Below are 545,863 nucleotides of genomic sequence, written 5' to 3' on the forward strand. Positions count from 1 at the left end.
ATTAGGTCAGGGGCACTTTAAAGAGAACCCAAGATGAAAACAAAAATTCATACATACCCGGGGCTTCCTCCAGCCCCCTCCACCCTGATCGCTCCCTCGGCGCCAACCTCCGCCTTCTGGGTCTTCTGTAAGGGCTCCTGGTATCTTCGACCAGTTGGGGCTTACTGCGTATGTGCAGCCTGGCCGCCCTACTCCTGTCGCCGGAGCTACTATGCAGGCGCAGAACTCTCCTGGCCACGGCAGCGAGATGGGGGAGCAGACGTAGCCGCACTGATCATGCACCGACTGGTTGAAGATACCGGAAGCCCTAACGAAAGATCCAGGAGGTGGAGGACAGCGCTGAGGAAGCAATCAGGCTGGAGGAGGCTGCAGGAAGGCTCAGGTATTTTGTATGATTTTATTTTTCATCTCTGGTACAGTACTTGAAGGGAAGAAATAAACTGAAATACTTACCTCAGCATGGGAGGCCTCTGTATAATCCAGCATCTTCCCCCATCTTCTTTGACAGCCCAGATTCAGCCCCAGGGACCCTTTGAAAGTCTTCAACAAGGGCTTGTTGAATGTGTTCTTGCAACTGCGCTCCTGTCCATGTACGAGTGTGCTTGCGCCTGCTCAATACTGCAGCGCTTGTGCTTGGATGGGAGCTCGACCAATAAAGAGGAGATTCCCGGTGAGCAGCGGTGGGGTGAGGGATCAGAGAAGCCTCTGGATCGTCCTAAGGCTTCTCTCTACTGAGGAAAATATCTAACTTTTCTTTTTTTGTCATAGCTTCTTTTTAAGCTTTGCACACACACTAAAAGGATCTTGACCAGAGGTGCCCACACTTTTTCGGCTCGTGAGCTACTTTTAAAAATTAGCAAGTCAAAGTGATCTACCTATGTACAATTTTAGGAGCACACTTGTATATACAGAATGGAAAATGTAGTGGGGTCGGGATCTACCATGAAGGAATTCGCGATCTACCTAATGGGCACCCCTGATCTTGACCAATGCAACTGTTTGGAGAGTCTTGACTGAGAATATATCGTGTATACAGGTGTCCGCCAGGGCATGCCAGATCTGCAACACAGAAGTGCACCACGATGAGCCCCTCCTCCTGCAAGACAAACTCCACCAGAGGCTGCTCCACGACGAGTCCCTCCTCCCATATCAATGGCAACAGAACGTGTCGGTCGGCTGTAGCTAAGAGACATCTGTATGAGCTCCTTTCCCAGAGTGTTACCTGGGGGACCAAACTCAATCTTGACAGGTGACATATTTATTCTTTTATTTGTAGAACAGGTAAATTCTGTGTCTTTGCCAGATATATTTAGTATCTATGGTAATGGTGCATCGACAACTGTAGCTAAAACTATTATTTGAGATTATAGGTGGCCAACGAGATTCTTATAATTCACTCCATGCAAATTTAAAGCAGACCTGTAACTTTGGGAGAGGCAACAGTTAGATACTGTGCTTAAAATTATAAATGAAGGTATGGCGCTCAATCAACAGTCCCCAAATCCAGGAAACAACAGTCTCTGTAAATGATGGCAAAACAATTCCTCATGTACTTCTTGAAGATATTGTCCACATGCATACACAGCCAATAATAATACTAGATTACCCTCACCAGAAATCGTGGCCAATCATACAAGATCAGCAAGATACGTTTTTGGCCCAGCCAGCAATTTCCTTCCAATTCGATCAGGTTAAACTTCAATTCTCACAGAGAATTAGAGAAGGAAAAAAAAAAAAAAAAAGCACAGTAATAGTGTGATACTGTTTGGAATACTGCTAAATCCCCACAGCCTCAGTGCTCCTGGATCACACTTTGCACACCACGTGAAATAGCATGCATATATACAGTATATGTAGCCTCTCACCAGATATGGTGGCCGACCAATATGGACCAGCTATCCCACTTTTTTCATATCCTCATCTCGACAGGGCAGACATCAATATCGTTTCCAGTCAAGGTCCTTAGTCACTTGAATACATTTGTAACAGAAAAGCAATAGTGTAATACCGTTCACTTCTTATTGCTATAACCAACACATCCACAGTGCTCCCACTTCACACTATTCACCAGCGTGTGATTGCATGCCTCTCACCGGAAATCAAGGCTGACCAATGTAGACCAGCAATTGCGTTTTTTCAACTCCTCATGGCAGTCTGCGATTTTAACAATACAGATTCTCTTTAATAAAAGCTCCAGAAAAGGTCCAACATAGTGTAATACTGCTTTATTCTTAAAAAATCTATAACAGTAGTGTACTTACAATTTGTAAAAGATCATGCACATATCAGAAATAAGCTCCACGCGTTAGCTGATGTCTCCTCTGCTGTCAGGCTCCGCCCAACTAGTTTCGTCAGGATGACTCATCAGGGGCATGCCAAGTTGATTGAGCACCATACCTTCATTTATAATTTTAAGATTTAAAGGGATATACACACCCTGGTTGTTGGCGATCCAACTACACTGTTTGTCTCAAGTGAGAAAGTACTGAAAATTGTTGTTGTGGTTGAAGCGCACTACTTTAGGAGGATTGTTTTAGATACTATACTTACCTCAGTAGAAGGAAGCATCCTCCAGAGGCTTACCACGTGTCCTGCAGACCACCACTGGATCACAAGCACACTGCGCATGCACAGGACAGCTCGTGCCTGTGCCGTATCAAGAAGCTGCCACTAAGGCCCAGCGGAGAAAGTTAAGCCTATTTGACTCTGTGCTACTGCACTGGGCATCGACAAGCTTCAGAGGTCCCAGCACTGGAAGGGCGAGGTGGAAGGGGGACACCTCTAGATTATCTCATAATTACTGAGGCAAGTATCCCAAATGGGCACTTTTTTTCCCCTTCAGGTTCCCTTTAACCACTTCAGCCTTCAGTGTTGTTTCACCTTATGCATCCGAGCAACTTTCACCTCCCCATTCATTCGCCAATAACTTTATCACTACTTATCACAATGAATTGATCTAGATCTTGTTTTTTTCCACCACAAATTAGGCTCTCTTTGGGTGGTACATTTTGCTAAGAATTATTTTTTTCTAAATGCATTTTCACAGGAATATTAAGAAAAAAATTCATTATTTCTCAGTTTTCAGCCATTATAGCTTTAAAATAATACACACTACCATAAATAAAACCCACGTAGTTTATTTGCCCATTTGTCCCGGTAATTACACCATTTAAATTATGTCCCTGTAACAATGTATGAGGTCAATATTTTATTTGGAAATAAAAGGTGCATTTTTTCAATTTGCGTCCATCACTATTTACAAGCTTATAATTTAAAAAAAATTATAGTAATATGCTCTCTTGACATCCATATTAAAAAAGTTCAGACCCTCAGGTAACTATGGTTTTTTTTTTTAATTGTAATTTTTTTATTTTTAATTAAAAAATTTATTTGGGCTTTTTTTGGAGCGGGGAGGTAAACAGATCATTTTAAATGTAATTGATTGTGTATATTTAAAAAAAAAATATGTAGATGTATTTCACTATTTGGCCACAGTCATTTTTTTGTTTTTGATCCTGTAAGCGAGAGCGCGTGCCTGGCTCAGCTGCAGCAGGACAAGCTATCTGGACGGATATATCCATCCAAATAGACCTTTTCAGAGAAGCTGTTGGCCTTTCATAAGAGATCTTTACACAGTTCACATTCATTGATCTCCGGGGTACTGGAAGGCGGCGGAAACATGCAGGGACAGCGGTAGTTAGTGCAGCCTATCTGGACGAGTATATCCATCCAGATAGGCTGAAGTGGTTAAAGCAAATTATTTGCACCTTGGAACTAAGCCAATCAAAACATTGGAAATTGTCTGGCCCAATGCCAAGCTTCATGTAATTTCAATTTAATTTCCTTGCATGTCAGGATTATTAATATGCTATTTTTGTTGCATTTGCTTTGTCCATTTCAAACTCGCATAAATCTCCATACAGTTTGCATGAACTGGAAAGTATCACCCCATTAAACCATCTCTATGCGAGATTGTTCAGGTACCTTTTCAAGGTGTGCAGGCATTCCCCTATGTCCACTTCTGTACATTCAGCCTAGTCTCTTATCTTATAAGGAAAACTCCCCCCACATTAACCCATTACCAGCTTCAATACCGTTATCTTGTTTGAGATAAGTACACTGCTTTTGTCCTCAGTGGGCAGTCGGCTTTTGACCTCAGTCGGTAGAACTCGTTGGTCTGTAAATTCTTGGAATGCTTTGATGTCTCTCTGAGAGCAGAAAATATAGAAACTGAAAGCAGAAGTCCTCTGTCATTGTGTACACTTGGTTAGAGTTGGATTTGAACTCTAACCAAGTATGTCCTCTGTAATTGTGTCAGACTGCCCCCTAGTGACAAGTGGCCATAAAAACACATTAAAGATGTACTAATTAGAAACAAGGAAATGTATATACAAAAATATGCTCAAATAAAAAATTAGCCTGGAGCACTTGCAGGCCTCTAAATAAATTAGCTGCTAAAGGGTTAAAGGCAAGTTGTAATTTATTGTGCAACTTCTTTTGGTAGGTTTTTGACCACAGTATCGTAACCAAATTAGAAGATGGGTCTTCTACTAGCATGGTGATGTCACAAAAACAAGTTAGAGGGGGATACTGAAACTCTAAGTTCAGTATGTACTATTCTACCCTAGAATGCTCCATGAAATGATTACACCTTGCCCATTATACCACTGACAGACCTAAAATGTGTGGCATTGTAGGTACGTTTATGGCACACTTGGTGGGCTTCCCCCAAAGCCCAGCATTATTGGAGAGCTATTAGGAAAGTTATTAAAAACGTGTACGGACATCAACTTCTCTTCAACCCGAACATTTTCTTATTAGGAGACAAACCCCCCAAACTCAATTACCCACCCCACAGATTACTTCAGCACATAGCCTCCACAGCCAGAAGAGTCTTAGCTAGGAATTGGCTCGAGCCAACCCTTCCAGTTCATGAGGTTTTCATCCTGGTTTCTGAAAGCATGTCATCATAATGTTAACATTTCTGATATGTCAGGTTTCTACAACACATGGTCTGCATGGCTCTCATGGTTAAAAAACATCGGTTTGTCATGCCATCACCACACGTTCTAAGACCCTCTGATACGGTCATGCTTTCTATGTATAACTGAATAAGACTGATACCTGAGTGTACGATCTTGGTTTAGTAAATTACTGTTCTCTAACTTTTGTCTCATATACAAAGAGTTTCCTATACTTTCTGATGCAATGGTTATAACCCCTGCGTGGTTTTTTGAGTATTTTAGCATATTACTATTTGAAAACAGAATAAAGGTTTTTGAAACTAAAAACAAGTCAGAGGTAGTTTGGGGATTTAATGTTTTATTAAAACTCAGATGGTTCAGAAGTAACAATGACGGAAGACAAGTTGAAGGATAGTCTATATACGGAGACAGATTACATGATACCGAGGACGGGAAGGAAAACTAGTTGTTTACAGATCCAGGGGTAAAACTGAAATACTGCGTCAGAACGACGATCGAAGATGGACATGGAGGGAGGAACTGGGTGAGAAACAGAACTCAGCATCACATAGACATTAAAGATAAAAACCTTTTTTTCCCCCTAATTTTTTTTTTCTTCCTCATTTTTTACAGTTATCAAAATGATGGGCTTCCAGCAGGTTTTTCTTTTCCCCGATATTTACAGTGCGAGATGTATGCAACACACACAGTATATACATCCTGAAGACCACACCCCTGTACACATTATATACACAAAGTCTCATGCACTCAACATTGGATCTGCACGCACTCACACACACTAACCAATCAGGTTTTAAACATCAATTTAAAAAAAAAAAAAAAAGTCACGTTTCTGGGGTTGCGTGAACCTTCTTGCCCTTCTGCCCCCCAAAAAACCCTGGTGATTTACAGACCCGGGGAGGAGATGCAGAGCAACATGCATTGCAAAGCAGGGCCAGACTCAACTGACAACAAAGAGGTGAAATGACCATGGACAAGGACCTACATAAAATCTATGCACAACAGGCATTCTCCTGTGAATATTATACACACAAAACTAACTCATCAATGTGGTCTCCCCGAATCTAGAAGAACGTAAAAAAATAGACAGGTATGGAGGCCACCACTATATTACAACTGGCTATGAATTTACGAGATGAGTTGAAGGACCTTATTGTGAGAAGATGAATGGTAGAAGGAGTGAAACAAATAGCCAGTTTCTTGGAAAGAAAAATTGTATGAATTATTAAGACCTTGTCTAGAAAACCTTGACTCGAGGTATGAATATAACGGATCATTTCCAAAGACAGAACTCGACTAAACGATGACCTCAGTGCGGCAAACAACGGAAGAACGTGAGCCTTGAAGGAACAAACGAATACGGTCACCTTTGACAGACAATGATTAATGTGTTTGGATGAAAATCATTGGCTTGAACTCATGGACCCTGACTGAACCAACAAGATGAGCATCTCAAAGTTTATTGATGGGATAATGGGATCAAGGTGAGGACTACTTTATAGAGAAGAACGACCAGACTTTACAATGCCCCTGTGACTAGTTAATGTCACAATAGCAAGTCTCCATTAGGAATTCATCACTCAAAACAAGACTCCTTATTCTGAAATGGTGGTCAACTGAAAGCCATACTCTATGCCAGCTAAAAGTCGAAATCATAAATATGGTGCACAAATAAAAATATAAAAAATACTCTAAAAACTAGACTTCTGGAGAATATAAGACCTAAAAGATTCTAGCTACTTCATCTTCACCGGTATGTGAAATTTGTGACCAGGATATTTTATTATTTTTTTCTTAAAGGAATACTATCGATGTATGCATTTATTTTTAAATGCTGTATGTTGTAGCACACATTAGGGCAAGTACTAGGAGCAATTTGATTCCTCACACAGCTGTTCCTCTCAGCTGTAAAATCCTCCGTCAGTTTTGGCGTCAGTGTTGGATACAAAATGTATCTAATACTGACTGCTCCCAGAGGGCTAGACCATATATCTGCACAGGGGAGTTGCTATCAACTCCTCAGTTTCTAGTTTAATTATCACCTTGCTGAAAGAATCTTATTGATATGGTGGTAAGGGGTTAAATATTTCTAGCAATGTGTGTTTATTATCTTTGCTTCTCTTGACTGATAAAGATACTAATAATGCTAATTGTAGACAGTGGTCTGCCCCTCTCAGCAGCTTGTAAAGTGGATGCAGCCTGGAGTGAATCTCCTCAAGCAGACAGCGAGTCTGAGTGTAAACACAGACTATTTCTTTAGCTAGTTATATTCCAGCAATATTACAGCTTATTTAGTTACCTGTTACCACCTCAGATCAGCCTATTTCTCCTCATGTCTCCTGCATGCTGTGAGTGACACAGTGACATATATTTGTGAGCTGTGTGACAGAGTAACCAAGCAGCTCAGGGTGACCCAAACTACTATGAGCTGTGTGAGAAATGAATTTTTAAGCAGGGATAGCGAGAGAGAGACCTGGGTGAATAAATAAAGTGCCCCTAGCACTAGTGGTAATGTGTACACTAATATAGAGTATTAAAAAAAAAGTCGTTTCAATCGATAGTATTCCTTTAAGTTAGTCTCCTGAATCCCTGCCAGTTCTTTCAAGAACCCACATAGGTACAATTTCAATTTTGGAACATATAAATTAAATATAAAATATTTAATACACCTTCCTCAACTCCGTGAGACCTCCCTATGTATACTTTGTCTACCATCAATTTTGGAATCAAAAATAAAAAAACGTTTTGGACTTCAGCACCGGTGCTAATAGAAGGGATGTGCTGCCTAAGGCAAGAAAATCCTGAGGGAAATAATTCAGGAGAAGGAGGAAATAAAAAAAAAAAAAAAGTACAAATATTAATATCGACACGCCTACATTTGTGAGGTTCTTTCTGAAAAGAAGTCTGTATTTAGGCTGTAAACCTGGGAAAGCTTTCCACTAGGAAAAATCCATATTAAAGTCCAAAGCAGGAATGTAACAATTTTATTTAAGGATGTATCCAAAGAACAGTACAAACAAAATGCAAATATTTTTTTAAAAAATAAGACTTGCCTCCCAATCATGCTGCCGTTTCTGCCAGACTCTGCTTATACACTATTTCGGCAAGCACTCCAGCACTTCCTATGGACCACTCCACTTTCCTCCCACGTGGCGGTTTGCAAGATAGGGCACTTCTCACTGGTTGCATTCATAAGTCTTTGCCACTATATTACTTTTAACTCAGAATACAAATTGCTTTTAAGATATTAAATTACATGAATTGCTTTATGATATTGAATTACATGAATCTGTAGCAGGAACTAAATCCTTGTTAGTTCATCAGAATTGTGCACATTTGAACTCCTTTATACAACATTGCCATAACTTTTGCCAGATACACCTTGTGCAATATTTGTTGCAGTGTGTGTGTATATATTTTGTACTTCTACTGATTTTGGGGCAGTTTCCTTTGAATGCCTCCATTATTTGCATTTTGAACGATTGTTGAAATTATTAGTGCACTGTTTGCAGATTGCTGCCACGCGTTTTTCAATATTTTTTGTATTCTTTTTTGCACTGTCTTTTATTTGCATTTTTAAAGTACTTTTTTCGCAGATCTGTGCAATTTACTTCACTTTGCACAAACTGGTTATTTTTTTTTAACACCACTATTTCATTAATATTTTTTTTTTTACACATTTAGCAATTTTTGATGTATTTTTCTTAGTGCTGCGTTTGTGAAATCATCATCATGTTCATTAATGAATTATATATCAAGGCATCAGCATCTATTTTATATCATACATTGATTGACAACTTATCTGCGATTTTGCATTTTAATTTTTCTGTAGACACATCACTAAATAAAATTGTTACATTCTTATTTTGTGCTTCAATATGGAATTTTTTTCAAGCTTTCTCACATTTCTGTTCTAAATTTAAATTAGTCCCTTTTGTTATGTATGATAAACTCTTAAAGAGAACCAGAGATGAAGAATAAATAGATTTATACATACCTGGGACTTCCTTCAGCCCCATCAGCCTGGATCGCTCCCACCTCGCCGTCCTCCGCTGTCTCTGTCCGCCGGTACCGGGTCCCGTCATTTCGGCCAGTCGAAGCAAGCGCAGTGCACTCCCTCCACACTGCGCAGGCGCATGCGACAAAGCCGGAGGGAGCCCCTGTGCATGCGTACAACTGGTCACGTCCGGCGGAAGTGACGAGACCCGGTACCGGAGATAGAGGCAGCGGAGGATGGAGGCGTGGGAGCGATCCAGGCTTATGGGGCTGGAGGAAACCCCAGGTATGTATAAACTCTTTTTCAATTTTTAAGGATCCCCTGGTTCCCTTTAAGCTTTACTCTTTTTTGTATACTTGTATTTAGGTTGTGTCATTTGACAACCCAACTGAAATGAGTATTATTTCTAGTTGAGAAAATGCTCCCTCCTTTTTGTTATAAAGGGCAAAAAATGGATCCTTCACAGGGTAGTCCACGTAACCCCCATCAGACACTTGATAATGTAGTAAGGATTTTGTGTTGCTTTAAGATACTGCATCAAAAGTTTGCCGTTTGCAAGACAATTCTAAATTTTATATGCACAAAACACAAAAATATTTCTGATAGAAAACTGTCAAAAAGAATTCACTCATTCAATCTTCATGCTAAAGATGCAACAAAGGAACATCCTTCCTGAGATCGATATATCAAATTTTAGCTAGGAGTCATCAAAATGCCTAAAAAACTAATATTTTGATTACTCAGAGCCAAAATTTGATATATCGATCTCAGGAGGATGTAACTTTGTTGAATTTTTAAAATATTGAAGATTGAATGAGTGAACTGTTTTTGACCGTTTTGTATCAGGGAATATTTTTGTACTTTAGGCAAATACAATTTTGAATTGTCTTGGAAACTGCAATGTTGTGTGATGTGGTATCTTGAAGCAACACTCAACCAACTGACATAAAGGAGGATTTAGATTTCATCAGTCGAATGGCAATGTCCCCATGATTTATCATACTGTAGAACCATTACTTACGTATTCAGGAACTGAATTACAGATCTTTTCTGTTATCTTCACACCAGGCCTGAGTGGAAGAGACAGGAAGGTCATGGGTTACAGGGGAGTGGTCAGACCTGATGTGTAGATAACAATTCACAGATATACTACCGCAACCTGGTGTAAGTTTTGACTGTCTTTAAAGTCTACACATCTTTCCCTTTACAAGAGCCCAATGTTTGGTGCAAAGAATGCAGGATCCAATGGAGACATTATTTGGTAGCCAATTCCAAAATGATGCAAATTTTTATGCTACCTGAAAGACAGGCCTATCGAATGTAGCAGCTGCTGCATTGGATCAGTCCACTTTCACGCTGCATAAACTGAAATTAACAGCATCTCAGTGTCCATCCCTACTGCAATACTAGTGCACTAGAAGCTGCATTTGGTTTTTGCATTGGTATGTGATCCATTTAAAGGACCACTGTCGTGAAACATTTTAAAACACCTGTAAACACATAAAAAATAAGAAGTACATTTCTCCCAGAGTAAAATGAGCCATAAATTCATTTTCTCCTATGTTGCTGTCACTTACAGTAGGTAGTAGAAATCTGACAGGACTGACAGGTTTTTGACTAGTCCAACTCACAGGGGATTTTTAGTATTTTGTTTATTTTGTGCTAAAGCAATCTCTGGAAGAAATCTATACAAAGATGCCGGCTGCCCCCTCTACCTGTTTGCGCACTGTTTTGGCAGTTGGACTGAGCAACTGACATTCACTAAGTGCTTTTGAAAGAAAAGCAAAGCCTGAGAATCGCCCGTGAGGGGATGGGCTAGTCCAAAACCAGTCAGTTCTGTCAGATTTCTACTACTTACTGTAAGTGACAGCAACATAGGAGAAAGGCAATTCATACCACATTTTACCCTGGGAGAAATGGACTTAGTTGTGTGTGTTTACATGTATTTTATATTTTGCAATTTTCACAATAGTGGTCCTTTAAAGTATACCCAAGGCAAAGAAAAACAAAGAAACTTACCCAAGAAGAGGGAAGCCTCTGAATTCTGTACCCTCCTGGCACCCACCACACACAGACAACCTGAACATTTCAGCCAAGAGCTTGTTGGATGTGTTATGTGGCCACGCCCCTCTTCGGCCTGAGCGTGGCTGTACTGCGCCTGCACGAGTACACCCGAGCCTGCGCAGATAGCTGGAGCCGCTCGTGCATGAAGAGGAACATGGTTGCACTCTACATAAGGGTCCCGGGGCAGAGGTGGTAGTCTCCAGGACAACACCTGAAGCCTCTGGAGGAACTAGAGGCTTGCCTCTTCTTAGGCAAGTATTTTTTATTTTTTTTCCCCCTCGAGTCTACTTTTTACCTACTTCCGTACCGGCAGTCTCTGCCCCCTTAAGGACCAGAGACTGCTGGCACAGTAAAACAGCGCTTACCTGCGAATCGCTGCAATCATCCGCCACTCCAGCTGGTCATGTCACTCTGTCCCTATCTCTGCCGTCTCTATGACGGCAGAGCTGTGCGAGCAGGTCAGGAGTCGCTTTCATTGGCTCCCAACGCTGTCAATGTAAGGGCCGGTTTCCACTTCACGCAGATTGGATGCAGAAAAACTGACTCCAATGAATTCCTATGTTTCCACTAAATGCGTTTTTTCTGATGCAGATTTTCCCATAGGCATTCATTGGAGTCAGTTTTTCTGCATCCAATCTCCGTGTAGTGGAAACAGGCTCTAAGCCAATGGGATTGGCTTACAGTATGGACAGGGTCAGGATCCAATGAAAGCGGCTCCTGACCAGCTCACACAGCTCTGTCATCATATAGCTGGCAGGGCTAGTGATCTGCGGCGGGGAGATAGCGGCGCGATCGGCGATAATGCGCGGCCACCAATTGTTGAAATCTACGTCCTGTCAGATCCTCATAGCCACAAGCAGGACGTAGATTACAACTGCGTCGGTCCGGAACCAGTTAAGAGACTTATTAACTTTCCCCGCTTGTGATCGTGGTCACCAAAAACAAGAAGTGAGTGCCACTTACAATGGGAACCCTGGCAGCACTAAAAACCTAATCCTCTTCTCCCCTCTATCCAAAAAATATTTTTTTTGTTTAAATAAACGTTTTAAATTAAAAACTAGTTTCTAGTTTTCACCACAGCTGTGCCTTATATCTAGGTTTTATAATATTGTTCAGAGTTTTCCTAGACTCAGTCTGAAAACAATGGACTGTTTGTTTCTACTACACTATAAAAACAGTGCCCCCTGCAGGCTGGATCTGAGACTTCCGCTATGCCATTTGGGGTTACTGTAACGGATGAGATATTGAGACTGAGACCTGGGTATCCTACCATACAAGCCAAGGGGGACCTGCTTGCCTAAATAAATCACAGCTTATATGAGCACATGGGTCATACCACCACACTCTTCTGGGGGGGGGGGGGGGGGGGTTACTGAGGAGGTATGCAGTGTAGTGATGTGGAGCTCACTTTCAACATTCAATCCGAAACAGAAAAATACCTGGATATCCCCTGAAAGAGGAACGTTACCGAAAGACAGTAGGAGGGGAAAAATAAATAAATTCATATATTGCAAAGTTAAAAGTTAGAAGATAAATCAGGAAATTGAGAATTCATGTTTGATTCACCATTAGCCTGCAGGTCAGCACTTTTACTACTGGCAAACATGGAAAAAAAAGTCAGACAGCACCAACTGCCCTTTTCTATAAACACATCCACTTTTTCCGCTACAGAGAGATATACGGTTATCTCAACAGTTAGGAACAGTCGTCATCTCCCACAATGCAATGAGGTTTACAAACAGGAAATTGTCATCGCCATGGCCCTGACATCACACCGTGGGAGGGGTTTCACCACAGTATCAGCCACACAGATGTCCCTGATGATCTAGTCAAGAAAAGGTAAAGATTTCTGGTGGGAAAGGGTATCGGCTTCTGATTGGGGGGTTTGACGAGGAACTGTAACCAAGGTTTGAATTTCAACCCAATCTTTTCCTGAACACAGGGTCACTTCACTGGTCATCTCCATTATTAAATCTCCCCCTGTAAGAACTATATGCTAAGCAGCATTTTACAGTAAGAAAGTCCATGAAGAATACAGATATGTTCTGCACATCAGTGGTGGCTTCTACAAGGACAGAAGATCCTCAGACAAGATCTGAACCTATTGTGAGTGGGGAAGGGATACAAGAAACAGTCATGTGAGCCTTAACGTTTGAGGTCGAAGGGGAAGCCATAAACCCTGTATGCAAGGGATTCTGGGCATGAATCTTAACGGCTACGGAAGGTCCTGGAAAACTGCACACAAGTATGATGATGGTGGATTTGGTAATATAGATACCTTGCACATTCACAGCTGGGGCACGAATACCAACCATGCCAGAATCCTCCCACAATCACCCCACCCCAGTTTCAACGGAATTCGATTGACTAGGGATGATCAATAAGACCGTGTAAACTGTATACAACTTGAAATTGGGCCAAACGTCCTACTTATTTTGAATGTATGCTTCTCATTAACCATCTCTATATTCTTGGCCATTTCCTTTTTGCATTGTGAGACTCTAAAATATCCCTGTTCCTGTCAGGCAACCTCCCCATTCTCCAGATCCCTGCAGCAGAGTCCCTCCTCTCTCCTTACCCTATATTCAGAGCTTTCTAATTCTTCCCACGGCACCTGCCCTCCGCCTGCAGCAGTGCCTGCCTCCTCCTGCAGTGGAGCCTTCCCTCCTCCTGCAGCAGTACCTTTCCTCCTCCTGCGGCAGTGCCTTCCAGCCTCCAGCAGCAGAGCCTCGCCACCTGCCCTCCTCCTGCAGCAGTGTCTTCCCCCCTGCCCTCCTCCTGCAGCAGTGCCTTCCCGCCTCCTGCAGCAGTGCCTTCCCTCCTGCAGCAGTGCCTCGCCACCTGCAGCAGTGCCATCCCTCCTGCTGCAGAGCCTTACCACCTGCCCTCCTCCTGCAACAGTGCCTTCCCTCCTGCTGCAGAGCCTCACCACCTGCCCTCCTCCTGCAACAGTACCTTCCCTCCTTCACTCTCCAACCCTTCCTTTTCCATATAAAGAGAGGTCACTCTTTCTCCATATCAGCAGCCAAGTTTCTACATTAGGACTGCCTACTCCTACAGCAGGGCTACTCTACCAGCCTCTGTCTCCTTACACAAAAACTTTTGTCCCGCATATTCCCCAGTGGAGTGTCTTGCCCTATGACTACATCTGCCTTCCTTGTCCCTGTGGCATAGGCTTCCCACTCTCACTGTCCCTGAGGCATGATCAGCCCACCATCCTTGCTTCTGCAGCAGAACCCAACTGCTCCTCCAACAGTCTTTTACCCTCTGTACTCTTGCAGAGGAGAGTCCTGCCCTTCCTACATCTCTACTAATACCCCTCACCTTCTCTGCTTCAACAATACTGACTCAAGGACCATGTAACTTTTATATTTCTATCGATCCTCCGTCTAAAAACTAACTCCTCCCTCTCTGGGGATCTCCTGAATTTCTACAATACTGCCCAGAGACATCTGACAGTCAGTCATTGCACTGGAGACAATGAAAATACCAAAAATAAGAGTACTGTTTAGCTAGTGTCATTAAGTCCAAGCAGGCCACCATACTACATCACGCACGGGGGCGCCGCGTCTGTCCAACGGCCTTGCAAAGTGCCGATCGCTCCCTGGCACACAGTCTTATCTCTAAGCATGCCTGAGCTGCCGTTTTCCAAGCGCAGACCCGGGCGCCCCCCTTCCGGCGTCAGCGGCTCTGGAAGTGGCATCGCTGCGTCGGCCACCTCCATGCCAGCTGCTCCGCCCACAGTGGGATCAGAAAGTTGAATCAAAAGGGGCCATGTGCCCGTTGAACACTCCACTCCACACAAGGGGGGTGTAGTGTATAAAGTTCTTCCCAGTACGGATGCAGATCCTGTCTATTAGCGTTATACCAAGTTGCCGGTATGGATGGCGTTTGTGTCTTTTATTTCTTTCATGCCTGGTCACCTTCCTGAATTCCTCGCATGGGAGGTTAAAAGGCGACCGGAGGAGGTTACAAGCACACCCTCTTCATAATGCATGCGCGCGCGTCAGAGAGGTCACGCCTCCCCGAAACAGGCACCAGCACGTCAGAAGAGAGAGCTCGCAGCGTCTGTATCCTCCCCCAGGAGAGCCAGTCACCAGGGCTGCGTGGGTAGAATGCCAGGGACAGTAGTGTTGGGCAGGACAGAGGTCACGGCAGCTGTGGGGTCCGACAGAGGGCAGACTTGGCAGGTCCCTGTAAGAAAGAAAAGGCAAAGGTTGAATATTCATCTAAGTTGCTGCATTACAAAGTGGGGCGGGATTTAAAGGGGGACTCCGTGACAACCTATCATGCAGGGATTTGTGGTGCAGAACCTGAGGAGCGTGCTGTACATGTTCTTCTGCATTGAAAAGGAAACGATCCTCAACCAGTGGGAGAAATCTGAGATGGGGGCAGTCATTTGTACCGAAATTAAATTAAACAAGCTTATAAGACTAATACAAGGCTCATGCAAATAGTTGTGAGTTAATACAGGATTATGCTGATTTTGAATGCAAATTTATGTAGCTTGAAAATAGACCAATTGAACCCTGCTGTGGTGGAAATCGATTGGTCCATTTCCAAGCTGCATACATTTGCCTAATCCTGCATCAACTCACTGGCGCAATAACACAAATCTAATTCTGATTGGCCAATTTTACCCTTTCCATGTAGTATGAGGACCAACAAACTGACTACTATGATTGTGTAAGTAAACTCTCATACTACATGTAAGTGGTAAAATTGTCTAATTGTTAGCCAATCAAAATTGAATGTGTGTACCAGGCTTAAGCCTAGAATTCTAATGGGCAACATTTCTCACTCCCAGGATGAGGAAGAAATGGAGACAAACTGAGCTGCTGTTGACCAGTTAAATTCAGGGCTGCGGAGTCGGAGTTGAGGAGTCGGAGTCTGAGTAATTTTGGGTACCCGGAATCGGAGTCTGATTTCATAAACTGGAGGAGTCGGATGATTTTGTACAAAATCCACAGCCCTGGTAAGTATTAGACTAAGGAGTCGGAGTCTGAGCCATTTTGGTTACCCGGAGTCGGAGTCGGTGGTTTCATAAACTGAGGAGTCGGAGTTGGAAGATTTTTGTACCGACTCCACAGCCCTGGTTAGATGGCAGCCAATGAATCAGCGTCTAGAGCAGAGCTGGGAAAAGTAAGGTCTATGGGCTTTATAAGAAGGTGGCCCGCCACTAGAGGGAGGGATTCTTCTGCCTCCATTTTAAAGTTGGGTGCAGCACATGACAACGGAAAGAACTCACCCAATCACTAGTTCCATGAGCGATCTCCATGGCAACGGCATCACCATGGAGGCCGTCGCTGGAACGAGCGATTGGGCGAGTCAAAACCAATGGCCATCTGCCTAGAGGACAGAGCGAGCAAAAGAAAGTTGCAGTGGGCTGCTTTGTAGAGGCATGTGGCCTGATAATGCAAAAGCTTGCCCACCCCTGAGCTAGAAGCTTTGATTGTCTCACTCTAATTACACCCTCCCCCCTGCTAAGTTAGGATAATGGTTTGGCCCAGCACTGCATGGTAGCAGCTGCAGATCGTCTCTGCCTCTGTATCTTCTCCACAGATCCCTGCGTGATACATTGCACTGGAGTCATTCCATATGAACTAGTATAAGGGATATACAGTACATCATCAACACGCAAATAAATCAGGCAGAAGCATAGAACACAGAACAGGGGAATAATAAAATAAATAACATACAAATACAGCCAAAGCAGAAGGCATCAGCAGCACAAACAGCGGGGAAACAAAGCGTGCGCTAACGAGGGCATGTCATACTAGAGTCTTTGAAACACTCAATTATAATTGGCCTATGGCTGACCAATTTTACCACCTCCATGTAGCATGCGGGTTTACCTACATAATCTGCTTATAGTATTCACTATAAGTTGACCCACATACGACATAAAGGTGGTAGAATTGGTCAGCGATTGGCCAATCATAATTGAAAGTGTGTACCAGGCTTTATACTATGTACACACTATGCAATTTTCCAACCGATTGGCAGGATCGGATGATTTCCGACATGTCCGATCTGTTTTATGATCGATAATGGGAATAGATTTTGCAAAATCATCATTGGAAAATAGATCCAGTTATTTATAAGGAGCAGTTTGGACATGAAAACCCAATACAACTTTCCGTCAAATTACCCATCGATCAGACAGGAGATTGAATTGTGTGTACCCAGCATTATAGGCCTGCAAGCAATGTGTGTAGTGAGCTTATATGTAAGTGTGCTTAAAAAGCTCCAGAAAAGGGCCCTGGTCACTAATGCATTACGGTTGCATAATTTGGCCACCCTCTTAAATTCCGATTCCAGGATTTATTTATTTTTTATATTGGTTTTAATTAGCATGGAAATAAGTTTGAAACATTAATTTTATTGCTGTTTATTTTAATACTTCATGATGGGCAAAAACTGACTAAATAATACTGTAAATAATAAGCAATTTTATTCATCAATTTATATTACTTATATCCACTGTAAAAAGGAATACTACTTCTGCATTAAAGACACTCCGGAAAATAAGACGCATCTAGGTTTAGAAGGCAAAAACCAGGGGAAAAAACATAAAACAAAAACTGGTGCGTCTATGGTCCAGGAGCATCTTGTAGATGTTCTGCCCCAATTATTGTGTCCTCCTGTGTCCCCTTCCTTCTCCCTGTGTCCCGTTTCTTCTCCCTGTGTCCTTCTTTGCTCCCCTTCTATCCCCCTGTATCCTCCCTTGCTCCGCTTCTGTCCTCCTGTATCCTCCTTTGCTCCGCTTTTGTCCTCCCCCAGCCCCCCTCCCCCCATGTCCTCCTTTGCTCCCCTTCTTTGCTCCGCTCCTTTCTGTCCCCGTGTCCTCCTTTGCTCCGCTCCTTTCTGTCCCCGTGTCCTCCTTTGCTCCGCTCCTTTCTGTCCCCGTGTCCTCCTTTGCTCCAACTCCTTTCTGTCCCCGTGTCCTCCTTTGCTCCGCTCCTTTCTGTCCCCGTGTCCTCCTTTGCTCCGCTCCTTTCTGTCCCCGTGTCCTCCTTTGCTCCGCTCCTTTCTGTCCCCGTGTCCTCCTTTGCTCCGCTCCTTTCTGTCCCCGTGTCCTCCTTTGCTCCGCTCCTTTCTGTCCCCGTGTCCTCCTTTGCTCCGCTCCTTTCTGTCCCCGTGTCCTCCTTTGCTCTGCTCCTTTCTGTCCCCGTGTTCTCCTTTGCTCTGCTCCTTTCTGTCCCCTTGTCCTCCTTTGCTCTGCTCCTTTCTATCCCCCTGCATCCTCCTTTGCTCACCTTCGGTCCCCCTGTATCCTCTTTTGCTCACCTTCGGACCCCCTGTATCCTCTTTTGCTCACCTTCGGTCCCCCTGTATCCTCTTTTGCTCACCTTCGGTCCCCTTGTGTCCTTCTTTGCTCCACTCCTTTCTGTCCCCGTGTCCTCCTTTGCTCTGCTTCTGTCCCCCTTCATCCTCCTTTGCTCACCTTCTGTCACTGTGCCTTCCTTTGCTCCCCTTCTGTCCTCGTTTGCTCCCCTTCTGTCCCCCTGCATCCTCCTTTGCTCCCCTTCTGTCCCCCTGCATCCTCCTTTGCTCACCTGTCACCGTGCCTTCCTTTGCTCCCCTTCTGTCCTCCTTTGCTCCTCTTCTGTCCCCCTGTCCTCCTTTGCTCACCTTCTGTCCCCCTGCGTCCTCCTCCGATCCCCGTGCATAAATATAAGTAGCGGCAGCGTGGCTTACCTAATCCACGGCTCCAGCGGTGATCACAGACCTCTCCTCTCTCTCATGGCTCCCCTAGTGCCAGCTTCAGCAAATCACGTCATCAGCAGAAGCAGACACTAGGAGAACAGTGAAGGAGAGGAGAAGACACTATGACCACAAGGTAATTAAATCCATTACCCCTTAGAAGATTTACACAGTGATGTAAGCCTGTTGTCTAGGTGGTGATGTTTGCTATGGGAAGGACAGTAAACTGTGGCAGTAGAAAAACAACAACAACAAAAAGGCAGAAGTAATGTCACTATTGGCATCACAGAGAAACAGTAAAGATGGAAACCAGCAAAAAATATGATTTCCTTTTTTTCCATATCACATTTTACCTAAATCTGACAGTGAACACTAAAACCAAAATGATAGGTAAGCTAAATAAAGTAATTTCTTATTGGATTAAATTTTTTTAATATATATTTTTGCAGTTAATATGGAGTTTTATTCCACTTGAATGGGGATTTAAGGCGGAACTGAAAATAACAAAAAACACCAAAAAGTTTCACTTACCTGAGGCTTCCGCCAGCCCCTTGCAGCCGTCCTGTCCCGCGCCGGTCCACCAGGATCCTCCATTCCCCCGTTGCCAGCTAGTTTCCGTTTCACCGACGGGCCACTGTGCCTGCGCAGCTGTGGCCGCGCGTAGCTTTGCTTGCGTTCCCGTCCACAATAGCGCAGCCGCAGGATGGGAACCCGAACAAGGCTACGCAGGCACAGTGGCCCATCGCCTTACAAGTCGAATGAACAGAAACTAACTGGCAGTAGGAGAACGGAGGATCGTGGAGGACTGGCGCGGGACAGGACGGCTGTTGGGGGCTTGCGGAAGCCCCAGGTAAGTGAAACTCTGGGTTATTTTTTGTTATTTTCAGTTCCGCTTTAAGCCTGTACTCTGAGCACGACATGCCTGCAGCAGCAGAGGAGAAAGACACATGAAAAATGGCAGAAAACAGATGAGTTAATGAGGATGAGAACAGGAGAGGAACATGGGACATACCCCAAGACCCAGCAATGCTCAGGACAGCCTCCAGATACCCCAAATGCATACAGCCCCAAGGAGGAGGAAGGGGGGAGGGGTAAGGAATGGAAAGGTAACTACTCTTGCCTTAGCCGTGGTCACTGCAGTGTGGGCCCCTCAGTAAGCCCCGTGGCCCCCGACATCGCGTGTGTGTGCATGTGGCCGCTCAGCTGTGCCAGCGTTTTGCAGTGTACGCTGCAAATCTTGCAGAGGAAGCTGTCTGCCCGTGGGCACACCAGACCGTGGTGCTTCACCGAGTGGACCCGCAGGTAGGCGGCCGTGGCAAAACCTGCACGGGGGAGGGAGAAGGACACGCCGCTTTAAGGCCGGGCCACAGGCATTGCTCTATAGAACGTGTCCTACCTTATAAAAAAAACATTTCACCCATAAACCTCCCACGACAACCAGCAAACATTCATTCTGCAATGATGTTTTACACTTTTAAAAAGTAATCAACAAATGTGAATATTACTGTAATGGGCGTGCTGCCGCTGGCTAAGAACCCTGTTGGCTTCACTGATCTCATGGAGACTCCAATGGTGAGATCTCCCTGCAGGAGTTTGTGCTTCCTTCCCTCCCACAATGGTGAGATCTCCCCGCAGTAGTCTGTGCCTCCTCCCCTCCCACGATGATTAGCTCTCCCTGCAGTAGTTTGTGCCTCCTCCCCTCCCACAATGGTGAGATCTCCACGCAGTAGTCTGTGCCTCCTCCCCTCCCACGATGATTAGCTCTCCCTGCAGTAGTTTGTGTCTCCTCCCCTCCCACAATGGTGAGATCTCCCCGCAGTAGTCTGTGCCTCCTCCCCTCCCACGATGATTAGCTCTCCCTGCAGTAGTTTGTGCCTCCTCCCCTCCCACAATGGTGAGATCTCCACGCAGTAGTTTGTGTCTCCTCCCCTCCCACAATGGTGAGATCTCCCTGCAGTAGTTGTGTCTCCTCCCCTCCCACAATGCTGAGATTTCCCTGCAGTAGTTGTGTCTCCTCCCCTCCCACAATGGTGAGATCTCCCTGCAGTAGTTTGCTTCTCCACCCCTCCCACAATAGTGAAATCTCCCTGCAGTAGTCAGTGTCTCCTCCCCTCTCACAATGGTGAGATCTCCCTGCAATAGTTTTTGGCTCTGTCCCTCCCACAATGAAGAGATCTCCCTGCAGTAGTGTGTGTCTCCTATCCTCCCACAATCATGAGATCTCCCTGCCGTAGTTTGTCTCCTCCCCTCCCACAATGGTGAGATCTCCCTGCAGTAGTGTGCGTCTCATCCCCTCCCACAATGGTGAGATCTCCCTAGCGTAGATTGTCTCCTCCCCTCCCACAATGGTGAGATCTCCCTGCCGTAGTTTGTTTCTTCTCCACAATGGCGAGATTCACCCATAATACTTTTCCGCTCTTCCCTCAATGGCGGGATTTTCCTTCAGTGGTTTGTGTCCCCCCCCCCCCCCCCCCCTTCATACAACTTTGAAATATACCAACAGTAGTTTGTATCTGCTCCCTCCGACAATGGAGAGATCTCCCTCCCCCTTCAGCAGTCTCTGACCCTTTCACAGTGGAAATATCTCCCTGCAGGATTTTGCATCTCCTCCTATCCCACAATGGTGGGATTACCCTGCAGTAGTTGGTCTCCTCCCCACCCAGAATGGTGAGATATCCCTGCAGTAGTTTGTGCCTCCTACCCTCCTACAAAGGTGAGATTTACCAGTGGTAGTTTGTCTCTGCCCCTCCCACAATGCCAAGGTTTCCTTGCATAGGTGTCCCACCCATGTGGCGATAATGAAAGTGCCACGGTCTCTTTTAGGGCTCTCCGGTTATAGTAAACGGATTTGGTAAGACTAATCACTTTGAAATGCTAGTGTTCCTTCACTGACCCTCTGAATACTAGTGCGGATATCTGACCAGTGGAGTCCTCAAGAGATATGTACTGACCAACAGCCACTTATTTGGTAATTCTCTCTCACAGTCAAGCTGTGCCTAAGGACTTTATTATATTGTGGAGATAGGATGGGGATGAAATATAATCAAGGTCTCTTCTCCTCGACTTTGCCAAATGCTTTTGGAAGTGATTATCACTCCAACTAATGAGTCTTCCATGTATCGTACAAGAGAACCCAGCAGGTGGAGTGATATCCTAAGTGCTGAGGGAGCAAGAGAACGTCAGTGGCTAAAGGTTGACATACATCTCTCGAGTTGGCAGACGATCAACCATCTGATTCTATAATTATCGTCGACTCGGATGAAAATCTGTGCTGCCAAGAGCATGTCCGATCGACGATGCGTATCGATTGGACATGCCGCAAGATGTCAGGCCGTCGTGGTCAATCGGGTACATGGCATTAAGGGTGAGCGATATCAGGACAAGAAATTAACACGACAGAATCCCGGCACTGTCCCGAAATGTAATATGTCCACCCTGGTGCAGTATACTTTACTTGTCTGTGTCTGCCACTTGCTCCATCCGCAATCCACATGCTGAAATGATGTGGGCACCTGTGTGATGTCAAACAGGCACCCATGTATACCGATTGCAGATGGCGCCCGGAGCAAAGGGCAGACAAGGACAGGTAAAGTATACTGCACCAGACACTGGGGGTTACACATTTTACATTAGGGTGAATTGCGTCGGGCGGATTCGGCATCACAAGGCCAATTACCAAGAGATTTCATACTGAAATCAATCAGGAATCGGTCTGCGGTGTATGGGCAGGCAACAGATCCCTCTCCAATCAGATTTGATCAAAGAGATCTGTCTCTTGGTCATCTGCCCATACATTTCAGAGTATTATTATTGTGTATTTATATAGCACTGACATCTTCTGTAGCGATGAACATACATAGTCATGTCACTTTTTTTGTGGTGTGAAGATTGGAGAAGGTTTAAACCGGGGCTGGGCAAATTTCAGGAGCTAGGCAGCCAAAGCATGTTAAAAATTGACCAAATGCAAAATGATTTTTAGGGTTTTTTTTTTGTTTTTATCAATGGGGCTGGCTTCTAAAAGATTACTACAGGCTGGATTAGACAAACTGGTTCCAACATTCCATATTATTTGTGCCCAACCCCAATTTAAACCGAAATATTTAATGTTTGCTGGTTCTGCAATTTATAGTACACAAACCCCACCCCTGAGGAGCCTAAACATCAGAACATCCCATAAAAATAAACTTATTTTTAAAATTTAACATCTGTATTTAACTATAACAAACTTAACAATACAACATTTCTTAACCTTATATTGTAGATTTAGAACTTTTATTGAGACAACAGGTGGTCTGTGGGTAAGACTAGCCTAAACAAATTTCTAGACTAACAAACTTTACAGAAATTAAAACTGATAAGGCTTGTTATCTATGTACTAAACATAAGCTCCACCCATGAGGAGTATGACCATCAGTCGATCCAGTCGAAGGTTCTAACCTATCAATCCTGTAACAACTGAATTTAACAAAAAGTCAAGTGATCAGTTTGTATGAGCCTTCATTACATTTCTTATAAGTGTACCTGAGACAAACGTGTGTAAAAGTTATATACATACCTGGGGCTTCCTCCAGCCTCCTCCATGCAGATCACTCCCTCGCCTCCTGGATGCTCCGGTAGATGTCCTGTTATTTTTGGCCAGTCGGCGCAGGTGCAGTCTCGTCCTCGCCCTCCCTTGGCTGGGAGCGTTTTGCCCCGTAGCACTCTATAGGCGTAGAACGCTCCAGGCGACAAGGGTACGGTAGGCCACGCATGCACAGTACACCCGACTGGCGAAGCTGACGGGGCACCTACCGGAGCATCCAGGAGGCGGAGGACGGTGGCGGGGTATGCAATCGGCATGGAGGGGACTGGAGGAAGCCCTAGGTATGTAATACATTTTTACACCCTTTTGTCTCTGGTTTACTTTAAAGCCAATTTGTTGTTTTTTGATAACTATAATGATCTTATTTATATTATATACTCTGTAAATTAGAACAGAATTTGAGATACAATATAGCCTTCAAACCAGGGATGCAGACTTTAACATTTCTTGACCATAATTTGGACTCTGTTAAACAGAATCTCAATTATTTTAAGCCAATGCCGGATTTAAAAAAAAATTGGCCTTGAATATGCTAAACCCAACACTGGCAGCCAAAACTAAGGCTCAGAGTACGGACGTTACCTTTTCAAACCCACAGACCACACATCCAGTTGTAAATCTACACAGCCCCTGGGCTCTCAGACCACCACCCACCACGCCCAGTGAAGATGTGCAATTTTGGCTGAGAAGAGCATCGCTGGAGATTAGGATACCCCCCGATCAGAGTTACAGGGGGTGTGTTTTGGCAACATGCTGGGGAGGGAGGGGGTTTATACGGGACCACACACGCCCTCCCCCCATCCACCCTCTTACCTTTGCTGCAGAGCTCACACACATGGTTGGGGCCCTGGTTGTGGACCTTCATGTGGTCAGTGATGTAGGCGGCACTCAGCAGCTTCCCACACACATGGCAAGAGACCTTCTCCTCGTGCCGCACCATGTGCGCTCTGAGACGGTCCTTTGTTGCAAAGGCGGCTTCACAGGTCTGTAGAAAGCAACCATTTTGTTTCAGGGTTAGGCCATGGTTGGAAAGCTTAGGGTTGTACAAAGACGATCATCTTATACTTCTCTTATACAGGTCGACTAAGCAACCAATCAAGAACGACCTGACCAGAAAACAATTGGGAGTACTGATCGATGTTCTACGTTGCCCAATTGGATCTTGAATTTGTTTTTTTTTAACCAAAAATGCGATGAAGATTGAATGAACAGACATGCCCGCTTGTGTGGTACTAAGCAGTGCAGTAAAGTGCTATGTGGCTGTCAATACCCCTCTCCCTTCCCCGACCCAAAAAAACCTCTATAATGTATCCAATGGGTAAACTGATTAGAAGTCGGTGCTCAATCTATGCTAGCTTTGAAGAAAGTGATCAAATCTTTTGGAAATATCAAAGACATTCAGAGGTGGTCACGCTCAGGACTACTAGATGAACAGGTACAACTTTTTATTGACCTGGGGAAGCAGGAGAGCACCAGTGAAACGCATTGTCTTAATCTTGTGTTGAATGGATAAATATCTTTTTCGAGTCCTACTTGCATGGAATCATCTAGGGAGGTAAGCAATTGCCCCTCTTCCCTGTATATATGTTTAAAAGAAATCTAAAGCTTTAAAACATTTTTTTAATAATAATAATAAGTTAAAAAAATTGTTTAACTCACCTGGGGCTTCTTGCAGCCCCTTGGAGTGATCCTGTTGCCAAACCCTCTTTCTGAGCCCTTCCGGCCAACAGCGGGGACCCCCGCAAAGCTGGTCGGCCACAGGTCTCCTCAGCGCGCTACTGAAGCTGGGAGCGTACTGCACATGAGCAGCGTGCAAAAATTGCCACTGTGCATGTGCAGAACGCTCCTGGCAGCGGGAGCGTGATCAGGTTGCGCGTGGCTTGGGGCTGCACATGTGCAGTAGGTGGTCGCGACTGCTGGCCAGAGGGACTCAGATGGACAGCGTGGGAACAATATGACTCCGCGGGGCTGCAAGGTAAGTTAAACTTTTTTTTTTTTTTAACCACTTGCCGACCGCACACTCATAACGTGCGTCGGCAAAGTGGCAGCTGCAGGACCAGCGACGCAGTACTGCGTCGCCAGCTGCAGCCTAATTAATCAGGAAGCAGCCGCTCGTACGAGCGGCTGCTTCCTGTCAAATCACGGCGGGGGGCTCCGTGAATAGCCTGCGGGCCGCCGATGGCGGCTCGCAGGCTAGATGTAAACACAAGCGGAAATAATCCGCTTTGTTTACATTTGTACGGCGCTGCTGCGCAGCAGCGCCGTAAGGCAGATCGGCGATCCCCGGCCAATCAGCGGCCGGGGATCGCCGCCATGTGACAGGGGACGTCCTGTCACTGGCTGCACAGGACGGATAGCCGTCCTGTGCAGCCCTGATCACCGGGGGAGGCAGCAGGTAGGAGAGGGAGGGGGGAATTTCGCCGCGGAGGGGGGCTTTGAGGTGCCCCCCCCGCCACCCACAGCAGGCAGGAGAGATCAGACCCCCCCAGCACATCATCCCCATAGGGGGGAAAAAAGGGGGGCAATCTGATCTCCCTGCCTGCACCCTGATCTGTGCTGGGGGCTGCAGAGCCCACCCAGCACAGATCAATCAAACCAGCGCTGGTTCTTAAGGGGGGGTAAAGGGTGGGTCCTCAAGTGGTTAAATAACCCTTTAAAAAAAGCATCAGGGGGGAAAAAATGAGCTTTACTTACCCGGCTGCAGCTCCTGTGGCTCCCGGTCCCCTCCAATGCAGATGCCGACCTCACCAGGTCAGCATCTACTGCGCCTGTGCCGCTGTCAATCACGCTCACGTGGTCTGGAGCGCTCTGTGCAGGCGCAGTACAGTCCGGAGCTGTGGCAAGAGCACAGTATGGCTGCCAGGGGCTGGAGGAAGTAAAGCTCATTTTTTCCCCCCCTGATGCTTCCTTTAATTACAAGCTTATGGATAGCTAAATCATACATTTACAAGGTGCCTCCACCATAGCAATAAGTCTAGTCCTAGAGCTCTAGAGGTACAGTCGTCAAATGTATACCTTCATGGAGAGCGACCATCCAGCATCCAGTTGATCCTGGAGCACCGAGCTGGATGGTTAATTCCCCGCAGGACTATGCGGAGGTTCCAGGGACTGCATCCCACCTTTGTGAGTATAAATCACAATTTGCTTTATATTGCTCCTACACCTACGTATGGCACTATTGGGTTCTCGGTTTCTCCATTTTCCTTTAGGGGATTTTAGTACCCACCATAAAGATCATCGATACTTTGCCATACAAGATAAGGAAGTCATACCATTTTTCACGTACCTGGCATTTGAAGGGGCGCTCCGTGGAATGGACTTGCCTAACGTGACTGTTCAAATGGTCAGGACTGAAACACAGAGAAATGAAGAATATATTTATCAGTAGCGGCAAGCAGAACGATGGCCACAAAGCAGGACAGTAAAAAAAGTTAAATAAACACAGAGGCACAATTAAAACCAAAAATACAAATCAAAGCAAGAGGATACTAAAACATCAACAAACACCAACATGTCTACTTACGTTTCCTGTCCCAGGGGGGCATACAATCAGCATGGACACCCTCACAAATGAGGGAAATGCGTGTATCGAATCTGTTAAATAAGGTTTATGCAGCACATGATGCAGAAGCAGAGCACAGACTACAGGAAATCTGGACGCCCAAGTTTGGACGCCAACACAAATATCAGCAAAAATCGGAAATTTGGCTTGGAGCTGCCCAATATTTTATTGGGCCTGATATTTGTCTCTTTGTAGCGGGTTTGTGGTAGGGAAGGATGGGAGAGGTAAGGTTAGCTGTGCGAGGGGGTGGGGGTTAAGGTTAGGCATTGCAGGACAGGTGGTTAAGGTTAGGCTTTGGAGGTAAGCGGTTAAGGTTAGCTGTGCAGGGGGTGGTGGTTAAGATAAGGCATTGGAGGGGAAATAAATGTGGTGGGGAGGCATGGGGACGTAACCGGAAGATGTTGAGTTGAAGGAGTTAGCTGCAGATTCTGTGGTAGCGGATGCCGCTTGGTGCAACGTTACCACACTGCTCAGACTGCAAAGGGAGGGGCCACAGACTGAAATTACTGAGAGGAACGCCTGGAGCAGCAACATAGGTCTGTCAGGCAGGAAGTAGAATTCTAACAGAAGTAAGTAGGGACTAGACATCATTGGATCTCCTACAAGAATTATTCCTGTCAGGAGAATTCATGGAAGAGTGCATAATCAAATTATCAGGTGATCAATCTGCACTTCTTCTATTGGCCGGTTATTATCAGACTTTACAGGAAGCATAAGCGAGACATGATCAACATGGGCATCTGCACGTTTGGCAAAATGGGGCGGACACCCCCCCTGGCTGTCAGCTGACAACCCCCACCCAGCCATCACCGCTAAGTCCCAGCAGCCAGCCCAGCGTCAGACCTCTGATCATCCGGTGAATGCGGGTGCTAGGACCTCACAGACACTGCACTGATAAGTGGAAGTGAAATCACTTCCGCATATGCAGTGTGGTGTCCACGGGAGTACTCTGCGCCCGCTCTCACTGGTTACCGGCTGATTCTGAGGTCTGACGCTGGGCTGGCTGCTGGGACGATGGTCAGTGGGGGTTCCTGTCACTACCTAAACTAGGGGGCACCTGTCACTACTTAGACATGGGGGTACCTGTGTTGGAGGAGCTCACAATCTAATTCCTACTATAGTACCAGTCCCAACATTGCTAAGTTCATGTAAAAATTTGCCTCCACCCATGACCACACCCATTTTTTGGCTATTACCCCCATTTTTTGGCATGGCACCCTCCCCTTTTTTGCCCCTCTCCCCCGGAAAATTTTCTGCGGACGCCCATGGTGATCACATGATAGCGACCAGCCAGTCAGAAAGCCCACAAGATCTACTGTGATAGACACGCTTTTAAATAGACTACAAAGCTAAAAATATACATTACATGGATCCCCTTCTGGTAAAGAGTTATACTGACTTGCCGGGCATTTGGCTTTCAAATCTCCCCTCAAAACCCCGCCCCATGTAGCCGAGTGCTATGGCATGTATGTTTGGTGCCCGGCTTTAAGGGGGCGGGGCTACGCGCCGAAAGTGATAGCTTCCAGGGCTCGGTGAAAAAGGTTTGAAAGTTAGTTGGTATAACTTTTTACTAGAGCGGGATCACCGCAATGCATAATTTTAGCTTCATAGCCCCTTTAAGGAAATTTGATAATAAATTATTCAAACTACAGACTTATATAATAAGCTCTTCCCTATTATAAACATAACACATCCCAACAAAATTTGAATAGGGTGTTTACATGCAGCTGAGAGTTCTGTTTAGTTACAAAAATGTGTCACTTATTTAAACAGACATTTCTTCCGGTTTGACACACCAATGACAAGTACACGTTTCGCAGCCAGATGTGCCGCTTCTTCAGAGGCACATGATTATCACAGTCCAGAAGACACAAACGTCTCCCAATTCTGTCATGCTATAAACAAATATATGACAGAATAGTGTGTCCCTCCTCAGCCTCGAGGTGCGGTTGGGCTATCAGTGAACTCTGCACTTGTAGCTCTTTGTCATTGTATGAAACCGGTAGAAATTCTTGTATAAATAAAATTGATGCATTTTTGTAACTCTACGGGATTCTTTGCTCGAAAATTAATTAGCTTGGATGGGGTTGGCCATATTTGGGGTCTTGTATAACCTCTGTGTTGTCTAGAACCTCAGCATAGCTAAATACCCCTTTAATATAGCCAATATTGTAATGCAGGAAGTAGGTGGTGTGTGGGCTCCTCATCAAGGAGGTCCCACCCAAGCTCTGCCACTGAGTGCCCACTTGAGAGGAGGTTACCATTTGTACCTGGACTTTAAAGAACTTAACACTTTAACTTCTCGCACTGAATGTCCCAGCCCCCCTGGTGGTAATACTATGCTGGACTTTATGATCAAAATCTTAAGTCAACTGTATCTTAATCCTGGCTCTCACCAGCAGGTCTGACTTGCCCATAAGGCAACCAGGTGTGATGCTGAAGACTTACTGGTTGTCCAGGGGCCTGGCTGGCATCTACTCTGAGCCCCTACCACCACCTCTTTAAAAAGATCAGATGGCAGGCAGAAGAAGACGAAAACTGCTACCTGTCCTAGGGGCTCACTCTTTATACTAATCCATCTCACTTACCGGGAGAATCCTTTTCCACAGTGGCTACAGATGTAGGGTTTGTGCACCGTGCCATCATGGGAACGCACGTGATAGGTCATGCGGTCCTTACGTTTGAATCGCTGCTGACACACGTGGCAGGAGTAGGGCTTCTCATCAGAGTGCGACAACTTGTGGCGATTGAGGTGGTAGACATCTCTGAAGGCTTTGCCACACATCTCGCACGCGTGGTTTTTCCGCACCTTCTTAGCGGTGGGGGATGGGCCAGGTCCAGAGAGTGCAAGCGTGGCAGGGGAGGTGGGCACCTCCAGGGTCTCTGTTCCAGGTCCAAGTGCACTGGCAACATTGAGTAAACTCAGGGGTACCATGGTGGGCATCTTAACAACAGCAGGCTGTGCTCGGGCTGGCTTTGTGCCAGTGTGGATAGCTTCATGTCTCCTCAGGTTGTAGCCATTTTTGAACTCTTTGGAGCACAAAGAACAGATGTAAGGGCCTCGGCTCTTAGATTTCTTGGGGAGTTCCATAATGGGGTGCAGGGGGAGTGCGGTCGTAGTTGAGACAGGGGAAGGCTGCGACGTGGGCACCATTTGCTGGGTGATTGCCAGACCTGGCACAACCTGTTTGAGGGCTGCAGTGTCAACAGTGGAGGGGTGCTGAGGTGCCATAGTGTGTACCATGGTCTGTGAAGTGAGGGTTCCATCTGGTGGCGCTGAAACAGTAGTTAAAACAGGTAAAAGTTCAACTTGAAGAGAGTCCGAAGGTGGCGGCGGAGGGGTCTGCAAGAGAAAAGGAAAAAGGCACATCTAAAATGCAACGTCAACCAAAAAATAAATGCAAGTTTTTAGAGGACTTAGAACTTGCCATGGGTTCTTATTCCGCGTTCCAACCGGGGTAAAGTCCTCAAACAGGTGCAAAGGCAGCAATATGTATCACCTTTTTATATACCCTAGTTCATAATAAAAACAGCGGAATAACCCAAGTCTTGAAAATAAAACTGAAAAATCTTTGGCTGAAATATAACTGTAACAGAACTCATATGTTGTCAAGTGGCTGCGGCGGAGTCAATGCAACTTTGAAGCCTCATTGAGCTGACCCCCAAATCATGTACCAGATCAGAAACACACGTGGCCATCAGTAAGAACAGAATAGTTGAATTCTGATTACAACCAATACACAGTACTGGGGTGGTCAGACCAAGGCCTTCTCTGACTCCACTGGGCAAGGTACGCCTCAAGTAAACCCCTCTGCACGGTCAATAAACCTGTCACAATACAGGAAAGCAACTGACAACATTTAGAAGAGTCTATAAAAGTCCTGAGTTCTTCAAACAATATGACAATACAAAAATAAGAATGGTTACATTTCAAACTAAAGAGGCAGATTTCAGGAAGACTACAGGAAACCTGCTGTGCCAGGGAAAATATGTCCCACCTTCTCATGGTTTCACCTCAGATATGGTCAGTCAAGGCTAACTTCAGTTCATCTGTGATACATATTCACATTGATTTCAATATGAGGATTTCTAGTTTAATTTCAGTTCATACACCACCTAAACTTCTAAACTGAAGACACAAGTCAACCATAGTCAAAGTCACAACAACCTTAAGTCAAAGATCCCTGTACACCTGCCTTGAGTTTTCTGAAGGCACAATGAGATTTTGCAACAAACCAACCATAGTTACTATAGGGTTGAATCAAGTCCATAACGCAAGTTACGCTCTAGGTGCATACACACCCAATTTGGATGGCCAATTTTAACACTTCCATGTAGTATGAGAGTTGCGCAAAAGGTGGATCAGCGCATCACCAGGCCGCCTCCGAATGGCCTCCAATCAGAGGTGCGCTGAGCCCCCCCCTGAAACTGCAAACGCACCTTGAACCCAAACAGAAGCTCTGCATATACACCAAAAGCAAGGCTGTTAAGTGAGAGCAGCTGACCAGAAATGAATGAAATTAGTACATGGCAAGGAAATAAGCACCGCTACTTAAAAACAGATAAGTGCCTACCTGCAAGAGAGTGCAAGCCCCTTGTGGGGTAAAATACGCCAAAAAAGGGCGTCGGGAAAAAAGGGCGCGTGGTGTAAACGATAAGCAGTATTATCGTTTATAAAAATATTGTGTAGAATTTCGTTTACAAATAGTGTTTTAAGAATTTATAAATCATTAAATAATGTGTATGAGATCGGCAATTCTTAAACCGTTAATCTTCCGTTTCTAAACTGAAACTTATATTTACGTTTGTTAAAAACCCTCCCTGTACCTATCCCTAACCCCTAGACCCCCTGTTGGTGCCTAAACCTAAGACCCCCCCCCTGGTGGTGCCTAAACCTAAGACCCCCCTGGTGGTGCCTAACCCTAAGACCCCCTGGTGGTGCCTAAACCTAAGACCCCCCTGGTGGTGCCTAAACCTAAGACCCCCCTGGTGGTGCCTAAACCTAAGACCCCCCTGGTGGTGCCTAAACCTAAGACCCCCCTGGTGGTGCCTAAACCTAAGACCCCCCTGTTGGTGCCTAAACCTAAGACCCCCCTGGTGGTGCCTAAACCTAAGACCCCCCTGGTGGTGCCTAAACCTAAGACCCCCTATGGATAATAATGTTAAATCATCACAAGCACAGTTATAAAACCTTAAAAATCTCCGGGCGCCGTTTGTAAAACGTTAATAATCTCCGGCGCCTTTTTTTCCCTGTTCGGCGCCCATTAAACGATATTTATAATGGGAGTGAATGGGGCGCCCTTTTTGTCCACTTGTCTCATGCGCCCAAATCTCCTGCTTCCAAAATACACACCTACCAACCACATGACCTGTCTACCACTGGAGGATGTTGGTTTCCTGTAACAGCTTGCATGCAACTGGTGAGGCGCTGATCCACCTTTTGCGCAACTTTCAATTTTACTTGGTGGCGCACCCAGGCTATGCATAGGTTAGGATTTAGTTAGTGTTAGGTCCCCTCCCATCGAGGATGACTTCTTCGCAGTGGGAGGGACGAGTACTTAACAAGTTGATACTTGCCATGTAGTATGAGAGCCAACAGATTTTGAATACTATGACCAGACTGAGTACAGTAGGTAAGTTGTCATACTACACTTCAGTGGTAAAATTGGATGTATGCACTCTAAAAGCCTGATGCACACTCTCAATTATGATTGCTCATAGTATTCAATATCTGTTGAACCTCATAGTACATAGAGGTGATCAAATGAGTTAGGGATAAAGATGGCCCAAGCGGTTCGCCGGCGGACAGTTCCGGATATCAGCTGTTCGCATCCGCGGCGGGACGCGAACACATAGCGCGTTCGACCAGCCCCTATACCTCGTCATTGGGCTAAACGTTGATCCTTTACATCAGTCAGCAGACACATGGCAGCCAATGAGGCTGCACTCCCCCACGGACCCCCGCCCCCATGTGTCACTGCGTACAGCTCACAGTCGTAGCAGTCCTTTGTAGTCCGCCAGCACACGGTATTACCAAAGGTATGCCTTATGGTGCCCATGCATGTTACAATTTTTTCATCCAATCTTACAATCTCTATGTAATACAAGGGAACTGCCTAAATTATCCTTTCAGTATATTCATTTAATTTACCCTTATACTACATAGAAATGGTAAGATTGGATGAAATAAATGGTACCATGTATGGGCACCACAAGACTCTTGGAGGTTATTTATATCCACGAACAGTCGCCCCTTCACTAATTCTGATAGGCTGCCATATGTTCCTTCTGAAAACTGTTTTTAATTTTTCTAGGCTTCAAGATGTTATGTTTAATCAGCCCCATAATATGACCACTTCCCATGTTGTACAGTCAGTATTGATAATCTGAATTGAAAGACCACACAGCGGGCCTCATATGGCTATATGGCTCACTTTCACGCTGACACTTTCCCCAAACGGAAAAAAAATTACTGCACATCGCAATGCAATTTTATTGTAGTGGTGCGTTCGCATCGGCACATTAGCAGTGCAACGGAATCTGTTGGAACAATGCAAAGCTTGCTGTGCGGCACTGGATAACTGGCACATTTACAGTTGCAGCAAAGCAGAATTTTCATGCATGACATGTGGAAATGCATGTGACTATTGCCCTCTGTTGCAATCCTGTTTTTCAGGATGTCCAACCCAGTGTGAGACTAGCCTAAAGGCCAACATGCATTTTTAGATGTGGGCTTACATCAGGCAAACAACTGACATCAGTCATTTACCTGGATACCAATGTATGCACCACTCAATATTACACATCAGCAGGCGTTGCTGAAATACCAATCTGACCACTATACGGTCAGTGACATGACTATGTGCACTGTAAAGTGCTGCAGTGGATATCAGAGCTATTTAAATGCATAATAATAATAATAATAATAATAATATGGCAGGACATTAGACTATGACTATGGTAGGGATTAGACTGTGAGCTCCTCTGAGGACAGTCAGTGACATAATTATGTACTCTGTAAAGTGCCGCAGAAGATGCCAGTGGTATATAAATACATAATAATAATATGGTAGAACATTAGACTATGACTATGGTTGGATTAGACTGTGAGCTCCTCTGAGGACAGTCAGTGACATGACTTTGTATTCTGTACAGTGCTGCAGAAGATGCCAGTGGTATATAAATACATAATAATAATAATATGGTAGGACATTACACTGACTATGGTAGGATTAGATTGTGAGCTCCTCTGAGGACAGTCAGTGACATGACTTTGTATTCTGTACAGTGCTGCAGAAGATGCCAGTGGTATATAAATACATAATAATAATATGGTAGGACGTTAGACTATGACTATGGTAGGATTAGATTGTGAGCTCATCCATCTGAGGACAGTCAGTGACATGACTATGTACTGACTATGTACTCTGTAAAGTGCTGCAGAAGATGCCAGTGGTATATAAATACATAATAATAATAATAATAATAATAATAATATGGTAGAACATTAGACTATGACTATGGTAGGATTAGATTGTGAGCTCATCCATCTGAGGACAGTCAGTGACATGACTATGTACTGACTATGTACTCTGTAAAGTGCAGCAGAAGATGTCAGTGCTATATAAATACATAATAATAATAATAATAATAATAATAATATGGTAGGAGATTAGACTATGATAGGATTAGATTGTGAGCTCTGAGGACAGTCAGTGACGTGACTATGTACTCTGAAAAGCAATGCAGAAGATGTCAGTGCTATATAATTATATAATAATTCTACAATATCAATCTACATGAAGCAGAGACTTGATTGATCTGACTTTGGGTCGACATAGATTTGTCACGACTGGCTGGGAATGATCAATGTATTGTTGGATTTGAGTGCCAGCCATGGGTATGGATAGCTTTATGCCTTGTACACATCATGCAATGTTCCGAATTGTCAGATCGACAGGAAATTTCCCGTCCTCCGATAATTTACAGCATGTCCAATCTGCTTCATATCAAGAAAGAGATCGATATTAAAATCAAGTATTAGACTAAGGAGTCGGATCAATTTTGGGTACCTGGAGTCGGTGTTTTCATAAACTGCAGAGCTGGAGTTGGAGGATTTTTGTACTGACGCCACAGCTCTGCACAAAATCAATCCCTTTCTCGACCAGAAGCAAATCGGACATGCTGGAAATGATCCTACAAAGGGAAATTTCCTGTCGATCTGATGAGATTTCATGGTGTGTCTCCAGCCTTATAAAATGTCAAGTGTAAAGCAAAGCAGATTTCTTTAAGCGTAAAGTACAAATTTAACTCCCAATTATATCCAAAATGTTAGGAGTGTTTTACATGGAAAGAATAGGATCACTGTAAGTGTGTTATTGTCATTTCTGTCCCACGGTGTGACTTTTGGTGCTAGTCTACTTTAGGGGACCCAGTAGGTAGGAAATTCTGCTAACCGGATTGGGTGGGCGGCACCCTCTCAAACAGCTAGGTTTCCAATAGGCTGTAGTAAACTACGCCCATAGCATTTGGCCAATCACTGTGCTTTGTGCTGTAGAGGTACTGGGAACTGATCTCTATGAGGATCCATGCTGGGTCCCCTAAACTAGATTAGTGCCCGATGTTTTCCTTGTCATTTCCGGTCTGATACCCATAAGTGGAACATGAAATAAAGCCTGGTACACACATCCAATTTTGATTGGCCAATCAATTTTACCACTTCCATGTAGTATGAGAGCTTACCCATACAATCTGTAAATAGTTCACAATCTCTTCGCATACTACATGGAGGAGGTAAAATTGGCCAGCACTAGTCTACTTTATTGGAGCCAGCAGGAAACCTCATAGGCAACAGTTCTCCAGACACAGCACCCCCTACAGCACGAAGCGGTGCGATTGGCCAAATAGTGTAGGCGTAGCTTACTACAACCTATCTGAAACCTAACACTTTGAGAGGGTGCCGTCCACCCAATCACGTTAGCGGAATTGAATGCACCCTAAATTCTGGTACACTTTTTTGTTTAATTATGAGTGGCCATTGGCCAATCACTGACCAGTTATACCTCACCCTTTTGTTTCCTGTTTCTGTGCAATTTATCAAATTAACATCTAACCAGTATTGGAGATATTATTCAAACTACTGGGCAGCAAGGTGGTGTAGTGGTTAGCACTCTCGCCAGGCCAACATCTGCAAGGAGTTTGTATGTTCTCCCCGTGTCTACATGGGTTTCCTCCGAGCACTCCGGTTATCTCCCACATTTCAGAAAAACACACAGATAAGTTAATTGGGCCTAGACCAGGCATGGGCAAACTCGGCCCTCCAGCTGTTACGGAACTACAAGTCCCACAATGAATTTGCCTTTAGGAGTCATGACTGTGGCTGTCAGACTCCTGCAATGCATTGTGGGACTTGTAGTTCCAAGTTTGCCCATGCCTGGCCTAAACTATGATATATACTCTGTACAGCACTGCGGAAAATGACAGCACTATATAAATACTAAACAATAATCTAGACATCAGTTGTATGTATCTGTACTTGTGTCACTGGTTGTCCTGATTGTACAATATGATGAACTGCTCATATATTTATGCTCTCCATTGTTGTACAGCGCTACGGAATATGTTGGACCTCTGTTTATAAAAATATCATCACCTCCATGTAGTATGCGGGGTTACCTACACAATATGCTCATAGTATTCAATATCTGTTGGCCCTCCTACTACATGGAGGATGGTTAAATCGGTCAGTGATTGGCCAATCATAATTGAAAGTGTGTACACGGCTTTAGGCAAAATTTCCCACAACGGAATTCCTGTAAACTATAAAATCCTTGTAGGGGGTTCAAAGCAATAATCTCGAGAAAACAAGCATTTCCAGTTTGGTTAAGCCTTTTAAAATGAGAAAGCGTGTTTCACTTTACCGGAGAATCGTTAATAGCCACGATTAGTGGTGCTTTTTAGCAACACTGGTGACTTGTCACATAAGCTGCAGCACTTGATAGAAGCAATACCTACCTCCACAGCCCCCACCTGCCTGTATAAACAAACAGGCTCAGGTGACAAGACACTACCACTCTGCCTGCTGTTCACCTGTCGTCCTCCCGAGCTCAATGCCCACCGGTCTATGGTCTACAACTTTGCTTTCGGCAACTTTTTGCCCCCCCAATTTTAATAACCCCCCATGTGTTTGTGTAGTGCTTGGAAACATTGTATAGCTGCACGTTGCATAACAACAATATCCAACACAAAACAATCATGTAACCTCCAACCGAACACATCAACAAAAGGGCGCTCAACAGGCTTAGTTCCAAAAAAAGCACAGATTCAATAACGACCCCTCTTCCCGGCGGGGGTTAAAAAGCGCCTACTTAGCACATTGTGTATTACTTGCATTCCGCAGTCGCCGCGCTGAGAATACTTAAATCGTTTAACAGGCCGTGAGATCATCAGCCTCGCACGTCTGCAGAATTAGCTCTGTGCAGCCTGGCCTGATTTTAAGGAGATGGTGACCGTTGTGCGAGACAATGGACGGCATGCACCGTGACGCCGGCCGCTGTCGGTGGAACAGATCCCACCGCCGTATCGCGGCAAGCCCCAAGCACCGGTCTACGAAAACGATAAAAAAATTTCTTTCCCTCCGCTAACAGACGACGACAATCGCAGACCGCCTTTCTGGCGAGGAAGCGGCGAATATTATCCTAGCAGCGCCTTGCTATTTCTATGAAAGGAAAAAGAGGGAGAGGGAAAAGATGGGAGGGGTGGTGATTTAAACACCCAACACCAACTCTTCTGCGCTCTCCCTCCCTCCCTGCAAAAAAAAAAAAAAAAAAAAAAAAAATGCTTGGAGACAGAAGAAGATGCTAATTTTCAGGGCTCCGCTTTGTGCCCCGCTTTCGCCCCCTACGAACCCCTCTAAGGCTCTCCGGGCGAAGGAGGAAGCATGCAAGGGAGACACGACAAGGGAGACACAATCCCACCACAACACTGACAACCCCACCATGTCCAGCACAAAAGAAAAAAAAATGAGATTAAAAACAAAAAAATACAAAAAAAAAGGAAAGATTGCATTACCTGGAATATAAAGCTGGTCCAGTTTGCGTCCATAGTGGAGAAGGGGGGGAAATAAATCTCTATTTTGGTATTCTATAAATATATCTATATATTTTAGCCCTGGTGCTGCTCCCCCCCTCTCTGGAACAAGAGTACTCCCCCTCCCTCCCTCGCCTGCTCTGCTTTGGATAGCTCTCTCTCTCCCTCTCTTGCAGATCACTGCCCCCTAAAGGCTAGTTTTTTTTCTGTCTCTTGATTTAAAAAAAAAAAAAATTTGAGGAAAAAAAAGAAAGAAAAAAAATCCCATAAAATACACACAGCATTGAATAAAGAGAGATCAGAGCTGCAATGACATCACTCACCCCTCCCCTCCCCCTTGCCTATTGCTCCAGCCCCCTCCCTGCACAGATCTGACTGGGAAACCCTGCAAGGCTGCCTGGCCCCCCTCCTTCTCCCCCCTCCCCAGATTCTCCCCTCCTCCTCCTCCCTCTCCTGATTACTAGCGCTGCTTATTTACTGGCCAAAATATGGCAGCTGCTTCCTTTCACCTTTCCCCATCTGCTCATCCTCCCCATTGAAAAACATACAATAATAATAAAAAAAATGATGTAACCCCTCTGCAGACTAAACCAAGGGAAGGGGGGGGGGGATGCAGAGTGGTCGGTGATGCTAAACAAGAAAAAAAACTCAATGCTTTTGCAACATTGTTTCTTTCTTTTTTTTCTGCAGAGGAAGGACTGATCTAAAACAAAAACAAGGGAGGGGGGAGCTGCAGAGAGCAAGATGGAGCCCGGGCATTGTGCACAGAGCTGGATGCGTACGGAAACAAGGGGGGGGGGGGGAGAAGGGGAGAGGGGTCTTCAATCATCAGCACATCAGAGGAAGGGGGGGGGGTGATGGGAAGCAGTCGGCATAGACAGCTTCCCCCCTCCCGGTGCTTGCTGCAGAAGCGATCTACAGGCACAGGGATGAATTAACAGTCAGCGCACGAGACCGCGCCCCCCTCCCCGCCGCGGAGGCAATGGTATCGTCCGCCTGCATTGATATGTGCCTGGCTCTTAAAGGCAACGCCCGGCTCTTCCTCCTGGCAAGGCATTTATGTGTCGGCAGACAGGCGGCTAAGCTGTTAAAGGGGAAGCTCCTGCTGGTGCTGCTGTACAGCCAGATTATATAAACAGTATATGTATATGTACATTATTATATTATCTGTTTTATTTATTTATATATATCTATTGCGCTTATGATACACAATGGACGCTATGCAGGATAGCAATATGTACAGTAGTGATGCAGCAAATGGTTTGCCAAACTTTTCGCAGCGAACAGGCCACGGGGAATGACCTCGGGGTCATTTACGCATTTATCACACTACGCAAACGCTTTCCTGGCAGCCACACGTCCTTGATTGGACGGCTGCAGCCAGGAGCGCTCTGCGCATGCCCGCAACGTCACGCAGAGCACTTCCGGCTGCAGACGCACGATCAAGGACACGCGGCCACCGGGAAAGAATCTGCGCAGTAATGCATAGTATGATGAATGCGGATATGACCCCGAGCCCATTCCCCATGGCCTGTCCACTGCGAACAGTTTGGGCCATCTCTAATGTACAGTCTACAGCCCTCTGTGTCCGTCCACATACGTTATTCGTATCCGTTGCAGCGTGCGTCCTGACAGCGGACTGCGAGGGAGGCCTGATTTCTGTTCTAATCTTTTTATGTTAATTTTAAAAAAAAAATCACTCATTAAAGGGGCCCAAGCTTGTAAAACCGAAAACGTCATGTAAAGAAATCTAAACATCTGTTTTAGTGATGCAATAATTGGCGGGTGCCAGGGTTAGCAACTAACCCGCTAACCCTTGAATCATTATACCTCTGAAACTCCGCCCCTCAGCTGCCTGAAGTGTTTCTGAGGCTCTGTGGACGGAAACAGGAAAAAAGGGCACAGGCAGCTAGTGGACAAAATGGGCGCCGTCATTCACTCCCATAATAAATATCGTTTAATGGGCGCCGAACAGGAAAAAAGGGCGCTGGAGAATAATAACGTTTTACAAGCGGCGCCCGGAGATTTTTAATGTTTTATAACTGCTTGTGATGATTTACGTTTAGAAAATGCACCCGTGACGAATAACGTTTATAAAAATACTAAACATATTTATCCTATTTAACTAAAACATTATTAAAATTGTATCCCTTACAGTTTGTAAAACATTATTATTCACAAAATAAAGCGATCAGTACGTAACATAAATTGTAATATATTTTATCCTTTACTGTTTGTAAAACATTATTCTCCACACAATAAAGCGATCACTAAGGGGGATCTTAGGTTTAGGCACCACCAGGGGGGTCTTAGGTTTAGGTGCCACCAGGGGGGTCTTAGGTTTAGGCACCACCAGGGGGGTCTTAGGTTTAGGCACCACCAGGGGGGTCTAGGGGTTAGGGGTAGGTACAGGGAGGGTTCTGTGTGAGAGTAGAGTTAGGTATAGTTTTAGTAAAATTTTAGTAATACTAATGTTTTACAACACTTATTACAAACGTAGTTATATTTATATCATCGTTATAAATAATATTTTCAGATTTTATTATAAGAAGAAACCAAAATGAAGGTTATTCACAATAATATACAATTATAACGATTAAACATATATTATTGTTTTTTTAAGAAACGTAATTATAAGTTTCACTTTTGAAACAGGGAAGATTAACGTTTTCACAATTGCCGATTTCATACACATTATTTAATAATTTATAAATTTGTAAAACATTATTTGTAAACGAAATACAGCACAATATTTTTATAAACGTTATTAATGCTTATCGTTTACACCCGCGCCCTTTTTTCCCAACGCCCTTTTTTGACGTACGCCTGTGGACACCCTTACCTGCGTTGCCGCGGTCCCCCTCCAGCTCAGCAATCACCTATTAGACCACAGCTGCCGAGTTGGGGGCAGGGTGCGGCAATAAAGGTGGGAGTGGCCACAGAGCTTCGGCAACACTTCGAGCAAGAAGTGGGACAGTGGTTTTGCTGATGATGGATGGAGTTTCAGAGGTATAAGATTTTCTTACCGATTCTTGCATCACCGATTCTTGCATCACTACAACAGTACAATGTAACAGTACAGTACAATGTAAATACATTACTCTATATATTTTCTATTTTACAAGCTTGGTGCCCTTTAAAGCAGCAGGGACAGCCATACTATCCCAGGAAAAAGAACACATATATAAATAGATAAATACGTGTTATAATTACATGAGGAATGTGTTGTACTGTCCACTTTTTTATTTCGAAGAATAGTATATAGTAAATAAAGAGAAAACTGTATCAGGCATTTTCTATCTTTACTGCCTCTGACTGAAGCCAATCCTTGTGTCATTTCCTCCCTTACTTTTTTTTTTCTCCTGTCTGAAATGGTGTATGCATTGCCAGCCCTCCTCCACACTAAGTTCTGTACTAAAAACTGCACTGTCATGTAAAACTTGCTTTGTAAACATGAGGAAAGCATAGATCGTATTTCAGCAGCTTCTGCAGAGGAGTGAGATGTATATCCCTTATCAGCCTTGTGGTCACACTAAACTGCCCTCAGCCAATCAGTGAGGAGCAGGAATGTGGGAGGGAGGGGAGATAACAAGCTACCCTCTTCCCAGCAATGTACTAGAATGGAGCTAGGCTGACTGAGATAAGATTCATCACAGCCAAAACATTTATGATTATATTGGAATGCTTGCACGGCAAAGTCAGGCTGTAGCCTGCATAATAAACAGAGATCAGTGGGTAAATGGAATTTGATCTTGTGGCTGATAATCAGGCATTAAAGCATATGTGAGGCAAACTTCATACTTACCTAAGAAGATGGAGGCCTCTGGATCCTGTAGAGGCTTCCCACACTGTCCTCCGTTGCCACTTGCACAGAGGCGTAGCTAGGGTTTTCAGCACCCAGGACAAAGACAGTTTTTGCACCCCTCAACACCTGGACAAAATGTGCATGGCCACACATCAGAATGTGGACGTGGTCATCGGAGGAGTCAAATGTACAAATGCTGTTTAGATAGCCAGATGTACCACATTCCCCCTAAATATAATAATATGTGCCCCGCTTCCCCCCATTTAGATAGCCAAATGTGCCCCCTTCCCTTGTTCAGATAGCCAGATGTGCCCCACTTTAAATAGCCAAATGTGCCCCCCTTTAGATAGCCAGATGTCCCCCCTTTAGATAGCCAGATGTGCCCCCCTATAGATAGCTAGCTGTGCCCCTCCTATAGATAGCCAGATGTACCCCCTATAGATAGCCAGATGTGCCCCCCTATAGATAGCCAGCTGTGCCCCTCCTATAGATAGCCAGATGTGCCCCCTATAGATAGCCAGATGTGCCCCCTATAGATAGCCAGCTGTGCCCCTCCTATAGATAGCCAGATGTGCCCCCTATAGATAGCCAGATGTGCCCCCCTATAGATAGCTAGCTGTGCCCCCCTATAGATAGCCAGATGTGCCCCCCTATAGATAGCCAGATGTGCCCCCCCTATAGATAGCCAGATGTGCCCCCTATAGATAGCCTGGTGTGCCCCCCCTATAGATAGCCAGCTGTGCCCCCCTATAGATAGCTAGCTGTGCCCCCCTATAGATAGCCAGGTGTGCCCCCCTATAGATAGCCAGCTGTGCCCCCCTATAGATAGCTAGCTGTGCCCCCCTATAGATAGCCAGATGTGCCCCCTATAGATAGCCAGATGTGCCCCCCTACAGATAGCCAGATGTGCCCCCCTACAGATAGCCAGATGTGCCCCCCTATAGATAGCCAGATGTGCCCCCCTACAGATAGCCAGATGTGCCCCCCTATAGATAGCCAGATGTGCCCCCCTATAGATAGCCAGATGTGCCCCCCTATAGATAGCCAGATGTGCCCCCTATAGATAGAAAAGAAATGATGTGCAATCTTGCGCTAATCACACCAGGCTTGGCTGGGTATGTATTGCAGACACTAGCAGCTCCTTGATCCTGGCTGAAGGAATGGCAGAAAACTGAAAAACATACAAAAAAGGAGCGCTCCGTAGTGCATTAACGTTATTTATTCCTCAGATGCGCAAAAAATTAAAAACTTACAAGAAACAATAAGATATAGGCATATCATGGGCAACAGCCCAGTCAGACAATCATGGGTGGCAACCTGTTCCTCCTCTGTGGCCTGCAGTGGATGGATGTCCCAGCTGGTGACGGACACTGGTGCTTTCCACGCCTTTGTCAAGTGTGTCAACAAGTGGATGCCAATATAGCCACAATGCTATAGTACACAGCCCACGCAGCCGTAATTTGGGGTTCTAGTGACTGCCGGACCCCGGATTACTTCTCCATCCGACTTGCTACGACTTAGATGGGGAATATTAATTAAAGGGACTCTAAAGTGAAAATAAACTTATGATATGTATGTGTAGTACTGCTAGGAAAGAAAACATTGGCAGCACAGATATGAGTCTAATTTTGTTTCCAGTACAGGAAGAGTTAAGAAACCGCAGTTCTCTATGCAAAAGAGCTTCTCTGAGTTCTGCAACTTTATAAAGTAGTGGACAGCACTGTCTTTTGAAGCACTTATCGCAACTGTCTCTCATTGTTTCTTCTTTGTTTATGTTTTTTTCTGCAAAGAATTGTTCAAAGGGTCACTGGCCTGCTCTGTGAAATCATTTAAAATGCTGAGTGTATTGTGGAAACTGCAATTATTAGAGAATGATGCAATGTTATAAAAAAAAAGCTATCTACCTGAAAATAAAAATATGAGACTATTTTCTTTGCTGCTAATGTTCTATTTATTATCTGTATTACACACCCAAATCATTATATCATGAGGTTTTTTTTTTCGCTTCAGTGTCACTTTAACTCCGCCCAGAATTTCAGTGGCAGAAGGGAGAGCTGTCATTTGGCAAAGTGACCGGGCAGCGAATACAAATGTACGCCCTGTGGAATGGTCCTTGTGAGAATATCTGTTTGAGGTCGAAGGTTGTAGTCCTTTATATAGTCATGTAGTCCTGTCTATAGCATACATCTACAGAAATTGTTAGTTACACTGTATATCTCTGAAAAAGTGACCATGATGTATTGTGATATTTTACTTGCTTGTCCATTTGTGATTTTATACTTGATGTATTAAAGCATGGTGGCGTAGTGGTTAGCGCTCTTGCCTTGCAGCGCTGGGTCCCCGGTTTGAATGCCAGCTAGGTCAACATCAGTAAGGTGTTTGTATGTTCTCCCTGTGTCTGCGTTGGTTTCCTCTGTGCACTCCGGTTTCCTCCCACACCCCAAAAACATACAGATAAGTAAATTGGCTTCCCCCTAAATTGGCCCTAGACTATAATACATGCACTACACGATATATACATAGACATATGACTATAGTAGGGACTAGATTGTGAGCCCCTCTGAGGGACAGTTAGTGACAAGACAATTATTATTATTATTTAGTATTTATATAGCGCCGACATCTTATGCAGCGCTGTACAGTATATATATTGTCTTGTCACTAACTGTCCCTCAAAGGAGCTCACAATCTAATTCCTACCATTGTCATATGTCTATATTAAAGGGACACTGTAGGGGGGGTCGGGGGAAAATGAGTTGAACTTACCCGGGGCTTCTAATGGTCCCCCGCAGGCATCCTGTGCCCGAGCAGCCACTCACCGATGCTCCGGCCCCGCCTCCGGTTCACTTCTGGAATTTCAGACTTTAAAGTCTGAAAACCACTGCGCCTGCGTTGCCGTGTCCTCACTCCCGCTGATGTCACCAGGAATGTATAGCACAAGCCCAGTATGGTCTATGCATGCGCCGTGCACTCCTGGTGACATCGGGGAAGCGAGGACACGGCAGCGCAGACAGAGTGGTTTTCAGACTTTAAAGTCTGAAATTCCGGAAGTGAACCGGAGGCGGCGCCGGAGCATTGGTGAGTAGAGTTGGGCCGAACGGTTCGCCTGCGAACGGTTCCATGCGAACTTCAGTGGTTCGCGTTCGCGTCCCGCAGGCGAACTTTTGCAGAAGTTCGGTTCGCCCCATAATGCACCATGAGGGTCAACTTTGACCCTCTACATCACAGTCAGCAGGCCCAGTGTAGCCAATTAGGCTACACTAGCCCCTGGAGCCACTCCCCCCTTAATAAAAGGCAGGCAGCGGCGGCCATTACGCTCACTCGTGTGCCTGCGTTAGTGAGAGCAGGGCGAGCTGTTGCAGACTGTCTCTCATAGGGAAAGATTAGTTAGGCTTAGCTTGTTCCTGGCTGCATACCTGTTCTGTTCAGTGAGGCCACCATACCTGTTCTGTTCAGTGAGCCCACTGGATACCTGCATACCTGTTCAGTGAACCTGCCACTGCATACCTGTTCTGTGAACCCACCACTGCATACCTGTACTGTGAACCCACCACTGCATACCTGTTCAGTAACCCTGCCACTGCATACCGGTTCTGTGAACCCACCACTGCATACCTGCACTGTGAACCCACCACTGCATACCTGTTCAGGGAACCCACCACTGCATACCTGTTCAGTGAACCCACCACTGCATACCTGTTCAGTGAACCCACCACTGCATACCTGTTCAGTGAACCTGCCACTGCATACCTGTTCTGTGAACCCACCACTGCATACCTGTTCTGTGAACCCACCACTGCATACCTGTTCAGTGAACCTGCCACTGCATACCTGTTCTGTGAACCCACCACTGCATCCCTGTACTGTGAACCCACCACTGCATACCTGTTCAGTGAACCCACCACTGCATACCTGTTCAGTGAACCCACCACTGCATACCTGTTCAGTGAACCCACCACTGCATACCTGTTCAGTGAACCTGCCACTGCATACCTGTTCTGTGAACCCACCACTGCATACCTGTTCTGTGAACCCACCACTGCATACCTGTTCAGTGAACCTGCCACTGCATACCTGTTCTGTGAACCCACCACTGCATACCTGTACTGTGAACCCACCACTGCATACCTGTTCAGTGAACCCACCACTGCATACCTGTTCAGTGAACCCACCACTGCATACATGTTCAGTGAACCCGCCACTGCATACCTGTTCTGTGAACCCACCACTGCATACCTGTTCAGTGAACCCACCACTGCATACCTGTTCAGTGAACCCACCACTGCATACCTGTTCAGTGAACCCACCACTGCATACCTGTTCAGTGAACCCACCACTGCATACCTGTTCTGTGAACCCACCACTGCATACCTGTTCAGTGAACCCACCACTGCATACCTGTTCAGTGAACCCACCACTGCATACCTGTTCAGTGAACCCACCACTGCATACCTGTTCAGTGAACCCACCACTGCATACCTGTTCTGTTCATCAGCCAGGCGACCATATGGGCTGTAAAGCCACCAAAACCTGCACTCTCGCCATGGTGCGCACCAGTCCAGCACGGCCGTCACTACACAAACAGCTGTTTGCGGTGAGTTACACGGTGAGTTTGGTGTGTCAGTGTGAAGCAGTACCTTAATTACACTACCTGATTGATGTATACACATGCAAGATGTTTTAAAGCACTTTAGGCCTGTCATTTAGCATTCAATGTGATTTCTGCCCTTAAAACGCTGCTTTGCGTCAAATCTAGATTTTTCCTGGGGACTTTTGGCATGTATCCCACTCCTCCACCTGGGGGTCCAGGTGTTAGACCCCTTGAAACATCTTTTCCATCACTTTTGTGGCCAGCATAATTTTTTTTTTTCAAAGTTCGCATCCCCATTGAAGTCTATTGCGGTTCGCGAACTTTTACGTGAACCGAACCTTACGCGGAAGTTCGCGAACCCGGTTCGCGAACCTAAAATCGGAGGTTCGGCCCCACTCTACTGGTGAGTGGCTGTGTGGGCACAGGATGCCTGCGGGGGACCATTAGAAGCCCCGGGTAAGTTCAACTCATTTTCCCCCGATCCCCCCCTACAGTGTCCCTTTAAGTAGTGTAAGTACTGTAGTCTAGGGCCAATTTAGGGGGGAGCCAATTAACTTATCTGTATGTTTTTGGGATGTGGGAGGAAACCAGAGTGCCCAGAGGAAACCCACGCAGACACGGGGAGAACATACAACCTCCTTGCAGATAGTGCCCTGGCTGGGATTTAAACCGGGGACCAAGTGCTGCAAGGCGACAGCGCTAACCGCTACGCCACCGTGCTGCCCTAGACAATATACTCTATACAGCGCTGCGCCATATAAATACTTAAATAAATAAAAATGTGTTATTACTTTACACTGAACGCACTGTGGGCCAGATTTGTCAAGAGTGTCTGAGACAAAATGTTAGTAGGTTTTTAGAAATCCATGCAGAACTGTCTCAGACATCCTAAGAAATCATTAGATAGTGTAGATTCCTTCTAAAACTGTTGTAAAATAGGAGGAGCTAGGAAGGTCTCTCAGACACAGTGGCATACCAATAGTAGGTGCAGAGGTAGCGATCGCATCGGGGCCCTTGGGCTAGAGGGGCCTGTGGGGCCCACCCTCAACCACAGTTTTAGTTCTTTATTGGGCCTGTGCTGATAATATTCACCTCTATAGATGCTTTGAATAGTGGTAATCATTAACCAGCTTGGCGTTCTATTAAGATCGCCAGGCTGGCGACCGGACGTTTTTTTTTAATTAAAAAAAAAATATTGCATGCAGCCAACTGAAAGTTGGCTGCATGAAAGCCCACTAGAGGGCGCTCCTAATGCGTACTTCTGATCGCCTCCGGCGATCAGAAGTAACAAGAAGGGCCGCGATGAGCAGCCCTTCTTGTTTTGCTTTCCTCGCCGCCATGGCGACGAGCGGAGTGACGTCATGGACGTCAGCCGACGTCCTGACGTCAGCCACCTCCGATCCAGCCCTTAGCGCTGGCCGGAACTGTTTGGTCCTGCTGTGCTGGGCTCGGGCGGCTGGGGGGATCCTCTTTCACCGCTGCACGCTGCGCATCGCCGCGCTGCTGCGGCGATCAGGAAGTACAAGCGGCTGGCAAAGTGCCGGCTGCGTGTGCTCCTTTTTATTTGAAGAGAATCGGCCCAGCAGGGCCTGAGCGGCAGCCTCTGGCGGTAATGGACAAGCTGAGCTCGTCCATACCGCCCAGCCGGTTAACAAATTGTTCCCCATCCCCTTCTTGCACCTCTGACACTTTGGTTGTCCTCTATTGGTTTTGATGAATTGTATCAATTGTTATGTATAGCATGCTTGAGGGGCCCCAAAGCAAAACTTGCATAGCTCCTTAGCTACGCCACTGCTCAGACAGTGCAGTGTGTGAGGGGAATTGCTGTTGCTGAGGTAACCAACATACCTGCTGTATTGATAGCAGCAGGCTCTTAGCAGGAATTTAGCAGGGGGGAGGAGCACATCACAAATCATGTCTAGCCTGCAGTTCTACATCTGTAGAACTGCTATCAAGCACTTCTTAATCTGCAGCAGTTTAGGGATGGATTTGCACTTTTCTTAACTGTAGTGCAGCTCTAGAAATTCATGCTAAACTGCCACTATTACCTAGGATTTGAGAAGGTTCTTATTATTATGCAGAACTGTTCCCCCTGCTGGTTAGAACAGATTAAGAAGAAAAAACTGTCGGTAATGCGTTGATAAATCTATCTCCCCCTGTAAACCCTCATTTGTGGTGCTTCTGAAGATATCTGATCTGAGTATAGTATTCAAAATCTGTTGATCTTCATGCTACATTGAAGTGGTAAAATTGGCTAGTGGTTGGTCAATGAAAATCGGATGTGTGTGCTAGGCTTTAACCACTTCCCAACTGAGGGGTTTTACCCCCTGACCACCAGAGCAATTTTCACCTTTCAGCGCTCCTTCCATTCATTCGTCTATAATTTTATCATTACTTATCGCAATGAAATGAACTATATCTTGTTTTTTTCGCCACCAATTAGGCTTTCTTTAGGTGGGACATTATGCCAAGAATAATTTTATTCTAAATGTGTTTTAATGGGAAAATAGGAAAAAATGTGGGAAAAAAATTATTATTTTTCAGTTTTCGGCCTTTATAGTTTTTAAATAATGCATGCTACTGTAATTAAAACCCATTAAATGTATATGCCTATTTATCCCGGTTATAAAACCGTTTAAATTATGTCCCTATCACAATGTTTGCCGCCAATATTTTAGTTGGAAATAAAGGTGCATTTTTTTCAGTTTTGCGTCCATCCCTAATTACAAGCCCATAGTTTATAAAGTAACAGTGTTATACCCTCTTGACATAAATATTTAAAAAGTTCAGTCCCTAAGGTAACTATTTATGTATTTTTTTTTAAATTGTAAATTTTTTATTTTTTTTTAATTACAAAAAAAAAAAAATTGGGGAGTGTGGGAGGTAAGGAGTTAATTTTTTGTGTAAAACAAGTTTATTTGTGTGTAAAAAATGGTTAGGGTGTAGTTTTACTATTTGGCCACAAGATGGCAACATTACCAATTTGTTTCATGTGACCTGCAAGCGTCCTTCCGGACGCTTGCAGGAAGTAGAAAGAGGCTGGGACTTTGTTATTTTTTCACAATGATCGCGCTGCTCAGCCGAGCGGCAGCAGATCATTGCGGGGCTTAGATCAACGAACGGGAATGGATTTTCCCGTTCGTTGATCTCTGGGTGAGCGGGCGGCGGCGTGTTTACTAGCGGCGGGCGGCGTGTTTACGAGCGGGAGCGCGGACAGCGGCGGGAGTGCGCAGAGTACGGATTTCTCCGTCCCTGGGGGTGAAAGGATGGAAAAAGGGGTGGAGAAATCCGTACGCGCGGGGGTAAAGTGGTTAAAGCAGAATTGAGGATTTGGAGGACTTTGGCTGTCCAGTTGCATGTTGAGGTCAATAGTGATGGCCATGCCTAGTAGAAGTCATGGAGAAGCATGTGATTTTTTTGATCAGCTGATAAATTTGCAAAGCTCTGATTTGCTGTTATCACATCCTGCTTTAGCACATGATCATGACTAGCAAATTACTTACCTATCTATCACCTGACCAAACTGATCTCATGCTTCTCTGTGAGTTAAAGGGTATGGTAGCAAAGGAGTCCGAGGACTTTCCAAAAAAGACAAAAGAAAGAGACAAGGTGCCAGATTTATCAAAGCATTACTGACTGTTTTTTCTTCTTAAACTTCTAACCAGCTGGGGAACTGTTCTGCATGATAATAAGAAAATTCTTAAATCCTACGTAATAGCGGCAGTTTGGGGTGGATTTCTAGAGCTGCACTACAGTTAAGAAAAGTGCAAATCCATCCCTAAACTGTTACTGATTAAGAAGTGCTTAATAGCAGTTCTACAGCTTGTGCAGCAGTGCAGGCTAAACATGATTTGTGAAGGGCTCCTCCTCCCTGCTGAATTTCTCAGTCAGAGTCTGCCAGTATCAATACAGTTGATGTATTGGTTACCTCATCAACAGCTATTTCCCTCACACACTGCACTGTCTGAGAGACCTTCCTAACCCCTCCTATTTTAGGCAGTTTAAGAAGGAATCTGCACCGAATTTAGTGATTTCTTAAGATGTCTGAGACCGTTCTGCACGGATTTCTAAAAACCTACCAATATTTTGTCTCAGACACTCTTGATAAATGTCTCCCATGAACACCAGAAGCCCCTGATAGTGTAGCACATCGATGGTATCGGACACTCAACGACACTCAATATGCAGAATATTCACAATAATAGCTTGCAAGACCAGCAACCACAGTGTAACGACTGGTGAGGAAAGTCCGTCCTCACTCGGGTCCTTAAGTTTTCGACAATGTAGGTCTCTCTCCCGGAAAAGAAAAAGGGGTGTAGGGCTCCAAGGAACCAACATACAAGGCAACACCCCGAGCAGAGGGGGCTGGTGTGGGATATTACTGGGAGGGGGGAGGTGCCCCAAGATGTGATGTATAGAAGGGATAATGTCAGCTGTATAAAATATAAATAAATAGGCTTACCTCTAAAAGAAGGGGGTTAGCTCAAATAAATTGATAACAATTTTAATAGAAATCAGACACTTAACCAGTATATCTACGCTCCTTAAACTTCAGTTCCCCACCCGTAGCGTAGATATACGCACCCCCCGCCGCTGCCGCCGCTGTCCGCACTCCCACTCGCATGTACGCTCGCTGCCGCGATCGTGCATGCTGCCGTCCGCTCGCCCGGAGATCAATGAACAGGAAAAACCATTCCCGTTCGTTGATCTCTACCCCCCAGCAATGATCGGCTGCTTCTATAAGAAGCAGCGTGATCATTGTGAAAAAAAAGTTTCCCAGCCTCCCTGAACATCCTGTAAGCGTACTTCCGACGCTTACAGGACGCTTTCACAAAAAGTAAAACTGCACCCGAAAACATTTTTCATATACAAATACATTACTTTACATTATAAATTAACTCATTAACTCCCACACTACCCAATTGTTACCAAATTATTTTTTTTGTAATAAAAAAAAAAAATAAAAAAAAAAATAGTTACCTTAGGGACTGAACTCTTTAAATATTTATGTCAAGAGGGTATAACACTGTGACTTTATAAACTATGGGCTTGTAGTTAGGGATGGACGCAAAACTGAAAAAATGCACCTTTATTTCCAAATAAATTATTGGCGCCAAACATTATGATAGGGACATAATTTAAACGGTGTAATAACCGGGACAAATGGGCAAATAAGTTTAAATACAGTAGCATGCATTATTTAAAAACTATAATGGCCGAAAACTGAAAAATAATGATTTTTTCCCCCCATTTTTCCTATTTTCCCATAAAACACATTTAGAATAAAATAATTCTTGGCATAATGTCCCACCTAAAGAAAGCCTAATTGGTGGCGGAAAAAACAAGATATAGTTCATTTCATTGTGATAAGTAATGATATAGTTATAGGCGAATGCATGTAAGGAGCGCTGAAAGGAGAAAATTGCTCAGATGCTGAAGGGGTAAAACCCCTCAGTGGTGAAGTGGTTAAATGATAACGTGTTTCGTGGATCGCAGTCCACTTCCTCAGATCACATAACAAAAAGTGTCTTAATACTAGTGTTTTACAGGCAGGGAGCACCTCTATTCTCTGTGAGTTCTCCTAGACATGACCATTACTATGACTGGTCAAGTGACTGCTAAGCTTAGGAACCCTGTAAGTCAGACTGAGGCTAGGGGCCCACTTCAGTGATTTCATCTGACGACGATCCCAAAAAGGGCTACACTGATTAAAGTGATTGGGGTTGAACCCACGCCTATTCTACAGCATTTTTGAAACGCGACTGCACTCCAATGCTAAAGATAGGAGCGCTGCAAAATCACTTTTTAAAAGTTATTTTGCAGCAACTTTTGGGCGATCCTCCTGTTTAAAGAGAACCTGTACTAAAAAAAGCCCTTGGGGGATACTTACCTCGGGAGGGGGAAGCCGCAGGGTCCCAATGAGGCTTCCCCGTCTTCTGTAGCTTCAGGAAATCCAGCACTGGCTCCCCTGAACCCCCCCTCCCCAACAAGCTTGACAAGGGTGCGCAAGTGCGGGCTGTATTTACCTCTCCGCGATCCTGCACAGGGGCACTATCGGCTCTTCATTTGGTTAAGGCAGAAATAGCCGAACCCGATCGTATCCGCTCTACTGCGCAGGCGCAAAGGACTCGCCCCTGCGCAGTAGAGTGGATCAAATACGGCTATTTCCGCCTTAACCCGAATGGAGAACAGCTAGTGCGCCTGCGCAGGATCGTGGTAGGTAAATATTTACCTCGCTGCGGTTCGGGGGGCTGCCGGGACACCAGAGGACGGGGGAAGCCTCGTTAGGATCCTGAGGCTTCCCCCTTCCGAGGTAAGTATCCCCCACAGGGGTTTCTTTTCATTACAGATTTTCTTTAAAGTTGTAAGTACCTCCCGGGTCTCCTGAGGTCCAGAATCTGGCACCACGACCCGCCCCCTTCCACAAGACGTCTTCAGTGTTTCTCTATTGGAAGGTGCAGGGCTACGCACGAGGGGCCAGCAGAAATGACTATCGGGAGACCCGGAAAGTATTTCAAACTTTATTTAGGTTAGAAAAGGAAAAAAAGCAAATCAGAAGCTGTCACAGGAGCCCTAGTGGCTGACCGCACTTAGCCTTCTAAACGGTGCCAGCGCACAGATCGTGCGAACTCTGGTCGCAGTCAATGCGCAGGAACCGTTAAGAATTAGCCGCAGACAACTCAGAAGGGAGCCTGTGAGACACGGGTAATTACAACGTCACCTACTGGTTCAGAGTAAACTGCCACCACCGCGGTTACCATGGGACCGTGGAGCCCACTAACTGACTGACTAGTCCTGCGAATAAAACGGTTAAACACACGGTATTCTGTCTAGCCAACAACAAACAAACAGTAGCGTATCTTCAGAGACCCGGGAGCAGTTCTGTGTGTGTGCTGATAAGCAGGGTAGCGGACAGTGAATGACTTGGAGAAAGTCGTTTATTCACGCAATATAAATAATTAATATATACAGACAATTATTAAAATCACATTTATTAAGACAGTAATAGCCAGTATAAAAAATAAAAGAAGGGAGAAAAATACTTAGTTCCTGGAAAGATGTCCTTTTTGTGGGAAAACAGAGTTCTGGGTTTCAATTTGAGTTCAGAGTTCAGACCAGGTGGATGCCAGCATATCCTCAAGCTGGCATCTGATGAGTTCAAGATGTTTCAGTGTGGAGGACACTGAGTTTGGGTCCTCTGCCATTCTTATGCCCCTGCTTCAGTAGGAGGGAGTGAGGGCGGGGAGCCATACACCCCCTTAGAAGATGAGATGAGCCCTCCCCTTGTCCTGGGGGCTAGAAATCATATCTACCCATATATGGGCTCTATCTCACAGAACCGTACAGGTCAGGGCAGATTTATTAACATTTTCAGGTCTGTCTCGATTTACCCAGCGCCCTGATACCAGACATGAGGGGTGGGACCCCTGTGGTATCATCAGGGCATTTTCAAACTGCCTAACTGGCAGTCCTTACCTCAGAATGTTCTGAAACTTCCTCAGAACCAGCACCGGGGCTCATGCTACACTTCCCCCACGTTTGGCGAAGCTGCCATCTCAGGAACCCCAGAAATATGACAGATCTGGGAAGTTATGGATTATGCTATGAGACTCAGGTTTATTCAGGATGTGTTCTAGCTGCTAACAGCGGACTTCCCTTTGATCTTTACCAGTGAGCAAGGTGTCAAGACCTCCGGGAGATTTGTAGCCTGCCTGGCTGCACCTAGGCATCCTGATCACCCCTTGGTTAATTAACATCTACATGAGATCAGCTAGGTGTCACCTTATACCTGATGGATGGGCCATCCGCACAGCTTGAAGCCAGGGACTCTCTGGGCCCAGGCTCATTAGCATATCAAAAGAGCCATCCAGCCTTTAGGATGGTGCTCTCTCTGCTAAGAAAAGGACTTCAGCTCCCCCTACACACTCAACCCAGATTGTATCGATTTGAGGCGCAATCGATGCAGGGAATCGAGTGCGATCGCTTTTTTCTTCACGGGCGGTTACAGGACGCGCCTGCGGCCCCGCAACCGTCCGTGACAGCCCTCCCTGGGGAGAAGGCAGATAGACATTCATCAGCAAGATGTGTGTCGTTGCCGCTAACCTGCGAGATCTGATCTAGTTCCCCGTTGGCGTTCTGGGGTCGGCTGCCCGCTGCGTGTCGGCCAACCTGGCTGACGGGTCTCGGGTTGCCGGTGCGGCGGGAAAACCTATTGGAGCCTGTGGCTCGGTTCCCCTGGACCGGGCGCGCTCTGCTACCCTCAGGGTTGACCCGACATGGACCATTCTGGACAGGGCGTTTGCGCCACTGCAGTCGGACGTGGTGTCTGCCGGGACTGCCGACAACGGGCAGTGGGTTGGTTAGGTCAACAGCCAGCCCACGCAGGGTTCCCCTGCTAAGTGGCTGTGGACCTAAGGGAACCCCGCGGGGATCCCTGGACCTTCCCAGCTCCTGACAGACGGCACATGCTCTGCAGTAGTTTGCTACATCCCTGTTCATCCGGGGCCAATAAAACAGTTTCCGAATACCGGCAAGTGTCTTGCGGACCCCTGAGTGCCCTGTCAGAGGATTACCATGTGCGGATTTCAGCACATGTCCCCTGAACGCACTCGGGACCACAAGCCATTTGGTATTCGCGTGGGATCTACCTGTAGGGGGCTGTACAGACTCACTGTACAGTCTCTCACCTTCCCAGTACACCTTGAAAGCAGCCCCGTCTGCGAGGGGCTCAGCGGCTTGCTGCCTGAGCACCTCCAGGCTTGGGTCACTTTGTAGTGCGGCTGAGAATACGGCGCTGTCAGTTTCAGCCAACTGGCTCATGTCACACGAGGGCAGCGGCTGAAAGGTCTCATCCCTGCGGTCAGAGGAGGGGGAGGAGGCCGGAACCCCCTCCACCTGTTCTGAGCTCGGGTTCTGAGCAGTGCAGCTGCGCGGTACTGCTAGCACAGGTACACTGTCAGAATGGCACAGACGGACATTACTCAAATCATCATTGCATGCAGTAATGACATTGACAGGTATAGACATTTTTTCATTACAGACAGGTTGTACAGTAAACTCAGGTACAGTTACAGCATCATCACAACAGACAGTCTGTACATCAAACTCAGGTGCCTTTGAAGCAGGCACTATTGAACCTGGTACCCTTGAACTGGGCACATTCAACCCACCTCCCCCTGGTGCTCCCCCAAGTGTATAAAGTACCTGGTGGTGGGTGGAGAGTCTGTCTCCTTCCGTGAGCGACAAGGCGGTCGTGGCAGGTTCATAGTAGGACACAAGCTTGCCCAAATCAGTCCCCAGCAACACAGGGACTGGGAGATCCTTCATAACCCCAACAACCCTTTCTTGGATTCCTCCCACTCCCCAATCCAGCTTCACTGTCGCGTGGGCTATGTGAAAAAGGGTGCCCTCTACTCCAGTAAGGGCAAGGGATCGGCTGGAGCTGATGCTCTCCTTTGGCACAAGATGTGAGTGAACTAACGTGATGTCAGCACCGGTGTCTCGAAATCCGGTGACAACTTTGCCGTTCACTCTAACAAGTTGCTGCTGGTCGGTTCGGTCGCGGATTTCCTTTCCGCGGGCAAACAGGACAAAATCTGATGATCCAGGCTGTGGTTCGCTGGTGGGCTGCCTCTGCTGTGATGCAGATGATCCAGGTGCTGGTGGTGTCTGTCTCCGCTCCGGACAGTCGAATTTCATGTGTCCGGGCTGGCGGCAGTAGTGACAGGTGACCTCTCCAGGCGCTGCAGGCCTGGGTGCAGCAGCTGCGCTGGGTGGCCTCTGTGGCGGACGGCTCACAGGGGCAGGAGGGTCTGCCGAGGTATTGGGCTGACCTCCTCTCCAGCTGGATGGGACAGTTCTGCGGGTGTCAGCCACCCGGGTAGTTGCAAAAGTCTCAGCAAGGTCTGCAGCGACAGTTGCTGAAGCCGGCCTGCGTTCTAGCACAAACTGGCGTACATCAGCAGGGCAAATGTTCAGAAATTGTTCCAGGACTATCAAGTCCTCCAGGACATCATAAGACCCTTTGGTGAGGCCTAGTGTCCACTGGCGGAGTGTGGTGAGCAAGCTGCTGGCCACATCTCGGTACGAATCAGAAGGCTTTTTCTGCCAGGCCCTGAACTTTTTCCGATAGGCTTCTGGCGTCAGCTGGTACTTAGTAATGATAGCGTCTTTTATAGCAGCATAATCATTATCCTTCTCCGCAGGCAATTCTGCGAAGGCATCAAGAAGCTTTGTAGCGCAGCAAAGGTGTCAGATGTCTGGCCCACTGGTCTTGGGACAGACGATACTGACGGCATGCTTTTTCAAAAGACCGCAAAAACAAGTCAATGTCTGTGTCTTTCTCAATATTAGCAAATTTAAATTTTGCACTTACGGGTGGTGCAGCTCCTTCAGCAGGGAGGCTGGGCGGTGAACTCCGGCTGGCCTGTTGCACTTTTGCCATGTTTAGCTCATGCTGTCGTTGGCGTTCCCGCTCAGCGGCATCCCTCTCCGCGTGGCGTTCTGCAGCAGCAGCAGCAGCGGCTTGCCGCTCCCGTTCCTCTCGTTTTTGCTCCGCCATGTACTGCAGGTACTTGTCCAGGTCAGTCTCCATCAGCTTTTGTAATGCCTGCTGCATTACCGGGTCAGCACCCCTGGACAGTCCAGTACTGGCCAGTTCCGGGCGAGTATTTTCAGAAACTTTGGGGTTGGGGTCCACACTGACATTCTCCTGCGTAACTGTTGATGCAGGGCCCTCCGGATGCACAACCTCTGTACGGTCAGGAGTCTCAGTCTCTGGTTCCCCTCGATTGTCAGATGGGCTGGTATCCACTTCAGCGGACACTCCCGGCTCCCGCAGTTGCTGGGTATCCCATTGAAACAATTCCGTTACCAGGTCCCCTTGTTTCTTGCGGCCGACATCAATGCCTCTCTCTTGGCAAAGATTTTGCAGGTCCGCCAGGCACATTTTCTTGTAGTTCCCGGACATTTCCACGCCAAATAAAATAAAACTTTTGGGGAGGGGTACTGGCTACACAGTCTCTCTGTATATATAAAAAAATATATTGCCTTCCAGCTACACCAACGAATTAGTTCGTCTCTTGATAGCGCTAGCGCTATCTTAGATACTTTCAGCACAACACAGGTCCCAACCGCTGCCTAACACTGTCACAGGAGCCCTAGTGGCTGACCGCACTTAGCCTTCTAAACGGTGCCAGAGCACAGATCGTGCGAACTCTGGTCGCAGTCAATGCGCAGGAACCGTTAAGAATTAGCCGCAGACAACTCAGAAGGGAGCCTGTGAGACACGGGTAATTACAACGTCACCTACTGGTTCAGAGTAAACTGCCACCACCGCGGTTACCATGGGACCGTGGAGCCCACTAACTGACTGACTAGTCCTGCGAATAAAACGGTTAAACACACGGTATTCTGTCTAGCCAACAACAAACAAACAGTAGCGTATCTTCAGAGACCCGGGATCAGTGCTGTGTGTGTGCTGATAAGCAGGGTAGCGGACAGTGAATGACTTGGAGAAAGTCGTTTATTCACGCAATATAAATAATTAATATATACAGACAATTATTAAAATCACAATTATTAAGACAGTAATAGCCAGTATAAAAAATAAAAGAAGGGAGAAAAATACTTAGTTCCTGGAAAGATGTCCTTTTTGTGGGAAAACAGAGTTCTGGGTTTCAATTTGAGTTCAGAGTTCAGACCAGGTGGATGCCAGCATATCCTCAAGCTGGTATCTGATGAGTTCAAGATGTTTCAGTGTGGAGGACACTGAGTTTGGGTCCTCTGCCATTCTTATGCCCCTGCTTCAGTAGGAGGGAGTGAGGGCGGGGAGCCATACACCCCCTTAGAAGATGAGATGAGCCCTCCCCTTGTCCTGGGGGCTAGAAATCATATCTACCCATATATGGGCTCTATCTCACAGAACCGTACAGGTCAGGGCAGATTTATTAACATTTTCAGGTCTGTCTCGATTTACCCAGCGCCCTGATACCAGACATGAGGGGTGGGACCCCTGTGGTATCATCAGGGCATTTTCAAACTGCCTAACTGGCAGTCCTTACCTCAGAATGTTCTGAAACTTCCTCAGAACCAGCACCGGGGCTCATGCTACACTTCCCCCACGTTTGGCGAAGCTGCCATCTCAGGAACCCCAGAAATATGACAGATCTGGGAAGTTATGGATTATGCTATGAGACTCAGGTTTATTCAGGATGTGTTCTAGCTGCTAACAGCGGACTTCCCTTTGATCTTTACCAGTGAGCAAGGTGTCAAGACCTCCGGGAGATTTGTAGCCTGCCTGGCTGCACCTAGGCATCCTGATCACCCATTGGTTAATTAACATCTACATGAGATCAGCTAGGTGTCACCTTATACCTGATGGATGGGCCATCCGCACAGCTTGAAGCCAGGGACTCTCTGGGCCCAGGCTCATTAGCATATCAAAAGAGCCATCCAGCCTTTAGGATGGTGCTCTCTCTGCTAAGAAAAGGACTTCAGCTCCCCCTACACACTCAACCCAGATTGTATCGATTTGAAGCGCAATCGATGCAGGGAATCGAGTGCGATCGCTTTTTTCTTCACGGGCGGTTACAGGACGCGCCTGCGGCCCCGCAACCGTCCGTGACAGAAGCGCTTCCCATCGCTGCAGAAATCATGTCAGGAAATGCACCGGCGATCTATGCACAAAGCAACGCAAGTGCAGGACCGCTCTCCAGCAGGCCAAAATGCCTTAAGGTACCCAAACATCTACTGATTTTGTAGCCCGATTGTCCATCCGATTCGATAATTTAATAGAATCGGATGAAAATTAGTGCCGCAACAAGCATACCCAACTGATGATTTGGGCCAATATCGGTTGAATAAATCGATCGAGCATGTTGGCAAATCTCAGTCCGACGTGGTTGATCCGATACGTTGGTAACAGCGTGCGATATCGCAATGACCAATGTACATGATGGACCCCGGCCACTGTCCACCCAGGTATAAAATGTCCCCCCCAGGGCATGTGAACAGTGTAAACATTCACCTGTCCCACTGGTGAGACTCCCAGGCTCCTCCTCATCATGAGTGTGACGTCAAACACGGGTGAGGCCGGGGGTCGCACCAGTAGGACCGGTGAAGGCCAAAGGAGGGACATTTTACATCGGGGAGGGGGGGGGAGGAGCAGGCAGGTGGCATAACTAGGCTGATTCTGAATAGATTTTCATGATCGATCTATTGGGAATCGGTCTGCGTGTGTGGGCAGCTAACAGATCTCAAGCTCTGTCTCATGGTGGATCAGGGGTGTCAAACTCAAATATAAAGTGGAACGAGATTGTACATTGGGACCAAGTCGCGGGCCAACCTCAATGTCTACTGGCCACCTTCCTCTATTATAAAGTTCCCATGTGTCAAATGGCCCCCCTCCAACTCCTATACAGTCCCCTGGTGTTTAGTGTTTTTCCCCTACCTCCCAATATAGCTTCCCTGGTGGTCTTGTGCTTTACCTCCAATATAGTTTCCCTGGTGGTCTAGAGTGGGCCAAACATAATGCAAAGTGAGAAAACCACTTGAGGGCCAAATTTAATGGCTCCGAGGGCCAGATTTGGCCCGCGGGCCGGAGTTTGACATGTATGCTGTAGATGTAGGGACCCATTTAGTAAGGTTTGGAGAGTGGAATTGGAAGATTATACATTAGGGAGCAAAAGAGGTATTAGAAAAACATAACTTCAAAAAACGGGTCTGAGGGCTCAAACCCACTAGCAGCCCTTTCTAAGCACTAGTCATTTGAAAAGCACTTGCTAATGCAATGCTATGATGGATTGTTATAAATTTACATCGTTCTAGTGCATACACGCATACATGTCATACTCCGGCCCATAGGCCAAATCTGGCCCTCGGGGCCATCAGATATATCAGATTTGGCCTTCAGGTGGTTTCCCTACTTTGCATTATGTTTGGCCCACTCTAGACCATGAGAGAAGCTACATTGGAGGGTAAGCCCTAGATCACCAGTGATTATCGTAATCTGGTAATTACCATTACGCAAAATTACGATTACGCCACTGGCGTAACAATAGGGGAAGCAGTCCCTGCCCCCACGGGGGGGGGGGGGCTCGGGGGCAGTTTTAGGGGGGCAGGAGGGGTCGCAGCATGAGGAGTGAGCTTTGCACATCAGCGGGGAGGGGGGACAGTCCCCCCCCCCTCACCCCAGGCTCTCCCCTCTGCGCTCCCCTCCTGCATCTATCTAAGTGGAAGCAGCGGCGCGGCAGCTATAATTACCTCCATCACCATGGAGGTTGCCGATCTGCAAGGGCTTCTCATTACTTCCTGTTAAGACAGGAAGTAATGTGTAGCCCTTGCAGATCGGAGACCTCCGGTGGTGAATGTAGGTGATGATAGCTGCCGCTGCTTCCGCTTAGATAGATGCAGGAGGGGAGCGCAGAGGGGAGAGCCTGGGGTGAGGGGGGGGACTGTCCCCCCTCCCCGCTGATGTGCGAAGCTCACTCCTCATGCTGCGACCCCCCCTTCCCCCCCAAAACGGCCATGAGCGGGCCCCAGGGGGGAGGGGGGCCCGCTGAAATTCTTGCAAGGGAGCCCAGGGACTTCTAGTTACGCCCCTGGATTACGCAAAATTTCACGTACATTTTTGCGATTACGCCTATACATCATTACGATTTGTAAATTCAATTGATTTCGTATACACATTCGTAATTCTGCATTAGCGGAATTTCGTGCCATTTTTAGCAGTGAGTAGCAGAGCCCCCATAAATGGTGTTGCTACCAAAACGGCTACATGGGTTAAGGAGAATAGTGGGTACACGTCAAAGAAAAAAAAAAAAAACTCCAAAAAGACCTTGTAGTTTTTGAGAAAATCAATTTTAAAAATACAAAAAAAAATGTTTTAAACTTACTGTTTTAAAACTATTTTTCTTTGAATTTGTAAAATTGATTTTCTCAAAAACTGCATTTTTTGGAAATTTGGTATTTTTGGAAAATACTTTTATTTTTGACTTGTATCCACTATTCTCCTTAACATATGTAGCAATTTTGGTAGCAACAGCATGTATGGGGACTGCGCTATTAACCACTAAAGTCGCAAAATTAATTAATTACGATTTTCCCTGAAATTTCACATTACGATTACGATGCATAATTACGTACAGGCATAATTTCTGTTCATCACTAGACAGTACTAGATGCAAGGGAATTGTATAGGGGATGGAGAGGGGCCACTAGACACCAGGGAACTGTATAGGGGAAGGAGGGAGGACCACTAAACACCAGGGAACTAAATAGGGGAGGCAGGGGGGCTATTAGACAGCAGAGAACTGTATAGGGGAGGGAGGAGGGCCATTAGACACCTGGCCCGGATGGCATGCATCCTCGGGTCCTAAGGGAATTAAGTTCAGTTATAGATAAACCCCTTTATCTTATCTTTTGTGACTCTCTTTCAACTGGCAGAGTCCCAGTGGATTGGCGTACAGCCCACGTTTTCCCATTATTTAAGAAGGGCAAAAAATCAGATCCAGGAAATTATAGACCTGTAAGCTTAACATCAGTTGTATGCAAACTATTTGAGGGGTTACTAAGAGATACTATACAAGACTTCATAGTAGAAAATAATCTTATTTCTCAGCATCAACATGGGTTTACGAAAGACAGGTCCGGTTTGACTAGCATGCTCAGCTTTTATGAGGTAGTGAATGCTAATATGGATATTGGGAATGCTGTAGATGTGATATACTTGGACTTTGCAAAGGCCTTCGACACTGTTCCCCACAGGGAACTGGCTAATGGACAGAAAACAAAGAGTTGTGGTCAATAGGTCATACTCAAAATGGGAGACTGTTAGCAGTGGGGTCCCACAGGGGTCTGTACTGGGTCCAGTGCTCTTCAATTTATTTATTAACTAGCTGATTGCCCGGCGTTGCCCGGGTATGTATTTGGCTGGTGTTGGCTCCGCCTACTTTTTCTAACCCTAACACACAATTACTCACTGACCAAGTTTGTGAGCTTTGCGGTCTTTGGTATCAATAATCTGCATTGAAATGAAACAAATCTGATTGAGTGTGTGTGCCTCCAACCCCTTTTCTGAATTTGAACCCCAGTCACCCAATAACCAACTGTACCAGGTTTGAGGCCTGTGCCATTAACAGTGCAAGAATGGTAGCAATTAAATATTCCCCTTGAAAAGCAACAGGTGAAGTTTGATTCACTTTTGTAGGCTCCACCCACTTTTCTGAATATTAATCCCAGTCACCCAGTGACCAACTGTGCAAAGTTTAAAAACCCTGCCATTAACAGAATGGCTGCAGTGTACATTTTCCCAGTGAAATATATTTGTCTCCACCCACTGATGACCCGGCGTTGCCCGGGTATGTATTTGACTGGTGTTGGCTCCGCCCACTTTCTAACCCTAACACACAAACACTCAATGACCAAGTTTGTGAGCTTTGGAGTCCTTGGCATCAATAATTTGTATATTCCCATAGAAATTAAACAAATCAGATAGGCTGTTTGTGGCTCCACCCCTTTCCAGCATTTGAACCCCAGTCACCCAATGACCAACTGTAGCAGGTTTGAGGCATCTGCTATTAACAGTGTAAAAATGGCAGCAATTTAAATATTCCACTTGAAAATCAACAGGTGAATTTTGATTGGCTATTATAGGTTCCACCCACTTCCCTGAATATCTCAGTCACTCAGTGACCATCTGGGCAAAGATTGGGAACCCTGAAATAAACAGTGTAAGAAGGGCTGCAGTTTACACTTTCCCAGTGAAATTTGTTTTTGGCTCCGCCCACTTTTTGTAACCTGGACACACAGTCACTACTCAATGCCCAAGTTTGTGAGTTTTGGGGTCCTTGGCATCAATAATTTGTATTTTCCCATGAAATGAAACAAATCTGATTCACTGTTTGTGGCTCTGTCCCCTTTTCTGAATTTAAGGCTAGATTCACAGTGGGACGTTGCGTTTTGATGCCACGTTAAAGTCGCACCACAAGCTTACAACGCAACGCGCCCAAAGAGTGGCAACACAGCGTTACCGTTGCATACAGCAGATACAGTAAAAAATACAGGCAATGAAAAGTATGCTTTCAAGTCATTACTGAGCATGTGCAAACAGTCCAACGCAGCTAATAACATGTATAACGCACTGCATGCAGTACTTTTACTTAACGTGCAGCGTTGGACACCAACGCAACGTGTGCACTGTGAACAGGGCATTGATTTTTCATTGCAGTGAGTTATTCTGCGTTAAATGCTGTTTTAACGCGCGAATTTAACGTCCCACTGTGAACTTAGCCTGAACCTCAGTGACCCAATGACCAACGGTACCAGGTTTGAGGCTTGTGCCATTAACAGTGCAAGAATGGCAGCAATTTTAATATTCTCCTTGAAAAGCGACATGTGATTTTTGATTAGGCTCCACCCACTTTTCTGATTATTAATCCCAGTCACCCAGTAACCAGCTATGCTAAGTTTGAGAACCCTGCCATTAACAGTGAAGAAGGGCTGCAGTTTACAATTTCCCAGAAAAATCTGTTTTTAACTCCACCCACTTTTTGTAACCTTGACACATAGTCACTACTCAATGACCAAGTTTGTGAGCTTTTGGGTTCCTTTCATCAAAATTGTGCTAATGGAAGCAGTTTATACAGCAAAGAAATCTGGCTGTTTTTGGCTCCGCCCCTTTACTGAATTTGAACCCCAAACACTTAATGACTGACTGTAGCAGGTTTGAGGCCTCTGCTATTAACAGTGTGAGAATGGCTGCAGTTTCAATATTCCCCTTGAAAATCAATAGGTGAATTTTGATTGGCTCTTGTAGGCTCCACCTACTTTTCCGAATATTAATCCTAGTCACCCAGTGACCAACTGTGTGAAGTTTGAGAACCCTGCCATTAACAGTGTAAGAAAAGCTGTAGTTTACATTTCCCCATGTAAAATGTTAGTTATTTTTGGCTCTGCCCACTATTTGTAATTTTGACATACAGTCATTTAATGACCAAGTTTATGAGCTTTGGGGTCTTTGGCATCAATAAGTTGCATTTTACCATTGAAATTAAACAAATCTGATAGGCTGTTTTTGGCCCGCTCCCTTCAGAATTTAAATTTCAGTCTCCCAGTGACTGACTGTAGCAGATGTTAGGCCTCTGCCATTAAGAGTGCATGAATGGCAGCAAAGTAAATATTCCCCTTGAAAATCAAAAGGTGAATTTTGATTAGCTGCTGTAGGCTCCACCCACTTTTCTGAATATTAGTCACAGTCACCCAGTGGCCAACTGTGTCATGTTTGAGAACCCTGGCAATAACAGAATGGCTGAAATCAATCTAACAAATCTGATTGGCTGTTTGTGGCTCCACCCCTTTAGTGAATTTGGATCCCAGTCACCCAATGACTGACTGTATCAGGTTTGAGGCCTCTGCCACTAACAGTGTAAGAATGGTAGCAATGTGAATATTCCCCTTGAAAATTAATAGGTACATTTTGATTGGCTGTTGTAGGCTCCACCCACATTTCTGAATATTCATCCCAGTCACCCAGTGGCCAATTGTGTAAAGTTTGGGAACCCTGCAATGTAAAAAATGAAGTTGTTGGCACCGGCCACTTTTTCTAACCTTGACATACAGTCACTCAATTATCAAGTTTATCAGCTTTGGGGTCCTTGGTATCAATACTTTGTATATTCCCATTGAAAAATAAACAAATCTGGCTGTTTGTGGCTCCGCCCCCTTCCTGAATTTGGACCCTAGTCACCCAGTGACCAACTGTACCAGGTTTGAGGCATCTGCTTTTACCAGTATAAGAGAATGGTAGCAGATGAAATATTCCCTTTGAAAATCAAAAGGTGAATTTTTATTGGCTGTTGTAGGCTCCACCCACCTTCCAAAATCTTAATCTCATTCACCCAGTGACCAACTGTGCAAAGTTTGAGAACTCTTCCATTAACGGTGTAAGAATGGCTGCCGTTTATATTTTCCCAGTAAAAGTTGTTTTGGCTCCGCCCACTTTTTGTAACCTTGACACACAGCCACTCAATGACCAAGTTTGTGAGCTGTCAGGTTCTAGGCATCAAAAATGTGTGAATGGAAGCAGTTTATCCACCAAGGAAATCTGATTGGCTGTATGTGGCCCCGCCCCTTTAGTGAACTTTGACCCCAGTCACCCAATGACCGACTGTAGCAAGTTTGAAGCCTCTGCCATTAAAAGTTTAAGAATAGCAGCAGTGTGTCGTTTGTTTTGCTAGATGCTGTAACTCCTTTTTCTATTGCCTGAGGAAGCGGGCGCTGACCTGTGAAACGCGTTGCTTTGTTTTATCTGGAGTTCGTTAATAAATAGACTGAATGTACAGTCGTGTTGTGTCTGCTTGGAGGGGGTAAGTCCACCACTGCCTCCTCTAATTACCGAGTTTTGGCTTTTAAGCTCCTTTAAAACCCCTTTTATCCTTTTGGCGCCTCTGTTCTCTCTTATATAATATAGCAGCAGTGTAAATATTCCCCTTTGAAAATCAATAGGTGAATCTTGATTGGCGGTTGTAGGCTCCACCCACTTTCTTGAATCTTAATCTCATTCACCCAGTGACCAACTGTGGCAAGTTTGAGAATCCTGCGATTAACAGTCTAAGAATGGCTGCAGTTTACATTTTCCCATTTAAAATGAACGGCTGAAATTTGATTGGCTGTTTTATGTTCCGCCCACTTTTCCTGGATTTGTAACCTCGGTCACCAAGTTACCAACTGTGCAAAGTGTGGGGACTGTGGCTCGATTACTGTGAGAATGGCAGCCTTTTCCATTTTTTCCATTGACTTAAATGGGTGGAATCTGATTTGCTGTTTGTAGCTCCGCCCAGGTGGGCAGAGGGGCCGCGAGACCCCCAGAACATATCATCCCAGGTAGTAAGGGATCTGTGTACCAAGTTTCGTTCAAATCGGTCAAGCCGTTTTCGCGTGATCGCGGCACATACACACACACACACACACACACACACACACACACATACATACATCCGATTTTATATATATAGATGACCTAGTGGATGCAGTAGTGAGCAATGTTGCTATTTTTGCAGATGATACAAAATTGTGCAGAATCCTCAACTCTCAGGAAGATCGTGTCATATTGCAACAGGATCTGGATAGGATGGTGTCATGATCGCTGCTGCAGCAGGTGCTGCTGGCAGTAGTAGTGCTACAGCTCAGGCAGTTCTGATCTCTTTCCATGCAAGCTGCATAGCTTTGTCTGTCTTTCCCTGCTGTCAGCTTGTGACTGATTATCATTCACCTGTGTGGGAATCTGCATGTCTGCTCCCATTGGATGACCTCAGTATAAAGATCTGCTTCCTGCAGGACTCCTCGGGTTATCATAGCTTCAGTTTAAGCCAGTCTTGCTGTTGCTTCAGCCCCAGATTGTGTTTCTTGTTCTAAAGATACTTTGCTGGTCTTGCATCATATATTGGTTTATTGCCAATATATATGCATACCAGCACGTTTATTATTTTCCTTGTATTCGTGTTACGTTGATACATCAGTGTCGCTGATGTATACGTACACGAACTGTTTATATCCTGTGTTCAGTTAGTCAGCTTTCCAGCACGTTTTGGTAGTTTGCGCGTATCGTGATCACCCGTGCTGAGTTAGTTATCCTGCTCCTGGTTCTGTTTGTGAATTGCGTTCATCTCTGCGAAGAGATAACGAATCCTTCTGAATCCTGTTCTGTTACCGTTTGTGGATTGCGTTCATCTCTGCGAAGAGATAGCGAATCCTTCTGAGTCCTGTTCCCTGTATTGCTCCAGTCCTAGTCAGTGTTCCTGCTTATGTCATATATCGGTTCATTGCCGATATATACATATGTTAGTCAGACGTTACAAATCGTTTCATTGATAGCTGTAATTGTAATACGCTAGGAAAACATACTTATTGTATTTTTGTCTGTGTTACGTTCATCTATCTCGATCCTGCTATTTCCTGACTATCCTGTCCTGTCTTTGTGAGGCACGCCATCGCTGTAAACGCATTGGCTGCCTCATTCCAGTCTGTCTTGTTGTGGACACTTGCTGTCACTAAGTAGTGGCTAGCTAGCAAGCGTTCATTCTGTCTACCTGTCCTGATCTCCTCAGTTCTGGTTTATGCGCTCAGCGCTACTTTGCGCTGAGACGTTATAGCGAAAGTATTGTTTGTGGCTGTCGGATCTGCACCGGCTCTGTGCGCCACAATCTCGTATTGGAGTCAGTCCTCCCCTCCACTATACTAGGGATAGCCTGTTTCCTTGTGCTAGTGTGTGTACCTCCTTCACGTCAGCTCATGCGTTGCATGCTGACTGTGGAGAATACACCACCAAGCCTTACATTATGATAGCCCCATTACCAATCCCCATTGTGGGGGGGATTCCCAGAAAGTATGACACTGTTAATTATGGTTCCTGTTCCTTTAAGAAATTTGAAGAACTTAGCTCTGAAACAGAAAATGAGTTTTTCTCTGAATGTGCCAGGTTCCTGGCCAATCCCGATCTCCAAGCGACTCCTGTTTCAACCTGGGCACTCCAGCTAGTTTATATTTTGTTTAAAGGGGAATTGTTCCGGTGGGCTTACGATGTCCTCGATCATTCCGATTTGAAAGCGAGACCGCTGGAATTTCTAGCGTTTGTGATCCATAACTGGTTGCGCATAGATCCATTGCCTTTTCCTCTAAATGAACTCCTGGCAGCAGGCCAATCAGCTGCCCCTTCAATTGTTTGCAAAAATGATCAGCAAGCAGAGAGTGTTCCTGATAATTTTCCTGCAGCTTTGAATAAATCACCAAAGGCAGCAGGGGCTAAGGCCAAACGCAAACGTTCTAAGAAACGTGTCCAATCTGCAGAGTCGTTATCCTTAGCGACTGAGACCTGTAATGAGATTCTGCCATTAACGGATAATGAAATGCAATTGTCTTTCAGGGGAGTTAAATGGACTTATGAAACTACTAATGAACTTTCATCACTGGCTAGGGAAAATAAAGATTTTTGTCTAAAAGAATTATCTGAGTATGATTATGAGGAGATATTACAGAGTATTGAACAAATCAACTTATTTGTGAACCAAGGGAAGTTTGCATACACTACAGTTCAACACTTGCTACAGGTATTGGAGATTCTTAGGAATAGGGAATCTGCCAATCACCTGCTAATTAACCCAATGCATGTGCCTGCCACAATCATATCTGCAAACTGTGATCAGCCTGAATGTTTCGCTGTTAAGTATGCATGGGATCCTCCATTCGAGAAGGGAGAGATGGAAGCCCTGGTCTGTGAATGGAAGAATGATTCAAGTTCATTTTGTCAATTTTACAGTGCAAAAAGTGAATTAGTATTGAATGCATGTATTAAGTCGGCCTATAACCTAATAGAGATTGGTGTGTGTAGGTATGACTTTGTGGCTCCATTGATTGATGTGTGGGAACTGATTTTGGATGATTTTTATGTGACTCCGAATTCGCAAATTTGGCGTTCTGACCCGCCTGCTTCAGCACCTTTGGCTGATTCAGCAGGTGATTCGGAGCTCTTTTTGTGTGAAATTGAAGTTCCTGCAATTCCACCCTGTACCATGGATAACTCAGTGTTACTTCCCAGTAAAACAGAAGCCACTGATACTTTCTTAACCTTGCCCTGCGCAAATTTCTCAGCAGAGAATCCAGAGGTCCTGCTGACTTCCGAGTCCAGCCTAGCCAGTACTCATGACTCTTTGTTCAGTGAAACAGACATCAGAAAAATATTGCCTGCCTCTGCAAACACTTCTGCAGAAATTACCTGTGTTAATAAAGTTCAACTCCTGTCTGATCCAGCAGATGCCAATAGATGCATTACATTATCTTCTGAGTCCCAGCAATCCTGCCTAGAAGCCTCAGAACCCCAGCATCTGAATTTCCCAATTTTACAAATGAATGGTGATTCAGATGCGCAAACATTGTGTCTTGATCTTCCTGTTTCTACACCTCGCTCTAGTTTCGTGAATAGCTCAGAGCATCTGCTATGTGAACCTGAAATCGCAGAATTATTACCTTGTTCAGAAAATGTTCCAGTAAATTTGCCCTGTACCATGAATTGTGCAGTAGATCTCTCCAATGAAACTCAGGTCACAGAATCATTGTGCTGTCCAGCAGGTGCTTCCATGGTTTTGCCCTGCAATATGGACTGTTCAGTGATCCTGTCCAGTGAAGCTCTGGTCGCAGAGTCTTATGCTTCACCCAGTACTTTGGATACTTCAAACCAGTGGCGTAGCTAAGGAGCTGTGGGCCCCTATGCAAGTTTTACATTGGGGCCCCCCAAGCACTCTATACATAACAATTGATACGGCGCACCAAAACCTGCCAATGGCAATTACAGTGTCAGAGGTGCAAGAAGGGGATGGGGAACAGTTTGTTAATGATTAACACTATTTAAAGTATCTATAGAAATGATTATTATGAGCACAGGCCCAATAGAGAGCTAATACTGTAGTTGAGGAAGGGCCCTTCGGGGCCCCTCTGGCCCAAGGGCCCCGATGCGGTCGCTACCTCTGCACCCCCTATTGCTACGCCCCTGCTTCAAACCCTCTAGCAGAAAACTCTGAGGCACTGCTTACCTCAGTGGGTGTTGCAGCAATAGTCATTTGTTTAGCAGCTGTCTTAGAATTAAAGTCCACTCTAAATAAACTTGATGAATCTTTGTCTAAGGAAGCAGAAGTCATTGAAATATTGTCCTTGTCAGCAAGTGTCTTAGATACCTTGCCCTGTACACAGTCTGATTTAACCAATATTGTGGAGTCCCTCTCCAGTGTTGTAACAGCCGAGGAACTCCAGCCCTGTCCTCTGAATGTTTCAGAAGTCTTGCCCTGTAACATGGATAATTCTGATTCTCTGGTCAAAATAACAGAAGTCTCAGAATTTCAGTCTGATTTAGTAAGCGTTCCTGAAACCCTGCCTTGTATCTTGGAAAATTCTGATTCTCTGGCCGGTGTGGCAGAGATTCCGGAGTTCCCTTCCTGTCCAGTGAATTCCTCAGATTTGCTCAGTTCAGTGGGGAATGCTGTAATATTGACTTGTTTTGCAGCTACTTTGGAGCCCCAATCCCAGGTACTAGATGAGTCTCTGTCCAGTCCAGAGGAAGTTGTGGAATCCCTATCTAGCTCAGTTCATACATCAGAAGACTTGTCCTGTCTTGTTTAAGCCCCTGGCCTGAACCTGATTTGTTAATAACCTTGCTAGAATCAGCGACATCCAAGTCTGTTCCTGCATTCTTTAGTGAGAGTCCAGTGCAAGTCTAGTCATGATGAATTTTTGTCCAGTCCTGGTTTCGGTCCTATCTTGACTGACCCTGAGGTTCACAGTTCCTTGACATGCCCAGAGGTTTCTCTTGTGCCAGTGTGCCCAGATGTGCTTTGTGTGCCAGAATGCCCAAGTGTGTCTAAGGTGTTAGCGTACTCAGATGCTTCCTTAGGGGAGACATGTTCTGATGTTGCCAGTCTGCCTGCATGCCCAGAGATGGTTCTGGTCCCTGAAAGCCCTGATCTTGATGTTTGTCCTTGTAACCCTGACTCGGGAATTGCCATAGGTTCCATGGGGGTTCTTGATAGTTCTCCATGTGAGCCTAAAGGGCGTTCTGACCTTTTGGGATCTCTTTGGAGCTTCAAAGTGTTCTGGGAGATCTCTGAGGAAGCTTGTCCTGGTACCTTGGACTGGTTCAACAGTGGGTTTTGTGTTGGTAAAGACAGTTCCGGTGGGCATTGCAAAGGCTTTGGCATTTTTGGACGGTCCCTGGAAGGCAGTGGGTATCGCTCAGAGAGCTTCGGTAGGCTTTCTTCTGGAAATCATGGTTCTGATGGGTGTCACACTGAGACTTGTAGTACTGATGAGCATGGTTCTGTAGGTGCTGGTTCTGATGGGTCCAGTCTTGTGATGACTGATTCTGGAATTTGGTCTTGCCGGGCTGTCCCGGTCATCATGAATTATCAGTTAGGTTGTCTCCTTGGGAATGTCAGTTTTGAGAGGCGTCTGGTATCCGCCTTTAAGGGCGGGGGTACTGTCATGATCGCTGCTGCAGCAGGTGCTGCTGGCAGTAGTAGTGCTACAGCTCAGGCAGTTCTGATCTCTTTCCATGCAAGCTGCATAGCTTTGTCTGTCTTTCCCTGCTGTCAGCTTGTGACTGATTATCATTCACCTGTGTGGGAATCTGCATGTCTGCTCCCATTGGATGACCTCAGTATAAAGATCTGCTTCCTGCAGGACTCCTCGGGTTATCATAGCTTCAGTTTAAGCCAGTCTTGCTGTTGCTTCAGCCCCAGATTGTGTTTCTTGTTCTAAAGATACTTTGCTGGTCTTGCATCATATATTGGTTTATTGCCAATATATATGCATACCAGCACGTTTATTATTTTCCTTGTATTCGTGTTACGTTGATACATCAGTGTCGCTGATGTATACGTACACGAACTGTTTATATCCTGTGTTCAGTTAGTCAGCTTTCCAGCACGTTTTGGTAGTTTGCGCGTATCGTGATCACCCGTGCTGAGTTAGTTATCCTGCTCCTGGTTCTGTTTGTGGATTGCGTTCATCTCTGCGAAGAGATAACGAATCCTTCTGAATCCTGTTCTGTTACCGTTTGTGGATTGCGTTCATCTCTGCGAAGAGATAGCGAATCCTTCTGAGTCCTGTTCCCTGTATTGCTCCAGTCCTAGTCAGTGTTCCTGCTTATGTCATATATCGGTTCATTGCCGATATATACATATGTTAGTCAGACGTTACAAATAGTTTCATTGATAGCTGTAATTGTAATACGCTAGGAAAACATACTTATTGTATTTTTGTCTGTGTTACGTTCATCTATCTCGATCCTGCTATTTCCTGGCTATCCTGTCCTGTCTTTGTGAAGCACGCCATCGCTGCAAACGCATTGGCTGCCTCATTCCAGTCTGTCTTGTTGTGGACGCTTGCTGTCACTAAGTAGCGGCTAGCTAGCAAGCGTTCATTCTGTCTACCTGTCCTGATCTCCTCAGTTCTGGTTTATGCGCTCAGCGCTACTTTGCGCTGAGACGTTATAGCGAAAGTATTGTTTGTGGCTGTCAGATCTGCACCGGCTCTGTGTGCCACAATCTCGTATTGGAGTCAGTCCTCCCCTCCACTATACTAGGGATAGCCTGTTTCCTTGTGCTAGTGTGTGTACCTCCTTCACGTCAGCTCATGCGTTGCATGCTGACTGTGGAGAATACACCACCAAGCCTTACAGATGGCTATATGGGCACATAAATGGCAAATGAAATTCAATGTTGACAAATGTAAAGTCATGCATTTTGGTCGTACCAATGGTCTAGCACCATACAAAATAAATAGGATACAGTTGGGGACATCAAACTTGGAGAAGGACTTAGGAGTACTCATCGACAACAAGTTAAATAATCGTACTCAATGCCAAGCCGCTGCAGCTAAAGCTAACAAAATTTTGGGATGGATTAAAAGGGAAATAAAAACTCAAGATGCTAGCATAATATTGCCCCTGTTTAACTCTCTAGTAAGGCCACATCTGGAATATGGAATTCAGTTCTTGGCACCACATTACAAAAAATGATATTGCAGTTTTATAGCAGGTGCAGAGACGAGCAACAAAATTGATACGTGGGGTGGAAGGTCTCACTTATCAAGAAAGGTTAGATAAACTGGGTTTATTTAGTCTAGAGAAAAGACGCCTTAGAGGAGATCTAATTAACATGTATAAATACATCAGAGGGCAATATAATAGCTTGGCGGATGAGCTTTTTGTCCCTAGGCCTTCTCAAAGGACTAGAGGACATGATCTGTGCATGGAGGAAAAACGGTTTAGCCATTTATTTAGGAAAGGGTTCTTTACAGTAAGAGTGATTAAGATGTGGAATGCATTGCCACAGGAAGTCGTTATGGCAAACTCTATACCTTCATTTAAAGGGGTTTTAGATGCTTTCCTTGCGTTGAAAGACATCCATGGCTACAATTACTAGGCAATGCCTAATGATGTTGATCCAGGGATTTTTATCTGATTGCCATCTGGAGTCGGGAAGGAATTTTTCCCTTTTGGGGCTAATTGGACCATGCCTTGTAAGGGTTTTTTCGCCTTCCTCTGGATCAACAGGGATATGTAAGGGAGCAGGCTGGAGTTGTACTTTGTACTGGTTGAATTCGATGGACGTATGTCTTTTTTCAACCATAATAACTATGTAACTATGTAAATGGAGAGAGGTTGCCACTAGACATTGAGGTCGGCCCGTGACTTGGTCCCAGACAGGGATGCTCACTGGATGCTGTCATGAATAATCATGAGTGATTTCTCGTGATTCAAATGAGGTTTAATTGGCGCAGGTGTTCACTTGAAGGAGGAAGTGCGCCGGTGTGAGGCTTGTAACGCAACCAATAGGACGCGTGCAAGCTCTTTGGAACACAGGGTGGACGGCGGAATTATGGGTAAATAACCCCTTGTACCCCTGCCGCACACCTGCGCCAATTAACCATTTCTGCCGCCCGGAGGTGAAGCTCACATCCAGGTGGCTGCTCTGCTGCGGTGCCGCGCTCCCGCGCGCGATCATGGGCGCGTCCACGTGCTGTCCCCGGTAGCCCTTGGATCAGTGAACGGGAACATGGTTCCCGATCACCGATCCGTGTCCCCAGCAGAAAAACAGAAGCACTCTTAGTAGAGGCTTCAGTCTTTCTGCAAAAAAAAAAAACATTTCCCCGTCCCCCTTGTGCTTCCGGTTAGCGAGAAGCACAAGGAGAAAAAAAATAAACTCAAGGTGGCCATCTTGTGGGCAAATAGTAAAACTACATCTACATATTTTTAACATTACAATTGACACATATAATAACATTAAAAATTAACTGTTTATTTCCCACACCAAAATATTACCCAAATAAAATTTTTAATGGGAAAAAAATTACAATAAAAAAACAAAATAGCTATCTAAGGGTCTGAACTTTTTAAATATGCATTTGAAGGGGGTATACTACAAACATTTTTTAAATTATAAGCTTGTAAATAGTGATGGACGCAAAACGGAAAAAATGCACCTTTATTTCCAAATAAAATATTGGCGCCATACATTGTGATAGGGACAAAATTTAAATGTTGTCATAACCAAGACAAACGGGCAAATAAAATACATAGGTTTTAATTATGGTAGTGTGGATTATTTTAAAGCTATAATGGCAGAAAACTGAGAAATAATGCATTTTTTCAATTTTTTTCTTATTAATCCTGTTAAAATGCATTTATAAAAAAAAATTCTTAGCAAAATGTACCACCCAAAGAAAGCCTTATTAGTGGCGTAAAAAAACAAGATATAGATCAATAAATTGTGTTAAGTAGTGATAAAGTTATTAGTGAATGAATGGGAGGTGAAAATTGCTCTAATGCATAAGGTGAAAAATCCCCGTGGGCTGAAATGGTTACACTAGGTCCACACTAGGCACAGTTGCAGGACGGACACTGCAGTCCGGGATCAGGGGAAGTACCACCAGACTGCAAACTGATCCGTTTTCCTAAAAAGTGCACCAGTTTTGCATCAGTTTTCGTTCAGTTTTTCACCCCAAAACACGGACAGAAAACGTCTCTGTCATTAGGAAGGTAGTGGGAGGATTTTTTGGGCCAATAATAAAGTTCAGGCTATCCGTTTTTTCATCCGTTTTTGGTGCTATTTTGCCTGTGGAGATGGAGTTGAGTTTTCTCATTGCTTTTCACTACCCCTGCGTGTATCAGGGTCCTGATCCGTTGCGTGAAAATGCAGCAGATCCGGACCTTCCGTTCAGGTTTTGAAAACGGGTCCCCGCAAACGCAGACGGATCAGTTTTTTTCTTGGGTGAGACCGGCTGCTATTTTTAACATTAGTATCCGGGACTCCGTTTTTTCATCAAGGCTGAAAAACGCAGCCACGGATACGTTTCCGGACCTAGTGTGGACTAGCCCTTAAACCTTATTTGAATCACTAGTAATCACGGGCATCTGGTGAGCATCCCTGGTCCCAGAACTCAATTTCGGCCTACTTTGTTTTTGAGTTCGGCACCACTGCTCTAGTGGGATCACACCCATAGCATTACATTAGCAAGAGCTTTTCAAATCACAAGCGCTTATAAAATGGCTTAGTAACGTACTGCTAGTGGGTTCCAGGCCTTATACTCAGCCTGTGACACAAACTTTGCAGAGTACGTATTCCAAAACAAACTGCAATAATAACAGATCAAACCTGGGAGATACCAGTAGTTTTATCAAAGCCATAACTGGATTAAATCGTCTGCTTCACGTGTGCCTAATGAGTTCATAAACCCGACCGGTCCATTAATAAAGATGTACCGATACTCACAAATGAGTCGGAGTCTCCTTCACGTTCGAGAATATTTTCTCAGCCATAAAGTCATCGCAGTTAAGCTGGTATTCCGTCATCTCAGGAGGATGTAATTTTCTGAGCACTTTGGAGTTTGAGAAGTCTAGAGGAGAACACGGAATGTCATTACGATTGATCTACCGGAGACGATATCATTTCAGAATCTCAGCGTATTCTTTCTTCCCCGGAGGAGGAATGAAATCTCAGAACATCCCAGCAGAGAGCCAGACCAGGCACAGGCCACACCTTACCGATAAGATGAGAATCGTATCTCCGCTCACAGATGGATTGATATCCGTGTGGCCAGGATTCAATTCAGTTTACTCATTACCGATTGTGTACTAAAAAAAATATTAACTACTTCAGGACGAGAGCAATTGTCACATATCGGCACTGCTCCCATTCATTCATCAATAACTTTATTACTACTAATCACACCTAAATTATCTATAGATTTTTTTTTAGGACAAATTAAGCTTTTAGTGTGTGAAAATTTTATATGCATTTTAAAAGGAAATTAAGGTAAGAAATAACACACCTTTTCTCCATTTACATCCCATAAAACTTTACAATAAACAGTGCTAAATATAAGTTAAAACCACAAATTTTATTTCCTCATCCATCCTGGTTATTACAACATTTAGACTGTGTTCCTAGCACAATGTATGGTGACAATATTGTATTTGGAAATAAAGGTGTCTTTTTTCTGTTTTGTGTTTTTTGCTTTCTCATTGTACACTATCAATGATTATGAGACCTTATTTGCAAAAATAATCGTAAAATACCCTCATGGCATACATATTTAAAAAGCCAAGTTCCTAAGGTAACAATACATGTTTATTATTTTATACTGTCACTTTTTTATTTTACAAGTCTTTTATTTTGGTACAGAATATGCGAAAATGTTATTGCTTTTGATTCAGTTTGTGACTAAAAAGAATATACAAGACATGGGCCTCAACCCCAAAACTCTCTAAATTCTATTCTACAACTTATCAGAGTTAAAATGTTACCACATACTGTATGTCTCTAGTAGTTTTGCTAAGACTTTCCAAAGTTTGATCATAGTTTTGAAAATTAATTTTTTATGTTGGATTGAGTTTGTCCCTACCCATTTTTTATGTGACGTGCGCCCAAGCTTTAAGACACACCAAGATGTATTCTACAACTCGTCACGGTTAAAATTATACCACATATGCCTCATTTAGTAACAAACTGGTGGTGCAGTCTCAACAACTACACTGGACCAATATATTCATCCAATTGGGCTTAAGTGGTTAATGTACAAATGAAAGTATGAGTGCCCCCACAGAAAAATCAGCAGGACTGCACACTGTACACACATCCAATTTTGATTGGCCAATTTTACTACCTCCATGTAGTATTGGAGCTTGTCTACACAATCTGTTCATAGTATTGAAAATCTGTTGGCCCTCATACTAAATGGAGGTTGTAAAATATACATCATTGGCCAGTCAAAATTAGTTGTGTGTACGCACCCAAAGCCTTGTACACAAGCTGGAAAATCTTTAGCCGAGAACATAGTTGTGGACTGTCTCATACGAGAATCCAATGTGAGTACAGCTGTCTCTTAACAGCAAAGGAGTACGTTGTTATAGGATTTGGACAGGAGCGTAACTGTAACTTGCCAGCCCACCCCCATATATAGCAGCACAGCAGCAGTGGGGCATCATCCTATACCTGCTTCCGGTTGCAGGACAGGTCCTCCTCATCCCTCTCTTCAGTGCAGCTCCACACTGTGCACCCTGCACTCCTGTCCCTTGAGGTCATGTGATGGCATCGGGAGCTGCAAGGTGATAAGCTGCATGGCTAAAGAGAGCAGTGAAGAGGACCTGTCACCGTAAGCAGGTACAGAATGAGGCTCCACTGCTGTTGCTCTGCATGTAAGTACAAGAATGGCTACCTCTTAGCCCTCAGACCTTTACGAATTAGCAGTGGTCACACAGGCTATTGATACGCCCCTCAACTCCACTTCCTCAATCAGTGTTTATCGCCCCTCCATCCCCCTACATAGAACAGTCTGCACGGCCCATAATCACGACAATGTTATCCTGATCGTAACAATCGTAAGGCCTCTTGCACACAGGGCCGGCCCGCTCATGAGGCGGGGTGAAACTTTTGCCTCAGGCGGCAAATTTCTAGGGGCGGCATCCGCCCATCGGTGGGTGCGGGGAGCCGGCCACCCAGCTGGAGGGGTAGCGGGCAGGACGGGGTATTGGGCCTCGCCTTGGTCCCCCGTCCTCCGCTCCCCTTCACCTTAAATAGATAAGAAGCGCAACTCGTAAGAGGCAGTGGGCGGGGAGGACTCACCTCTTCCTCGATCCAGCGTGCGCTCCACTGACGTCACTTCCTGCAATGCCGCCCACTGTATTGTAAGTACCCCCGCCCTGCCCGCTACCCCTCCAGCTCGGGGGGGGGGGGGGGCAGCGGCAGCAATCATTTTTTCCTCAGGCGGCAAAAAGTCTAGGGCCGGCCCTGCTTGCACACTGCAAGTGATTCCTATTCAGATTCCGCTTTTTAATCAGTTTTTACATCCGATTCAGATTCTGATTTGCAGTTTGCTCCCTGCACACTGCAAATCTGAATCGGACGTAAAAACTGATTAAAAAGCGGAATCTGAATCGGAATCACTTACAGTGTGCAAGAGGCTTAAAGGGGCAAAAGAAATCGGGAGTGTTTATGGAGCATTAATACCGGTACACACACCAGAGTGTGGGGGCATCTGTGTCGAGAATTTAGCATGTGCACAGCCACCTTGATGTGCCGACTTAAGATCCAGATCGCCTCAGCTGAGCACCTTGTTCCCTTCCCTACACCTACTGTGGAAAGTCTTAAAGTTATGGGCTGCGCCATCAACCCTTTCCCCCCACACACCCCCCGCTCATATAGTAACAGAACCCATAATGTTTCTGTGCAGCACTTTGCCCTGATTTGTCTCTTGAGGGATCGAGTCCTGAACAGGGCCAGATTTGTAATCGTTTCGATTAAAGAGTGAAGTAGCAGAGCAGTGTTCATCTCCCTCTCTGCTCTGCTGCAATCAGGGACCTGTTGCTCAGCTAGCAAAAGGCAACAATTATCTAACAAGAAAAGTGGAGCTGAAATAATGTATAGGTTATTTTCAGCAAGCAGCTTCTTTTCTGTTTTCTAAATAAATAAACAGTTAAAGTGAACCAGAGATTAAGCACCCTCATGTATTTTGCCATATATATCAATGGGAACATGACAGTAAACACCTACCCTGCTCTCTGTTTCATTCTCTGCTTAATCTGCCTGTTATCAGCTCTGATAAGAATCCCCGACTGAGCATTCAGTCTAGCTTTCACCTGAATGATTATAGCTGAGTCAGTCTTCTGTGATGTCTTTTCAAGCCCAAGTCTGCCCCCTTGTGGCTCTGCTTTGCTGATAACAGGCAGATTTAACAGAAAAGAATGAAACAGAGAGCAGGGTAGGTGTTTACTGTCATGTTCCCAATAATATATATACACTGTATAGTAAAATACATGAGGGTGCTTCGTCTCTGGTTCTCTTTAACCATTTCAGCGCTGCGTAATATGTTGGCGCTTTATAAATACAATAAATAATAATAATAATAGGAAAAAATTCAGCCCGCAGGGATTTTTCACCTTATGCACCAGAGCAATTTTTACCTCCCATTCATTCACTAATAACTTTATCATTACTTATCACAATTTATTGATCTATATCTTGTTTTTTCTGCCACTAATTAGGCTTTCTTTGGGTGGTACATTTTGCTAAGAATTATTTTTTTATAAATGCATTTTAACAGGATTAATAAGAAAAAAATGGAAAAATGCATTATTTCTCAGTTTTCGGCCATTATAGCTTTAAAATAATCCACGCTATCATAATTAAAACCTATGTATTTTATTTGCCCATTTGTCTCAGCTATGACACCATTTAAATTTTGTCCCTATCACAATGTATGGCGCCAATATTTTATTTGGAAATAAAGGTACATTTTTTCCATTTTGCGTCCATCACTATTTACAAGCTTAAAATTTAAAAAATGTTCGTACTATACCCCCTTCAAATGCATATTTACAAAGTTCAGACCCTTAGGTAACTATTTGTCTTTCTTTTTTTTTATTGTAATTTTTTTTTCCATTAAAAGTTTTATTTGGGTAATATTTTGGTGTGGGAAATAAACAGTTAATTTTTAATGTTATTATATGTGTAAATTGTAATGTAAAAAAATATGTAGATGTAGTTTTAACTTTAACCTTGAGTTGCAAAGTGGAGCTGATATTCCCATGAATATAAACTTTACCAGATCAGAAATTCTTCTTTCCAAACTCTAGAGCACTGTCTCATCGCACACCAGGAAGTAAGTGAGATGCACGGAGCTCTGGACTTCAGGCTGTGTGGGCAGCACAGGAGATAGCACTGTCTCATCGCACACCAGGAAGTAAGGGAGATGCACAGAGCTCTGGGATTCAGGCTGTGTGCGCAGCACAGGAGATAGCACTGTCTCATCACACACCTGGAAGTAAGGAAGATGCACGGAGCTCAGGGATTCAGGCTGTGTGGGCAGCACAGGAGATAGCACTGTCTCATCATACACCTGGAAGTAAGGAAGATGCACGGAGCTCTGGGATTCAGGCTGTGTGGGCAGCACAGGAGATAGCACTGTCTAATCACACACCAGGAAGTAAGGTAGATGCACGGAGCTCTGGAATTCAGGCTGTGTGCGCAGCACAGGAGATAGCACTGTCTCATCACACACCTGGAAGTAAGGAAGATGCACGGAGCTCTGGGATTCAGGCTGTGTGGGCAGCACAGGAGATAGCACTGTCTCATCACACACCTGGAAGTAAGGAAGATGCACGGAGCTCTGGGATTCAGGCTGTGTGGGCAGCACAGGAGATAGCACTGTCTAATCACACACCAGGAAGTAAGGTAGATGCACGGAGCTCTGGGATTCAGGCTGTGTGGGCAGCACAGGAGATAGCACTGTCTCATCACACACCTGGAAGTAAGGAAGATGCACGGAGCTCTGGGATTCAGGCTGTGTGGGCAGCACTGGAGATAGCACTGTCTCATCACACACCTGGAAGTAAGGAAGATGCACGGAGCTCTGGGATTCAGGCTGTGTGGGCAGCACAGGAGATAGCACTGTCTCATCATACACCTGGAAGTAAGGAAGATGCACGGAGCTCTGGGATTCAGGCTGTGTGGGCAGCACAGGAGATAGCACTGTCTCATCATACACCTGGAAGTAAGGAAGATGCACGGAGCTCTGGGATTCAGGCTGTGTGGGCAGCACAGGAGATAGCACTGTCTAATCACACACCAGGAAGTAAGGTAGATGCACGGAGCTCTGGGATTCAGGCTGTGTGGGCAGCACAGGAGATAGCACTGTCTCATCACACACCTGGAAGTAAGGAAGATGCACGGAGCTCTGGGATTCAGGCTGTGTGGGCAGCACTGGAGATAGCACTGTCTCATCACACACCTGGAAGTAAGGAAGATGCACGGAGCTCTGGGATTCAGGCTGTGTGGGCAGCACAGGAGATAGCACTGTCTAATCACACACCAGGAAGTAAGGTAGATGCACGGAGCTCTGGAATTCAGGCTGTGTGGGCAGCACAGGAGATAGCACTGTCTCATCACACACCAGGAAGTAAGGAAGATGCACGGAGCTCTGGAATTCAGGCTGTGTGGGCAGCACAGGAGATAGCACTGTCTCATCACACACCTGGAAGTAAGGAACCTTTCCCGCACTGCCTAGCGTCCCCTCCTCCCTCTGCACCCTCCTCCCTCGTGCTCCACAACCATACTGAGGGATGCTGCTTGTTACTTATAGTTGGGGGCTAACTCGCAATCTATACTGGGGAGCTACTTATAAGGGGGGTGGGGCTCATCTAAATACCTATGCTGGGAGGGGGCACCTCTGGCTACCTATACTCGGGTGGACACAACTCTGGATATCAATACTGGAGTGAAACCTCCAGTATGGATATGGGGCACAATTTCAGTGTTTGCCATAGGCGTCATATTATCCAGATACGTCCCTGACTATGCGGCCACACTGAAGAAAGTGAGGTGTTTAAGCCTGGAAGAAAGATGACCAACCATCCAAATATTCATGAATGAAACTGGCCTCAGTTATGGTAGTATGTGGAAAATGATTCAGGATGAACTGCTGCACATCTGAGGTGTCTGCACACTGGGGTCCACGTTTGCTAACCCCTTTCCAGAAACAAACAGTGTGATCTTTCATGACAGACGTTGACACAGTTGGAACAGGATGAAGAATTTTTTGGTTTAGCACTATTACCCTTTATCTTTTAAATGTCACACTTTAGTCACTTCTGGAACAATCTGTAAAATAAGTAAAGAATACAATGGGACGATTTTCTCAACATCATACACCAAGGAATTGTGATGCCAACCCCGTCTTACTATGCCACAATTGCCATTCAGGTCCCACAATGTTATCAGCAGTGGCGTAGCTAAGGAGCTGTGGGCCCCGATGCAAGTTTTACAATGAGGCCCCCCAAGCACTCTATACATAGCAATTGATACGGCGCACCAAACCCTGCCAATGGTAACTACAGTCTCAGAGGTGCAAGAAGGGGATGGGGAACAGCTTGTTAATGATTACTACTATTCAAAGTATCTATAGAAGTGATTATTATGAGCACAGGACCAATAGAGAGCTAATACTGTAGTTGAGGGAGGGCCCTTTGGGGCCCCGATGCTGTGGCTACCTCTGCAACCCCTATTGCTACGCCCCTGGATATCAGTAGCTGAAATACTATTCAAAGCAATTTTCCAACGAAAATTTTAAGCAAGGTGAAAATTGGTATTGAAAGATCTCTCAATATAACTCGGAGCACATGCTTCATACACCACGGAGTGTCTGTTAATCTGCAGACATCAAAAAATAAAAAAATATATACTCAGTGGTTCTGCACTGCGGTGACATCAGGACAATCGCAACCCTGGCATGGGGGAATACTTTAGGAGCGGAGCCTCTTAGACCTGGTGGGCGCTCAGATCCCCAGTGGGTTCCATAATCAGAGTGGCAGTAGGCAAAATCGTGTTGATAAAAGATGCCAAAAAACAAATCGAATAATTAAAAGTCGAATTAAGCTGTAGTTTCAAGTAAACCTGCCATTTTCCGGTGATTTTCTGTGCGTTCGCTTGTTTTTGTGAGTATTTTTGTGAACGCTTTTGCAGAGCGCTTCCATCTGGAAATCTGGAATCAATAAATACAATGTTTTGTTTTGTTTTTTAAATTCTCACGCAATCGCTTGCCAAAGTGATTTTGTAAGCGTTTTGCGTTTTTCCTATACCTTCCATTGAGGCAAATTGCCTCACAAATGTCAAGCACCGCTTTTCTACGCAGATCACAAACGAACCGCTCAGATGTGAACTCTCTCATAGAGATTCATTGCACAAGCGCTTTCAGGGCGATTTTGAAAAATCATCCCACGCTCAAATTTTCACAAAAATGCAGATAATGTGAACAAGGCCTTACTGAAAGCGGCTCAGGGATGTAGGGATCACCATAACAACCATAGAGACTATGTGGCCATAGCCAAGGGAATTCCAGTGTTATGGCTGGTGGCGATAAGGTCTGCAGCTGACCTCATGGAGATTAGTGGTGGGCCCCAGAGGTGCATGGTAGGCCCCTCCAGTGTTCTACCTTCTCCATGCATCAAGTGATCCGCCAGCAGGTTGCATAAATAAACAATGCTGGATTCATAAAGACAATGGGCTCTATTCATAAACCGTTACCGCAAGTTTTCCGCTCAAAACAGCGGATTTTCCCGACCATTTAGCAAAGTGGGCATTCATAAAAGCTGTTCCCGCATGAAAATCTACAATCCCCCAGCAGAGTGAGAAATTTCCACCTTCTCCAGTGTTTTTCTAGATTTATCTAGAAAAAAGTAACAAAATGGCCATTCACAAAGATTAGAGGAAGCGGTATGTGGACGGGAAATACCGCTTCCTCGAAGCCTGCGGATTACATACAAGTGAATGGGACAGACCTCCCAGAGAGAGCAGCGCACGGAGGGACTCTGCTGGCTGAAGTGTTTCCGCATGCCTTCCGTCAGCTTACCGCCAGCCTTCAGCGGGAGATCTCCGCACTTGCATCGCAGCTGGCAAGATTTTTATGAATGACCACCCAGAAGTGTAAAATACCGCTGCGGTATTTTCCCTCCAGGAGTTTTTTCGCCACAAATTTTTTATGAATAGAGCCCATAGACTGTGTAGGAAGTAAGATCGTCTGTGGAGCCTGGAGAGGTGAGTTACTTCACTTCTCCACTAAGACTACTCTGCACGGGAGAGGGGTCATATCAAGCCAACTATAGAAGGGGAGCTACATACGGAGGGCTAGGTCTGGCCACTTATACTGGGGAGTGTTATCTAGTACTGGGGGTCCTACTTCTGGCAGAATAGTGTTAGTGGCGAAGAGAAGTAACCCACCTCTCCAGCTCCACCAACATCGTCTCTTTAAATCCATAGTTATTTCTTTACACAACCTGCTGGAGGGTCATGTGACACATGGAAAAGGTAGAACGCCAGCAGAGCCTACTCTGCACCTCAGGGACCCACTACTAATCTCCATGAAGCCCACTGCAGACCCCCTTATCGCCACCAGCCATGACACAAATTCCCGCGGCTATGGTGATCCCAGGAGCACCCCTGGTTACTTATACTGGGGGGCACCTCTGACTACCTAAAAGTGGTGTGTGTGGGGACAAAGGTGCTTTAGATATTTATATTTGGGGGGGGGGGGGGAACCAAAAATTTCACAAAGGGCCACATAATTTAAGACCGTTTCACACAGCCGCTTGGCAGGCGTTTACCGCAGGCGTCCTGGACAACGCTCCCATTCAAGTGAATGGGAGCATTTATATCATACATTTATCATTGTTTACGTGGACACAGCGTTCCAGTTTTCTGCCATTGCAGGCGACCGTGGGCGCCTCATGCAGCTTGCAGGGTCAAACACCAAGCGCGACAGGACGTTGGTGATCACCGCTGAAAGCCCGCAGCCTAACGAGACGCCGCAGGAAGCAGTCAGAATCCAGTGTGAAAAAGCCCTTATAGCTACATCCCTGGAGCTGCTACAAATATTTAGCAGGGCTGTGCAAGACTCTCTTGCCTGCAGTTCTCAGGTTATCGGTTGATTTAGAGTAGTTTTGGCACAGTTCACACTTGTCAAATTCACACATTTTTCATATGCAAATGCACATTAAAAGCTAACCAATGTAAGTCAATGGGCTGGTTGACATCTAAATACCCTGCAGCATAATTTCACACACGGTGCTGGTGGAATGCTGTTGCTATAAGACTGTCCAGAACTCCCACCATGCTGTCGGCATCATTAGCTGAACAGAGCATGAGCCAGTGTGACTTTTCTGCACTACCGGTTAGGCCTCTTGCCTGGCAGCACTAATAAACCTCTGGAATCTCAAGGGGCCAACATGCCCTTTCTAATCATGCTGAGCTTTGCATTTTCACAAAGAAAACTCAGTTCATAACTGTGTGCGAGTTAGCAGCTTCTGTCGAATCTGATCTGTAGGACATGCTGAGCCTTGTAGTTCCACAACAAAAAGCACTATTCACGTTTCACCCTGTTGAACACAGGACTCAACTTACAAATTAGACATACAATCTCCCATAACACAAACTGTACGTAGGGAACCCCGTTATCTGGCCTGTATCATGCCTTGTCAGTGGACTGATTATTATTTCAGAAAACAGATGGAAAGTGCCGTGCTCCTCTGTTTTTAGATCCAACTCCTTACCCCTCGTGAGACACAGAAACTTAGTATATGCAGCAAATAATCCTGAAAAGGACTTTTAAAATATGCACTTGTACAGAGATAACAGTAGGTGGAGAGATTTCACTCCACGTTGTGAGCTGTGCATGTGCAGTGCCAACGCATACACAAAATGTAACTAATAGGTTCGGCGGTAAGGGTGGGCACTGCATAAACATTTTCAAACTGGTGATTTTGAATACCATTGATAATTAAGCCATGCACCTCAATTTTTGAACAGTCCTATTGCTAGAGCTTCGAGCATTTTGTTGTTCAGAAGATTGAAACATCGGCTTATTTCCTCCTCCTCCCTACTATGCTGTAAGCAGAGCTTACCCAGTTGCGCCCCACCCGGCTACTTTTTTATGCCACCCGGCTGGAAAAGTTTTCTGGGAAGAACACTGCAACAGAATATTCAAACTAAACCTACTCCTCCTATCGCTTAGCCAAACTCTTGACCTGAAGATGCATGATAAAAAACAAAGCTCAGAGCCATGGCAAGGGACTGGAGCTCTTTGAGTACCGGCATGGAACAGGACGGCTGCAGGGGGCTGGCAGGTGATTCCCCCCCCCCCCCCCCAAACATATTTTCAGGTCTGTTTAAATGTAAACATTGAGTGCTGCTATAGCCTCCAATTGCATAGCAGCCTACAGTGGCACCCAAGTTACCCTGTGCCAACCCTACAGGCATCTGTATGCATGAAGCAGGAGGTCCTGGCTGGCAGGGGGCTTCCCTCTACAGTGGTATCTAATTATTTTTTTAGGCTTCAAGTTTTCTTTAAAGAAAACTGAAGTAAGAGGGCTATGGAGGCTGCCATATTTATATCCTTTTAAAGTGAATGTAAACCGCATTTAAAAAAAAAAAAAAATGACAGATACTTGCCCAAGGAGAGGGAAGGCTCTGGGTCCTATTGAGCCTTCCAGCTACTCTCCTGGTCCCCTCGTTGCAGTGCTGGCTCGCCCGGTAGCAGTATTTGACTGAATTAGTCAAATACTGCTTTACCCGGCCGAAGGAGGCTTCAGAAGTCTTCAGGGAGCCCGAGTGCTCCTGAAGAAGGGCGGCCCTGTACTGCGCCTGCGCAAGCACGCTCTCTTGCATGGTCACGTGTGTGCAGTACGGAGCCGCACGTCTTTGGGGAGGACACGGCTCCCGAAGACTTCCAAATACCCTTTCTGTGGGGGATTGAAAGCCAGCACAGGATAGAGAGCCCTGAGAGGTCTATATGACCCAGAGCCTTCCCTCAAGTATTTGCTTCATTTTTTTTAAATGCAGTTCCCATTCACTTTAAGCAAAACCAGTTGCCCGACTCTCCTGCTGATCCTCTGCCTCTAATACTTTTAGCCATAGATCCTGAACAAGCATGCAGATCAGGTGCGTCTAACATTATTGTCAGATCTGACCAGATTGGCTGCATGCTTGTTTCAGGTGTGTGATTCAGAGACTACTGCAACCAAATAGACCAGCAGGGCTGCAACTGGTATTGTTCAACAGGAAATACTGTAAATAGGACATATCCCTCTCACTTCAGTTGTCCTTTACAGCAACTGCCAAGTATATGGCTTTCCTCCTTACTATGGATGTTCAAGATGTTAATCGCTCTGATTTGATGCACAATTATGCAAATTCTCAATTCGAATTTATGCAGCTTAAAAAGCGACCAATCACCTTCCAACTCTGCAGGATTTCATTGGTGCACTTTCAAGATGCATAGATCTGCAGAGCCCTGCATTAAAGGGAACCTTAACAGAGAGATATGGATGTTTCCTTTTAAACAATACCAGTTGCCTGGACGTCCAGCTGATCTCTGTGACTGCAGTAGTGGCTGAATCACACACCTGAAACAAGCATGCAGCTAATCCAGTCTGACTTCAGTCAGAGCACCTGATCTGCATGCTTGTTCAGGGGCTGTGGCTGATAGTATTATAGACACAGGATCAGCAGGAGAGTCGGGCAACTGGTATTTTAAAAAGGAAAAATCCATATCCTTCTCAGTTTAGGTTCCCTTTAAGTTATAGCTATGTGACATTCTTTCAATCTAAAACAATTTAACTTTAGTCAGAATCTGCCCGTTGTAATTTTTTTTTTACTTTAAACATATTACAGGTGGGGACAGAACTGGCAGCTGGATCACTACGGAATGTTTACTGTATTCTATAGCCAGTAAAAACACCTGGGCTACCACAATGCTCTGAGGAGAACTCATGGCTAAACAGCCTAGGCCAGTGATGGCTAACCTTGGCACTCCAGCTGTGGTGGATCTACAAGTCCCACGAGGCATTGCAATAATCTGACAGCTCTAAGCATAACTCGGAGAGGCAGAGGCATGATGGGATTTGTAGTTTTGTCACAGCTGGAGTGCCAAGGTTAGCCATCACTGGCGTAGGCTAATCCTCGGTGGGAAGGCGGGGCTACAGAGGCAGTAAACAACTCGTTGGCACTGTATGCTTCAGTGTATTGTCACACTGTACTTCTAGCCACAGTTGCAATCGTATAGAGTGAAAGGAGCTAAACAGCCTGAAAGATTAAATTCATATCGCACAATAAAAAAACCAAGGAAAAATAAAAAACAAAAAGACAGACTTTTATTAACAGGCTATTAATAACACATCACAAGTCTGGAGGAACATGGATATCACAAAATAATACACGGGTCAGCAAGTCTGACCTCATCGCGTTCTGCAGACTTACAAGAGCGGCGGGAGAGTAAACCAGCCATACAGGATCAGAGATTCAGCTACGCTCCTGTTCCAGTCGCTGCAGGGCATCAGCGTTACAGGGCTCGTCCCAGGAGCTCACAATCACTGAAGTATTAGGAACGCGGGGGGGGGGGGGGGGGGGGAATAAGCATTCCGTCCCTACAGTATGCAGTTATTAGCAATGCTCTGATAAATAAAATCAACAGTGGTAAAGCTCTAGCCTGCCTTAAAGGGACACTAGGGGAGGGGGGGGGGGGGGGGGGGGTCGGGGGAAGATGAGTTGAACTTACCCGGGCCTTTTAATGGACCCCCACAGACATCCTGTGCCCACGCAGCCACTCCCTGATGCTCCAGCCCCGCCTCCGGTTCACTTCTGGGATTTCAGACTTTAAAGTCTGAAAACCACTGCGCTTGCGTTGCCGTGTCCTCGCTCCCGCTGATGTCACCAGGAGCGCACGGCGCAGGCACAGACCATACTGGGTCTCCGTACTACACTCCTGGTGACATCAGCGGGAGGGAGGACACGGGCGTGCAGGCGCAGTGGTTTTCTGACTTTAAAGTCTGAAATTCCAGAAGTGAACTGGAGGCGGGGCCAGAGCATCGGTGAGTGGCTGCGCGGGCACAGGATGTCTGTGGGGGTCCATTAGAAGCCCTGTGTAAGTTCAACTCAATTTCCCCCCCAACCCCCCTACAGTGTCCCTTTAAAGAGTGCCATTCAAAATACTTTTTCCTGGCTAATTATGTTAAGGAATAGGAGCAGTGCTGAAATGCTGCATGCCTCCAGCAGAACAAGGACTTTATACCCCCAAATCCTGGGGCAAAATTCCACGACTTTCCAGGTTGTGGATTTTGCTGCACAGGGAGGCGGAGCTTTGCGCTGTAGCTCTCCCTCTACTGGAGCCAATCTCTGTGGATCTCCCCACCCCTCAGTGAAAGACAGAAGGGCAGGGGGAGGCGCCAGTTGACTCCAGTAGAAGCACAGCTACAGCACAAAGCTCTGGCTCTACCAGGAAACTCACCCCGTTTTTTGCCCCGGGGATTTAGGGGGGTATTAAGACCTCGTTCTGCCGCGGGAATGCGGCGTTTCAGCACTGCTGATATTGCTTCAAATAAATAGCCTGTAAAAAAGTTTTTATTTTGGCTTCAGAAAAGAAATCTGAGGGGAGAGACATGGAGACTGACATTTCCTTTTAAACAATGCATATTACCTGGCTGTCCTGCGTCTAATACTTTTAGCCATAGACCCTGAACAAGCATGCAGATCAGATTTGACAAAAATTGGATTAGCTGCATGCTTGTTTCAGGCACTACTGATGCATTAATGATCAGCAAGACTGCCAAGCAACTGGCATGGTTTAGAAGGAAATAAATATGGCAGCCTCTACAAGGCTTATATGTCAGGGACAGAGACAGGAGAATGTCGGTAAAAGCACAGAGCAGTTCGCTTCAGATAAAAAAAAAAAAAACAAGTCCACTTAAAATACAATAGATACATTTTATATACAAAAGTGGTTTGGGTGAACTACAAAACTGACACGACAGGAAACCTGCTCAATGTATTTCCGGTAATGCCACTGTAGGTATTTTAATTCACTTGAAAATGTCCAAACTCGATTAAAAAAAAAGCATAATCCGATAAAAAGGCTCCAGGCCGACCTCCCAGCTGAGGGGCAGTGGGGAGGGTGAAGGAGTAGGGGGGGGGGGGGGGGGCAAGTGTTTGACTGTTTGCAACCAGGACCCAAATCCTTACATATGCAGACTGGTGGTGGTGGGAGGGGTTGGATGAGGGCTTTTAACTCCTCCCCCCCAAAGCATCATCCCCGCTCTGCTACTTCCTCCCTACTGTAAAGGAGGAGCCAGAGATGGAATGCAACGTAGAGCGCAGCAGCCAGAGGCAGAGACAAGGGTGAGGCCTCTTGCACACTGCAAGCGATTCCGATTCCGATTTTTAATCTGTTTTTACTTCCGATTCCGATTTGCAGTTTGCTCCTTGCACACTGCAAATCAGAATCTGAATCGGAGGTAAAAACTGATTAAAAAGCGGAATCTGAATCGGAATCGCTTGCAGTGTGCAAGAAGCCTAAGTTAACCCAACCTACCACAGATGTGAGGATTTATGTTCTGATCCAAACGACGTTTAAAGGGAACCTTAACCGGCGGGGAAAAATAAATTCACTTACCTGGGGGCTTTCCCAAGCCTCCTGCAGCCGTCCTGTGCCCGCGCCGGTCCTTCGGTGCCCTCCGGCTTTGCCGGAGGACGACTGGCGGTCGGCCGAAAACGAAACTTAGCGGCGGAGGGAGACCGGAGGGCACCGAAGGACCGGCACGGGCACAGGACGGCTGCAGGAGGCTTGGGAAAGCCCCCAGGTAAGTGAATTTATTTTTCCCCGCCGGTTAAGGTTCCCTTTTAGGGGAACCTAAACTGAGAAGGATGTGGATTTTTCCTTTTAAAATACTACAAGTTTCCAAACTCTCCTGATGATCCTGTGTGTAATACTTTTAGAGCCAATTCACACATGAAAGTGCAAAACGCCGGCATTTTGCTTGATTTTTCAGCGGAAAAAAATAATCACAGAACACTGCGGCGATTTTTGAAAATGGTGCAGGCGACGCGTTTCACGATTTTGGCCGATAAGCACAAATCGCCCAAGTAAGAACTGGCTCATAGGGTTTTATTACACTAGTGCTTTTTAAAAGCGCTAGTTTTGCCTAAATCGCGGCAAAACGCTCTAGTGTGAATGGGGCCTTAGCCACAGCCCCTGAACAAGCATGCAGATCCGGTGCTCTGACTGAAGTTGACTGGATTAGCTGCATGCTTGTTTCAGGTGTTTGATTCAGCCACTACAGCAGCCAAATAGATCAGCAGGACTTCCAGGCAACTGGTATTGTTTAAAAGGAAACATCCATATCCCTCAGTTTAGGTTCCCTTTAAAATGTGAATGCCGAGCCCTGGTGACGCGTCATGATGGGGCTGTGTGTTGGGGGGGGGGGGGGGGGTAGAGGCAGGGAATGGTCCTTGATGCAGAGTTGGGGGTAGAAGCAGGGTATGGTCCTTCATGCTGAGTTGGGGCTGGAATGATGCAGGAGGAAGGTTTCACAGAATCCATCACAAGTTTTTCAGAGTCTTATAGAGGTTCTCTGAGTGTCGGGAGGACGGGTGTCTTCAGCTGGCCACTATGCTCAGGATGTTGGCCTGCAGAACAGAAACAAAGAGGTGTTACCCAAAGAATCAGTGACAAACGGCATTCAGTAAAAGCATCTCCCAGTTATAACATTTACACCACATCAGGGCTCTTTTCCACTATGAAACGCAATCGCGCTGCAATGCGACCATGTTTGAAACTAATTTCCACTAATGCGATTGAGCTAATAAACTCAGTATAGGAGCTCAATTGCATCCAAAATGCCGCAGGTCAATTATTGCACTCAGGACAAAATCGCAACACAATCGGATCGAACTAATGGAAACGGCCCCCACAGTTTTACTGTAGCCTGCATTTATGATCAGTTATCCTTAATCATATCGTGTACCGCAAGGTAGTGAAAAAGGGCCCCAAGTCATGCAGTCAATTACACTAGTGTGTTTGGAAAATATTAAGGGCCCTCTTCCACTGGCTGCGATCTGCTTCAAAAATCTGATTGCAGCAGTTTTTCCGATTGCTAGAGAAAAGCAATTTACAAGTAAATCGTGGTGCTCGTTTTCCCCACTTCTGCGCATCACTTTTTACCTGCACGCAAACAGGCTGCGCGACTATCAACACTGTTCCCAACAGGTAAACCGCGCAATTGCGGCTAGTGGAAAGTGCTGCTCGCGGGTATGCGCTGCAGCGCCATTGCGGGTGTACACGCAGGCAGCAGTGGAAAAGGGCACTAAAAACGTTACAGTTTATAGAGACCGAGTGAAATGCAAACGAATGCAAAATGTATGACTCTTGGAAACAGACCAATCAGGTGCAGCAGCTAATACAGGGTTGGGTGATGAACACCTTAGGAAAAAAAAAAAAAAAAAAAAAAAAAGCAGACAACGGGAGCCCAGATTAAGGACAGCAAAAAATGTACTCACAAAGGTGGGTTGTGTGAGCAACCACATGGAGCAGGCGGAGAGCACAAGCCTGTCACCACTCGGGTGCCTCCAGGGATAGCTGGATGCAGGGTGGTCGCACTCTTGGAAAAAATGAGGAAATGGTACTACCATTGGCCTAGACAAAGTAAATTTACTTCCTCATTTATCTGGAGAAGGGGGGGGGGGGGGGGGGGAGGTTAAGCTTGCACAGCACTCCGAGCTGAGGCTTAATTAACTGCGATACTGTTATTGGCCAGATGAAGTGGAAGAGTACTCATGAAACGAGATAGCAATGTCTCGTAATAGTAACACCACACACTTTTTCATAACTAGTATAAAAAATAAAAAAATCTGGTGGACCAATTTAACATTATTGTACCCCAAAATAGATGCTTTTCTTTAGTATTGGGAGTTTCGTACCGCTTTAAAGCCACTGGGCCAGATTTATCAACGCCTTACTGACAGGTTTTTCTTAAACAGTTCTAACCAGCAGAGGTACTGTTCTGCATAATAAGAACATTTCTAAATTCTACTTAGACACTGAAGCAAAAAAAAAAAAAAAAAAAAAAAAAAATTATGGATATAATGAATTGGTTGTCTAGTACAGCTAAGAAAAAGCATTAGCAGCAAAGACCTAAGTAATATTTGTTTCCAGTACAGGAAGAGTTAAACTCCAGTTATCTATGCAAATGGCCATTGAGCTCTGCAACTTTGAAAGTCCTGGAGAGCTCTGACTTCTAATTAGGTTATCTCAGATATATTGTTTTTTTCTTTTGCAGAGAACAGTTCAGGATAGGTCAAGAGTTCACTGCCTACTCTGCAAAAAACTTTTAGAATGCTGAATAATGTGTAAACTGCAAATATTAGAGAATGATGCAATGTTATAAAAAAAAAAAAAAAAAAAAAAAAAAAGCTGTATAACTGAAAATAAAAACCATGAGAATATTTTTTTGCTACCAATGTTCTAGTAATTACCCATACTACACAACCAATTCACGACAGAATTTTTTGCTTCAGTGTCTCTTTAATAGCAGCAGTTTAGTTTGAATTTCTTTAACTGCACTACAGTTAATCTGCGACAGTTTAGGAATGGATTTCAACCTGGAGTAAAATTATTTAAAACAAACATGACGTAGCTGCAAAGGATTACATACTAACCTCACCGTCCGTTTCTCTCAGAAGCTCACCATTTTCTTCTTACAGTGATCCCTTCCAGTTGACAAGATTTTGTCAGAACTGAAATATACCAGTTGCTGTCAGTTATATATCAGCAGCTGTCAGTTACAACTGAACGTGCAAAGTAATGTCTATGTTTCCCTATGGCTCAAGTGGGTGATATTACAGTTTAACAGTGTGCTGACCAGGAAGCGGTTATGGAGTAATGGTCATTTTTTAAATGGAGAACAGAGAATTCCCTTGATCACAGTGGGCAAACAGGACACAGGAGAGGAGAAAGATTGATGAGTAGACTACACAAGAAGTCAGTATGACCCGTGTATGGTTATTTTGACTTTTTATTTTCAGTTCAGGTTCTCTTAAGAAGCACTTAATAGCAGTTCTACAGATGGCACAGCAGTGCAGGCTAGACATGATTTGTGAAGTGCTCCTCCCCCTGCTGCCAGGTGTACTGTGAAGCGGTTCTGTACTTAACCCTTCCAGTGCTGGGCATTGATGCAATACAGCAGATGTATTGGTTACCTCAGCAACAGCAATTCCCCTCACACACTACACTGTCTGAGAGACCTTCCTAACTCCTATACCCAACAGTTCCAGAAAGAAACTGCACTATTTAGTGATTTCTTAGGATGTCTGAGACAGTTCTGCACAGATTTCTAAAATAAACTACCAATATTTTGTCTCAGACACTTGATAAAATGTACCCTACAGACCCTGACCAAATGCACAAATCAGGCGCTCTGACCAAACCCTGACCATGTTTACACGTGTTTGAGGGAAGCTCATTTTAATTCTGCGGAATTTAAATATTTCCAATTGGAAATCCGAATTCCGTAGAAATCCTATTTATCACAACTAATTTTAGCCCAGTTACAGAACTAGTTATTACGCAGTTACTTGACAAATCCATCAGGGAGCCATTACCCATTTGGGACAGTTATCTAATTTACTGGAGCTACTTTAAATGTTTCAGCTCCAATAAGTTCTGCCTTCTATTCCTACCCAGTTATACATTGTCCACAAGTACATAAAGCCTACTGCTGTAGACAGGCAGTGGGATGCTAAGTGCACTGGCTCCCATGCAAATTGTATGTAGCTTGGAATTAAAGGGGTTCTGTGGCCTTTCCCAAAATGCAATTTAAATGAATAGATATGTTCCTTTCATAAGTACTAATCTTTTTTTACTTGTCTCATGTAGAAACAGCTATGCCGTCTCACCTGCTCCTTTCTAATTATTCGTCTAGTTAGAGGAATGTTGTGTTGCAGGAAGAGGCAGACTAGCAGCTGTTCCTCCCTGCTATTGGCCTCCCCCTCCCCCACGTCATCTGATGAGTCATCCCTGACCTTTCTGCAAGCTCCAGACAGCAGGGGGAGGGTGATCTGCCTCCTGTGGCTTCAGCTCATCTCTTGTGCACAGCAGTACAGGGAGACTAGTGACCTGGAAGCACTTTACATTGCAGCCATCTTGCCCAAAGGTTTAAAAAATATATTTTATTAATGAAGTTATTTATTGGCAGCGGGGAGCGGTGAATATAGGCGAAATGAAGAGGGAGAATAATGGGGGAAACAGTAATACGTTTATTTTAATGTGCTGTAAATTCACCACAGATCTTCAAAGGAGTCAGCCTTTTATTAGTAAAATAAGGGCTACTTACCCGATGCTTCGTCCAGCGCCAAGCTCCCAGCAGGTCCCTTGCCGCAGCTCTGCACGCAGCCGTTCGCGGCCTCTGCCTACCAGTCCGCGGTGATGACGTCAGGCCGACCTGGATCACCGCCACGTGGACCGGAGCGTAATGCGCAGGCGCAGAACTACAGCGCCTTCGCAGTACGCTCCGGTCCACGTGGCTATGATTGACAGCACCGCTCGAGCAGGCGCAGTACAGCCCGATCTCCAGGTCGGCCTGACGTCATCACCGTGGACCGGTAGGCAGAGGTGGCGAACTGCTGCGTGCAGAGCTGCGGCGAGGGACATGTTGGAAGCTTGGGGCTGGAAGAAGCCCCGGGTAAGTAGCCCTTATTTACTTATAAAAGGCTGATAACTCCTTTACTTAGGCCAATCCGAAATCCTTGAGATGCAAGTTTCTTCTTGTCTTTACATTTCATATAAAACATGCAGCTTAACCACTTAGAGACACTGAAGCGAAAAAAAAATGATGATATTATGATTTGTATGTGTAGTACAGCTAAGAAAAAAAACATTAAGATCAGATACATCAGTCTAATTGTTTCCAGTACAGGAAGAGTTGAGAAACTCCAGTTATCTCTATGCAAACAAGCCATTAAGCTCTCCAACTAACTTAGTCCTGGAGAGGGCTGTTATCTGACTTACTATCTCAACTGTTCCTGGACTATTTACTTTTTCTCTGCTAGAGGAGAGTTCATTAGTTCACAGACTGCTCTGAAAGAATCATTTTGAATGCTGAGTGTTGTGTAATCTGCACATATTATAGAATAATGCAATGTTAGAAAAAACACTATACACCTGAAAATAAAAGTATGAGAATATTTTCTTTGCTGCTAATCTTCTAGTAAATATTCATAGTACACAACCAATTCACTATATCATTTTTTTTCGCTTCAGTGTCTCTTTAACGACTGCCTAACACCGATAGGCGTCGGCGGGTCGTTAGTGGTATAGCATTTCCATGCCAGTTCACGGAGGGTGTCTCCGTGAACAGCCGGAGAGCCGCCGATCGCAGGGGAATAAATCCTCGCTGTTTACATCATACGGCGCTGACGTAGATCGGCGATCCCCAGCCTCTGATTGGCCGGGGATCCCCGACATCTGATAGGCAGAAGCCTATCCTATCAGGCGCAGAACGGATATCTGTCCTGCGCCGCTCAGAGGGTAAGGGAGAGAAAGCCGGGGAGGGTGGAAAGCGCTGCGGAGGGGGGCTTTGAAGAGCCCCCCGGAAAGTGCGGGTAGCCGGCGGCGATCAGACCCCCTAGCAGGATATCCCCCTAGTGGGGAAAAAAGGCGGGAAATCTGATCGCCCTGGCTATTTCCTGATCGGTGCTGCGGGCTGGAGAGAGTCCACGCAGCACCGATCAGAAGAAAATCCCTTGGTCCTTAAGTGGTTAAACCATGACTAGTAAAAAAATAAACAGAAAGTTATTTTTAATTGGTGAAATGTCAAGCTGTAATGTAAATGTGAGAAAGGATTTGCATCTCATGTATCATCCCCTAGACAGGAAGCACATCTGACTGGACGAATTCCAAGCTCCATGTGGTTGGCATGAAATGTGGATGCCAACTGGAATTATTAACTCTACCCTGACCATCCGTGTTGCTGCACAGTACAACTTCCTCCAGCTGGAAGGGGCAGATTGTAATTTCGGGGGAGTTACCTTTAAAAATGAAGTGACTTGTTTGGCTGACATCCCTCCGATGGCTGTAAGATCTTCCACCTGCGGAGAAGAGGCAGATTGCACTTTAATGAATGAAACAGGCTGTAGAAAAGCTTAAAGAGGATCTAAACTCTTGCACAGGAGAGGAAGAAAAACAGAGAAACCCTCCCCGTGTGTATTAAGAGGGAATTAGACAGGCTGTTATTTCTTATCTGCTAGCAACGAACCACTGTAATCTGAGCAGCCATCTCTGTCTGCCGTGGGAGTGCTGTTCAGACAGGCTATATGTAAACAGGTGAACCCTTTCTGTGCTCCCAGCAAACCAGGAAGTTATTACACTGCAGCATCTCTGAGGGGTAAGCCTCAGGGTCCCAATGAGGATTCCTACGCCGTCCTCTGTCCCATGGGGGTCGCGCTGCAGCCCCCCGAACAGCCGCCTGACAGCCTGTTCAATATTTACCTTTCCAGGCTCCAGCGGGGGCGCTGATGCGGCTTTCGGCTCCGAAGTAGGTGGAAATACCCGATCTCAGTTGGGTCCGCTCTACTGCGCAGGCGCCGGAGACTTGCGCCTGCGCAGTAGAGCAGACCCGACGGCGATCGGGTATTTCCACAGACTTCGGACCCGACAGCCGCCACAGCACCTGCGCAGGAGCCGGGAAGTTAAATATTTACATCCCCGCTGTTCGGAGGGCTGCAGCGAGATCCGAGGGACAGAGGACGGCGTGGGACCCTGAGGCTTCCCCCTCCCGAGGCGAGTACCCCCCAGGGGACTGACGTTACAGGTTTTCTTTAAAGTCACAGAGAAGGGGCAGGTCAGGGCATAAACACTTCTGTTAGTTGCGTCCCACCCCTCTGGCTCTTCAAGCTTCCCTATTGGTCCATCAATGTGATGGAGACTTTACATCCCTTTAACTGCTTCAGGACCGACTTGGTTGAAATGTACATCCTGCTGGTGGCTGTGTGGCTCTGACAGGACGTAGAGTGCAACTATTCACCGGAACGCACTCATGCCGTCCTCACCATTCCTGCACCTGCTTACTCTGCTGTCTCCGTGACATCACAGCTTTTGCATCTCGGTCAGGAGTCAAGGTCATTGACTCCTGCCCCTGTGCTTACTGTGAGCCAATCACAGGGCACAATAGGGAAAGAACTGTCCTGGTCCTTAAGGGGCCAGAACTGTCCAAAGTGTTAAAGGGAACCTAAACTGAGAGGGATATGGATATTTCCTTTTAAACAATACCAGTAGCCTGGCAGTCCTGCTGATCTTTGGCTGCAGTAGTGGCAAAAAAAACAAAAACAGACACTTACCTGGGGCTTCTATCAGCCCCCTGTAGTGGTTATGTCCTGCGCCGTCCTCCGATCACTCGTTTCCTGCAGCCGGTCCCAGTCTAATTACGCGTGTCACACGTCTGCGCTCCCGGCAGGCGCAGTACAAGAGAACCTCGTATTGCTGCTGCGCAGTAAGCTCCCGGAGATGCGAGCGGTAGCGCGCATTATTCGTCTTGTTAGACTACATGCCTGGTGCCGGCGGCGGGGAACGGACGGGAGAGGATGGCGCGAGACATTACAGCTACAGGGAACTGATAAAAGCCCCAGGTAAGTGTCTGTTTAATGGAGGACTCCACAGAACCCCTTTAAAAAAAAAGGAAAAATCCATATCCTTATCAGTTTAGTTTCCCTTTAAAGAAGTTCTGTGGGGGGTTGCGGAAGAGAACAACGGACACTTACCTTGGGCTTCTATCAGCCCCGTGCAGCGGTAATGTCCCACGCCGTCCTCCTCCCATCTGCCGTTCTCCGCCGCCGGCCCCGGTCTAAGCGGCATGGGATCCAACTGCGGCTGCGCTAGAGTGGCTGCGCACCTGCTCGCTTCCGCCTGCGTCATCAGAAGCTTACTGCGCAAGCTCAGTGCAAGAAAACGTTGTACTGCGCCTGCGCAGTAAGCCTCAGACGACGCGAGCGGCGGCGCGGCAGCGCGCATTATTCGTCTGTGTGTCAGACGAATAATAGCCCGGTGCCGGCTGCGGGGAACGGCGGATGGGAGCAGGACGGCGTGGGACATTACCGCTGCATGGGGCTCATAGAAGCCCAAGGTAAGTGGCTCTTCAGAAACCCCCACAGAACCCCTTTAAGGCTGTAAAAGTGCAGTTTGCATACTGGGCCTTCTCCACCTGATCACATGCGCAATCTCAGCAGCGGCACAGATGTCAGGAGAGGTCTGGGGATGGGCGTAATCCCATGAGGAAGAGTAATGCACGGCAACACTAGTGCAGCGTCACTGTGGGAAATCGTTTCTTTAGAGGATCGGCCCAATGTAATAAATCTCACAATTCATGCTTGAAGCCTTAGCTTGGCAGCACGTTACACATCACCTCCAATGGCACCTGAACAGGTGCTGGGGCATTTACATAAAGACATTGTTCCCTGGGAAACCTATCTGATAGAGAATAGTGTTCTGTACAGGCAGATAGGGACCCATGTTACAACTCTTTACTGAAGAAAAACATGCAGAGATAGACCATACACCACCATCAGGAAATGCAGATTACATAGAGGAACACAAAGTGAATAGAGGAAATTATAATACCTCACTTTAAAGTGTAACTGTTGGGCATAAAATCAATTATTTTTATCTGGTAAACAAGTAACAAGGATGCTAACCAGGCAATCCAAAAGTTAAAATCACTATTACTTTTCTCGTCGATAAATTGTCATTCCACAGTTTACCTGACTTATTTGTACACAAAAAAAGTTGCAGGGCATGCTGGGTTGTCCTTTTTTGCTTCTCTACTTTCCCCTCAGACCTAACAAATACAGCCTGATTGGCTGAAGCCTCTTTCCCTCCCATTTTCCCCTCCACACCTCTTTTTCTCTGATTGGCCAGGATGATGCTGAGACAATGTACTTTCTATAGTGGAGGGCAAGCAATGCATGCACAATCAGGCAGAGGGAGGAAAGGACATCAGGATTGGCTTCAAAATAGCCCCACTTAAAATGGGAAATGCTAAGAAGAATTCTATTTTACTGTAGAAAAACACTAAAATCAAAATGTGGACGGTGCAATACATATGTTAGTAGAGCAAGTATTTATCTACTTATATATGTGTTTTTTTCTGAGATCGTATTGCCGACAGCTACTCTTTAACCACCTGAGCGGTCTGGACGAGCTCAGCTCGTCCAACACCGCCGGAGGTCGCCGCTCAGGCCCTGCTGGGCCGATTTTTATCAAATAAAAAGCAGCACACGCAGCCGGCACTTTGCCAGCCGCGTGTGCTGCCTGATCGCCGCCGCTCTGCGGCGATTCGCCGCGAGCAGCGGCGAAAGAGGGCCCCCCTAGCCGCCTGAGCCCTGCGCAGCCGGAACAAAAAGTTCCGGCCAGCGCTAAGGGCTGGATCGGAGGCGGCTGACGTCAGGACGTCGGCTGACGTCGATGACGTCACTCCGCTCGTCGCTATGGCGACGATATAAGCAAAACAAGGAAGGCCGCTCATTGCGGCCTTCCTTGTTTATTATGGGCGCCGGAGGCGATCGGAAGATCGCCTCCGGAGCGCCCTCTAGTGGGCTTTCATGCAGCCAACTTTCAGTTGGCTGCATGAAATAGTTTTTTTAATTTAAAAAAAACCCTCCCGCAGCCACCCTGGCGATTTAATCAGAACGCCAGGGTGGTTAAGCGTCATCTTGACATCTTGTAGTTGCTTTACTATACTGCAGTTTAAGTAACAATGTTAAATCTCTAACTCTGGCACTGTGGTCCTCACTCACCTTCTGAAAGGGGCCGTTCAGCTCCCGCCAGCCCAGGATGAGCTTGGCCTTCTTGTCTCCTATCTTCTGCAGGGATTTCAGTTCCTTCAGCGAGCCGCTATTGAGGAACTGCAGGATCTTCTCCCGGCCGTTCTGTAGGACGTCTGTCCGCATGTTCACCTCCCAGCCCGGCTCGTTCTCCTGCCCGCCGCTGGTCTTCTGCTGATGAGGTCACAGGTTACAGGAGGAACCCAGGATGAGTACATGACAGTATCAGACTAGTTACACCATTTACCAAAGGAGGCTGCTTGTTATGCTGCTTAGCATGGGGCTTCCTCCACCTTTTCACCCAACATCAAATCAGCGAGCCTGCAGGGATATCACGTGGCTGCTGCAATGCATGCTGGGATAGTCCATTAATGTGATTACATCTCCCAGCATGCATTGAGGTGGCTGGGACCACACACTACCATTGTGGCACGTTCATCTCTGGGATCTGAAGCACGATGACTGTTTGTTTAAAATGTAGATACTTTGGGAGAAGGAAACCTCTGGATCCTACAGAGGCTTCTCCCATATCTCCCTATTCTGTTCCAGCAGTAGGACCGACCCCCCCCCCCCCCCCCCCAAGGATCCAGAGGCTTCACTCTCCCGAGGCAAGTACCCAAATGGGGCGGTTTTATCCATTCAGGACAACTTTAACCCATTGGCAGCTTCAAACTAAATGTTTAGTTTGCAAGCTGCTGTGCATTCTAAGCCTGTGTCAGAATATCTCGTTTGGCTGCCTAGTGCAGAGGGCGGCAGTTTATAGTTACCAGTGTGAGGCGGCTTCTTCACTCCTCCACCGGTGGCTCTGAACTTCCAACAAGTCTTCTGGGTCCCGATCACATGATATGACGTGATCAGGATCCAAATGACAGTGTCAGCTTTATAGCTCCACCCAGTGGTGGAAGACACTCCCATCACCGGGTGACGCTGTAACGCTGACTGGTCTCCTGGATCCTGCTCACAGATCATGTGATCGGAACTGAGAAGACATGTCGGGATTACATCACTGCAGCAGTGGAGGAAAGAGGTGGATCCGGACACCCGAACTGGTAAGTATATAAGCTCCCTGCTGCCCACTCTGCATACCCTGCCAGGCTAAGAGAGCCACACTTCCCCAGCGGCAGGAAAAGTTCTGCCCTGCAGCCAAATTTTACTTTATTTGGTTGCTAAAGGGTAAAAGCAGAACATTATATAATTATTATTCCACTAATCACTTGTAAATTATTAATGTGTGGATTGCAAAGTCATCTCGACCAGATTTACACTTTTATCAGAAATATTGCATCCTTATTGCTAGCTCAGTTTCTCATTGTGGAAGACCCCGCCTTCTGTGCAGTGAGCAGGAACATCACATGATCTCTCAGAATGCCCTGGTAGGAGGCGGCTTTGTACCAATACACAGCAATATCTATAGATATTCCAGGCAGATTCTTTGATTAGGTTCTGCTGTTTGTCCTTCTGGTTCCTCTTTACAAATGTGCAGGGCTGCATCATGTCGGCTTTTATGAATGGTGCAGCATGCGAGATTACTCAGGAGAATTTACCCATCCAGGCTTTGTGAACTGGAAATCCCGACTAGTCTATACAATTCCACCAGTCCCGTATCATAGCACTTACCCGCGATGTCTTCTTCACAACAGGGATCGTCTCCTCCTGAATGTTAACCTGGCAGTTTTGGCCTGGACAAGACAAGGAACACCATGTAAAGTACCATTCAGGCCCAAAAAACAAAAGCTATATCTACAATAAGAGAAGATTGCCCATCTAAGGGTCAATGTGAAGGGCTTGGCCCAATGACTTATCATAAAACAAACAACAACAAAAAAGGTTGTTCTTTAACCACCCTGGCGTTCTGATTAAATCGCCAGGGTGGCTGCGGGAGGGTTTTTTTTAAATAAAAAAAAAACTATTTCATGCAGCCAACTGAAAGTTGGCTGCATGAAAGCCCACTAGAGGGCGCTCCGGAGGCGATCTTCCGATCGCCTCCGGCGCCCAGAATAAACAAGGAAGGCCGCAATGAGCGGCCTTCCTTGTTTTGCTTATATCGTCGCCATAGCGACGAGCGGAGTGACGTCATCGACGTCAGCCGACGTCCTGACGTCAGCCGCCTCCGATCCAGCCCTTAGCGCTGGCCGGAACTTTTTTGTTCCGGCTACGCTGGGCTCAGGCGGCTGGGGGGACCCTCTTTCGCCGCTGCTCGCGGCGAATCGCCGCAGAGCGGCGGCGATCAGGCAGCACACGCGGCTGGCAAAGTGCCGGCTGCGTGTGCTGCTTTTTATTTCATTCAAATCGGCCCAGCAGGGCCTGAGCGGCAGCCGCTGGCGGTGTTGGACGAGCTGAGCTCGTCCAGACCGCTCAGCTGGTTTTAAAGAGTAACTGTCATAACATAACAAAAAAATCAATTTTTATCTGGTAAACAAGTTATAAGGATGCTAATCAGGCAATCCAAAAGTTAAAATCACTATTACTTTTCTTGTTGATAAATTATTCCCCAGTTTACAGGACTTATTTGGTACACAAAAGAGAGGTTGCAGGGCATGCTGGGTTGTCCTTTTTTGCTTCTCTACTTCCCCGCAGACTTAACTAATGCAGCCTGATTGGCTGAAGCCTCTTTCCCTCCCGTTTTCCCCTCCCACACCTCTGTTCCTCTCTGATTGGCCAAAATTTCTCATGCTGAAACAATGCACTTTCTATAGTGAAGGGCGGGCAAATCAAGCAGAGGAGACTAAGAGTGGATATTACATCACGACTGGCTTCAAAACAGCCACAGTAAATATGGAAATTGTCTAGAATAGGATTCTCTACTTTTCCTGAGATAGTATGGCTGACCGCTTCTCTTTAACCTCAGCGGTAGTCACGGGTCTAACTGGGTGGAAAAAAAAACAAGCTAGGGGTGGTTATCCCGAGCTGAACGTGTGGTAGCTGCCGGAGGTCTATGCAGAGCAATGCGCACAGCGGGCATTTTAACTCACCTCCCGACATTGGCCGCCATTCTCGCTCTCCTCCAAGGCTTTGCTTCCCCCTGGTCAGAACACAGTCTGTTGTCAAGAGAACAGCCAGCAATCTCACTACAGGGTTACAGCGCCACCCGGAGAACAGAGGGAGAACTGCAAGGCTGGAGCCCAGGGAGGTAAGCAAGTGCTAGGGCTGCGGAAAAGCTCTCTGCGGTGTGATTTTTTTCAGGTGTAGGGTCTAAAAACCATGCTAAAAAAATGCACCATTTTTAGACCCTAAACGTAAGTAACCCTGCAGCGCTCATCCCGTCCCCAGCATGTGCTGAAGAGCAGTTATCAGTCTGCACAGAGTGTGGGGTAACCTGGAGTCAGATCTTTACTCCAAACACCAGGCTTCAACATGATATACCAATGCAACAACAGCGGAACCTTGGTTTGTGAGCATAACTTGTTCCAGAAACATGCTTCTAATGCAAAGCACTCAAAGCAAATTTCTCCATAAGGCTTAATCGAAACTCATTCCCACCACAATACAAACATTTATAGAAAAATATTTTATACAAAGTACTGTACATGTAAGGGCTCATTCACACTGGGGAGCTTCCTGAGCTAGCGCTTTGGAAAACAATGTAATGTATAGTATATGGTGGGGGATTTCACTGCAGCAGTCGCCAGCGATTCACGATTTGCAAAAACAAGGTGGGGGGTTCAAGTGTAAAGGAAAAAAGATTACTCTGCACAATGCTAGCAATATTGCGACCCCCAGTGTGAATAGGCCCCTAAGACGCACCATTTGTCCCCTAGTGAAATACAGCTCAAGTTACAGCCCCACAAGCCTAGCAATAAGAGACACTATAGATCCGCAGAGACCCACCCCCGGGACAGTACCACACTGCTCCAGCAACTCCTGCACCCCAGCAGACATATCTCCAGGAATCCGCCCCCAAGACAGTACCACACTGCTCCAGCAACGCAGCAGTCACTACTCCAAGGACCTGCCCCCAGGACAGTACCACACTGCTCCTGCACCTCAGCAGTCACAACTCCAAGGACCTGCCCCCAGGACAGTACCACACTGCTCCTGCCACTCCTGCACCCCAGCAGTCATATCTCCAGGGATCCGCCCCCAGGACAGTACCACACTGCTCCTGCACCCCAGCAGTCATATCTCCAGGGACCCGCCCCCAGGACAGTATCATACTGCTCCTGCATCCCAGCAGTCGTATCTCCAGGGACCCACCCCCAAGACAGTACCACACTGCTCCTACAACTCCTGCATCCCATCAGTCGTATCTCCAGAGACCCGCCCCCAAGACAGTACCATACTGCTCCTGCGCCCCTGCAGTCATCTCTCCAGGGACCCGCCCCCAGGACAGTACCACACTGCTCCTGCGCTTCCTGCATCCCCGCAGTCATGTCTCCAGGATTTGCATGCTCACCCTGCATGGGCAGAACGCGGAGTACTTTCTTGGTCTTGGCGGTGGAGGTGGCACGACTGCGCAGAGGTTCCCGGAACATGCTCTCGCTTACGCTGGAGTCAGACATTTCTAGGTCGGAGCCGGTCGATCTTTCAAGACGAGCTTCAGCTGCTAAAGCCTTCTCCTCCAGCTCCTTCTGCTTCTCCTTCAGCCTCTGCAGGAGATAAGGCAATAAAGAGGAAGGCCAATGATGACCACCATTGTGATTTATACAACAAGCATCAGTTATTCATCTTGATATTTATTAGGATTATATATCATATACATGGTTATGGGGTCTGACCTATTTAATAAGCTGTATGTAACGCACTTCCATTTCCCTGTGTTTCTAAATAAGTTTTGTATTATCTACACGTGTAATTATTGTCCGACCAACAAACAAGTATTTGTTAGTAGAACAGGGGCTGAGAGCCAATCGCACTGACGCTTCATGGAGTTTTGCACAGTTGGTTTACCCATTTTATATAGGAACTGGCACCATCTGTGACCACGCCTGTCCTACTCCATGACTCACCTCAATCTCCACCTGGCTCTCCTCCCATTTCTTCAGCAGAGCCATGCGCTCCCTCTTCGGTGTACTCAGAAGTTGCGTCTCCATCCTTCCCTTCTCCGTGAGGATCTTGTCCAGTTTGAGGAGTCTCTCCACCACTGCCGGCTCCAGTGATGACAGCTGAAGCTTGTGCCTGGAGACAGAAGAGTGATTAGAGACAGGAGCAGAGCAGGCAAGCTTGCACAACATTGCGACATACAGGACAAGCCACTCACTTGCTGAGGCTCTCCGTAGAAGAGTTAGGAGACTCCTCAACAGTTTCCAGTTTAGTCTTCTTGAGTTGCGGTGGAGGTGCAGTCTCTGTATCTTCGCGAGGCCTCTTGAGAATGGATTGCACTGCAGACATTAACAAAAAGGAGGACAGCTCAATATTTCTCAATTGCAGGACCCATTTAATTTGAATTCTTTTCAAAGCCCAAATGCTGGTGGTGCAGTCCTCTAGTAAAGGGTAAAGATGGAATTCTGCAGCAGCTATGTGTCCATTGAACACAACTTTCCACACATACAGCATATAGTGAAAATGAAGCAAAGTGTGTGTGGTGTAGACTTGTTGGTTGCATTGCAATAAAAGAATTTTACCATAGTGCCACAGAACAATGATTTTTTTTGAGGCCTCGGTCATGGGCAAGAATACATCTTGGGATCCAGGGGATAGTGGGCACTCTAGCGGCCCAAGACAAGAGCAGCATTTATACTTACCTAGGGCTTCCTCCAGCCCCTTCCTCACTGGAGCCCCCCACTAAACAATGGTCCACCCTTTCCATTTACATAGTAAACCCCAAAACCCAGCATAGGCCAGCCAGGCAGTTCTAGTTGAATAAATGCTGTGTCTTACCTGGAGCCTGCACTGTCTCCTGGCTGAAAGGCTTGTTAATGATCTGTTTTGATTTTGCAGCGAAGTTTAGGGCTGTAAGCGTGTCAAAGTAGTACTTCTGTTCCGGGGCAATATTCGCAATCATAACACTGTGGGCGGAGCCGCCGAGGGAATCCTGGGAAAAAGGACAAAGTATTGGAACATTAAACACTCATTTCTCTCAAAGATTATATATTTTGTTATTTATAACACGGCTGTGGAGTCGGTACAAAAAAAAAAAAAAAAAAAAAAATTCATCTGACTCCAAATCCTCAGTTTATGAAACCGAGTCGGGTACCCAAAATTGCTCCAACTCCTTGACTCCGACAGTCTAATATTTAGAAAGGCTATGGATTTGGTTCAAAAATCACCTGACTTCAACAGACTCAGTTTATTGAAACCACCGACTGACTCCGGGTACCCAAAATTGCTCCAACTCCACAGCCCTGATTTATAAGTGTAGCTATGATTAATCATGCTAGGTTACAAGCTTATATTCTTAAAGGGAAGGTCCAAGCAAAAAAAAAAAAAAAAAAAAAAAAAAAAAAAAAAAAAAAAGTGTTTCACTTACCTGGGGCTTCTACCAGCCCCATGCAGCCATCCTGTGCCCTCGTAGTCACTCACTGCTGCTCCAGTCCCCCGCTGGCAGCTTTCTGACCTCGGAGGTCAGGGCCGAATTGCGTACATTTTTACACATTCCCGCTAGTGCAGGAACATTAACACATACATTTTTACGCTTTAGTGGTGCAACGCGTACATTTTTTGTTCCTGCACTAGCTAGAATGCGTAAAAATGTATGCAATGTGGCCCTGACCTCCGAGGTCAGAAAGCTGCCAGCGGGGGACTGGAGCAGCAGTGAGTGACTACAAGGGCACAGGATGGCTACATGGGGCTGGTAGAAGCCCCAAGTAAGTGAAACTCTTTTTTTGCTTGGACCTTCCCTTTAAGACATTTGTGTAGCTTAGTTATTCTTAGAATTATAGATACAAGAAAGGCCATGATGTAATCCCACCATTGCCACTCTGGGTCCCTCTGGATATATCTGACAAGAGCTCGTTGGATATGGCCTTTCATGTGTGAGCGCGGACATACTGTGCAAGTACTTGAGTTTTCAAAGTACGACCATATTCCTATACAAAGGGGAGAGCTGCCACAAAAAAAAAAAGTATCCTGGCCAGTGGTGTCAAGGAGGATATGGGTGGAGTTTCCCTCTACCTAGGCAAGTATCTATATTGTTGGGTTTCTTTTCATTACAACTAGAAAGGGTTACGATACATTGGAGTCCCATCAGTGTAAATCATAGTTTTATTTACTTGTCAGGACTCAAAAGGCAACCTGGAATGAGAGGAATACAGAGCCATTCTGTAATAAACAATGCCAGTCACCTGACTCCTGTACTGATGCTCTGCCTCCAATACTACAAATCACTGGCCCAGAATGAGCATGGGGATCAGATGCCGGGACTCTGGTGCTGAACACATCAATTACAGCGCAGGAGATTTGGCCAGATGGCACCTCCATAGACCATAATAGAAATCAGGGCTGTGGAGTCGGTACAAAAATCTTCCGACTCCTCAGTTTATGAAATAAACGACTCAGACTCCGGGTGCCCAAAATTGCCCCAGACTCCAACTCTACAGCCCTGATAGAAATTACGGCTATAGCAGAGTACGGAGTACAGTGAGTAACTTCGGTGCCGTCGGAAGACAAGCTGAAGTTACTTTTAAAACACTTATTCGGCTGCCAGCAATAGCTGGAAGCTTGATTACACCATTCCCCACTATCCACGCAGACCTAGAGGGGGGGGGGAGAATGAGAGAAAATAGTAATGAACGCCGCTGGGACTTGCGCAAGGAGCAGAGTAAGCCGTATACCATCTGTAACCTGCGCCCAAGTCTCCCGTACGTCTCTGGTGCGACTCCGCTGGCTGCATGCTTGTTGCAGGTGTGCAACTCAGACACCTAAAAGCTCAGTATGACAGGCAGGCCACTGGCATAGTTTAAAGGACTTGCGAGCCCAAAAAAAAAATAAAAATCACGTTTAAATGCACGGAGGACGCCATCCGCGCCCTCCGTGAAGTTCCGCCGGGTCCCCGCAGTGTAATAGCCCCCCGTGCCGCTCCCGACCCCACAGACTGAGTCGGGCTTTCCTTCTCCTAATATGGCCGCCGGAGCTGGCCGTGGCTGCGCAGTCCGCAGACACGTGAGTGCGGCTGCGCAGCTCTAGGGCCTCCCCCCACAGGGGGCCATTACACTGCAGGGACCAGGCGGAACTGCATGGAGGGCGCGGATGGAGGAGTCCGTGCATTTAAACGTGATTAAGGTACTTCACTAATGTTTTTGGGCTCATAAGTCCTTTAAGGGAATGAAGAGGCCAGCCTCCGTATTCCTCTCGCTTGAGGTTCTCTTTAAAGAGGAGCTGTTAGGTATAGGGTCTCAGAGAAAAAAAAAAAAAATACATCAGTAGCTAAAGATTGGCTGTACTTACATTACATATGCATTTTACTGTCCACGTTTGGATTTCACAGAATTTTTTATAGTATTTGCAGAGAATGATGCTCCTGACAGCTCATGGCAGGTTCCATGTTTGTCTGTCTCCTATGAAGCCAAATGTGTCCTCATGTCTTGCCTGCTTCCTGATGATTCCACTCAGAAAATACAACACTACTGTGCAGTGAATATTAATTAGCCATGTGGCTAGGAACAATAGCGGACTCATGCAGTATACTCTGCCCAGAGATTTTTTTTTAAGTGCTGGCTGTTGAAACATGAGACTAACTTCTCACTAGAAGCCGAGGGGAGGACCCAAGTAGCCCCAGAATGCTTTGCAGTATGTTATGCGGCCTGTCGTCCTACTTAAGAGCTTGGGAATAACAGCCTTGCTGTTCAGCACACATCAAAAGTAAGAGATTTTTAACTTCAGTATTGCCTTTTTGGCTTCCTTCTAAACTGTTTAACACAGGAGAATAGAGGTTTAAATTAGCTTTTGCAGCCTGACAGTTACTCTTTAAAGGGCAACTGTAGTGAGAAGGATATGGAGGCTGCAATAGTGGCTTCCTTTTAAACAACACCAGTTGCCTGGCTATTATGCTGACCCTCTGCCTCTAATACATTCAGCCATAGACCCTGAACAAGCATGCAGCAGATCAGGCGTTAGACATGATCAGATGTGACAAGATTAGCCGGCAGCCACCATATACCTCACACTTCAGTTGTCTTATAGGACTTCCAAGGTGAATAATGAAAATTTATTCACCTGGGGCTTCTTCCAGCCATCTCAGTCTCTCACCACAGCTCTGGTCCTCCTAGGTGTCCCCGCTGGCCGCCCGTAATCATTGTGATCTGCCAGCAGGGTTGGCTCTTCTGCACCTGTGCGTCCTCCAACATCTGACACGTAGTGCACCTGCACACAACTAGCATGCAGGCATCAGTATGCACCAGATGACTTGGACACAGGCACGAGTGGCAGAGGAGCCGACCCCGCCAGCGGGTCAGGATGATTACGGGCAACCAGCGGGGACACTGAGGAGGACCGGGGCTGCGGCGAGGGACTGAGACGGCTGCCAGAAACCTCAGGTGAGGGGGAGACATTAGGTTTGGCTGCATAACATACAACATAAGTCAGGTGCAATTTCTGGTCAACAGGCGAGTGTTGCAACAAATCCTTTGTTGTAAATCTCACCATGTTTGTAGGATAAGGCCCCATTCACACTTGCGTTCTGGGATGCAAACGGACCGGATCGGATCTGGACCGGAACCGTACGGATCCGGTCCGTTTGCATCAGGCATGAATCAGGCTGCCATCCGGATCCGTGTGGTAAAAATAGCGAAAAAAAAACTATTAAAATTGTTGGGGTGTGGGAGGTCAGCAGAAGGTGCACAATCAGGTTCCTCCGCTGTTTAGGGCCTCACCTCCACCTCCGACATACTGCCAAACAGCTCCAGCACATCTCTCACTGCTGCTCCACTCCAGGAATGCTGGGCCCATGTGTCCCCTTCCGAAATGGCTGCTAGAATACGAATAGGAAGTGGGGTAGAACGTCCGGTTTTGATAGCCAGTGCGTTCTGTGCTTTCTGTTCCCCATAGTTTTCTATTTCCGGATGGTGCAGTCAGGCTCCGGTCCGGGTGCGTCGGCCGGATGATCCAGACCCGAAAAATAGCGCATGTTGGAAAAGTGTCCGCATCCGATCCGGCTCCGTTCTGTACGGAACGTACACATGTGAATGTCCGACTAGACTTTGCATTGCTATGCGGAACGTACGTTCCGTTTGTCCAGTATACGGTCCGGATCCGATCAGGCGGATCCGGACAGCGAACGCCAATGTGAACCGGGCCTAATTTATAATCTCCACCCCCAGAAGAACCCATAACATGAAGGTAATTTGATGAAAGCATAAGGGTGTCACAAACCATAAGCTATGAATGGAGCGCTGCGTGTGTAGCTGGAGGTGTGTCAGGAAATAGAAATTCAAAGATCCAAGGCAACCACTGAATGTAAACAATAAAAACAGGGAACACCAAGAGCCCCAATAGTGTAATTCGTACTGGACAAGGTGGCAATAAGTTTGTATTGCTAAATACTCACAAGTCAGGGTCACCAGCAGGCAACCACTGTAAAGGCAGGTGGGGAGATTGTCCTGACCCCACTCAGGATTAAGAAGTCGCTCTCTGTAGACAGGAAGAAAGGGTAGCAACCCTCCACCAAGGGTGGACTCAAAATTGTATACAATGAACAGAGGCGCCAAAAGTATAAGATTAGATTAAATGAGCTTAAAAACCAACTTAAATGGCAAAATTGAAGGAGGAAGTGGTGGTCTTACCTCCCTCAAGCAGACACGACAACGACTGCGATTCAGACAGTCAAACACATTTATTAGGAACTCCAAAAAGAAATGCAACGCGTTTCGCAGGTTCAACCCCGCTTCATCAGGCAATATAGGGAGGAGTATCAAACTGAAAATGCCAGAGACCAAAGTATGAATACACTCGTACAATCACAAATGTGTTATTATATAATATTCAAAAATAGTGATTTCAATATAATAAGCTGAGTTCAAATGCAAAACTATGGATTAAATATATAAGGTAAGCCCATGATTTAATTAATTTCAGAATAAATGTATCTTGGAAAAACACATATACATAGCCCAACATGGTAATGCATATGGTTCCCTCAATTAACTCAATAAAATTGAGTTCAAATGCAAAACTATGGATTTTGTATATTCAGTATGTCACTAATAACACAATTCTCAGAATAAATGTATCTTGGAACAACCCATAGCCAAACATGGCAATGCAGAGAAATTGCAGCAAATGAGTGATTGCTTTAACTGACCTAATACAACATCCATGTGCTGCATATGGATTGAAGTAGTGGGTGTTTAATAGTAAATAATAGTGTATTCAGTATCAGGTATTTGTCCTGGATAAGGAGTGACTAAACTAAAGGTAATAGTTTAGTCACTCCTTATCCAGGACAAATACCTGATACTGAATACACTATTATTTACTATTAAACACCCACTACTTCAATCCATATGCAGCACATGGATGTTGTATTAGGTCAGTTAAAGCAATCACTCATTTGCTGCAATTTCTCTGCATTGCCATGTTTGGCTATGGGTTGTTCCGAGATACATTTATTCTGAGAATTGTGTTATTAGTGACATACTGAATATACAAAATCCATAGTTTTGCATTTGAACTCAATTTATTGAGTTAATTGAGGGAACCATATGCATTACCATGTTGGGCTATGTATATGTGTTTTTCCAAGATACATTTATTCTGAAATTAATTAAATCATGGGCTTACCTTATATATTTAATCCATAGTTTTGCATTTGAACTCAGCTTATTATATTGAAATCACTATTTTTGAATATTATATAATAACACATTTGTGATTGTACGAGTGTATTCATACTTTGGTCTCTGGCATTTTCAGTTTGATACTCCTCCCTATATTGCCTGATGAAGCGGGGTTGAACCTGCGAAACGCGTTGCATTTCTTTTTGGAGTTCCTAATAAATGTGTTTGACTGTCTGAATCGCAGTCGTTGTCGTGTCTGCTTGAGGGAGGTAAGACCACCACTTCCTCCTTCAATTTTGCCATTTAAGTTGGTTTTTAAGCTCATTTAATCTAATCTTATACTTTTGGCGCCTCTGTTCATTGTATACTGAATGTAAACAACCTTGCTGGTTACTCATTAGCTACAAGAAAGGGGAGTGTCTGACAGCTGCAACATCAGCAAATCAAATGCCATGTCTGCTTAATTCTGATTTTGACTGCCGATTCAACCTTAAAGGATAACCAAGGTGAAATAAAAAACAAACAAACAAACAAAAACGAATGAAACAAACATTTGTATCCATCTTCCTTCTCCTAAAAAGGACTTTAAGATATTCCAGTTTTATTTTATGTTTAAATCTACTTTAGGTTTTAACTGTTTTATTGTTTTTGCTCAATGACACATTCCTTGAAGTATGCCAGAGCTAAAATGTATGAACTATTGACCCTTTTTATCTCTTTCCTGCTCTCAGAAGCCATTTTCTGTTAGGAAAGTTTTATCAATGAGGGTCACACTGTAGTCACTTCCTGTCAGGACTGAGTCAGCCACTTACATACCTGATATTTAACTCTTTCAGGCAGAGAAAGAAAAAAGGAACACCATCGTTATTTGTGTGCTAGGCACTGTACATACCCATGTATCACCTTGGGTATCCTTAAGGATAACAGGCAGATTGACGGAGAGCTAGATCTCCATCTGATCAAATCCAATCCGAGAGTGATCTGTTGGCTGCCCATGCACCATAGGCCGATTCCCAATATAGTGAATGCTGAAATTGATTGGGAATCGGCCTTGTGACGCCGCCTCGCTGGCCTCCCGAAGTAAAATGTTCCCATCCGGTGCAGTATACCTTACCTGTCTATGTCCGCAATCCACATACACACTAGGGCTGAACGATTTTCAGTTTTAAACCAAAAATCGTGATCAGCAGTGTGACGATCTTGAGATCGTTAGAGCTGCGGTTTTTGCAGCTGCTGATTCCTGCTCTGCTTCCGGCTCCCTCCTCCTCAGTCGCGTATAGCAAAAGCAGAAATGTTCCCTGTAGGTGCTGGAGAGTAGGCCAGTGAGGGGGTTAATGAGTCGGATCATTCCCCCTCCCTCTCCGGGTGACAGCCAGGCTGGTGAATGGGGCAGACAGGCATACACAGGAAGGATGGCTTGTCCCGCCCCCCCCCCCCCCCCCTCCTCCTTCGCCCGGAAAATGAGAAGAGCCTGAGAGACGCGCTGCCCGGGGAGCCGAGCCGTTCACGCAGTAATTAACACTTCTGTCTGTTCTCTACCTGGCAGGTGACAGTCTGCAAACTACTATTACTGTGGTCCCCTCTCTGCATGCCCTGGGGTGTGTGCTGCTGCGTGCCTGGGTGACAGTGACTGACACTGAAAATGTCACCCTGATAGGCTACATGGGGAGTCACTGCTGTCATGTCACACAGTACTGAGAAATGTATAGTAATATATAATATCTCTCAGCGCTGTACAGAGTATATTGTCTTGTCACTTAAAGAGACACTGAAGCGGAAAAAAAAAATGATGATATTATGATTTGTATGTGTAGTACAGCTAAGAAATAAAACATTAAGATCAGATACATCAGTGTAATTGTTTCCAGTGCAGGAAGAGTTGAGAAACTCCAGTTGTTATCTCTATGCAAACAAGCCATTAAGCTCTCCGACTAATGCTGGATACACACTATGCGTTTCCGCGTGCGACGCGGCCGTCGATACGCGTCGATTCGATTATTTCCGAACATTTCCGAACGAATTTCGATGATTTTTAGGTCGAATGCCATGTAAAGTATGGCAAATCGACCTAATGATCCATCGAAGCTTGAATCGGACATGTCGGAAATAATCGAATCGACGCGTATCGACGGCCGCGACGCACGCGGAAACGCATAGTGTGTATCCAGCATAAGTTAGTCATGGAGAGGGCTGTTATCTGACTTATTATCTCAACAGTTCCTGGACTGTTTACTTTTACTCTGCCAGAGGAGAGGTCATTACTTCACAGACTGCTCTGAAAGACTCATTTTGAATGCTGAGTGGTGTGTAATCTGCACATATTATAGAATGATGCAATGTTAGAAAAAACACTATATACCTGAAAATAAAAGTATGAGAATATTTCCTTTGCTGCTAATCTTCTAGTAATTATTCATAGTACACAACCAATTCATTACATCATTTTTTTTTTTTTCGCTTCAGTGTCTCTTTAACTGTCCCTCAGAGGAGCTCACAATCTAATTCCTACCATAGTCCTATGTCTATATATGTACCGTAGTATAGGGCCAATTTTCAGTAGCCAAATCACTTACCTGTAGGTTTTTTTGGATGTGGGGGGAACAAAAAAAGTGTCTGGAGGAAACCCACACAGACATGGAGAGAACATACAAATTCCTCGCAGGGCTAGGACTAGGCTAGAATTTGAACCAGGGATCCAGCGCTGCAAGGCAAGAGCACTAACCACTACGCCACTGTGCTGCCTTATATAGATATTTTTTTTTCTTCCAGGAGTAATAAGCTGCATAAAAGGGGCACCTATTACTAAATTCTACACCTGGGTTACGCCTGGGTTCACACACGTTGAGGTTTTGTGTCATGGATGGTCAGAGCGATCTGATCCATCGTTAGTAGAAAATCGTGTATATCTGGCAGAAATCGTGCAATTCAATCTTTTCCTAAAATCGTTCAGGCCTAATACACACACCCCATGTGGTTGCCGACCTATAAGCAGGAGCATGTGTGACGTCACAGACACATGCCCACGTTACTCTACCAACGACGTGGGGCGCATGTATGTGGATTGCAGACGGAGGCCGAAGCCAGGAGCGGACACAGACAAGTATACTGCACCGGGCGGGAACATTTTATGTTGGGAGGCAGCGCCGGGGGTTTATCGCACGCAGCTAACACTGCACACTCAGCCTGACATCTTGCAGCATGTCCAATCGATACATGCGACCAATTTCGGCCTGAAATTGGTCACATCGATCAGGCATGCTCTTGCGGTACCGATTTTCAACAGATTCAATTATCCAATTGGGTGGATGATCAGTCTCCTAGTCGATAGCTGTATGGCCACCTTCACCAGCAGCCCAGTGAACAGTTCAGCGATTGGTTAACCCAGCATCTCCCGCATGTAAACCCATCTCACGTTTTCACTCAATTGCCAAGTATGTGTCATTTTCCTCTCAGGAATAGACAAGTAATCAAGTAATAGTCTCTGGATGAGTAGGATAATATCCTCGTACAGTCCAACCATAGCAGGGGGCCACTCACCTGGAGGAGACGTGTCAGCTTGCTGTCCCTGTAAGGGATTCTGGGTAATCCCTGGTTCAGCGCATCCACCACTTTGCTGAGTGTAAACAGGGAGGAGTTGATGGCGCCGCTCTCCTTTAGCCGGATGCCTTGATTTCCTGTCCGGCGGTTGTCCTCGGACCCCGCCAGGTCTATCAGGTATAACTTCCCAGTTAGCTGCCGGTATGGATGTATTTTTTGACTTTTCTGGACCTGAGTGGGTTAAAAGAAATAGGTTACTATAACAATCCAGCAGCTACAAGCTGGACATGAGTGGTACAACAGGTACTCTGCTGCCACCTCCTGGTAATTGCAGAAGACCGTATCAAACCATAAATCACACTTTATTACCAGGCATTTTGAGTGCACGTAAGTGCTTGTTCCAACAATCAAGAACCACGATCTAGGCAGGATAATGGAGGCTAGAATACACCAGAAAAAAAAAAAAAAAAAAAAAAAAAAAAAAAAAAATAAAGGTCCAGCCCTTCTCAGATTTTATCAGTTACACATCACATACAAAGGTCTTGATTCATTAAAGGCTGTGCGATAAAAAAGAAAAAAAAAAAAAAATCAGGACATTAAAATACAGCATTTGGCATTTAGCCAACTTTAAAGAGAATCTGTATTGTTAAAATCGCACAAAAGTAAACATACCAGTGCATTAGGGGACATCTATTACCCTCTGTCACAATTTCGCCGCTCCCCGCCGCATTAAAAGTAGTCAAAAACAGTTTTAATAAGTTTGTTTATAAACAAACAAAATGGCCACCAAAATAGGAAGTAGATTGATGTACAATATGTCCACACATAGAAAATACATCCATACACAAGCAGGCTGTATACAGCTTTCCTTTTGAATCTCAAAAGATCATTTGTGTGTTAACCTTCTGTCCCCTTCTTCTCTCATGCACTGAACATTACAGGCTTCCTGCACACAGCTCTGAATGTGCCTGTGTTTGTAATTCCTCAGTATGTGTCAGCCAGCTACTTTCACAGCCTAACAGAGGAGGATTTTTATCCAGCTCTCTTCTATCACTGATAAGATAGAGAAGCTGCTGGCTTATGTAAATAAAACACACACTGGAGTGTGCATAGAGGAACAGACCAGCACGGAAGAGTTGGCAGCCTTCCAGACACAGGCCGACAAGTCTGACAGGGGAAAGATACATTGATTTATTACAGAGACCGTGATAGTACAAAGTGCTGCAGTGAGCCAGAACAGATTAGAATAGGTTTAGGAACTTGTAGGATGGTAGAAAAAACGTTCTAATTTTTGTTACAGAGTCACTTTAAGAAGAAAAGTTTTGAATAGTTTAGAACCAAGCTGATGGGTAGAGGGGCCTACACCTCACGCTACACATTGTCAAGAGTGGCCTTGTAGAACATGCTCACCTTGATCAGCAGCACGGCGTGGCTTCGGCTGGAGCGGTCGTTGAGTTTGGTGCAGGCCACTGTGCGGTTCTGGCTGGCTGGGATAAAATATTCATCAAAGTCGGAAAAATTGTCGATGGTCTTCTGCGTCACACCCGGGATCAGGATGTTGTGGTCTTTGTCCTCACGGATGGGCAGGTCCTTATTCTTAGGCTCCAGAAGATCCATCACCTGGAGAATAAATGCCAAATTATTAGAAGGGACCTTGTCAGGCATTTTTTTCCCTAGAAATCTACCCCACAATCCATGAAGTCTGGCTGCTCTGAGCGTGCCACAGTAAGATGCCTTCTACTGAATGCCTTGGAATCTTACAGGTAGACTGGAAGGCCTCCAAAAGCTGCAATTCCTCCAATTCTGCTGAGGGCCCTTTCACACATTGACCACCGAGTCACATTTTTTTTTTTTTTTTTAACACCACAGACATGCTGTGGGCCCTTTCACAGGTCTGCTGTGGTTCTGCCTGCTGCACTCGCATGTACACACTCACTTTTTCTGACAGTGGAGGCGATGGCATTAGAAGAGTACTGTAGGGGGGTATGGTGGGGGTAGTTGAACTTACCTGGGGCTTCTAACTGTCCCCCACAGAAGTCTTGTGCCCACGCAGCCTCTCGCTGAGGCTCCCCATCCCCACCTCCAGTTTAAATCAGGAATTTGACTTTAAAGTCGGAAAACCACTGCATCTGTGCAAATACTTACCTAAGGAGAGAGAAGGCTCTGCGTCCTAATGTGCCTTCCCCCTCTGCTCTCCGCCAGGCTAAGGTGACTCTGGAAGACGGGCTGCTCCATACTGTGCCCCCCCCACCCCCCCCACCCCAAGAGTGCGACCATCTTGCATCCAGTCATCCCTGGAAATCACGAGTGGAGACGGGTTAGTGATCTCCACCTGCGTCATGTGTTTGGTTGCCCCTCATGCAACTTACCTTTGCGAGTATTATCTTACCACCTCCTTTCTTTACCTCCACAAAGTAATAATGCGCTCCCGTTGTCGGTGTTTCCTTTTAACCACTTGATGACCCACCCTTTACCCCCCCTTAAGGACCAGCGCTGGTTTGATTGATCTGTGCTGGGTGGGCTCTGCAGCCCCCAGCACAGATCAGGGTGCAGGCAGGGAGATCAGATTGCCCCCCTTTTTTCCCCCCTATGGGGATGATGTGCTGGGGGGGTCTGATCTCTCCTGCCTGCTGTGGGTGGCGGGGGGGGGCACCTCAAAGCCCCCCTCCGCGGCGAAATTCCCCCTCCCTCTCCTACCTGCTGCCTCCCCCTGGTGTTCCGGGCTGCACAGGACGCTATCCGTCCTGTGCAGCCAGTGACAGGATGTGGTCTGTCACATGGCGGCGATCCCCGGCCGCTGATTGGCCGGGGATCGCCGATCTGCCTTACGGCGCTGCGCCGTACATATGTAAACAAAGCGGATTATTTCCGCTTGTGTTTACATCTAGCCTGCGAGCCGCCATCGGCGGCCCGCAGGCTATTCACGGAGCCCCCCGCCGTGATTTGACAGGAAGCAGCCGCTCGTACGAGCGGCTGCTTCCTGATTAATTAGGCTGCAGCTGGCGACGCAGTACTGCGTCGCTGGTCCTGCAGCTGCCACTTTGCCGACGCACGTTATGAGTGTGCGGTCGGCAAGTGGGTAAGGTGTACATCACCCTAATCCTTTGTGGTTCTAAACGTAGAAATCAGCCGATGGATGGAGAGCAGGGAAACCGGCATTTGGGAAATAGTCATTCGGGCTTTTCTCCAATTTGAGGGTCTGCCATACTTCTCTCACTATATGCCCTTCTGTGTGGGTGTCTATAGAACTGCCTGTATTTCAGGCTGGTAACGTGCAGTGGCAAGTCGAGGACATACCTTTTCTTGATAGATCTCCACATAAGACATGGTGATCGAGTATGTCCAATCCTCCTCGGCTGACGCCCTCGTCATCTGCAGTAAGTCTCGTACAGCCCGAGGGATCACTCCTGGCTGATTGGGGTTCCCCAGCATAGTGTGTGTCTTTCCTGGAGGACGGGATATTGTTATTGTAGTCAAGGATGGAGATGGCAATGTAATATGGCTGCAACAATACCAACCCGCTCCTGTGGGCCCGTAGGCAAACACGCTGGCATTCTGGCCAATCAGCAAGTGTGAAAGGATGGGAAAGACAGATCCGGTGTAGATCTCACGCTGGGTAGACTTGTCTCCGTAAAATGCATCGAACCTACACAGCAAACAGGTCATGATTAGGGTGGGGCTAATGGCTTACAAATATCAATCAGGGGATTCTCGCAGTTTGTAAAAATGGCAAGCCAAATCAGAATACATTTTGTGAGTTTTATTAAAGAGAACCCGAGGTGGGTTTGAAGAATATTATCTGCATACAGAGGCTGGATCTGCCTATACAGCCCAGCCTCTGTTGCTATCCCCAACCCCCCCCCCCCCCCCCCCTAAGGTCCCCCTGCACTCTGCAATCCCTCATAAATCACAGCCACGCTGCTGACAAACAGCTTGTCAGAGCTGGCTGTGTTTATCTCTATAGTGTCAGTCTGCTGCTCTCCCCGCCTCCTGCAGAACTCCAGTCCCCGCCTGCATCCCTTCCCTCCCTGCTGATTGGAGGGAAGGGATGGGGGCAGGGACCGGAGCTATGCAGGAGGCGGGGGAGCAGCTAAGACTGACACTACAGATGTAAACACAGCCTCACAGCACGGCTGTTATTTATGAGGGATTGCAGAGTGCAGGGGGACCTTAGTGGGATTTGGGATAGCAACAGAGGCTGGGCTGTATAGGCAGATCCAGCCTCTGTATGCAGATAACATTCTTTAAACACACCTCGGGTTCTCTTTAAATATACTTAACCTTTCGCATGCATTCCTGTACATACCTTTGTACTGCATAATGTAAATACTCTATATCCATATACATGTATTAACCACTTTGAAACCCTTGCTACGCTTATCTACTCCCCACAGAACTTTACCTGGGGCTCAGGGGAGTAGATAGGCGTACTTGTGGTAAACAGTGTGCTGTATGCCCAATAAGCTATCTGATTATGTATATAGGGTATCATTTTAACCGTGACAAGTGAGAGAATAGATTTTGTGGTGTTTGACAACTGAGGGCTAAGTCATGTGATTTTTTTTTACCGGAAAACTGAATGAAAAGCAATAAAACTGTTATTTTCATGTACTCTATACCCCCAAATAAATACTTGTAAAAACAACAAAAGTGACAGCATTGAAAAGAGAATACATAGTTACCCTAGGGACTTAGCTTTTAAAATATGTATGCCATGAGAGTGTATTACTGTTAATCATGAAGATAAGGGCTTTTAATTACTGATAGAGTACAATGAGAAAACAAAAAAAACACAAACCAGAAACTAATATATTTTCGCCATACATTGTACTAGGAACATTATTTAAATGTTGAGATAACCAGGACAAATTAGCAAATACAATGTGTGGGTTTTACCTATGGTAACATTGTTTATTTGAAAACTATAGTGGATGGAAATGGAGAAATAGTGTATTTTTTCTTTTTTTTTTTCTCATTTTTCCCTTTAAAATGCACAGATAACATAATTACTAAAAGCAAATATCACCCTCACAAAGCATAATTTGTGGCAAAAAAAACAAGATATAGATCATTTACATCTGATGAGTAGCAATAAAGTTATTGGTGAATGAATGGGAGGAGCGCTGAAATGTGAAAATTGCTCTGGTTTTTAAGCAAAAAACCCTGTGGTGTTGAAGTGGTTAAAGGGGCACAATTGCGAAAAATTGTAAAATTTTAAATATGTGCAAACAGACAAATAAGTACATTTTTTTCCATTGTAAAATGATCCATTAATTACTTTTCTCCTATGTTGCTGTCACTTACTTACAGTAGGTAGTAGAAATCTGACAGAAGCGACAGGTTTTGGACTAGTCCATCTCTTCATATGGGATTTTCAGCAAGGCTTTTATTCTTTACAAAGATTCCCTAAAAAGGATTTTAAAAGATGATGCTAGCCAGCTTCCCTGCTCGATACACAGATTTTTGGTAGTTGGACAGAGCAACTGCCATTCACTAAGTGCTTTTGAAAATAAATCCCTGAGAATCCCCCATGAAGAGATGGACTAGTCCAAAACCTGACGCTTCTGTCAGATTTCTACTACCTACCTAAATGGCTCATTTTACTCTGGGGAAAAAAAAAAAAAACACTTGTATATGTTTGCACATATTTTAAATTTTGCAGTTTTTCGCCATAGTGCCCCTTTAAATCCGATCAAGCAGGAAGTATTGAATCTGATCATGCAGACCTGGAGGATGATTGCTTAGGAAGTCATATCCTCTCCCCTCAGCTGTTCACATCCTGTGGGAGTTTACCTCACTTTAGAACGCCCACCCTGTGGGAGTGCTCCCCAATCAATACACACCTCCACAACATCTTTACACCACACCAAAGTTCCCCTCCAATACACATTCAGCCACCCTCCCATTGTAAGTATATAATTAAAAAAAAAAAAAAAAAAAAAACACCCTTGTAATTATAAATCTAATAAAGTGCCCTCATTCTTAAGCCCCATCTACACGATACTTTATACGATTCGATTATGATTCTATTTACGATCCGATTAAATCCAACATGTCAGAACGGAATTCAATTCGATTTGACATTGTTTTGCAATAGCAAATCGAATTGAATCAAATCCTGATTGGACATGTTGGATTTAATCGGATCGTAAATAGAATCGTATTCGAATCGTATCGTGTAGATTGGGCTTAAGGGATACATTGGTCATAGCATCTTATGTGTGTAACTAATAATTTACATACATTCAGGGGGTTGCAACATTTTTTCTCTTTTATCTACAGTAACAAGCTTATCTCAAAAAGCAGATAAACCTCCCATTTCAGATAAGATGGACACTATCGCCAGAAGTTAATGGAATCCCGTCCTCCACTTGAGGGCGCATTTCAACTAGAGCGAATCTACATGCGTTTTCTGCAGGCAGATTCGCATAGCTAATAACAGTCAATGGGCCGGTTTCCACTAACCCAAAAATCTACATGCAAATTCGTTTGTGTTTTACGCAACAGAATCGCACCGCACTAGTGGAAACGTAGGATGAAGATTCTATATAGTGATGTAAGCCTGTTATGTAGGCAAGGTTTTCTATAGGTGGGGCAGTGATCTGCAAAATAAGTAGTAAATTAACACTAGCTGGGTATAAACACAAAAAAAAACCAAGTGATGTCAAAGGAAAAAGTAAGAATAGAAACCAACAGTTTTCATTTTTTTCATATATCACATTTCTGTTAAATGGGAGTATAAAGCAAATCTAAAAACAGAACAAACAACTTACCTTCCCGTTCCACCGCTGGCTCCCCCGTCAGTCTCCAACTGATGGGTCAGAGACTGCTCACTTCTGCAGCAGGTTTCTGAAGTCTTCGGGAACCCAAGTGCACATTCTTCCGCATGCGCAGTACGGGGCCGCCTGTCTTCATGCGCACTCGGACTCCAGAAGATTTCCGCAGCGTGAGATTTGAACGGAGGAGCCTGCGGGGGGAACGAGGGGGACCAGGAAGGCTCTATGGGACTCAGAGCCTTCCATTTCCTTTGGTGAGCATCTTTTTCCTTGATTCGCATCAGACTCGCTTTAAATCTGACAGTTAACAGGTACGCTAAATAATTTCTTACAGGATGATTTATTTTATGGTTTTCAGTTAATATGGAGTTCCATCCCACTTTTAAGGCATTGTTGTGGACACGTATGTGCCCAACAGGCACCAATATACTATATAGTACAAACATGGTATACAGCATAGTCAAAAATAAAAAACCCAAAGAATCCAAGTGCCAGTCTGGAACGTGCTGAACACATCTGACTTTTTATATTGACTTTTCTATTAACTCTTGGTTTATCAAACTTATTCACCGTGTAAACTCCATCTGACCCTACTATAAAATCAGAGCGTTAGTGCCGACTGGTTCAGCCCTGCTCTGTATTGCAGTCACGTTCTTCCCAAGTGTTGTGGGTGTGCAGACAACTCGCATCCCATGCTGGGGAGCACCTCCAAGCTAGAACTGTGTCATTGTACCCATTAATCGTGTTGTCTACAGCCTAGGTTCTCAACATGTGGTACGTGTACCCCAGGGGGTACTTCTGATGATTCCAGGGGGTACTCGGGCTTGAAAAACTTAACCAAGAACAACAAATTTAGAGTTTTAGAAAAGGATAAATCTTATTTAAACAACACCAAATTAGTGTTTTAGCTAATTAAAAGCAATTGTAAATGCTTAGAAATTGTTTAGAACCAATTATGTACTATGATTAAATATATATTTCTCAAGGGGTACTTGGAATAATGTTTACTATGCTAGGGGGTACTTTGCAAGTACAGGGTTTGAAAAGGGGTACATACCAATAAAATGTTGAGAAACACTGGTCTACAGCATTAAAAAGTATAGAATTCCTGGGGGGGGGGGGGCCTTTTCAGTCGCTTGTACGGGCCAATTTTGGAGCAATATCACCATTATTAAAAAAAAAAAAAAACATGCAGATCGCAATCGCTAGCATCAAGTTTAAAATCTAGAGTAACACTGGAAAAATGGATTTGAAATGGCCAGTGGGCTCCAGCACTTAGCTGAACTTGCCAGTTTTCTGTTCCAGTATGGAATCTGACGAACCCAAATTAGTAGCATCTGCACCAGATCAAATACAAAGCTGCATGCAAATGACAACAGAGTTTGCATCATTTTACGAAACTGGTATCTGTCATATACTGGCTAGGGATGGTCACATGACAAAACTGAAGAACCTTACAGAGTATGGGGGAGGGCGTACAAATTGCTGGGAATGGCAGCCAGGTTTACAGGGGGCAGAATAGGCTCATCTTTTAAATCATTTTAAGACACACCAGGGATGTGTATAATGGGTGTATTTATACTTACCTGGGGCTTCCTCCAGCCACACAGTCCACAAGGATAGAGCGGCCGGCAAGGGAGCCCCATGCACCTCATGGGGCTGGAGGAAGCACCAAGTATAAATACACAAGTTATGTACATTTCTGGTACACAGCTGTTCACATTTTTCCCATAACAGGCCAGACTATCGGGCAACAGCCCAGGCTCCATTCCTCTATCAGCGGCGCTGGACTTACTGGTACTGCATGGTCTCCATCTGGTTCCTCCAGTTAATGATCTCCAGTGACTGGGAGTCCAGGCCTCTGACGCAGACCTTGTCCTCGTTCTTCTCCATGTATGGCCTCAGACGCACCGCCACTCGCACGCGGGCCGTGGACGCCTTCTTGCCGTGACCATCCAGCATACTCACTCTCTTCGCCATGATTCTGATTGAACTATAAAAGAAATGCAGAGAGAGTGAGGAATGCACAACTTCCAGCACCCAGGAGGAGTCCCCCTTTACACCACAAACTGTGCAGCTGTTGTGAAATCATGCACATATTTAACGACTTCACAACTGAGGGGCTTTACCCCTTCAGCATCCGAGCAATTTTCCTTTCAGCGCTCCTTCCATTCGCCTATAACTTTATCATTACTTATCACAATGAAATGAACTACAGTAGATCTTGTTTTTTTCGCCACCAATTAGGTCTTTAGGTGGGACATTATGCCAAGAATTATTTTATTCTAAAGGTGTTTCAATGGGACAATAGAAAAAAAAAAATTGGGGAAAAATATCATTTTTCAATTTAAATAATGCATGCTAACGTTATTAAAATCCCATGTAAATTTGCCCATTTGTCCTGGTTAGTACACCGTTTAAAGAGACTCTGAAGCGAGAATAAATCTCGCTTCAGAGCTCATAGTTAGCTATCACGTGGCTAAACGGGGGTCCCTTCACCCCCAAGCCCACCCCCGCAAGACTTGGTCGCAAAGTTGGTTGTGAAATCTCTTCCTGGAGGCAGGGCTAACGGCTGCAGCCCTGCCTCTAGTCGCGTCTATCAGACGCGCATCGCCGCCTCTCCCCCGACCCTCTCAGTGAAGGAAGACAGGGGCGGGGGAGAGGCGGAGGTACGCGTCTGATAGAAGCGCATGAGGCAGGGCTGTGGCGGTTAGCCCTGCCTCAATGCGGAAGCGCTCCCCGGCTGCACGGAGGGGATTTGGGGGTGAAGGGACCCCCGTTAAGCCGCGGGATAGCGGCGTTTTAGCTATCTATGAGGTCTGAAGCGAGATTTATTCTCGCTTCAGACTCTCTTCAACTTATATCCCTATCACAATGTTTGGCGCCAATATTTTATTTGGAAATAAAGGTGTATTTGTATATAAAAAATGCTTTAGACTGTAGTTTTATTTGGCCACAGTAATTTTTTGTGATCGATCCTGTAAGCGTAGTAAAGGTAGCCATAAACTGGTCGATTTGCCATCAGATCCGACCAACAGATAGATCCCTCTCTGATCAGAGAGGGATCATATGGCTGCCTTTACTGCAAACAGATTGTGATCGGTTTCATGCTGATATTGATTCACAATCTGTGAAGCTGCCCCGCGCAAATGCCCCACCCCCCGCATACATTACCTGCTCCGTCCGGCGCGTGTCCCCCGGTCTCCGCTGTCTACTGCTCTGTGTTCGGCTCCTCCAGCTTCACTGGCCTTTCTGCCAGGGAAGTTTAAACAGTAGAGCGCGCTCTACTGTTTAAACTTCCTGCCGGGACAGGAAGTTCAGTGAAGCTGGAGGAGCCGAACACAGAGGTAGACAGCGGAGACCGGGGGACACGCGCCGGCCGGAGCAGGTAATGTATTGCCGCTAGCGTCGGTCATTCGAACGCCGCTATCGACACACTCCCGACCCGCCGGCGATCGAGCGAAATCTTCCTCACAGATCGACGGGAACGATTTTGGACGGAAATCGATAGTTCTGTCAGCGTTTGCCCAACGATTTCACAGCAGATTTGATCACAGTGATCGAATCTGCTGTATATCGGGGGGGGGGGGGGGAATCATTAAGTGTATGGGCCCCTTTAGTAGGTTTGTTTACAGGAAGTGCAGTGAGGATGGGATTTTTTTTTTTCTTAATACAATAATTGCGCAGCTTCTCATGGAAATAGCCGATCATTGCTGGGGGGCTTAGATCAACGAAACGAGAACTGTTATTCCCGTTCATGGATCTCTGGGCGAGGGGACAGCGGCATGCACGAGCGTATATCTACGCCCCGGGCAGGGAAATCAGTTAAAAGGGGCGTTGATATACTGTACCCCAGCAGCGAAGTGGTTAAAGTGCAGCTGAACTGAGAGGGATATGGATGCTTCCTGTTAAACAATACCAGTTGCCTGGCAGTCCTGCTGATCTTTTGCTGCAGTAGTGGCTGAATCTCACACCTGAAACAAGCATGCAGCTAATCCAGTCTGACTTCAGTCAGAGCACCTGATCTGCATGCTTGTTCAGGGGCTGTAGCTAAAAGTATTAGAGACATAGGATCAACAAGAGAGTCAGGCAACTGGGATTTTGAAAGGAAAAATCCATATCCTCAGTTAAGGTTCCTTTTAATAAGTGTGATAAAACTGACATAACATTCAATAAAGATGTTTTTTCCTGATTTATATTACCCATACAGTTACCATATTTGCTTTTGTGCACAAGTAATATTGACTTGCTACATATTCCCATAGCACAGTTTATCTGCTCTGAAAGCTGCCATTGCATGACTGTTGTATTTATATATGAAAATTATCTAGTGATCACTTCTCAGCTCTTTCTGCTTCTCAGCTCAGTTTCGGCAGCTTGCTTATGTTTACTAAATGTATCTTAATGGAATGTAAACAAAAGATAATATCACCTCTTCGGATGCGGTCAGAAGCTGCCCACTGAAGCAAGGAGCTTTCCACTGAAGAACAAAGTACTGTGTTCAACTCTTTGAATGCGGTTTTACTACATTTTAATTTGTGGTAGTAGATTTCATTCTGCACGTCTTTTAGAGCAAAGCAGAAAACTGTTTGCATGCAAACAAAAGACCTTACAGAGAACTCATACACGTTTATGTGGAAAAGAAAAATAAACTTCAAGATTTAAGTTGCCAAGTGTTACTACTTAGCATAGCGTCATTATGTTTTGCAGAGTGATGGCTTTGAATATTTTGCTCAGTAGCTTCTGCATATGGCGATACACAAGACAGGTATTTTCACAAGGCCTGGGTAAACCAAGATTACACCTACAAAGCATCAAAACGTTAGGCATATGGTAGAGAAGGGAGCACTCACCTGTGTAAGGACACAGCTCCAATTGGCGGCACCCTCCGCGATTTAATAGGACACCTGCAAAGCAAGCACAAGACAAGGGCTCAGACCTAACAATACACAAAACAAAAAGCTGATTCACACATCTGTCCGTACAAATTATAATGTGCCAAACCTACAGAACCTTAAAGAGAATCTGTACTCTAAAATTCTTACAATAGCATACCATTCTCTTCCTTATGTTGTTCTGTGCCCCTCTGTGCTGTTTCTGCCACTCCCTGCTGCAATCCTGGCTTGTAATGAATAGTTTTAGGCAGTGTTTACAAACAAAAGACTGGCTTCTAACCAGAGTATCATAGGCTGAGAACTAGCTTACTGTGTGACTCATGCAGAGCTTGGAGGGTGTGTGTAAAGCTTCTGCCAATGACAAGCAGTGCTGCACATTCCACACATTCCAGCCTCAGCCCGACAGACACGACAGAGGAAATGAGATAAGATTTATTACAGAGACAGTGCAAGTAGGAAAGGCTGCAGTAAGACAGACCACATTAGAACAGTAATAGGAACTTATAGGACAGAAAAAATAAGGCTCAAAATTTTGTTACAGAGTCTCTTTAAAGAGGAGCCGTCAGCCATAAGATCTGAGAAAAAAAAACATATAAAAGTGCATAAATATTTGCTCTACTTACACTTCTATGTATTGCACTGTTCACATTTTGTTTTTAGTGTTTTTTTCTACAGAAAAAAAAATCCTTAGCTTTTTCCATTCTCAGTGTTGCTATTTTGAAGCCAATCCTGATAGTCATTAGGCTGCATTAGTTAAGTCTGAGGGGAAGTAGAGATGCAAAGAAGGACAACCCAGCATGCCCTGCAACTTCCTTTTTGTGTACCAAATTGTGTGTACCAAGTAAGAGTCAGGTAAACTGGGGAATGATCATTTATCAACAAGAAGAGTAATAGCGATTTTAACTTTTGGATTGCCTGTTAGCATCCTTCTTACTTGTTTACTAGATAAAAATAAAGAATTGATTTTTTATTTTATGCCTGACAATTACACTTATCTCATTTCTCACTTATATGCATCAGAGGAACAAGGGAGCCGCTGTCCTGCGTTAGGCAAGCGGTTAAACACCACGTACCTGGCTATCCTGGTGATCCCCTGCCTCTGATAGTTTTAGCCACAGACCATGAACAACCATGCAGCAGATCAGGTGTTTAACATTGTCAGATCTGACAAGATTAGCTGCATGCTTGTTTCTGGTGTAATTCAGACACTACTGCAGCCAAATAGACCAGCAGGGCTGCCAGGCAAATGATATTGCTTAAAAAGTTAATGTGGCAGCCTCCATATTCTTCTCACTTTAGTTGTCCTTTAAGTTCAGGTTAAAAAAAAAAAAATTATATAGATTAGATCCACTTACCTGGGGCTTATCCAGCCCGTGGCAGCAGTCCTGTGCCCGACGTCAGCCGACTTCATCAGGACGGTACTGCGCAGGCACAGAACTACTGCGCAGTACAGACCTGATGACGTCAGCAGGACCATGTGACCTGCGCCGTGGAGCGCAGAAGAGGCCGACCCGGAACCAGACCTGGCAAGGTCGGGGTTCTGCAGCAGAGAAGACCGGGAGCCTCCGGAGCTGCGGTGAGGGCACAGGATGGCTGTCACGGGCTGGAGGAAGTCCCAGGTAATTGGATTTTTCCCCCCTCCTAGGAGGTTTCCTTTAAGTAAACACACTGGATTAAAGGACAACTGAAACGAGAGGAATATGGAGGCTGCCATATTAATTTTCTACTAAATAATACCAGTTGCCTGCAGGGCTGTGGAGTCGGTCCAAAAATCCACCGACTCAGACGTTTAGGATTCCACCGACTCCGCCTCCCCTAATTTGCATATTACAATTTTGTTGATTAAAAGTATGTAACATGAAATTCGTCTCATAACTGCCAACGCTTAGGAATTTTACAAGACAACTGAAGTGAGAAGGATATGTAGACTACTATATTTATTCCCTTTAGACTAAAACTAGTCCTTGGTAAGAGTACTTGTAAAAGGTACAAACCGGAACAAAGACCATCTATCAGGCCCTAGGCAATGTAAGTGTGGGTACATGTAAGAATGATGTGCAGGTACTCTGCAGGGGAATGAGGAGATTGTAAACAGACAACACCTCTGTGTTCAATGTGCACAGCATTCTCAGTGGATTCCCTGCAGCTCTGTGGGGAGTGCATATGTAGAGTATAGTACTACTGTGTAACAAAGTAAACCTGAGACAGATGAAATTAAAGTTTTATACATACCTGGGGTAACCTCCAGCCCCCTTCAGGCTAATCAGTCCCTCGTTGTCCTCCTCCACCACCTGGATCTTCTGCTATGAGTCCAGGTACTTGAGCCAGTCAGGCGTAGTGCGCATGCACACACTCCGCCGCCAGGAGCATACTACACCTGTGCAACACTATTGCGCAGGTGCAGAATGTTCCTGGCTGTGGGAGCGGCATGCGGCCGGATAGCGCTGACTGGCTGAATTACCGGGACTCATAGCAGAAGACCCGGGTGGTGGAGGACAGTGAGGGACTGATTAGCCTGAAGGGGGCTGGAGGAAGCCCCAGGTATGTATAAAAAAACTTTACTTTTCATCCGTCTCAGGTACCCTTTAATTTGTAGTCACCAAACCAAATTTTAATAACATATCAAATTATTTTATTTCATCAGCCAAGGGAGTGCATACATTTGCATAAATCAGCATCAATGCAGAATTATTTCCATCTTGTTGACCATCTCTATTAGTGACACAGCTACACATCAGGCTTTATTCTTACAGCATAGATGTTATTTAGTATATATGTTACGGCCAGAACCCGAAGTTTGGCCACTTCTAGTTCTGGCCGGCCACTTCGGGTTCTGGCCGGCCAATTTGCGAAGTGGCCGCTGCGCTGCGGCCAATGTTAGAAATGGATTGTTTACTCTGATATTAATGTATCTTCTGGCCGCAGCGCAGCGGCCAAACGTATAACCACTTAGTTAATTTGTTGCAATTAAGCCGGCGGCAATGTAACAATTCAAGCCGCCGGCTTTTTATCTGCCTCTCTCTCTCCTCTTATGGCCAGCCGGCGGGGGACATGCGAGTCCCCCAGAGTCGTTCGTCGCGGCAGCAGAGCGGGGAGGCTGCAGACATTGCTTCTGCCAGCACCCGCTCTGCAAGAACGGCAGGCTTCCCTGCCGCGACGAACGACTCCGGGGGGACACTCGTGTCCCCGCCGGCTGCCCATAGGAGAGCGAGAGAGGCAGGGGGGGGGGGCTGGAGAGAGAGGCAGAGAAAAAGCCGGCGGCTTGAATTGTTACATTGCCGCCGGCTTAATTGCAACAAATTAATACGTTTGGCCGCTGCGCTGTGGCCAGAAGATACATTAATATCAGAGTAAACAATCCATTTCTAACATTGGCCGCAGCGCCACAGCCACTTCGCAAATTGGCCGGCCAGAACCCGAAGTGGCCGGCCAGAACTAGAAGTGGCCAAACTTCGGGTTCTGGCCGTAACATATATAAGAGATTCCTGTGTACACATCATATATACAGTCACAATCAGATATGTATATCTGACCTTAAAAATACGTGGACTGCTTTATTGAAGCAGCACAAGTAACTAATTTTGATTGGTTTATTTCATTTTTGTATACTAAGCACAGCTATTACTGTATATATACACATTATTTTTAATGACTATTATCTGAGAAATAGAACATTTTATCATATTTTCTATTTTAATTACAGTTACAAATTCATTAGGAGTCGGTGCATTTTTTCCCGACTCCGACTCCAGGCACCCAAAATTGCCCGACTCCACAGCCCTGGTTGCCTGGCAGTCCTGCTTATCTGTTTGGCTGCAGCAGTGTCTAAATCACACACCTTAAACAAGCATGCAGCTAATCTCGTCAGCTCTGACCATAATGTCAGAAACGTCTGATCTGCTGCATGCTTGTTCAGGGGTTATGGCTAAACGTATTAGAGGCAGAGGATCAGCAGGATAGCCAGGCAACTGGTATTGCTTAAAAGGAAATAGGTCAGCCTCCATATACCTCTCACTTCAGTTGTCCTTTAAACTCTACAGAGGCAGCCACTGAAAAGCATGCTACATAGATTGTGAGCTTTGCTAGTTTCTGAGCCATCATGAAATCTGATTCTGTGGACCAGATTTATCATTTCTGCCTGTGTTTGTATGTAAACCAGCTATAGCGGTGTTCTGATGCTGGAATCAACTCAGAACTACAGAAAACCCCCCACCCCTAAAGATCCAACATGCAGGACTTTCAATGATGCCTTCAAAAAGAAGCAACAAAACACAAATATAGACAGGTAGGGGGAGAGAGAGAGAGGACACAGCTATCAGTACATTGAAATGGTACAATACCGTGAAAGTTTATAGACAGGTGGGCCATACCTAGGGATTTTTACTTATTTTTTTATGAAGTTTAGTGTGCCATAAATAGCAACAATCAGGGATCATCAATACGGTATAAAAGACATCACATCAGATGTACGTTTCATAGAATACATATGTGTGGATTCACAGAGCAGCGATAACGTGGAAATACAACAGCAGCATTCAGACAGGTAAGTCAATTGCAGACAGGGCTGTGGAGTCTGAGTAATTTTTGGGTACCTGGAGTCGGAAAAAAAAAAACAATGCACTGACTCCTAATGAATTTAAACGAATTAAAATAGAAAATATGATAAAATGTTCTATTTCTCAGATATTTAAGCAAAGAAAAAACAAGCACGTATATTTATGCAAAAAGGAAAAGAAAAAAAAAAAAAAAAAAAAGTGGCTATAAAAAAATCTGTATATATGGGGGGCAAGGTTATAGACCTGATACAATAGCTAAAGAACCAAAAAGAAAAAAAGGCAACCCCACTATCTAGAGTTTGTTAGAATGGAGCCATATCAATCCCTGCCATGTACTGATGAGGGCCAAAAGCCCGAAACAGGCCGTCTACGTGTGGGGTTGATGTGGCTGTGTAATATTTTTTTTTTGGTTTAACACAAAATTTTATTAAGTGAATTCACAAAGCATGAACAACTAAGTCAGAAGCAGTGAATAGTTATTATAAACATGTAGATATACAAATACCCGTATAGGATTCTATATGCAATGAACATCCTTAAAGAGTGTTATTAACATTGTAATATACAAGAGAGAGTGATATAAACTTGGAAGTAAGTAGAACTTAGAAGAGAGTCTAAGAAGAGAGATAATAAGAAAAATAAAAATAATAGAATTAGGAAGAGAAGGTCTATTTGTGTGGGTCTGTCTTTCCGTTTAGTAGTTGATGTCAAAGGTGTAACATCCTCAGGTCCCTGTTACCATTCCAATTTCCATTTCAATCATGGGGGCATATAATTCAAGAAGTATTTTTCCCATGGATCCCATATTTTATCATAGGTGGTTTCTGAGTCTCGTAATAGAGCTGTTAAGAACTCCATTAGCTTGGTCCATCTGATTTTAGCCATAATCTCAGGCATTGTAGGACAACAGGGACTGCGCCAATTGGAGGCTAGTGAGAGTCTGGTGGCCGTCAGGATGTGATTTATTAGTCTCACAGTATATTTTTTGATTTTAGGGATAGGTTTGCCTAATAACATGTATATAGGATCCATGGGGATGTGAATACCTGTTACTCTTAGGATCAGGACCTGAATATCTGTCCATAGAGATTGAATAGCTGGGCAAGACCAAAAGATATGTTCCAGGGAACCTATATGACCACACCCCCTCCAACAAGTGTTAGATACATCTTGATAAATCTTAGCTAATACTTCAGGGGTTCTATACCATCTGAATAGTATTTTATAGATATTTTCTTTCACTTGCGTGCACATAGAAGTGTGCTTAGCGTTTTCCCAGATAGAAGACCAGTCTTCCAAGCTTATGGTTTGGTTCAGAGTTTGTTCCCACTTTGTCATATATGGATGATTAGGTTTTGCGGTACCAGATTTATCAAGAAGCAAGGTATAAATTGCTGAAATAAGGCCTTTTTGATGTCCTTCATGCTCACACAAGCGTTCAAATGGGGTGTAAGTAGGTATGGGGTTAGTGTCCTTAGAGAGGGATTTCAGAAAATGATAAATTTGATTGTATTCCATAATAATCTTAGCTGTGAATCGTGTCTTCTCCTCTATTGTTTCTTTGGTTACAATTTTTCCTGTTCGTGTGTCAATCCAGCTGCTGAATGTAGTGTATTGAAGGGTGAACCATCTGCCCATAAAATCTTCTGTCATACCTGGAGTGAAGGCCGGGTTTCCTAGTATGGGGTATAGTGGGGATATGGGGGATCTGAGGTTGGCCGTTTTTGCGGTTGCCCGCCATATTTGTAGTGTGAATTTAATAGTAGGGAGTAAGTGAGTAGTAGGGATCTTAGGTGGGGTCTGGGGCCAGATTAGAGCAGGTAATGATATTGGGAAGATACTCATTGCTTCAATGAGGCCCCATTTAGTGAATGTTTTAAGAGTGGACCATTCGGAAAGTTGTCTTAGATGTGCCGCTTGATAGTATAATTTTAGGTTGGGTACTCCCAGACCTCCTTGTTCCCTGGATGCCATTAAAATCGTGGATTTGATTCTGGGTTTGGAGTTATTCCAAATAAATTTTAGGAAAGCACGCTGTAGTATTTTAAACTGTAAGGGTGGTACTTGTATGGGAAGGGTCTCAAACAGATATAATAATCGTGGCAATACATTCATTTTAAGGGAGTATATTCTGCCAATCCATGATATCTTATATGCCGTCCACTTATGTAGGTCTGAGAGTATAGATTGAATTAGAGACGGATAGTTTGCTTTATATAGTGTAGAGTAAGTTTGAGTCAGATGAATACCTAAGTATTTGATGGTGTGTGTCCTCCAATTGTAGTGAAAAGTGTTTTTTAAGGTTTCAAGTAGGTTTTGTGGAGTCTTAATAGGTAGTGCCTCCGTCTTTTCCTGATTAAGTTTAAAGCCTGAGATGGATTCAAAGTTCCGTAATATGGTGTGTAGGATAGGAAGTGTAGTGAGTGGTTGGGTCAAGGTTAACAGGATATCATCTGCGAAAAGCGAAATTTTATACTCTCGGGTTCCTTGCCTAATGCCCATAATATCTGGATTCTGTCGTATTGCACAAGCGAGTGGTTCTATACTAAGAGCGAATAATAGAGGGGAAAGGGGACATCCTTGGCGTGTACCATTGTGAATAGGGAAGGGTGTTGAGGACGCGAAGGGCAATTTTACTGAGGTGGATGGAGAAGAGTAGAGGAATCGTATTAGAGTTAGAAAAGGTCCGTTGAACCCCTGATGTTCCATAACTCTGAAGAGGAATGGCCATGATAATCTGTCAAAAGCCTTCTCTGCATCCAAACTTAGAAGCAGAGAAGGCTTCCCAGATCTATTCATTAGTTCTATCAAATTGACTACCTTCCTTGTATTGTCTCCTGCTTGGCGGCCTAATATGAAACCAACCTGGTCATTGTTAATTAGGAATGTGAGGATTGGGTTTAAGCGGTTAGCCAGGACTTTAGTGATTATCTTAAGATCCGCATTAAGAAGCGATATTGGTCGGTAGCTTTGTGGGAGTTGTGGGTCCTTCCCTTCTTTAGGGATCATGGTAATGAGGGAGCTTAGAAATGAGTTGGGAGCAATTTTCCCTTCCATAAGCGTATTGGCTAGGAGGGTCAAATAGGGGGCTAAAATGAATTTAAACTTTTTATAGTAAGAATATGGTAGACCGTCAGGGCCAGGGGCCTTAGAAGAAGGTAAGAATTTAATTACTTCTAGAATTTCTTCAGTAGTTATAGGGGAGTTTAGAAGTTGGACGTTTTCTTCCGTTAGTTTTGGTAGGGATAGTTGATTTAGAAACTCGTCTATTTTAAGCATATGTGTAGGATGGTGGGATGGTTGGGGGAGATTATAAAGTTGTTGATAGTAATCTGTGAAGATTTGGGCAACTTTTTGAGGGTGGAAGTGTGTGGTTCCTTGAGGATCTTTAATAGAGTAGATATGTTGTTGGGATGATTTCGGATTTAATTTTCTAGCAAGAATGGTATGGGGCTTATTACCCCTTTCGAAGAAGAGTTGTCTGGTCCATCTCAGGCTTTTTTCCAGTTGTGTGGTTTGGAGGGCTTGGATTTCTTGTTTTATATTGTGCAGAGCGGTGTAGTGTGTCTGGGAGGGTTCGTCTTTATAGAGGTTTTGTGCCTGTTTAAGTTTTGAATGAAGGGTTAGGAGTTTAGATGTCGCTGCTTTTTTACGTTTGGTAGCTTCCGAAATGAATACTACCCTAATAAAAGCTTTGTGAGCTTCCCAGAGTGTCCCTACTGATGAAACCGAGCCCTTATTTATGTCAAAGTAAGATTGCAACTCATTTGTCAGACTTGAAAAAAGTTCTTTATCTTGTAATAAAGTTTCATTTAACCGCCAAAAATTTGGCCTATGGCTATGAGATAATAGGTCAATCTCTGCGGTGACAGCTTGGTGGTCTGACCATGCAATTGGTTGTATGTCAGCTTCCTTCAGCAAGGGTAGTACAGAGGCTGTTGAAAACAGATAATCTAATCTAGAGTGGGATGCATGTGGTGGAGAGAAAAAAGTGTACTCTATAGAGGTGGGATTAGATATCCGCCATAGATCCAGCAATCTATATTGTCTCAGTAGTGTTCTAAATTTACGAGAATTACGACTGTGGGAGGATGTGGTGGTCTTATTAGGAGGAACATATCGGTCTTTTATATCAGAGAAAGCTAGGTTGAAATCTCCCCCTATTAGTAGGGTGCCCTTAGTGCTTTTAAATAGTTTCCTTAGGAAGGTTGTTAGGAACGATATTTGGTCCTGATTAGGGACATATACATTAGCTAGAGTGATAGGTTTTCCTACTAGAGAGCCAATTAGTATTAAGTAGCGCCCTTTGGGGTCTATGATAGTCGTAGAGATCTGTAGAGGGAATGTTTTTTTATAGATTATGGCCACCCCTGCTTTCTTTTTGGGACCTGAGGCTAAACACACCTCAGAGTATAGTTTATTGTATAAACGAGGTGGGTCTGTTTTGCATATATGAGTCTCTTGTATGAAGGCCAAATCGATATTTAGTCTTCGCAAGTCTTTGAACAGAGAGAACCTTTTCTGAGGTGTGTTTAGTCCCTTGGTGTTTAGAGTTAGGAAATTAACCATTGTCAAAGATGATGTGAGCGTTTGCATATAATCTGAAGACAGACCCAATAGACCTAGAAACAATACCTAATATAGATAGAAAAGTAACAATAATAAAAAAGGCAAAGCTATAAACATATATAATAATCTGAGCATTGATCTGGCAAAACATGCCACTGTTATTACAGTGGTCTGTTGTAAGGGCAACATAAAACTGCTGCCTGTATGGGGACCTCCCCAGGTTGGTCGCTCGTAGCGACGGGCGACCAAATTGGGAGAGAGTCCCCCGAAGGTACATGAGGAGTCTAAGGAGAAGACAAATAGCAATCAACATAGTAACTATGTGATATAGTGGTGAGAGAGATCGATTTCCACCGCCAGCTTTGAAAGTGTATTCAGTTCGCTTCTAGAGTTAAGGAGCAGCAAATCAGATAAAGTTTAACGGTTATAAAAAGGGGAAAGCAGAAAAGCTGGGTGTGTGGAATGGGTAGGTAGTGTGAAAGCAGTATCCTGTCTCTATAGGAGACGTAAAAAGATATGTTGAGGCCCACTTTCAGGTTCCAGACGGTTGATCTTCCATATTGTCAGCTCTGTCAGGAAAGGTAATACTGCGAATCGGACCTTGCGACCATTCTGAGACATGTCGCACCTTCCGTGGGGGTGATGACATAGGTGACGAGCGGAACGTAGATGATGGTGTGTTAGGAAGTTTAAGTCCCATTTGTTTAAGGAATAGGGGTGCATCATCAAAGTCAGATAAGGTGAAAGTCAGGCCCTGTCTGTTTACAATCAATCGAAAAGGGAAACCCCATTTATATGGGATATTAGCATCCCTGAGTAGCTGCGTAACCGGTCTGAGAGCTCTACGTTTAGCCAATGTTATTAATGATAGATCGTTGTAAATAGCAATATCGTCCCCTTTAAAGGAAATGGTGGTTGTGCTTCTTAAAGCTCTAAACAGGGCGTCTGTGGCCTCATAGTAGTGTAGTTTCGCGATAATATCTTTGGGTCTTGAAGTACCAGGGCGCCGTTCACCTAAAGATCTGTGGGCTCTGTCGATCCTCCACATTTCTTCTGGCATATCAGGCAGGATAGTATGGAACAGTTCTTTCAGATGAGCCCCAATATGTTCACTTTTTACAGACATGGATACCCCTTTAATGCGCACATTTTGTCTCCGCTCTCTGTTTTCCATATCTTCTTGTGCTGTACGCATTGATTTTATATCAGTCTGCATGAGTTGCTGCTCTTCAGCTAAGTCAGCTTGTTTAACAGTTAGAGCATCCATCTTGTCTTCTAGTGTCTGAGTGCGCTCCCCCAGCCCTGATATGTCTGCCCGGAGCTCTTGTACAGCAGTTAGTATAACCTTTTGCAAGGAGTCATGGAGGCTGTGATAGTGTTTGTTTAACGTTTGCTCCAGTAAGTCTGCTGTGAGAAGCTGCATATTCCCCCCTGCACTTGCCTGGTCGGAGAGCTGGGAGTCCTGATGAGCTGCGTGGCCAGCGCCATCTTGGCTGGGAGGGAGGCGCAGGAACTTGTCCATGATGCCCGCTGGAGGGGTGCTTTTCTGGGCCCCTTTGCCCGTCATAGGTTGCGGAGAAGGTTGCGGAGGTCGTCTCCCTCAATGCCGCCCGTTTTTGAGGCTGGATACGCGGAGGTAATTGCTGCTGGCGGCGGTGGAGTACGGAGCTCCTCTCTTATGCGGCCATCTCCCGCGGCTCGCGCATGCGCCCTCGTGGCTGTGTAATATTTAAAGCTATAGGCTTGCTATACACCAGCGGTTCTGGGTGCTTGCCTAGCTTACAGGGGCGAAAAGGGATAATTTGCATATTCAATAGTGGTGCATTGTGGGTAACCACAAATGTTCACTTATAGCTGAATTATTGCAGATTTCCTTCTGTTTTAAGAAGGAAAATTACACCAAGCTTTGATTTTTTTTAGTAGGAGGGCTTTTTGGTCTCTTATCCTCCTATTCATTCCTAGTGGTTTGGGTCACCCTGAGCTGCTTGGTTACTCTGTTAGAATGGTAGAGCAATCAATGGACCAAAAAGGCACAAATGAGGTAAGGAGAATGTATCTTTATTTAAGCCAACTCTAAAAAATATAAAAACAATTGAAAAAGCAAGCCGCAACCAAGCCTATAAAAGGCCCCCAGTATATAATAAATAATGTAGGAGCACCGCAATGTGTATAAAGAAATACAAATAAGTAAATATAGATCCATTATGCAGTCTTCCTCCTGATGTATAGCGGTTGAGATCGGCAGTGTTAGATTATAAGGATATACAAAAGATTCATAATAAAGGTTAACACTGCACCACTCATAAATCAGGAGTAACACTGCATACCTGCAAATGCAGGCCTTGCAGTTAACCGGTTCAGCACCGCAGTCTGAAAATCTCATGCATCCGAGCAACGTTCACCTCCCATTCATTCGTCTATAACTTTATTGCTACTTATCACAATGAATTGATCTATATCTTGTTTTTTCCGCCACTAATTAGGCTTTCTTTGGGTAGTACATTTTGCTAAGAATTATTTTTTTCTAAATCTATTTTAACAGGAAGATTAAGAAAGAAATGAAAAAAATTCATTATTTCTCAGTTTTTGGCCATTATAGTTTGAAATTAATTTACGCTACCGTAATTAAAACTCATTTTATTTGCCCATCTGTCCCGGTTATTACACCGTTTAAACGATGTCCCTATCACAATTTATGGTGCCGATATTTCATTTAGAAATAAAGGTGCATTTTTTCAATTTGCGGCCATCACTATTTATAAGCTTATAATTTTAAATATTATGATAACATTCTCTTGACATGCGTATTTAAAAAGTTCAGACCCTTGGGTAACTATGTTTTTTTTCAATTGTATTTTTTATTTTTATTTTAATAAAAAAAAAAAAAAAAGTGTATGTGGGTAATTTTTGGCGTGGGAGGGAAACTGCTAATTTTAAATTTAATATATTATATTTTTTTTTTAATTAAAAAAATGTTGGTGCAGTTTACCATTTGGCCACAAGATGGCCACAGTGAAAAAAGTCCTGGATGCGAACGATGTCGCATCCAGGAACTAAAATGCTGGGGAGATGTTTCCTGGGGGCAGAAATACCGCGCTCTGGAGAGAAAGCGTCGGTATTTCTGCAGGGAAGTTAGATCGGTGAATGGGAACTATATTCCCATTCACTGATCGGGGGGCTAGCGGCGGGCAGCGGGAGCGCGCGCCCAATCGAGCGCACCAGCCGGCGGCATCAGCAGTGCCTATCTGGACGAGTAAGCTCGTCCAGATAGGCCAAACTGGTTAAATCCTCACAAAAAGCCATTCAATATAAAGTGTAAGTACTGTGTACCTTCAATATGCAAAATAATAATGTGCATAACAAGCAATAAGGTGCATATATAGCAATAAATATAGAGAACAAGTATTGTGCTATAAAAAAAAAAAAAAAACTCAGCAAAAGTATTCAAAGTTTCAAAGTGTATAGAAGACCAAGAAAGTTCACAGATGGCAAGTCAGTATTGGGTAAATGTAAGTGAAAAAGTGGCAGAGTGGAGTAGAGAAGCGCTGGCGGGGCTCACCTAAATAAAGTGGTATGGAGGCTTGGGGGCAGCTGCATAGGCGCTATATTGCCTAGGGCCTAATCCATGTTTAGATTGTACATGAAGAATGTGTAAGAGGAAGATTAGGCTGTATTCACAGTGGGACATTGCAGTTTAATGCGACGTTAAAGTCGCAACATGTCTGCGTTAAGTAGTAACGCACGGCAAGCAGTGAGTTACCACAACGCAATTTTTTTAACGCGACTAACGGCGCAAAGTGAACGGCCCATAGGATTAGCATTGCATTGTTGTAAGCTGCATTATAAGCCTTTATAACGTGCGACCATAACGTCCCATTGTGAATGCCACCTAAGTCTGTGACAAAGTATTAGAGGCAGAAGATCAGCCGGCTAGCCAGGTAACTGGTATGGTTTAAAAGGGAATAAACATGGCAGCCTCCATATCCCTCTCACTTGAGTTGTATTTTAAAATTCCTAAGCGTTGGCAGTTAAAGGGGCACTAAAGCGAAAAACTAAAATTTAAAATGTGCAAACATACAAATAAGAAGTACATTTTTTCCAGAGTAGAATGAGCCATAAATTACTTTTCTCCTATAATGCTGTCACTTACTGTAGGCAGTAGAAATTTGACAGAAGTGACAGGTTTTGGACTAGTCCATTTCTTCATAGGGGATTCTCAGCAAGGCTTTTATTATTTATAAAGAAATTTCCTAAAAAGGATTTTAACAATGATGCTGGCCAGCTTCCCAGCTCGCTACACAGTGTTTTGGCAGTTGGACAGAGCAACTGCCATTCACTAAGTGCTTTTGAAAATAAATAGATCCCTGAGAATCCCCTATAAAGAGATGGACTAGTCCAAAACCTGTCGGTTCTGTCAGATTTCTACCATTACTGTAAGTGACAGCAACATAGGAGAAAAGTAATTTAGGACTCATTTTTACAGGTTTGCACATATTTTAAATTTTACAGTTTTTTGCTGTAGTGCCCCTTTAAGAGATGCATTTCATGTTACATACTTTCAACAAAATCGTAATATGCAAATTAGAGGAGTCTGAGTTGGTGGAATCCTAACCTGAGGAGTCTGAGCCAGTGTTGTACCGACTCCACAGCCCCGGTTGCAGAGAAGTTACCGTAATTGGTGATACTAGTTACAATGGGCAAAAGGGTAGACACCTTATAGACAGTGACCGGTGCAAATAAACCACCACCAATTCTTCCATCTGTACCATATCAAGTGGAATTGTTGAGGCCCGTTTCTGCGTATAAATATAAGCTCACAGAATGAAAGGGTAGAATCTAAAAGTTATGCAGTATAACAACAGAGGCGCCGAGTAGAGTAAAATTAGTTACAATTGTTAAAAAGGGGGAAGTGGGTGGACTCCCCTCCCTTCTGAAAAAATGGCCAGACAACGGGCTGTTACTTGAAGTTTAAAGTAACATTATGGAGCTCCAAAAGTGCAACGCGTTTCACGGGTAACAGTCACTTCTTCAGGCACACAGTGTCTGGAGGGAGCAAAGTCGGGTCAAGAGCCAGATCTAGTGCCTCTGTCTCACAGACCAACACCAGCAGCTGACATGGCACCCCAGACCTTCACTGACTGTGGGTACTTGACACTGGACTTCAGGCATTTTGGCATTTCCCTCTTGTCAATCTTCCTCCAGACTCTGGCACCTTGATTTCCGAATGACATGCAAAAGTTGCCTTCATCCGAAAAAAGTACTTTGGACAACTGAGCAACAACAGTTCAGTGCTGCTTCTCTGTAGCCCAGGTCAGGCGTTTCTGCCGCCGCTTCTGGTTCAAAAGTGGCTTAACCTGGGGAATGCGGCACCTGTAGCCCATTTCCTGCACACGCCTGTACACCGTGGCTCTGGATGTTTCTACTCCAGACTCAGTCCACTGCTTCCGCGGGTCCCCCAAGGTCTGGAATCGGTCCTTCTCCACAATCTTCCTCAGGGTCCGGTCACCTCTTCTCGTTGTGCAGCGTTCTCTGCCACACTTTTTCCTTCCCACAGACTTCCCACTGAGGTGTCTTGATACAGCACTCTGGGAACAGCCTATTCGTTCAGAAATGTCTGTGTCTTACCCTCTTGCTTGAGGGTGTTATTGATGGCCTTCTGGACAGCAGTCAGGTCGACAGTCTTACCCATGATTGCGGTTTTGAGTAATGAACCAGGCTGGGAGTTTTTAAAAGCCTCAGGAATCTTTTGCAGGTGTTGAGTTAATTAGTTGATTCAGATGATTAGGTCAATAGCTTGTTTAGAGAACCTTTTCAGGATATGCTAATTTTTTGAGATAGGAATTTTGGGTTTTTATGAGCTGTATGCCAAAATCATTAAAACAATAAAAGGCTTGAACTACTTCAGTTGTGTGTAATGAATCTAAAATTTATTAAAGTCTACAGGGAGTGCAGAATTATTAGGCAAGTTGTATTTTTGAGGAATAATTTTATTATTGAACAACCATGTTCTCAATGAACCCAAAAAACTCAATATCAAAGCTGAATATTTTTGAAAGTAGTTTTTAGTTTGTTTTTAATTTAAGCTATTTTAGGGGGATATCTGTGTGTGCAGGTAACTATTACTGTGCATAATTATTAGGAAACTTAACGAAAAACAAATATATACCCATTTCAATTATTTATTTTTTACCAGTGAAACCAATATAACATCTCAACATTCACAAATATACATTTGACATTCAAAAACAAAACAAAAACAAATCAGTGACCAATATAGCCACCTTTCTTTGCAAGGACACTCAAAAGCCTGCCATCCATGGATTCTGTCAGTGTTTTGATCTGTTCACCATCAACATTGCGTGCAGCAGCAACCACAGCCTCCCAGACACTGTTCAGAGAGGTGTACCGTTTTCCCTCCTTGTAAATCTCACATTTTATGATGGACCACAGGTTCTCAATGGGGTTCAGATCAGGTGAACAAGGAGGCCATGTCAGTTTTTCTTTTTATACCCTTTCTTGCCAGCCACGCTGTGGAGTACTTGGACATGTGTGATGGAGCAGTGTCCTGCATGAAAATCATGTTTTTCTTGAAGGATGCAGACTTCTTCCTGTACCACTGCTTGAAGAAGGCGTCTTCCAGAAACTGGCAGTAGGACTGGGAGTTGAGCTTGACTCCATCCTCAACCCGAAAAGGCCCCACAAGCTCATCTTTGATGATACCAGCCCAAACCAGTACTCCACCTCCACCTTGCTGGCGTCTGAGTCGGACTGGAGCTCTCTGCCCTTTACCAATCCAGCCACGGGCCCATCAAGACTCACTATCACTTCATCAGTCCATAAAACCTTAGAAAAATCAGTCTTGAGATATTTCTTGGTCCAGTCTTGACGTTTCAGCTTGTGTGTCTTGTTCAGTGGTGGTAGTCTTTCAGCCTTTCTTACCTTGGCCATGTCTGAGTATTGCACACCTAGTGCTTTTGGGCACTCCAGTGATGTTGCAGCTCTGAAATATGGCCAAACTGGTGGCAAGTGGCATCTTGGCAGCTGCACGCTTGACTTTTCTCAGTTCATGGGCAGTTATTTTGCGCCCTGGTTTTTCCACACGCTTCTTGCGACCCTGTTGTCTATTTTGAATGAAACGCTTGATTGTTCAATGATCACGCTTCAGAAGCTTTGCAATTTTAAGAGTGCTGCATCCCTCTGCAAGATATCTCACTATTTTTTACTTTTCTGAGCCTGTCAAGTCCTCCTTTTGACCCATTTTGCCAAAGGAAAGGAAGTTGCCTAATAATTATGCACACCTTATATAGGGTGTTGATGTCATTAGACCACACCCCTTCTCATTACAGAGATGCACATCACCTAATATGCTTAATTGGTAGTAGGCTTTCGAGCCTATACAGCTTGGAGTAAGACAACATGCATAAGGAGGATGATGTGGTCAAAATACTCATTTGCCTAATAATTCTGCACTCCCTGTAATATTTATCAGTACATTGCAGAAAATAATAAAACTATCACAATATGCTATTTTTTTTTTAGAAGGACCTGTATATATCAACAAAAATCTCCGGTACAACTTTCTGTTGTAGGCTCAGGTCATGCATCAAATGGTTAGAGTGGATCTGGTCCACTAGTCTGTTAGCGACCCTGCTTTACAATGCAAAGGCGCTAGCATGAACCAGGCCTAACCACACCTCCGCATCTCCATAAGAAGCATCAATTCACTACACTGTTGACCAATGCTCGCCACACACAGGAGACTGATATCTATCAAACATCTTACAACCAGGGCTGCGGAGAGTAACGTTCAGGTAGCTGGGGTTGAAGGTCCCATAAACTGGAAGAGGCACTGCGTCTTGCACACCTTTTATTCAATCCAAGCTGGCATCACATACAGCGGGTAACAGTATGGGTTAGGAGTGGCCTGACAGCTGTTGTGTCCTAATCAGTCAGAGACACTAATGCCAGTCCTGCTGATGACTCGTTACTACGCAAAACAGCTGTCAGGCCACTCTCCTAACCCATACTGTTACCCGCTGTATGTGATGCCAGCTTGGATCGAATAAAAGGTATGCAAGACGCAGTGCCTCTTCCTCTTCTCTACCTCTAATGATACAAGTCTTTGAGCAGCACATGTCTTTCTATCACCTGCGACCCTAAATCTCCCTGCCTGCATCTAGTGCCAGGTTTTTCTCTCCATACACATTTCATAAATGAAGAGTCGGAGTAAGAGCAATTTTAGGTACCTTGAGTCAGAGGTGACAAACTGAGGAGTCGGATGCTTTTTGTACTGACTCTACAGCCCTGCTTACAACCCGCTATTGTTAACTGGTAGACGTTACTCGCGAGATCAATGCAAACAGTGTGTATCCCACCTCGCAGGCAAACCTAGTGAGATGTGTATGCACATGCAGTAACCTCAAGAGAGCTGGGTGCGCAGTCTGACCATTGGGTTGGTTATCCTGCGCATGCGCTGGAGAACTACTGCCGGGTCAGAAGCCAACCTGGAGGAGACGCAGCAAGGAGCTTTCAGGAGACCTTTTGACAGAGCAGCCAGCCTTTACTACCTTGACAATACATGCACATAGGATCGTTTTAGCACTGTCCATTCATCCCAGTATTCCTTTAAAAGAGAAACTGTGACCAAGAATTGAACTTCATCCCAATCAGTAGCCGATACCCCTTTTTACATTATCTAGCTAGCGGATGCATGTGAAACGGCTGCGTGACATTTGCAAGAATGGATAACAACGTAATTTCATTTGAAGTGCTTTATAAAGCTTCCACCCTGATTAAAGTTGCTGTTAACTTGATATAGGATGTAACACGATACAATGAAAAATGAAATTGCCCCACGTGATAGCAGCTACTGAAATGACTTGGATCATGATGATCGTATAAACAACATATAGCTTTAAGACGGGGGGGGGGGGGGAAGGGAGTATGCATATGAGAAGGAATGCTGAGACTATTTTAAATGAAGGTTGGAACAGCCGCCCGCTATTTGACGAAGGCCGGTGGGCGGCCGATACTAGTGATGAGCAGAGCGGTGACGTCACTTCCAGTTCCCCGACGGTTGGGGTTGTTACGCGCTGGGAACGGATACATCGAGCGGCAGGTCTGTGAGACGCTGAGGCCGAGGTAGCGCGGAGTGGATGGAGCATGGGCGGCATGTACAAACAAAAGGACTGTGTCAGACCAGCTGAGGGAGCCTTGCGTATGAAGAGGCGGTGAGAGCCCTCGGTGGCAAATCTTGATAGATTGCTTTGCATGAACTAACGCTGATGACCATAATAACCACAAGCGCTTACTAACAAGCCCTAATACAGCCTGCCAGCGGGAGGAATATCGTTCCCATGTGTGACAATACAACATACTGCTGCCACAGAAGGGGTCCCTGCAACTCTGGAGCACTAATGTGAACTGCTTAATAAGCGGCTTATGTGTGCGATTCCCGGGAGTAATAGGACTTCCATTGTGTGTATGCGGTGGTGTAGTGGGTTCTGTATGAGTGACACAGCCGGCTGGTAGTCAGCTTAGGAGGAACACTGCAGATCTGCTTTTTAAAGAGAACCCGAGGTGTGTTTAAAGAATGTTATCTGCATGTAGAGGCTGGATCTGCCTATACAGCCCAGCCTCTGTTGCTATCCCAAACCCCACTAATGTCCCCCTGCACTCTGCAATCAGACACAGATCACAGCCGTGCTCTGAGGCTGTGTTTACATCTGTAGTGTCAGTCTCAGCTTCTCCCCCGCCTCCTGCATAGCTCCGGTCCCTGTCCCCATCCCTTCCCTCCAAACAGCAGGGAGGGAAGGGATGCAGGCGGGGACTGGAGTTCTGCAGGAGGCGGGGAGAGCAGCAGACTGACACTATAGAGATAAACACAGCCAGCTCTGACAAGCTGTTTGTCAGCAGCGTGGCTGTAATTTGTGAGGGATTGCAGAGTGCAGGGGGACCTTAGGGGGGTTTGGGATAGCAACAGAGGCTGGGTTCTATAGGCAGATCCAGCCTCTGTATGCAGATAATATTCTTCAAACCCACCTCGGGTTCTCTTTAATGGGTTGTGGGGGATTTTGTATTAGCAACATTAAATAAAGTGAATTTGTACAGTAGACAGTGGCGTATTGATACTTTGCCTTTTTACATGAGAAATCTATTCCTCTTAAACTGATCTTCAGGGGGCTCTGTATGGCTGATATTGTGGTGAAACCCCTCCAATAGTGTGATGTCAGGACCATGGTGCTGACAGTTTCCTGTCTGAACCTCATGGTATTGTGGGAAAATGGCTGTTTACAGCTGTTTCTTCTGTCAATGCCGCAGACCTGCAGGTTTGAAGTTTCCGCGGCCGCTAGCGCATGCTGGGAGTTGTAAGGGTGTGTAGGGTATTAAAACAAAACAAAAAAAACAAAAAAAAACAGACACTTACCTGGGGCTTCCATCAGCCTCCTGCAGCTGTAATGTCCCACGATGTCCTCCTACTATTCTCCGTTTTCCACTGCCGGCCTGGTCTATTTGTCTAAATAGACGAATAATGCTCGCTCATGCATGCGTCATTTGGAGCTTACTAAGCAGACAGTACGAAGTTTTCATGTGCTTCGTCTGCGCAGTAAGCTCCCGATGATGAACGCGGGAGCGAGCTCGCGCTCAGCCACGCAATTCTATTGCAGGAAGAATTAGAACGGGACCGGCGGCAGCTAGTGGAGAATAGGAGGACGGCGCGGGATAGTACAGCTGCAGGGGGCCAATAGAAGCCCCGGGTAAGTTTTTAATGCCATACACAGAACCCCTTTAAATACTACATCTCCGTTGTAATATTGATTTAATTACCCATTGGTAAGTAAATCAATACAACCCCCACAAAGCACAGGAGATGTGTTTTAAATATTTTGACCTAACAGGTGTTCAGTTCCCTTTAACGGCTGCAAAGCCAGAACACTTTAGGAATCGCATTTGAAACCTCACTTCCACGTTTTGAGAATTGAAGGCATTTTTGTACTTTCCTGCAAAGTGCCACCAGTGGATCTATAGCCTAAGAATTCAACGGGATCCGTCCGTCAAATGCTTTACCAGAAGTTACCCCTAGTGGCGCCATGCAATTAAGAATTGCTCAACACCAATACATGAACTTCCAAAAAAGCTTGGGAAGAATGGGGACAGGAGAAATCCCAAGAACAGGCAGCATGTGGACACACAGGAAGAGGTAATACCGCCCCCCATGGGCTTCATTCAGTATGTTTTCTCTAGTTCAGGGGGATTTTAATAGATCTCAGCCACTATCAAGCAGAGCAGGATCCTCTACAAAGCAACCTAGGCAGGTGACTGGAGCCTATTGGGTGTCAAGGTGACCAGATGCCACCTTCTCTTACAGTGTAACTGAGATGAAATTAACTAAAGCATTTATACTTACCTGGGAGTTTCCTTAACCACTTAAGCCCTCAATCGTTTTCACTTTATGCATCCGAGCAATGTTCACCTCCCATTCATTCGCCTATAACTGTATCACAATGAACTGATCTATATCTTGTTTTTTCCGCCACCAATTAGGCTTTCTTTGGGGGTACATTTTGCTAAGAGCTACCTTACTGTAAATGCATTTTAACAGTAAGAATAAAAAAACTGAAAAAATTCATTTCTCAGTTTTCGGCCATCATAGTTTTAAAATACATGCCTCCATAATTAAAACCCATGTAATGTAATTGCCCATTTGTCACGGTTATTTCACAGTTTAAATTATGTCCCTATCACAATGTATGGCGACAATATTTTATTTGTAAATAAAAGCATTTTTTCCATTTTGCATCCATCACTATTTACAAGCTTATAAAAAAAAATAAAAATGAAATATTTCATCTTTACATAGATATTTAAAAAGTTTAGACCCTTAGGTAAATATTTGTGTTTTTTATTGTAATGTTTTTGTTATTAAACATTTTATGAGGGTATTTTTTGAAGGGTGGGATGTAAATAGTGTTTTATTTGGGGAAATATTTGTGTATAGTAATTTTTTTTTTCACTTTTAGATGTAGTTTTACGCTTTGGCCACAAGATGGCAATCTTGAGTTTGTTTACATGACGTCACTAAGTGTACAATGTACGCTTAGAGGGACAGAGTCAGAAAAAGCGAAGCTTCCAGGGAAGCGGTCGCTTTTACTGCGGGGGAGAGGAATCAGTGATCAGGCACCATAGCCCGATTCATTGATTCCTGGGCTAACGAATCCGCGGTCGGGAGTGTGCGTGCGCGATCGGCCGCGGGAGTGCGCATGTCCTCGATGTTTTTATACGTCAAGGAGGACAAAGTGGTTAAAGGACTTACGAGGCCAGTTTTAGAAAAAAAAAAAAAGTTAGATACCTGCATCTGTTTGTAAGGCACGGAGGACACCCTCCGTGCTGTTTCGCCAGGTCCCCTCCGCTCGGTAGCCCCCCGAAAGCACGGCCCCAGCCTGCACAAAGATGGCCACCGGAGCTGACCGCGGCTGCGCAGTCCGCATAGCCGCGAGTGCGGCTGCGCAACTCAAAGGCCAACCCCCTGATCCATGCTACAGGAAAAACCCTGTTACATGGATCGGGGGGTGGGGATTGTACCTAGAGCTGCGCAGCCGCACTCGCAGCTATGCGGACTGCGCAGCCGCGGTAAGCTCTGGCGGCCATCTTTGTGCATGCTGGAGGACCCGGGCCGTGCGGTTGGGGGCCGTTCGTGGGGGGCCACTGAGCAGCGGGGACCCAGCGAAGCGGCACGGACGACGTCCTCCGTGCCTTACAAACGGATGCAGGTATCTAACTTTTTTTTTTTTTTCTAAAACTGGCCTCGTATGTCAGCCCCCTTTGGGCTGTTTGCTCTCTGGCCATTTTCCCAGGCCGCTCCAATCATCCACTGGCTGGTCTCTGTCCATCCAGTCGGCTCAGTTGCCCTGTACTGCGCATGCATTGCCTGGCTGCACCCATCACCTGGAGCGCAGAAATCTGCAGGCAATGGGAGCATGCATGCATGCTACTGCGGGACCAACTTGAGGAGGAGACAGGCCAGCCAGAGGACGATCAGAGCAGCCTGAACTCAGAACTTCCTCTCTGCGCTAAAAGATAAGCAACAGCATAATAACCTTTAAAGGGAACCCGAGATGGGGCCCCACCATAAAACATACATACCTGGGGCTTCCTCCAGCCTGATCACTCCCACAGCGTTCGCCTCTTGCTCTCCATTTCTCCAAAATTTGTCCCAGAAAGTCCCCCAGTTCGGGGCCAACTGCGCATGCACAGCCTAGCCGCACGCTCTCGCTGTGTTCACGTTGCCTTGAACGCAGTAATACTGCGCAGACACAGAATTCTCCCGGCGACCACGCCTGGCCGGACTGCGCCGATTAAGGTTTTTCTGGGCCAGTTGTGGAGAAACAGAGAACGAGAAGAGTATGCTGTGGGAGCGACCAGACTGGAAGAAGCCCCGGGTATATATTTTATGGCGGGGGCCCCATCGCTGGTACAATTTAAAGAAAAAAAAATACATTTCTTCATTATAGCGGATACAAAATCTACAATAAATCTGCAGTGTTTCTACTTCCTGCCTTCATGGAAGTAGACATTAACATCCTGTGCTTTCAAATGAGCTTATCTGCCAAAACAGCTAACAGGGGAGAGATCAAATTACACCTTGTGATCAGACAGATGAGGGGGAATTAGTCAGGCTAAACTCTCTAAATACATACAGGGGGCATTTCTCTAGGTTTCCCTTCTGTCCAAGATTTCAGGTCTACTATAACCACTTCCCACCTCAGAATACCAAATTGGTGAGGCCAAAGCTACTACCTTGTCTAGGACCCCATTTCATCTTAAAGTAACCAGGGCTTCCTCCGGCCCCCATAAGCACAAGGCCCTTGCCATCTTTCCACGGTCTGCCGTTCAGCCGCAATCAGCCCCAGTAATTGGCTCAGTCACATCAGCTGGGGTCTTCTGCGCATGCACAGAAGACGACCAATTGAGCCAGATACCAGGACTGATTGCAGCTGAATGGAGGACTGCAAAGGACTCAGCAGTGTTTCTGGGGCTGGAGAAAGCCCCAGGTAACTATCAAGTCTTTTAAATTATCCCATCGCTTATTTACTTTAAAGGGAAGGTCCAAGCAAAAAAAAAAAATGAGTTTAACTTACCTGGGGCTTCTACCAGCCCCATGTAGCCATCCTGTGCCCTCATAGTCACTCACTGCTGCTCCAGTCCCCCGCTGGCAGCTTTCTGACCTCGGAGGTCAGGGCCGCATTGCGTACATTTTTACGCATTCCCGCTAGTGCAGGAACATTAACATATACATTTTTACGCGTTAGTGGTGCAACGCATACATTTTTGTTACTGCACTAGCTGGAATGCGTAAAAATGTATGGAATGCGGCCCTGACCTCCGAGGTCAGAAAGCTGCCAGCGGGGGACTGGAGCAGCAGTGAGTGACTACGAGGGCACAGGATGGCTACATGGGGCTGGTAGAAGCCCCAGGTAAGTGAAACTCTTTTTTTTTGCTTGGACCTTCCCTTTAAAGTGGACCTGAACTCTTGCACTGGACAGAATGAAATCATACAGAAATGCACCCCTTTTGAACTTACAAAAATCAGCTTAATTGCCACTCATCTGTGTCTAATCACAAGCTGTAATTTGATCCCTTAGCTCTATCAGCTGACTGCCACAGCAGATAGCTCATTTGTAAATACAGGATGTTAACAATATGTCTGCTTCTATGATAGCAGGAAGTAGACTCTGCAGATTTAATGCAGGATGTGTATTCAGGGGTCCCCAACCACCGGGCCACGGTGGTTGGGGACCACTGCCGGTCCGTTGGCAGTTTCCAGCTGGGCCGCGGTGGGTCTGTCCTCTCACCAATCACTCCCCCCCCCCCCCCCCGTTACCTTATGAGCGAGTAGCCGCTTCCAGATTTCCCAAGGCGCCTCTCTCCTTCATGCAGCATCTCCGATAACAGCATTGCGTCTTGCGGCTGCTGTAGGAGGGAAGGAAGCGGGGCAGTGGTTGCCATGGTAGCGGCGTAGCATATCGCCGCTACAGGAAGCCGCTGCCCCGCCTCCTACCCTCCTCCGCAAGACGCGCTGCTGTTAGCGGAGAATATGCATGAAGGAGAGCGGCGCCTGGGGGAATCCGGAAGCGGCCGCCCGCTCATAAGGTAACAGGAGTGACGGCCACGTGGGCAGCACCTACCCATACTAGGGCACTATACTAGCTATACTGGGGCACTACCTACACATACTGGACACTATACTGGGGCACTACTAGGGCTGCACGATTTTAGGGAAAAATCGAAATTGCGATTTTTCTCAGAAATTGCAATTTCAATTTTTCCCCGAATTTTTTCAAATGCTGGAGGGGGGTCCGCACTGCCCGGTCCGCTGTCTGTAATACTTTGCTTCTGGCCCCGCTGTGCGCGGATTGGCCAGAAGCAGTGACTATGTATGAGTGTTAATGAGCGGGGGGGGGGGGGCGGATCCACTCCAGCGAGCAGCCGGGCACATACAGCATTACCAATCACTGGCTAGCGATGGAATGACGGCAGCAGTAGGCGGAGCTGTATGCTCTGTGCAGCTCCGCCTACCACTGCCATCATTCCATCGCGCTGCACCCCCAAACCCCCCCTCCCCCGTAACCCGCTGCGCACGACTGTCCACTAGGTCGCACAACCCCCACATCACAACCCCCAACCCACCCCGGAGAAAAATTTGGTCAGAAAGCGGTCCCCAGGCCAGAAAAGGTTGGGGACCCCTGATCTAACAAAGAAATGTTTTTCTTTAAAGGTTATGCTGTTGCTTATCTTTTAGAGCAGAGATGAAGTTCTGAATTCAGGTGCGCTTTAACAGGAAACCAGAGCTCCTATAATAAAACATTTTACACATACCTGGGGCTTCCTCCAGCCCCATAAGCTCAGATAGCTCCCACACCACCGACTTCTGCTGTCTGCAGCTCCAGTACCGGGTCCTGTCACTTTAGCCAGTCAGGGCTAGTCTCCGCATAAGTGCACCCTCTACGTATCTCTCCAGCAGCTGCTGGAGAGATACGCAAAGAGCGCACTACTCTTACGTCAGACTGACAGAAGTGACGGGACCCGGTACCAGAGCTTCAGACAGCAGAGGATGGCAGAATAAGAGCAATCCGAGCTTATGGGGTTGGAGGAAACAAGGACACCTGATGTGAAATGATGATATGGAGGCTGCCATTTTTATTTCCATCTATTTATTGTATTTATAAAGCACCAACATATTACGCAGCACTGTAAACAATACACATTGTCTGGCTGGCCTGCTAATCCTTTGCCTTTAATACTCATAGCCACAAACCCTGATCAAGCATGCAGATCTGATGCTCTGACTTTAGTCTGAATAGTTTAGCTGCATGCTTGTTTCAGATATGTTTCAGACACTACTGCAGCCAAATATGCTATTGCCATGCAACTTGTATTGCTGAATAGGAAATACATAGGAAAGCCCCCATACACCTCTCACTTCAAGTGTGTTGGTTAAAACAGAAGGAAACTGGCAATAATTCAGCCATAACATATATAAGCTATAAGTTATAACTCAGCAGTCGATAGTCACTAATAGCAGATATACATATGATAGCATACAGTCCATATGGGGTGACATTACAAAGGGGCAATCACAGGCAGCACATATCCATAGAGCACAGTGATAGGAGGGGGTGTACGGGAATAACATGGAACCCCATAACAATAATCACTAGCGCATGTACAGTGATAGGCTGGATAACATGGCGTCAATACAAGACTAATGGAAGAATACGCAGGCCAGTATAGCCAACCCTAGCAGGCATGCACGACCCCCGGAGGGCGGAGAGACATTACCGGCCCGGCGTCGGCTTTCTTCAATCACAGACTCCTCCACATCGGCCCCACCATCGGTTACTCACAGACAATTCGTATTTGGCGGCCGCCTTCCTCACCAGCCAATAAGCGTCCACGATTTTCTCACGTGACACGCTCTACAAAGCCCAAAACGAGGCTTGGCTCACACGCCGCACGCTATTGGCCAATTTAAAATTCCATCGCGTCACGACTGGGATCACGTGATTATGTATTCCACTTCCGCTACGTCTGCTGAGGGCAGCGCCGCTCGTAACACAGGGGAATTTTGAGATTCTTGGTATATTGCCCTCGCCTTTGTTAGAGATATTCGCTTTCCAGCCGCCGAGAACGCTGAAATAAATTCATGCAAGTGAGTTGCCTGGAACAAATATGGCCGCCGGGGCTTCCGTGTGCGGGGAGGTCTGTCGCTGTGTGTGTTGGGATGCTGTGACAGCTGGAGCGAGAAGGGCGGATGTGACGTCATACACGACCTGGCGGGTAGAGAACATGGTGGTCTCAAGTTTATCTGTTTTGTGAATTATTTGCAATGGAGTCATCCCAAGAGCTGAATAGCGAGGAGGGCGCAGTAAGTAACTCCATCCATGCTAGTATCTGAGGGCAACCTGTTTGTCCTTCTATTTGGCATCGCTGAAGAGACTATATGACTATGTACTCTGCACAGTGCTGCAGAAGATGTCAGTGTTATATAAATACATAATAATACCATGGGAGGACATTAGCCTATTACTATGATAGGATTAGATTGTGAGCTCCTCTGAGGACAGTCATTGACATGACTATGTATTCTGCAAAGTGCTGCAGAAGATGTCAGTGCTATATAAATACATAATAATAATGTTATAGGATTTTAGACTATGACTATGGTAGGATGATATTGTGAGCTCCTCTGAGGGCAGTCAGTGAGATGCCTATGTACTCTGTAAAGTGCTGCAGAAGATGTCAGTGCTATATAAATACACAATAATAATATGGTAGGACATTACACTATGACTATGGTAGGATTAGATTGTGAGCTCCTCTGAGGACAGTCAGTAACAAGACTATGTACTCTGCACAGTGCTGCAGAAGATATCAGTGCTATGTAAACACTTTATAATGATATTATAGGACATTAGACTATGACTATGGTAGTGATTACATTGTGAGCTCCTCTGAGGACAGTTGGTGGCATGACTGCACTCTGTAAAGTGATGTGGAGGATGTCAGTGCTATATAAATACATTATAATTATATGGTAGGACATTCGACTATGACTATGGTAGGATTAGATTGTAAGCTCCTCTGAGGGCAGTCAGTGACATCACTATGTACTCTGTAAAGTGCTGCAGAGGATGTCAGTGCTAAATAAATACATAATAGTCAGTGCTAAATAAATACATAATAATAATATCATAGGACATTAGACTGTGGCTGTGGAAGGATTGGATTGTGAGCTCCTCTGGGGACAGACAGTGATATGTAACTACCTCAACTCAGCTGTTCCTGTGATTACAATATAAAGATAGCAAATGACTCATGTGTACAAGGCATTACCTAATAACATGGCCATAATCTGTAAAGAGCTTTGATAGATGTCAGTGCAATAATAATAATAGTAATCATGGTAATGGTGCATGGAGCGTTGTAGAGTTCCCTGTGAGGTAAATTCTAGCATTATACTAAAAGTATCTGGCGAGTGTTGTTGCTTCGGTTGTCCTATCACTGGCACACTAACATGTCAATATATGTTGTTCATGTCCAGATGCAGGAGGCCTCCGAAGATGGGGAGGAGAAGGTGACCTCTGGGATGGAGTCACTGGCTGTAAAGGAAGGAGAGGAGGAAGAGGAAGCAGAGGCGGAGAAGAAGTCTCAGAAAGAGGAGGAGGAAGAGGAAGAAGATGGGGAGGAGAGGGAGAAGGGCGAGGATGAGGAGGAAAGGGATGATAAGGAGGAGGATGACGACAGGGAGGAAGACCTAAACCAGCTAGATGATGAAGACGAGGATGAGGAAGACTGGTGCATCCAGTGTAGTGACGATGATGTGGATGAAACTGAAGGCTGGATGCCTCCAACAGAGGAAATTAGGCGTTTGTACGAGTTGATAGCCAGCGAAAAAACACTCCCTCTCCAGGTGGACATACTCACCCGGAGGCCTCCAACCCCGGATCCCGACCCTGATGATGAAGAGTCTGACCAGGAGCAGGAGGAAGAAGAGGAGGAGGAAGAGAGGTGAGCTTCACAAATATGTCAAGTGTGTAACCAGGTCCTCGGCACTCAGCTAGCCTGCACTTGTGTCCTAATTAAGTCATAGGGAAACATGGACATTACCTTCTGGGCTGTGGAGTTGGAGTCGGTGGTTTCATAAACTGAGGAGTCGGGAGTCAGAGTGTGATGATTTTTGTAGCTAATCCACAGCCCTGGTAAGTTTTAGACTGAGGAGTCAGAGCTATTTTGGGTACCGGGAGTCTGAGTCGGTGGTTTCATAAACGAAGGAGTTGGAGTCGGATGATTTTTGTGCCTCCTCTACAGCCCTGATTACCTTGCACATCAGTTGTCCTTTCAGTTCTTACTGACAGAAACTGATATAGTGAAAAAAGGCCCTATGGTTTTCAGCCTATAGATCTGGTCATAATTGGAAGAAATCATTTAGAAGATAATGGTGAGCTTCTGAGAGAAACTGATGTGTGTATTTTAAATAATTTTACTCAGTTTAGGTTCACTTTAAAGTGAACCAGAGAAGAAGCACCCTCATGTATTTTACCATATATATCAGTGAGAACATTAGAGAAAACACCTACCCTGCTCTCTGTCTCATTCTTCACTGTTCAGCCTGCTTCTAATCAGCCCTGATAAAACCCCCCACTGAGCATTTAGTCTGGCTTTGCTCAGGAGTCATTATAGCAGAGCCAGAAGGGGGCAGGCTTGGGCTTGAAAATACATCAGAGAAGACAGACTCAGCTATAATGATTCCTGAGCAAAGCCAGACTGAGTGCTCAGTGGGGGGTTTTATCAGGACTGATAACAAGCAGGCTGAGCAGTGCAGAATGAAACAGAAAGCAGGGTAGGTGTTTTCTCTAATGTTCCCACTGATATATATGGTAAAATACATGAGGGTGCTTCGTCTCTGGTTCACTTTAAGTCGCTTATAAAGTACCTGACCAGAAGCACAAACGTCTTCTATGTCTTACATCACAGACTGTCGCTGCTGTAGGCTGCATCTTCTCAGAGTTTAGTCTGCTCCTATCCCCCCCCCCCCCCTTGCAGTCTCATTAGCAGACTGATACAATGGAAGCAGCAGCCGCATCCTTGGGTCCTACAACTACTGTAGGGCTGGTTCCACACTTTAAGCGCTTTTCTGAGCGCTTGTGATTGCTGAGCCCTTCTTAAAAATCACTCCCATTCACTTTTATTAAAGTCGTGGTAGAAATCACATAAAAATTGCAGCGATCGCGCAATTGCATATGCAGCGTTTTTTTTTTTTTTTATTTATTTTTTTATTTTTTATTTTTTTTTTACTGCGATTTTAATGAAGATGAATGGGAGTGTGTTTTTTTTTTTTTTTAAAGTGCTCAGCAATCACAAATGCTCAGAAAAAGGCTTATAGTGTGGATCCAGCCTAACTGCCTCAACTCAGCTGTTCCTGTGATTACATTATAAAGATAGGAACTTTTACGACACCTAAAGTGGGAGGCAAATGGAGGCTGCCATATTTATTTCCTTTTGTGGCTGTCCTGATCCTCTGCCTCTAATATATTCAGCCATAGACCCTGAACAAGCATGCAACAGATCAGTTGCGCTGACTGGATTAGCTGCATGCTTGTTTCAGGTGTGTGGTGCAGACACTACTGATGCATGAAAGATAAGGAGGATGCCAGGCAACTGGTATTGTTTTAAAGAAAATAAATATGGCAGCCTTCATATCCCTCTCACTTCAAACGTTTAAGGAAGGAGGCCTTACACGTCTAGATTGGCACCCTGAATCTGATTGGGAGGGGGGGGGGGAAGGGAGATCTAAAACGCCGTCCCCCCACTGCACACAGATTTTCAATAGATTTCTCCACCAAATCTATTGAAAATCTATCAAAATGCAGCATTGCACCTCCACATTTTATCAATTGAAATTTACCGTCCAATTGATTCCTTCTGCAAAATAAATGAAATTACAATTGAGGCGACATGTTGTGCTATAGATTTCCGTCAGATTTGATCGCTTTGTAAAAATCAATGCAAGTGTGGCCTGCTTTATGTGCAGAAACCTTATTTTATGCACAAACATAACATCTGAGCACTTTCAGGGCTAATCTGTTAGGTGGTGTTTTTGGATCTGTGCGTAGAGATGGGCGCAACTTCAATTCTTAGTCAGGCAGGGAGATATTTAGCCACATTGTACCATCAAGTGCTGTAGTGTTTGTGACTCTTAAAGTGGACCTGAACTCTTGCACAGGAGAGAAGGAAAACGCAGAGAAATGATCTACCCTGCATTTGTTTATAGAGAACAGCCTGTCTAATTCTCCCCTATCTGCAATGAATGAGCTAGTGTAATTTGAGCTGTCTGCTGGCTCTCCCAAATTCTGAGCTAATATGTAAACACAGGAGGTTAACCCTTTCTGTGCTCCCAGGATACCAGGAAGTAACTACTCTGCAGCATCTCTGTAGGATCTCTATAAGCTGTAACAAGGAAGTGGTTTTCCTTAAAGGTTATTATGCTGTTGTGTATCTTTTAGAGCAGAGAGGAAGTTCTGAGTTCAGGTCCGCTTTAAGGTGCTCATTAACAGTACAATATTTTCCGCAGATGTGATCGTTGAACCAAATTTGCAGGACTAGAAGTCCTCAGAAGGTATTTATTGAATTTCCCATAAACAATTAGGACACACTCTCTCTTCAGATATGATTGTAAAATCCAGCATTCCAATCGACAATATTCCAGTCTACTGTAGAATCATTTGACTTTGATTTCCTCCACATACTGATTGGTTTTCTGTACAATTCGATCATGAAAATCTGATTGAACGATAGTTGAAAATATTGTCCTGTTAGAGGAGTGATACTCTGAGGAGTGATTTATACTGACCGCCCTGCTGGAATAACTGGAGGAGGTACTGGCAGTGAATCTGTCGCACAGAATTTACGTCCTTTGTACTCTTTCTCCGCAGGCCGCAGATTCCAACAGCGTTTGACTTTGACGATGAGCCGGTGACTCCGAAAAATTCGCTGATTGACAGGAGGAGAACGCCAGGTAAATAGCGCAATCCTAGAGCAGATGAGAACTCCACGGCAAGGTGGACAGCGAGGGGGTTAATCATTTGGTTGATGCTAATTGCATGCAAAGGGAGCAACCAAATAAAGCAGCATACATAAAATTTGCAACCGGATACCCAACGTTAAACTGCGGGAGCGAGCGACTTATTAAAACGTCCTGTTGCCGTTAACAGGGTCAAACAGGAGGTTTTAATAAGTCAGGTGGCCGTTAATAGGTTAAAGGGAAACTTAAGTCTACTTAAAAAAGCTTACTTACTTGGGGCTTCTACCAGCCCCCTGCAGTCGACCTATGCCGACGCCGCCGGTACTCTGCGATCCTCCGGTCCCCCACAGCAGCTTAGTTTCAGCGACTAAGGCTGCCGCTGGCCACTGCACCTGCGCTTCCTCGCAGGTGCAGTACAAGAAAATCTCTCTCTACTGTGCCTGCGCAGGATGCTCGGCTATGGGATTCGCAGCCTCCAGCGCAAATTCTGCGGGGGGTTCCGGCCGAATCGCTCCCGCAAGCGATTCGGCCGTGGCGCCTTTATCCCCTATGGCAATGTTTCCCCGTGCGATTCATGTGCGGGGAAACTCTGCGGAATCGCGGCGGAAACCGTGATAGTGGAAACGGGCCCTCAGTAAAACTGAGAAACCGAGAGCCCAATATAGTGTAGTATGTATTGGATCAGGGAGAATTAGTGTAGAGTAAGTATTATACTTACAAACATGGGTTACCGTTTAGGCAACCACTATATAGGCAGGTGGGAAGATTAGACCTGTCCCCACTCAGGATTAAGATGTCGCTCTCTGAAGAAGGAAAGGAGGGTTTGTCACCCTTCCAACCACCAAGGGTGGATATCTTGACAAGTAGATGTACAGAGGCACCTAAAGGATAAAATATGCTAAAATGTTTAAAATATTCGGATGGCGGCGGTGGACCGGCCACTCAGAAATAGACTCGATGCTGTCGCTTAAGATAAAGACAATTTATTCACATACTCCATGAACAGAACCGCAACGCGTTTCACGGGTATATTCCCGCTTCCTCAGGCAATAAACAGACAGGACACAGTACAGTCTCAAGGTCACGAATAGCGCCTCTGTCTGTGACCTTGAGACTGTACTGTGTACATTTTAGCATATTTTATCCTTTTGGCGCCTCTGTACATCTACTCAGTAAAACTGTCTTTTCTAAGTTTCCCTTTAACTGTTTGAATGCTGTTCTGCTACAATTTTTTTGGGGGGGTAGTAGATTTTATGCTGTAAATAATCTTTTAGAACAAAGAGGAAATGCTGAGTTTCATACCACTTTTAACCCCCTTGGTGTTCTGATTCTTTCCGGATTTTAGAAGTGGTGCAATTTTTATGCTCCTTTTCAGACCCTAAAGCCTGGAAAAAATCATGCTGCCACGGAGATTTGCAGCAGTTTTTCAGTCACTCACCTCCCTGGCTTCAGCGCTGCAGTTATGCCTCCATCCTCTGGGTGGCGCTGCAACTCTAAAGCAGGGATCTCATCATGTCACGTCACCTTGGTTGTCCTTTGAAGCCTTTTTTTTTTTTATTATTATTATTTTTTCAGGTAAGTAGTTCCATTGCACTTTGTCCCTCCAGTGCTATTCTCTTTCAGCGCCCCCACCAGTCACCCATCCAAATGTCTGCCTACTGGAGTCATAACAGACCCAGGTTAGAAGGTCTAAAGGGGCCCATACACTGGTTGATTTTAGCCAATGATCGATCAATTCTATAGAATCGATCAGAAATCGATTCTTTCAAATCAGCAAATTGATCGATCAATTTTGATCGATTTGATCTATCGGACAGGATGGAAAATCTAGGTCGATTTGCTGCTGGCAGCAGATCGATGGCCCATAGAGTTGCATTGGATCTAATGGTGCAATAATGCATTTAGATCGATTTTCAATAGATGTAAGCTGACCATACACTAGGACGATTCCCCGCTGATCAAATCTGCTGTCAAATCGTTAACGCTAAATTTCGCTCTATTTCCTCCCGAAATAGATCGGTCCCGTCGATCGATCCATGCGGGAAATTACCGTCGATGGCCCGTGAGTAGGGAGCGCGTCGCTAGCGGCGTTCGAGTGCCCGGCGACCGGCGCAATACAGCTGCAATAAATTACCTGCTCCGCCGCGCGCGACTCCCCCGGTCTCTGCTGTCTTCTTCTCCGCTCCGCTCTGGTCTGGTCTCCGGGTCCGGCAGGCTTCACTTCTTCCTGTCCCGGCAGGAAGTTTAAACAGTAGAGGGCGCTCTACTGTTTAAACTTTCCCCAGACAGGAAGTGAAGCCTGCCGGAGATCAGACCAGAGCGGAGAAGAAGACAGCAGACACCGGGGGAGTCGCGCCGACGGAGCAGGTAATGTATGGGGGGGTGGGAGCGGCGGCAGCACCACCACCACAGATTGTGAACGGTTTCAGGCTGAAATCGATTCACAATCTGTTTGCAGTAAAGGCAGCCATACGATCCCTCTCTGATCAGATTCAATCAGAGAGGGATCTATCCGTTGGTCGAATCTGATGGCAAATCGACCAGTGTATGGCTACCTTTAATTCTGAAACCTATTGGAAATCTGTTCCTAGTGTGTGGCACACATCAGATAGATTCCTGTCAGATTGGACCTGACAGGCATCTGCCAGAAATCTATCTGATGGTCGAATCTGCTGCAAATCTATATGTGTATGGCCACCTTAAGAACATGAGTGTTGCCTGCAAGCCAACGGCAAATATCCACCTCTCTTCCAGCTCTTGTGACCTTCACATGTATCCAAAACAACTCACTGTTCAATCTTCTTGTACCACTTTCTTCCTTAGCTTTTAATCAGCTTTGAAAGATTGCTTAAAGCAGGATTGTCCGCAAAAAAATCAAATTCCATTTACCCATTGCTCTGTGTTCATTATGCAGCCTGGAACCTCACCCTGCATTGCAAGCATTCCAATCTAAAATGTTTCTGCTGTAATAAAGCTTATCTCAGTCAGCCTGGCTCTATTGGGTACACTGCTGACGAAAAGGAAGCTTGGCATCTCCCCTCCCACATTCCTGCTCCTCACTGAGTGGCTGAGGGCAGTTCAGTGTGAAGCAGCTGAAACCTGATCCATGCTGTGCTCACACGTTTGCAAAGCAAACTAGCTATGACAGTGCAGATTGAGGAGAAAAAAGTAAGGGAGGAAATAACATCAGGATTGGCTTCAGTCAGAGGGAATCAACATGGAAATGCCAGGTACAGAATTCTTTATTTACTGTATAAAATTGTTTTTCTAGCATAGTATGGCTTACCCTGCTGCTTTAAATACAGCTACTTTTAATGCCCCTCCACCTTAAATTCCAGCTGTTATGTTCACAAATCAATTTTTATTTTGAAAAACAAAAAGATAACATTACAGGGAATAGCACATCGCTCCCACAACAGGGACAGCTGTTATGTTCTGTTATGACTCCGGTAAGCTGACACTTGGGTGGGGGACTGGTGGAGGTTCTGACAGAGAGTAGCATTGAAGTTTTTGAGTGAATCGACAGGTCTTCTCTGAGGACTGATTACTTTGGCAGCTGATGGACTGGTCATTCTCAGATATTACTCATTATTCACTTTGTGCCTTACTGGCTGAGCAACCCCAGGCACCGCAGTCTTTCTATTACCCTCTATATTTCAGATAACATATCCGCACTCCAATATCTTGTAATTAGCGTTGTGCAATATCACAGAACCTACAATGTAAGAGAAAAAGAAAAGTTCTGACAAAATCGGTTGCTCTTTATTATGTACAGGTAGTCCCCGGTTTACGTACGCCCGACTTACGAACAACCCGCCGATACGAACGCCGCGACTATAGTTCCGCCCCGTCGCAATGATGTCGCGCCGCCGGGGACTACCTTTTCTGTGCAGTTTTTAAGGCAAAGCAAGCCGCAGTGGATGGTAGAGCACATCTCACCTGATCCTCGGCGGTAGAAGGTCCCATCGTGGTCCCCGGAAGCTGCGCTCTCGCTCCGTCCACTGTTCCCCCGGCGGCTTCTTATGCGTCGCATAATGACGCAATCAGGAAGAGCCCCCTAGTGGCAGCGCTTTCTATTTGCGCCATTATGCGACACATGGGAAGCTGCCGGGGGGACAGTGGACGGAGCGACAGGACGGGCTGCGCAGCTTCCGGGGACCACGATGGGACCTTCTACCGCCGAGGATCAGGTGAGATGTGCTCTACCATCCGCTGCGGCTTGCTCTGCATTAAAAACGGGGGTCCCGACTTAAGGACAGATTCAGGTTAAGAATGAAGCTACAGTCCCTAACTCGTTCGCTAACCGAGGACTACCTGTACTTCAAAACCATAATTTGGTGCAACTACTTATTGTTAACCTCCCTGGCGGTATGATTACTTCAGGATTTTAGGGTCTAATAGTGTTGCACTTTTTTCACAAGCTTTTAGGCACTAAAAGCACAAAAAAAAATCATACCGCAGAGGGATCTGTGGCAGCCCTGTAGATTACTCGCCTCCCCTGGATCCAGTGCAGCAATTCTCCCTCCGTCCACCGGGTGGCGCTCTACCTCTATAGTAAAATCGCTGTCTGACGTTATAACGGCAGACGGCAATCTCAACAGGGGCATTCAGAGCCTCCAAGGACTAGAAGAAAAATGGCTGCCAGCATCTGGATCTCGGGGGAGATGAGCTACCATGAGCCAGGCTCAGAGTTACTGCTCTGAGCTGCAGATTTCTAGCCTGACTTGGGGTTACCGTTAAGGAGGTTAAAAAACGCACACAAACTAAGATTACCCATAATGAAGTAAATCTACTTATGTGCATCCGTATCTTCTTCCTGTTTCTTAGGGGGTTCGGGCCGCAGCCAGAAGAGAGAGGCCAGGCTGGACAAAGTCCTGTCCGATATGAAGCGCCACAAGAAGATCGAGGAGCAGATCCTGAAAACCGGACGGGACCTCTTTGATATGGACCCAGATTCTGTGCCCACCCCGAAACGCTCCTCCGCCATCTTTCCCCGCCACCGGAAATACTGATTCATTAGCACAGCCGCCACGTGACAAGATGGCGGAACTAGCGTCAAGCAGTGCAGCACATGTGGACAGGGCTCTCACTCTTCATTGTAAATGCAAGGCTTTGAGAGCAATGAGGACTCTTATCCTCATACTAGAGGCGTGGCCTGCAGATGTGGTGGAATGATCCAAACTGAACGGAGGTGGGTGGAGAGGCGGTCCCTGAGCAGACCTCAACTTTGGACTAGGAACGGCGCCACCTTCTGGGATATAAAAGCCACAGCAGATCGGGGGCAAGGATGTATTGCTAATCATGGTTTATCACCCATCCAACCATTCTTTATCACCAGCAATTGATGTATTCAGATGTCTATTCTGGTCGATGTGAAGATCACAGCTTTTACTGCAGAGCTTTGTCTGTATTACTGAGGTCATGGCTGGCTGAGTAAAGTACTGCCTGCAGAAGGACATGTAGCAGTGGGTGGAGCCTGTGGAAGGACTTGTAGCAGTGGGTGGAGCCTGCAGAAGGACTTGTAGAAGTGGGAGGAACCTGAATACAGTATGGCCCATGTTGCCGTTGGTTGAAGCATGGTATCTTCCTTGTACCAATAGAATAACATCCCTATCCTGTGCACAGCTTGGCAGATGGGACTTTGCTTATCTCCTGCAAGCCTGTGTGGACTAGCCGTTAAAGAGACTCTGTCATGGATATTCATCAGAATCTTAATCCTCCCTTTTTTGAACACAGAGCCACATTTATAGAAAAACACCTGATCTCTTAATTTCTACTTTAGACATGACTAGGATTGATGGCAAACACTACTGTATCCTGCTTACATTCTTTCTGTGCCTATAAAGAACAGCTTCCAGTCACTCTAGTAGTGCAGGTGTGGAAAACAAGTAACAGTTGTTCTTGCTCTGTGGAGGAAATCACTCCATAACATGAGTACAGATTCCAGGCTTGAAAAGAAGATACTCACCGTTAACTCGGCTGAATGCTAAATGGAATATCAGTGGTAGCGTGTGTAAAGTCCGCCAGGAGAATAGCGCAATATAAATGTTCTGTGTCTGTGTTTGCAAGTTAAGCATATCTGTTGATGTAGGAAGAAAAGGAACGGTCTTATTACATGACTGGCAACAGACTGAATCTCCCAAGGACCTCAGGGAGATAGATGGGCAAAAACTGTAGCCTCCAAGTCTACTACTAAAGAGCAACTTTAACCCGCGACTGAACTTCATCCCAATCAGTAGCCGATGCCCCATTTCCCGCCAGAAATCTCTACCTTTTGTGTAATAGTTCACCAGGGATGTCTGTAATGCTGATGTTGAAGTAAAGCCCCTCCCACAGTGATGTTTTAGCCTAGGGGCTATGACTTTTTCCTGGTTTGGAACTTTAGTGCATTGTGGGAGATGACGTGCTGTTGGCAAGCAAGCAGTACCTCCTGCTGTTTATTAAAGGGGCACTATGGTGAAAAATTGTAAAATTTAAAATATGTGCAAACATATACAAATAAGTACATTTTTTTCCCAGAGTAAAATGAGCCATAAATTAATTTTCTCCTATGTTGCTGTCACTTACAGTAGGTAGTAGAAATCTGACAATCGACAGGTTTTGGACTAGTCCATCTCCTTATGGGGGGGGGGGGGGGGGGGGGTTCACAGAGATTTCTTTATTTTCAAAATGCACTGAGTGAATGGCAGTTGCTCCATCCAACTGCAAAAAAAAGTGTACGGTGAGCAGGGAGGCTGGCCAGCATCTTTGCATAAATCTTTTTCAGGAAGTGTCTTTATAAAGAATGAAGGCCATGCTGAGAATCCCCTATGGAGAGATGGACTACCCCAACACCGGTCGGTAATGTCAGATTTCTACTACCTACTGTAAGTGACAGCAACATGGGAGAAAAGTAATTTATGGCTCATTTTACTCAGGAAGAAACATACTTTTTATTTGTATGTGTTTTAAATTTTAAGATATTTGCGACAGTTCCTCTTTAAGAAAAATAATTAAAATAGCCTTCCACATTGTTAGTGGCTGTGTTTATTGATAAGGGTATTTTGCGGTGGGGGGGGTTTTTTCAGTGCCTTCCAGCACTAGAGATGCTGACCTGCAGGCTCACAGAGTCTCAAACAGAAGCAAATTACACTGCTTGTATCAATCATTTTTAGTCTATTTTCTATGTTTTAACTTTATACTGTATAACATACTGTATAATAACTGTATTTTATTTTATTTTTCTCTCCCTACTACTATCTTTCGGTAAAGTTGCCCTTTAAAGTGGAACTGTAGTGTAAATAATTTAATGAATAAAATTACTTGTTTTTTTTAATACAATATTTATTTAAAAACAATTTACTCAGTGTTTGCCCATTGTAATATTTTTACTTACCCCTGATTTATATTTTGAAATTTTATTACAGGTGGTGTCATCTGTAAGGCTCATACACACATCTTTGGAAAATGAAAGATCACAGACCAATCTTACCACCCTTCATGTAGTATGAGAGCCATACTCTACACAGTCTTTTCTATGGAGCTGAACTCCACATCAGGAAAAAATATTTGCAAGATGCTGCACACACAGATGCTGTACAGACACAAAAGATCAGTATCTGCAAAAGATCAGTTCCTGCAAAAGATCCGTTCCTGTAAAATGCATTCATAGTCTATGAGATCTGCAGATCATCATACACACATATCTCATACACACATTGTTTAACTGACATTCATCTGCAGATCTGAACATCCATCCTGGTAGATCTGATCTGCAGATGAATGTCAGTTAAACAAGGTGTGTATGATGATCTGCAGATCTCATAGACTATGAATGCTATTTGCAGGAACGGATCTGTGGCAGGAACAGATCTTTTGCAGATACTGATCTTTTGTGTCTGTACAGCATCTTTGTGTGCAGCATCTTGCAAAGATTTTATCTGATGGGGAGTTCAGCTCCATAGAATAGACTGTGTAGAGCAGGGGTCTCAAACTCAATTTACCTGGAGGGCCGCAGGAGGCAAAGTCAGGATGAGGCTGGGCCGCATAAGGAATTTCACAATCGCGGCACACTCTTCCTTCACAGAGAGGGGCGGGGAGAGGCGGCGATCCGTGCGGCGAGTGACATCAGGAGGGGCAGAGCTGAAGCTGAAAAGCTCTGCCCCTTCCAGGAAATGTCGGCGGATTGCCCCCCGGGCTATTTGGGGGCTCTGCAGCCCTCGTTTAGCGGCGGATTACTTGGGAGCACTGAAGCGAACTATAAGGAAGCTTTTGCCGGCGAGGGCCACAAAATATTGTATCGAGGGCCGCAAATGGCCCGCGGGCCGCGAGTTTGAGACCCCTGGTGTAGAGTATGGCTCTCATACTACATGGAAGGAGGTAAAATTGGTCTGTGATCTTTCATTTTCCAAAGACTATGGTCTGATGTGTGTATGCACCTTTAGTCCTGTCAGGTGCAACTCTATGGACTGCTTGTTTACTGAGCATTCTGAAGCCAGTCAAAATATTCCTGGTTTCCCAGAGTGCTCTGGGAGGAGCATTCTACATAGCTAAACAGCGCAGGCTAAGCACCGCTGGGAGGGCGGGACTGCATACCACTATAAAGCAATAATAGCTGTTAGGGCTGAACCCCCTAGAGCGATTTTGTGAGCGTTTAGGGAGCGATTCAAACCGCTTGCGATTTCCCTAAATGCTCCGCTAATGTTAATGGATGAGCCAAATTCCACTGGAGCGATTGCAATTACCAAAATCGCAAACGCAGGACATTCTGCATTTTAGCGTTAGCGTTTCTGCAATGTAAAGTATATAAACGCTGGCCTAATCCATCATCAAAACCTACACAGAGCAATTTTGCTAGCGATTTGAAATTACTGCACACTGTAAAAAAAAATGTAAATTAATTGAAAGGACCAATCAGAATTCAAACCGCTAATCGCTACACAATCGCTGGCAAAACGCTTAAACTTTTTAAAATCGCTACTAAAATTGTGAGAAAACGCTCATGAAATCGCTTACAAAACGCTAGCGATAGCGATTTGTAGTGGGTTCCAGGCAGTGTTTCTGTTGCTGAAACCAGGATAATTACCGTACAACTGAGTATCCTAATATACTGCATGCTACTATATGTCACTACAGTACCTCTTTAGGGCTTGTTTACACTATGAGCGTTTTTAACCCATTCAGGTTCTGTGGTTTTCACGTGAGAAATGTTCACTTCCCATTCGTTAGCCTATAACTTTATCACTACTTATCACAATGAACTGATCTATATCTTGTTTTTTTCCGCCACCAATTAGGCTTTCTTTGGGGGGTACATTTTGCTAAGAGCCACTTTACTGTAAACGCATTTTAACAGAAAGAATAAGAAAAAAATGGAAAAATTCATTATTTCTCAGTTTTCAGCCATTATAGTTTTAAAATAATACATGCCTCCATAATTAAAACTCACGTATTGTATTTGCCCATATGTCCCGGTTATTACACCGTTAAAATCATGTCCCTATCACAATGTATGGCGAAAATATTTTATTTGGAAATAAAGGTGCATTTTTTCCATTTTCCATCTATCACTATTAACAAGTTTAAAATAAAAAAAATATAGAAATTTCATCTTTACATTGATATTTAAAAAGTTTAGACCCTTAGGTAAATATTTAAATTTTATTTTTTTTTTTTTATTGTAATGGTTTTTTTTTGGGGGGGGGTTTTTTTTTATATAGTAAACATTTTATTTGGGTAGTTTTGGGAGGGTGGGGGGTAAACAATAGATTTATAATGTAAATGTGTTCATTTTAATTTATTTTTATTTTCAGTTGTAGTATTACTTTTTGGCCACAAGATGAGTTTGTTTACATGACGTCACTCTAAGCGTAACACGCGCTTAGAGTGGCGCATCGGGGAGGGAACGGCCAGAAAAGGCGCAGCTTCCGAGAGAAGCTGTCGCTTTTTCAGCGGGGGAGAGGAATCAGTGATCGGGCACCATAGCCCGATAAATTGATTCCTTGGCTACCGAATCCGCGGCCCGGGAGTGCGCGTCCACGCGCGCGATCGGCCGCGGGAGCACGCAGTAGCGCGCATGGTTCCTGGACGTAGTTTCTACGTCCAGGAACCAAAATAGGTTAACATTTTTTTTTTATTTTTTTTTTTAAAGTGCTGGGGATTTTAGAAATCGCCCTGAAAGCGCTTGTGCAATGTTTTCCTATGACAGTGTTGACATGTGAGCGTTTCTATTTGTTTCAAAATCACAAACGCGCCTTACGTACCTTTTTCTGAGCACTTTGGCTCAAGCGCTTTTATGAATAAATGCATTGTATTTATTCATTTCCGGGTCAGAGTTCACTTCCTGACTGATGTCCGGAAGTGAAAAGCTTAATTGCTCAGCAAAAGTGCTTACAGAAGCACTTTTCTAAGCGCAAAGCGCAGGGAAAAGCACTTTGAAAAGCGCTCGATAAATCGCTCAGCGTTTGCGATAGCGATTTATAATGTGAACAAGGCCTAAAACAACAGAGATCTATAGAAGTGGTGTAATATTAGTATCTGATTGCTTGTTTTGGTGGCCGCTTATGGGCCTGTCTCCTTTCGTGTCAGGATGTATGGTGGAGGTCTGTGAAGGTCACTCTACTAAAAACTTCTTTTGGTAGTGGCCACTGATCTGAAAAACTATCCTGTAATGCTAGAACACTTAAAAGGAACCTGAAGTGAGAGGGATATGGAGGCTGCCATATTTATTTCCTTTTAGGGCTCGTTTCCACTATAGCGAATCCGCATGCAGGCACCGCATGCGGATTCGCATAGGCAATACAAGTGGATGGGATTGTTTCCACTTGTGCGTTGTGCGGGTGCGTTTTGGTGTGCGGGGGAAATCTTCACGGCAGAGCCGTCAGATTTCGTGTGCAGCTGGAATGCTGGCGAATCGCCCGCAATGCTTTTAATAGGGAAATCGCATGCGGCTTTGTCATGCAGTTTTCCCCGCGATTTCGCATGTAATGTTATGGAAATTTGCACAGGCAGTGACATGGTTAAATTTGCCTGCTTCTTAGCCATGCGAAATCGCGGGAAAAACAGCATGTGGAAACGCATCCGCATGCGATTTCGTCCATTGTGGAATCCAGGCGATTCCGCACCGCAACAGTGGAAACGAGCCCTTAAAGAGTAACTGTCAGGCTGCAGAAGCTAATTTAAACCTCTATTCTCCTGTGTTAAACAGTTTAGAAGGAAGCCCAAAAGCTATTAGTGAAGATAAAAATCTCAGTTACCTTTGATGTGTGCTTATCTTAAAGGCTGTTATAGACCCATAAAGACGCAAGCCGCATACTAAACTGCAAAGCATTCTGGGGCCCTCCCCTCGGCTGCTAATGAGACGTTACAGCAGCTTCTAATCCTTCCAGCTTGTAGCACTGATAAATCTCGGGGCAGAGTACACTGCAGGAGTCAGCTATTGTTCCTAGCCACATGGCTCATTAATATTCACTGCACACTGTGTTGTTCAAGTAGGAGCTTATCTGTGATCAGGAAGCAGGGAGGACATGACGACACATTTGACAGAAAAACATGGAGCCTGCCATGAGCTGTCAGGAGCATCTATCTCTGCATATACTATATACAAATTCTGTGAAATCCAAACGTGGACAGTGAAATGCATATGTAATGTAAGTACAGCCAATCTTTAGCTACTGATATGTGTTTATTTTCTCTGAGACCTTATACCTAACAGCTCCTCTTTAAGCAATACCAGTTGCCTGGCTATCCTGCTGATCTCCTTGGATGCAGTAGTGTCTGCATCACACACCTGAAACAAGCATCCAGCTAATTCAGTCTGAAACATTTGATCTGCAGGGTCTGTGGTTAAAAGTATCAAAGTCAGAGGATCAGCAGGACAGCCAGGCAATCTGCATTGTTTTAAAGGAAATAAATGTCATCCTCCATGTCCCTTTCGCTTCAGGTGCCTTTTAATAAACCTGGATCGAAATACAATTGCGTTGCTCGGAAGCGCCATCACATGACTAGTGGTGTCCCAGCATAACTTTCACCTGAACAGCTCAGTTTCCTGTATAAGGAGGAAGCACACCTGTCTGTGCAGAAAGCCAGGAGTGTTTCTGTAATCTTTTTTTTCTGCATTTCCGTTTTTTTCCTTGCGTTTTGTGTGTTTTTTCATTTTGGGTTTTTAATAGATATTCATATTTAACTACATTATCAAATAATTTTTTTGTTACAAAATGCCCTCGCAAATCACAGGTGTTTTTGACTTTTCATAGAAAACCATCATGTGCGCACCGCATGCAGGAAAGGACTTGCTGATTGATTGTAAAATAAAATCGCACAGAAATGCTAATTGTTTATGCAGCTCGTATACTAACATTATACATTCATTTGCATATGAGTCTAATACGTGTGCTCTCCCTGCATTGCTGAATGTCCCCTTTGCACTTTTTTTTTTTTTTAAATGTAAAAAAAAAAAAAATCGCCAGAACCCAGGCGATACAGATATCATACAGGTGAAACTCGAAAATTAGAATATTGTGCAAAAGTCCATTTATGTCAGTAATTCAACTTAAAGTGGAACTGTAGATGGAAAATAAACACATTGTTTAACTTACCTGGGGCTTCCCCAAGCCCCCAGCAGCCATCCTGTCCCGTGCCGCTTCTCGACGAGCCTCCGTTCTCCTGCCGCCGGGAGGTGAAACTAATTTATGAAATAGACCCATTCCATGCATAGCGAGATATTTCAAGCCTGTATTTGTTATAATGTTGATGATTATGACTTACAGCTTATGGGAACTCCAAAATATAAATCTCAGACCATCAGAATATTGTGAAAATGTCAGACTCTAATCAGTTAATATATCCAAAACCCCTGCAAAGGGTTCTTATTTCATATATCTATTTCACCTTTTAAGTTGAATGACTGAAATAAGTGGACTTTTGGTGTAATTTTTTGAGTTTTACCTGTATTAAAAAGTCACAAAAACACAGGCTATACAGATACTGTAAACATGCTTCTTGACGGATTCGACGATTTTCTTAAATGGATACATAATCTTCTTAAAGTGTACCTGGAGAATGTAAAAAAAATTTTTCGCTTACCTGGGGCTTGTGCTACCAGCCCCCTGCAGCCTCCCAGTGCCCGCGCCGTTACTAAACGATCCTCTGGTCCCCCGCCAAGTCGATGTCCTGCGTGGTCCTGTCGGCGCGCCTCCTCGTAAGCCCTCTCATGACTGGGAGTGTCCTGCACAGGCGCAGTGCTCTCCTGACAATGGGAGCGCGAACGAGGACAGGTAGTGGACGGCGACACAACAAAGCAAAAGTGAGCCGCTGCGGGGGACCAGAGGATCGTATGATAACGTTGCGGGCACAGAGCAGCTGGCAGAAGCCCCAGGTAAGTGTAACTTTTTTTTTAAAGATTCTTCAGATTTTCACTAAAGATATTGGTCTCCTACTCGAGTATTGAATTAGTTCTTCTGTCCACAACACTAATTAAAATATATGCACAGCAATTGTGTGCACACTCAATATGCGCATATGAAGAGCGTGTGTCATTAGTCTACATATCCGTTCCTATGATTGGGTAGAAAGATGACATCAAGAAGAATGATGGAGGAGCGAGTACATTTATGCAGCAACGTTTGGGTATATGATAAAAACGTTATTGATAATAATCTGTGGGATCGTATCCCAGACGCATGGAAGCCATACTGTCACATTTGGATTAGAAGTGTCCTTATCCTGTCACTGAGCTGCCATCAGCAGCTTTGGTCATTTCCTGGCGCCAGTGTTATAATTATGTGTATTTTGCTGATGCTTTGCAAATACAGTACAGGTCCTTCTCAAAAAATTAGCATATTGTGATAAAGTTCATTATGTTCTGTAATGTTCTGATAAACATTAGACTTTCATATATTTTAGATTCATTACACTACAACTGAAGTAGTTCAAGCCTTTTATTGTTTTAATATTGATGATTTTGGCATACAGCTCATGAAAACCCAAATTTCCCATCTCAAAAAATTAGCATGGCTTTTTTCTCTGTGTGGTGTTATCAGTCTGCAGTACTTAGTGTTGGTCACAAGGTGGTGATATAACATTTGTATTCTGTCCCCCTATGCTATTCACAAGGGAGATGAAGCAGACCATAGATCTGTAGATGATGTAGGTCACATGGTACTGGTATTATTATTAATAATTCATATAGCAGGACTTTTACTGTCCTATTGTGAAAATTAAAGGGCAGCCAATTAAATCTGGGTTAAAACCAAACATGAAAAAAATCAATTACAAATCACTATCAGGATAATTGAATGTGAGATTCTGCAGGTGGGAGGCTTAATAAGGCATAATTATGTGACACCCAGAGCCTGAAGAATGAAATATGCCAGGCTACATTTCTCAGCATCCCCAGCAGTGCGTCCCTATAGAGAGGCAGTTTTCAGGAAGGTGGTGGACAGTGGTAAGACATTCTGCTAAAAGGAAGTTGGCTAGGTGTTACAGGTGTAGCTGCTGTATTTGATTAGTCTATTTATTTTCTGTTCCTGGGGTGTGTCCCATTTGCAGATGCCTCACTTCCTGTTCCTGGGGTGTGTCCCCTTTGCAGAAGCCTCACTTCCTGTTCCTGGGGTGTGTCCCCTTTGCAGAGGCCTCACTTCCTGTTCCTGGGGTGTGTCCCCTTTGCAGAGATCTCCCTTCCTGTTCCTGAGGCTGTCCCTTTTGTAGAGACCTCACTTCCTGTTCCTGAGGCTGTCCCTTTTGCAGAGACCTCACTTCCTGTTCCTGTGGGGAGGAAGTGAGAGAAAATCTCCCATTGCTGGAATCCAGGCAGCAGTTACAACCATGCGGTGCAATTACTAAGGCAAAAAAGTCTTGTCTGGCTTCCGTTTTAAGGATAGTACTGTGGTAATTTCCTGCAGGAAGTAACATCACTGATCATAAGAGCGTGTAGGACAGGCGCTGCTATTTCTATTGGCATATTGCAGGATGTGTGTCTGTGGAAGGGGCTGTATATCTGCTTCCATATACTGTATGCACTGTTATTTCTACTCCTATCCAGACTAGGAAGGGTGCTATTACTGAAGTGTGTGTGGGGGGGGAGTGGCGTAATCGCCGCAACCCCCGACATGAGCTCATACCTACGTTACCGTTGACTCGTGCTGAAGACCAGAAGTCAAGTAGGTCTATGGTGATGCGTGTATTTTTAAAAATTCCAGTGGTAGCATTGCGCAGCGCATGCACAGAAGCGTATTTTATCAATACACTTCCATGCAATTTATCTTTTTGGCCACAGGAAGTGAGTGCTAGAAAGCCTCACTTCCTGCTTGGCCTGTTGCCAGACCCTCGCACCACAGTGATAATGCTGGTTATCAGTGTGAAACCGACCTCAGGGATCCAGTGCTGGCAGCCCCCAAAATACAGCCGACAAGCATGTTTTAAAGATTTAAGTGTACCAAAGCTCGGGTACAAAATTACATTCCCAAGAAGAGGGATATCTCTGGATCCTATAGACTTCCTATGGCATCCTAATTACTTTTATTGTTCAGGTAGGCTGTTATGCTGCGTAGATGTATTGTAGTTTAACTGCAAGCAGATTCCCCCCCACTCCTTAAAGGGAAACCGTGACCAAGAATTGAACTTCATCCCAATCAGTAGCTGATACCGCCTTTTACATGAGAAATCTATTCCTTTCCACAAACTGATCATCAGGAGGCTCTGTATGGCTGATATTGGGCTCTATCCATAAAACATTTGCGGTAAAAAAAAATCTTGACGGGAAAACACTGCATCGTTATTTTAGACTTTTGTGTGCTAATTCATAAAAAAGTTTACACTTGCGATAATAGGTCGGGGAATTCCCGAACTAAACTAGCGGTGCTGCTGAGTTGATACATTTTCTCTGTGCAGAGACAGAGTTAGTATAAAGGAGGCAGCCCCAGCATCCCTTTACATGTGCATTTTTTTAAAAACTGCCTCTCCTTGCCCTGAATCTTCTCTGAATCTCTCTAATAGTCTTTCTAGATAGACAATCTATTTAATTGCCGCAGCTTAGAAGAACTTCAAGAAATGTTACACATGCAGGCTTTCTGGTGTGAAATTTATCTGAAAACAGGTACCCAAGGGGTTAAAAACGGGGACAGGCAAAAATGGCGCACAGCGCCAATAGTGTCAGAATGGAGCTGCACTTCAAACGATATTTATCGTTTTATATGTTTTTTTTTGCAGGGATCGGGCTGGAGGAGAGGCAGCGGCCGGGCAGTGGGCTGGCAGCGGGGGTCGGGCTGGAGGAGAGGTAGCGGGCTGGCAGCGGGGGTCGGGCTGGAGGAGAGGCAGCGGGCAGTGGGCTGGCAGCGGGGGTCGGGCTGGAGAGGCAGCGGGGTGGAGGGAGTAGGATTAGGTAGCATGTGTATACATTACATTGTCCCGGCCCGGCGTTCGCTCCTCACTTCACAGCTTGCACGAGTCCTGCATCCAGCCAATCACCATGCGGAAACTGAAGCCGCATGGTGATTGGCTGGATGCAGGACTCGTGCAAGCTGTGAAGTGAGGAGCGAACGCCGGGCCGGGACAATGTAATGTATACACATGCTACCTAACCCTACTCCCTCCACCCCGCTGCCTCTCCAGCCCGACCCCCGCTGCCAGCCCGCTGCCTCTCCTCCAGCCCGACCCCCGCTGCCAGCCCGCTACCTCTCCTCCAGCCCGACCCCCGCTGCCAGCCCACTGCCCGCTGCCTCTCCTCCAGCCCGACCCCCGCCTCTCCTCCTCCAATTTTTCAATGGCGCACTGTTCTGTTTTATAAAACGCTATTTACCGTTTTAATGTATTTACATTAAAACGGTAAATAGCGTTTTATGATCGGCAGAACGGTGCGCCATTTTTTACTCTGCGCCATTTTTGACTGGATGCTTAAAAACACATCCTTGGTATTCCGGTATGCCTTGTTTGCTCTGCTCTCACTGCTGCTTCCTGGCAGGTTTGTCCCCATTAGCTTGGCTGTTATCTGCATGCTTATATCCTTTTCTAAACAGCCGGTATTCTCCATTCCAATTCCGCCTGCTCTAATCTTTATGAATTGACATGTAGTGACATATGTTGAGATAATCACTGCACAAGGCGGCAATATCCCGCACTGCTCAGGAATTGTAGCTTTTCATGCGGAAACAGCTTTTATGAATGGACACTTTGCTAAATGGTCGGTAAAGTCAGCTGTTTTGAGCATTACCGGCATACAGGAATGCTTTATGAATAGAGGCCATTGTGGTGAAACCCCTCCCACAAGAAACTCTGAGGACCGTGGTACTCCTGGCAGTTCCCTGTCTGTGAACCTTGCTGCATTGTGGCAAATAGCTGTTTACAGCTGTTTCCAACTGCCAAAACAGCAAGCATCAGCTACTAGAGATGGGAAGTTCGGATCTTTTCAATGATTCGAATCGAATCATTGAAAAGATCTGGATCTTTGATCCGAATCTCGGATCATTTTACTAGGGAAGCATTCGGGGGTGAAATGACTAGCAGGACAGGACTTTCCCTGCAGTGGGCATAGAAGGGGAGGGGGGTGGACACATAGAAGGGGAGATGGTGGATAGAGACAGGCAGGAGGTGGACAGAGAAGAGAGGAGGAACGAGCAGAGAGCAGAAATGTTTGTTTGCACACAATACCCACATGCTGCAATCATATGCTTTACATATATTTCACTTATATGTTCATCTGTATACTTTGAATGCAAACGTTGCACAGTGAAAGAAAGCATTCCCCAAAGCATTCCCAGAAGTGAAGTGCAGCTGTTTAGAGCAGTGCAGGAGGGTCATATTGCACAGCAATCACAGTGCCTGCCCTGTCCTAGCCCAGCACGCTGCCTGTAACGTTACTGAGCTGTGCTTCTGAGCCAAAACTTTCCCATTTGCTCACTGAGCACAACTACGGAACACACAGCCTATAATGAGCAGCACGTTATAGCCAGTATGTGTGCTCTACACATATCTGGCAGTGGCACCGATGCCCTCTCTCTCTCATCTACCTGTCCCTGCAAGGCTGGCTCCCCTTCAACAGAGCGATCCATCTCTGCTCTGCTTCCTTCCAGGACCCCACTGCCCGCTGAGACGGGGGGGGGGGGGGGGGGGGCGTGTCGCTCCTGGCCCCACCCCCTTTGCGATCCGAATCACTCATTTGGATGATTCGACTCACAAAAGAGATTCGGATCAAAGATCTGAATCGTTCATAATCCGGACAACACTAGCAGCTACATCACCTGCCAGCAGTAAAAATGTCACCATGTGATACATTTCAGAATGTAAATCAGGGATTTAAAAGATTTTACAATGGGCAAACACTGACTAAACCATTTATACATAATTATTGTAAAAATGAAGCACTTTTTAGTACATTATTTTCACTGGAGTTCCTCGTTAAAGCAGGAGGATTAGCCATGCTATGCCAGGGGAAATAAAACACATATAAGTAGATAAATACTTGATCTACTTACATAACAACATGTATTGTACTGTCCCCTTTTTATTTCAGTAAATTTTATATAGTAAATGAAGATAATTCTGTTCCTGGTGGGAACCATGTCTTTTGCCCACAGTTTGAAGCTAAATCCTGATGTCATTTCTGCCCTTACATTTTTTTCTTTTCTCCTCCAATCGCTGAGTCACCTCAGCCTTGCTTGTAAACACAAGTGAGCAGAGGATCGTGTTTCAGATAGGCAGGTAGGCAGGGAAATAAATGGAAGAGGAGGAATATATTATAGATAAAAAGAACTCCCGGCTTGCAACTGTTTGGCACTGATTATTAACTACCTGTGGACCGCCGCAGTTTAAATCTACGGCGGGCGGGTGGCGCTGCGGTTCTGACCCGACGTAAACTCTACGTCCCATTGACCGTGCGCCCGTCGCTCTCGCCGCTCTGCCCCCGCTGCAATGTGCTGCCCTGCTGCCTCTATGACGGCAGAGCACTGTGAGCCAGGCAGGAGCCGTTTTCATTAGCTTACATTGAATGACAGGGTCAGGAGCCAATGAAAGCGGCTCCTGACCAGCGCACAGCGATCTGCCGTCATAGCGACGGCAGAGAGAGCAGCCTGCGGCAGGGACAGAGCGGCATGTCCGGCGGGAGCGGCGGATTTTAGCGGCGATTCGTCGGGAAGCGGCGGTTTACTGGACCAGCACCCTCTGGTCCTTAAGGGGGCAGAGACTGCTGGTACTAAAGTGGTTAAAGGGCCAGTGCTCCTAAAGTATGTGATAACTCTATACCCTAACAGCAGAAAAAGTTTTGAATGCAGGCTTAGCATCTTTATCACTTAATACACTCAGACCAGTTGCTGTTGAAATTTGATTTTTATGGTGACAATTCCGCTTTAAAGGACCAGTGAAGTAAAAATATGGACGCTGCCATATTTATTTACTTTTAAAGAGACACTGAAGCGAAAAAAAAATTATGATATAATGAATTGGTTGTGTAATACGGATAATTACTAGAATTTTAGTAGCAAAGAAAATATTCAAATATTTTTATTTTCAGTTATACAGTGTTTTTTATAACATTGCATCATTCTCTAATATTTTAAGTTTAGACACTACTCAGCAGTCTAAATGGGTTCAAAAGTTCATTAGCCTGCTCTGGAAAATCTTCCCTGCAGAGGGAAAAAAAGATACATTATCTTTTAAAGCTTATTATCTCAAGTGTCTTGCAGAGTTCTCTGCGACTTTGAAAGTCGTGGAGCTCAAGGGCTAATTTGCATAGATAACAACTGGAGTTTCTTAGCTCTTCCTTTACTGGAAACAATATTAGACTTGTGTCTCTGCTGCAAATGTTTTTTTTCTTAGCTGTACTACACATACAAATCATGATTGTAAGAAGATGATGATGCGCCACAGTAGATAGCGGCGCGAAACGGCTGTCGACCTCCCCACCAGCCAGTACCTCTCTCTGGTCTTTTGGAACTATGTAATGTATGCCTTTTAATTTTTTCAAATAAAGCCAAAGTTTTATATATAGGGATGTGCAAGGCCTCCTTTTTCTTGTTACAATCATTGCATTCATACAGTTGTCTGGCCGGTGCACTCCCTTAGTAATATACTCAGTATCCTGTGCATGGTTTTTTTTCTTTTTGCTAATTGACACATACAAATCATTATGTCACAATTTTTTTTTCGCTTCAGTGTCTCTTTAAACAATACCAGTTGCCTGGCAGCCCTGCTGGTCTATTTGTCTGCAGTTGTGTCTGAATAACACCAGAAACAAGCATGCAGCTAATCTTCTCAGATCTGACAATAATGACAGAAACATCTGATCTGCTGCATGCTTCTTCAGGGTCTATGGCTGGATCAGCAGGATAGCCAGGCAACTAGTATTGCTTAAAATGTAATGAATATGGCAGCCTCCATGTCCCTGTTTCACTTCAGTTGTCCTTTAAAGTGAACCTTAGAGAGAGTCGGTAGCCATTAAAAATACTTATTTTTACTTGCTATTTATCTTAAAGGACTTACGAGGCCAAATTAGTCCAAAAAAGTTAATTACCTGTATAATCTTATACTGCACGGAGGGCGCCATCCGCGCCCTCCGTGCCGATCCGCCGGGTCCCCCCGCTCATTAGCCCCCCAGGCCGGCTCCCGACCCCACGGCCCGGGTCGGGCTCCCCTGCCTCTCCCAAAATGGCCGCTTCCTCTGGCCGCGGCTGCCTCGTCCGCATAGCCGCGAGTGCGGCTGCGCAGCTCTAGGGCCAACCTCCCCAATCCACGCTACGTAGCGTGGATTGGGGAGGTTGGCCCTAGAGCTGCGCAGCCGCACTTGCGGCTATGCGGACTGCGCAGCCGTGGGCAGAGGAAGCGGCCATTTTGGGAGAGGCAGGGGAGCCCGACCCGGGCCGTGGGGTCGGGAGCCGGCCCGGGGGGCTAATGAGCGGGGGGACCCGGCGGATCGGCGCGGACGGCGTCCTCCGTGATGTAAAAGATTATACAGGTAAGTAACTTTTTTTGACTAATTTGGCCTCGTAAGTCCTTTAAGCAATATGAGCAGAGGTGAAACGCTGCATTCCCGTGGCAGAACGAGGTTTTTATACCCCCAAATCTCCGGGGCAAAATTCCACGACTTTCCAGGTCTTTGATTTTGCTGCCCGGGGGAGGCAGAGCTTATCGCTGTAGCTCTGCCTCCAGTCCAGTCAATCTCCGCCCCTCAGTGAAAGAAGACTGAGAGGGGCGGGGAGAGGTGGCGATCGGCGGAGATTGACTCCAGTAGAGGCAGAGCTACAGCACAAAGCTCTGCCTCTACCAGGAATCGCTCCCTGCATCTTGCCCCGGGGATTTGGGGGTATAAAGACCTCGTTCTGCTGCAGGAATGCAGCATTTCACCTCTGCTCATATTTCTTAAAGGGAACCTTAACTTTAGTAAAAAAAAAAAGGAGTTTCACTTACCTAGGGCATCTACCAGCCCCCTGCAGGTATCCTGTGCCCTCGCAGTCACTCATGGCTCCTCCAGTCCCCGCTGCCAGCTAGTTTCGTATTTGCCAACTCAGAGTCGGCGGGTCGCCATGCGTACCTTTGCATGCATTCCCGCTGGTGAAGGTAGCTGCCCGCATACGCATTGCACCGGCAAAGCGTAAAAATGTACTTGTTAATGTCCGCAATAGCTTCCTGTACCAGTCGGCAAAAACTAAACTAGCTGGTGGCGGGGCACTGGAGGAGCCGTGAGTGACTGCGAGGGCAAGGATGGCTGCAGGGGGCTGGTAGAAGCCCCAGGTAAGTGAAACTCATTTTTTTTTTAGAGTTAAAGAAAGTCTGAAGCGAAAATAAATACTTCTTTTTACCTGCTATTTATCTTAAAGGAGCGGTCCAAGCTAAAAAAAAATCGAATTCCTCTTACCTGGGGCTTTCTCCTGGCAGCTGTCCTGTGCCCTCGCCCGTGCCTGCGCAGTACATACCTGGTGACGTGACGTCGGCTAGACCACGTGACCCACGCCATGGAGCACACAAGAAGCCGACACTGAAGCCAACCTGGCAAGGTCGGCTTCTGCAGCGAAGGACACTGGGAGCCACTGGAGCTGTGGCGTGGGCACAGGACGGCTGCCCAGGGCTGCAGGAAGCCCCAGGTTAGTGGATTTTGATTTTTCTTTTAGCCTGGGATGTATCCTTTAAGTTTTCAGGAGTTTGTGCTACAGAACCATTCGTATTATTAGACCACATGAGATATATCCACCAACCCTCACACACATCAATAAAGCTTAGTATGCATTCACCTAAAGGATTATTAGGAACACTATACTTTTGACCCCCTTTCGCCTTTAGAGCTGCCTTAATTCTACATGGCATTGATTCAACAAGGTGCTGAAAGCATTCTTTAGAAATGTTGGCCCATATTGATAGGATAGCATCTTGCAGTTGATGGAAATTTGTGGGATGCACATCCAGGGCACGAAGCTCCCGTTCCATCACATCCCAAAGATGCTCTATTGGGTTGAGATCTGGTGACTGTGGGGGCCATTTTGGTACAGTAAATGCATTGTCATGTTCAAGAAACCAATTTGAAATGATTTGAGCTTTGTGACATGGTGCATTATCCTGCTGGAAATAGCCATCAGAGGATGGGGACATGGTGGCCATGAAGGGATGGACATGGTCATAAACAATGCTCAGGTAGCCCGTGGCATTTAAACAATGCCCAATTGGCACTAAGGGGCCTAAAGTGTGCCAAGAAAACATCCCCCACCCCATTACACCACCAGCCTGCACGGTGGTAACAAGGCATGATGGATGCATGTTCTCATTCTGTTTACGCCTGACTCTATCGACACTCATCAGACCAGGCAACATTTTTTTCAGTCTTCAACTGTCCAATTTTAGTTAGCTTGTGCAAATTGTAACCTCTTTTTCCTATTTGTAGTGGAGATGAGTGGTACCCGGTGGGGTCTTCTGCTGTTGTAGCCCATCTGCCTCAAGGTTGTGCGTGTTGTGGCTTCACAAATGCTTTGCTGCATACCTCGGTTGTAACGAGTGGTTATTTCAGTCAACATTGCTCTTCTATCAGCTTGAATCAGTTAGCCCATTCTCATCTGACCTCTAGCATCAACAAGGCATTTTCGCCCACAGGACTGCTGCATACTGGATGTTTTTCCCTTTTCACACGATTCTTTGTAAACCCTAGAAATGGTTGTGCGTAAAATTCCCAGTAAGTGAGCAGATTGTGAAATACTCAGACCGGCCCATCTGGCACCAACAACCATACCACGCTCAAAATTGCTTAAATCACCTTTTTTCCCCCATTCTGACATTGGAGTTCAGGAGATTGTCTTGACCAGGACCACACCCCTTAATGCACTGAAAGGGGAACTGAAGAGAGAGGTATATGGAGGCTGCCATGTATATTTTCTTTTAAGCAATACCAGTTGCCTGGCAACCCTGCTGATCCTCTGCCTCTAATACTATTAGCCATAGCCCCTGAACAAGCATGCAGCAGATCAGGTGTTTCAGACTTTAAAGTCAGATCAGACAAGACTAGCTGCATGCTTGTTTCTGGTGTTCTTCAGATACTACTGCAGAGAAATAGACCAGCAGGGCTGCCAGGCAACTGGTATTGATTAAAAGGAAATAAATATGGCAGCCTCCGCATACCTCTTTCTTCAGTTACCCTTGAAGCAACTGCCATGTGATTGGTTGATTAGATAACTGCATTAATGAGAAATTGAACAGGTGTTCCCAATAATCCTTTAGGTGAGTGTATATCTGAACACATGATAAAGAGTAGATCTCCCGCTTTAATAGGAGACAGATGGGCAATTATAACCACTCAGCCTGGCTTTGTTTGACTGGTATAATGGCCGTGCTATACACACAGCCCGGGGGTTTGCGTATCTGCGAGGGAACAACAACCACAAAGAAATCACTTGCAAATTACATCAACAAACAAATGGCTCCGGGTAATGCACACCCATAGCAACAGTTTCCGGGCGAGTCAGTGTGCTGAGGGATTACTGCTCCCGGCACACAGCTCCTGCTGTATGAACAGTCATGTAATACATGCATCAGAGGTCGCACATCATGGGAAATGCTAGAGAGGAATGGAGAGGGCAGCTGGACTCGTGGGCACCAGCAGGGCGGGACTTGTACTTTGTACCGCCCAAGGCCACTAGCACCAGCTGCCCCCTGACAAACAGCAAACCCCCTGCCACACACACACTTACTAATCCCAGTAATCAACATATTTAAAGATGCTTATTAACAGTGCAATTTTACTGAATGATCAACCTTCCCATTGATTAGATTACACAGTGGTAATAGTGCCAATCGATTACAAATGACCAATGTGTCAATCTATTTTATTAATCTGTTTTGAGGATCAATTACATCCGAAATGATCGGAATGCTTATAATGTTTATTCCATTTATGGCCAACTCGATGCTTTCTGATCTGATAGGTCCGAGCTGGGTGGAGGGCGGAGCTGGACTCGAAGAGTGGCTGCCGGTGATGATGAGTGACAGCTCAGGTCACAGGCAATAAGCTGCCCATGCTTGTTGCCCCTTCATCCCCAGACACTTGCTCGACTGCTGCAGTTCACCTGTTTGGCAGCTTGACTGCCTGAGCATGCCAGCCCTCGGCTCACCCCTCGGAGCAGTGCTGCTAGATTTGGGCGCAGCCGGCGCCGCCATAGACTATAATAGGTATCAGTCTATAGCGGCGCTCAGTGAGTAACGTCGGCGCCGTCAGAAGACGGAGCCGAGGTTGCTTAAAAATCATAGTAGCATAATAGCAATAGCTGGAAGCCGAATTATTTCATTCCCCTACTATCCATGGCGGCCTGGAGGGGGAATAGTAATTACATCGGCCCGGACTTGTGCAGAAGCAGGACCAGCCATATAACAGCTGGATCCTGCGCCCAAGTCGATTTCAAATGTACTCCTCGTCCTCGCCCCTTGCTTTCTGGTGCCCTAGGCCATGGCCTATGAGGCCTTGCCTGAAATCCGGCCATGGGCACCATACTGGACGTGGCAGCTGCAAGACATCCTGCAAGATGGAGTCACTGACGTCAAGGGATGAGGAGAACATTCTAACATGCAAATCTCCGCTGAGCTAAGCCTCTAGCACCTGCCTAATGAACCAGCTGCTGGCTGTGATTAGCTCGACTACTCTCTCTTTTTGTGTGGAAATTTGCATGCTGGGAATTTTTTTTTAATTCGTATCCCTGCACTGATGGAGACCTGGCTTCTATTGCAAACATCACGTTTCATGTTTGAGGCATACACAGGCCTGTTTCCTACTACAATACAGTCTTGGTTAACTGGCAACAATAGAGATTGGCTGATGCCAGATATGTGTGCATTCTGGTTGTTTGAGACTCAATGGTAAAAATAGGCCTATATAATACAGTGCTATACCCCACTCTATAGACATACCATAAACTCTGCATTAAATGTTAACCACTTCAGGACCATAGGCTTACACCCCCCTAGTGACCAGGCTATTTTTCACTAATTAGGCCACTGCAGGTTTAAAGGATACCCGAAGTGACATGTGACATGATGAGATAGACATGTGCATGTACAGTGCCAAACACACTGATAACTATGCTGTGTTCCTTTTTTTCTTTCTCTGCCTGAAAGAGTTAAATATCAGGTATGTAAGTGGCTGGCTCAGTCCTGACTCTGACAGGAAGTGACTACAGTGTGACCCTCACTGATAAGAAATTCCCCTTTATCTCTTTCTTGCTCTCAGAAGCCATTTTCTGCTAGGAAAGTGTTTTATAGTTAGAATTTCTTATCAGTGAGGGTCACACTGTAGTCACTTCCTGTCTGAGTCAGGACTGAGTCAGCCACTTACATGTCTGATATTTAACCCTTTCAGGCAGAGAAAGAAAAAAAAGGAAGACAGTCTAGTTATTTGTGTGTTAGGCACTGTACATACACATATCTATCTCATCATGTCACATGTAATTTCGGGTATCCTTTAAGAGCTTGCTGCAGGGCCGTAGGCAGTGATCCCTCCGGTTATGTTTATTTATTTTTCTACAAATATTTATTTGTTTACTTTTTACAAATATTTTTCTATTTTATTTATAATTTATTATTATGCCCGCCCTCCCTCCCCCTGCTACCCAATTACAGCGATCGGCTGCCATAGGCTTCAGTGTATGACAAGTACTCCCCATATCCAGTGCAGCTGTAATGTCCCTCATATTAAATTCCTCTTCAAGGCGATTTTATAGCAAAAGTGGATTTCCCCTTTATATTTAGTACAAAGCCCCTGTACAGCAAACACCTGGAAAATCCCGACGTTTACTATATAAAAGGGGTTCTGGGACTTCTGCGAGCCAAACAACACATGAAAGAAGCACATGACAGTGAATATTTAGGTCGGGGAACTGGTGAGACAGGAAGTGGCTGTTCTGTGTCCTGTAGGTATAGAAAGCATCTGATGCCTGCAGAAGCCATACATTGTGCAGACTGCACCCCGTCTCCACGTACATCACCTGAATAAGCGGTAACCATGACAGCGGCGTCCATCACTGTCCTTTTGTCTTTCTGCAGAATGCTGCTACCCCTACCTTTCCCCCCCACCACCACTCCCTAAAGCAAGCCGCTCCTCTCCTCTTTATATTTAACAACAGCTGAAATGTGGCTAAACCTGATCTGCTCCCAGAGGCAGGTAAATTCACCCTGCTGCTTTCATCAACATTGTGTGTGGAGGCTTTGTGAACGGACACAGCCGCTTGAAGAGGAACTCCAGTGAAAATAATGTAATAAAAAAGTGCTTCATTTCTACAATACTTATGTATAAATGATTTAGTCAGTGTTTGCCCATTGTAAAAGCTTTCCTCTCCCTGATTTACATTCTGACATTTTTACTGCTGGCAGGTGATGTCAGTGGAAGGAGATGCTGCTTGCTTTTTTTGGCAGTTGGACCCAGCTGTAAACAGCTGTTATTTCCCACAATGCAATAAGGTTCACAGACAGGAAACTGTCGGGACCATGGTCCTGACATCACACTGTGGGAGGGGTTTCACCTCAATATCAGCCATACAGAGCCCCCTGATGATCCGTTTGTGAAAAGGAATAGATTTCTCATGGGAAAGGGGGTATCAGCTACTGATTGGGATAAAGGTCAATTATGGTCATGGTTTCTCTTCAAAAGGGTAATTCTGCCTTCATAAATCTGACTGGCTAAACTGCTATAAAGCTAAGTACAGAGACTAGGTAGGCCCTTATTCAATTCACTTTTTCTCTTAGGGCCCATTCCCACTGGGGAGCTTTCCGAGCAATTTCCGCAGTGCTTTGAGAAGCGCTAGTGTAATGTACAGTGACAGTGATGGCAGTGATCTCATTGCAGCGATTTGCAGAAATGGTAATAGCGGTGCATGCAGCGCTTGCGCCTGCGCAGAACGCTCCCGACTACAAGAGTGTGAGCGGCTGTGCGCATGTGCAGAGGCTGCGGACCTAGCTGGGTCGGTGGCTGCTACGGAGGAAGCCCTGGGAGACTGCCTGAGAGCGGCAGCGAGGGACACATATGCTTCCTGGATCTGGAGGAAGCCCCAGGTAAGTAAATCTCATTTTTTTAAATTGCCAGGTTTATCCTTTAAAGGATACCCGAACTGAAATGTGACATAATGAGATAGACATGTGTATGTACAGTGCCTAGCACACAAATAACTATGCTGCGTTCCTTTTTTTCTTTCTCTGCCTGAAAGAGTTAAATATCAGGTATGCAAGTGGCTGACTCAGTCCTGACTCAGACAGGAAGTGACTACAGTGTGACCCTCACTGATAAGAAATTCCAACTATGAAACACTTTCCTAGCAGAAAATGGCTTCTGAGAGCAAGAAAGAGGTAAAAAAAGGGTAATTTCTTATCAGTGAGGGTCACACTGTAGTCACTTCCTGTCTGATTCAGGACTGAGTCAGCCACTTACATAACTGATATTTAACTCTTTCAGGCAGAGAAAGAAAAAAAGGAACACAGCATAGTTATTTGTGTGCTAGGCACTGTACACATGTCTATCTCATTATGCCACATTTCAGTTCGGGTATCCTTTAAGGCCTCTTTCACTGTGAGACGGTGCGTTTTATGCGACGTTAAGGTCGCATAACATGCCTCTAATGCAACGCATTTAAACACTATAACTTGGACGTTAAGTATATTCTTTAGCCTTGCGTTTAGTGCGCCGTTTTCGTCGCACAGTGATAGAACGAAAACGGCGCATCATGCGTTACATAACAAAAAAAAACATTACTGAGCATGTGCAACACACACAACGCAGCAGATTTATTGCTAAACGCACAGCATGCAGCACCTTCTAAATATTGCTACACGTTAGACACAACGCAACGTGTGCACTATGAATGTCGCACAGACTTACTATAGCTGTGCGTTAGTCCGCGTTAAAACATTTTCTAACGTGCGACTTTAACGTCACACTGTGAAAGAGGCCTAAAGTGAACCTGAAGTGAAAATAAATGTATGATATAAAGGTTTGTATGTGTAGTACAGCTAAGAAATAAAACATTAGTAACAAAGAAAAGAGTTTCATATTGTTTTCCAGTACAGGAAGAGTTGAGAAACTTCAGTTATCTATGCAAAAGAGAGCTCCTCTGAGCCAAGAATCAGTGGACAGTATGCAATTATATTTTTTCACCTGAGATCTCTTAGGAGATCATTTTCATATTCTGTTTAAAATAACTTTTAAGTATTTTACAATGAAATAAGTACCCAAAACTTTATGAAAAATGTATTTTGAGTGTTGTTTTTGCTTGCTGGTGGTTTATAAGGGCTCGTTTCCACTATTGCGGTGCGGAATCGCCTGGATTCCACCACTGATGAAATCGCATGCGGATGCGATTCCCCATGCATTTGTTGCCGTTAATTCGCATGCGAATTCGCATAGGTGAGGGTATATGCGATTTTAACCATGTCACTGCCTGTGTGAATTTACATTGGTACCTATGCGAATTCACGGCAAAAAATGCATGGGGAAATGGCATGCGATTTCCCTATTAAATACATTGCATGCGATTCGCATGCATTCCACTCGCAGGCGAATTCTGCGACTCTTTTGTGCGTTTTTTCACCGCTGAAAAAAACGCATCTCAACAACGCTACAGTGGAAACAGGCCCATCCACTTGCATTACATGTGCGAATCCGCATGCGTTGGACGATAGTGGAAACGAGCCCTAAGGCATTTTATGACACGGGCCCATACGCAATTCACTTTTTCACCTGAGTTTTCTCCCAGGTGATATTTTCACAACTTAAAATGAAATTCCTTTTAAACCACCAGCAAGTAAACAAATACTCAAAATAATTTTGGCAGTACTTTTTCACCAACTTTCTTCCATTGCAAAGTGCTAAAAAGTTCATTTAAATTGAAAATGAAAAATTATCTCCTAGGAGAAAACTCAAGAGAAATAGTTAATTGCATATGGGCCAGTGAGAGAGCTTAGATAAGGTTTTACTGCAGGAAAGTTCAAAGCGTCATTATTTCTTCTTTTGTTTTATACCCAGTGTGGTTTTTTAAAACTGACTGTGACAGTGTGATGCAATCTTATTAAAAAAAAAAAAAAAAAAAAAGCAAAAAAGCTATATTCTGTATTTTTGGGCTAGAAGGCTCTATTCACACCTGCGTTTTCAAAACGCCGGCAAAGTTTTGCAGGAGTGATTTCACGTGGAAAAAATCACTTAACACTGCAGCGATTTGGGCGCAATCGCGTTTTGCGCTTCTATAGCACTGAAACGCGATCGCCTGGAAATCGCCTGAAAATGGTGCAGGCTACGCGTTTGCGTTTGGCGGTTTTGCGCGTTTTTGGGCAATTTGTGTCGATTAGCGCAAATCGCCCAAGTAAGAACGGGCCCATAGGGTTTCATTATGCTAGCGCTTTTAAAAAGCACTAACGTTTGAGCGTTTTGCCGAAATCGCGGCAAAACGCTTTAGTGTGAATGGGGCGGCCCTCGGACTCACTTTTTCTCCCCCAAAATTGGAGGGGGAAAGTCACTGCGTCTTATAGTCCAGATGCAGGGAGTTCCTGACTTTTGAACGTCTGCCAATACCAACCTCCAACCCGCCGCAATGTCCAGGACTCCCTGTACTGTGCCCATGCAGAGGAGGACACAGGGGGACAAAGGGAGGACACAAGGGGGCATAGAGGAGGACACAGGGAGACACAAGAGGTACAAGAGGGCATGAAGTACAAAGGGGGCGTAATCCACAAGATGTCCCTTCACCATGGATGCACCAGGTTTAGTATATACCGTAAATACTCGCATATAAGCCGACCCGCATATAAGCCGACCCCCCAACTTTTCCCTAAAAAAAACAGGGAAAAATGATTGACCCCCATATAAGCCGGGGGTAGTAAATGCTGGCCGCCTTATTCCCCGAGTGTGTCCCAGTATAGCTAGTAAAGTGCCCAGTATGGGTAGGTAGTGCCCCAGTATAGCTAGTATAGTGCCCACTATAGCTAGTATAGTGCTCAGTATAGCTAGTATAGTGCTCAGTATAGCTAGTATAGTGCCCCAGTTTAGCTAGTATAGTGCTCAGTATAGCTAGTATAGTGCTCAGTATAGCTAGTATTGTGCCCAGTATAGCTAGTATAGTGCCCCAGTTTAGCTAGTAAAGTGCCCCAGTATAGCTAGTATAGTGCTCAGTATAGCTAGTATAGTGCCCCAGTTTAGCTAGTATAGTGCTCAGTATAGCTAGTATAGTGCCCCAGTATAGCTAGTATAGTGCTCAGTATAGCTAGTAAAGTGCCCCAGTATAGCTAGTATAGTGCTCAGTATAGCTAGTAAAGTGCCCCAGTATAGCTAGTATAGTGCCCCAGTTTAGCTAGTATAGTGCCCCAGTATAGCTAGTATAGTGCCCCAGTTTAGCTAGTATAGTGCTCAGTATAGCTAGTAAAGTGCCCCAGTTTAGCCAGTACAGTCCCCCGCTCCCCCCATGGCCGCCGCCGCCGCTGCTATTACCTGGCCGCATCTTCTATTCCCCTCTCCGTGCTTGTAAACATTCACAGCAGCGCGCCCGGCGCTGCTACTGTGACGAGCGGCGAGCCAGGAAAGAGCGGTTCCCATAGTAACAGGAAGCCGCGCTCTTTCCTGCCTCGTCACAGTAGCAGCGCCGGGCGCGCTGCTGTGAATGTTTACAAGCACGGAGAGGGAAATAGAAGATGCAGGCAGGTAATAGCAGCGGCGGCGGCCATGGGGGTAGCAGGGGACCCGCGGACCAGCGGAGGGGGGGGACCCGCGGACCAACATGACTCGCATACAAGCCGACCCCCCAACTTTTGGCCCCCTTTTTGGGGGTCAAAAATTCGGCTTGTATGCGAGTATATACGGTATATTTTTTCCTCCTGGCTTTTGTCCTCTAAATCTAGGTGCGTCTTATGGTCAGGAGCGGCTCGTTTCCACTATTGCGGTGCAGAATCGCCTGGATTCCACCGCTGTTGAAATTCCATGAATTAGCATGCGGATGCGAATTTTTGCGCGTTTTTTGCCGCGAATTCGCATGCGAATTCGCATAGGTGAGGGTATATGCGAAATTAACCATGTCACTGCCTGTTTGAATTACATTGGTACCTATGCGAATTCGCATGAAAATTCGCATACCATAGCCGCATGCGAATTTCCTATTAAATACATTAGCGGCGATTCGCATGCATTCCACTCGCAGGCGAATTCGTTGGCTCTTTTGTGCGTTTTTTTACCGCTGAAAAAAACGCACCTCAACAACGCTACAGTGGAAACAGGCCCATCCACTTGCATTACATGTGCGAATCTGCATGCGTTGGACGCATGCAGATTCGCGATAGTGGAAACGAGCCCTGAGTCCATAAAATACGGGTAATTGAAAATAAAAATATGAGATTCTTTTCATTGCTACTAATGTTCTATTCGTTATCCGTACTACACACATATAACTCATTATACCATACTTTGTTTTTTTCTTCATGTTTGCTTTAAAAAAAATAGGAAATCCCAGCGAGAGTGAAAGACTGAAGTGACACACCCACACATCACCGCTAGTCACATGTCCAGAAAATACACCCCAGCTGAACACAGACCTGCAGTGGAGAGTGCAGTATACTTGCAGAAGCAGGTGTCCATTCTCACGTTATTACACTTTAAGCCTCTTTTCCACGAACTGTTTGTAGGCAGTGAAATGCCTCTCAAACTCTCACAACTGCTCACTGCTGCCTGGTAACTGCTCACTGCTGCCTGGCAACTGCTTGCTGAGCACACAGCTCAACAGTTCGTGGAAAAGAGGCCTAATCACTGTGTAGAAGACTGAGGCCTTCTTTCCACGAACTGTGCTGTGTGCTCAGCAAGCAGTTACTAGGCAGCAGTAAGCAGTTATCATGCAGCAACAAGCAGTGTTGCCAACTCATCCCTTTAATTACTGACACATCTAACTTATACAGGTTCTGGGGCTACTTGCACATAATCAGTGCCTTAACTGCATCTACCTAGCCACAAAACCTGTATAATTCATATGTGTCAGTAATTAAAGGGGTGAGTTGGCAACACTGGCAACAAGCAGTTATCAGGCAGCAGTGAGCAGTTGAGAGAGTTTGAGAGGCATTTCACTGCCTATCAGCGGTCCGTGGAAAGGAGGCCAGACCGCGCAGTATAGAGTCCTCTGCAGTATTTTATTGACCAATAAAAGAGCGCAGATCAGTAATCATGAGAGTGCAGACACCTGTCACTACAAGTATAATGGGCACCTGCTTGTTCCAGTCCAGCAACCAGACAACCCTGAAGGGAATCAAGTGACATAGGCCGTGCTCCATAGAATCTCTGTAATGCATGGAATAACTCCATCCTGTATACCAATATAAACTTATGTGTAAAATGTTTAAAGACACCTAAAGTGAGAAGCAGGGGCGCCTCTAGGCATAGGCAGTACAGGCCATTGCCTGGAGTGCCATTGGTCCTGGGGGGCGCCATGTTGCTGGATTAAGCCCCTCCCCCAAATTAAGCCCCACCCAAAAATAAGCCACACCCCTCTGGGTGTTCTATTACTTGCTTCTGCTGCATCTACTTAGCGTAAGTTGCAGCTGACACCTCTGTGCCTTGTGCATCCTTCTTTCATCCTTTGTGCCATCTCTGCCTCCTTCTGTCCCCCTGTGCCTCCTTATGTCTCCTTTGCCTTTATTTGTCCCCTTGTGCTACCTCTGCCCCCTGTTCCTCCTTCAGTCCCACTCTGCCTCCTTCTGTCCTCCTGTGCCTCCTTCATTATCCCTTTGTGCCTCATTCTGTCTCCATGTGCCTCTTCAGTCCCCATGTGCCACCTCTGTCCCCTGCGCCTTCCTCTGTCCCCCTGTGACTCCTTCTGTCCCCTTTTGTGCCTCCTTCTGACCCATTTTAGAGGGTGCCAGGCCGACCAGTCGGTCATGAATGCTGTTCGTTAGTTCACTGGCCTGCAGTCCGTAAGCTCACCTCTGCATCCTTACATTACGTGTATTTTCTGGTGAAACACTGGCCACATTGCAAATTTTCTGATGAAACGCTGCCGCATTATGATTATTTCCTGGTGAAACGCTGCCGCATTACGATTATTTGCATGGAAGGGCACCATGGGGGAGGGGGGGAGGGGGGGTTAGGGGGGGGGGGCGCGCCGCAGAGTTTCTCGTCTGGAGTGACAAATTGGCTAGAGGCGCCCCTGGTGAGAAGAATATGGAGGCTGACATAGTTATTTTCTTTTAACCTCTTGAGGACTGCAGGGCTAAACCCCCCTAGTGACCAGGCCATTTTTTGTGAACTTGGCCACTGCAGCTTTAAGGCCAAGCTGCAGGGCCGCACAACACAGCACACAAGTGATCCCCCCCTCTCCCCACCAACATAGCTCTCTGTTGGTGGGGTCTGATGGCTGCCCCCATGTTTATTTTTTTTTAAATAAATATTGTTCTTTTTTTAAAAAAAAACAAAAAACACTTTTTCTTTAAATCCCTTCTCTCCCTCCCTACAGCCAGCCAATTACTGCGATCGGCTGTTATAGGCTTCTGCATATGAGAGCCAATCGCTCTCTTGTCCCCCAGGGGGACAGCCAGTGCAGTGCTGCTGCTGATCGCAGCGCTGCACAGAGTAAATAGACGGCGATCACGCCGTCTAACAGTCTCCCGAGCAGCAATAGCCGCTCGGAGACTGAAGGTGGGGCGGAGCTCCGCCCCCCAAGCAGGAGATGCGTGCGCACCCTGCGCGCAATCTCCTGCAAAACAGAGCCCCAGGACTTTACGCCAATCGGCGTTAGGTGGTCCTGGTGCTGCCGCCACCGCCACGCCCATCGGCGTGATGGGGGCGGCAACTGGTTAAACAATACCAGTTCCCTGGCTGCCCTGCTGATCTTTCATGTATCAGTAGTGCCTGAATCATACCTGAAACCCTCCTCCTTCTGCTAATACAGGGGTTCCCTGAGATCTAAAAATTATTTGAAGGGGTCCTACAGGGTGAAAAGGTTAAGAAAGACTACTTTAGGCCTTGTTCACACTAGGGTTGTTTCTGTGGGCTTTTCAGGGCGCATTGCGCTGTGCGTTAAGCAAGGTACATTGTATTCTCATCTCATTAACTTGAATGTACCTTGTGTTGCATGCATTTCTGTGCGTTAAGCTGTAAAGCACACATCAATGCAAGTGAATGTGTGCGCTTTTTTAGCACATAGAAGCGCATGCGTTTTTACTCCAATTGAAAAAAAAAACACATTTTCATTCTGAAAACAAATCTTTATTGACAACTGCTACTGCTGCAATAAGCAAAACTTGCTTTAAAAAAAAAGTGCATCGCACTGAAACGCGCACTAAAACGTGCACCAACGCATGCGGTTTTTTCATCATGCACTTTTACGCGTTTCTGAACGCACCGAATGTGCACAAGGGCTTAGACTATAGTTATTTGAAGCGGCAACAAAATGAGCGATTGTTAGTAAATCGTGTGCAAAAATGTCACAAACCATCATCTAGGTCTCATTCACAGTGGGACCGACGTTGCCTTTTAATGTGACGTTAAGGTCGCAACGCGTCTGAGTTAAGAGGTAACGCACTGCAAACAGTGAGCTACCACAACGCGACATTTTTCAGCGTGATGTTAATGTCGCACTGTAAACGTTCCTCTGTGGTTGTACTAGATGTGTAGAGCCTCAATACTTCACAAGAAATAACAACAATGCTTACGTGGTTCAATGGTGCCCGGTGCCCACTAACAGTAGAGTTTTCAGTGGAGAATGCAATATACAATGCAGAAATTAAGTGACGTAATACATTGATTATATCGTCATCAGTGAATCTATCTATACCTCCTCATAACTGATTATAAAAAAACTGTATGAGTCAGGACTGAGTCAGACACTTGCATACCTGATATTGAAAATGGTTTTCACAGTAAAAAATAAAAAAGGCTGCCTTTGCCAGTAACTGTCAGCCTGCTTCTGGTGCAAAGATGAAATATACTGTAAATTGCACTGATAATGTGAGGATTCCATTTCACAATCCCTCAGCCTTGAATTGCTCAGCATCTGAGTGTGACTCATGCTGGTGGGGGGGGGGGGCTGGGGGGTGAGAGAGAGACCCAGGAGAGTCTCCCCGCTTTACTGTGCTCTGTACGCCTCCAGGTACAATAGTAATCCAACAACCCATCGGGTGTGCCAGCCTATCTCAAATATGTTCTAAGGTGTGTTTATGTATTACATAAACCTTGCTGCCAGCTGCTGGCAACTTCCAGCCGCAGGCCAAAATCCTGCTCAGTCAGAGTAATCTGCTGCTATTCAGAATATGGATGAAACCACACTGCAGAATGACTCACACAGGAGGGACATCCCTCCCCTCTTCTCCCAGCAGAATAAGCCAGAATGGAAATGTCTCATATCCCTCATTATTAAAGGAAAATTGAAGTAAAAGAAAAAGGGATGCTTAATGGAGTTGGAAAGCACAGAATCCTATTGAGCCTTCCCTGGTCGATCTCGAGCCCCTCATTCTATTGCTGTCACCTCCTGACCAGCTGGTCGCATAAGCCTTCGGGGACCCTCAGACGGCTTCGGGAGCAGTCGTGTTTGCGCATGCGTAGTACGGAGCCACCCATCTTCGGGAGCAGAAACCAGAGCCGGGACTAGGTCCTCCAGCATCCAAGGCTAAGACACAGTGGCGTACCTAGGGCATTTGACACCCGGTGCTGGGTATTAAAAGACACCCCCCCCCAAAAAAAAAAAAATGGGTGTGGCTATAACCTACGGCGCGCGAAGCGCACTGCGGTGAAAATGGGCATGACCAGATGAGGGCGGAGCTAACTAATTTAAAGTGAACCCGGGATGAGAGTGATATGGAGGCTGCCATATTTATTTCCTTTTAAACAATAGGGAGCCCTGCTGATCTATTTGGCTGCAGTAGTGAACTGAATTACACCAGAAACAAGCATGCAACTAATCTCGTCAGTTCTGACAATATTGTCAGAAACCCCTGACCTGCTGCATGCTTGTTCAGGATCTATGGTTGAAAGAATTAGAGGCAGAGGACCAGCACGGCAGCCAGGCAACTGGCATTGCTTAAAAGGAGATAAATATGGCAGCCTCAATATTAATCTCACCTCGGGTTCCCTTTAAAAGTGCAACGCAAAGACAGTGGGCCCAAGTTTTGGTGAGCCTTTTCCCAGAAAATTCACATAATTCAGGTTTTCTCAAGAAAATACACGTAAAGTGAGTAGATTTGCCCAGAAAATACATGCAATCGTGGCAGACCTGGCCAGAAACCACTTCAATCATGTAGCAGACCTGACCAGAAAATGCATACAATCACGTAGCAAACCTGGCCAGAAAACACTTCAATCATGTAGCAGACCTGGCCAGAAAATACATGCAATCATGTGGAAGATTTTACTAGAAAATACATGCAATTATGTGGAAGATTTGACCAGAAAATAAATGCAAACATGTGGAAGATTTGACCAGAAAATACGTGCAATCATGTGGCAGACCTGACCAGAAAATACATGCAATCATGTGGAAGATTTGACCAGAAAATACATGCAATCATGTGGCCGACCTGGCCAGAAAACACTTCAATCATGTAGCAGACCTGGCCAGAACAGTCGATACACCTGCTAATATAAATTTAAAAAAAAACATTTACTCACCTGAAGCAGCAGCAGACCTCCTGTCTCGGCCTCCGTCCGGCGCAGCTCCCACAATCCTCTGCAGCCAGCCAGCAACTGAAACTCCCGCGCTTTGAGCAGGGCTATGGGAAAATGGCGCCCGAAGCCCTGCACTGCAGACTCAAAGTCTCCAGAGCAGGGCTTCAGACGCCATTTTACTGTAGCCCTGCTCTGCCGCAGCTGTGGGCTGCTGCTGTCAGTGAACTGACACAGCGTCTATTAGACGCCGAAAGTCAGTTCATGCTGGGGGGTGCTTTAGGGGTAATTGGAGAATGTCGCTGCCATTGCCCCAGTATAGCTAGTATAGTTGCCCCCAATATAGCTAGTATAGTTGCCCTTAGTGTAGGTAATATAGTTGCCCCAGTATAGCTAGTGTAGTTGCCCCCAGTATAGCTAGTACAGTTGCCCACAGTATAGCTAGTACAGTTGCCCACAGTATAGCTAGTACAGTTGCCCACAGTATAGCTAGTATAGTTGCCCCAGTATAGTTAGTATAGTTGCCCCAGTATAGTTAGTATAGTTGCCCCAGTATAGTTAGTATAGTTGCCCCAGTATAGCTAGTATGGTCGCCCCCAGCCAGTATAGCTAGTATAGTTGCCCCCAGACAGTATAGCTAGTATAGTTGCCCCCAGCCAGTACAGTTAGTATAGTTGCCCCAGCCAGTATAGCTAGTATAGTTGCCCCCAGCCAGGATAGCTGCCCCCAGTATAGCTAGTTTAGTTGCCCCAGCCAGTATAGTTGCCCCCAGTATAGCTAGTATAGTTTAGTTGTCCCCAGTATAGCTAGTATAGTTGCTCCCAGTAAGCTAGTATAGTTGCCCCCAGTATGGCTAGTATAGTTGCCCCCAGTATGGCTAGTATAGTTGCCCCCAGTAAGCTAGTATAGTTGCCCCCAGTAAGCTAGTATAGTTGCCCCCAGTAAGCTAGTATAGTTGCCCCCAGTAAGCTAGTATAGTTGCCCCCAGTAAGCTAGTATAGTTGCCCCCAGTATAGCTAGTATAGCTGCCCCCAGTATAGCTAGTATAGTTGCCCCCAGTAAGCTAGTATAGTTGCCCCCAGTATGGCTAGTATAGTTGCCCCCAGTAAGCTAGTATAGTTGCCCCCAGTATGGCTGGTATAGTTGCCCCCAGTAAGCTAGTATAGCTGCCCCCAGTATAGCTAGTATAGTTGCCCCCAGTATGGCTAGTATAGTTGCCCCCAGTATGGCTAGTATAGTTGCCCCCAGTATAGCTAGTATAGTTGCCCCGAGTATGGCTAGTATAGTTGCCCCCAGTATGGCTAGTATAGTTGCCCCCAGTAAGCTAGTATAGTTGCCCCCAGTATGGCTAGTATAGTTGCCCCCAGTATGGCTAGTATAGTTGCCCCCAGTAAGCTAGTATAGCTGCCCCCAGTATAGCTAGTATAGTTGCCCCCAGTATGGCTAGTATAGTTGCCCCCAGTATGGCTAGTATAGTTGTCCCCAGTATAGCTAGTATAGTTGCCCCGAGTATGGCTAGTATAGTTGCCCCCAGTATGGCTAGTATAGTTGCCCCCAGTAAGCTAGTATAGTTGCCCCCAGTATGGCTAGTATAGTTGCCCCCAGTATGGCTAGTATAGTTGCCCCCAGTAAGCTAGTATAGCTGCCCCCAGTATAGCTAGTATAGTTGCCCCCAGTATGGCTAGTATAGTTGCCCCCAGTATGGCTAGTATAGTTGCCCCCAGTATGGCTAGTATAGTTGCCCCCAGTATGGCTGGTATAGTTGCCCCCAGTAAGCTAGTATAGCTGCCCCCAGTATAGCTAGTATAGTTGCCCCCAGTATGGCTAGTATAGTTGCCCCCAGTATGGCTAGTATAGTTGCCCCCAGTATAGCTAGTATAGTTGCCCCGAGTATGGCTAGTATAGTTGCCCCCAGTATGGCTAGTATAGTTGCCCCCAGTAAGCTAGTATAGTTGCCCCCAGTATGGCTAGTATAGTTGCCCCCAGTATGGCTAGTATAGTTGCCCCCAGTAAGCTAGTATAGCTGCCCCCAGTATAGCTAGTATAGTTGCCCCCAGTATGGCTAGTATAGTTGCCCCCAGTATGGCTAGTATAGTTGTCCCCAGTATAGCTAGTATAGTTGCCCCGAGTATGGCTAGTATAGTTGCCCCCAGTATGGCTAGTATAGTTGCCCCCAGTAAGCTAGTATAGTTGCCCCCAGTATGGCTAGTATAGTTGCCCCCAGTATGGCTAGTATAGTTGCCCCCAGTAAGCTAGTATAGCTGCCCCCAGTATAGCTAGTATAGTTGCCCCCAGTATGGCTAGTATAGTTGCCCCCAGTATGGCTAGTATAGTTGTCCCCAGTATAGCTAGTATAGTTGCTCCCAGTAAGCTGGTATAGTTGCCCCCAGTATGGCTAGTATAGTTGCCCCCAGTATGGCTAGTATAGTTGCCCCCAGTAAGCTAGTATAGTTGCCCCCAGTATGGCTAGTATAGTTGCCCCCAGTATGGCTAGTATAGTTGCCCCCAGTAAGCTAGTATAGCTGCCCCCAGTATAGCTAGTATAGTTGCCCCCAGTATGGCTAGTATAGTTGTCCCCAGTATAGCTAGTATAGTTGCTCCCAGTAAGCTAGTACAGTTGCCCCCAGTAAGCTAGTATAGTTGCTCCCAGTAAGCTAGTATAGTTGTCCCCAGTATAGCTAGTATAGTTGCTCCCAGTAAGCTAGTATAGTTGCCCCCAGTATGGCTAGTATAGTTGCCCCCAGTATAGCTAGTATAGTTGCCCCCAGTATAGCTAGTATAGTTGCCCCCAGTAAGCTAGTATAGTTGTCCCCAGTAAGCTAGTATAGTTGCCCCCAGTAAGCTAGTATAGTTGCCCCCAGTAAGCTAGTATAGTTGCCCCCAGTAAGCTAGTATAGTTGCCCCCAGTATAGCTAGTATAGTTGCCCCCAGTATAGCTAGTATAGTTGCCCCCAGTAAGCTAGTATAGTTGTCCCCAGTAAGCTAGTATAGTTGCCCCCAGTAAGCTGGTATAGTTGACCCCAGTAAACTAGTATAGTTGCCCCCAGTAAGCTAGTATAGTTGCTCCCAATGTAGGTGCCCCAGGAGTGGGAAGCAGGGCTAGATGGAGGGGCTGTGGAGGGGTCCCTCACCTGGGACCCCTCCTTCTGCCTCTTTCTCCCCTCTCCAGCATAGCGGGGCAGCCGGAGGCGTACAGAGAATTACTCACCTGATTTCCGTGTTCCAAGCGCTGGCAGCGTCATGACGTTACAGGTCTCCGCCTCCAATGCCGCCCACTGTGCTTCCGCTAATCAGGAAGCACAGTGGGCGGCATTGAAGACGGAGACCTGTAACGTCATGACACTGCGCTCCACGCTTGGAACGCGGAAATCAGGTGAGTAATTGTCCATACGCCTCCGGCCGCCCCGCACTTGTCGCCGCTAATTTCTGGAGAGGGAGAGAGAGGCAGAAGGAGAGGTCCCAGGTGAGGGAGGGGGGGGGGGATATGTCCCCCCTCCCCACCGCTGCCTCCACAGCCTTTCCTTATAGCCCTGCTTCCCCCTCCTGCTGTGCTGCTGTACGGGGTCGTGGCGACACCCCCCTGGGTGTCTGTCACCCGGTGCGCCCCGCCCCCTGCGCTCTATGGTAGGGACGCCACTGCCCCTGCCTATGTACCGCGTTGCATTGTAGGAAATAACAGCTTTTCCCAATTGTCATGCAACCAGTCTCTCCCTGTAACGATCGGTGAAACACAGAGAGGATCTGATTATTGATGATCTGCAGTATCACCAAAAATGCAGATATATACCTGATTATTGATGATCTGCAGAAACACAGACAATCAGATATATCACTAACCTCTGGACACCTGAGTGATAAGAGTGTTTGGTGCAACAGTAATACTTTGAGGACCGCACCTGCCAAGCAGGTGATGAGGCAGTAGTGGATTGTGGATAAGAGGGAGGACTTCAAATCATCAACAACGGGAGAAACCTTCCAGATTAAGGAGTATATGACATGCGGCTCGAGTTTCATAATATACGTAATTACATGTACGTGTAACCTCCAATATGTGGGCAGAACCACACAAACATGCAGAGAGAGATGGGGCCAACATAGGCGTAATGTCCTGAAGGGGTATACGAAGCATGGTCTTTCCCGACATTGCAAAGAAATGCACGATCAGGATCCCACCACCCTAAACATCTGCCCCATAGAACTAATCCCTGAAGATGCCGTTGATAGACACAGCACTTTAAGAGCAAGGGAAATGTATTGGATATTTAAGCTGAGAACTCTACACCCAGAAGGACTCAATATTTGTTTGGAACATAATTTGTGATTGGGTCCTTCAACCATTAAGGCTCGACAATCAGGGATAGTGGATTCTCCAAAGGGGAAGGATCCCCGTATTATCACCCTTAGGGACGCCATTACATTAAGCCATGTACTGAATTTTATATCATAAGATATCTTGGTTCCTTTGTTTCCCCCGCCGCCTTCCACTACCCAAACCCCCCCCGACCCCACCACGGTTTTTTTCCCCCCCTCCCTTTCCCCCCCCCCCCCCCCCCCGTCCGTCCGTCCCCCTCCCATCTCCATACCCTTTACCCGTCTCCCTGTCCCCGACCCTTCCCACCCATGCGTGTATGTTCTGTATGGGTTTGCATATACATGTGTGTATGTACACACATGTGTGTGTGTATGTATATGTATGTGTATGTATATATATATACTATATATGTTTATAATATGTATGTTTATTTTCCCTCTATTTTTCCACACTACACATTATTGACCATTATACCCCATAGGGACAAATTAGGCTATATCCAAAGGCAGGCCTCAAGTGGGTCTTTAGACCTGAAACAACCTAGTACAGATGATTTCCCTTAAAATCGCCCTTCCCCCCCCCCCCCATCCCCATAGCCACTTAATTAACATTAGGTCTCTCCCTATTATAGTACAATTTATACCCTTTAAATTTCTACCTTTGTGTGTAGGTTTAGAAGACAGTTATATTTATGATGGAAGTACTTTACAGTATATTATTCTTCATTTAAATACCTGGGGCTGATTTGCATGAGGTCTTACTATCCGGGGCTGTATTGTTGTTTTTTTCCCTGTTGTTTGTTTCCCTGTTACCTAGCTATTCCTCTGGATTGGGTACATCTACTCCCTAATTCTGTCCTGCATGAGGACTACAGCCCCTCTCCTGGCCTCTCCAATATGGCCGTTTGTGGAGTCTTTTACTCCACTAAGATGGCCATCATGAAAGGATGGCCACAACCTAGATGGCCGCCGCCCATACCCTCTCCTTACTATCGAGACGAATGTACCACACACTAGATGGACGCCCTCGCATGCTCTTCTAGTCATTTAGGAGCAGCCGCCACACGCAAGATGGCGGCCGCTCGTGCACTCCCCTCTCGATGACACATACTCCTCTTGTTATTGGGAGCGGCCGCCACACGCAAGATGGCGGCCGCTCGTATACTCCCCCTATCCACAACACACTCTTGTCATCAGGAGCGGCCGCCACACGCAAGATGGCGGCCGCTCGTACACTCCCCCTGTCCATGACAAACTCCAAACGGAAGTGATGTCATGGGGATCTCGGACTTCCGCGCCCACAGGCGCTCTGGCTGCGGCCACTTGCCTCTTAAGGGGCTGCGTGGCGGAGCGCACATATGGCGCCCATGCTGCACATCTTCTGTCAAACAGGTAAGCTTTACCTAGCCCCTCACATCTGGTTACTCTCTGCCACCCTCTACTGCGAACAACTAGTGTTAGGTGCCGGGGACTGTATTATACGAATACTCCTGGTTACATACATTCTCCAGTTACACTTAAACATGGGACCTTCTGTACTTCCATCCTAGTCCCCCCTTTCTACCAGAAGTAACCCTATGATGGATCATGTATAATGCTATATGCTTGATTATGTACAACGTTGTATGTCCATCCTTTACCAGCCTCTGCTTTGAATTGGAGACCCTATAGTAAGGTTGAATCTGTAAATCCCCTGCACCCTGCTGCATTCATATAGATATACTTTATCCCAACTCTGGTACCGAGTTTTCACATCCCTTGGTGATTAATTACACAGGTATATGAATATGGATTACTGTTAGAAATAGGATTATTTTTATTGATGAAGTTTATGCGTAGAATTTTATTCTATTTTAATTTGCTAGTCACGTATACGTTTTTTATTTTTTATTGTTAGTAAGGATGAGTGTATATGTGTATATATGTGTATATACGTATGCGGATTTTTATGAATTTATACATGTATTGTTGGATTACTGTTTTAATTGTTTCTGATATGAAATGTTTTAGCCTGAGCGCCATTTTTTATCTTCTCTTTAAGCACTTTATTTGACCTGAAGAAGCGACTTGTGGTCGCGAAACGCGTTGTCTAGCTCTTAGTGCTATAAAATAAACCCAATTTATATGAATTACGTGTGTACGAGCCTTCATAACAGGTAAGACACACTACGCTTACCTATGATTTGGTTGTATATGTTATAACAAAATTGAGGGCGCCTCCTACAGTGTTTTGATATTTACTAAACACCCCACTAAGTGGGGGTATACTTACTGTAAGCCTATTTATAGTAGTACTTTTGTTGGGAGCAGCGACCGGACAAGGCCGAGTGGAGACGGTACTTCTCCACATGTTCTGATGGTGGTTGCTTGAACAGCAACCCAGAATTGTGAGTATATCTTGTCTCTAATAGACCATCTCACACAACGTTAATACACAATATTGGGCTCCCGGTGTCCCTGTGTTTTTTTATCTCTACTAGTCTGATGAGGCAGTAGGGCAGGGCCGGGCCGAGGCATAGGCTGGAGAGGCTCCAGCCTCAGGGCGCAGTGTAGGAGGGGGCGCAGAATTCATTCAGCTGTCATTCCTAATTGTGTATGAAGCAGAAAGAAATAAGAAAAGGGGATACATGGCAGTGACTGAAAGCCAGATAACTAGATATTAAGGTGTTGGGGAGGTTGTGGGCCCTGTGGCACCTCTTAGTCTAAGGGCGCACTTTGGTGTCTCAGCCTTGGGTGCTGGAGGACCTTGTCCCGGCTCTGCAGTAGGGGATACTGCACAAAGAACAAGTTCCTTCCTATGGTCAGAGAACTCCCAAGGGAGTGACCAGACTGGGAATAGGAAGGACCAGAGTGTGAGTGACACCAAGGGGGGGTGTCACTAACAGATATGTGAGCTATCTCTTAACTGGGGAGATAGCTCTCGAGGTCGGGCAAGCCAGGTCGTCAACACACAGACAGATAAGGTACACAGACAGGAGACTGATTCGGTAATCCTAAAACACGCAGGGTTTGGCAACAGAGTATCAGATATAGCGAGGTACCAAATCAGTGATCAGAAGAGTGGTCAGGAAAGCAGAAGGTCATAACAGATAATAAACAATGCCTAGTCTTGGGTGTGAATTCCGTGATCATCAACACCCTGGAACTAGTCTGAAGTATAACAGAATGATAATACAAGTCCTAGTCTTGGGTGTGAGCTCCTTGATCATCAACACCCTGGAACTAGTCTGAGATATAACAGAGATGATATACAGTATTCCTAGTCTGAGGTGTGAGGTTCGTGATCATCAACACCCTGGAAATGGTCTAGAGAATAACACAGATAATATACAGTATTCCTAGTCTGAGGTGTGAGGTTCGTGATCATCAACACCCTGGAAATGGTCTAGAGAATAACACAGATAATATACAGTATTCCTAGTCTGGGGTGTGAGGTCCGTGATCATCAACACCCTGGAACTGGTCTAGAGAATAACACAGATAATATACAGTATTCCTAGTCTGGGGTGTGAGGTCCGTGATCATCAACACCCTGGAACTGGTCTAGAGAATAACACAGATAATATACAGTATTCCTTGTCTGGGGTGTGAGGTCCGTGATCATCAACACCCTGGAACTGGTCTAGAGAATAACACAGATTCTGACAAAAAGGTCTGAGTGCTTCCACGTAGTGATCGCAACGGCAGACAACCAGAGAATGACCAGCACCCAGTATATATAGTACAGCGCTCTCCAGCGCCTCCCCTAAGTGCTGGACCAATGGGAACTGGTTGGATTGTCAGCTGACCAACTTGGTCAGCTGACTCTCTTCTGGCTGTCATAAAAGCTCTGCCTCTCAGTGCGTGCGCACGTCCTTCTGAACCTGTGTGGACTATCAGTCCCAGCCACACCAGTCATGTGTTGTGTACCACCCACCGTGCTGGACGCGGAACCAGCCGCACCGCTATCAGAGCATGCGGCGGTTTCTCCGCGTTCGGCCAAACTGATAGATGTAGGCCTATGCGTGCAAACCGCCGCTTTGCACGCGGAATCAGTAGTCTTGTTCTCAGGATATGCGGCGGTTTCTCCTCGTTTGGCCACACTAGCAGGTGTAGGCCTATGCGCGCAAACTGCCGCGTTAGACGCGGAATCAGCCGCCTTGCTCTGAGCACCTGCGGCGGCTTTTCCGCGTTTTCTCACACTCCCTCTGTGCATTTGTATATCTATTAAAAAAAACAACCTTTTAGCCTATCACATTGCTAGGGGGTGTGGTTATAGATAATGGTAGTTGGTGCTGTTTTTTTCATGTCTGCCAGTAGTAAAGATGATGTCCTGCAGGCTGATTGTGGATCAAACAATCTGAACAAATTACATGGCAAAAATCAATCATTTCTTGATCTCTCTTCTGTTTTCTAACGTCTCACTTTACAATGTATTGATTTATGTATTGATGTTTTTCCCCTTTTTGTTAAAGGTCCTCTTTAAGTACAAGGAGGGCAAAATAATGTAACTGCTGAGCTGGTGTAAGTTGTGGCTGGTAAGGTGATTAAAGGGACTCCGAGCACCTCTCATGGGCATGCCTTTAAGCCAGACGACTTCCAACAAAGTCGTGCTATGACCCCTCTGGAGGAGCCTCTTGCGATGGCCATGCGTGTCACTTCCTCTTCCTGTTTCATTCAGTGATGCACTTCTTTAACAGAGCAGACAGGGGTGACCTGAAAGTTATAACATAGCCAAGATGGCAGCCGCGATTTTTAAAGAGAACCAGAGATGAAGCAACCTCATGTATTTTACCTTATAAATCAGTGGGAACATGACAGTAAACACCTAATCTGCTCTTTGTTACATTGTTCTCTGTTTAATTTGCCTGTTATCACCTCTAAGATAAGAATCCCGACTAAGCAGTCGGTCTGGCTTTGCTACAGAATAATTATAGCTGAGACTGTGTTCTTTGCTGTCTTCAAGTCCAAGCCTGCCCCCTGCTGGCTTTGCTCAGGAATCATTATAGCTGAGTCATTATAGCAAAGCCAGACTCAATGCTCAGTCCGGGATTCTTATCTCAGCTAGATAACAGACACTTTTAGCAGTGAGGATGGAACAGAGAGCATGGTAAGTGTTTTCTCTAATGTTCCCACTGATTTCCATGGTAAAATACATGAGGGTGCTTCGTCTCTGGTTCACTTTAAATTGAAATCGAGCGAATACTATTTTGTGTACAACGGCGAATTTAGTGTAGAACATCTTTAAGTACTTTGCAGTACTGGTCGGAATCTTAAAGGCATACCCAAGTGAGGTGCTCAGAGTCCCTTCAACTACAGCTTTAAAAATTGGCAGTTCTTGTCAAAGACCTGTATGATGTCATTGTTGTTAACTGGCTTGTTTATTTCATGCTATAAAATTGTTTGCTTATGTTGTTGTAAAACATGTGTTATGTTAATAAAATCCATTAAACTCCAAGAGAGTATCACAGTCTTCTGTTGGGAAAAAGAGGTAGTTTATTGGGTCCTACCCAGGACAAGGTCCACACATACCCAGTAGAACAAGTCTTTTGATCTATTCTCTGTGCATGAGTGCTTTATTCATACCAGGCACGTGTGGACCTCACTGACGCATGCAATTGTCCACCGCCAAGTGCACTGCCAGGATATGAGAAGAGTCCCAGCACTGGAACGGTGGGCTGTCAGGAGGATCCGGGAAAGCCTCCGAACCAACCAGAGGCGTCCCACTGCTGAGGTAAGTATCTTACTTTTTATTGTATTTTTTTATTTTATTTTTTTATTTACTCTTTGGCCTGTTAACCACTCCAGGTTATTTGCTGGGTGCAAGGTGGGGGAGCCAAACTTTTGTTCAATTTGGCAAAATCGCCCTCCTGCCACCATCTACAGTATGGAGGGCCAACATATACAATTGTGCCCCAGATGTTGCAACGGACACTTGGGGAGGTGGGGGAAAAGTTATTTGTAATAAAAACTCTGTACCAGTATGTCCCCCAAGGAAGTGGTACCGAGGGCTACCTACCAGCGTTTCTTTTGCTATCGTGCAGAAAAGCGTTTGGCATCGGTTCCTGCCATACCATCGTCGTGTTTTGAGCATCTATGGGCATACAGAACTGTGAACGCAACCGGCACTAATAGCCAGAGTCGGGCCGAAGCAGAGACCGGGGAGGCAGCAACCACTGGGCACACAGCCATGAGGGGGTGTCCGTACCCTTGCTTGCCTGGCCATTGCAGAGTATGCTGTACAGAGCACTGTGTGCTACTTACATCACATCACATCTCAACGCCAGGATCCATGTTCACTCCACCATCTTGTAGCTTCTCCTCTATGCCGTTCTCTAGTGGTGTCTCATTGCATGGGCCACTAGAGGGAGCCATAGGGGAGATGCTGCAAGCTACCGAAGTGAGCAGGGATGCCAGTGCCAAGACTTGAGGTGAGTAGCACAGAACTCTCTGCCCCACATATCTCCCTTGCTTCAGATGTCCTCTAAGGTGCTCACTTACTTAAAGGATACCCGAAGTGACATGTGGCAAGATGAGATAAACATGTGTATGTACAGTGCCTAGCACACACATAACTATGCTGTGTTCCTCTTTTTCTTTCTCTGTCTGAAAGAGTTAAATAGCAGGTATGTAAGTGGCTGACTCAATCCTGACTCAGACAGGAAGTGACTACACTGTGACCCTTCACTGATAAGAAATTCCCCTTTTTATCTCTTTCTTTCTTGCTCTCAGAAGCCATTTTCTGCTAGCAAAGTGTTTTATAGTTGGAATTTCTTATCAGTGAGGGTTACAGTGTACTCACTTCCTGTCTGAGTCAGGACTGAGTCAGCCACTTAAATACCTGATATTTAACTCTTTCAGACAGAGAAAGAAAAAAAGAACACAGCCTAGTTATTTGTGTGCTAGGCACTGTACATACACATGTCTATCTCATCATGTCACATGTCACTTCGGGTATCCTTTAACAATTTTCAACGAAGAAGAATCACCCAGGCCAGTGTTTCTCAAACCTGTCCTCATGACTCTCCGACAGTGCATGTTTTGCAGGTAACCTCACCTACGCACAGGTGGGGTAATTAGTGTCTCGGCTATATGGAATCCACTTAGCTGAGACACTAATTAACCCACCAGTGCATAGGCGAGGCTGCCTGCAAAATATGCACCGTCGGGGGGTCACGAATACAGGTTTGAGAAACAAATCAGATAAATGCGATCGGATTGGCAGAAAATAAACCTTGTAGGTGTCCCAAATCGACTGTGAACGATTCTGAAAGCGATCGTTCGATGACGATTTGGTCAGTCTGAAAAACTTTTGAGATGGATAGGAAATGCAGATTGGTTTCTTGATGGTGAAATAATCGATGTATAATGACATTAGATTTCCAATCACATTGATCTGATCCCTTGGGCAATTCTTCGATGAAAATTGTACTGTTAGTGGCCACCTTTAGAAGTCCAAGTTGGATTCTTTGGACCCAATCCAATTCACTTTTTCTCCAAGTTTTTCTCCTGGGTGACATTTTTCACATCATATCAATAAAATGCTTTTTAAGTCACCAACAAACAAGAAAATATTCAGACTAATTTTTACAGTATGTCTTCACTTACTTGTTGCCAATTTCTCAGTTGCAGAGTGCTTAAAGAGAGTCTGAAGCGAGAATAAATCTCGCTTCAGACCTCATATATAGCAGGGGCACGTGTGCCCCTGCTAAACCGCCGCTATCCCGCGGCTAAACGAGGGTCCCTGTCCCCCCAAATCCCCTCCGTAATGCGGGGGAGCGCTTCCTGGTTGGGGCAGGGCTAACCGCCTCAGCCCTGCCCCACGCGCGTCTGTCAGCGCGTATCTCCGCCTCTCCCCCGCCCCTCTCAGTCTTCCTTCACTGAGAGGGGCGGGGGAGAGGCGGCGATGCGCCGCTGACAGACGCAAATGGAGACAGGGCTGCAGCCGTTAGCCCTGCCTCCAGGAGCGACCAAGCCTGCGACCAAGTGTCGCAGTGGGGGTTGGGGGTGAAGGGACCCCCGTTTAGCGGCGTGTATGCGGCGGTTTAGCAGGGGCACACGTGCCCCTGCTAACTATGAGCTCTGAAGTGAGATTTGTTCTCGCTTCAGAGTCTCTTTAAGGCTGCTTTCACATTAAGACGTTACAGGCGCACGTTATTGCAGCCTGTAACGCAGCCCCACCGCACAGTAATGAAAAATCAATGGGCTGTTCACAGTGCCCACGTTGCGTTACATTGTAACGCAGCACATCCGTTGAGAGTGCTGCATGCTGTGTGTTATGCGCGGCTAAGCCGCATTAGACTGTTTGCACATGCTCAGTAGTGTTGGGGAGGAGTGGAGAGCGGCCAGGCACATGGCTAATTAATATTCACTGCACTCAGTGACATGCAGTGTTTACTTCCTGGAGCGGCCGCTCTGTGCGGCGATTGGCCGGCGGGACCACGTGATGCCGCATGCGTCCAAGAGTACGCATCACGGCATCACGGACGCCAGAGTGAGCTGCACAACGGGGCTCACTCCGATGTCCACATCAGAGAGCACCAGGCGTTGCGTTAGGTGCACGTTATGCGACCTTAACGTGGCACCTAACGCAACGTCTTGGTGTGCAAGTAGCCTAAAAGTGTTTTAAACAAAAGATGAAAAATTATCTCCTAGGAAAAAAAACTGATTCCCCATCAATTTCAGCATGAACTCTCTTGGGAATCGTCCGCATCAGCCGCTGTTCCCTAATGTATAACTGTGCATGTAATGTGTGCATTTATACACTACCTGTCCTGTGTCGCGGGGGCCGTCCATCTTCTGAATCCGCCGCTTTTCCATTAGTCCTATACACGCCACTGGCGCATAGCACATGGTGCGTGCCTTCGTTGCTCGTCCTGATACCACTCGCTGTTGATCGACAATGACCTCAGACTGAAATTGGTTGCTTTGCCGATCGGACATGCACTTGGCAGCACCGAATTTCATTGGATTCGATTACAATAAATCGCATGGTCGATCAGCCGCTAAGTCTTCTGATGTATGGCCCTTGTGATGAAAGAGAAAATTGTGACCTGTAATATTTTGCAACTTGCTGTAACTCGGGGTGGGGGAAGGGGGGTTGCGTGAGTGCGAGGGTTTGTAGTGCAGTGTTTTTTCCAGAAAAAAATTCCAGCCGGGTGGCATGAAATAGTAGCCGAGTGGGGCGAAATGAGAGAATGCAGGGCTGGCGCTTCTGTGCGCAACACTGCTTACAGCATAGGAGAAGGTGAGCCTATGACAGCCGGGTGCTCACCAAAACTAGCCGGGTGGAGCACCCAGCTAAAAGAGCTTGGGGAGAACACTGGGAGTATTAGATGCCCACCAGGGGGGTTCTTCGCTCCTCCTGGGGGAGGGGGTTATTAGTTGCCCAGTAGAGGAGGGTTCTGTATGAGAATAGGGTTAGGTAGAGGAGGATTCTGTGTGAGAATAGGGTTAGGTAGAGGAGGATTCTGTATGAGAATAGGGTTAGGTAGAGGAGGGTTCTGTGTGAGAATAGGGTTAGGTAGAGGAGGATTCTGTATGAGAATATGGTTAGGTAGAGGAGGGTTCTGTGTGAGAATAGGTTAGGTAGAGGAGGGTTCTGTGTGAGAATAGGGTTAGGTAGAGGAGGATTCTGTATGAGAATATGGTTAGGTAGAGGAGGGTTCTGTGTGAGAATAGGTTAGGTAGAGGAGGGTTCTGTGTGAGAATAGGTTAGGTAGAGGAGGGTTCTGTGTGAGAATAGGGTTAGGTAGAGGAGGGTTCTGTATGAGAATAGGTTAGGTAGAGGAGGGTTCTGTGTGAGAATAGGGTTAGGTAGAGGAGGATTCTGTATGAGAATAGGGTTAGGTATTATTATTATTATTATTATTTATATAGCGCCGACATATTACGCAGCGCTGTACAATGTATATATCTTGTCACTAACTGTCCATCAAAGGAGCTCACAATCTAATCCCTACCATTGCCATATGTCTATATTATGTAGTGTAAGTAGTGTAGTCTAGGGCCAATTTTTTAGGGGGAGCCAATTAACTTATCCGTATGTTTTTGGAATGTGGGAGGAAACCGGAGTGCCCGGAGGAAACCGCAGACACGGAGAGAACATACAAACTCTTTGCAGATAGTGCCCCGGCTGGGATTCGAACCAGGGACCCAGCGCTGCAAGGAGAGAGAGCTAACCACTACGCCACCGTGCTGCCCGGTAGAGGAGGATTCTGTATGAGAATAGGGTATGGTAGAGGAGGATTCTGTATGAGAATAGGGTTAGGTAGAGGAGGGTTCTGTGTGAGAATAGGGTTAGGTTGGGTTGCATTTTCTGATAGAAATACATTGAAATCAATGGTTAGGTAGCACTTTCTGATAGCTATAACTATAAATTATTCCAACAGGTTGCAAAATATTATAAAGCTGCAATAATTTCATCACACCACCTTTGGGACAAAAAGTGTATTGGATCGTCCCTTTGTGTGATGGGCAGCCAGCTCTCTGAAATGAGAAACATCCAATAGAGAGTGTAATAAAGGGCTGAGACTGAGTGTAGTGACAGCCTTCTTAGCCCCTCCTCTCTCCACACCCCTCTCCTTGCTGAGATCCAGGACTGCACAGTAATACACACAGGTAACTGGGGCTCTGCTGGGGTCTATTGATCTGTCCCTATCTCTACCCCCTGCTGTCCCTCTATATCTGTAGCCCCCCCCCAGCTATGGGTCAGGGGAGGAGGGTGGGGGGCTTCCAGTAACAGAGGGGTGGGTGGGAGTCCTGTGTCATTACACTGCGTATTACATGCCTGCCACTGATCAGGAAGCAAGTTACTATCTGAGGCTAGTAAGACTTCTGCTGAATACAGCTTCCTATACTAACCCTACTGATCAGATCTGCTCAATATATCTTCCTATATTACCCTGCTGATCAGATCTGCTCAATATATCTGCCCATACTGATTAGATCTGTGTCACTTCTGTTTGTATAGATTGATTTGTTGTTAGTATTATTCAGCACTTTACAGAGAACATCAAACTATTCACATCACTTGAGATGAGGGGAGGGGGGGGGGGGGGGGGGGGGGTCAAAGTCTAATGTGGGGGAGCGATTCTGGGGAGGAAGCAAATAACTGATCTGAGTAACTTTTGATTTATGTATGTTTAGTATTCTTAGCTTTACTTGCATTGGAATTAGAAGCAGCTGAATTGGAAATCTTTGCACAGGACTAACTAATCAGATTGGGAAATCTGATGATCGATCCCCCTGCAGTCTGATGTTCAGGTTATCAGGAAGTGGCCTTTCAAATCTGATTTAATCCTGTGCAAAAAAATCCAGTTCTGCCGCCGCTAATTCTGGTTCACGTAGAGCAAAAGTACAAAATGTAAGGTATTGTTTTGTGTTGACTTTTACACTTATCGCGTCGCAGTACTCTCCCCTGCCACAACTCATCGCCGTGGCCATTAGAGTCAATGAGACAGAAAGCTTGGCGGATGAGCTTTTTGTCCCTAGGCCTTCTCAAAGGACTAGAGGACATGATCTGCGCATTTATTTAGGAAAGGGTTCTTTACAGTAAGAGTGATTAAGATGTGGAATGCATTGCCACAGGAAATAGTTATGGGAAATGCTATATCTGAATTTAAAGGGGGCTTAGATGCTTTCCTTGCGTTGAAAGACATCCATGGCTACAACTACTAGGTAATGCCCAGTGATGGTGATCCAGGGATTGTATCTGATTTCCATCTGGAGTCGGGAAGGAATTTTTTTTCCTTTTGGGGCTAATTGGACCATGCCTTGTAAGGGTTTTTCGCCTTCCTCTGGATCAACAGGGATATGGGAGGGAGCAGGCTGGTGTTGTACTTTGTTCTATGTTTAAACTCGATGGACGTATGTTTTTTTTCAACCCAAATAACTATGTAACACTGCCGACTGACAGCTAGCGAGCAGAAATACCAGGCAATGCTAAAAGTGGATCTAAGATGAACTTTTACTCATTGCATAATTATGTTCCTTTCCTATTGTTTATAGGGCATTCCTCAAACCAAATACTATCCCCCCAACGAGTCGTAGAAACTTGGCGGGAGAAGTAATTTGGGGTCCAGCGATCGCTGCGCCGTCAAAGACGTATTAACATTATGTCTATGGTGGCGCCCAGGTCAGGCACAGCGCGGAGAAGCGCTATATTTTCTGGTCGGCGCCCTTTGATGCAGACATGCTGCGCATGCGCAATAACCTATTTGGCTGCCTGTGCCTGCGCTCACCGGGGACCAATATACTGGACGTGCGCATGTCAGCACGAGGACGTACCCGTCGTGTTCGTGCTCCATTGGCGAGCACGGTCACAGGCAGCCCAATAAGACATACTGCGTGTGCGGAGTGCAGTATGTCCGGATCATAGGGTGTCGACCGATCTAACCAGGAAATAGAGTGCGGGAGGCATAGCGGGCAAACAGAATAAAACGTGGGGCCACACGCAGGGTGTCATTTTGGAATTTAAATCAAGGCCTAAGGTATCCTTTAAGAATGAGCTAGCAGCAATTCAGAAAAAGGGGGAACTATACCCGCTTGTGGCTGCAGCAGAGAGGGTTAATTTACCTGTATGATGTTCTCTTGTGGCAGTACTCCATCCCGACACTTCCTGTTTTCACAGTGGAAGTTCCAGCTGTGAAACAGGAAGTATTGTGAGGACAAAACAGAATAAACTGCAACAAGAACTTATCTAAAAGCTTTAGGATTGGATAAAGATTGTACAATCAGATTGTTGTGATTTTTTAACTCCTTAATATTGTTTTTTTTTTGGGGGGGGGGGTTCACCGTTCTAAAAGATAAGCAACAGCATAATAACAAGCAATTCTTTGTTACAGCTGATACAGATCCTGCAATAAATCTGCAGTGTGTCTACTTCCTGCTTTCATGGAAGCAGACAGAGTTAACTTCCTGTGTTTAGAGGATGTCCCTGCACTGACGCAGCTGAGAGATCAAATTATGGTGGTGATTAGTCACAGATGAGGGGAAATCAGACAGGCTAAACTCCAAATACATACAGGGTGCATTTCTATATGCATTCCTTGTGTGCTGTGAAAGAGTTCAGGTCAGCTTTAAACAGTTTGCTAATTTTGCTTACTTTTCTGCCCCTATTAGCTCTACATTCCTGTACTGCAGTGAGTTGTCAGTGTGAGTTGTCACATGATGCATGATTGCTGGTGAGGGTTATGAGTCATGGAATCAGTATGTGTTCCTGTGAATGCTGTAGGGGAATTCTGCTCACTGCTCTGATCAATACAGATACATTTTCTGTTCCTGCTGCAGACTGAGTGTTCTCAGCTCATATAACTCTGCATAATGTATGTACAGTATGTATGGTGTATAGGCTGGGCTAGGCAGTATCCTGGATACTTTGCATGCTGCTGTATTAGTGTCACATGATCTTCCAGGAAGTGATCCCAGCCTTTTCTCTGCCCCTCCTCCTGAGGGAATTCCCTGATTACCTCATCCATCCCTCTGATAGCAGCAGCTCTGCATAAGCAGTGATATCAATCTCTGAGATTGTTAGGCAAGACCTATTTATTTATAGTATTTATAAAGCGCCAACATATTAGGCAGCGCTGGACATTAGTTTAGGTGACAGACAATATTTAGGGGAGACATACAGCAATATGACAATACAGGAATACATGCAAACCAGATCACACAACACAGTAAGAGTACAAGGTAATGCTTAGTCACTGGATGGAGCCTGGAGATTAGGCGATTTGAGTTCACTAAAATGCATAGCATGGGTTCACAGTAATGGAGGTGCATGATCAGGTAGGACACAAGAGGAGGAGGACCCTGCCCAAAGGCTTACAATCTAGAGGGAGAGGTAGGGACACGAAAGGTAAGGGACCAGAGTTCAGCTGCGGGTTTAGAGCACTTGTGAGGGGTGGTAGGCCAGAATGAAAAGGTGAGTTTTGAGGGCCTTCTTGAAGATGTTGGAGGGGGCTGCCCTAATGGGTGGAGGTAGGGAGTTCCATAGTGTTGGAGCAGCTCTTGAGAAGTCCTGGAGGCGTGCATGGGACTGGTTGATGCGGGGGGTGGTTAGGCGAAGTTCATTGGAGGAGCAGAGTGAGCGGCTAGGTGTGTACCTCTGAGTAAGATCGGAAATGTAGGTTGGACAGGTTTTGTGGACAGATTTGTAGGTCAGACACAGTATCTTGAATCTGATTCTGGACTGGATAGGAAGCCAGTGGAGGGATTCAAGGAGGGTATCCGCCGTGGTGGGGCGATGGGAGTAGTGGATCATTGTGGCTGCCGCATTCATGATGGACTGCAGCGGGGCTATTCGGGTCATAGGGAGAACAGACAGAAGGGCATTGCAGTAGTCAAGGTTGCAAATTATGAGGGCATGGATGAGGAGTTTGGTGGTAACAGAGGTCAGGAAAGGGCGGATCTATTGCCACAGTATTGCCTGTGGACCTCTGAACTTATCATACATGTGTCAGTATTTCCAACACGTTTAACCCCCTTGCCGTTCCAATTCTGTCGGCAAGGGGGCGGCGCAGCACTTTATTTTTTTTTTTTATTCATGTAGCTAGCCTAGCGATAGCTACATGATAGCCGCTGACAAGCGGCATCCTCCTACCTACTTCAATGGCCGCCGGCAATCTTTGCAAGCAGGAAATCCCGTTCAGAACGGGATTTCCCGCTCGGCTTCCCCCGTCGTGGCGACGGGGCAGGATGATGTCCCCGACGTCATGGACGTCAGAGGGAGTCCCGATCCACCCCTCAGCGCTGCCTGCCACTGATTGGCCAGGCTGCGCAAGGGGTCTGGAGGGGGGGTCGGCGCGGCAGGTAGCGGCGAGCGGCGGCGATCGGGATATGCACGCAGCTAGTAAAGTGCTAGCTGCGTGCAATAAAAAAAATAGTGAAATCCTCCTGTGCAGGTTACCCCGAGCTGGGCTCGGGATAACCGGCAGGGAGGTTAATAACTTTGATCAAATACGGCTAAATATGCCACTAATGATACGTCTTGATTGTACAATCTTACCACTTTTACATAATGAGGGACTACCTAACGTATCTGTATATTCACTTATCACTGATGGGCACCTTAACATTTTTTGCCTTTAACCTCCTGAGCGGTATGGACGAGCTCAGCTCGTCCATCACCGCCGGAGGCTGCCGCTCAGGCCCTGCTGGGCCGATTTTCTTCAAATAAAAAGCAGCACACGCAGCCAGCACTTTGCCAGCCGCGTGTGCTGCCTGATCGCCACCGCTCTGCGGCGATCCGCCGCGAGCAGCGGCGAAATAGGGTCCCCCCAGCCGCCTGAGCCCAGCGTAGCCGGAACAAAAAGTTCCGGCCAGCGCTAAGGGCTGGATCGGAGGCGGCTGACGTCAGGACGTCCATGACGTCACTCCGCTCGTCGCTATGGCGACGATCTAAGCAAAACAAGGAGGGCCGCTCATTGCGGCCTTCCTTGTTTATTCTGGGCGCCGGAGGCGATCGCAAGAACGCCTCCGGAGCGCCCTCTAGTGGGCTTTCATGCAGCCAACTTTCAGTTGGCTGCATGAAATAGTTTTTTTTTAATTAAAAAAACCCCCTCCCGCAGCCTCCCTGGCGATCTCAGTAGAACGCCGGGGAGGTTAAAGGTAACCTCATGCGAGCGGGATATGGAAACTGACATATTTATTTCCTTTTAAATAATGCACATTGCCTGTCTGTCCTACTGACCCTCTGCCTCCAGTACTTTTAGCCATAGACCCTGAACAAGCATGCAGCAGATCAGGTGCTGTGACTGAAGTGTGACAAGATTAGCTGCATGCTTGTTTCAGGTGTGACCAGAAAGATCAACAGGACTGCCAGGCAACTGGTATTGTTTAACAGGAAATGCATATGGCAGCTTCCATAGGTCTCACACCTTGGGTTTCTTAAAGTGAACCCGAGGCATGAGATATATGGAGGCTGCCATATTTATTTTTCTTTTTAAAGGGAACCTGAGGTAACAGGGATACGGAGGCTGCCATAAGTAGTGGTTGAGTCAAAACCCTGGAACAAGCCTATGGCTAATCCAGTATAATAGAGCACCTGATCTGCTGCATGCTTGTTCAGGGTCTATGGCTTAAAGTATTAGCGATACAGGATCAGGAGGACTGCCAGGCAACTGGTATTGCTTAAAAGGAAGACAATGGCAGCCTCCATATACCTTTCACCTCGGGTTTCCTTCAGGCTTCTTTCCCACTAAGACGTTGCGTTAGATGCCACATTAAGGTCGCATAACGTGCCCCTAACGCAACGCATAGTGGGGTAGAAGCTGGACGTCAGAGCGAGCTGCGTTGTGCGACTCTTCATGCGTCCTGTGATGCGTACTCTTGGACGCATGCGGCATCACGTGGTCCCGCCCGGCCAATCGCCGCACAGAGCGGCCGCACCAGGAAGTAAACACTGCACGTCACTGTGCAGTGAATATTAATTAGCCATGTGGCTGGCCGCGGAGGAGGAGGGGAGACCTCCTCCTCCAACATTACTGAGAATGTGCAAACAGTCTAATGCTGCTTAGCCCAGTATAACGTACAGCACGCAGCACTTTGTTTTTACCTGCTGCGTTACTATGTAACACAACGTGGGCACTGTGAACAGCACATTCATTTTTCATTACTGTGCGGTAGGCTGCGTTACAGGCTGCTCTAATGTGCGCCTGTAACGTCCCACTGTGAAAGCAGCCTAAAAGGGAACCTAAACTGAGGATATGGATTTTTCCTTTTAAAATAATACCAGTTGCCTGACTCTCCTGCTGATCCTGTGTCTCTAATGCTTTTAGCCACAGCCCCTCAACAAGCATGCAGATCAGGTGCTCAGACTGGATTAGCTGCATGCTTGTTTCAGGTGTGTGAATCAGCCACTACTGCAGCCAGAGAGATCAGCAGGACTGCCAAGCAACTGGTATTGTTTAAAAGGAAACATCCACATTCCTCTCAGTTTAGATTCCCTTTAAGCAATACCAGTTGCCTGGCTGCCCTGTTGATCCTCTGCCTCTAATAATTTTAGCCATAGGCCCTGAACAGGCATGCATCAGATCAGGTGTTGACATTGTCAGATCTGACAAGATTAGCTGCATGTTTGTTTCTGGTGTGATTCAGACACTACTGCAGCCAAATAGATCATCAAGGCTGCCAGGCAACTGGTATTATTTCAAAGGAAATACAAATGGCAGCCTCCACATCCCTCTCGCCTCAGGTTCACTTTAATGTGTTCATTGTAATTGTCAATAAAGCCGTACATGTCTTTATAGCACAGGAGTCCTGCCACTGTGGTTTTACATAATGCTGATGAAATTGCTGAATGAATTGCCCTCATATGGCATAATGAGTGTGGAAATGTGGGCGTGGTCTATGCAGGTGTACTATTTATTTATATTCTTACATTTTTTCCCACCCACCTACAAGTGGGTATCCAGGGCCGGATTTACCATAAGGCACTGCAGGCTTGTGCCTACAGGCGTTTAATGATGGAAAGTTGGCTCACTCTCCTCCCCTAGTGCTTCCCTCCTTCCTTCCCTATGCAGTGTCCCGAGCGGAGTGTAAATGACAGGTTAGTCACCCAGCTCTCTGCGTTACAATGATGAGATCTCCCTTCAGTCTGGGGCACCTCTGGTTACTTATTACGGAGGATAGCTCTGGCTACATGATACGAAGGGGCGCCTGTAGCTACCTATGATGGGCTTGGGAAGTAAGGGAGAAGTGACCACTGGGCTAGTCACCACACTTGCGATACGGCTGGGCGGGGGTGTTTGTAGGTTAATGGAGGGTGAGGTGTAAGGTGCCAGGACATCTGTGCCTATAGGCTCCTGTGAGGTAAATCCGGGCCTGTGGTTACCTATAAAGTGAACTGACAATACAATATTCTCTGTGTTTTTTATCTCCATGTTTCTTTTTTCCTCTAAGGTCTCCCAAACCAAACACCACTCTGTTCACCGGTTTTTGAATCTTCCAGTTTTCATTTGGCAAAACCATGAATGTGGAATCCATCATCCGCATCCCACCCTACCACTACATCCATGTGCTGGACCAGAACACCAACATCTCCCGCGTGGAGACCGGACCCAAGACCTACATCCGCCAAGACAATGAGAGGTGAGCCAACCACATGGAGTTGTATGAGGGAGGGAGGCAAGGTGAGTCCAGCACTGCGATTCAAAGTATTTATTAGGATAATCAATGGTTGAAATCACTTACAGTCAGCATTTGGTCAGATGCAAAATGCTGACTGTAAGTGATTTCAACCATTGATTATCCTAATAAATACTTTGAATCGCAGTGCTGGACTCACCTTGCCTCCCTCCCTCATACAAGTTTGCTGTTTGCCATTCAGCCTATGCACGCCTTTCCATAGGATTAACACTTGCATCTACTACAGCGTATTTAGGTCCAGTCTACATCTCCTGCTGCTATCTTAAGAGTGCTGGAACTTTGCTTTCCTTGCTTTGAACCAACCACATGGAGTTCCCTGGCTCCAGTCCTCGTGTATACCGAGGAGTCATGTGACTGATCCGAGGTCGGGGCAATGAGAGGTGAGCCAACCACATGGAGCTCCCTGGCTCCAGGCCTCGGATACACTGAGGAGTCATGTGACTGATCCTAGGTCAGGGCAGTGAGAGGTGAGCCAACCACATGGAGCTCCCTGGCTCCAGGCCTCGGATACACTGAGGAGTCATGTGACTGATCCTAGGTCAGGGCAGTGAGAGGTGAGCCAACCACATGGAGCTCCCTGGCTCCAGGCCTCGGATACACTGAGGAGTCATGTGACTGATCGTAGGTCAGGGCAATGAGAGGTGAGCCAATCACACGGGGCTCCCTGGCTCCAGGCCTCTGTTACATCGGGGGGTCATGTGACTGATCCAAGGTCAGGGCAATGAGAGGTAAGCCAACCACATGGAGCTCCCTGGCTCCAGGCCTCTGTTACACCGGGGAGTTATGTGACTGATCCGAGGTCAGGGCAATGAGAGGTGAGCCAACCACATAGAGCTCCCCGGCTCCAGGCCTCGGGTACACCTAGGAATCATGTGACTGATCGTAGGTCAGGGCAATTAGAGGTGAGCCAGCCACATGGAGCTCCCTGGCTCCAGGCCTCTGTTACACCGGGGGGTCATGTGACTGATCCAAGGTCAGGGCAATGAGAGGTGAGCCAGCCACATGGAGCTCACGTAAGATTTTCACAACAGTGGTCCTTTAAGAGCTGGGTTCAAATAAAAAAAAAAATCATTTTTAATAAACTTAAGGTGGCCACTAACGGTCCAATTTCTGGCGAAAAATCGTTCGAGCGATCAGAAATTCTAATCGGATTGGTTGAAGATAATCTCAGTTGATGGGCATAATCGATTACAAATGATTGTATAAATAGTCGTCCGATTGGATTTATGTCATACCAAAATTTGGATTTTCTTGTTGGTTGTGATAGATAGGAAGCAAATATTGGTTCGTTGATGGTGTAGTGAACGATTTTTCATCTGATCAGAATTTCTGATCGATCAAATTATTTTTCACTAGAATTTGGACAGTTAGTGGCCACCTTTATATTCCAGAAGGGCTTGTGGATTTTAGTGTAAGCGGAGCAAAGGCTTATAGTATGTCATCGATGATCCCGTGTATAACACGTTGCCATGTCACGCAGGGTCCTGTTCCACCCGGTTGCCATGGTGATGGTGCCTCCCCGACACTACTGCATAATCCAGAACCCGATTCTCAGGGATGCCAACCGCCTTGTGCAGTTCGATGGCGTTGGACAAGCCAAACTGCGTCATGGAGACCAGGAGATCCGCCTGACCCGGGACCCCTTCCCTCTGTACCCGGGGGAGGAGCTACAACAGGTGGGTCAGCATGTCTCCTATAATAGGGTGTTTCTGTATGTCACGCTGGCAGGAGGGAAATCTGATGTACAGATCACAGATATGTGTGTACAAGTCTACAATCTGTGATCTGTTACCTGTCCTGTCTGGTCAGATCACTACTGTCTGTAATAATCCCTCCCCTTCATTTCCTGCATTTCCCCATTCAGACCTGATGTACAGATCACAGATGTGTGTACAGCTCTACAATATGTTACCTGTCCTGTCAGATCACCACTATCTGTAATAATCCCTCCCCCTCATTTCCTGCATTTCCCCATTCAGACCTGATGTACAGATCACAGATGTGTGTGCAGCTCTACAATCTGTTACCTGTCAGATCACCACTTTGTATAACCCCCCCCCCTTCCTCATTTCCTGCATTTCCCCATTCAGACCTGATGTACAGATCACAGATGTGTGTACAGCTCTACAATATGTTACCTGTCCTGTCAGATCACCACTTTCTGTAATAATCCCTCCCCCTCATTTGCTGCATTTCCCCATTCAGACCTGATGTACAGATTAGGGCTGCACGATTTTAAGAAACAATTGAAATTTCGATTTTCTCTCAAATTGCGATTTCAATTTTATTCAGGTTTTTCTTCAAAACAAGCTGTAGCACTAAATCTACAATGCCCCCAGCATAGTTTCCCCAGTATAGGATAGCAAGGTAGATGCATCCAGTATAGTTGCCCCCAGTATAGGTTAGCCAGGTAGGTGCCTTCAGTATAGGTAGCCAGTGTATTTGCCCCCAGTATAGGTTAGCTAGGTAGGTGCCTTCAGTATAGGTAGCCAGTGTATTTGCACCCAGTATAGATTAGCTAGGTAGGTGTCTCCAGTATAGGTAGCCAGTATAGTTGCCCCCAGTACAGGTTAGCTAGCTAGGTGCCTCCAGTGTAGCTAGCCAGTATAGTTACCCCCAGTATAGGTTAGCCAGGTATGTGCCTGTAGTATATGTAGCCAGTGTATTTACCCCCAGTATAGGTTAGCCAGGTAGGTGCCTTCAGTATAGGTAGCCAGTGTATTTGCCCCCAGTACCCCCAGTATAGGTTAGCTAGCTAGGTGCATCCAGTGTAGGTAGCCAATGTAGTTGCCCCCAGTATAGGTTAGCTAAGTATGTGCCTTCAGTATAGGTAGCCAGTGTAGTTGTCCCCAGTATAGGTTAGCTAGGTAGGTGCCTCCAGTATAGGTAGCCAGTATAGTTTCCCCCAGTATAGGTTAGCCAGGTAGGTGCCTTCAGTATAGGTAGCCAGTGTATTTGCCCCCAGTATAGATTAGCTAGCTAGGTCCCTCCAGTATAGGTAGCCAATGTAGTTGCCCCCAGTATTTGTGTGTGTGTGTGTGTGTGTACACAGTTCAGCTCTACAATCTGTGATCTGTTACCTTTCATGTCTGGTCAGATCACCACCTTCTGTAATAACTCCTCCCCCCTCATTTCCTGCATTTACACTTTCAGACCTGGGGCTTGATTCACAAAGCGGTGCTAACTGTTAGCACGCCTGTGAAAACCCCCTTAGCACGTCTAAACAAGCTTTTCGCGCATAAAACTTTACGTGCATACTGCACAGAGCACAGGGCGCTCCGCGCGAAGTGCCCATTAAAGCCTATGGGACTTAGCGCGCGTAAAACTTTGCGCACGCAAAGCTAGCGCGCGATCTGATTGAGAAATCCGGTGCTAACCTACTTAGCACCCTGGTTAGCGCGTCTAAAGACTTTAGATGTGCTAAGTAGGTTAGCACCGCTTTGTGAATCAAGCCCCTGGTGTACAGATCACGTGTGTGTGTGTGTGTGTGTGTGTGTGTGTGTGTGTGTGTGTGTGTGTGTGTGTGTGTACAGTTCTACAATCTGTGATCTGCTACCTGTCATGTCTGGTCAGATCACTGCTGTCTGTAATAATTTCTCCCCATCAATTCCTGCATTTACCCATTCAGACCTGATGTACAGATCAGATACGCGAGTGTCATATGTTTTATTAATTCACCCAGTGATAAGGGATTAATTCTCCTACAGTTCATATTTTTTAATGGATCCCACTATGCCTGGTGGATTCTTCCGTGCAAATGGGCATCTCTGGCAATGGCCTCAATTCACTAAGCAGTTCAGACTAGTCTACAGATGTTTTTTAGTCTACTGATGATTTGGTCTGTTGCATCAAAGGGGAATTCACTATTACCAAATGTATTAGATCTGTTTTTAGACGTGGTCTAAACCATTTGGTAATTAGGTCGGTAAAGCAGGGGAAATGATTAAAAGATGCAATTCACAAACAAGTATCTATGACATCCTTCTCCGATGAGCTCTCCCCTGGATACAATTAAACTCCTGAATAATTCATTCAAAAGGTTCCACCTTCACATCTAAAATACCTCACAGAAGTACTTTACCTACAGAAATCAGGTGGTCTAATCTCTGTCAGAATAAGTGGGCGTGGTTACTCCTCGTTTGCCTTTGTGAATTGTGTAATTACTGAATGTTAGAACAGGTCTCAAAACTCATCTGTAGACTAGTCTAAACTGCTTAGTGAATTGAGGCCAATGTCTCTAAAGCAAGATACACCTGCTCGATTACACTCGGTCGGGGCTGATTTCAGGTATATGTGGCTCATGTCAGTTGTTCCGTTCTTGCACAGGGGGTCCAGCCGTTGACCGTCGTCGTGGCCAACACCGCTCTCCACCTCAAGGCCCTGCTGGACTTTGAACACGACAGTGAGAAGTTTGTAGCCGGGGACGAGTGGCTCTTTGAAGGTCCAGGTAAGGAAAATGGGAATAACCAGGGTCTGAAAGGCCATTAAGGCTTGGGCCTTGGGTGGCTGCTGCCCTAGGGGGCGGCTAAACATGGAAGAGGGGTTGCATCCTATGGAGAAGGAGATGCCGAATGGTAAGGGGAGGCTTCAAACAGGGAGCAAGACATGGAAAAAGTGTTTCTGCCCAAGCATGAGGTAGAATGTCTGCTGTACAGAGATATTACTTGTGGAATAGGAAGCTGCACATGGAATAGGATAGCGATGATGCACAAGGAAGGGGAGCCAATTAAAACTTTTTCTGCTGTTGTGGTTTGGAGTTATCACATACTTTAGGAGCATTGGCCCTTTAATAGTCAGTGCCATTCAGTTGCATGCTGGGGGTTCTTTTTATCTATAATATATTCTTTCTCTTCCCTTTTAATTCCCTGCCTAGCTGATACCTGATCCTCTGCTCACTTGTATTTACAAGCAAGGCTGAGGTGACTCAGCGATTTGAAGGAGATGAAAAAAAAGTTAAGGGAAGAAATGACATCAGTATTTAGCCTCAAACTGTGTGCGAAATACATGGTTCCCACCAGGAACAGAATTCTCGTCATTTACTGTATAACATTTACTGAAATCAAAACGTGAACAGTACAATACATGCGTTATGTAAGTAGATCAAGTATTTACCTACTTATATATGTGCTTTTTTTCCCCCTGGCATAGTATGGCTAATCCTCCTGCTTTAAAGGAGGACACCGCGAGGAGTCAATGAACCAGGCATCAGGGCAGAGACTCAGGAGGCAGCAGTCTCTGTGTCCAGAGCCCTGGGGGCACACCGGGGCCACCTCCCTCCCAAGGCCAATACAAAATATTCACAAGTGGAGTGTGCTGACCTGGAACAGTTACTCACCCCTAGGGCCAGCCTGGGTCTCTCTTCAGCCCCATTGCACCATCTCATCTTATGGCTCCCTCTAGTGGTGTGTCTTATTACATGAGCAGAGTCATAGAGAGGGTTGGTGCGACAGGGCCACAGAGAGATCCCAGCGCAGCGAGGTGAGTAGCTTCTGCAGCACACTCTACATGAAGGGGGGGGGGGGAGGGGGGATTACCGAATACTGGGGCTACATTTAACCATCCACTGGGGAGGGGGGCTACTGTACCTATTACTGGGGGCACATCCTGCGATCTATACTGGGGAGGGGCTGCCTAATGCTGGTGGTACATATGGCTATACTGAGGAGGGGACTATCTAATACTAATGGTATATCTGGCTATCTATACTGAGGAGGTGGGTACTACCTAATACTGGGGGCACATCTGGATAACTATACTGGGGCTTGGGCTACCTAATACTGGGGGCACATTACTGTCTATACTGAGGAGGGGAGCTACTGTACCTAATACTGGGGGCACATCTGGCTACCTATACTAGGGAGGCCTGCTCCCTAATGGGGGCACATCTGGCTACCTATACTGGGGAGGCCTGCTCCCTAATACTGGGGGCACATCTGGCTACCTATACTGGGGAGGCCTGCTACCTAATACTGGGGGCACATCTGGCTACTTATACTGGGGAGGGGGGGCTACCTAATACTGGGGGCACATCTGGCTACCTATACTGGGGAGGCCTGCTCCCTAATACTGGGGGCACATCTGGCTACCTATACTGGGGAGGCCTGCTCCCTAATACTGGGGGCACATCTGGCTACCTATACTGGGGAGGCCTGCTCCCTAATACTGGGGGCACATCTGGCTACCTATACTGGGGAGGCCTGCTCCCTAATACTGGGGGCACATCTGGCTACCTATACTGGGGAGGCCTGCTACCTAATACTGGGGGCACATCTGGCTACCTATACTGTGGAGGCCTGCTCCCTAATGGGGGCACATCTGGCTACTTCTACTGGGGAGGCCTGCTCCCTAATACTGCAGGCACCTCTGGCTATCTGTACTGTGACGGGCACAATATGGGGGGGGGGAGGGGATGTACTTTGGAATTGCTGCCTCTGTTGCTGGAGTAACTTGTCCCGGCCCTGACAGCCATTAGATAGGAATAACTTAATTTTTATGTTGAAAGTGAAGTTAATTTTCGATTGCTGTCAGAGATCTCACTTCTGCCTTCTCCCCTGTCCAGGTACCTACATCCCCCGGAAGGAGGTTGAGGTGGTCCAAACCATTCAGGCCACAGTCATTCGCCACAACCAAGCCATCCGCCTCCGGGCCCGCAAGGAGTGCCAGGACAGGGAGGACCACGCCCGCGTAACCGGTCAGTATTCTGCCTCCAGTCTTCTTTTTTTGTATCTTTTTGTCTGTAACTTGACCTGTCAGCGACCTTGATGGCAGCAGGCATCCCCTGATTGGCTGGGTACAATTGTATTCAAAACGACCTCACTTTTTGGCACACACCATATGAGATTTTAGAAAAAGAATTGGTCGAAACACCGGGGCTTGTGGGGGCAGCACTTTGATCTATTTTATCTCTCTCTGCCGCAGGGGAGGAGTGGCTGGTGAAGAAGGTGGGCGCCTATCTCCCCGGCGTTTACGAAGAGGTGGTGGACATCGTGGACGCTTTTGTCTTAACCGACAAGGTAAGATATCCGCTGGAAATGATCTGAGATGCTGATGTTTTCTGGCCGATGAAATGCCGTCCCTACTGATTCTGACTGGCTTGTTTCTGCGCAGGTGCAGTAGCGGTTTTCCGATGGGTTTAGACAGCCTGATAGACGAGCCTGATTGTGTCCGCTCTACTGTGCAGGTGCAAGTTGCCCGCGTGGTACAGCGGTCCCAATGGGGCTCGGCTATTTCCGCCAGAGTCCAATCGGAAAGCTTCTACGGCACCTGCGATGGAGCCTAAAAGGTAAATCTTGTGACGTTCGGGGGCTGCCAGCGCTGGATCATCGGGACAGAGGAGGACGGGGGAAAGCCTTATTAGGAGCCAGAGGCTTCCCCCTCCCAAGGTATGTTTTTTTATATTTATTTTTATTTTTTGTCCCCCATTTCCTGTCTCCTTTAAAAAAAAAAAAAAAGTAGGCAGTGCTGAGCGGATCAGGTAGCCGCAAAAACCACTGCTCGGTGGACCGCAATGGCCCACTTTCACTCTCGTGACCTCTGGGTCACGACGCTGCACTGAGAGACTGTGTGTGTCTCTCATAGCGTGCGAGGGAGCGGCAGGGGGCGTGGTCAGGGAGAGAGAGCTGCCCAATGGTTTCCTGCAGGAACGCCCCTGGCGGGCGGTTTTTGAACAGGGAATCCCTCTCCCTGTGTTTACCTCTGAGATGGCGACACATCTTGTTGCTAAACCGGGATTAGAGCGGCGGTTGGGGGACACAGAGATAGAGAATATGCCTCAGCGTCCCATCTGCCCCCCGAGGATCCACTTCAGGTTCTCTTTAAGTTGAATTACTGAAATAAATGATATTTAAATGTATAGAGTATCGCCTGTGTAAGCCGTGTTGGGTGCAGCTGATCTCAGCAGAGCAGGAAGTATACTGGATAATGGGCTGGATGCCGCACCTGTCTCCAGGCAGAGAGCTGAGTGTCGGTGATCTTTGTCCCGGAGGAGCGCTTTATTGCCTCGTCTCTGCAGCATAAAATCTTATGAGGGCTGTAAAACGCCTGACTTCATTATTGCACCTGGTCAGTGACTTCATCTCTAGCGATAATTCTCTGCTCCGGAGTCTGCATCTGCCACTCACTTCTGCTTTTACTACACGGCCCAACCATATGTATAGCTGGGAGCCTTCGCTGGGCCGCCAAACCAAAGCTACTAAAAGGACCTGAACTCAGAACTTCCTCTCTGCTCTCAAAGATAAGCAACAGCATAATAAACTTTAAAGGGGAACGGAAAGGGGAACTTCAGCCTAAACAAACATACTGTCATCAAGTTACATTAGTCATGTTAATTAGAATAGATAGGTAATATAATCTCTTACCCACACTGTTTTAAAAGAACAGGCAAATGCTTGTGAATCATGGGGGCTGCCATCTTTGCCATGGGGGCAGCCATCTTTTTGGTTGAAAGGAGGTGACAAGGAGCAGGAGACACAGTTGCAACTATCCTGTGTCCTGATTACCCCTCCCAGCTGCACACGCTAGGCTTCAAATGTCAAATTCAAAATGTAAAAAAAAAAAAAAATTGCACCAAAACAGCAGAACGAGAACAACAAAATCAGAAATCCCATCATGCTTTGCACAGCATCATGGGAAAAAAGCCCGGGCAGTTTTCTTCTGTGCAGCTAAAAATGAGGCGTGTATAAGAGAAATAAAGTTCTGATGCTGTGAAACTGTTAAAGAAACACAAAGCCTTATCAGTGCTGCTGAGTCGATTTTTAGTCCGGAGGTTCACTTGAAGTAAGAGGTATACGGAGGCTGCCATATTTATTTCCTTTTAATCAATACCAGTTGCCTGGCAGCCCTGCTGGTCTATTTCTCTGCAGTAGTATCTGAATAACACCAGAAACAAGCATGCAGCTAGTCTTGTCAGATCTGACTTTAAAGTCTGAAACACCTGATCTGCTGCATGCTTGTTCAGGGTCTATGGCTAATAGTATTAGAGGCAGAGGATCAGCAGGGCTGCCAGGCAACTGGTATTGCTTAAAAGGAAATAAACATGGCAGCCTCCATATACCTCTCTCTTCAGTTCCCCTTTAAAGTAAAGCATTTCTTTGTTACAGATACAAATCCTGCAATAAATTTGCAGTGTGTCTACTTCCTGCTTTCATGGAAGGAGGCATAGAGCTAACATCCTGTGTTTACAAATTAGCTGCTCTGCTGAGGCAGCCAGCTGACACAGCTGAGCGATCAAATTACTGTGGTGGTTAGACACAAATGAGGGGGAATAAGACAGGCTGAACTCTCTCAATACACACAGGGTGCATTTTCTCTCGGTTTTCCTTTGGTCCTGTGCAAGAGTTCAGGTCCACTTTAACATGTAAAGTTGGCCTTATATTAGGCAATGTTTGGGCAAATCGATCATGAGATAGATCTCTCTCTGATAGAATCTGTTTAGAGAGGGAGCTGCCCATACACTGCAGACGGATTTCTGATAGATTTCAGCATGAAAGCACTGCTCGCAGTACAGACACACACCAGAGGAGGGCAGGGGTCACACTGACGCAGAGGTGAGACTCTTCCACTGCACAAGTGCACTGGGGGAGGGTCTGTTGGGTACATCAGTCTTTGCAATATTGAAGTCGTTGTTACAGCCACGCAATCAAGCGATTGTGACCTATATTTTCCAGTTTGTACAATTGATACACTCAACAAATTTTGGCCCAAAATGGATCACAACATTGGAAACTTGATCGGGCGGCCATGTTGTGGCACAGATTTTCCTCCGATCTGGTTGGTCAGGCGCAAAATGGGCTGATGTGCGGCCTCCTTCAGTCCAGCCACACAAAGGGTACCAGACAGTCTCTGGTGGGACAGAAACTAAACACTCCATTGTCAAACGTAAAGTTTTTATTTTATTTTCTGATAGCTGCTGTAAATGAGCTGTTTGTTATGGTCTGTGACCCTCATAATGCTAGCTGCCAGCAACACGGGTGGACTGACATGGCAACCGGGAGAGGGAGTTATACCACACCACAGAATTCTGAAGGGGCCACCATAAGAACGTCCGCACACCGTATGTAACTCCATGGGGGGCTGCCAGTCCACCACTGGTACTGAGCGCTAACAAGCACCCAGCTGGTGCAAGAGAGCAGGTCATAGGCAGTGAATTCCCCGCCTTCAGCTGCACGTATGAAAAAGCCCTTCGAGGCAAAGGACCAGCGCAACAAGGACCAGACAAGTCCACCATGATGACTTCTTCCAGATTCATCACGCTTTGAGTTGTCTTGTGTTTTGGTAATACGCTTTGACTCTCCAGAACTGTCTTAATCATAGCAGTGTCATCTTGTGTTTTTATGTTGTAGAGAGCCCTACACATCCGGGCCACCAAGACCTTCCGTGACGAGAAGGGGAACCTGCGGCGTACGGGAGAAGAATGGCTGGTCACTCTGGAGGACGCCGAGGCCTACATCCCCAACGTGTACGAGGAAGTGGTGGGCATTGTGGACATCACCACCCTGAACAGCCGTCAGTACTGTGTGGTCCTGGATCCGGTGGGAGCTGACGGCAAACCCCAGCTTGGACAGAAGAAAGTGGTCAAGGTGATGTTATGGCTTCCAGCCTACTGTGTAGCTACAGGGGGAGGGTGCCCAAAGCATTGGCCCCAACTACATTGTTACATTGACCCCTGCATTGGTGGCAATACAGGGGACCATCTCCCAAAGCATGTGGTGTTGTGGTTACACTTGTTTATGGGTGGAGATGATTGTCACTCACTCACTTTGTGCAGGTGTGGAAAATAAGCAACAATTGCTCCTGCTCTGGGAGCTCCTGCAGGAATGGTAATATGACTGGGCTGTCTATATGGAAAATGAGCGCAATGCAGGGTACAGAGTCCAAACTAGAAACGTTTGACAGAACTTTTAGATCTCTAGAAGAAATCAGTGAAGCACCTGAGCTGGGTGGCGTTATAGTGCGCACTACGCGCAAGGGTAATTCGTGGTTCCGGCGATCGCCAGACCCTGAATTAATTCCCCCTCCGTGTGGCTATGACTTAGAGGAGGAATAGTAATTAACGCCAGATGGAGAACCTTGTGCACAATCCCAAACACAATTTAAAATAACGCAGCATAGGATGGTAGTGAGCGGCACCGGATCACACCTCCCCTGCTGCGTTTCGCAAGATACTTTCAGGGTACTTCCCCCTATTAAAAAATTTAATAGAGGCAGAGGCCAGTAAATTGTGCTCAATGTAAAAAACTAATGGCACTATTTAACCACTTAAGGACCACGGGCTTAAACCCCCCTAGTGACCAGGCTATTTTTTAAAAATTAGGCCACTGCAGCTTTAAGGCCTCGCTGCAGGGCCGTACAACTCAGCAAACAAGTGACCCCCCCCCCTCCCCTCCCTCCCTCCCTTTTCTGCCCACCAACAGATCTATATGATGGTGGGCTGTGATTGCTCCCCCAATGTTTATTTATTTATTTTTTTTACAAATATTTATTTCCTTTATTTAAAAAATAAATTTCCCTAATTTTTTTATTCTTATTTGAACCCTCTCTCACTCTCCTCGCCAGCCAATCAGTGCGATCGGCCGTCATAGGCTTCAGCCTATGACGGCGCATTGCTTCTTTGCCGTCCAAGGCGACAGCCGTATCACACATGTACGATGTAAATAGACAGCGGTTTTGCCGTCTAACAGTCTCCTAGCAGCGATCGCCGCTGGGATACTGATGGCGGAGCTCCGTCATTCAAGCGGTGATGCGCACGATCTCCTGCAAAACCCCGCCCCAGAACTTGACGCCAAGTGGCGTGGAGCAGTTCTGGGGCTGCCACCGCGTTCACGCCAATCGGCATGGTGCAGTCGGCAAATGGTTAAATCACAGTTCTAGAGTCCATAGGATGAATGACAGAAGCCCTGCCTCCCTCCCCTCCCCCCCCCCCCCCTCTCTCCTCCCCGACACAGAATCGCTCACCCCTTAGATGGAGTCGGCGAATCAGACAGTGCTTATGGCGGCCCTATGCCGGTAGCAATCATGTGTCTTCTTTTGCCAGGAATGACACACGTCAAAAAGAATGGGCTATCCTAGCGTAATCCAATTTTTATTAAGAGTCTAACAAGATTTAAAAAACAGTTTAAAAAGTGTGGTGCAACATGGGGATCAATCAACACACATGACTTGCAAATAACTGCATTCTGGGTGCTGCAATATAATGCTATGACCATCAATTTGATCCACGTCAAGGCTGCACGCTATGATATCCACTTTCTTTTGGTGACATGTCTTGTAGCTCCGCCCTGTGTTCTTAGTTTCCTATAGAACCTTGATGAGTTTTCTTGGAAACGAAGCACATAGGGCGGAGCTACCTCTCTGCTCCATGGCAACAGAACGTAAGGCTGGGACATGTCTGTACAGCTCTTGGCCCTGAACTGCTGCTCGAGGGGTCGAGTCCCGGGGGTGTTAGTACTCGTGTGCGTGGTGTGCGTGTGCGCGCACTGCCTCTGTCACTTAGATTGTGGACTTTGTCCGTTTGGTTTCCAGCCTAATAAAGCTTTTGAATTTCAGGGCGAGAAGTCCTTCTTCCTGCTGCCAGGCGAGATTCTAGAGGCAGGAATCCAAGATGTCTACATCCTGTCAGAGGAGGAGGGGCTGGTGCTCCGATCCGTGCAATCCCTGGAAGAGAAAGATGAGGTAAGGCCAAGCGCAGCACAGATTCGGAACTCACATTTTGGATTCCTAGGGCTTAATTACTCATTTCTTTTCACTCGTGCCAGGATGGGAACGTCGTTGAACGCAAACCTGGAGACCGCTGGATGATCCGAGGCCCGCTGGATTATGTGCCCCCCGTAGAGGTGGAGGTGGTGGTCCGCAGAGAATCTATCCCCCTGGATGAAAATGAAGGCATTTATGTCCGAGACATCAAAACTGGAAAGGTGAGCCTGGTGGCCGCCATATTTGTGCACAACCTAGCCTTAGGCAGCCATATTCGTCAATCTACAACCTAACCTTATATTTGTTCATGTCCTTGTTCCATAAAGATCCTACACCTCATTTGAGAATTTTTGTTCCTAATTTCTTTTTGCTGGTTAATATTTCGACTTCCTTTAGAGACCAATCAACTGAACAGCAGTAGGAGAACGGAGGCACCAGCAGGATAAAGGCAGATAAAAACTTTAAAATTTGCTTGGAGGAAGTGGTGGACTTGCCTCCATAAAGCAGACACAAAAGACTGTCTGAATCGCAGCAATCACATTAATTAAATAGTACCCCAAAAAGTGCAACGCGTTTCGCAGGCCCAGCCCGCTTCATCAGGCAATAAACGTGGGGACAAAACAGAATTTCGGCAATAGCAGTTGTAGCGCCTCAGTGAAGTCAACTGAACGTTTCCCCCACATATAACACCAAGCACTAACACAGTATTCAGATAGCCAGTTATCCAGCATGCATTGCGGTCTCCTGATTATTGGAGTAGAGTTGCGCCGTTTCTATCCCTAGACTTCCCTTTATAAGCCAAAGAACAAAATGTTGACCAGGAAGTGAAAATCGGTCATGTGACCATGTGTCACTTTTCCTTTTTCTTAAGAAGGATTTTTGCCATCTCGTAACAAAAATTCACAATTATTTTTCCCATAAGGGAGAAAATATGACATCCACTAACATAGAAGCAGGGGTCACCGAGGTCGCATCCACGACAAATGGGCCACTTCTCCTGAGGGCGGCGCTCTCTCACCCGCCAATAATGCTTCCTTTCCTCCTTTTACCTTAATGCATTACTTTGCACAGGGAAATGAAGGGAATTAGAGCTACTTACTGGAACCATGCGCAGATCCATTCTAGGCCTCCTCCCTTATGCCTATTACACTCACTACATGTCATGTGATATTGCCTATGCCTATCTCACTACGTGCCATTTGACATTGCCTATGCCTATCTCACTACGTGTCATGTGACATTGCCTATGCCTATCTCACTACGTGTCATTTGACATTGCCTATGCCTATCTCACTACGTGTCATGTGACATTGCTTACGCCTATCTCGCTATGTGTCATGTGACATTGCTTACGCCTATCTCGCTATGTGTCATGTGACATTGCCTATGCCTATCTCGCTACGTGTCATGTGACATTGCTTACTCCTATCTCGCTATGTGTCATGTGACATTGCTTACGCCTATCTCGCTACGTGTCATGTGACATTGCTTATGCCTATCTCGCTATGTGTCGTGTGACATTGCTTACGCCTATCTCGCTATGTGTCGTGTGACATTGCTTACGCCTATCTCGCTACGTGTCATGTGACAATGCTTACGCCTATCTCGCTACGTGTCATGTGACATTGCTTACGCCTATCTCGCTACGTGTCATGTGACATTGCTTACGCCTATCTCGCTACGTGTCATGTGACAATGCTTACGCCTATCTCGCTCCGTGTCGTGACATACGCCTATCTCGCCTATCTCGCTGTGTGAAAGGAAACAGATTATCTGTATTTAGAAGTGTTTTGAATATTCCTGAAGAAGGAAACTGTAGTAGCCACGAAACGCCTTTTAGAGCATAAGAGAGTTCATTTAAAATGATTTTTCTTTGAATATTTCCTGACCTGGAAAACAAATAAACAAAAAAAAAACCAATGTACGGGGGTGCAAAGTAAGGCTTAGTTAAGAGTGTTATGTTCAAGTTCACTTTAAGTACCTAAAATCCAGATTTTGAAGCGTGATTAGCTACACACCTTTAAAGGTAGCCATACACTGGTTGATTTGCCATTAGATTCGACCAACAGATAGATCCCTCTTTGATCAAATCTGATCGGAGAGGGATCGTATGGCTGCCTTTACTGCAAACAGATTGTGAATAGACTTCAGCCTAAACCGATCACAATCTGCGGAGCTGCCGCCCCCCCCCCCCCGCATACATTACCTGAAGCCTGGTCCCGGGCATCTTCTCCGCATCACCACATCCGGCATCCGCGTATACCTTTCTGTCACTCCAGTGACAGCGGAAGTTCAAATAGATCGCCCTCGATTTGTACTTCCGCTGTCACTGCAGTGACACAGGAAGTTATACACGGATGCCAGATGCCGTGATGCAGAAGGTGATGCGGAGAAGATGCCGGGAGCCAACTTCAGGTGATGTATACCTGTGTCGATCGTACGCCGCTAGCGATGCGCTTCTTACCCGCAGCGATCTACGGTAATTTCCCGCACGGAGCGATCGACGGGATCGATCTATTTCAGGACAAAATAGATTGAAGTTTAGTGTGAACGATGTGACAGCAGATTCGATCCCAGTGATCGAATCTGCTGTCGATCGGCGGGTAATCGTCCTAGTGTATGGCCAGCTTTACTTTTGTCTCTGTGAGGTCCTGATCCTCAGATGTCTGCATTTCCTGTCTGCAGAGTTGCTGGCTTTCTGGGAATGAACATCACTGAGACAAAGTAGACACAGATAGCTAATCCCGCTTAATAAGAGATTACAGATATACAAATACCATTCAATAAAAAAAAATAAGACATTGAGTGTAGGTGCACTTTAAACCTAGAAATGTCAACAAGTAATTGGCTGCTGCATCACTGTTTATAAGGCGTGAGGGTGTGGCACGGGGGAGGGTGACCTTTCATCACTGTACAGGTGCTTTTTCCTCTGGAGCCAGCAAGGTCCATACCTCAGCACTGAATCACTTTCATGCCTCTTTACTGCAGCTGTCAGCACTCTACGCAGCAGACGGGAATAGCGCAGGAGACCTCGTGACTCCTCTATCATCAGCCGTCATGCTTCTACTCATTAGTCAAATCCATTATTTGTTCTGCCTCTGTGCAGATCCCCTCTGTGTGCTCAACTAGGAAGAAGCACAACCTGGCTGCCTGTATATCAAGCTGCTCTGTGACATGCTGAAGGGGGCATGTCACAGAGCAGCTTGCACACAATACAAATTAGCTGCTCTGCCTTGGCAGCAAGCAGACACAACTGACAGATCAAATTACAGTTGTGACTAATCACAGTTGAGGGGTAATTAGACAGGCTAAACTTTCTAAATACCTACAGGGTGCATTTCTCTCTGCATTTCCCTTCTGTCCTGTGTAATACTATCAAACTTCATCAATTTCTGGCAGTAGCATAAATCAAAATTCAATCAACAGTCTGATGGAACACAGCATATCTTTTTGCTGTGCAGTGTCTTATTTTATTTATTTTACCTTATAGATTGCTTCCCCTGAGAAACTGACGGCGACGGGGAATGGGGCAGCTCATTATATGAGAGGGGATTCCTATATGACAGTGTAGCAGTGCCTTTATTCAGCGCATGACCCGCCTAAGTAGCCTGCTATGAGGAGCGAGAGACAAGACAACCTCTCTCGCTCCTACTCTGCCCAGCCAATCTGCCCCAGGAGGCTTCTGTGTGTCGGGCTCGGGCTGTCGCCACCGCATCGTCATTGCTGTTTGCTACGGAACGGCAAACACACATTAGCTGGAGGAGGGGGCGTGTCATTGCTCCTGAAAGCATTGGAAGCAGGAGCGGAAGGGGAGGAAGGCTCATGACACACCCTCCTCCAGCTAATGTGTGTTTGCCGTTCCGTAGCAAACAGCAATGACGATGCGGTGGCGCTGAATAAAGCGCTATGATGTGGGGAAAGTAGGATAGGCACTGCTACACTCATAGAGGAATCCCCTCTCATATAATGAGCTGCCCCATTCCCCGTCGCCGTCAGTTTCTCAGGGGAAGCAATCTATAAGGTAAAATAAATGAAATAAGACACTGCACAGCAAAAATATATGCTGTGTTCCATCAGACTGTTGATTGAAATTTGATTTATGCTACTGCCAGAAATTGATGAAGTTTGATACTATTCCTTTAAGCTCAACTTTAATGAAGGTTATTGTATTCACCCCATAGCTTGCATAGCTTATGTGCAGTAGCTGGCTCAGCTTCTGTCTGCAGCAGAGGGAAGTTGCTGAGGTGTCAGTGCCGCCTGGGATGTTGTGAAGCTGAGGAAATCCACTTGTTGGCCAAGCAGCAGTAATCAGGTGTTGCTGCTCACAGTGAAGACTTGCTGCAGGTTTCTATTGGGAGTGATAACACAGGGTTACTGCTGCTTGGCCAGCAGGTGGATTTCTTCAGCTTTTGCACCTCCCAGTCCGACACTGGTGCTGCATATCTTCAGCTCTTAAAAAATCGAGAGGGAATCTCAATGCACAGACACAGGAAGTATACTTCCCTCCCCCTGCTATAGGATCAGGTAATGAGGAGCAAGAAACTGCATGAGGGGGCCCCCTCAGCTCTAATCATCAGCTCATATAGCCGTCAGCAGGGGGGAGGAGTGCAGTGCAAGGAGGAGCGGAATAGCCGCCACCTTTGTTACACAGCTCCACACTCACTGCTGATGGTCTTAAGGCGCGTACACGCGCACTACAGCAGCCAACGACGGGTCAGTCAGGCAATCTGCATAGTTAAAAAGGAAATAAATATGGCAGCCTCCATATCGCTCTTACCTCGGGTTCACTTTCAGGCAATATGGTAAATAAGCTAGGTCACACTGACAATTGTTAGTTGCGTGACATTGTGGTGAAATGTTCAGGTGATGTGTTACACAAGTATGGTCAGGTCAGCCAGTCTTTAGACACTACACTGGGCAAACTGAAGTTCAGGCGATATGGTGGGAAAGCTGAGGTCAGGCAGCATTCAGGCAATAGGGTGGCTCACCACTCTATCCTCATGACCAATCTATAATGCACAGGAGGTAATCCTTGTATTGGCTCACAGCAGCATAGTGGAGTAGTGGTTAGCACTCTCGCCTTGCAACGCTGGGTCACCTGCCAGGGCACTATCTGCAAGGTATTTGTATGTTCTCCCTGTGTCTATGTGGGTTTCTTCCGGGCACTCCGGGTTTCCTCTCACATTCAAAAACATGCACATTCAAAAACATACACCATGCGATACATACACATACATACAATACAATAACATTTCTATAGCGCTTTTCTCCCATAGGACTCAAAGCGCTTAGGCTCTCTCAGATTCAGTAATTAGTAGGATGAAGTATTCACACAACAAAAGTTATATTTCTGCAAATGCCAGACTGAACAGGTGGGTTTTCAGTCTGGATTTAAACACGTCCAGGGATGGAGCTGTCCTGATCTGTTGAGGTAAGGAGTTCCAAAATGTAGGGGCAGCATGACAGAAGGCTCTGGGACCAAAAGTTTCCAAGTGGACTGTGTGGACATATGTATTAGATTGTGAGCCCCTCTGAGGGACAGTTAAGTGACAAGACAATATACTCTGTACAGCGCTGCGGAAGATATCAGCGGTATACTGTATACAAATACTAAATCATAATATGGCCAGAAAGCTTTTCTTTTTTTTTTTTTTTTTTTTTTTTCTGCTTGAGGGCTTTGCAACTTTGGTATGATAAGGTGACGTGGCAATACAGATCTAGCTTTAAAGATTTTAACGTGTGTAACAGAGCCGAATCATCCACAAGGCAATCCTAGGCAGTTGCCTAGGGCATGGAGAACATCTAGGAGCCTAGCCTAGAGACTAATCTTACTAAAAAAGCCAGGTGACCATAAGAGGTGGGCAAAAACTGCTGTCTTGCCTGACATTTCATCTTAATCCTTTTCTGTGTAATTGTTACTTTTAGTCCTTTTTTCCTTCATTTACTAACGTTAGTCTTTGTCCACCAGGTCCGCTCGGTTGTTGGACACACCTACATGCTGACCCAGGATGAGGAGCTTTGGGAGAAGGAGCTGCCGGCCAATGTGGAAGCCCTGCTCACCTCTGGGAAGGACCCCCTGGCTGATCGATCTGTCAGAGGTCATCCAGCTCCACCAGCACAGCCACGTGACAAGACTAGGGCGGTCACCTACCGCGTACCACACAACGCCGCAGTCCAGGTGTACGACTACAGGGAGAAGAAAGCCAGGTGACTACTCACTGCCCACCATCCCTTCTGGACTTAGTAGAGACATTTACATGATTTTCCCACCCAAAACCTCATATTCCTGAGTTTCGTGGATTTTAGAGATCGCGACCATCTAGTCAGGACTCTGGTTCTCAGCTTCCGATACTAGAGGTGGCTGTTTGTTGCGATCTTTGCCTCTGAATCCCACCTCCACCCACCTGCCATTTTACAACTCTTCCACTCTCGTTACTGGTGTTTGACCTTTAAAGTGACACTGAAGCAAAACAAAAAAACAAAAACCGAAAAGGATGATATAATGAAGTGTATGTGTAGTACGGATAATAAATAGACCATTAGTAGCAAAGAAAAGAGTCTCATATTTTTATTTTCAGTTATATAGCTTTTTTTTTTTTTTTTTTTTTTTTTTTTTTTGCATCATTCAGTCATATATGCAATTTACAAACCACACTCTGTATTTTAACCACTTAACGACCAGCCCTGTTTTGTATGATCTGTGCGGGGTGGGCTCTTCAGCCCCCAGCACAGATCGTGTTGCAGGCAGGGCGATCAGACTTCACCCCTTTTTTTTCCCGCTAGGGGGATGTCCTGTCGGGGGGGTCTGATCGCCGCCGCCTAGTTGTGCCTAGCGGGGGGGCTCCTCAAAGCCCCCCTCCGCAGTGATATTCCCCCCTCCCTCTCCTTCCCTCCCTCCCCTTCTCCATATAGACAGTACAGGACAGCGATCCGTCCTGTACCGCCTCAGATAGGCTTCACCGATCTCCTTTACACCGGGGATTACGCCCCCGGGCGTTTACATTTAGCCTGCGAGCCGCGATCAGAGGCTTGCAGGCTGTTCACGGAGCCCCCCGCCGTGAACTGACAGGAAACAGTTGCTCGAACGAGCAGCTGTTTCCATGGAAACACAGGTGGAACCAGCCGCCGCCGCTGGTCGTTAAGTGGTTAAACTATGAAGCAGAGCAGAAATAATCACCCTTTGAACTTCCCTACAGTAAAACCATATTTCAAGCTGTCTCGCTGTTTCTTTGATGTATAAGTGCTTCAGAAAACAGCACTGTAGCTGACCCAATTTGGTAGGAGAGATCAGAGAAGCTCTTTTGCATAGATTGCAAGTTAAGTTTCTTAACTGTTCCTGTACTGGAAACAATATGAGACTCATATCTGTGCTGCTAATGTTCTGTTTCTTAGCCGTACTACACATACAATTCACACATCTCATAAGTTTATTTTCACTTTAGATTCCCTTTAAGGTGAATCTATCTGATCACAGAATACAGTATGACTAAACTAGGTCTAGGCACCAAGCTGTTTGCAGGTGGCATCACCCCCTCCTCGGGTTCATATCTTTTTGAATTCTCTGTAACCCTTGGTGGACTGTTTCATGACTTGGAACCAAACCCTACCTCTTCCAGCAATAACCACCTCCCTCAAATATTATTTCCAGAGTCCTGTTAGTTATTACAGATTTTAGCACTGGACTGTAAATTGGTTGGGTGATGCTTACCTCCAAGTCCAGAAAGCCAGCTCAGCTTACTGAGTAGAAAGTGCCCAAAAGCCCTGGACCTCCTCTGGTCCTCAGAGATAAATCTGAAAATGATCATAGGTTCTTGCTAGTTAGCACTCCTGCTAGTCTGCCAACATTTTCTGACTAGTTCGCCTAAATTCTTTGTGCTCCTCTTCTTCTAGGGTGGTGTTTGGGCCAGAGCTTGTGATCCTCGGACCAGATGAGCAGTTCACAGTCCTCAGTCTCTCCGGTGAGAAGCCCAAACGTTCCAATGTCATCAAAGCCATCTGTCTTCTGCTGGGGCCGGACTTCTGCACGGACCTCATCAACATTGAGACGGCCGACCACGCCCGACTCCAGATCCAGCTCTCCTACAACTGGTGAGACCCAGTCATATGGGCAACTGCTGCTGAAAGTCTATTCTATTCATATGCAAACGTCCTATTTATGAAGAAGTTAACAACCATTCCCTGAATGGGACCTCTGACCACCAAATTACAGGAGGAGAATTGAAAGCATGAGGTTGCCTTTGGTAAATAAAAAAAACAAAACTTGGAGGGGCCCATAAGGTGAAGTACCTTGTTAGAGGAAAATGTATAATAAATGAAGAGTACCAAAAACCCAGTTCAGCAACCACGGTAACGCACTTGTGTCGGTTGCCCGGTGTTACTCAGGTAGGTGGTAGGCGCTGTTTTGGTGGGAGGGAGGGGGAGGCGCCCCAAGGGATTAAAAAAAAAAAAAGTTAAACTGTAAGATGTACCTTACCTTACATATGTAACACCAAGACAAGACTAGACAAATAACATTTATATCGCGCTTTTCTCCTGGCGGACTCAAAGCGCCAGAGCTGCAGCCACTAGGACGCGCTCTATAGGCAGTAGGAGTGTTAGGGAGACTTGCCTAAGGTCTCCTACTGAATAGGTGGCTTACTGAACAGGCAGAGCCGAGATTCGAACCCTGGTCTCCTGCGTCAGAGGCAGAGCCCTTAACCATTACACCATCCAGCCACCATCCAGCAACACCAATTGGGTAATATTTTATTAGTACCACCTCGATGAAGGCTCCATATCCTCCTCCTGGTGTACATCAATTTTAGGACTAACCACTTAGAGTTCTCATTTAATGGTTAATAAAAAGCCAGAATGACATATGGTTGCTCCAGTTCATAGTCTCCTAGTGACACTCCTGTTCCTTCTCACACAGGCATCATAGTCTCATAGTGACACTCCTGTTCCTTCCCACACAGGCATCATAGTCTCCTAGTGACTCTCCTGCTCCTTCTCACACAGGCATCATAGTCTCATAGTGACACTCCTGTTCCTTCTCACACAGGCATCATAGTCTCATATTGACACTCCTGTTCCTTCCCACACAGGGATCAGTCTCATAGTGACTCTCCTGTTCCTTCTCCCTCAGGCATCAGTCTCATAGTGACACTCCTGTCCTTTCTCACGCAAGCATCATAGTCTCCCAGTGACTCTCCTGTTCCTTCTCACACAGGATCATAGTTTCATAGGGACACTCCTGTTCCTTCCCACACAGGCATCATAGTCTCCTAGTGACTCTCCTGCTCCTTCTCACACAGGCATCATAGTCTCCCAGTGACTCTCCTGCTCCTTCTCACACAGGCATCATAGTCTCCTAGTGACTCTCCTGCTCCTTCTCACACAGGCATCATAGTCTCCTAGTGACTCTCCTGCTCCTTCTCACACAGGCATCATAGTCTCCTAGTGACTCTCCTGCTCCTTCTCACTCAGGCATCATAGTCTCCTAGTGACTCTCCTGCTCCTTCTCACTCAGGCATCATAGTCTCCTAGTGACTCTCCTGCTCCTTCTCACTCAGGCATCATAGTCTCCTAGTGACTCTCCTGCTCCTTCTCACACAGGCATCATAGTCTCCTAGTGACTCTCCTGCTCCTTCTCACACAGGCATTTTGAAATGAAGGACAAGACGGATGCTGTTGAGGCTTCTAAGCTGTTCAGTGTTCCTGATTTTGTGGGTGATGCCTGCAAAGCCATCGCCTCTCGGATCAGAGGGGCTGTTGCCTCTGTGCAGTTCGATGACTTCCACAAGGTAAGACCTCCTGGAATTGATGTCTGTGTGGGCGTGGTCCTGAGATTGTCAATGTGTCATTGCTATGGAAATACCGTGTGTTAGGCTTACATTTTAATGGGGTTGCCAAGTGTTGGGGTTGTCCTGGGACCTCCAAGTCTCAGGATGTCTCTAAAATACCCAGATGTTGGGGTGTCATTGCTCAGGGATCCCCAAATATCCGGCTGTCATTGTTCTAGGAATCAACACTGGCTTGACATTTTTCTGGGATCCTGGAGATGATGGGCAGATTCGACCAAGAGACAAATCTCTCTAATCGTATCTGATTACAGAGCGATCTGTCGGCTGCCAATTCCCGATCAGTTTTATGCTGAAATCGATCTAGAATCTGCCTTGCGACACTGCATCCGCCATCTCGCCAACTCGACGTTGTACCCCTAATGTGCAATGTGCCCATGCATTACCTGTCCACCGCTGGCTCCGTCCTTGGTCCATACACGTGCCCCACGTGGTTGCCTACATTACTCCGGCAACCACGTGGGTATGGACCAAGGACTGTGTCCGGAGCCAGTGGCGGACCCAGACAGGTAATGTATAGTGCACTGGGGGGGTCGGAGGATTTGTCACGTTCGTTTTGTTGCTTGTCCCGATATCCCTCAGCGATACTGCCGCGCTCCCGACCGAGCAAGTCGGCCGCACATATTGCAGCACGTCCGATCAGTTTCGGCCTGAAATTGGTCGCATAGTCAATCGGGCATGGACTTGGCGGCACTGATTTTTATCCGATTTGATTATAATAAATCGGCTGGTCGATTGGCTGCCAAGTTGCCTAATGTATCGCCACCTTAAGTGTTGGGGCATCATTGTTTTGAAACTTCAGTGTTGGGGTGTCGTTCAGGCATGCTCAGCTTACCAGTGTTTTGAGATCCTAAGTATTTTTGTAACCCGACTCTGGCACTCCCATTGTCTAACTATGGAGTGATAATATTCTACTGGGTCTCTAGTACCCTCTAATGGCCGGCTGTATATCTTTCACATAGAATTCCAACCGTATAATCTGCTCTGCTGTCTTTGGCTTTGATGATGCTGTGAAGATTCGCAGCTCCTTCAAGTTTCCTCAGAACAATCTGGTCATCACCAGTGTGGACATCCAGTCGGTGGAGCCGGTGGATCAGCGCACCAGAGATGCCCTCCAGAAGAGCGTCCAGCTGGCTATCGAGATCACTACCAACTCCCAAGAGGCCACAGCCAGGTGAGTGCATGCTGGGGCCTGTAGTATTTACTTTGTGGGCCCAATATCACTGTTCTGCAGCTTACAAGATCCCATAACTGTGCTGGCCTGGGGTTAATTCTGGTTGTCACATTTCAGACAAGGGAAAATGATTATACATCAGGCAATGCTGGGCCCTGCAATGTCTTTAGAAGATGCTTTTGGATGTGTGTAACTCTTAGCACACATCCATAAGCAACATTCTGACACTGATCTGTATAGACAGTTGGATATCTGCAAAGGACAGGCCTGGGCAAACTACAGCCCATGATTTGGCCTGCCGCTAGGTGGCCAGATTCCTCTACCTTCCGCTGTCCATTCAAAGTTGCCTGCAGCACGCAACGGATCTTATACCCCCCCTCCACAAGGAATTCACCCAATAGTTTGTTCCAGCGGTGATCTCCATGACAACGGCAGCATCATGTGACATGCTATCTTTACATACCAGCTTGTCGCATGAGATCGCCGCTGGAACGAGTGATTAGGTGAGTTAGATCGCCGCTGGAACGAGTGATCGGGTGAGTTTGATCGCTGCTTGAACAAGCAATTGGGTGAGTTAGATTGCCGCTGGAACAAGCGATTGGGTGAGTTAAATCAAATCTTCTTTTCCCATACAAACTTTGGAGTAGCTGTGGGTTGAACCTGCACAAGTTTGCCCACCACAGGCACAGGCGGTATAGTCAAAAACTGGTCTTATACCCCCTTCCACTTTTCCTCCCAGGCCAGTTTCCCATGTTGTCCCTCTGTAGCCATGTACAAAATTAAGCATAGGACCTTTTCTGGGCTCAGTGGCCTCTCAAGCTGCAGTATAAGCCCCTCTCCATGTGCCGCCCTTCATGTTCAGCAGCTCTTATATTTCAGTATACAGTAACCCTTTCTTACACATACAACAGCCCCTCTCTTTAAGATAACCTGACCCCCCTTCCTCCAAACCCTTCCTTGCCAACAGTCCCTGCCTTGCATGTGCAGCTCTCTGCCTTACTGGGTAGCAGCTCCCCTTCTCTTGTTCCATAATACAACTCTGCAAAGACTGGAGCTGCTACCCTGGGGAGCTGGTTGGACATAGAAGAGGAGGGCTGCTGCACATGGGAGAAGGAACTGGTGTGCACAGCATACACATGCATGGAATAGAAGGCTGCACATAGAATGGGAGGAAGCCTGCTCTGCTGTACATGAGGGGCTGCTACATAAGAATGGGGGGGGGGGGGGGGTAGCACAAGAAAGATTGGAGGGGAGATAAAATGTAAAAATCTGACCCGGTGTGTCCATGCTGGGAGTTGTGGTTCCACAGCGCTCGGTCGTGTTATGTGGCTAAATGCAGTACAATGACGTGATCTCCTCTGCAGTGCTGGGGCTGGATGATTGATTAGATCAGAACTCTGAGCTAAACCAACAGCAACCCTGACACAGCAACAAACACAGAGCCAAATGTACACTGCAATGACTGCAGTACAGCAGCAAAGGAGAAAAACGTCACCACAGCGCCACCTGGTGGTCACTACGGATATTACTGCATTGTGCCGCTGTTGTAATACCGAGAGGATATCGCCATCTCATGGGGGAACAGCGAAGTACATTTATTTATTAGTTCAGTAGTACCATTCCGAATTCTACCATACTATTCTGAATACCCATTCAGTAGTACCATTCTGTATTGCAGACATCACTAAAATGTTCAGGTTAATCTTTCTGCCCCAGAGAAGCTTACACTCTAATAATAATAATAATAATAATAATATTCTCCCTAACGTGATGATGCTAACCTACAGCATTACATTCAAATGGGCTATTAGCTGTAATTTCCTGTTTGAAGCCTTTTTTTTTCTTCTATTAAATAAGCAGTGCTATGCTTAGAGGCTTGTGCAATGGAAATAGCTGGGTGAACCGCATCACAGGCCTAACAAGCCTGGAACGTTGCCGGTGCCACGTTTCAGCTGGATTGCTCACACAGCTTGCAAACTCGCATAAAACCAAAGAGGAGACGGCACACCACTGGCTGCAAAATTATTGGATAAAGCTGTCCTTCATCAGGTGTCAAACAGCAATGACACGTACAAACACAAGTATATATACAAATCCAACTGTGAGCACCCCACCCATCATTGCTCCTCCCTTGGAAATTCCCCTCACACTTGATCAGTTAACTCTATGTTTAGCTCTGTGTGTGACAGAGAAGAGAGCTCCCAACAGCTGCAGCTCCTCTGTCCTGTGTTTCTGACTGACCTGTCTGAAGAGAGCAGAGGAAATGTAGCTAATTGTCACAGCTTTTCATACTGTTTTTGCTTTTGGAGTTTGATATGTTTGATATTTGCTTTCTGTAGTCTGATATGCAACTCTGGCTGTGCATTGAAGCAGACACCCCTTCTGCAATTGATTTGTCCCAATATAGCTAAATCCTACCCTCAAATATCAGAGGCAAAAGCTGTAATTTATTAACATGAAAAGTAGGAAAATGTTTACACAGCTACTTAGACATTATTTGCACACTGTCATTTTAGAACACTTGGGTATCGATAGTATTCCTTTAAGTCTCAAATCTCAAAGTGTACAAAAATGAAGTGGTCATTTGGCACTCCTTCACGGCTACCAACAAAAATAAATCGATAACTGACCGTGCTCCTGGCACTTCCGAGAAAGGACTGGACTATGGCTTCATTTTATGTACACTTTGAGATTTGAGACTTATGAGTTAACTCGCTCCAAGGGAGGAGCAATGATGGGTGGGGTGCTCACAGTTGGATTTGTATATATACTTGTGTTTGTACGCTTCATTGCTGTTTGACACCTGATGAAGGACAGCTTTATCCGTAACATGTAGTGTTCTTGTCCATTCAATACAGCAATAATTTTGCAGCCAGTGGTGTGCCGTCTATTCTTTGGTTTTATGCGACTATGCTTAGAGGCTGCCTGCAAGTATATATATTTTACTCCATACACAAAGGATCTGCATAGTTCTGAAGAAAGTATAAAAATGTAACCGTAATGACAGAGTAAAATGCAGTAAATTATTTAGGATACGCGCTTTCACTTTAAATATCCTGGTTTCAGCATCAGAAACACTTCCTATAGCTACCGTATATATTGGTATGTAGCCCCACCCTCCCACTGAAGCTTAGCCTAGCCTATTTATTATGGGCAATATTCACCACCAGAGCATCTCATGAGGCCAAAATGCACCTGACCGGACTAAAGATGTCATCATGTGATAAATGTCAGAATGTAAATCAGGGAGAGGAAAGATTCTACAATGGGCAAACACTGACTAAATCATCTATAAATGAATATTGTAAAAAAAAAAGTGATTATTAAGTTTTATTTGTCTCTCTGCAGACACGAGGCGGAGCGTTTGGAGCAGGAGGCGAAGGGCCGTCTGGAAAGGCAGCGAATCACTGACCAGGCCGAGGCTGAGCGAGCCCGTAAGGAGCTGCTGGAGTTGGAGGCCCTCAGGTAGGTGGCTGTAGACCACTGGTTGGCCCACTAGATTTGGAAGGCCTCAGTACGGCCGCTGAGATATCACCAGAGGGCCACACGGCATATTACTGGCCTTGACTTTTGGAGGCCCTCAGGCAGGTGAATGTAGAACAATGATGGTTTGCTGACTAGATATGGAAGGCCTCAGTGTGGTCCTTGAGATCACCAGATAACCACGCAGTTTATTACTTGACTGACTTTTTGACCCAGCTATAAGCCAGATTCCGGCACCTTCATGATAATTACCATCTTACTTATTGGCTTTGGTGCTTCATACCAGATTTTCACTTAATGTATATTTTAAACCGAAAGAGCGGTTTTGACATCCTTAAAGTGAACCTGAACTAAGTAAAATGAACAGATGATGTACCTGCAGATGAATATTAGATACTTACCTTGTGGTCAGTTCCTCTCAAAAGTTAACCATTTTCTTCTAACAAAAATAATACTGGGACAAGTTGATTCTGGGAATTTTTTTGAGGGGGTCAAACAGTGCCAGGGTTTTCTTCTGTAGTTACTAAAGAACTGCAGGTTGGGCACTAGATGTAGACTGTCGGCATGCATTTATAGCTACAATTTGAGTCTGCCTGAAATCGATATCTACAGTTGCTTGGTAGGTCCAGCACACCAAATAGGGGCAATTGCCCACAACTCGCTGGGGAAGACCTGTGGGAGGGGGGGAGGGGGGGGGCAGTCGGCCATCTCTGGGGCTCTGGAGGAAAACCTAACTCTATCGGAGGGGTTGAACGAACAAAGAGGCCACCTAATGCAGCTATCTGGAAAGGGGAGGATGGGCTTTGACACCCAATGCTGCATTAGGTGGGGGGGGGGGGGGGGGGGGGTTGGGTGGGTCAGGGATGCCCCATGTAATTTTTTGACTAGTGCTACACTTTTCCTAGACCGGCCGTGTTGCTCGGTTGATGACAAATGAAGAGAAAGATCCGCACCACCTTCAGAAAAGCTTAGTCTGTTTTATTGGAAAAAAACATACAAATTTAAAAAGAACTTTAAGGCAGGACAGTCCACTGTTTCGGGCTCCTGCCCATCTTCATGCTGCCTAGTTCTGAAGTAACATACAAAAACACCAACATATATACAGAGAAACAACCAATCACTGAGTATATACTAATTAGAGGACCTGATGGGAAACAGCCTATTTACATATCTAGTCACACCTCCAACTCCCCCATTGGTGGATCTGAGCAAGATCCAAACATTCAAAAAATAACTGTCAATAATGGCTGAATAAAAAAATATCAAAATCAGGCATGCCTCTAAGATGTATTGGCAAGATATCAGCCAAAACGCCATGGTGGAATATGCTGAATAGCAGAAAAAATAAAAAAGAAAAGAAAAAATCCAAAAAGTAACATTTTATTAAAGAAAACAAAACATCAAAATCCGCATGGAAATGACACATAAACGCATCAATACGACGCGACGCCATACGCGTATAGATGACGTAATAATGCATATCCTCTATCTAGACTACTGACGATCAAAAATACGCATCTATGCCGGACGTATATACACATGAGACAAGCGCTCAAAAAAATGACGCATAAACGTATAAAAAATTACGTATCAATAAAACAATCGCCTAGAAAGTGCCACATGAACGCGTCCTAACTATACGCAATCTTTGCGACTAAAAATACGCGTAAAATTAACCAAACACCAAAAAATGCCGAAAAATGCCGAAAAAATGTCAAAAAAAAGCCGAAAAAATGTCAAAAAAATGCCAAGAAAATGCTGAAAAAATGCCAAAAAATGCCAAAAACATAAAAATGCCATATATGAAAAAATCATGCCATATATGAAAAAAATCAATTCAGCACTTTCCACCAATGGTATATCAGATGATTGGTAGTATAATAAAAAATATCCAATAAAAGAAAGCTAATAAGGCCTATAAATATCTATGAGTCTATCAGTATCACCAATCTAGTCTCAAATCATACTCTTTATTTAACCCACTATTCACAGTGTCAAGTTCTCTGATCCATTTAGATTCTAACTTCAACAATCTAGACAATCTATCACCCCCTTTATTATCCTGTTTAACCCCATCGATGACACAAACCCTAAGCTGACTAACATTGTGTCCAAAGGTAGTAAAATGCTCTGAAACGGCCTGATCCATATTCTTTTTGCGAATGGTAGATTTGTGCGAGGCCAAACGATCTTTCAATCTCTGTGTCGTTTGGCCAACATAGCACTTACCACATGGGCATTTAAGCATATAAACCACCCAACGAGAATCACAAGTGTACCTATCTCGTATGGCATATCGTTTACCACTCATAGGGTGAAAAAAGGTATCACCCTTAATGAGGCTATTACAAATATGACATTGTAAACAGGGAAAAATGCCACATTGCTTTGGTTGTTTATTAATACTGATATCAGAATGAACCAATTTACTCCTAAGGGAGGGTGCTCTTTTGTAACAGAACATAGGGGGGCGATTAAATTCCTTAATATAAGGTAATGAATCCCTAAGAATATTCCAATGTCGTTTAATACAACGTTCCACTTGACTACTGACTACACTATAAGTGGAAACAAATGCAACCCTATCTTGTTTGTCTTGTCTACCAGAGCCTCTCCTTCTCCTACCCCCACCTGGTCTATTATCAAGTTGGTTAAGAAGTAATTTGGTAGGGTATCCCCTTTGCTTAAAGCGTACCACCATTTCGGACAACCTCAAGTCTTGTTTGCCCTCCTGGCTGACAATTCTGTCAACCCGTTGGAACTGTCCACCAGGGATATTATGGATCATGTGCTGCGGGTGAAAACTCCTGAAATGTAAAATAGCATTCCTGTCGGTCTCTTTACGAAAAAGATCGGTCACCAAGTGTCCATCTTCCTTGATAACCATGGTGTCTAAATAAGAAATCATCAACTGATGATAATTGATGGTCAATTTAATGAAGGGACACTTCAAATGCAGGGAACTGACAAAATCAACTAGGGCCGAGTGTGGCCCCGCCCACAGACAAAAAACATCGTCTATGTAACGAAGCCAACATCTGGCATATTTCTGAAAAAAAGAATTGGTATAGACAAAGGCTTCTTCATAAAGACCCATAAAAAGGTTAGCATAGACAGGGGCCACACTTGACCCCATCGCTGTTCCCCTGCATTGAAGATAAAAAGACCCATCAAAAAGAAAATAATTTTCTCTCAAAATAATATTCAAGAGCGCCAGCAGGAAAGCCCTTTGAGAGTCGTCAAAATCAGACGATGTGAACAAATAATGCTCGACAGCCTCCACACCCCCATCGTGTGGGATGGAGGTGTAGAGGCTCTCAACATCCAGGGTCACCAACAACCAATGATCTTCAACATCAGTAAACTTACCGATCTCTTCCAAAAAGGCCCCAGTGTCTTTAATAAATGATGGCAGGCTACAAACAAATGGTTGGAGAATTCGATCAAGAAAAGAGGCTAAGGGAGAAAAAACAGAATTAGTAGCAGCAACAATAGGTCGTCCTGGGGGAAAAAGAGTATTCTTATGTATTTTTGGTAAAGTGTATAGCAATGGAGTGGATGGGCACCGATTGATAAGAAACTTAGATAAATCATCACCAATTAATCCACTATCATGGGCTTGTTTAACTAAAACATCAATTTTGCCCATGATGGAAACAATCGGATTACCATCCAACCTGCGATACACTCTAACATCAGATAATTGTTTCTCAATTTCCTGGATATAATAATCCCTATCAAGTATGACCACTGCTCCTCCCTTGTCCGCTGGGCGAATGATGATTTGTAAATTCTGTTCTAAAGATCTAATGGCATTCCTTTCATCTGAACTCAAATTATGATTCACAACTAGCTTTCCCGTTCTCACTATCTTCTCAACCTTACCAATATCCCCCATGACCCTTTTAGAAAATAAATCAATGGCCGGGTGACTATTTGGGGTAAATGCACTTTTGTTCCTAAGGCCCAAACCCTGTAATGTAAGACATTCATCTCGGGCAGGAGCAGTGAAGTGAAAAATACTCTCAGATCGGGGAGTCCCGAAAATTTTTTTTAGTTTCAGTGTTCTGAAAAAACGATTTAGTTCGACATCCAGTGAAAAAAAGTCCGGAAAACTAGTTGGGCAAAAAGAAAGTCCATATTCGAGAACCTTCTTCTCAGAATCTTTTAATGGATACTTAGAGATATTCACGACCAGTGAGGGTGTCAAGTTCGCTTCCTGAGTTGCATTGGACTCTTCTGTTTGATTGTATTTCCTCCTGTGTTTCTTACCACCTCGTCTGTTCTTACGTTTGTTGTTTCTGGAGAGTGGTCCCGGGAGGATAAAAAATCAGAAGATGATCCTCCAGATGTATCTACACCAGATTGATGCTGTGGTCTACGGTTCTTTCTAATGTTACCCGGTCTACCTCTCCCTCTAGGGGATGGTTGGAAGGGTTTCTTGCCGGGAAGGGTCCGCCTCTGCCAGCTGTAAACATAGCCATTAGTATAGTCATTTCGGTCCCTTTTAAACTTAGATCTCTTAGAGTCCTCCAGACCAACAGCAAAAGACTTCATTTTGGTGTCTAAAGTCTCCAGATAAACCTGAAAGTCATCATCACTGAGGATATCTTTAAGCTCAGATTCCAACATACTCATTTTAATCTCCAGTTTAGGAAGTTCTCGGTGTATACGAGCTACCATATGGACCATCGAGTCAAAAGAGGCTTTATTCCATATTTTCGCCCACACATTGGTAAACTCCACATCATCTGAAAAAAGGAAAGGAGCCACATGTGATCTACTTGACCGTGGGATAACACCTGCTCGATGATATTCTGCCAGTGTCTTTGCATGCAGGTCCAATGTCACCCACGATTTCCTAGTCATCTCCAGGTCCTGTTTAATAAGTTTCGGATCCGTTTTATTGAGATAGGTTGAACCTCCTTCTGCTCGAGCCAGAATAGTGCTGATCTGCTCATAGGTATAGGAAAACACATTGTCCCTTTTCTCTAGGCCTTCTTCTGCCATGGTGCAAGCTCCTTGGTGTCAAAAATCAACAGTAATTTTGAATGTGGAGTCGCACTTGCTTGGCTTCCATCAATTCCAGATGGTCAGGTGTGCAGATCTAATAGTCCCGGACACCATGGGACTCAAACTGTGGCAAATGAAGAGAAAGATCCGCACCACCTTCAGAAAAGCTTAGTCTGTTTTATTGGAAAAAAACATACAAATTTAAAAAGAACTTTAAGGCAGGACAGTCCACTGTTTCGGGCTCCTGCCCATCTTCATGCTGCCTAGTTCCCATGGTGTCATGGTGTCCGGGACTATTAGATTTGCACACCTGACCATCTGGAATTGATGGAAGCCAAGCAAGTGCGACTCCACATTCAAAATTACTGTTGATTTTTGACACCAAGGAGCTTGCACCATGGCAGAAGAAGGCCTAGAGAAAAGGGACAATGTGTTTTCCTATACCTATGAGCAGATCAGCACTATTCTGGCTCGAGCAGAAGGAGGTTCAACCTATCTCAATAAAACGGATCCGAAACTTATTAAACAGGACCTGGAGATGACTAGGAAATCGTGGGTGACATTGGACCTGCATGCAAAGACACTGGCAGAATATCATCGAGCAGGTGTTATCCCACGGTCAAGTAGATCACATGTGGCTCCTTTCCTTTTTTCAGATGATGTGGAGTTTACCAATGTGTGGGCGAAAATATGGAATAAAGCCTCTTTTGACTCGATGGTCCATATGGTAGCTCGTATACACCGAGAACTTCCTAAACTGGAGATTAAAATGAGTATGTTGGAATCTGAGCTTAAAGAGAATCTGTACTCTGAAATTCTTACAATAAAAAGCATACCATTCTATTCATTATGTGCTCCTGGTCCCCTCTGTGCTGTTTCTGCCATTCTCTGCTGCAAACCTGGCTTGTAATTGCCAGTTTTAGGCAGTGTTTACAAACAAACTAACCAGCTTCTAATAGGCTCAGCTAAGCAGAGTGTGTTAGTCACACAGAGCCTGCAGGGGGTGTGTACAGCTTCTAGCTAATCACAAGCAGCCCTGCACATTCCAGTCTGACTGCCTCAGCCTGACTGTGCCGACTATAGAGAGAAGATTAGATCATATAACAGAGATAACACAGCTACTGTGCAATTAGGAAAAGCTGCAGTAAGCCAGACCACATTAGAAAAGGCATAGGAACTTATAGCATAGAAGAAATAAAGATAAACAATTTGTTACAGAGTCTCTTTAAAGATATCCTCAGTGATGATGACTTTCAGGTTTATCTGGAGACTTTAGACACCAAAATGAAGTCTTTTGCTGTTGGTCTGGAGGACTCTAAGAGATCTAAGTTTAAAAGGGACCGAAATGACTATACTAATGGCTATGTTTACAGCTGGCAGAGGCGGACCCTTCCCGGCAAGAAACCGTTCCAACCATCCCCTAGAGGGAGAGGTAGACCGGGTAACATTAGAAAGAACCGTAGACCACAGCATCAATCTGGTGTAGATACATCTGGAGGATCATCTTCTGATTTTTTATCCTCCCGGGACCACTCTCCAGAAACAACAAACGTAAGAACAGACGAGGTGGTAAGAAACACAGGAGGAAATACAATCAAACAGAAGAGTCCAATGCAACTCAGGAAGCGACCTTGACACCCTCACTGGTCGTGAATATCTCTAAGTATCCATTAAAAGATTCTGAGAAGAAGGTTCTCGAATATGGACTTTCTTTTTGCCCAACTAGTTTTCCGGACTTTTTTTCACTGGATGTCGAACTAAATCGTTTTTTCAGAACACTGAAACTAAAAAAAATTTTCGGGACTCCCCGATCTGAGAGTATTTTTCACTTCACTGCTCCTGCCCGAGATGAATGTCTTACATTACAGGGTTTGGGCCTTAGGAACAAAAGTGCATTTACCCCAAATAGTCACCCGGTCATTGATTTATTTTCTAAAAGGGTCATGGGGGATATTGGTAAGGTTGAGAAGATAGTGAGAACGGGAAAGCTAGTTGTGAATCATAATTTGAGTTCAGATGAAAGGAATGCCATTAGATCTTTAGAACAGAATTTACAAATCATCATTCGCCCAGCGGACAAGGGAGGAGCAGTGGTCATACTTGATAGGGATTATTATATCCAGGAAATTGAGAAACAATTATCTGATGTTAGAGTGTATTGCAGGTTGGATGGTAATCCGATTGTTTCCATCATGGGCAAAATTGATGTTTTAGTTAAACAAGCCCATGATAGTGGATTAATTGGTGATGATTTATCTAAGTTTCTTATCAATCGGTGCCCATCCACTCCATTGCTATACACTTTACCAAAAATACATAAGAATACTCTTTTTCCCCCAGGACGACCTATTGTTGCTGCTACTAATTCTGTTTTTTCTCCCTTAGCCTCTTTTCTTGATCGAATTCTCCAACCATTTGTTTGTAGCCTGCCATCATTTATTAAAGACACTGGGGCCTTTTTGGAAGAGATCGGTAAGTTTACTGATGTTGAAGATCATTGGTTGTTGGTGACCCTGGATGTTGAGAGCCTCTACACCTCCATCCCACACGATGGGGGTGTGGAGGCTGTCGAGCATTATTTGTTCACATCGTCTGATTTTGACGACTCTCAAAGGGCTTTCCTGCTGGCGCTCTTGAATATTATTTTGAGAGAAAATTATTTTCTTTTTGATGGGTCTTTTTATCTTCAATGCAGGGGAACAGCGATGGGGTCAAGTGTGGCCCCTGTCTATGCTAACCTTTTTATGGGTCTTTATGAAGAAGCCTTTGTCTATACCAATTCTTTTTTTCAGAAATATGCCAGATGTTGGCTTCGTTACATAGACTATGTTTTTTGTCTGTGGGCGGGGCCACACTCGGCCCTAGTTGATTTTGTCAGTTCCCTGCATTTGAAGTGTCCCTTCATTAAATTGACCATCAATTATCATCAGTTGATGATTTCTTATTTAGACACCATGGTTATCAAGGAAGATGGACACTTGGTGACCGATCTTTTTCGTAAAGAGACCGACAGGAATGCTATTTTACATTTCAGGAGTTTTCACCCGCAGCACATGATCCATAATATCCCTGGTGGACAGTTCCAACGGGTTGACAGAATTGTCAGCCAGGAGGGCAAACAAGACTTGAGGTTGTCCGAAATGGTGGTACGCTTTAAGCAAAGGGGATACCCTACCAAATTACTTCTTAACCAACTTGATAATAGACCAGGTGGGGGTAGGAGAAGGAGAGGCTCTGGTAGACAAGACAAACAAGATAGGGTTGCATTTGTTTCCACTTATAGTGTAGTCAGTAGTCAAGTGGAACGTTGTATTAAACGACATTGGAATATTCTTAGGGATTCATTACCTTATATTAAGGAATTTAATCGCCCCCCTATGTTCTGTTACAAAAGAGCACCCTCCCTTAGGAGTAAATTGGTTCATTCTGATATCAGTATTAATAAACAACCAAAGCAATGTGGCATTTTTCCCTGTTTACAATGTCATATTTGTAATAGCCTCATTAAGGGTGATACCTTTTTTCACCCTATGAGTGGTAAACGATATGCCATACGAGATAGGTACACTTGTGATTCTCGTTGGGTGGTTTATATGCTTAAATGCCCATGTGGTAAGTGCTATGTTGGCCAAACGACACAGAGATTGAAAGATCGTTTGGCCTCGCACAAATCTACCATTCGCAAAAAGAATATGGATCAGGCCGTTTCAGAGCATTTTACTACCTTTGGACACAATGTTAGTCAGCTTAGGGTTTGTGTCATCGATGGGGTTAAACAGGATAATAAAGGGGGTGATAGATTGTCTAGATTGTTGAAGTTAGAATCTAAATGGATCAGAGAACTTGACACTGTGAATAGTGGGTTAAATAAAGAGTATGATTTGAGACTAGATTGGTGATACTGATAGACTCATAGATATTTATAGGCCTTATTAGCTTTCTTTTATTGGATATTTTTTATTATACTACCAATCATCTGATATACCATTGGTGGAAAGTGCTGAATTGATTTTTTTCATATATGGCATGATTTTTTCATATATGGCATTTTTATGTTTTTGGCATTTTTTGGCATTTTTTCAGCATTTTCTTGGCATTTTTTTGGCATTTATTTGACATTTTTTCGGCTTTTTTTGACATTTTTTCGGCATTTTTTTGGCATTTTTCGGCATTTTTTGGTGTTTGGTTAATTTTACGCGTATTTTTAGTCGCAAAGATTGCGTATAGTTAGGACGCGTTCATGTGGCACTTTCTAGGCGATTGTTTTATTGATACGTAATTTTTTATACGTTTATGCGTCATTTTTTTGAGCGCTTGTCTCATGTGTATATACGTCCGGCATAGATGCGTATTTTTGATCGTCAGTAGTCTAGATAGAGGATATGCATTATTACGTCATCTATACGCGTATGGCGTCGCGTCGTATTGATGCGTTTATGTGTCATTTCCATGCGGATTTTGATGTTTTGTTTTCTTTAATAAAATGTTACTTTTTGGATTTTTTCTTTTCTTTTTTATTTTTTCTGCTATTCAGCATATTCCACCATGGCGTTTTGGCTGATATCTTGCCAATACATCTTAGAGGCATGCCTGATTTTGATATTTTTTTATTCAGCCATTATTGACAGTTATTTTTTGAATGTTTGGATCTTGCTCAGATCCACCAATGGGGGAGTTGGAGGTGTGACTAGATATGTAAATAGGCTGTTTCCCATCAGGTCCTCTAATTAGTATATACTCAGTGATTGGTTGTTTCTCTGTATATATGTTGGTGTTTTTGTATGTTACTTCAGAACTAGGCAGCATGAAGATGGGCAGGAGCCCGAAACAGTGGACTGTCCTGCCTTAAAGTTCTTTTTAAATTTGTATGTTTTTTCCAATAAAACAGACTAAGCTTTTCTGAAGGTGGTGCGGATCTTTCTCTTCATTTGCCACAGTTTGAGTCCCATGGTGTCCGGGACTATTAGATCTGCACACCTGACCATCTGGAATTGATGGAAGCCAAGCAAGTGCGACTCCACATTCAAAATTGCTCGGTTGATGACAGGCAGCTTGTAGTGAAGTTCTTGCAAGTGGATGATGTTTGTGTCCTCTGTTACCAGCACTGTGGTGGAGAGCACCGGGGCCGCTAAGGCTGAGGCCCAGTCCAAGGCAGAGGCAGCGAAGATCGAGGGTGAGGGCGCCGTGCTGCAGGCCAGACTGCGGGCCGAGGCGTTGGCCATTGAGACGGTGAGGGGGGTGTTCCAGGGAGGGAGGCGGGACTGGACGCCATTGGTTGAAATGTAACTGATCTCGCTGTGGTGTGTATGTTGTGCGCAGGAGGCGGAGCTGAAGCGGCTGAGACAGGCCCGGAATGAGGAGCTGACCTACTTGATAGAGAAGAATAAGCTGGAGATCCAGAAAGAGACGGAGATGGCAGAAATCTCAGTGAAGAAGTTCAAGGGAATGATGGATGCCATTGGAACAGACACTCTGAAGGACATCGCTCTGGCTGGACCCGAATTACAGGTGACAAACCAGCATGACCGATGGTTACTCCGCATCATTTCCTCACTTTTATCTTGTTTTTAGCAGCCATCTTGTTTTTTTCTTTCCATTTTTTTATGCCCCATCTACACGGTACCATTTTCCATCAGATCAACCAGTGATCTGAAAGAAATTGCATCATGTGTAGACATCCAAATTGTTTGTGTTCAGTTTTGCTTTATATTGGTATGTAGACCCGCCCTCCCACTGAAGCTTAGCCTAGGCTATTTATTATGGGCAATATTTCCCACCAGAGCATCTCATGAGGCCAAGATGCACCTGCACTGACTAAAGACATCCAAATTGTGTTCGGTTTTGAGATTGATTTTGCTTTAAGTACCCAAAATCTATCTTAGTCCGGTCGGAAATTATTGAATAGATCCGTTGATCTGACGGAACATTGCAGCGTGTAGTTGGAGCTTTACATATCCACCATAATTGTCGTAGGCTTTCATTTTCCTGTAGCATCTCTCACTCCTTCTCTCCATTTTTCTTTTTAACTTCTTTAAATTTAAAGGAAGTTTCCTTCCATTTTTCTCTCTAGTAGTCTCTCTATTTTATCTCTCTTCTTCTCTTGCTCTTATGTGGTTAGCTTTTGTGACTGTTTTACTTCAATCCTCCATTGATCCACATAGACCTCTTTGCTCTCGGCTGTGGTGTGCTTTATCAGGGCTATTGATAGGACCCGTGGATCTGGGTTTGGAGGGAGCAGAGAGTTGACCACTTCTTTCAGTACACATGGCTTTTCTTGGTCTTCATTGTGCGTCATGGCTTTATAATGGAGGGAATCGGGGCTGCTGCTCTGTAGGTGGGCCCAGTAGGACAGCACTCTCTTCAGTATCTCAAGCAGTAGTGGGAATCTACACCGCTCAGCTCAGCAGGCTTTCTAGAACCTTCAAAAATAATCCAGGATACGTGTTGGTGTTTTGAATTTGGGATCCTGCATTTGGAAACCCAAATTATGTCAAACACAACACATCAGTACCCAAGCTATGGGGACAGGGTCATGGGGGTTGCGGTCCAGGTGGCACTCTATGCGACTCCAATACTTCCTCCTCCCAAGCCATAAGGAGGAATCCTTGACGTCACGTGAAGCATGGCCTGAGTGACCTCCCCGTGACGCTGTCCACTAGATTGGGTACTGATGTGTTGAGTTCGGGAATAATTCGGGTTTCCAAATGAAGGATCCCCAATTCAAACACCAATACTTATCCTGGATGAGGCACTAAGACATAAGCCTTTAAAAAGTCCATAAACCGGGCAAATTTGTAATCCCCACCACAGTCTCCTGTCCATATCCTAGTCTGTGACCAAGTTTGAGGGAGACCAGTTACGTTATTTGTATGTATTCGGGATGTAGTAGGATTCCCCCCCCCCCCCCTTCCCTTCCTGCAAGAGCGCTATGAATCCACTACGCCACCGTGCCACCCTATATCATTGCTTGTTGTTTTTTTTTTAACACACTTCCCCACCACTGCTACGCATATCTACGCCCCTGTAAATCTCACCGGTGCACCAGTGGCATTGATATGCATATTTGTTTATTTACCTTCGCTGCTTGTGATCGCTGGCACGCTCCGGTTCCTTTCTGTCAGAATCCCACTGGTCTGTGATCAGTGAATGGGAACAGCTGTTCCAAAAGCCGATCACAGTGCCTGTAATGAATGAAAGCCTGCATCAGTGAAATGCCGGCATTCATTCACAAAGTAAAAGTAAAGAACAGATGCGCAACACTGTTCACAGTACACTGGAATTAGGTGTGGTGACATCTTGTGTCCAAAAAGTAAAAATGCACCCACATACAGTATACATTTTTTCTATTTTTAATACTGGAAATAGCTGTTTGGACTTGGCTGCTACACTTTGTACTGTCATGGATCCATTGTGATATGCTTGTGCAGCGAGTACAACAGTCTCTGCATGTCCCCAGCCTTGTCTCCACTGGCCGATCACTTCTTTTGTAACGGGCTTGTACTGTTGGTAAACAGCAGACTGCCAGGCACGCGGGTGATCTGTGTACAATATGTCTGGCTTTGTTTCATGCTTGGAGGAAGAGCGGACACATGGAGTCTCTGAATGGCTTTACATTAGCTTCCTCTCTTTAGCGTTCTTGTCTTGATTGCTTTTGCCAACAGGGTAGATTATCCGCGATGTGTCTGTTCCACTGCTGGCTGTGCGGCTCTCCTCTGCATCACGGCTAGACTTTTGTTCTGCTAATGTGTCGCTTTCCCTTGTAAATTGCCTTGGTAAACATTTCATATCTCTGTGTGAAGATAGGTATACAGTAATGTTCAGCAGAATGTCCTTTTCTCTGAGAACTCTGTTCTCCAGGTTTGGTTACTTCTGGTGATGCTCTCTGCTGATGTTGGGGCATCACCAGAACTGACCAAACCTGGACAACTGTGACCAAACCCCACAACTTTTAGTCTTTTCTTCAGTTTATTCATATCAATATCAGATTAGAATTCAGTTATTCACAATCACTTTGGATTCCTCCTCTGTCTGTGGCATGCTGTGACATAGTGTGCAGCAATTGTCACTATAGATTCCTTCTCTCCGGGTAGAATGAAGTTTTTTCTCTCATCCCCTGGGGAGTGAAAGTCTGAGATGAGGTCCAGCTATTTTTTTTAGGTTCCCGGGTTTCAGTATTTTTGGGTCAGTGCAGCAGGAAGTGATTCTCATCCTTGAGGGTCTTCTGCTCAGTGTTGGCACAGTCGCTGCTCCTTGGATTTGTATGTCTGTCTCTGTCCCCCAGACTCAATTGCTAGGTTGTGAGGGCTCAGTCCGTAGGCTCTCAGGATTTGTCTGTCTTTTTAGATTTTCCTGGCATTGGGCTAATTTGTATTTTCTCTGTAGGGACTGGTATATGGTTAGCTCCTGTGACTGTTTTATTTCACTCCTCCATTTGTCTACATAGCTCTTTTCTCTTGGCTGTGGTGTGCTTTACCTGTGGATGTGGATTTAGGGGACCATATAGTTGACCACTTCTTTCAGAGCACATGTCTTTTTTTTGGCCTTCAGTGTGCAGCATGGCTTTGTAGTGGGGTGAGTCAGGCCTGCTGCTCTGTAGGTTGGCCCAGTAGGATGGCATTCTCTTCTGTATCTCAAGCAGTAATGGGAATCTACCCAGCTCAGCTGGGCATGCAATATTTGAGGAACTCCGATGGACATGGAGGAGGTGTTTGCCGAATACAGGGTGGAATGGTCCTGTCGGGCTAAATTCCTACTTTGACTTCTTTCTCTCTCCATTACTTTTTTCCTCAGTCTTTCTCGTGTAGCATTTTTACTCTCTGTCTCTCGTAGTGCTTCTCCATCATCCACTCTTTTCCGCTCGTTCATCTCCTCTTCCTCTCCTCTCTCTGTCTCTCACCCTCACCCTCTCCCCCTTCTTGTCTCCTCAGGTGAAGCTCCTGCAAGGTCTGGGAATCCAGTCCACTCTCATCACAGACGGAACCACACCCATCAACCTTTTCAGCACGGCAACAGGTCTCCTGGGCCTCCCCAGCAAGGCTCTCACTGAGAAAGAGTCCGACAAGTGATCCGCCCCATTACTCCCAACAACAAGTGTGGCTGCCACCATCTCCTCCTGTCCCCCAGTTATCTCAGCTGTTGTTGTGTGGCCCTCAGTAACGTGACGCTGCCCCGCCCTCCAGCAGTCTAATGCCTTATACAAATAAAGGGGTTGTATCAGCAAAATATGGAACTTCTCAACAGATAGCTAACAGTTAACAATCAATACTGTGCTGCACTTTAGCCCTCAGAATATATATAGAGGGAAAAAAAGCAACCTATTACCTTCTTGTACTAGAATACAATAGAGACAAGCTGATTGGTTGCTTCCAAGTTACCAGAGCAACACAAGTCACATGGGAAGAATAGCCAGTACAAGACACAAGCTGATTGGTTGCTTCCAAGTTACCAGAGCAACACAAGTCACATGGGAAGAATAGCCAGTACAAGACACAAGCTGATTGGTTGCTTCCAAGTTACCAGAGCAACGCAAGTCACATAGGAAGTATAGCCAGTACAGTCTGTGAAGTGACGTTAGTAATATGGGAGCCAGCCAGTAGCATAACATAGGGGAGGGCTCTTTGCAAGCGGCATACAGCCTGTTCATTCTGTATTTGGGTCTGATACAACTTCAAGAAAAATGTTGTCATTTTTCTTTACGATGTGCCTTGCCACCTGGGGGGAGGGCGGAGTCACCACAAACAGCTCCAACCAAAGTTTCTCGCGCGACCAACGATGTTTGTTCATTTAATAAAAGGCAAACTTTCTTCTGTGTCTGGTGTGTGCCGAGTGTTCTGTGCAATCTTCTCTGGTCATCGTAACCAGTCTGGGTGCTGCTCTAGATTAGCAGTGTCTGGGTCACTACATAGGAATGGTCTGTGAAGAGCCAATAACTCACAGTTGCTTTAAAATTTAAAGCAGCAGGGTCAGCCATACTATGCCAGGAAAAAACACATATATAAGTAGATAACTAGTTATCTAGCTACCTATACTATTCCAGGCTACCTCTACTGGGGTCAACTATTCCAGGCTACCTATACAGCGGACAACTATTCCAGGCTACCTATACAGCGGACAACTATTCCAGGCTACCTATACTGGGGGCAACTATTCCAGGCTACCTCTACTGGGGGCAACTATTCCAGGCTACCTATACTGCAGACAACTATTCTAGGCTACCTATACAGCGGACAACTATTCCAGGCTACCTATACTGGGGGCAACTATTCCAGGCTACCTATACTATACTGGGGCAACTATTCCAGGCTACCTATACTGGGGCAACTATTCCAGGCTACCTATACTGGGGCAACTATTCCAGGATACCTATACTGGGACAACTATTCCAGGCTACCTATACAGCGGACAACTATTCCAGGCTACCTATACTGGGGGCAACTATTCCTGGCTACCTATACTGCAGACAACTATTCCAGGATACCTATACTGGGACAACTATTCCAGGCTACCTATACTGGGGGCAACTATTCCAGGCTACCTATACTGTGGGCAACTATTCCAGGCTACCTATACTGGGGCAAGTATTCCAAGCTACCTATACTGGGGGCAACTATTCCAGGCTACCTATACTGGGGGCAACTATTCCAGGCTACCTATACTGCGGGCAACTATTCCAGGCTACCTATACTGGGGGCAACTATTCCAGGCTACCTATACTGGGGGCAACTATTCCAGGCTACCTATACTGGGGGCAACTATTCCAGGCTACCTATACTGGGGGCAACTATTCCAGGCTACCTATACTGGGGGCAACTATTCCAGGCTACCTATACTGGGGCAAGTATTCCAGGCTACCTATACTGCGGGCAACTATTCCAGGCTACCTATACTGGGGGCAACTATTCCAGGCTACCTATACTGCGGGCAAGTATTCCAGGCTACCTATACTGGGGCAAGTATTCCAGGCTACCTATACTGTGGGCAAGTATTCCAGGCTACCTATACTGGGGCAAGTATTCCAGGCTACCTATACTATGGGCAACTATTCCAGGCTACCTATACTGGGGCAACTATTCCAGGCTACCTATACAGCGGACAACTATTCCAGGCTACCTATACAGCGGACAACTATTCCAGGCTACCTATACTGGGAGCAACTATTCCAGGCTGCCTATACTGGGAGCAACTATTTCAGGCTACCTATACTGGGAGCAACTATTCCAGGCTACCTATACTGCGGGCAACTATTCCAGGCTACCTATACTGCAGACAACTATTCCAGGCTACCTATACTGCAGACAACTATTCTAGGCTACCTATACAGCGGACAACTATTCCAGGCTATCTATACTGGGGGCAACTATTCCAGGCTACCTATACTGGGGGCAACTATTCCAGGCTACCTATACTGGGGGCAACTATTCCAGGCTTTCTCTACTGGGGGCAACTATTCCAGGCTACCTATACTGGGGGCAACTATTCCAGACTACCTATACTGGGGGCAACTATTCCAGGATACCTACTGTATACTGGGGGCAACTATTCCAGGCTACCTATACTGCAGACAACTATTCCAGGCTACCTATACTGGGGGCAACTATTCCAGGCTACCTATACTGCAGACAACTATTCCAGGCTACCTATACTGGGGGCAACTATTCCAGGATACCTACTGTATACTGGGGGCAACTATTCCAGGCTACCTATACTGCAGACAACTATTCTAGGCTACCTATACAGCGGACAACTATTCCAGGCTATCTATACTGGGGGCAACTATTCCAGGCTACCTATACTGGGGGCAACTATTCCAGGCTACCTATACTGGGGGCAACTATTCCAGGCTTTCTCTACTGGGGGCAACTATTCCAGGCTACCTATACTGGGGGCAACTATTCCAGGCTACCTATACTGGGGGCAACTATTCCAGACTACCTATACTGGGGGCAACTATTCCAGGATACCTACTGTATACTGGGGGCAACTATTCCAGGCTACCTATACTGCAGACAACTATTCCAGGCTACCTATACTGGGGGCAACTATTCCAGGCTACCTATACTGCAGACAACTATTCCAGGCTACCTATACTGGGGGCAACTATTCCAGGATACCTACTGTATACTGGGGGCAACTATTCCAGGCTACCTATACTGCGGGCAACTATTCCAGGCTACCTATACTGCGGGCAACTATTCCAGGCTACCTATACTGGGGGCAACTATTCCAGGTTACCTATACTGCAGACAACTATTCTAGGCTACCTATACTGGGGGCAAGTATTCCAGGCTACCTATACTGCAGACAACTATTCTAGGCTACCTATACTGGGGGCAACTATTCCAGGCTACCTATACTGGGGGCAACTATTCCAGGCTACCTATACTGGGGGCAACTATTCCAGGGTACCTACTGTATACTGGGGGCAACTATTCCAGGCTATCTATACTGCGGGCAACTATTCCAGGCTACCTATACTGGGGGCAACTATTCCAGGCTACCTATACTGGGGCAAGTATTCCAGGCTACCTATACTGCGGGCAAGTATTCCAGGCTACCTATACTGCGGGCAAGTATTCCAGGCTACCTATAGTGGGGGCAACTATTCCAGGCTACCTATACTGGGGGAAACTATTCCAGGCTAACTATACTGGGGCAACTATTCCAGGCTACCTATACTGCGGGCAACTATTCCAGGCTACCTATACTGCGGGCAACTATTCCAGGCTACCTATACTGCAGACAACTATTCTAGGCTACCTATACTGGGGGCAACTATTCCAGGCTACCTCTACTAGGGGCAACTATTCCAGGCTACCTATACTGCAGACAACTATTCTAGGCTACCTATAGTGGGGGCAACTATTCCAGGCTACCTATAGTGGGGGCAACTATTCCAGGCTACCTATAGTGGGGGCAACTATTCCAGGCTACCTATACTGGGGGCAACTATTCCAGGCTAACTATACTGGGGGCAACTATTCCAGGCTAACTATACTGGGGCAACTATTCCAGGCTACCTATACTGGGGGAAACTATTCCAGGCTACCTCTACTGGGGGCAACTATTCCAGGCTACCTATACAGCGGACAACTATTCCAGGCTACCTATACTGGGGGCAACTATTCCAGGCTACCTCTACTAGGGGCAACTATTCCAGGCTACCTATACTGCAGACAACTATTCTAGGCTACCTATACTGGGGGCAACTATTCCAGGCTACCTATACTGGGGGCAACTATTCCAGGGTACCTACTGTATACTGGGGGCAACTATTCCAGGGTACCTACTGTATACTGGGGGCAACTATTCCAGGGTACCTACTGTATACTGGGGGCAACTATTCCAGGCTACCTATACTGCGGGCAACTATTCCAGGCTACCTATAGTGGGGGCAACTATTCCAGGCTACCTATACTGCGGGCAACTATTCCAGGCTACCTATAGTGGGGGCAACTATTCCAGGCTACCTATACTGGGGCAAGTATTCCAGGCTACCTATACTGCGGGCAACTATTCCAGGCTACCTATACTGGGGCAAGTATTCCAGGCATACCTATAGTGGGGGTAACTATACCTGGTATTACTTGCCGTTGCGCATTTAGTACGCCTCACTCCTTTCCTTTTATTTGTGTAGGGGTGTCATTTAATCCCCATCATTGGGTGTGAAATGCCCTAGGCACGCCACTGAAGCAGTGATTATGGGGGAAGGTGGAGAGGACCGGACAACGCACAGAGGTTTGTGGATCCAGCATGACCTCTGTGTGCAGCTTAGGTAGCCTGGCTCAGATCAGGAATGCATTAAATGAGTATCTTGGGTGTTCCAAAATAAATGCAATCATTCCTCATTTTTACTACAGATTCCCCACACCCTCTTCCCCAATATCCTACAGAATCTTCCACAAACCCCCAATATTCCCACTTATTTGCCTTAATATGACTTATTGTGTACCGAACTGGAACATATTTGCAGGTTACGACTTGTCATCAGGGGCTGGATTTATGGGAAGGCCGCCAAGGTCCGGGCCTCGGGCGGCAGCTGGCCAAGGGGCGGCTGGACATGGAAGAGGTATTGCAGCATATGGAAGAAGATGCTGCAAATGGAATATGGAGGTAGCAGATGAGGAGCAAAACATTGAAATAGAGAGCTGCTGCCCAAGGGACCTGTATAGAACTGAGGGGCTGCTGTACATGAATGGAAGAGGGGGCTGCACAAGGAATAGGAGGGGGTTGCTGCACATAGAAGGGCGAGCTGCAAGAAAGTTGGCCTTGGGGCAGAAACAGTATAAATCCAGCCTTGCTTGTCGGATTACCAGTGGGGACATATTTGCTAGTTCCTTGCACAATCTTGGACCTGGATACCTGAAGGACTTGATGCGACTGCATCACCCCCCCCCCCCCCCCCCAACAATCTCAGATCAAAAGGATCTAATAACTTGGTCACCCCCAGAGTCCACCTCAATACCTTTGGATGCGGAGCCTTCTGTCATGCTGCCCTAAAGGCTCATACACACATCAGACCATAGTCTTTTGAAAATGAAAGATCACAGATCAATTTTACCCCCTTCCATGTAGTATGAGAGCCATACCTTCACAGTCTATTCTATGGAGCTGAACTTCCCATCAGATAAAATCTTTGCAAGATGCTGCACACAAAGATGCTGTACACATGCAACAGATCAGTATCTGCAAAAGATCCGTTCCTGCAAATTGCATTCATAGTCTATGAGATCTGCACATCATCATACACACCTTGTTTAACGGACAATAATCTGCAGGTCAGATCCACCAGGATGGATTTTCAGAACTGCAGATGATTGTCTGATCTGCAGATGAATGTCAGTTAAACAAGGTGTGTATGAAGATCTGCAGATCTCATGGACTATCATTGCAATTTGCAGGATCGGATCTTTGTCAGGAACAGATCTTTTGCAGATACTGATCTTTTGTGTCTGTACAGCATCTGTGTGTCCAGCATCTTGAAAAGATTTTTTTCTGATGTGGAGTTCAGCTCCATAGAATAGACTGTGTAGAGTATGGCTCTCATACTACATGGAAGGGGGTAAAATTGGTCTGTTATCTTTCATTTTCCAAAGACTATGGTCTGATGTGTGTATGTGGCCTTACACTTTGGAACTCCCTGCTACACCCAATCTGGAAATCTCCATCCCCGAAGTATTTAAGTCCAAACTGAAAACCCACCAATTTAGTCTGGCATTTATGAACACCTGACTATTTCCTCTGTTAGGCCTCGAACCCACTACAAAATGCTATTGCTAATCGCAATCGCTAGCGTTTTTAATGAGCGATTTGTAAGCGATTTCCTGAGCGTTTTCTGGCGATTTTGGTAGCGATTTTAAAAAGTGTAATCGTTTTGCCAGCGATTGTGTAGCGATTAGTGAATTGCGTTTTTACTTCTGATTGGTCCTTTCAATTGATTTAAAAATTTTTACGGTGTGCAGTAATTTAAAAACGCTAGCAAAATCGCTCTGTGTAGATTTTGACGAGCGATTACGCCAGCGTTTATATACTTTACATTACAGAAACGCTAAGGTTAAAAATGCATGTCTTGTGTTTGCGATTTTAGTAATCGCTCCAGTGGAATTTGGCCCATTCATTAACATTAGCTGAGCACTAGCGTTTTGAATCGCTCCCTAAACGCTCCAAAAATCGCTCTAGTGGATTCCAGCCCTAAGGGCCCGTTCTCACCTAAGCGGGAATCGCGCGATTCCCGCTCAGGGCAAACCGCTAGCGGTTTTGTCAAAACCGCTACACATTGTAGCCATCTGTAGTGTTCCCACTGCCGCGGTTGCGGTTAGCGATAACCGCAACCGCGCTGCATGCAGCGGTTTGCCGGCGACGAGCGTTCCGCGATTAGCGTGCAAAGCACGCTAATCGCGATCGCTCCAAAATCGTGGAAAAATCACTACCGCAAAAGCCGGCGGTAATCGCCGGCGTTTCGCGATTACAAGTGTGAACGGGCCCTAAGGCCTGGAACCCACTAGAGCGTTTTTAGTTGTTTTTTTTTGTGTTTAGGGAGCGCTATCAATCGCTAACGATTTCCCTAAATGCTCTGCCAATGTAAATGGATGGAACAGATTCCACTAGAGTGTTTACGATTAGGGAAATCGCAATTGCAGGACATGTAGCATTTGGGAGCATTACTACTCTAATGAATGGGAGCAGGGAAATCGATCCCAAAATTGCTTGCAAAATGCTTTCACAAATTGCTAGCGATTGCGATAGCGCTTTGCGCTTTCTAGTGGGTTCCAGGCCTAACACAGTCTACCCTGCAGCCCTGTACTGATCAGAGACAAGCGTATAGGGAACCTAAACTGAGAGGGCTATGGAGGTTTCCTTTTAAACAATACCTGTTGCCTGGCAGTCCTGCTGATCTTTTTGTCTGCAGTAGTGGCTGAATCACACACCTGAAACAAGCATGCAGCTAATCCAGTCTGACTTCAGTCAGAGCACCTGATCTGCATGCTTGTTGAGGGGCTGTGGCTAAAAGTATTAGGGCTCGTTTCCACTATCGCGAATCTGCATGCGTCCAACGCATGCAGATCCGCACATGTAATACAAGTGGATGGGCCTGTTTCCACTGTAGCGTTGTTGAGGTGCGTTTTTTTCAGCGTGAAAAAAACGCACAAAAGAGCCAACGATTTCGCCTGCGTCGGGAATCCGTGCGAATCGCCGCTAATGTATTTAATAGTAAAAACGCATGCGTTTGTTACATGCGTTTTTACCCGCGATTTCGCGTGCGATTTCGCACCTTTTTCAATTTTATTTAGCCCTGGCAGTGTCATGGTTAATTTCGCATGGCACCCTGCCATGCGAAATCGCAGGCGAAATCGCGGGTAAAAACGCATGTGGAAACGCATCCGCATGCGTTTTTACAAGCGTCGGAATGCGGCCGAAATCGCGTCGCAACAGTGGAAACAAGCCCTCAGAGAGACAGGATCAGCAGGAGAGTCAGGCAGTTGGTATTATTTTAAAAGGGAAAATACACAGCCTTCTCAGTTTAGGTTCCCCTATATTATGCACTCCTATGGGAGAAAAGCACTTTACAAATGCTATTGTATATTGTATTAATGTATAGTTATACATAGAAGAGCATGTATCCTGTGTATAATGTTAGGGCCAGTGCACACCAAAAAGCGCTAGCATAAAAGCAAACGCTCGGCGCTTTTTTAAGTGATTTTTTTAAGGCGATTCTAGGCATGTGCCTAGTGATTTTTGAAGCGTTTTGGTGTAGTGATTTTTATATTTTGTTACAGTAGAGCTGGAACTGAACAGCTTCTGTAACAAAAACGCTTGGGAAATCGCTCTGATCTAGCGCTTTTCAGAGCGATTTTCCACTTTCCTATACACAACATTTAGGCTGAATTACCTCAGAAATCAGCAGAAATGCTGCAGGACCCGAGTTTGTGTTTGGGGAAAAAATCACATCACTGAGGTGTGCTCCATCCCCTTCAACTACATTAGCCAAGCGTTTTTCAAAGCGCTAGCGTTTTTTAAAGAAAACCTGAACTGAAAATTAAAAGACAAAATAAACATACACAAGTCATACTTACCTCCTGTGTAGTCTACCCCTCAATCTATTTTTCCTCTCCTACGTCCTGTTTGTCCACTGTGATCAATGGAATTCTCCGTCCTCCATTTTAAAATTGGCTGTTACCCTATAACAGCTTCCTGGTCAGCACACTGTTAAACTGTAACATCGCCCACTTGAGCCATAGGGAAACATGGACACATCGATTCTCCCCTCAGCTATAACTGACAGCAACTGATGTATTTCAGTTCTGACAAAATGTTGTCAGAACTGGAAGGGATCACTGTAAGAAGAAAATGGTGCGCTTCTGAGAGGAACTGATGGCAAGGTAACTATTTAATGTTCATTTGAAGTTACCTCGTGTGTTTATTTTAAATAATTTTACTCAGTTTAGGTTCTCTTTAAAAACGCTCAGAAAAGCTCCTGGTGTGAACCAGCCCTTACATAACTTGTTCGGACATTGCATGTAGATTGCACAGACTCCCCGCCCACATAGCGCCACAAAGGTCTCTCCACAAATCGTCTTTGGATTGCGTTTAATCTTTTTTTTTCGATACCTTTTTACAAGTATTATAAATTGCAGTACATTTACTAACATTTTGCTCTGCTGAAACATATTTACATTCATATTTAAAAAAAGAAAAAAAAAAAGAAACAGTGGAATAAATTAATAATAAATAAGATATAAATAAAAGACGGTTGGAGGCGGGTCTAGAGGAAGGGAGGCGGAGTAACGGATTTATTATATGTTCGTCTACAGCGGCTGAATGAACTGCTCGCAATTCCTGGGATTGTAGCAGCAGCGTATGCAGAAAAATACATATATATATTGTATTAACACTTCGCTGGATTCCATTAATCTCGACCACCTCCTACTCGTTTCCCCCTGGCGGGAATGGGTAGTGGTTCATCTTTTTTTTTTTTTTTTACGCATTTATGTTATATATTCACTGTGTTCAGTACTTAAAAATATATACTGTGTTTTTTTAATTAGGTACATAAGAAAAAGTACAAATGAATGTTTTATACTCCCTGGAACCACCTGCTGGATGGGCTGACGAGGTTGCAAGTAACTCAGGTCAATGAGATGGAAATAAGTTTGAGTTGAGGCAGATTCATGCAAATTCTTATGCCAATGTTCTTAAGGTGCGTACACACATGCGACTATAGTCGTTTGAAACGATCGTTCCCCGATCGTTTCAAACGACGATCGTTTGAAAAAAAAAAGCAGCCAACGACCATGAAGTGTAACGACGGACGAGTTAGATTGTTCAAAACGAATGATCTAGCTTGGCGGATTTTTCCCAACGACGATCGTTTGCAAAAGTAGTACATCGTTGGAAACGATCGTTCGTACTAGGCTTGACATGCGCATTTCGCTATTTCTCCATGAAACTTTTCATTTTTATGCGCAGGCGCAATAGTTACTTTTACGTGATGTAACGTTCGTTCTAACGATGTGATCGTTACAAACCTTTTAAAACTAACTTTACTTAGGTCGTTCTTTCATCAATTAAAAGTTTGTCCGTTGTTGACAACAAACGATCGTTGTCGCATGTGTGTACGTAGCTTTAGCTTGAAAATGGATCAATCAAATGAAAGACGGGGTAGAATTCGATTGGTCCATTTTCAAGCGGTATAATTCTGCATCTAGGGCCATTTCTAACTACAATGGGGCTCTGGGGCAAACGTAACTTGGGGGACCCCGATGCTCCCCTTGCAACTAAATCACCCCCAGGGCCCCTGAGCTGTTTGACAGGCCCAATCCAATACCCCCCCCCCCTCCTCTTTTCTATATGGAGTGTGTACACAGCACCGCTGCTCTCATGGGTCACCATAGCTGCAGGGGAGGGAGGGCACCTCCACAGGCCCTGGCCCCCTTTGCCTCTATAGAAGCGCCGGCCCTGTCTGCCTTGACTGGGTTATTTGCATCTCACTGACTATCCTTACGGTGCATACACACATCCAATTTTTATTGGCCAATCACTGACTAATTTTACCACCCCCATGTAGACTGAGGATCTGAGGAGACTGTGAATACTATCAATACAATTGTGTAGGTAAGCTCTCATACTACATGGAGGTGGTAAAAGTAGCCCATGACTGGCCAATCAAAATTGCATGTGTGTACCCAGCTTACGTTTCGAGTAGAGTCGGCCAATGAGATGGTAATACATCCGGCTTGCATGCAAATGCAAGCATGTTGGTACTCCTTCTTCCCATTTTGATTTGTTGTCAATTGTATGCTAATTTATTCAACTTGGAAATGGATCAAATACAGCAGTGGCTGCAAATAATTGGCCCATTTCCTGATTGGATGAATGTGCATTATGCTGGATACACATGATGCAACTTCCCGCCCAATCGATGGGGTGTAATCGATTATTTCCGACATGTCTGATCAGCCCCCGATCGATAATGGGACCGAGTTTGGGAAGTTATCATTGGAAAATTTATCCCTTTATCCATCGGGAGGGATTTGGACATCTACACATAATACAACTTGCTGTCGATTACCTTTCGATCCCACGGGAAATTGCATGGTGTGTACCCAGCATTACAGTTAGCATACAAAACTGCATCAACTCAGATTAGCATCTCACTGATCACCCTCCTTAGGAGCACTGTGGAATGGTTGTTTTATCTGCAAAAGTTAAATTGCCCCCCTAATAATCATCTTTTAACAAATCCACACGTTGCCTGTGTGCCTGTTTCCAAAACACCTCTGGATGGGCGTGTCCATGGTTACCTCCTCCCACCTTCTGGGCGGTTCCCCTACTCACCCTATTTGGGCTGATGAGTGTGTAAGTAAACAAAAAACCAGGCTGGTCAGGTGGGGAGGAGTTTAGGAGTTCTTGACCTGCTCTTTCAGAAGTAACGCAAGCTGGCATTTGATGTCATGGAGCAGTGATGGCTAACCTTGGCACTCCAGCTGTGACAAAACTACAAATCCCATCGTGCCTCTGCCTCCACCGAGTTATGCTTAGAGCTGTCAGATTATTGCAATGCCTCATGGGACTTGTAGTTCTACCACAGCTGGCGTGCCAAGGTTAGACATCACTGTCATAGAGAATAGCAGGATCTAATTACAACGGTGACTTCTAATTATAAACAACTGGATTTCCGCCAGGCCATACTGACACCTGCACAGTCTCATTTCTGACGTAAAACGCACTTGTCCCATCATTCACTGCAGATTAGGGATGATCAATAAGATGCAAATTTTTCAGAAATTATGCAAATTTTTATGCAAATGTATGCAGTTTGAAAACGCACCAATTAAATTAAAGCCAGGTTTAAATTGATTGGTCCATTTGCAAGCTGCATATATTTGCATAAAAATGCATACATTTGCATCAACTCGGAAAAATTTGCATATTTGTGATCATCCCTACTGCAGATGTAGATGTTATCTTTATGACAACGCAGTAAAACAAGGATCTGAGCCAGCAGGGGGAGCTCCAAACATAGAAAACATCATTTGTAATATTTCTTATTTTCCTGATAAAAAAAAAAAAACACTTATTATTAGTACTGAACCTTATAAATTATGAAATAAATAAAAATCACTGAACATTCCCTGTGAAGCCACCTTCTCGTGAGGAATGGAACGTGGAGGCTGCCATTACAGACCTCTTGTAACCGCGGGTTCCTTAGCAATGTTGCTGATTCTCTGAGAGTTACATGTCTGCCAATGATTAATGTCAGAGGACGCAATGCTGTCTCTCTTCTCAGTGGCTCAGAAGTTATTGGAGCCACTGGATCACCGTGACAACCAGGCAGCTAGCACTGTCAGAGGATCAGCACTGGCCACCTCCACCAATCCCTCATGACAAAATCACTTTAACGTAACCACGGCGGAAGTGGACACGTTGTAGGCGGGGCTTATACTTTTTAGATGGCAGCCTATCCGATCACTGGGAACTGGGGATCTCCGGGATAACCATTTTGTCAGTCTGACGGCTACTGACGTAACGGTTGGGGAAAAGACCTGCCCCTTGTCACATGACAGATTCCATAACGTGATACGATTATATTGTAATGGTGCGTTCACATTGGCACACTAGCCGTGCGGTGGAATTGCGGTTGGCATAATGCTATGCAGTAGCGCATAACATGCATGTTAACTGGTGCAGTGAAGCATCATTTGTATATACTGTATGCTTCACTGCTCCATGGTGATCTTGCCTTATCTCCATACAACAGTATTGCGCATACTGTTCACACAGGAGACGCCGCTGGTCGCAGCACTAACATCCTGAAAGGAGCACTATTTCAAATAAAGTTGGAGTTTTACTTTAAAGTTAGATATTCAGGCTTGTTCAGGAACGTATAGCCCGCTGTGTGATGTACGGCCGTATAACACACGTAAATGGTTAAAATGACCACTATTGCGAAAAACTGTAAAAGTTAAAATACAAACATATAAAATGGGCATTTCTCATATGGTAAAATGCACAATAAATGACTTTTTTCCTATGTTGCTGTCACTTACAGTAGATAGTAAAGATATGACAGATCTAAGGTTTTGGACTAGTCCATCTCCTCATGGGAGACTCTCAGTATCAACTTTATTAATTACAAAAAGTCTCCCGGGAAAACATCCATATAAAGATGTCAACCAGCTTTGCTACTCATTTGCACACTATTTTGGCAGTTGGACTGAGCCACTGCAGTTCGGTAAGTGCTTTTGTAAAAAAAGAAATAACAGAATCCCCCATGAGGAGGTGGACTAGTCCAAAACCTGACAGGTCTGTCAGATATTCACTACCTACTGTAAGTGACAACGACATAGGAAAAAAGGCATTTATAGTACATTTTAATGTGGGAGTAATGTACATATACAGTATATGTATGTATTTAGAAGTCAATTTTCATGATCATGGTCCTTTAAAGTGGGCGTGAACTCCTGCACAGGGCAGAAGGAAAACATCCTGTATGTATGTAGAGAGTTTATCCTGTCTAATTCCCCCTCATCTGTGACTAATCACATGTGTAATTTGATCTCTCAGCTGTGTCAGCTCTGGAATCTCCTCTGCCACGGCAGAGCAGCTAATTTGTAAACACAGGATGTTAACCCTATGTCTGCTTCCATGAAAGCAGGAAGTAGTCACACTGCAGATTCATTGCAGGTTTTCTATCAGGTGTAACAAATGTTTTTCTTTAAAAGGTTTTTATGCAGTTGCTTATCTTTTAGAGCAGAGAGGAAGTTCTGAGTTCAAGTGCGCTTTAAGGGAAAATTTTGCAGCGGACAGGTTGGAATGAGTACCTTGGCCACAAAGTACTTAAAGTGAACCTCCAGACTAAAAATCTACTCAGCAGCACTGAAAAGGCTTGGTGTTCCTTTAACAGTTTCACAGCATCAGAACTTTGTTTTTCTTATAGAAGTCTCATTTTTAGCTACATTTTTAGCTAAGCTCCACCCATCAAAGAAAACTGCCCGGGCTTTTCCCCCTGATGCTGTGCAAAGCATGATGGGATTTCCTATGTTGTTATTCACGTTGCCTAGCAACTGGGAGGGGTGATCAGGACACAGGACAGTTGGAACTGTGTCTCATGCTCCCTGTCACCTCCTTTCAACCAAAAAGATGGCTGCCCCCATGAAATCACAAACCTTTGCCTGGTTTAGAGATTATATTACCTATCTATTTTAATTAACATAAATAATGTAACTTAATGACAGTATGTTTGTTTAGGCTGAAGTTCCTCTTTAAATACTGATCTGGCTCAAGCATTGCTTATTTTTAGTAGCGGTAAGAAGAGTGTACCCAGCTCTTTGCTCTACTGTGAAAATTGAGGGTCTGAGGACTGTAAGCGGCTTTTGCACGGTTATATTTAATACCTCAGCAGAGTATAAATTTTAAGCACAATAAACCTGATTTACTAAAGCCTCATCAAGGACGTGAAATATCACAGCTTGCTTGGCGTTGGCGTTGCGTGTACCGGACACTGACGTTTTCTGCGGCGAACCAAACATTGCAAATCCCCTTTTCTAACCATTTTTTTTCTTTCTGGCTTTAATCATGTTTAGACATTTTACACTGCTATTACCTTGATACTAATCCTTCCACGCATTTATTTACATAAAACAGTTCCTATTACGCTAATTAAACATTAAAATCATTGTCTGCCTCTTGACGCTGAAATAAATAGCACCCCCGCGTACTATCCCGGCTAGACCATTTGCAGCGCTTTGATGCTGTGATGTCGTGGTGACAAAATTTGGCTCTGACGAGTGAGTTGGTGTACATACCAGAGCCGGATCGTCCACAAGGCAACCAAAGCAGTTGCCGAGGGCCTGGAGAGAGATTAGGGGCCCGGTTGATGCCAGCTCTCACTGAGGGTGAGCCCAAAGTTGTTACTTGAGCAGAGGCCCATTTCACCTTAATCCTGCTCTGGTACATACTTGGGTTCAGTTCACACTCTGTGCACCACAAAACGCTGGCGCTGGCTAAAATAGCTAGTGTAGGTAAAAGGCCTTAGGACACTGTTATTCGTTAAAACGACACAGATGTGAACACGTCCACTCTGCACAGGCAGTGCGTTCACATGCGGCAACACAGCGCAATGCGACACACACAGAGGGAACGCCCCCTTACACAAGCTCAGCAGCTTGCAATTGGAACCTACACATTTATGAAATTGTTATAACTCTGTAAAAAAACCAGAGTAAATAATTTACTTTATTTAATCAGCATTTTGGACTTTTAGACATTATTTTACCACAAATCACAATTTTAAAATTGTTGTAAATTAAAAATGAGAACAAAAATTGTTTAGAATTAAAAAAAAATCACCACTAAAATTATTTCTAGCGATGCAGAGCAGTGAAGTCTGACATGAACATAAATATGATCAGTAAAGTGGACCCGAGGGGAGAGTTATATGCAGGCTGCACTATTTATTTATGTTTAAACTATACCAGTTGACTGGCATCCCTGCTGATCCTCTGCCCCTAATACTTTCAGCCACAGACCCTGAACAAGCATGCAGCAGATCCGGTGTTTCTGACATTGTCAGATCTGACAAAATTAGCCGCATGCTTGTTTCTGGTGTTATTCAGACACTACTGCAGCCAAATAGATTAGCAGGGCTGCCAGGTAACTGGTATTGTTTAACAGGAAATACATATGGCAGCCTCCATATTCTTCTCACTTCAGTTGTCCTTTAAGCTGCAATTATGCTTTTAGGAAGGGGTTAACCTGTTTTATCTCATTTTCTGTAAATTTGTTAACAGGAAAACATTCCTCCAAAAAAAATTTAAAAAATTTAAACTGTGTACTACGCGTTTCAGAGGATCAACCTTTTTTCTTCACTTTTCAAAAAAACCAAAAACAAATTGCAACCTCTGTATGGAAATCACCTGAGAGCTCCATGCAGATTGCATGCTACAAAGTGAAGCTTGAGAGATCAGAGTGGCACCAGACCACATACGTAGATAGTTGCAGAATCACCTTATTAACCCTCCTGTCGGTCTATTAGAAACCGCCAGGGGGCAGCGCAGCACTATTTAAAACATTTTTTTTTTTTTTTTTTAAATCATGTAGCGAGCCTAGGGCTTGCTACATGATAGCCGCTGTACAGCGGCATCCCCCTGCCCGCTTCGATCGCCTCCGGCGATCTTTGATCAGGAAATCCCGTTCAAAGACCGGGATTTCCTGAAGGGCTGCCCCCGTCGCGGCTGGATGACGTCACCGACGTCATGGACGTCTAAGGGAGTCCCGATCCACCCCTCAGCGCTGCCTGGCACTGATTGGCCAGGCAGCGCACGGGGTCTGGGGGGCGGCGCGGCGATCGAGCGCGGAGCGGCGGCGATCGGAATGCACACGCAGCTAGCAAAGTGCTAGCTGCGTGTTGCAAATAAAAAGTGAGCAAATCGGCCCAGCAGGGCCTGAGAAATCCTCCTGCGTGGCATAGCCCGAGCTCAGCTCGGGCTTACCGCCAGGAAGGTTAATACATCCTCGATAAGGGCCCGTTCACACTGAGGGCGTTTTTCGCCTTTTTTCAAGCGCAGGCGATTTTTTAAAATCGCCCACAAAAAACGCTGGTGCAATGATTCCCTATGAGAGAGCTCACTTCTGAGCGGTTCGTTTCCGATCCTCTCAGCAAAGCGCTGCCTGTACCATTTTTGAGGCGATTTTGCCTCGACGGAAGGCATAGGGAAACCGCAAAAACACTCACAAAATCGCTTTGTGGGGCGTTTGCGTTTTTAAAATAAATACATTGTATTGATTCTTTTCCGAGTCAAATAGTTCACTTCCTGACTTGCGCCAGGGAGTGAATTACAAAACCGTTCTGAAAAAGTGCTTAGAAAAGCGCTTGTTACAAAAACGCAGCGCGCAGTGGAGCGCCGGGAGGGGTAAATAAACAGCGCACAAAAACACAAAACACTTGCCTTTGCATTTTTAGGTGTGAATAGGGCCTAAGACAGTGTGTGCGGCCTGACAACTGTTTTGCAGGCTATACCTGCTTCGTCAGAGGATTTAACTTTACTCGTGGCCTCTGATGAAGCGGGAATAGCTTGTGAAACGGCTGTACACATGGTTTTGTCTGTCTTATTGAGGATGTATTAAAAAGGTGATTCTGCTACTCCAAGTGGGTCTGGTGTTCGAAACTCTCAAGCTTCACTTTGGTTGGATCGATGGTCTCATTACCGGAAGGCACAGACACACACCTTGTTAAAGGACACCCGAAGCAAAAATAAACGAATGAAATAAATGGTGGCATCTATCTTTCTTCTCCTAAAAATGACTTTTCATTGTTAAGATATTCTACAGTTTTATTTTATGTTTAAATCTATTTTTTAAGTTTTAACTGTTTTATTATTTCTGCTCAATGACACATTCATTGAAGTATGCCAGAGCTAAAATCTATGAACTATTGACTCTTTTTATCTCTTTCCTCCTCTCAGAAGCCATTTTCTGCTGGGAAAGTGTTTTATAGTTGGAATTTCTTATCAGTGAGGGTCACACTGTAGTCACTTCCTGTCAAGACTGAGTCAGCCACTTACATGCCTGATATTTAACTCTTTGAGGCAGAAAAAAGTAAAAAAGGAACACAGCATAGTTATTTGTGTGCTAGGCACTGTACATACCCATGTCTATCTCATCATGTCACACGTCACTTCGGGTATCCTTTAACCTTAAACGTCTGACCAATACTCCATCTAATGCCAACCTTCTGCTGTTTCTACTTTGTCAAATAGCCTATTACAACGCAGCGAAGGAATGCGATCGCCATCGCCCGCCAATACAAGCTGAAGAAATCTGCTCTTCTCCTTTTTAGGGTGTCAGTAAATCAGGCTCATTTGCATATAACTGTAAAAGGGGCAGCTACTCTGCTCACCAGATAGAACGCTGGTTTATAGACCACTTTATAAAGATGACAATCAGCTGAATAGATCACTGACTTGAAGCGTAATTAAACTCATGAGATAATGAACTGAATGAGTAGTACCGCTAAGAATAGAACAATAGTAGCAAAGATATGAGTCTCTTTCCAGTACAGGAAGAGTTAAAACACTTCAGTTGTTATCTTTGAAAAAGAGTTTATCTGAGCTCTGCGACCCACTGGGTCAAATACAGTCCTGTTTTCTGCAGCGCTTAAAGAGGAACTGAAGAGAGAGGTATATGGAGGCTGTCATGTTTATTTCCTTTTAATCCATACCAGTTGCCTGGCAGCCCTGCTGATCCTCTGCCTCTAATACTATTAGCCATAGCCCCTGAACAAGCATGCAGCAGATCAGGTGTTTCTGACTTTAAAGTCAGATCTGACAAGACTAGCTGCATGCTTGTTTCTGGTGTTATTCAGATACTACTGCAGAGAAATAGACCAGCAGGGCTGCCAGGTAACTGGTATTGATTAAAAGGAAATAAATATGGCAGCCTCCGTATACCTCTTACTTCAGTTCCCCTTTAAACAACCAAGAAACAGTGAGAGACAGCTTTAGATAAGGTTTTACTGCAGGAAAGTTCAAAGGGTCATTATTTCTATTTTGTTTCATAGCTTAAAAGACAGAGTGTGGTTTCTAAACTGCAACTGAGACAAATTGATGCAATGTCATAAAAGCTAGATAACTGAAAATAAAAATATGAGACTCTCTTCTTTGCTACTAATGTTCTGTTCATTGTCCGTACTACACATACAATACATTATATCATAAGATTTTTTTGCGCGTCATGTTTGCCTTCAGACATTTTTTTTTACCAATCGACAATTTTCCCAGCAATTCCTAAATTGGCGTCATCGCCACTTGGATCACCAGATGAACAATGGACAAGCGGTTTTATTTTTGTTTTTTAAGGTAGGCATCTCTCAAAATGGCTACCGCAGCGTTGTCCCCATTTCCCAGCGATATGATAGGCTGCCTTTGGAAACAAGATGGCTTCCTCCACCAGGAGTCGATAATGGTTTCATGAACAAAACTGACATTTTCCTTTTCCACCAAAACTCTTTATAATTTGTAAACTTAAGAGTTACGGAAGCGAAGCTGTAAAGAAGGCCGTAGGATCGGATCCAGGCAAGCACAGCGGATTGGCTACAGTCTTGGCCATGCTTAACCCTTACGTGTGCAGCTTGTTGCGCGGTAGTTTTTGCTTGTTGAACGTCAGCCATTTATTACCTTGTACATGGACGTCTTGGCAGGTAGACTTAACCCCTAACATGCTGCTGCTGCCCAAGACTATCCCGGGACGTAAGGGAGGGATGCAAGGGGGGGGGGGGGGGGGGGGGCGCTAATCCCTCTCCCCAACCACATACTGGGGAAGGGGGGGGGAAGTAATTCAGTCCAGAGATTTTATTGTGCGTAACTGAGAGAACTGCATGTGTTACGTCACACAAGAGCACCCCCCTCAGGTCACTGTGAGCACTGCAGGGACAGATGTGATATATGCGTGTGGGTGGTTTCTTTTTTGTCAAAGTTGGGTGTTCCTAACTGACCATATTTGGGTCACGTAAATTATCAGTGTGTTGCATTGCACAGACGATATCTTGACCAACGGTGAAACATGGAATAACACTGATCCAAGGAAACAAAGATACTATTGCAACTTTGCGTCTGCAGGTTTCGAATGGCAGTTAAGACTTGAACAACCATATTATGGACTTACGGGTTTACAGTGACACTCAGTGGTCACAGGAAATGACTGCAGGCGGTATAGAGTGTGACTGTGTTAGACGGTGACACCCAGTGGTCAATAGGGGTATTTCAGATAGCATAACATTTGAGGGTGTGATTTACAGTAAATAGACCGTTAACCTTTACATTTTCCTGTGTGATCTGAAGCCACGTTACGGTGGCCAAAAGGTAATACTACAGACAGTGCACAGTGCAGCTCTTGTTGACCACAACACCCAGTGGTCACTAGGGGTACTGCACCTAGCAGACTACATGCTCTAGCAGTGGAGTCAGCGACACCTAGTGGCCACTAACAGTACAATTTATGGGTTAGAAGCCAAACAGCAACCCTCGTTGGCGGATAATATGCTTTTTATGAGGGTATTGAATAGTGATAAGCAAAAAAAAAAAAAGTTCTCCAACATGCAAATTTCTACTGATCCAGGAACAGAAAGATACTGAGCCAATCACCGACAGCAGCTGTTGCTCAATTAGCTGGTTGATTAACAAGCATATGGAGGCTTTGATTGGCTAACTTAAGTTCCTCCTTGGATTAGCAGAGATCTGCATGTTCGGCAAATTTTTTGCTCATCACTACTGTTTACAACAATGACCTTCCCATTTTACTCTAAGATGAGTACTGCATGCAGTATGCTTTCAACGGATACAACAGTGGAGACAGTGACACCCAGTGGTCACTGGGGTACTACAAGTATTTTACAGATAGCTGAGCGTTTTGGGACACCCAGTGGTCACTAGACATACTGCAGATGTTATACTTTCTGTAAGTAGGAGTGCTTAGAGAAGGCAACACCCAGTGCTCAATCTGAGCACTGCAAATAGCATACAAATGTCAGACTGCAGGGGGTAGTGACGCCCAGTGGTCACTAGGAGTACAGCAAGTCGTAAACTTTCTGTAAGAATAATGGCAGAGTGTTGCGGACTCTGTACATTGGTAATACTGTCGCACAGCGGTAAAGACCATGGAGTCCATTTCCGCGGGGAGGTGATGGTGCCTCCCTGCCTCTCTTCTCTCTGCTCCAAGACACCTTAGAGACACCCTGCAGACCTCTTAAGTAGTACATGCCAAAGTGCCTCAGTGCTGCCAACAAGGAGGGCACAGTCTCTCAACGCTATGGCCTCGGTGGGTCTCCTGTTTTGGATCAGGGCTCTCTGGCTGGGTGAGGGCAATAAAAGGAGGGGGGAGGGAAGAGGTGTCACTGTGAGCAGTCCTGTTCTTTGGCTGAGGGGGTGTCAGACACCGGATGTCCATTTTTGGGCCGTTGACACATCACAGACTGTCGGAACAGACTGTAAGCTCTTCTGCAGATCAGGTAGAACCAATAGACTTGGGGAGCCATAAGGATGGCAGCACCAATGTTGTACTCCGCCGAGAGGCTGAACGGGACCTTGTAGAGAGGAAGTCCAACCCTCTGTCCATATACCCAGTACATGTAGGGGAAGAGAAGTAGACGGCAACAGAAGAATGTCACCAGCATGAGCACGCCATTCACCCGGTGCAGCAAGGTGTGCTGCTTCTTGTACTGCCAGACAGAAGCAGAGAAATCATATGCATATTATCCTCAAAGAAACCATTACACATAGAGATAGTATTACATCACAAAGGATACAGCTGAAGTAAATGCTGATGCAGATGCAAATAAATGCTGCTATGCAGCAAGCACTGTGGCAAGGCCATATGAGCAATATCCTCAAACTAACAATGCCTATAACATTTCACGTACAAGTATTACAAAGTCACAAAGGATAAAGCTGAAGTAAATGCCTGATAACACCCTTCTTCACTTAGGGGTAATATAATATATGATTTATATTTATTCATTTAATTAAAAAATATGATTAACAGTAGGTCTTAATATGTGATACGGTATATCATTAATGCAATACAACTCTGTGTTGCTTACTTATTTAGCTTTGGGTTTGATAAGGGTCAAAAAGGATTCAGCTGAAGTAAATGCTTGATTCAAAAGAATGTGGCAGTACTACCCCTTTGTGGAACTAAATGGGTCCACGACACAAAAACTGACAGTTCTGATCACCACTAAGGCCTCTTTCGGACGGATGATTGAACTGTGTGCTTGCTGAGCAGTTCAGTCTTCCGTCTGCCGTCCACCAATGCAATTTAAATGCAGCCGAATTGCAGCGGTTCTAACACCACGCCTGTCAAGTGTCGACACGCAGTAAGGCTGCCTGTACTGAGATGGTACCGAGTACTAACAAGCACCTGGCTGGTGGAGAAGAGAAGCTGACAGGCGGTGAATTCTCCACCTGTCAGCTGCCTGGCTCTTTGAAAGGGACCTTAGGGCATAGTTCCCCAACCCTGTCCTCAAGTACCACCAACGGTACACGTTTTGCAGAAAACCACAAGCATTCACAGGTGGGGTAATTAGTGTCTCAGCAGAGCTAATTAAACTACCTCTGTGGATTTGCACAAAACATGCACTGTTGGTGGGCCTTGAGGACAGGGTTGGGGAGTATAGTATATCATATAATGCCTTCTCTCCAGACCAAACCATTGTGTGTAGAATGAGGGGCGGGATTTAGCTATACTCACCTGGATGAGCACTTTGCCCAGGCAAACAAATGGGGTGCTGACTTCAGCCATCAGCATGCAGCCCAAGAAGAAGTCTCCTTTTCCTTCCCTCCAGAGCTGCAAAAGAGAGAGACATGTGACGTGGGTAAAACTGTAAACCTGGGGAGTATAACGCTATCAGCAGTCTTATACACCCTCAGCTACTACCCCATGTATAAGTCCCAATGGTACAACCCTGACTTGTTTCCCACCATCATGATGAACAATCCACTGAAAGGCAGCATATTGAGCATGTGGTGATCTCCAGTGCAGCCCACACTAACCATACACTAAGTGCGCTGGAGTATGCCATGGGGTGAGGGTTATACTTACCTATCCTGCTGTAAGAAGGGTAATCCTACGCTGCTGCCTCCTCCTCCATTCAGTGGCGCGTGGCACCATAGTCATGTATGGCCAGGAACTGTATCACATGCCCTGCCATGCCCACTCATGCAACTCTACCACAATAGGAGGGTTTTAATCATAGGGAAGCATAACAGGGGGCACTCTTGCAGGGGGAACATCACATGCAAGGACTGGGGAAGAGTCTGTGTGCACAGATAAGGAACTGGCTAATGGACAGAAAACAGTCTATGGTCAGTAGATCATATTCAAAATGGATGACTGTTAGGGTCTGTTTCCATTAGACGCGGTGAGATGCGGCTAAATAGCCGCATCGCACCGCCGATGTCCGGAAATGCATGCACAGCAATGGAGCAGCTTCCGTTGCGTGCATGTTGGGCGGAGCGATCGGAGAATGTGCATCTGCCTGCACCCGCGTCCCATCTCCTCAATTCACTTCTGCATTGGGAAATGCGGAAGTGACGCGGCCAGCAGCGGATGTGATGTGATGCGTCTAGGTAGCAGCATTCGCATCACTTTATGAATGGAAACAGGCCCGTAGCAGTGGGGTCCCACAGGGGTCTGTTCTGGGTCCAGTACTCTACAACGTATTTATTAATGACCTAGTAGATGCAGTAGTGAGCAATGTTGCTATTTTTGCAGATGATACAAAATTGTGCAGAATCATCAACTCTCAGGAAGATAGTGTCATATTGCAACAGGATCTGGATAGGATGGCTATATGGGCACATACATGGCAGATGAAATTCAATGTTGACAAATGTAAAGTCATGCATTTTGGTCGTACCAATGGTCTAGCACCATACAAAATAAATGGGATACAGTTGGGGACATCAAACTTGGAGAAGGACTTAGGAGTACTCATCGAAAACAAGTTAAATAATCGTACTCAATGCCAAGCCGCTGCAGCTAAAGCTAATAACATTTTCGGATGCATTAAAAGGGAAATAAAAACTCGAGATGCTAGCATAATATTGCCCCTGTTTAACTCTCTAGTAAAGCCACATCTGGAATATGGAATTCAGTTCTGGGCACCACATTACAGGAAAGATATTGCAGTTTTAGAGCAGGTGCAGAGACGAGCAACAAACTTGTTTAGAGGAATGGAAGGTTTCACTTACATAAACTGGGCTTATTTAGTCTGGAGAAAAGACGCCTTAGAGGAGACCTAAGTAACATGTATAAATATCAGAGGGCATTATAAAAGCTTGGCAAATGAACTTTTTGTTTTTAGGCATGCAGGAGACTTCTGACATTATTGTCAGATCCAACAAGAAGATTAGCTGCATGCATGTTTCTAATGTGATTCAGACACCACTGCAGCCAAATAGTCCAGCAGGGCTGCCAGGCAACTGGTATTGTTTACAAGAAAATAAATATGACAGTCTCCATATACCTCTCACTTTAGGTTCATGGTCTGAAACTCTGACATAACATTCAATAAAAATGTGTTTTACTACTTTTTATTATTCATACAGTTATCATATTTGCTTTTGTGAATAAGAAATATTGTCTGTCTACAAATTACAAGTTTCCAAAGTGTAGTTTTTCTTGCCCTGAAAGCTGCCATTGCATTTATTCTAACTGCTTTTTATTATATATGAAAATCGTCTAATGAGCTGCTCTGAGCTGTTTGTGTGCCGGAAGCAGAGACAGCTTCTCAGAAAGTTTTTTTTTTTACTTGTTACACACGTCTCAACATTGGAATGTAAACAAAGATGCTGTTATCTCCAGTTTGGATGTGGATTTGAAGCTGAATAGCAGGACAAAGTGATTTGTTTAAGCATTTCAGTGATGTTCTGCTAAAAAAAAAAAATGTTCTGGGATAGTAGCTTTAAAGCTGTGAGGAATCTTTTAGAGCAAAGTAGAAATGCGGACTTTCAGACCACTTTAAAGGGATGAGTTGGCCGTACCTGCCAAGCTTTGCATTAAATCTTAGCCAAGTGTGACATCTCTATTTGACATCAGCGGCTGCGGTGACATCACAGAGCAGTGCGCTATACTCACCACGGACACGGGGAAGCAGACGGCCACCATGAAGACGTGGTGCAGGACCATCAGGAACTCCTTGTAGAGGTACGCCTTGAACAGCTCACAGCCCTCTGTGTGGCCTTTCACCTTGTGCTTGTGCCAGTAGCAGAGGTACATGGCGTAGATGTCATAGATGAAGTAGGGGACAGCGAAGCGGGTGTAGGTGGCAGCAAGCCAATGCCTGAGAAGAGAGAGGATCAGCATGACAGCATTACTGTGTGCTGGAGAGGGGAGAACAGCGCATATATGTACTGTATATTCCACAGCAGACCCACAGATCAACACAATGCTATTATTGCTGCCTTTATACCCCTGACTTATTCCATAGAACTGCTGTACAACATTGATCCATTCCCATCAGTCTCTGCACCAGAGGAGCTTACACTCTAAGTCCTTACCAGTCACGCACTATTATTACTATCCATTTATATAGCTCTGACATTTTCCACAGCGCTGTACAGAGATCGCTGGTCTATTCCCACCAGTCTCTGCACCAGAGGAGCTTACACTCCAATGTCCTCACCACAGTCACAGTATTATTATAAATTATATAGCTCTGACGTATTCCACAGCGCTGTACAGATATCACTGATATATTCCCATCAGTCTCTGCACCAGAGGAGCTTACACTCCAATGTCCTCACCACAGTCACATACTATTATTATTATTATACATTTATATAGCTCTGACATATTCCACAGCGCTGTACAGAGATCACTGATCCCTTCCCACCAGTCTCTGCACCAAAGGAGCTTACACTCTAATGTCCTCACCACAGTCACACACTATTATTGTTATACATTTATATAGCTCTGACATATTCCATAGCGCTGTACAGATATCACTGATCTATTCCCATCAGTCTCTGCACCAGAGGAGCTTACACTCTAATGTCCCCACCACAGTCACACATTGTTATTGTTATACATTTATATAGCTCTGACATATTCCACAGCACTGTACAGAGATCACTGATCCCTTCCCACCAGTCTCTGCACCAGAGGAGCTTACACTCTAATGTCCTCACCACAGTCACAGTATTATTATAAATTATATAGCTCTGACATATTCCACAATACTGTACAGAGATCACTGATCCATTTCCATCAGTCTCTGCACCAGAGGAGCTTACACTCTAATGTCCTCACCACAATCACACACTATTATTATACATTTATATAGCTTTGACATATACCACAGCACTGTACAGCGATCACTGATCTATTCCCATCAGTCTCTGCACCAGAGGAGCTTACACTCTAATGTCCTCACCACAGTCACAGTATTATTATAAATTATATAGCTCTGACATATTCCACAATACTGTACAGAGATCACTGATCCATTTCCATCAGTCTCTGCACCAGAGGAGCTTACACTCTAATGTCCTCACCACAGTCACAGTATGATTATAAATTATATAGCTCTGACATATTCCACAATACTGTACAGAGATCACTGATCCATTTCCATCAGTCTCTGCACCAGAGGAGCTTACACTCTAATGTCCTCACCACAATCACACACTATTGTTATTATACATTTATATAGCTTTGACATATACCACAGCACTGTACAGAGATCACTGATCCATTAGTGAGGGTGCAATGCTTTAAAGAGTACCTATACAGATACACACCCACCATATCCCACTGGTGTGTAACACTGAGCCACACTTTTGCAGACAGCCACACACCCAGGGACCCCATGTTAGTATTACGACCCCCCAGCAGGCTCTTCACCCTCACACGTGACCCTTTGACCCCCGGCAGCAAGCTTGTGGCGGTGACACCCTGATAACTGCGCCAATTAAACAGCTGCCTGGATCAGCTAATCTCTCCTCTGTATTCTGGGTTAATCTCCATCTGTCCAGCCTGCTCCTGCACAGGGGAGGGTAGAGGGTGTTAATCTCTTCTAAACATATTAATACTTACAATAAGAAGGGGGAGGGCTTCACCTTGGGGTAAGACCTGGCGCTGTTAACCCTTGCAGGGACGGCTATAGTGGATTAACCCATCCCTCACACAGGGCTGTCTACACTCTCTGCCAGTCAGTTATTCTGGCCTTGATCTGTTTAAAGGGAATTTCTCTCTCTGTTTTCCTTAGCTTATCTGTTATAGTTATTTACAGCGTTTAGTATAGTGGCGTAGCAATAGGGGTTGCAGAGGTAGTGACCGCAACGCGGCCCTTGGGCCAGAGGGGCCCTCCCTCAAGCAAAATATTAGCTCAATATTGGCCCTGTGCTGGCAATAATCACTTCTATAGATACTTTGAATAGTGGTAATCATTACCAAACTGTTCCCCATCCCCTTCTCGCACCTCAGACACTGTAGTTGCCACTGGCAGGTTTTGGTGCGCCGTATCAATTGTTATGTATAGAGTGCTTAGGGGGGCCCGTAGTGTAACTGGTGAACACCGCTCTACTCCACAAATTTGCTGCAGTGCTGGACCTGGGCAGCAAGTCCACAATCATCAAAAAAGAAACGGTGGTCCGCACTTGTCAGCACAACAACTTTATTAATGGACGTGTCCAACAACACCAACAGCAGGCATCAAGGCTGACATATTTCGGACGTCAGTCCTTACTCATAGCCAACCGCAGTTCACCAGGCTAAAGGCCCATAACCACCAGATGATTTTTCGCAAACAATTTTGAGCGCTGAACTGTTTTTTGGGTATCGCGTAACATCATATAAGAAAAATTCATTAAATTATATTGACGGACGCACGACACCCACAGAGATCATTGATTTTAGAATGATGTTAGCATGTATTATTTTAAAACTATATTGGCCGAAAACTGAGAAATAATGAATTATTTCAATTTTTTTTTATTTTTCCTGTTAAAACACTTTTAGAATAAAATAATTCTTAGCAAAAAGTACCCCCCCCCCCCCTCCCAATATAGATTGTTTCGTTGTGATTAGTAGTAATAAAGTTATAGGCGAATGAATGGAAGGAGCACTGACAGGTGAAAATTGCTCTTTTTTTAGGGGAAAAACCCTTCAAGGTAAAGTGGTTAAAGGACAACTGTAGTGAGAAGTATATGAAGGCTGCCATGTTTATTTCCTTTTAAGCAATACCAGTTGCCTGGCAGCCCTGCAGATCCTCTGCCTCTAATACTTTTAGGGCCCGTTTCCACTTGTGCGGTGGGAATCGCCACGGAAAAAATGTGCATGCGGAAGCGAATTTCACATGCGGTTGTATACGAATTTTCATGCGAATTCGCATACGATTTCGCATGGATGACTATGTATGCGAATTTAACCATGGCAGTGCCTGTGTGCTTTTTCATTGTTTCTATGCGAAATCGTATGCGAATTCGCATGAAAATTCGCATACCAAAACCGCATGCGAATTTCCTATTAAATACATTGTATGCGATTCGCATAGCGGTATGCGGTATGCGAATTCTGATGGCTCTGCCGTGCAGATTTTTTCTGCACAGTAAAACGCTCAGAAATCCTGACAGGTGGAAAAAATCCCATCCACATGTATTGCCCATGTGAATTCGCATGCGGGATGCGCATGCGAGATCGCGATAGTGGAAACAGGCCCTTAGCCATAGACCCTGAACAAGCATGCAGCAGATCAGGTGTTTCTGATACTATTGTCAGATTTGACAAGATTAGCTGCATGCTTGTTTCTGGTGTTATTTAGACACTACTGCAGCCAAATAAATCAACAGGACTGCCCGGCAACTGGTATTGTTTAAAAGGATGAATATGGCAGCCTCCATATCCCTATCACTACAATTGTCCTTTAATAAAATTATTCGCTGCTGTCAGGGGCGTAGCAATAGGGGGTGCAGAGGTAGCGACCGCATCGGGGCCCTTGGGCCAGAGGGGCCCTCCCTCAACTACAGTATTAGCTCTCTATTGGTCCTGTGCTCATAATAATCACTTCTATAGATACTTTGAATAGTGGTAATCATTAACAAACTGTTCCCCATTCCCTTCTTGCACCTCTGACACTGTGGTTGCCATTGGCAGGTTTTGGTGTGCTGTATAAATTGTTATGTATAGAGTGCTTGGGGGGGCATTGTAAAACTTGCATCGGGGCCCACAGCTCCTTAGCTATGCCACTGGCTGCTGTATAGAACTGCAAATCCTGTGTCAAACCCATATACTGCCGGTAAGAACCGTCTGTCTATGGTGGGGAGTATGCATGCATTAAAATGCACACTGATTGTGGAAAATTGTCCAGGGAAAATGCCCGTTGGAAAGTGTGTCCCAGCATTGAGAAAATGGTATGGGGGGATTCACCCCTAAAGTGAGAACATCAGGAGATATGACATTAGCAGGGTGCACCATCCAGACTTAAAAGACAAAGAAAACGACAAGTGGATTTGCTGCTGCAATTTGTAGTAAAGAGAATCAATGTTACGTCCCGAGGGGTGGAGGGGAAGGGGGCGTTTTTGTTCCTTTGTGGTTGTGGCCGTCTGTACTGTGATTTGCCCGGGTACTCTGCACTGTACCCAGAGACGTGAAAGCAGGTGAAGCTGCAGTACTCACAGCGTGGCGTGCTGTGCTTTGGCCACAGGGGGGCTCAGTAGCTCCTGGAAGCGCTCTGCTTGGCGTAGGTGAGGATTCTGTCGCAGTGTGAGGAAGGATGGAGGATAATATAATGTCAGGCAGCGCATGTTCCAGAAATACCATCCAGTGACGGCAGCCCAGGCAATGCAGCTGCCTCACGCGAAGCATAAAGGTCACTTATGCTACCTGATTATGCATTTAAAGGACCACTATTGCAAAAATCATGAAATATAAAATACATGTAATCACATACAAATAAGAAGTGTGTTTCCTCCAGAGTAAAATGAGCCATGAATTACTTTTCTCCTATTTTCCTGTCACTTACAGTAGGTAGTAGAAATCTGACAGAACCAACAGGTTTTGGACTAGTGCAACTCCTCATGGGGGATTCTCATGGTATTCTTTATTTTCAAAAATGAATGTCAGTTGCTCCGTCCAACTGCCAAATCAGTGTGCAGGGAGCCTGGCCAGCATCTTTGTATAAATCCTTTTCTTGTATAAATCCTGCCAGGCAGTGTCTTTATAAAGAATAAAAGCCATGCTGAGAATCCTCCATGAGAAGATGGACTAGTCTAAAAGTTCTGTCAGATTTCTACTACTTACTGTAAGTGACGGCAACATAGGAGAAAAGTAATTTATGGCTCATTTTACTCTGGAAGAAACATACTTCTTATTTGTATATGTTTACATGTATTTTAAACTTTTTGTGATAGTGGTCTTATAAACAAGCGAGGCATGGGCCTGTGCTAAGCAGATGATTGTCCCTGATCTTTGCAGTCAGAAACCTATAATGTGTGTCCCCAGTGTCACTGGCTTCTTCTCAAGCAACCCGCCAGGACCAAGGCTCTCGCCCAACATCCTTCACCCCTCCCGGCCTCCTCCCCTCCCCCAATGGTGAGATCTCCATGCAGTAGTTTGTGTCTCCTCCCCTCCCACAAGGGTGAGATCTCCCTGCAGTAGTTTGTGTCTCCTCCCCTCCCACACTGGTGAGACCTCCCTGCAGTAGTTTGTGTCTCCTCCCCTCCTACAATGGTGAGATCTCCCTGCAGTAGTTTGTGTCTCCTCCCCTCCTACAATGGTGAGATCTCCCTGCAGTAGTTTGTGTCCCCCCCCCCCCCCCTCCTCACAATGGTGAGATCTCCCTGCAGTATTTGTGTCTCCCCCCCTCCCACAATGGTGAGATCTCCTTGCAGTAGTTTGTGTCACCCTCCCTACAACAATGGTGAGATCTCCCTGCAGTAGTTGTGTCACCCCCCCCCCCCCTCTACAACAATGGTGAGATCTCCCTGCAGTAGTGTCTCCCCCCCCCCCCTCCCACAATGGTGAGATCTCCCTGCAGTAGTTGTGTCACCCCCCCCCCCCCCACGCACACACAACAATGGTGAGATCTCCCTGCAGTAGTGTCTCCCCCCCTCCCACAATGGTGAGATCTCCCTGCAGTAGTTTTGTCACCCCCCCCGTACACACACACACAACAATGGTGAGATCTCCCTGCAGTAGTGTCTCCCCCCCACAATGGTGATATCTCCCTGCAGTAGTTGTGTCTCCTCCTGTCCCTCAATGGTGAGATGTCCCTACAGTAGTCTGTGTCTCCACCCCTCCCACAATGCTGAGCTATTCCTGCAGTAGTTTGTGTCTTCTCCCCTCCAACAATGGTGAGATCTCCCTGCAGTAGTTTTTGTCTGCTCCCCACCCAGAATGGTGAGATCTCCCTGCAGTAGTTTGTGTCCCCTCCTCCCCTCCCACAATGGTGAGATCTCCCTGCAGTAGTTGTGTCTCCTCCCCTCCCACAATGGTGAGATGTCCCTACAGTAGTGTGTGTCTCCACCCCTCCCACAATGCTGAGCTATACCTGCAGTAGTTTGTGTCTCCTCCCCTCCCTGCAGTAGTTTGTGTCTCCTCCCCTCCCTACAGTAGTTCGTGTCTCCTCCCTTCCCTGCAGTAGTTTGTGTCTCCTCCCATCCTTGCTGTAGTTTGTGTCTCCTCCCCGCCCACAATGCTGAGCTCTCCCTGCAGTAGTTTGTGTCTCCTCCCCTCCCACAATGCTGAGCTCTCCCTGCAGTAGTTTGCATCTCCTCTCCTCCCTGCAGTAGTTTGTGTCTCCTCCCCTCCCTGCAGTATTTTGTTTCCTCCCCTCCTACAATGCTGAGCTCTCCCTGCAGTAGTTTGTGTCTCCTCCCCTCCCTGCAGTAGTTTGTGTCTCCTCCCCTCCCTGCAGTAGTTTGTGTCTCCTCCCCTCCCTGTAGTATTTTGTGTCTTCTCCCCTCCTACAATGCTGAGCTCTCCCTGCAGTAGTTTGTGTCTCCTCCCCTCTCTGCAGTAGTTTGTGTCTCCTCCCCTCCCTGCAGTAGTTTGTGTCTCCTCCCCTCCTACAATGCTGAGCTCTCCCTGCAGTAGTTTGTGTCTCCTCCCCTCCCTGCAGTAGTTTGTGTCTCCTCCCCTCCCTGCAGTAATTTGTGTCTCCTCCCCTCCCTGCAGTAGTTTGTGTCTCCTCCCCTCCCTGCAGTAGTTTGTGTCTCCTCCCCTCCTACAATGCTGAGCTCTCCCTGCAGTAGTTTGTGTCTCCTCCCCTCCCTGCAGTAGATTGTGTCTCCTCCCCTCCCTGCAATAGTTTGTGCCTCCTCCCCTCCCTGCAGTAGTTTGTGTCTCCGCCCCTCCCTGCAGTAGTTTGTGTCTCCTCTCCTCCCTGCAGTAGTTTGATACAGGTCTCTGCAGAACTCTTCCTGAACTCTTCCATGCAAACACAGGTTGGCGTATTTGTGAATGCCTGCTCAGTACTCGCTATATAAACAAGCTATGCAAAGTGGTAATTGCAGCTCAGTGGTGACCATACACGTATGTTATGCAAACTCGTTTCAGCCCCTCGCCCATCACGAACAGACGCGCTGGCGGCGCAGGAGGGGGAGAGCAGGTGATGGATGCAGACTGAATAGACAAATGTCGAAAACCACAATGAGAGAACATAAACAGCACCGGGACATGCTGCCGCTGAACAGTCCCACTATCGTCACAGTGCAGGTCAATTCTGTTACAAACATAAACATACATTATCGCTATGCAAGCTATTTTATTATATAATGATGATTATAATATTGACAGGACATTCTCTGTAGCTCTTTACAGAGGAAATTAAATAAATCACATTGCTGCCACTCAGCAGCTCACACATACAAATGTCTACGTACAGATTTTAGAGGACGTAAATTAACAGATTATCATTATTATATAGCAGTGACATCTTCTGCAGCACATTACAGAGTACATAGTCATGTCACTAACTGTCCTCAGAGAAGCTTACAATCTAATCCTACCATAGTCATAGTCTAATGTCCTACCATATTATTATTATTATTATGTACAGTATTTATATAACAGTGACATCTTCTGCAGCACTTTACAGAGTACATAGTCATGTCACTAACTGTCCTCAGAGGAGCTCATAATCTAATCCTACCATAGTCATGGTCTAATGTCCTACCATATTATTATTATGTATTTACACAGCACTGACATCTCCTGCAGCACTTTACAGAGTACATAGTCATGTCATTGACTGTCCTCAGAGGACCTCACAATGTAATCCTACCATAGTCATAGTCTAATGTCCTACCATGTTATTATTATGTATTTATACAGCACTGACATCTTCTACAGCACATTACAGAGTACATAGTTATGCCACTGACTGTCCTCAGAGGAGCTCATTATCCAATTCCTACCATAGTCATAGTCTAAAGTTCTACCATATTATTATTATGCATTTATATAGCACTGACATCTTCTGCAGCACATTACAGAGTACATAGTCATGTCACTGACTGTTCTCAGAGGAGCTCAGATATGGCTCTTATGAAGCTGAATCCAACATCTATTAACTCATAGGGCTGGGCCCACTAGAAATCACAAATTGATATTGTTTAAAGGGACTCAGAGCTCAGGAAAATAAGATCTATACATACCAGGGGCTTCCTCCAGTCCCATACGCTCCGATCTCTCGCACGCCGCCGTCCTCAGTCTTCTGCAGCGGTACCGGGTCCCCGCACTTCTGTCAGTCGGAGCCAGTCTGACGTAAGAGGAGTGCGCCCTCTACATGCAGCTGCTGGAGAGATACGCAAAGAGCGCACTTCTCCTGCGTAGACTGGCTGCGAGTGCGGAGACCCGGTACCGGCGCTGCAGAAGACTGAGGACGGCGATGTGGGAGCGATCGGAGCGCATGGGGCTGGAGGCAGGTATGTATAAATCTTTTTATTTTCCTGAGCTCTGAATCCCTTTAAATGCTTTTTTTCAGCGTTTTCCAGAGCGATTTCTGGTGATTTTGAAACTTTTTTTGAATTTTGCGCTAGTAATTTGTATAGCTATTGCGATTTCCAATATTGAAAGGCTTTATGGGTACAGCAAGTGGTTTTGAGTAGTAAAAGCTCTGCAAAATTGTTTTGTGCCGCGCTTGAAAATCAATTTTGCAGCATCCTATACTTTCTATTGATACACAACCTTTCAAAAGTGATTGAGATTTTGGGAAATCGCTATTGAGGAATCAGCTACACTGGTTTTCATTAACATAGTGCTTTTGGAATCACCTGCTGAAAGCGCAGTAGGGGAACCAGGGCCTAATTCTACGTACACCACGATGCAATTTTCTGACAGATTTACTGTCAGATCGACTATTTCTAACATGTTGAATCTGATTTCCAGTCAATTTCGGATGATTCGATTGGAAAATTGATCGGAAATCAGATTGGACATGTTGGAAATAGTCGATCTGATAGTAAATCTGTCAGCAAATTGCATCATGTGTACATAGTATAAAGCGTTTAACACACATCCAATTTTGATTGGCCAACCCCTGCTCAATTTTCCCACCTTCATGTAGTTTGAGGGCAAAAAGATTTTGAATGCTATGAACAGATTGTGTAGGAAAGCTCTCATACTATCTGGAGGTGGTAAAATTGGCCAATCAAAATTGGATGTATGTACCAGGCTTCACTGCAACGGTCTAAGGGATCCGTTGTTCCTCTTAGATCATACGTGTGAAACTTCAGCCTGCGGGCCAAATCTGACCCTCAGAGCCATTCAATTTGGCCTCCAAGGGGGTTTGCCCACCTTCCATTACGTTTGGGCCCACTCTAGACCACCAGGGAAACTATATTGGACGTGAAGCCCTAGATGACCAGGGAAGCCTTGTGGGGAAGGTAGGAGGAAAGCACTAAACACCAGGGAACTGTATAGGGGAGGGAGGGGGTCACTAGACACCAGGGAACTGTATAGGGGGAGGGAGGGGGTCACTAGATACCAGGGAACTGTATAGGGGAGGGAGGAGGACCACTAGACACCAGGGAACTGTATAGGGGAGGGAGGGGGGGTCACTAGACACCAGGGAACTGTATAGGGGAGGAGGAGGACCACTAGACACCAGGGAACTGTATAGGGGAGGGAGGGGGTCACTAGACACCAGGGAACTGTATAGAGAGAGGGAGGGGGGGTCACTTGACACCAGGGAACTGTATAGGTGAGGGAGGGGGTCACTAGACACCAGGGAACTGTATAGGGGAGGGAGGGAGGGGGTCACTAGACACCAGGGAACTGTATAGGGGAGGGAGGAGGACCACTAGACACCAGGAAACTGTATACGGGAGGGTGGGGAGCCACTAGACTCCAGGGAACTGTATAGGGGAGGGAGGAGGACCACTAGACACCAGGGAACTGTATAGGGGGAGGGAGGGGGTCACTAGACACCAGGGATCTGTATAGGGGAGGGAGGAGGACCACTAGACACCAGGGATCTGTATAGGGGAGGGAGGAGGACCGCTAGACACCAGGGAACAGTATAGGGGAGGGAGGGGGTCACTAGACACCAGGAAACTGTATAGGGGAGGGAGGAGGACCACTAGACACCAGGGAACTGTATAGGGGAGGGAGGGGGGTCACTAGACACCAGGGAACTGTATAGGGGAGGGATGGGGGTCACTTGACACCAGGGAACCGTATAAGGGAGGGAGGGGTCACTAGACACCAGGGAACTGTATAGGGGAGGGAGGGGGTCACTAGACACCAGGGAACTGTATAGGGGGAGGGAGGGGTCACTAGACACCAGGAAACTGTATAGGGGAGGGAGGAGGACCGCTAGACACCAGGGAACTGTATAGGGGAGGAGGAGGGGGGTCACTAGACACCAGGGAACTGTATAGGGGGAGGGAGGGGGGTCACTAGACACCAGGGGAACTGTATAGGGGGAGGGAGGGGGGTCACTAGACACTAGGGAACTGTATAGGGGAGGGAGGGGGTCACTAGACACCAGGAAACTGTATAGGGGAGGGAGGAGGACCACTAGACCCCAGGAAACTGTATACGGGAGGGTGGGAGCCACTAGACTCCAGGGAACTGTATAGGGGAGGGAGGAGGACCACTAGACACCAGGGAACTGTATAGGGGAGGGAGGGGGGTCACTAGACACCAGGGATCTGTATAGGGGAGGGAGGAGGACCACTAGACACCAGGATCTGTATAGGGGAGGGAGGAGGACCGCTAGACACCAGGGAACTGTATAGGGGAGGGAGGGGGTCACTAGACACCAGGAAACTGTATAGGGGAGGGAGGAGGACCACTAGACACCAGGACACTGTATACGGGAGGGTGGGAGCCACTAGACTCCAGGGAACTGTATAGGGGAGGGAGGAGGACCACTAGACACCAGGGAACTGTATAGGGGAGGGAGGGGTCCACTAGACACCAGGGAACTGTATAGGAGAGGGAGGGGGTCACTAGACACCAGGGAACTGTATAGGGGAGGGAGGGGTCACTTGACACCAGGAACTGTATAGGGGAGGGAGGGGGTCACTAGACACCAGGGAACTGTATAGGGGAGGGAGGGGGTCACTTGACACCAGGGAACTGTATAGGGGAGGGAGGGGTCACTAGACACCAGGGAACTGTATATGGGAGGGAGGGGGGTCACTAGACACCAGGAAACTGTATAGGTGAGGGAGGAGGACCACTAGACCCCAGGAAACTGTATACGGGAGGGTGGGAGCCACTAGACTCCAGGGAACTGTATAGGGGAGGGAGGAGGACCACTAGACCCCAGGAAACTGTATAGGAGTTGGAGGGGGAAATTAGATACCAGGGAAATTTATAAGGTGTCCACTAGACATTTAGTTTGGCCCTCGACTTGGTCCCAATGTTCAGTTAGGGCCCACTTTGTATTTGAGTTTGACAAACCTGTCTTAGATGAATATCTATCTTTTTTTGATTTTATGGGTTACATCTGTCTTCTAAGATAAACGTGTCATTTCTTTTACCAGAATGAGGAATGGATTGCCTCGCATAGCCGTATATGTGCCACAAATTATAAATATGTTTTTTTTTTTACAAATAACAGGCAATGCCCAGACAGATATAATTGGGATCACCTGTGCATTATGACATTTCTGAAAATAACTATTAAATCATCTACTGCTTACTGAGGTCCCGCCCCTTCCCCTCAGGGTTACTAGTGGTTTTTCATCTGGTCATGTGACTCCCTTCTATGCTGAAGCGCTCAGCAGGTCCCCCCTCAACAGGAGAACCTTATGCCAGGTGCACTTTAGTAGGCTGCTAATGTACGCCAATGACAGGTTCTCTTTAGCACGGTGAAGAGGCCTGTCCACGGCTGGGTTTCGGTGTTGCACGTTAAGCCCCACACTCGGCTGTGTTATACCATTATTCCCCAGACTCCATGTGGCTGCTTTCCTTTCCTTGCACACACCTCTCTGGCTCAGAGTACATCAGATTATATGCATATTTAATGAATCCTTATGTTCGTTTGGCTCGCAGGCAGCCTATGAACTGCTCTGCACCCCTGCCAGCTTCACCCTCCCCCCCCCCCCCCCCCCCCCCCATCTGCGTCTGCCACCAGGTCACACTTACTGGTCCTCAATGACATCCTTGCAGCTCGATGCCACTAGGTACCGCGCTGTCGATGCCAAAACCGCTTGTATAGAGGAGACCAGCCTGTAGGGAGACAGAGAAAGGGGAAGAAGAGAGCGGAGACAGAGAAAAGAGGAGAGCAGAGAGACAGACAGAGAGGAGACAGGGTGATAGAGAGAGAGAAAGCGAGTGAGGAGAAGAAAAAAGAGCAGAGACAGAGTAAGAAAGCAAACAAGGGGGAGATGAGATAGAGATAGGTAGAAGAAAGGGAGTATAAAGAGACAGAGGAAGAAATCAAATGAGGAGGAGACAAGGTGAGATAGAGAGAGAGAGGTAGAAGAAAGGGAAGTAAGAGGGGGAAAGAGGAAGAAAGCAAAATGGGGGGGAGGGGGGATTAGGTGAGATAGAGAGGTAGAAGAAAGAGAGGTAAAGAGAGACAGAGAAAGAAAGAAAGCAAATGAGGGGGAGATGAGGTGAGACAGAGAGAGGTAGAAGAAAGGTAGGTAGAGAGAGACAGAGAAAGAAAGCAAATTGGGTGGGAGGGGGGTGGTAGCGATGTGAGAGAGAGAGAGGTAGAAGAAAGGTAGATAGAAGAAAGAGAGGTAGAGAGGGACAGAGGAAGAAAGCAAATGAGGGGAGATAAGAGGCAAAATAGAGAGAGAGAGAGAGACGGGGGGAGCAGAAGAAAGGGAGGTAGAGATGGACAGAATTGGATGGAGGAATTAAGTAATTGTGGGGAAGACAAGAGGCAAAATAGAGAGAGAGGTAGAAGGTAGAGAGGTAGAAGAAAGGGAGGTAGGAGAGAGACAGAGGAAGAAAGCATATTGGGAGTAGGGGGGCAGGGGGGTTGGGGGTGAGATAGAGAGAGAGGTAGAGAGGGACAGAGAGAGAAAGCAAGGGGGAGGGGGGTGAGGTGAGATTGTGAGGTAGAAGAAAGGTAGGTAGAGAGAGACAGAGTAAGAAAGCAAATGAGGGAAGGAGATGAGAGGTAGGGAGAGACAGGGAAAGAGAGGAGATGGTATTGGGGGATGAGATACAGAGAGAGGTAGAAGAAAGCAATGAGGGGGAGATGAGGTGAGATAGAGAAAGACAGATAGAATGAAAAGGTGTAATAGATGGTGAAAAGGTGGTGGTGGGGGGGGGGGGATGAGAGCCAGACGAGGAAAGAGAAAGTCAGAAAATGTTGGGAGGGGGGAAGAAAAAGTACAATGGTCAGTTTATAGTGACACACATCTGCTAACAGTATAATGCAGTACATACAGTCTATACAGTAGTGGGGGGTTGTGAATCCTGCATGTGGTGGGGGGCTCGTGATTCCTGCATATGGTGGAGGCTTGTGATTCCTGCATGTGGTGGGAGGGTTGTGATTCCTGCATATGGTGGCGGCTTGTGATTCCTGCATGTGGTGGGGGGCTCGTGATTCCTGTATGTGTTGGGGGGGTTGTGATTCCTGCAGTATGGTGGCCGCTTGTGATTCCTGCATGTGGTTGGGGCTCGTGGGGTTCTTGCATGTGGTGGAGGCTTGTGATTCCTGCATGTGGTGGAGGCTTGTGATTCCTGCATGTGGTGGGAGGGGTTGTGATTCCTGCATATGGTGGCGGCTTGTGATTCCTGCATGTGGTGGGGGGGTTGTGATTCCTGCATGTGTTGGGGGGTTGTGATTCCTGCATGTGGTTGGGGGGGGTGGGGGGGGGGTGATTTCTGCATGTTGTTGGGGGGGCTCGTGATTCCTGCATTTGTTGGGGGGGGTGGGGGTGATTCCTGCATGTGGTGGGGGGGGGGGGGGTTGTGATCCCTGCATGTGGTGGGGGGGTTGCGATTCCTGCATATGGTGGCGGCTTGTGATTCCTGCATGTGGTGGGGGGTTGTGATTCCTGCATGTGGTGGGGGGTTGTGATTCCTGCATGTGTTGGGGGGCTCGTGATTCCTGCATATGTTGGGGGGGTGGGGGGGTGATTCCTGCATGTGGTGGGGGGTTGTGATTCCCTGCACATGTGGTGGGGGGTTGTGATTCCTGCATGTGGTGGTGGGGGGGGCGCTTGTGATTCCTGCATGTGGTGGGGTGGTTGTGATTCCTGCACATGTGGTGGGGGGTTGTGATTCCTGCACATGTGGTGGGGGGTTGTGATTCCTGCATGTGGTGGGGGGGTTGTGATTCCTGCATGTGGTGGGGGGTTGTGATTCCTGCATGTGGTGGTGGGGGGGGGGGGGTTGTGATTCCTGCATGTGGTGGTGGGGGGGGGGTGTGATTCCTGCACATGTGGTGGGGGGTTGTGATTCCTGCATGTGGTGGGGGGGTTGTGATTCCTGCATGTGGTATATGTGGTGGTAGGCTCTGCGGCACATGGAGAGAGGAGCCAGGATGACATTTCTAGGTGACACGTTGTGTCTGTATTGGAGTCTAATCCTTGGGAAGTGGATCAGCGTCTGCTGCCTGCTCTGGGGATTACACGAGTTTTAGCCTCTTATATGTCTGTGTGGTGTGATGACTTCCCTGCACTGTGTGACACACTTCTGTCCAGTGAGGCAGGCTGTACCCACCACATGTTATATTACTCCAGCAGTACAGTTTACTATGCCACAAACCAGTGACATCACTGAGGATACAGCCTATCCGCACACTACAGACCAGTGACATCACTGAGACTACAGCCTATCCACTCACCACAGACCAGTGACATCACTGAGACTACAGCCTATCCGCACACTACAGACCAGTGACATCACTGAGACTACAGCCTATCCGCTCACTACAGACCAGTGACATCACTGAGGATACAGCCTATCCGCACACTACAGACCAGTGACATCACTGAGGATACAGCCTATCCGCACACTACAGACCAGTGACATCACTGAGGATACAGCCTATCCGCTCACCACAGACCAGTGACATCACTGAGACTACAGCCTATCCGCTCACTACAGACCAGTGACATCACTGAGGATACAGCCTATCCGCACACTACAGACCAGTGACATCACTGAGACTACAGCCTATCCGCACACCACAGACCAGTGACATCACTGAGGATACAGCCCATCCGCTCACCACAGACCAGTGACATCACTGAGACTACAGCCTATCCGCTCACTACAGACCAGTGACATCACTGAGGATACAGCCTATCCGCTCACCACAGACCAGTGACATCACTGAGGATACAGCCTATCCGCACACTACAGACCAGTGATATCACTGAGGATACAGCCTATCCGCACACTACAGACCAGTGACATCACTGAGACTACAGCCTATCCGCTCACTACAGACCAGTGACATCACTGAGGATACAGCCTATCCGCTCACCACAGACCAGTGACATCACTGAGACTACAGCCTATCCGCTCACCACAGACCAGTGACATCACTGAGACTACAGCCTATCCGCTCACTACAGACCAGTGACATCACTGAGACTACAGCCTATCCGCTCACTACAGACCAGTGACATCACTGAGGATACAGCCTATCCGCTCACCACAGACCAGTGACATCACTGAGACTACAGCCTATATGCTCACTACAGACCAGTGACATCACTGAGGATACAGCCTGTCCGCTCACTACAGACCAGTGACATCACTGAGGATACAGCCTATCCGCTCACCACAGACCAGTGACATCACTGAGGATACAGCCCATCCGCTCACCACAGACCAGTGACATCACTGAGGATACAGCCCATCCGCTCACTACAGGCCAGTGACATCACTGAGGATACAGCCCATCCGCTCACTACAGACCAGTGACATCACTGAGGATACAGCCTATCCGCACACTACAGACCAGTGACATCACTGAGGATACAGCCTATCCGCACACTACAGACCAGTGACATCACTGAGGATACAGCCTATCCGCTCACCACAGACCAGTGACATCACTGAGACTACAGCCTATATGCTCACTACAGACCAGTGACATCACTGAGGATACAGCCTATCCGCACACTACAGACCAGTGACATCACTGAGGATACAGCCTTTCCGCTCACCACAGACCAGTGACATCACTGAGACTACAGCCTATATGCTCACTACAGACCAGTGACATCACTGAGGATACAGCCTATCCGCTCACTACAGACCAGTGACATCACTACGACTACAGCCTATCCATTCACTAGAGACCAGTGACATCACTGAGACTACAGCCTATCCGCTCACTACAGACCAGTGACATCACTGAGAATACAGCCTATCCATTAACTACAGACCAGTGACATCACTACGACTACAGCTGTAATGATCGGTGTCAGCAAGAACAGATTTTCTGATTATTGGTGATCTGCAGTATCACCAATAATACAGATACTATAGCTGATTATATGGTGATCTGCAGAATCACCAATAATGCGAGTATAGCGAGACACAGGACAACCAGATGTAAAGATAGGTGTTTGGTGCAACAGTAATACAGATAGAGATACCAACTTCCCCCAGAGAAGCTGGTAGAGGGAGATATCTCTATAGAACACAGGGATCAGCACTCCAGCAAGCTGGAGATGCAGATGAACTAGTAATCACTTCACCCGAGGAGCGGGTGGTGCACAGTAAGACAACGTATACTGATCACCCGTGGAGCGGGTAATTCAGACTGTACTGCAGCAGGTGATCACCTGAGGGGCAGGAGATCAAGACTGTACTGCAGCTCCTAATCACCTGAGGAGCAGGTGATGAGGACAGTACTGTAGTTACTAGTCACCTGAGGAGCAGGTGATTAAGACTGTACTGCAACTACTGGTCACCTGAGGAGCAGGTGATAAAGCTGTACAGAGAATCCCTCACCAGGGACTAGGCTCACTGGTGAGGGCAGGAGAGTCAGACAAGCAGATTCGGCAACAAACGGACAGATACGGTACAAAGACAGAAGGCTTGAATCAGAGTAGTGTTCAGGCTGAGTCGGCAACAGGATCAGATAGGCAGAAGCACAGAATCAGCAGAAGAGTAGTCAAGGCAAGCAGAAGGTCATAACAAATAATACAATTCAATTAGTACTTTAGCTATCAACAGAATCTGACTAAGTGTGGATCCCCAGCTCCTGCTGGTTCTAGCACACTTTGGGATCTGACTAAGGTCTGAGTACTAACACGTAGCATTTGCAACAGCAGAGAAGCTACTGACAGGCAGGTCCTATATATACTGAGAGCGCAGCACAGCGCCGCCCCAGTCACTCAGCCAATCAGGAGCACTGCTGGAGTCAGCTGACCGGCCAATCAGCTGACTCCCCTTCTATTCGCATAAAGGTCCTGTCGAATGGAGCGCGCGCGTAGCCCTCAGTCTATGTGCAACTGAAGGACCAGGCAAAACTCCACCATGTAACTGCACGGCGAAGGCCGCCGGCTGAGACACGGACACAGCCACCATGCCACTCACCGCTGCGGCGGCATCTCCGCTATCTATTACAACAGCCTATCTATTCACAAGAGACCAGTGACTGAGTATACAGCCTGTGACATCTCTGAGGATACAGCCTATTTATTTATTTATTTTAAGTATTTATATAGCGCCGACATATTGCACAGCGCTGTACAGAGTATATTGTCTTGTCACTAACTGTCCCCCAGAGGAGCTCACAATCTAGTGCAATGTAGTGCATTGATCCTAGTCTAGGGTCAATTTAGGTGGCAGCCAATTAACTTATCTGTATGTTTTGGGGATGTGGGAGGAAACCGGAGTGCCCAGAGGAAACCCACGCAGACATGGGGAGAACATACAAACTCCTTGCGGATGTTGACCTGGCTGGGATTCGAACCGGGGACCCATCGCTGCAAGGCGAGAGCGCTAACCACTACACCATTGTGCGGCCTATCCACTCATCCATAAAAGATAAACTTGACCAACAGCGTAATATTGGTCATCATAGCTATTTGCTATACAGCAGCCCAAAATATCCCAAATACATCAGTACACATGAGCATCCCAAACATCTTCTAAGCTTCTGAGGTTGTGTTGTATCAGATGTTGCTGAGGAATGATTTTATGAGCATCGCTGTGGTATGCAAGTTCATAATGCTTTCACTTCATTTTTAATGAATACCACTGATGCAGTTAGGATCATACTGAGGCCAACCTCTGACTGACCCAATCATGACTACCATCCTCCCCCTACCATCCGAGGACAACCTGCAGCCTGTACCACCACCACAGTGAAGGCAACCTACAGCCTACACCATCTCAACCTGCACCACCGCCACACTGAGGACAACCTGCAGCCTGCACCACCACTACAGTGAAGGCAACCCACAGCCTACACCACCTCCACACTAAGGATCACCCACAACCTGCACCACCTCCACACTGAGGACAACCTGCAGCAGTTACCACCTCCACACTGAGGACAACCTGCAGCATGTACTACCACCACACTGAGAGCAACCTGCAGCCTGCAACACCACTACAGTGAAGGCAACCCACAGCCTACTATACCACCAATACACCGAGGACAAGCCATAACCTGCACCACCTCCACACTGAGGACAACCTGCACCACCTCCACACTAAGGACAACCTGCAGCATGTACCACCACCACACAGAGCAACCTGCAGCCTGCACCACCACCAAAGTAAGGACCACCGGCAGCCTATACCACCAATACACCGAGGACAAGCCATAACCTGCACCACCTCCACACTGAGGACAACCTGCACCACCTCCACACTAAGGACAACCTGCAGCATGTACCACCACCACACAGAGCAACCTGCAGCCTGCACCACCACCACAGTAAGGACCACCGGCAGCCTATACCACCAATACACCGAGGACAAGCCATAACCTGCACCACCTCCACACTGAGGACAACCTGCACCACCTCCACACTAAGGACAACCTGCAGCATGTACCACCACCACACAGAGCAACCTGCAGCCTGCACCACCACCACAGTAAGGACCACCGGCAGCCTATACCACCACTACACCGAGGACAAGCCATAACCTGTACCACCTCCACACTAAGGACAACCTGCAGCATGTACCACCACCACACAGAGCAACCTGCAGCCTGCACCACCACCACAGTAAGGACCACCGGCAGCCTATACCACCACTACACCGAGGACAAGCCATAACCTGTACCATCTCCACACTGAGGACAACCTGCAGCCTGTAACACCACCATGGCACCACCACCACACTGGGGACAACCCGCAGCCTGAACCACCTCTACACTGAGGACAACTGACAGACTGCACCCTCTTCACACTGAGGACAACCCATAGCTTGTACCACCTCCAGACTGAGTACCACCCGCAGCCTGAACCACCTCCACACTGAAGACCACCCACAGTCTGCACCACCACCACACATGGAGGACAACCAACAGCCTACACCTTCTCCACACTGAGGCCCACCTACAGCCTGCACCACCTCCACACTGAGGACAACCCACAGCCTGCACCACCTCCACACCAAGGACAACCCATAGCCTGTACCACCTTCATACTGAGAACAACCTGCAGCCTATACCACCTCCACACTGAGAACAACATGCAGCCTATACCACCTCCACACTGAGAACAACATGCAGCCTATACCACCTTCACACTGAGAACAACCTTCAGTCTTCAGCCAAGTCTCCCAGCGGTGATTTCCTTCGTACGGGAAGGATCAACCAAGCAACAACTTATTGCAGAAATCAGACCCAGTTGATTACACAGTCGTAAGATCAGGAGGTGTTTAATGGCCTCACGATGATCTGCAGCTCGAAGGAAGTCATATTTATGTTTTCAGAGTTTTAGAAAAATACCGGCGGTGAAGAAGAATTCAGATTTCCTGACCGCAGTCAACAGATTAATCATTCTTGGCAATGCGGAGAAATTTACAATAATGGCCTCTCGAGACGAAGCAGTTAAAATGGGCGTCGGCTAGGAAGAGTAATTATTAGGGTAAAGTAATTTATTCTGGCTATAAAGAGTAAGGTAGAGTAATTTGGGCTCTGGCTATAAAACCGATATAGGGTGGGGATGCCAGGGCCTGGCTATTAAATAGCCAAGCACCTTTCAGGATATTTAACCGATGTCGGAATTCAGGTACTATTTAGTAGTAAAAATGTTTCTGTACCGGGTTAGCCAAACAAATTATGTAGGTAGAAAAATACAAAGTCTTGTAAAAGTAATACCTTTTAATGGCTAACTGATAAAGTTAAATAATGCAAGCTTTCTGGGATCTAGTCCCCTTCTTCAGGCATATTTCCAGATGTAAGCTGAAGTAAAACACTGATGCAGGTAAATAGTAAACACGTAGATGGCAGTTGTGCTGGTTGCTGGCTCCAGCCTGCTGATCACCTGACATCTAACTGCTAAATAGTAACCAGCACAACTGCCATCTATGTGTTTACTATTTCCCTGCACCAGTGTTTTACTTCAGCTAACATCTGGAAATATGCCTGAAGAAGGGGACTAGATCCCAGAAAGCTTGCATCATTTTACTTTATCAGTTAGCCATTAAAAGGTATTACTTTTACAAGACTTTGTTTTTTTCTACCTACATAGGTACTATTTAGCTAATTTGATTGTAGGCAATCGGCATTACATAGCCGGACTCCAGATATTGGTTGAAGGGAATTTAGCAGGTGCAGCGGTTTTTGGCTAGTATATAGCCAGGCTCCAGTGCGAAAGGGAGACAGGATAAGGTGAAGATTCGTCTTTGGATGGTTAGTGATTAGGGACAAAATAAAGTTAATCTTCGGAGACAGGCGGTTAGGATCAGGCTTTTAGAAAGCGGTTTGCTTTGGGAGGGGAGTTACTGGTAGGTGTAGGTTTAGGCGTCGGAGGATGGTGATTAGGTTTAGCATAGCTCACAACTGTCCCTCTTTTGGAGGGAAAGTCCCTCTTTGGGAACCCTGTACCTCTGTCCTCTTTCTCCCTCATTTATCCCTTTTTCAGGACTGATATACAGAGCTATGTAAATAAACATAGTAAATAAATGTATTTTCCTACTAAAAATATGTTTAATTGACTCTAAACATGATTTCCTTCCTTGAAATATATATTTCTTGCTTACAAATGTTACTATGAAGGAAAATGAACCAGGATAGCAAGGACCAGTGTGGTTTGGATTATAAAACCACATATTTTTCCTATGAAATCTTTATGGTATGTGTGACTAGGGGTGTGATGGGGGAATGATTAGGGGTGTGGCAGGGGCGTGGCTTAAGTGTCCCTCTTTTTTTTCTCTCAAAAGGTTGGGAGGTATGGGTTTCGGCATCGGTCGGTAGAGGGAGAGCATTGTTTGAGAATAAGGTTAGGTTTTAGTAAAATATGGTTAAAAATTACCAATATTTTACTATCAGAATAACCCACTGATCCCTAGTAAAACATTGGTAATTCATCTATATTCTACTTGCGGCTATTCCGGCTATTCCCAACACCCAAGTTCTCGTGGCACCCATTTTAAATGTACATCTTTTGTTAAAGAGACAATAAAGCCACTTTAAAAACTTGATTTTACCTGTTATTTAATATGGCCAGTGCTAAAACACCGCATTCCCGCGGCAGAATGAGGGTTTTACAACCTCCAAATCCCTGGGGCAAAAATCCATGGATTTCCAAGTCGTGGATTTTGCTGTCCGGGGAGGCAGAGCTTAGCTCTGTAGCTCTGCCTCCATTAGCATCAATCCTCTGCTAATCCCCGCCTCTCCCCACCCCTTTCAGTGAAAGAAGACTGAGAGGGGCGGGGAGAGGCGGCGATCAGCGGGGATCGACGCGAGTAAAGGTAGAGCTACAGCACTAAGCTCTGCCTCTGCAAGGAAGCGCTCCCTGGTTTTGGGATTTGGGGGTTATAAAACCCTTGTTCTGCCATGGGAATGCGGCGTTTTAGCACTAACCCTATTTCTTAAGCTAAATAACATATATGTCCCTTAAAGATACACAAGAAAGATAGTTTGGTCCTGTAAGAAACACTTTAGCAAAAAAAAAAAAAGTAAGCAGTTAATATCTGGCAGAAGTGACAGATCCTCATGGGGTATTCTCTGGGTTTTATTTGTTTTCAAAAGTATTCCCTGAACGGCAACTGCCAAAAAATAGTAATATACCAGCCAGCCTCCCTACTCGCTTAACACCATTTTGTCAGTTAGACTTAGCAACTGCCATTCAGGAAATGCTTTTGAAAACAAAGAAAACCCTGAGGATCACCCATGAGGAGATGGAATAGTCTGTTCTGTCAGGGTTTTAACTGCTTACTTTTTTAGCTGGATTGGTCCTTGAATGCCAAATATTGCTGGAGCAAGTAGGCGAGTCAGGAACAGCAGCCAGGCTAATACCTCTTACCCAGCTGATTTGTTTTTGACCTATTCATATAAATAAGGACCCTATTGCTTCTCAGGAAAAAAAATATGTGAAAAAACCAGAGGTGACTCACATAATTTGGAAGGAATTACCTATTCAGATGTCCTCAGAGCTGCGAAAAAGAGCTTAAGAATAGAAAGGAAAATACTTCAAGCGGCAAACCCCCCGCTACAGAACGGCGCAACTGTGCCAACCGCCCAGCCGAGATTGGCCATTGTACATCGGAATAAACCGTTAACCTCTTCAAACCATTTAGCATCTGCTTCACAGTGAAAAAAAAGAAAACTACGGGCATTTAAAGAGGAACTCCAGTGAAAATAATGTTATAAAAAAGTGCTTCATTATTACAATAATTATGTATAAATTATGATTTAGTCAGTGTTTGTCCGTTGTAAAAGCTTTCCTCTCCCTGATTTACATTCTGACATTTCTCACATGGGGCTTGATTCACAAAGCCGTGCTAACTGTTGAGCACGGGTGTACTAAACAGTTAGCACGTGAAGTGCCGTTCGTGGACTTTTGCGCGTGCAAAGTGCCGCGATTCACGCGATTGCGGACTTTTGCGTGCACAATTTGCCGCGTTTCGCGTGAATCACCGCAAATTGCGCGCGCAAAAGTCCGCGATCGCACAAATCGCGGCACTTTGCGCGCGCAAAAGTCCGCGAACGGCACTTCACGTGCTAACTGTTTAGCACACCCGTGCTAAACAGTTAGCACGGCTTTGTGAATCAAGCCCATGGTGACATTTTTACCGCTGGCAGGTGATGTCAGTGGAAGGGGATGCTGCTTGCTTTTTTGGCAGTTGGTAACAGCTGTAAACAGCCATTTCCCACAGTGCAACAAGGCTCCCACAGTGTGATGTCAGAACCTCAGTGCTGTGAGGCGCTGACATCACACTGTGGGCGGGGTTTCACCACAAAATCAGCCATACAGAGCCTCCTGATGATCCGTTTGTGAAAAGGAATATATTTCTCATGGGAAAGAGGGTATCAGCTACTGATTGGGATGAAGTTCAATTCTTGGTTACAGTTTCTCTTTAAACGCCATCACTTGAGAAAAAGATATACCCAGGTAACTGTTACACCACACAAGCATGAGAAAAACAAATAAAACAAATTCATACCTAGCTATTATCTTAAAGGATACCCAAAGTGAAGTGTGACATGATGAGATAGACATGTGTATGTACAGTACCTAGCACACAAATAACTAGGCTGTGTTCCTTTTTTTACTTTCTCTGCCTGAAAGAGTTAAATATCAGGTATGTAAGTGGCTGACTAAGTCCCGACAGGAAAGTGACTACAGTGTGACCCTCATTGATAAGAAATTCCCCTTTTTATCTCTTTCTTGCTCTCAGAGGCCATTTTCTGCTAGGAAAGTGTTTTATAGTTGGAATTTCTTATCAGTGAGGGTCACACTGTAGTCACTTCCTGTCTGAGTCAGGACTGAGTCAGCCACTTACATACCTGATATTTAACTCTTTCAGACAGAGAAAGAAAAAAAAGGAACACAGCAGTTATTTTGTGCTAGGCACTGTACATACACATGTCTATCTCATCATGTCACATGTCACTTCGGGTATCCTTTAAGGCATCAGCCACTTGGTAATCCCTTATTGTGCTCGATCTTCTTTTCGTGCTGGAGCTGTGGACCCCATTTACAGCTGGAGCAGAGCGCATGTGATGTGCGCTCTGTACTTCCTCGTTGATTGCACTCCAGGACACCTGTGCATGCCACCACTGAGAGCATCCTGGGCATGCACGTTTCAGAAGTATTAGTATTTGCGCATGCCCAGTGCGCTCCCAGCAGCAGCTGCCTGCTACACACAGCCATGCGGGAGCGTGCACAAATAGAAGGCGTGGAGTGGACAGAACGGGGGCTACGGCAGCAGCATGGAGAGGAGGCCGGGGACAATAAGAGGCCATTAAGCGTGATGACCTAAAGCTGGCCATATATCTCTCAATGTATGGGCAGATTGACCATTAGATAGATCCCTTTCTGATTGAATCTGTTCAGAGAAAGATCTATTGCCTGCCCACACACTGCCCAGTGATTTCCAATAGATTTTAGCATGAAATCATCCTGCCGCTGCCTGCCAGGCCCCCCCAAGTGTATATTGCCCCCCTTGTGCCCATGCTCAGTGTCTGCCGATGCGACTCCTGGCATCTTCCGCTCTCCGGCATCACCAAGAGCGCCGGTACCACATGGCTTGGCACATGTGATGGCAGACAGGTGAGAGGTTTAGAGTGAGGGTATACTCTGAGCATGGGCGCAAGGGGGACACTGTACACTTGGGGGGACACCGGCCATCGATCGCTGCGATATCAAACGCCATTAACAACGCACACCCGATTGAGCCCTTGAGACTGAGATTTTCTAGTATATGGAATGGGTCATAACTGTTATTTTGTAGGATTCTGGCTTCTAGCTGGAGGTATACAGCTTTTTCAATTAGCTTGCCCAGAAAGGGGAGGTTAGAGACAGGTCTGTAGCTGGTCATTGCATCTGGGTCCAGGGAGGGTTTTTTGAGGAGAGGCCTGATGATTGCTTCCTTCAGTAAAGCAGGAAATATCCCTGATTGTAAGGAACAGTTTACAATTTTGAGGAATACCGGTACGAACAGGTCGGGGCAGTTCAACATGAACTGTGTTGGGCCAGGATCCAGGTCACAGGTAGTTAGGCGGACGTGAAGGAGGATGCTTGATGTGACTTCTTCATCAATTTCTTTGAAGTTTGACCAAGGTGTTACGTTGTCTCTGCTAATGGCTTTAATGACTAACTGTACAAGATTTCTTTGCAAGCTTTCAAAACTTTAAGTTTTTTCTTCAGGCATGTTTCAGAATTGGATCAGAACCATACCTGGAACCAGAATTGGTTCTGATCCATTTCTGAAACATACCTGAAGAAGAAACTTAAAGTTTTGAAAGCTTGCAAAGAAATCTTGTACAGTTAGTGATTAAGGCTGCTTTCCCACCAGGACATTGCGTTTTAGGGGACGTTATAGGTCGCATAACTTGCCCCTAACGCAACGCCTGGTGGTGTTGTTGGAGGACGCTACCAAGAGCCGCGTTATGCAGCTCTTGGTGCGCCTTTTTTGTGCTATAGACTGCGGAGACCACGTGATCCGCATCACGTGGTCCCGCCAGCCAATCGCTGCATAGAGCGGCCGCTCCAGAAAGTAAACACTGCACGTCACAGTGCAGTGAATATTAATTAGCCATGTGGCTGGCCGCGGAGGAGGAGGGGAGACCTCCTCTTCCAACATTACTGAGCATGTGCAAACAGTCTAACGCGGCTTAGCAGCGTATAATGTACAGCATGCAGCACTTTCTTTTAACCTGCTGTGTTACAATGTAACGCAACGTGGGCACTGTGAACAGCCCATTGATTTTTCATTGCTGTGCGGTGGGCTGCGTTACAGGCTGCTCTAACCTGCGCCTGTAACGTCTTACTGTGAAAGCAGCCTTAATGACTCACTGTACAAGATTTCTTTGCAAGCTTTCAAAACTTTAAGCTTCTTCTTCAGGCATGTTTCAGAATTGGATCAGAACCATACCTGGTTCTGAACCATACCTGGAACCAGAACTGGTTCTGATCCAGTTCTGAAACATACCTGAAGAAGAAACTTAAAGTTTTGAAAGCTTGCAAAGAAATCTTGTACAGTGAGTCATTAAAGGTATTACCTAAACAACTTTTGATGTTCTGTCTTCGGACACCGTGGATAAACTCTTTCTTGCAGCTATGCGGGATCTACCCAACTCCTGATACACCGACGCTGCTAGAGACCAGAGACCCGCCGCTACAGCAAACTGCCCTGGGATATATCGTTCCTCTGAACCTTATAATAAACTGTAAGCATACTAAGTGACACAATAGCTTAACAACAGGACAGGAAAGGCAGTTGATAGCAAAGATAATACCTTTATTATCCGACCACAACAAAATCCTTTTGTTACCAAAAGCTGAACCCTCGAATTGCCATGGCAACCACTACCAGGAACAATTCCAGACAAACAATATTTGTCTGACTGTTCATCCCCTTCTTTCACCCAGAACTCTGAATTTCTAACCATCCACACGCCGTTTATCTGCCCTGCACTGAAGCTGACCCCCTCCGCTGCGTCCATGAGCAAGCTCACAGACTCTGCCCACTCACACTGCGACTGCCAAAGTGGTCTCCTATTAAAGTGGACCTGAACTCTTGCACAGGACACAAGGAAAATAGAGAGAAATGCACCCTGTGTGTTTTTAGAGAGAAGAGCCTGTCTAATTCCCCCACATTTGTAAGGAATCGCAAGTGTAATTTGATCTCTCAGCTGTGTCAGCACAGAAATTTGGCAGTCCTTGGCAGACGCAGCTAATATGTAATCGCAGGATGTTAACTTTCTGTCTGCTTCCATGAAAGCAGGAAGTAACTACACTGCAGATTCATTGCAGGAGTTCTGTAAGCTGTAACAAAGAAATTATGCTGTTGCTTATCTTTAAGAGCAGAGAGGAAGTTCTGAGTTCAGGTCCGCTTTAAATGACAATAACAAATCAGACCAAACCTTTCAGAGACTTTTAGAGGCCCTGTAGTGACATATAGCAGAATGCAGTTAATTATTCAGGATTCCCATTTTTATGGTAATTTTACTGGTTTCAGCATCAGAAATACTTCCTATATTTATATATTGCTGTATAATGGTAACCCTCCCAGTAATGCTTTACCTAGGCTGTTTACATATGTAAAATTCTCCCCCCAACCCTAGAGAATTCTTACTGGCTTTAGAACGTTCAGTAAACAAACACTCCGCAGAGATCACCTGACAGGACTAAAAATTGTCGCCACCGGTGATAAATTGCAGAAAGTAAATCAGGGCGAAAGAGTTTACAATGGGCAAACACTGACTAAATAATTTATAATTGAATTTTGTAAAACAATAAGCAATTGTATTCAATATGTTATTTCACTACAGTTCCTCTTTAAGCCTGGTACTCAAGCTAAATTAAGGCTGGTTTCACAGTGGGACGTTACAGGCGCAGGTTAGTGCAGCCTGTAACGCACCCCACCGCACAGCAATGAAAAATCAATGGGCTGTTCACAGTGCCCACGTTGCGTTACTTAGTAACGCTGCGCCATAAGACAACGTACTGCATGCAGTACTTTATAAGTGGCAGAGCCGCGTTAGACTGCTTGCACATGCTCAGTAACGTTGGGGAGGGGCGGAGAGCGGCCAGGCACATGGCTAATTAATATTCACTGCACTCAGTGACGTGCAGTGTTTACTTCCTGGAGCGGCCGCTATGTGCGGCGATTGGCCGGGCGGGACCACGTGATGCCGCATGCGTCCAAGAGTACGCATCACGGACGCCAGAGTGAGCTGCACAACGCGGCTCACTCTGCCGCCCACATCAGAGTGCACCAGGCGTTGCGTTAGGGGCACGTTATGCGACCATAACGTCCCCTAAAACGCAACGTCCTGGTGTGAAACCAGCCTAAAGGACAACTAAAATGAGAAGACTATGGAGGCTGCCATATGTTTATCCTGTTAAACAATACCAGTTGCCTGGCAGCCCTGCTGATCTATTTGGCTGCAGTAGTGTCTGCATCACACCAGAAACAAGCATGCGGCTAGTCTTGTCAGATCTGACAATGTCAGAAACGCCTGATCTGCTGCATGCTTGTTCAGGAGCTATGGCTAATAGTATTAGAGGCAGAGGATCAGCAGGACTGCCAGGTAACTAGTGTTGCTTAGAAGGAAATAAATATGGCAGCCTCCATATTCCTGTCACTTCATTTGTCCTCTAAACTCGGCTGATGTGGCTGATAATGACTGGTTCTATCAAGGATCTAGAGCAGTGGTCCTCAAACTAAGGCCCGCGGGCCGACTGCGGCCCCCTGAGGCTTTTTCACCGGCTCCCCACTCACAAAATGTATTACTTATAGATGTGGCCCTCTGCATATTTAAATATCGGTGGCCTATATATAGAATAGCAGTCCTGGTACCACCCATCCACAGGGAAGCCAGCGAGCAGTCATTCGTTGGCTTCCAATCCAATTCCGCATCAGGTGACACTGCTGTCCATTCAGACGACAGATTGTCCCCTGAGTATGCTTCACTGTCTGGCCCGCAAAGTGGATTTTTACTATCTGCACATGCTGTGTTGGGGGCATAATATCTGCTTTGGTTAAATAGGAGACAAAAGAGCTGCATGTTTTAAGGTAATAGTTTACACTACCTGGGTTCAATGTTATGTTTTCTACATTGTGTTTTGTATACTCCGGCCCCCCATTAGTTTGAAGTATATTGACCTTGCCCTTGACCGAAAAAGTTTGGGGACCCCTGATCTAGAGTGTGTACAGCAGCCTCTGATGCCCTCTTAAGGTTCAGCCAGCGTTCAGCCCAGGGGATTGAATAGACTAAGCACTGGCCAAAAGCATTGTTTTCCCCACCCAGAATGGCTTGTGATGCCACCCACTTGCCTCTCCTTCGGCCCTCTACCCTACCCGCCCCATAGCAACAGAACACACTGCTGTAGAGGTCTGTCTGTACAGTGTCAGCCCTACAATGTTGCCCGAGGGTTCCGGTCCACATCCCCGCTGGGTGCCATGCTTAGTACGTGTATAAGAGGCTTTAGTTAGACACATGTTAGAAGAGGGGTTTTCAACTAGCAGTAGCTAAGGAGAAGCAACTAGATAACACTCTCCCCATTGGCATAACCCTCCTTTAAAAACCACTTGAGGACCATAGGCTTAAACCCCCCTAAAGACCAGGCCATTTTTTACAAAATGGGCCACTGCAGCTTTAAGGCCTAGCTGCAGGGCCGCACAACTCAGCACACAAGTGATTCCCCGTCCCCCTTTCTCCCCACCAACAGAGCTCTCTGTTGGTGGGGTCTGATCGCTTCCCCAATGTTTACTTTTTTTATACAAATATTTATTTTTTTATAAATTTTTTCTGTTTTTTTTAATAATTTTTTTATGCCCCCCTCCCTCCCTTCTTCCCTCCCCCGCCAGCCAATCAGCGTGATCGGCTGTCATAGGCTTCAGCCTATGACAGCCGAACGCTGTCATCTCTCCCTGGGGGACAGCCGTGTCACAAGACTGTCCCCAGTACAGCACTGCCATAGATCACAGCGCTGTACGGCTATAAAAGACGGTGGTTTCGGCGTCTAACAGTCTCCGAGCGGCGATCGCCGTTGGGAGGCTGATGGCGGAGCGGAGCTCCGTCATTCATGCGGAGATGCGCGTGCATTGGCGCGCACAATCTCCTGCAAATCCCCGCCCCAGGATTTGACGCCAATTGGCGTTAGGCGGTCCTGGGGCTGCCGGCTTGTTTACGTCCCTTGGCGTTAGGCGGTCTTTAGGAAGTTTTAAAGCCAATCGCATCTCCATCTCACGCAAGGTAACTATCTTACGCCAAATTAAGAAAAAATGACGTCTTAATACATTTATCAAACGGCAACCATAACCTCTTTCAACTCCAAAACCATAGTAATGCCCAAAATATCAACACTTGCAACAGAACCAACCATTTTTATAGAATGCCAAATTCCTCACAAAAGGCATAAAGTCAACAATAAAAAACAAACAAAAAAAACATCTATCTAAATACCATAAAAGCAAAGAAAACCAGAAGTTTGAAAAAAGTCAGGAAAACTAGGAAACATGTCAAAATAAGAACATGACAAAGAATAACCCATCAGTAAACATGCTAAATAAGAACAATTCACCAAACTGAAAGCAACCAAAATGAATCCAACAACCAAAATGAAGGTAACAAACAGAAAGCGGACTTCATGCCCACTTTGACCATTAGTGCAGCAAGACCTGAGAGCCTCAAACGTTGTAATGCAGAGGTGTTGAGCCTCAGTCGTCGAGGGCCAGATCCATGCCAGTGTTTAGGATGGACTGACAAAATGGAGAAATGTGTTTTACCTGATGGACCTCACCTTTCCTCATTTAGTCCCATCAATTAATTTGAGCTGGGCCAGAAATGTGTGAGGACCTCGTCCCCCGAGGACTGGAGTACGACAGCCCTGATAATAAATTCTGAAAGGGAGCATAAGATACATATACCAGAGAATTATCAATGCCATCACTTAAAGAAGCACTTTCAGATATGCTCTATTAAGTAATAAAAATGAGGCTGTTATTTGGGCTCAATATCTAATGAGCAAGTCTGAAAACAGCACAAAAAAAGTCTCCAGAGATGCTAGCAACCCCATCTCTTTATAATGATCTTATCCTGCACTACCTCTCCCCGGGACTCCACTCACTTCAGATTTGCTTGTAGGGTACGTCACTGAGTTCACATACGTGGATCAGATATACAATAAGGATCCATCTGAAAATGGCACCTGAGAATAATGGCGCACGGTGTTGCCACTAATCCGTTTGTCACTTATCACTATTTAACGTTAAAGCCTTATTATTATTTGGCGTTAAAGCCTTATCGTTAGTTAGCGTTAACACACAGAACCCTCTCTGTAGCTGTCCCTAACCCCTAAACCCCCCTGGTGTTGCCTAACCCTAACCACCCCCCAGGTGGTGCATAACTCTAACCACCCCCCTGGGGGTGCCTTATCCTAAGACCCCCTGGTGGTGCCTAACCCTAAGACCCCCCCTGGTGGTGCCTAACCCTAACCACCCCCCTGGGGGTGCCTAACCCTAAGCACCCCCCTGGTGGTGCCTAACCCTAAGCACCCCCCTGGGGGTGCCTAACCCTAAGACCTCCGTGGTGGTGCCTAACCCTAAATCTCCCCTGGTGGTGCCTAAACCTAACATTGACAGTGTCACATTAAATCCATTCACCATTTTGCAGTTAAATAACTTCTGCAGTTTGGCTTATGTATGTTAGCTATTGATAAATAACGTTACTGTGCTCAATAACGTCTTCTCTTTGGCATATGAACGGCGCTATTGATAAATAACGTTCTGTGTGCCGTTTTTCTTCTTTTTTCCCTGTGCGCCATTATTATGCAGTACGAATGATAAATAGCGATAAGCGTATCTTTTTAATGCGGCGCCATTTTTATTGCATAGGCGCTGTGCACCATTATTCACTGATCCGATACAATAAACAAGGAGGTGAGCTGATTGCAACTCTTTTGTTGTTAGATTGCTGCAGAACAGGTAAACTTTACATTGTATATATAAAAACTGACCCCCTGAGGGTTCTTCAGCATGAGAGCAGGCGACTGGCCTGTTCCGAAGAACCTCTGATGTTTGATGTCCTCTTTTAGCTGTGCTCTTGATCTTGATTGTAGTTCTGCTTTTCATCTTTCTTCCCGTCCTGATAGGATCACTCGTTAGTCAGTACTGCATCTCACACACACACACGGCCTATAAAACCTCTATCTCAGGAACATCGGTGTATTGATCGGAAGGTAAATAGCTACAGTCAGCAAGTTTGATGAGGAAAAGTAAGCTACAATTAATGCTCAACATCTGAGGTCAGGTGGGTGTACAGCTACTCAGATCCAATCTCGCTGACCCTATGCCTTTCATGTGCTGTTAAAGAGGGAAGAAAACCCATGCTGGACATATTGATAATGGAGGGAATGTTCGATCAGTTTGAGTCCTAAGTGGGAGGGGTGATCAGGCAAGCCAGAGACGGAGAACTGGGGACATCATCATCCATGGGAAGTTCATTTGATTGTCCCGATCAAATGACTTCCAGTATACCCCACGTCGCCGCGCAAGTTGCCCATCAATGCTCTGTTGCTCTCACTTTGAATCCGGCACCTCCGGCAGAACGCACCGCATTAAGCATGAAATGCCCCATAGACTAAGGCCCCGTTCACACTTGCGTTTTGGCAAGTAAACGGACCGGATCCTGATCGGATCAGGACCTGATCATGATCAGAACCGTACGGTTCTGATCCGGATCCCATCCGGATCCGGTCCGTTTGTATCAGGCATGCATCAGGCTGCCATCCGGATCCGTGGGCAAAAAATAGTGAAATTTAAATAAAAAAATATTGGGGTCAGCAGAAGGTGCACGTGTAGAATCAGGTTCCTCCGCTGTAGGCCTCACCTCCACCTCCGACATTCTGCCAAACAGCTCCAGCACGTCTCTCACTGCTGCTCCACTCCAGACATGCTTGGCCCATGTGTCCCCATCCGAAATGGCCGCTTGGATACGCATAGGAAGTGGGGTAGAATGTCAGGTTTTTGTAGGCAGTGTGTTCTGTGCCTTCCGTTTCCCATTGGTTTCTGTGTTCCGGATGGTGCTGTCAGGCTCAGGTCCAGCTCCGGGTGCGTGGGCCGGAGATCCGGACCCAAAAAATAGCGCATGTTGGAAAAGTGTCCGGAGTCCGGATCCGGTCCGGCTCCGTACTGTACGGAACGGACACGTGTGAACGTCCGCATAGACTTTGCATTGCTATGCGGAACGTACATTCCATTTGTACAGTATACGGTCCGGATCAAATCAGGAAAATCCGGACAGGGAACGCTAATGTGAACCGGGCCTTATATTGGTGTAGTGCTGGCCTGCTGCCAGATTGGCCAATGCAAGGCCGTCAGTGTAAAAGGGGCCTAAGGCTACATTAGCAGTGGCTGTTGCATTGTGTTCCCTGTGACAGCAGGAATGCAGTGCAACACAGGTATTGATTTGTAGTGAACAACATGTAATATACCTTTTAATGTCCGATCTGCATTTTCATATTGGTTGCTCACGCCCCCCCCCCCCCCCCCCCCTATTGAATTCAGAGCATTAAAGGACCTCTGTCGCGAAAATTTAAAATACTTGTAAACACATAAAAAGAAGTAGATTTCTTCCTGAGTAAAATGAGCCCTAAATTACTTTTCTCCTATGTTACTGTCACTTACAGTAAGTAGTAGAAATCTGACAGAGCCAACAGGTTTTGGATTAGCCCATCTCCTCATGGAAGGGGGGGCAGGGTCTCAGGGTTTTCTTTATTTTTAAAAGGACTTAGTGAATGGCAGTTGCTCCGTCGCACTGCCAAAAAAGCGTGCAGCAAGCAGGGAGGCTGGCCAGCATCTTTATATAAATCTTTTTCAGGGAGTGTCTTTATAAAGAATAAAGGCCATGCTGAGAATCCCCCATGAAGAGATGGACTAACCCAAAACCTATCGGTAATGTCAGACTTCTACTACCTACTGTAAGGCCTAGTGCACACCAAAAACCGCTAGCAGATCCGCAAAATGCTAGCAGATTTTGAAACGCTTTTTCTTATTTTTCTGCAGCGTTTCAGCTAGCGTTTTGCGGTTTTGTGTAGCGGTTTTGGTATAGTAGATTTCATGTATTGTTACAGTAAAGCTGTTACTGAACAGCTACTGTAACAAAACCGCCTGGCAAACCGCTCTGAAGTGCCGTTTTTCAGAGCGGTTTGCGGTTTTCCTATACTTAACATTGAGGCAGAAAAGCATCCGCAATCCAAAATCTGCAGCAGCCCGGGAGTATGCGTTTCTGCAAAACGCCTCCCGCTCTGGTGTGCACCAGCCCATTGAAATACATTACCCTAGCGGATCCGCACCCGCAAGCAGATCGCAAACCGCAGCGGAAATGCTCCGGTGTGCACTAGGCCTAAGTGACAGCAACATAGGAGAAAAGTAATTTATGGCTCATTTTACTCTGGAAGAAATGTACTTCGTATGTGTTTTAAATTTTAAGATTTTCGTGACAGTTCCTCTTTAAGCAAAGCACTTCCAATGCAGGATAATAGGACAGTGCAATTCAAAATTAAAGAAAGAGAGAGAGTCCTTGCTAAAGGAATCACAATTGCAGAATAGCCTAGGATACCATTTCCGTAAATAAGCGCCTTAGCTATGCCATGTCTGTACTGTCACTCCCAGAAGCAATCAGAATGACGTGTGCACAGTCTTCATTATTATTATTATATATGGTGAAGAAAAGTAAATGTGTACTTCAGATGAGAATAGTTTGCTTTTGCTGGATTGGCTGCCCGCTAAGTATCTCTGTTGTCTTCTTTTGGCATTCATTATATCACGCTGTCTTCTAAGCTAGCTAATTCCATAAGAAGGCCATTGTCCTCGTCTTTTGACTATCTCGAAACCGCTGTCTGCGGAAACACATCCAGTGCGTAACTCCAGGCTTACCGAGAGTTCAAAGAGAGGCATCATAAGCAGAGAAAGAAATATTTGGGAAAAGACGTGCCCACATCACATTGCCCCACCCCTGCCATAGGTTCATTTAAATCTCAACATACCTTTCACGGGAAATCAGCACACCTCTGGGCATGCTCTTGCCACACCTCCCTACCTCCCAAAGAGTCATGTACCTGCAACTGTTTGTTACCTCATTGCCACACCTCCAAGCCCTCCCCTTCACATCTTTCCACCACACCTCCAATGACTTCCTCACCACTCCAGAACTCTAGTCCCCAACATGCCTCCAGTCACTCCCCCACCACATCTGTAGTCTTGTCCCCAGCATACCTTCAGTCACTGTCCCAACACTTCTGCAGTCTAGTCCCACCATACCTCCAGTCACTCCCCCACCACATCTGTAGTCTTGTCCCCACCACACCTCCTGTCACTCCCCCACCACACCTGTAGCCTTTTCCCCAGCATACCTCTAGTCATAACCCCACATCTGTAGTCTTGTCCCCAGCATACCTTCAGTCACTGTCCCAACACTTCTGCAGTCTAGTCCCACCATACCTCCAGTCACTCCCCCACCACATCTGTAGTCTTGTCCCCACCACACCTCCTGTCACTCCCCCACCACACCTGTAGCCTTTTCCCCAGCATACCTCTAGTCATAACCCCACATCTGTAGTCTTGTCCCCAGCATACCTTCAGTCACTGTCCCAACACTTCTGCAGTCTAGTCCCACCACACCTTCTGTCACTCCCCCACCACATCTGTAGTCTTGTCCCCACCACACCTCCTGTCACTCCCCCACCACACCTGTAGCCTTTTCCTCAGCATACCTCTAGTCATAACCCCACATCTGTAGTCTTGTTCCCAGCATACCTTCAGTCACTGTCCCAACACTTCTGCAGTCTAGTCCCACTATACCTCCAGTCACTCCCCCACCACATCTGTAGTCTTGTCCCCACCACACCTCCTGTCACTCCCCCACCACACCTGTAGCCTTTTCCCCAGCATACCTCTAGTCATACCCCCACATCTGTAAGCTTGTCCCCAGCATACCTTCAGTCACTGTCCCAACACTTCTGCAGTCTAGTCCCACCATACCTCCAGTCACTCCCTCACCACATCTGTAGTCTTGTCCCCACCATACCTCCTGTCACTCCCCCACCACAAGGGCAAGGTCAGGGATAGGACATTCAGGAACCATGGCTAACAATATGAGGTCAAGGCTGGTAACATTTAGACACCATGGTTATCAAGCCAAAGTCAGGGCTAGGAATTTAGGCACATGGCTAATAGGCAGAGGTCAGGGCTGGTAACATTCAGGCACCATGGCTAACAGGCGGAGGTCTGGGCTGGTAACATTCAGGCACCATGGCTAACAGGCGGATGTCAGGGCTGGTAACATTCAGGCACCATGGCTAACAGGCCGAGGTCAGAGCTGGTAACATTCAGGCACCATGGCTAACAGGCCGAGGTTAGGGCTGGTAACATTCAAGCACTGCGGCTATCAGGCCGAGGTCAGGGCTGGTAACATTCAGGCACCATGGCTATCAGGCGGAGGTCAGGGCTGGTAACATTCAGGCACCATGGCTAACAGGCCGAGGTTAGGGCTGATAACATTCAGGCACCATGGCTATCAGGCTGAGATCAGGGCTGGTAACATTCAGGCACCATGGCTAACAGATGGAGGTCAGGTTTGGTAACATTAAGGCATCATGGCTAACAGGCGGAGGTCAGGGCTGGTAACATTCAGGCACTATGGCTAACAGGCCGAGGTCAGGGCTGGTAACATTCAGGCACCATGGCTAACAGGCCGAGGTCAGGGCTGGTAACATTCAGGCACCATGGCTAACAGGCCGAGGTCAGGGCTGGTAACATTCAGGCACCATGGGTATAAGGCTGAGGTCAGGGCTGGTAACATTCAGGCACCATGGCTCTCAGGCTGAGATCAGGGCTGGTAACATTCAGGCACCATGGCTAACAGACGGAGGTCAGGTTTGGTAACATTGAGGCATCATGGCTAACAGGCGGAGGTCAGGGCTGGTAACATTCAGGCACCATGGCTAACAGGCCGAGGTCAGGGCTGGTAACATTCAGGCACCATGGCTAACAGGCCGAGGTCAGGGCTGGTAACATTCAGGCATCATGGCTAACAGGCGGAGGTCAGGGCTGGTAACATTCAGGCACCATGGCTTACAGGCCGAGGTCAGAGCTGGTAACATTCAGGCACCATGGCTAACAGGCTGAGGTCAGGGCTGGTAACATTCAGGCACTGCGGCTATCAGGCCGAGGTCAGGGCTGGTAACATTCAGGCACCATGGCTATCAGGCGGAGGTCAGAGCTGGTAACATTCAGGCATCATGGCTAACAGGCCGAGGCCTGGGCTGGTAACATTCAGGCACCATGGTTAACAGGCGGAGGTCAGGGCTGGTAACATTAAGGCATCATGGCTAACAGGCTGAGGCCTGGGCTGGTAACATTCAGGCACCATGGCTAACAAGCGGAAGTCAAAGCTGGTAACATTCAGGCATCATGGCTAACAGGCCGAGGCCTGGGCTGGTAACATTCAGGCACCATGGCTAACAGGCCGAGGTCAGGGCTGGTAACATTCAGGCACCACGGCTATCAGGCTGAGGTCAGGGCTGGTAACATTCAGGCACCATGGGTATCAGGCCGAGGTCAGGGCTGGTAACATTCAGGCACCATAGCTAACGGCCAAGGTCAGGGCTGGTAACATTCAGGCACCATGGCTATCAGGCTGAGATCAGGGCTGGTAACATTCAGGCACCATGGCTAATGGCCGAGGTCAGGGCTGGTAACATTCAGGCACCATGGCTATCAGGACGAGGTCAGGGCTGGTAACATTCAGGCACCATGGCTAACAGGCTGAGGTCAGGGCAGGTAACATTCAGGCACCACGGCTATCAGGCCGAGGTCAGGGCTGGTAACATTCAGGCACCATGACTAACAGGCCGAGGTTAGGGCTGATAACATTCAGGCACCGTGGCTATCAGGCTGAGGTCAGGGCTGGTAATATTCAGACACCATGGCTAACAGGCCGAGGTCAGGGCAGGTAACATTCAGGCACTGCGGCTATCAGGCCGAGGTCAGGGCTGGTAACATTCAGGCACCATGGCTAACAGGCCAAGGTCAGGGCAGGTAACATTCGGGCACTGCGGCTATCAGGCCGAGATCAGGGCTAGTAACATTCAGGCACCATGACTAACAGGCCGAGGTCAGGGCTGGTAACATTCAGGCACCATGGGTATCAGGCCGAGGTCAGGGCTGGTAACATTCAGGCACCATGGCTAATGGGCTGAGGTCAGGGCTGGTAACATTCAGGCACCGTGGCTAACAGGCCGAGGTCAGGGCTGGTAACATTCAGGCACCATGGGTATCAGGCCGAGGTCAGGGTTGGTAACATTTAGGCACCATCGCTAACAGGCCGAGGTCAGGGCTGGTAACATTCAGGCACCATGGCTAACAGGCCGAGGTCAGAGCTGGTAACATTCAGGCATCATGGCTAACAGGCCGAGGTCAGAGCTGGTAACATTCAGGCATCATGGCTAACAGGCCGAGGTCAGAGCTGGTAACATTCAGGCACCATGGCTAACAGGCCGAGGTCAGAGCTGGTAACATTCAGGCATCATGGCTTACAGGTCGAGGTCAGGGCTGGTATCATTCAGGCACCATGGCTAACAGGCCGAGGTCAGGGCTGGTAACATTCAGGCATCATGGCTTACAGGTCGAGGTCAGGGCTGGTATCATTCAGGCACCATGGGTAACAGGTCGAGGTCAGAGCTGGTAACATTCAGGCACCATGGCTAACAGGCCGAGGTAGGTCAAAAGGCGATACCAAGAATCAGCCTGACAGGCAGGGCGGAAGCGTCCTTGTAAAGCCAGTGATGTAGCCTCCATCTTCCCCTCGAATCAAAGTTCTTTTAATAAGGGAGAAAACACTCATTTTTTGTGCTCTGTGGCAATTAGCACATTCTGCAGATGATTTCCGGTGTTTTTTCACCTCCTGTCACGACTCACAGCTCGCAGGACACGCCAGTCGCTCACGCAACGCCTGTGTCACTTCCCAGGGTTGACTTTCTCCCTATTTATACTTCAAGAACACTTGAAATGAGAGTGATAAGCAATGCACATTGCCTGGCTGTCTTGCTGATCCTCTGCTTCTAATACTTTTAGCCATAGATCCTGAACAAGCATGCAGCAGATCAGATGTTTCTGGCTGAACTCTGAATGGATTAGCTGCATACTTGTTTCAGGTGTGTGTGATTCAGACACTACTGATGCCAGAATGATCAGCAGGACAGCAAGGCAACTGGTATTGCCTAAATGAAATAAATATGGCAGCCTACATATCCCTCTCATTTAAGGTGTCCTTTAAAGTGGGATTGTCACCATAAAAATCAAATTTCAACAGCAACTGGTCTGAGTGTATTAAGTGATAAAGATTCTAATCCTGCATTCAAAACTTGCAAAACGTTTTCTGCTGTTATGGTTTGGAGTTATCACATACTTTAGGAGCACTGGCCCTAGTGCCAAACAGTGCCAAAGAGTTGAATGCTAATAGTTCTTTTTATCTATAATATATTCCTCCTCTTCCATTTATTTCCCTGCCTAGCTGCTTATCAGAAACACCCTCTGATTACTTGTGTTTACAAGCAATGCTGAGGTGACTCAGTGATTGGATGTGTAAATAAAAAAGTCAGTGCAGTTCCTAGTATACACCTCAGTGGGAGTGTCTGAAGACTCTGGGAGGAGGGCAGCTAATGAATACACAATGAGCAAGAGAAGGGAGTAGGGAAAACAAGAGTCAGGGAGGATATGATGTCAGCATTAGCTTGGCAAGATGGCCACTGCCTAGAATAGGATTTTCTGCTTTTCCTTTATAAAATTCACAGCAATCATTACGTGGATAGCACAATACATGTGTTATGCAAGTAGAAGTAGTATTTATCTACTTATATGTGTGTTTTTTTATTACTAGGTTAGCATGGATGTCGCTTGTTCTTTAAAGGCAATTTCTACATTTGTTTAAACTAACCCTCTTTCTGAAGGAAATGGCTGGTGCAGGTACTCCTAAACATGTTTTTTAAAGAGACACTGAAGTGAAAAACAATTATGATATAATGAATTGATTGTGTAGTACAAATAATTACTAGAACATTAGTAGCAAAGAAAATATTCTCATATTTTTATTTACAGTTATATAGTGTTTTTTCTAACATTGCATCATTCTCTAATATTTGCAGTTTACACACTACTCAGCATTCTAAATTATTTTACAGAGCAGTCTTGTGAACTATTGACCTGTCCTCTGGGGAGAAAAAGAAAGGACAATGACTGACACTTGAGATAATAAGCTTCAGAAGACAGAGCTCTCTGCAACTTTGAAAGTTGTGGTGCTCAATGGCTTTTTTGCATAGATAACTGGAGTTTCTTAACTCTTCCTGTACTGGAAACAATATTAGACTTATGTCTCTGCTCCTAATGTTTTATTTCTTAGCTGTACTACACATACAAATCATTATATCACAAAAATGTTTTCGCTTTAGTGTCTCTTTAAATAATGGCTATACTTTCAAATGTGTTACCAGTCCCCTCCTTAATAATGAAATAATAATCCATCACTGATTTTGCCCCCTTTACAAAAACTCTGATAATGCTGCTTTCCTGTGTGACAGCTTTACTCACATGATCTGTAGTTTAGATCTGAGATCAGACTGATCTGCTATCCTTCCTGCTTCTCTTATGCCACTCCTACTTCCTCGGGACACAGACAGGAACAGGAAGTGGTATGCAGGGAGCACTGATCAGACCTGACTATAGATCACAGATATGTGGGTACAGTTTTTGCAGAAAAATAGTCGGATGTAGGGGATTTCAAGGGAAAGCGGGCAGAGTGCAGGGATGTTAAAACTAGTGTAATAGGAAAAAAATTTAAAATGCATTAGAATATATTGTATTATTAAAAAGGGAACTTTACTGAATATAATGTAATGAATAAATATGTTTAACAATATTACTTTATGTTAATTATGTAGTTAGTTTTGCCCATTGCAAAGTCTCTCCTCACCCTGATTTACATTCTGAAATGTATTACTGGTGGTGACATCTTTATTGCTGACCCTGCTGAAGGTTTGGTAGTAGCGTGTTCTGAAGTGGTTAAAAACAACACCTGGTGTCCCAGGGTGCTCTGGGAGGAGAATTTTGCATAATAATCAGCCTAAGCTACGCATTACTGGGAGGGTGGTTTACATACCGCTACAGAGCAATAGCTAGATATAGCAAGTGTTTCTGATGCTGAATTACCATAAAAGTGGGCATCCTAAATAATTTAATGCATTCTATGATATGTCACTACAGGGCCTCTTTAATCAGGAGATAATCTGGGACTGATTTACTATATTTCATTGATAAGTTAACTTTGGCAGTGTCTACCCTTGTCCTTGCATAAAAAGCATGCGATTTTCCACATGCAGGATTCCGTGTTTGCGATTTTTGAATAATTTTTTTAAACAAACATTTTTGCATGTTTTTGATGTTTTTAGGTGCTTTTGTTTGGGAAACTCCATGTTTCGATATTCTTAGGGAATAATAATGACGTTAATTTACATAAAATTACATTGACTTGTATTGAACCACCAAATGCACATCGCCAAGGAGAAATAGCAGACCTGCTAATACAAGTTTTAAGCAAATCCGAAATACAATGTGATGCCACTGAAATACATTACATGTGCGACAAACACTTTTTTTGTAAATTCGGACAATAGGGAACCAAGCGCCACTTTTTTTCTGCAGTTTCTCCTGGTTTCTAACAGCTATAGGAGCTACCATGTCTCCCACCTTCCCCCCAGCTGCCTATTATTTATCCAGGGGAAGATGTGAAGATAGTATATGTGGCTTCTCTTAACTCTTTGAAGCACAGTGTCCTCTCTCTTCACCCACTGCTGATGAAAGCTTTTGTTTGCTCTCCGCTAATGTGCGCAATAAAATAATTATATCAGTCCTTATCTGCCTGAAATTTCTGCAGTCCAGCTGGCCTCGGAAGTAGGGTAATAAAAGCCTCTGCTAAACTTTTATATGTAAAAAGAAAAGGTAAAATTGAAGGGTTTTTTTTAAATAATGAACCACATTATTGGTATGCATTTTAATTTGCTATTGAGATGCTCTGCCTGCTAAAAATGGTGCTAGATTCACTTTAAGTGTGAACCCTGCCTGAACCTTTGAAGCTCCAATCCAGTGACAATATACTGTATTATACACATGTCATAGATTATACTGTCATTATTTGTTAGAAATACATTTAAAAAAATGTCAATATAAAAAAAATATATAGTTTTCACAAAGTAAAACATAAAACTAAATGTTGCAACAATTCATAGATCCTCACTTCCTTCTCAGTGACCAACAGCTGTGTGCTCTCTCTCATTCAGTCTGAACCCCTCCCCTTGAAGTCACATGACGAGACGAGAGTGTTTGCTCTGTCAGTTGAAGACACGCCTCCCTGCCCGCTGATAGCCTATCATGGCTGGCACTTGTTTTTAGTAGGGATGTGTTGCTTCAGACATTCTAGAAGTGGAAGTGAGCAGACAGCTGGAGGTCACCGAGGTAGATTCTCAGCAGTTTACTTCTGAAAATATTGTAACTTTTTTTTTTAGAAAACTATATGTAACATTAATTTAAAATAATATTCTGGTAAAGAGGACCTGTAGTGAAAATAACATAATGAATTAAATGGTTTTTGTTTTTACAATATTCCTTTATAGATTATTTAGCCAGTGTTTGGCCATTGTAAAATCTTTCCTCCGCCTGATTTACATTCTGAAATTTATCACACGCGGCTGCATTTTTAGTCCTGTCAGGTGAAACTCTGTGGAATGTTTGTTTCTCAGAATTCCGAAGCCAGTGAAAATAATGCTTGGTCTCCCAGAATGCACTGGGAGGAGCATTCCGCATAGCTAAACAGCCTAGGCAAAGCATCACTGGAAGGGTGGGGCTGCATACCAATATAAAGCAAGATATAGATATAGGAAGCATTTCTGATGCTGAAACCAGGAAAATGACTGTAAAAGTGGGTATCCAGAATCATTTACTGCGTTCTTCTATATGTCCCTACAGGGCCCCTTTAAGTGACAATAAATACAGTGATTTGGTGCCAGTTAAACAAGGAGCTTTCAAAGTGCCAATACAGGACGAGGAAAACGTGCACAAGACAGAAGATCAGCCATGGCAGCCTCCATGTTGCCCTGTAGATAACTGCATGTCATTCTCAGGAGATGCCGCAGATATTGCTTCACTGCAGCTGCTACAACCCAAAACACAAGTCAGCTATTGTTATAAATAGCAGAGGAGAGTCACAAGAGCCACTGAGCATCATCCTGAGCAGGAAGACCTGAGCATTAATTACACTTTATTTTCCCTGTCAAACTCGCTGACCACGGCTATTTGCATTCCGATCGATGATATGTTATTCCTAAGAAGAAAGTATTATAAGCTCTGAGCTGCAAAGGGAAGCTGCCACTGTGTATTTACATAGCACTATCATCTTCTGCAGCACTGTATAGAGTACACAGTCATGTCACTGACTGTCCTCAGAGGAGCTCACAATCTCATCCCTACCATAGTCATAGTCTAATGTCCTACCACTATTATTATCATGTATGTACATCGCACTATCATCTTCTGCAGCACTTTACAGTGTACATAGTCATGTCACTGACTGTCCTCAGAGGAGCTCACACTCTAATCCCACCATAGTCATAGTCTAATGTCCTACCATATTATTATTATTATGTATTTATATAGCACTGACATCTTCTGCAGCACTTTACAGAGTACATAGTCATGTCACTGACTGTCCTCATAGGAGCTCACAATCTAATCCTACCATAGTCATAGTCTAATGTCCTACCACTATTATTATCATGTATGTACATAGCACTATCATCTTCTGCAGCACTTTACAGAGTACATAGTCATGTCACTGACTGTCCTCAGAGGAGCTCACAATCTCATCCTACCATAGTCACAGTCTAATGTCCTTCCATATTATTATCATCATGTAATTATATAGCACTGACATCTTCTGCAGCACATTACAGACTACATAGTCATGTCACTGACTGTCCTCAGAGGAGCTCACAGTCTAATCCTACCATAGTCATAGTCTAATGTCCTACCATATTACTATTATTATTTTGTATTTATATAGCACTGACATCTTCTGCAGCACTTTACATAGTACATAGTCATTTCACTGACTGTCCTCAGGGGAGTTTACAACCTAATCCCTACCATAGTCGTCATAGTTTAATGTCCTACCATATTATTATTATGTATTTATGTAGCACTGACATCTTCTGCAGCACTTTACAGAGTACATAGTCATGTCACTGACTGTCCTCAGAGGAGCTCACAATCTCATCCTACCACAGTCATAGTCTAATGTTTTACCATATTATTATTATGTATTTATATAGCACTGGCATCTTCTGCAGCAGTTTACAGAAAACATAGTCATGTCACTGACTGTCCTCAGAGGAGCTCATACTCCAATCCTACCATAAACACAGTAGTCCTACAATAACCATATTATTATTATGTATTGATTAATGTCCCACTCCTAGCCATAATCTTGGCTATTCTACCCCTTCCCCCCTCCTTTCTTAGATGACATCATTCAGCTTCTGTATACTTGCTTAGTATGGCGATGCTGTAATGCAGGTGATATTTCTGTAGCCATTCATTATAATGACACACCTGGGCCCCAATATTTAGACTTGGTCCCTGTATATTACTACACTCAGACAATAGTGTGTGTCACTGTCACAGTGACGAATGATGAATGACGCAGATGATACAATAGACATTTGTCCACAATAGCACACACAGACATGCAGCCTCCTCTATACTGATCTGTATGCATGCCATGCATTGACACACTGTCAACAATGAGCACACAGTGACTGATATCGGTCTACACACAGGCAGCATGTGGAATGTTTGTATTGAGTGCTGCTGATCTTTACCGAGTACCCAGCTAGCTCATGGTGAACCAGAACTCCTAGGAGTGTCAGGCTGACACATCATTGCATTCCAGCAGATCTGGGGGCGTGGCTAGCTTACAGGGACAACAAGAGATAATTTGCATATATCAGCAGTGATGCATTGTGGCAGACATCTCGGAGCTCACTCCAACCTGAATTGTTGCAAATACTTTATGTTTTAAGAAAGCAGACTTTTGTTTTCTGATCTTTACCCTCACACTAGCCTCAAACCTGCCCGACCCTGACCTCCCCCAAATACTAACCTCACCTGAATCCCAACATCGCCAAACACTCTTACCCAAGTACTATTCCTATCTTCACCTTCATCGAATAAATAACCCCATCCAAAACTCTGACACCAACGTCACCATAGCCATAACCATAGCAACCAACTGTCCCTCATTTTCCTTATTTGTCCCTCTTTTAGGACTCATGTACAGATGTATGTAAATATATGTATTTTTCTACTGAAACATTTGTTTAATTGACTCTAAACTTTATTCCTATTCTTTTAAACTGATATATTTCACATTTTCAAAAGTTAGTATGAAGGAAAATGAACCAGAATAGAAAGGACCAGTGTTTTTTTGTATTATAATACAACATTATTTTTCTTGTGAAATCTTGGCATGGGTGACTAGGGGCGTGGCGGGGGTGTGATTGAGGGCATGGCAGGGGAGTGGCTTAGGTGTCCCTCTTTACTATCTCAAAAATTTGGGAGGTATGGCCAGATCATCATTAAAAAACACCAAGTATAACCTTCCTCAAATATTGATGGCATCCTTACTGGAGCCCTAACAACATCCATACACTAACCCTAACCTCACCTGAGGTGGAAGACCTATGGAGGCTGACATTTATTTTCCTTTTAAATAATGCACATTGCCTGGCTGTCCTACTGATCCTGGGCCTCTAATGCTGGGTACACACCGTGCGTTTTTCCGCTCAATCCGCTGGTCGATTGGGATCGATTCGACTATTTCCGACGTGCTCGATTCGGGCTTCGATTGTTCCTGCTGTCGATTTTGCATACTTAACATGCAAATAGACGGCAGGAATGATCGAAGCTCGAATCGAGCACGTTGGAAGTAGTCAAATCGATCTCGATCGACCCGCGGATTGAGCGGGAAAACGCTTGGTGTGTACCCAGCATTATACTTTTAGTCATAGATCCTGAACAAGCATGCAGATGTGTCTGACTTAAGTCTGACAAAATTAGCCGCATGCTTTTTTCAGGTGTGTCAGTCAGACACTACTAACCAGAAAGATCAGCAGGATTGCCAGGCACCTGGTAAATAAATATGGCAGCCTCCATAGGTCTCTCGACTTGGTTCCTCTCTAACCCCATCCTCACCCAAACATTACCCCATCCTCAAACAAACATGACCCTATCCTTACTCAAACATTACCCCATCCTCAACCAAACATTATCCCATCCTTACTCAAACATTACCCCATCCTCACCCAAACATTATCCCATCCTTAATCAAACATTACCCCATCCTCAACCAAACATTATCCCATCCTTACTCAAACATTACCCCATCCTCAACCAAACATTATCCAATCCCAACCAAACATTACCCTATCCTTACTCAAACATTACCCCATCCTCACCCAAACATTACCCCATCCTCACCCAAACATTACCCCATCCTCACCCAAACATTACCCCATCCTTACTCAAACATTACCCCATCCTCAACCAAACATTATCCCATCCCAACCAAACATTACCCTATCCTTACTCAAACATTACCCCATCCTCAACCAAACATTATCCCATCCTTACTCAAACATTACCCCATCCTCAACCAAACATCACCCTATCCTTACTCAAACATTACCCCATCCTCAACCAAACATTATCCCATCCCAACCAAACATTACCCTATCCTCAACCAAACATTATCCCATCCCAACCAAACATTACCCTATCCTTACTCAAACATTACCCCATCCTCAACCAAACATTATCCCATCCCAACCAAACATTACCCTATCCTTACTCAAACATTACCCCATCCTCAACCAAACATTACCATATCCTTACTCAAACATTACCCCATCCTCAACCAAACATTACCCTATCCTTACTCAAACATTACCCCATCCTCAACCAAACATTATCCCATCCCAACCAAACATTACCCTATCCTTACTCAAACATTACCCCATCCTCAACCAAACATTATCCCATCCCAACCAAACATTACCCTATCCTCAACCAAACATTACCCTATCCTTACTCAAACATTACCCCATCCTCAACCAAACATTACCCTATCCTTACTCAAACATTACCCCATCCTCAACCAAACATTATCCCATCCCAACCAAACATTACCCTATCCTTACTCAAACATTACCCCATCCTCAACCAAACATTATCCCATCCCAACCAAACATTACCCTATCCTTACTCAAACATTACCCCATCCTCAACCAAACATTACCCTATCCTTACTCAAACATTACCCCATCCTCAACCAAACATTACCCTATCCTTACTCAAACATTACCCCATCCTCAACCAAACATTATCCCATCCCAACCAAACATTACCCTATCCTTACTCAAACATTACCCCATCCTCAACCAAACATTATCCCATCCCAACCAAACATTACCCTATCCTTACTCAAACATTACCCCATCCTCAACCAAACATTACCCTATCCTTACTCAAACATTACCCCATCCTCAACCAAACATTATCCCATCCCAACCAAACATTACCCTATCCTTACTCAAACATTACCCCATCCTCAACCAAACATTATCCCATCCCAACCAAACATTACCCTATCCTTACTCAAACATTACCCCATCCTCAACCAAACATTATCCCATCCCAACCAAACATTACCCTATCCTTACTCAAACATTACCCCATCCTCAACCAAACATTACCCTATCCTTACTCAAACATTACCCCATCCTCAACCAAACATTACCCTATCCTTACTCAAACATTACCCTATCCTTACTCAAACATTACCCCATCCTCAACCAAACATTATCCCATCCCAACCAAACATTACCCTATCCTTACTCAAACATTACCCCATCCTCAACCAAACATTATCCCATCCCAACCAAACATTACCCTATCCTTACTCAAACATTACCCCATCCTCAACCAAACATTACCCTATCCTTACTCAAACATTACCCCATCCTCAACCAAACATTACCCTATCCTTACGCAAACATCACCCCATCCTCAACCAAACATTATCCCATCCCAACCAAACATTACCCTATCCTTACTCAAACATTACCCCATCCTCAACCGAACATTATCCCATCCTCGGCACCATGGGAGATGATAGTGCTATATAAACCAAAATAATAATACAATAATAATAATAACAACAACCACTACCTCTTCTGACCCTAACCTCATCCAAACACTAACCCCAACCTAATTTGACCCTAACCTCACCCCAACCTCACCTGACCCTAACTTCCCTCCAAACACCAACCCTAATGTCACCAGACCTAACCGCACCCAAACACCAGTTCTAACCTTACTCAAACACTAATGCCAACCTTACCCAGGCCCTAACCACATGCAAACACTAACCCTAACCTCACCTGACCTCACCCTTATCTAAAGCATATGCTCTGTCTTAGGCCATTCCCCCTTCAACCTCTCATCAAATGTTACTCCTTTCTAGATAACCTAAACACGCACTGCCTGTATGTCTACTGCATACTTCCTCGCCTCTTGTTTCCCACCCATTGCTTTAGATTGTAAGCTTGAAAGGGCAGGGCTCTCGCGCCCTTTTGTGTCTTGGATTTTGTTGTTCATTTCATAGCTTGCACTCTATTATACATTTTATACATCATGTTACATCTGTCATTGTAATCACCAGTTCTGTATTTTGTACCAGTGTCCATAACATTTTCCTACTACGGAAAAAGCTTGGGCTTTATAAATTATTATTATTAATAATAATAATAATAATAATAATAAATACTAACTCCATCCTCACCTATACACCAACCTCACTTTACCCAAACAGCAACCCCAACCTCACCTGGCCATAACCTTATGCAAGCATGAACTCCAAAACTTACTTGATCACTAATCTCCAAAGCACTAATTCCAACCTCACCTCACTCTAATCTCCCCCAGACACTAACTGCCTCCTCACCCGAACCCTAAAACGCCCTAAACACTAACCCTAACCTCATTCAAACACTGCCCCAACAACATCTGAACCCTAACCTCATGCAAACAGAATCCATAAACTCACCTGGCCCCTAAGCTCACTCAGGTATTAACGCCAACTGCACCAAATCCTCACTTCAATTGACTCTAACCTCACTCAAACACTGACCCAATTACATCTGAACCCTAACCTTATCCAATCAGTAACCTCGCCTTAACCCTAACCTCATTTAAACTTTTACCCCGACGTGAATCCTAACTTATCCCAACCACTAACCCTAACCTAACCCCATTCTAACCTCCCCCAAACACCCTAACCAAAACTCTACCCCTTAAACTCACCTCACACTAACCTTACCCAAACACCAATGCCAGCCTCACTTGGCCATAACTTTATGCAAACACATGCCCCAAACTCACCTGAAATATAACCTAACCTCAGCTCACTCTAACCTAGTTCAAATTCTAACCCCATTTCTATCTGAGCGCTAACTTCCCCATACACTTACCTCACCAGACCCTAAGCTCTCTCAAACACTGACCCAACCATGTGTAAACCCTCCCCTCAGGAGAACACTATCCATAAATTGCCTTGAATGCTAGCCTCACCCAAATACAGATCCTAGCTTCACCTGACCCTTTGTAGTGTCCTTCAGTTTCATAAAATCATCTCTGTTGTCTTACAATGTAGCTATGCTTAAGCTGGCCACTAACGGTCCAATTTCTAGCGAAAAATCGTTCGAGCGATCAGAAATTCTGATAGGATTGGTTGTAAATAATCTCCATTGGTGGACACAATCGATCATGAACGAGTGAAAAAAATGTCGCCCGAATGAATTTTCGTCGTACGAAAATTTGGATTTTCTTGGTGGTCGTGATAGATAGGAAGCAATGATTGGTTAGTTGATGGTGTAGTGAACGATTTTTCATCCGATCAGAATTTCTGATCGCTCGAACGATTTTTCGCTAGAAATTGGACCGTTAGTGGCCAGCTTTAGACAAATCCTTCCCTGTGTTATGCTTGGACCTGAAAACGGTTATCATTTTTGTTGACGAAATATTGAAATGTATGTTATTTTAGAAGGTTAAGAATAAAAATGGTAGCAGGGGCATAACTAGGAATAAATGGACCCCTCAGCATAACAACGATGGCACACCCCAATGTTCTCACCCTCTCCCATGCTAACCCCTTGTGACCTTCGCAGCCTAGAGGCCCATTATGCAAAGGTCATAAAACAAGTGTGGTCATCGTAATCTTCCCAACCATAAGAAGTGTAGCCACAAAAACACCTGATCTGTAAGATGGACCTCTTTATCAGAGGTAGTGAAGAAGTTGTTGGGGTCCCCTTAAAGCTCTAGGCCCTACTGTAGCTGCAGGGACTGCTCTCCTGTAGTTACAACCCTGAATGGTAGTTAGAGGGACTGCTACTAGCTGGGCAGCTTTCTATATTTGGACTTCGTTCTGCCTTAAGCCTCAATAATACTCTAAAATTAATCTTACCATATCCTATTAGCTAACTCAGAACGAAGCCTTGTCTCAGCTGACCCCTCCTTCTGTATCCTGTGTCCCCCACCTCTTGGATTGCAAGCTTGGCAGGGCAGCGGGGGTCCTCTTTGGGTATATTTAAAAATAGTACAGTAAAATTATGGCGGAGGGTGATGCCGGTAAGGACATCTAGTTGCTAATGTCAGAGCTGCGTTATATGTTGGCGCTTTATAAATACAATAAATAAATAAATAATGTTATTTAATGTTTTAGGACATTTGCGCAGCCAGAATTATCCACTCCTCCCATCGCTCCACCATGGCGGATACCCTCCTTGAATCCCTCCACTGGCTTCCTATCCAGTCCAGTCAGATTCAAGATACTGTGTCTGACCTACAAATCTGTCCACACCACCACCTTTTCACTCTGGCCTACCATCCCTCACAAGTGCTCTAAACCCGCAGCTGAACTCTGGTCCCCTACCTCTCGTGTCCCCACCTCTCCCTGTACATTGTAAGCCTTTGGGCAGGGTCCTCCTCCTTTTGTGTTCTACCTGATCATGCACCTCCATTACTGTGAACCCATGCTATGCATCTGAGTGAACCTAACTTGCCTAATCTCCATGCTCCCCTCCAGTGACTGACTAAGCATTACCTGGTACTCATACTGTGCTGCATGATCTGGTCTTTCTTGTATTCCTGTATTGTCATATTGCTGTATGTCACCCCTAAATATTTTCTGTAGCCTAAACTAATGTCCAGCCCTGCGTAATATGTTGGCGCTTTATAAATACAATAAATAAATACATTTCTAGGAAATTAAATACCGTTAGTAACAAGATGTCATTACTGGCATCTAGCATACATTACCTGGTCCCGGTGATCGCATCTTCTCTACTGTCCTTAAGCCAGCCAATCACCATGAGGGACTGAAGCTGCATGGTGATTGGCTGGCTGCAGGACACCTGCTAACTACCCAGGAAGTGGAGGAGACGTGATCGCCGGGACCAGGTAATGCATACCTACACCCCTGCCTACTCTCACACTGAACCCTCTCTCTACCTATGCCTAACCCTAAGACCCCACCTGGTGCTTAACCCTTAACTATTCCACTCCTGCTGCTTAACCTTAATCACTCAACCCCCAATGCCTAGTCTTAACCACCCACCCCCTGGCCTAAACTTAACTACCCCCTGCCTAACCTTAACCCACCCATCCCAACACCACCCCCCACCCAACTTTAGCTCCCTAATCTACCCTCTGCCACCAAAGGCAATAGTGAAAGCTGTGATTAGCAGCAATTAAGTTACTTAATTGATGGTGCCCCATAGTTATCGGCGCTCGTCCTGCGCCATTTTCATCTGCTCCGTCCTCTTTGCCTCTTACTATAGTATATTCTTGCTTCCTCACCTCTTACTTTAAGCCTGATGGGGAAGGTCCTCTTTCCCCTCCTAGTGCAGCCTGTGCTGCCCACCTCTAAGAAGTAGGCAGTATGGGGAGTCACTTACTCTTCATCTATGTTCTGTATCCCTGACTCTTCAGACTGTAAGCCTATTAGGAAATGGTCCCTTCCATCTCCTACTGGGTCAAGTGACCCCCCCCCCCCCCCTGCAAAAGCTTGTTTACAAACACCTTCCCATTACCAGCAATCTTTATACTCTGTACACCAGATCTGGTATATCTGCATCCCTGTGTGACAGTTTACTCAGATCACATGACATGATGATTGTTCTGAGCTCTCCTTCCTGTCAATACTGTATACTGGCTACACTGTACATCAGCTGTAATATCTCTACATACCTGCTGTGACAGTTTTACTTATATGACTTGTATATCAGGTCTGATAATTGCTCTGTCCTGTCCTTTCTGTCTATACGTTACACTGCATACACAGTAAACCAGCTGTAATATCTCTGCATCCCTGTATTTCAGCTTTACTCACTTAACTTACAACAGGTCTGATCATTGTTCTCTGATGTCCTTCCTGTTTCTGTCAATACTGTATCCTGTCCACCTTTTACACCAGCTCCAACATCTCTGCATCCCTGTGTGACAGCTTTACTCACATGACTTGTATATCAGGTCTGATAATTGCTCTGTCCTGTCCTTCCTGTCTATACGGTACACTGCATACACAGTACACCAGCTGTAATATCTCTGCATCCCTGTATGACAGCTTTACTCACTTAACTTACAACAGGTCTGATCGTTGTTCTCTGATCTCCTTCCTGTTTCTGTCAATACTGTATCCTGTGCACCTTGTACACCAGCTCCGACATTTCTGCATCCCTGTGTGACAGCTTTACTCACATGTCTTGTAGATCAGGTCTGATCACTGTACTGAGCTCTCCTTCCTGTTCCTGTTATATTCATCCTGCCTCATAGCAAAAGAAAGGAACAGGAAATGACCTGCTGAGAGAAGCAAGAGAAGCTGGCAGGGAACGAAGGAGACATGGGGAAAGCTGGCAGAGTGCAGAGACATTAGACCAGGTGTACAATGTACAGGCTGCTGTAGAGAGGAAGTTGATAATCAATAAATAAGCAGTTGTGTGACTGCAGTTGCATTCAGGACCTCAGCAAGAACATTTTTTTCTAAAAAGATTTCTGCCCTGGAATTAGGAAAACAGCTTCCCACTGTGGATGGCTTTAATTAGCTCATTTGTCAATTTTCTAGTGAGCTCAGCTACAGTCCAGTACTGAAGGGGATAACTTTGGCTACCTAATGATGGAATAATCCTTATGCCCAGCTGCACGTTGTTGTATCAGCTAAAGAGGAACTGTAGTGAAAATAACATATTACAATATAATATTCATTTATGGATTATTTAGTCAGTGTTTCCCCATTGCAAAATCTTTCCTCTCCCTGATTTACATTCTGAAATGTATCACTGGTGGTGACATCTTTAGTCCTGCCAGGTAATCTGTACGGAATGTTGATTACTGAGAGTTCTGTGCACAGAGGAAGATACTGCTTGCTTGGCAATTGGAAAAAGCTGTTATTTCCCACAATGCAACAAGGTTCTCTCAGACAGCAAACTGTCAGGACCAAGGTCATGACATCACACTGTGGGAGGGGTTTCAACACAATATCAGCCATACAGACCTTCCGATGATTTTTAGAGAAAAGGTAAAGCTTTGTGGGAAAGGCGGTAAGAGCTACTGATTGGGATGAAGTTCACTCCTGGATTAAAGTTCCACTTTAGGTTCTGTGATGGTCTCTAGTAAACCCGCCCCCATTGTACCTCACACACAGTCTGTCTTCTGTGCAATGATAATGAGGATTCGCTGCACCCCTGTTGTAGTAGTGAGTCACCTGCTGATGTCAGGATGTCTGTTTCCTCTGCATGCTAGTGATGGTACATGATATTCCCTGATGGCCTGTTCTGAATATAGCTGAATATTATACATACAGTAACCTCATTATACTCTGTATCCTTCTGCAATAGTGATAATAAAACAGTATATCCAGGGTTCAGAGTAGTAATACAGTATATCTCAGTGTAACACTATTATAGGATACCACAATGTAGCAATGACAATAAAATGTACCCCAATGTAATGATTAGGGCCAGCCTTAGGTTTCACAGCGCCCTGTGCGAAACCTGATGTTTGTGCCCCCCCCCCCCTCATCCTCTTGACGCACGCACACACACACAGGCCTATATGTAATTCACCTTTTCTCCTGAGATATCTCCTAGGACAGTGGTTAGCAACCTTTTTGACGTCGTGACACATCACGCCAAATGCTCAGATCTCTGTGACACGTCACATATGTATAATAGGAAAAATACTATTAATATTAATTTGCACCACGCGTTATAGCCGCAGTGCGCCCCCCCAAAAAAATGCCCCCCCCCCCAATCTCACTTGTAGGTGCCCACAATATAGGTTGCCAAGCATAGGTGCCCCCAGTGCAGGAAGTCAGTTGAAGGTCTCCATCTCCCCCATAGGTAGCCAGGCGTAGGTGCCTCCAGTATAGGTAGCCAAGTGTAGGTGCCTCCAGTATAGGTAGCCAGGCGTAGGGGCCTCCAGTATAGGTAGCCAGGTGTTGGTGCCCTCAGTAAAGGTAGCCAGCTATAGGTGCCCCCAGTATAGGAAATCAGTATAGGTAACCAGCTATTAGGCGCCCCCTTGGAAGCCGGCGCCCTGAGCGATCGCTCCGGTCGCACAGGTCAAAGGCCGGCTATGGTAATGATGATACAGACTATGTAGTAATAATAATAATACTAATACTAATAAAGTATACTTCAGTTTAATACTAGTAATAATATTTATACTTGTGCATTAATAATAATACTAATAATAATACATAGCCCTGAATAATCATAATTATAATAATACAGTATACCTTGGGGGAAAAAAAACATTACTGTATATACTCGCATATAAGCCTAATTTTTCAGTACAAAAAATGTGCTGAAAAGTTACCCCCTCGGCTTATATGCGAGTCAGTGGAGCAGAACAGATATTGACATCTAGGTTTTGCTAGTGGCTCCCTGCTGTGTCCGTGCCTCCCATCCCCTGCAACATGGTGTGCAGAGTGCGCTGCTTAGGACTACCTGTGTCCCCTGGCTTGTGGAGCGGAGCGTGCCAGCAACGTGTCAGCAGTGCAATGATCGGGGATTCTTACAGTGCGGCAATCGCTGTGTATCATATCTATGATGCCATCTAGTGGGGCCTTGAGACACAGCTGTATCATCCTTGGGGCACATCTGCCTATGGGGAGGGGGGCTAACTTGTACTGGGGGCACACCTGGCTACTGTGGAGGGGGCTATACTGGGGAGGGGGCTTATATGCGAGTCAATCACTTTTTCCTGGTTTCTAAGGGGAAAGTGGGTACCTCGGCTTATATGCGGGTCGGCTTATATGCGAGTACTTTGTATAGAAGTTTAAAAATATTATGTACCCCAGTGAACTACTACTATTTGGTATTAATAAATAATTATTATTGTTAAAACACAGTATACCAAATAAAGTGCATTTCAATGTAAATAATAAAACATAATCCAATTAGTAGTGGTTTAATAATAATAATAATACTAAGAATAATAATACAGGGTATTCTAGTGTAATAATATTATAGGCCTGCCTCTATAAACTAGTGTAATTGTAATATAGGATATCCCAGTGTAAGGACAATTATTGTGTTAAGTGTAGTGTTTTGTGGTGTTATCACATTAGTATCATATACCCTGCTGTAATAATTATAATAATAATTACAGAGTTTACATAATAATATACCCCAGTATAATTATAATGCAATATACCCAAGTATGAATAATGCAAAATATCAATATTATTTTTAAGGTATGCCTAATAATATGAAAATAATAATAATATATCCCAGTGTAATTATTATTATTATCATCATAAGAAAATACAGTACCTTAAACAATAATAATAATTCAAGGTACCACTTTATAATAATAACCATAATAATAATACAATGTACCCCATAACAATATTAGTACCAATAATAATGAATTGTACCTCCAAATAATATTAATAATAATATCATTCCTCTTATAATATGTAATAGTAATTAGTAATAATAATACATTATACTCCAATAGTAATAATACAATTTACACCATTATTATAATGATACAGTGCACCCCACTGTAATAACCATAGGAATAATAGTGTATACCCAGTAATAATAATAATGTAATGTATCCCAGTACAATACTAATAATAATACAGTATATCCTATAACAAGAATAGTAATAATAATTCAATGTTCCCCTGAATAGTAACAATAATGATACAGTGTCCCCAATAATAATAATGCAATGTACGCATGCATAATAATATTCATAATATTACAGTGTACCCCAAGAATATTATTAGCAATAATAATTCAATGATCCCCAGTATAACAATAATAAAAAATGATAATAGACAATGTCCCTGATAATAATAAGTCAATATTCCCCAGTACAATAATAATACAGTGTACCCCGATAATATTATAAGTAATAATAATTCAATGTTCCCGAATCCCGAATATAATAAAAAAAACTATAACAACTATACAGTGTACCCCATAATAATAATAGTACAGCATACACCTGTATAATAATAATAATAATACAATCTACACAATTGTAATAATGATACACTGTACCCCACAGTAATAACAGTCCTGTGTGATAGAGTAATAGTGCTACTAGTGACACAGTGTGGGCCCCTTGGTGCGCCTGTGCTGGTACACTGCTGCTGGCCTGATGCCCTGATTCCAGCACAGGCTACCCAAGCACTAGCGTCTCTCCTCCTCAGTATGATGACACTGATAAACTGCGCCCTCCATGCAGCGGTATTTATACAGCGTATGGCCTGATCCCTTCACCTGGCTCCCCTGTGCCTCAGCTGCCGCACTGATCCTACTAACCCCCCTCTCCACACTCATCATACAGGTGTGATCTGCAGAGCTGGGTCCCCAGGAGAGGATGTGGTACCTCCTAGGATTATTAACAACACAGACATGCCTGGATTCTGGGTGTCTGTCCCCAGGGCAGTATAGACAGCACATAGTGCCCTGTGTATAGTGACAGTGCTATATTGTGGACCTGCTATCTTGTATGATATGACACCCCCCCCCCCTTACACCTGGTGCATAGTGATACTAGTCGCGCCCCAATGTCTTCCCAGCTTAGTGATGACCTTACATTCTATCTGTGTATAGGCATGGTAGATTATGCAGCGGTATTCTCCCTCTTATGCTCTGTACAGTGGTGTTAGTGGTGCCCCCAGTACCCCTCTTATGCTGTGTATATAGATGGTGCATTGTAGCATGCTGTATACAGTGGTGTTGGTGGTCCCCCAGTCTCCCTCTTATGCAGTATATAGAGATGGTGCAGTGTAGCCTGCTGTGTACAGTGGTATCAGTGGTCCCCCAGTATCCCTCCTATGCAGTATATATAGATGGTGCATTGTAGCCTGCTGTGTACAGTGGTGTCAATGGTCCCCCCAGTCTCCCTCTTATGCAGTTTGCTGTGTACAGTGGTATCAGTGGTCCCCCCCCAGTCCTCCTCTTATGAAGGGTTTAGAGATGGTGCATTAAAGCCTGCTGTGTACAGTGGTTTCTGTGGTCCCCCCAGTCTCGCTCTTATGCAGTGTATATAGATGGTGCAGTGCAGCCTGCTGTGTACAGTGGTATCAATGGTCCCCCCAGTCCCCCTCTTATGCTGTGTATAGAGCTGGTACCCTGCAGTCTGCTGTGTACAGTGGTATCAGTGGTTCCCCCCAGTCCCCCTCTTATGCAGTTTGCTGTGTACAGTGGTATCAATGGTCCCCCCAGTCCCCCTCTTATGCTGTGTATAGAGCTGGTACCCTGCAGTCTGCTGTGTACAGTGGTATCAGTGGTTCCCCCCAGTCCCCCTCTTATGCAGTTTGCTGTGTACAGTGGTATCAGTGGTCCCCCCAGTCCCCCTCTTATGCAGTGTATATAGATGGTGCAGTGCAACCTGCTGTGTACAGTGCTATCAGTGGTCCCCCCAGTCCCCCTCTTATGCTGTGTATAGAGCTGGTACACTGCAGTCTGCTGCGTAAAGTGGTGTCAGTGGTCTCCCTGGTGCTGATGCTGTGGATGATGGAAGTACCTGGCGGCGACAATGTCTGCGTTGGTGTGGTCTCCTCTGAAGGTGGGCAGCCCCCGGAGCCCGGCCCTGGCCAGCAGGAAGAGACCCGGGAAGAAGACGCCGCCAGCGGCCAGCACCAGGACCATTGCTGCACCAGGAGGAGGGGGAGGGGGGCACACAACACCGGGCACACAAACAATGGGGGCACAGGAGCACTGCTGTCATACACAAAGAGGGGAGAGTTAGGGAGGGGGGCATGGAGGAGGCGGAGGAGGGGAGACGGTCCTGCTGGTCCGCTGGCTGAGGATAGATAGAGGATGATGTGTGACAGAGGGACAGGGGGACAGGAGGAGGGGAGTCACTGCTGCTGCTGCTGCTGGTCCCCCTGGCTGAGGATGGATAGAGGAGGATGATGTGTGACAGAGGGACAGGAGGAGGAGGGGAGACGGTGCTGCTAGTCCCCTGGCTGAGGATAGATAGAGGAGGATGATGTGTGACACAGGAAGAGGGGGAGGAGGAGGAGGGGAGACAGGCTGAGGATGCCTAGAGGAGGAGAATGCATGACAGAGGAAGGTGATACAATTTATCCCGCAATAATAACTGGTACACCGGTGTACACTGCACTATTATTATACACTGCAGTGTGATCACACATGGAGACTGTGCACTGTTATTATGCACTGCAGTGTGATCGCACAGGGAGACACTGCACTATTATTATACACTGCAGTGTGATCACACAGGGAGACTGTGCACTGTTATTATTATACACTGCAGTGTGATCACACAGGGAGACACTGCACTATTATTATGCACTGCAGTGTGATCACACAGGGAGACACTGCACTATTATTATTATACACTGCAGTGTGATCGCACAGGGAGACACTGCACTATTATTATACACTGCAGTGTGATCACACAGGGAGACACTGCACTATTATTATACACTGCAGTGTGATCACACAGGGAGACTGTGCACTGTTATTATTATACACTGCAGTGTGATCGCACAGGGAGACACTGCACTATTATTATACACTGCAGTGTGATCGCACAGGGAGACACTGCACTATTATTATACACTGCAGTGTGATCACACAGGGAGACTGTGCACTGTTATTATTATACACTGCAGTGTGATCGCACAGGGAGACACTGCACTATTATTATACACTGCAGTGTGATCACACAGGGAGACACTGCACTATTATTATACACTGCAGTGTGATCGCACAGGGAGACACTGCACTAGTATTATTGTACACAGCAGTGTGATCACACAGGGAGACACTGCACTATTATTATTATACACAGCAGTGTGATCGCACAGGGAGACACTGCACTATTATTATACACTGCAGTGTGATTGCACAGGGAGACACTGCACTGTTATTATATACTGCAGAGTGATCCCACAGGAATACACTGCACTGTTATTATACACTGCAGTGTGATCGCACAGGGAGACAGTGCACTATTCTTATACACTGCAGTGTGATCGCACAGGGAGACTGTGCACTATTATTATACACTGCAGTGTGATCACACAGGGATATACTGCACTATTATTATTATACACAGCAGTGTGATCACACAGGGAGACTGTGCACTGTTATTATTACACACAGCAGTGTGATCGCACAGGGAGACACTGCACTATTATTATACACTGCAGTGTGATCGCACAGGGAGAGAGTGCACTGTTATTATACACAGCAGTGTGATCACACGGAGACACAGCACTGTTATTACACACAGCAGTGTGATTGCACAGGGAGACAGTGCACTATTATTATACACTGCAGTGTGATCGCACAGGGAGACAGTGTACTATTATTATACACTGCAGTGTGATCACACAGGGAGACAGTGCACTATTATTATACATTGCAGTGTGATTGCACAGGGAGACAGTGCACTATTATTATACACAGCAGTGTGATCACACAGGGAGACACAGCACTGTTATTACTCACAGCAGTGTGATCACACAGGGAGACAGTGCACTATTATTATACATTGCAGTGTGATTGCACAGGAAGACAGTGCACTATTATTATACACTGCAGTGTGATCGCACAGGGAGACTGTGCACTATTATTATACACTGCAGTGTGATCACACAGGGAGATGGTGCACTGTTATTATTATACACAACAGTGTGATCACACAGGGAGACAGTGCACTGTTATTATGCACTGCAGTGTGATCACACAGGGAGACTGTGCACTATTATTATTATACACAACAGTGTGATCACACAGGGAGACAGTGCACTGTTATTATGCACTGCAGTGTGATCGCACAGGGAGACACTGCACTATTATTATACACTGCAGTGTGATCACACAGGGAGACAGTGCACTGTTATTATTATACACTGCAGCAGTGTTCTCCCCAGGCTCTTTTAGCCGGGTGCTCCACCCGGCTAGATTTTGTGACCACCCGGCTGTCATCGGCTCACCTCTTCAGCTCCTCCTATGCTGTAAGCACAGTTGCCCTGCATTTTCAACTTGCTCCACCCGGCTACTATTTCATGCCACCCGGCTGGAAAAAAATTCTGGGGAGAACACTGCTGCAGTGTGATCACACAGGGAGACACAGCACTATTATTTTACATTGCAGTGTGATCGCACAGGGAGACACTGCACTATTATTATACACTGCAGTGTGATCACACAGGGAGACACAGCACTATTATTATACACTGCAGTGTGATCACACAGGGAGACACTGCACTATTATTATACACTGCAGTGTGATTGCACAGGGAGACACAGCACTATTATTATACACTGCGGTGTGATCACACAGGGAGACACTGCACTATTATTATACACTGCAGTGTGATCACACAGGGAGACACTGCACTGTTATTATACACTGCAGTGTGATTGCACAGGGAGACACAGCACTATTATTATACACTGCGGTGTGATCACACAGGGAGACACTGCACTATTATTATACACTGCAGTGTGATCACACAGGGAGACAGTGCACTATTATTATACACTGCAGTGTGATTGCACAGGGAGACACAGCACTATTATTATACACTGCGGTGTGATCACACAGGGAGACACTGCACTATTATTATACACTGCAGTGTGATCACACAGGGAGACAGTGCACTATTATTATACACTGCAGTGTGATCGCACAGGGAGACTGTGCACTATTATTATACACTGCAGTGTGATCGCGCAGGGAGACACTGCACTATTATTATACACTGCAGTGTGATCACACAGGGAGACACTGCACTATTATTATACACTGCAGTGTGATCACACAGATAGGGCTGGTGCACACCAAAACCCGCTAGCAGATCCGCAAAATGCTAGCAGATTTTTAAACGCTTTTTTTTATTTTTCTATGGCGTTTTGCTAGCGTTTTGCGGATTGCTGCTGCGGTTTTCAGTATAGTAGATTTCATATATTGTTACAGTAAAGCTGTTACTGAACAGCTTCTGTAACAAAAACGCCTGCAAAACCGCTCTGAAGTGCCGTTTTTCAGAGCGGTTTGCGTTTTTCCTATACTTAACATTGAGGCAGAAACGCACCCGCAATCCAAAAAATGCCTCACCCAGGCATTTTTCGTTTCTGCAAAACGCCCCCCGCTCTGGTGTGCACCACCCCATTGAGATACATTGACCAAGCAGATCCGCAGCCGCAAGCGGATCTGAAAACGCCCAAAAAGCCGCTCGGTGTGCACCAGCCCGGAGACTGTGCACTATTATTATACACTGCAGTGTGATCACAGAGGGAGACAGTGCACTATTATTATACACTGCAGTGTGATCACACAGGGAGACTGTGCACTATTATTATACACTGCAGTGTGATCGCACAGGGATATACTGCACTATTATTATACACTGCAGTGTGATCACACAGGGATATACTGCACTATTATTATACACTGCAGTGTGATCACAGAGGGAGACAGTGCACTATTATTATACACTGCAGTGTGATCACACAGGGAGACTGTGCACTATTATTATACACTGCAGTGTGATCGCACAGGGATATACTGCACTATTATTATACACTGCAGTGTGATCACACAGGGAGATAGTGCACTATTATTATACACTGCAGTGTGATCACACAGGGAGATAGTGCACTATTATTATACACTGCAGTGTGATCACACAGGGAGATAGTGCACTATTATTATACACCTCAGTGTGATCGCGCAGGGAGACACTGCACTATTATTATACATTGCAGTGTGATCGCGCAGGGAGACACTGCACTATTAATATACACTGCAGTGTGATCGCACAGGGAGACACTGCACTATTATTATACACTGCAGTGTGATCGCACAGGGAGACACTGCACTATTATTATACACTGCAGTGTGATCGCACAGGGAGACACTGCACTATTATTATACACTGCAGTGTGATCACACAGGGAGACAGTGTACTATTATTATACACTGCAGTGTGATCGCGCAGGGAGACACTGCACTATTATTATACATTGCAGTGTGATCGCGCAGGGAGACACTGCACTATTAATATACACTGCAGTGTGATCGCACAGGGAGACACTGCACTATTATTATACACTGCAGTGTGATCGCACAGGGAGACACTGCACTATTATTATACACTGCAGTGTGATCACACAGGGAGACAGTGTACTATTATTATACACTGCAGTGTGATCGCGCAGGGAGACACTGCACTATTATTATACATTGCAGTGTGATCGCGCAGGGAGACACTGCACTATTATTTTACATTGCAGTGTGATCGCACAGGGAGACACTGCACTATTAATATACACTGCAGTGTGATCGCACAGGGAGACACTGCACTATTATTATACACTGCAGTGTGATCGCGCAGGGAGACACTGCACTATTAATATACACTGCAGTGTGATCGCACAGGGAGACACTGCACTATTATTATACACTGCAGTGTGATCGCACAGGGAGACACTGCACTATTATTATACACTGCAGTGTGATCGCACAGGGAGACAGTGTACTATTATTATACACTGCAGTGTGATCACACAGGGATATACTGCACTATTATTATACACTGCAGTGTGATCACACAGGGATATACTGCACTATTATTATACACAGCAGTGTGATCACACAGGGAGACACTGCACTATTATTATACACTGCAGTGTGATCACACAGGGAGTCAGTGCACTGTTATTATACACTGCAGTGTGATCGCACAGGGAGACTGTGCACTATTATTATACACTGCAGTGTGATCACACAGGGAGACAGTGCACTATTATTATACACTGCAGTGTGATCACACTGAGAGACATAGCACTGTTGTTATTATTATACACTGCAGTGTGATCACACAGGGAGACACTGCACTGTTATTATACATTGCAGTGTGATCGCACAGGGAGACACTGCACTATTATTATACACTGCAGTGTGATCACACAGGGAGACACTGCACTATTATTATACACTGCAGTGTGATCACACAGGGAGACAGTGCACTATTATTATACACTGCAGTGTGATCACACAGGGAGACACAGCACTGTTATTACTCACAGCAGTGTGATCACACAGGGAGACAGTGCACTATTATTATACACTGCAGTGTGATCACAGGGAGACACTGCACTATTATTATACACTGCAGTGTGATCACACAGGGAGACACTGCACTATTATTATACACTGCAGTGTGATCACACAGGGAGACACAGCACTATTATTATACACTGCAGTGTGATCGCACAGGGAGACACTGCACTATTATTATACACTGCAGTGTGATCGCACAGGGAGACACTGCACTATTATTATACACTGCAGTGTGATCACACAGGGAGACACTGCATTGTTATTATACACTGCAGTGTGATCACACAGGGAGACACTGCACTGTTATTATACACTGCAGTGTGATCACACAGGGAGACACAGCACTATTATCATACACTGCAGTGTGATCGCACAGGGAGACTGTGCACTGTTATTATTATACACTGCAGTGTGATCACACAGGGAGACACTGCACTGTTATTATTACACACAGCAGTGTGATCACACATACAGACACTGCACTATAAATATACACTGCAGTGTGATCGCACAGGGAGACACTGCACTATTATTATACACTGCAGTGTGATCGCACAGGGAGACACTGCACTATTATTATACACTGCAGTGTGATCACACAGGGAGACACAGCACTATTATACACTGCAGTGTGATCGCACAGGGAGACACTGCACTATTATTATACACAGCAGTGTGATCACAGAGGGAGACACCGCACTATCTGGATTACACACTGAGCTGCTGATATTATTATTATTATTATTATTATTATTATTATAATACTGGGATAAACTGTATTATTATTTTTATTATTAGAGATAAGCATCTGATTTCTGTTGAATTCTGATTTGAAAGTTTCCGATCAAATAGTCTTTCTGCAGCAGAAATCGGTATGAGGAAATCAGAAATGTTAGGCCAATCACAAGATTTGGAAGTATTGGACCAATGAGATAATCAGTATTGTGCCCAGAAAATAGGAATAGCTCAGAAATTTTAGGCCAATCAGTAGACTCGGAAGTATTAGGCCAAGCAAGGAATGCGGAAGTTTACCGCGGTTGCCCATCGTAAATGCGGATTACGCATAATAGCCTACTACCGCAAAAATAGCAGATTCTGCAAATTTACTTTTTTTTTTTTTACAATCACCGTAAGTAACTTTATTTGCAAAAAAAAAAAAAAAAAACCTTCTGCAGAAATTGGAAATTTCGATTTCCGCGGAAAGACGCTTATCGGAATGCGGAATTCCATCGGAATCGGATATTGGCATTACTGACCATCCCTAATTGTTATTATAACAGTGGGATACAGAACTAAATAATCAGATGTACAGTGAACAGTGCAGGTCTAGGCAGAGACAGAGAAGGAAGCTGAGGGTAATGGAACTGACAGTAAAATGATCTGAGCTCCATTTGTTACAATGCGGACCTAAACTCAAGACTTCCTCTCTGCTCTACAAGATACGCAACAGCATAATAAACTTTAAAGAAAAACATTTCTATGTTACAGATCACACAAATCCTACAATAAGTCTGCAGTGTGTCTACTTCCTGCTGTCATGGAAGCAGACATAGGGTTAACATCCTGTGTTTACAAAGTAGCTGCTCTGCAGTGGCAGCCAGCTGACACAACTGAGCAATGAAATTACACTTGTGATTAGTCACAGATGAGGGGAAATTACAGTAGACAGGCTAAACTCTCTAAATCCATACAGGGTGCATTTCTCTCTGTTTACCTTCTGTCCTGTGCAAGAGTTTAGGTCCGCTCTAAAGGACTTTTGAAGATCAAAGGGGAGGGACTTTCTCCGGACACTTGGCTATTTTCTCTTGACAATGTAAAGCTACGTACCCAATAAAAGGTAGATTGTGTGAATCACCCGATGAAACAATCGTTCCATGATCATTTACGATATCTTGGCAATGAGATGTGAACGACATGATGTGTTGAGGGGGGGATACAATATACGATCTGATGCAGAATGTGTGATGAGTGCTGTAGACATTCGAGAACAATTGTTTAATAATCGTTCATAGTTCTGTACACACTGCTGACTATAATTGATTAACTGTCGATGTGATCTTTCATGACCGAAGTTCATAACTCACAAGAATCATCATAGATTGTTTGTCTATTTATTTATTCGATTTATAAAGCGCCAACATATTACGCAGTGTTGGACATTAGTTAAAGGGAACATCCAAGCTGAAAAACAAAACAAAATCCACTTTCCTGGGGCTTCCTCCAGCCCCTGGCTGCCGTCCTGTGCCCTCGCCGCAGCTCAAGTGGCTCCCGGTGTCCCGCGCTGCAGAAGCCGACCTGGTTGGTCGGCTTCCTGTGCGCTCCACAGCGTGGGTCAGTACAGACCTAATGATTTCAGCTGGACCGTGTGACCCGCGCCGTGGAGCGCACAGGAAAGCAACCTGGCGAGGTCAGCTTCTGCAGCGAAGGACACCGGGGGCCACTTGAGCTGCGGCGCGGGCACAGGACGGCAGCCAGGGGCAGGAGGAAGCCCCAGGTAAGTGGATTTTGTTTTGTTTTTTTCAGCTTGGACCTTCCCTGTAAGGCTACAGACAATATTTAGCAGTGACATACAGCAATATGACGATACACAGGAATACATGCAAACCAGATCACGCAGCACAGTATGAGTACAAGGTAATGCTTAGTCAGTCACTGAATGGAGCATGGAGATTAGGCAAGTTAGGTTCACTCAGATCCATAAGATAGGTGTACGGTAATGGAGGTGCATGAACAGGTAGGACACAAAAGGAGGAGGACCCTGCCCAAAGGCTTACAATCTAGAGGGAGAGGTAGAGACACGAAAGGTAGGGGACCAGAGTTCAGCTGTGGGTTTAGAGAGATTGTGAGGGGTGGTAGGCCAGAGTGAAAAGGTGAGTTTTGAGGGCCTTCTTGAAGATGTTGAAGGAGGATGAAACCCTAATGGGGGGAGGTAGGGAGTTCCATAGTGTTGGAGCAGCTCTTGAGATGTCCTGGAGGTGTGCATGGGATTGGGTGATGCGGGGGGGGCAGTCAGGCGAAGTTCATTGGAAGAGCGGAGTGTGTACCTCTGAGTAAGATCGGAAATGTAGGTTGGACAGGTTTTGTGGACAGATTTGTAGGTCAGACACAATATCTTGAATCTGATTCTGGACTGGATAGGAAGCCAGTGGAGGGATTCAAGGAGGGGATCCGCTGTGGTGGAGCGATGGGAGCAGTGGATAATTCTGGCTGCCGCATTCAGGATGGACTGCAGTGGGGCTGTTCGGGTCATAGGGAGACCAGACAGCAGGGCATTGCAGTAGTCAAGGCAGGAAATTATGAGGGCATGGATGAGGAGTTTGGTGGTGGCAGAGGTCAGGAAAGGGCGAATCTTACAGATGTTACGAAGGTGGAAGTTGCAGGACTTTGTGAGGTTTTGGATGAGGGGAGTGAAGGAGAGTGCGGAGTCCAGGGTGACACCCAGACAGCGGGCTTGAGAGGTAGGGCGAATGGTAGTGTGGTTAAAAGTGACCTGCACATCTGGCGAGGGTCAGGGATGGCTGATACCTCAAAGGCATCCAGTGGTTGCCTTTGAGGTAACCCAGCCTTGTGAGTATATCACTATTATTTCTACTATACTCCATTCACCTTGACATACTACACCATATTGGGCTCTCGGCTTTCACTTTTTTGTATCTTCTTAAGCCCCTATGAAGATAAATAAACCAGGATAGAAAGGACCAGTGTGGTTTGAATTATAAAACAACATATTTTTCTTATGAAATCTTTATGGTATGCGTGACTAGGGTCGTGATGGGAGTGTGATCAGGGGTGTGGCAGGGGCGTGGCTTAAGTGTCCCTCTTTCTCATCTCAAAAAGTTGGGAGGTATGGTGAAAGAGAGGCAGTGGCGTAGCAATAGGGGATGCAGAGGTAGCGACCGCATCGGGGCCCTTGGGCCAAAGGGGCCCTGAAGGGTCCATTCTCTATCACAGTATTAGCTCTCTATCGGTCGTGTGCTTGTAATAATCACTTCTATAGATACTTTGAATAGTAGTAATCCTTAACACATTGTTCCCCATCCCCTTCTTGCACCTCTGACACTGTGGTTGTCCTTGGCAGGTTTTGGTGCGACGTATCAATTGTTATATATAGAGTGCTTGGGGGGGCCCATGTAAAACTTGCACCAGGGCCCATAGCTCTTTAGCTACGCCACTGAAGAGAGGGAATACTGTCTGGGCTTCCCTCCCTATCTACTGGCACAGTTACCTTCAGCCTTTTCCCCTCCCCACAGCCCTTCTCTTCTCCCCACACTCACTTTCTTCCCTTCCATTCTTCCTGCAAAAACTTCCTGCACCAGCTGCTCAGTGCTCACCTCCATGCAGCCTCTGTGGCTGGTAATAGACCAGAGCGTCCCAGTCATCCTCACTGCTGCCACCCAGTGTCCGCACAGACAGAAAGCATACTGCAATACAAATTACAGACACCAGGTGGCAGCTCGCAGCAGTAACAATGGCTGCCAACCAGTCTGCTTTCCTAGAATCCTTCTGAGTTCAGTGACTCACTATCTACTCACAGCTTCTGTGCACTGTGAGTGTGTGTGAAGTCAGATGAGCACAGCCCAGCACAGCGCATCCTGCAGCCCGGCAGTGGGCCGCGGACCAGGGGTTGGAGCCCTGGTATAGGGGAGGGAGGGGGGGCCATTAGACAGCAGGGAACTATATAATGGAGGCAGGAAGTCCCTAGACACCAGGGAGCTGTACAGGGGAGAGAGGTAGCCACGAGACACCAAGTCTGGCCCGCGATTTGGTCCCAGTTTTAATTTCGGCCAACTGTGTATTTGAGTTTAACATCCCTTCCCTAAAGGCTAACTTATGGCGCCCATACACGATACAATAAAAACGTTCGATTTTCCCGTTTATTCGATCTAAATGATCAAATCGAATGAAAGCTGAAAATGTTTTTTTTGCAATCAAGAAATTTGAACGATTATCCCTTTTTTTCGAGAATAATCTGATCGCACATGCTGGAAAAATCTTTATATTCGATCTAATGGAATAATCAAACTAAATTATCTAATAAAAAAAAATGAAAAAATGTACCATGATATAATTGCACCTTTAAAGTGGAACTGAAGATTAGTAAAAAAACAAACAGTTTTACTTACCTGGGGATTCCCCAAGTCCCCTGTAGCCATCCTGTCCCGTTTGTCCTCCGTTCTCCCGCCGCGGTTCAGTTTTGTTACCGCCAACTTGTATGTTGACGGCAACTGCAGTGGCGTAGTAGCTAAGGAGCTATGAGCCCCAGTGCGAGTTTTACATTGGGCTCCCCATGCACTCTATACATAGCAATTGATACGGTGCACCAAAACCTGCCAAGCAGGGGGGTAACAATAGACCCTGCAAGGGATTCAGCTGCAGGGTAGCCCAGAAGCCACAGGAGGCCCCGTCCTGAGAAACTGACAACTAAGGCAAGGAGAGAAAAAACTTTCTGCTCTCTGCACAATTGTTCTAATGACTGCATCTGCTCAGCCACTGATAAGGAATCATACAAAGTTTTGCAGACAAAGAATTTTAGACAGTCCCTATTCAGTAGGGGCCACATCCAAAGTTTTGCCAGTGATTTTAAGCCCAGTGATTTCTAGTTATGTCCCTGCTTCCAAGGACAAGCACAGTGTCAGAGATGCAAGAAGGGGATGGGGAGCCGCTTGTTAATGATAATTACTATTCAAAGCATCTATAGAAGTGATTATTACCAGTATCGGATTAACAAAGAGCTAATACTGCGGTAGAGAGAGGGCCCTACATGGCCCCTCTGGCCCAAGGGCTCCGATGCGGCTTTCACCTCTGCAACCTCTATTGCTACACCACTGGGCAACTGCGTCTGCGCAGCCCTGGCAACGTGTATTATTCTTCGCGTTTCTGCAGGACTGTAACGCGAATGATATGTGTGACCAGGGCTGCGTCAACTTACAAGTCGGCGGTAACGGAACTGCACCGCGTTGGGAGAAAGTAGGATCATAGAGGACTGGCACGGGACAGGACGGCTGCAGGGGGCTTAGGGGAGCCCCAGGTAAGTGAATTAATTGTGCTAATGCCAAAATCTGTTAAGGAACCCTTGAACTGCTATCCATACTACGCAATCTCCCTGCTGGAGGTATAAAGATCCAAGCGTACTTCCTAAAATATTACACAAGTTGCACCACTCCCCAGTATATATCCCCAGTCATTACAGAAGGTTAATGATTGGCATGTACACACGCACCATTAGTGTCATTTGTTAAGATTTGTCTAATTTCTGCAGATGGCACCGCAGGGAATGAACACTGTCATCGATGGTGCTACACTGGGGCATGCTGGGGCATTGTCATTCCCCCCCCCCCTCCCCGGAATCAATGTGCCCCCCTAGGGTCTGTGAAAAACTCCCCATGTCAGCCTGAGTCTATGTAGGCGTTAAGTAATGCAAGGGTCTTATCCATTTGTCATAAATACCTCACAATCCTTGCAAGATCCCTTGTAATTAATGTATCTGGTGCAAAGTGTTTCTGTCCTGAACACTTTGCAGTCTGCTCCACAGATTGCGGAGGCTTGCGCTTTGGAAGCCTCAGTTTCACAACCTAAAGCGATCTTGGATTCGCAGATTTTGCGTTCTGTCTCCTTGGATTCGACATTGTTAGCCGAGTCTAGGGGTGAGACAGTGCTTTGGTTTTGCGACTCTGATATTGAGGAAAGTAATGACTTTCCACCCTGTACTCTGGATGAGTCAATATTACCTTGCAATGAACCTCCTGCAGGGAGCCCAGAGGCTCCTCTAGGTATTGCAGCTCATTGCATCAGTTGTTCTGCCATTTCAGAATTGCAGTCTGGTTTGACTGCTATGAAGGATTCTGCCTGCAGTGAGACTAGACTCAGGGAGTCAGTGTTGGTTTCACTGGATATTCCTATGCATCTTATTCTGGAAGATGAAATTCAGTCCCAGTGTATGGTAAAACCATCCCTGCGACATCTGCCCTGTCCGCAGAAGGTATTTGATGTGCGGCCCTGTAACATGGATAGTTCAGAATCTTTGTCAGAAAACTTAGGAAATGATGTTCCTGAAGTTTTGTTCGATGTTCTGAAGGTTTCTGAGTCCCTCCCAAAGGGTGCAGAACTTTTAGGAGGGACCACCTGCCCCGCAGGGCTGTTTGAGGTTTTGTCTACTTCAGTAGGCATTGCTGCTATACTGACTACCTGTGTAGCTCTTGTGGAGCTCCAGTCATGTGTAGTCCATGATGAGTTCTGGATACAATTACAGTCATAGAGACTTCTAAGTCTGAGTCCAAGTCTGCTTTTGAAAGACCAGTGCTTGTGACCACTACTCGTGATGATTTTTTGCCCGGTCCTGGTTTTGGCTTTGTCGTGATGAACTCTGAGGTTGTCAGTTCCTCGACGTGTCCTGAATTTTCTCTTGTGCTAGTGTACCCCGATGTGCTCTGTGACCCAGAAAGCCCAAGTGTGTCTCGGTTGCCAGCATACTCAGATGCTTCCTCGGTGGAGACATGTTCTGATATTGCCTGCCTTCCTGCATGCCCAGAAGTGGTCCCTGAAAGCCCTGATCTTGATGGTTGTCCTGGTAATCCTGAATCCGGAAATTGTCATAGGTTCCATAGGGGTTCTTAGTAGTTCTCCATGTGAGCCTGGTGAGCATTCTGGCCTCTTGGGATCTCTGCGGAGCTTCAAAGTGTTCTGGGAGATTCTGGGAGAAATTTTTCTTGGTACCCTGGATGGGATCAACAGTGGCTTCTCTGTTGAAAGGGACACTTCAAATGGCTATTGTGGCAGATTTGGTATTTTTTGACGGTCCCTGGAAGGTGGTGGGTATTTCTTGGAGGGTATCGATGGGTTCTTCTCTGGCATTCACAGTTCTGATGGGTGTTACGCTGAGACTTGTAGTACTGATGGGCATGTTTCGGTGGTTTCTGCTTCCGACGAGGTCGGTTTAGGGAAGATTGACTCTGGAATTGAGCCTTGTCTGGCAGTCCCGACCTTCATGAGTGTTCAGTCAGATTTTTTTGGAAACGTCAGTTTTGAAAGACGTTTGGAAGCCGTCCCTAGGGGGGGGGGGGGGGGTACTGTAATGATCAGCTGTTTGACCATTTTGTAAATCTGAGTGCGGCAGGTCCCTGGAAAAGAGACCTGTCTCCACTCTGCAAGCTGCAGAGTTGCTGTTCTGGGGAGGAATTTCCATCCACTTGTCATGCAAATTGCTTAGCTGCTTCCTCTGATGGCTTGCAGTATAAAAACCAATTTTCCCAGAATTCCTTGCTGGTCATGATGGTTTGTTCCTGCTGACTTACCTGGAGTCTCAGCCTTTGCTAATCGTTTGTTAAGATTATCTTAGAGTAATTCCTTGGGAGTGCACTAGGCATTCCTTCTAGCGTAGTCAGGTTGTATTATCTGTTTGCCTTCTACTGTCTATCTGTTGCGTTTGTCTTGTCGCCAGCGGCGGTCGACAGGAAATCGTTCTGTCTGTTGGGATCGCATTCGCCCTAGTGGTAGTGGCGGTGGTTCCTTCTGTATTTTGCCTTAGGGGAGCTAACCAGAGCAGCGGTTGCTACTGGTAGCCCCATCTGTCTGTCTGTCTGGATCGCATTCGCCCTAGCGGTAGTGGCGGTGGTTCCTTCTGTACTCTGTCTGGGAGTGTAGGCCAGAGCTGCGGTTGCTGCTGGCTACTCCTTCTCTCTGTCTTGTCTGGTACGAACGCTTGCTGTGGGCTCGGTGAGGTAACCGTTTAGCAAGTGTTCGCGTTCTCTATTTTCGTGTTTGTGTTACATTGGTTAGTTAGGGTGGCACGCTTATCACTGGGCGCCTAACGCGCGGTGAGCGTGTCTTTAATGCGTTTGCTGTTGCGAATGAGTGCGGAGTTCGCGTTTAGCTAGCGTTTGTTATTTTCTTTGACGTTCTGATCACTGTTATTTGCTATGTCTTTCTTGCTACACTTGTGCTCTGTCTGATTCGGTCTTGTGTCACTATTGGCAATCACCACTCTTGCGATTGCGTTCCCATTTCGTTTCCGCTGTTGTGTGTTCACCGTCGCTGAGTGGCGACTAGATTGGTGGACACACATACATTGGCAATCGCCACTATTGCGATTGCATTCCCACTTCGTTTCCGCTGTTGTGTGTTCACCGTCGCTGGGTGGCGACTAGATTGGTTGACACACATACATTCTGTTTCTGTGCTCTCTCTCTCTCTCTTTAAGGGCTATCTTGCCCTGCATTGCTTCGACTCGTGCAATTCCCATCTGGCATCTGTGGCAGGGCAGAGGCTGTGTTCCTCTGCACTCCACAGCTCCATCTGCCAGTAGGAATTTCCCTCTACAGGTGCATAGCACCATAGCTGGGTTCTGTTAAATTACACGCTTGTGTAGGATTTCCGCAGTGTCAGCTCACATCTTGTGCGCTGACCAGGGAAATAATTCCGCAATCGTTACAGCCACCCTGCAGTGTGTCTCTTACAATCAGCAGTGTTTGTTCAGCCAATTAGAAGTGTTTTAGCTTCTGTTTACTTTTCAGGAGAGCTAAAGCTGCATTCCACTGCAAGGCGATGCCCTCATTTTCATATATAAAACACTGCTTTATTTACCCTTGCAATGAAAAAAAAAATAACAACACAGTCCAGTTCTTACTAGGATTGGTTCTATATGTACCCATGTTTATCTTGTCATGTCAAACATCACTTCAGGTACACATTAAAGAATTAATTTATCTCTTTAGAAGATCTATATGCAAATTTCGCAAAATGTTGGGTAAGTGGGCTGGAAGATAAGTCATCCTACATACAACGTTGTATCCTCAACAACCAACTCAGATAGCCCCGAATTATAACATTGTATTGGCAATTTCATATAGGTTAAAACAGGACTGCTCCCCTCCCCCAAAAGTACTTACTTTTGGAGCACCGGAATATGTTGCATACTGGCAGAACTATAGCCGGCAATATTAATTGCGCCTATGGTCATTGGGCAGGGACGGATCTAGGGGGGGCAGACGGGTCTCTTGCCCCAGGCGCAGTTTGCTGAATTCTTAAAAAGGTGGCAAAATTTGGATGGGGAATGGCAGTTTAGGTGCCAAAACCTGACCTTTAGGCGCCAAAACTGGATGGGGAATGGCAGTTTAGGCGCCAAAACCTGACCTTGCCCCAGGCGCAACTTGGTCTAGAACCGTCCCTGTCATTGGGGTGCTTAGATTCAACAGGACTCGGCAAGCGGCGGCTCTACGGCTATGGTAGGTGTTCAGTGGTACTTGTAGGAACCAAGAGCACCTAAACAAGAAGTAGAGAGAGAGACAAGGAGCCCAATGGTGCTGTATTGCTTGGCATAGAGCAGGGGTGTCAAACTCAAGTACAAAAGTGGGCCGAAATTGAACACTAGGTCCTACCTCAGTATATTCTGGCCACCTTCTTCACTTATAAAGTTCCTTGGTATCTAATGGTTCCCATCCAACCACTATACAGTTCTGGGGTCTCGTGGTGCTCCTTTCTCCTCTATAGAGTTCCCTGATGTCTAGTGGTCCTCCCTTCCCTATACAGTTCCCTGGTGTCTAGTGACCCCCACCCTCTCATATACAGTTTTGTAGTGTTTAGAGATTTTCCTCTACCTTCCCCAAATGGCTTTCCTGATGTTCTAGGGCTTCACTTCCAATATAGCTTCCCTGGTGGTCTAGAGTGGGCCAAACATAATGCAAAGTGAGGAAACCACTTGGGGGCCAAATTAAATGGCTCTGAGGGACTCATTTGGCCCACGGGCCAGAGTTTGACAGAGGTATGATTATATACTCACAAGGGTGGTTCCTGCAACCACCGTATACTGTAAGCCTGCGGGGAATTCGCCATCCCCGCTTGGTGCTCCAGGTCCTGCCTGATACTGGACAATCACTCTCCTGTAGTTCAATACACTTTCCAGAAAACTATAAAGCTATCACCTCCAAAGGAGGTCTGACTGATAGATGGGTGGGGTGAGGGTGCCCAAAATATATGGGTGTTGTTCAAATTTTACAACATAACATGTAAATGAGAGGTAATCACTTACCTCTCCTGAAGCAGTGGAGTGTTGTACCGTGTTAGCCATGAGTAGGGATGATCAATGAGATTCTAATTTTTCAGAGTTTATGCAAATATACTGTATGTAGTTTGAAAATTGACCAATTGTTTTAAACACAGGTTTACATTGATTGGTCCATTTTGAATCTACATACAGTGGCTTGCAAAAGTATTCGGCCCCCTTGAAGTTTTCCACATTTTTTCACATTACTGCCACAAACATGCATCAATTTTATTGGAATTCCACATGAAAGACCAACACAAAGTGGTGTACATGTGAGAAGTGGAACGAAAATCATACATGACTCCAAACATTTTTTACAAATTAATAACTGCAAAGTGGGGTGTGCATAATTATTCAGCCCCCTTTGGTCTGAGTGCAGACAGTTGCCCATAGAGATTGCCTGATGAGTGCTAATGACTAAATAGAGTGCGCCTGTGTGTAATCTAATGTCAGTACAAATACAGCTGCTCTGTGACGACCTCAGAGGTTGTCTAAGAGACCATTGGGAGCAACAACACCATGAAGTCCAAAGAACACACCAGACAGGTCAGAGATACAGTTATTGAGAAATGTAAAGCAGGCTTAGGCTACAAAAAGATTTCCAAAGCCTTGAACATCCCACAGAGCACTGTTCAAGCGATCATTCAGAAATGGAAGGAGTATGGCACAACTGTACACCTACCAAGACAAGGCCATCCACCTAAACTCACAGGCCGAACAAGGAGAGCGCTGATCAGAAATGCAGTCAAGAGGCCCATGGTGACTCTGGACGAGCTGCAGAGATCTACAGCTCAGGTGGGGGAATCTGTCCATAGGACAACTATTAGTCATGCACTGCACAAAGTTGGCCTTTATGGAAGAGTGGCAAGAGAAAGGCATTGTTAACAGAAAAGCATAAGAAGTCCCGATGGCAGTTTGCCACAAGCCATGTGGGGACACAGCAAACATGTGGAAGAAGGTGCTCTGGTCAGATGAGACCAAAACAGAACTTTTTGGCCAAAATGCAAAACGCTATGTGTGGCGGAAAACTAACACTGCACATCACTCTGAACACACCATCCCCACTGTCAAATATGGTGGTGGCAGTATCATGCTCTGGGGGTGCTTCTCTTCAGCAGGGACAGGGAAGCTGGTCAGAGTTGATGGGAAGATGGATGGAGCCAAATACAGGGCAATTTTGGAAGAAAACCTCTTGGAGACTGCAAAAGACTTGAGACTGGGTTGGAGGTTCACCTTCCAGCAGGACAATGACTCTAAACCTAAAGCCAGGGCAACAATGGAATGGTTTAAAACAAAACATATCCATGTGTTAGAATGGCCCAGTCAAAGTCCAGATCTAAATCCAATTGAGAATATGTGGCAAGATCTGAAAACTGCTGTTCACAAAGGCTGTCCATCTAATCTGACTGAGCTGGAGCTGTTTTGCAAAGAAGAATGGGCAAGGATTTCAGTCTCTAGATGTGCAAAGCTGGTAGAGACATACCCTAAAAGACTGGTAGCTGTAATTGCAGCAAAAGGTGGTTCTACAAAGTATTGACTAAGGGGGCTGAATAATTACGCACACCCCACTTTGCAGTTATTTATTTGTTAAAAATGTTTGGAATGATGTATGATTTTCGATCCACTTCTCACATGTACACCACTTTGTATTGGTCTTTCACGTGGAATTCCAATAAAATTGATTCATGTTTGTGGCAGTTATGTGACAAAATGTGGAAAACTTCAAGGGGGCTGAATACTTTTGCAAGCCACTGTATATTTGCATATAAATTTGCATCAACTCTGAAGTATTTGCATAAAATCGATCATCCCTGGCCATGAGTAAAAGCAAGAAGTTTTGAATCAGGCTGATAACTTACTCCTTTTCTTCTAAGTTAGCCAATAAATGGTATCATCCTGACTCAAAACTTCTTGCTCTCCAGAAGATACAAACACCAGTTCAACTGGAAAAATATTACAAAATTGACAACGCATTTTTCAGGTCATGGCCCGATTCCTCAGGTCAATACATAAAATGTCTTCGCAGCATAAGGAGTAGAGTGTAGGCGCCTCTATACCTACTCCTTATGCTACTAAGGCATTTTTTGTATTGAACTGAGGAAGCGGGCCATGACCCGTGAAACGCATTGTCAATTTTTTTAATAAATATTTTTCCAGCTGAACCAGTGTCTGTATCTTCTGGAGAGGTATGCAATTACCTCTCGTTTATAAGTTATGTTTTAAAGTTTTAACACTCATATACTTTGGGTGCCTCCACCGAACCCTCCTATGGCTACAGCGATTGACAAGCAGCAGTCATGACTATTAGGTATAACGACAGTGAAGTCTTGTTTACATGAGTGAATATTTAGTAATTTTGTTTTAATAAAAGACTATGGACAGCATGTATTGCCCTTCCCTTCTCTGTAATTTCTAAATTCTAGGAAAAATATACTTTGAATAGAAATAGTTAATTTATGCGCTTAATTTATTCTTGTAAAAATGGAAAATAAAATAAAAATGTTGTTTCGGTTAATAAAAAAAAAAAAAAAAAGATCACATTCTGGCATTTAAAAAAACAACAAAAAAACAAGATTTTAGCTGAGGACGCCTCATTTGACACAAAAAGCTGACGACTGGGCGCTCTGCCAGCTAACAAGGTATTAGATGTTATATTTAGATGTACGCTAGAAGTTGAGATTTTAAATAGACCCAAGAGCTGAACTTTGCAAATATCGTTCGCAGCCAAAGCAGCAGCCCCAGCTGTTATCCAGCATTTAAAGTGTTGCTTACTTTCCTTACTTTTTTGTGGTAATATAAAGTAAGTTAAAAACTTCTTGCTGTTTTCTAATGATTAGAAACAAACAAAATACAAGTTGAGGGTTTCTTGGCCTGGTAATCTTATGCATAAAACATAACTTGTAACAGTAACGCCAATAAATAGTCATACAAGTGTACTCGGGCAGTCCAATTTGCTGTACTCTATGAATGTGTCGAGAAAAGAGAAAACGTTGGCACTAAGGGTCTTCTTAACCTCCTTAGTGGTAACCATGAGCTAGACTCAGGGTGGAAAACCGCAGCTCAGAGCGGTAACCATGTGCTACACTCGTGCTAGCCACCAGGATGTCCATGCAGAGCAATGCACACAGCGGGCGGTTTCACTCACCTTCCGGGCAATCCAGACGCTGGCGCCCATTCCTCTTCCTGTTGACGAAGGCTCTGCATCTCCCTAGTGAGATCGCCGACTGTCGTTATGACGACAGCCGGCAATCTCACTAAAGGGTTACAGCGCCACCCGGAGGATGGAGGGAGAACTGCAGCGCTGGAGCCCAGGAAGGTGCGTAAGTGCTGGAGCTGCTCCAGGCTCTCTCGTTGTATGATTTGCTCTTGCTTTTAGGGTCTAAAAGCGCATGAAAAAATTGTACTGATTTTAGACCCTAAAAAGGAATCATACCGCCAGGGAGGTTAAACGATTAGATTCGTTTTATTCTTGCATCTTCCATATAGGCAATATAAAAACTTAGTTTCAGTTTATTATCAGCTTTTGCCTGGTGACATAGTGCTCCATTATGCTGGAAATTACACAGATCATTACCAGTTTGCACCTGGGCAGTTGGTAGAAGTTGCTCTTGGAGGACATTTTATTTATGGCAGTGTTCTGGGCAGAATTGTGAGTGAGCCACATGGATTGTCTCAGGAGGCTTCACTGTGGACATGATACTGGACGTATGGCAGCATTCTCCTTTTCTTCTCAGGAAAATTGGTGGCCCAGATGTCCCAAACAGTTGGAAGGAAGATTCACCAGAGAATATAAATGCACAGTCCTCTGCTGCCCAATCCTGGTACTTCTTGTAGAATTTCAGTCTGCCCTTGATGTTTTTTCTTGGACAGAAAAAGAGGCTCCTTTGCTCTTGACACAAGACCGCGTTGTCCAAAAGTCTTCATCTTATTTGTGTGTGCAGTGTGTGTGCAGATGGCTGCCCTCACGGGATCAGTGAATAATGGCGCACAGCGCCTATGCATAAAAATGGCGCCGCATTAAAAAGATACGCTTATCGCTATTTATCGTTAGTACTGCATGATAATGGCGCACAGGGAAAAAAGAAGAAAACCGGCACACACTAACGCTATTTATCAATAGTGGCACACACTAACGTTATTTATCAATAGCGCCCTACATAAGCCAAACTGCAGACGTTATTTAACTGCAAAACGGGGAATGGATTTAATGTAACACTGTCAAGGTTAGGTTAGGGTTAGGCACCACTGGGGGGGTCTTAAGGTTAGGCACCACCAGGGGGGTCTTAGGGTTAGGCACCACTAGGGGGTCTTAGGGTTAGGCACTACCAGGGGGGTCTTAGGGTTAGGCACCACCGGGGGGGGGGGGGGTCTTAGGGTTAGGCACCAACCAGGGGGGTCTTAGGGCTAGGCACCACCAGGGGGGTCTTAGGGTTAGGCACCACCAGGGGAGTCTTAGGGTTAGGCACCACCAGGGGGGTCTTAGGGTTAGGCACCACCAGGGGGTGGTTAGGGTTAGGCACCACCAGGGGGTGGTTAGGGTTAGGCACCACCAGGGGGTGGTTAGGGTTAGGCACCACCAGGGGGGTTTAGGGGTTAGAGATAGGTACAGAGAGGGTTTTGTGTGTTAACGGTAAATAACAATAAGGCTTTAACGTTAAATAACAATAAGGCTTTAACGTTAAATAACAATAAGGCTTTAACGTTAGCGATTAGCGGCAACACCGTGCGCCATTATTCGCAGGCGCCATTTTCAGATGGATGCGCCCTCACACCCACCTGCTGCCAGGATGGAGAAAACACTTTACTGGTGGCCATTGGCCTCAATTCACTAAGCAGTTTAGACTAGTCTACAGATGGTTTTTAGTCTACTGATGGTTTGGTGTAATGTTTTAGACCAGTTTTTAGACCTGGTCTAACATTCACAAAGGCAAACAAGGAGTAACCACGCTGTAACGATCGGTGTAACACAGAGAGGGTCTGATTACCGGTGATCTGCAGTATCACCAGGAATGCAGAATATACCCGATTATTGATGATCTGCAGTATCACCGATAATCAGATATATATTCTAACCTCTGGACATCTGAGAGATAAGAGTGTTTTGGTGTAACAGTAATACTTTGAGTATTGCACCTTAGGAGAAGGTACAGAAGCAGTAAGGAGTACCGCACAGAAGTATGTTCCTTCCGTATGCCTAGACTCTCCCGGGGGAGGAGCTAGGCTGAGGATAGGAAGGACAGAGTGTGAGTGACACCAGAGAGGGGGTGTCACTTATGCTAGGTACACACCATACAATTTTCTGTTAGATTTTCTCTTAGATTTACCTGCCAGATAGCTTTTTTCCATGTTGTAGGTAAATCTAACAGAAGAATCTAAAAAAAATTGTATGGTGTGTACCTAGCATAACAGATCTGGGAACTGCCTCTAACAGTAAGGCCAGTTCTCGAGGTCGGGCAAGCCAGGTCAACACACAGACAGATAAGGTACCAATACAGGAGACAGAAACGTAATCCAATAGACAGGCAGAGTTTGGCAACGGGGTATCAGAATAGCGAGGTACAGAGTCAGGAGGCAAATACAGGGTTCAGGAACGAGCAGAGGTCGGCAACAGGATATCAGAAATAGCAAGGTACAGAATCAGAGATCAGGAGGATAAGTCAGGCAAGCAGAAGGTCATAACAAATAATACAGTTCAATTTCCTAACGCTAAGGTGTGAGCTCCGTGATCATCAACACCTTTGGAAACTATGCTAGAAACTATGCTAGAACACTAGGACAAGGTCTGAGTGCTACCACGTTGTGATCGCAACGCCAGACACCAGAGAAGTGACCAGCACCCAGTATATATACATCAGCACTTCCAGCGCCTCCCCTAAGTGCTGGACCAATGAGAAGTGGTGGAAATGTCAGCTGACCAGCTTGGTCAGCTGACCTTCTTCTGGCTGTCATATAAACTCTGCCTCTCAGCGCGTGCGCGCGTCATTCTGAACCTGTGTGGACTATCAGTCCCAGCCACACCAGTCACGCTTTGCAATGTCTCTGCTGGCCTGCACGCGGGGTGGGACGCACCGCTAACAGCACATGTGGTGGCCTCCCCGTGCCTGGTCAGACTGTCAGTAGCAGGCCTATGCGCGCAAACTGCCGCGTCAGACGCGGCAGTTTCTCCGCGTTCCGCTATGCCAGCCGCAGAAACAGCCACCTCATCCTGCGTCCATGCGGCGGCTTTTCCGCGTTTACTCACACACGCCCACTTTTTCTGACAGAGATTAGACCAGCGGATTTCTGTCGGTAAAGTTATTCTGTGAGGTATTTTAGATGTGAGGATGGAACCTTTTGAATTAATTATGCAGGAGTTTAATTGTATGCAGAGGAGAGCTCATCAGAGGAGAAGAATGTCAGTCTTTGGCCCAGTGCACACCAAAAACCTTTAGCAGATCTGCAAAACGCTAGAGGTTTTTGAAGCAGATTTCAGAGCGATTCTAGGCATGTAGAGAGATTTTCTACACATGCCTAGCTTTTTTGGAGCGTTTTTGTGTATCAGATTACAAATATTGTTACAGTAAAGCTGTTACTAAACAGCTACTGTAACAAAAACGCCTGGAAAACAGCTCTGAAGCCCAGTGCACACCAAAAACCGCTAGCAGATCCGCAAAATGCTAGCAGATTTTGAAACGCTTTTTCTTATTTTTCTGCAGCGTTTCAGCTAGCGTTTTGCGGTTTTGTGTAGCGGTTTTGGTATAGTAGATTTCATGTATTGTTACAGTAAAGCTGTTACTGAACAGCTACTGTAACAAAAAACGCCTGGCAAACCGCTCTGAAGTGCCGTTTTTCAGAGCGGTTTGCGTTTTTCCTATACTTAACATTGAGGCAGAAATGCATCCGCAATCCAAAATCTGCAGCAGCCCGGGAGTATGCGTTTCTGCAAAACGCCTCCCGCTCTGGTGTGCACCAGCCCATTGAAATACATTACCCTAGCGGATCCGCACCCGCAAGCGGATCGCAAACTGCAGCCGAACTGCTCTGGTGTGCACTAGGCCTGATATAGCGTTTTTCAGAGCGGTTTTCCACTTTCCTATACTTTACATTGAGGCAGAAACGCCTCAGAAATCTAAAAAATGCTGCAACCCCCGAGTTTGCGTTTGTGGAAAAAACAAACCGCTCTGGTGTGCACCAGCCCATTCCCTTTCATTAGCCAAGTGGCTTTCCCCCTGCAAGCGTTTTAAAAAACGCTACAGAACCGTTCTGGTGTGCACCAGCCCATAGTTACTTGTTTGTGAATTGCATCTTTTGATCATTTCCCCTGCTTTACCAACCTAATTACCAATTGGTTTAGACCAGATCTAATAACGGGTCTAAAACATTTGGTAATAGTGAATTCCCCTTTGATGCAACTAACCAAACCATCGGTAGACTAAAAACCACCAGTAGACTAGTCTAAACTGCTTAGTGAATTGAGGCCAATGTTACACTGTAGCTGACTCCTTAGCAGATGTTTTTGGCACTTGCTGGACCCACTTGGAAATCTGGAAGCGTTCTTCACAGTGACAGAGCTTTTTACGTTGAAGTTGTTGATGATTTGGTCAGTGGTCCTTTCAGGGGAAGTAGTCTTAACAACAATTTCCTTGAATGTGAGGGCTTTTCGGTACAAAGCAATAATGGTTGCATGTGTTCAGGGCCGGCCCGCTCATGAGGCGGGGTGAAACTTTTGCCTCAGGCGGCAAATTTCCAGGGGCGGCATCCGCCCGTCCGTGCGGGGAGCCGGCCGCCGAGCTGGAGGGGTAGCTGGCAGGACGGGGGTATTGGACCTAGCGGCGGGGAGGGGGGGTCGGACCCCCCCCTCCCTCGCCTGGGTCCCCCGTCCTCCGCTCCCCTCCAGCCTTACATAGAAGCAGCCGCTATTTGTAAGAGGCACGGGCGGGGAGGACTCACCTCTTCCTCGATCCAGCGTGCGCTCCACTGACGTCACTTCCTGCAACGCTGCAGGAAGTGATGTCAGTGGAGCGCACGCTGGGAAGAGGTGAGTCCTCCCCGCCCGTGCGTCTTACAAATAGCGGCTGCTTCTTGTATGTAAGGCTGGAGGGGAGCGCAGTTCGGGGGACCCAGGCGAGGGAGGGGGGGGTACGACCCCCTCCCCGCCGCTAGGCCCAATACCCCCGTCCTGCCAGATACCCCTCCAGCTCGGCGGCCCCCCACCGCGGGGGGGGGGGGGGTGGCGGCGGAAAAATTTTTTTTGCCTCAGGCGGCAAAAAGTCTAGGGCCGGCCCTGCATGTGTTCCTTGGCCCACATGCAATTAAGTTTAAATGCTCCCTCAAAACTCACTTTTTCCGACAAGCATACGCTCTACCTGAGGCCATTTATACTTTGACCTCTGGCCAAGTTGCACTCCTACTAGATATCCTAAAAACACACTGCCTCTGGGTATGAATATTGTATATTATCCCACCTCTTGTCCCCCCCCCCCCCCCTCTCCTTTAGATTGCAAGCTCGCAAGGACAGGGCTTTCTCATAGGCATATCTAGGGAAAACTGTGCCTATGGCTAACACTGGAGGGAAGGGGGGGTGCATCCTCCAAGTATCTTAACATGTACTCTTGATTTATTGGTTGTGTACAGTTGAAGTGAAGCATGGCCTGTAAGAATGGAGTATCGCAATATGTCAGCCTATAGATATCCCCCAAATAACAGTTAGGCAGCACGTCCCCCTAAACGATGTAACCAGGCAGCAGAATGTCCCCCAATATAAACTAGACTCTGTAAGGAGAACACCAAGGATGCAAGGGAGCAGCACCCCCAGGAAGAGGCGCCCATGGCACATGCCATCACTGCACCCCTGTAGACACGCCTCTGGGCCCACTCACCCTTTTGTGTCTTGGAATATGTTACACATTTTATTCATATTACTTTTGTCACTGTTATTACCAATTCTGTATTTTGTATAGATTTCATATTTTGTACCAACTCTGTATTTTGTTGAATATCATTGTCTGTATTATTATGTATTCCATATTTGTTTCTTACTTTGTACAGCACCATGGAATATGTTGGCGCTTTATAAATCAATGATAATAATAAAGTTTTCCTCTTGAGTTTTATGCCAGGTGATATTTTCACAACTTGTTAATAAAATTCCTTTTAAACCACCAGCAAGCAAGAGAATACTCAAAATAATCTTGACAGTACTTTTTCACCTGCTTTTTGGTACTTTTTCAACCACAAAAAGCTGATAAGTTATTTTAAAGAGAAGATGAAAAATTATCTCCAAGGAAAAAAAGTCTGGAGAAAAAGTGAATTGAATAAGGGCCATTTGCTCCTTTTTGATAGCGATCAGTTTGGCCTTATAAGTCTGCACTCGTTCAGACCTTCACCTGTTCTGATGATCTGACTAAACGGAAATCAAGTTAGCTGATTATTTTTTGCTAGGACCGTAATACATTGAAAAAGTTTTTTTATGAAGAGGTTAATAGTGGTGTTCGATTGGGGCATAGTGATTTCAGTTGATTCCTCCCGACTGCCGCTGTTCAGCACTGAACAAGCGGACAGTGTCAGGAGGCGGTGTCTGTCTTGAGAGTCACGTTGAGTGTCATATGACTGTGATGCCTCCTCCTTCCAGTTTGGAAAGTAGAAGCATTGGAGTCCCATAACACAATGTGACTCGCAAGTTGCTGAACTCCTCCTGATCCTGTCCGCTTGTTCAGTGCTTAAAGGAAACCTGTAGGGAAAAGAAATGCCCATGGGGGTTACTTATCTCGGGAGGGGGAAGCCTCATTAGGATCCAGAGGCTTCCCCCTCCCAAGGTAAGTACCCTCATCCTCCTCTGCTGCCCCAATCCAATGCTGGCTCCCCCGAAGAAATGGCCACCATAATATTTATGTTGTGCAGCTGCAGTATCAGCGTCCAGCTAGGGCCTGGGAGAAATATCCAACCCAATCTGATCCGCTCTACGAATCCACTGACCAGCCCTTGTCGGCAGACTTTGCAGGGGGACCAGCGCTGGATCGAGAGTGCTAAGGAGGATGAGGGAAGCCTCATTAGTATCCCCTCCTGAGTTAAGTACCCCCTAGGGGAGCTTTCTTTCACTACAGGTACCCTTTAACAGTGGAAGTCGGGAGTATTTGGGCAAATTCGCTATGCTGAATACAAACACTGAAGGTTAACTTTTTATGCTAGTAAAGCTATTTGCAATGAATTAATATGCATCAGATCACTCTGCAAAATAATCTAAAAACAATGTTAATTGCCAAGAAATATCCAAACCACCATCTGGAGGAAAAAAATGTGTGGGCGCCCATATAGAGACAAAAACATTTCATTAGCTATAGATGATAAAACAAACGGCATGATGAGGAAACTGCCAACACGTTGTAGGAAACAACACTAACAAGGACAGACCCACCGCCCCGTAACTGACAACAGTCCATCGGGGCCCTGGACCCCCACACTGTGCAACAGTGACAGCAATGATCATAGACCCTCCATGAGCACTGATCCTCCATAGATGGCAGGAGGCCCCGTCATCCTCCACCAGGCGTTGCAGTGCTGAGACCACCACAGTGTGAGCCGTCTGTGCCTGAACAGTAGTACAGACCCAACCGTGCTCAGTTTTTTCCACCAAAGCCCTATGGGGTCTTTGTTTCTGCGCATGTGCAAGCTGTCAACAAGTGCAGTTGCAGAAGGGACAGCGCTGGAACGGCGTGCTGGTGGAGGAGGAGCTTTCCTCTCCCAAGGTAAGTACCCAAGTTGTGGTTTATACCCTCTTGATTGGTGTGTTTTATGGGCCTTTCCTTTTTAGTGGTGTGTTTTGTGGGTCTGTTCTCTTTAGTGGCATGTTTTGTGGGACTTTCATTTTTAGTAGTGTGTTTTGAGGGCCCATGTCCTCTTTAGTGGTGCGTTTCATGGGCCTGTCCTCTTTAGTGGTGTTTTTCTGGACCCCTGTCCTCTTTAGTGGTGTGTTTTGTGGGCCCCTGTCCTCTTTAGTGCTGTGTTTTGTGGGCCCCTGTCCTCTTTAGTGGTGTTTTCTGGACCCCTGTCCTCTTTAGTGGTGTGTTTTGTGGGCCCATGTCCTCTTTAGTGGTGCGTTTCATGGGCCTGTCCTCTTTAGTGGTGTGTTGTGTGGGCCCATGTCCTCTTTAGTGGTGCGTTTCATGGGCCTGTCCTCTTTAGTGGTGTTTTTCTGGACCCCTGTCCTCTTTAGTGGTGTGTTTTGTGGGCCCATGTCCTCTTTAGTGGTGCGTTTCATGGGCCTGTCCTCTTTAGTGGTGTGTTTTGTGCGCCCATGTCCTCTTTAGTGGTGTTTTCTGGACCCCTGTCCTCTTTAGTGGTGTGTTTTGTGGGCCCATGTCCTCTTTAGTGGTGCGTTTCACGGGCCTGTCCTCTTTAGTGGTGTGTTGTGTGGGCCCATGTCCTCTTTAGTGGTGCGTTTCATGGGCCTGTCCTCTTTAGTGGTGTTTTTCTGGACCCCTGTCCTCTTTAGTGGTGTGTTTTGTGGGCCCATGTCCTCTTTAGTGGTGCGTTTCATGGGCCTGTCCTCTTTAGTGGTGTGTTGTGTGGGCCCCTATCCTCTTTAGTGGTGTGTTTTGTGGGCTCCTGTCCTCTTTAGTGGTGTGTTTTGTGGGCCCCTATCCTCTTTAGTGTTGTGTTTTGTGGGCCCCTGTCCTCTTAAGTGGTGTGTTTTGTGGGCCCATATCCTCTTTAGTGGTGTGTTTCATGGGCCTGTCCTCTTTAGTGGTGTGTTTTGTGGGTCTGTTCTCTTTAGTGGCATGTTTTGTGGGCCTGTCTTCTTAAGTGGTGTGTTTTGTGCGCCCATGTCCTCTTTAGTGGTGTTTTCTGGACCCCTGTCCTCTTTAGTGGTGTGTTTTGTGGGCCCATGTCCTCTTTAGTGGTGCGTTTCACGGGCCTGTCCTCTTTAGTGGTGTGTTGTGTGGGCCCATGTCCTCTTTAGTGGTGCGTTTCATGGGCCTGTCCTCTTTAGTGGTGTTTTTCTGGACCCCTGTCCTCTTTAGTGGTGTGTTTTGTGGGCCCATGTCCTCTTTAGTGGTGTGTTTCATGGGCCTGTCCTCTTTAGTGGTGTGTTTTGTGGGCCTGTCCTCTTAAGTGTTCTTTTTCTGGCGCCATGTCCTTTTAAGTGGTGTGTTTTGTGGGTCTGTTCTCTTTAGTGGCATGTTTTGCGGGCCTGTCCTCTTTAGTGGTGTGTTTTGTGGGCCCCTGCCCTCTTAGTGGTGTGTTTTGTGGGCCTGTCCTCTTTAGTGGTGCGTTTCATGGGCCTGTCCTCTTTAGTGGTGTTTTTCTGGACCCCTGTCCTCTTTAGTGGTGTGTTTTGTGGGCCCATGTCCTCTTTAGTGGTGTGTTTCATGGGCCTGTCCTCTTTAGTGGTGTGTTTTGTGGGCCTGTCCTCTTAAGTGTTCTTTTTCTGGCGCCATGTCCTTTTAAGTGGTGTGTTTTGCGGGCCTGTCCTCTTAAGTGGTGTGTTTTGTGGGCCCCTGCCCTCTTAGTGGTGTGTTTTGTGGGCCTGTCCTCTTTAGTGGTGTGTTTTGTGGGCTCCTGCCCTGTGTAGTGTGGTAGGTTGTGGGCTTTGGCCCTGTGTAGTGTGGTGTTTTGTGGATCCAGCCCTGTGTAGTGTTGCCCTGTGTTGTTTGTCTGTGCCTGAACAGTAGTACAGACCCAACCGTGCTCAGTTTTTTCCACCAAAGCCCTATGGGGTCTTTGTTTCTGCGCATGTGCAAGCTGTCAACAAGTGCAGTTGCAGAAGGGACAGCGCTGGAACGGCGTGCTGGTGGAGGAGGAGCTTTCCTCTCCCAAGGTAAGTACCCAAGTTGTGGTTTATACCCTCTTGATTGGTGTGTTTTATGGGCCTTTCCTTTTTAGTGGTGTGTTTTGTGGGTCTGTTCTCTTTAGTGGCATGTTTTGTGGGACTTTCATTTTTAGTAGTGTGTTTTGAGGGCCCATGTCCTCTTTAGTGGTGCGTTTCATGGGCCTGTCCTCTTTAGTGGTGTTTTTCTGGACCCCTGTCCTCTTTAGTGGTGTGTTTTGTGGGCCCCTGTCCTCTTTAGTGCTGTGTTTTGTGGGCCCCTGTCCTCTTTAGTGGTGTTTTCTGGACCCCTGTCCTCTTTAGTGGTGTGTTTTGTGGGCCCATGTCCTCTTTAGTGGTGCGTTTCATGGGCCTGTCCTCTTTAGTGGTGTGTTGTGTGGGCCCATGTCCTCTTTAGTGGTGCGTTTCATGGGCCTGTCCTCTTTAGTGGTGTTTTTCTGGACCCCTGTCCTCTTTAGTGGTGTGTTTTGTGGGCCCATGTCCTCTTTAGTGGTGCGTTTCATGGGCCTGTCCTCTTTAGTGGTGTGTTTTGTGCGCCCATGTCCTCTTTAGTGGTGTTTTCTGGACCCCTGTCCTCTTTAGTGGTGTGTTTTGTGGGCCCATGTCCTCTTTAGTGGTGCGTTTCACGGGCCTGTCCTCTTTAGTGGTGTGTTGTGTGGGCCCATGTCCTCTTTAGTGGTGCGTTTCATGGGCCTGTCCTCTTTAGTGGTGTTTTTCTGGACCCCTGTCCTCTTTAGTGGTGTGTTTTGTGGGCCCATGTCCTCTTTAGTGGTGCGTTTCATGGGCCTGTCCTCTTTAGTGGTGTGTTGTGTGGGCCCCTATCCTCTTTAGTGGTGTGTTTTGTGGGCTCCTGTCCTCTTTAGTGGTGTGTTTTGTGGGCCCCTATCCTCTTTAGTGTTGTGTTTTGTGGGCCCCTGTCCTCTTAAGTGGTGTGTTTTGTGGGCCCATATCCTCTTTAGTGGTGTGTTTCATGGGCCTGTCCTCTTTAGTGGTGTGTTTTGTGGGTCTGTTCTCTTTAGTGGCATGTTTTGTGGGCCTGTCTTCTTAAGTGGTGTGTTTTGTGCGCCCATGTCCTCTTTAGTGGTGTTTTCTGGACCCCTGTCCTCTTTAGTGGTGTGTTTTGTGGGCCCATGTCCTCTTTAGTGGTGCGTTTCACGGGCCTGTCCTCTTTAGTGGTGTGTTGTGTGGGCCCATGTCCTCTTTAGTGGTGCGTTTCATGGGCCTGTCCTCTTTAGTGGTGTTTTTCTGGACCCCTGTCCTCTTTAGTGGTGTGTTTTGTGGGCCCATGTCCTCTTTAGTGGTGTGTTTCATGGGCCTGTCCTCTTTAGTGGTGTGTTTTGTGGGCCTGTCCTCTTAAGTGTTCTTTTTCTGGCGCCATGTCCTTTTAAGTGGTGTGTTTTGCGGGCCTGTCCTCTTAAGTGGTGTGTTTTGTGGGCCCCTGCCCTCTTAGTGGTGTGTTTTGTGGGCCTGTCCTCTTTAGTGGTGTGTTTTGTGGGCTCCTGCCCTGTGTAGTGTGGTAGGTTGTGGGCTTTGGCCCTGTGTAGTGTGGTGTTTTGTGGATCCAGCCCTGTGTAGTGTTGCCCTGTGTTGTTTTGTGGTTCCTTTCCTGTGTAGTGTAATATTTTGTGGGCTCCTGCAGTGTGGCATTTTGTGGGCTCCTGCAGTGTGGCATTTTGTGGGCTCCTGCAGTGTGTAGTGTGGCATGTTGTGGCTCCTGCAGTGTGCATTGGGGCATTATGTTGGGTGCCCTGTGTAGTGTTGCATTTTGTTGCTCCTGCTCTCTTTAGTGTGGCATGTTGTGGCTCCTGCCCTCTGTAGTGTGGCATGCTGTGGCTCCTGCCCCCTGTAGTGTGGCATGTTGTGGCTCCTGCCCTCTGTAGTGTGGCATAGTGGTGCTCAAATACCCCTTTTCAAAATTCGAGTTAGGTCGAATTCGAATAGTAAATTATTCGAGGTCAGTCGAATATTCGAGTCGAATAATTTTTACTATTCGATTCGACCTCGGAATTCGAGCTCACTATTCGAGTCGGTATTCGAGCTCATTATTCGAGCTGACTATTCGAAATGGCCTTAAATAGCTTCCAACACTTGTTTTGAGGGTGAATGATGCAAGAAACCTCTTTTTTTCCAAGTAACAACAGCAAGTGATTATGTGGGGATGTTCCTTTAAAAAAAAAAAAGTTGAAAAGAGAAGTTGTGTCCAGAAATTTGTTCAGTACTGTATATACTTCTTCTTCTTCTTCTTTATCTTCTATATCTTCTTCTTCTTCTTCTTCTTCTATATCTTCTTCTTCTATATCTTCTTCTTCTATATTTTCTTCTATATCTTCTTCTTCTTTTATATTGTCTTCTTCTTCTTCTTCATCTTCTTCATCATCATCTTCTTCTTCTTCATCTTCTTTTTCTTCATCTTCTTCATCTTCTTCTTCTTCATCTTCTTCATCTTCTTCTTCATCTTCTTCATCTTCTTCATCTTCTTCTTCTTCATCTTCTTCATCTTCTTCATCTTCTTCTTCATCTTCTTCATCTTCTTCATCTTCTTCATCTTCTTCATCTTCATCTTCTTCTTCTTCATCTTCTTCTTCTTCATCATCTTCTTCTTCTTCTTCATCTTCTTCATCTTCATCATCTTCTTCTTCATCTTCTTCTTCTTCTTCATCTTCTTCATCTTCATCTTCTTCATCTTCATCTTCTTCATCTTCATCTTCATCTTCTTCATCTTCTTCATCTTCTTCATCTTCATCTTCTTCTCCTTCTTCTTCTTCTTCTTCTTCTTCTTCTTCTTCTTCTTCATCTTCTTCTATATCATCTTCTTCTTCACTTATTTCTCTTTTCAAATTTTTTTTTTTAAAGAAATGCAGCTATTTTTGAGCGTAACAAATAGCTGGTGGCGCACGCATGTTGGAAGCGCCATTGTATGTGCTCCCTGGCAGTGGAAACACACAGACAGCAGGAGGTAAATTCAGCAGCAGGAGGAGGAGGATGAGTGTGTGGCAGCAGGCAGTCAATGAGGCAGGCAGCGTGACATAATAGCCCTGGTACCTAGCGGTGATACCAGGGCTGTAAATAAACACAGCAGGCAGGAGGTCCCAGACAGCGGTCCTGCAGCCCACATTGTGTCCAATACACAACTGGGACAACACAGTTTTCAACCCGGGCACCTCAGAAAAATTAAACCTTTTTTTTTGTTTTGTTTTTTTTGTTTTGTTTTTACAACAAATTACACAGATATAGCTATTTTTTGACGTAATAGCTGGTGGCAGAGTGGCAGCAGAAGGTAAATCTGTGTACCCTGGCAGTGGGAAACACAGACAGACAGCAGCAGCAGCAGGAGGAATGGAGGAGTAATTATGTGTGCAGCTATTGTTTGACGTAATAGCTGGTGGCAGAGTGGCAGCAGAAGGTAAATCTGTGTACCCTGGCAGTGGGAAACACAGACAGACAGCAGTAGCAGCAGGAGGAATGGAGGAGTAATGTGAGCAGCTATTGTTTGACGTAATAGCTGGTGGCAGAGTGGCAGCAGAAGCTAATTCTGTGTACCCTGGCAGTGGGAAACACAGACAGACAGCAGCATCAGCAGGAAGAATGGAGGAGTAGTGTGAGTGCGGCAGCAGGCAGGCAGCGTGACATAATAGCCCTGGTACCTAGCGGTGATACCAGGCCGTAAATGAACACAACAGGAGGTCCCAGACAGCGGTCGTGCAGCCCACATCGTGTCCAATACACAACTGGGACAACACAGTTTTCAACCCGGGCACCTCAGAAAAATTAAACCTTTTTTTTTGTAATGGTTTTGTAGTTTTGGTTTTACAACCAATTACACAGATATAGCTATTTTTTGACGTAATAGCTGGTGGCAGAGTGGCAGCAGAAGGTAAATCTGTGTACCCTGGCGTTGGGAAACACAGACAGACAGACAGCAGCAGTAGCAGGAGGAATGGAGGAGTAATTATGTGTGCAGCTATTGTTTGACGTAATAGCTGGTGGCAGACTGGCAGCAGAAGGTAATTCTGTGTACCCTGGCAGTGGGAAACACAGACAGACAGCAGCAGCAGGAGGAATGGAGGAGTAGTGTGAGTGTGGCAGCAGGCAGGCAGCGTGACATAATAGCCCTGGTACCTAGCGGTGATACCAGGCCGTAAATGAACACAACAGGAGGTCCCAGACAGCGGTCGTGCAGCCCACATCGTGTCCAATACACAACTGGGACAACACAGTTTTCAACCCGGGCACCTCAGAAAAATTAAACCTTTTTTTTTTTTTAATGGTTTTTTGGTTTTGTTTGTAAAACAAATTACACAGATATATAGCTATTGTTTGACGTAATAGCTGGTGGCAGAGTGGCAGCAGAAGGTAAATCTGTGTACCCTGGCAGTGGGAAACACAGACAGACAGCAGAAGGGCAGTACACAGCAGCCCACTGTAGGTGTAAAATGTGTGGCTGCAGGCGACGTAATAGTCAAAGTGAACCAGGCTGGCTTAGTGAGCAGGAGCCAGGAGGTGGTAAAGGGTGGTAAGGTACATTAACGATGGTTCTTAGCCAGTTCATGTCCCCCTCTCGCCGACAACAGGGGCCAGGAACTCGCCTTCCACCCACACCTGGTTCATCTTGAGAAACGTCAGTCTGTCCACAGACTTGTGAGACAGACGTGAGCGTTTCTCGGTGACCACACCACCAGCTGCACTGAAGCAGCGCTCGGACAGCACGCTGGAAGGGGGGCAGGACAGCACTTCCAGGGCGTACTGCGCCAGCTCGCTCCAGATCTCCAGGCGCTTGACCCAATACTCCATGGGATCAACAGGGGCATCGCTGTCAAGCCCGCTGTAGGACCCCATGTAGTCAGCCACCATGCGGGTCAGGCGCTGGCTGTGACCGGTGGAGGATGCTGCTGCATGCACCTCCTCTCTAGTCACTGCTGCCGGAGCCTCTACAGTCCTGTAGAGCTCGTGGCTGAGAGACAGCAGGTCTGTGGGGCGCTTGCTGCTGGATGCAGGCACCTGCTGCTGCCTCTGTGCTGGCTGCTGGACAGTGGGGGTGGAAGGCTGGGGGAAGGCTTCCTCCAAGCGCTCAACAAGGGCCTGCTGCAAGCTCCTTATTTGTTGCGCTGGGTCTCCTCCTGCAGGCGGCAGGAACTGGCTCAACTTCCCCTTGAGGCGTGGGTCCAACATCATGCTGATCCAGATGTCCTCCCTCTGCTTCATCTGGATCACCCTGGGGTCTCTGCGCAGGCACGTCAGCATGTGCGCTGCCATTGGGAAGAGGCGGGCCACGTCTGCTGGCACATCGACGGCAGTGCTGCTGTCCTCATCCTCCTCCTCTGCCTCGTCAGCCTCATCCTCTCTCTACCCCCGCACCAACTCAGCTGCACTGTGCTGCTCCCCCTCATCAGCAGCAAGGTCAGGGACCTCCACCAAGTCCTCCTCCTCCTCCCCCTCAGAGGTGGACTGTGCAGCTGCTTGCCGCTCCTGCTGGTCCAAGGCTGCCGCTCCCTGTTCCAGCAAAGCATCGAGGGCCCTGTTCAGCAGACAAACCAGGGGCACCCACTCGCAGACCATAGCATGGTCCCTGCTCACCATGTTAGTGGCCTGCAGAAAGGGAGCCAGCACTAAGCACACCTGCTGCATGTGCCTCCAGTCATCATCGGGGACGATGGACGGGATGTTGCTGGTCTTGTCCCTTCTCTGAGCGGCGGAAACAGTGGCCAGGGCAAGGTACTGTTTGACAGCGCGCTTCTGTTCGACCAGACGCTCCAACATCGCCAGGGTGGAGTTCCAGCGAGTCGGAACGTCAAGGATCAGCCGATGGCGTGGCAGATCCAGCTCCTTTTGCACGTCTTCCAGGCTCGCACAGGCTGCAGCCGAGCGCCGGAAGTGACGCACAACGTTCCTTGCCATTTCCAGCAGTTCGCCCATCCCCTGGTAGGTGCGCAAGAACTTCTGCACCACCAGGTTCAGCACGTGGGCAAGACAGGGGATGTGGGTCAGGTTTCCCCTGTCTATTGCGGCAACCAGATTGGCCCCATTGTCGGCCACCACCTCTCCGACTCTGAGGCCTCTGGGGGTCAGCCAAATCCTCTCCTGCTCCTGGAGTTTGGCCAACACATGGGTTGCCGTCAGCTTGGTCTTCCCAAGGCTGACCAAGTGCAGCAGCACTTGGCAGTGGCGGGCCTTCACGCTGCTGCTGAGGCGGGGGGTTTGGCCAGGTGTGCCGGAGGATGGCAGAGGATCGGAGGAACCTGCTGCAGTTCCCCTGACCCTGCGGGGTGGCACCACCCACTGTGTTGCTGCTGCTGCTGTGCCCGCTGCTGCTCTCCCATCCTCACCCCCTTCCACCAAGCTGACCCAGTGGACAGTGAAGGACAGGTAGCGGCCTGTCCCGAAGCGGCTGCTCCAGGAGTCCATGGTGACGTGGAGCCTTTCACCAACCGCGTGCTCCAGCCCTCGCTCCACATTGGCCATCACAAAGCGGTGCAGTGCAGGAATGGCCTTGCGGGAGAAAAAGTGTCTGCTGGGGAGCTGCCAGTCTGGGGCTGCGCAAGCAAGCAGCGCACGAATGTCGCTCCCCTCCTGCACGAGCGTGTACGGCAGGAGTTGGGAGCACATGGCCCGTGCCAGCAAGCCGTTCAGCTGCCGCACGCGACGGCTGCTGGGAGGCAGAGCCCTAACCACCCCCTGGAAGGACTCGCTCAAAAGGCTCTGGCGTGGCCTTTTGCTGGCACGGGAATCAGCAGACACAGCGGAGGAGGCCACTGAGGACTGGCTGCCAGAACAGGCCTCAGTGTCGGTGGCAGGAGTTGCAGAGGGGGGAGGAGCATTGCGTTTCCGCACTCCTGCTGGTGCTGCTGGAGGAGCAGGAGGGCGGGTGGCTGCTGTTGCTGCTGCTGCTGCTGCTGAAGGCTGTGCAGTGATGGGTGTGGTGCCACTGCCAGCACCAGATGCCTTCAGCCTCTGGAACTCCTCATGCTGGTGGAAATGTTTCGCAGCAAGGTGGTTGATGAGCGAGCTGGTGCTGAACTTTAAGGGGTCTGCACCTCTGCTCAACTTCCGCTGACAGTGGTTGCAAGTGGCGTACTTGCTGTACACAGTGGGCATGGTGAAATATCGCCAGATTGGTGACAGAAACATCCCCCTACGGCATGGAAGCGCTGCTGCCTGTCTCCCTGTGGTGGTTGGGGGGGGGGGGGGGGGGGCTTGGGTGCGGCTGGTGGTGGTACTGGCAGATGCTGCTGCTGCTGCTGAGCCTGAGACACCAGCAGGCTGTGGGACCTGCCTACTGCTGCCAATGCTTGCAATGATGCGCCTCCTTGCAAGGCCCACAAGCGCATCCTCCTCCTCCTCCTCAGAGCTGCTGAGGACGACATCCCCTGGAGGTGGTGGCACCCAGTCTCTGTCTGTCACCGGGTCATCATCATCCTCCCCCTCCTGAAACATGTCCTGCTGGGATGATGACCCCCCAAACTCCTCTCCTGATGCATGGATGGGCTGCTTGACTGTCACCACAGTCTTGCTGTCCAATCCCTCATCCCCCAAAGTGCCCATCAGCATCTCCTCCTCAAGATCGCCAACAACAGCAAACAATTTACTCATGATGCCTGGGGTCAAAAGACTGCTGAATGACAGGTCGGCGAGTGACGGTGAACTGGCCTCCTCCCCAGACCCTGCTGGGCGGCTGCTGCGAACAGGGGTGGTGGTGGTGGTGGTGAGGGTGGAGGCCTCGGATGCAGAGCTGATGGCGGGCTGCTCATCCTCCGTCATGAGTTGCACCACAGTGTCTGCATGCTTTTCCTCAATGGGACGTTTCCGACCCGGCTGGAGGAAAATCGGAGCAGGTGCTACACGCTGCTGCTGCTGTGTCTCTGCAGCGTGAGTTGCAGATGCTCCTGCTGGGCGGCGCCCAAGGCGTCCACGGCCAGTGGCTATGGGAGGAATGTTAGCCACTGACGCTGCTGCTGCTGCTGCGGAACTGTGCATGGTGGCGCGGCCGCGGCCTGCCACAATGCTGCTCCCTCTCCTCCTGATTCCCTTGCTTCCCTTCCCCTTGCCCAAACCGCGCTGGCTGCCACTTCCAGACATCTTCGATGTTTTGGGCGTATAGACAAAAGTTTTTTAAAAGGGCGGGTGAAAAGTGGGGTATTTTAATGGAGTGGGTTGGTGGGTGAGGTGACTGAGTGAGTGTCCCTAGTACAGTAAGTAAGTAGTAACAGTCAGGAAGTACAACTAGCAGTTACAATAATCAGTAGTAATCACAAGTAAATTTAGTGTGTGTACACTACAGACAGTGAGTGCACGCACGCGCAAACACGCGCAGGAGCTAGCCTATGAACAGTGACTGAGTGAGTGTCCCTAGTACAGTAAGTAAGTGAGTAGTAACAGTCAGTAAGTACAACTAACTAATTACAATAATCAATCAGTAATCAGAAGGAAATAGAGTGTGTGTAGTGTGTGTACACAGACAGTGAGTGCACACACGCAGGAGCTAGTAGCCTATGAACAGTGACTGAGTGTCCTAGACTCCTAGTACAGTAAGAGTAAGTAGTAACAGTAAGTACAACTAACTAATTACAATAAGCAATCAGTTATCAGAAGGAAATAGAGTGTGTGTAGTGTGTGTACACAGACAGTGAGTGCACACACGCAGGAGCTAGTAGCCTATGAACAGTGACTGAGTGTCCTAGACTCCTAGTACAGTAAGAGTAAGTAGTAACAGTAAGTACAACTAACTAATTACAATAAGCAATCAGTTATCAGAAGGAAATAGAGTGTGTGACTGTGTGTAGTGTGTGTACACAGACAGTGAGTGCACACACGCAGGAGCTAGTAGCCTATGAACAGTGACTGAGTGTCCTAGACTCCTAGTACAGTAAGAGTAAGTAGTAACAGTAAGTACAACTAACTAATTACAATAAGCAATCAGTTATCAGAAGGAAATAGAGTGTGTGTAGTGTGTGTACTCAGACAGTGAGTGCACACACGCAGGAGCTAGTAGCCTATGAACAATGACTGAGTGTCCTAGACTCCTAGTACAGTAAGAGTAAGTAGTAACAGTAAGTACAACTAACTAATTACAATAAGCAATCAGTTATCAGAAGGAAATAGAGTGTGTGTAGTGTGTGTACACAGACAGTGAGTGCACACACGCAGGAGCTAGTAGCCTATGAACAGTGACTGAGTGTCCTAGACTCCTAGTACAGTAAGAGTAAGTAGTAACAGTAAGTACAACTAACTAATTACAATAAGCAATCAGTTATCAGAAGGAAATAGAGTGTGTGTAGTGTGTGTACACAGACAGTGAGTGCACACACGCAGGAGCTAGTAGCCTATGAACAGTGACTGAGTGTCCTAGACTCCTAGTACAGTAAGAGTAAGTAGTAACAGTAAGTACAAACAACTAACTAATTACAATAATCAATCAGTTATCAGAAGGAAATAGAGTGTGTGTAGTGTGTGTACACAGACAGTGAGTGCACACACGCAGGAGCTAGTAGCCTATGAACAGTGACTGAGTGTCCTAGACTCCTAGTACAGTAAGTAGTAACAGTAAGTACAACTAACTAATTACAATAATCAATTACAATAATCAATCAGTTATTAGAAGGAAATAGAGTGTGTGTAGTGTGTACACAGAAAGTGAGTGCACACACGCAGGAGCTAGTAGCCTATGAACAGTGACAGTGAGTGCCCTAGTACAGTTACAGTATATAACTACAATACTAATACAATCAGTAGTAAAGGACAGCAGAAATACTGGTATAGAATAGAGAGAAATAAACAGAGGACAGGAGGACAGCTGCCCACACAGGCAGGCCCTGAGGCCTAAAGCTGTAAGCCTGCAGCAGCTGGCCTGTCTCTATGTAACACAAAAGCTACTAACTAAAATACAATGTCTAACTAACTAACAACAATATAGGTGTGTATAGGAGGTGTATGTGAGCAAAAACGCTAGGTAAATGACCACAATAGAGCTCTTGCTAAGCCAAAGCACAAAGGAGCAACTCTCTCTCTGTACAAGTCTCAGGCAAGCACGGAGAAACCTAACATGGCGGCCGCTATTTATAGGGTAGGGGCTGGCCAGGGTCCCCCTCTGTGATTGGCTGCCGTCAGAGGGCCTGGGAGCCCTCTGATTGGCTCTAAGGACATCAATCTGGGCTATGACGCTATTCGAGCTCGGTACCGAGCTTGAATAGCGCCGTTTTGCTCGAATAGCTCGAATAGTGAATGGGCTATTTGAGTGTACTCGAATAGCCCATTCGAATAGCTACAGCTATTCGGAGCTCGAATACCGAGCTCGAATAGCTGGAAAAGAGCTCGAATATTCGAGCTCTGCTGAGCACCACTGGTGTGGCATACTGTGGCTCCTGCCCTCTGTAGTGTGGCATGTTGTGGCTCCTGCCCTCTGTAGTGTGGCCTGTTGTGGCTCCTGCACTCTGTAGTGTGGCATGTTGTGGCTCCTGCCCTCTGTAGTGTGGCCTGTTGTGGCTCCTGGCCTCTGTAGTGTATGATGCTGTGGCTCCTGCCCCCTGTAGTGTGGCATGTTGTGGCTCCTGCCCTCTGTAGTGTGGCATACTGTGGCTCCTGCCCTCTGTAGTGTGGCATGTTGTGGCTCCTGCCCTCTGTAGTGTGGCATGTTGTGGCTCCTGCCCTCTGTAATGTGGCCTGTTGTGGCTCCTGCACTCTGTAGTGTGGCATGTTGTGGCTCCTGCCCTCTGTAGTGTGGCCTGTTGTGGCTCCTGCCCTCTGTAGTGTGGCATGCTGTGGCTCCTGCCCTCTGTAGTGTGGCATGTTGTGGCTCCTGCCCTCTGTAGGGTGGCATTTTGGGGGCTCCTGCCATGTTTAGTTTGGCATGTTGTGGGCTCCTGCACTCTGTAGTGTGGAATGTTGTGGTTCCTGCAGTGTGTAGTGTGGAATGCTGGGGCTCTTGCCCTCTGTAGTGTGGCATGTTGTGCCTCCTGCCCTCTGTAGTGTGGTATGCTGTGGCTCATGCCCTCTGTAGTGTGGCCTGCTGTGGCTCCTGCCCTCTGTAGTGTGGTATGCTGTGGCTCCTGCCCTCTGTAGTGTGGCATGCTGTGGTTGCTGCCCTGTGTAGTATGGCATGTTGTAGGCTCCTGCCCTCTGTAGAGTGGCACTTTGTGGGCCCCTGCATGTTTAGTTTGGCATGTTGTGGTTGCTGTCCTGTGTAGTGTGGCATTTTGTGGACTCCTGCAGTGTGTAGTGTAGCATGGTGTGGCTCCTGCAGTGTGTAATGTGGCATGTTGAGGGTGCTGCCCTGTGTAGTGTGGCATGTTGTGGTTGCTGCCCTGTGTAGTGTGACATGTTATGGTTGCTGTCCTGTGTAGTGTGGTATGTTGTGGTTGCTGTCCTGTGTAGTGTGGAGGTGTGTAGTTGTGGTTGCTGCCCTGTGTAGTGTGGCATGTTGCGGCTCCTGCACTCTGTAGTGTAGCATGCTGTGGCTCCTGCACTCTGTAGTGTGGTATGCTATGGCTCCTGCCCTCTGTAGTGTGGCATGTTGCGGCTCCTGCACTCTGTAGTGTAGCATGCTGTGGCTCCTGCACTCTGTAGTGTGGTATGCTATGGCTCCTGCCCTCTGTAGTGTGGCATACTGTGGCTCCTGCCCTCTGTAGTGTGGCATGCTGTGGCTCCTGCCCTCTGTAGTGTGGCATGTTGTGGCTCCTGCCCTCTGTAGTGTGGCATGCTGTGGCTCCTGCCCTCTGTAGTGTGGTATGCTGTGGCTCCTGCCCTCTGTAGTGTGGCATGCTGTGATTGCTGCCCTGTGTAGTATGGCATGTTGTGGCTCCTGCCCTATGTAGTGTGGCCTGCTGTGACTCCTGCCATATGTAGTGTGGCATGCTGTGGTTGCTGCCCTGTGTAGTATGGCATGTTGTAGGCTCCTGCCCTCTGTAGAGTGGCACTTTGTGGGCTCCTGCCATGTTTAGTTTGGCATGTTGTGGTTGCTGTCCTGTGTAGTGTGGCATGTTGTGGTTGCTGCCCTTTGTAGTGTGGCATTTTGTGGACTCCTCCAGTGTGTAGTGTAGAATGGTGTGGCTCCTGCAGTGTGTAATGTGGCATGTTGAGGGTGCTGCCCTGTGTAGTGTGGCATGTTGTGGTTGCTGCCCTGTGTAGTGTGGCATGTTATGGTTGCTGCCCTGTGTAGTGTGGAGGTGTGTAGTTGTGGTTGCTGTCCTGTGTAGTGTGGTATGTTGTGGTTGCTGCCCTGTGTAGTGTAGAGGTGTGTAGTTGTGGTTGCTGCCCTGTGTAGTGTAGAGGTGTGTAGTTGTGGTTGCTGCCCTGTGTAGTGTGGAGGTGTGTAGTTGTGGTTGCTGCCCTGTGTAGTGTGGCATGTTGTGGTTGCTGCCTTGTGTAGTGTGGCATGTTGTGGTTGCTGGCCTGTGTAGTGTGGCATGTTGTGGTTGCTGCCCTGTGTAGTGTGGAGGTGTGTAGTTGTGGTTGCTGCCTTGTGTAGTGTGGAGGTGTGTAGTTGTGGTTGCTGTCCTGTGTAGTGTGGCATGTTGTGGTTGCTGCCCTGTGTAGTGTGGCATGTTGTGGTTGCTGTCCTGTGTAGTGTGGCATGTTGTGGTTGCTGCCCTGTGTAGTGTGGCATGTTGTGGTTGCTGCCCTGTGTAGTGTGGCATGTTGTGGTTGCTGCCCTGTGTAGTGTGGCATGTTGTGGTTGCTGTCCTGTGTAGTGTGGCATGTTGTGGTTGCTGTCCTGTGTAGTGTGGCATGTTGTGGTTGCTGTCCTGTGTAGTGTGGCATGTTGTGGTTGCTGCCCTGTGTAGTGTGGCATGTTGTGGTTGCTGCCCTGTGTAGTGTGGCATGTTGTGGTTGCTGTCCTGTGTAGTGTGGCATGTTGTGGTTGCTGTCCTGTGTAGTGTGGCATGTTGTGGTTGCTGCCCTGTGAGTGTGGCATGTTGTGGTTGCTGTCCTGTGTAGTGTGGCATGTTGTGGTTGCTGTCCTGTGTAGTGTGGCATGTTGTGGTTGCTGTCCTGTGTAGTGTGGCATGCTGTGGTTGCTGCCCTGTGTAGTGTGGCATGTTGTGGTTGCTGCCCTGTGTAGTGTGGCATGTTGTGGTTGCTGCCCTGTGTAGTGTGGCATGTTGTGGTTGCTGCCCTTTGTAGTGTGGCATTTTGTGGACTCCTGCAGTGTGTAATGTGGCATGTTGAGGGCTCCTGCAGTGTGTAGTTGTGGTTGCTGCCCTGTGTAGTGTGGCATGTTGTGGCTCCTGCAGTGTGTAGAGTGGCGTTTTGTGATCTTGTGTCTCCTGCTGGAAACAGCTGGCACTGACCCCCCTGCAGAGCACCTCCCTGCTGTGGCCGTCCTCCGGACCTCTCTGCCCTGATTCCGTCAGCCCATGATCTGTGCAGATTTTCCAGTCAGGACATTCTATGAATTGATTTTCCTAGATGTTCGAGCGCTTAATGTGGTGATAAGGAACAGCCCCATTGATCTGTTCCCCAGTGCTGAGGTCAGCTGCCGATGTTCAGCCCAAAGTGCTGAGAGAGGACAGTTACTATGCAGTTTATTGCCATAGGGAATATCCTTAAAGAGGCCCTGTAACGACATATAGTAGAATGCACCAATTTTGCATTAATTATCCTGGCTTCAGCATCAGAAACACTTCCTGTACATGTGGTAGAGGGCGATCGACACCCTAAAAGAGAAGAACACCGAAACAACAGGAGCCCAAATGGAACAGTATGTCACAAGTTCAATGGCAGATGAACAAAAAGGTTGTCGCACTCACAAAGATAGGTTGCACAGGGGGCAACCAACTATTGAAGGCTGGTGGAGATTTATAAAGCCTATAATGTTTTACATTATTTTTATATTGTTTTTATCGTGTTTACTGTGTATCTATCTTTATGTTTAAAATTTTCTAAATTTATGTAATACCGCTGATAACAGTAATAATATTTTAATAGCACGGAATGGCGAGCAGCGTGGCGTCCCCAATCCCCGCCCAAGGGTATCCTAGCAACCGCTACACACATAAGAATGTGCCAGCGGCCAGCAGCGTCATCTGAAGAAGGCGGAGTTATGCCGAAATGTGTAATGACGCTGCTGACATGCATTGGATAGGACCGCCCACAGCCACTGCTCACTCTCCCCGAGTCCACAGAGATCTTGACACTCGCGTTGCTGGCCACAATGCGCTGAGGGGACACTGCGAAGTGCAGAGGGGATCGTTCCACTGTACCAATCGATATGCCTGATATCCACTTGCTTCCTGTAAGTTTTTAATATTGTTATGCAGAGAATAAATATCCCATTTAATGCACTATAAAGCGCTTCTTTTTTTGTATATATTTATAAACCCGACTCCACTCGGTTGACCAGCTGGAACTGGATCCGGTCGCACTCTTGGCAAAGCAACAAAGGACCTATCAGTGGTGGAGCCACTGGGTACCGGAGTACACATCTCCAAAGGAGGGCGAAAAGCACAAAGGGGGGAAGAGGCGCCCAATAATGGATAAAACTGTGTTAAAAACAGCTAAAATAATAAAGGGAGAGGTGGCTACCTCAATAATGTACAGGGCCGTATTTATAAAGCAGGCCCTTCATGGGAATGTGACAACTATAAGGACTGATAGTTTCAGTATGGGATATGGCAGATTACATTTAACATTGCTGTGAGGTGTTTGCTATAGCCTATATGGCTGAGGTAACTAACCCCCTGATTGGCTGTCTATCTTTCTCCTAGGTAGTGAGGGAAAAAAATGTAGGCTTAATTGTGATTGGTCGCTGTAGGTGTAAGGTAGAACCTGCCAGGTGTTGCGAGGCGTGACAGTTAATAATGGCGCACAGCGCCAGGGGAATACAAAGGGCGCCCCATAGACTTACATTATATAACGCTATTTAGCGTTATAAGTGTTAAAAAATGGCGCAGGTAGTTTTCCTTACACTTATAACGCTAAATAGCGTTATAAGTGTTCAAAAATGCAGCGGGGGTCGGGGGAGGAGAGAGTCAGCGGGACACTGGAGGGCATAGGCAGCGGGGAGGATGTGTGCAGAAGCATACGTTACCTTGTCCCGGGCCGCCGATCGCTCCTTCCCTCCGCTCCTTCACTTCTTCCATTCGTTTACTGTAGTCCTGCAGCCGGCCAATCACCATGTGGCTTCAGTCTCCGCATGCTGATTGGCCGGCTGCGGGACTACAGCAAACGAATGGAAGGAGCAGAGGGAAGGAGCGATCGCTGGCCCAGGATAAGGTAACGTATGCTTCTGCATACATCTGCTGCCTATACCCTCTAGTCTCCCGCTGCCTCTCTCCTCTAGTCTCCCGCTGCCTCTCTCCCCCAGCCCCCGCTGCCTATGCTAGCCCGCATGTTTATCATGGCGCACCGCTCTGCAATCATTAATGTAGCATAAAACGAAATTTACCGTTTTATTGTATTTACATTAAAACGGTAAATATCGTTTTATGATACATTTATCGGCAGAACGGTGCGCCATTTTTCTCCCTGCGCCATTTTCAGATGTACCCGTTGCAAGGCCTAAACTTTGTTGCAGCAGCCAATCAGGGGGGTTTTAAGGGTATATAAGAAGGTGCTGCTCAGCTGTATTTTGCCTTATGTTCCAGCGTGGATCATCAAGCAGCACAATCTCTCAAAGCTAGACCTTTACAGAGGAACTTAACAGAATGTGATTAAATGATTAAAATGGCTTTTACTTTACAATATTACTGCGTACATTATTTAGTCAGTGTTTGCCCATTGTTAGAGCTTTCTTGATGGGAGGGTGGGTGGGGAGCTTGTCCCATCCACAGTGGATGGGACAAGCTCCCCACCCACCCTCCCATCAAGAAGAGATTCGTCGTGGTCAAGCTTTATTGGTCTACGTGACGAGGTCCTTGCGGTTTTATAATATGTACTAAGTGGGTCTGAACTGTAATGGTGGACCTATCCTGGAGTGTTGGTTATTTATTATTTATTTATTTAAGTTTAATAAAGTTATTTGGACCTCTTTAAGCTTTAAGTTGAAACCAATAAAGATGGCCACGGCTTTTTATGCACCAAACAATGGTTATTATTTGTGTCAAGTACTAGTTAAGTAATTGTGTTGTCTACAGTCCCATGACACAGAGATGTATCTAGAGTCAGGCGTTTCGTTCCTGGCTCTAGATACATCTCTGGCTCTGTATTTGGCCTGAGGAAGTGAGCGTTAGACTCACGAAATGCGTTGCCTGCGCATGATTAAACTTCATATATGTATGAATGAGTCATTATTGAGGTAAGCCACCTCCCCCTTTATTATTTTAGCTTTTTTGAACACAGTTTTATCCATCAATGGGCACCTCTTCCCCCTTTGTACTTTCTGTATCTGTATATTGCTGTATATTGGTATGTAGCCCCACCCTCCCAGTAATGCTTAGCCTAGGCTGTTTAATTATGCAGAATTTTCCTCCCAGTGCATTCTTGGAGACCACAAAAATCAAACTCTCCACAGTGATGCACCTGCCAGCAGTAAAGATGTGGCCAACAGTGATAAGTTTCACAAAGTAAATCAGGGAGGAAAGCTCTAACAATGGGCAAACACTGACTAAATAATGTACGCAGTAATATTGTAAAGTAAAAGCCATTTTAATCATTTAATCACATTCTGTTAAGTTCCTCTGTAAAGGTCTAGCTTTGAGAGATTGTGCTGCTTGATTTTTCTATTTAAAGAATTGTATTAAAAGTTTGAACAAAAGTACATAGATACAAATAAACATCATAACAATGTCTGAACAGGTACAGTATCATCAGACCTTTTAGCATCCCTGGATTACGCACTACCGTTTTCGCCGGTGTCCTCCTCCCTAACTATATTATTCATATCATGGTACAAAAATGAATGTCTTAGGTACTGCATAGCAATCTGACAGGACTTGCTCTGGACCTCAGGAACACAACTTCAGGGAGTCAGGATTGGTAAAAGAAAAAGCTAGAAAACAGGAGGTATAAAGAAGCAAGTCGCCTCAATGAGCACTCACCTTCTGTGCTCTCCAATTTACCCTCCTCATCAATACCAGAAGCCAGTCTGCTTGGCTCCTCCCCACTCCCTATGCTCCTCCCCGATATCAGATGCCAAAATGCTTGGCTCCTCCCCAATACCAAAAGCCAATCTGCTTGGCTCTTCCCCACTTCCTATGCTCCTCCCCAATACCAGATGCCAAAATGCTTGGCTCCTCCCCAATACCAAAAGCCAATCTGCTTGACTCTTCCCCACTTCCTATGCTCCTCCCCAATACCAGATGCCAGAATGCTTGGCTCCTCCCCAATACCAAAAGCCAATCTGATTGGCTCTTCCCCACTTCCTATGCTCCCCGATATTAGATGCCAAAATGCTTGGCTCCTCCCCAATACCAAAAGCCAATCTGATTGGCTCTTCCCCACTTCCTATGCTCCTCCCCAATACCAGATGCCAAAATGCCTGGCTCCTCCCCAATACCAAAAGCCAATCTGATTGGCTCTTCTCCACTTCCTATGCTCCTCCCCAATACCAGATGCCAAAATACTTAGCTCCTCCCCAATACTAGAGGGCAATCTGTTTGGCTCTTCCTCGCTCTCTATGCTCCTCTCCAATATTAGATGCCAAAATGCTTGTCTCCTCCCCAGCACTGAGGAGGTCAGACAGCTCCTGGTCCCCAGACGTCCTGTACTTTTTATGGACTTCTCTCCTTTTTCCAATTTCTGTCTGACCAGGGCAGGTTCTAGACTTGTTGTTGCCTGAAGCAGACTTGTGAGGAGGATGCAGGAAACCAGAGGGCAGTACTACACATGGAGAGGAGGCGAGGCTAGCAGAGAGTAGTGCATATTTAATTAAGGGGCGTGCCAGCACACAGACTCACAGCAGGCAAGCTCTGTTCTCCATGAGTCAGGCAGAAGTAGCAGAGCAGAGGGAGAGACTAAAAAAGGTCAGCTGAGTGTAGAGCTGATGCTGTCCCCTCCAGTCTGCTTCATGGTACTGCTGGCCCTGTTTGGGACTTTAGCTTCTACAGAGAATTTCTGGAGTCTGATGTATGGAGTCTGATGTATGTGAGATGTCCTCATGCTGGAGGACACATTTGCCTGCCAGCCAATACCCAGCTCAGCGTTTCTCAGGAAAGCTTTGCGGTCTGCAGACACGCTGCACAGCTTTCATGGAAATACGTTTTGCATGGAGAAATTCTAATTTGCAAAATTGGCCACAAAGCAGGAAGAGGAGAAGGCCGGAAAGTGGGACTGACTACTACAAATCCCCAGATGAGCCAATCACCTGCCCCCTTCTTCTAGCTTCTGGAGCGCCTGAATTTTACCACAACAACTCATATGTAAACTAAAAGAGCAATAAAGCATGTTACTACCCTTTCCCTGCCTGAACTTCCTACAGTAGACCAGCCGCTTCTCACAGATCTCAAGTAAATCTGCCATTTTATGTGCTGATTTCTGTATCTGGGTCACTGTAAAGGCCAATTAAAACTAAAATAGGCGGGGCTTTGAAGATCACAGGAAGTATATGGTGAGCAACTTCAAGAACCCTCTCTGCTAAAAGGGTCCCGGCTTGATGACCTCATCAAGCCGGGACTTAGCGTTAGTACGAGCGGGGATGTCGGAGAGAGCAGAGGTGTCCACAGCGGCTCATCGCTGGAGCCTGGAAGGTGAGTGAATGCTGTCGGTGAAAGGGGGGACACCTGACCACACAAGGGGGACACACAGCCCAGCAAGCCCTAACAGGATCCGGCCGCCTGACCCCCCCATGCAAAAGTGCCTGGTCCTTAAGGGGGCTTAGGTGGCCGGTCCTGAAAGGGTTAAAGAAGAACTGTAGTCAAAATAACATAATGAATAAAATTGCTTTTTTTTTTTTTTTTTACAATTTTCTTTTAGAAATGATTTAGTCAGTGTTTGCCCGTTGTAAAAATCTTTTCTCACTCTGACTTACATTCTGAAATTTTTCACAGGCGGCAACATCTTTGGTACTGTCAGATGATCTCTGTGGAATGTTTGCTTACTGAGAGTTCTGAAGCCAGTAAAAAGTGTACCTGGTCTCCCAGTATGCTCTGGGAGACAGCCCAGGCTAAGCATCACTGGGTGGGTGGGGTAATGTACCAATATACAGCAATATAGAGATATAGGAAGTGTAGGGAAGGAAGGATAATTCATGTAAAAGTGGGTAGGCTGAATCATTCCCTACACTACAGGGCCTCTTTAACATTACAAACAGAGGCGAAGCAATAGGGGATGCAGAAGTTGTGACCACACCAGGGCCCCTGGACTGGAGGGGACCACTAAGGGCCCTCCTCTGTCCTTATTAGCTTCTCATTGGTGCTCTGCTGGTAATGATCACCTCTATATGTGTACTGCGCAGTGGTAATCCTTAACAATCTGTTTCCTTACTCTGATTACACCTCTCTGACACTGCAGCTGTCCTTGGTAGGTTTTGGGGCTCCATATCAATACAATGCTTGGGACCCCATGTAAGACTCGCATTGGGGCCCCAAGCTCCTTAGTTACGCCACTGGTTACAAATATATGAATTCAACTTATCTTCTTGCATATTTTACCCAAAGTTCCCTTAAATTAAACTAAGGGGAGGGGGGGGGGGGGAGGTTGTCAGCATGACGTTTTAATAAACCCAGGAACACTTTTGCAAACAAGATACATTGCAGAGAAAAATATGTTCACAAATGTGCCACCAGGCAGCGGCGGCTAAAAACAGAGATATCAACATTCGGCGTGATGTGTCCTAACTTAAAAAAGGTTGGGAACCACTAGCCTAAGGGTACAGGGGGTTAAAGACAACCAGAAGGGTGATGGTAGTTGTGGTGCCCTGTAGTGTTGATCGGATACCTCATTATCCTACTCGAGTTTGGTCGAATTCGGATAGTAAACTATCCGAATTCACTAGAAGTTCGATATTCGAGTTAATTGAATATCCGATTCGAACTCGGATATCCGATGTCACTATCCGAGTCTGTATTCGAGTAAAATATTCGAGCTGACCTTAAATAGCTTGTAAAACTTGTATTGGAGGTCAATGATGCATGAAACCACCTTTTTTATGAAGAAAAACATCAAGTGATTAGGTGGTGATGTAGTAGTTATAAAAAATGTATCAAAAATAGTAAATTAACTTCATGAAAAGTGTTTGCATGAGAAGGTGTGTCCAAATGGTTGTAAGTTGGAAGTCTTAATTTACGTCGTCTTCATCTTCTTCTTCTTCTTCTATATCTTCTTCTTCTTCTTCTATATCTTCTTCTTCTTCTTCTATATCTTCTTCTATATCTTCTTCATCTTCTTCTTCTATATCTTCTTCATCTTCTTCTTCTATATCTGCTTCTCCTATATCTTCTACTTCTATATCTTCTTCTATATCTTCTTCTTCTTCTCCTATATCTTCTACTTCTATATCTTCTTCTTCTTCTTCTATATCTTCTTCTTCTATATCTTCTATATCTTCTTCTTCTATATCTTCTTCTTCTTCCTTTTCTTCTCTATCATTATATTGTGTGTCTTGGTTTTCCTTTCTTTTGTAATATTTTTTTTTACTTCATTTGTGGAAATATTTTATTTTAATAACACCATAGTTATATTTGTGTTGATGGCATAATAGGTAGTGGCACATTGCAAGCCACAGCGCCTTTTTCTGTGTACCCTGGCGGTGGTAAAACACAGACATCAGCAGGAGGAGGAAGTAGTTGCAGCTATTGTAGTGTGGTAATAGCTGGTAGGAGAGTGGGTAGCAGCAGAAAATAGTTATTCTTCTGTTCTCCCTGGCAGTGGTAGCAGCACACAGACAGCAGAAGCTCAATGCAGCTACAGGAGGAGGAGTAGTGTGTGTCAGGCAGTGTGATGCGACTGCTGACATAATAGGCCCTGGTTCCTAGCGGTGGTACCAGGGCCGTAAATGAACATCATGAGGTTCCAGACAGCGGTCGTGAAGCCCACATTGTGTCCAATACACAATTGGGACAGCACAGTTTTCAACCCGGACACCTAAAATAATAATAATTTTTTTTTTCAAAATAATGCAGCTATTTTTCAACGTAAATAGCTGGTGGCGCATGGGCAGCAGCACCTTTTAATGTGTTCCCTGGCAGTGGAGACACAGACAGCAGGAGGAAATACAGCAGCAGGCAGCGTGAGCAGGATGAGTGTGTGGCAGACTGGCAGCAGGCAGCAGGAGGGCAGGCAGCAAGACATAATAGGCCCTGGTTCCTAGCGGTGGTACCAGGGCTGTAAATAAACACCATGAGGTTCCAGACAGCGGTCGTGAAGCCCACATTGTGTTCAATACACAATTGGGACAGCACAGTTTTCAACCCGGACACCTCTAAAATAATAACACAAAATTATTACTTTTTTTTTTCAGAAATGCAGCTATTTTTGAGCGTAAATAGCTGGTGGCGCATGGGCAGCAGCACCTTTTAATGTGTTCCCTGGCAGTGGAGACACAGACAGCAGGAAAAAATACAGCAGCAGCAGGTGTAATGTGTGTGCCACTTCATGTCCCCCTCTCGCCGACAACAGGGGCCAGGAATTCGCCTTCCACCCAAGCCTGGTTCATTTTGAGAAACGTCAGTCTGTCCACAGACTTGTGAGACAGACGAGATCGCTTCTCAGTGACGACTCCACCGGCTGCACTGAAGCAACGCTCTGACAGTACGCTGGAAGGGGGGCAGGAGAGCACTTCCAGGGCGTACAGCGCAAGCTCGCTCCAGATCGGCAGGTGCTTGACCCAATACTCCATGGGATACACAGGGGCAACGCTGTCAAGCCCACTGAAGGACCCCATGTAGTCAGCCACCATGCGGGTCAAGCGCTGTCTGTGACTGGAGAAGGATGCTGCTGCAGGCACCTCCTCTCTAGTCCCTGGCAGCTCTACACTCATGTAGAGCTCGTTGGTCAGAGACAGCAGGTCTGTGGTGTGCGTGCGCTTGCTGCTGGTGGATGCAGGCACCTGCTGCTGCCTCTGTGCTGGCTGGACAGTGGGGGTGGATGGCTAAGGGAAGGCTTCCTCCAAGCGCTCAACAAGGGACAGCTGCAAATCCCTCATTTGTTGCGCACAGTCTCCTCCTGCAGGCAGGAACTGGCTGAGCTTCCCCTTCAGACGTGGGTCCAGCATCATGCAGATCCAGATGTCCTCCCTCTGCTTCATCTGGATGACCCTTGGGTCCTTGCGCAGGCACCTCAGCATGTGCGCTGCCATTGGGAAGAGTCTGGCCACGTCTGCTGGCACATCATTGGCAGCCCCAGAGCCAACAGTGCTGTCCTCCTCATCCTCTGCCTCCTCCACCTCATCCTCTCTCCACCCCCGCACCACTCCCGCTGCGCTCTGCTGCTCCCCCTCATCAGCAGCAAGGTCAGGGACCTCCACCAACTCCAAGCCCTCCTCCTCAGAGTGGCCTGTGAAGCTGCCTGCAGCTCCTGCTGGTCCAAGGCTGCCGCTCCCTCTTCCAGCAGTGCATACAGGGCCCTGTCCAGCACACACACACCATGGGGACCCACTCGCACACCATTGCATGGTCCCTGCTTACCATGTTGGTGGCCTGCAGGAAGGGTGCCAGCACTGAGCACACCTGCTGCATGTGCCCCCAGTCCTCCGTGGAGATGATGGACGGGAGGTTAGTGGCGGCACGCCCAGTTGCAGTGATGGCGGCAACTGTTGCTCGTGCAACATACTGGCTGACAGTCTGCCTCTGTTCAACCAGATGCACCAACATCGCCAGGGTGGAGTTCCAGCGAGTTGGAACATCGATCATGAGCCGGTGCTGTGGCAGGTGCAGCTCCTTCTGCACCTCTTCCAGGCTCGCTACGGCTGCAGGCGAGTGCCGGAAATGACGCACAACCTTCCTTGCCGCCTCAAGGAGTCGGTCCATCCTCTGGTAGGTCCGCAGGAACTTTTGGACTACCAGGTTCAGGACGTGCGCCAGGCAGGGGATGTGGGTCAGGTCTCCCCTGCTGATTGCAGCAACCAGGTTTGCCCCATTGTCGGACACCACCTCTCCGACTCTGAGGCCTCTGGGGGTCAGCCAATTCCTCTCCTGCTCTCGGTGTTTGGCCAGGACATGGTTCGCCGTCAGTTTGGTCTTCCCCAGGCTGACCAATTCCAGCAGCGCTTGGCAGTGGCGGGGCTTCACGCTGCTGCTGAGGCGAGGGGTTTGGGCTGGTGTGCCGGAGGATGGAAGCGGATCAGAGGAACCTGCTGCAATTCCACTGACCCTGCATGGTGGCACCACCCACTGCATTGTTGCTGCTGCTGCTGCTCTGACAGTGCCTGATGCTGCTCCCCCCTCCTCACCCCCTTCCACCAAGCTGACCCAATGCACGGTGAAGGACAGATAGCGGCCTGTCCCAAACCGGCTGCTCCACGAGTCCATGGTGACGTGGACCCGTTGACCCACCGCGTGATCCAGCCCTCTCCCGACATTGGCCATCACAGAGCGGTGAAGTGCAGGGATGGCCGTGCGTGCAAAAAAATGTCGGCTGGGGATTGGCCAATCGGGGGCTGCACACATCAGGAACGCACGCATGTCGCTCCCCTCCTGCACAAGGGAATAAGGCAGGAGTTGGGAGCACATGGCCCGTGTCAGCAAGCCGTTCAGCTGACGCACGCGACGGCTGCTGGGAGGCAGAACCCTGACCACCCCCAGGAAGGTGTCGCTGAGCAGGGTCTGGCGACGCCTTTTGCTGGCACGGGAATCAGTGGAGGGAGCAGAGGAGGCCACTAAGGACTGGCTGCCAGAATAGGCCTCAGTGTCGGCGGCAGGAGTTGCAGAGGGAGGAGGAGCAGTGCGTTTCTGATGCACTCCTGCTGGTGCTGCTGGAGGAGGTGGAGGAGGGCGGGTGGCTGCTGCCGACGGCTTCGCAATGGTGGCGGGTCTGTCACTGCCACTGCCAGCTTCCTTCAACTTCATGAACTCCTCATGCTCATGAAAGTGTTTCCCTGCCAGATGGTTCACCAGAGAGGTGGTGCCGTACGCAGAGGGCTCCTTCCCTCTGCTGAGCTGCTGGCAGCACTGGTTGCAGGTGGCATACTTGCACTCCACATATGGCAGGGTGAAAAAAGTCCAAATTGGGGAGGTGAAGTTGCCCCTTCGGCTGGAAGGTGCTGCTACCGCTGGTCTCCCTGTGGTGGTTGGGGGGGGGGGGGGTTTCTTGGTGCGGCTGGTGGCACTGGCAGAACTCTACGCCTCCGGATCAGCACGCTGTGTGGCCTGCATACCACGCCCACTTCTGATCCTGCCTATGTCTGCGATGCTGATCCTTCTAGCAAGGCCCGCAGCCGCATCCTCCTCCTCCACCTCAGAGCTAATGACATCCCCAGGATCTGCCACCCAGTCTCTGTCCTTCACCCTTTCATCATCATCCTTCCCCTCCGCAAACATGTCCTGCTGGAATGACCCCACAAACTCCCCTTCTGTATGCATGGGCTGATGGACACTCACCACTGTCTGACTGTCCAAAGCATCATCCCCCAAAGTGCCCATCAGCATTTCTTCCTCCTCCATTGCCAATTCTGCCGCAACAGCACTCCATAACCCTGCTGTGCTTTGGGATAAGAAGGTGCTGAGTGACAGGGTGCTGGTGTTGCCCACTGGGGCTGGAGAACTGCACTCCTCCTCCTCCTCCCCAGGCAGTGCTGGGCGGGTGCTGCTGCTCTTGCGAACAGGAGTGATGGCGGGGGTGGAGGACTCGGTTCCAGAGCTAATGATGGCCTGCTCATCCACCATCAGTTCCACCACAGAGTCTGCATCCTTCTTCTCAATAGGACGGCTACGACCTGGCGATGGGAGGAATATCTGCGCCACACGCTGCTGCTGCTGCTGTGTCTCTGCAGCGTGACGCCCAGCTGTTGGGCGGCCAAGGCGTCCACGGCCAGTGGCTAATGGCGGAAGACGCCACTGGTGCAGACGCAGAACTGCGCATGGTGGTGGTGGTGGCGCGGCTGCCACGACCTCCTCTCTTGCCGATGCCCTTGCTGCCCTTGCTGCCCCTGCCCAAACCGCGGCTGCCAGTGCCAGACATCGTATATTTTTAATATTATACAAATGAAAAAAAAAAGTTATGTATGTAAAGGCGGGTGGGACAAGTGGGGTACTTTAATGGGGTGGGACTGGTGGTGGTGGTGGGTGTGTGAGGTGACGGACAGGTGTACTCTACAGCAGAGATCGGTGTAGCGCTAACGAGATAGTGCGCAGTGCGCACACAAAGACCCTAGCTGACGCTGACTGACGGTGTCCCTATACACAGACTACAGTACAGTACAATTCAGCGAATACACAATACAAGTAATATAAACAATAGGACGGGTGTAGCACTAACGAGAGGGTGCGGACAGCGCAGATGTGCACTGCGCACACAAAGACCCTAGGTAACGCGGTGACGGACGGTCCCTATACACAGACTAGAGTACACTACAGTACTAACTAAACAATAGAAGAATCTAGCTAAACAATAGAACAGGTGTGACTAGATTACAGAGAGCAGATACAGGACAGGTATAGCAGTAAAGCTGGGCCTTGCTAACTACAAAATAGTACAATAATCTATCTAACACAGAAGTAGTACAGGAGTAGAGTAGGACAGGTGAGAGCACAGGTAACTAGAGACTAGAGCACAGAGCAGGGCAGGCTGCCTTGCCTAGGCACAGGGCCTAGCTGTAGCAGCACCAGTGACAGTCTCCCTCCCTAGTCCCTAATCACACAAATTAAACTGCCTAAAATACAATCTATCTACAATACAAAGCAATACAGGTGTATATCAAGTGTTGGAGTGTAAAAACGCTAGGTGTATTGAGCAATAAATGCACTTGCACAGACAAAAAGCACTGGAGCAGTTCTCTCAGTACAGTCAGTCAGTAAGTCACAAGCAGGACGAGTGAGGCAACATGGCGCCCACTATTTATAGAGGGGGGCTTGGCCAGGCTCCCCTCTCTGTGATTGGCTGCAGTCAGAGGGCTGGGAGCCCTCTGATTCGCTTGTGAGGACTCGAGGTGACGTCTGTCGTGACGCTATCCAAGCTGATGACGCTATCCGAGCTCGGATAGCTAGGATATCTCCGGATAGCTGATTGCTATCTGAGTGCGCTCGGATAGCACAGCCCGGATAGCTAATACTATTCGAGCTCGGTATTCGAGCTCGAATAGTGAAAAAAGAGCTAGGATATCCGAGTATCTCGGATATCCTAGCTCAGATGAGCATCACTGGTGCTCTGACAAAGAGATAGAGGTTAGATCAATGAGATCGGTAGAGAGCTACCATGTCCTTGGTCACTTCCTACATTTGCCTGAACAGCTGAGTTTTTGAATTTTTGAAATTTCATTTGAAGATCAGTGGCGTAGCAATAGGGGTTGCAGAGGTAGTGACTGCATCGGGGCCCTTCCTCAACCACAGTATTAGCTGTTTATTGGTCCTGTGGTGGTAATAATCACTTCTAACGGTACTTTAAATAGTAATAATCATTAACAAAACTGTTCCCCATCCCCTTCGTTCACCTCTAATACTGTGGATGACCTTGGCAGGTTTTGTAGCACCGTATCAAGTGTTACCGATAGAGTTCCTGGTGGTGGTGGTGGTGGTGGTGGGGGGGGGGGGGAGGCGACCCAGTGTACAACTCACACCGGGGCCCATAGCTCCATAGCTATGCCCCTGTTGAAAATCTGGAGCGACAGGAGACAAATGAATTATGGAAAAGGAGTTCCACAGCAAAGGTGCAGCTTCTGAGAACTAGTAGAAGCAGTGAAGGGAGGAGGAGACAAGAATATGAGTTTGTTTGTTTGTTTCCAGAGCGTAGATTACATTTCATGTGGTATCTGGGAACACTTTGGTGATGTAAGATGGGACTGCATTAAAGAGGGTGTCATAGGTTAGCTTTGGGGGAGCTTTGCCTGGATTCTGCCAGACAGACAGGACAGCATTTGGGGAACTAGAAAAAAAAGGCAGAATTTAGGATGAATTTAGGATGAACTAGCGCCAGAAGTTTGGATGCCACCATAGGCGCCTGTAGAAATATCAGCATTGAGCTGTAATTTGGGCGCCCAATAAATAGCGGGCACTTGAAGAAGGGGGGTTCAGCTAGGGTTACACGTCAGGCAGGTAGTTTCTTGGGGGGGATTTAGGATTAGGTGTCAGGCAGTTACCATAGTTTGTATGGGGAGGGGGGGGGGAGCTTAGGATTAAGCGTCAGGCAGGTGGGAGGAGTTTAGGGTTAAGCGTCAGGGGGAGGGTTCTGTGTGAGAGTAGGGTTAGTTTTAGCCACTTGAATAGTAAAATATTGGTATTAAATACCGATATTTTAGTATCACCATTACTGGGCGACCAAATCTTCACGTGCCTTTACCAGACTGCTGGTAGGCCGCACAGGAGTGAGTTACAGTAATCTCTGCAGGATACAATTGGAGGCAAACCTTTTGTTTGCGCACATGAAGCTGTTTTGAGATGATAATGACTGTTTGGCTGTCCACAAGCTGCATAACCTTGCCTTCACCTTCTAATACAAACACTCACGAGGAAGGTAAAGGCAGGGGAAAATAACTAATGGATGTTACTTAGAACCGTTTTGCCTGGTCCACCCTGCGCACATACGCCCGCGGTGCCCGATGTCAGAGCCCGTGCAGGCCAGCATACAGGAAACGCTCGCAGCAGAATTGTGCATTGCAGCAGATTCACAAGCGCTGGACTGAGATGACTTCTCAGCAGATCGATACTGTAACCCTTTCCTGGCCAGATGGCTTCGCTGGATCCGTAATTGAAGGACGGTTGTTGTTGACCGGAGGAGAAACAGAAAGCGCTGCAGTAAATACAGCAGTCTGAGGAGCCTGGCATTATCAATCCACTCTGTTTTGCTGTGAGTACAATGGCTAATGGGATGGGGGAGAGGAGGGGGGTGACATCAACTTGTCAGCAAGGGAGAGTGAATTATGTTCCAAATGCAGCAGAGTCCTGAGAAGCTGTATGGAGCGCTGGTGCCCTCTAGTGTCTGTGAGTGTAACTGCTGCTGTGAAGATTTATCCAGAGGAACTGGGAGGCCAAAGTGTACAATAGCAAAATGCTGCTTTCTGTCGGTTTCCCTTTTATCCTCCTGAACGTCACTGTGATTTCCCTACCATGGTGTGGAGGCAGGGGCGTAACTAGAGGGGATCAGCCCCTACAATCGCAGGGTGGCCCAGAGCTGTGGGGGGCTCCCAACTACTAACCTCCCCTTCCTCCCATACAGGGGACTGTACTTCAGATCAGGTGTTTTGTGGCTACACTTGTTGTGGGTGGGAAGATCATGATGGCTACACTTGTTTTATGACCCTTGCAGGGGCGTAACAATAGACCCTGCAAGGAATGCCTCCACGGGGGGCCCAAGAAAGCCACATGGGGGCCCGTGGGGGGAAAAGTTTGAGAGACTGACAAGCAACTAAGGGCATGGAGAGAAAATGTATTCTACTCTCGTACCATTGTTATGTTGACTGCATGTGTCCACCACACAGATAAGGAATCACACACACTTTGGAATTTGTACACTGTCCCTGCTCCCTAGGGTTCGTAAAAAAACATCTGTCTCACACTGCAGCAGTTCTGATGACTTCATGTACAACATTACAAACAAAGGAGTCACAGTTGGAAAAAAAGTTGTAGACCTTCCCTCAGAAGAGATTCCTAGATTCTTATCACACACAGGCTAGTGACCTTATGGTGTCTGATTATTGGACACAGTGGAATGGGAAAGATTGATGTCTGACTGTCGCTGCCTCATTGAGAGCTTGTTGTCTCATACTGAGTCCAAGATCCCGTAATAACAGCATCAATCAGTGACATTCTGAACGTTTTGCCAAAGTTACAGTGAATACTATATCTTATGTTCAGCATGTCATTGTTGTTCCTCCATATAGCATGTGCTCTCATGTAGTAAAATAATACGGCTGTGTGTGTGTGTATGTACTGGAAGCAAAGCTGCGACGAGGGACTTATCAGCTGCAAGGGGCTGGAAGAAGCCTCGGGTAAGTAGATCTGGGGGTAGCATAGATTGCCTGACAGTTCCTTTAAGTCTAAGTGTTTTTATCTGCATGGGGAAAACACATTGGTCCCTTTCCTGTGCAGAAAGCGAGGGGGGTGGGGGGGCCCCTTCCAAAGTTTCGCAGGAGGGTCCAGAGATGTCTAGTTACCAGAGCCGGCCTTTGGGGGGGGAGGGGCAACTGGGGCAATCGCCCCAGGCCCCACGCTTGAAGAGGCCCCGCGCCACTTGACTGCCCGCTGCCCCCCCCCCCCCCCCCCCGCCGCGTGCCTGTGCGGCCAGCTGAAGGAGAGCAGCGCAGAGAAGAGGGAGAGCTGTGGGCAGCGGTGGAGAAGGGGGGCCATCTCCCCCCCCCCCTTCCCTCACCTTAGTGCTCTCCCTCCCTCGCTCGCTCTCCCCTCCGAACGAATGTGCGGGTTGCTGGCAGTGGGCGGAACTTACCTTCCGTCTCGAGCCAGCGCCGGAAGTTCTGGTGCCGCTGCTCTGGTCTGGACCAGACCAGAGTAGCGGCAAATCCATCCCGCGCCGGCACTGCATCGAGACGGAAGGTAAGTCCAGCTTGCTGCCTGCCAGCCACACGGACATTAGTTCGGAGGGGAGAGCGAGGGAGGGAGAGCACTAAGGTGAGGGAAGGGGGGGGGAGATGGCCCCCCTTCTCCACCGCTGCCCACAGCTCTCCCTCTTCTCTGCGCTGCTCCCCTCCTGCTGGCGGCACACCTGGCTACCTGGACATATACCCCTGGCTACATATACTGGGCACATATACCCCTGCCTACATATACTGGGCACATATACCCCGGCTACATATACTGGGCACATATACCCCTGGCTACATATACTGGGCACATATACACCTGGCTACATATACTGGGCACATATACCCCTGACTACATATACTGGGCACATATACCCCTGGCTACATATGCTGGACATATATACCCCTGGCTACCTGTTCTGGGGACATCTCTACCCCTGGCTACCTGTTCTGGGGACATCTATACCGCTGGCCACCTATTCTGGGGACATCTACACCGCTGGCCACCTATTCTGGGGACACCTATAGACCTGGGGCTACCTATTTTTGGGGAAGCACTGCTGTCAGATTGAGTGTATTTTGGGGAACTGCTGCAAGGTGAGAGGTGTCTACCATATTAAGGGGGCATTCTGCCTATTTATGTGAAATGCTGGCTATTTATGTGCCTCATGATTGCTGAATTTGTCTTGTTGGGGGCCTCATGATTGCTGAGTTGGTCATGCCGCGTGCCTGTGCGGCCAGCTGGAGGAGAGCAGCGCAGAGAAGAGGGAGAGCTGTGGGCAGCGGTGGAGAAGGGGGGCCATCTCCCCCCCCCTTCCCTCACCTTAGTGCTCTCCCTCCCTCGCTCGCTCTCCCCTCCGAACGAATGTGCGGGTTGCTGGCAGTGGGCGGAACTTACCTTCCGTCTCGAGCCAGCGCCGGAAGTTCTGGTGCCGCTGCTCTGGTCTGGACCAGACCAGAGTAGCGGCAAATCCATCCCGCGCCGGCACTGCATCGAGACGGAAGGTAAGTCCAGCTTGCTGCCTGCCAGCCACACGGACATTAGTTCGGAGGGGAGAGCGAGGGAGGGAGAGCACTAAGGTGAGGGAAGGGGGGGGGGGAGATGGCCCCCCTTCTCCACCGCTGCCCACAGCTCTCCCTCTTCTCTGCGCTGCTCCCCTCCTGCTGGCGGCACACCTGGCTACCTGGACATATACCCCCGACTACATATACTGGTCACATAAACCCCTGCCTACATATACTGGGCACATATACCCCTGCCTACATATACTGGGGACATATACCCCAGGCTACATATACTGGGCACATATACCTCTGGCTACATATACTGGGCACATATACCCCTGGCTACATATACTGGGCACATATACCCCTGGCTACATATACTGGGGGCATATACCCCTGGCTACATATACTGGGGGCATATACCCCTGGCTACATATACTGGGCACATATACCCCTGGCTACATATACTGGGCACATATACCCCTGGCTACATATACTGAGGGCATATACCCCTGGCTACATATACTGGGCAGTGGACACATACATCCCTGACTACATATACTGGGGACATATACCCCTTACTACACATACTGGGCACATATACCCCTGGCTACATATACTGGGCACATATACCCCTGCCTACATATACTGGGCACATATACCCCGGCTACATATACTGGGCACATATACCCCTGGCTACATATACTGGGCACATATACACCTGGCTACATATACTAGGCACATATACCCCTGACTACATATACTGGGGACATATACCCCTGGCTACATATGCTGGGCATATATACCCCTGGCTACCTGTTCTGGGGACATCTCTACCCCTGGCTACCTGTTCTGGGGACATCTATACCGCTGGCCACCTATTCTGGGGACACCTATAGACAGTGGCGGCTCCAGGAAATTTTTTTAGGGGGTGCTATGCAGGTGCTGGACCAATTTCCGGGGGAGCTGACGCGCACCGCGGCAAAAAATGGGTGTGGCTACAACCTGCGGCGCGCGAAGCGCGCCGCGGCGATAAAATGGGCGTGGTCATGACCGGATGAGGGCGGGGCTAACTGTAATTTAAAGTGAACCCAGGGTGAGAGTGATATGGTGGCTGCCATATTTATTTCCTTTTAAACAATACTAGTTGCCTGGCAGCCCTGCTGATCTATTTGGCTGTAGTAGTGAACTGAATTACACCAGAAACAAGCCATGCAGCTAATCTTGTCAGTTCTGACAATATTGTCAGAAACCCCTGACCTGCTGCATGCTTGTTCAGGGTCTATGGTTGAAAGAATAAGAGGCAGAGGACCAGCACGGCAGCCAGGCAACTGGTATTGCTTAAAGGGAGATAAATATGGCAGCCTCAATATTATTCTCACCTCGGGTTCCCTTTAAAAGTGCAACGCAAAGACAGAGGGCCCAAGTTTTGGTGACCCTTTTCCCAGAAAATTCACATAATTGTGCAGGTTTTCTCAAGAAAATACACGTAATGTGAGCAGATTTTAACAAAAAACACGTCCAATGACCCCAATATGCACAATCGTTATCAGATATGGCCCCAATATGCACAATCGTTATCAGATATGGCCCCAATATGCACAATCGTTATCAGATATGGCCCCAATATGCACAATCGTTATCAGATATGGCCCCAATATGCACAATCGTTATCAGATATGGCCCCAATATGCACAATCGTTATCAGATATGGCCCCAATATGCACAATCGTTATCAGACATGGCCCCAATATGCACAATCGTTATCAGATATGGCCCCAATATGCACAATCGGTAGCAGATATGACCCCAATATGCACAATCGGTAGCAGATATGACCCCAATATGCACAATCGGTAGCAGATATGACCCCAATATGCACAATCGGTAGCAGATATGACCCCAATATGCACAATCGGTAGCAGATATGACCCCAATATGCACAATCGGTAGCAGATATGACCCCAATATGCACAATCGGTAGCAGATATGACCCCAATATGCACAATCGTTATCAGATATGGCCCCAATATGCACAATCGGTAGCAGATATGGTCCCAATATGCACAATCGGTAGCAGATATGGTCCCAATATGCACAATCGGTAGCAGATATGGTCCCAATATGCACAATCGGTAGCAGATATGGTCCCAATATGCACAATCGGTGGCAGATATGGTCCCAATATGCACAATCGGTAGCAGATATGGTCCCAATATGCACAATCGGTGGCAGATATGGTCCCAATATGCACAATCGGTGGCAGATATGGTCCCAATATGCACAATCGGTGGCAGATATGGTCCTAATATGCACAATCGGTGGCAGATATGGTCCCAATATGCACAATCGGTGGCAGATATGGTCCCAATATGCACAATCGGTGGCAGATATGGTCCCAATATGCACAATCGGTGGCAGATATGGTCCCAATATGCACAATCGGTGGCAGATATGGTCCCAATATGCACAATCGGTGGCAGATATGGTCCCAATATGCACAATCGGTGGCAGATATGGTCCCAATATGCACAATCGGTAGCAGATATGGCCCCAATATGCACAATCGGTAGCAGATATGACCCCAATATGCACAATCCGTAGCAGAAATGACCCCAATATGCACAATCGGTAGCAGATATGACCCCAATATGCACAATCGGTAGCAGATATGACCCCAATATGCACAATCGGTAGCAGATATGACCCCAATATGCACAATTGGTAGCAGATATGACCCCAATATGCACAATCGGTAGCAGATATGACTCCAATATGCACAATCCGTAGCAGATATGACCCCAATATGCACAATCGGTAGCAGAAATGACCCCAATATGCACAATCGGTAGCAGAAATGACCCCAATATGCACAATCGGTAGCAGAAATGACCCCAATATGCACAATCCGTAGCAGATATGACCCCAATATGCACAATCCGTAGCAGATATGACCCCAATATGCACAATCAGCATCACCTGAAAAAGAAAAGAAAAACCCATTTACTCACCTACAGCCAGAAGACCTTCTTTCCCGACCTCCTGTCCCGAGTCCCGACCTCATTGTGGCGCGCAGCGCCCGCGCGCCCACGATCCTCTTCCTTCCCGACGTCACGACGAGACTTCCTGCCTGCATGCAGAGAGCAGGGCTACGGGAAAATGGCCGCCCGAAGCCATGCACTGCAGACTCGAAGTCTGCAGAACAGGGCTCCGGGCGGCCATCTTACCGTAGCCCTGCCTGCTGCTCCGTGCTGCCGCTGTGTGAACTGACTTGGCGTCTTTTAGACGCCTGAAGTCAGTTCACTCCAGGGGGTGCTTTGGGGGTGCTTGGACAATTCTAGGGGGTGCTCGAGCACCCCCAAGCACCCCCCTGGCGCCGCCCCTGCCTATAGACCTGGGGCTACCTATTTTTGGTGAACCACTGCTGTCAGATTGAGTGTATTTTGGGGAACTGCTGCCAGGTGAGAGGTGTCTACCATATTAAGGGGGCATTCTGCCTATTTATGTGAAATGCTGGCTATTTATGTGCCTCATGACTGCTGAATTTGTCTTGTTGGGGGCCTCATGATTGCTGAATTTGTCTTGTTGGGGGCCTCATGATTGCTGAGTTGGTCATGTTAGGGGCCTCATAATTGCTGAATTTGCTGCATTTTGCAAGACAAAAGTTACTACAACAATGTGAATTTTGTGAAACATGAACCTTAGAATTTCCAAATTAATTGAAGCATGAGCTCTCCCACCCCCGCACTTAAAACCACCATGCAAATGTTTGTTTTTATATTGGTTGGCTTAGTGGCCTTTACCTGACATAATTGTTTTCAAACAATAGTAATAAGGATTAGGAATACTGCATTAAAGGCGGACAAGCCCATGAACGTGGCGATACGGTATGTGGCCTACACTTATGGCTCTAGGCCTTGCATGTGACACTCGCCCCAGGCCCCGCATACTCTAAGGCCGCCTCTGCTAGTTACATCCCTGGACCCTTGTGAGACTGAACTCCAGGCTGTGAAGGGCACCAAGGGGAGGCAAGATAAGGGGTGTGAACATTGGGGGGCCCAATCAAAGTTGTGCCAGGGGTGCCCCATGTATTGTACTTACGCCACAGTGTGAAGATGTCATTTTTGTCAATTGGTTACTCTAAAGGCGCCCCCCTTTAGAAGAACAGAGGTGTGGGAGGGAAAACAGGAGGGAAAGAGGCTTCAGCCAATCAGGCTGCATTAGTTGAGTCTGAGGGGAAGTAGAGAAGCAAAAAAAGACAACCCAGCATGCCCTGCAACTTCCTTTGTGCGGCAATATACCAAATAAGAATCAGGTAAACTGGGGAATGATCATTTATCGGCAAGGAAAGTAATAGTGATTTTAACTTTTGGATTGCCTGGTTAGCATCCTTATTACTTGTTTACCAGATAAAAATAAAGAATTGATTTTTGATTTTATGCCCGACAGTTACACTTTGATGAAAGATGCCAAAGGGGTACTCACCTCAGTAATCCAAAGGCTTCCCCCTTCCTCCTCCACCAGCAGGTTCCAGTGCTGCATCCCCCGAAAGTCCATCGACAACTACTTGTTGATGGCTTGCGCATGCGCAATAGGATGGACCTGACTGGACTTTTTGTGATAAAACCCGAGCGGGTCCATGCTACTGCGCGGGTACAGTGTGGCCGCACCCCAGAGAGCTTCAGGGGTCTCAGTGCTGCATCGGCCTTGTGGAGATTTGCTTTAAAGGACACATCCAAGATCCTGTTAAAAAAAAATTCTACTTACCCAGGGCCTCCTCCAGCCCCTTGCAGCCGTCCTGTGCCCTCGCCGCAGCTCTGCTCATCTCCAGTGGCCCAGGGTCCCCTCCGGCGCCAGATGCACACTGCGCCTGCGCGAGCGGCACTCAGCATCGCACTGGACTGTACTGCGCAGGCGCAGTAGCTCTGCGCCTGCGCAGTACAGCACAGATGATGTCAGTGCGACTCTGTGAGCCGTACGCTGGATCGCAGGAAGATGCCGAGCTGACGAGGTTGGCATCTGCAACGGAGGGGCTGGAGGAAGCGCCAGGTAAGTAGATTTTTTATTTATAATTTCCCTGGACCCTCCCTTTAATAATGTTCTCAGAATTTCCTAACCCACTTTTTAATTGTGTACCTCAAAGTTGTCCTCGTCTTTTCCCAGCCCTTGAAGGCAGTGTGGGACTGAGAAGTGGAAAAACTGAGGAAATCCGCCTGCTGGCCAAGCAGCAGTAACCCTGTGTTATCACTCCCAATAGAAACCTGCAGCAAGTCTTCACTGTGAGCAGCAACACCTGATTACTGCTGCTTGGCCAGCAAGGGGATTTCCTCAGCTTTTCCAGTTCCTAGTCCAACACTGCTTGAAGGAACACAATGATCGCGACAAAAAGGTACGAGACGTTTTTACGAGACAGATTGTTTACCAAGGCCAAAAAGTGCCCATTCCAGCATGCTGACACTTCTTTCTTGGCCTTGGATATATCATTCCTACGATGGCAAAGCCATGGACTCGGGAAGTTCTCTGCCATCCTCCATTGGCCTGCTCCTACCGACAAGACAGGTGCCCAGTGCCTCCATTGGGCTGATGAAGCTCAAGCCGGCATTGAAGGACTCTGGGCCCTGTTTACCTCGGTGGCGGTGCCAGTCCTCATGCACACAGACTCTTTATACTGGCAGCTGAAGCAGAGCCGGATTTACCATAAGGCAATGTAGGCACGTGCCTACAGGCGCCTGATGATGGAAAGGCGGCTCACTCCCCTCCGCGAGTGCCTCTATCCCTCCCTCCTTCCCTATACAGAGTCCTGAGCAGAGTGTAAATGAGAGGTTACTCATTCCACTGATGACCTCTCTTTTCAGTCAGGGGCAGCTCTAGCTACTTAATACTGAGGGTACCTATGACTACCTAATACTAAGGGGCACCTGTAGCTACCCAAGCCAGGAGGGGGAAGTGACACTTGTGGTGCAGTTTGTAGGTCCATTGAGGGTGAAGTCTAAGGTGCCAGGATATCTGTGCCTATAGGCTCCTGTGATGTAAATCCGGGCCTGGGCTGAAGCTTTAGAATTAGCAACTGGTACGGAAAAGGATGAACCTATCATCACTTATCATCAGGACAGCCCTACCACCAAGCCAACTGAATCATGTGATTCATAGTAGCAGCCTGTAGGGGGCAGCATCAGCTCTACACTCAGCTGATATTTTTCAAGGACAACTGTAGTAAGAAGTATATGGAGGCTGCCATATTTTAAGCAATACCAGTTGCCTGGCAGCCCTGCTGATCCTTTGCCTCCAATACTTTTAGCCATAGACCCTGAACAAGCATGCAACAGATCAGGTGTTTCTGACATTTTTGTCAGATCTGACAAGATTAGCTGCATGCTTGTTACTGGTGTGATTCAGACACTACTGCAGCCAAATAGACCAGCGGGGGCTGCCAGGCAACTGATATTGCTTAAAAGGAAATCAATAGGACAGTGACAGTGACAGTCAGTGACGTGACTGAGGACAGTCAGTGACATAACTATGTACTCTGTAAAGAGCTGCAGAAGATGTCAGTGCTATATAAACACATAATAATAATATGGAAGGACATTAGAATATGACTATGGTGTGATAAGCTTGTGAGCTCCTCTGAGGACAGTCAGTGACATAGCTATGTACTCTGTAAAGTGCTGCAGAAGATGTCAGTGCTATATAAATACATAATAATAATATGGTAGGACATTGGACTATGACTATGGTAGAATTAGATTGTGAGCTCCTCTGAGGACAGTCAGTGACATAGCTATGTACTCTGTAAAGTGCTGCAGAAGATGTCACTGCTATATAAATACATAATAATAATATGGTAGGACATTGGACTATGACTATGGTAGGATTAGATTGTGAGCTCCTCTGAGGACAGTCAGTGACATAGCTATGTACTCTGTAAAGTGCTGCAGAAGATGTCAGTGCTATATAAATACATAATAATAACATGGTAGGACATTAGACTATGACTATAGTAGGATTAGATTGTGAGCTCCTCTGAGGACAGTCAGTGACATGACTATGTACACTGTAAAGTGCTGCAGAGGATGTCAGAGCCTCAGAGGTACATAAATACACTATAGTAATAATATGGTAGGACATGATAGTATCACTATGGTAGGATTAGACTGTAAGCTCCTCTGAGGACAGTTAGTGACATGACTATGTACACTGTAAAGTGCTGCAGAGGATGTCAGAGCCTCAGAGGTACATAAATACACTATAGTAATAATATGGTAGGACATGATAGTATCACTATGGTAGGATTAGACTGTAAGCTCCTCTGAGGACAGTTAGTGACATGACTATGTACTCTGTAAAGTGCTGCAGAAAAATGAAAATGCTGAAAACTACAGAAATAAAAATAAAAGTTTTTGACTGTTACAGTTATTGGGGTTACCATGGATTTCAATTTGTTGGAATGAATTTCCTTTCACACAGTGCAACGCAACAGTGGCAAAAAGTGGCATACTGCGTTAGCTGTGCAGTGCGACCATACAAACAAACATACAGTAAAATGGAAGTATGCCTCACTATCACTGTAAGCGTGCATGTTATCTGGTAAACATACAGCTTGCCGCACTGCACCCATATCATCGAAATAGCATTGCATCGCTTTCCAATGAGATGATATTGTCCGATGTGATGGAATGCAACTGATTCAGTGTGAAAGGCCTCGTCCAAACTTCAAATTGTCCGTTACCGCTGCGTTGTGACCAGATAGTGAGGCATACTTTACACATAGCTTCTGGGCTAACCGCACATGATGAACTGTGATGTAATCTAATTTTTTTCTCTTTTTCCATTACAGCGATTCTGCTATGAGCCAACGGGTAATTTGCGATTTGCGACAGGAAGAAATTAAAAAACGGGAGGGAGAAAATTTTAATGGCCATATCGGAAAAAAAATCGCATAGTGATTTGATTGCTATGCGATTTTCCTGTGCCTTAATACTTTGCATAGGAAGACAATCGTGATAAAATGCAGCAGGACAGATGATTACGATCAGGAAAAATCATGTCATAAACTCAGCATAATGCTGGAGACATCAGTTTCCAAGAACTAATGGAAAAGGGCCCAACTGGTGCTAGTGCATGTAGTTAGCAGAAGGCACTCTAGATGGCAGCAGTGAGGAAGTGATGTCAGAGACAGCAGCCTCTCTAGTAGTTGCTAGAAGACTACATATTTCGCCGGGCGCAGTGGCGTGCGTCTGTAATCCCTGCTTCTGGGGAGGCTGAGGTCGTTGGATCGCTTGAGCCTGCAGGAGTTCGCGGCTATGTAAGGGCTGCTGAGTAATTAGCAATGAAATGAGCCTTGGGGCCAGCTCATAACCACCGAAAGGGTGGAGGGGTTAGAGAGTACCCTGCTCAGCCAGAGTAAAGCCCAAAAGAGTAAAGTTCGAACAGAATAACCTGGGGCAATAGGGCGAGACATGGCCTCTACTTTTGCCCCTTAATTAATTAACATTATTATTACCCATGCTATTAATCTCTTGTATGGCTATTATATTAACTCATTTTATGATCCCTTTAGGGTTATTACCCATGCTACTTATTTGCTGCTTGTATGGTTATTTATACTTAATTTTTTTACCCTTTTTAGGGCATTTTTTTTAATTACCCATGCTAAAACTTGCATGGCTATTATAGTACAGTACTACTACAGTAATTGTGTATCTATTATTAGCCCGTAATAAGTAATGATTCAGTTCATGATTATTATATTTGTATAGGTTAATTTTATAACCATTACTATTAACTCATATGTATTAATGGCTATTATATTAGGCATGCTATTTTATGCCATTACTATTCATTCATTATTCATTGGATGGCTATTATATTTAGTCGAAGCATTTTATAGCCATATCAATTTCATTGAATATGTTAACATTATTTTTTGCCTATTATGAATTGCCCATATTAAGTTAATCATCAATTATAAATGACCCGCTTAGAAATATAAGGTCATGTGGGGTTTGGTACCGCTGGATGCCATTGGGGTCCGTTTAGCAGCAGCCTATTGTGTAGCTGGGAAGGCGCAGCACTGACCCCTGCTGGAGGAAGGTGAGTACTGCGCCTGCAGCTGTGCTGCGATTCCACGTGCCGCCAGGGGGAGTCGCTGCTTCCCCACTAGGCTCAGCGTTGGTGATTGGCGGGTTACAGGCTGATGGACGGAAGAGGGATGCTGCTGGGCGCTGGGAGGGGAGGAGGAGCTGGCTGAGTGGCTGGACGGCCTGCTGCGTCTCCTGGTAAGCACTGAGGAACATTGTCCCATCCGGGCTGCCGTCGTTGCAGCTCTCGTTCAGCCAGTGGTGAGTTTCCATGGAGATGAGGACGCCGTTGGAATCTCGCGAGATGTGAGGAGAGGCAGTTGCTTGGCGAAGGGGTAACCCGGGCTTTCATTGTACCCCCGTGTGGGAGAGGGTCAGTGCTGGCTGTGGGGTAAGGCGGGTGTGATGTGGTCTGATGCAATTGTGGCGTAAAGGGGGTCAGGAGTGGCCATGCATTAGCTGCCCACACAGAGGGGATGGACAATGCCAGTGCTGGCCACAAAGGGTAGTGTATGGGGTATGCAGGCACACAGAGGGGATGGGCGCTGCCAGTACTGGCTATAGTGTATAGTGTATGGGGTATGCAGGCACACAGAGGGGATGGGCGCTGCCAGTACTGGCTATAGTGTATGGGGTATGCAGGCACACAGAGGGGATGGGCGCTGCCAGTACTGGCTGTAGTGTATGGGGTATGCAGGCACACAGAGGGGATGGGCGCTGCCAGTACTGGCTATAGTGTATGGGGTATGCAGGCACACAGAGGGGATGGGCGCTGCCAGTACTGGCTGTAGTGTATGGGGTATGCAGGCACACAGAGGGGATGGGCGCTGCCAGTACTGGCTATAGTGTATGGGGTATGCAGGCACACAGAGGGGATGGGCGCAGCTACAGTACTGGCTGTAGTGTATGGGGTATGCAGGCACACAGAGGGGATGGGCGCTGCCAGTACTGGCTGTAGTGTATGGGGTATGCAGGCACACAGAGGGGATGGGCGCTGCTACAGTACTGGCTGTAGTGTATGGGGTATGCAGGCACACAGAGGGGATGGGCGCAGCTACAGTACTGGCTGTAGTGTATGGGGTATGCAGGCACACAGAGGGGATGGGCGCTGCCAGTACTGGCTGTAGTGTATGGGGTATGCAGGCACACAGAGGGGATGGGCGCTGCCAGTACTGGCTATAGTGTATGGGGTATGCAGGCACACAGAGGGGATGGGCGCTGCCAGTACTGGCTATAGTGTATAGTGTATGGGGTATGCAGGCACACAGAGGGGATGGGCGCTGCCAGTTCTGGCTGTAGTGTATGGGGTATGCAGGCACACAGAGGGGATGGGCGCTGCCAGTACTGGCTATAGTGTATGGGGTATGCAGGCACACAGAGGGGATGGGCGCTGCCAGTACTGGCTATAGTGTATGGGGTATGCAGGCACACAGAGGGAATGGGCGCTGCCAGTACTGGCTGTAGTGTATGGGGTATGCAGGCACACAGAGGGGATGGGCGCAGCTACAGTACTGGCTGTAGTGTATGGGGTATGCAGGCACACAGAGGGGATGGGCGCTGCCAGTACTGGCTATAGTGTATGGGGTATGCAGGCACACAGAGGGGATGGGCGCTGCCAGTACTGGCTGTAGTGTATGGGGTATGCAGGCACACAGAGGGAATGGGCGCTGCCAGTACTGGCTATAGTGTATGGGGTATGCAGGCACACAGAGGGGATGGGCGCTGCCAGTACTGGCTGTAGTGTATGCAGGCACACAGAGGGGATGGGGCACTGCCAGTACTGGCTACAGGGGTCGGTGTATGGGGTATGCAGGCACACAGAGGGGATGGGGTAATGCCAGTGCTGGCTACAGGGAACAGTATACGTTGTATACAGGCACACAGATAGGTTGGGTCAATGCCATGATGGGCAGAATAGCTGTTCTCCGGGGGAGGCTGTAGGACAGGCCTCTGCATATAGCTTATAGTATACAGCCTAGGCATTCTATGTATAGTAACGTCTCCTATCTTCTCCCATAGGCAGTGCACAGTGCTGGAGCTGATGGCTGTAAGTGTCACACTATATGTATTGTACTGCATTCCTCCAGCATTATGAGATGTCTCATCCGCTGTCCCTCTCTCCCTCCAGGCTCTCACCTTCCCGGCAGTCTCGGCCTCCAACGCACCGGCCTCTCAGCTGAGTATTCCCATCCCTGGCATCATCTTCCTGGCAGTCTCCATATATATCATTGTGCTGATCTTCATCTTACTGGTCCACCAGTGTCTGCAGGTGACTCTCTCCAACCATTTAGGCGGCTTATGTCTTATGTACCGCCCTGCATTACACAGCACCGCCCCATGTTACATAGCACCGCCCCCGCAGTACACAGCACTGCCCCTGTATTACATGGCATCATCTCCCTGGCTGTCTCCATATATATCATTGTGCTGATCTTCATCTTACTGGTCTACCAGTGCCTGCAGGTGACTCTCTCCAACCAATCAGGCAGCTTATGTCTTATGCACCGCCCCCGCATTACACAGCACTGCCCCCGCATTACACAGCACCGCCCCTGTATTACATGGCATCATCTCCCTGGCTGTCTCCATATATATCATTGTGCTGATCTTCATCTTACTGGTCCACCAGTGCCTGCATGTGACTCTCTCCAACCAATCAGGTGGCTTATGTCTTATGCACTGCCCTGCATTGCACAGCACCGCCCCCGCATTACACAGCACCGCCCCTGTATTACATGGCATCATTGTGCTGATCTTCATCTTACTGGTCCACCAGTGCCTGCAGGTGACTCTCTCCAACCAATCAGGTGGCTTATGTCTTATGCACCGCCCTGCATTGCACAGCACCGCCCCCGCATTACACAGCACCGCCCCTGTATTACATGGCATCATTGTGCTGATCTTCATCTTACTGGTCCACCAGTGCCTGCAGGTGACTCTCTCCAACCAATCAGGCGGCTTATGTCTGTCCTTACTCTCATATGTCTTAATTTCTATTGTGGTTTTCATGATTTGCCTCGTGTTGCATAGCACCACCCCTGCTTTACACAACACCGCCCCCGCATTGCAGAGCACCGCCCTATGTTACACAGCACCACCCCTCTAAAGCTCCACCCAGGGCTATGGAGTAGGTACAAAAATCATCCCGACTCCTCAGTTTATGTAACCGCCGACTCCAGAACTTCTCAACTCCACGGTCCTGGCTCCGCCCCACGTTACACAGCACCTAAATGTATGGACTGTTCATCTGCCTCCACTTTCCCCACCAACATAGAGTAAGGACATAACTAGATACATAGATCTGGGCTCATCCCACTTAGAGAATCGTTACGTAGATCTTCTATAGTTGGTTGCCCATATCGATCGTTAGTTGCTGAAATCAGGGGCATAGCAATAGTGGGTGCAGAGGTAGCCACCGCATCGGGGCCCTTGGGCCAGAAGGGCCCTCTCTCAACTACAGTATTAGCTCTCTATTGGTCCTGTGCTGGCAATAATCACTTCTATAGATACTTTGAATAGTGGTAATCATTAACAAACTGTTCTCCATCCCCTTCTTGCACCTCTGACACTGTGGTTGTCCTTGGCAGGTTTTGGTGCACCATATCAATTGTTATGTATAGAGTGCTTGGGGGGCCCCATGTAAAACTTGCATCCTTAGCTACGCCACTGGCTGAAATCGATTGGGATTGGCCTTAAAGAGACTCTGTAACCTCAAAAACATCCCCTGGGGGGTACTCACCTCGGGTGGGGGAAGCCTCCGGATCCTAATGAGGCTTCCCACGCCGTCCTCTGTCCCACGGGGGTCTCGCTGCAGTCCTCCGAACAGCCGGCGACAGACCCGACTGTAAAATCAATATTTACCTTTGCTGGCTCCAGCGGGGGCGCTGTGGCTGCTTTCGGCTCTGAACTACACGGAAATACCCGATCTCAGTCGGGTCCGCTCTACTGTGCAGGCGCCAGAAACTTGCGCCTGCGCAGTAGAGCAGACCCGACGGCGATCGGGTATTTCCGTGTAGTTCGGAGCCGACAGCCGTCAGAGCGCCTGCGCAGGAGCCGGGAAGGTAAATAATGACGTCATCTTGTATGGAGGGCTGCAGCGAGACCCCCGTGGGACAGAGGATGGCGTGGGAAGCCTCATTAGGATCCGGAGGCTTCCCCCACCCGAGGTGAGTACCCCCCAGGGGATCTTTTGATGTTACAGATCCTCTTTAAGACGCAGCATTCCCCGCCTCATTGGCCCAACGCTGTTCCCCTAATATCGACTGAGCCCGCGGCAGATAGGTGAAGTATAGTGCACTGGGGGGGGAGCACATTTGACATTAGGGGGGACGTTGCCGGGCCTTTTGTTGCATTCATCTATCATCCCGATATAGTTCGCCATTTCCGCCCAATGAACCACGACCACCTGACATCTTGCAACTTGTCTGATCAACATGTTCAGCCCGAAATTGGACGGTAGGGCATGCACTTGGCGGCACTGATTTTCATTCGATTCGATAATAATTATGGCTTCGGATGGTCGATCGGCTGCAAAGTCAATAGATGTACGGCCATCTGTAATGATTTGTGCAGAGGAGAGGGCACACTCGTACTATGAATACATAATGGAAGCAATGTCCGGAAATAATAGGCTGTTGAGTGTCACCTGACCACACTGCATTGTTATAATACACATGATGACTCGTTGTTCTCTGTGATTTCTCAGGCACGAGGCTGCTGCCCGTCTTGCATGGGATGGCAGAAGGTGGGCGAGTTTGGTTTCTGCGACGCCTGCGAGAGCTGCGCCCAGTCCTGTGACTGCAGAGTGCCCAGCGTCACCCAGTGCCTTGACAACTGCTGCCCGTCCAAACCGGTGAGTGTGACATCATCAGAGGGCGCCGTGCCCGGGCCGCTTCCCCCAGCCTCTGTATCACCCAGCAAATATGGCCCACAATCCTCTGCTGTGAGGGGACAAGAGTGTGCACCCCTCACCAGGGTCATATCCCACCATAGTGACGATCGCTGAAATCACTCATCAGAGATTCACTAACCTTTCACCATTCATCACTAAGGTGTGATGTGACCCAATTAAGGTCTGCAAACTGTCACCAAGCAGAAAATGATTTTTACAGTGAACTTGAGGTAAGAGAGATATGGAGGCTGACATTTTTATTATTTTTATTTCCTTTTAAGCAATACCAGTTGCCTGGCTGTCCTGCTGATCCTCTGCCTCTAATTCTAGGTACACACAATACAATTTTCGGACAGATTTACTGTCATATGGATTATTTCCACCAGGTCCGATCTGATTTCCGATTGATTTTCCGTTCATTTCTATGGAAAATTGATCAGAAACCCGATCGGACCTGGTGGAAATAATCGATCTGACAGTAAATCTGTCAGAAAATTGTATTGTGTGTACCTAGCATAATACTTTTAGCCATAGCCCCTGAACAAGCATGCAGCAGATCAGGTGTTTCTGACATTATTGTCAGATCTGACAGGATTAGCTGCAGGCTTGTTTCTGGTGTGATTCAGACACCACTGCAGCCAAATAGATCAGCAGGGCTGCCAGGCAACTGGTATTTTTTAACAGGAAATAAATATGGGAGCCTCCATATGCCTCCATATTACAGTTGTCCTTTAACAAGTCTCTGCTGTGATTGGGAAGAGTGTGCACCTCTTACCTGGGTCATATCCCACCATAGTGAGGATTGCTGAATTCACTAATCAAAGATTCACTAACCATTCATCACTAAGGTGTGATATGACCCAAATGAGGTTTGCAAACTGTGTCACCAAATAGAACATGCTTTTGAAAGAATTGTTTTAATGTTAGAGGACACTGTAGTAGGTCAGGTTCTTGGGTGTTTTGTTAACTTTTTACCCTTTTCGTATTTTTTTTGTTATCACTTAAAGGGAACTTGAGGCAAGAGACATATGGAGGCTGCCATATTTATTTCCTTTTAGACAATACCAGTTGCCTGGAAGTCCTGCAGATCTGTTTGGCTACAGTAGGGTCTGAATCACACCTGAAATAAGCATACAGCTAATCCACTCACGCTTCAGTCCGAAACACCTGATCTGCTGCATGCTTGTTCAGGGGCTGTGGCTGAAAGTATTAGAGGCAGAGGATCAGCGGGACAGCCAGGGAACTGGGGAATCAGCTGATTTCAGTGCGCTGCTCTGAGAGCTGGGCGCCGTCATAGCAGCAATGGTATGATACGCGCCCCGCGTAGCGGTAATTTGGGGCTCTGGCGGCTGCCAGACCCCGAATTACATCTCCCCCTGAGTTGCGACAACTCAGAGAGGGAATAGTATTTAACGCCGCCTCGGAGTTTAGCGGCAGCAGGGAGAGCTGCCATTCCGCTCTCCCTGCGCCAAACTGAGCGGCGCCGATATGACATGCACCCAGAAACTGGTGTTGATTAAAAATATATAAATATGGCAGCCTCCATATCCCTCTCGCTTCAGGTTCCCTTTAAAGTCCAGCTAAACCATAATCTGAAAAAGTTCTGATAGGAATCAGGATAAGTGAACATCAGCAAGGTGATGGGCAGAGTCCCTGTTTTATGGACAAATGTACTTGTCATTGTAATGCAGTTTGCTTCTTCTCCTCTCTGTATTCAGCTGGAGGGTGGGCCCATAAAAATCACGCCTATATGAGGAGGCAGGACTTGTAGGCGCGGCCTCTTTCACACTGTAAGCTGAAAAACTGAAAGCACTGCTATGAAAAGTTAAAATACATCAGGTTTTTCAGCATATAGTGCAAAAAAGAGGCCTCAGTGTAGGCAGCGGCTGCTTAGTATGGATGGGGGCTTCAGTGCTTAAAGTGTAGCTCGATTTTATACAAGACAACAAACTACCCTGAGCTCAATAATCAATTCATGTATGCAACCAAAAGGTAATATCAAACACTAAATCACAAAAAAGGCACCTTATTGGTTTAAAATGGCTATCTTGCCACTTGGTTCACAATATCACCAATATATAAGCACTATCACACATAAACATCAATGAAAAATGTAATCAAGTTTATTAGGGACATGTCCCTTTAAAAACAATTAAAAAAACAGTCTCATAAAATCCCTCTCAACGTCCTGCCTGTAAGCAGACACCCTGCTGCATAAATAATATATGAAATGCAAATATCCACAATAATATAATCAGAGAAAAAACACAGGTTAGTTCAAGACCCAAAGTGCATTTAGTGCTGCATGCTTGTTCCGGGACTATGGATAAAAGTATTAGAGGCAGAGATCAGCAGGACAGCCAGGCAACTGGTATTGCTTAAAAGTAAATAAAGAGGGCAACCACCATATCCATGTCTCTCACTTAAGGTGTCCTTTCAGTTCTGGTTTGCGCACAAAGCTGCAGGTGCTTCTCTGCATACCCAAGTATGCACAGCGGCACCAGTGGGAAGTGGCTTAGTGTGAGCTGGACAAATGTGGGTGTGGCTTAGTGTGAGCTGGGCAAATGTGGGTGTGGCTTAGTGTGGGCGGTGGCTTAGTGTGGCATTTGATTATTTTGACAATCAGGGTTTCCCGGTTAACACCGTGTTTTCTCTCACCTCAGTGGGGTACTTGTGACTGACTACAGCGTTTGCTCCTCAAACTCCTGTTATGCTGCAGAGCCTCTGTGACTGCCTGTTCATGCATGCTGGGATTTGTAGTCCTGAACACTGTCGGTTATGCGGCTGCTGTTATGTATTCTGCTGTTTTATAATATGTCTCTGCGTGTTTTTTTGCTGCCAGGCATGTTCGGGATGCCGGGACGTCTCCTGCTGCCCCTGTGGCTTCGCCTGCATCTACCAGCCCCCCGACTGCTCCATCATTAACTGCATCTGCTGTGAGATTAAACTGCGGTGACTGTTGCCAACATCGCCCCCTATGTGTCAAATGAGGAAGCAGCACTTTCCTCCAATGCTGTGCCGCCTCCAGTGCTCCAGTGCTTTGCCGCCTCTCGCTGGCGCTCTTCCCAGAATCCTTTAGGACCCGGGTGCCGATGATGGAGTTTCTGTTTACTCAAGTTCCTGCAGGGGGCAGCCTAGAGTTATGCCTACACTCCTCAGTACTGCTGGTATTGATCCTTCACAATGTAAGCTGTGTGTATTATTATAGTGCCATGTTACAGAGTCAATACATCTACTGTTACAGTATATCATGAAACAGAGGTGTTTAATGACCGCGCAGGTGTTGCTTCCAACCACTAAAAACTTTTAGTATTGTGTTATCCAGCCACTCACAAAAATCCTGCGAGTCACGCAAGCCTGTTACCAGCTCATTACATGATCTATCCCCTCCCCTTCCCTTCTGCTGACTCATGCTGTCTTCTCTCCTGAGTTCAGGAACCTGACAGGATGAGTCATCACTAGAGAGTAGCAAGGGAGGATCAAATGGGGAGTCAGCAAGTCGAAGCAAACCTGAGACGTAGGAAAAAGTTGGCAATTACTTACTTGTGGCTTTTCCCAGCCCCACTTAGTCTGTTAAGTGTCCTCCCAGTCGCCTTTGTTGTACCGCTGTCCGCTCCAATAAAGCACACAATCCAGTTGGGCCACGGGGTACTGATTGTATGTGCATTTAGTGAAGACTTACTGCGCATGCTCAGAACGCTCCCGGCTATGGGAGTGCTATCTTGGAGGCGCACGGCCGGGATAGTGCATGCGCAGTAGTAGCAGCCTTAACGGGGATGACAGTGGAACAACAGAGGGGCACAGAAGGACACAGAGGGACCTAACAGACTTGCAGGTTTAACTAATGTACTTAGAAATTGATTAGAGCTGCACTTTTCATAAAACAGGAAGAAATGTGTTCCGGTTAGGAAATAGCATCTGGGCTTTCATTAAACACTTCAGTTTCAGGACATAACAGTGGATTCTAATGCATGGATCCACTACAGGTGGACTTTAAAGGAAACCTGCTATGGCGTGGCTTCACCATTCCCTGCAGCAGCTTTGACTCTCCCCTGCTGATCTCCTGGCTGTTTTGGCAAGGTTAGATGGGGAACTGGGTGTCAGACAGGCCCTAAACTCCCACTAGGCCCTAGGCACCTGCTTAGTTTGCCGTATGGATGGTCCAGCCCCTGACGTTACTGCTTCCAGAAGTCAGCCAATAATACTGAGTGTGAACCACAGCGGTGACATCACAAGTTATGTTGCCTGTGCCGGATGATGAGTATGGAGGTGTGGTGGCTGCAGCCCTGTCTTGTGTCTCCGACTATTGAGTGTGCATAACAGTGTCATATCTGCCCGTGTCACTTCCTGCCTGGAGGAGAACTATCATTTCCTGTCCCAAACAAGTCACATCATTCTTCTCAGCACCTTCTGTTTGATGTGAAAGTTGTATTTACAGCAAAGTCCCCGTTACCCAGAATTCAGGCCACTGGACTTAACTAACCGGCGTGCCTGATGGGTAATGGGGACTGTGCTTTGGGGGGTTCGCAGGGCAGAAAATACAGCGTCTTCTAACCTGCCTGTAGCTCCCAGTGGCCGTGCATAGCTGTCATGTCATGTCATGTGACCCAACGTTAGGAGCTGCAGGAAGGTTAGAAGACGGAGGCTTGGTAAGTATTTTATGCTGCATGGGGGGAGGTCTGTACTTTTTTGCCAATACACATGTAACAGGCGAACCCCGCCGGTGCTGGATAGTGGGGACTTTGCTGTATTCTTTTTACCTTCAGCACATCTCCTCCATGGTTCAAATAGACTTAAGTGTACCTGAGGCAAACCTCCTGTATAAAAACACTTACCTAGGAAGAGGGAAGGCTCTGGATCCTATAGTGGCTCCACACGCCGTCCTCTGGGCCCCCGTTGCCGAGCACAGACATACCAAAAAATCACAACAAGGGCTAGTTGGAGTGAAGATCGGGGGCCGCTTCCTCTTTAAGTTGTAGCTCGGCCGTACTGCGTCCGTGTGAGTACAGCTGTGCAGTAACCCGGAGCTGCTCTTGCATGAGGGCCCCTCGCGTGGTCGTGCCGGAAGAGCACAGCATCCCCGATGTTCTGGAGCGTCCCGGCGAGGAGCAAGGGATTGTTCACATCTAGGGCATTTTTGACTTTTTTTTAAGCGTTGGCAATTTCTGAAATCGCCCTAAAAGCGCTTGTGCAATGATTCCCTATGAGAGAGTTCACATCTAAGTGGTTCATCTGAGCGATTCTGATCCGCTCACCAAAGTGCTGCCTGTACCATTTTGGGGGGCGATTTGCCTCAATGGAAGGTAAAGGGAAATCGCAATGCGCTTGGAAAAATGCTATGTATAGTGATTTCCCCAGCGCTTTCATGAATAAATACATTTTATTTATTAATTTCTGGGTGAAAGAGTTCATTTCCTGACTGACGTCTGGAAGTGAAAAAACAAATCGCTGTAGAAAAGCGCTTAACCCTCCTGGCGGTCTATTACAAACCGCCAGGGGGCAGTGCAACATTTTTGTTTTATTTTTATTTTTTAAATCATGTAGCGAGCTCAGGGCTCGCTACATGATAGCCGCTGTGCAGCGGCATCCCCTCACCCGCTTCGATCGCCTCCAGCGATCTCCGATCAGGAAATCCCGATCCACCCCTCAACGCTGCCTGGCACTGATTGGCCAGGCAGCGCACGGGGTCTGGGGGGGGGGGGGGAGGGGGTGGAGTGGCGAGTAACTGGGGTTACCGCCAGGATTGCAGTGCGCAGGTGAGCGCTGGGAGGCGCTAAAAAAGATCGTGCAAAAAAAGCGAAAAATACTGGTGTCAGCGATTTCAATTTTAGATGTGCACAAAGCCTAAACGAGAAGCTTCTTCAGTATCCAGAGGCTGGCTTCCTGCACAGGCACCGCCCTACTCATGCAGGCACATTACAGCGGCTGCATGAACAGGAGTGCGCAGGACCCTCTTCTTAGGTAAGTATCTCTCTCTCTTTTTTTTTTTTTAAATACCGCCTCAGGCACACTTAAAGTGATAGTGTGTCTTTATTCGGGAGGCCCCCCCTGGTGTCTTAGTAGTAAGCGTTGCCTAGGAGAACGAATCGGAGAGCAGCTTATTTTCCTGAAATTCTGTTTATTATTCCAGGTCACTTTGTGCATTTTATACTTCTCTTTGTTCCTCTTTGTATTTTTTATACTTGTTTGTGTCTTCTGTGTCTTTTTAAACATTCTTGTGCTACTCTATGAGTTTTTATACTTTTCTTCATGTGCGAGATTTCTTTTAAACTATATGTAAACTATATTTTTATATGTGTTTTTATAAAGATTGATTGTTTTAAAGGTACAGTAGTGAAGTGTGGTGTTTAATTTATATCCCTTCACCTCCGGGTTCGTGAACAAGTCAGTGAAATGTGCCTGTGTCGGGGGACCTGTGTATAACGGTGACAATCACTGGATGGACGTATTTATAAGTGTGACAATCCACTTGGATGGTCGTATGCCAACGTTAACCCTTTATACCACAAAATTGGAGGTATAAAAAGCACCAGTGTTCTTAGGCGATGAAAGCACTGAGTGCCGGGGGGGGGGGGGGGGGATGAAGCAAGGGTTCTTTTCCTCTGGCTGCATTTGTTTTGCCGATCGCTAGAGCACCGCAACTTAAATGTTATTTTCCACCACCGCAATTCGTTTTTTCCCAAATTGCAATCACCGGCCGGCGCGATTCTCACTGCATAATCGCAGCCAGTGGGAAAAGCAGCCTGCGCAGTTGGAAACAGTGCAATTGCACTTGCGCTCTCGCTTGCTAGTGGAAAAGGGCCCTTAATGTGTGTGTATAAAGGAGGGGATATTGATTAAGCATCAGAGGCTAATGTTGGGGCGGACAGGCCGGGGTTTAGTATCAGTAGTGGATTAACAGTTGGAGGAAAGTTAAGGCGGCCATACATGAAGCAATTTTGGCAGCCGATCGACCAAGAGATAGATCTGTCTCTGATCGAATCTGCTCGGAGAGAGATCTGTTGGCCGCCATAAACCACAGGCTGATTACCGATCAATTTCAGCATAAAAACTTTTGGAAATTGGCCTAGTGGCTCCGCCTCACTGCCCCTGTCCCCCCCAGATGTAGATGTACCCCCATCCCTGGGGGCCCGTGCATTAATACTTTACCTGTACGGTGTCTGCCACCGCTGTCTTCGCACTCTTCTTCCTCATTGGTCCCCCATATGGTTGCCAGTCCTATGCAATGGGGAGAAAATGAAATGGTCGCGCATCTAACCAAGATGCACCTGATAGGTACTCGCTGCATAGGGCTAAAAAGCCTCTCAAAGGCACAAGTGTGCTCATTTCCGTGAAACAGGTGCATTAAGAACTAATGCATCTCACAATACAAACAATGGAAGCAAATCCATCCCTCCACTAGGAAGCCAGTGGAGGGATTCACGGAGGGGAGCCGCCCTGGTGGAGCGATGGGAGGAGTGGATAATTCTGGCTGCCGCATTCATGATGGACTGCAGTGGGGCTGTTCGGGTCATAGGGAGACCAGACAGAAGGGCATTGCAGTAGTCAAGGTGGCAAATTATGAGGGCATGGATGAGGAGTTTGGTGGTGGCAGAGGTCAGGAAAGGGCGAATCTTACAGATGTTACGAAGGTGGAAGTTGCAGTACTTTGTGAGGTTTTGAATGTGGGGAGTGAAGGAGAGTGCGGAGTCCAGGGTGACACCCAGACAGCGGGATAGGGCGAATGGTAGTGTGGTTAAAAGTGACCTGCACATCTGGGAGGTCCAGGGATGACCTGGGTGGGAAGATCATAAATTCCGTTTTGTCTAGATTTAGTTTCAGGAACCTAGTGGACATCCACGAGGAGATGGCAGATTGGCAGGAGGAGACCTTGTCCATGGTAGTGGTGGATATGTCAGGGGTGTGGAGGTAGATCTGGGTGTCATCAGCATACAGATGATAGTTAAAACCCATGGAGGAGATAACCTTGCCAATGGAGGATGTGTATAGGGAGAACAGTATGGGGCCAAGGACCGAGCCTTGGGGGACTCCCACTGAGAGGTGGTTGGGGGTGGACGAGGACTCATTGAAGGAGCGGTTGGAAGGAGCGGTTGGAGAGGTAGGATGAAAGCCAGGAAAGGGCAAGATCGTGAATGCCCATGAACTGGAGGGACTGCAGGAGTAGGGGATGATCTACTGTGTCAAAAGCTGCTGAAAGGTTGAGGAGGAGAATGGAGTATTTACCTTCAGCTTTAGCTAAGGCAAGGTCATTGACCACTTTGGTGAGAGCCGTTTCGGTTGAGTGGGCAGACCAAAATCCAGATTGCAGTGGGCCTAGTAGTGAGTCGGCATTGAGGTACTGATGGTGTCAGGTGTTTGTGAACCAGACGCTCAAGGAGTTTTGAGGCGAAGGGGAGGAGGGAGATCAGGCGGTAGTTGGAGGGTAGCGAGGGGTCGAGGGAGGGTTTCTTGAGCAGGGGCAGTACTGTGGTCTGCTTGAAGTCTGAGGGGAAGGTGCCTGTGGATAGGGAGAGGTTAAACAGGGTAGTGAGGACTGGGGCCAAATCCATGAAGTGAGGCTGAAGTAGATCAGAAGGGATGGGGTCAAGGGGATCTGATGTTTGATTGGCCGCTAAGTCTACTGATGTATGGTGTGTGTGATGAGGTATCAGGAAGGTGATACATTTTATTTCTTGAGGGGGGGGGATGTCTAGGGGCCTTTGCATTAGGAATAGGTTAATAGTGGGGAGGATTCTCCTTTTGGTAGGTGATTTATCTATAGGAGGACTGGTTTAGCACTGGCTATTGATGGGGGAGTTCTGTTGAACAACCAAAGAAAACAAAGCAGTGCATAACTGAAGTATCAAGACTGCTCAGCATGCATAACAGAGAAGAGATACAGCTGTTCAGTAAGTTTACAAAAACTGCAGACACTAACTTCTGCATGGAGCCCGGATAGCTCAGTCGGTAGAGCATCAGACTTTTAATCTGAGGGTCCAGGGTTCAAGTCCCTGTTCGGGCGGCTCCAATATCTTTTGTTAAATAAATGTTCAATAGATTGCCAACCTCCATAGTGCTTTAGTGGATCGTTCAAACGGGATACAATGTTTTTATGTATTCTGTAACAATTAATGCTCTAGTGCTAAGCATATGTTTCCTTCGATCACATTCCCAGCAGTCTATTCTGATCACATTCCATACATTGCATAGGAGAGCCAGCAGGTGTCGCTGCAGTGCGTCTGTCAGTAGTGATGTAATGTGATCTGGGTGGGGGATGGTTGCTGGGTGCTGACAGCCCACAGAGTCACAGAGAAACAAGTTGTTGGAAAAGTTCTCTGTGTGTATTCAGAGGTCCAGCCATACTTTTCCTAGGTATGTAGTTTGTAGTACTTTTTTTTAAATAGCCTAGATAGCTGCTTACTTTGATTCATGTGAAAGAACATGAATAAACACTATGGCCTATTTTAGATTTTTAAAGTGTACCAGAGATGATTTAAAATAAAAGTTATATACATACCTGGGGCTTCCTCCAGCCCCATGCTCCATCCTCAGTCTTCTTCCTCTTCGGTACCGGGTCCCGTAACTTCAGCCAGTCTGCGCAAGAGAAGTGCGCCCTCTACGTTTCTCTCCAGCGGCCCTGGTGCAGTCGCAACTTGTGCACCCCCTTTGCTACACCACTGTGGATTGGGACTGTTCATTCTTTTATTGGTCAGGCGGGCCTGGGAGGTGGTAGGTAGGGGGAGCAATGCTTGCATAGCCTTTCCTGACTGGGCAACATTGTGGCAGACGCATCACTAGCCTGCAGGTTAGCGACGGGTTCTTTTCCTACGTGAGGTGGCCGAGTGACGTGGGAGTGATGTCACATGATGGGCCGGGTAAGTGGGGAGAACAGTGATCTCAGCCAAAGTGATCTGCTGGCCGAGGGGTCGGGGCTGCCGTACAGACGCTGGAGTTCCTTATGCCGTGTTTATGGGGCTTAAAGAGGCATCGTAGTGACATAGTAAATGATTCAGGATACCCACTTTTACATTAATTATCCAGGGTTCAGCATCAGAAACACCTCCTGTATCTCTACATTGCTGTATATTGGTATGTAGCCCCGTCCTCCCACCGATGTCACAGCTAGGCTGTTTATTATGCAGAATTCTTGCAATGCACTCTGGGAAAGCAGAGATCTTTTCTACTGGCTTTAGAACTGTCATTAAACAAACTTTCCGCAGAGGTAACCTGCCAGCAGTAAAGATGTCACCACCAGGGATAAATGTCAGAATGTAAATCAGGAAGAGGAAAGATTTTACAATGGGCAAACGCTGATTTAATCATTTATAAAGTAATACTGTAAAAATAAGACATTTTGTCCATTATGTTATTTTCAGTAAAGTTTTAGGTCTTAAAGGAAACCAGAAATAACTAAAGATAAAAGATGTATACATAACCGGGGCTTCCTCCAGCCCCATGTGCACGGATTGCTCCCACGCCGCCGTCCTCAGCCTTCTCCAGCGCGGTACCGAGTCCCGTCACTTCCGCCAGTTGCGGCCAGTCTGATGCAAGAGAAGTGCGCTCTTTACGTATTTCTATGGCACCCGCTGGAGAGATAAGTAGAGGGCGCACTTTTGTGCAGATTGGCCGCGGCTTGCTGAAGTTACGGGACTCGATACCGAAGCTGGAGAAGACTGAGGACGGCGGCGTGGGAGGGATCCGTGCGGATGGGGCTGGAGGAAGCCCCAGTTGTGTATAACACTTTTATTAGTACTCAGCTCTGGTACACTTTAAGACTGCTCTAACAGTGAAGTCTTAGCAGTAATGGTACAGCTGTTTCCTGTATGTGTGCGCTGTCGTGTTAGCGAATGGAGGCCACAACTACCAGGAACGTGAGAAGCAGTACAGCAGTGTGGGGGAGGCGTACACCTGCTGCCATATAGGCCATCTGTAGAAAACACTATGGGGGAGGTAAAGGTCGCTGGAGGTGGTATGACTACACATTATAGGCCCTCTAAGCAGAGATGACAAATAACTCTTATATCGCGCTTTTCTCTTGGCGGGGGCAGTGTTAGGGAGTCTTGCCCAAGCTCTCCTCACTGGATAGGTGCAAGGTTACTGAACAGGAAGAGTTGAGATTTGAACCCCGATCTCCTGGGTCAGAGGCAAAGCCCTTAAAGGAAACCTGAGGTAAGAGCAGAGATTGCCAGTGACTGCAGGCCAGATAACTTGAATCTGCTGCCAATCGTTCGCGCTACACGCCGAATTTCGATCCATTTCGTCCAAACCCGTCGATCGATCCGTGCAGAAAATTACCGTCGATCGCCCGCGGGTAGGGAGCGCGTCGCTAGCGGCGTTCGATTGCCCGTCGACCGACGCAATAGAGCGGCAATACATTACCTGCTCCGCCGGCGCGACTACCCCCAGTCACCGCTGCTCCGTGTCTGCGCTGGTCTCCGGCATGCTTCAGTTCCTCCTGCCCGGCAGGAAGTTTAAACAGTAGAGGGCGCTTTACTGTTTAAACTTCCTGCTGGGCAGGAAGAAGCAAAGCATGCCAGACCTGGAGACCAGAGCGCAGACAGAGCAACGGTGACCAGGAGGACTCGCGCTGGCGGAGCAGGTAATGTATGCGGGGGGGGGTTGGGGGGAGCGGCGGCAGCACCACCACCACCAACACAACAGATTGTGAACAGTTTCAGGCTGAAATCGGTTCACAATCTGTTTGCAGTAAAGGTAGCCATACGATCCCTCTCTGATCAGATTCGATCAGAGAGGGATCTATCTGTTGGTCGAATCTGATGGCAAATCGACCAGTGTATGGCTACCTTTAGTCTAACAGCAATCAGTAAGGGCCCGTTTCCGCTAGAGCGAATCCGCATGCTTTTCCTGCATGCAGAATCGCATAGACAATACAAGTGATGGCTGGTAGGGAAGTGAGGGATGGAGGGGCGCACTTTGGTGTCTCAGCCTTGGGTGCTGGTGCTTGGGCCCTGGTGGTCCTCTGCCTATAACAGAGCTGGGACAAGGGCCGAGCAATGTAAAAACAGCGCAGGAGATTTGGGTGCCACCATAGGCAGTAATAGGAATTACGACTATAGCGGCGCTCAGTGAGTAATTTGTACGCTGTCAGAAGAGGGAGCACAAACTACTATAAAAACCCTGTAATTCGGCCGCCAGCAATAGCTGGAAGCTGAAATACATTGTTCCCCACTATCCATGGCAGCCTCAAGGGGGAATAGCAATTAACGCCCCCGGGACTTGTGCAGGAACGGGGTGAGCCATTTATCGGCTCTACAATGCCCCCAAATCTCCCGGCGGCTCAATCATATGTATGCCAGCAGGGCTGCCAGGCAACTGGTATAGTTTTAAAGGAACTAAATATGGCAGCCTCCGTATCCCTCTCATAATTACAGTTGTCCCGAACAACTGATACCGTTTAAGGCAAAAAAAATCACATGCATTTTCATGCAGCATAATATTGCACACCACGTGCGATACTAGTAGACCCAGATCATCTCTCGGCAGCCGATCGTGGGATAAGTGGGCGGTAAAACGCACTTTATTAGCGAAAAAAATGCGGCCATTTTCTGCAGAAGCAAATAGTCCCTCCCTGAGGGGTCTGAAAACTTTAAAAGTTTGAGTGATCTGAGAGGTAAGTCAACACCGATCAGTGTTTATGGGTTTTTAATGTGGGAACGAAACCACTTAAAAGATCAGAAAAATAAGCGGCACAAGGCTGGCGAAATGTCTCAGTTTGATGAGATCACTAGTAACCGGTCGGATTTTATTTTCTAACATACAAGCCTGAGGGCTAGTTCACATTGGGTGCATTACCGCGATCGATCCGCCAGCCCAAAAATCACGATTTGCCGTGATTTGCGCTTGTGATTCCCGTTCCATAAAACGAGAACCACAGCACGATTGCCCCCAAAACGCAGCATGCAGAGGATTTGCGAATGATCGCAAACGCTGCAGTGTGAATGCATCCATAGGGATACATAAGCAGCAGCGCTTTGCTGATCGCCGGCGATCAGCAAAGCGCTGAAAAAGCGACCAGTGTGAAGCAGCCCTGACCGGTTCTCTTTAATGCGTGTTCCTGTGGGGTTTATAAACAATCATTGCAGTTTGTTCTCTTGGGGACGTCGTTATTAAAACGCAGCTGTCTCCCGAGATGTTTTCACAATTGCTGCTTGTGTCCTATATAGGTCACTCCAGCGATGTCCTGTGCAGAGTAATGTGTAAACACAGGCAGGGGGCATGACTGAGGACAGAGGGGCAGCATTCTATATAAATACACAGGATGTCTGGCCTTTATTCTGGCTACCACTCATGTGTGGCTAAGGATAGACGCATACACTGCTTATCATTACGGAACCTCATTCCGATTCCGCTGAACTGTCATTTCCGATCGGAATAAAAAACTGGAAAACGGAAATCGGAATTCTGCGAAAATCCGATTTTCCGCAATTCGGTAGTTGTAGCAAAAGTCAGATCACTGCGGTAATTTCTGCAGACCTGTCTTGCTTGCCCAGTTGCTTGATCTGAGCCGCACTGAGTGGTTCTGTGAGTGGTTTAACCACTTAAAGGGGAACTGAAGTAAGAGGTATACGGAGGCTGCCATATTTATTTCCTTTTAATCAATACCAGTTGCCTGGCAGCCCTGCTGGTCTATTTCTCTGCAGTAGTATCTGAATAACACCAGAAACAAGCATGCAGCTAGTCTTGTCAGATCTGACTTTAAAGTCTGAAACACCTGATCTGCTGCATGCTTGTTCGGGGTCTATGGCTAATAGTATTAGAGGCAGAGGATTAGCAGGGCTGCCAGGCAACTGGTATTGCTTAAAAGGAAATAAACATTGCAGCCTCCATATACCTCTCTCTTCAGTTTCCCTTTAAAGACAAGCAGGCGTATTAAAATGTCCTGCTGGAGCCTCTTATCAGCTCCAGGACGTTTTTATAAGTTACGCAGCGCTGCTGACACTGCACGTGCACACTCCCGCACTCTATCGCGCATGCACACTACAGCATGTGCGTTCCCGCGCGCATGCACATGAGATCAGTAAAAAAAAAATTGAAAAAATACACCTTTATTTCCAAACTAGTAAAAAGGCCCACCCATTAAAAACGGGCGCTAGGTCACAGCCGCTACCCCCCCCCCCCCGCGATGCGCGCACATACGCATCCCGCATTGCTCGTTCCCCACCACTGTCTGAAGTATATGCACACAGGGAGCTGCTTGCTTGGCAGTTGGAAAAAGCTGTTATTTCCCACAATGCAATAAGAACCTCTGTGAACCACACACAGCAAACTGTCAGATCCGTCCCTGTGTCCTAACTGCCCTGGTTGCGCACATGCTCAGTACAAAACAGCCAGGGACATCACACGACTTTCTGATTTTTCTTTTTCCTGATTTCGGATTTTTGTTTTTTAATTTTTTGCACTCTCTGATGCAAAAAAATGACTAATCAGGCCCCGTTCCCACTTGCTTCCGCATCACATGCGGCCAGCGAGAGGGGATGGTATACTGTCCACTGTGATGGCCCGGAGTGATGTGGGTGGAGCCTGGGGCAGATGTACTCCCCCTTAGGCCCCCGCATCCGCCTGGCCCGGGATCGCAGACTGCACAGAAGTGTAGCCCGCTTACTGCAGCGGATCCCGTAGAGCCATTGCAGAGTGACAACTGTGAAGAGCTCCTATGTATTAAGGGCCTAGACTTTTTGCTGTCTGAGGCAAACATGTGAGGATGCCCCCCCCCCCCCCCCCCCCTCCTATTTGGAATGATTGCACAGCACCTGACAACAATTTGCTCTGCTTAATTTAATGTTCTCACATGACATGCTGCAGCTCAACCAGGGGTGGCTTTACCATAAGGCACTGTAGGCACATGCCTACAGGCGCCTGATGATGGAAAGGCGGCTCACTTCCCTTCCTGAGCACCTCCCTCCCTCCTTCTCTATGCAGAGTCCTGATGAGAGTGTAGATGAGGTTATTCACCATGCTCTGCTCTGCTCTAGCTACTTAATACTGAGGTTCCTCTCGCTACCAAACACTTAGGAGCACCTCTAGCTACTTAATATTTGAGGGTAGTTCTGGTTACCTAATACTAAGGGGCACCTGTAGCTACCTATGACGGGCAAGGGAAGTAAGGGAGAAAGGACAGCCAGTATACCTGCGGTGCGGTTCGGCGAGGGTTTTGTAGGTTCATGAAGAGCAAAGTCTAAGTTGCCAGGACATATGTGCCTATAGGCTCCTGTCAGGTAAATCTGGGCCTGAGCTCAACACAATAGCACACTGGCTGTGCTCCATTCCTCCTCAGTCAGGACAGCAGTGCCACCTCCTCCCTTCTGCTGTGCAAGTCAAATTAAACACTGTTGCTCTCCTGCCTCCTCACTCACTGACAGACTCCTCACACAGCACAACAAGCTGCTTTTCCCCAATGATGACCTCCTCACCTTGCTTCTCCTCCTACTCTGACTGCATACTGTTAGTGTAAACACAGTACAAACATGCTTCCCCTGTAATCTCTGCACCTGATTGAAGTGTCTTACCTTGCTTCATGAGAGAATCAGCCCTGTATGTATAACATAGGAGCCGTACACTCTACGCTTAGCAATGAGCAGAGAACTGACAAAAAAGTGTATTCTCTGTTTTCGTGGGAACAAAGCCTACTGGAAAACTGCCACTGGCGGAAAATTTCTCCACAAAATCGGAAATGGCCACTTCTCACCATCCTTACTCATCATAGCTGTGCTGCAGATACCCAGTTATTCCCAGCGCCCGGGGGATAAAGCTATGTACGCATAGAGCACACTTCCTACACTGCGTACACATGGATGCCTACATGCTCTGTAGCCGACCGCCATTTTGGAAAACTATGGCTGATTGTTATTGTATTTATTGTATTTCCCTTCAACATCACAACCCTCCTGCTCACCCTGCTGGCCATCAGGTGACAATGGCAGACTTAGTATGCCAGTAATTACGGTGACCATACGTCCCGCTTTATCCGGGACACGGCCCGCCTTCGGGGGGCGCTGTCCCAGGCTGCATGAGGTCCCGGGAAACGTCCCGCTTTTAGCAGTGGGACGTCCCGGCCTCGGGACTCTGGCCACCGTACAATGAACTAGCCGCAGCGTCTACTAGACGCTGCGCTAGTTCATTCCCCGCAGCCCCGCTCCAGCCTGCAATGTTCTCCTCCGGCAGGCACAGGCAGAGCAGGGCTACGGGAAGATGGCGTCCGGAGGCGGAGCCCTGTATTGGAGACTATTTGTCTCCAGTACAGGGCTCCGCCTCCGGACGCCATCTTGCCGTAGCCCTGCTCTGCCTGTGAGAGGCTGAGCGGGAGATTGAAGATCGCCCAGGCCAGGGGGAGCTGCACACACCAGAGGCCGGCTGCGTGAGGGGACGTCTTCTGCCAGGTGAGTAAATGCTTTATCTTGTACTGACATGTTTGCCCGCAGTGCGTTTATCTTGTACTGACATGTTTGCCCGCAGTGCGATTATCTTGTACTGACATGCTTGCCCGCCGTGCGTTCATTTTGTATTAACATGTTGCCCCCATTGCGTTTATTTTGTACTGACATGTTTGCCCCCATTGCGGTTATTTTATGCTGACATGTTGCCCGCAATGCGTTTATTTTGTGCTGAAATGTTGCGCATTGCGTTTATTTTGTGGTGTCTGGGGTAACTGTTGCTACATTTATTATTTAATGGTCATAGTTGGCTGTGTTTGCTGCTTTGGGGTTATGGCATACTATTAAATAGCATCACACAGTTTCTGCACACCTATGATGTGAATCCACGTTTGACCACATCACGGCGTAAACACTGCTTTCTTATGCCTCGCTGTTGCATCATTACGTTAGCTCCGCCCATAGAATGTCATGGCCATGCCCATTTTTCGCACGCGCGCTGCAGACACCACATTATTCGCCGCGGCGCGCCCCTCCCCCCAATTCCCCCCGTCCCAGGTTGAGCCTTCAAAAATCTGGTCACTCTACAGTAATTCACTCCCGTTGTCACCCCAACACAGGAATGTAAAGCTGTACTGATCTCTTCCGCATGTTCTGTCAAAAACATACTATATTTTTTTATTGATTATTTAGTCAGTGCTCCCTCCCTGATTTACATTCTGAAATCTATCATAGGTGGGTGGCAACATCTTTGGTACTGTCAGGTGATCTCTACAGAATGCTTGTTCCTGAGAATTCTAAAGCCAGTGAAAATAAAGTCTGGTTCCCCAGAATGCTCTGGGAGGAAGATTTCGCATAACTAAGCTGCCTAGGCAAAGCATCACTGGGAGGGCGGACCTACATAGCAATATACAGCAATGTATAGATTAAGGAAGTGTTTCTGGTGCTGAAACCAGGAGACTCGGATATTCTGAATAATTTACTGCATTACCAAGTCAATAAAAATGGATGACAGTTGTCAAAGTACCGGACAGGGGAAAGATGTAAGCATGTTTTATGACAGCTGAGGGAAGCCCTTGAGTGAGCAGTTATGTAACTTGCAGAACAAGAAGCAGTTGTTCCCAGAACTTGTCCCACCCACCGTCACACACAGAGGGGGAAGTGTGACAGTTGGGGATATGTCAGAGCAGCAGAGAGGAGACGTTGGTGACTTGCAGCGTGTGAAAGGCACACTGAACAAGAATGGCTGCCAATCCATTGCAACACCACACCAACCGTTCTGGCCAACATGCCACTGGTGCCAACATTACTCTACAATGAGGCAATGATCCCCAACATATTTCTGAACTGTGTAAGGTGTATGGGGATAAGAACAAGCAGGGGCAGTTCTTACAGGCAGCAACGTAAACTGCGTGCTTCAGCGGCAACAATTAGACAGAGGGCAGCAAGAGGTGCCCCCCCTCCCCAAATGTCCCCCTCCCCAAATGTCCCCCTCCTTGCCCTGCCCATCTCCCCCTCCCTAGATGCGAGGCACAGCTACCTGCTGTCAGCCATCCAGCGTTGGGATCTACATCCACCTGCCCGTATCCAAGGCTACAGCGGTGCCTCATGTGACCTGTTATGTGCTGTCGGGTCACATGAGGTGCCGCTGTAGTCAGAGAGGAAGCAGGACTTCACGTGTGCAGCATGCCTGATTGATCCTGCCGACTGGTTTCGTCCAAAAATCGATTAAAACAATCAATGGGGTGGCCATGCTTCATCTTCTATCTGTGCCACATTCATCTCAGATTCCATCCCGTAGACGAGCTTGCGAGACCTACTGGCGGCAGTCGTTGCAGCAAAGCAGTTACAGCTGCCTGATACCTGCAACAACTAAGGGTTTTGTATGTAAAAAATAAAGATTATTATTATGTCAGAGATACCTCCGAGAAATGCTGAAAGACAGGATATTTCCGGACACTCAGCGTATGACGGATGGATGGGGGGGAGGACAGAGCACTGCAGAATATGTTGGCGCTATAATAATAGAATACATGAACACACCGCTGTATGGAGACCCGTTCGCTCTTCTGCTGCAGCGCTGATATAAATATATCTAATTACTGTAGTGAGGCGCAGAGGAGACTCCCCTGATAGCTCTCTGATATTCATTCATACATCGTGCAGGGAGCGGATCTCACCCCAGAGGCACCAGCAGAGGAGGAGCAGGCAGGAAATGAATGCAATTATCCAGCAGGGCTGGAAGTGGCTTCTGTTAATGGATCCCAGAGCTGAGACGCATTGCGCCATACAGTCCCCAGTGTGCCGGGCGGAGTTGCAGACACACATTACTTATTAATGGGATCTGTGCTATAAGTCATATGTGTGTATGACAGTGTCTCCTCCTGATATACTCTGTGCTGCTGGAGGACTCTTCTCCTTCCTCTAACTCTCCTCTCCTGATATACTCTGTGCTGCTGGAGGACTCTGCTCCTTCCTCTATCTAACTCTCCTCTCCTGATATACTCTGTGCTGCTGGAGGACTCTGCTCCTTTATCTAACTCTCCTCTCCTGATATACTCTGTGCTGCTGGAGGACTCTGCTCCTTCCTCTATCTACCTCTCCTCTCCTGATATACCCTGCGCTACTGGAGGACTCTGCCCCTCCCACTATCTACCCCTTCTCTCCTGATATACCCTGCGCTGCTGGAGGACTCTGCTCCTTCCTCTATCTACCTCTCCTGATATACTCTGTGCTGCTGGAGGACTCTGCTCCTTCCTCTATCTACCTCTCCTGATATACTCTATGCTGCTGGAGGACTCTGCTCCTTCCTCTATCTAACTCTCCTGATATACTCTGTGCTGCTGGAGGACTCTGCTCCTTCCTCTATCTACCTCTCCTGAAATACTCTGTGCTGCTGGAGGACTCTGCTCCTTCCTCTATCTACCTCTCCTGATATACTCTATGCTGCTGGAGGACTCTGCTCCTTCCTCTATCTAACTCTCCTCTCCTGATATACCCTGCGCTGCTGGAGGACTCTGCTCCTTCCTCTATCTACCTCTCCTGATATACTCTGTGCTGCTGGAGGACTCTGCTCCTTCCTCTATCTAACTCTCCTCTCCTGATATACTCTGTGCTGCTGGAGGACTCTGCTCCTTCCTCCATCTAACTCTCCTCTCCTGATATACTCTATGCTGCTGGAGGACTCTGCTCCTCCCTCCATCTAACTCCCCTCTCCTGATATACTCTGTGCTGCTGGAGGATTCTGTTCCTCCCTCCATCTAACTCTCCTCTCCTGATATACTCTGTGCTGCTGGAGGACTCTGCTCCTTCCTCTATCTACCTCTCCTGATATACTCTGTGCTGCTGGAGGACTCTGCTCCTCCCTCCATCTAACTCTCCTCTCCTGATATACTCTGTGCTGCTGGAGGACTCTGTTCCTCCCTCCATCTAACTCTCCTCTCCTGATATACTCTGTACTGCTGGAGGGACTCTGCTCCTTCCTCCATCTAACTCTCCTCTCCTGATATACTCTGTACTGCTGGAGGACTCTGCTCCTTTCTCTAACTCTCCCCTCCTGATATACCCTGCTCTGCTGGAGGACTCTGCTCCTTCCTCTAACTCTCCTCTCCTGATATACTCGGTGCTGCTGGAGGACTCTGCTCCTTCCTCTATCTACCCCTCCTCTCCTTATATACTCTGTGCTGCTGGAGGACTCTGCTCCTTCCTCCATCTAACTCACCTCTCCTGATATACTCTGTGCTGCTGGAGGACTCTGCTCCTCCCTCCATCTAACTCTCCTCTCCTGATATACTCTGTACTGCTGGAGGACTCTGCTCCTCCCTCCATCTAACTCTCCTCTCCTGATATACTCTGTGCTGCTGGAGGACTCTGCTCCTTCCTCCATCTAACTCTCCTCTCCTGATATACTCTGTGCTGCTGGAGGACTCTGCTCCTCCCTCCATCTAACTCTCCTCTCCTGATATACTCTGTACTGCTGGAGGACTCTGCTCCTTCCTCTAACTCTCCTCTCCTGATATACTCTGTGCTACTGGGGGACTCTGCTTCTTCTTCTAACTCTCCTCTCCTGATATACTCTGTACTGCTGGATGACTCTGCTCCTTCCTCTAACTCTCCCCTCCTGATATACTCTGTGCTGCTGGAGGACTCTGCTCCTTCCTCTATCTACCCCTCCTCTCCTTATATACTCTGTGCTGCTGGAGGACTCTGCTCCTCCCTCCATCTAACTCTCCTCTCCTGATATACTCTGTGCTGCTGGAGGACTCTGCTCCTTCCTCTATCTCTCCTCTCCTGATATACTCTGTGCTGCTTGAGGACTCTGTTCCTCCCTCCATCTAACTCTCCTCTCCTGATATACTCTGTGCTGCTGGAGGACTCTGCTCCTTCCTCTAACTCTCCCCTCCTGATATACTCTGTGCTGCTGGAGGACTCTGCTCCTCCCTCCATCTAACTCTCCTCTCCTGATATACTCTGTGCTGCTGGAGGACTCTGTTCCTCCCTCCATCTAACTCTCCTCTCCTGATATACTCTGTGCTGCTGGAGGACTCTGCTCCTTTCTCCATCTAACTCTCCTCTCCTGATATACTCTGTGCTGCTGGAGGACTCTGCTCCTCCCTCCATCTAACTCCCCTCTCCTGATATACTCTGTGCTGCTGGAGGATTCTGTTCCTCCCTCCATCTAACTCTCCTCTCCTGATATACTCTGTGCTGCTGGAGGACTCTGCTCCTTCCTCTAACTCTCCTCTCCTGATATACTCTGTGCTGCTGGAGGACTCTGCTCCTTCCTCTATCTACCCCTCCTCTCCTGATATACTCTGTGCTGCTGGAGGGCTCTGATCCTTCCTCTATCTAACCCTCCTCTCCTGATATATTCTGTGCTGCTGGAGGACTCTGCTCCTTCCTCTGACTCTCCTCTCCTTATATACTCTGTGCTGCTGGAGGGCTCTGATCCTTCCTCTATCTAACCCTCCTCTCCTGATATACTCTGTGCTGCTGGAGGACTCTGCTCCTTCCTCTAACTCTCCTCTCCTGATATACTCTGTGCTGCTGGAGGACTCTGCCCCTCCCACTATCTACCCCTCCTCTCCTGATATACTCTGTGCTGTTGGAGGACTCTGCTCCTTCCTCTAACTCCACTCTCCTGATATACTCTGTGCTGCTGGAGGATTCTGTTCCTCCCTCCATCTAACTCTCCTCTCCTGATATACTCTGTGCTGCTGGAGGACTCTGCTCCTTCCTCTATCTACCTCTCCTGATATACTCTGTGCTGCTGGAGGACTCTGCTCCTCCCTCCATCTAACTCTCCTCTCCTGATATACTCTGTGCTGCTGGAGGACTCTGTTCCTCCCTCCATCTAACTCTCCTCTCCTGATATACTCTGTACTGCTGGAGGGACTCTGCTCCTTCCTCCATCTAACTCTCCTCTCCTGATATACTCTGTACTGCTGGAGGACTCTGCTCCTTTCTCTAACTCTCCCCTCCTGATATACCCTGCTCTGCTGGAGGACTCTGCTCCTTCCTCTAACTCTCCTCTCCTGATATACTCGGTGCTGCTGGAGGACTCTGCTCCTTCCTCTATCTACCCCTCCTCTCCTTATATACTCTGTGCTGCTGGAGGACTCTGCTCCTTCCTCCATCTAACTCACCTCTCCTGATATACTCTGTGCTGCTGGAGGACTCTGCTCCTCCCTCCATCTAACTCTCCTCTCCTGATATACTCTGTACTGCTGGAGGACTCTGCTCCTTCCTCTAACTCTCCTCTCCTGATATACTCTGTGCTACTGGGGGACTCTGCTTCTTCTTCTAACTCTCCTCTCCTGATATACTCTGTACTGCTGGATGACTCTGCTCCTTCCTCTAACTCTCCCCTCCTGATATACTCTGTGCTGCTGGAGGACTCTGCTCCTTCCTCTATCTACCCCTCCTCTCCTTATATACTCTGTGCTGCTGGAGGACTCTGCTCCTCCCTCCATCTAACTCTCCTCTCCTGATATACTCTGTGCTGCTGGAGGACTCTGCTCCTTCCTCTATCTCTCCTCTCCTGATATACTCTGTGCTGCTTGAGGACTCTGTTCCTCCCTCCATCTAACTCTCCTCTCCTGATATACTCTGTGCTGCTGGAGGACTCTGCTCCTTCCTCTAACTCTCCCCTCCTGATATACTCTGTGCTGCTGGAGGACTCTGCTCCTCCCTCCATCTAACTCTCCTCTCCTGATATACTCTGTGCTGCTGGAGGACTCTGTTCCTCCCTCCATCTAACTCTCCTCTCCTGATATACTCTGTGCTGCTGGAGGACTCTGCTCCTTTCTCCATCTAACTCTCCTCTCCTGATATACTCTGTGCTGCTGGAGGACTCTGCTCCTCCCTCCATCTAACTCCCCTCTCCTGATATACTCTGTGCTGCTGGAGGATTCTGTTCCTCCCTCCATCTAACTCTCCTCTCCTGATATACTCTGTGCTGCTGGAGGACTCTGCTCCTTCCTCTAACTCTCCTCTCCTGATATACTCTGTGCTGCTGGAGGACTCTGCTCCTTCCTCTATCTACCCCTCCTCTCCTGATATACTCTGTGCTGCTGGAGGGCTCTGATCCTTCCTCTATCTAACCTTCCTCTCCTGATATATTCTGTGCTGCTGGAGGACTCTGCTCCTTCCTCTGACTCTCCTCTCCTTATATACTCTGTGCTGCTGGAGGGCTCTGATCCTTCCTCTATCTAACCCTCCTCTCCTGATATACTCTGTGCTGCTGGAGGACTCTGCTCCTTCCTCTAACTCTCCTCTCCTGATATACTCTGTGCTGCTGGAGGACTCTGCCCCTCCCACTATCTACCCCTCCTCTCCTGATATACTCTGTGCTGTTGGAGGACTCTGCTCCTTCCTCTAACTCCACTCTCCTGATATACTCTGTGCTGTTGGAGGACTCTGCTCCTCCCTCCATCTAACTCTCCTCTCCTGATATACTCTGTACTGCTGGAGGACTCTGCTCCTTCCTCTAACTCTCCTCTCCTGATATACTCTGTGCTACTGGGGGACTCTGCTTCTTCTTCTAACTCTCCTCTCCTGATATACTCTGTGCTGCTGGAGGACTCTGCTCCTCCCTCCATCTAACTCTCCTCTCCTGATATACTCTGTACTGCTGGATGACTCTGCTCCTTCCTCTAACTCTCCCCTCCTGATATACTCTGTGCTGCTGGAGGACTCTGCTCCTTCCTCTATCTACCCCTCCTCTCCTTATATACTCTGTGCTGCTGGAGGACTCTGCTCCTCCCTCCATCTAACTCTCCTCTCCTGATATACTCTGTGCTGCTGGAGGACTCTGCTCCTTCCTCTAACTTTCCCCTCCTGATATACTCTGTGCTGCTGGGGGACCATGCTTCTTCTTCTAACTCTCCTCTCCTGATATACTCTGTGCTGCTGAAGGACTCTGCTCCTTCCTCCATCTAACTCTCCTCTCCTGATATACTCTGTGCTGCTGGAGGACTCTGCTCCTCCCTCCATCTAACTCTCCTCTCCTGCTATACTCTGTACTGCTGGATGACTCTGCTCCTTCCTCTATCTACCCCTCCTCTCCTGATATACTCTGTGCTGCTGGAGGACTCTGCTCCTTCCTCCATCTAACTCTCCTCTCCTGATATACTCTGTGCTGCTGGAGGACTCTGCTCCTCCCTCCATCTAACTCCCCTCTCCTGATATACTCTGTGCTGCTGGAGGACTCTGCTCCTTCCTCTATCTAACTCTCCTCTCCTGATATACTCTGTACTGCTGGAGGACTCTGCTCCTTCCTCTAACTCTCCTCTCCTGATATACTCTGTGCTGCTGGAGGACTATGCTCCTTCCTCTATCTAACTCTCCTCTCCTGATATACTCTGTGCTGCTGGAGGACTCTGCTTCTTCCTCTAACTCTCCTCTCCTGATATACTCTGTGCTGCTGGAGGACTCTGCCCCTCCCACTATCTACCCCTCCTCTCCTGATATACTCTGTGCTCCTGGAGGACTCTGCTCCTTCCTCTAACTCTCCTCTCCTGATATACTCTGTGCTGCTGGAGGACTCTGCTCCTCCCTCTATCTACCCCTCCTCTCCTGATATACTTTGCGCTGCTGGAGGACTCTGCTCCTTCCTGTAACTCTCCTCTCCTGATATACTCTGTGCTGCTGAAGGACTCTGCTCCTTCTTCTAACTCTCCTCTCCTGATATACTCTGTGCTGCTGGAGGACTCTGCTCCTTCCTGTAACTCTCCTCTCCTGATATACTCTGTGCTGCTGGAGGACTCTGCTCCTCCCTCTATCTACCCCTCCTCTCCTGATATACTCTGTGCTGCTGGAGGACTCTGCTCCTTCCACTAACTCTCCTCTCCTGATATACTCTGTGCTGCTGGAGGACTCTGCTCCTTCCTCTATCTACCCCTCCTCTCCTGATATACTCTGCACTGCTGGAGGACTCTGCTCCTTCCTCTAACTCTCCTCTCCTGATATACCCTGCTCTGCTGGAGGACTCTGCTCCTTCCTCTAACTCTCCTCTCCTGATATACTCTGTGCTGCTGGAGGACTCTGCTCCTTCCTCTAACTCTCCTCTCCTGATATACTCTGTGCTGTTGGAGGACTCTGCTCCTTCCTCTATCTAACTCTCCTCTCCTGATATACTCTGTGCTGCTGGAGGACTCTGCTCCTTCCTCTGTCTAACTCTCCCCCTCCTGATATACTCTGTGCTGCTGGAGGACTCTGCTCCTTCCTCTATCTAACTCTCCTCTCCTGATATACTCTGTGCTGCTGGAGGACTCTGCTCCTTCCTCTAACTCTCCTCTCCTGATATACTCTGTGCTGCTTGAGGACTCTGCTCCTTCCTCTAACTCTCCTCTCCTGATATACTCTGTGCTGCTGGAGGACTCTGCTCCTTCCTCTATCTAACTCTCCTCTCCTGATATACTCTGTGCTGCTGGAGGACTCTGCTCCTTCCTCTTTCTACCCCTCCTCTCCTGATATACTCTGTGCTGCTGGAGGACTCTGCTCCTTCCTCTATCTACCCCTCCTCTCCTGATATACTCTGCACTGCTGGAGGACTCTGCTCCTTCCTCTAACTCTCCTCTCCTGATATACTCTGTGCTGCTGGAGGACTCTGCTCCTTCCTCTATCTAACTCTCCTCTCCTGATATACTCTGTACTGCTGGAGGACTCTGCTCCTTCCTCTACCTCTCCTCTCCTTATATACTCTGTGCTGCTGGAGGACTCTGCTCCTTCCTCTAACTCTCCTCTCCTGATATACTCTGTGCTGCTGGAGGACTCTGCTCCTTCCTCTACCTCTCCTCTCCTTATATACTCTGTGCTGCTGGAGGACTCTGCTCCTTCCTCTAACTCTCCTCTCCTGATATACTCTGTGCTGCTGGAGGACTCTGCTCCTTCCTCTATCTAACTCTTCTCTCCTGATATACTCTGTACTGCTGGAGGACTCTGCTCCTTCCTCTAACTCTCCTCTCCTGATATACTCTGTGCTGCTGGAGGACTCTGCTCCTTCCTCTAACTCTCCTCTCCTGATATACTCTGTGCTGTTGGAGGACTCTGCTCCTTCCTCTATCTAACTCTCCTCTCCTGATATACTCTGTACTGCTGGAGGACTCTGCTCCTTCCTCTAACTCTCCTCTCCTTATATACTCTGTGCTGCTGGAGGACTCTGCTCCTTCCTCTATCTAACTCTCCTCTCCTGATATTCTCTGTACTGCTGGAGGACTCTGCTCCTTCCTCTATCTAACTCTCCTCTCCTGATATACTCTGTGTTGCTGGAGGACTCTGCTCCTTGCTCTATCTAACGCTCCTCTCCTGATATACTCTGTGCTGCTGGAGGACTCTGCTCCTTGCTCTATCTAACGCTCCTCTCCTGATATTCTCTGTGCTGTTGCAACACTCACCAGGCTGAACTCTACTGGAAATCTTTCTGCAGTGTGTGGGCAGTAATAGATCCCTCTCTGATCAGGTTCAGTGGTAGAGCGATCTATCTGTTGGTCGATCTGATGGCACATTCAGAGGTGGATGGGTACCATAAATGTGTACGAGGCTTATTCCCTAAACTTATCACCTTGAGGTACAGATTGCCCAGCAAGCTCATGGTGAAGCAGAACTCCTAGGCGTGTGTAAGGGGGCTGAAAGAGACCAAAAAGCCTCCGGAGGGTAGGTACACACTAGGCAGAATCGCGTATGCATTTTCCACTATGTGCTATGGAAAACGCATGTGTGATTCTGCCTAGTGTGTTCCAAACCTTAAAACAGAAGGTATTTGCAATTATTCAGGTTGGAGTGAGCTTTGAGATGACCCACAATGCATCACTGCTGAATATGCAATCTATCCCTTTGTTGTCTTCATAAGCTAACCACACCTCCAGAACCGCTGGAATGTGTCAGCATGTTAATATTACAGAGCCACACTAATCCAACATGCAAACAGACTGTTTTGGATTGGTTGGTCCTCATCAGTGCATGGCATGGATCAATAGGGCTCTATGGGGTAGGACTTGAAACACGCAGAGGTACAGACTGCCCAGCAAGCTCATGGCGAACCAGAACTCCTAGGAGTGTGTAAGGGGCTAAAAATGACCAAAAAGCCTCCTTACTAAATTGTCTTGAGAAACTTTTGTTATATTTTACAAAAACGTTGGTCTATGAAAGTGCAACGTACATAATGCGAATAAGCACTAATCAGATTTGGAAGCTGCCAGTCAATCAGTAAATGACAATAAAATGACAACTGGTTAATGGACTGGCAGCGCTAGAATCTGATCAGCCCCCACAAATTCCAATTCCCCCTGTGGCTGGATTTCGCCATGAGTAGAATGTGTGCCGGGCTCCCCTGAGATGCCCCCGCACTGCTGTAAGGTAAGACCCTCAGGACCCCTTCCCCCTTCAGGTTATCCTGCAGCGACACACTGACATGTGTGGTACTATGTAAAGCCCGGCCTTCACCCCATTATGCCGTTTCACCTTGGCCAGTATGCCACAGTGTCCTTTGAATGTCACCCTCTCTCCGGTTACACATACCGAGGACAGGGAGGCTATATTTACCCGGGTGGGAAAAGGTCAGGGGTTGTCCCTGAAGGTCACAGACAAGCGACACATGCCAAGGCAGCTGCCTTTATAAGCCGGGCGGGGAGGACAGATCGCCACTCAGAGCTGAGTCGTCATTGTACCTTCCCGCTTCGCCCGAGCACTCAGGTAAGGGGACCACCACAAAGTCCAGCCATATCATAAAGGGGTTGTATGTATACTGGGGAGGTTATACTTGAGGACACAAGTACTTTGCTATTAGTGCATAGCTCCCAACTGTCCCTCTTTTGGAGGGACAGTCCCTCTTTGGGAGCCCTGTCCCTCTGTCCTCCTCATTTGTCCCTCTTTCAGGACTTTGTCCCTCTTTCTATGTAAATATATATATATACCGTATATATATCTCTACTAAAAAATATGTTTGATTGACTTTATTCCCATCCTTTAAATTGATATATTACTAATTTTAAAATGTTAACATGAAGGAAAATGAACCAGGATAGAAAGGACCAGTGTGGTCTGAATTATAAAACAACATATTTTTCTTATATGAAATATTTATGGTATGCATAACTAGGGGTGTGCTGGGGGCGTGGCAGGGGCATGGCTTAAGTGTCCCTCTTTCTCATCTCAAAAAGTTGGGAGGTATGTTAGTGTGGAGGGTTTGGAGTTCAGGCTAAACTCACCGGGCAGATTTATCAAGACAAGTGCAAAGAAAACTGGATCAAACATGAAACAATTCCCCAGAGCAGCCAATCAGGATCCTTGCCTCCACTGGCAGCAGATGCCTGATTGGTTACTTTGGACAACAGCTAAAGTTTTGGTAATGTTTTCTTGAGTCAGGTGGAAAGAAAACTTTAGCAGAAGTTTAGCTGCTGTCTAAAGTAACCAATCAGGTTCCTGCTGCTAAAGGAAGTACTTGACGTACCGGTACTTGACGTACTTCCTTTTGGGCCGTAGTTGACACATTGGGGGCATTTTCAGCTAATAGTAGTTGGGGCTTGTTCATGTTCACTCCGGGGAGCTCTGAGCTTTGCAGATAGCAGCGTTTGCTATTTGCATAAATGGCCAACGCGCTGCCTGCAGTATTTTGGTGGCGATCGCAATGTGATTCTCATTCACTTGAGTGAGAATAGCAGAGCGAAATTGATGAAAAATTGTTAAAAATTCACTCCGCAAAATGCCAAAATGCTTGGTTCATACTCGTATTTGCATTCGCAATACGAGTATGAACCAAGTCTTGGAGAGAGTCAGTGCGAGTGATTCCAGCTTGCACTGAAGAGAGAGGTATATGGAGGCTGCCATATTAATTTCCTTTTAAGCAATAGAAGTTACCTGGCTGTCCTGCTGATCTTATGCCTCTAATACTTGTAGCCATAGCCCCTGAACAAGCATACAGCAGATCAGGTGTTTCTGACATTATTGTCAGATCTGACAAGATAAGCTGCATGCTTGTTTCTGGTGTGATTCAGACACTGCTACAGCCGAATAGATCAGCAGGGCTGCCAGGCAACTGGTATTGTTTAAAAGGAAATAAATATGTCACCCTCTAATGCAAAGCAGATATAACTTGAGATTGGGCCAATCGAAATTGTCAGGAAATACACTTGATAGGCCCGCTTCCAAGCGGCATACGATTTGCATTATACCTGCATGCAAGCCAGAAATGATTAGCATGTCATCGGCCATCTGTAATTGCAGTCTACAGACGGAAATAATTCTAGAACAATGATTGGCCAATTTTACCACCTGCACATAGTATGAGGGCTAACAGATTTTGAATACTATGAACAGATTGAGTAGATAACCTCTCCCACTATAGAGAAGTGGGGGAATCGGTCAGAGATTGGCCAGTCAATATTGAAGGCTTGTGCCAGGCTTTACCAGCCACAACTGTCCATTGTGTGTGGGCGAGTGGACTGCAGATAGATTGGTTAGGCTGATTACTGTACTACGTAGCTGTGCTATGATTGCACAATTGAATCACATAGTGTGTGGCTCGTTAAAGATGGACTCAGTGATTAGATGTCATTGCAGCCAACAACGCTGGTGGCTGCCAGCCCAGAGGCTGAACTGTTCAACAAATGAGCAGTTCAACCGTCTGTGCCCAAAACACAGCTAGCAGGTAATCCTTTGGCAGCTAGTAGCTTTCATTTGCTAGCACGGTTTCCGCTTTCTGGAGAAGTAGGGATTATTACCAATCACTGTAGCAATCACTCCTCAAAACACAGCTAAAATCACTACAAAAAGAGCTTCGTGATCGCGTTTTGCAATTTCTAGTGGGCTCCAACCCTAACAGCTAAAAGAAAGTGTGATTTAGCTGAACCCAGCACTGTTATACCAGTTTTGGGCGGATCCCCCCTTTAATCCTTACAGTTGAAAAGGTAATTTAAACAGGGCCCTGCCTGTCAGCTGCTATGCAGAGCAGTCTTTTATCTGTGTCCCTTCTGTGACATGTCCTGTCCTTGAGTCACTCGGCTGCAGCCTACTAATAACCGTTTTCGACCGTCTCAAAGATCAATGGCCAACTATGAGCACTCCCGCTGGGGTGTATTCCGCTAACAGCGGTCTCTGGGCCAGCGGGGTGACTGCCCGGGGCGCAAGTAACGGAAAACTAATATTGTATTTCTACTTTCAGGCCTGGTGCACACCAAAACCCGCTAGCAGATCCGCAAAATGCTAGCAGATTTTGAAACGCTTTTTGTTATTTTTCTATGGCGTTTTGCTAGCGTTTTGCGGATTGCTGCAGCGGATTTCAGTATAGTACATTTCATATATTGTTACAGTAAAGCTGTTACTGAACAGCTTCTGTAACAAAAACGCCAGCAAAACCGCTCTGAACAGGCGTTTTTCAGAGCGGTTTGCGTTTTTCCTATACTTAACATTGAGGCAGAAACGCACCCGCAATCCAAAAAATGCCTCACCCCGGTATTTTTCGTTTCTGCAAAACGCCTCCCGCTCTGGTGTGCACCAGCCCATTGAGATACATTGACCAAGCGGATCCGCAGCCGCAAGCGGCTGCAGAAACGCTGAAAAAGCCGCTCGGTGTGCACCAGCCCTCACTCTGGACAACCGGAGGTGCGTGTAGATGGTGGGGAACTACAAGTTCAGCATGCTCAAATAGCTTTACCTGTGTGTACCTACTGTCACCTCTGCAGTGGCGTAGCTAAGGAGCTGTGGGCCCTGATGCAAGTTTTACAATGGGGCCCCCCAAAGCACTCTATACATAACAATTGATACGGCGCACCAAAACCTGCCAATGGCAACTACAGTGTCAGAGGTGCAGGAAGGGGATGGGGAGCAGCTTGTTACTGATTACCACTATTCATAGTATCTATAGAAGTGATTATTATGAGCACAGGACCAACAGAGAGCTAATGCTGTGATAGATGGTGGACCCTTCGGGGCCCCTCTGGCCCAAGGGCCCCGATGCGGTCGCTACCTCTGCACCCCCTATTGCTACGCCCCTGCACCTCTGCTGTATGTTGCATGGGTGTGCATTGCTGGATTTATTCTCATCAATGATCGGTGGGGGAGGGCGTAACAGCTCAAGAAGGCTGACATATTTATTTAATTTTACACAATACCACCAGTCCTGTTGCCTGGTACACACCATGCTATTTCCTGTCCGATCGATGGGTCAAAGTGATAATTTCCAACATGTCCAATCAGCTTCCGAACAATATCGGGATCAAATTTCAGATCAGTACTGCACAAAATGAATCTTGTTATCGATAGGGAACAGGTCAGACGTCGGAAATTATCGGACAGGAAATTGCATGATGGCATAGCTCCCAACTGTCCCTTTTTCGGAGGGACAGTCCCTTTTTGGAAGCCCTGTCCCTCTGTCCCTCTTTCCTCCTCATTTGTCCCTCTTTCAGGACAGTCCCTCTTTCTATATAAATATATATATTTCTCTACTAAAAATGTGTGTGTTTGACTCTAAACTTTATTCACATCCTTTAAATTGATATATTACTAATTTTAAAATGTTACTATGAAGGAAAATGAACCAGGACAGAAAGGACCAGTGTGGTCTGAATTATGGTTTGTATGATAAAACAACATATTTTTCTTATGAAATCTTTATGGTATGCGTGACTAGGGACGTGGTGGGGCGTGACCAGGGGTGTGGCAGGGGCATGGCTTAAGTGTCCCTTTTTTCTCATCTCAAAATGTTGGGAGGTATGTAATACTTTTAGCCCTATGGTGGCTGCCATTTTTATTTCCTTTTAAACAATGCACATTGCCTGGCTGATCGTCCACTGCATCTAATACTTTTAGCCATAGACCCTAAACAAGCATGCAGCAGATCAGATGTTTCTGACAAAAATCTGACAAGACTAGCTGCATGCTGGTTTCAGGTGTGTGATTTAGACACTATTGCATCCAAACAGACCAGCAGGGCTCCCATGCAACCAGTATTGTTTAAAGTGGACCTGAACTCTTGCACAGGACAGAAGGAAAGCAGAGAGAAATGTAGCTTGTATGTATTTAGAGAGTTTAGCCTGTCTAATTCCTCCTCATTTGTGTCTAATCACCAGTTGTAATTTGATCTCTCCCATGTCACATGACTGCCACAGCAGACAAGCTCACTTGAAAGCACAGGATGTTAACAATATGTCTGCTTCCGTGAAAGCAGGAAGTAGAAGCAGTGCAGATTTATTGCAGGAATAGCATCAGCTGTAACAAAGATTTTTTTTCTTTAAAGGCTATTATGTTGTTGCTTATCTTTTAGACGAGAGAGAAAGTTCTGAGTTCAGGTCCGCTTTAAACGAGATAAATATGGCAGCCTCCATATACCTTTCGCTTCAGGTCCCTTTTAAATACTTTAACAACATGGCCTGAGATTGTCCAGGGCTGATTCTTAGGGTGCGTACAGACATGCGACTATAGTCGTTTAAAACGATCGTTACCGACGGCATTGCCCGACGATCGTTTGTAAAAAGTGCACGAACGATCATTAAAACGACCGACCAACGAGATATGTCGTTGGTAAAGAACGATCCATTCTGCCAGATCTTTTCCAACGACCATCGTTCAAAAAGTAATGTCTGTACAACGATCGGTCGTTGATCGTTCGTTCTCAAAGCTTTGCACATGCTCAAACAGCTCTTTTTGACACTTGTTTGAAATCAGTTTATACATCATGTTGCACACGCAACGCTCGTTCCAAGATCGTTCGTACACGAACGATGTTCAAAGTAGCCTTTCTTCAAACGATCTTAGGCCGATACCTCCTTTAACATCGTTTGTCGTTCAGAACGAACGATCGTTATCGTATGTCTGTACGTACCCTTAGCCTCACTAGAGTCACTATTTTTCATATACAGTATATATAATTGTTCAAGCTGATTACTGAACAATGTAGTATCATCATTTTATTTTCTTTGTGTAACTATTCCGGTTTTCTATCAACCTAAACATGTAGATTCAGTAGGCCACGCCCTATATCTAGAAGAGGAAGAGAGCCAGTTGCCACATTATAGAGTGTAACCGCAGATTGCGTGATAAGATACAGGAAGACTAATGCCTTGCCCTGCCTGTTGGCCAATGGGGACAGCGGGATGATGTAATGTCACATATGGCTGATTTGCAACCAATATATACGTTTAGTGGTCGCTTATCTTTCCTTCTAGCGATGTGATAACATTATTCCTGATGTGCAAGTTTCCAGTAACCTAAATTGTACCAGAGCTTTCTAAAACAAAAAGATTTATACATGCAAGGAAGTGAGTGGGTTCCCCGCGCGCCGCTCGCTAGTATTGACTTGATTCGAAGAAAACTAGCTCGAGGGGGAGCGCGGAGGGGGGACACAGGTGAGGGAGGCAGGGGGCGTCCGACCCGCCTCCCTGCCGTTGTGCCTGCTGCTCCCCTTCCTGGCTGCTTTCCCCTCCAGCCCACCTGGGGACACCTGTGACGTTGAGGGGAGGAGCAGGCAGTAGGCAATCCGGATCTCCCTCCGTTTCTGTGTCCCTGTAGAGGGAGATCCGTTTTTGCATTGCCTGCCACTCAGGGCCGAGGCAGAGGCGAGAGAGGTTCCAGCCTCTGGGCGCAGTGTAGGAGGGGGCACACAATTCACTCAGCTATCATTCTCCTGTTGTGTGTGAAGCAGAGAGAAGTAAAAAAAAAGGAGATACATGGCAGTCACTGCAAGTCAGATAACTAGAGATTAAGGTGTTGGGGGTCCTGGGATGCCTCTTAGTCTAATAGTAATCAGTGTGTGACGGCTGGGGTGTGAGGGATGGGGGGGCGCACTTTGGTGTCTCAGCCTTGGGTGCTGGAGGACCTTGTCCCAGCTCTGCTGCCACTACCCCTCCGTGTATCCGGGCTACGTGAAGTCCCATCTGGGGTCTGTGAAGTCCCGACAAGTCTGGACTCTCTGTTCAGTTTTTCAGAACGGATCCCCCACAGATCCGTTTTTGAAGTGGGTGAAGAAGGCTGCTATTTTTAACATTGGTATCCATGACTCCAGTTTTGGTTCCGGGCCCAAAAACTGAGCCATGGATACCTTTTTACAACAGGTGTCAACCAGCCCTATCCCTGACTGCACCGGTTAGTATTGCGTTGGTTTCAGGCAGTCAGCATTCCACCATCGCCCAGCATTGTTCATGGTCGGTGTGTTTACATTGGCCAGTTCTATCGGGTGAGTGTACTGGTTATCCGGCGTTCTGCCAGGCACAGGGCTGGGTGTTTAACCAACCCCACTGTGCCAATAATATCTGGCCACACCCTGCAACATCTGACTTATATAATATCACAGGTGGCAAATCTCTTTCCTTACACAAGAGGAACTCCGGGGAAAACAATGTGATGTCACCATGTAACGTTAAATAACGATATTGCTATAGCCTCACTCATCTATTTCACTTGTACCTTCCTGCAGGAGCAACTTGCATCATGCTGACATGTCGCCGCTCTCCCCTGCAGTTCAGGGCTCCGCAGAGTGTCAGTGTTGCCATGGCAACAGAACACGCAAGTTGGCTGAGTAAAATGAGCCATAATTCCAGAGTAAAATGAGCCATACATTACTTTTCTCCTATGTTGCTGTCACTTACAGTAAGTAGTAGAAATCTGACGGATCCGACAGGTTTTGGAGTAGCCCATCTCCACATGGGGGGTTCACAGGGATTTCTTTATTTTTAAAATGCACTTAGTGAATGGCAGTTGCTCCATCCAACTGCCAAAAAAAGTGTGCAGCGAGCAGGGAGGCTGTCCAGCATCATTGTATAAATCCTGTTCAAGGAGTGACTTTATAAAGAATTAAAGGAGAACTGTAGTGAGAGAGATATGGAGGCTGCCATATTTATATCCTTTTAAGCAATACCAGTTGCCTGGCAGCCCTGCTGATCCGCTGCCTCTAATGCTTTTAGCCATAGCCCCTGAACAAGCATGCAGCAGATCAGGTGTTTCTGACATTTTTGTCAGATCTGACAAGATTAGCTGCATGCTTGTTTCTGGTGTGATTCTGCAGGCAAATAGCTCAGGAGGGCTGCCAGGCAACTGGTATTGCTTAAAAGAAATCAATATGGCAGCCTCCATATACCTTTCACTACAGTTCTCCTTTAAGGCCATGCTGAGAATCCCCTATGGAGAGATGGACTAGCCCAAAACTTGTCACTTCTGCCAGATTTCTACTACCTACTGTAAGTGACAGCAACATAAGAGAATAATAGCGTAATATGTTGGCGCTTTATAAATACAATAAATAATAATAATAAAGTAATTTATAGCTTAACCACTTGAGGACCCACCCTTTACCCCCCCTTAAGGATCAGCGCTGTTTGTTGTGATCTGTGCTGGGTGGGCTCTGCAGCCCTCAGCACAGATCAGGTAGCAGGCAGAGCGATCAGATCGCCCCCCTTTTTTCCCCATTAGGGGGATGATGTGCTGGGGGGGTCTGATCGCTCCTGCCTGCTGGGTGTTGCGGGGGGGGGGGGGGCACCTCAAAGCCCCCCTCCGCGGCGAAATTCCCCCCTCCCTCTCCTACCTGTCCCCTCCCCGGTGATCCGGGCTGCACAGGACGCTATCCGTCCTGTGCAGCCAGTGACAGGACGTCCCCTGTCACATGGCGGCGATCCCCGGCCGCTGATTGGCCGGGGATCGCCGATCTGCCTTACGGCGCTGCTGCGCAGCAGCGCCGTACAATGTAAACAAAGCGGATTATTTCCGCTTGTGTTTACATTTAGCCTGCGAGCCGCCATCGGCGGCCCGCAGGCTATTCACGGAGCCCCCCGCCGTGATTTGACAAGAAGCAGCCGCTCGCGCGAGCAGCTGCTTCCTGATTAATCAGCCTGCAGCTGGCGACGCAGTACTGCGTCGCTGGTCCTGCAGCTGCCACTTTGCCGACGCACTGTATAAGCGTGCGGTCGGCAAGTGGTTCATTTTACTCTGGAAGAAACATGTGTCTTATTTGTATGTCTTTGTATTTTAAATGTTAAGAATTTTGTGACAGTGGTCCTTTAAAAAAACAAAAAAAAAACAGCCAGGACAGGGGCCCACCTTGGCTGTGGGCGGCTACGGGCCCCATAGCAACTGCTATGGTTGCTATGGTGATCTGTACGCACTGGCTGGGGTCCAGGTCTCTGGTAGCCTGGCAAAGGTTTAGGCGCATATATGAGATATCTTCTTCAGTGATTGCCCTGAAATCAGACCGCGGCGTCAGTTTTTTTTACAACGTAGTAACTTCACTTTGGGCCAAGCTGTGCCTGTTTCTCTCTCTTTCTTCCTGTTGGCTGAGACAGGGCAGAGGAGAGGGGGGGGGGGGTTGTGCACCCCTCACCCACGCTGCGTGTCATCAGCGGCAGTACGTGATACCCCTCACACACACAGGCCCTGCTTACCATAATGACACCATTTACTGGAATCACCTGTCAGACCATCAGTCGGTGAATTAACCCCCTCAATGCCTAGGAGCTGAGAGGCTAAATCGAAATATTTATTTGAAACAACTTTTTTGTGTTTTTTTTCGCACAAGTACAAAAGTGAGAGCCGCTAATCCCCCCCCCCATCCCCCTCCCATAATCCCGCTGACTCTAGCGAATTCCCGCTGTATTTAATCCTGCGACACAAGGCGGCTGTGACCGGACTGCTGTCATTGTTCCAAATGCCTGGAGGGCCTCTTCTGCTGGCCGGCCCACAATGCACTCCCTGTATTGTCAACTCCACTCCGGCAGGATGAGAGCAAGGAATTTTAGGCAGACGACACTACAAGCATACCTGGAGCAAATATAAACTTATGAGATAATGCATTGTATGTGTAGTATGGATAATGAATAGAACATTAGTACCAAAGAAAGGAGGCTCATGTTTTTATTTTCAGTTTACAAACCACCATCTGTCCTATAAAACAAAGCATAAATAACGACCATTTGAACTTTCCTGCAGTAAAGCTGTTCTTGGCTATCTTCAGAAATCAGGACTGTAATCAACCCAAGTAGGGTGGAATAGACCAGAGAAGCTCTTTTGCATAGAAAACAAATTATTTTTTTTTAAAACTCTTCCTGTACCGGAAACAATATGAGACTCTCTTCTTTGCTACTAATGTTCTATATCTTAGCTGTACTACACATGCAAAACTTTTTCTTTTGTTTCGCTTGTTTTTTTTGAGCACCAGTTCAGGAGCAGCGTACCATTAGCTGTGAAGAGGCGGTTAGTAACTTTCAGCATGGGGGACTGATACACATAACTAGTAACCAGAACAGCCGGATCATCCACAAGGCAATCCTAGGCAGTTGCCTAGGGTCTGGGGAGAGTCTAGGGGCCCCACAAAATCTTACTAAAAATACGCCAGGTGATCATCAGCGGTGGGCAAAAACTGCTATCTTGCCCATGTCCCCCATGTCATTTAGTCCATTACCTAAGCTGTGATTTTTATATAAATGCAGAGCTTTGAGGAGCACATGGAGGTGGTGCCCTTCTAATGCAGTAATAGGGTGATAGCACCCTGGCAATACACACCGGCTGACCCCAGCACGCAGCTGCTGCTCTTGGTAAAGGTCACGGCTATTTATAGAGCTGTCGAGTGAGGCTCAGTTACGGACAAGCAACAGCTGCATATGTGCCCCCCCCCCCCCTTGTGACCCACATTCTACACCAACAGCTCTGTCCTCCTTGTCTGTCCGCTCCTGCCTACCAAAAGCAGGTGACAGTCACAGGGCTGCCCTGATATCGCTGACATGCTTTAATGTCATCGTCTGGCACCCTTTAATGTCATCATCTCATAAAGGTCAGGAATGGTGACGCTTGTACTACATCTTGCATTCAGCATGGCAGTTCTAGTGATACAATATAAAGTGTTCATGTGCACAACTCACACAGTGCCAGGCCACACCCCCCACTCACACTCCTGAGCATAGACTGTACCCAGCCAATAAATTAGAGGACAAATACATGAAAACCCTACACTGGGGGCTATACTGATTATAAAGTGGTTAAGGCAATCCCTACCGTCAGGGTCCCAAAGGTGCTTGGGGCCCTCCGCAATTGCGCAGTCTACCGTACGAGCACCAGTCCCGTGTATTTTGACACCAACCATTAGGTTAGACAATAATTGATCTGTCCCCAGGCGGGGGAGGGGCAGCAGGAGAGCAATGGGCTGTAAAGCGTCGCACTGCATTGAGCGATACAACAATTGCCGTTCAATCGATGATCTATATAGATCTGTGCTGGAATCTATCACGATTGAATGTGCAGTGTGGTGAAGGAATTGGGTGCTACTCTGCATATCCTGCTGTAATTGGCCTATACAGTATATAAGTGTGTGTGTGTGTGTGTGTGTGTGTGTGTGTGTGTGTGTGTGTGTGTGTGTGTGTGTGTGTGTGTGTGTGTGTGTGTGTGTGTGTGTGTGTGTGTGTGTCGCGACTCGCGATCACTCGAAGACGCCTTGACCGATTTGAACGAAACTTGGTATGCAGATCCCTTACTACCTGGGATGATATGTTCTGGGGGTCTCGCGTCCTCCCTGCACACCTGGGCGGAGCTACATACAGCAAATCAGATTTCACCCATTCATGTCAATGGAAAAAATGGAAAAGGCTGCCATTCTCACACTAATCAAGCCAGAGTCCCCACACTTGGCACAGTTGGTCACTTGGTGACCGAGGTTACAAATCCAGGAACAGTGGGCGGAGCATAAAACAGCCAATCAAATTTCAGCCATTCATTTTAAATGTGAAAATGTAAACTGCAGCCGTTCTTAGACTGTTAATGGCAGGGTTCTCAAACTTGGCACACTTGGCCACTGGGTGAATGAGATTAAGATTCAGGAAAGTGGGTGGAGCCTACAACAGCCAATCAAAATTCACCCATTGATTTTTAAGGGAATATTGAAACTGCTGCCATTCTTACACTGTTAAAGAGAGTCTGAAGCGAGAATAGATCTCGCTTCAGACCTCATATATAGCAGGGGCACGTGTGCCCCTGCTAAAACGCCGCTATCCCGCGGCTTAACGGGGGTCCCTGTCCCCCCAAACCCCCTCCGTAATGCGGGGGAGCGCTTCCTGGTTGGGGCAGGGCTAACCGCCGCAGCCCTGCCCCACGCGCGTCTGTCAGCGCGTATCTCCGCCTCTCCCCCGCCCCTCTCAGTCTTCCTTCACTGAGAGGGGCGGGGGAGAGGCGGCAATGCGCGTCTAATAGACGCGACTGGAGGCAGGGCTGCAGCCGTTAGCCCTGCCTCCAGGAAGAAGATTTCTACGACCAACTTGCCGACCATCTTTTGCGGGGGGTGGGTTGGGGGTGAAGGGACCCCCGTTTAGCCGCGGGATAGCAGCATTTTAGCAGGGGCACACGTATATATGAGAGCTTAAGCAAGATTTAGTCTCGCTTCAGTGTCTCTTTCATGGCAGAGGCATCAAACCTGCTACAGTCAGTCATTAAGTGACTGGGGTTCAAATGCTGGAGAAGGGCGGAGTCACAAACAGTCAATCTGATGTGTTTAATTTCTATGGGAATATATAAATTATTGATACCAACGCTCACAAAGTTGGTCATTGAGTAATTGTGTGTTAGGGTTAAAAAAGTGGGCGGAGCCAAACCCAGCCAAATACATACCAGGGCATCGCCGTATTGTCAGCTAGTCAATTTTGAGAGAAAAGGACAGTGTGTAGAGACTATAGTCAACAGGAATACTCATGCAGTTACCAGAACCCACCTCTAGGTGGATGCATAAAAACATCACTGCAGAAACTTACAAACACAAAGCGTTGGTGGTATAGTGGTGAGCATAGCTGCCTTCCAAGCAGTTGACCCGGGTTCGATTCCCGGCCAACGCAAGAGGTTTTTTTTTCCCCACGGGTACACAGTTATTGTCCAAACGTTGCTTTTTTTTTATCTGGGCTGATTGAGGTCATAACAGAAATAATTCTCTCTGCATATCAAACTGTTAGATTAGAATGTATGCTAAAACTTTTTCTTTCTTTTGCTAAACTACCACTTGTGAGCAAACGGGCGTCTCTGATAGGCGAGGGTGAGATGTTCTGCAGTATGTTGCTGTTAGGAGAGAGATGCTCTGCAGGTGACTGTACACAGGAGGGATGCTGGGGTGAGATGCTCTGCAGTAAGTGGGGGATGAGATGCTCTGCAGTAAGTGGGGGTGAGATGCTCTGCAGTAAGTGGGGGTGAGATGCTCTGCAGTAAGTGGGGGTGAGATGCTCTGCAGTAAGTGGGGTTGAGATGCTCTGCAGGTGACTGTACATAGGAGGGGTGCTGGGGTGAGATGCTCTGCAGTAAGTTGAGGGTGAGATGCTCTGCAGTAAGTTGAGGGTGAGATGCTCTGCAGTATGTTGGGATGAGATGCTCTGCAGTATGTTGGGCATGAGATGCTCTGCAGTAAGTGGGGGTGAGATGCTCTGCAGTAAGTGGGGGTGAGATGCTCTGCAGGTGACTGTACACAGGAGGGGTGCTGGGGTGAGATGCTCTGCAGTAAGTGGGGGATGAGATGCTCTGCAGTAAGTGGGGGTGAGATGCTCTGCAGTAAGTTGAGGGTGAGATGCTGTGCAGGTGACTGTACACAGGAGGGGTGCTGGGGTGAGATGCTCTGCAGTAAGTTGGGGGTGAGATGCTGTGCAGGTGACTGTACACAGGAGGGATGCTGGGGTGAGATGCTCTGCAGTAAGTGGGGGTGAGATGCTCTGCAGGTGACTGTGCCCAGGAGGGATGCTGGGGTGAGATGCTCTGCAGTAAGTGGGGGTGAGATGCTCTGCAGGTGACTGTACACAAGAGGGATGCTGGGGTGAGATGCTCTGCAGGTGACTGTACACAGGAGGGATGCTGGGGTGAGATGCTCTGCAGTAAGTGGGGGTGAGATGCTCTGCAGGTGACTGTACACAGGAGGGATGCTGGGGTGAGATGCTCTGCAGTAAGTTGAGGGTGAGATGCTGTGCAGGTGACTGTACACAGGAGGGATGCTGGGGTGAGATGCTCTGCAGTGAGTTGGGGGTGAGATGCTCTGCAGTAAGTGGGGGTGAGATGCTCTGCAGGTGACTGTACACAGGAGGGGTGCTGGGGTGAGATGCTCTGCAGTACGTTGAGGGTGAGATGCTGTGCAGGTGACTGTACACAAGAGGGATGCTGGGGTGAGATGCTCTGCAGTAAGTTGAGGGTGAGATGCTCTGCAGGTGACTGTACACAGGAGGGGTGCTGGGGTGAGATGCTCTGCAGTAAGTTGAGGGTGAGATGCTGTGCAGGTGACTGTACACAGGAGGGATGCTGGGGTGAGATGCTCTGCAGGTGACTGTACACAGGAGGGATGCTGGGGTGAGATGCTCTGCAGTAAGTGGGGGTGAGATGCTGTGCAGGTGACTGTACACAGGAGGGATGCTGGGGTGAGATGCTCTGCAGTAAGTTGAGGGTGAGATGCTGTGCAGGTGACTGTACACAGGAGGGATGCTGGGGTGAGATGCTCTGCAGTGAGTTGGGGGTGAGATGCTCTGCAGTAAGTGGGGGTGAGATGCTCTGCAGGTGACTGTACACAGGAGGGGTGCTGGGGTGAGATGCTCTGCAGTACGTTGAGGGTGAGATGCTCTGCAGGTGACTGTACACAGGAGGGGTGCTGGGGTGAGATGCTCTGCAGTACGTTGAGGGTGAGATGCTGTGCAGGTGACTGTACACAGGAGGGGTGCTGGGGTGAGATGCTCTGCAGTAAGTTGAGGGTGAGATGCTGTGCAGGTGACTGTACACAGGAGGGATGCTGGGGTGAGATGCTCTGCAGTAAGTGGGGGTGAGATGCTCTGCAGGTGACTGTACACAGGAGGGATGCTGGGGTGAGATGCTCTGCAGTAAGTTGAGGGTGAGATGCTGTGCAGGTGACTGTACACAGGAGGGATGCTGGGGTGAGATGCTCTGCAGTAAGTTGAGGGTGAGATGCTGTGCAGGTGACTGTACACAGGAGGGATGCTGGGGTGAGATGCTCTGCAGTGAGTTGGGGGTGAGATGCTCTGCAGTAAGTGGGGGTGAGATGCTCTGCAGGTGACTGTACACAGGAGGGATGCTGGGGTGAGATGCTCTGCAGTAAGTGGGGGTGAGATGCTCTGCAGGTGACTGTACACAAGAGGGATGCTGGGGTGAGATGCTCTGCAGTAAGTTGAGGGTGAGATGCTGTGCAGGTGACTGTACACAGGAGGGATGCTGGGGTGAGATGCTCTGCAGTAAGTGGGGGTGAGATGCTCTGCAGGTGACTGTACACAAGAGGGATGCTGGGGTGAGATGCTCTGCAGTAAGTTGAGGGTGAGATGCTGTGCAGGTGACTGTACACAGGAGGGATGCTGGGGTGAGATGCTCTGCAATAAGTTGAGGGTGAGATGCTCTGCAGGTGACTGTACACAGGAGGGATACTGGGGTGAGATGCTCTGCAGTACGTTGAGGGTGAGATGCTCTGCAGGTGACTGTGCACAGGAAGAAGGAAGCCATACACTTATGACTGTACATGACGTCAGAGCAGCCTCTGTGCCTCTTGTCACGTCTGATATGAGATCAGTACTTCCTGGCACACATAATACTACAGCCTACACGTGTGCTGCATGTGTGCGGGTCACTGATTACTGTATACAGTATAATCAGGAGCATGCAGTAAAGTCAGGATAGGTTTCATATATACATTGACACTGGTAAAGGCTGATGGATGGGAGTGTATGGACCCAGATGCTATATACAGTTATAGGAGTACAACCAGTGGATACCCATAGATCACAGGTGTGAGCTATACGTATAGATCACATGATGGATGCAGGGAAAGTGTATAGAGAGGGGAGCCCCCCACGTGTCTGCACCGCATGGCTCCTCAGTCCTCAGCTGAGCTCAGCCCTGACCTTGGGAGGAAAGGAGGAGGATGGGGCTCTGAGGCCTGTGTGAACGGTCCCTTTAACCACTAGCCCCGCCCCTTCATTCCTACATGACGTTGTGAGTTAGAACTGTGAGTATCAGTTCACTGAAGAACGAGCCGAGGAGAGGTGAGGAACTGTGATGTGATGGGGATGCTGGGTGGGGTAGGACAGCATGATGGGGGATCTCTGTGGACAGGGCAGGGGGTTGAGGGGACAGCAGGCAGCCCAGTATATGGTGAGTGGGGGAGGGGAGCAGAGCATGGGGGACTCTGAGGTTATTAGAGGATGGAGAACACCAGGTCCAGGCTGGAGAGAATAGGCCAATGGAGGAAGGTCAGGTTACACAAACACTGGGGAGAGGGTTGCCCTGGAGGGAAGGTGTGATCTGTAGAGAGAGGTGATGGAGACAGAAGCATCATAGCTCACAACTGTCCCTCTTTTGGAGGAACAGTCCCCCTTTGGGAACCCTGTCCATCTGTCTTCCTCATTTGTCCCTCTTTCAGGACTGATGTACAGATTTATGAAGGAAAATTAACCAGGACCAGTGTGGTTTGAATTATAAAACATCATTATTTTCTTATAAAGTCTTTATAGTGTGCTTGATTAGGGGTGTATCAGGGGAGTGGTTAGAGGTGTGGCTTAAGTGTCCCTCTTTCTGTTCTCAAAAGGTTGGGAGGTATGGAAGTATTGAGGGACAGGCTGGTGGATAAAGGAATACGGAGTTTGGTGGTTGCAATAATTAGGGGGGTTATATGAGGGTGCTCGATGAGTAGTAACAGTTTGTGAGAGATCAGGAGAATAGAGGAAATTTATGATCGAGAGAAGAGGCAGATGATTGTGCAGATCGGTAGCGAATCGATTAAGAAAAGGGAGTGTGAAGGTAGGTAGAGGTGATGGAAAGAGAAGATAATAGTTCTCCAATCACAGAACCCTATTACAACCCAAAGCATTGTGATTGGCCAAATAGTGTGAGCGTCGTTTACTATAACCTATTAAGAACCTTACCTAGCATTTTGGTAGGGTACTGACCACCTTATTGCGTTAGCTGAATTTCCCTATGAGGTTTCCTGCTGGGTCCCCTAAAGTAGACTAGCGCCAAAGTATGATGGTAGGTGATGCCGAGAGACGTCTTGAAGTAGGTAGTGATGTGGGAGTATGGAGGCTACAGGTAATGGTGGAAAAGTGTGAAGGTAGGTTGTGATGGAGCAGGAATATAGTGGTGGTGGGTGAGAGAAAGCAGAAGCTGGGAAGTCGTAGGGGGAATGGTAGTTGAGAGAGGAAAATGGAGGTACGTGCTGATGATGAGGTGAGAATTAGATCCGTTGGGGGGGGGGGGGGGGGTGAAGGTAGGTTGTGATGAAGAAGAAGCATAGAGTTGATTGTAGAGACAAGGTGGTAGGTGGTGATACAGATGAAGCATTTAGACCAGTAGGTAGCTATGGCAATGGTTGAAGGGACATGTTGGAACGGAGTATGGCGGTAGATAAGAAAGTTATTGGAGAAAGGTTTGTGGATGTAGTAGGTAGGATGGAGAACGAGGTACCATAGTTGGTGAAGGTGATATAGACAGGTCTGCAGAGGAAGGTGAGGATCAGTAGTGATGGATAGAAAGATGTGGAGGTAGGTTGTTAGAACAACTGGTGACCCTTGGAGAGGATGCAGAGAAGCAATGTCATTAATGGTCTAGGACGATGATGAAGTGAGAACACCCTCATAGAGGTAGATGCTCATGGAGGGAAATTGATATAAGAGATGATGGAGATAAGGATATGGCAGTAGGGGGCGTAAGTGAAACATCAGCAGTAGCTTGTGACCTCTATGTGGAGGAAGGTCATGGAGCAGAGATAAAGGTCATTCATGTTATTGGTTAGGTTACTAGGAAGTAGAGGAGATAAGACTGAAGAAGGACCCTAATAGAGATAGGTAGTTATGTTGCTTGTGGATGAGAAGGGTGAAAAGTAGTTCAAGATGGAGCTGGAGATATGAGGTGAGAATAGAGGTTGAGGAAGGCTATGAGGATGAAGATGGAGTATCATGGTGGTAGCTGGCAAGGTTTCTTGAGAATGAGAGGGATAGGAGACGGGTATGGATGAAGATGGAGGGAGAATATGACAGGGCTGTGGAGTTGGAGTCAAGGAGTCGGAGCAATTTTGGGTACCTGGAGTTGGTGGTTTCAATAAACTGACGAGTCGAATGATTTTTGAACCAAATCCATAGCCTTTGTAAAAATTAGATTTCGGAGTTGAGGAGTCAATTTGGGGTACTTGGAGTCAGTGGTTTCAATAAACCAAGGCATCGGAGTCGGATGATTTTTGAACCAACTCCACAGCCCTGGAATATGAGAATGGAGATAGAGGCAGGGTTTGGGGATAGAGATTGAGTTAGGATTTGAGGATGGAGATGGAAGAAGATGAGGATGGAGATGGAAGAGTTTGATGGTGGCAGCTGGTAAGGCTTCTTGGGAAAGAGAGAGATGGGAGGCAAGTATACATGAAGATGAGGATGGTGATGGAAGAATAGAGAAGTTCTTGTGAAAATAGGTGATGATACTGCTTGTGGCTGAGGAAGATAAGAGGCATCTGAGGATGAAGACAGGATGAGGATGGAGATGGAAGGACTTTGTGGATGAAAGTGATGGAGAGTTTATTACTGATTAATCTGGAATGGAGGTACTCCCTGTGCCAAATGTTGACAGAGAGTTCAGGATAGATGCTGCAGATAAAGTGTGTTTGTAGCTGGATGGAGAAAACAGAAGGGTTGTAGTGAATTTGGACCAGAGCATTTTTTCTTGAAGTACAGTCGTTGCACAGCCTGGCAATGAAAGGGTTACGATAACCCCCAACAATCTGGCATCATTTAGACTAATAATGCGAGATCTGTTGTAGTTCTGTTCATGTCTGGACTGGAAGCAATTAATAAAATGATACCACCTTCCAGAAGCCTTATAACCACTTACGAGCAGGCCGAGGCTTTTGTCATGTAGGTTAAGGGGTTAATGATGCCATGCGGCATACACGCCGCTGCCACCTTGAGGAGGCATGCTGTGGGTTCAGCACTGCCTACCTTCTCTGCAGGCTTCAAAAGTTTCTTTCTGCAACTTCTAGCCTGCTGGGGGCTCGGCCCTGCCTACATCCTCTGGAGGCCTCAAAAGTTTCAGCAACTTCTGGTTTGCTTCATCATTTCCTGACATTTAGAAGGAAACTCCAGTATGACACATCGGCTTTGCTAGACTTTGTCATTAACCCTGCATGTGCCACAGCCCTAAATAGAAGAGTTTCTCCAGTTAAGGTCAGATTTATAGATCTCTCTAAAAGGGGAGTAAACCATGTCTATGTGTCTTCCAGGACTTGTCTGCTGGGGATAATTTTTTATCGATTTCCCCATGCACAAATCAGAGAGAGCTCTGTGTGTCCTTCAAGTCTCCTCTATCTCAGGCTGTCTTGCTGTGGTCTGCTCCTGCTGGTGGAGGCCCAGTTATTTTTAGTTCTGCGTATTTGTGGAGAGGACCTTGAAAGAAAGACGTTCGGAGGGAGACGTGGGACAGGATGCTGGGGTCTCTCGTGGGACCTCTGCAGGAACTGTTCTGTACTGCAGTGATAGGCGGTGAGGAAGGGGTTAACAGAACAACGTGTAGGCCTGGTAATACCATATAGGTGTGTTGTCTGTTGATACTTGTCTCTGCCCTGCCCTAACATTCCCCAGGCACGCACCAGAAAACTGTCTTCAGCCTTAGCAGCTGGCTTCTAGCTGTGACCTTCACTCCTTTACTCCTCTCTTTTTGCAGAACGCAGCACCATGCCTACTGAATACCCAGCCCTCACCCCTGAGCAGAAGAAGGAGCTCCATGAGATCGCCCAGCGCATTGTGGCCACTGGGAAGGGCATCCTTGCCGCAGATGAATCCACAGGTGAGAGCATGGGGGATTCTGCTGGAAATCTGTGTTCATTTCTCTCGCCGTGGACAGTTGTGGTAAAACTTTAACGTTAATGCATTCCTGAAGTGGAGAAAAAGAGAAAATGAGATACTTACATCAGTAGTGGAAAGCCTCTGGATGGATCAGAAGTTTCCTAGATACTCATACAGCCCATCTTTCCAAACGCAGGGTCTTTCTACACCTATTCAACAAAAGCTTTCCAGATATGTATCTCGTGGCATCAGTTAGGTCCGTGCTTGCCCAATCTAATGAAATGCTTGTGCACGGAAGAAAAAATAACGCATGAGCAGCTTTGTACAACAGGGCATGCCAAGTCCTCACCCACGCATGCCCAGTATAGGCGGCCGGGAGCACAACCAGAAGATGAGAGGGTCTCTGCTGGAACGATAGGCTTGACGAGGCTCTACGAACCCTCTGGTCCATCCCTTCATGCAGCCGTGCTGCAGCTACGCAAGCCTTACGCAGGTGCAGTGCGTATAGGAAGAGGATTGTGGCCCCGATCACAATATCAACAAGCCCTTGTCGGTAATCCTTGAGGGGTCTGCAATCGGCAAAAGGGGAACCGGAGGGTGCTGTGGAAACCCTCTATAGGATCCAGAAGATTCCCCCTTCTTAGGTAAGTATGTGATTTGTGACCCGAGCTTCGACTTGGGTAGACTTCAAGATGCCCATTATTGGTAGTTTTATAGGAACGATCAATTCACTAATGTGATTGAATTTTGTGTGCATAATTAGCACTATAGAGTAGATTGAACTAGCCTATTATCTATTATTCATGTCTTCGTCACCAGGGCTGTGGAGTTGGTACAAAAATCACCCGACTCCTCAGTTTATGAAACCTCAGACTCCTGGTACCAAAATTGCTCTTACTCCACGACTCTTACTCCACAGTCCTGTTCATCGCAACCAACATTTTTTATGATTGAATTGTAATAAATCTTGACCTGTCGAGGGACTACTTCAGTGGCAACTGATCATCCCCTTCAATCAAAAATAAATAAAATTGATCATTTCATTAGAGCGCTCATATAAACTTGTCCCATGAATGGGCACCCTCTACGCCAGTTATGTACACCACTCCTGCTATGACGTTTCCTTCCTCTGCCTCCGTTGTCAGAAGCAGAACCGTCACAACGCCAGATTCTATAGATCACGCTGGTTCAAAGAGTGTTTGTGCCTGTCATCACCATAGCAACTGTCAACAAAGTTTCATCCTACATGTATTCTGAGCTGCAAAATCAGTCATCTCTGTTAGAAATCAAGGAGTCAGTGAAGGGAAAATTATAGACTCCAGGATTCCGGAATATTTAGTCAGTTCAAAAAGTGATAAATAATATGAAAAAGAGACAAACTAATAATAATACAAAGTTCTGCACCAAGAACCTCTTCAGTGGTGTAGATAGAGATTATTGGAGCCCCATAGCAAAATTGTCATGTGGCCCTCAGAAGTAGGCACTCTTGAGCATTGCCACCTGCCTCTACCCTATAGGTGGCCACACACCATACAATTTTTTAAATACCATTTTACGGTAATTCAAGAACTGCAATCCATTTTTCTGACTGATTGTAACATTTCAAAAATCTGGCCAATGTACCACACATATGTGCAATTTTTCCCCAATTATGAAAAAAAAATAATGAAAACTCAGAAAAAAATTGCTTGGGTCTGTACATCAAGTAATTGACAATCTACCACACACCATTCAATTTTTATTAAAATTCATCAGAAAAATCTAAAACTCCCGATCTTTTATAAAAAAAACAAAAAAAAATAAATGGAAATTCAATCAGATTTTTCAAATGAATTAAAAGGTTTCGAGTTTTCAGGACAACCCAGGGGTGTAGCAATAGGGGTTGCAGAGGTTGCGACCGCATCGGGGCCCTTGGGCCAGAGGGGCCCCGGAGGGCCCTCCTCAACTACAGTATTAGCTCTCTATTGGTTCTGTGCGGATAATAATCACTTCTATAGATACTTTGAATAGCAGTAATCATTAACAAACTGTTCCCCATCCCCTTCTTGCACCTCTGACACTGTGGATGACATTGGCAGGTTTTGCTGCGCCGTATCAATTTTTATGTACAGAGTGCTCGGGGGGCCCCACTGTAAAACTTGCATCGGGGCCCACAGCTCCTTAGCTACGCCACTGGGACAACCAATCATTTTTATTGAATTGCCGTAAAATTGGATCATTTTATTGTACAGTGTGTGGCCACCTTATGGATATGAGTTGATTGGGCAATGTTCACTGTGTATAGTCCTTGGGCTAAAGGGGGCCACACACCATACAATTTTTTACATTTCATTTCAATTACAATCAATCAATTTTTTTCTGATTGATTGTAACATTTGAAAAATCTGAACGATGTACCACACACACACGTGTGTTCAGTTTTTGCCCAATTATGAAAAAAAAAAATGATTGAAAAAATTGCTTGCGGGAAATCCGATAGGAATTTTCTCTCGAATAAAAAAAAAGCTTTCTGTTTTTCTGTAGAAACTATTGGTTTTATCGAATTGATATAAAATCTGATAATTTTATTGCATCGTGTGCGGCCACCTTAAAAGACAAAGTCAGATGGCAGAGAAACAAAGGAAAGTTAATCGTGAACATGTCATGTACAACCCGGGCCCCCTCTTCTCCAGGGTCCCATAGCTCTTGGTATGGCTGCTATGGCTATTTCTACACCCTCTTCCCCAGCCACCAGTTAAAGTAGACATCGTTGTCCATTGAGTCCCCTTAAAGGGAAGGTCCAAGCAAAATAAAAAAATGAGTTTCACTTACCTGGGGCTTCTACCAGCCCCATGCAGCCATCCTGTGCCCTCGTAGTCACTCACTGCTGCTCCAGTCCCCCGCTGGCAGCTTGCCGACCCCGGAGGTCGTCAGGCTGCATTGCGTACATTTTTACGCACTCCCGCTAGTGCAGGAACATTAACACATACATTTTTTCACGTTACTGGTTCAATGCGTAAATTTTTACGCATTGAACCACTAACACGTAAAATGTATGTGTTAATGTTCCTGCACTAGCGGGAGTGCGTAAAAATGTACGCAATGCCGCCTGCCGACCTCCGAGGTCGGCAAGCTGCCAGCGGGGGACTGGAGCAGCAGTGAGTGACTATGAGAGCACAGGATGGCTGCATGGGACTGGTAGAAGCCCCAGGTAAGTGAAACTCATTTTTTTATTTTGCTTGGACCTTCCCTTTAAGTTCTGGGTGAACTGCAGTATGGAAGTGTTCATAAGAATAATGCCTTATCCGTTCCTGTTATAACGCAAACACGATATCAACAATCAAAGCTCTAGTTTACCTGCTACTTTTATTATTATATTTCATAGAAGTGCTAGAACCCCTCCCCTCCTACTGTGTTTCTCTGAAAATAAGACCCCCCCCCCCCCCCCCCCCCCGAGAATAAGCCCTAGCAGGAATACAAGTCACGCTCAATCAGGGCTGTGGAGTCGGAGTTGTGGAGTCTGAGCAATTTTGGGTGCCTAGAGTCGGAGTCGGGAAAAAATGCACTGACTCCGACTCCTAATGAATTTGTAACTGTAATTAAAATAGAAAATATGATAAAATGTTCTATTTCTCACATAATAGTCATTAAAAATAATGTATATATACAGTATATATACAGTAATAGCTGTGCTTAGTCCACAAAAATGAAGTAAACCAATCAAAATTAGTTACTTGTGCTGCTTCAATAAAGCAGTCCCCGTATTTTTAAAGTCAGATATACACATCTGATTGTGACTGTATATATGATGTGTACACAGGAATCTCTTATATATGTTACGGCCAAAACCCAAAGTGTGGCCACTTCCCATTCTGGCCGGCCAATGTGCGAAGTGGCCACAGCGCAGCGACCAATGTTAGAAATGTAATTAAAACAATAAGTTCAATGTATTTTACGGCCGTCTCGCTGCGGCCAAATGTATTACAACTTGGTTAATTTGCCGGCTTTTGCACTGCCTCCTCTCCTCCTCTCCCCAGCCAGGAGCGTTCTGCAAGTGCGTAATAGTGCTGCGCAGGTGTAGTACGCTCCCGGCGGCGGAGTGTTTGCATGCGCACTATGCCAGACTGGCTCAAGTACCTGGACTCATAGCAGAAGATCCAGGTGGCTGAGGAGGACAGCGAGGGACTGATTAGCCTGAAACAAAGTAAACCTGAGACAGATGAAATTAAAGTTTTATACATACCTGGGGCTTCCTCCAGCCCGGAGGAAGCCCCAGGTATGTATAAAACTTTAATTTCATCTGTCTCAGGTTTACTTTGTTACACAGTAGTACTATACTCTACATATGCACTCCCTACAGAGCTGTAGGGAATCCACTGAGAATGTTGTGCACATTGAACAGAGAGGTGTTGTCTGTCACCCATAAACCTGGTTCAGATTGTACATGAAGAATGTGTAATAGAGGAAGAATCTCCTTATTCCCCTGCAGAGTACCTGCACATCACTCTTACATGTAACCACAGTTACATTGCCTAGGGCCTGATAGATGTTCTTTGTTCCGGTTTGTACCTTTTACAAGTACTCTTACCAAGGACTAGTTTTAGTCTAAAGGGAATAAATATAGTAGTCTACATATTCTTCTCACTTCAGTTGTCTTGTAAAATTCCTAAGCGTTGGCAGTTAAGAGACGAATTTCATGTTACATACTTTCAATCAACAAGATTGTAATATGCAAATTAGAGAAGTCGGAGTCGGTGAAATCCTAAACTGAGGAGTCGGAGGATTTTTGCACTGACTCCACAGCCCTGCGCTCAATACAAAGCCTGGGTACTGGAGAGCAGCAGTATAGTGTGAGTTCTACAGTCCTGTATATGTGTGTCAGGCAATTTGTGTTTTTGTTGGAGCCAGCCCTCCTGGTCTGTGCCGTAAAGTGATAAGCAGCAGCAGAGCTTCACCTCTTTCCAGAACACACAGCTTATCCTATCATGGCTCTGGGAAGCCTGATCTGCCTGCAAGAAATAGACTCTTCCCCACATGAGCAGCAGGATCAGTTTCTTGGAAGCGAGAGCCAATATCTGCAAACCACAAGCTCTGTGTATGTTGCTTGTGTTTCATCGTGGCATGCAGTATGTACATTTTGTATAGGAAAACTACCAGTGTTTGCCCAAAAATAAGACATCCCCTGAAAATAAACCCTAGCACATCTTTTAGAGCAAAAATTAATATAAGACAGTGTCTTATTTTCGGGGAAACCCGGTATAACGTTAACTGAGTCACTGTGCAGTTGGGTGCGGTTTAGGCTGCTGGGGTCGGGGGTAGTCCGAGGAGGATAAAGGCTGTCTACATTACACCACTGGGGCAAACTGGCCCAAACAGAGGGAGCCCAGAGGACGCAAAGGGACCTCACGGACTATGAGAGACTGGAGGAAGCCCCAGGCAAGTTCATTTTGGAATATTTGTGTCCTGCTGAGGGTCTCTTTCAGTGTAGGCCTGAGATCTATAAGCAGGGTCGGTTCTAGACTTTTTTGCTGACTGAGGCAAACTTGTGAGGATACCCCCCCCCCCCCTCAATTGGAATGATCGCACAGCACCCAACAATTTGCACTGCACGCTATAGCTGTGGTGAGCCCCCCGAAAAACACCCTCAGTATAGGTAGGTAGCCAGTTATAGGTGCCCCCAGTGTTGGTAGCTAGGTACAGTTGCCCCACTATAGGTTAGCCAGGTACAGTTGCCCCCGTATAGGTTGACCAGGCACTCTCTTCACTTCCTGTTTCTGCCTGGTGCTGCCCCCAGACTTCTGCCACCTGAGGAAGTCACCTCACTTGGCATCATGGGCAGATCGGGCCTGTCTATAAGGGTTTCCTGGCCACACAGGAAAAGTTGTGAAGCATAATGAATATGGTTGCTACAGCCACAACCTTGACAGGCTCCCCTTAATGAACGCTCTTGTTTTCATCCATTAGGCAGCATTGCCAAGCGCCTGAGCTCCATTGGCGTTGAGAACACCGAGGAGAACCGCCGCTTCTACCGCCAGCTGCTCTTCTCCGCCGATGACCGAGTCAACCCCTGCATTGGTGGTGTCATCCTGTTCCACGAGACCCTGTACCACAAGACAGACGGCGGAGATCTCTTCACCAAACTCATCAAGAGCAAGGGTGGCGTTATAGGCATCAAGGTGAGCAGAGAGGATTATGGGTAGCAGCCTCTGTCCTATGCATGGACCAGTGGTTCCTGGTTGATTACAATGTTGTTTTGTCCCCTCCCCAGGTTGACAAAGGTGTTGTTCCTCTGGCTGGAACCAACGGAGAGTCCACAACACAGGGTAAGAAGAGTTGGCCGAGACACATGTAGATCTGATTGGTGAAATTGTGATCCGCCTACGCCTGTTGCGTTACGTTACCACGGGGCATCCTCAGCGCCAACATGCGCAGACAGAATTACCCCTCCTAAAAAGAAATCTGTAATAATAATTTTGTGTCTATGTCCTTACATCCCGCACCCCCCCCCCCTCCTGCCCCACTGTGATTGGCTGCAGAGCAGCGGGATGGCAAACGTAACGTCCAGAGAGAAGGCGCTCGCATTTCTGCCCCGTGCAGCGTACTGCTCAACGCCAGCCAGTAAATAATAATTATCTGTATTTTACTCTTGTTTTATTGTTAAAGAGAACCTGAGATAAAGGCTATATTTATACTTCCCTGAGGTGTATGGGCACCCTTGCCGTCCTCTCCAGCGCTCTTTTGCACATGTGCGGCTGGAGATGGGAGTGTTCTGCGCCTGCACAACTTTGCAGACAGAGCGGTGGGGGCATGCGTGCGGCCGCACATGCGCAGAAGCCTTGACTAGCCAGATTAGTGGGGCTGATTAGAAGACAACCGAACGACCAGAGAGGATGGTGTGGGAGCCCATACACCTCATGGGGCTGGGGGAAGCCCTAGGTAAGTATAAATATAGCCATTATCTTCATCTCAGGTACCCTTTAAAGCCAATTTACAAGATTTATTCCCCCCAGTACACCCAGCAGCTAACATTAAAGTTGGCCCCCCCCATTCCCCCCAAATATCAAGAGGACGTTACGCTGAGGGGCTTTCATCCGCCTTCCATGGCTTAGGAAAGTGGGTTGCCGCAGCGTCGTAGCTTACCAGCCTCCCACCATCACTTCTGGAAGGGATTGTAGCCAGGAATGCTCAAATCTGAATTTGGGTGAATCAGGATAGTTGCTATCCGGATATCTCCCAGTAACCTTTGCGGGGGGGGGGTCACGCTTACCTGTCTGACGTCTTCTTCGGTCCGTCCCTCGGCGCCTCCCATGATGCGGTCCACGTGCATCACGTGACTACAAACACTTCCTCCTTCAACCCGGAAGAAGGAAGTGTTTGTACTCACGTGTCCGCCGCGTGGAACGTATCGTGGGAGGCGCCGAGGGATGGACCGAAGAAGACGTCAGACAGGTAAGCTTGACCCCCCCCCCCCCCCGCCCAAGTTTACTGGAAGATATCCAGATAGTAACTTTCCAGATCACCCGAATTTGGATTTGAGCATCCCTGATTGTAGCACTGGCCCCAGTACTGCCCCTTTCACATCTGAATAAAGGGGTGTATGGGCCTTTGGGGGCGTGGCTTCAGGGGTGTAATGCATGGGAGGTGTGGCCATGTGAGAGCCATTCAGAGAGTTCCTACAATGAAACACTGGGGTTGTGGGAGGGGGAGCGCCCTTCTGAGCCAAAGTATCTTCAGTCAGCTGCATGGGCACCTCATGACTTCAAAGTTAATAACCTCCGTTGGTGAATATGAAGGGTTTTCTGCTTCGGGGGCCCTCCAGACGGTAAATATCTTACACGTCTGTTAGCGCTTGCAGTCTGAACACCATGACAACAGCCTCGCCACTCCCCCACAGAAATGCAGGTCACATGATTTATTTATTTTTAAGTGAATGTACGCTTCTGTTAAAGCAACCCTGGAGCATACAGTAATTAAATATAATATATACTTACCTCAGTAGTGGGAAGCCTCTGAATAGTCCAGACACCTCCGGATCCTTCTCCAGCCCACCGGTGCAGCATTGGGCTTGTGTATCCACACTGGGCATGTGCAAGTATAGCCTGCACATGCCTAGTAGAAGAAAGTGGTCATCCATGAAGAAGCGCCTCTCTCTACTGGGCATGTGCAGACTGTACTTGTACTGTACTCTGTACGGTTATAGGTGCTCAGGTCATTGCAGTATTATATCTGTATCTGTCTGCAGCCGGTCTGTGATTGGTTGCTTTGGTGTAATGTAGCTATTGACACATCGCCTATTAGGTCTTCCTTAACCTATTCTGGACAGCGGCAATTGAAATCTACATAGTTTGTAGCCATTTATTCCTACCAGGGTGTAGATTTTACTCACCACCGCCACATGGTCGCTTGCTCTTGCAGGTCCTGCCGCTGTCTGTGTCGATGTACCCGCTCGTTCTGCTGTCACGCTGACAGCAGAGCTTCCGCACATCAGTCAGGATTTTATTGGCTCCCGACCCCATGATTGCTGTGTGCCAATCACATGGCTTAAAAAAAAGCATGGACGGCTCTAGTCTTAAAGGGGCCAGAGACCTAAAGTGGTTAATTGATTGTGGCATTACAATCATACTACTGTAACCCAAGCCAGGAATCCCCATTGCGTCAGGGAGAGGATACAGGTGTCTTGGTTTCTGTGTGATTAATCATTTGCTCCCCCTGCAGGTCTGGATGGCCTGTCCGAGCGTTGCGCCCAGTACAAGAAGGATGGCGCTGACTTCGCCAAGTGGCGTTGCGTGCTGAAGATTTCTGAACACACCCCCTCACGCCTCGCCATCATTGAGAACGCCAATGTCCTGGCCCGCTATGCCAGCATCTGCCAGCAGGTGACGACAAATTCCTTAAAGTGCTCCTTATGTGATGATGATGATCATGTGAATGTATTATTATTATTGATTTATAAAGCGCCAACATATTCCGTGGCGCTGTACAAAGTAAGAAACAAACATGGGGTACATAATAATACAGACAATAGTGTACACTAATATACAAGATACATAATTAGTGACAAAATACAAAAATGATACAAAATACAGAAGTGGTAATGACAGTGATAAAAGTAACATGATAAATAAAATGTATAATGATTTCCAAGACACAAAAGGGGAGAGTCCAAATCCTACTTATGGTGGCCATACATGGCACAATTTTTTCATCCAATCTTACCATTTATATGTAGTATAAGGGTAAATTAAGTGAATATACTGAAAGGATAATTTAGGCAGTTCCCTCATATTACATAGAGATGGTAAGATTGTATGAAAAAATTGTACCATGTATGGCCACCATTAGAACTAGGCTCTGTTAATGTGGCCACACACTATACAATTTTTTAAAATATCTGTTCAATTTAAAAATTGCAATCAATTTTTCTGACTAATTGTAACATTTCAAAAATATGACCAATATACCACACACCTATGTTCAATTCTTCCCCCAATTATGATAAAAATGATTGAAAATTGCTAGGGTGTGTATATTAATAAATTGACAATCTAACACACACCATACAATCTTTAGAAAAATATAAGAAAAATTTCCAGCATTCCGGATCGATAAAAATCGGAAAAACGGGAAATCTGATTTTTCAGTCGGATGAAAAAAAGCTTTCGATTTTTTTTTTTGGGGGGGGGGGAGATCTGATCATATTTATCGTGTTGCTGTAAAATCAGATAATTTTATTATATCGTGTGTGGCCACCTTTAGGCTACTTGCACACCAAGACGTTGCGTTAGGTGCGACGTTAAGGTCACATAACGTGCACCTAATGCAACGCATGGTGCTGCAAGAGCCGACGGTAGAGTGAGCCGCGTTAGGCGGCTCTATCCATATAAGGTCTCCCAGAGTGGCGCTGATTGGCCAGCGGGACCACGTGATGTGGAGCGAGACACTCCGCGTCACGTGGTCCCGCCGGCCAATCAGCTGCCACCAGTGCAGTGAATATTAAGTAGCCATGTACGCGGCTACTGTAGCTGGCTCTCCCTGCCTTCTTTCCGCCCCCCCACTGAACATGTGCAAACAGTCTAACGCGGCTATAGCCGCTCCAACGCCGTAGCATGCTGCACTTTCCGGACAACGTGCAGCGTTACATGTAACGCAACGTGGGCTGTGTGAACAGCCCACTTGTGTTACATTGCTGTGCGTTGGGGGAGCGTTACAGGCGCACGTTAGTGCGCCTGTAACGTCTTAGGGTGTAAGCAGCCTTAAGGTCTGTTCCTATACTGTAAAATCAGGATGACCAGTGACACAAGTACTTATGCATACAATTGATGTGTAGTTTGAATAATATCACCAATACTTATAAATGTTCATTTGATAAATTGCACAGAAACGGGAAACAAAAAGGGAGAGGTCCCTGCCCTTACAAGCTTAAGGTGGCCACTAACGATCCAATTGCTAGTGAAAAATCATTCGAGTGATCAGAAAATTCTGATTGGAAGTGAAATCGTTCACTACACCATTAATGAACCAATCTTTGCTCCTATCTATCACACACAAGAAATCCAAATTTTGGTTTGATGAAAATCCAATTGGACGACTATTTTTTATAATCGTTCATAATCAATTGTGCCCATCAAAAGAGATTATTTACAAACAATCCAAATTTCTGATCGCTTGAACAATTTTTCGCTAGAAATTAGACCGTTAATGGCCACCTTTACAATCTAGCGAGTAGTGGGGTTGAGACACTGGGGGAGTAAACAAAGGGGTTAGCAGATGAGGCAGTGAGCTTTAAATTATAGCTATAGCAAATTATAAGGTGAGTCTTGAGGGAAAGTTTGAAAATTTCCAGACTTGGAGAATGACGGACAGGCAGTGGTAGAGAGTTCCAAAGGAGAGGTGACACTTGTGAGAAGTCCTGGATGCGAGAGTGAGAGCAGGTGACTAAGCTGGACAACAAGAGGGTCTCTTGGGAGGAGTGAAGGTTCCAGGCAGGGGCGTAACTAGAAATCACTGGGCCCCCCTGCGAATATTTGGATGGGGCCCCCCCCATAGGTGCCAAATAATCGTAATGGGGCAGCGTTTCACTGTAAATTAATTGTAAAGTGGGCAGTATTTTACCAGACAATCGTAATGTGGGCCAGAAAATCGTAATGTGGGCAGAGTTCACCAGAAAATCGTAATGTGGGCCTTTAGAAAATCATAATGTGGGCAGAGTTCACCAGAAAATCGTAATGTGGGCAGAGTTCGCCAGAAAATCGTAATGTGGGCACCAGTCACCAGAAAATCGTAATGTGAGCAGCAATCACCAGAAAATTGTAACGTGGACAGCATTCACCAGACAATCGTAACGTGGGCAGCGTTCACCAGAATATCGTAATGTGGGACAGAAAATCGTAATGTGGGCAGAGTTCACCAGAAAATCGTAATGTGGGCAGCGTTCACCAGAAAATTGTAACATGGACAGCATTCACCAGACAATCGTAACGTGGGCAGTGTTCACCAGAAAATCGTAATGTGGGCCAGAAAATCGTAATGTGGGCAGCAGACGCCTGAAAATCGTAATGTGGGCAGCAGACACCTGAAAATCGTAATGTTAGCAGCAGACACCTGAAAATCGCAATGTGGGCAGCAGTGACCAGAAAATCGTAATGTGGGCAGCAGACACCTGAAAATCGCAATGTGGGCAGCAGACACCAGAAAATCGTAATGTGGGCAGCAGACACCAGAAAATCGCAAAGTGGGCAGCAGACACCAGAAAATCGCGATGTGGGCAGCAGACACCAGAAAATCGCGATGTGGGCAGCAGACACCAGAAAATCATAATGTGGGCAGCAGACACCTGAAAATCGTAATGTGGGCAGCAGGCACCTGAAAATCGTAATGTGGGCAGCAGACACCAGAAAATCATAATATGGGCAGCAGACACCTGAAAATCTTAATGTGGGCAGCAGACACCAGAAAATCGCAATGTGGGCAGCAGTGACCAGAAAATCGCAATGAGGGCAGCAGTGACCAGAAAATCGTAATGTGGGCAGCAGACACCTGAAAATCGTAATGTGGGCAGCAGACACCAGAAAATCGTAATGTGGGCAGCAGACACCAGAAAATCGCAATGTGGGCAGCAGACACCAGAAAATCGCAATGTGGGCAGCAGTGACCAGAAAATCGTAATGTGGGCAGCAGACACCAGAAAATCCTAATGTGGGCAGCAGTCACCAGAAAATCGTAATGTGGGCAGCAGACACCAGAAAATCGTAATGTGGGCAGCAGACACCTGAAAATCGTAATGTGGGCAGCAGACACCTGAAAATCGTAATGTGGGCAGCAGACACCAGAAAATCGTAATGTGGGCAGCAGACACCAAAAAATCGTAATGTGGGCAGCAGGCACCTGAAAATCGTAATGTGGGCAGCAGACACCTGAAAATCGTAATGTGGGCAGCAGACACCTGAAAATCGTAATGTGGGCAGCAGACACCTGAAAATCGTAATGTGGGCAGCAGACACCTGAAAATCGTAATGTGAGCAGCAGACACCTGAAAATCGTAATGTGGGCAGCAGACACCTGAAAATCACAATGTAGGCAGCAGACACCTGAAAATCACAATGTAGGCAGCAGACACCTGAAAATCACAATGTAGGCAGCAGACACCTGAAAATCACAATGTAGGCAGCAGACACTAGAAAAAAAAATGCACCTGTGAAAAAAAAACAATTCACTTACCTGACAGAAGTCTTCTCCTCTCCCGGCATCTGGCTCGCAGCTCCCCGAGTCCTCCTGCAGCACATCTCCCGCGCTGACAGGCAGAGTGCAGGGCTACGGCAAGATGGCTGCCGAAGCCCTGTACTAGAGACACAAATAGTCTCCAGTGCAGGGCTTCTTCGGCGGCCATCTTGCCGTAGCCCTGCTCTGCCTGCCGGAGACTATGCAGTCTGCTGGAGCGGGGCAGCGGGGAATGAACTGGTGCAGCGTCTATTAGACGCTGCGGCCAGTTGAGCACCTTGCTGGGGGGTCCAGAGCAGCGCTCCCCCCACGCACAGTAAGCGGGCCCCAGAGCAGCCCCGGGCCCCCTGCAGCTGAGGGGGTCGCATCCCCGGTAGGTACGCCGGTGGTTCCAGGATGGATGATATCTGGAGATTAATAAGGAAATGTATGGAGGGGATAACCTATGTAGAGAGTCGTATGATAGTGTTAGGAGTTTGAACTGGATCCTTTGAGTGATTGGAATTCCACATAATAAACAGCCTAGGCTAAGCCTTAGTGGGTGGGAGGGGCTACACACCACTATATTACTATAGGAAGTGTTTCTAATGCTAAAACCAATTGTTTTTTTTTTTTTACGTAAAAGTGGGCATCCTGAATAATGTACTGCATTCTACTTTACGGTTCCTCTTTAACCATCGTCTTGTCTCCTCAGAATGGCATTGTCCCCATTGTGGAGCCTGAAGTCCTTCCTGATGGTGAGCACGATCTGAAGAGGTGCCAGTATGTCACCGAGAAGGTAGGTGTTGGCTCTGGTTTGGTTGGCACTCTGATCTTTAATGGTTGCTATGGATGGCATGGTGACATGACTCACGGCTGTCTTTGCAGGTCCTGGCTGCCGTCTACAAGGCCCTCAGTGACCACCACGTGTACCTTGAGGGAACTCTGCTGAAACCCAACATGGTCACTCCTGGCCATGGCTGCACCAAGAAGTATGCCCCAGAAGAGGTCGCCATTGCAACAGTCACCGCTCTGAGGCGCACCGTGCCACCTGCAGTCTCTGGTAAGATGGGGCAGAGATGCCTGACAACGCTGGAGGACGGGGGTTTTATAGAATGGCCTCTGACTAGAGTTTGATCTGTGTACAGGTATCACCTTCCTGTCTGGAGGTCAGAGTGAGGAGGAAGCCACCATCCACCTGAATGCCATCAACAAGTGCCCCCTACACAAGCCATGGCCCCTGACCTTCTCTTTTGGCCGTGCCCTCCAAGCCTCCGCCCTTAAAGCATGGGGTGGAAAGAAGGAGAATGTCAAGACTGCCCAGGAAGAGTACACCAAGCGTGCACTGGTAGGTACACCCATGTGCTGCAGTGCTTTCTGCCGCCACTAGATGTCATGTTTCTTTCTGTTGCTTAGGCCCGGGTTAAACTGAGTGCGTGGCGCCTGCATGTCAGTTGCCGTGCAGTTACTGTGCCATTCTCTGTAATGACAATGGATCCGTTGTGTACTGAAAATGCATGCAGCAGTGCATTGGGGGTGACAAGGGATGTTCTGCCATTACATTGTATTGGTACCACATCTGGGCAGCAACTTCAGGTTTTGACAAATTTACTGTAAACCCAGCCTGAAAGCGGACTCAGTAAATGTAAATTTAAAGAGACTCCGTAACAAAAATTGCATCCTGTTTTTTATCATACTACAAGTTCCAAAAGCTATTCTAATGTGTTCTGCCTAACTGAAGCACTTTCTACTATCACAGTCTCTGTAATAAATCAATGTATCTTTCCCCTGTCAGACTTGTCGGCCTGTGTCTGGAAGGCTGCCAAGTTCTTCAGTGTTGTGGTTCTGCTATGAACTCCCCCTTCCAGGCCCCTCTATGCACACTGCCTATGTATTATTTAGGATTAGAGCAGCTTCTCTCTTCTCTCTTATCTTTTACAAGCTGGATAAATCCTCCTCTGAGCTGGCTGGGCTTTCACATACTGATGAATTACATATGGGCAGAGCTGTCTGCACTCTGCAGTAAGAAACAGCCTGATACTTCAGTGGAAGATAGCTGCAGGGGGAAAGAAACACACAAATGATCTCTTGAGATTAAAAAGGAAGGCTGTATACAGCCTGCTTGTGTATGGATGTATTTTCTATGTGTGGACATACTGTACATCAACCTACTTCCTGTTTTGGTGGCCATTTTGTTTGTTTATAAACAAACTTTTTAAAACAGTTTTTAACCACTTTTAATGCGGCGAGGAGCGGCAAAATTGTGACAGAGGGTAATAGGAGATGTCCCCTAACGCACTGGTATGTTTACTTTTGTGCGATTTTAACAATACAGATTCTCTTTAAAGTAAACCTGTAACTTATATAGGAGTACTGTAGGGGGGGTCGGGGGAAAAAGAGTTGAACTTACCTGGGGCTTCTAACGGTCCCCCGCAGACATCCTGTGCCCCCACAGCCACTCGCCGATCAGTCTGCGCAGTACGCTCCCGGTGACGCCAGTTGGAGCGAGGATGCGGCCGGGCAGGCGCTTTTCAGACTTTAAAGTCGCAAATTCCAGAAGTGACCAGAGCATCAGTGAGTGGCTGCACGGGTACAGGACGTCTGAGAGGGACCAATATCTAACTTTATACAAATGTAAAAGTGTAACAAAAATAAAAGTAAAAAACATAATAAAAAAATTATTTTAAAAACAAAAAAATGTAAGCAAATTTTTAATATTATATGTATGCTTGTGGACCACTTGCAAGACCGCAACTTGCAAGAGGTCCACTTGGCCGAAATCGCAATCGCCCTGCATGCATCAGAGACAGCAGGGCCCGTTTTCCCTGAAATCACTTCAGAAAATGCTCCGCTTTCAAATGGCAAAACAACTCTCAGAAATGCTAGTTTTTTTTTTTCTTTTTAGATTGTTTGCAGTCGCAGGTGGGCCCCAGACCCAACTGAATCTTAAAGGAGAACTGTAGTAAGAGATATATGGAGGCTGCCATATTGATTTCCATTTAAGCAATGCTGATCCTCTGCTTCTAATACGTTTTGCCCTAGACCCTGAACAAGCATACAGCAGATCAGGTGTTTCTGACAATTTTGATAGATCTGACAAGATTAACTGCACGCTTGTTTCTGGTGTGATTCTGCAGGCAGATAGCTCAGCAGGGCTGCCAGGTAACTGGTATTGCTTAAATGGAAATCAATATGGCAGCCTCCATATATCTCTTACTACAGTTCTCCTTTAAAGTGGTCCTACACCTCGAGACTTGCCAACCGATTGGCAATCCGATGAAAATTGGTGCCGCCAAGAGCATGCACAATCAACGATGAGACCAATTTGTGTATGTTCGGACATGCTGCAAGATGTCGGTCCATTGAGTGCACGGCGGTAATGGCGAGTAAAATAACGGGATGAGCGACAACCCCCGGCGCTGTTCCCCCTAGTGTATAAATGTGCCCCCCATGTGTGTATTTATACATTACCTGTCCTGTGTCGCCCACCATGCGGTGCACATTCATCTTCCTGCCCCACCATTAGCAAAATACACGACGCCCGCACATAACCACGTGTGACGTCGCCCACCAGCGGCGTGTATAGCATTAATGAAGGAGCAGGAAGACTGATGGGCACCGTGCGGTGGGCGACACAGGACAGGTGAGATATAAATGCACACAAGGGGAAGGGGGGGCACATTTATACACTAGGGGGCAGCAGCGAGGTAGCAGTCTCGGCTGATTCCTGAGAGACTTTATGCCGAAATAGAACGGGAATCGGCCTGCGGTGTATGGGCTGCTGACAGATCTCTCTCTAAAGGGGCCCATACACCTATCGATTTTCCGGCCCATATACAGCAGATTCGATCACTGATCGAATCTGCTGTGAAATTGTTGCGCAAACGCTGACAGAACAATCGATTTCCATCTGAAATCAATTGTTCCCGTCGATCCGTCTATGCGGAAGATTTCGCTTGATAGACGGCGGGTTGGGAGTGCGTTGATAGCGGCGTTTGAATGCCCGACGACCGACGCTAGCAGCAATACATTACCTGGTCTCCGCTGTCCCTTCTCTGTGATCGGCTCCTCCAGCTTCACAGAACTTCCTGTCCCGGCAGGAAGTTTAACCAGTAGAGCGCCCTCTACTGTTTAAGCTTCCCCGGCAGGAAGTTCAGTGAAGCTGGAGGAGCCGGGCACGGAGAAGGGACAGCAGAGACCAGGGGACGTGCACCGGCCGGAGCAGGTAATGTATGCGGGGGAAGGGGGCGGCGGCAGCTTCACAGATTGTGATCGGTTTCATGCTGAGATCGGTTCACAATCTGTTTGCAGTAAAGGCAGCCATACGATCCCTTTCTGATCAGATTCGATCAGAGAGGGATCTATCTGTTGGTCGGATCTCATGGCAAATCGACCAGTGTATGGAAGCCTTCATCCAATTCGATTAGAGAGAGATTTGTCTCTCGATCGAATCTGCCCATCATCACTAGATGTATGGCCACCGTTAGCAGATTGGATGTAAAGTAAAGGTTACCATACACTTATCGATTTGCAGCAGATTTGAACATCAGATAGATTTCTGGCAGATGCCTGTCAAGTCGAATCTGACAGGAATCTTTCTGATGTGTGCCACACACTAGGAACAGATTTCCAATAGATTTACAGAATGAAATCTATTGAAAATCGATCTAAATGCATTATTGCACCATTAGATCCAATGCAACTCTATGGGCCATGGATCTGCTGTCAGCAGCCTATCGACCTAGATTCTCCATCCTGTCAGATAGATCAAATCGATCGAAATCAGCAGCAAATCGATTGATTTGCTGATTTGAAAGAATTGATTTCTGATCGATCGATTCTATAGAAACGATTCATTGATCGATTGCTGAAATCGCCCAGTGTATGGGCCCCTTAAAGTGAACCTTAAGCCAAGATCGATTTCCAGTATAGATATTATTACCTTAATCCTGTCTCTCAGCCCTGCAATTTCGCCTATGTAGCGCCGCTGTGGAGCCTTTATTTACGGTGTTACCGGCAGGATGAATATTTTTAATTTATTCAAAATGGCGCTGCTGGCCGGAACTATTTCTGGGTCAGCCAGCGCTTGTTGGCGTCTTGTCTCTTCCTGCCTAGTTGCTACGCTTGCTTCTATTCAATGCAAATTGTGCCGTGCACGCGCGCGCCCGCGCCGTGCACGCACACGCACATTTCTTATGTTCAGGAACTCACACAGCGCAGTATAGCCAGCGGCAGTAAGACCCAGCGAGGAAGGGAAGATTTATGTGTTTATAATCCTGGGTCATTCGCAGTCAGGGCTGGCTGTCAGGGAGGATTTATGGGAAACGGAGGACATGATAAGAAAACAGACACAGCGGTAAGTCTCTTATCAGCCTACTCTATTGTGCATGCTGTCAGGTTTGAAAAAAAAGTTTGGCTTAAGTGCCTCTTTAAGGGGTGTTTGGTTAGGTGCTGATGCAATGTTAGGACGCATTATGAGCAGCTGTTCTTGGCCAGTCCTGTGTTTAGCTTAGTACAGTTGGTCACGTAGCCTATGTTGCTTTAGCATGGAATATCCCGCTTCAGTGGTTTGCTGACTGTTGTATTTCTTTTGTCTTTTTAGGCCAACAGCCTGGCTTGCCAAGGCAAATACGTGCCCAGCAGCCAAGCCGGAGCCGCCGCCGGAGAATCCCTCTTTGTTTCCAACCACGCATACTAATGTCCCTGTCCTCCTGGAGGCTGCTTGTGTCTGTGTGAGGCCCCCTCTGCAGAGCAATAATCCATTTCCTGCTAGACCTATCAACAACGGTTCCTCCCCTTCCCCTCAGCCCAGCGGGAGCGCCCTGCTGAGCCGGCGGAGGGAGGGGCTTGCGGAGGGCGTGGATGGCGAGCGTGGGGGAGTGGCTTGTTGGATGAGTGCGAGTGCGTGCTCACGTCCTCGTGTGCTGTGTCCATCCTCGGCTCTGAGTCACCGTATTTATGTCACTGCTGGGTATATCTCAATAAAGCAGTTAGATGAACTACACCGCTGTGTGAGACTGATGTTTATGCTGAGGGGGGCGGGGAAGAGGGCATTCTGGGACTTGTAGTATATTAAACATATGGACTACAAACACAACTTTACAAAATAACCTGCAATCAATTTAATGTCTAGAATATCTGCTAATCATAAGGGCCGGTTCACACAAGCTTTGGCCGAGGCGTTTATTGCCGAGATCGAAGCGGCCCACAGTGAGATTAATGGCAGCGTTTATACCAAATCGTTTACCGGCAATTGTGCAAAGGCCACAGCGGTTGCTTGTCTCACATGGTGCGCTGAAACGCACAAAAACAACAGGAACTGATGCCCAACACTTTCCTGCCCTTGCCCCAAGGGGCCCGTGTGAACCTGCCCTTGAGACCTGAAGTGAGAGGGATATGGAGCCTGCCATATTTATTTCCTTATAATCAATACCAGTTGCCTGGCTATCCTGCTGATCCTCTGCCTCTAATACTTTTAGCCATAGACCCTGAACAAGCATGCAGCAGATTAGTAGTTTCTGAAATGATACAGTATAAAGACTGTGCGTAACCTTGGGGTGATCCTAGATGGAAATCTAAAACTCAAACAGCAGATATCAGCTGTAGTCAAGTCTTCCTTCTTCCATCTAAGAAATATAGCGAAAATCAAACACTTTATCCCAGCTGAAGACCTACCTGCCCTGGTTCATGCATTTGTATCCTCCCGCCTAGACTACTGCAACGCCCTGTTCATCGGATCTACAGATAAGGCTCTGCGCCCCTTACAGCTAGTACAGAATGCTGCAGCCAGACTCCTAGCCAATGCCCCCCGCAGCTCACACATCACCCCAGTACTGCAAACTCTTCACTGGTTGCCAGTAAAATGGAGAATCAATTTTATGATCTGCCTGCTGACATTCAAGGCTCTACACCACATGGGACCCAAATACATAGCGGATCTATTGGAACTTTATGCCCCTCCACGCACCCTCCGCTCTGCCAACAAGATGAAGCTGATTATTCCCAGGATACACTTAACATTTGGTGCTCGGGCCTTTTCCTACGCAGCCCCTACTCTATGGAACTCACTTCCACAATCAGTACGAGAGGCTCCTTCTCTGGACAACTTTAAAAAAAGGCTAAAAACTCACCTCTTTTCCCTAGCCTTTGAGACTGCATAATGCAGGGTCACAGCGCTTTGAGTCCCCAGGCAGAAAAGCGCTATATAAATATTATTGTTATTGTTATGATTGTCAGATCTGACAAGATTAGCTGCATGCTTGTTTCTGGTGTTATTCAGACACTGCTACAGCCAAATAGATCAGCAGGTGTGTGATTCGCACATTACTGCAGTCAAATAGACCAGAAGGATAGTCAGGCAACTGGTATTGTTTGAAAGGAAATAAATATTGCAGCCTCCATATACAGTACATCTCACTACAGTTGTCCTGAAATCATTCACAAAACTAACTGTTAGGTCACTCTGCTAGTGAGGTCTCTGCTTGTCTGCTACAGCCACAACTAGAGCTCCCTCTAGTGTACAACATGAAACATAGCAGCAGTAGAAACCACTTATAGTGAATGGCCTGACTTTTAGGGACATAAAGTGATGATTTGCAGATTTGGGAGTTATGCATCAAGGGAAACCACACTTTTTAAAGCTGAATTATTGCAAATACCGTCTGTTTTAAAGGATACCTGAGGTGACATGTGACATGATGAGATAGACATGGGTATGTACAGTGCCTAGCACACAATTAACTAGGCTGTGTTCCTTTTTTTCTTTCTCTGCTTGAAAGAGTTAAGCATCAGGTATGTAAGTGGCAGTTCCTGTCTGAGTCAGGACTGGGTCAGACTACAGTGTGACCCTCACTGATAAGAAATTCCAACTATAATACACTTTCCTAGCAGAAAATGGCTCTGAGAGCAGGAAAGAGACACAAAGGGTCAAAAGTTCATATATTTTAGCTCTGGCATACTTCAATGATCAATGAGCAAAAACAATAAAACAGTAAAAACTTAATAAGTAGATTTAAACATAAAATAAAACTGTGGAATATCTTAAGTCATTTTTAGGAGAAGGAAGATAGATGCAATCGTTTTTCATTAGTTTATTTTCACCTCGGGTGTCCTTTAAGAAGGCAAAGTTATATCTGGCATCACTTTTTTAGTAGGAGGGCTTTTTGGTCTCTTTTAGCCCCTTATACTTTCCTAATGGCTCTGGCTTATACACAGGTTGATTTCAGCCATCGATCAATACTACAAAATCTATTGATCGATCGGCGGTTTATTTCGATCAATTTGATCTATCTGCCAGGATGGAAAATCTAGGTCGATAGGCTGCTGGCAGCAGATCCATGGCCCATAGAGTTGCATTGGATCTAATGGTGCAATAATGCATTTAGATCGATTTCCTATAAATTTCATTCTGAAATCTATTGGAAATCTGTTCCTCGTGTGAGACACACATCAGATAGATTCCTGTCAGATTGGACTTGACAGGCATCTGCCAGAAATCTATCTGATGGTCGAATCTGCTGCAAATCTATAAGTGTATGGCCACTTTTATCCATTGTTATGAAAGGACACCTGAAGTGAGAAGAATATGGAGGCTGCCATATTTATTTCCTGTTAAACAAGACCAGTTGCCTGGCAGCCCTGCTGATCTATTTGGCTGCAGTAGTGTCTTGACACTCAAGCATGCAGCTAATCCTGTCAGACTTCAAGGAGAACTGTAGTGAGAGGGATATGGGGGCTGCCATATTTATTTCCTTTTAAAGAGACTCTGTAACATCAAAAACCTCCCCTAGGGGGTACTCACCTCGGGTGGGAGAAGCCTCCGGATCCTAATGAGGCTTCCCACGCCGTCCTCTGTCCCACGGGGGTCTCGCTGCAGCCCTCCGAACAGCCGGCGACAGACCCGACTGTAATTTCAATATTTACCTTTGCAGGCTCCAGCGGGGGCGCTGTGGCTGCTTTCCTCTCCAAGCTACACCGAAATACCCGATCTCAGTCGGGTCCGCTCCACTGCGCAGGCGCCGGAAACTTGCGCCTGCGCAGTAGAGCAGACCCGACGGCGATCGGGTATTTCCGCCTACTTCGGAGCCGACAGCCACCAGAGCGCCTGCGCAGGAGCCGGGAAGGTAAATATTGACGTCACCGCTGTACGGAGGGCTGCAGCGAGACCCCCGAGGGACGGAGGACGGCGAGACCCCCGAGGGACGGAGGACGGTATTAGGATCCTGAGGCTTCCCCCACCCGAGGTGAGTACCCCCCAGGGGACGTTTTGATGTTACAGATTCTCTTTAAGCAATACCAGTTGCCTGGCTGTCCTGCTGATCCTTTGCATCTAAAGCTACGTACACACATGCGACAACGATCGTTCGTTGTGAACGACGAACTAACTTTTAATTGACGAAAGAACGACCTAAGTAAAGTTAGTTTATAAAGGTGTGTAACGATCTGATCGTTAGAGCAAGTATTGCAACTATTGCGCTTGCGCATAAAAATGAAAAGTTCCATGGAGAAATAGTGAAATGCGCATGTCAAGCTTAGTACAAACGACCGTTTCCAACGATGTACTACTTTTGCAAACAATCGTCGTTGGAAAAAATCCACCAAGATAGATCGTTCGTTTTTAACAATCTAGCTTGTCCGTCGTTAGACTTAATGGTCGTTGGCTCCTTTTTTTAAAACGATCGTCATTTGAAATGATCGGGGAACGATCGTTTCAAATGACTATAGTCGCATGTGTGTACGGGCCTTAGTACTTTTACCTAGACCCTGAACAAGCGTGCAGCAGATCAGGTGTTTCTGACATTATTGTCAGATCTGACAACTTAGCTGCATGCTTGTTTCTGGTGTGATTCACACTACAGCAGGCAAATAGCTCAGCAGGGCTGCCAGGCAACTGGTACTGCTTAAAAGGAAATCAATATGGCAGCCTACATATATATCTCACTACAGTTCTCCTTTAACAGGAACTTTAGCGAAAAGGGGGAATAAAAGAAATCAATTCATTGCGAAGTGAGAAATTAGTTTGCTGTCTTTCCGGTCCTCTGCCTTTAATATTTAGCTATAGACCCTCAACAAGCATGCAGCAGATCAGATGTTTCTGACTGAAAGGACAACTGTAGGGAGAAGAATATGGAGGTTGCCATATTTTTACCAGTTGCCTGGCAGCGCTGCTGATTCTCAGCCTCTAATACTATTAGCCATAGCCCCTGAACAAGCATGCAGCAGATCAAGTGTTTCTGACATTATTGTCAGATCTGACAAGACTAGCTGCATGCTTGTTTCTGGTGTGATTCAGACACTACTGCAGCCAAATAGATCAGCAGGGCTGCCTGGTAACTGGTATTGTTTAGAAGGAAATAAAGAGAGCGGCGGTGGGAGGGGACACGAGCATGTCCAGAGGCAGAGAACATGGCTCTGTGTCCCATCTGCCCCCCGAAGATCCACCTCAGGTTCTCTTTAAAGAGACCCTGTAATGACATATAGTTGAATGCAGTGAACTATTCAGGATATGGACTTTTATGGTAATTTTCCTGGTTTCAGCATCAGAAACACATCCAATATCTAAATATTACTGCATATTTATATGTAGCCCGGCCCTCTCAGGGATGCTTAGCCTAGGCTGTTTAGCTATGTGGAATTCTCATCCCCTAGAGCATTCTGGGAGACCAGGTATTCTTTGTACTGGCTTTAGATCTCTCTGTAACCAAACATTCCACAAAGATCATCTGAAGATGTCACCACCTATGATGAATGTAAATCAGGGAGAGGAAAGATTTTATAATGGGCAAACACCGACTAAATAATCTGCTATATAAATGAATATTGTAAAAAATAAAAAACTTTCCTTTAGTTATTTTCATTACAGTTCCTCTTTAATAGCTTTTCTTAATGAAAACCATTTCCTTTGAACTGAGAGTCTGTCGCTAGGTAATGCTGCATAAAAGTTGTCATGGCAACCTGCTTGGAGGCGCTGCATTGTGGGAAGCTGAATGAGAACCCCCCACACGGTGAGCTGGCAGCTGGAGCTGTGTGCAGAAGTTATAGGATGGATGCTCAGTGCCATTGTGTGCCAACGTCATTCACCAAGGGAGGCAATGGCCGACGTCCAGAGCCACCCCTGCTCAGGGAGGCTGCAATGTTTCCAAAGCGGGGAACACACAGGGGATAGAAAGGGTATAACATTATCCTCCTTAGGCCTCATTCACACTATACGCGCTGTGGTGCGCATTTCAGCAACGCGTACGGTGTGCGATCAACAGGAACATCAAAAGTGCATAGAGAGCACTTCTGACATTTACACTAGGCGCGCTGCGCATCGGTGCGATTCACTGCAATGACTGGGATTAGCAGCGCAATGTGGATGGCGTGCGATCGGGTGTGCTTGCATCCCAAACGGACGCCCATACGCGCAGAGCCAGATCATCCACAAGCCAACTTAGGCAGGTACCTAGGGCCTGGAGACACTCTAGGGGCTGCTTTATACTAACCCCCAACAAATCTTGCCAAAAAACTAGGTGGCCTTCAAGCGTGGGCCCAAAGTCTTTGCTTGCCTTGGGCACCATTTCACTTTAATCCATCTCTGCATACGCATTGCCTAATGTGAACGAGGCCTTACCCCAGGTCAGCTTACAGATGAGTCCTCACTCTGTCCTTTGTAGAGGGGAGGAGGTAGTCACAGAGGGGACTACAGCAACACTCAGTAGAGTATCATCTAACTTGGTGGACCACTGAAAGAATGCCACCAAATATGGGGAGGGGAGACGGGGGTAACGGCTGTAGTCACAGCGGAATTTCATCTGCAACAATCTTGATCGACTAGTTTTGATTGATAAAAATCTAGTGTGTATGCATCTTAAAGGAGGAGTTTTACCAAAAGTTACTGGTAGGGGGAGAAAATAAGGCCTCTTTCACAGTGGGACGTTGCGTTTGATGCGACGTTAAGGTCGCATAACGTGCCCCTAATGCAACGCATTGAATGACTATAACTTGGACGTTATAGTACATTCTTTAGCCCTGCGTTTGGTGCGCCGTTTTCGTCGCACAGTGATGGAACGAAAACGGCGCATGCGTTACATTAAAAATAAAACATTACTGAGCATGTGCAACACACACAACGCAGCAGATCTATTGCTAAACACACAGCATGCAGCACTTTCTAAATAACGCTACATGTTACACACAACGCAACGTGTGCACTGTGAATGTCGCACAGACTTTGCATTGCTGTGTGTTAGTCTGCGTTAAAACATTTTCTGATGTGCGACTTTAACGTCCCACTGTGAAAGAGGCCCATATCAATACATTGCAAAGTGGGAAGTAAAAAAATAGAAAATCGATCAATAAATGATTGATATTCGCCTTGTAATTAAATTATTTCATGTTGTTTGATTCACCGTGAGCCTGCAGGTCATCATCTTCACCGTCGGCAGACAAGAAAAAATAAAACAGCGCACCAATTGCCATTATGTATAAGTACATCCACTAACACCAATGTGATAGTATATATACAGTGTATATATATATATATATATATATATATATATACAATAACATTTGTAAGGCAATTTTCTCCCATAGGACTCAAAGCGCATAGATGTGTCTCAGATCAATACAGGGTTGCAGGCTGGACAGTAGGGGACATTTATCAACAGTGTCTGAGACAAAATATTAGTAGGTTTTTAGAAATCCGTGCAGAACTGTCTCAGACATCCTAAGAAATCACTAAATAGTGCAGATTCCTTCTTAAAGAGACACTGAAGCGGAAAAAAAAATATGATATAGTGAATTGGTTGTGTACTATGAATAATTACTAGAAGATTAGCAGCAAAGAAAATATTCTCATATTTTTATTTTCAGGTATATAGTGTTTTTTCTAACATTGCATCATTCTCTAATATGTGCAGATTACACAACACTCTGCATTCAAAATGATTCTTTCAGAGCAGTCTGTGAACTAATGACCTCTCCTCTGGCAGAGAAAAAGTAAATAGTTTAGGAACACTTGAGATAATAAAAGTCAGAAAACAGCCCTCTCCACGACTTTGAAAGTCGTAGACCTTAATGGCTTTTTTTGCATAGAGATAACAACTGGAGTTTCTTAACTCTTCCTGTACTGGAAACAATTAGACTGATGTATCTGATCTTAATGTTTTATTTCTTAGCTGTACTACACATATAAATCATAATATCATAATTTTTTTTTCGCTTCAGTGTCTCTGTTAGGAATAGGAGGCTTTAGGAAAGTTTCTCAGACAGTGCAGTGTGTAAGGGAAATTACTGTTGCTGAGGTAACCAACACATCTGCTGTATTGCATCACTGCCCAGCACTTGAAGGGTTAAGCACAGAACAGCTTCACAGGACACCTGGCAGCAGGGGGGAGGAGCACTTCGCAAATCATGAGTAGCCTGCACTGCTGCACTGTAGAACTGCCATTAAGCACTTATCTGCAGCACTTTAGGGATGGATTTGCACTTTTCTTAACTGTAGTGCAGCTCTAGAAATCCACTCTAAACTGCTGCTATTCAGTAGGATTTGAGAAGTTTTTATTATCACGCAGAACAGTTCTGCTGCTGGTTAGAACAGTTTAAGAAGAAAAAACTGTCACTTAAGGTGCCCATACACTTACTCAATTTCCCACTGATAGACAGCAGATTCGATCACTGTGATCGAATCCGCTGTGAAATCGATACGCAAACGTTGAGTGTTCGACTGATCCCATCGATTTGTCCGCGTGGAAGATTTAGCTCGATCACCGGCAGATCGGGAGTGCGTCGATAGCGGCGTTTGAATGTCCGACGACCGACGCTAGTGACAATACATTACCTGATCTGGCCGGCGCAAGTCCCCGCGGTCCTTTCTCTGCGCTGGACTCCGGCTGGCTTCACTTACTTCCTGTCGGGGGAAGTTTAAACAGTAGAGTGCCCTCTACTGTTTAAAGTTCTGTCGACTGGAAGTAAAGTGAAGCTGGAGCCCAGGGCAGAGAAGAGAGCGCGGGGACAGCGGGGACTCGTGACGGCCAGATCAGGTAATGTATGCTGGGGGAGGATACAGCAGCAGGAGGCTAAAGACTGGGTAATCTAGCCCTCCATAGGCTTGATTCCACTTTTTTACCAATTCAGGGGTACTTTATGTATAAATATAGATTTATCCTATATAAATTGGTTTGTTTGCATTCGGCAACCAGGACCGGTTCTCTTATGAAGCAAAACGTTTGCAACAGGGGCGGCATGTTTGTACTGTGTTTACACTAACAGCATGCAGTCCAGTGTTGCCAACTCATCCCTTTAATTACTGACACATGTAAGTTATACAGGTGCTGGGGCTATTTGCACATAATCAGTGCCTTAACTGCATCTACCTAGCCACAAAACCTGTATAACTCATATGTGTCAGTAATTAAGGGGATGAGTTGGCAACACTGATGCAGTCAGAGTAGGAGGAGAAGTGAGAGTAGAGCGAGGTGAAGAGGTCATCATTGGGGAAAAGCAACTTGTTGTGCTGTGTGAGGAGTCTGTCAGTGAGTGAGGATGGGGGAGGCAGAAAAGCAGCAGTGTTTCATTTGACTTGCACAGCAGAAAGGAGGAGGTGGCACTGCTATCCTGACTGAGGAGGAATGAAGGACTGGCTGACTAGATGTGGGTGAGCAGTTTGTCACAGACTCGCAGCCAGCCAGTGTGTTGATGTCATGTGAGAACATTAAATGAAACAGAGTAAACTGTCGGGTGCCGTGCGTTCATTCCAAATCGGGGGCTTAAAATGCTCATAATGTATCTGAATGGACACGCAGAGGATTGTGTTTTTTTAATGCATCTTTAATGAATAAAATAAAAAATCAAATGCTCCAAAAGTGCATGAAAAACGCGAATGCGAAACACAATCATATACAAAAACGCAAAAAAAAAAAAACCCCAACAAAAAACGCACAGTGCAGAAAACAAATGGTTTTCCGCACTAGCGTAATTCAAGCCTCAGGAACTCTGGTGGTGAGATCTCTGTGCTCCTGATTTCCCAGCTCTGCCCACCTGCTCCACCCATTACCAGAGGCTCCTCCCCCTGCTGGATTCTTCTATCTCTCAGGGGCTCTGGTGGTGAGATCTCTGTGCTCTTGAGTTCCCAGCTCTGCACACCTGCTCCAGCCATTACCAGAGGCTCATCCCCCTGCTGGATTCTTCTATCTCTCAGGGGCTCTGGTGGTGAGATCTCTGTGCTCCTGATTTCCCAGCTCTGCACACCTGCTCCAGCCATTACCAGAGGCTCATCCCCCTGCTGGATTCTTCTATCTCTCAGGGGCTCTGGTGGTGAGATCTCTGTGCTCCTGAGTTCCCAGCTCTGCACACCTGCTCCAGCCATTACCAGAGGCTCCTCCCCCTGCTGGATTCTTCTATCTCTCAGGGGCTCTGGTGGTGAGATCTCTGTGCTCCTGAGTTCCCAGCTCTGCCCCCCTGCTTCACCCATTACCAGAGGCTCCTCCCCCTGCTGGATTCTTCTATCTCTCAGGGGCTCTGGTGGTGAGATCTCTGTGGTCCTGAGTTCCCAGCTCTGCACACCTGCTCCAGCCATTACCAAAGGCTCCTCCTCCTGCTGGATTCTTCTATCTCTCAAGGGCTCTGGTGGTTAGATCTCTGTGCTCCTGAGTTCCCAGCTCTGCCCCCCTGCTGCACCCATCACCAGAGGCTCCTCCCCCTGCTGGATTCTCCCATCTCTCAGGCTAGGGTCACACTTGCCAAAACAAACATTAGGCTTCCCAATGCACAGAGTAATAGGCGGCTTTTCAGGCTGCGGGGAAACAAAAGACGACGCTGCTGATGCGATTCACTTTTGTCAACAGTCAGCTGCCGGCTGCCAGCCTTAGGCCGGCTTCACATTGCATATTGGCGGTGCGGCAGCCACGCCGCACGAAACAGGCCTTGTTACTACGCGGTATTCCCTGTCTGGCATCCAGCCAAGCAGGAAGTGTCGCTCACTTCCTGGTCGGCAATCGATGACAGGCGCAGAAGCCTATTTCTACAATACTCTTCCCTGCATGCGTGACGCAGACAACTGTGGCTATTTTTATAAGAGTGCACGCGTTGCCATAGACTTACATAGGTATTGAAGTGCGTTACAAAGGGCGCCTCCGTCACAGCGTACCGCAAGGTGGAGTGTGAACTGCCCCATAGATTACCATTAGTCTGCAGTGGCAGTGCCGCAATTTGCTGCACCGCCACAGTGTGAAAGGGTCCTCAGGGTCTCTGTGGATAAGATCTCTGTGCACCTGAATTCCCAGCTCTGCCCACTTCCTACAACCAGAGACATCTAAACATGCTGCTCAATTTCACACCCATTTTTACAGTTAAAGGACACCCGAAGTGACATGTGACATGATGAGATAGACATGTGTATGTACAGTGCCTAGCACACAAATAACTATGCTGTGTTCCTTTTTTTCTTTCTCTGCCTGAAAGAGTTAAATATCAGGTATGTAAGTGGCTGACTCAGTCCTGACTCAGACAGGAAGTGACTACAGTGTGACCCTCACTGATAAGAAATTCCAACAATAAAACACTTAGCAGAAAATGGGTTCTGAGAGCAAGAAAGAGATAAAAAGGGGAATTTCTTATCAGTGGGTCACACTGTAGTCACTTCCTGTCTGAGTCAGGACTGAGTCAGCCACTTACATACCTGATATTTAACTCTTTCAGGCAGAGAAAGAAAAAAAAGGAACACAGCATAGCTATTTGTGTGCTAGGCACTGTACATACACATGTCTATTTCATCATGTCACATGTCACTTCGGGTATCCTTTAAAGCGGACCTGAAATCAGAACGTCCTCTTTGCTCTAAATAAAACATACATAACAGCATAAAAACCTTTACAGAAAAATATTTCTTTGTTACAGCCGATACAAATCCTGCAATAAATCTGCAGTGTGTCTACTTCCTGCTTTCATGGGAGCAGACATATTGTTAATATCCAGTGCTGTCCAATTACCCCTCTGCCGTGGCAGTCAGCTAACTAAGCTGAGGGATCAAATTACAACCTGTGATTAGGACACAGATGAGGGAGGAATTAGACAAGCTAAACTCTCTAAATACATACAGGGTGGATTTCTCTCTGTTTTTCTTCTGTCCTGTGCAAGAGTTCAGGTCCAGTTTAAGGACACATTCACTGCGACCATTGCGTTGTGTTCCCTGTGATAGCAGGAATGCAACAGATTGGGACAGTGGTGCTGCACATTATCCGCACATTACTTCGGGTACAGAGAAGCATCCAGTCAATGAAAAGGTGTGGCACCTTAAAGAGGAACTCCAGTGAAAAAAAGTAATAAAAAAAGTGCTTCATTTTTACAAGAATTATGTATAAATGATTTAGTCAGTGTTTGCCCATTGTAAAATCTTTCCTCTCCCTGATTTACATTCTGACATTTATCACATGGTGACATTTTTACTGCTGGCAGGTGATGTCACTGGAAGGAGATGCTGCTTGCTTTTTTGGCAGTTGGAAACAGCTGTAAACACCGGTTATTTCCCACAATGCAACAAGGCTGTGTTGTCAGAACCATGGTCCTGACATCACACTGTGGGAGGGGTTTCACCACAATATCAGCCATACAGAGCCCCCTGATGATCCGTTTGTGAAAATATTTCTCATGGGAAAGGGGGTATCAGCTACTGTTGAAGTTCTATTCTTGGTCAAACTCTTTAAAGTTTCCACCTTTCTGATCTCACAAGTTGGGAGGTATGTCTAAAGAAGCACCCCTTCGCATTCAAGTCCCCTTTCACAAGACATGAAGCCTCAAGCTTCAGAGTCCCATTATAACTACTGATTTTATACTTTCACTGGAGATTTGAAGTCTTGGGGCCCAAGGCAGCGAAAGGACTTCCAGAATCCAGAGTGTGCCACCCCCATCAGGAAATCTCTCTGGGCTGAGGTTTGCCCCATTCACTATCCATGCTGAGAATCCCAGGCAGCATTATCTGACGGGCAGATGAAGAAAATGAACACTAGGTACAAAGTACACAGAACAGCTGTCTGAGACATACTTATCAGTAGGACAGTATAGCTCATCACTCTGCCATGTATGTGTCAGTGACAGCATAACCTTTGCACACACCATCCCACACTCGGCTGCCAGCAGCTCTGAGTCACACCTGGTGCACTCACCTCCACTGTACCTTATCCCTGTGCCCTGCATTGGCTTGTGACTTCCTCATGTGTCATCATCTGACACACTTTCCAGCACACTGAACTGCTAGGGAGTCACTCTGAGTACAGTGACACCGGCCTGTGAACATGTGCATTCAGGTTTAGCGTACAGTGCACCCCCTGGTGGAAATAAGAAGACGTTGCTCATATTTGAGCAGAAAATAAACAGATGAGATAAATAAGTGTCTCTACAACAACAACAAATAACATTTGTAAAGCGCTTTTCTCCCGTAGGACTCAAAACGCATAAGCATGGCTCAGACCAATTATTGGTTGATTGGTAAATCGTGGTACAGAGGAAGAATTCTATAAGTCCGGAAAAGCCAGCCTAAACAGGTGGCTGTTCAGTCTGGATTTGAATAACTCCAGGGATGAGGCTGTCTTTACTGGGTGTGGTAGGGAGTTACAGAGAGTAGGGGCAGCATGGCAGAAGGCTCTATCTCCAGAGGTTTTGAGGTGCACTCCGGGGGTGACCAAGTTTATGGATCCTGCTGATCTGAGGTTGTGAGAGGTGTGGTGCAGCTTCAGCAAGTCCTTCATGTATCCTGGGCCAAAGTTGTGCAGTGATTTGAATGTCAGCAGTCCAATCTTGAAGAGTATTCTCCATTCTACTGGTAGCCAGTGCAGTGAGCGAAGGATCGGTGTAATATGACAGTGGCGAGGCTGGTTTGTTAGCAATCTGGCAGCAGCTTTCTGCACTAATTGCAGGCGGAGCAGGTCTTTTTGGGGAGGCCAGCATAAAGGGCATTGCAGTAATCCAGCCGTGATGTGATGAAGGCGTGGACTAGGGTTTGAAGATCCTCTGGGGGAATCAGATGTTTAATCTTTGCAATGTTCTTCAGATGAAAGTAGGAAGATTTGACTACGGATGAAATTTGGTTTCTGAAACTCAGTTCCCCATCGATTAGCACACCGAGGCTGCGCACAGGGTTGGAGCTGTTTATGTCTGAACTCCTAATCCCGATTGTTGTTGATTTAGGATAGAGCTGTTTTGATGGCGAGCGCTGGCTTTGGACAAAAAGGACCTCAGTTTTGTCAGCATTCAGTTTCAACCAGTTATCATTCATCCATGCCTGTAGCTCTGCTAAGCAAGAGTTTATTTTTGGAGTAGGGTCTGTTCCACCAGGTTTGAAGGACAGGTATAGCTGTGTGTCATCGGCGTAGCAGTGGTACGTCAGGCCATGTCGTTGGATAAGTGTACCGAGTGGTAACATGTAGATTGCAAACAGCAGAGGGGAGAGGATTGATCCTTGTGGAACCCGGAATTTTAGAGGTGCAGGGTTGGACATGATAGGTCCTAGGGCTAATCTCTGTGTTCTGTCAGTCAGGAATGATCTGAACCACTGGAGGACTGATCCATTGATGCCACAGTACTCCTGCTATCTGTTGAGCAGGATTATCTATCCTCCTACTCCTATCTTCTGTTAAAAAGCTAAAAAAAAAAAAGCAGGGTTTGTCTCAGTTGAGTGGCACAGCCTTTCACACAGTCTGACACAGTTCTAAGCCAGAATCTCTGAACTATTGACATTGGCTTTTTTTCTATCCCTAGCACTCAGAAGCTGTTCTTTGCCAAGCAAGGGTTTTATGGCTGTAATTCCTTATCAGTGAGGGAGGGATTACACCTGGGACTGCAGGAAATGCAGGCGGTTACCAGCAAGCATTCAGCTGCACAATTTGTGCATTTTGTCTTCGTTTTAACACATGTTTTTTTTTTTTTTTTTTTTTTAAAGCAGCCAGTGCTTTAACCCATTCAGGTTCCGTGGTTTTCACGTGAGAAATGGTCACCTCCCATTCATTAGCCTATAACTTTATCACTACTTATCACAATGAACTGATCTATATCTTGTTTTTTCAGCCACCAATTAGGCTTTCTTTGGGGGGTACATTTTGCTAAGAGCCACTTTACTGTAAACGCATTTTAACAGGAAGAATAAGGAAAAAATGGAAGAATTCATTATTTCTCAGTTTTCAGCCATTATAGTTTTAAAATAATACATGCCTCCATATATAAAACTCACGTATTGTATTTGCCCATATGTCCCGGTTATTACACCGTTAAAATTATGTCCCTATCACAATGTATGGCGACAATATTTTATTTGGAAATAAAGGTGCATTTTTTCCATTTTGCATCTATCACTATTAACAAGTTTAAAATAAAAAAAATATAGAAATATTTCATCTTTACATTGATATTTAAAAAGTTTAGACCCTTAGGTAAATATTTACATGTTTTTTTTTTTTTTATTGTAATGTTTTTTTTTTTATAGTAAACATTTTATTTGGGTAGTTTTGGGAGGGTGGGGGGTAAACAATAGATTTATAATGTAAATGTGTGTTCATTTTAATTTATTTTTATCTTCAGTTGTAGTATTACTTTTTGGCCACAAGATGGCGGCCATGAGTTTGTTTACATGACGTCACTCTAAGCGTAACACACGCTTAGAGTGGCGCATCGGGGAGGGAACGGCCAGAAAAGGTGCAGCTTACGAGAGAAGCTGTCGCTTTTTCAGCTGGGGAGAGGAATCAGTGATCGGGCACCATTGATTCCGTGGCTACCAAATCCGCGGCCGGGAGTGCGCGTGCACGCGCGCGATCGGCCGCGGGGGTGCGCGGTAGTGCGCATGGTTCCTGGACATAGTTTCTACGTCCAGGAACCAAAATAGGTTAATGAGGAATTGAATGACTAGTGTTAGGAAAAGTTTTTTGTTTTTTTATATATCTATAAACAGAGCTGCACATGGTTCCTGAAAACCAACCAAACCACAAGTTGGTTTTTCGCATGTGATTTCGCAATGCAGAAAAACACTGCAGATTTTCAAAAAATTTTTGTGACCCTCCCTGCTTGAGGTTCAGGCCCCGGTTCCACTTGTGCAGGCATCTGTCTCTGAGGGCTGGTGCACACCAGAGCGGTTCTGAAGCGTTTTTTAAAATGCTTGCAGGGGGAAAACCGCTTGACTAATTCAAGTGAATGGGCTGGGGCACAACAGACAGGGTCGTTTTTTCCACAAACGCAAACTCGGGGCTGCAGCATTTTTTAGATTTCTGAGGCATTTCTGCCTCAATGTTAAGGTATAGGAAAGTGGAAAACTGCTCTGAAAAACGCTAGATCAGAGCGGTTTTCCAGGCGTTTTTGTTACAGAAGCTGTTCAGTAACAGCTTTCCTGTAACAATATTTGAAATCTGCTTCACAAAAACGCTACAAAAAAACGCTAGGCATGTTTAGAAAACATGCCTAGAATCGCTCTGAAATCTGCTACAAAAACCTCTGGCGTTTTGCAGCTCTGCTAGAGGTTTTTGGTGTGCACTGGGCCTGAGGCAGAGTCTGGCACGTGTGCTGATGCAAATACGCCTCCTAATTCCCTTAGCATAGGCACGGCTGGGGGGTTCGGATGTCTCTGAAAAAAATGCTGACAACATCATTTTTTACCGCACGCAAATTTGGAAAGCAGCTTATTGATTTCAATAATCTGCAATTCTGCTTTCAAAATCGCATATCAGGAAGAGCTGCAAATCAGTTACAGTAGAAACGTAGCTTTAGGCTGTAGTCCGACTACAGTCAGGTCCATAAATATTTGGACAGAGAAAACTTTTTTCTAATTTTGGTTCTGTACGTTAACACAATGAATTTTGAACGAAACAACTCGGATGTAGTTGAAGTGCAGACTTTTAGCTTTAGGCTGGTTTCACAGTGGGACGTTACAGGCGCATGTTAGTGCAGCCTGTAACGCACCCCACCGCACAGCAATGAAAAAAATCAATGGGCCGTTCACAGTGCCCACGTTGCGTTACACAGTAACGCTGTGCCATTACACAACGTACTGCATGCAATACTTTGTAAGCGGCAGAGCCGCGTTAGACTGCTTGCACATGCTCAGTAACATTGGGGAGGAGCGGAGAGCGGCTAGGCACATGGCTAATTAATATTCACTGCACTCAGTGACGTGCAGTGTTTACTTCCTGGAGCGGCCGCTCTGTGCGGCGATTGGCCAGGCGGGACCACGTGATGCCGCATGCGTCCAAGAGTACGCATCACGGACGCCAGAGTGAGCTTCACAACGCGGCTCACTCTGACGTCCAAAGCAGAGAGCACCAGGCGTTGCGTTAGGGGCACGTTATGCGACCATAACGTCCCCTAAAACGCAAAGTCCTGGTGTGAAACTAGCCTTAAAGGACTACCGAGGTGACATGTGACATGATGAGATAGACATGGGTATGTACAGTGCCTAGCACACAAATAACTAGGCTGTGTTCCTTTTTTCTTTCTCTGCCTCAAAAAGTTAAACATCAGGCCTGCAAGTGACAGTTTCTGTCTGAGTCGGGACTGGGTCAGACTATAGTGTAAACCTCACTGATAAGGAATTACAGCCATAAAACACTTTCCTGTCAATAAATGCCTTTTTAGAGCAGGACGGAGTTAAAAAGGGTCAATAGTTCATAGATTTTAGCTCTGGCATACATCAACGCATGTGTCATTGAGCAGAGACAATGAAACAGTAAACAGCTAAAAACTAGATTTAAATATAAATATAAAATAAACCTAAAATAAAAAATAAACCTGGGATATCTAAAAAAAAAAAGTGATTTTTAGGAGAAGGAGGATAGATACAATTGTTTATCTCATCAGTCTATTTTCACCTAGGATGTCCTTTATTTCAGTGGGGTGAACAAAACGATTGCATAAAAGTACAGCCAAGTCAGTCACCTATTCAGTAGGAGACCCTAGGCAAGTCTCCCTAAGGGCTCTTTTCCACTATGAAATGATTCCGATCGCAATCGCGTTTCAATTTCCACCATGCGATTGAGCTACTATACTCATCATAGTACAGCTCAATCGCATACAAACCACGGCAGGACGACGATTGCACTTTGACCAAAATCGCATCGCAATCGGATCGCACTAATGGAAATTGCTGCTGCAGTTTCCATTAGTTTAATGTACATTGCGATTTTCGATCACAATCAAATCGCAAATCGCAGGGTAGTGGAAAAAGGCCCTTAGGGCTCTTTTCCACTATGAAATGCGATCGCGATTGCGATTCTGATCGCGATCGCAATTGTGTTTCAATTTCCACTATGCGATTGCGATTGAGCTACTATACTCATTATAGTACAGCTCAATCGCATACAAAACGCGGCAGGACGACGATTGCGCTTTGACCAAAATCGCATCGCAATCGGATCGCACTAATGGAAATTGCTGCTGCAGTTTCCATTAGTTTCATGTACCTTGCGATTTGCGATTAGAATCAAATCGCAAATCGCAGGCTAGTGGAAAAAGGCCCTTAGGGCTCTTTTCCACTGTGAAATGCGATCGCGATTCCGATCGCGATCGCAATCGCGTTTCAATTTCCACCATGCGATTGCGATTGAGCTACTATACTCATTATAGTACAGCTCAATCACATACAAAACGCGGCAGGACGACGATTGCGCTTTGCCCAAAATCGCATCGCAATCGGATCGCACTAATGGAAATTGCTGCTGCAGTTTCCATTAGTTGAATGTACCTTGCGATTTGCGATCAGAAGCAAATCGCAAATCGCAGGGTAGTGGAAAAAGGCCCTTAGGGCTCTTTTCCACTATGAAATGCGATCGCGATTGCGATCGCAATTGCGTTTCAATTTCCACCATGCGATTGCGATTGAGCTACTATACTCATTATAGTCCAGCTCAATCGCATACAAAACGCGGCAGGACGACGATTACGCTTTGCCCAAAATCGCATCGCAATCGGATCGCACTAATGGAAATTGCTGCTGCAGTTTCCATTAGTTAAATGTACCTTGCGATTTGCGATCAGAAGCAAATCGCAAATCGCAGGGTAGTGGAAAAAGGCCCTAAGGGCTCTTTTCCACTATGAAATGCGATCGCGATCGCGATTACGATCGCGATCGCATTTCAATTTCCACCATGCAATTGCGATTCCGATTGAGCTACTATATTCATTATAGTCCAGCTCAATCGCATACAAAACGCAGCAGGACGACGATTGCGCTTTGACCAAAATCGCATCGCAATCGGATCGCACTAATGGAAATTGCTGCTGCAGTTTCCATTAGTTTAATGTACCTTGCGATTTGCAGTCAGAAGCAAATCGCAAATCGCAGGCTAGTGGAAAAAGGCCCTAACACTGCTACTGCCTATAGAGCGCATCCTAGTGGCTGCAGCTCTGGCGCTTTGAGTCCGCCAGGAGAAAAGCGCGATATAAATATTATTTGTCTTGTCTTGTTCGAACTGAGCAGCATTTTACTTGATGAACACTAAACTTCAGACAGACAGGTCCACAAACAAACAGCAACTGAAAGCCGCTGCAATAAAGGCCTGGCAGAGCATCAGAAAGGAGGAACCCAGCATCTGGTGATGTCCACGAGTTCAAGACTTTAGGCTGTCATAGCCAGCAAAGGGTTTTCAGCCAAGTATTTGAAATGAACTATCTATTTCCAGTTATTTAATTTTTCCAATTACTTTTGAACCTCTGAAATGAACGGATTGTGTTAAAAAAATTATTTACGTGCCTCACATTTATATGCAATCGTTTTGTTGCCCCCACTGAATTAAAGCTAAAAGTCTGCACTTCAACGGCATCTGAGTTGTTTCATTTAAAGGATACCTGAGGTGACATGTGACATGATGAGATAGACATGTGTATGTACAGTTCCAAGTTAATCCACTGCGCTCAGCAAGGTGGTGTCACCAGAAAGAGAACTTGTTATGCCACCAATGAGTGCTGCTCCTTGTTTACTTTTGGGATCAATGTAAACGATGCTGGTGAAAACAAGTAAAAAGAAAAGAGAGGAGAGCTCTCTGGTGCATTAACTTTTTTAATGGTGCTTCCTGCACAAGGATAATGAATAAAAACGTACTATGTTCAATTAGGATAAAAGCTCATCACAAATGTATTATATCACCATGTCCAAGTTGTTATATCACCGATCTGGTTGCCTCCACACTATGGCCAGTAGTAGTGGATGATCTGCGAGATCCGAACACGCCAGCGGGATTTGGAACACAGGATTCTGCGGTGGTTTCCCTGCGCCTAGGACGTGTGGAGGCAACCAGATCGGTGATAAAGTTAATGCACCAGAGAGCGCTCCTCTCTTTTCTTTTTATGTGTATGTACAGTGCCTAGCACACTAATAACTATGCTGTGTTCCTTTTTTTCTTTCTCTGCCTGAAAGAGTTAAATATCAGGTATGTAAGTGGCTGACTCCGTCCTGACTCAGACAGGAAGTGACTACAGTGTGACCCTCACTGATAAGAAATTCCAACTATGAAACACTTTCCTGGCAGAAAATGGCTTCTGAGTGCAGGAAAGAGGTAAAAAGGACCAATAGTTCATAGATTTTAGCTCTGGCATACTTCAATGAATGTGTCGAAAACAATAAAACAGTTAAAACTTTAAAAGTTGATTTAAACATAAAATAAAACTGTGGGATATCTTAAAAAGCCATTTTTAGGAGAAGGAAGATAGATACAATTGTTTATTTCATTCGTTTATTTTCGCTTTGGGTGTCCTTTAAAGGGGCTATTTAACCTGTTGTAATAAAAAAAAGTTTCACTTAGCTGGGGCTTCTACCGGCCCCCTGCAGAGGTCCTGTCAAGGATCCTCATGTCCCCGGGTCACTTTCCATTTTTTCGTGTAACTAGACGAACGCCACTGCTCCTGTGCGTCCTCGCTCATTATACAGACACATTCCTTAGGCGAACATTATATACTGTTTCTATGGAGACGGGAGGATGTGAACGTGACACACGACAGAGCGAATTCTGATGGGCTGGGTAAGGAGGGGAACAATGCACTGCTATGTTGCCATTATGTAACCATCTTAAGAAACACAGATTTAAATAAAACGTACCGGATTCACATGGAAACTACACACAGACAGGGCCGGCTTTAGGCCTAGACCACCTAGGCCATGGCCTATGGCACCACAGGAGGAAGGGCACCAAAGCAGCAGACTAAACTGGTGCAGTATTTGCAAGCTTGCAAATGCTGCAATGAGGGAAGATCAGGCAAGTGCCTAACCATGGTACTCTGCTGCCAGCCACCTGTGCAGTGGTCACCTTGCTCTCTGTGCACGTCGGCGTTGTGGTAGGCAGCTATGGACTTGGGCAGCATTGGAGACAGAGGGGAAGAGGAAGCTTCTGCACTGGAGATGAGTGGAGAAATGAGTGACACTGATGGCTGCTGTGGTGTGAAGGCGAGCTGGCTACCTATACTGACAGGGGGTTGGTAAAAGGAGGGATTAAGGGAGTCATCTAGCTACCTATACTGGAGAGAAAGTGGGGAGGAGTTATCTGGCTACATATATTAGAGGGAAGGGGGAGGGGTCATCTGGCTACCTATACTGGAGGGAAAGGGGGAGGAGTCATCTGGCTACCTATACTTGGGGGGGGGGGGGGGGGGTCATCAGGCTACCTATACTAGAGGGAAGAGGTATTTTGTTAACTTCCTGTTAGTCAAACATGTAAAAACATTAAAGTGAATGTTTACCGGTTAAAAAAAGAAAAAGTCAGATACTCACCTAAGGAGAGGGAAGGCTTGGTCCTAATGAGCCTTCCCCCTCCTCTCCCGGTGCCCGGTCCCGCGCAGGATCCCCCGTGGCAGTATTTGACCAGTTCAAATACTGCCACTTCCGCATGCCGAAGGGACCTTTCGGAAGCCTTCGGGAGCACTTGGGCTCCCGATGACGCGGCCGCTCCATATTACGCATGCGCGAGCGCCCTCTATGACGCGCTCGCGCGTACGTAGTATGGAGCGGCTCGTCTTCGGAAGCCCGAGTGCTCCCGAAGACCTCCGAAGTTCCTGCGGCGGCGGACGCGAACGGGGGAGCCAGCGCAGCACCGAGGGCACCGGGAGAGGAGAGGGAAGGCTCATTAGGACCGAGCCTTCCCTCTCATTAGGTGAGTATCTGACTTTTTCTTTTTTTAACCGGTACCCATTGGCTTTAAAAAGGCAGTCATGACTGACTCCGAAGTACCGTAACTTTTGTTTGCAACTTGTACAAAACCGCACCCAGCCTCAGGGGAATTAATAGTAATTGTCGCATGCACTAAGAAAGCCAAATGTACGACACAGAGCAATTGACTTCCTGTATCTCCAAGAATGACAACATGAATAAGGCTATGTTTCCACTGTAGTTTGAAACGTTCGCGTCCCCCAAAAAATCGTACGCAATTTTTCTGATTGGTGAAAATTTGCATGTAAATTTGTATGTGTTTTTATGCAAATTTTCTTACGTGAAAATATGCATTAGTCAAATTTAACATAATCTGCCTAGTAACAGCTTAGTCATGAGTGCTGACAACTTCCTGTAACCATGCATTTAATGCGAATTTTTGAACAAATGAAAATTGGCATTGCTATCCAATGCCATTGCAAAACATTATACGCAAATCGCGGCCGATATGCGTAAAGTATCCAAAAAAATGAAGCAGGGCCTCAGATTTCTTTTGCATACGAACGCTTACGAAAATTCGCATTAAGTGGAAATGGCCTTATTCACTACCATTTGTTGCTAAACTAATGCAAATTTTCGATGCAAAAAATCTAATACAAAACGCACAAGCGAAAACCTAGTCTTACAAAAGTCTCCATATTGCAAAAAAAGACTTTTATTGGCCTCAATTCACTAAGCTTTATCAAATGTTTGATAATTTACCTCATAAGTAAAATCTAATTTTAAATTCACTAAGGTGTTATAGATTTATTGAACATTTTATCGATAAAACATTCGATAAATCTATAACACCTTAGTAAATTCAAAATTAGATTTTACTCATAAGGTAAATTATCAAACGTTTGATAAAGTGTTTGATAAAGCTTAGTGAATTGAGGCCATTGTGGGACAACTGTGCTTACACTAGATTTGTAATCAAGGCAATAATGTACTAGCATGAAATGCTATTAGTTAGTCACCACAAGAGGGCGCTTTTTGCAAATACACTGCAGAGTTTCAGTGTCACGAAACTACCAATACAAATCAGATGAGCATATAGCATATATAACCCCATTCCAAAAATACCCTAGTAGTTAATTTAAAGTGTACCAATAGGAAAAAAAAAGTTCCCCTACAGGGTACTCACCGTCCTCCTCCACCAAGAGAACCCAGAGGCTTCCCCCTCTTGAGATGAGTTCCATGCAGGGGCACTTTTTTAGCTACATATACACTCTGTGTCTGGTACTGTACACACTTTCAATTATGATTGGCCAATCACTGACCGAATCATCACCTCTATGTAGTATAAGAGTTTACCTACACAATCTGCTCCTAGTATTCAATATCTGTTGATCCTCATATTACATGGAGGTGGTAAAATTGGTCAGTGATTGGCCTATCATGACTGAAAGCGTATACCAGGCTCTAGTGTGAACCAACCCTGAAGGTGCATAAACCTATTTTGATCAGGATTGCATGTGTGTAGCAGGTTTTAGGGTCTAGCTTTCATAAGTGGTACATTCACATTATTCTTATTTCAACATAAATCGTTCTCACAAAGCAACGCCTGCAATGATCAGGCAATGGATGTGTTCACACACATCGCCACTGCAGCATGTCAGAATCCGTTACAATGGCTATCATTCATGAACAGGCTGTCGGTAAAGAGAATCAGTGCGGGAAAACACCGCTGGCGGATTTTTAGACTTCTGGGTGGGCATTCATAAAGATGTATCCGTGTGCGGAAGCAGTGCGGAGATTCCCCGAGCTAAGCTGGCTGTAGACAGGCGGTAGGCTTGCGGAGACACGGAAGCTGCAGAGTTGATTGCCTGGGAGGTCTGTGTGTCTCCATTCATTTACATTGATATCGCCACATCAGAGGGAGCGGAACTTCCCGACCTCACACCGCTTGCGGTGATCTTTATGAATGAACATTTTGCTACATTTGTACCGATAATCACCGCACAAGGCGGTGATTTATCACTCTGCTCGTTAGTGTCATTTTTCCATGCGGAAAGAGGCTTTATGAATGCTGACTTTGCCGAGTGGTCGGTAAAGTCAGCTGTTTTAAAGAGACACTGAAGCGAAAAAAAAAATGATGATATTATGATTTGTATGTGTAGTACAGCTAAGAAATAAAACATTAAGATCAGATACATCAGTCTAATTGTTTCCAGTACAGGAAGATTTAAGAAACTCCAGTTGTTATCTCTATGCAAACAAGCCATTAAGCTCTACGACTTTCAAAGTCGTGGAGAGGGCTGTTATCTGACTTTTATTATCTCAACTGTTAGTTAATTTTTTACTTTTCATCTGCTAGAGGAGAGGTCATTAGTTCACAAACTGCTCTGAAAGAATCATTTTGAATGCTGAGTGTTGTGTAATCTGCACATATTAGAGAATGATGCAATGTTAGAAAAAACACTATATACCTGAAAATGAAAATATGAGAATATTTTCTTTGCTGCTAATCTTCTAGTAATTATTCATAGTACACAACTAATTCATTATATCATATATTTTTTTCGCTTCAGTGTCTCTTTAACCACTTGCCGACCAGGGGAATTTTCACTGATCGGTGCTGCGTGGGCTCTACAGCCCGCAGCACCGATCAGCAGTGCAGCAGGGCGATCAGACTACCCCCCTTTTTTCCCCACTAGGGGGATGTCCTGCTGGGGGGGTCTGATCGCCGCCGGCCATTAGTGGGTAGCGGGGGGGGGGGGGGGGCTCCTCAAAGCCCCCCTCCGCAGCGTTTTGTGCGCTCCCTCCCTCCCCTTACCTCCCTCTCCTTTCCTGGGCTGCGCAGGACGGATATCCGTCCTGCGCATTGTGGGATAGGCTTCAGCCTATCATATGCCGGCGATCCCCGGCCAATCAGAGGCCGGGGATCGCCGATCTGACTTACGGCGCTGCTGCGCAGCAGCGCCGTATCATGTAAACAGCGGGGATTTCTTCTCCGCCTGTTTACATTTTGCCGGCGAGCCGCTATCGGCGGCTCTCCGGCTGTTCACGGAGACACCCTCCGTGAACTGACATGGAAAGGCCGCTCGATCGAGCGGCCGTTTCCATGGTAACCCGCAGACGACCAGTTTACGCCAATCGGCGTTAGCTGGTCGTCAAGAGGTTAAGCATTTCCGCATGCGGAAATGCTTTATGAATGATAGCCAATGTTACAGTTTGAGTAGGATTCTGCACAGGCCAATCTTTCGGAGTCTCAGGCAGGGAACACACTTGACTGTTTTTGTGCGCGTTTTCTGCACAGAAAAACTGAGAGCTGATGTTAATCAATGGGCTAGTGCACACTTACTGTGTTGTTCGCACGCAGAAAAAAAACTGACTCTGCACATTTTGTCAGTTTTCTCTATCAGTTACATCAGCTGCTGTGAAAAAACGCGCGCGTTTTCCTGCATAGAAACACACTTGGTGTGGAGAAAAAGTATGCAGAAAAACGCGCGCAGAAAACTGAAAGTCAAGTGTGTTCCCTGCCTCAAAGGTCCCCTCAGTCAAGGCAAGCAGCAGCCAGGGGCAGCAGACACCCAGTCAAGTTCCCACCCTGGCCACTGCGGTCATGTCTGTCTTACACAGCTGGCTCCATATGGAGTTGCAAGAGTGGGAACTTGACTGGGTGTCGGTTACACCTGGTTACTGATTGCCTTGACAAAGGGATCCTGTGAGACTCGAAACATTGGGTGTGCCATACTGTATCGTTACAACGGAATCTGACACACTGCGGTGGCGATGCGTGTTCAGCGCTGTTGTAATGACACAAACCAAGCCATGTGCTACTGCATCGCAGCAGATTATGTGTGAACCAAAGCTTGCCATACAATATACAATTTTTTTGCCCAATTAGACCAAAATGTCTAATTGCATAATTGGGTTTTCCATAGGCATCGCGATTGACATCATATGAACCTCAAAGGCAGTTTAAAGGGAACCAGAGACAAAGCACCCTTGTGTATTTTACCATATATATATCAGTAAGAACATTAGAGAAAACACTTACCATGCTCTCTGTTTCATCCTCACTGCTAAAAGTGTCTGTTATCAGCTGTGATAAGAATCCCGGACTGAGCATTTAGTCTGGCTTTGCAGGGAATAATTATAGCTGAGTCATTATAGCAGAGCCACAAGGGGGCAGGCTTGGGCTTGAAAAGACATCAGAGAAGACAGACTCAGCTATAATCTTTCAGTAGCAAAACTAGACAGGGTACTGAGTCGGGGATTCCTATCATAGGTGATAACAGTCAGATTAAACAGAGAACAATGAAACAAAGGGCATATTAGGTGTTTACTGTCATGTTCCCACTGATTTATAAGGTAAAATACAAGAGGGTGCTTCATCTCTGGTTCTCTTTAAGTTGATGTCCGCCATATTTTCGATTGCAGCATCAATCGAAAATACAGTCATAGAGGGTATTGCTGGCTTTTTGCCTGGATCAGATGTGGAAAATAATATATAACTGATTGACCAATCCCAAGTTAAATCGTTATTTGGGTTGAAAAAAGACATACGTTCATCGAGTTCACCCAGAAAATAAATGACAACACCAGCCTGCTCCCTCACATATCCCTGTTGATCCAGAGGAAGGTGAAAAACCCTTACAAGGCATGGTCCAATTAGCCCCAAAAGGGAAAAAATTCCTTCCCGACTCCAGATGGCAATCAGATAAAATCCCTGGATCAACACCACTGGGCATTGCCTAGTAATTATAGCCATGGATGTCTTTCAATGCAAGGAAAGCATCTAAGCCTCCTTTAAATGAAGGTATAGAGTTTGCCATAACTACCGATACTTCCAATGCATTCCACATCTTAATCACTCTTACTATAAAGAACCCTTTCCTAAATAAATGGCTAAAGCTTTTTTCCTCAATGTGCAGATCATGTCCTCTAGTCCTTTGCAACAGCCTAGGGACAAAAAGCTCATCCGCCAAGATTTTATATTGCCCTCTGATGTATTTATACATGATACTTAGATCTCCTCTTAGGCGTCTTTTCTTCAGACTAAATAAACCCAGTTTATCTAACCTCTCCTGGTGAGATCTTCCATCCCTCTAATCAATTGTGTAGCTTACACAATGAATAACTTATTGATCGAAATACTGGCTATTGTTCCTTTTGATCGATATCCAATCTGAAAAATGATCAGAATTTGAAAAAGAAAATTATATACCTGTGTACACCAGCATTCTAATTATACATGGTGGATGCCAGATCTGATACTCAGTCTGGTGAGGATGGGGGAAGCCTCTTTAGGATCCAGAGGCTTTTCCCTCCGAGGTAAATACATCCTAGGAGCACTTTTGTCCCCTTCAGGTACACTGTATCTACTGGTGAGACTGCTTCCTGTGCAAGCTATGGCATGCATGCTGAGCACTGTGGATTTTGATCCAGCTTAGACACTGTCTGTGCTCACTTGCTGAAGCATAAAAAATAAGACTTCTAATTATTGACTAAATTAAAGGACAACTGAAGTAAGAAGAGTATGAAGGCTGCCATGTTTATTTCCTTTTAAACAATACCAGTTGCCCTGCTGGTCTGTTTGGCTGAAGAAGTGTCTGAATAACAAGGTATTACTTTTACAAGACCTTGTTTTTTTTTCTACCTACGGCTAACACCAGAAACAAGCATGCAGCTAATCTTGTCAGATCTGACAATAAGGCCTAGTGCACAGTAAGGTTCGATCCGCTTGCGGATGTGGAAACGCTTGGGTAATGCATTTCAATGGGGTGGTGCACACCAGAGCGGGAGGCATTTTGCAGAAACGCATACTCCCGGGCTGCTAAAGATTTTGGATTGTGGAGGCATTTCTAGCTCCAATGTTAAGTATAGGAAAAACGCAAACCGCTCTGAAAAACGGCAGATCAGAGCGGATTTGCAGGCGTTTTTGTTACAGAAGCTGTTCAGTAACAGCTTTAGGCTGGTTTCACAGTGGGACGTTACAGGCGCACGTTAGAGCAGCAAGAATGACGAGAAGAGCAGCACAGTAATGAAAAATCAATGGGGCTGTTCACAGTGCCCACGTTGCGTTACATTGTAACGCTGCGTCACAAGGCAACGTACTGCATGCAGTACTTTAGACGCAGTTAGACTGCTTGCACATGCTCAGTAATGTTGGGGAGGAGCGGAGAGCGGCCAGGCACATGGCTAATTAATATGCACTGCACGTTATGACGTGCAGTGTTTACTTCCTGGAGCAGCCGCTCTGTGCAGCGATTGGCCGGCGGGACCACGTGATGCTGCATGCGCCGGCATCACTGACGCCAGAGTGAGCTGCACAACGCGGCTCACTCTGACGTCCAGATCCAGCACCACCAGGCGTTGAGTTAGGTGGACGTTATGCGACCTTAACGCCCCCTCTAACGCAACGTCCTGGTGTGAAATTAGCCTTACTGTAACAATATATGAAATCTACTACACCAAAAACGCTTCACAAAACCGCAAAATGCTAGGTGAAACGCTACAGAAAAATAAGAAAAAGCGTTTCAAAATCTGCTAGCATTTTGCGGATCTACTAGCGGGTTTTGGTGTGCACCAAAACCCGCTAGCAGATCCGCAAGAAACACCTGATCTGCATGCTTGTTCAGGGTCTATGGCTAAAAGTATTAGAGGCAGAGGATCAGCAGCGCTGCCAGGCAATTAGTATTGTTTAAAGGGAAATAAACATGGCAGCCTCCATATACCTCTCACTTCAGGTGTCCTTTAATTAAAGCACACCTGAACTGAAAAAAAGTTCCCCTGGGGGGTACTCATCTCAGTAGGGGGAAGCCTCTGGACCCTATCGAGGCTTCCCCCATCCTCCTGTGTCCCACGGCGGTCTCGCTGCAGCCCCCAGAACGCACAGGTGACAAATCCGACAGCCTGTGCAATATTTACCTTTTAAGGGTCCAGCGGGGGCGCTGTTGCAGCTCTTCTGACGGAGATAGGCGGAAATAGCCGATTTCCGTCGGGTCCGCTCTACTGCGCAGGAGCAGGAGACTTGCGCCTGCGCAGTAGAGCGGCCTGACGGAGATCGGCTATTTACACCTATCTCCATGGGAAGAGCCGATTCAGCGCCTGCGCTGGAGCCAAAAGGTAAATATTTACATCGCCGCCACTCCGGGAGGATTTTCTCTGCCGCCGTGGGACACAAGAGGACGGGGAAGCCTCAATAGGATCCGGAGGCTTCCACCACCCAAGGTGAGTACCCCCCAGGGGAGTTTTTTTTCATTACATTTTCTTTAAAGGGGTTCTGTAGGGGTTTCCTGTGGATAAAAACCGCCACTTACCTGGGGCTTCTATCAGCCCCTGTAGCTGTTATGTCCCACGCCGTCCTCCTCCGATCACCCGTTCCCTGCCGCCGGCACCGGGCATCATTCATCTATGTTAGTGGGCAGCACGGTGGCGTAGTGGTTAGCTCTCTCGCCTTGCAGCGCTGGGTCCCTGGTTCGAATCCCAGCCAGGGCACTATCTGCAAAGAGTTTGTATGTTCTCTCCGTGTCTGCGTGGGTTTCCTCCGGGCACTCCGGTTTCCTCCCACATTACAAAAACATACAGATAAGTTAATTGGCTCCCCCTAAAAAATTGGCCCTAGACTACAGTGCTTACACTACATAATATAGACATATGGCAATGGTAGGGAATAGATTGTGAGCTCCTTTGAGGGACAGTTAGTGACAAGACAATATATATATATATATACACTGTACAGCGCTGCGTAATATGTCGGCGCTATATAAATACTAAATAATAATAATATGTCATAGCCGAATAATGCGCGCTGCCGTTCGCGTCATTGGAAGCTTACTGCGCAGAACGAAGGTTTCTTGTACTGCGCCTGCGCAGTAAGCTTCTGATGATGCAGGCGGGAGCGAGCACGGCCGCGCAGCTGCAGTTGGACTGCATGCTAAGCTAGACCGGGGCCAGGGAACGGCGCATCGGAGGAGGACGGCGTGGGACATAACAGCTACAGGAGGCTAATAGAAGCCCTGGGTAAGTGGCGGTTTTTATCCACAGGAAGCCCTTACAAAATCCCTTTAAGTGCTACAGTATACTTCATGCTCTTGAGGGTGACAGTTTCTGATATAGTAAACTACTTTGCGCAGTCCCTTGGAGTTTACTGTAAAGGGATTGTACAGTGCCAGGCTGTAACCAGCTAGACATTACTAGAGCTAGCCTTTCTCTTGGCATGAGGGGACTGTGGCTGCTGTCTTCCTGACCACCTGATGGAGCGAGCAGGGACTTGTCTGTCACCTCCCTGAGGCTAGGTGCTTCCATCACGGTGTACAGCCTCCCAAATATCATTAGCCTGTCAGCTTCAGCTCGTCTTCAACCACGGTCACGTGACGGCGCCTTTTCCCGCCAGCGGCGCGCGCACGCAGAGGGTTGGCGGTCGGAAGCGCGCGCCGCGGGGAGGAGGAGAGGAGAAAGAGGAGGAGGCGGGGCTGCGCTGGTTGACGTCATTGTCTCGCGGTGCCTGCCTGGCTCTCTCTCGGTGTGTTCGGAGGAGGAGGCGGAGGGAGCGGGAGACGCACCGGAGGAGGATCAGAGGAGGGGAGGCACAACATCCGCCGATACCTCACCGGACTGAGGGCCTCCCTGGGACTCCGAGCAGGTAACCGCGGGGGGAGGGGCTACCGGATGTCCACCGGGCCGGGTGCTCGCGTGACTTCCGTGCTGAGCGTGACCGCTGCGTGCCGCCTGTGCGTCTATTACATGGCAACCCTACTGTGCAGCTGTACCCGTGTCCCCTCCCTCACATCTCCCCTATATAGTGATAGATTACACAGGCACTATATATAAGGTGCACATGAAGGGAGAGTGCTAGATAGGATATATAATGCCTGGATAATAGATCATTATATATCCTATCTAGCACTCTCTCCATGTACACCTTATATATAGTGCCTGTGTAATCTATCACTATATATCCTATCTAGCACTCTCCTTGTACACCTTATATATAGTGCCTGTGTAATTATCACTATATATCCTATCTAGCACTCTCCTTGTACACTATAACTATATATATATATATATATATATATATATATATATATATATATATATATATATATCTATCCTGTGTAATCTATCACTATATATCCTATCTAGCACTCTCCCTTCATGTGCACCTTATATATAGTGCTTGTGTAATCTATCACTATATATCCTATCTAGCACCTTCCCTTCATGTACACCTTATATATAGTGCCTGTGTAATCTATCACTATATATCCTATCTAGCGCTCTCCCTTCATGTACACCTTTATATATAGTGCCTGTGTAATTTATCACTATATACCATATCTAGCGCTCTCCCTTCATGTACACCTTATATATAGTGCCTGTGTAATCTATCACTAAATATCCTATCTAGCACTCCCCCTTTATGTGTGTGTGTATATATATATCTATATCTATATCTCATAGTGCCTGTGTAATAAGCACTGTCCCCCCGTATACACTTGATGTATAGTTCCTTTGTAATATATCTCATATAATGCCTGCAGAGTATCCCCCAGTCACTCTTACCTCATATAATATTTGTATAATACCACATCACTGTATTATACCCCCTGCCTACTTTAGGGGACTCAATGGGAATCCAAAGGCTGCTTCCATTTGTGTATATATTACACTGTATACATAATACAGAATTGGAAGGATAAAAATGTGTACTTATAGAATATTCCCTTAACTACCTTGCATTATATTCCCAGTCATGCTATTATCACATATAATGCTTATGTAATAAACGCGTCACTCTATTGCCTTATAACGCCTGTTTAATATCCCTAGTCACTCTGTTACCTCAAATGTCTGTATAGTATCTACTATCACATCATATAATCCCTGTATAATATCCCCAGTCGATCTTTATTATTACCACATATAATGCCTGTATAAGTCTGCCTCCATTTTTACTTCATGTAACGTCTGCATAGTATTCCATATTTCCTTATATGATGACTGTATAATATCTTGTCACTCACCTCATATGTCTGTATAGTATCCCCATCACTCAGTTACCTCATACATGGCTAATCCCTCCTAGTGTCTATACAATATTCCCTATCACTCAGTTATTTCATATATACGTCCTACAGTAATTGTTTACTTATCCTGTCTTTTGCTGTAAACCTCACAGTGCATGGATAATATCTCCTATCACTCCATTATCTCATGTATGTATCATACAATGTCTGCATAATGCCTCCTATCACTATATTACTGCTTATAATGCCTTTATATTATCTCCGGATACTTCATATACAGCGCCTCTATAATACACCCTATCCTATTACCTCATATAATGCTTGTATAATGCCGCACATCCATATGACTGAAAATAATCAGGTAACAGTGACATGTGGTATATTATGAGCTATTTATAAATAGAGGATATTGTACAGACACTACGTGAATACATTAATAGGAGGTAGTATACAGACATTATATATACACTGTATATGAGGTAATAAAGTTAAGGTGGCCATACACTTATAGATTTGCAGCAGATTCCACCATCAGATTGATTTCTGGCAGATGCCTGTCAGGTCGAATCTGACAGGAATCTATCTGATGTGTGTCTCACATTAGGAACAGATTTCCAATAGATTGCAGAATGCAATCTATTGGAAATCGACCTAAATGCATTATTGGACCATCAGATCCAATGCAATTCTAGCAGCCTAGCAGGCCAGCAGCCTATCGACCTAGATTTTCTAACGCCGGGCGAATCGCTGAGAAACAGCCGTATCAGTCCGCCGACAGTGCGTACACACGCCGGACTGTCGTTGGAACGCCCACCCAGCGGGAGGTAACGACGGACCCGTCGTTGCCTCCAGTCCGGCGTGTGTACGGGCCTTTAGACTAGTCCTGAACACCAGCGGTAAACGCGGGGCAGATGTCAGTGTGAACCAGCCCTTAGCCACTGCTTACGTACTTTGTCATAGAACATGATTACAGTTTCCAGTGTACAACCCCCATTTAGTTTCTTGTCTAGGCTGATTCTTGCTGATCTGCACATTGCTTGTCATGCAGAGCTTCTGATAGTTTGGCACTGGCTGCGATTTGTTACCCCTCAGGAGTGAGGGATGCACTGAACTATTCCCTTATACGCACACGCAAAATACCTGACTGCAGGGGAAGCTAAAGAGGAACTCTACTGGAAAAAGTTATAAATAAAACTTTTTTTTCAATATTACTTTATAAATTAGTAAGCGTTTGCCCATCCATAAAATTTGTACTCACCCTGACTTACATCCTGAAATGTATCCATCCTAGATATCTTTACTGTTGGTAGGTGTATCACTGGGGAATGTTTGTGTGTTGCGCAGTGAGCAGAAAGAACACTGTCTCCCACAATGCTTTGAGAGAAGAATTCTGCATAATAAACAGCCTAGGCTAAGCATCACTGCGAGAGCAGGGCTGCATACCGGTTCACCGCAATCTATACAGTGGTGTAAAAAACTATTTGCCCCCTTCCCGATTTCTTATTCTTTTGCATGTTTGTCACACTTAAATGTTTCTGCTCATCAAAAACCGTTAACTATTAGTCAAAGATAACATAATTGAACACAAAATGCAGTTTTAAGTGATGGTTTTTATTATTCAGTGAGAAAAAAACTCCAAATCTACATGGCCCTGTGTGAAAAAGTGATTGCCTCCCTTGTTAAAAAATAACTTAATTGTGGTTTATCACACCTAAGTCCAATTTCTGTAGTCACCCCCAGGCCTGATTACTGCCACACCTGTTTCAATCAAGAAATCACTTAAATAGGAGCTATCTGACACAGAGAAGTAGGCCAAAAGCACCTCAAAAGCTAGACATCATGCCAGGATCCAAAGAGATTCAGAAACAAATGAGAACAAAAGTACTGTAATTGAGATCTATCAGTCTGGTAAAGGTTATAAAGCCATTTCTAAAGCTTTGGGACTCCAGCGAACCACAGTGAGAGCCATTATCCACAAATGGCAAAAAACATGGAACAGTGATGTACCTTCCCAGGAGTGGCCGGCCGACCAAAACTACCCCAAGAGCGCAGAGAAAACTCATCCGAGAGGCCACAAAAGACCCCAGGATAACATCTAAAGAACTGTAGGCCTCACTTGCCTCAATTAAGGTCAGTGTTCACGACTCCACCATAAGAAAGAGACTGGGCAAAAACGGCCTGCATGGCAGATATCCAAGGCGCAAACCACTTTTAAGCAAAATGAACATTAAGGCTTGTCTCAATTTTGCTAAAAAACATCTCAATGATTGCCAAGACTTTTGGGAAAATACCTTGTGGACCGACGAGACAAAAGTTGAACTTTTTGGAAGGTGCATGTCCCGTTACATCTGGCGTAGAAGTAACACAGCATTTCAGCAAAAGAACATCATACCAACAGTAAAATATGGTGGTGGTAGTGTGATGGTCTGGGGTTGTTTTGCTGCTTCAGGACCTGGAAGGCTTGCTGTGATAGATGGAACCATGAATTCTACTGTCACCCAAAAAATCCTGAAGGAGAATGTCCGGCCATCTGTTCGTCAACTCAAGCTGAAGCGATCTTGAGTGCTGCAGCAGGACAATGACCCAAAACACACCAGCAAATCCACCTCTGAATGGCTGAAGAAAAACAAAATGAAGACTTTGGAGTGGCCTAGTCAAAGTCCTGACCTGAATCCTATTGAGATGTTGTGGCATGACCTTAAAAAGGCGGTTCATGCTAGAAAACCCTCAAATAAAGCTGAATTACAACAATTCTACAAAGATGAGTGGGCCAAAATTCCTCCAGAGCGCTGTAAAAGACTTATTGCAAGTTATCGCAAACGCTTGATTGCAGTTATTGCTGCTAAGGGTGGCCCAACCAGTTATTAGGTTCAGGGGGCAATTTCTTTTTCACACAGGGCCATGTAGGTTTTGAGGTTTTTTTTCTCACTGAATAATAAAAACCATCATTTAAAACTGCATTTTGTGTTCAATTATGTTATCTTTGACTAATAGTTAACGGTTTTTGATGAGCAGAAACATTTAAGTGTGACAAACATGCAAAAGAATAAGAAATCAGGAAGGGGACAAATAGTTTTTCACACCACTGTAGATATGAGGCTAAAACCAGGAGAAGTACCATAAATGAGGGTATCCTGAATGACTGACTACATTCTATCATTACAGTGTCTTTGAGTTCACCTTGATAAGATGCACCAAGGGCTCTTTCACATCAGACAACGCGAACAGGAGCCGTTCTCCTGCACGCGTTGTCTGCCTGCGGCGTGTCGTTGGGTATCTGCGGTGCGACGCAATCAGCGGCGGTAGCTGGTAATTAAACCCGACGGAAAACGGCGGCTCGCGGGTGCGTTGGAGGAAAAACTGCGCCTGGGTGCATCGGAACCGCAACGCATCGAAACGCAGCGTCGAGTGTGAAAGGTAAAATGCATCTTACCTTGGTTAACGCAAACGGCTTCCGTTTGCGTTAACGCAGAAAGTCTGCCCTAATGTGAAAGAGCCCTAAGCAGTTGCTTGGTTCAGTCGAGCCTGAATTTTTCTATATCTGGGATGCTTAGTTTAATGCAGTGCTGTCCAACTTCATGGGCATGGAGGGCCATTTTTTTTTTTTTTCAGACCCCATGGTGGAGGGCCGAAGGTTCTTGCTAGAGCAGCAGACCCCCCCCCCCCCCCAACAAATCATGAGGCCCCCAACAAGACACATTCAGCAATCATGATGCCCCCAACAAGACAAATTTAGCAATCATGAGGCCCCCAACACAGGGCTGTGGAGTCGGTCCAAAAATCCTCCGACTCCTCAGTTTAGGATTCCTCCGACTCCTCTAACTTGCATATTACAATTTTGTTTAACAGTATGTAACGTGAAATTCATCTCTTAACTGCCAACGCTTAGGAATTTTACAAGACAACTGAAGTGAGAAGAATATGTAAACTAGTATATTCCCTTTAGACTAAAACTAGTCCTTGGTAAGAGTACTTGTAAAAGGTACAGACCGGAACAAAGAACATCTATCAGGCCCTAGGCAATGTAACTGTGGGTACATGTAAGAGTGATGTGCAGGTACTCTGCAGGGAATGTGGAGATTCTTCCTCTTATTACACATTCTTCATGCACAATCTGAACAAGTTTTATGGGTGACAGACAACACCTCTGTTCAATGTGCACAACATTCTCAGTGGATTCCCTGCAGCTCTGTGGGGAGTGCATATGTAGAGTTCAGTACTACTGTGTACAAAGTAAACCTGAGACAGATAAAATTAAAGTTTTATACATACCTGGGGCTTCCTCCAGCCGCCTTCAGGATAATCAGTCCCTCGCTGTCCTCCTCCGCCACCTGGGTCTTCTGCTATGAGTCCAGGTACTTGAGCCAGTCTGGTGTAGTGCGCATGCACACACTCCACCACCGGGAGCGTACTACACCTGCGCAGCACTATTGCGCAGGTGCAGAACGCTCCTGGTTGTAGGAGCGGCACGTGGCTGGACTGCTCTGACTGGCTGAATTACCAGGACTCCTAGCAGAAGATCCAGGTGGTGGAGGACAGCGAGTGACCGAATTGCCTGAAGGGGGCTGGAGGAAGCCCCAGGTATGTATAAAGCTTTTCTTTTAATTCGCCTCAGGTACCCTTTAATTCATAGTCCCCAAACCAAATTTTAACAACATATCAAATTATTTGATTTCACGAGCAAATGGAGCGCATACATTTGCATAAACTAGCATCAATGCAGAATTATTTCCATCTCATTGACCATCTCTATTAGTGACACGGCTACACATCAGGCTTTATACTTAAAGCATAGATGTTTCGTATATATGAGATTCCTGTGTACACATCATATATACAGTCACAATCAGATGTGTATATCTGACTTTAAAAATATGGGGACTGCTTTATTGAAGCAGCACAAGTAACTCATTTTGATTGGTTTATTTCATTTTTGTGGACTGAACACAGCTATTACTGTATATCTACATTATTTTTAATGACTATTATCTGAGAAATAGAACATTTTATCATATTTTCTACTTTAATTACAGTTACAAATTCATTAGGAGTCGTCGGTGCATTTTTTTCCCGACTCCAGGCACCCAAAATTGCTCCGACTCCACGACTCCGACTCTGAATCCACAGCCCTGCCCCAACAAATCATGAGGCTCCCAACAAGACACATTCAGCAATCTTGAGGCCCCCAACAAGACTAATTCAGCAATCTTGATGCACATAAATAGACAGCATTTCACATAAATAGGCAGAATGCCCCTTTTAATATGGTAGACCCCTCTCACCTGGCTTTTAAATTCTCCTCTACTGGCTGCTGTGCCTGGCCTGCCTGGCAATACTGTTTTTGGCCAGATTGGAGATGTGTGGGCTGAAAGGCCTGTCAGTGATGCTGTGGCCGGGCTGGCGGTGATGCTGTGGTGTGGCCGGATGAGGTAGTGACAGGTGCCCCCCCCCCCCCCCCCAGATGAGGTAGCGACAGGTGTTGTTCCCCCCCCCCAGTTAGACAGGTGTCTGTCCCCAGCTGAGGTAGTGACAGGTGTCTGTCCCCAGCTGAGGTAGTGACAGGTGCCCCCCAAGTTAGGTAGTGACAGGTGCCGCCGAGCTGAGGTAGTGACAGGTGCCACCCAGCTAGATAGCGAGGTGTCCAGTGCCTTGCCCGTTACCTCATTTCAGCGCTGCCCGCCAATGCCTTCTCCTCTGTCGCCACCTCACAGCTCAGACCTCACAGATCGCAGGGACTGAAGCAAGCAGAGTGCGCATGTCACCCCCGCGTCTGAACTTCACATGCGGGAGTGACTAATGATGTCACTTCCGCATGTGACGTACTCAGTGTATGCGGGTACCATGCGCACTCTGCTTGCTTCAGTCGCCGCGATCTGTGAGATCTGAGCTGTGAGGCAGCGGGGACAGAGGAGAGGGCACTAGATGAGGTTGCAGGCATGTCGCCCATAGTGCAAGCCATGCCTGCAGCTCAGGGAGACGAGCGGGCCGCAGCAGGAGGCCTGGCGGGCCGCCAGTTGGACAGCGCTGGTTTAATAGAAACCTGTGGGAGGAGAAAGTCCCCTAAATGGGTGCTCTCCTTGGGAGAGGGAAGCCTCTGGATCCTATATAGGCCTCAATTCTGGTAGCTATGTGAGGTAAATATTTTTTATTTTTTTTTCTTGCGCTGAAGATTTTTCAAAGTCACCCTAAAATCGCTTACACTATGCTTTCCAATGAGTTATCATTGGGGCGTTCTGTTTGCTGTCCGCTGACAAAAGCGGCGCCTGTACCATTTTTGAGGCGATTCTGCCTCATTGGAAGGTATATGAAAAACGCAAAACGCTCACAAAATTGCTTTGAACAGCGATTTGCGTTTCTTTTCCGGTTCAAAGAGTTCACTTCCTGACTTGTGTCGGAGTGAATTACAAAACCGCACGGGTAAAGTGGTTAAAGGGACTCCGAGTAGTGCAGAAACTATGGAAAGATGCATACCATTTTGAAGCTCCTGCCGCGATTTCGATTGCGAACATATCGAAAACTAAAAGGCGTAGGGCGGCGGTTTATGTGCCGCTGGAAAGCGGAGAAAGAGCTTCAAAATGGCATGCAACTTTCCATAGTTGCTTGTATTGCACAGGATGACTTTTCCCCAAAGTCGGCAGCTGAATGGAGCTGGGGAAAAGTTGTCCTATGCAATACAAGTAACTATGGAAAGTTGCATACCATTTTGAAGCTCTTCCTCTCTTTCCAACGGCACATAAACCGCCGCCCTACGCCTTTTAGTTTTCGTTATTTTCGCGATCGAAATTGCGTCTGCTGCGATTTCTATCATGAAAATAGCGTAAACTAAAAGACATAGGGCGGCGGTTTATGTATTGTTGGAAAGCGGAGAAAGAGAGCTTCAAAATGGTATGCATCTTTCCATAGTTCCTGCACTGCTCAGAGTCCCTTTAAGCGCTTTTAACAAAAACGCACCGCCCACCCAAGCGCTGGGAAACGCTAAACAAAAACCCATCAAAAAACGCCCAACGCGAATGGACAAGCCATCGAAACGCAATGGGAATGAAGCCTGAAAGATTTTTCTCCATTTCCAAACATGAGGTAAATGCATAAAGTGAGGTAAAACATGAGGGATTTCAGCAGGAAGCATGCAGTAAATAAATAGTAGTCTTTGTCTTCCATAAGTTAGGATAGTCTTTGAAGGAGGTGGTAGTTTTTTGGGGTTTTTTTTTTCTTCAGGGAAAGGTGTATTTGATTGTGTAGCAACCTATGAAAAGTATAGTTATAGGCATCCCTTTATTAAAAAAAAAATCCAGGAAATATTTGGAGTTTTATTTCTACTATTCTATTACACAGCCTGAATAGGAACTCCACTAAAAACTGCAAATGCATACAAGTTGACTTTACCTCCAGGTACAGGCAGGTCTTAAACTGATTGGTAAATTAAATGCTTCCATGACCTCTAATTTCCATGAAAATGGCCATTTTTGGTAAAATTAATGCAAATTACCTCATTTATCTCATGAGGTAAAACATGACTAAAACCTACCAGAATTGCTAAATGTAGTTACCTCATGAGGTAAATTTACCTCACACAAGGTAATTAGTTTGATTACCCTACCAGAATTGATGTCTTACCATCATCCTCCACCAGGCCATTCCAGCACTGCCTCCCCCAAAACATTGTCGATAAAGGCTTGTGCACACACAGTAGCACGGACCTGCTCAGACTTCCGCAAAAAAGTCTAGCCCCATCGGGTCTGTAGTACTGCGCATTCACAGTGCGGCTGGGCTTCAGGGCTGTAGCGGTCTGATGAAGGGATTGCATTGTGTAGACAGGATCCTCCTCCGTGTGAAACTAGTGAATGGCCTGTACTTTGTACAGTGGTGAGGAAACTGTCAGTGCTATTTGCATGCTTCCTAAATATAAATTTCTTTGTAAAACTGAAGGCGTTTACAGTTACTAAGCATTATGTGAGCGAGGGGGAACTCCCATGATGCATCGCTTCGGCTCAGTGAATATGCAAATCATTAATTTGTGTCTTTGAAAAGCCAAACTCATCCAGAGCCTCTAATGTATAGTGTGCTTATAGCCTAATACACAGGAACTGAACTAAAAATAGACAGCTTTGAATATATTGCACCCACAGCATTATAAATAGACAATACAATACTGCCTTGATAAACCTCATAAATGCCAAACCTTTTTAATGCTGTTAGTGTTACAGCGTGAAGTGAGTGTCAGAAGTGCAAGAGGGTTAATGGTTGTTTGTCTACTGTACCTCTTTGATAAGTCCTTCGAGCTTCCTGGGGAAGAAAATTAAAGCGGGATTGTCACCATAAAAATCAAATTTCATCAGCTACTGGCCTGAGTGTATTAAGTGATAAAGATGCTAATCCTGCATTCAAAACTTTTTCTGCTGTTATGATTTGGAGTCATCATATACCTTAGGAGCCCTGGCCCTTTAGTAGTCAGTGCCAAACAGTTGCATGCTGGGGGTTATTTTTATCTATAATATATTCCTCCTCTTCCTTTTATTTCCCTGCCTAGCTGCTTATCTTAAACACGATCCCCTACTCACTTGTGTTTACAAGCAAGGCTGAGGTGACTCAGCTACTGGAGGAGAAAAGAAAAAAGTAAAGGGCAGAAATGATATCAGTATTTAGCCTAAATTGTGGGCAAAAGACATGGCCCCCACCAGGAACACAATTCTCCTCATTTACTATATAAAATTCACTGAAATCAAAACGTGGACAGTACAATACATGTTACGTAAGTAGATCAAGTATTTATCTACTTATGTTTTTTTTTTTTTTCCCGGCATAGTATGGGTGATCCTACTGCTTTAAACATTTTACTCTGGAATGAAAATATTGCCCTGGGGTATTGTCCATATACTTTAGGGCCCATTCACACTTATGATCACAAAACACTAGCGGTTAACTCTAGGGTTTCGCGGCAGAGATTTTTTTTTTTGTGATTAGTGTGTATTTTCCACTGGACATTTTCGAGTTGCTGAGTGATCGTGATACATTGTGATAGCTCTAAAATCGCAAAGCGCTGTGTGTAGTTCATTCGTGCTTGGTGCAAATCGTCGGCGATCGCGGCAGTGAGATCGCTGCCTTATAGATTACATTGCACTAGCACTTCAAAAAGGGCTAGGGATCGCCGGCGATTTGCCCATTAGTGATAAACAGCCACTAAATGCCCCAGTATGAATGGGCCCTACAGGCACGTTTGTCGAGACCATGTCTTGTGCTTTCTGTTAGAGAAATGCACTGGGCCTCAGATACAGCATCAGTATTTCACAATGAAGTCTGTGTGGTTGATTATTCTTTTTCATACTGCAATTTTAATACAGTACGGTTTCCCAATGACAGTCCTTTTCGCAGATCCTGATTTCCAACTATACTGAAGCCTAGGAAGAGGGGAATGTGTGCAGTGGAAGTAAAGATGTTGTTGGTATGTAGCAGTCAGGTGTCAAGTCTAATGTTCACCTGACTGCTCTGGTCACGTAGACAAGGTTTTGATAATTAGCGAGACTTGTCGTACTTTTCAATAGCCTTGGTAACTAATCTGTCTTCCAAAATGTTTGGATAAATCTCTTCTCTGTAGTCATGGTTTAATCCTGGTGACTGGTAGTTTAGCTCTGTTAAAGAGAACCCGAGGCGAACCTTGGATCAAAAATCAAATATTTCAAGGGTTAAACTCTGACATAACATTCAGTAAGAAACAGTTATCATGTTTGCTAACAAAGGTTATTGTCCGTTTACAAATTACAAGTTCCCAAAGTGCAGTTTATCTGCTCTGAAAGCTGCCATTGTAATTTATGACATAGCTGCTGTATTTGTATATTACAATGTATCCCGTGGGAATGTGACTTCTCCTATGTACCGTTTTGGCTTGTATACAGCTGAGACTGCTAGCAGTGTTTATATTATGCTGTTTGTTTTCTTATCCACTACTATTGTAATCACTTCCTCAAGTTCTGCAGCTGTGCTAAGCTTTCCACTAAAGGAGATAGTGTTGTGTTTAAGTATTTAAATGCTATTCTGCATTTGTGTTTTTTGTTTGGCATTTTTATTTTTGCTGTAAAGAATCGTTGAGAGCAAAGACATGCTGAGTTTATACCACTTTTAATGCTGGGCATACACTGCTCGATTTTGCCGCTCGATCAATTCCACAGGCGAGTCTCCCACAAATTTTTCTTATCTTTTTCCATTGTGTTCGGTGCGGAATTGAGCGGAGAAACGATCAGGCGGGAGATCGGACATGTCGGAAATTATCTATCAAGCAATCTAAATGGCTTAAAGAGGAACTGTAACCACAAAACGTCCCCGGGGGGTACTCACCTCGGGTGGGGGAAGCCTCCGGATCCTAATTAGGCTTCCCACGCCGTCCTCCATCCCTCAGAGGTCTCGCTGCAGCCCTCCGTGCAGAGGTGACGTCAATATTTTCCTTCAATTCCCTCCTCAACCCCACTCCTCCCCCTCCCAGCTCCTCCCTCTCAGCCAATGACTTTGCCAACCACTTCACCACTAAAATTGCAACAAGACGCAATGAAATTTCCCTCCTCCATCCCTCCCTTCCCAATGCCTCTCAGGTTGTCCCCTTGCCTTCCCTCCCAGCTGCTCCCCTGTCTCATCCACCCCTCGCCTCTTTTGCTCCTGCCACCATTGAAGTCAGCCTGCTGCTAGTGGCTTCCCCCCCATCCTCTCCTTGTGATCCGGTACCCGCGAATACTCTTCGTCCCCACTTCCCTGACCTAGCCCCAGTCCTCACCTCCTTGTTCAATCTCTCCCTTTCCACAGGCATCTTCCCCAAAGCATTCAAACAGGCCACTGTACTTCCCCTGCTGAAAAAACCCTCACTCGACCCATCCCTACCCTCAAACTACCGCCCAATCTCCCTCCTTCCCTATGCTTCTAAACTCCTCGAACGCCTAGTCCACCAGCGCATTACCCAATACATCAACACCAATACCCTACTTGACCCCCTACAGTCTGGATTCCGACCTGCACACTCAACTGAAACAGCCCTCGCCAAGGTGGTCAATGACCTTACCCTTGCCAGGGCCAAAGGCAGTTATTCCATCCTTCTCCTCCTTGACCTCTCTGCAGCATTTGACACTGTTGACCACTCCCTCCTCCTCCAATCACTACAGTCCATGGGCATCCATGGCCTTGGCTTGGCCTGGATCTCCTCCTACCTATCCAATCGCTCCTTCATCACTTCCTTCAATGGCTTCTCCTCAACCCCTGCCCCCCTCTCAGTTGGGGTCCCCCATGGCTCTGTTCTAGGCCCCCTTCTTTTCTCCATATACACTTCCTCAATTGGCAAGCTTATCTCCTCCCTGGGCTTCAATTACCACCTTTTATGCAGATGACACTCAGATTTACCTCCATACCCCCGATCTCTCATCCACCACCATAAACAAGGTCTCCTCGTGTCTCTCAGCAATTTCCTCCTGGATGTCAGCTAGGTTCCTAAAGCTTAACCTAGACAAAACTGAGCTCCTGATCTTTCCACTCCAAGCTGCTGCACCCCTCCCAGATTTCCACCTCACAATCGACAACACAACCATTCTCCCTACCTCCCAGGCCCGCTCTCTGGGTGTCACCTTGGACTCTGACCTCTTCTTCATCCCACACATCCAAAACATCACCAGAGCCTGCAATTTCCACCTCCGTAATATCTCCAAGATCCGCCCCTTCTTAACCCCGGACACGACCAAACTGCTCATCCATGCCCTCATCATCTCCCGCCTTGATTACTGTGACTCCCTCCTTTCTGGCCTCCCCCTGAAACGCACTGCCCCCCTTCAATCAGTGATGAACGCGGCTGCAAGACTCATCCATTCTTCGCACCGCTCTGCATCCACATCTCCCCTTTGTGAATCCCTGCACTGGCTCCCTATCCGTTTCAGGATAAGTTTCAAGAGTCTATGCCTGGCGTATAAATCTGTGCACAAAACCTGCCCTACCTACATCTCAGAGCTTGATCACAAGTATACACCAGGTCGCCCCCTCCGTTCCTCCAACGACCTTCGCCTCACCACCCCACGCATTTCACACTCCCATGCCCGCCTGCAGGATTTCTCAAGAGCTGCCCCACCCTCTGGAATGCCCTTCCACCACCCATCAGACTTGCTCCCTCTTTCAACACATTCAAGCAAGCCCTCAAAACTCACCTCTTTATGATGGCCTACCCACCTCCTACCACACAGTAACTCTCTAAGGAATATTTAACAGCCCCCCCCCCCCCTAGTGTTTCCACCCCTCCCTTTAGATTGTAAGCCTCTGGCAGGGTCCTCTACTCCCTAGTGTAATCTACAGGATCATGTGCTCCTGTCCTATGACAGCCTGTACTTGTATTACTGGGCCTACCTAACCAGCCCATATTGCATGATCATGTATTTTGTACAATTTGTATGTATAACTTTGTTCTATGTGTATAACCCTATGTATGTCATCCTTCTATCATTGTATATATTTATTGTCCAGCGCTGCGTAATGTGTTGGCGCTTTATAAATACAATTAATAATAATAATTACTACCTTCCCGGCTCCTGCGCAGGCGCTCTGATGACTGTCGGCTCCGAAGTAGGCGGAAATACCCGATCGCCGTCGGGTCTGCTCTACTGCGCAGGCGCAAGTTTCCGGCGCCTGCGCAGTAGAGCGGACCCGACGGAGATCGGGTATTTCCGTCTATTTCCGTGCCGAAAGCAGCCACAGCGCCCCCGCTGGAGCCAGCAAAGGTAAATATTGAATCTATAGTCGGGTCTGTCGCTGGCTGTTCGGAGGGCTGCAGCGAGACCCCCGTGGGACAGAGGACGGCGTGGGAAGCCTCATTAGGATCCGGAGGCTTCCCCCACCCGAGGCGAGTACCCCCAAAGGAGGTTTTTGATGTTAGAGTCTCTTTAAAAACGAATCGCGTATTCCCAACATTAGGAGAGGGAAGCCTCTAGAGCACAGGTGTCAAACACAAGACCCGTGGGCCGATTGCAGCCCTCATCACCATTTTATGTAGCCATTAAAGAGAACCCGAGGTGGGGTTCTAACAATATCTGCACACAGAGACTGGGTCTGCCTATACTGCCCAGCCTCTGTTGCTATCTCAAGTCCCTAGCTCTGCTATGCACCTGAAATCACAGCTGCGCTGTCGACACGCTGCGTGTCGCAGCGGGCTGTTTACCTATGTACTGTCGCTCTCGCCGCTTCCCCGCCTCCTGCATAGCTCCGGTCCCCGCCCACGTCCCTTCCCTCCCCGCTGATTGGAGGGAAGGGACATGGGTGGGGACCGGAGCTATGCAGGAGGCGTGGGGAAGCGGTGAGAGTGACAGTACATCGGTAAACAAAGCCTGCTGCGTGTCAACAGCGTGGCTGTGATTTATGGGGGCATAGCAGAGCGCAGGGGGAACTTAGGGGAGGCTTGAGAGATGGCAACAGAGGCTGGGCGGTATAGGCAGACCCAGCCTCTGTGTGCCAATATCATTGTTAGAACCCCACCTCTGGTTCTCTTTAAAGCTACATACTCACGGGGGACAATTGTCCCCCGTAGCATGCGCGAACAGGGAGCGACAGCTGTCCACACGTCTCGCCAGAAAGTCAGAGACGTGGCGGATGCTGTTTGTGAATGGAGCATCCCCGGCCGGATGCTCCATTCACTCGCGTAGGTCTCCTGTCGCTAGCCCGCGTACTCACGCGGGACTAGCGAAAGTCCCGGCGAAGTCGCGGCGACAGCTGTAGCCGGCGATTGAACATGTCAATCGCCTGGCAACAGCTCCGACGGGCGACGGTTCGGGGCGCGTGCGTTATACACACGGGCGGCCTGTCACCGCAACACGCGCGCGCCATGTGGCTGCGGCGATGGCCGTACCCCATGTGTATGGGCCTTTAGAGCTTCAAATGTGAGTCAATGTAAACAGTAAAAGAACAGCACACTGCCTTCCCATTCAGAGGAGCACACCGGTGACAGTTCTACTGGTTGAAATATTGCCAGTTTGAGGGGTGCAGCAACAATCCTTGGGACTCCCCCCACCCCTGTGAAATTACCATGGGGTCCCTCTTAAGATACAAACTGCCTTATGTGGCACACTCTCTCACACACACACGCACACTCGCATGCACAAACCCTCTAACCCTTTTGCGTCATGCCTCTTCTTCCTGGCAGCCATGTGCTTTATGCTGCATATATCCAGCTTCTGATCACATGACATGCATTGGGAGCCAGAGTTACGCAGCATAGAGCATGTGGTTGTCAGGAAGATTAGAGGAGACCTGGAGCAGGTTAATGTTATACTGCTCCACTGCGCTACTCTGCACCACTTAGCTTGAGACCATAAATGTTAAATCTTAATAAGCTCTTTGGCCTGCACCATACACTGTTCTCGGTTTTGGCCCCTAAAAGAGGAACTTTATCCCAGTATTGAACTTTATCTTAATAAGTAGCCTGTACATTTTATTGAATAGGTCATCAAGGACATCTGTGTGGCTGATATTGTGGTGAAACCCCTCCTACAGTGGATCATGGTCCTGACAGTTTACTGTGTAACCTTGTTGCATTGTGGGAAATAATGGCGATTTCCAACTTCCAAGCAAGCAGCATCTCGCTCTGTGCATAGAACTCTCAGTAACGAACATTCCGTACAGATCACCTGGCAGAACTAAAGATGTCACCACCAGTGATGCTTTTCAGGATGTAAATCAGGGAGAGGAAAAATGACTGACTAAAACTATAAATGAACAGTTCATGTCAGCCATACTATCTTAGAAAAAAACACACACATATAAGTAGATAAATACTTGCTCTACTTGCATAACATATGTATTGCACTGTCCACATTTTTATTTTAGTGATTTCTCTATAGTTAAAGAGAAAATACGTCTTAGGATTCTCCATTTTAACTGTCTATCTTGAAGCCAATCCTGATGTCCTCTCCTCCCTTGCTCTCTTCTGCCTGATTATGTATGCATTGTCCGCCCTCGTCCCAGTCTTCAAGCACTCCCACCCAGCTCTGCAATAGAAAGTGTAAGAGTCAGGTAAACTGGAGAATGATCATTTATAAACAAGAAAAGTAATAGATTTTTAACTTTTGGATTGCCTGGTTAGCATCCTTGTTTACCAGATAAAAATAAAGAATTAATTTTTGATTTTTATGCCCGACAGCAGACAGTTACACTTTAAAGAAAACCTGAACTGAAAATTAAAAGTCAAAATAAGCATACACAAGTCATACTTACCTTCCATGTAGCCTACTCCTCAGTGTCTTTCTCTTGCCCCGCGTCCTATTTGCTCACTGTGATCAAGGGAATTTTCTGTCCTCCATTTTGAAAATGACCATTACCCCATAACGGCTTCCTGGTCAGCACACAGTTAAACTGTAACATCGCCCACTTGAGCCATAGGAAATCGTGGACATTTCCTGGTACATCAGTTTTCCTCTCAGCTATAACTGACAGCAACTGATATTTTACTGACAGCAACTGATATATTTCAGATCTGACAAAATATTGTCAGAACTGGAAGGGATTATTGTCAGAAGAAAATGGTGAGCTTCTGAGATGAACTGATGGCGAGGTAACTATGCAATGCTCATTTGAAGTTACCTCATGTGTTTATTTTAAATATTTTTACTCAGTACAGGTTCTCTTTAAAGAGACTCTGAAGCGAGAATAAATCTCGCTTCAGAGCTCATAGTAAGCAGGGGCACGTGTGCCCCTGCTAAACCGCCGCATACGTGCCGATAAACTGGGGTCCCTTCACCTCCAAACCTCCCACTACAACACTTGGTCGCAGGCTTGGTTGCTTCTGGAGGCAGGGCTAACGGCTGCAGCCCTGCCTCCATTCGCGTCTATCAGCCGCGCATCGCCGCCTCTCCCCCGCCCCTCTCAGTGAAGGAAGACAGAGGGGTGGGGGAGAGGCGGAGATGCGCGCTGACAGACGTGCGTGGGGCAGGGCTGCGGCGGTTAGCCCTGCCCCAACCAGGAAGTGCTCCCCCGCATTACGGAGGGGATTTGGGGGATCAGGGACCCCCGTTAAGCCGGGGGATAGCGGCGGTTTAGCAGGGGCACACCTGCCCCTGCTATATATGAGGTCTGAAGCGAGATTTATTCTCGCTTCAGACTCTCTTTAAGTGATTTGAGTTTGACACCCCTGCTCTAGATCCTCCAGAAGCTTCCCACACTGTCGGAGACCTTCCTGCACATCGTAGCACAGAGCCGCTCGTGGACTCAATTTGACAAGCTCTTGTCGTATTCAAAGCTTGAAGAGGAGCGCGGTGGCGAGCTTGGAATAAAGACAAGAGCTTGTCAGATTCCTTTGGGGGTGGTCCATATTAGCAGGGCTGTGAAGTCGGTACAAAAATCATCCGACTCCTCAGTTTATGAAACCTCCGACTCCAGGTACCCAAAATTGCTCTGACTCCTTAGTCTAATTTTTACAAAAAGCTATGGATTTGGTTCAAAAATTCAAACTCCTCAGTTTATTGAAACCACTGAGTCCACAGCCCTGTATGTTCGGCACCCGATCTACAGGGGCCAAAGGCTTTGCTTTCCTTAGGTAAGTAACTTTTTAAAACTACTTTCGCCTCAAGTACACTAACAGAATGAGTGTGTCACCTCTGTCCGCTGAGAAGTGCTAGGTTATTTGGTGTATCAGAAATCAACGTTTTTTTCCTGTTCATTAGATTCAGTACATTGTTTTGTATGGCGTGTGCTTCTTGCAGAGGATCCTAGCTGAAGAATTCCGGAAGGAAACATTAAGACCTAGTTTCCATTCATGTGTGCTCTGGAATGAAAATTTGCATGCTAATGATTATGGACTCCTCTCCACTGCATACCAGTCTGCATTTTTTTGGTGCTGCGGAAAAACATTTGACAACCTGCTGCATTTTTGCACTGGTTCTCATCAGAGACCTTAACCTCTTGACGACCAGCTAACGCCGATTGGCGTAAACTGGTCATCTGCGGGTTACCATGGAAACGGCCGCTCTATCGAGTGTCCTTTCCATGTCAGTTCACGGAGGGTGTCTCCGTGAACTGCCGGAGAGCTGCCGATCGCGGCTCGCCGGCAAAATGTAAACACGCGGGGAAGAAATCCCCGCTGTTTACATCATACGGCGCTGCTGCGCAGCAGCGCCGTAGGGCAGATCGGCGATTCCCGGCCTCTGATTGGCCGGGGATCGCCGGCATCTGTTAGGCCGAAGCCTATCCTTCAATGCGCAGGACGGAACTCCGTCCTGCGCATTACGGAGAGAGGGAGGGAGGTAAGGGGGCAGAGGGCGGAAATGGCTGCGGAGGGGGGCTTTGAAAGGGGGGGGGGGGAAGTCTGATCGCCCTGGCATAATACTGATCTGTGCTGCGGGCTGGAGAGCCCACGCAGCACAGATCAGGCAAATCACCCCTGGTCGGCAAGTGGTTAAAGAGAAACATTGACAAAGGATTGAATTTCATCCCAATCAGTAGCTGATACCTCCTTTCCCATGAGAAGTCTTTTCTTTTTTTCAAACAGTTCATCATTAAGTGTCTGTATGGCTGAATTTGTGTCAGGGCCATGGTGCTGACATCACACTGTGGGAGCCTTGTTGCATTGTGGGAAATAACGGCTGTTTCCAACTGCCAAAACAGCAAGCAGCATCTCCTTCCACTGACATCATCTGCCGATAGTAAAAATGTCACCATATAATGGCAGAATGTAAATCGGGAGAGGAAAGATTTTACAATGAGCAAATACTGACTAAATCATTTATACATTATTGTAAAAATTAAGCACTTATGTTCATTATGTTATTTTCACTGGAGTTCCTCTTTAAATCTACAGACTGTGAAAAATAAATCGGAAATGTTTTACCACCCTTTATTTATTTACAGCTAGTTTATAAGGGCACGTTTGTAGCACGTTACCAGTTCCCTCACAAGCTGTTTGTCTTGCAATCACCCTTCCTCCTGTAAATGAGGGATCAGCAACTTCACTGAAGTCTTGTCCCTGAACTGGGCAGCTCTGTAGATGGTGTAGAAGGCAAAATGTTGTTTCAATTGCTTCACGTTGTGTGAGTGGAGTTCTTTGCATCTTTGCATCTTACATTTTTACGTGTTACTGGTTTAATGCGTACATTTTTACGCATTGAACCAGTAATGCGTAAAAATGTATGTATTAGTGTTCCTGCACTAGCGGGAATGCGTAAAAACGTACGCAATGCGGCCCGCCGACCTCCGAGGTCGTCAAGCTGCCAGCGGGGGACTGGAGCAGCAGTGAGTGACTACGAGGGCACAGGATGGCTGCATGGGGCTGGTAGAAGCCCCCGGTAAGTGAAACTCATTTTTTTTATTTTGCTTGGACCTTCCCTTTAAGGCTTTCTTCAGTTGACGTAAATGGCTTGTCAGTCAAATGGAAGTATTTTCACTCATTTTAGTCTGAGGCTTCCTCAGGAATGGGGACACTCCCATGGTACTATGCTGGCGGGGGATATCATATGGCCGCCATAAGCGGTAAATAAAGTAGATGCACACAGAATACATTCTGTAGCGACAAAGGGACGAGCGCATATTTAGAAGCGACAATTGTACACACATGAAAACAAACAAGGTGAAGACACGGCGGAAACTGTATGTTTCCTCAGACGTCGTGTTAGTAGCAACTCTGCCGTCTGTGGAAGATCTTCGTACACACAGCGGGACAACAGACTACGCGACTGTTAGCGCGACACGTGATTGAACAGTTTCATCGCTCAGACAAGACCTTGCCTGTTGTCACTCACAACATACACACCAATGTACCATCTCGTGACACGTGTCTGTACAGACATTTGTATGCAGTGTGTGGGCCTTCAGGCAGATTCCCGATCCATTTCAGCATAAAATCTTCCTGCAATCCCCCAAATGCCCCCGATGCCACTACATTCACTGTTTTTGTCCCCGCTCCTCTTCTGCATTTTCATACCACTTGGTTGCCAGTTTGCTTCACTTGGGGTGTGACTTTACATGCATGCCCGGGGTGCAATGTGCTGGCAACCATGAATCCGGAAGAGGAGGGCGGACAATAGACAGGTAAAGCATTAATGCAGGGGTACCTCTGCTATACGATCAAGCATGTCGGCCTGAGATTTTCCAGCATGCGTGATCAATACATGCAACCAATTTTGGCCCGAAATCGGTTGCATGGTCAATCGGGCTTACTTTTTCCGGCACCGATTGTTAAATCAAATGGTCGAATGGCAACCAACTCTACAGATCTATGGCCACCTTGGCCTCATTTCCATGTGCTTCTGTCCGCTTTTTATCAGCACATGAATGCTACAGATTGATGCACGTTGCTGAAAAGCTGACAGAAGCGCACTAATAGGAATGAGGCCTTCTTAGGCCCAGTGCACACCAAAACCGCTAGCAGATCCACAAAACGCTAGCGGTTTTGGGTGCGGATGACAGATTTGGGCCAGTGCACACCGAGCGGATTTGGATGCGATCCGCCAGCCGCATCCGCTTGGCTTATGTAATTGAATGGGCTGGTGCACACCGGCGGTTTGAGGTTTTTAGCAAACCGCAAACGTGCAGCGAGAGGCACGTTTGCGGTTTGCTAAAAACCTCAAACCGCTGGTGTGCACCAGCCCATTCAATTACATTAGCCAAGCGGATTTTCAGGCGGATGCTGCCGGCGGATCTTCTCGGTGTGCACTGGGCCTTTAATTAATAGTTTAATTTTCAAAAGCACTTACTGAACAGCAATTGGTCAGTCCAGCTGCCAGAATAGTGTGCAAATGAGTAGGGAAGACAGCTGACCTTTTAGTATGCAGGCATGGGCAAACTTGGCCCTCCAGCTGTTAAGGAACTACAAGTCCCACAATGCATTTGCCTTTTTGAGTCATGACTGTGGCTGTCAGCCTCCTGCAATGCATTCTGGGACTCGTAGTTCCTTAACAGCTGGAGGGCCAAGTTTGCCCATGCCCGGTAGAGTCTTCCCAGGGATTGTTGTAAAGCGTAGAAACACTTTCCCACTTGCAAGCGCAATCGCAAAGGCGGTTGTTTGCAAAAGCTTCGTTTTCCACTTGCTGCGATTGTGACAGAACGTGATCGCACCAATAATTGTGTAGCCCGACATGCTAATGAAAAAATGCATCACGATTTTCAGTTAAATTACGGTGCACTAGCGATCGGCAAAACACAGGTGATCCGCTTTTTTTTTTTTTTTTTTTTTTTTTAAGCGAATGGCGGCTGGTGGACAAGGGCCCTAAAGAAAATGCCGAGATGGGCTAGTCCAAAACCTATTGGATTTCTACTACCTACTAAAAGTGACAGCGACATAAGAAAAATGTACTCTGGAAAAAAATGTACATTTTAGATGTATGTGTACGTGCTTCCTCGCTTCAAATCTACTTTAGTAGACAAAGAAGCCTTCTTACTAAAGAGCTATACTACATAGAAGGCAAAATTGTATTCAGCAAGTCTCAGCAAATTACCAATTCCGGCCTCTTCTTGCTAAAGTTACTAATCTGTTTTTTAGGTAAGAGGAAACATTACTTCATTTATGTGCGTCAGGAGGGAAATTGGCCATGGTAAAGATCACAAACATGCGTGTCTATTTAAAAAAAAAACAAAAAAAACTTTATTTTAGGAAAACATTCTGCAGTGTCAGCAGTTGTCAGTGTTTGACAGTCAGCTTTTTTTGCAGCAGTGCATGCAGCAGAGTTGTTAGTCTCTTGACAGATATTCAGCTGTTTTGCAGCAATGTGTGCAGCAGAGCTGTCGGTGTCTTTACTCCGATATTCAGCTGTTTTGCAGCAGTGTGTGCAGCAGAGTTGTCGGTGTCTCTTGTCCGATATTCAGCTGTTTTGCAGCAGAGTTGTCAGTGTCTCTTGACAGATATTTAGTTGTTTTGCAGCAGTGTGTGCAGCAGAGTTGTCAGTGTCTCTTGACAGAAATTCAGCTGTTTTGCAGCAGTGCGTGCAGCAGAGTTGTCAGTGTCTCTTGACAGATATTCAGCTGTTTTGCAGCAGTGTGTGCAGCAGAGTTGTCAGTGTCTCTTGACAGATATTCAGCTGTTTTGCAGCAGTGCGTGCAGCAGAGTTGTCAGTGTCTCTTGACAGATTCAGCTGTTTTGCAGCAGTGCGTGCAGCAGACTCCAGCCAGGCGTTCACCATTACTCAGTAAATAAGTCTGGCTATTGTGTCATCTGTTAGCAAGGTCATGCATTTTACATTGGCGCTATGTCACCTCTGAAACCTAATCGCCTTTTATATTTCACACTAATTCATCAGAGTCCTTAGTGTACCTGCTATCGTTTCAGCTCTGACACCCTCGTGTACAGCGATAGTCCTGGCACTGATGCCAGTGTACTGTATCTCTTCATGCAGCTCACCGTTAGTGGTTATCTCTCGCTGTTACCGCTGCACACCCGATCAAGCATGTTGGCCTGAGATTTTCCAGCATGTCTGATCGATACATGCGACCAATTTCGTCCTAAAAATGGCTGCATTGTCGATCAGGCATACTTTTGGTGTCTCAGATTTTTCGTCTAAGTTAATAATTCTCAAATTGCACGGTCGATCGGCTTCCACATCTACAGATGTATGGCAACCTGAAGTAAAGGTTTTAAGCTTCATCTACACGGAGCGATCCGGCAGCTCGATTAGCTGCCGGATCGCCTCTTCCGCATCCCCGCGCGCGCTTCGGATTCGATCCGGCCTCGTATCCGCCGGCGCCGCTTATCTTCCGCTCGATTCCATGCCATTGTCCCCTCGTGGGGAACGAGCATGGAATCGGCGGTGGGGAGATCCGTCCTGTTGGATCTTATCAATCGAGCCGCATCAGCTGCTCGATTGATAAGCCAAATCGCCGCCAGATCGCTACGTGTAGACGTAGCTTTAGATATGGGAATTTTATTGTAAAAATGAAGCTGAACATATTCTACCATCCTTTGTGCGCACGACAGTACACTAAATATGTATTAATAATCTGTACACCCCCCCCACTGAGTGTCTGAATTACACCAGAAACAAGCATGCACCTGATCTGCTGCATTCTTGTTCAGGGTCTATGGGTAAAAGTATTTGAGGCAGAGGACTGGCAAGACAGCCAGGCAACTGGTATTGCTTAAAACCTTCTTGGCGGTAACCTCTCTCTGGGTAAGCCGCCGCGGAGGATTTCTCAGGCCCTGCTGGGCCAATTTTCAGAATTTTTTTTTTTTCTTTTGAACACGCAAACTTTATTTGTTTGCTCTGTTTGGATCGATCGCTGCAGATGCGCCGCCGGCGGCGATCGAAGGGCAGGGAGGGACGCCGCAGGCAGGGGGGAATCATGTAGCTAGCGCTAGGCTAGCTACACGTTAAAAAAAAAATTAGGCTTAAAAAACCTCCCGCAGCCGCAGAACAATTGACCGCCAGGAGGGTTAAAAGGAAATAAATATGGCAGTCTCCATATTCCTGTTGCGAAAATCTTAAAATTAAAAAATATATGTAAATGCACGTATAGAAGTATGTTACTTCCAGAGTAAAATGAGACATTACTTTTCTCCTATGTCTTATGTTGCTTACAGTAAGTAGTTGAAATCTGACATTACCGACAGGTTTTGGACTAGTCCATCTCTTCATGGGAAATTCTCAGCATGACCTTTTTAAGCTTTACTACACACGACAATCCCAGTAGGACTCAACCCAGCATGGATGTATATCCAATTTTTATTGCATGTGTATCAGTAGCAGCAATACAAGAGCATCACAACAGCATGCATGACGTTTCGGGCGGAGGCCCTTTCTCAAATGCTGAAGTATCCTTCTGCACCTCAACCATATAAAGCCTATAAAACATCACGCCCCCACCTTAGGAGCGGGCACCAACTTACAAATTTCTTAACCCCTACTTGGGAGGACAGAGCAGCGATAAAAGCTCATAGAAAACATCTCAGGCTAAAATCTTCATTTAACCCGCCTGGTGACTGTGTCCCCAGCCTGTCCATCCAGAAAGCCTCCCGCCTAAGGAGGGCATTCCTATAATCACTACCTTCTACACACTTAACCACCTCCAGCACTTGCCACCTAATCTGTGTCACTCTGTGTCTTAATTCAATAAAGTGTCGTGCCAAGGGGGACTCTCTTTTTGTCTGTACCTCACCTTCTCTCACTTTCGGTGGATTTTGTATACTGCTTTTGTGTTCATTTAGCCTTGTTTTTATTTCCCTTGTGGTCTGGCCCACATAGGCCAGGCCACACGGGCATTTAATGAGATAAATTACACCCTTGGTATCGCATGTGGCATAATGCCTAAGTGGGATGGGAAATCCCGCACTAGGGTGGCGCACCTCAGTGCCTTTAATAATACTGTTACAATGTTGACAATTAGAGCACGGGTGTAGATCGGTTCGTATATAGACGAGGTAGATCCCTAAGGGACCACTTAGTGCGGGCTGATGTTGGACGCACACAAGGGAAAAAACAGATGTTTTTAGGCCCTGGGAAGGTTGGTACATACCCGTGCTTGAACTCTTTGCAGATAGTGCCCTGGCTGGGATTCGAACCATGGACCCAGCGCTGCAAGGCGAGAGAGCTAACCACTACGCCACCGTGCTGCCCACTGGCAGTTGAAAGGAGCAACTGCCATTCGCTAAATGACAGAGAATCCCCCATGAGGAGTTGGGCTAGTTCAAAACCTGTTGGTGCTGTCAGATTTCTACTACTTAAAGTGACAGCAACATAGTTATTTATAGCTCATTTTACTCTGGAAGAAACGCACTTATTTGTATGCGTTTACATATATTTTCAATTTTAAGATTTTTGCAACAGAGGTCCTTTAAGGTATTTCCTAGGACTTGTATGGTTCTCTCAGAATAGTCGATATGGATTTCCTCCTTTGGGTTTGAGCTTTCTTCCTGCTCTCCTCAGCTTTGTACACTCGGAGGCCGGTAATTCTGCGGAGGTATTTAGATTAATCCTCTTTCAGGTGACAAATGCGAGAGGTTTATGAAGCCATGTGATGGGTTATGTAATGGGGAATAAACTGTATGACTTGGCGACACTGTGGATTTACCTCACTGGGCTGCTCGGCTGCCAGCCCTGCAGTCTCTGCCTGAAACGGACTCCTCCTGCTTTACAGTAAAGAGGGCCGTTTATGAAGTCCGCTGGCCCTGCCACAAGAGGTGCCATGTGTATAGCCCAGTGCACACCAAACACCTCTAGCAGATCTGCAAAACGCTAGAGGTATTCTAGGCAGGTTTAGAGAGGTTTTCTACACATGCCTAGCGGTTTTTGGAGCATTTTTGTGTAGCAGATTACAAATATTGTTACAGTAAAGCTGTTACTGAACAGCTTCTGTAACAAAAACGTCTGGAAAACCGCTCTGATCTACCGTTTTTCAGAGCAGTTTTCCACTTTCCTATACTTTAACATTGAGGCAGAAACGCCTCAGAAATCTAAAAAAAAATGCTGCAGCCCCCTCGTTTGTGTTTGTGGAAAAAACGAGCCGCTCTGGTGTGCACCATCCCATTCACTTTCATTAGCCAAGCGGTTTTCCCCCTGCAAGCGTTTTAATAAACGCTCCAGAACCGCTCTGGTGTGCACCAGCCCTGTGTGTGTGAAGGAAAGGCTTCGCCAACTTCAGAGCAATAAAATCTAGTCACTTAGCAACATAACAGCAACTTGCTCAGGAACAAAAGGCTGAACACGAGTTTACATCTGCACCGATTATAGCTTTCCCAGCCAGTCAGGAAATCTATTTGAATGATCGATTGAGCAAGAGGTTGTTGGCAGATTTGCCGGTGTGTGGTGGAACATGAACTCATTACTGAATGTAAATGGAAAGCAGTCTTGTCGGAAGCCCTTGTACACTGGTTCTCTTGCCACATCAGTGGACCGAACACTCTGTAGGGAAATGTTAAAATGCCTCTTCTGGAGTACTAGTCCGGGCATTGCTTCCTCTGTTTGCTACACTTGATTGTACACTATAAAAACATCTATGCTGCTGTTTTGTCCCTCTACGTCTTGCTTAGCCTATGTGTGGAAGATTGTGTTGTGCTGCCCAGGCAACCAGCATTGTGGCAGTTATGACAACAAACTTTGGCTTTCATCTGGTAGTGTTTGAATTAAATGTTTTGCATTAGACCACAAAGCATATCAGGAAGGAAATGCTGAAGTTTTCTGGTTGGGACTGAGTTGTACTATTTAAAAAAATAAATAAAAAAAATTCAAGACTGCGATTGTTGTTCATCAGATTGAGTGTTCCATCTCCTCCTGCCTGACACCAAAAATCTACCTCTATAAACCTCTGGCCCTATACTATTAAATAGTAACTGTAAAGCCCAATCTACACGATACGATTCTTTATACGAGTCGATTACGATTCTATTTACGATTCGATTAAATCCGACATGTCCGATCGGGATTCGATTCAGTTTGATTTGCCATTGCAAAACAATGGCAAATTGAATCGAATCCCGATCGGCACTGGGAGGGAGGGACTGCATACCATTATATAGATATAGGAAGTGTTTCTGATGCAGAAACCAGGATATTTAGCGTAACTGTGGCTATGCTGAATATTCTACTGCATTCCATTGTTAGTTCCTCTTTAAATCATCACTCCATTTGTGGTTTTCGATATCACAATCAATATTAACCACTTCGTGCCCCTGGTCATTTTCACAGTTCAGCTCAGTTCTGATTACTTTGGCAACAACTTTATCAATAACTATCACAACTAATTGATCTGTATATTGTTTTTTTTCTTCAGGACAAATTGGGCTTTTTGTGGCTTATAGTTGTTTTCAGTAATTACCTTATTTTCTATGCATTTTAAAATGAAAATAGGGGGAAAAAGTGAGAAAATACACAATTTATCCACTGTCCTACATTATAGCTTTAACCACTTTACCCCCAGCGGTGCGGATTTCTCCGTCCCTTTTTCCACCCTAACACCAAGGAACGGAGAAATCCCCACCTGATGCCGCTGTCCGCGCTCGTGCACGCCGCCGCCCGCTCGCATGGAGATCAATGAACGGGAAAAACCGTTCCCGTTCGTTGATCCAAGCCCCTGCAATGATCAGCTGCTTCTACGAGAAGCAGCGCGATCATTGTGGAAACAAAACGTTTTTTCAGCCTCATAACACTTCCTGCAAGCGACCTTCCGGACGCTTGCAGGATGCATAAACAAAGTTACTGTGGCCATCTTGTGGCCAAATAGTAAAACTACACCCTAAAGCATTTTTCATATAGAAATACTTTAGTTATACACAAACTCATTACCCCCCACACTCCCCTATTTATTTATTTATTTTTTTGTAATAAAAAAAAATTACAATAAAAAAAGTTACCTTAGGGGCTGAACTTTGTAAATATTTATGTCAAGAGTAACACTGTTACTTTATAAACTATGGGCTTGTAATTAAGGATGGATGCAAAACTGAAAAAATGCACCTTTATTTCCAAATAAAATATTGGCGCCAAGCATTGTGATAGGGACATAATTTATACGGTTTTATAACCGGGGCAAATTTCATGGGTTTTAATTACAGTAGCATGCATTATTTAAAAACTATAAAGGCCGAAAACTGAAAAAAAATTTCCCACATTTTTTCCCATTTAAAACACATTTAGAATGAAATAAATCTTGGCATAATGTCCCACCTAAAGAAAGCCTAATTGGTGGCGAAAAAAAAAGATATAGTTCATTTCATTGTGATAAGTAATGATAAAGTTATAGACGAATGACTGGAAGGAGCGCTGAAAGGTGAAAATTGCTCCGGTGCTCAAGGGGTAAAACCCCTCAGTGGTGAAGTGGTTAATGTAAACAGTCCCATTGTACATTAAACCCACGCAAAATATTTGTCTATCTCTCGTTTGTTTAAACCGTTAATGTATTAGCAACACATTGTATACACTACCTAATTGTTACCGTATATACTCGCATACAAGCTGAATTTTTGACCCCCAAAAAAGTGGCCCAAAAGTAGAGGTCTCGGCTTGTATGCGAGCCATCACTACTCAGGTGCATGCAGGTGAGCGGGCTGTGGGCCGCCATCCTTCCGAGCACCCCTGCAACCCCCTGGAGTGGAGCAGCAGTGAGACCTTGCCGCTTCTCTCACCTAATAAATGCTGCTGCCCGGGTCTTCCCCTGTATTCTCCTATGGTGTTTTTTTTCTCCTCTGAGCCCCTCACGCTGCTCTCCCCTGCTCTGTCAGCTGCCTGGACACTGCGTGATGCCAGGCATCCTCTTCACGCTGTAATTGGCTGTCAGCGCTACACTTCCTCCCGACGGGCCGGATCTCCTAGTTGCAGGGGAGACTCCTCCCCCTCCACCGCTCGGGACACGCTTGCATGCACATCCGCCCTGCCGCACCGATCCCTCCAACATGGGAGAGCGGCGCGAGGGGATGCCAGTGTCTTGTGTTCTAGGCAGCCAACAGCACGAGGGGGTCACAACAGAAAAATACAGGGGAAGACTCGGGAGAGCGGCACAGGGGGGTGCCAGTGTCCTGTGTTCTGGGCAGCCAACAGCATGAGGGGGTCAGAGGAGATTACAACAGGATACACTGACTGGAAGACTCAGGCAGCAGCATTTAACTGGCAGCAAAATCCCCGGCAGTGTCCTGTGGCAGACAAAGAATGGGCAGAGGAGGAAGAGGGATGCCAAGGGAAACGCCACATAAAGGAGGAGGCCCAGGCAGCAGCAGTTAACAGGTGAGAGCAATGTAGCTAGGCCTCACCTCACTCAGTACATGCTATTATCTGAACATCAGTAGCACATTACAAGTCAGCCATACATGCCACTCTGCTCTGGGGGTAGGACAGTGACACACAGCCCCCTCATCTGCATGCACAACTTCACCACAGCAGTCACTGCAGCTGGCTGGCACAAGTTGGTAATCCCTCTGTCATTTATTCTGACAATGGAAACTCACCAGTAGCCACTGCAGTTTTCCACTTTAATCATTAGGCTTGCAACTGAATTCCCTAGGGGAAGGAGTGCTTTTCTTTCATTCTTACAACTGTATAGCATTTGTATCAGCTCCGAGATAATCAGTGTTATCTAGGATTTTGTAGGGAAGAGAGTGCAGAGACTAAAGCTGGCCATACACTGGCCCGATTTACCGCCGTTTCGACAGCAGATTCGATCACTGGGATCGAATCTGCTGCCAATCGTTCACGCTACACGCCGAATTTCGATTCATTTCGTCCGATAGCGCCGTGCGGAAAATTACCGTCGATCGCCCGCGGGTAAAGAGCGCATCGCTAGCGGCGTTCGAGTGCCCGACGACCGACGCAATAGAGCCCGCATGCATTACCTGCTCCGCCGGCGCGACTGCCCCCGCTCGTCTCCGCTCTTCTCTGCTCTGGTCTCCGGCATGCCTTCACTTATTCCTGCCTGGCAGGAAGTTTAAACAGTAGAGGGCGCTCTACTGTTTAAACTTCCTGCCGGGCAGGAAGAAGTGAAGCATGCTGGAGCCGGAGACCAGAGCGGAGAGAGACCCAGGAGTCGCGCCGGCGGAGCAGGTAATGTATGCGGCGGGGGGGGGGGGGGAGGGGCGGCAGCAGCACCACCACCACAACAGATTGTGATCGGTTTCAGGCTGAAATCGGTTCACAATCTGTTTGCAGTAAAGGTAGCCATACGATCCCTCTCTGATCAGATTCGATCAGAGAGGGATCTATCTGTTGGTCGAATCTGATGGCAAATCGACCAGTGTATGGCCACCTTTAACCTCCCCGGCGTTCTATTGAGATCGCCAGGGAGGCTGCGGGAGGGTTTTTTTTTAATTAAAAAAAAACTATTTCATGCAGCCAACTGAAAGTTGGCTGCATGAAAGCCCACTAGAGGGCGCTCCGGAGGCGTTCTTCCGATCGCCTCCGGCGCCCAGAATAAACAAGGAAGGCCGCAATGAGCGGCCTTCCTTGTTTTGCTTAGATCGTCGCCATAGCGACGAGCGGAGTGACGTCATGGACGTCAGCCGACGTCCTGACGTCAGCCGCCTCCGATCCAGCCCTTAGCGCTGGCCGGAACTTTTTGTTCCGGCTGCGCAGGGCTCAGGCGGCTAGGGGGGCCCTCTTTCGCCGCTGCTCGCGGCGAATCGCCGCAGAGCGGCGGCGATCAGGCAGCACACGTGGCTGGCAAAGTGCCGGCTGCGTGTGCTGCACTTTATTTGGTGAAAATCGGCCCAGCAGGGCCTGAGCGGCAGCCTCCGGCGGTGATGGACGAGCTGAGCTCGTCCATACCGCTCAGGAGGTTAAGGTGCGTACACACGCACTACTACAGAGAACAACGGGTCCATCAGACCCTCCTGCTGAGTGAATCGTTCAGAAACAGTCTTATCAGTCTGCAGACAGACTGTACACACGCACTACTGTCGGGAGAACAACCGCCCAGCGGGAGGGTCTGATGGACCCGTCCTCTGTAGTAGTGCGTGTGTACGCACCTTTAAAGAGACTCTGTAACAACATTTTCAGCCTTATTTCTTCTATCCTAGAAGTTCCTATACCTGTTCTAATGTGGTCTGTCTTACTGCAGCCTTTCCTAGTTGCACAGTGGCTGTATTATCTCTGTTTTATAATCTAATCTTCTATCCTCTGACTGCTTTGTTGGGCTCAGGCAGTAATGTGCTGTTCTGCTTGTGATAGGATAGAAGCTATACACACCCGCTCCACGCCCCCTGCAGGCTTTGTGTGAGTCACAGACTGAGCTCCTCTCAGCCTATCACATGCTGTTAGCAGCCATGTCTTTTGTTTGTAAACACTGCCTTAAACTGGCAATTACAAGCCAGGATTGCAGCAGGGAGTGGCAGAAACAGCACAGAGGGGCCCAGGAGAACATAATGAAGAGAATGGTATGATTTTTATTGTAAGACTTGTACAGATTCTCTTTAACCTCCCTGACGGTCTATTAGAAACCGCCAGGGGGCAGCGCAGCACTATTTTTTTTAATTTTTTTTTTTTTTTCTTTATTTTTTTTGTACAGCGGCATCCCCCCGGCTGCTTCGATCGCCTCTGGCGATCTTTGATCAGGAAATCCCGTTCAAAGAACGGGATTTCCTGAAGTGCTTCATCCGTCGCCATGGTGACGGGGGGGATGACATCACCAACATCATGGACGTCGTGACGTCTAAGGGAGTCCTGATCCACCCCTCAGCGCTGCCTGGCACTAATTGGCTAGCTGCGTGTTGCAAACAAAAAAAGTGAGCAAATCGGCCGAGCAGGGCCTGAGAAATCCTCCTGCACGGCATAGCCTGTGCTCAGCATGGGCTTACCGCCAGGGAGGATAATGTCATGAAGCTTCAACTGGTTAAGGGATAAAAATTGTGGGTTTTTTCTTTTCTTTTTTTTTTTTTTTTTTTTTTTTTTAGCTCTGTGGTCAGCAAACTGCTGCAGCACAAGTCATCCTATTGGATTACTCAACATGCAGCAATTGTGGTGCAATTGCGTTGACTCTCATTCACTGGAATAAGGTGCAAAATGCAATCGTGGAAAATTGTGATTGAGATTTGCTGTCCTAGCATAGAGAGTGGAATAGACTAGTGTATGGGCAGCTTTATCTGCTGACCAACACTCTTTCTCTGAGCTGTTATCCCATCCTTACAGGGATTATTTCACAGTACCCCCTAGGGTACACACGTTGAGTACCTAGGTGCTAGTGTTTAGTAGTGTGGGCACTGTGGTGTTTTTTAGTATTGCTAGAATTTGCCCCTCATCAGTGCTAGGTGTGCATTTGATTTCTGTACAGTAGGGCTTGGCAGAGTAGCTATATGGGGTGCCCAATTAGCTTGTGGTGACCCTGAACTAGGGAAGGGATTGTGTGTAATTACCGTCTATTTAAGATGGTAATACTGTACTTGGCAGCCTATCAGTACTGGGCTTTCAAGTTTTTTATTTATTTATTTATTTTTTTCCTTTTAGTCTGCTACATAACATCCTGCTGTTTCTAGGTCACTGCGACCCCACCCCCCCAATCCCCATCCCACCTCAAGGGCAGTGATTGGGAGTTGCTGTTATGCTGTGACTAGTGGAGGTAAATGTCCCACGGTAGGGAAGGCTTGTGTGAGGCTCACATTGTACGTTTGTTAATAATCAGATTCCTGGCTTGTTTGTGTAATATTTGTTTTCCCAGCTCACAAGTTAAATGTCTACTAAGCAGCGTCTTAATTTTGCATTGAGTCAGTATAATGGTGTGGTGCTCTCTCAAGGCTTGTGAGAGGTTTGCTTGCGTCATCTTCCCTCGCTGTGTAATAAAGTTGGCAGCGAGAGAGGCTACGCTGTGTCCCCACTTCACCTCTGATACTCGGGGTTCTGAGGCCAGCCAAGTAGTCACCATCATGATTAATCTCTTGTGCGCACTCTTACCTTCACTCACTGGCTCCTTCCCCATTCCCACACCCCCCGCCTTACCCACCTTCTGTCATTCCCACACAGACCCACCTTCTGTCTGTTCTGTGAAGTCCATGGGACTTTGCTGTGATGATGACATGCCAAGAGGTTTCCATTGTGATTACAAACTACTGTAGTTAGAAAAGTTACACTGCTGCATGTTTCTGTGTAATTAAGAGCTCAAGCAAGTCATAGATGCACAATTCCCCCCCCCTCCCCCCCCATCGGCAGATTTGATATGGCCTCAATCGTAATTAAATTTGATTCATGGGGGAGTGGCAATATTTGTCTGCCCATAGTGCTGCACTGTATTGAACAGTGCAATGTTGCCATTGGAAAGTTTTTTTTTTTTTTTTTTTTTTTTTTTTTTTTTTTTTTTTTTTCCAATAGGATTTTAGGAAATAGGATTTTACATCTCTTGCTGTAGTATTGAGCACATTCTACCAGGCACAGCCCATTTTTTTTTTTTTTTTTTTTTTTTTTACACATCTGCTCCTTCAGATCGCTCCCACGCCACCGTCGTGCAGCCTGGATCCTCCGCTATTTGGTCCGGTAATTCCTATAGTCGGGGCATGCTGTCTGGCTTTGACTGAAGGAATTACAGGGCCACCTAGTGGAGGATCCAGGCATTGCGGGAGGACTGCAGTGAGGGAGCGATCAGCCTGAAGAGGGCTGGATGAAGCCCCAGATATAGCTTTTTTTTTTTTTTTTGTGGCCCCTGCCTCAGGTTCACTTCAACACCACTAACTCTTGAGTAGATAAATGGGTCGCTGAGTTTAAAGGGGTTTTTTAACTTTTAGTGAAAAAAAAAGTTTCACTTACCTGGGGGCTTCTACCGCCTATTCTGTCCTATTCTGCGTCGTCACTCAAGGATCCTCCTGTCCCCCGCCGCGGGTCACTTTCCCATTATGTACCTGCGCGGCCATGGCCACGTGCATCGTCTGCGCCTCCGGGAGCTTCCTGCGCAGTACGAGAAAACTTTGTACTGCATCTGTGTAAAAAAAGCTCCTTGAGACACGTGCGAGGACGTGCGCGGTGGCTGCGCAGGTGCATTCGTCTAGACAAATATTGGGAAAGTGACCCACGGTGTGGGGCAGGAGGATCCTTGAGTGACTGCGCGAAATAGGACGTCTACAGGGGGCCGGTAGAAGCCCCAGGTAAGTGAAATAATGGTGTGCACGTAGCTTCCAGCTGTGACAATGACGTAGCATGTGATTTGAATCTTTGTGGGCTCGGTGTAGATGTACATCTGTTTTTGCTCCACCACCGGGTATAAGAAGTTTGTCTATAACAGTCTCTTTCTCTCCAGTAGGCAGAGGCTCGCGGAGCAGGAGTCATGTCGGAGATCAGTGACCTCGACCGACAGATCGAACAGCTGAGGCGCTGCGAACTGATTAAAGAGAGTGAAGTGAAAGCCCTGTGTGCCAAGGCCCGGTCAGTACCCTGTGTCACATTTGGGGTAGGGAAATCGCACTCACTGACTACCTGACAATAGGGTGAGGTGTGCAGATTTCTATTCTGGAACATCCGTAGTAAAGAAACAATTTAGTCAGCAAAGTCAACATCACATCTAAAGTTATTTGTTTATTAAATCCAATAGACAGATTTAAAAAAATAAAAATAAAACTGTTACCAATTCCCTATTAGGTCCATACATTTTTGATACCCGATCAACCTTTCGGTTCGATCATTTTTTCGAATCTGATGAAAATCTGAGCCACCAAGTGCATGCCCGATCAACGATGGAACCTTTTTTGGACCGAGCGTGTCGATCGGACATGCGCCAAGATGTCAGGCCGTTTTGGTCGATCGGGTACGCGTCTAACAGCAAACAATGTTGGGACAAACGAGACTAAACCACCTGTGCTTTTCCCGCATTGCATAAATGTGCATCTATACATGACTTTTCCTGTCACGCACCGCCTGTGTCTGCCCGGTTTCCGAGTCCGCCGCTCTTCCACTAGCCCTATACACGCCACCGGTGCATAGCATGCAGTGCGTTTATACAACTAATGGAAGAATAGCGGATTTGGAAACTGGGCAGACACTGCCACACAGGTAATGTAATGTATAAATGCCCACGTACATGCACATTTTATACACTGCGGTGTACTGGGTTTCATCATGAAATTGATCAGGAAT

The 545,863-nt window shown here is 46.4% G+C and overlaps 8 protein-coding genes and 2 non-coding genes across 20 annotated transcripts in view; 7 read left to right on the top strand and 3 right to left on the bottom strand.

Annotated features, from left to right (window-relative positions):
• Positions 1–10,844: 10,844 nt before the first annotated feature.
• MAZ (MYC associated zinc finger protein) lies at positions 10,845–38,293 on the bottom strand. Of its 3 annotated transcripts, none has more exons than XR_011022645.1 (6): positions 37,968–38,293; positions 29,486–30,240; positions 26,622–26,685; positions 24,149–24,320; positions 13,928–15,240; positions 10,845–13,887 (listed from the first exon to the last, which is right to left on the bottom strand). XR_011022645.1 is itself a non-coding variant. In XM_068243815.1 (6 exons), exons 1-5 carry the CDS (start codon positions 37,998–38,000, stop codon positions 19,885–19,887), a joined length of 1,215 nt encoding a protein of 404 aa, XP_068099916.1. In that variant the 5' UTR covers positions 38,001–38,293; the 3' UTR covers positions 15,163–15,240; positions 19,874–19,884. The 3 variants fall into 3 exon arrangements, 2 of the variants coding, with proteins under 2 accessions (XP_068099917.1, XP_068099916.1); XM_068243815.1 differs by lacking the exon at positions 10,845–13,887 and adding an exon at positions 19,874–20,075 and having other exon boundaries at positions 15,163–15,240; XM_068243816.1 differs by having other exon boundaries at positions 10,845–15,240.
• On the top strand, positions 36,135–481,311 carry ALDOA (aldolase, fructose-bisphosphate A). 2 transcript variants are annotated; one of them, XM_068243818.1, is made up of 9 exons: positions 36,135–36,141; positions 462,511–462,633; positions 468,576–468,787; positions 468,880–468,934; positions 471,327–471,487; positions 476,023–476,106; positions 476,196–476,370; positions 476,456–476,655; positions 480,910–481,311. In XM_068243818.1, exons 2-9 carry the CDS (start codon positions 462,522–462,524, stop codon positions 481,003–481,005), a joined length of 1,095 nt encoding a protein of 364 aa, XP_068099919.1. In that variant the 5' UTR covers positions 36,135–36,141; positions 462,511–462,521; the 3' UTR covers positions 481,006–481,311. The 2 variants fall into 2 exon arrangements, with proteins under 2 accessions (XP_068099919.1, XP_068099918.1); XM_068243817.1 differs by lacking the exon at positions 36,135–36,141 and adding an exon at positions 443,470–443,577.
• Positions 89,791–153,518, bottom strand: KIF22 (kinesin family member 22). 2 transcript variants are annotated; one of them, XR_011022644.1, is made up of 16 exons: positions 153,429–153,518; positions 127,423–127,476; positions 124,365–124,562; positions 119,312–119,439; positions 119,091–119,239; positions 117,204–117,413; positions 115,794–116,024; positions 106,426–106,579; positions 105,806–105,926; positions 105,555–105,723; positions 105,002–105,194; positions 102,226–102,287; positions 100,582–100,782; positions 96,823–96,882; positions 90,653–91,428; positions 89,791–90,383 (listed from the first exon to the last, which is right to left on the bottom strand). XR_011022644.1 is itself a non-coding variant. In XM_068243806.1 (15 exons), the coding sequence occupies exons 3-15, from the start codon at positions 124,547–124,549 to the stop codon at positions 91,399–91,401; spliced, it is 1,890 nt and encodes a 629-aa protein (XP_068099907.1). In that variant the 5' UTR covers positions 124,550–124,562; positions 127,423–127,476; positions 153,429–153,518; the 3' UTR covers positions 90,627–91,398. The 2 variants fall into 2 exon arrangements, 1 of the variants encoding a protein (XP_068099907.1); XM_068243806.1 differs by lacking the exon at positions 89,791–90,383 and having other exon boundaries at positions 90,627–91,428; positions 100,582–100,779.
• Positions 153,715–165,269, top strand: PAGR1 (PAXIP1 associated glutamate rich protein 1). 2 transcript variants are annotated; one of them, XM_068246553.1, is made up of 4 exons: positions 153,715–153,798; positions 155,191–155,657; positions 158,582–158,664; positions 163,498–165,269. In XM_068246553.1, exons 1-4 carry the CDS (start codon positions 153,793–153,795, stop codon positions 163,680–163,682), a joined length of 741 nt encoding a protein of 246 aa, XP_068102654.1. In that variant the 5' UTR covers positions 153,715–153,792; the 3' UTR covers positions 163,683–165,269. The 2 variants fall into 2 exon arrangements, with proteins under 2 accessions (XP_068102654.1, XP_068102653.1); XM_068246552.1 differs by lacking the exon at positions 153,715–153,798 and adding an exon at positions 153,858–154,014.
• Positions 205,713–260,155, top strand: MVP (major vault protein). Of its 3 annotated transcripts, none has more exons than XM_068243809.1 (17): positions 205,713–205,733; positions 217,901–218,089; positions 219,627–219,822; positions 222,473–222,593; positions 224,706–224,837; positions 225,065–225,159; positions 228,487–228,723; positions 230,690–230,815; positions 230,899–231,057; positions 236,805–237,043; positions 238,727–238,924; positions 240,474–240,618; positions 241,638–241,849; positions 245,198–245,314; positions 255,448–255,574; positions 255,665–255,853; positions 259,273–260,155. In XM_068243809.1, the coding sequence occupies exons 2-17, from the start codon at positions 217,968–217,970 to the stop codon at positions 259,408–259,410; spliced, it is 2,553 nt and encodes an 850-aa protein (XP_068099910.1). In that variant the 5' UTR covers positions 205,713–205,733; positions 217,901–217,967; the 3' UTR covers positions 259,411–260,155. The 3 variants fall into 3 exon arrangements, with proteins under 3 accessions (XP_068099910.1, XP_068099908.1, XP_068099909.1); XM_068243807.1 differs by lacking the exon at positions 205,713–205,733 and adding an exon at positions 210,541–210,619; XM_068243808.1 differs by lacking the exon at positions 205,713–205,733 and adding an exon at positions 210,564–210,615 and having other exon boundaries at positions 217,899–218,089.
• TLCD3B (TLC domain containing 3B) lies at positions 278,625–342,566 on the bottom strand. The gene is made up of 5 exons (XM_068246554.1): positions 342,128–342,566; positions 296,435–296,518; positions 283,973–284,177; positions 281,585–281,680; positions 278,625–280,553 (listed from the first exon to the last, which is right to left on the bottom strand). The coding sequence occupies exons 1-5, from the start codon at positions 342,250–342,252 to the stop codon at positions 280,227–280,229; spliced, it is 837 nt and encodes a 278-aa protein (XP_068102655.1). The 5' UTR covers positions 342,253–342,566; the 3' UTR covers positions 278,625–280,226.
• Positions 411,248–418,980, top strand: LOC137524209 (uncharacterized). 4 transcript variants are annotated; one of them, XM_068243813.1, is made up of 5 exons: positions 411,248–411,321; positions 413,143–413,170; positions 413,252–413,392; positions 415,829–415,975; positions 418,857–418,980. In XM_068243813.1, exons 2-5 carry the CDS (start codon positions 413,165–413,167, stop codon positions 418,968–418,970), a joined length of 408 nt encoding a protein of 135 aa, XP_068099914.1. In that variant the 5' UTR covers positions 411,248–411,321; positions 413,143–413,164; the 3' UTR covers positions 418,971–418,980. The 4 variants fall into 4 exon arrangements, with proteins under 4 accessions (XP_068099914.1, XP_068099913.1, XP_068099911.1 ...); XM_068243812.1 differs by lacking the exon at positions 411,248–411,321 and adding an exon at positions 411,339–411,458; XM_068243810.1 differs by lacking the exon at positions 411,248–411,321 and adding an exon at positions 411,391–411,514.
• Positions 424,943–425,015, top strand: TRNAK-UUU (transfer RNA lysine (anticodon UUU)). Its single transcript has one exon. It is a non-coding gene; the product is annotated as a tRNA-Lys (tRNA).
• On the top strand, positions 455,607–455,678 carry TRNAG-UCC (transfer RNA glycine (anticodon UCC)). The gene has a single exon. It is a non-coding gene; the product is annotated as a tRNA-Gly (tRNA).
• Positions 481,312–510,861: 29,550 nt separating the features above from the next.
• Positions 510,862–545,863, top strand: part of PPP4C (protein phosphatase 4 catalytic subunit) — a 66,174-nt gene continuing 31,172 nt past the window's right edge. The window contains exons 1-2 of the mRNA XM_068243819.1: positions 510,862–511,027; positions 545,031–545,155. Of these exons, the coding sequence (XP_068099920.1) occupies positions 545,058–545,155 (98 nt within the window). The 5' untranslated portion in view covers positions 510,862–511,027; positions 545,031–545,057. The remainder of the gene's footprint in view (positions 511,028–545,030; positions 545,156–545,863) is intronic.

The sequence above is a fragment of the Hyperolius riggenbachi genome, chromosome 7 (assembly GCF_040937935.1).
Source record: "Hyperolius riggenbachi isolate aHypRig1 chromosome 7, aHypRig1.pri, whole genome shotgun sequence".
Classification (NCBI taxonomy): Eukaryota; Metazoa; Chordata; class Amphibia; order Anura; family Hyperoliidae; genus Hyperolius; species Hyperolius riggenbachi.

Excerpts from the sequence above, each read along its gene's own strand:
- MAZ (XM_068243815.1), bottom strand. The coding sequence starts at position 38,000 with ATGGACGCAAACTGGACCAGCTTTATATTCCAG. Across the intron at positions 30,241-37,967 it reads GGACCAGCTTTATATTCCAG|ACCCCTCCGCCGCCACCTTC; the intron begins GTAATGCAATCT and ends TTTCTCTTGCAG. Across the intron at positions 26,686-29,485 it reads TGTGGAAAAGGATTCTCCCG|TCCTGACCATTTGAACAGTC; the intron begins GTAAGTGAGATG and ends TCTGTGTTTCAG.
- KIF22 (XM_068243806.1), bottom strand. The coding sequence starts at position 124,549 with ATGGCGAAGAGAGTGAGTATGCTGGATGGTCACGGCAAGAAGGCGTCC. Across the intron at positions 116,025-117,203 it reads ACGCCGTGCTGCTGATCAAG|GTCCAGAAAAGTCAAAAAAT; the intron begins GTGAGCATGTTC and ends TAACCCACTCAG. Across the intron at positions 105,195-105,554 it reads AGAGCCAGGTGGAGATTGAG|AGGCTGAAGGAGAAGCAGAA; the intron begins GTGAGTCATGGA and ends TATCTCCTGCAG.
- PAGR1 (XM_068246552.1), top strand. The coding sequence starts at position 153,976 with ATGGAGTCATCCCAAGAGCTGAATAGCGAGGAGGGCGCA. Across the intron at positions 154,015-155,190 it reads TGAATAGCGAGGAGGGCGCA|ATGCAGGAGGCCTCCGAAGA; the intron begins GTAAGTAACTCC and ends GTTCATGTCCAG. Across the intron at positions 155,658-158,581 it reads GAAGAGGAGGAGGAAGAGAG|GCCGCAGATTCCAACAGCGT; the intron begins GTGAGCTTCACA and ends CTTTCTCCGCAG.
- MVP (XM_068243809.1), top strand. The coding sequence starts at position 217,968 with ATGAATGTGGAATCCATCATCCGCATCCCACCCTACCACTACATCCAT. Across the intron at positions 228,724-230,689 it reads GACAGAAGAAAGTGGTCAAG|GGCGAGAAGTCCTTCTTCCT; the intron begins GTGATGTTATGG and ends TTTGAATTTCAG. Across the intron at positions 240,619-241,637 it reads AGTTCGATGACTTCCACAAG|AATTCCAACCGTATAATCTG; the intron begins GTAAGACCTCCT and ends TCTTTCACATAG.
- TLCD3B (XM_068246554.1), bottom strand. The coding sequence starts at position 342,252 with ATGGTCCTGGTGCTGGCCGCTGGCGGCGTCTTCTTCCCGGGTCTCTTC. Across the intron at positions 296,519-342,127 it reads GCAGACATTGTCGCCGCCAG|GCTGGTCTCCTCTATACAAG; the intron begins GTACTTCCATCA and ends GTCTCCCTACAG. Across the intron at positions 280,554-281,584 it reads TGGGCAAAGTGCTCATCCAG|TACAAGAAGCAGCACACCTT; the intron begins GTGAGTATAGCT and ends TCTGTCTGGCAG.
- LOC137524209 (XM_068243813.1), top strand. Across the intron at positions 413,393-415,828 it reads TGGTCCACCAGTGTCTGCAG|GCACGAGGCTGCTGCCCGTC; the intron begins GTGACTCTCTCC and ends GTGATTTCTCAG. Across the intron at positions 415,976-418,856 it reads ACTGCTGCCCGTCCAAACCG|GCATGTTCGGGATGCCGGGA; the intron begins GTGAGTGTGACA and ends TTTTGCTGCCAG.
- ALDOA (XM_068243818.1), top strand. The coding sequence starts at position 462,522 with ATGCCTACTGAATACCCAGCCCTCACCCCTGAGCAGAAGAAGGAGCTC. Across the intron at positions 476,371-476,455 it reads CGTGCCACCTGCAGTCTCTG|GTATCACCTTCCTGTCTGGA; the intron begins GTAAGATGGGGC and ends ATCTGTGTACAG. Across the intron at positions 476,656-480,909 it reads AGTACACCAAGCGTGCACTG|GCCAACAGCCTGGCTTGCCA; the intron begins GTAGGTACACCC and ends TTGTCTTTTTAG.